At 43.0% G+C, this 576,716-nt stretch overlaps 7 protein-coding genes and 1 long non-coding RNA gene across 12 annotated transcripts; 3 read left to right on the top strand and 5 right to left on the bottom strand.

Annotated features, from left to right (window-relative positions):
- Nucleotides 1–125,041: 125,041 nt before the first annotated feature.
- PTEN (phosphatase and tensin homolog) lies at nucleotides 125,042–166,359 on the bottom strand. The gene is made up of 9 exons (XM_069979081.1): nucleotides 166,072–166,359; nucleotides 148,266–148,350; nucleotides 143,654–143,698; nucleotides 140,534–140,577; nucleotides 139,102–139,337; nucleotides 137,981–138,122; nucleotides 133,619–133,785; nucleotides 127,358–127,585; nucleotides 125,042–125,974 (listed from the first exon to the last, which is right to left on the bottom strand). Exons 1-9 carry the CDS (start codon nucleotides 166,148–166,150, stop codon nucleotides 125,789–125,791), a joined length of 1,212 nt encoding a protein of 403 aa, XP_069835182.1. The 5' UTR covers nucleotides 166,151–166,359; the 3' UTR covers nucleotides 125,042–125,788.
- Nucleotides 166,360–182,913: 16,554 nt separating this feature from the next.
- LOC138799329 (uncharacterized) lies at nucleotides 182,914–215,881 on the bottom strand. The gene is made up of 4 exons (XR_011364240.1): nucleotides 215,695–215,881; nucleotides 196,851–196,910; nucleotides 194,741–194,780; nucleotides 182,914–183,021 (listed from the first exon to the last, which is right to left on the bottom strand). It is a non-coding gene; the product is annotated as an uncharacterized lncRNA (long non-coding RNA).
- On the top strand, nucleotides 215,704–233,662 carry ATAD1 (ATPase family AAA domain containing 1). Its single transcript, XM_069980338.1, has 10 exons — nucleotides 215,704–215,786; nucleotides 218,610–218,774; nucleotides 219,926–220,024; nucleotides 220,700–220,820; nucleotides 225,255–225,455; nucleotides 226,768–226,874; nucleotides 227,561–227,650; nucleotides 228,716–228,766; nucleotides 229,510–229,643; nucleotides 231,017–233,662. Exons 2-10 carry the CDS (start codon nucleotides 218,613–218,615, stop codon nucleotides 231,132–231,134), a joined length of 1,083 nt encoding a protein of 360 aa, XP_069836439.1. The 5' UTR covers nucleotides 215,704–215,786; nucleotides 218,610–218,612; the 3' UTR covers nucleotides 231,135–233,662.
- A 5,617-nt stretch (nucleotides 233,663–239,279) lies between these two features.
- Nucleotides 239,280–286,196, bottom strand: PAPSS2 (3'-phosphoadenosine 5'-phosphosulfate synthase 2). 2 transcript variants are annotated; one of them, XM_069980335.1, is made up of 13 exons: nucleotides 286,036–286,196; nucleotides 257,833–257,950; nucleotides 256,896–257,131; nucleotides 255,084–255,222; nucleotides 254,826–254,944; nucleotides 254,028–254,141; nucleotides 253,110–253,221; nucleotides 251,729–251,770; nucleotides 250,184–250,389; nucleotides 246,549–246,684; nucleotides 244,094–244,362; nucleotides 242,737–242,966; nucleotides 239,280–239,696 (listed from the first exon to the last, which is right to left on the bottom strand). In XM_069980335.1, the coding sequence occupies exons 1-13, from the start codon at nucleotides 286,045–286,047 to the stop codon at nucleotides 239,555–239,557; spliced, it is 1,875 nt and encodes a 624-aa protein (XP_069836436.1). In that variant the 5' UTR covers nucleotides 286,048–286,196; the 3' UTR covers nucleotides 239,280–239,554. The 2 variants fall into 2 exon arrangements, with proteins under 2 accessions (XP_069836436.1, XP_069836437.1); XM_069980336.1 differs by lacking the exon at nucleotides 251,729–251,770 and having other exon boundaries at nucleotides 286,036–286,195.
- Nucleotides 286,197–330,747: 44,551 nt separating this feature from the next.
- Nucleotides 330,748–356,391, bottom strand: MINPP1 (multiple inositol-polyphosphate phosphatase 1). The gene is made up of 6 exons (XM_069979080.1): nucleotides 356,323–356,391; nucleotides 353,490–354,196; nucleotides 352,719–352,916; nucleotides 351,978–352,078; nucleotides 349,409–349,542; nucleotides 330,748–331,147 (listed from the first exon to the last, which is right to left on the bottom strand). The coding sequence occupies exons 2-6, from the start codon at nucleotides 354,106–354,108 to the stop codon at nucleotides 330,748–330,750; spliced, it is 1,452 nt and encodes a 483-aa protein (XP_069835181.1). The 5' UTR covers nucleotides 354,109–354,196; nucleotides 356,323–356,391.
- A 143-nt stretch (nucleotides 356,392–356,534) lies between these two features.
- On the top strand, nucleotides 356,535–367,479 carry LOC138800028 (uncharacterized protein C8orf76-like). The gene is made up of 7 exons (XM_069981838.1): nucleotides 356,535–356,684; nucleotides 356,814–356,909; nucleotides 360,489–360,632; nucleotides 361,364–361,782; nucleotides 363,678–363,810; nucleotides 366,421–366,567; nucleotides 367,330–367,479. Exons 1-7 carry the CDS (start codon nucleotides 356,583–356,585, stop codon nucleotides 367,477–367,479), a joined length of 1,191 nt encoding a protein of 396 aa, XP_069837939.1. The 5' UTR covers nucleotides 356,535–356,582.
- Nucleotides 367,480–373,214: 5,735 nt separating this feature from the next.
- SGMS1 (sphingomyelin synthase 1) lies at nucleotides 373,215–571,000 on the top strand. Of its 4 annotated transcripts, XM_069980331.1 has the most exons (7): nucleotides 373,215–373,231; nucleotides 476,867–476,931; nucleotides 552,823–553,644; nucleotides 556,437–556,554; nucleotides 567,849–568,002; nucleotides 568,251–568,417; nucleotides 570,633–571,000. In XM_069980331.1, the coding sequence occupies exons 3-7, from the start codon at nucleotides 553,019–553,021 to the stop codon at nucleotides 570,816–570,818; spliced, it is 1,251 nt and encodes a 416-aa protein (XP_069836432.1). In that variant the 5' UTR covers nucleotides 373,215–373,231; nucleotides 476,867–476,931; nucleotides 552,823–553,018; the 3' UTR covers nucleotides 570,819–571,000. The 4 variants fall into 4 exon arrangements, with proteins under 4 accessions (XP_069836432.1, XP_069836434.1, XP_069836433.1 ...); XM_069980333.1 differs by lacking the exons at nucleotides 373,215–373,231; nucleotides 476,867–476,931 and adding an exon at nucleotides 543,529–543,619; XM_069980332.1 differs by lacking the exons at nucleotides 373,215–373,231; nucleotides 476,867–476,931 and adding an exon at nucleotides 543,628–543,904.
- On the bottom strand, nucleotides 374,456–375,193 carry LOC138800027 (uncharacterized). The gene has a single exon (XM_069981836.1). It carries the CDS (start codon nucleotides 375,191–375,193, stop codon nucleotides 374,456–374,458), a length of 738 nt encoding a protein of 245 aa, XP_069837937.1.
- Nucleotides 571,001–576,716: the final 5,716 nt, after the last annotated feature.

Below are 576,716 nucleotides of genomic sequence, written 5' to 3'. Positions count from 1 at the left end.
TAGAGATGTGTGAATTTACAGTACAAACAAAGTGAATTGCTTCTTCAGCTCGGCAATCTGCTTATAAGCTGGCTGTCTTTGAAGTCTATACTGCTCGGCCCCGGCTGCTAGATCTAGTTCTGGGAGAAGTTTCCTAGGACTGGATCCATCTTTTCCAGGCACCCGGAGTGGAGCGGCATGGACTTTAAAGGCAGTCAGCTGATAAGCAGACTGACGAGCTAACTAATCAATTCACTTCGTTTGCACTGTAAATTCGCTCATCTTTAGTTGTAAATATCTGATGAAGGCTACAACGTATAAAGGGGCTAAAATGCGTTGCAATTTGAATCAATCATGTTTCAGTATATGTCAATTTACTGGAATGTGTTAATAGGACCCGACTGCAGTGGTTGCAGTTGCTGAAAAGTCAAATGCGCACTAAAAATTGTGGTTCTGTTCCTTTTGGGCTTGACTACATGGGCTTCAAGCTTGTCTGTATGAGATCGCTACCTGAATCGCACAAAGATATGATACCCCTTACTAACAATTTTTTTTTTTTTTTATGGCCAAAGGACTTGCACGTTAAAGTAGCCATGATAGTGGTAAATTTTTTATAGCTGGACAAAACATCCTTGAACTACCAAAGTGTGTTTGTTATAAAGAATATCGTTACTTAGGAACAAACTATTAGTGGAGCTTAAGAATCTCATTCTAATTTCTTTTTGTACCTGAATGTTTTGAATGGACAATACAAATTCCCTGCATGCAATACAGACTTGATTTCTATGCTGTTGCCGTGCCTCTTTGCTTCAGTATTATATATATAAAAATTTCAATAGGCCGCAAAGGAATTTAGTTTCTTCAGTTTTTGGCTTATTTCCATCTGTTACGCATCTTCTCAGCCCTTGGGTTATAATTCGTGAATGCTGAATACTCACTCCATTAAGAAGGGTTTTATTCACCCCATCCCATTCTTGCTCACTAGCTCTACGCTTATGAAGAACTTTTTTCCATTATAATTCAATGGCTCTATTCAGTTTGCTATTAAAAAACATGCACAGAAAGCATTCATTATACCATACAGTCACAAAAATATGATGCTATTCTTTATATATGATAGGTTCAGGCTAATAGGAAGAAGAACTATATTTTCTACTTATTTTTGAGTAAAGGCATGGTAGTGCACAATAAAATAAAACAATGACCCACATTTATTAAAAGCAGAAACATTTTTACCATAAATTAGCTGGAGTAAAGAAATGTATTACACTTCCGGTCCCGCCGCAATGCAGTGAGGATGGCTTAGACCGCAGCTCCGAGCTCCAACATAGCTGACTAGCTGCCACTACCCGCACCACGGCACAACTCACTCGAACCAAGTGCCCACGAGCCCAGACACATACCATGGAGTGGTTTCTGCAAACTCCGGCCTGAAAACCCGAGGCTCGGTAAAGAATCTCACACAGCGCGAGGAGACTGTCATGGCGGAGGCCTGAGATGACGCAGGTCAGAAAGCAGGTGGACTATGTTAAATTAGCAGGCGAGGTAGCCGCTCGACTCGCTCCAGAACTACAGGAGACCTTAGCATCCACCATTGCTCACCACTTTCACCAGCTCCAGGCCGAGGTGAAGCAGCAGGGAGAACGTATAGAGGAGATAGAGACACGCATCCAGAATATGGAGGATCAAATACACTCTATATCCTCTATAAACCCGTAAGTTATGGGAAAAGATCCAGGATTTAGAAGACTGCTCCCGGCAGAATAACCTTTGGGTTATTGGGGTGCTGGAAACAATCCCCCAAAAGGATCTGAAACATTTTTGTGAGGTGCTGATCCCTGAGTGGCTTAACATGAACCAAGAATGTAAAGTTGAACGGGCACATCGCCTGGGACCGGACCTTCGGCCCTCAGCGGGTGATACGTCCCACCCAGCACTACAACACCGCGCGCGCCCAAGACAAGTGATTGTGCGCTATCTTGATTATACAAACAAAACTGACATCTTGCGAGCTTTCCGTCGCCTGAAAGGTGGCCTATTGTACAAGGATCAAAAGCTCCTGATTTTTGGAGACTACTCTGCTGAGATGATGATGAGGAGGAAGATGTTCTCCCCATTTGCTATTTGTTGTACCAAAAGCAGATTTGTTTTGCCCTCCTCCACCAGGCCACCTTACGTGTTTTCCACCCAGATGGATCATTCTCCACCTACCAGTCTCCCAATGATGCTAAAGAACATCTTTCATCAGTGCTCAACATTGATCCCCAAGTATCAACAAGGGTTCGTAGCCCCAGGTAATCTCCGGCCTCGTGGGGAGAAAACACCTCGCCGTCAAGAATCGTCCATCCTAGCCCAGTTAGAGGGTTTGCTTAACGATTTTCTATGTTTCCTATACACTTTAGCTTTCTAGGGGTGGGCTCCAAACGTGGTCCTGACATAGTGTGATCTGGGACTCCACTAGCACAGCAAATTTCTTTTACTAACGTTATACTCTAGTTGGGACCGGGACCTAGGTCCACATGTTATCTACTGTTACTGTTTGTAGTTGGTTTGAGTCATGCTGCATGGAAAAAAGTGAAGTCCATAGACGGCACTTCCTTGATAGGAGGATGCTTTCAAGGGAGCTTCTTTTTTCTTTCTGTTTGGGGAGGGGGGGGGCTAGTTGAGGGAGTTGGAAAGGGGAAGGGAAGGTACTTGCAGGAATGGGGAACTCGCATGGGCACTGTTCAGGTATGAAGCTTACCTTATTTTCATTATGTTGCGGGTGGTATCCTGGAACGTAAAGGGCCGTCGTTCCCCTCACAAAAGGATGATGGTCCTCCGCCACCTGGAAAAGCTCCGGCCCGACCTAGTGTTGCTACAGGAAACACATCTGGAGACAGAGGACTTTTTCAGGTTGCGGAAATTATGGGTCAAGGAGGTATATGGATCTCCTGTGGTGAACCACAAAGCAGGAGGTTCATAGAGCATTTCAAGGTGATGTCCTGCAATCTTCCTGTGATGACGCTGGTAGATGTGCACATTACGCATACGCCTTCCAACAGAGGAGAGACTGATATATAATGTCTATGGCCCTAATACATCTTTTTATGCCAACCTCTCCCACCACCTAGCGTCAAACCAATTGCCAATGACATTAGTGGCGGGAGACTTTAACGAGGTTATATCTCCTGTGGAAGATCGTACAAGTTCACGTATCTCCCATCCTGCTGTTACACCGTTGGCATCCTTATGCCAGTCCCAACACCTCACAGACACCTGGAGGAACCTACACCCGGACGCGAGAGAATATTCTTATTTCTCACCAGTACATGGTTCATGGTCTCGCATCGATTATGTGTTAGCATCAGCTGCTCTCCTCCCTAGGTTAGACACACACATCTTAGAAGATATGGTAATATCAGACCATGCCCCTTTATTATGTGCTTTCCATACACAATTGCTGAGAGGTAGCGATTTTTTATGGAAGTTTCCCATTGGTCTTGCCGAGGATGACGGCTTCAAATCTTTGTTGAAGGCGTGGTGGTTAGAGTATTCTACAGACAACGTAGCACATGTTTCCCAGACCCAGTTATTTTCGGATACCGGCCGTACAGTGGCCTATAAAGCTGCCATGCAGAAGAAGGTTTCAACACAACTGCAGCAGCTTAGTACTGCATTACGGGATGCCTACACAGCCTTTTTAACTTCCCCTTCGGCAGACACAACACGGAAATGGCAGGACCAACGCCAACACTTGGCAGTGGATAGAGCGAAAAGAGAATTTAAGCAGATCCTATTATGACGCATTATTGTTTCGCCACGGCAGTAAGGCAGGTAGATTGTTTGCGAAAGGACCATATGCGTCTCACCGTATCTCGCAACTCACTGATACTAACGGCCTTCCATAGAGAGACCCTCGGGTAATTAATTCCATACTTTTTCTTTTTTTTTTCCAAATATTTATTTTTTTTATTGATTTCATAGTAAAAGCAAAATATTACAATTCACAATATATTATCCCCCCCTCCCAGATACCCACCCCACCCACCCACAGCACGGAAGGAAAAAAAAAAAAAAAAAAAGAAAACCCATCAATCTTTCCAACATCTCCAGAGCTTCTGGAACCTTAAGGTTGCTTTATTAGAGCTCTTTGCCATTATCTCCTCATATTTCTTCACCTTACTAACCAACCCCTTACACTCTTTCAGCCCAGGGGGTGAACAGTTCATCCATCTTCTCGCTATCAAAACCTTTGCACAACCCATTATCCTGTTCAGTAGTGAATTGTTTTCCCCGTCTTCCACCAAACCACCCAATAACAGTTCTGGTATAGAATATGACATTTGCAATGACAGTCCCACTTCTCTCTCAACATGTTTTTATATCCTCCTAAAAGGTGCAGATCTTCGGGCAAGCCCAAATCATATGTATCATATCGGCTCTCTCAGTATGACATTTATTACAGCTCACAATTTGTCCACTAAAGCGAGATAGTATCGCAGGGGTTCTATAAAGCTAGAACAGTATTTTAAAGTGAATTAACCTGTGTGCCAGACTGCATGACACTACTCCTAGATTCTTAACTATTAGCGCCTGGCCCTGATGGGTTTTCTGCCACACTTCTATACGATTTTAAGTGATGATATCTCTCCAACACTGTTATCTCTTTTCTGCTCTTATTTGGGGGGCACCCCTGTCCCTAGCTCATCCAACACCGCCCACATAAAGCTACTGTTGAACCCAGGGAAAGACCCTCACTCCCCTGCCTTCTACCGTCCAATTTCATTAATGAACTTGGACCTAAAACTGATAACCAAAATGATGGCTGATAGACTAGCCTTTGTTCTCCCAGATCTTATTTCTCCAGCTCAAGTTGGTTTTGTGAGGGGCCGTTCGGCAGTGATGAACGTACGTAAGGTTATGGCGGTGTTGGATGAGATAACACTACGACCCCAGACGCATCCATCCCCAGCTCTACTTTCCATTGACGCTGAAAAAGCTTTCGACAGTGTGAGCTAGGGATGGATGATAAGGGTGTTGAACCAGATGGGCTTCACAGGCCCCTTCATGGATTATATAAGGGCCTTTTATACATCATACATGCCTCTCTCACTTTTTGCCAGGGTTGCCCTAGTCAAAATGATAGGGTTTGCCAAGCTCCTCTATCTTCAGACCATTCCGCTTTTATTAAAACATGCGGATGTGAATCCTATTAGAAGGGCTATCTGTAAATTCATCTGGTCTGCTAAGAGGCCAAGGATAGCTCACAAGAAGCTTATACTACCCAAAGAGAGGGGTGGTTCGTTTATACAATGTGGCCTGTCTTATGAGACATGGACTGGATTGGCTGCAAAGTGCTAGTAGCTACTCCAATTACGCATTAGAGACCCATTTGGCTCATCCCTGGTCCCTCAATAGTTTACTGCATACAAAATACGGAGACATGCCACGGGACATAAGACTTAGCTTGTTATTCCGTGACTCTGTTAAAGCATAACAGATAGGCCGGACACTTCTGGGGCTGCCCTGGCAAGTCAACACCTTTCTGGATCTCTGGCACCAGCCAGCATTCCCCCAGGGACGACAGAACCTCCTTTTTACCCAATGGAGGTCTAGGGGTATTTTGAAGGTCCAGGACTTGGTGCGCACCTCCGAGAAACGATATCTTACCTTCCCTGAGTTGCAGGCCAAGTTTGAGCTGGGCCCGGGACACTTTTTGGCCTTTCACCAAATCCATAGCTTCCTCACCTCCCGCCTACGGAACATATCCACAGAACTGTCATTTAATCCCATATCTACATATGTTACAGTCTCTATACCTATGCACTCACTCTCAACTTTGTATGTGACCCTTAGAGCTGCAGTCACCAAAGGGCCGGCAACCACTATTTTGAAATATTGGGAGGCTAAGTGGCCTATTGAGGATCTGTTAGCTCAGGCCTTAAAGGGGTGGAATACTATTCGATGTATAGTTATCTCTGAACACTGGAGGGAATCCCAGTTCTGCATAATGCACCACACCACTTATGGGTTCACCTTCCCTAGGACACCGTCCCATCCTGACAGAATCATAGCCTGTCCAAAGTGTGGTGAAGCGGGTACGGATCTGGAACATGGTTTATACTCATGCCCTATAGTTCAGACATTTTGGTCGTCATTGCTAACATGGCTGGAGAGTAAACTCCACTTCACCTGCCCGCTTACCCCCCACCTCATACTATTAGATATCCCCCCACCGGATGTTAGGATCACGCACCTCTTTCATCTATGGATAATGGTAGCCAAATGTTGCATACTGACGAGGTGGCTTACAGGGGATATGCCCTCTGTAGAGCAAACCCTTTCACAAATGAAACATTATTTTCACAAAGGGCAAAATCATTCTTTAAAAAGTGGAAGACGTTTATAGTAACCTTTCTGGACCAGGAGGAGATCCGGAAGGTCATGCTTCCCTTTCGGAATACCACATAGTACCTGAAGGCTAATGTGGCAGGCTCTTTGGGAATTCTAAAAATACGAGATAAAATACTGTAAAGGACAGGTGTGTGCGAGTCTGTATTCCTGCAAGAGGGGAGGGTGTTGGGGGGAATGGGAGGGAAGGGTATGGGGATGTTTTTTGGTTTCATGTTAGTTTACTTGACATAGCAGACTTTTTCTATCTGCACCTACTCTCTAGATCCGATCATTACATGCTTCTACTATGTATCAGGTTCGCATAATTGTATCTACACTGATTGTTTGACTGCTATTTTTGTGAAAATTTTGAAAATAAAAATATGTTTGGAAAAAAAATGTATTACTGCATGTGCCTTCAGGGCCTAAGTAAAGAGATGCTTTTTTTTTTTTTTGCATTTTTTTTTTTATCAAAATCACATGTCTTCATCGTGACCAAGCAACAGACTACGTCCAACTTTTACTTAACTTTTAAAAACTGATACTCATCATACAAAAGGCAATTAAATTACACATACTACTATGGAGCAAAATGAGGCACAAACTGGTTTGAAAACATGGATGAATGTAGCGTCAATTTATTTAGGGTTGTATAGCACTGAAAGAAAAACTGTAAAAGTGCTCAGGCTGACTTAAGCAAAAGAAATCACATGCTATCAGAATGGTGGGGGATCAGGTAGGTGAGTATGTCTGTTTTTTTTTCAAGCCATCTGAAGCCATTTAAAAATGTTTCTAACACCATATATCTGGTCCTATTTCACTGGACGATTATCAGCTAAACAGGCTGATATTACAAGGTGTAATGGGACCAACAGTGAGATGATTAATGAGAAAATGCTTATTCATTGGCTGATTACTTATTTTTGACAGTTTAAAAACCCATTCTTTGTTGGCCACACATCTTGCTGTGTAAGGGTGGTTTCACACTATGAAATTTCTGGTAGATTCCGTCGCATGTACCCGCCCACCCCATAGACACCTATACAAGCGATAGGGGTAACAAACAGGAACATTACAAGTAGGGATGAGCGAACCGAACCGTTCAGGTACCGAACCGAACTTTCAAAAAGTTTGTTACAAAGTTCGTTAAAACCGCAACAGCATCGCAAAACTGTATTGTTTTCACAGAATGGAAGAGGATATAAGGAATTATTACGCCTATAATCCCTTTTATCCTGTTATTATGTGAATATCAAGGTGTGTGACGTCACTACAGGAACAGGAAGTGCCTGAGCATCCATGCTCTCTCATTGTGTGTCTAGACTGCAGAGAGAGAGGAGCGCCGTGCTAGTTAGGGAGGGAAAGCACATACATAGATAGGCAAACAAGTAGATAGCTACAGGGAGGTAGAGAGAGGGAGAGATAGGCAGAGATAGGAAGTAAAAAAACTTGTGATATCAAGGCAGAGATAGGGATATAAAAAAAAGACAGAGAAAAGTGAGAAGAGTCAGAACCAGCTACCGTTCTGTGACTGAGAGGAGACGCTAGTTGTTGCTGCTGTGGTGGTTGCCGTCAACCCCCGTATAGCTGCAACCAAAAAACTTCATTAAAAAAAAAAACCTCAAAAAAAAAAGTTTGTTTGTTTGTTTGTTTGTGATACCCTGTACATTGCTGCTTTGTTGGGTGCTGTCAACCCCGTATAGCTGCAACCCACAAAGTTGTTAAAAAAACCCTAAAAAACTTTTTAAAAAAAAGGTTGTTTGTTTGTTTGTTTGTGATAACCTGTACATTGCTGCTTTGTTGGGTGCTGTCAACCCCGTATAGCTGCAACCCACAAAGTTGTTAAAAAAAAAACCTAAAAAAACTTTTTTTTAAAAAGGTTGGTTGTTTGTTCATTTGTGATAACCTGTTCATTGCTGCTTTGTTGGGTGCTGTCAACCCCGTATAGCTGCAACCCACAAAGTTGTTGAAAAAACCCTAAAAAACTTTTTTTAAAAAGGTTGGTTGTTTGTTCGTTTGTGATAACCTGTACATTGCTGCTTTGTTGGGTACTGTCAACCTCGTATAGCTGCAACCCACAAAGTTGTTAAAAAAAACCCTAAAAAACTTTTTTAAAAAAAGGTTGGTTGTTTGTTTGTTTGTGATAACCTGTACATTGCTGGTTTGTTGGGTGCTGTCAACCCCGTATAGCTGCAACCCACAAAGTTGTTAAAAAAAAAAACTAAAAAACTTTTTAAAAAAAGGTTGTTTGTTCTTTTGTGATTACCTGTACATTGCTACTTTGCTGGGTGCCGCCAACCCTTAAGATTGTCACTGAAAGTTTGTGCCTTGTGGCCAGTAGCTTCTTTCATTTTCCCCCAACAAAAGAACCATGTCCAAGCGTCCTACATCCAGCACTTCACGGGCAGGGACTGCAACAGGCGGTGAGGCTAGGAGAAGTGGCAGCACCAGGCCCGGTGGCAGCCGGGGCAACAGGCATGGCAGCAGGGTGCAGCTACCCCAGACACCCAGTGGTGGTGATGATGATGTCGCTGATCGGACGTGGCGTCCCCAAGCACCATTATCCTCAGCATCATCAGGGGAGGAAATTGAGGTGCTAACAAGACAGCAACATCCCACTGGTGCAAGGAAGCGAGGCACAAGAGGGAGGGGTAGAAGACAATCTACCAGGCAGAGTCCATTACCTCCAAGCCTTGGTCCTGAGAGGGGACCCTCAGGCAGCAGTGGCAGTGAACAACCAGCAAGACCCCCTGTGGCTGGCAGCAAACCACGGTCCTCTGTCGTCTGGCAGTTCTTTCGGCTGGGGACAGATAAGCACATCGATCTGTGCCTGCTGTGCAACGAGAGGGTCAGTCGTGGCAGGGGTGATAATCTTGGGACAACATCCATGAGGAAGCACATGGAAAGGCAACACCAACAGGCCTGGAAAAAACCGTGACCCAAATACCACCTCCTGTCAGGATGCACCATACACTGCAGATCCTATCATGCAGCATCCTCTTACTGGAACTCAGGCCTCATCAGCCTCAGTTGCCAGCAGCAGCACAGTCTCCCTGCCATCTACACCCCTGATGAGGCAGCTATTCCTGACTGAGTCCATGGCCCAACGCATCCCAGATAGCGAGTCCCCAGCCGCCACTACTTCTCTGGCAAAGCTGTCCCATCACTGCACAGTTATGTGAAGAGAAAGGTTGGCGACTCATTGGGACTCTCGGTGTCCAAGACCGTGCACCTGAGTGCTGATGTCTGGTCCTCTAATTATGGGCAAGGGCAGTACATGTCCGTTACTGCCCATTGGGTCAACATCCTCCCAGGAGACCATCATGAAGTCGGCCCATTCTTGCCACTCTCACCTCCACGGTGCTTTAGGGGGCCAGCAGCGGGTAGCACAAGTTCTGCCTCGACCACCACTGCAGTCCAACCTGACCCAGTGTCAGGCTGTCCTCCATTTGGTTAGCCTGGGTGAACGAAGCCACAGTGGGCAGGAGCTCCTCCGGACCATCAGGGACGAGATAGCTGAATGGCTGATCCCACGTCGACTAACGGTGGGAAGTGTCGTAGCGGACAATGGGAGGAACATTGTCTCTGCAGTTCAGTAAGGAGGGCTGACTCATACACCTTGTATGGACCATGTGATCAACCTCATAGTGCACCGGTTTCTCCGATCATTTCATGCACTACATGACCTTCTGAGGATGTCACGTAGAGTGTGCAAACATTTCAGCCACTCCTACGCTGCAAGGAACACCCTGCTCAGAATACAGAGACAGTGCCGTATGCCCCAACATCGGCTAATCTGCGACGTGCCAATCCGCTGGAATTCTGCCCTCCATATGCTTGACAGCCTGTACGAGCAAAGGTCAGCCGTAACAGACTACCTCATGGGGCAATCAGGCAGCTTCACGCCACACTGCAACTTCCAAGTAACACACTGGCAGTTAATGCGGGAAGTCTGCCAATTGTTGATACCTTTTGAGGACGCAACTCTCTTTGTGAGCAGGCAGGACTATGGGATCAACGACATCATCCTACTCCTCCATGTTCTGGAAAGTGCGCTGAGCAACATCATCAGCGAGGATTCCCAGGCCACAACTCCAAGGCTAAACATCGCCTTGAGCCCAGAGCTGGATGAAGTGCAGATGGAGGTTGAGGAGGAGGAAGATGTATACGCCCAGCCATTCCGCACACCGCCACACCGCCATCTGCACCACACTGGTGCAGATGGCAAGGTGTCTGCGGAAGTGTCTGCGGAATGATAGCCGCATTGTGGACATCCACCAGAGGGACCAATACTGGCTGGCCACCCTGTTGGACCCTCACTTCCGCCGCAAAATGGCAGAATTCTTCCCGCCATCACAGAGGGAGGCTAAACTGGTGTACTACAGGGACATGCTCACCAGTCAGTTGGTCTCAACTTACCTGCGAGACCAGCCAGGTTTCCAGACAACATCCTCTGGGGGGGGAACCAGAGCGCTCCACTCCTACCACCACTAGTGGAGGCGTCAGAAGTCGCTACAGCCTGCAAGCCCTCATGAGCGATTTCATGCAGCCAGCTGGTGAAGAAAGGACACAGCACCGGACTCATGGCGTGGACCAGCATGAGCTCAGCCACCAGGTCACTGCCTACCATGATTCCACCCTGCCCCAAAGTGTCACCGACCCCGTGCAGTACTGGGCAGAAAAACTGGAAATTTGGCCTCAACTGGCAGAGTTTGCCTTAGCTCTGCTGTCCTGCCCAGCCAGTATTGTGGCGTCGGAGAGGGTATTTAGTGCGGCGGGTAACATTGTAACATCGCAAAGAACGAGGCTCTCTTGCCACAGTGTGGAGATGCTGACGTTTGTGAAGATGAATAGTGCCTGGATTACATCGGATTATACCACCCCCCTGCCTGATGTGAATGACTAAGTCATCAGTCACCCATCTTGCATGGCAATCCGTGTGTCCAAGAAATTGATGTTAATATCCTAAATATGTGCCCAAGGTAAAAATTCCTAATTTAACTTATTAAGTAATGTTCCCCCCTTTTTTTAAAAAAAAATCACCTTAAAAATTCCCAACTTAATTCGGATACATTTGAAAAAACAGATCCCCATTTCCAAATTTGATGCCCATGGTGTGTTGGCCATTTAACATCTCCACACCAGATTAATGCCTCACACCAGTGCACCGTCCAACCCATACCCCAAGAACAGTAGCAACCCTAAAATAATCCCCACGACTATGCTTAAAAAAGTGTGGATTTCACATTTTGTGAACTATAGCCGTGGGGTTCTATCCCTGGCACCTGTGCCAAGGAACACTACTCACCGTTTTGTGAGCGGGTACTAACTGTTCTTGAGGTATTTTGTGGATATCATGAGAGTAGTGAAATCTTGCACTGCAAATCCCGATGGGGTTCTTCCGTGTGCAAATGATTTTAAGCCTCTTATGCAGTCACGCGTGGAATAAAGCTGTCTATGAGGTATATATCACGGAGGCTGCTGTCCTTCAACTGTGATATAAAAAACTACCACAGTTAGTTACAGCAACAAACAGTTGCTGAAAGGCAGGTTATCTTGCCTTCTTTACAGGTGCCTTTACAATAGGAGGCTTTTTTGTGGTTCCCTGCTGGCTAAAATCCCAAGCGCATCATTGGCTGATTTTATGCCACCTTCAGTACTATGGGGCTGGGCGCAAATACCCAGTTCAGCGCAGAACTGTGTATGTCCGGCCGGCACCCTAGTACTGAATACCATTTGGTCAACGGTATAAAAATGCCCTGTGGATTTTACTCAGCAGGTCCGCAGCCACATGTGAAGGTACCCATAGGGTGAGGTTTTTTGGGAGTGACAAAAGCGAGGGTGGGAGGTCACTCCCATACCCCATCAGGGGTTTTTCCCCTACCCACTTTAAAAGATAAGTCCAGGCAATAAATAACTTTCTGTACCCTTACTTGACCCAGAAACTTATAAATTGACCGGACTTATCCTTTAAGCCAGCTGGTGACAGCACTTAAAAAACACAAAAGCATACATCCATTGTATTAGACGCTACACTCGGTTAGGACATCAAACTGGTGTTAAGAGAAAAAAAAAAAATATATATATATATATATATATATATATATATATATATATATATATGTATCGTCAACAGCCATAGGCCCAGATTCAACAGGTTTGATACCAGAGTAGTTGCGTCAATTTGTAAAGCAAGTGCCAGTGAGGTGTCAATTTAATGAAAATTGGACACGTATTTTTGGATAATGGAACTGGGGTAAAGCCTTCTTGAATCTGTACCTTTTTAAATGTCCTTTCTTCACCTCATGTATTCTGTGGGTGAGGTTCTCTGTCTATTTTACCGTATCCATATCCTGCTAGACTAGGTGTAATGTTAGAGGTTTTTTTTTTTTTAACGTTGACTGTCCTGTGCTGAACTCTACATCAACATGTTGTCATGTTTAAAGAAGGATTTTTACAAACGTGCATATCCTTAGCTTCAAACTTCAGTTGTCTGTACTAGGTCCTTCTGGGTCCAAAAGAATACTACTCCTACTAATGCCCCCACCATCAATTGTCTATTTGGAAACATACTGGGTGGAATCAAGAGCTGCGGAAGCTGCCATCTCAACTTGTCTGTTTTTAACAATACTGGCCTGAGAGTCATCAATTGCTGCCTTCTTCTGCTCCTCAACTGGTCTGTTTTTAATAATACATTGAATCAATCAACTGCTGCTGCCTCCTCCTTCTCCTCAAGTAGCGTCTCCTCGATAATACTGGCCTTGAATCAATCAACTGCTGCCTCCTCAAGTAGCCTCTCCTCCATAATACTGGCCTTGAATCGATCAACTGCTGCCTCCTCCTCAAGTAGCCTTTCCTCGATAATACTGGCCTTGAATCAATCAACTGCTGCCTTCTCCTCAAGTAGCCTCTCCTCGATAAAACTGGCCTTGAATCAATCAACTGCTGCCTCATCCTCCTCAAGTAGCCTCTCCTCGATAATACTGGCTTTGAATCGATCAACTGCTGCCTCCTCCTCAAGTAGCCTTTCCTCGATAATACTGGCCTAGAATCAATCAACTGCTGCCTCCTCCTCACGTAGCCTCTCCTCGATAAAACTGGCCTTGAATCAATCAACTGCTGCCTCATCCTCCTCAAGTAGCCTCTCCTCGATAATACTGGCCTTGAATCGATCAACTGCTGCCTCCTCCTCAAGTAGCCTCTCCTCGATAATACTGGCCTTGAATCGATCAACTGCTGCCTCCTCCTCAAGTAGCCTTTCCTCGATAATACTGGCCTTGAATCAATATACTGCTGCCTCATCCTCTTCAATTAGCCTCTCCTCGATAATGCTGGCCTGGAATCGATCAACTGCTGCCTCCTCCTGCTCTTCAAGAAGTCTGTTTTTAATTATACTGGCCTGGAATCAATCAACTGCTGCCTTCTCCTGCTGCTGCTCAAGTAGTCTGTTTTTAATTATACTGGCCTGGAATCAATCAACTGCTGCCTCCTCCTCAAGTAGCCTCTCCTCAATAATACTGGCCTGCAATCGATCAACTGCTGCCTCCTCCTCCTCAAGTAGCCTCTCCTCGATAATACTAGCTTGGAATCGATCAACTGCTGCCTCCTCCTCAAGTAGCCTCTCCTCAATAATACTGGACTGGAATCAATCAACTGCTGCCTCCTCCTGCTGATCAACTTGTCTCTTCTCAACAATACTGGACTGAGAGGCGAGCAATCAACCGCCGCCTCCTCCTGCTGCTTAACTTGTCTCTTCTCAACAATACTGGCCTGGGTGCAATCAAGTGCTGCCGCATCCTCCTTGTAAACTTTTTTTTTCAATATTTTTTGTCACTATTTTGGCACTTTTATTTACTATATTTTATTATTATTTCTATCATTATTATTATTTTTTTCTCATTATTTTTGCACTTTTTTCCCCCACTTTTTTCATTGTAATATCAACTGCAACCAAACGAAACTATACCCTATCACACTCCCACTATTGTAGCTGCAATTATTCAGCCGTTAGAGCAAGGTTCGTTTTCGGTTCGGTTCGGACCAATCCGAACTTCACGAAAGTTCGCCGGATCGAATCGAACCGAACTTTTCAAAAGTTCGCTCATCCCTAATTACAAGATCAAAACACATTACATGAAGGCAAATGGCAGACTGATACATGGGGAAGAGGACCCTGCCCACGAGGGCTTACAATCTATAAGGTACGGGGGGGGGGGAAAACAGGAGGTAAAGTGCAGCCAGTTAAGTGTGATGCAGAATTATTATATGGCTGGGCCGATTCCACCATCCGCCAAAAGAAGTGACATGTCAGTTCTTTTGGCAGAAGGCGGAATCCGCCGGGCCATAGAATGCCGTCTATGGAACAGACAGAGATGCGCACCACCGCGAGCAGGTACGAGTGCTGGAATCCAAGTGCCCAAACTTATACGAGCGGATTCCGTAGTGTGAACCCACCCTAAAAGGGGATATGCGATATTTTTGGATAATGGAACTGGGGTAAAGCCTTCTTGAATCTGTACCTTTTTAAATGTCCTTTCTTCACCTCATGTATTCTGTGGGTGAGGTTCTCTGTCTATTTTACCGTATCCATATCCTGCTAGACTAGGTGTAATGTTAGAGGTTTTTTTTTTTTTAACGTTGACTGTCCTGTGCTGAACTCTACATCAACATGTTGTCATGTTTAAAGAAGGATTTTTACAAACGTGCATATCCTTAGCTTCAGACTTCAGTTGTCTGTACTAGGTCCTTCTGGGTCCAAAAGAATACTACTCCTACTAATGCCCCCACCGTCAATTGTCTATTTGGAAACATACTGGGTGGAATCAAGAGCTGCGGAAGCTGCCATCTCAACTTGTCTGTTTTTAACAATACTGGCCTGAGAGCCATCAATTGCTGCCTTCTTCTGCTCCTCAACTGGTCTGTTTTTAATAATACATTGAATCAATCAACTGCTGCTGCCTCCTCCTTCTCCTCAAGTAGCGTCTCCTCGATAATACTGGCCTTGAATCAATCAACTGCTGCCTCCTCAAGTAGCCTCTCCTCCATAATACTGGCCTTGAATCGATCAACTGCTGCCTCCTCCTCAAGTAGCCTTTCCTCGATAATACTGGCCTTGAATCAATCAACTGCTGCCTTCTCCTCAAGTAGCCTCTCCTCGATAAAACTGGCCTTGAATCAATCAACTGCTGCCTCATCCTCCTCAAGTAGCCTCTCCTCGATAATACTGGCTTTGAATCGATCAACTGCTGCCTCCTCCTCAAGTAGACTTTCCTCGATAATACTGGCCTAGAATCAATCAACTGCTGCCTCCTCCTCACGTAGCCTCTCCTCGATAAAACTGGCCTTGAATCAATCAACTGCTGCCTCATCCTCCTCAAGTAGCCTCTCCTTGATAATACTGGCCTTGAATCGATCAACTGCTGCCTCCTCCTCAAGTAGCCTCTCCTCGATAATACTGGCCTTGAATCGATCAACTGCTGCCTCCTCCTCAAGTAGCCTTTCCTCGATAATACTGGCCTTGAATCAATATACTGCTGCCTCATCCTCTTCAATTAGCCTCTCCTCGATAATGCTGGCCTGGAATCGATCAACTGCTGCCTCCTCCTGCTCTTCAAGAAGTCTGTTTTTAATTATACTGGCCTGGAATCAATCAACTGCTGCCTTCTCCTGCTGCTGCTCAAGTAGTCTGTTTTTAATTATACTGGCCTGGAATCAATCAACTGCTGCCTCCTCCTCAAGTAGCCTCTCCTCAATAATACTGGCCTGCAATCGATCAACTGCTGCCTCCTCCTCCTCAAGTAGCCTCTCCTCGATAATACTAGCTTGGAATCGATCAACTGCTGCCTCCTCCTCAAGTAGCCTCTCCTCAATAATACTGGACTGGAATCAATCAACTGCTGCCTCCTCCTGCTGATCAACTTGTCTCTTCTCAACAATACTGGACTGAGAGGCGAGCAATCAACCGCCGCCTCCTCCTGCTGCTTAACTTGTCTCTTCTCAACAATACTGGCCTGGGTGCAATCAAGTGCTGCCGCATCCTCCTTGTAAACTTTTTTTTTCAATATTTTTTGTCACTATTTTGGCACTTTTATTTACTATATTTTATTATTATTTCTATCATTATTATTATTTTTTTCTCATTATTTTTGCACTTTTTTCCCCCACTTTTTTCATTGTAATATCAACTGCAACCAAACGAAACTATACCCTATCACACTCCCACTATTGTAGCTGCAATTATTCAGCCGTTAGAGCAAGGTTCGTTTTCGGTTCGGTTCGGACCAATCCGAACTTCACGAAAGTTCGCCGGATCGAATCGAACCGAACTTTTCAAAAGTTCGCTCATCCCTAATTACAAGATCAAAACACATTACATGAAGGCAAATGGCAGACTGATACATGGGGAAGAGGACCCTGCCCACGAGGGCTTACAATCTATAAGGTACGGGGGGGGGGAAAACAGGAGGTAAAGTGCAGCCAGTTAAGTGTGATGCAGAATTATTATATGGCTGGGCCGATTCCACCATCCGCCAAAAGAAGTGACATGTCAGTTCTTTTGGCAGAAGGCGGAATCCGCCGGGCCATAGAATGCCGTCTATGGAACAGACAGAGATGCGCACCACCGCGAGCAGGTACGAGTGCTGGAATCCAAGTGCCCAAACTTATCCGAGCGGATTCCGTAGTGTGAACCCACCCTAAAAGGGGATATGCGGCTGATAAATTATAGAAGCAGACAATCCAGCAATTGTTTAGGTGGGCTTCCTAGCATGATTATCAAGCCTTGTGATTGGTCTGTCATAATTTGCCTATAAAGATGTAGAAAAAGGAAATAACATTGTGGAGAAGAGGACAGAATGGAACCTGTCATCTCTGCTGACTGGGTCTGTTTTAGCCAACATTTTGGAAGCATCTTTGCTTATAAGTCTTTGTATACACTATGGTTCCAGTATACCCATGGTAATCAAAAGCAAGACCTGAAATACGCTATGACTCACAGATTAGATAATGAGAAATAGTCTGTGCTGTCAAAGAGAAAAGCATGGAAAAAGTTTTCATTTTAAGCCTAATATGTTACATTCAGACCAATATAATTGGTCCCACGGGATCAAAATGTGAAAGAAAATGTTAAAACTGTAAGGTCAGAAAATATTTACAAATTGTATTTTTTGTATTACAAATCCCTACTGTATTATGGGCAATCTGTCAGCTATATCATACTGCAGACATGGGCAGATAGCTGGGGGTTGAAAACAAATGATACCTGTCTCTTAGCTGATGGCTGTTTGCAAAGCTATAAAATCATGTTTTAGTTTCTTTTTTTAAACCTGTGGTCAGACTGAGCTCCCCCATCCATACCTTCTGGTATAATTGATATACAGGGTCTATTGGGGGAAGGCAAACCATGCAGAGCAGGAAGCAGTGGGGGAGGGAGGAGGCATGCATGCTGCAGCTTGACTGCCTCTACAACTCTTTAGTTTCATTTCATTATTTTTCAAACAGCCTTCAGCTAAGAGACATGCATCATTTGTTTTATCTCCCTGTCAGCTACACTTTTTAAAAAAATATAAAGGGAACACTCAAATAGCACATCCTAGATCTGAATTAAAGGAAAACTCCCGCGGGACCCCCCAAAAAAAAAAAAAACACAGACACACACAGACACCATACTCACCATCCCTCCGGTTACGATTGCCACTCCATTCGCCCACCGTCCGCCTCTCCGTCGCTGCCGTCCAGCGATGTCTCTGACTTCCGGGTCCTGGGGATGGAAAAGGCTGCCAGTGCGCTTGCGCACTGGCAGCCTTTTCATTGGCTGGGGCGCATCACATGGCTTCCAGTAACCTCAGCCAATCAGGGCTGAGCAAGCTGGAAGCCATGTGATGCGCTCCAGCCAATGAAAAGGCTGCTAGTGCGCATGTGCACCAGCAGCTTTTTCCGTCCCATTCACTTTCTAAGAAGACGCCGAGGAGGAAGAAGACCCGGACCGCCCCCCGCCTCTGACATCGTCGTTACCAGATGCCGCCCGGGAGAAGAGGACCGTGACGATGGTAATAGGTAATGTATACATTCTTTAAAGGACAACTCCGGCGAAAAATTTTTTGGGCTTATTTAACACACATTACAAAGTTATGTAACTTTGTAATGTGGTTAAATACCCGGTCTGGCCCCCTTCCCCCACTTTCCGACCCCCGACCCCCCACCCCGGAAGTTAAAGAATATATACATTACCTATTACGGTCGTCACGGTCCTCTTCTCTGGTGTCGGGTGATGTCAGAGCTGGGGGGCGGTCCGGGTCTTCTTCCTCCTCGGCGTCTTCATTGAGAGTGAATGGGAGAGAAAAGGCTGCTGGTGCACATGCGCACCAGCAGCCTTTTCATTGGCTGGAGCGCATCACATGGCTTCCAGCTTGCTCAGCCCTGATTGGCTGAGCTTGCTGGAAGCCATGTGATGCGCTCCAGCCAATGAAAAGGCTGCCGGTGCGCAAGCGCACTGGCAGCCTTTTCTCTCTCATGGACCCGGAAGCAAGAGACATCGCTGGACGGCGGAGGCAGGTGACGGTGAGGCGGACGGCGGGCGAATGGAGTGGCGATCGTCACCGGAGGGATGGTGAGTATGGTGTCTGTGTGTGTCTGTGTTTTTTTTTTTGGGGGGGTCCCGCCGGAGTTGTCCTTTAACTTCCGGGAGGGGGGGGTCGGGGGTCTGAAAGTGGGGGAAGGGGGCCAGACCGGGTATTTAACCACATTACAAAGTTATATAACTTTGTAATGTGTGTTAAATAAGCTAAAAAAAATTTCGTGGGAGTTGTCCTTTAATAAAATATTCTCATTGAATACTTTGTTCTGTACAAAGTTGAATGTACTGACAACAAAATCACAGAAAAACCATCAATGGAAATCAAATGTATTACCAATGGAGGTAAAACAAACTCCAGGCTGATCCAACTTTGATGAAATGTCCCTAAAACAAGTCAACATGAGGCTCAGTATTGTGTGTGGCCTCCATGTGCCTGTATGACCTCCCTACATTGCCTGCACATGCTCCTGATGAGGTGGCGGATGGTCTCCTGAGGGATCTCCTCCCAGACCTGGACTAAAGCATCCTCCAACACCTGGACAGTCTGTGGTGCAATGTGACGTTGGTGGGTGGAGCGAGACATGATGTCCAAGATGTGCTCAATGGGATTCAGGTCTGGGGAACAGGCAGGCCAGTCCGTAGCTTCAATGCCTTCATCTTGGAGGAACTGCTGACATACTCCAGCAACATGAGATCTAGCATTGTCCTGCATTAGAAGGAACCCAGGGCCAACTGCACCAGCATATGGTCTCATAAGGGGTCTGAGGATCTTATCTCAGTACCTAATGGTGGTAAGGCTACCTCTGGCGAGCACATGGAGGGCTGTGCGGCCCTTCAAAGAAATGCTACCCCACACCATTACTGACCCACTGCCAAACTGGTAATGCTGAAGGATGTTGCAGGCAGCAGATCGATCTCCACGGTGTCTCCAGACTCCGTCTCCGTCACGTTTGTTATACCATCCTTATGAAGTCGGTTTCTGACCATTTGTGCAGACACATGCACATTTGTGGCCTGCTTTAGGTTATTTTGCAGGGCTCTGGCAGTGCTTTTCCTGTCCCTCCTTGCCCAAAGGTGGATGTAGCGGTCCTGTTGCTGGGTTGTTGCCCTCCTACAGCCTCCTCAACGTCTCCTGGTGTACTGGCCTGTCTCATGGTAGCGTCTCCAGCCTCTGGACACTACGATGACAGACACAGCAAACCTTCTTGCCACAGCTCGTATTGATGTGCCATCCTGGATGAGCTGCACTACCTGAGCCACTTGTGTGGGTTGTAGAGTCCGTCTCATGCTAACTCGAGAAAGCAGTACCAACATTCAAAAGTGACCAAAACATCAGCCAGAAAGCATAGGTACTGAGAAGTGGTCTTTGGTCCCCACCTGCAGAATTACTCCTTTATTGAGTGTGTTTTGCTAATTGTATGTGAAATTGATTGTCAATCAGTGTTGCTTCTTACGTGCACAGTTTGATTTCACAGAAAATGTATTTACTTGGAGTTGTTTAAGTCTTCCCTTTATTTTTTGAGCAGTGTCTATGCTCATGTCTGCAGCTCTGAGCATGATATAGAGTTGGCAGATGCCCTTTAAACAAATGCCCTTAGGGTGTGTTCACACATAGAGGATCTGCAGCAGATTTGATGGCCCAGATTAGATTCACAGCAAATCTGCGACTTCAAATCTAGTGCAAATCTACTGCGGATCCTGGACATGTGAATGCACCCATACTGGGTTCACACTATGTATATTTCAGGCTGTATTTGGTCCTCATGTCAGGTCCTCATAGCAACCAAAACCAGGAGTGGATTGAAAACCCAGAAAGGATCTGTTCACACAATGTTGAAATTGAGTGGATGGCCGCCATATAACAGTAAATAACGGCCATTATTTCAATATAACAGCCGTTGTTTTAAAATAACAGCAAATATTTGCCATTAAATGGCGGCCATCCACTCAATTACAACATTATGTGAACATAGCCTTTCTGGTTTTTTTAATCCACTCCTGGTTTTGGTTGCTATACAGCCTCAAATATACAGCCTCAAATATACGTAGTGTGAACCCAGCCCTAAAATATATTACCTATTCCCTATAAATTTAGTTTTTCCATGGATTCTGTTTCACTCTATGGTACGTTGGGCCCACTATAGGAATACATTTTGTAGATACCACCTTTCTTCAAAACATATAATTTAAAATTTCCAATAGGTTATCTGTGATCAACCTAAAAAATGTTGACTCCAATGACTAGTTGTTGGCTAAAAAATAGGCCTTCTACTGGACCTTTGGGGCTTAATATTGTTGCAGTGCCTGAGTCCTACAACAGATTTTCAGGTAAACTGCTGGGGCAGTCTGGCCTTGCATGCAGTATCCATATAATAATTTTTAATTGTGTGTAAAAGGGATACTCCAGCGATTTTTTTTCTTCTTTTATATCAACTGGGGCCATAAAGTGCCAAATATTTTTAATTTACTTCTATTTAAAAATCTCCAGTTTTCCAGTACTTATCGGTTTCTTAATGTCCTGCAGGAAGGGGTATTCTTTCCAGTCTGGAGATCGGGAGAGGGTTCTCTATGGGGATTTGCTACTTCTATGAACAGTTCCTGTCCCGGACAGAGGTGGCAGCAGAGAGTGTAAGACAGGAAAGAATACACCACTTTGACACACAACAAGTGAATTAAATTACTAATCTCTGGCACCTGTTCATTTGAAAGAAATTTTTTCCTCCACTGGAATACCCCTTTAAGTGTTCAGAAGACCCACCATATTGTCACACCAGTTGTAATGTAGTAACACTAATGTATCTAATAATTATGTATGTATCTAATATCCTTTTCTCGAAACTACATGAGAGGTTACAACCCCATCCAGTCACTAAACACACACCATTATACCACTGTTTCCCGCAAAAGTTCTTTAGAATTCTGATGCATATTTATGTGCAACAGGAATGATAGATTTAAAGCGATTCTGTACCCACAATCTGACCCCCCAAACCACTTGTACCTTCAGATAGCTGCTTTTAATCCAAGATCTGTCCTGGGGTCCGTTCAGCAGGGGATGCAGTTATTATCATAAAAACAACTTTTAATCTGGCAGCGCTGTGTCTAATGGCCGGGGCTTACATTTGTATATGCATTAGGCTGGCACCACCTCTCCGTCCTTCCTCCCCACCCTCCTCATCATTAGGAATGCTCCAGGCAGATTGCTTCCTATTCCCTACCTGTGTGTATAATGAACATGGGCTGGATCGGTAATACACCTGTGCAGGGCTCAAACAGCAGTAAATGTTCCTGGATCATTCCTAATGATGAGGAGGGAAGGAGAGGTTGTGCCAGCCTAATGCATATACAAATGTAAGCCCCGGCCGGTAGACACAGCGCCATAGGATTAAAAGTTGTTTTTATGACAATAACTGCATCCCAGGACAGATCTTGGATTAAAAGCAGCTATCCAAAGGTACAAGTGGTTTGGGGGGGACAGATTGTGGGTACAGAGTCGCTTTAATAGGAAACATCAAGGGATAAGATCATTCCAAATCATTCCAACCACTCCCTATCCTAGACCACTTTATATTAACTCCTCCACCAAATAATCCAACTGCTGTTGACTATCTTGCATATTACAGAAAGCAATGTATCGTCCTAGGGGCAGATAAAACATGCTCTGCCCGCTGTGCATCAAATTTTTATATGATAAAAAGTCTATGTGTTGCTAAAAGTAATCTTCAGCAGATCTATAAAAGCCATTAGAAATATTTCCCTTGATGAAGTTAGTAACACACAAAACTGTTTCCATTGGTTGACCAATCTGGAACATGTTCTATCACTCTGCTATGTTAATTTTATGTAACTTTTTTAGGGTTGATTGAAAGCTCAGACTGCTATCATACCATGTTCCCCACATCAGAATAAATATAGAGGTTTATTACAGTTCATTTAGTAAGAGTATATATATGCAGAATAGTTTGTAGTGATCTATAGAAACCAGAAATTAAACACATATTTTCATTGATGAATGCAGATGACACTAGTTTGCCCTTACACTAACAAAATAAGCGCTTTACCAGTTGCACATGGGCCTGTAATTTAATCCTGCTAACATCTATTTAATCATTGTCATTTTTTATACATAGAAAGACAGCATTAAGTAGGTCGTGCTTTCATTATGTGGTCAAGGCTGCATCAAAAATTACAAAGATGTATACTTACCCTTCCCTCTCTCCCCGCCATTGCTGGTTTACCAAGCACTCGGTCTCCATGGCAGCAAACTTATTCATCAGTACGAATAGGAAATGCTCCATCAGTCGCTGATCTCTATGCAGTCTGTGCTGAGTGGGCATTTTCCATCCACACTGCATGTCACTAGAAGTGGTGAAGCAGAGAATCGACCAAGCACTTGGGAATCCGGCAATGGTGTAGGACTGGGCTGGGTAAGTATACGTATTTGATATTTTCAATGCAGCCTGGGCCAGACAGTAAAATAAACCGTCTCTGCCAGGACAATCCATAAGGCATATGCTGTATTCATGCATCCTTTTGTAGAGAAACTATTTGTGGTGTTTCTCTGGCAGCCATATTAGCTGTTATTGGACCAATATCTCATTGTTCTGGTAAGGAAAGCCCATGATCTTTGATTATTATGCAGGGCTTCTCTTTCACTCCCCTCATTAAAGGGAACCTGTCACCCCCCGTGCCGGGGTGACAGGCTCCTGACCCCCCTGCTACAGCACCCTATACTCACCTGATCCCGCCGGGTCCCACTTCTGGATCCGGTCGGGTGACGGAGATCTCAGCCGCTGCAGCCCGGCGCGCGCGCTGAGAGATGAGTCCAACGCTCATAGAGAATGACGGAGCGCTGGACTCGCCTGTCATTCTCTATGAGCGTTGGACTCATCTCTCAGCGCGCGCGCCGGGCTGCAGCGGCTGAGATCTACGTCACCCGACCGGATCCAGAAGTGGGACCCGGCGGGATCAGGTGAGTATAGGGGGCTGTAGCGGGGGGTCGGGAGCCTGTCACCCCGGCACGGGGGGTGACAGGTTCCCTTTAAAGTGGTGCTTTGGAGGGAAAAATGTTTTCAAAAGAATTAGTGCCACAAATTTATACAGATTTGCAAATTACTTCTATTTACAAACATAATACTTATCAGCTGCTGCATGACTGCAGGAGCAGTTGCGTATTCTTTCCAATCTGACATGATGCTTTCTGCTGCCACCTCTTTCTGTGTCAGGAACTGTCCAAAGTAGAAGTAAATCCCCATAGACCAGTGCTTCTCAATTCCAGTCCCCAGGCCTCACCAACAGGCCATGTTTTGAGGATTTCCTTAGTATTTCACAGGTGATATAATTATACTCAGTGCATCAGGTATTAGCACAGGTGTCCTTTGTATGGGATAGCCTCAAAACATGACCTGTTGGTGAGGTCTGAGGACTGGAATTGAGAAGCACTGCCATAGAGAACTGCTCCTGCTCTGGGCAGTTCCTGGCATGTACAGAGGAGGCAGCAGAGAGCACTGGAAAGAATATACCACTTCCTCCAGGGCATGCAGCAGCTGATAAGTACTTGAAAACTTGAGTTCTTTATATAGAAGTAAACTACAAATCTGTATAACCTTCTGACACCAATTGATTTAAAAACATTTTTTTCCTCTGGAGTACCCCTTTAAACTTCTATCCCTTTTACTGTGTGTAGGCCTGATTACCATATGCCTGAAGCTGCAGAGCACAGGTTTCAATGCTGTCTACCAATACATACAGTGTAGGGATGGTACGAACCGAGTTCGGTTCGGGTTCGTACGAACCCTCGGTAATGATTCCCACTGTCTGGGAAGGACCGCCTGGAAAACTGGGACACAGCCATAGCCATAGGCTGTATCCCAGTTTTCCAGGCATTCCTCCCGCTGTATCCGCCCGATCCACAGAGCGGGCAGACAGCGGGAATCTGCTGCCGAGCGTTCGGGTTCATACGAACCCAAACCTTGCCAAGTTCGGACCATCCCTAATACAGTGCCTGGTGATCACTGCAGTTAAACAGCACCAGGAACACCCATTGTTATTTTATTGCCCCAAGGGCCCAATATACCTGTCAGTCAGTCCTCCCCAAGGGCCCAATATACCTGTCAGTCAGTCCTCCCCAAGGGCCCAATATACCTGTCAGTCAGTCCTGGTCATGGCATACTCATTTGCAGTCAAAACATAAAAATACTATAAGTAAATTAGCAATACATATGAGCATTCCAAGCGCACACTAGTAACATATAATGTAGGCCGGAAGCTACATATCCAGGATGTGTAAAGTTCACAGAAATTAATGGAACGTTTGGCATATGTGCAGCCGTATGCATGGCAATGTGAAGACACCCACATAAAGTATTATATTTTTCATAATGCATCAATATTTAATCTTTATTAAAATTACAGGTATATATTCAAAGATATTTTTTGCTCTTTTTTTCCCCCTTCTTCCTTACATACTCTTCTGGGCTGTGTTGTAGAAGGCTCATTCTCATTACAATCTAAAACATTTTCTATTAGTCTGTTAATATGATATCCCTCCATTACTATATTTGAAAGTGAAATATGTTAACCATATGTTGCCCCCTGCCTAGAGAACATGTGTGCTATTATGTTCCTCTAAAGCATAAAAGTTCTTCTAGTGAAATTTTTGTGAAACTAAAAAAAATGGTCAGGTTTTGGGGATTCCTTAGACTCTGCAAATATGACATGCCATCCAAAAATCCTTCCAGGAAATTGGTGCTTCAGAGACCTGATGGCAGTCCTCCCTTCCCAGCCCTGCCTTGTGCCCAGGCAACAGATTGCAGCCACAAAAAACACATCATCATGTATTGGGCGTGTGTCTCTGGATACAAGGGATTGGCACTGAAATGACATCATTGTGGATAATTAGCATCAACCACTGTATATTACATTCTAGAAAACACCTGTGGGGTAAAAGGTTCAGTACAACTCCTCATTGAGGAGTACAGTTTCCAATATCCTGCCAAACTGAAATTCTCAAATAATAGAAAAATCTGGGTCTTGGTTGGTCACCACTGTCATCCCCCACTTGATATGCAGTGTTAGGCTATGTTCAGACTTTGTAAGATACCGTCCGGTCTCAGAAAAGATCATCCCAGATGATCTGTAGCGTCGCTGAGTTCGGATGCAGGCGCATATGAGTGCACCTGCATCTGAATTCCTCGCTGCACACAATGGAGCGTGCGGCCTTAGACGCACACTCCATTGTGTGCACTGACAGGGTTTTCTGCGTCCGCTATTCGATAAATAGCGGCTGCAGAAAACTGACATGTCAGTTTCTTGCGGCGCCGCTAGGGATCCCGGACGGAGTGTATACTATGTGTATACACTACGGCCGGGATTCCCTCAGCCTGCAGCACAAAGTAAGTTCCGCACTATTCACTGTCGTTGCAACAATGGCCGTGATTAGTACGGAACTTACGTTGTGTGAACATAGCCTTACTATGAGTAATGTTGGAAAAGCAGTTACTGAACCAAATATTTTACAATGTCTTTTTTTTACACCTAATCACATACAAGGAAACAATCAATATGGTTGGAACAAATGAAACTCTATACCCACACTGGCAGTAGTAGTGGACTTCAATCTGATCCTGGTAATTTAACTCCCAAGATGCAGCAATATTGTGCTTTGTATTCTGCAGATCCAAAAAAAAGGGGGGATGGCGTAAAATGTCATAGCTTAAATGGCGATGTTGTCACAGCATCGCAGAATGCAATTGAGCATGGTCTTGTGGAGTGCTTAGGTGTTCTCTGCAAAATGTGGAGGCTCCCAGTCCTATTTTTACGTTGCGGATTGCAAATCCGCAAAAATAGAGGACTTGTGAATCTCACCTTAGGAATTAAAGGGGTTATCCGGGTAACAACAACAATACTCTAAACAATACCCCTTCCCAAGACCACCCAATGTCTAATATACATGTATAACGTATTTTGCACTCTTTTCCTGTTTTTTTTTCTCATTCTTATCCGCTTTGGATGTCTAAAATCCTCTACCCTGGGTCCACTCTGACCATGCTCAGCTCCCTCTTCCCGCCACCCCCTGGTAAACAGATGTCCGTTATGTACCACATAGCTACACCATGCGTGTGTCAGCTCTGCTACATCATCAGCTAGTATAGAATACATATTGGGGTGATGTGATGCAAAATCAGTGAAAAAAAAAGTCCTGTGTTTACTGTGCAATAGTAATAACAGCAGTGGGCAGGAAAGAAAGCTAAGGGGGCGAGTACACAAGCGGACTAATCAGGAAGATGCATGATGGGAAATGTAGTTTCTTATCTTGGTTATTGATCAGCTTTTAGAAAAACTTGTAACTCAGGAATGGCAGCAGCTAGAAAGACAGAAAATGTCTCAAAATACTCAGGGGGACTTGGTGAGTAAGAAGAGCTAGCATTTAGTTATTTTTTGCTCTTAGATGGATAACCCCTTTAATGATTTACAAAGTACTCAGTATTTGCAGATCGGCAAATACTGAGAACGTATACGGATGTGTGAATAAGGCCTAAGGTTATAGCTTTGTACTAGCACATCACCGATCTGACAGTTTACTGCAATTTATATGCAGTGTACTATGTAAGTAATCAAAAGCTTTTAGGAGGAATAAAAATAGTATACAAAAAAACTAAGAAAATTATAACCAGTATCTTTTTAATAAAAAAAAAACATAAGTGGCATTAGCATATGTGACAACTAGAGATGAGCGAACGGCTCAGACTTTTGGTCCGAAAGCAGTTCGCTCTCTCATCATGCCTTTGATCCCGGCCACATACTTGCGCTCACAGGAATATGTGGCCAGGATATTCCAGGGAATCCCTGTTGAATTCCCTGGAATATCCTGGCCGCATATTCGCAGGAGCGCAAGTATGCGACCGGGATCAAAGGCATGATAAGAGAGCGACGATGCCGTCAGACCAAAAGTCCGATGGTCTGCTCATCTCTAGTGACAACATGATATCAATGATTCTGCATGGTGAATGCATTCCATTCTTTTTTTGAAAAAAAAAAATATTTTTTTTTCATTTCAGGGTGTTTCCTCTTTACGCTATCAACACTATGGTAAAACTGACATTTTATCTATGTTCCTCAAGTTAATACACAACGATAGGCAACTTAGTATAGTATAACTTTTACTTTATGTGATGGCTCTTAAAAAATTAAAGCCTTTGTTTAAAAAACTAAGAGGGAGATTTATCAAACTGGTGTAAAGAAGAAATGTCTCAGTTGCCCCTAGCAACCAATCAGATTCCACCTTTCATTTTTCAAAGAATGTTTGAGGAATGAAAAGTGGAATCTGATTGGTTGCTAGGGGCAACTGAGACAATATTAGTTTACACTAGTTTGATAAATCTCTCCCTAAATGTGTTTAAAATTGCTCGATATAACACTTTGATTTTTTTGGTCTATGGGGTGGTATGAGGTGTTATTATTTGCGCCTTGTAATTTCTATTGGTGGCTTGCTTGCGTATATGTGATTTTTTAATCACTTTTTATTCAAAATTTTCTAGATGTGATGTGACCAAAAATCAGCAAAAATCAGCAATGTGATAATTTAATAGTTCAGGCGATTCCTCAAGCAGTGATATTTGGCATATATGGCAAATATGTTTGTTTATTTAATTTTATTTATAAAATGGGAAAAGGGGGGTGATTTAAACTCAGAGTATGGGACTTTTTTTATTTATTGAAAAACTTCTTTTTTAACAGTAATATGTAGTCTCACTATAAACAATACCCTATGAACATTATCAATACTCGCTTCGTGAGCCCTCTCTGTATCCACCTTAGCCAATGGTGACGTAGCTCTACGTCAAAATGCGTTAAGGGGTTACGTTTTTATTGTATATAAATAGTGACGTGTAAAAGGAATGAAACAAATTCAACATTTCAAAACATATACTGTTCCCTAAAAACATAGTTTAAATAATACTTATTTTCTGATGACACTAAGGGGAATGTATATTTCAGTTAGTTCCCTACATTGTCTAATCAGACCTACTCTCTCATGGGAACTTATTATAACTCATCCAGAAAGGTAGCCTGTAAAATTGCTGGAATTGGGAGACCAGAGGCTTTTTTATAGCCACTTTAAAAATACAGAAGGCTATTTCAGTTAAGAGTTACCAAGACATGACCATGATAATGTCCCACAGGGTATACATCATACCATGGATTCAGTCACAAATGTCTTCTAGCACAGTATTCCTTTGCATAAAATGATGTGCCGAATAATGATATTTTCAGTCATCTATAGAAAAGCCCAAGGAGACAGGACTAATAGGAGGATGTCTGCACAAATTTCCATTTTACTTTTATTACATTCAAACTAACCCCAGGATGGCTTTTTGCAATATATTGTCATATTCTGATTTTTCTCTTATCAGAAAGGTAAACTGACCCACTCAGTCCACCACTGACCCCCTTTCAATGATATAAACCTCTCTGTTAAACCCTTTCTGTTTTGAACACACAAATTAGTGCAGTATATATCAAACGTTCCTGTAGGAAACACCTATGTTGCATAGCAACGAACAATGTAAAACTTCCGGCCGCTGGGCAGCAATCAGAGCGTTTCTGCAGCTGATAGCTCTGTATCCGCTGCAGGGACGTTTTTCTTTCACAATTGACTTGCGGGCACCATTGGGTGTGGGCTGCAAATCAATTAGCCATTCACTTCAATGTAAAGCACGGCCACCGCCGCACATTACATTGTGTGATCAGCTATTATATCTGGAAATAATAGGTATGTATATAATTTTAACTATGTGTGAACACAGCGGATTTCAATGCAATGCCGCCCCTGCAGTAAAGAATGGACACTGATTCCATTGCAATACATAAAAAAAGCATAGTGTAAACATACCCTTAATCTGTCAGCTCTAATTCACATTTCAAACTGCTGACAGTGTTAGATAACCGTTAGGACATAGAGATGCATGGTACCTTTCATATATCTGTCTGTGCTTCCATAATGTAAAAAGACGCTTTTATTCTTCCGTGCAAAGTGGAATGGTTCTACAGTTTTAGTGTATGGAAAACTTCTCTCAGTGATTGCATCGTCTCTGTACAAATACTTGAAGGTATAGTGTAAAACATTTCACTGCAGGACATAGTACATATTAATAGAGATGAGCGAACCTGGAGCATGCTCAAGTCGATTCGAAGCCAAATTTTCGGCATTTGATTAGCGGTGGCTGCTGAACTTGGATAAAGCCCTAAGGCTATGTGGAAATCATGGATATAGTCATTGGCTGTATCCATGTTTTCCAGACAACCTTAGAGCAAGTTCTGCAGCCCCCACTAATCAAACACCGAACGTTTGGGTTCGGATCGACTCAAACCCGAACCCGGTTCGCTCATCTCTACATATTAACCCTTACCATTACCCATTTGTAGAACCAAAAGCTAAAATGCATACTACCAAACCAGAATATCGGACCCATTTCTTGGGGCAAGTACATGTTACCATGATATTTACAATGTAAGAAAATATTCTTTATTTGCACATACACAATCTGAAGATGGGGAAGTTCCAGATCCAATAGAAATTATGGCTATGTTGGCCCTACGTACAGATGAGCGGAAACAACGGCCCTTGTTGTAAAAACGCGGCCTGGAATTAATGTTCATGATCATTAATTCAGGCCATAGTCTTAAAACAATGGCTGGTCACTAAAGAGAGATTGTTAGTACGTAGTGGGGTATCCTTTGTGGTTGCTCCTAGAAAAGTCATTATTTCTGGCTTCTGGTTCTGTTACATTGCTGGTGAATTCCAGCAATCCCCAGGAAGGCATCACTCTATGCTCCTACCTTGACCAGTTGGTCTCTAGGATTCAAGGTTTGTAGCACTCCCAGCAAATCTCCCCTAAGTGAGTGCATTTTCTGCCACCTATATACTAGTGTCAATCCTACACAGGTGTGTTCCCCTTTCTTCCCCCTTTTCTATTAGGATCCCATTTGTAGTGGTGTAGTGGCACACTAAGCAAACATTAGGAAGATGAGTAGGCAGCATATTTGTGGTGTCAATTAGCCATATGCATTAGGAAATCTCCCAATGAAAATGGCAAATGTATTCATAGACTCTAACCACCTAAAGTGAAAATTTGATTTTGGCCTCTGTACAGATCGTTTCTGTTGAGGTTTGCAATTTTTTTGCTAAATAGGATAGCACAAACCATGAGCTATGCTACAGAGCAGGGTCCAGTAAAAAAAAGCAGATGCATATTTCAGGGAGTCCTCCAACACAACCACTGGAAATGGTTCTTTTCCTGTTACGTTGCTTTGTGGTACAGCCCTGAAGGGCTTCTGTAGACATACATATTCTTTGTAACTGCCACCAAAGATGTTGTTTTTCATTCTCTGTCCCAGGGGCGTAACTAGGATTCATGGGGCCCCATAGCAAAAAACAGTAAGGTCCCCATGAATCCTAGTGTCTAGGGGTGAAACATCCTCCCCAGACTGTGTTCAGAGGCTAATCCAATAGAAAAAAATCTGAAGCACTCGTTTTTTATATGCAAAAGTGTTCATAAATTTATTAACAGCGTGCAGGAGAGAAGCCAGGAAAATAACAATGCTTTCATTAGCAAGACAATTATTGGATGCAAAGCGACTGTGGACGTTTCGATCCTATCCAGGACCTTTTTCAACGTCGCTGTGGGTATGTCTGGTGGGGAGCGCTCCTGGCGCTATCCTTGGGCGTAATCAGAGGCTCGCACAGCACAGCCTACCCCCACACACACACACACGCATACCTACTGGACCGCGCTCACATACCCCCCTTCCCCCCTGGGACAGTGCTCAGAGCGGCCCTTATGGAGCAGCAATCTTGGCAGCCTCCTCCCAGGCGGCGCTCACAGACCACCCTTCCTCCCCAGGACAGCGCTAAGAGTGGCTTTTACAGTCACAGACCCTCTGAGGACTGTCGGGGGGGGGGGGGGGGGGGAGTGGTCTTTGAGCACCATCTAGGAGGGAGCTGGCTTGATTGCTGCACCGTGAGGGCTGCTCTGAGAGGGGAAGGGGATGGGGTAATTGCTGCCTGAGAGCTGTTTTGAGCGCCATCCCAAGGGAAAGGGGGGGAGATTCTCTGAGCACCGTACCATGAAGGTAGGCCGCACGGGCCCTATAGTTGTTGCATGGTCTGCTTCAATGGTAGCTAGGCCACTGCTCTGTCCATACCCAGTTGTTCAAAACTAATCTGTATTATTTATTCTTTAATAGACTTTATAAAGAACTAATCCAAAATCTGTGATCTTTATATGGCTGTCCTCAGTCAGCAGAATGTTATCTAATTTTATGTCCCAGTGAATAACTCTGTAGCAGTGAATGAATGTCAAGCATGAGATGATTTCTGCTGTCATAAATCTTATAGTGTTCATATAGCGCATAAGTAATCAAGGAAATTACCTCCACAAGCAAGTTCGTTTGCATAATTTTCTGTCTGAAATGCAGCATACCCACAAATTAAAAGCAGCTCCAGTGAGCAGGCCTCAGGATAAGGTTTTCTTAAGAAACTGAGTGAAGGTTATTAAAGGGGTTTTCTGGCATAAACCACTAATCTGTGATGCTGCGGGGGACATATTAGTGCTGTATACTCACCTCACCGTCGTAGCTGCCGATTCCTGGGCCTCCTTCTGTCCGCCGCTGTCATATTTTTCACAACATCTGCTGACTTGCTGTTTCCACAGGAAATGGTAGCTGAGCATAGAAATTGCTACACTGTGCTATGCTGAGCAGAAATATCCTGTGGGAACAGTACGTCAGGGGATGTTATGAAAACATGGAACAGGTAAGTATACAGCACTGTTATGTCCCCCGCAGGCCTGGCAGCATCAGAGATTAGTAATTTATGCTTGACCACCCTTTTAGGCCTTCTATTCTTAGCAATTTTAAGGTCCACATTTTTATTGCGTGTGTGAGTGTGTGAGTCAGTGATCAATGAAACCTTGGCAGAAATTATTCCTCTTTTGTACAATGTAAGAAGGTCAGAGGTCTTCCTTTTTCTAGCAGTCAATTTTAAAGTGTCACTGACAGTACAAAAACATTTGGCATGTCATAGAGACATGTCAAAAGTTTTGATCAGTCCTGGTCTGAGTGTTCAGATCCATGTCCACTCTCCGCTCTGAGTTAGAAAAAAGAGTTGGACTCATAATGGAGCTCTATGGAGCCCAGATCCTTTTCTTTATCTCAGAGCGGAGAGTAGATGGCTGCAGCTCTGTCCTCTGCCCACTTATGAACACTCAGACCCGAACCGATCAAAACTTTTGACATGTCTCTATGATGTGTCAAAAGTTTTTTGTAATGACAGTAACACTTTAACCCCTTAACTTCACAGCCACTTTGGCAGTAAGGGCCAAGCTTTATTTTTCAGATCTGACCCATCGAATATTTTGTGCTAATGACTTACTATTACCAATTTTACACTTATCCAAGTCTTTCTGAGTTCTCTCGTGACATTCATCTACATTTATGTACATAGGGTTGCACTGATGTGCAGCAATCCCTGCAGTCGCATACTTAAATTTATGTTAAGTGGTTAATAGAGTAGGGTCTCCCGGCTGTTCATTTTGATTGTTCTTGCTTCGACACCCAGTTTCCCTTTCTCTTAAGTTTGTTTGTTTTAGGGTGCTATTGATATATATATATATATATATATATATATATATATATATACAGTATATATATATATATATATATATATATATATATATATATATACAATTTTTTTGTTTTTTTTTGGGGGGGGGGGGTATATCCCATTAGCCTGCTCCATCTGTTTCGTACAGCATCTAGTGACAAAATATTCTCAGTTACCTAATTCTTAATTAGACTTGCTTGACCAACCTGCTTATTAAATTTCTCAATCTTCCTAACCTGTGGTGAAAGTTCTTTCTCATCTGCTCCATTTGAACTCATTTTCTTTGCATTATGACCCCTTCTTCATTTCTATTGATTATAGAAACCTATTTTTTCATTACTTTTTTTCCTTCTGACATCCATGTTATTTGTAAGGCAACAACTGTAGTAAAAAAATAAAATAAATTAAAATAATGAATAGTAAACAGGGCTAATCCCCTTGCAGATCTTCGGCATATAAATACCCTTTCCAAAACCACTATAGTTTTTTCCTGATGGAAAAATCCATCCATGTCTGACTTTATAAATGCTTCTCTGGATGAATGAAAAGAAATTCCCACAGACTTATTCTAAAATGATGTAGAAAGCCTTCCCAGAAGGCAAGATGTTATAACTGCAAAAGGAGGACCAATGCCATATTAATATATAGGTTTAGAATGGCATGTCCTGCCAGTGTAATCTGTAGAGGTCCTAATACTTTTGACCATATAGTGTAGGTCTTTGCGTCCATACAGTCTGTATACGTGTGTTTGGGGTAGCTTTTTTTTTATCTATGTACACCTGAGTGGATGACGAGGTGCCATTCCAAATGTTACTCTAGAACTTACATTCTGGTGACTACCACACATGAACCTCATTAGGAGTAACAAATAACTGCAAAACCCACAGTTTTAGGGAAGTTACAAGTTTCCAGGCAATGATACAATGCATTACATGTTCTAATCATGGTTGACTGCACTTCATATACAATGATGTGAGGTATTTACGGATACAAAGTAATTGTGTATTTAGCCACATGGTATGCTTTTGCATTTTGCCATATGCAAGAAGCTCGGTGTTATGTAAGAAGCTGCTCATTTTGTGCTCATCATCATTACCTTTTTTTTTGGATACTATATGTAATTGTTTAAGCAACTGAATTGTGATTGTTTTATTGTGTTAAGGGTTTTAAAGTCTCACTGTCACTTCAGAAAACTTTTGACATGTCAAAGATACATGTCAAAAGTTTTGATCGGTCCGGGTTTGAGTGTTCAGACTTGTAACAATCAGGAGATAGAGCCGGGGAGAAGACTTGCTGCAGCGTGTCCTCTCCCAGCTCTGAGTCATGTGATCAGCGGGACTGATCAGTCGGGCTCCATAGAGCTCCATTGTAGGTCCAACTGATCACGTGACTCAGAGCCGGGAGAGGATGTGCTGCAGTGTGTCTTCTCCCGGGTATATTTCCAAATCGGTAGGGGTCTGAAGACTCAGACCCTGACCGATCAAAACTTTTGACATGTTTCTATGAAATGTCAAAAGTTTTCTGAAGTGACAGTCACACTTTAGAGGGGTTATCCAGCGCTAAAAAGACGTGGCCACTTTTGCACCAGTCTGGTCTCCAATTCAGGTGAGGTTTGCAATTAAGCCTCATTTACGTCAATGGAACTGAGTTTCAAAACCTCACCCAAACTGAAGACAAAAGTGGTGCAAAAGTGGCCATGTAGCAATAGATAATCCCTTTAAAGGGGTATAAAAATGATAGTAGTGTTGTGCCGCGTTAAAGATAAGAACCTCATATCGGGAGCACGGTTGTTTTTATCTCCACATTTCTCCCTTTAAAGGGGTATTCCCCCGAAATCATTTTTGCTTTAATAAATTGCCCATCCATAGCTTTTCATCTTTCCTATATACATTTGTTAAGGATTCTGCACAGTTTTGCTGTTTTCTGGGTGCACTCACTCCCTCTGGTTGCATAAAATCATCAAATTTCAGTCCTGTCCAACACCACTCCCTGCTCCTGGCCCCCACCCTTCGTGTCGGTGATCACGTGTCCTCCGTCTCTTCAATGGGCAGGGTGAGCCATTATAACCCTGCCCACTGAAGAGAGAGATGACAGTCTCCCCCAGAAGAGAGGCACATAGCGGGCCTGTCACCCTCTGTTGCCCCCCCCCCCCGGACGTTATGTTACACCCGCCGACCTGGACCCGTCCCCCTGGATATACATATATGCTATACTATGTCCGGCGGCACCCGCCCCAGCCAGCTATACAACACCCCCCCCTCCGCTCCGGAGCCCAGGACTGACAGCAGAATCAACCCCTTCCATTGCTGCTGCCGCTCTCGTGACCGGGACCGACAGCAGAATCATACCCCTCCATCGCTGCTGCTGCTCTCCCGCACTGGCTCGGGAATGACAGTACAATCACCACCACAACCCCCATCCCCCGCCCTTACGCCCACTCGCCCGCCTGCATCAGTATCCTGGAAACCCCCGCCATCACCGCTGCTCCTCTCCCGCACTGCTCCCCTTGTCCAGGACTGACAGGACAATCATCTCCGGCTCGTCCGCATGCCTGCATCAGTTTCCAGCACTGAGACCACCCCTAACCCCCATGCCTGCCTCGTCCCGGCCAACCCCCGTGATCCTGCTATCCATCCACATCTGTGACCTGATATATTGTGATTTGGATGGAAAGCAGCTTGCTTGGACTTGTAGTTCTATACAATATATCAGGTCACAAAAATTCTGTAGCGCTACCGGTCCCAGCAAGCTGCTATCCATCACAATATATCAGGTCAGAGAGCTTCTGTAGAACTACAGTTCCAAGCAAGCAGCAAGAAGCACTGCATGCTGGGAAATGTAGTTTCCTGGCTGGTACTATCTTGAATATAGACGGCTTTTAGATAAAACTTTTTCTCGGGAACGGCAACAGCTAGAAAGGCTCCAAATACTCAAGGGGACTTAGTGAGTAAGACAAGCTAGGTTTGGGGGGCATTTAATTTTTTAGCTCTTGGGGGGAATACCCCTTAAACTAGGCCCCTGTGTTAATTCTCTGAAAATTTTGATCAGTCATAATTAAACGCTTTATATGTTAAACCTGACAAAAAAACAATTACAGCAATATCTAATTTATATAGTTCTTTATATCAGCCGTGTCCAGTGGTTGGCTGAGCAGTCAGGTTCTAACCTGAATGGAAGCAGGCAGAATAGACATGTGCGGGGGGGGGGGGGGAATCAGCAGGAGCTAAATGGGAGCTGCAGTAGGACCATTGGGGGACCAGGGTAGCTTAGGTTATAGCTTTTCTCTATTTTTCTACAAAAGGAACGGGAAAACCCTTGTAAGGGTACCTTCTTACATACCGCATCACAGTGAACTTCATGCTGTGAATTTACCAATTACCATTAAATCTATGACAATTCATTTTCACAGCTGAGCAGCAATTCTTACCTGTCCATGCTCCCCCAATGCCCTCCAGCACTGTTTCTGGTCCCCACTCAGTGACGGCCTGCTAAGCCAATCACTGGCTGTGGTGGGACAGCACAGTGATTGGAGTTAGGGCAGTGCAGTTATTTGGGGGACCTGAACCATGCTGGAGGGCATTGGGGGAGCGCAGACAGGTAAGAATAGCTGCTTTATTGGGGGGGTTTACATCACAGCAGCAAGGTATCTTAGGTTTTACAAGCCTATAAACTGTCAGAGGCTTTAATGGTAATTAGTATTGCAGGAGATTTCACTGGAAGAAACTCACAGCGTGAAATCTGCTCCGATACGGCACATGTGAAGGGACCCTAAGGAGTTAATCACTGCGTATATGAAAAGTTCCAATAAAACTTTTACTCTGATACATTTCCTCCCAATTTTCGCAAGATATTTGCTAACAATGTGAGAACAGCCTTGTTCACATTTAGTGACAGCAAACCCACACATTTCTAGCCCTGCACTTGAGAGTTTGGTATGATCATATCTAGTCTAGGCAACGTTCTATAAACTAAATATATCTGCAGACACACCAATTTATCCTGTAATTTCATTGGGGTCAAAGTTCAGGGTTTTTTTTCTGACCGAGAGCTACAAATCCCCTGCTTCCTTTCACATAATCATAAAGTGAAATGATAAAATTCTAGTGGCCCGTAGCCTCCACTGAGGAGGATGTAACATCTTATTGCATACTTATTTAGTAAAGGGGACCTCTCTGTCACCTGTCACCTTAGAAATGCTTAGCCATAGCTCTGCAGATTGATTTAGTACTTTATACATATAAATTCTAACTCAAATATATATATATATATATATATATATATATATATATATATATATATATAGATAATCTATCAGGTATAATAACAGATGAGAGTCTGATGCTAAATTACAGCAAACTGGTCCAGGCCGCCAATGCTCCACTAAGGCTGGGTTCACACTGCGTTTTTACTATACCTTTAACGCAGGGATGGGGAACCTTCAGCCCTCCAGCTGTTGCAAAACTACAATTGCCATCATGCCTGGACAGCCGAAGCTTTAGCTTTAGCTGTCCAGGCATTATGGGAATTGTAGTTTTGCAACAGCTGGAGGGCTGAAGGTTCCCCATCCCAGGTTTAACGGATCCTATTAATGGAAAAAGGATGGAAAAAAACAGATGCATTTGTCTGCATCCATTTGGACTTCCATTATAAAAAACGGATCAAAACGCATCCTTTTTTAGCGTACAGAAAAACGTGTTTGATGATGTTTTTTTTTCATGGAAGTCAGTGGAAAAACAAATCTAAATGGATGCACACAAATACATTTGTTTTTCATCCGTTTTTACAGTTAAATGGACAGCAAAACTGCAGTGTGAACCCAGCCCTAACTTTTGGTGGTCAAGGCTACCTCAGCGACTTCAATGAAGCCATTTACATGATTGGATGAACATGGCTACCAGCAGCACATCTCACAGCACTGAGATGGAATATCAACATAGGACAGCAGGACACAAATGCAGATGCCCCAGAAGGGTGTAGCATGCTCACCTATTCAGGTACTGGTTAGGCTTATCAGACCACAAACAGCAAACAATAGAACAGTCTATTGACCAAAAGCAAGGAGGTGACATAGATTCAAAATCAAAAGTTCAGAACTCTAAGGGCCCTTTTACAGGGAGCGATAATCGGCCAAATCAGGCCGTTTGGGCCAATTATCGCTCTGTGTAATAAAGAAAACAATCAGCTGAAATGGTTTCTTTAAGTTCAGACCTAAAATCATCAGGCGCCGACCGCACATCGCTACGTGTAATAGCGATGCACGGCCGATGGCTAATGATTATAGTGTAAAATAATATTAAAGTGAAACTATAATTTCAGTAGCCAAAAATGAAATTCCTCAAATAAAAAGCCCACGTGTTACCCTTTAAAAAGAGCCCTAAACTACGTTGATAGCTTGTACGCTCGCTGAGATATCCCCAGTTGTTTGGCTCAGAAGAATAAATAAATTTTTCTTCTGACTGAGAGAAAGTGGGCGTGGCCTATCCCTCATCTCCCTGGCCTCCATTCACTGACCAGCAGTTTAGGAGATGTATCACACACAGTGGGATTAGATACAGCCCCAGCATACAGTATCACAATGTAAGATTAGATACAAAGCACCAGCCGATGGTATCACACACAGTGGGATTAGATACAGTCATCTGCACTCATTACACTGTAGGATAATGTCAGCCATGGAGGTGGGGGCACCTGCTGCAGACATCTGATGATCTATGGAAGGACTACAGCTGTGTTGTGCTGGGACTTGTAGTCCTCCCCTCAGTGACTCACCCACTCTCCCTCATGCAGTACATTGTAGTCATGGCTGGGATGTCCCTCCTTGTTGAAGCACTGAGTACTTGTCCCTCCATCCAGCTCTTCCCCTGCGCTGCTCCTCACACACAACCCCCTCAGCTCTGCTTAGTCACCTCTGTGAGGGGAGGGGGGAGAAGGTGCTGCTAGGAGGGGGGAGGAGGGTTTGTTTATGTCTCTCTCTGTGTCAGGGCTGTTATCTGATGCTGCTGTCAGAGTCTGTACACTCAGGACGGATCTGCAGGGAGGGGGCGTGTCCAGCAGGAATGCAGAAATAAGTCAGAGCCAGATAGGGCTGTAAGGGCTTAATCAGCCTTATGTATTTAAAAAACTGTTCATTTTAGGTTATTAATGTTGTAGACATGTCACTGGAGAAGTGTTTGAGGGGGTGAACATCTCACCTAGGTTGCTCCACACGGGGGAGATGGTAAGTCCAGGAGGGATCTGTTGCTCAGCAGTGTTATGCTGCTGAGCTATTATTTAATGTTGCCGGGCCTGGATTTACATGGAATGGCAGGTAGGTTTTGGTAGTGGGACTTGCCATTCCCTTCCCTCGATCCAGTTCAGGTGTTGGGATCAGGTGAGCTCTGACCCTAATCAGCCTGAGAAGGTAAAAGCTCACACAGTGTGCAGATGGTCGCTCTCAGCCAGGAGTGAACAGCCTGTGTGTTTGGTGGGAGCTGTGAATACGGTGCTGGAGCATATATATACCCTGCGATATCCAGGTGAAAGACGCACTGTTAGTCTAGTGTCAGATAGGTGAAGAAACCTGTTAGTAAGCGCCCAGACGGGCAAGACCTTTTTGTTTGTTTGGTTCTTAAAAGCACGGTGTTGCTGTATTTCTGTTTGCTGGACTGTTTATGCTGCAAATAAACGCCAAGCTGTTATTTTACAAGTCCAAGTCTGCTGTGAACTGTGTCCAAACACACCATCCCCGGCAAGATCCCTACAATGTATATTGCAAAAATTGTTATCATGCCCTAAGCTAACTAAAACTGAAAGGTCAAAATATTTTATAGTTACGCTCAGGCTCGGACTGGGCCACCGGGGGGCCGGGGAAAACCCCGGTGGGCCCCGAGCTGGAGTGGGCCCCCCCGCTCCTAGGGGGGCCTGGGGCCGCGCCTCCCTTTTTAACTGGAAGCGATCGCAACAATCGCTTCCAGTTAAATGTAAGGAAGTGTTCTGATTGACAAAGCGGGAAGCCGCAGGCTTCCCGCCCTGTCAATCACTCTTGTGACCGCAAGCAGAGATTTGCTTGCGATCACAAGAGTGTCGCAAGCTCCGTTGCGAAGTGCCGCCAGCGCCATCACTGACCTCAGTGTGCGCCGCGGCGGCTAGGACTTCCGGGTCATGGAGCGAATACCGGAAGTCCCAGCCACCGCGGCGCACACTAAGGTCAGTGATGGTGCTGGCGGCACTTCGCAACGGAGCTGCTCACCTGTCAGAAGAAGAGAGAAGAGGAGGCCGGCGTCCGACGGGGGATCGTGTGGTTAGGTGAGTAGTCTTGTGTTTTTTGTTTTTTTTTTTAATCAGAGGGGGTAAGATAAGGGGGGGGGGGGGCTGTATACAGGGGGAGGACAACATAGGGGGGGTATATACAGGGGGAGGACAACATAAGGGGGGCTGTATACAGGGTGGAGGACAACATAAGGGGGGGCTGTATACAGGGGAGGACAACATAAGGGGGGCTGTATACAGGGTGGAGGACAACATAGGGGGGGCTGTATACAGGGGGAGGACAACATAAGGGGGGGCTGTATACAGGGGGAGGACAACATAAGGGGGGGGCTGTATACAGGGGGAGGACAACATTAGGGGGGCTGTATACAGGGAGGACAACAGAAGGGGGGCTATATACAGGGGAGGACAACAGAAAGGGGGCTATATACAGGGGGAGGACAATATAAGGGGGGCTTTATACAGGGGGGGACAACAGAAGGGGGGCTATATACAGGGGAGGACAATATAAGGGGGGCTGTATACAGGGGAGGACAATATAAGGGGGGCTGTATACAGGGGAGGACAATATAAGGGGGGCTGTATACAGGGGAGGACAATATAAGGGGGGCTGTATACAGGGGAGGACAACATAAGGGGGGCTTTATACAGGGGGGGACAACATAAGGGGGGCTATATACAGGGGGAGGACAACATAAGGGGGGCTGTATACAGGGGGAGGATAACATAAGGGGGCTGTATACAGGGGGAGAACAACATAAGGGGGGCTGTATACAGGGTGGAGGACAACATAAGGGGCTGTATACAGGGGAGGACAACATAAGGGGGGCTGTATACAGGGTGGAGGACAACATAAGGGGGGCTGTATACAGGGGAGGACAACATAAGGGGGGCTGTATACAGGGGGAGGACAACATAGGGGGGCTATATACAGGGGGAGGACAACATAAGGGGGGCTGTATACAGGGGAGGACAACATAAGGGGGTATATACAGGGGAAGGAAAAGATAAGGGGGGCTGTATACAGGGGGAGGACAACATAAGGGGGGCTGTATACAGGGGAAGGACAACATAAGGGGGGCTATATACAGGGGGAGGACAACATAAGGGGGGCTGTATACAGGGGGAGGATAACATAAGGGGGCTGTATACAGGGGGAGAACAACATAAGGAGGGCTGTATACAGGGTGGAGGACAACATAAGGGGGTCTGTATACAGGGGGAGGACAACAGAAGGAGGTCTGTATACAGGGGAGGACAACATAAGGGGGGCTGTATACAGGGTGGAGGACAACATAAGGGGGGCTGTATACAGGGGGGGGACAACATAAGGGGGGCTGTATACAGGGGAGGACAATATAAGGGGGGCTGTATACAGGGGAGGACAACATAAGGGGGGCTTTATACAGGGGGGGGACAACATAAGGGGGGCTATGTACAGGGGGAGGACAACATAAGGGGGGCTGTATACAGGGGGAGGATAACATAAGGGGGCTGTATACAGGGGGAGAACAACATAAGGGGGGCTGTATACAGGGTGGAGGACAACATAAGGGGCTGTATACAAGGGAGGACAACATAAGGGGGGCTGTATACAGGGTGGAGGACAACATAAGGGGCTGTATACAGGGGAGGACAACATAAGGGGGGCTGTATACAGGGTGGAGGACAACATAAGGGGGGCTGTATACAGGGGAGGACAACATAAGGGGGGCTGTATACAGGGGGAGGACAACATAGGGGGGCTATATACAGGGGGAGGACAACATAAGGGGGGCTGTATACAGGGGAGGACAACATAAGGGGGTATATACAGGGGAAGGAAAAGATAAGGGGGGCTGTATACAGGGGGAGGACAACATAAGGGGGGCTATATACAGGGGAGGACAACATAAGGGGGGCTGTATACAGGGGGAGGACAACATAAGGGGGGCTGTATACAGGGGGAGAACAACATAAGGGGGGCTGTATACAGGGTGGAGGACAACATAAGGGGCTGTATACAGGGGAGGACAACATAAGTGGGGCTGTATACAGGGTGGAGGACAACATAAGGGGAGCTGTATACAGGGGAGGACAACATAAGGGGGGCTGTATACAGGGGGAGGAAAACATAGGGGGGCTATATACAGGGGGAGGACAACATAAGGGGGGCTGTATACAGGGGAGGACAACATAAGGGGGTATATACAGGGGAAGGAAAAGATAAGGGGGGCTGTATACAGGGGGAGGACAACATAAGGGGGGCTGTATACAGGGGGAGGACAACATAAGGGGGGCTGTATACAAGGGGGAGGACAACATAAGGGGGGGCTGTATACAGGGGAGGACAACATAAGGGGGTATATACAGGGGAAGGAAAAGATAAGGGGGGCTGTATACAGGGGGAGGACAACATAAGGGGGGCTGTATACAGGGGGAGGACAACATAAGGGGGGCTGTATACAAGGGGGAGGACAACATAAGGGGGGCTGTATACAGGGGGAGGACAACATAAGGGGGCTGTATACAGGGGAGGACAACATAAGGGGGGCTATATACAGGGGGAGGACAACATTAGGGGGGGGGCTGTATACAGGGGGAGGACAACATAAGGGGGGCTATATACAGGGGGAGGACAACAGAAGGGGGTCTGTATACAGGGGGAGGACAACAGAAGGGGGGCTATATACAGGGGGAGGACAACATAAGGGGGGCTATATACAGGGGGAGGACAACATAAGGGGGGCTATATACAGGGGGAGGACAACATAAGGGGGGGCTGTATACAGGGGGAGGACAACATAAGGGGGGCTATATACAGGGGGAGGACAACAGAAGGGGGTCTGTATACAGGGGGAGGACAACAGAAGGGGGTCTGTATACAGGGGGAGGACAACAGAAGGGGGGCTATATACAGGGGGAGGACAACATAAGGGGGGCTGTATACAGGGGAAGGACAACATAAGGGGGGTATATACAGGGGAAGGAAAACATAAGGGGCTATATACAGGAAAGGACAATATAAGGGGGGCTGTATACAGGAAAGGACAACATAAGGGGGGCTATATACAGGGGAAGGACAACATAAGGGGCTATATACAGGGGAAGGAAAACATAAGGGGCTATATGGGGCAAGGACAACCTAAGGGGGCTATACGGGGGAATAGACAACATAAGGAGCTATATGGGGGGTAGGGATGGCCAACATAAGGGGGCTATCTATATGGGGGGATGGATAACACAAGCGGGCCAGTTATAAGGGGGATAACACAGGGAGCCATCTATAAGGGACACTGGTTGGGGGCAATTTATAAGGAGGACAACACTGAGGAGGCATCTATAAAGGGCACTACACAGAGGGGGACAACAATGTATAAGGGTAACTATACTGGGTGCGGTGTGTATACAATAGGGCATGCACAGAGAGGGGCATCTACTTTAGTGGACTACACAGAGGGGTGATCTATAAGGGGACTACACAGAGGGGGCCATATACTATAGGGCAGGAATAGGGAACCTTGGCTCTCCAGCTGTTGCAAAACTACAGCTTTAGCTGTGGCTGTCCAGGCATGATGGGAGTTGTAGTTTTGCAACAGCTGGAGAAGTTCCCTACCCCTGATATAGGGAATGCACAGAGGTTTTCATCTACTGTAAGGGGATTACACAGAGGGGGATCTCTACTATAGGGGCCATCTATATGGAGAACTGAACAAGGGGCCATCTACAAGGTGTGTACACTATATATATATATATATATATATATATATATATATATATATATATATATATATACACACACACACACACACGCTACAAATAGTCAGGGCTAATCACTGAGAGAAGGTGTAAAGGGGCCAGTACAGATGTGCAGTGTGTAGAGAGATGAGGATGGTGACAGAGTGAGGAGCCTAATATATTTCTCTGGCAGATTCTGTGGATTCGTGGCTCGGAGAAGTTCTCATAAGGGCCCAGTGCAGATGGAGAAGAAGATGAAAAGGGAAGAACTCAGATCAGAGAAGACGTCCCCTGTGAGTCACTAAATCTATGTGCACTGTAACGTATATAGTGTAGAGCTGGGGCCACCTCTATATGACTGTATGAGGGGATATTGATCTTTTGTTCAGAGGATTTTATTCAGTAGCAGCGGTGGTGTTAGTCAGTATTTGGTGGTGTTAGTCAGTATGTGGTGGTGTTAGTCAGTATGTGGGGGTATTATTTGTTACTTGTAATCTGGTGTGGTGTTCATTGGTCTTAGTATACCAGATTTGGTCAGTAACAATATGGTAGCAATGGTTGTGGTGTTGCGGTAATATTTCCCCCTTGTATACTGGTAATATTGGTCTCAGTATACAGGATTTGGTCAGTAACAGTATAGCGGTAATATGTATGGTGATACTATTTCCCTCCTGTATACTGGTTTATTGGTAATATCGGTCTTGATAGACAGGATTTGGTCAGTTACTATATAGCGGTAATATGTGTGGGGATATTTGCTCTTTGTATACTGGTGTTATTGGTAGCTGTATGACTTGTATCTAAGTATACAGCGTTATCATACAAAAAAATTGTCTTATAGCCTAATTACACGGGCCAATAATCGGTAACAAGTGCTCCTAGGAAGTCTATTCAGCCGATGATCGGCCCATGTAAAAGTGCCAGAGATCTGCTAACATGCAAGCAAATGTCCCATAGTCGACTGATTTGATCTTTTGTGCGGCTAAGATCATTGCTGTCGGCTGCACATCACCTGCCCTGCTGATTAGCAATCATTTGCAGCCCTATGCTGCCCCATATCACGCCGTGTTAATGGACCCTTATTAATGTTACCATAGATAAGTGCGGTGGCAGAAGGGTGGGCCCCAAGAATGATTTCCCCTGGTGGGCCAAGGCACTCCAGTCCGACACTGGTTACGCTTTAACTCCCCTTACTGTGTTTCCGGGCGTCCTCGGAGGCCTTTTGCACTGTGTGCAGCTCTGTTTCTGCTCCAGTATTTACAGTGACAGGCCACGGCCGCTCAGCCGATCACGGTCTGCAGCCTGTCTCGTCCAGTGATTGGCTGAGCGGCCGATGTTTTGTCACTGCAAATACTGAAGCAGAAGCAGAGCTGCAAACAGAGTGAAAGGCCTCTGAGGATGCCCGGGAACGCAGTAAGGTGAGTTAATATTTATTATTTTACATTAAATGCAAGTGCTACATGGTCATCGCTAACGATGTCCATGCAGCCCTTGGTGCCCGATCATTGAACCGTGTAATAGCTCAGTAAACGAGTACCAATCTAGCAGATTACTGTTTATTATCAGGTCGTGTAATAGGACCCTAAGAATTATAGTCAGCAAGAGGGATACCGGATACAAAGTCTAACGAAGTCTAGAGCCAAAATAATTCTGCCGTAGAACATGGTAAATATCCAAAGTCACAGGCACCTTCCCAATGCAGTAGCCTGCTATAGGCCTCATGGCACACACATTGGACTTAAAAGCAAAGGCCTGCTCTGCATCCTAATGTACTAATTGACCAGTCCTACTGACATAGGCTGGTGGCCAAGGAGACACCTGGATACCTTGCAGGAGCCCAGACAGGTATGTTACAAGTCTAAAGGCCCTATTCCACCAACAGATCTGACGACAGATTATCTGCCAAAGATTTGAAGCCAAACCCAGGAGTGGATTTGAAAAGAGGAGAAATCCAGTCTTTCCTTTATGACCTGTTCCCTGTTTATAGTCTGTTCCTGGGTTTGGCTTCAAATCTTTGGCAGATAATCTGTTGTCAGATCTGTTGGTGGAATAAGGCTGTGTTCTCATGTTGAAGATGAACTTCATTTTTTAATGCATTCTTGATTGCCTAAAATATAAACAGGTTTGTAATACTGAAACAATTATTAGAATAGTCTGTGTATTTTCTTAAGAAAGAACCCACAAATCATGTTCAAAGAACAGAACTAGTAACAAAGACATTAGGAAAAAATGTCATCCATGGCAGATTTACAAGGAGCAGGCTACTACTGAACACAAGAGAACGCAAGGCTTGTCTCACATTTGCCAAAAACATCTATATACCCTCCAAGATGCTTGGGGTAATTTGTTGACTAAGTATATATATTGACTGGTATAAGAACTTCTTCTCTCTAACAGTTAAACATAGTGATGATGAGATTGTCTCTGACAGTTCTGCGGGACCTGACTGACTTGATATAATTGGTGAACCATTTTACTCTCTATCAGAAAACCCTGAATGGGGAATAACTGGTGACTGAAGGGGTTATCCAGTACTACAGAAACATGGCCACTTTCTTCCAGGGACAGCTCCTCTCCCCTTGTCTCCTGTGTGGGTGTAGGTTTTGTAACAGTTCCATTGAAGTGAATGGAGCCTAATTGCAAACTACACTTGAATTAACTGGAGACAAGAGTGCTGTCTCTGGAAGAAAGTAATGTATCAGAATAAGGTCAGTTTCACACAAGCATGTCGCTTGCTTTTTATGTATGTAGTATGGATGCATGTCTTGGTCTGATGACCCAAATTTAGGTCATCAAAACATCAGGCTTTTGTCCATTATATGGGAAAAAATGCAAGTGCAAGTGTGCTTGTGCGACACCCGCATAGTGCCCCCCCCCCCCCCCCCCCCCCCCATTGTGGTGCAGGTCCATTTCACGATCCTTAAGGGTGCAGCAGGGGATTTTCACAAAAAAATGTTGTCTTTCAAATCAACTGGTTGCAGCAAGTGCCTGAGATTTGTAATGTACTTCTATTAAATAATCTGAAGTCTTCCAGTACTTATCAGCTGCTGTATGTCCTGCAGGAAGTGGTTTATTTTTTTTTTAGTCTTACACAGTGCTCTCTGCTGCCACCTCTTTCCATGAGAGGAACTGTCCAGAGCAGTAGCAAATCTCCATAGAAAACCTCTCCTGCCCCTCCAGACCATTTCCTGCAGGACATACAGCAGCAGATAAGTACTAGTAGACTTGAGATTTTTAATAGAAGCAAATTACATATCTCTGGCACTTTATGGCATCAGTTGATTTTAAAGCTTTTTTGTGAACTACCTCTTTAATAATTCACAGCCTTCCCTGCTCACTCTACTTCCCACAGCACACATCTATCCCTTTCTACTGGGTCCTAGCTCCTACAAGGTTGTTGAATTCAAATTTAATTTAAATTTAAATTGTCAGTTCATACTGGGGAAAGCCATATTTGCAGACAGAGTTTAAACAGAGAAAGAGTAGGCCCAAATTCTCTACCAGCAATGTAAAAGATTAATCGCAAGCTAACTCTAACTTCATTGCTTGTTAGTGCTGGCACAATCTGTTCTTAGGTTTACAGAGGAATTTCTTTTTTACATGGGATATATCTCTATTAAATGATATGATGACTTAAAGTGTCACTCTCATTATAACTTTAGAAATCTAATTCAACAGTAGATGTGAAATAAAGCAAGTTTGCAGTTTACATTTATAATTTTTTTGTTGGTATCCTGCTGTAAAACAAAGCTGAACTTACCAGAAATCCAGGTCCAGTCTCCTGAAGGCAGATTTTTAAACTTGTGCTGGTTGAAAAAAACAGACTAAACACAGGAAGTCTGACCTGTACAGAGAGTAACCGCTCAATGGTTTCATCAGTTACATGACTACCTTCTCTCTGTGAGCGCTCCGATGGCCTGAGATACACAGGACGTCCTGTTTTCTGACTCTTTGAGAGAGAAAAAGCGTCAGAAAACAGGAAGTGCCATGTTTTCCATGAAAACTAAAAAAAAAAATAATGAATGTAAATTGCAAACTAGATTGTGAAAGTTATACCAACAGGTACACTTTAAAAGCTGCATTTACTTTGTCTTCTATTAAAATTGGATAATCTAAAGCATGGGACAAGAAAAAATAGAAGAAATCAGAAGAGGGCAAAGGTATGCTTGCTGAGTACCTGGTTTAAAGCAAGTAGATGATTTTAAGTCAAAGGGGTAGTGCGGCGCTAAACATTTATTCATAAAATAACACACATTACAAAGTTATACAACCAATCGCGGCTAAGCAGCTGATGACGCGGCAGAGGGGGGGCCGGCATGAGGGACGGCTGGAGCGGTTCAGCCGGCCTCTAGAAGATGACATCATTGTCCCAGGATGGCGGCCGGGGGTCGACAGTAATGCGGTGGGTATAATGCACCACACTTTCAGGGTGGGGGGAACACGGGGAAGGCATTCACTTACATAACACACATTACAAAGTTGTATAACTTTTTACTGTGTGTTATTTTGTGAATAAATGTTAAGCGCTGCACTACCCCTTTAAGTCAAGTAAACTGATTTACACACATACACATTAATAGGGGTTGCCTTGGTTGCCATTGCCAGTTTTGGGTGCCTTGGCAATTTCAAGATCTGCCTACATAAACAATTTGATTTTGCTTGGTGAATCTTGCCAAAGTTTCTTAAAGGATCCTACATACACATTAGACACCCATTGCTCACTTTTTGTGTATGAACTGGAAAGCCTTATAGCAGGGCCGCTGATAGGGCAGTACAAGTGGTACTGCCGTATGGGGCCCGGACCCTAAGAGACATGGGGGGGGGGCCCGCCGGCCGCCGCCCCCCGTCCGCTACGCTAGGGGGGCCCGCACGGCCCCCCTTGCAACCTGTTTTTGAGCATCCCGAGAAGCTGCGCCGCGCAGCTTCTCGGGATGCACAGATCGCTTTGATGTTCCGCCCGCACATTGAGCGGGCGGAACATTAAAGCAATCAGAATACAGGAGAAGGACCTGTCAGCGTCCTCCTCCTGTATTCTCTCCCATAGGCTGCCGGCACTTCATACCAGCAGCCTATGGGAGGCCGGGCCGTGACCTCTCCAGCAAGCGTGATGATGTGACGTCATCACGCCTGCCGGAAGTCCCGTCCCTGCGGCTCGCAAGATGGAGCCCGAAGAGGAGGAAGAGCTGCTGCCTGCAGCCACAGCGCGGATTAGGTGAGTAGGATGTTTGTTTTTTTAGGGGCACCTCTGGGGGCATTATTAGCTCATGGGGGGCACCTCTGGGGGCATTATTAGTATATGGGGGCACCTCTGGGGGCATTATTAGTGTATGGGGGCACCTCTGGGGGCATTATTAGTGGATGGGGGCACCTCTGGGGGCATTATTAGTATATGGGGGCACCTCTGGGGGCATTATTAGTGTATGGGGGCACCTCTGGGGGCATTATTAGTGTATGGGGGCACCTCTGGGGGCATTATTAGTTCATGGGGGCACCTCTGGGGGCATTATTAGTGTATGGGGGCACCTCTGGGGGCATTATTAGTGTATGGGGGTACCTCCAGGGGCATTATTAGTTCATGGGGGCACCTCCAGGGGCATTATTAGTGTATAGAGGAACCTCCAGGGGCATTATTAGTTCATGGGGGCACCTCCGGGGGCATTATTAGTATATGGGGGCACCTCTGGGGGCATTATTAGTGTATGAGGGCACCTCTGGGGGCATTATTAGTGTATGGGGGCACCTCTGGGGGCATTATTAGTATATGGGGGCACCTCTGGGGGCATTATTAGTATATGGGGCACCTCTGGGGGCATTGTTAGTGTATGGGGGCACCTCTGGGGGCATTATTAGTATATGGGGGCACCTCTGGGGGCATTATTAGTTCATGGGGGCACCTCTGGGGGCATTATTAGTTCATGGGGGCTCCTCCGGGGGCATTATTAGTATATGGGGGGCACCTCTGGGGGCATTATTAGTTTATGGGGGCACCACTGGGGGCATTATTAGTTCATGGGGGCACCTCTGGGGGCATTATTAGTTCATGGGGGCTCCTCCGGGGGCATTATTAGTATATGGTGGGCACCTCTGGGGGCATTATTAGTTCATGGGGGCTCCTCCGGGGGCATTATTAGTATATGGGGGGCACCTCTGGGGGCATTATTAGTTCATGGGGCACCTCTGGGGGCATTATTAGTTCATGGGGGCACCTCTGGGGTCATTATTAGTTCATGGGGGCACCTCTGGGGGCATTATTAGTATATGGGGGCACCTCTGGGGGCATTATTAGTTCATGGGGGCACCTCTGGGGGCATTATTAGTATATGGGGGCACCTCTGGGGGCATTATTAGTATATGGGGGCACCTCTGGGGGCATTATTAGTGTATGGGGGCACCTCTGGGGGCATTATTAGTATATGGGGGCACCTCTGGGGGCATTATTAGTTCATTGGGGCACCTCTGGGGGCATTATTAACTCATGGGGGCATCTCTGGGAGCATTATTAGTGTATGGGGGTACCTCTAGGGGCATTATTAGTTCATGGGGGCATTATTAGCTCATGGGGGTACCTCTGGGGGCATTATTAGTTCATGGGGGCCACCTCTAGGGGCATTATTAGCTCATGGGGGCACAGCAGGGGATCTTACATACAGGGGGCATCCCACATTCCTACTGGCTTTACTGCACATAACACCAAACAGCGCAGTTACTATGGGAGCCGACAGGGGGGAGAAAGGAAAGGAAGCTGCTAGAAATGGGCGGAGCCTAAATTGTTTGTCTCGCAGGTTCTGAAAAGATGAAACATATCTGGAAGAAATCATCATGGAGGACTGGGCCGGATGGAGAGGAAAAGGGAAAGTGACGCCTCAGATCAAAGAAGATGTGAGTCACCTGTGAGTCACTGTATGACATTATTTTTTTGTAGAACATTATTTAGTAGGGGCGCCCCAAGGTGACAGCTACTACATTATCTGTACTCAGAGATATCACTGTGTTATCTGTGCTGTTACATAGGACTGCAGGTGACATCTACATTATCTGTACTCAGAGATATCACTGTGTTATCTGTGCTGTTACATAGGACTGCAGGTGACATCTACTACATGATCTATACTCAGAGATACCATTGTGTTATGTGGTGTTACATAGGACTGCAGGTGATATCAGGTGATTTCTCCAGGTTGCAGAAGTTCAAACTTCATCGTGCCCTGGTGTGCTGGTGTCTGTATACATGTGTGCTGGTGTCTGTATGTGTGTATACATGTGTGCTGGTGTCTGTGTGTGAGATCAATTCTAGAGAACTGGCTCATATACCCCATTTTCCCCAGTGGCTTAAAATGTAACCTCTGTTATACAGTTATAAAATTGTAGAACATAAATGTGAACAAGGTGCAATTCAAATAGACACTTACTTGTATAGCTGTCTCTTGTGCTCTGTATGCAGTGCATTATATTCACCCTTGCAACGTACAATTTATAGCGTGTCTACAAGCCCAGCGGGGCTCATTATGATGGAGACTAAAACTTATACAAGAGTGGGGTAGGGGTTCCCCTGTATTCAGAATGCTGTTGAGTACTAGGCAATGCCCCATTTGGGGTTACTGAATTACGAGGGTCTATGCAGAGCAGGATAAAGACACCTCTGCTGCACAAACAGGATCTCCTAGAAAGCGTTCTCACCGCCATGTATTCGCTATCACTGGCTTGGGTGAGCTAAACTAGTCTGCCTGGGGGGGGGGGGGTGATTTGTATATGCTCACTAACATGGAACAGCCTCATTATATTAGCCTTATCAACATATTCTATGTTAGTGAGCATACCGGGGGGGGGGGGGATATTGGTGAACATATACAAATCAAACAGCCCCCCCAGACCCTCGAAATTCAATAACCCCAAATGGGGCATTGCCTAGTACTCAACAGCATTCTGAATACAGGGGAACCCCTACCCCACTCTTGTATAAGTTTTAGTCTCCATCATAATTAGCCCCGCTGGGCTTGTAGACACGCTATAAATTGTACGTTGCAAGGGTGAATATAATGCACTGCATACAGAGCACAAGAGACGGCTATACAAGTAAGTGTCTGTATGGTGACATTTAAATTGCACCTTGTTCACATTTAGTTTCTACAATTTTATAACTGTATAACAGAGGTTACATTTTAGGCCACTGGGGAAAATGGGGTATATGAGCCAGTTCTCTAGAATTGATCGGAACCAAATTATACCTCCCAGCAAGGCGTGGGTCGAACACACAATTTTTTTTTTTTATTAATGTGGGGGGCCCAGACACTTTGGTTGTATGGGGCCCCGAAATTCCTGATGGCGGCCCTGCCTTATAGAATAATATTGTGGATTCTTAAAAAAGATGGCCCCGTTAAATATTCTATTGTATACCCTGTCCTAGTAAGATAAAAACATAGAAGATTGTTGGCAGAAAAAGACCACTGGGTCCATCTAGTCTGCTCTTTTAGTATTTCCCTTCTTATTAGATATATGTTTAGCCCGGGCAGGTTTACATTCTGTTATTGTAGATTTGCCTACCACATCTGCTGGAAGTTTGTTCCAAGCATCTACTACTCTTTTAGTAAAGTAATATTTTCTCACGTTGCTTCTGATCTTTCCTCTAAATATTATAGGGAAAGGCAAAGACATAAAATTAAAGGCTGATAGATCCTTATAATGTTACAAATCTTAAGTAAGCACTGGAATATGGTTAGGGGTTGTTGGAATCTTGCTGGACCTTGTGCTGCCAAAAGCAAACTTGTGTTCACTGTAACTGTGAGAGTCTACAAGTCTGTCTGGCAGGTAAAATTGTGGTTTGTTTTACAGTTATGCTAGACTATTAAAACTCTGGCAGAGGGACACCTCTCGGCCCCCTCCTTTATGAAACTGGCCGATTATCCACAATTTATTATATGTTAATACATTAATACAAGGAACTAAACTTCTACTTGGCCACTATCTCTCTATTCTGGTGGAAGAACTGTAAATGTTAATTATGTATATGAACACCAGCCCTCTCCCTCAATGTTAATGACAATGCTGGATCTCAAACATTGATATCAAAACTGGTGTAGCTAAATCTTCTAACCCTATCCATTACAGAGTGTGAAAGAGTTATCATAGATTAATAACCCATATTACGCACTTATCATCGCCAGCCCTACAGTGCCATCTGTTTCTTTCCAGCACAGCTGCGGCTATATGTTCCATTACTGTAGATGCATTATGTGGCCAGTGACCTGACCAGCAGAATATTACAGGACTTTGTGTGTCTGTCTCGGGTCCGCTGACATCCTGTGAACTACAGGATGACATCATCACTTCTTGCAGCTCACAGACCCCTTCTCTTCCCACCCAGCTCTATGTGCATGATGCTTTCTTTAGGGGATCAAGATATATAGTAGTTATACACCTCCCTTAAAGCTGTAATCACACATTGGGGGAATTCATCATTCCCACGCCTGGCGCATACATTGGCAAAAAGTCTGCCTGATGGGTGGAGAGGGGGTGAGACAGGGCTTGGAGGGGCATGTCCTCCTACCACACCTGATTTACCTGCAAGCAGGTGCATATCATGGCTAGGATTTACACCAGCCCCAAATTTCTAAAACTGCTACACAGATTTGCCGAATTTACTAAGAGGCGTGCACCTCTCAATAAATTTGGGATGGGGCATGGGGATCCTTAAGATAGAGGATGTCAAGCAGATGGCTGGGGTCTGATCACTGGGACCAGTAATGATCCTGAGAATGGGGACAAAATTATCCCTGGTCATCGCACCTGCGCGGCCACTGCAGCCATGGATAGAGGATAACATGCTAAGATGGGAATACCCCTTTAATGCAACAGTAGATAAGACCCAAAGGTCCCTTTTCTTCATAAAAGGACGGCTAAACTATAAAGAGTGTATAGTAGGTGAATGCCCCCTTAGGGTATGTGCACAGTGAGGAAAAAACGTGAAGGACCTGCGGAATCCCTGTGCGCTCCTGTTTCACTCTCTGAAGGTGCCATAGACTCCATTCTATGGTCAGGCATATTCCGCCGTCAGCCCGATGAATTAACCCATTCATTCTTTGACAGAAGGCGGAATCTGGCTGCCAGGTGGAGAGTTAAGCGGGAGCGTGTGGGGACGAGCAGTGGAATCCTCTGCGGATCCTTTACGTGTTTTCCTCTGTGAGCACTTACCCTTACAGATTTTTTCAAGGAGTTATAAGTTTAGCCTCTGTATTGGACTGGTCACATGTTGATACTCTCTGTGTCCAGTGTCTGCTTAATAGGAACTGTTTAGTCTGAGTTGATGCTTTAAAGTCAAGGGGACACGTGCATTAATAATAAATGGATATATGGTAACATGCTGGAGGCATATAGCTGATTATTATTCTTACTCATAGCAAATTCCTATGTATTGTGGTTGAAGCAAGCTACATTTCATATATATGCAAGCTACATTACATATACATGCCTTTTGAGTGCTCCTGGAACAAAAGCTGAGTTTTACGGGCAAAGCAAGTGCTGGATCTTGTGTTTCCGAGCCCTCGATAAAAGTTTTGGAAAGTTAAACTCTGCATAATTGTATAGCATTGTAATTACACTGAACTCTGGGATGTCCCCTGATGCCAAACACTGCAGAGTTATCTGAGAAGCAGAAAACATTACAGATCTTGTCTAATTGAGAAAACAATAACATACATTCACTTAAACTTTCCCCCTCTGTCTCTTATTTCAGACTGTTTGGAACCATAACTGAAAGGAGCACTTAATGTGATGAGTGGCATTGACCAGATGATTTAAAGGGCAAGGGAAGGGGTTGTTCCATATGTTTACTAACATCACAGAGGAATCTATACACTGTGCCTGTGGAAATGTATAATGTATATGTAAGTTTGTTACATTTATTTACATATATATATTGCATTTTGCTTATTACAATATTTGAGTTAGTTTAGTTAGTTTTATTGTTTATTGTGTTTATTTTTCCCCCCCATAAAAGTTATAAGGCCTTTTCTTGAAGTCTCTTCTTTGAGTAGAAAGACAGAATAACTTTTATGCAGGAGTGATATGGCTTCCTGCTGCATTATTTGGTTTTCAGTAAATGTTATGTTCCAGTTTATTCTCTGGGCACTTGTGTTTATGGCAGAGTTAGGGTATAAACCCACACACCGTATACACAGCGTATTTACTGCTGCGATACGCAGCGAATACGCAGCAAAAACGCAACAAATACGCAACAAAAACGCAGCAGATTAGATCTAAATAACTGAACTCAGCATTAAATCTTCACCATCAAGCTGCTGCGTATTTGCTGCGTATTTGTTGCGTATTTGTTGCGTATTTGCTGCGTATACGGTGTGTGGGTTTGTACCCTTAAAGCGGTTTTCCAGGAAAATTTCACTTTCCCCCTTTTCACAGTTAAGAAAAAGCAGGAGGTCGCAGGGGAATCCGACCTCTGTACCCCCCCCCCCCCCCGCCAATCTCCATATTGGGCCCTGTCGGCTCTATTCATTCCTATAGAGTGACGGAAAGAGCCAATTACGCCAGTAGAGAGTGAATTTTTCCTGGACAACCTCTTTAAGCAAGATTGTATGATTGTCAGATTGTAGGGACCTCCTCGTCCCCTACTATATATTATATTGAGGCTAAATACCCCTCCTCCATTAAAATACATTATATGCAGTCTATAGACGTCTTCATTACTTCATCATATACTGTATGTTAAGCAGGATAGAAATAACCCTAATAACCACATAATTGCATGCATGTTAGTGCCCCCGTTAATGATAATCATGTCCCCACCCTTTAACATGATAAACATTATTCCAAATGTTACAATTATAGGGGAAAAATATTACTATTCCCACAATACCTGTGGTGATAGAGGTCAACATCTGCACTCCATTGCTCCATTGTCATATCAGAGCACAGTTCACCAGTCCATCCCCCATTATGCAATTATAGGACTGAACCCTATTAATATGACTGATGACGAGGGAGTATTAAAGCCATGTTAGACAGCCCGACGAGTGGGGTAAGTGAACACCCATCCGCTAGTTCTGTGCTCCCTTACCCAGCCGATTACACAGGCATGGCTGCACAGACATTGTTGGCTAATTGTTGTCTTTATTACAAGGGGCAATATGTGTTAAGATCCTAAAAGACCGTCTGCCGAGTTATTGTCAGACTCCATTCCTGGACACTTGCAGTCTAATGTAAGAACCCATCCAGACTCCAGATGTATTACTATGCATTAAGTATTATTTGACTATTATGTTGTGACCAAACCAAACACTATTCACAGCACCAAAATGCTGGGGGGGGTAAAGGGAAACTATATGCAAGTTAGAATCTAACCTGCTAATATGTCCCTATAGCGCACAGGGTGCGGAAGATGACGGTAAGATTCTTGCCTTCTTCCTTGGTGCCATTTCCGTGATATTAAAGGAAAAGTCTGACAAAAAGTTTTATTAAAGTCTTGTATTGCTCCCCAAAAGTTATACAAATCCCCAATATACACTTATTACGGGAAATGCTTATAAAGTGCTTTTTTCCCTGCACTTACTACTGCATCAAGGCTTCACTTCCTGGATAACATGGTGATGTCACGACCCGACTCCCAGAGCTGTGCGGGCTGTGGCTGCTGTAGAGGATGGTGGCAGGGGGACACTAAGGGGCACAGGGAACTGGAGGGACACAGAGCATCCCCCTGCCATCATCTTCTCCAACAGCCACAGCCCGCACAGCTCTGGGAGTCGGGTCGTGACATCACCATTTTATCCAGGAAGTGAAGCCTTGATGCAGTAGTAAGTGCAGGGAAAAAAACACTTTATAAGCATTTACGTAATAAGTGTATATTGGTGATTTGTATAACTTTTGGGGGGCAATACAATACTTTAATAAAAATTTTAGCTGGACTTCTCCTTTAAGAGTTTAATCCCTTTGCTAATAAGTCATTTTGGTGCACAGATCCACCCCTGGCCGTCCCGCCTCTTGTTATGAATATCAGTAGTAGAGTGGGGGCAGTGTGGCAAGGCGGATCCATGCCCTGGGGGCAGTAGTTCCAGCACCAGTGCACCAAAATTTATTAGCATATGGATCGCACTCCTAATATCACAAAACAGCACAGAGAATGAAGGTAAGAGACTTATGGTCTCTTTACATAGAGCGATATTTGCCCAATCGAACATTTAACGATTTCAAACGATCAACGTTTAGATGGAACGATATCATTTGAAAAAATCGTTATTGTGATTGTTTTAAGATCGCTTAAGCCCATCTCACACATTGGGTGAATCGTTGAAAGACTAATTAGACGAAGCAATCTGATCGACCAACGACGGTTTTAGAACATATTGAAAGATCACGATGAACGATTTTATTGCTCGTCGCTTGATCGTACACAGTGTTTACACAAGCCGATTATCGCTCAAATGTGATCATTATAGCGAAAATGTGAATGATAATCGCTCCGTGTAAAGGGACCATTAGCTTCATCCTCAGCGCTCCAAGCACTAAAGCAAGTTATTAGCAGGTTAGATGCTTCTTACCCTTAATACATCTTCTAAGGGTCCAGGACCAGAAGACTACTGTATCTTGATGAGATTGGTTGTGTCATCCAATCACTGATAAAATGCATCTTAAGAAAGGCAAAGATGAAGAAGACTCAAGGATTACCAGTTTACTGAGAGATCGGCTGTTGTACATAAAATAACTAAAATTAAACTACTGTTGCTTCTACCAGGGGCAAAAATGGATCCACAGCTACACTGCTCAAGGTGTCGGGGTTATGAAAACAGATTAACTTGCTGTGTTCCCCGATTTTCCATAAAAGTGAATAGTAATTTTGGCTGTTTAGGTAATCCGAACAACCTCCCAGCACCTGCTACAGAGATCCTGCATCTATCAGAAACTTATGAAATATGTTGCCTAGAGATAAGCAAAGTGTGATTCATTTAGTTTTGTACGAAGCCGATGCATCAGCGTTTGGCTACGATCACACTAATTCAAAAAAAGTGAAAAGGCGTCTGCTTTGTCTTTTTAAAAAGATGTCCGTTATTGATGGAATGATGGACACCCAATGCACACAGTGTATTATTAAATAACGGACATTGTCTACGTGAACGTCAAAATAATGAACATGATTACTTTGGGACGTCTTTTGCAAACAATTGACATTATTTTTTTGTTGTTCACACACAGTTTTTCTTTTTTCATCATCCTTTCACCATCTTTTCTATTAAATTCAACGGACTTTTCAATTAAAGACACACACAAAGGCCAATTATTCCACCTAAACTAGAATAATGTACCAACAGCCATCATTGTACTTAAGGGGCGGCAAAACCACAAAATAACAAACTAATTATTATTTTTTTAATTATAAACAGACAAGAAAAAAACGCTGTGAGAACATAGCCTTTGAATCCCGCTGTCTGCCCACTCTGTGGAGAAGGTGGAGCACTGCAACACTGCCATTTTTGGTCACTTAACTGTTGTGGCCAAAATCACCAAGTAGCTCCAGAAATATACACATTTTTATGTAACTTCATACCTGCATGTTTAACCGTTCAACTGTTCCCGGTTTTCTGTGAGATATATATATATATATATATATATATATATATATATATATATATATATATATACAGAATATATTGAATCCCCTTACAACCAAGAAATCTGGTTACAAATATGCCAGGCTATGGGAGGAGCAGTGATGAATATATAAAATAAATGTTCCTGTTACATAGGCAGCCTTCTTACTGTATACCATTTATAGCTTCCAGAATGACTCTGTTTTGTGTTTCTAAGTCATGAAGTGGAACTGTTAACTGACTTGTTGAGAGAACGCAGCTGAATATTCTCGGCAGTCAAGCAAGCATTTTTAGTTGAAATATTCCTCTCCTCCCGTCCTGTCTCCCCCTCCTCCAGCACAGGAAGCACCTGGCCTAATTAGTCTCTATACCTTAAACCAGATGCTGACTTCACTGCAATCCGATCTTAAACCTGATTACTGGTGTAAATCCACCCACTGCAATGTTCTGAGCCGATCTGTACTGCACACACTTCTTGTCAGGATAAGGCTGGCTTGTTCTGGGGCCCTTTGATCAGGGCAATGTGATTTTTTTTTTTTAATTAAGGCAATGCAACCACTGCTAGTACAGAAAGCTCAATCTTAGAACACATATTTATGATAACATTACTCTTAAATTAAGTTGTTTTTTTGTTTTTTTTTAATAATTTCATTGTATATACCAAAAACTAATGACAATATGGAAAGGACCAACAGTTCTCCTTAAAATGAGTATTTGTATCACTTCCCAAAAATGATAGGGGTTTGGTCCGACGGCATTGGCGCTCTCTTGTCATGCCTGCGATCCCGGCCGCATAGTTGCGATCCTGCGAATATGCGGCCAGGATATTTCAGGGATTTCAACATTGATTCCCTGGAATATCCTGGCCGCATATTCCCGGGAGCGCAACTATGCGGCCGGGATCACAGGCATGACGAGAGAGCGAACTGCTTTCGGACCAAAAGTCCGAACAGTTCGCTCATCTCTACTTCTAGAGCAAAAAAAAAAAAGGACATTTCTATTGTATTAGCTACTATTAAATGTAGAGTGGTTGGAGAGTTGCTAGTTACTAGTGTAATTTAGATATATGTATGGACTATGTTCACACAACTTCTTTTTTGCGGCCAATTATTTGGACGATCGCCATTTTGGCCTAAAATGCGGCTATTTTATACAAATGACGGCCATCATTTTCATAAAACGGCCATGTTGTGGTGCAAAATGGCGGCTGTCCAGCAACAAAAGAAAAGTTTAAGGAAACCAGTCATGGCTTTCATGTAGCCTAAGTCATCAGAGCTGTCCCCAATGGCTGTTAGAGCTTTTTCCTGTTTTTTTAAAGGGATAGATCTATCATTTAAGACCAGCAGAGCAGACAGAAGCCACTAGGGACCACCCCGATGACTCATGGCTCAAGTGATGACAGGAGCCCTTTAAAACTTAATATTTTATTGGTCCAAGTTAAAAACTAAAAGTATGTCGGCAGAGACGAGTACTGTTACATATTTGCAGAGATGCCTGAAACATGTAAGTGTACTTCCTTGTGCCAACACACATTTAGATGTTATCATGGATCAATATAGTAATACATTTCAATTTTTCTTTCTGGTCCTAATACAAACATTTGATATCATAACCAATTTGGCTGTGCACGTAACTATCTATACACATACTAAAGAAAATACACATAGCCAGAATATGCAGATAAGTAGGTGACACAGTTGAGTGTACCGCTCACTTAGGCCATATTCATGCTGTGACTTTTCGAAGCACACGAATGATAGTAACGATTGAGATGTAGACCGAGAAGCCCTATACAACCATGCACTTAGTTTAACCCCCTAAAATCTTATGACATGTTTGCCTAAACACTAACCAAAAAGTTATACTTATGCCCCATTGGGTGCAGATCAAAGACCTTGGTGAATGGTCCATAAGTATACACATAGTACAAGTCCACCGCACACCAGGAGTAGTGAAAAAAACGTGAAGTTTATTCCATTCAACAGCAAGTGAAAGCACAGCTACGTTTCAACTCTCTCACAGACTCGTCATCAAGTACTCTGTGAGAGAGTTGAAAAGTGGCTGTGCTTTCACTTGCTGTCGGATAAAATAAACTTCACATTTTTTCACTACTCCTGGTGTGTCATGGACTTGTACCACGTGTATACCAAAAAGTTAGCCATGTGAACATATTCAATCATTTTTGCCATGTCAAATATGTTACAGAAGGGATTGTATAGAATAAAACAAAAAATACTATCTCCAAGGTCTGAACAAACGTGACACTGTTCATGTAAGACAGCTAAATTTTTTAATCTCATAGAACATTTTGATGTCTTGTTTGCCCTGTTTGCAGAAGCAAGGTGTACAGGAGATAGTGAAACTGCAGCCATGGCCCTATCAGAGGTTCTACTGTGATTCTCTGCTGTCCATAGTATGACCAAGAAGGGATTTTGGTCACACATGGATAGTTTCTGGCCTATACCATGATTACACCTTGTCATATACTTTGTCTCTCCATTATTTCGCCCCTCTAGAAATGCGGTGCACAAACAATGAAAGTAATGTGCTCTCCATTATTTCCCCCCTCCAGAAATGCGGTGTACACATAGTGAAAGTAATGTGTTCTCCATTATTTCCCCCCTCCAGAAATGCGGTGGACACACAGTAAAAGTAATGTGCTCTCCATTATTTTGCCCCTCCAGAAATGCGGTGTACACATAGTGAAAGTAATGTGCTCTCCATTATTTCCCCCCTCCAGAAATGCGGTGCACACGCAGTAAAAGTAATGTGCTCTCCATTATTTTGCCCCTCCAGAAATGCGGTGTACACATAGTGAAAGTAATGTGCTCTCCATTATTTCCCCCCTCCAGAAATGCGGTGCACACACAGTGAAAGTAATGTGTTCTCCATTATTTCCCCCCTCCAGAAATGCGATGCACACACAGTGAAAGTAATATGCTCTCCATTATTTTGCCCCTCCAGAAATGCGGTGTACACATAGTGAAAGTAATGTGCTCTCCATTATTTCGTCCCTCCAGAAATGCAGTGCACAAACAATGAAAGTAATGTGCTCTCCATTATTTGGCCCCTCCAGAAATGCGATGCACACACAGTGAAAGTAATGTGCTCTCCATTACTTTGCCCCTCCAGAAATGCTGTGTACACATATTGAAAGTAATGTGTTCTCCATTATTTCCCCCCTCCAGAAATGCGGTGCACACACAGTGAAAGTAATGTGCTCTCCATTATTTGGCCCCTCCAGAAATGCGATGCACACACTGTGACAGTAATGTGCTCTCCATTATTTCGTTCCTCTAGAAATCCAGTGCTCAAAAAATGAAAGTAATTTGCTTTCGATTATTTCACCCCTCTAGAAATGTGGTGCACACACAGTGAAAGTAATGTGCTCTCCATTATTTGGCCCCTCTAGAAATGTGGTGCACACAAAGTGAAAGTAATGTGCTCTCCATTATTTTGCCCCTCCTGAAATGCGGTGCACACACAGTGAAAGTAATGTGCTCTCCATTATTTCGTCCCTCCAGAAATGCAGTGCACAAAAAATGAAAGTAATGTGTTCTCCATTATTTCCCCCCCTCCAGAAATGTGGTGCACACACAGTGAAAGTAATGTGCTCTCCATTATTTTGCCCCTCCAGAAATGCGGTGTACACATAGTGAAAGTAATGTGCTCTCCATTATTTTGCCCCTCCAGAAATGCGGTGCACACACAGTGAAAGTAATGTGCTCTCCATTATTTCGTCCCTCCAGAAATGCGGTGCACACACAGTGAAAGTAATGGGCTCTCCATTATTTGGCCCCTCCAGAAATGCGATGCACACACAGTGAAAGTAATGTGCTCTCTTTTATTTCATTCCTCTAGAAATCCAGTGCACAAACAATGAAAGTAATTTGCTTTCGATTATTTCGTCCCTCTAGAAATGTGGTGCACACACAGTGAAAGTAATGTGCTCTCCATTATTTGGCCCCTCCAGAAATGTGGTGCACACACTGTGAAAGTAATGTGCTCTCCATTATTTGGCCCCTCCAGAAATCCGGCGCACACACAGTGAAAGTAATGTGCTCTCCATTATTTTGCCCCTCCAGAAATGCGGTGTACACATAGTGAAAGTAATGTGCTCTCCATTATTTTGCCCCTCCAGAAATGCGGTGTACACATAGTGAAAGTAATGTGTTCTCCATTATTTCCCCCCTCCAGAAATGCGGTGCACACACAGTGAAAGTAATTTGCTGACTCCAAATAGAATAAAAATACCACCACATTGCTTTTTATAGCAAAAATATGAGCAGTAACATAAAGGACTAGAAAAATGTATGCACCATTTGACTTTAAAAAAGAGCTTTTAGCCACTACTATTAGAAGAAGACAACCAAGGCTCTGAAGCATGCACTACAGATGCAAAGAGTTATGGGTAATACAGCATGCACAGTATTGTTGCAGTCATATGACAGCTCATTCTAATGTGCTCCCACACAGCAGAGAGTTGCCAGGTGAAGCTGTAGAAGCACAGGGAAGCAGACAGTGGGAGAAACATGCAAAATGTAAAGTAAGAAGTTACTATATATATATTGGTATTGGGATTTCTGGAATAAGCTTTGTGGGTAAAAAATCTTAAAATACAATGTGTGGCCTATGAGAGGCTAGAATACCTATATCTGTGGTCTAAATAATATGGTAGGATGACCACTAGTGATTGATAATACACATAAAGATGTTTAAATACCAACCTATAGAGGATGAAGGCGTAAAGGTGTCTCAAAGATGATGTCCAACTAATTCTTTTTCCATGATTAATTCCCTTTAAGTGTATTTGCCTTTTACATGACTATCCGGGTTATATAAATCTCCTCTTTCTCCATCAGGAAGGAAGCTGTATATTATATATTACTATAAGGCAATGCTGCCGTCTTGGGCCAGCTCCAGTTCAATACCGAATGTCTGTATTTACTGCAATAAAATGAGGCTTAGCAGCAATATATTCAACCTTTGAGTTTAGGTGCCAAGTACAGTTTAACTCCAGAGTCCTGTGGTTTATTTCATGCAGAGTTGATGAACTGGAGTTTTCCAAGTTTTGTCTTGCCAATAATCTTAAATAAGAGAGTCTGAAGAGATAAAAAAGTGACAGGGCCAGGCATGGAATATAGCACACGGTGATGGGGTTACCACCCAAAAATGAATTCTTAAGAGAGACTGTGAGACTTTATTAGCTTTAATCACATTATTAACTCTGCTGGAGACTAAGTAAAGTTTTGTCTGATCTGAGGTTTACATGGATTTGCTATGGGGGTAGAGCACCACTGCCTCTTCATTCTAGCAGTCGTAGGGGTCCCAGCTGTTAAAAGCTTGTGACAAATATTAGCAATAATCTGCCATGTTCTTATTAAGGCTATGTTCATACATAACATTTAATTAGCGTTGATTAGCCCTATTTTGCTGTGGCAACATAGCCTCAAAACGCCTTTACACTTTATAAGGCCATGTTCGAATGGCGTATAACAGCGGACGTTCTGTGACTCGGCCGGGTCACAGAACGGCTGGTGTTACTGAAGATCATCCTGGCTGGTACTGCAGTAACAGCCGGATGGTCTTCATTTATGGTGAATTCAGATGTGCGCGCACCCATGTGCGTCCGCATCCCAATTCACCGCTCCATTGTGTGAACTGACATGTTCTGTGCGGACGCTATTCAATGAATAGCGGCCGCAGAAAACTGACATGTCAGTTTTTCGTACGGCCGGAGCGTATACTATGCACCGGCCAGAATTCCATTATTCAAATACAGCGTATGTTTAGCATAAATCAAGTCCGTTGTTGTAAATTGCAACAACAGCCGTGATTTATGCTAAACATACGTTGTGTGAACATGGCCTAAAGTAGGCTTTGGGCAATATGAAGCAAATCTCTTAATTTTATTTCAGTGACTGAAGTTAAAAGGATCTACTCAGCATGAACACTAAATACAATTGTGGCCAAGATAGATGCTGATCTGGCCTCTTATCCTGAGCTAATCTCTGAATATATACAAGTAAGGAGATAAGAAGTGATGGAGATCTATAATAGTTGTTACCCCCTTATTAGTTTTTTAAAGACAGGACGTACATAATTCAGATGATTGTGTTCTTAAAGTGAATGTATCACTAGGTACATTGCTTGGGGGGTTATCTACATGAACAGACTGGCGCTGGCACGAGGATGCCAGTGGCACGGTACTTCTTTTGAACCGCCACCTGGTTCCTGGGCACGTCTACGGTCTATTTTCAAGCACCTTTGTGCTCGAAGCACTGGGGGCAGGCCAGCCGGCCCCCAGTGTGATGAAATCCCCACCTCTCTGTAACATGGCTCCATTAGAATCAATGAAGCCACGTCACAGAGGGAAGGTCGTCACACTGGGGGCCGGCAGGTTGGGTAAGCTAACCTGTTGATAGCTCCCTATTGTGCACAGGGTGCTGAGGATAAGGGTATGTCTCTTACCTTCATTCTCTGCTTTCCTGTGCAGTTTTAATGTAATCTTTTTTCACTGATTTCACAGTAACACATGGAAGACAACTCTATATGGCATGAGGGTCACTTCATGTATCACTTTGCATAACTATAATAAATTGGCAGTCAGACAATGAAGCTGTTTTTATATCCATTGACATCCTAAAAAAGAGACATTTAATGGAAATCTAGTAACCATAACAATGAATAAAAATAGATCTTAGAAAAAATAGAAAATCTTATTTATAAATATCCATAATCCAATATTATTGCTTTAGCCCACTGGCCCTCAAACTAGCCAAACTTTAAAACAGCTAGTAGGCTGCCTGATGAGCCCACAACAGGTGTAGAGTAAAGGGGGTACAGTAACACAGTTAAGACTTGGAACCAGCAGGGTTAAAAAAATGAACAGGGTCAGGCTGGAAGGAGATTGCCATTACCCTGTGATCATCACCCCCAGCCCAGTGGAAAAGAAATAGGACCTCACTTTCTACCTCCAACTTGCCTATGCATTGCTTGGAGCATTCTCCAATCCTGTGAAGATGAGTTGTATGTGTAAGAAGAGTGTTCTTCTGGAGTGGTCCCAAGTGCTTCTACTATTTTTGCTGTTTCCTCTTCAGCCAGCACAGTGGTCTCTCTGGGTTCCTTTCCACTTTGTCCATGACCTTTGTATGGTATAGGATTGGACTCCCTTATCCTCGGCTGCCACTGGAGCCCCCACCAGGTTTTGTCTTTCAGAATAATTGCCTTTAGATCTGTAGAGAAAATATATTGATTATTTATTTATTTACAGTATAAACAATAGCTAAAAGAAGCTGCCATGCATTGCATAGTTATGAGCAGGGAACCCTGTTGTGTATGAATTACAGCAGCTCACCAGAGGAAGTGCATTTTGGCTGGGAGGGGGGGGGGGTTAGATTCCCAGACAATCTAGTCCCACACAATCTTCCATAGATTTTTCTACAATCAACATTAAAACCCGGTGAAAACGGAAAACATCATGACACAAAACTCAATACTTCATGACACACAAAAAAAGTTGTTGGGGCTTTGCTACTGCTTTGAGCCTTTGAGCGATTTTGTGTGTGTTTCCCAAAAAAAAAACAGTGTGTTTCCGAAAATATACCTGCCGATTGTGCATGGATTTTACAGTCATGGAAAACAACTTGCATATACTGATGTACAGAGGATCATATCACCCACATATTCCATCTGTAGCATAAAAAGTGTTCTATTTATTCTTGAAAAATCCACTGGACAGCAAGTATGAATCCGCATTGAGACAGGTTACGTGTCTTCAGCCACTCACCCATTTTAGGCCATACCTCTGAAGTGGAGGTTCCAACTTATGTAATGGTTCCATGCCGGTTTTATTAGTTCAATTGAATCACATGTGCAATCCATAATCACATAAATATATGATTAATATTGTTATAATATGTTTTGCATGTAATGAATATTATAGTTGTATTTAGCAAATGTAATACCATTGGCGCAGGTTTTGTTTATGTAATATTTTATGGTGTGCGCACATGAATAAAGAGGCATGGCAGGCCCTGGAGTAAGGAACACCTAAACTGCATTTTTACATTTCCCCATAAGACATCTATAAAGCTGAAGACGAGCAGAAGACAAAGGCTACTTTAAGATCCTGTACAGTACACAGAGTACAGTGTTAATAAAATGGACACCTTCACTAGGAGTCAGAGGAGTAACTACTAGGGCAGAAAGAAAGTACCGTGTATTTGACCTATGTTATATTGCAGATAAATACAATTAGACAACCAGCATTAGCAGATGGGCTCTGACCTGTGGCATTATAAACACAATATGGTCCTAGTTATGATGGCCCAGGAAATGCAGTTGCAAATTGAAAATATAGTGACCTGACGCCATTGTAACTGGTACCAGTAACACCGCCATTTATATAGCTCGCCAAGCTCTTAAATTTCTATATTCAGAATTTCAGGGAAGATTCATAAGATATTGTACTACTAATTTTAAAAAAGTTTTATTCACTTCCATTACTTAAGAAGCAAGTCAATCTAAGAGAAACTCCTAGCAATGAACGTACAGGCTAGGAAAGTAGAAATAATAGGATTTGTCCGGATCAGCACATTTTCAGCAACTACTCCGCTGAAGTCTCCTTCAGTTGGTGGAATTTTACTTTTGATTTTCTTGCATTACATTCTGTTTGGAATGCAATGTGAGGACTTCCTGAAAAGGCCCTTATGTGAATAAGCACTTATTCCCTGACCAGAATAGACAAGAGGGCTTATTTATGAAATGCAAAACTGCAAACCTATAAGGTTTCTCTTTTTGCAGAAGTGCACCTACTGAATGTGAGTTTACCAGTTCCAGATCCATAGAAATACCTCAGAAAATCTATAGGTTTCCTGCTTTGTAGATTGCAGGAACTAATGACATTGTACATGAAGAAAGAGAAAACATACAAAAGTTCCCGTTATTAACCTCCCCTCACTACTATATGCTGCTTGTTGAAAACCAGGTATTTCTTTTCATACAGATAATTAACATACCATGAATGAGAAAGAAGAAGTTCAGGGTGAGGCGAATAGTGACTTAGGAAATCTTATTGATAGAATAAAAACATAATTAAACTTCTTACTGCTGAACACTTATACTAGCATTGGTGGATAGCTTACCAGTCTATTTTCATCAAAAAGCCCCTTTAACAATAACTATGGAAGGCAATATTGCTGCAGGATCAGACTACACAGGGTTTGTTTGTTGTCTGTTACCATGGTGATGCATACAGTAGATATGCATAAATGCTGCAAAACAACAATAATGTTTTATACAAGACTGTGTGCAACTTTCTGTATTTTTCTGGTAGAAACAAGGGAGCAATTTAAAATTATTGTGAATCTGGATATAACCTTTAGGTTAGGGTTACTTGGCAACTTTGATCACATCACATTAAATTTTTTTCTTATAAAGTGCAGCACGGGTTACTATTAGAGAATAATGTAGAGGCTCTTTGGTAATCCTTGTATATACCTATTTTAGTTAATGTGGCATGCATAGTGTGTCTGCCATTCTGATTCCTATTGCCTTTTGATGTGCTTTCCTAGTGCAACTTCCCTTGATGCCTCTAAATAAATCACAAATGCACAAGGACAAATGCACAGCTCCGTTTAAAATGACGTTCAATATTTTGAGTTTAAAATAACGGACGTCATTTAGCAGCCTGGCCTCCCCTTGCAATGCAATGATGGGTGTTTGTACATTATTTTAGTTTGGGTTACTAATTTAACTTTGGGTGTGTCTTCTACTAATAAAAAACATCTGCTGTTTGGAAAAAGACGTCCGAAAATAATAATCATGTTCAATATTTTGATGTCCGCGGCAAAAACGTCCATTATTCAATACATTGTATGCATTGGATGTCCGTCTTCCCCTTGACTTCAATGCATTGCCATTGCAGTCAGTTAAGTTGCGGCAAAAACGGCCGTTATTTTAAATATGAAAATCGTCCGCCTTTTCAATATTTTTGACGTTGTGTGAACATAGCCTAAAGGGGAACAATCAGCAGGTTAGACAAATCTAACCTGCTGATATGTCCCTACTGCACAGGATACGCAGAGGATGAAGCTATGTGTCTGACCTTCCTCCTTGGCACCATTCCGGTGCAGTTAGTCTTTTGCTCCACATTCTGGTGGACCATGGAGCAAAAGACTGACTGCACTGGAATGGCGCCAAGGAGGATAGTAAGAGACATACCTTCCTCCTCTGCTTCTGCTGTGCAGTAGGGACATTTCAGCAGGTTAGATTTGTCTGAGCTGCTGATAGTTCCCCTTTAAAGGCCGCTTCATGTAATTGACTGAGCTAATAGAGATTATAACTTAAAAGGGGCTGATCATTGCTGAACTATTTAAGAGTAAGGGGCACTCTGCCGTCGTTTTTTTCCCTGGGGAAAGGTAAGCTGAATGGGTCCCATACATGCAGCAGATCTGCTGCCTGTATGGAACCCAGCCCCTTTAACCCCCTGCCGCCCGCAGCCCTGACCCCGAGCATACATTACCTGCTCGGCACCGCGGCTGTGCGACGCTCCCAGCTTCCCTCACTCATCAGCCAATCAGTGCATGGCAGCACTGATTGGCTGATGAGGAGCGTGGGGAGCTGGGAGCTTTACTCACAGCGGCGGCGCCGGGCAGGTAATGTATGCTCGGGGCCGGGGCTGCGGGCGACCAGTGGCGGTCAGTTAAAGGGGCCGGGTCCCATACAGCAAACTCACAGCGTTAAATCCGCTGCAGATCCTGTACATGTGATGCTACCCTAAAGAGGTTTTGTAGGACCTAAATATCAACAGCAATATCTTTAGGGCCGTATTAAAACTGTAAAATGTGATAATCAAATCATTTTAAAGGATAAAAAAAAGTCCACCTGTATGACCACATATCTCCCCCTGTTATACAGAATTTGTGGCTGGCAAATTATGAAAGCAAAGTCATGTTAACAGTTCACAGTTTTTATTATACCCTGTTAAAATTTCTTTTCCATTCTCATCAACTAAAAGCAGTCAAGGAGTATGTGTACATCATGGATAAGGACAGGGTTAATCTTTCAGAGTTGGATGTGGAATTGTAATATTAAATATTCCTGAAATGCATTCATGTTGACAAGCTGAGAAGCAGTAGCCTGTGCGCAGGTTATGGGTAATTAGTGACTATATCGTGATACCTTGTATCTTGGATACCAAAGCATCCCAGATGTACCGAGGGCTACTGCTGCCTGACAGCAAAACATAGCAAGTAACAATTAGAGGTTTTCTGAATTTATTCAGACTAAGCTTGTGGGAATCGTTCTGCCTGCAGTCTTGCATTACTCTGTTCTATACTGATGGGTACATCTGGGGACTTATTTTAGGACTGCCTCCTTATGACAGTCACTTTGCCCTAGTATTCACTACTACACCTTATATAGAGTCCTCACATCTATATGTTCTGCATTTTTACAGTAGGAAAACCTGCATACATAATGAGACGTCACCTCCGCTATAGGAATAGATGATATCCTTTCATGAACAGACAATTATCTGCAAGATTTTTCACCTTTTTATATGCGTGGAGGGTTTTTTTCTTTCTGTAATTGGGAAATAAAATGCTATTAGCCTGTGCACTCACATACTTTATCAGATGTACATGTGATTTTTGTCCATCATTCTTTATGAATACTGGATTTTATTTTTTTTAAAGCTTATTAAATAGAAATGATAAAAAATAAGCACATACACCGATCTCGCAGGACCTAAATGTGGTATATATCTCTTGAGTAAATTGAGGGTATAAAAACATGCGGTGTGTTACAAAACAAGTCAGCGGAAGATGATAGAGAAAAGTAAAGATCTAAAACCAGAGACGTCCTTTAGGCTAAGTTCGGAAACTTATAAATACATTAACCCCTTTAGGACTGTGTGAATTTTCGTTTTTGCCCTTTCATTTCTTTCTCATTGTATTTAAAAGGCTGTAGCGCTTCTAATTATACTTTGCAATGACAGACTTAATTTTTCCAATTTTGCACTTTGGCGGGTTTTTGCGTTTATACCAATTACCGTGCAAGACCAGGAATGTGATAATTTAATAGTTCGGGCGATTACGCAGGTGGCGATACAAATATGTTTATTTATTTATAAAATAGGAAAAGGGGGGTGATTAAAATTTTTATAAGGGGTGGGGGGTTTTTATTAATGAAAAAACTTTTTTTTTTTACATAGTAATTAGAAGTCCAGCCGGGTAAGTTAAATGAATCGCCCCTCCGCAATCGTATTGCGGTGGTGGGGGGGCGATCTGCCCACTACACCACCAATGATGAGGACAAATAGCCATTTAGATGCAACTGTCAGCAATGACAGCTGCATCTAAATGGCTCATTAGTGAGTGCAGCGATCGGACCGTGCCTGTTAATGGCCGCAGTCCTGGGCTATTATTAGCATCCGGGATTGTGGCGGTTCAGAGTGGGGTCGCCGCGCGGCCCAGCTCTGAACTTCCCTACCCGACCGAGGACATAGTGTTACGTTCTTGGTCATGAAGAGGTTAAATAACAGCTGCAGTTGCAGGTTTGCAATCACGGCTGTTATTTAATTAATTTGATAATCACTTTAATTGCTATAGAATCCTGGCTGGAGTGTACAGTATACGCACTGGCAGTGACATGTCAGTTTTTTTCCGCCACTATTCAATAATAAGTGGCCGCACAAAACTGACAGTGCAGACAATGTGAAGTGTGGCTACGGCCACACTTTACATTGTCTGCTATGGGCAATTGGAATGCAGGCACACAAGAATTCACCGGCATTCCAATTAAAAAGAGATTAAGTAAATTTGGCCGTTACTGCAGTACCTGCCGGGATGAACTTCACAGACGGCGGCCCGTGTCATATAGAATGTGAACCCGGCCCCATACTGTATATTGCTTGCAATGTCCATATTTTCAGTAAATGCCAGTAAAATGTAGTCATACTATATGCTAAAATTTTGCCATCTCTTGTCTATTGAGATGTTCTGTTAACTCAGTTCACACATAGTTTAACCTTTTTTTTTCAGCCAAGAAGAAAAATTAATGGGCTTCTTCTTCTAGGCTGTTTATTGTCAATTCAAGTGAAAAGAAGTTAATAACTTCTGTAGATAGTGGGACCAAATTTAAAAAGTCACTATTGTTTTACAAACTTTGCATAGATCAATAATACAAGTGAATATAAGAATTATAAGAAATTTTGTAATATATCTTTTACAACAAAAATGCTTCCTTCTTCTGATATCGAGCATCTTAACCCCCTTTCCCTTCCTTCCCATATTCCCACTAGCTAAAATGTATTCCTCTCTAAATCAGCGATAGGGTAAGGGATCAAGTTACAAGCAAGGCGTCCTCTATGGAGGGGGGGGGGGAGGGATGTTAGGCTCTGCCCATTAGCTCTGGAGGAAGTGAAAATTACAGAGGCAGCTTGCAGAACAGAAATGCCATATATAAGATATATGATGGCCAGATATAGTGCTGTTCCTCTTGCAAATACATATGGAAGCTTATCCAGCAGCCCATAGAAGATAGCAGCGGTCTGCTGCCACCGCTCCCCTTCCACAGAGCGACGGCAGCAGATCACTGCTATCTTAGTCATTTGTCTTTCAACATGTTGAAAGACAACAACAGACAACGATCAGCTGACATCGTTCATGTCTGCTGATCGTTGTCTTCTATTACACGAGAGGATTATCGGCCATAACGGCCCAACAATTTGCTGCCAGGAACACATTAGTTAATTAGCCTCAGTGCGTATGTGGTGTCCCACTAGGGGTGTTGCAGTTATATATACCCTTCACAAAAGTCTGTACTTATTGTATTCTTATTGTGATGAAAGTAGTACTAAAAATCACCACAAGATGCCGCTATATTATGTATGTGTATATGGGAACTGCACAGCTGAAGGATTGCAAAGATTGATTTTGTGTGTGACGAGAATCTGTAGACCAGTAGGAGTTCTACTTTCTTCTTTCCCATCATCTCCCTCCTTTCTTCTTCTGTTGCACTCTTTCACCCACTCACAGAGCACCATACACACTTGGGAGGAAGTGAGTCACACAGGAGACAGGAAGGGAGGAGTCTTTCGTTCTGGACGTTGTAGAGGAAGGACACCAGTCAGATAGCTCTCCACAGTGGTCCTATCTGGGCCCTGGCCCTCTGCTAGGTCCCCATACCCCAAAAGGTTCAGTCTTAGTCAGTACCCTGCATGGGAAGGACGCAAGACAGCACACTGCTACCAGCTTCTTGACTAGTAACACTCCAAAGCACTATGCACTGTTAAACTCCTCTTAAGAGAGGACAAGCCAGAGACAACCTCAACCCACGCCAAGGACTAGGAGAGTCACAGAGCAGGACCGTATCAACAATAGAGCCGAAGAGCCAGGAACTCATCCGGACAGAGCAAAGTTGCGAGAAGCCTAGGAACTCTGTCTCGCAGTGCGGGTGTCAGCAGCGAACCCTCAGCATTCCGCTTAACCCAGGTAACAAGGTATGGGGCCTGTGTCACCCATTAGGAAGGTTCAGCCAAGTTTAGTGGGCATAAGGTGGTGTGGTCAAAGGTCAATACATGGGCACAGGTGTTCTTATTCTTCTGATTCTTCTTCTAAGTATTCTACCTCATCCTCCAACATCCCGGCAGAGCACAGTACTACATGGGTTGAGACACTCACGGCATCCTCCTCTCTGCTATTCTACTTTTTGTGTTACTCAGTACAACCCAACCAACACGACTATACCCTACACTGCACTTCTACTACAGATCTGGTTGTTCTATTGTCAAGTGTTTATTGGAACTTTGTCAAGTGTGTCTCAGAGACTTTATCTAAAGGAACCTCGTATTGTTGAACCTGAATTACCTGCTGCACATTACAGATAGTAAATCAACTCAACTATAACCGGAGACTCTGTGATTATTCATGGAAACTAACGACACAGCACACACCGCAACCTTGGGACATTCTCCCCTTTCTGTGGGTGGCGGTTCCTACTATCCGTGAGGGTCATTATACCACTCTGGCCATCCGTGACATAGCCCCAAGGGACCCAGTAGCAACCCGGCAGGACACTGACCACGGGGGAAAAGAGTACAACCGGCCTTGTCAAATAAAAGCAGGCACTGGCGTCATGTGACAACATTCCAAGGTCTGGCTGTAACTCGGCTATTTACCATAAAAGCGGTGTCACACTATAACATCTAGCAAGTTACCGTCCGCTCCGCCGATATAACATCACACCGGGGTACACCACATGTACCCTCAGTGGGTACATTATGGTTACTTAGTTTGTAAGGCCCCGTTCACACTGAGCAAGAACGTCAGAATTCTCCGGCGCGGAATCCCGCCGTGCTCAGTGTCCTGCTTTGAGTGAATAGAGGACGTGCGCTCCTCCGCTGCCGCCGCTCTCCGCTCAAAGGAATGACAGGTCCCTTCTTAGAGCGGGGAGCGGCGGCTGCGGACACTGAGCACGGCGGGATTCTGCAGCAGATAGCACGGAATTCCGACATTCTTGCTCAGTGTGAATGGGGCCTAAGGCTGCAAAAGGACATACCGTGTTTTCCGGTGTATAAGAAAACTATTTAACCCCTGAAAATCATCTTAAAAGCCGGGGGTCATCTCATACACCTGGTATAGTACTTACAGCCCTGTGTCAAATTGGCGTGGCCGGTGCTTCTCAAACTTTTTCTACTGGAGCCTCACCCAACAGACAAAATAATGCCTGGGCCTTACTAGACTGATCAAGAGGATGCTGGGGCCTCACCATCTGTGGTAGAAGTCTATGCAAATGTAAAAACTATTGCTCAGTCTCCAATTGTCTCCTAATCTCTGTATAACATAAAATAAGTACACATTGAGTCAATAATGATCCTAAAGCAGAGACTGTTGGAGTCAGGGAAAGGACTGTGCAGATCATGGTCACTTTTGTGAGAACTGCCTCCCAAGCTGAGCCTCACCAGCAACTAGGGGGTGCCTCATTGGTAAGACCCGCCTCCCAGTTTGAGAAGCACTGGCCTAGAGTATCTATGTCCAAGGCTTGCACCACCTCTCCATCCCTCCTCCCCGCCCTCCTCACCATTAGAAAGGCCCCAGGCAGGAATGCTCCTATTCATCACTTGTCTGAACACTGCATATGGGCCTTAACAATCCAGTAGATGTACAGTGCTCAGACAAGTGGATAGAAGAATTCCTGCCTGGGGCATTCCTAATAAGGAAGAGCGCGGGGAGGAGGGACAGAGAGGCAGTGCAAGCCTAGGGCACAGACACTGTAGGCCACGCCAATTGGATACAGGACTGCAAGTGTAAAAGTTGTTTTTTAGGACAATAACTGCATCACCAGCTGAACAGGGCCCAGGACAGATTGTGGATAAAAAGCAGCAATCTGAAGGTACAAGTGGTTTGGAGGGGGGGAGGGGCAGATTGTGGGTACAGAGTCACTTTAAGTAGAAAACAGAAGAGAAACTATATAAATATGGCATTGCTGTAACTGCACTGATCCACACTTGACATGTCATTTTTCCAACAGAGTAACAGACATAGAAATAACCCCCCAGCCCCCAAGAAAAAAAAAAGTGTGTCACGTGCCAAAGTCACAGCTAAAGAAATAAAATTAGCTGACTATTTAGAAGAACGAAGCGAAGATTGTGATTGAATGTACATTGTTATTAGTATGAATCTTAAGATGACCAGCGCTCACACGTGAATACGTGTGGTTGGTGACTTCTGGTTATGATAAGAGCTGGAGAATTCTACACAAAGCATTCCTAGATTGTAACACAAGCTCTGGGACGACTTATGCAGGTCCAAAACTGCGGCCCCAATGTTACCTAATTTAAACAATATGTGTAATGTGAATGGCTGCCTCCTAATAGAGCGTGACATTGAACAAGAGTACATTGGCATTTGTGCATCAGAATGTGAAATCACACAGGGGCTAATTATACAGGGGACCAGACTGGAGCTGTAACGTGATAGTATAGATGCTGCTTGTTCTACAGCCATGCATTTATCAAGCTGCTCATCCTAATTATTACACCAGCATTTCAATGTGGCTTCTGTTACTACAGAAAGACGGCACGGAGCGATGGCTTGCTTTATTGACGTTCTCTCAATGTAGCGCTCCATATGCCGCGAGCTCTGGGTTATACTATCTCTCCAAGGCTATCCAAAGGAATAAATGACACTTTATCTGGGTAATGCCTTGCCTAGACTGCTTTAATGCATTGTGGATAATGGGGCACTTCATGTAAATTATATGGATATTAGGAATCAACAAGGAGGCGGAGGTGAATTCTGATTTCCATAGTAGTTTACATTAGAGGTTGCTTTGTTACAATGTGCTTATATTCCTGTTTTAGTAAGTTTGCATACATCAGAATAATTTATATATCTACATTATTACAATGTACAATGCAGTAGATATGTAAAAATAACCGAAAACAAATAAAAATGGGATTAGTCAAGGTACTATGTACAATTACTACATTAACATATACGCTTGTATAGGGTAAATTGCTACCCGTGTAGAAAGTGACTGGTATCCAGCTGTTACATATTACACTGTAATGGGTGCCATACCCCATTTCCTCTTTGGGATACAATTCCTAGAGCTCCTGTTGCATTGAATAAGTCTCATTACCCTTCCATGTCCATAGGCATGTAGCAATGATTATTGTGCAATTCATTGCATCCTACACATTGGGATGTTCTGCACATAAGGCATGTGCCCCCATGCTGTGTATCAAACACTGTCTAACCATGTGTCAACACATAATACTTATGTCACAATTATTTTATCCATATGTGTCCAAGTTATAGAATAGCTCATAGACCCTAATCATCTACCAAGTGCTATTTATATCATGTATGGTATGCACCAGGAGGGAGAGGCTTGCATGGGAAGGGGGCACCTATAGTCACCCTACTGAGGGTAGCTATGCCCTTTAAAACATACAGTAATCCAATGTCATTAATATATTTACAATATTCAGTGAAACCTCTTTTAGAAGACTATCTAAGGCCACATTCACACAACGTATTTTTTTAATTAATCACAGACGTTATTGCAATTTGCAACAATGGCCGTGATTAATTAAAAAAATACATTGCATTGACAATGAATGGAATCCCATCCAGAGTTTATACACATAGTATATACTCCGGCCAGGATACCTAGCAGCCGCACAGAAAACGACATGTCAGTTTTGTTCGACAGCCATTCATGGACACACAACCCTGACAGTGCACAAAATGGAGAGTGCGACTCCAGACGCACTTTACATTATGTGCAATGGTGAATTGGGATGAGGGCACACACAGATACACCCGCCTCCCAATTCAATAGAAATTAAGTTTTTTCCGGCCAGTAATGTAATGCAGTACCGGCCAGGATGATCTTTACTGACACCAGCCACTCTGTGACACGGCCGGGTCGCAGAACGGCCGGTGTCATATGTTGTTTGAACGTGGCCTAAAATTGAATGGAAAGTGGTCTTCTATGAGGGTGGTCCTCTCAAGAAAAATGGCCATGCATAATGCATGATAGCCTTTATATGCATCACTCACTTAAAATCTGGTTGGTCTGGATAAGGAGGTGGTCCTTCATAGCGGTTTCACTGTAATTGTAGAATCCAGAAATTGGTTACGGACATACATATTACTAATTAGCTGTGATGTTTTTGTGATATTCTATACTCTCAGTCAATGTGGTTTAATGGTAAAGCTTAGTATTTCAGTGTTTTGTGCATATTCATTCATCTTTGCCTTTGACTATGACTTTCTTATATAGATATAGGAAATAGGAAATAGAAGGTGGTTTGATTTGGGCCCTTATAAGACCTTCCTGAAATGGTTGGCCTGGCTCCTAAGATAACAGGTTTTTACCAATGCAATGAAACCTTTTCACCTTAAAAAGTTGCCACATTATAAGAAGAATGGTCTGAAATGAATATAATGGTTACAATGTGCTTGTAACTGGAAACTGTAATGTTAGAAGAGAAGGAAGGAAATACAGTCAGACAACACAGTCTTGGAAGCAGTAAAGAAGCAGGAAAGTGACTAATTAGCTTTTGTAAATTCAATCAGCATTTTTTACCAGCCCCAAGCGACCAAAGTGATGTATGTACAACCTGACATTGACATCCAAACCACCAGCCTTCCATATGGCTTAGCCTCATGCATATGGCCATAATACACCTTTGTTTTGTCTGGGGCCATATTTCCCATAGAAGTGTCTTAGGCCTCTGTACCTGTACCTCACTATCTCTAAAATAATTATTTTTTCTGTTAAATTCATATGAAAGGACAGAAAATAAAATGGTAGCATGCTCTATTGGACCTCAGTGTAACATGGTACACAGTAACACAGTCAGGCTATGCTTTTTCCCTATTCAAGCTATGAGCATAAACCTTTGAGGGTATTGGAAAACAGCTTATACATGGGTATACTTAAAAAAAAACTGTATGTAATCTACCCCTGTAGCTGTCATCCCTTGTAGGCAGTGTACCCCTGCAGGACTATCTCTAGACAATATCTCACTGTACGTAAGACCCCATATAGGCAATACAAGGGGTAATACAAGGGGTCCTAGTAGGTAGGACTCCTGTAGGTTTTATTCTCCTTTAGGTAGGCCCCTCTGTACATCCCCTGTAGACAATATTCCTTTGTAGGTAGAACAACCTGTAGGTAAAAAGGACTCTCTGTAGATAGAATCCCCTATGGGTAATTTCCCCCCATAGATAGTACTCCCTGTATGTAGGACCCTCTGTAGGTAGAACCCACTATAGCTCTGTAGATCAAACCCCACAAAATAAATATAAATTACATATATATATGTGTGTGTGTGTGTGTGTTATATTAATATGCTTGTCCCGGTTCTCATTGTTACATCTATCTATCTATCTATCTATCTATCTATCTATCTCTCTATCTATCTATCTATCTATCTATTGTATGTTTGGTTGTTGTCTAAGAACCTGTTCATCACATAATGTATGCTTAGGCTATGTTCACACAAATTATGTCTGCAATTTGAAACAACGGCTGTGATTTATCCAAAACACAAGTTCTATTGAAATGAATAGAATCCTGTCCGGAGCGTATACGCATAGTATACGCTCTGGATGGGATTTCATCCGGCCACACAAAAAACTGGCATGTCACTTTTCTGCGGCCGCTGTTCATTGAATAGTGGTCACAGAGAACCTGTCAGTTCACACAATATAGTGTGTGGCTTGGCCGCATGCTCCATTGTGTGCAGCGGTGAATTAAGATGCCGGAAAGCACGGGTGCGCCAGCATCCAAATTCACCAGAACTGCAGGTACTGCAGTAACGGCCGGGATGATCTTCAGTAACACCGGCCGTTCTGTTAACATCGGCTAGTGTTATAGGTAGTGTGAACTCAGCCTTAGCCTGTAGCCTGTTGTCCATGTTTTCTGGATCTGTGGAGGTCCCAGTGGTTGGACCCTCATCAGCTTGTTAACACGTATCCTATGGATAAGAGATAACAAGCTGAAATGAGAGACTGCCCCCAGCGGGAGGAATTCCCCTCCCCTCTATGATGCGGCTCTGGTTTATTTATGGTAAAAGTACTGCTTCAAAGTGGTGTACAAAAAAAAAAACTTTGAACCCCCCCCCCCCCCCCCCCCCCAGGTGAAAAACAGCCATAAAAAGATGTAAATAAGAAACAAGATTTTTAAGTACATACAATAAGCACCAATATCTTAAGGACATTTTGAGGGATTAATAAGATTAAAGAACTCCAAATGAGATATAACAAGATGCTAATTAGTGATATGTAAATGAACAACATAAAGCATCTACAGTATAATAAGACATACATTGCCTCTAAAGCGCATTTCAATAATTAATTGTGGATGTAAAGATCAATTAAATAGGGACTTTCTATAGAATACGCCTCCATCCTCCAGGTTCATGTTCAAAAAAATACTTTCAAAGTAATATAATATTCTAGGAAACTATTTGGATGATTTGTGCTGGACCAATGGCAGATTTTCCCGCTGGCTGGTCAGTCATCAAATGTCATCAAATCTTTACCTTTTTACTTTTGTATAATATATATATATATATATATATATATATATATATATATATATATATATATATAGCCATTATTTAATTATGTCTCCTATGTAAGGCATTAACTTGTTGGGTGAATCTATACTTACAGCAAAGCTTGATGCAATTGTCCCTTATAAACAGAATTATGGTAGAACCAATACCACAGGAAGAAAGCAAACATATTGCCAGTTAGCAGAATACAAAATTCCCTCACAAAATATTTGCATATATTTTTGTTCAAAGATTAAAAACTGCCCACGAGAGTAGCTGCTTTCTGCTCCACATAAGAATGCAAACTTTTCGCTCTTTGCAGCCACCCATTGAGTGCAGATTGGTGGCTCATGGTTCCTGTGGCTTCCAGTTGGCCGCATGAGTTCCTCTGATGTCATAACAGATAATGGACAGAGATCTTTCTGTTTTTTTGTGGTTTTCATTCTGGCCACAAAGGTTTCCAGTCTTTGCTTGTTTCTTCTTACTGATCTAAGATGCAGCTTAGTTATTTGGTTATTTTTTTTGGTACAAACGAAAATACATGAATAGATGCAGTAACATCACCCTGCTAGACTGGCACCAGCAATAAATGCTACTCAGCTCCTTAAGGGCTAAAACAACTTTCTTATTTTCTTCGTTTTTCTTAGTTTTTGCCTCACTTCATTGCATCAACTATAATGCACTGCCCTACGGAAGTGGCCTAGATTGTGTATGCATTAGGCTGGCACAACCTCGCTATCCCTCCTCCCCACCCTCCTCATCATTAGGAATGCTCCAGGTAGATTGTCTCCTATTCCCCACCTGTGGCAGCCCGGCACATGGGCTGGATCGTTAAGACACCTGTGCAAATGTTCAGAGTGGAGAAAATTTTCCATTGGCATTCCTAATGATGAAGGGGGGGGGGGGAGGGACGGAGGGGTGGTGCAAAGTTAGAGCACAGATACTCCCGTAGGGCACGGGGCTGCCAGTTTAAAAGTAGTTTTTTAGCACAATAACTGCATCACCTGCCGAACGGACCCCAGGACAGATCTTTTTATGTTTTTATGTACATTAAAAAAATGAATGTGTTTTGATCTTTTTTTATACATAATGGAAGTCACGGGAAAACCAGATCAAAACGGATGCACACAAATGTATCTATTTTTCCAAAAACAGATAAAAACGGATTGCAAACGCGTGTGTGAACCCAGCCTAATAATGTCAGAAGCCCATGTGTATACCTAACCTAATAAATAAAACTCAAGACAAGAAAAGTGGTATAAACTGACAATAATGTTTTTTTGGGGGGTCACCTTTAAATTCAACCATAAATATCTTTATTATCCAATAAAATACTTTTGCAATAACATTTCATATCATTTCAACAAACATAGACCAGGTCCTCAGAGAAGGCCTCTGTTACCATAACCCCTACTTATAATTCATTGTGACAAAAGAAGGAACTTTATTAAACAAGGCAGGTGGGCAGGCGCTGAAGCTGCTCCAGGCGACAAATGAATCAGTACTCCAGATTGTAGATATGAATAGATCTACTTCTTCCCGTTCAAACTTGGTCAGCCAATCAGAATATGGTTCAAACATCAGCCCAGCTACCAGGGCAACTGCCCAGATACCAATCTGCCTAGGGATAACGCTGTCATAGACCACCGTAGCCAATCAGAGCCTGGTTTACATGGTAGGAACCATCTGTAAAACATAGAAACGGGGGGGGGGGGGAGTCGGGGGGATTGGGGAGAAACACATCTGCATAGAGACAGACATCTTGGCCTTAACCAACTGGCCCCTGGACCTTTGACATCATGTGCACCAAAGGCAAAGGCATAGGGGTCATTTCAGCATCCAAAACATACTTTAACAGGTGAAACTTTAGGCTATGTTCGCACACCATATATTTTCGTAAAATCACGGCCATTATACAACGGCCATGACTGTTACGGACTTATACGTTGTGTAGCCGTCTATGGGATCCAGGCCAGAGCATATGCACATAGTATACGCTCTGCGGCCGCTATTCATTGAATAGCGGCCATAGAAAACATTGTCAGTGCATACTATAGAGCGAACGGATCTGGCCACTTGCTCCATAGCATGCAGTGGAAAGTTCTGATGTGGGAGCGCACAGATGCGCCCGCATCAAAACACTGCGGCTCGAAAGATCATCCGGGAGGATCTTTTCAGAGACCGGCTGTTACGTGACTTGTGTGAACATAGCCTTATTGTAGGAAACTTCTTAAAGGCAACCGCTCTGGGACACTGCAGATACACCTAATGGATGGTCATAGTTTAGTGCTAACGTGGCCTTAAATATGTTTTGCCATGAACAAGAATCAATCTCTAAAGTTCTGTTTTGGAAAGTTGTTTCCTTCATCCAAACCTGTTTTAGCTAAATAAAACATATAGAGAAAATGCCGACCACAACTACAGCTGTTTCTGTATAGTAATCCGTGTGATGTGTGATATATTGCCTTCTCATAATCAATGTGGGCAAAGGAACAATGGAGCAGTTGCCTATAGCAACTAGATTGTTTCTTTTATTTTTATTTGGTTACTATGGGCAGCTGCTCCACTGTTCATTGTTTCATATTGCTCCACATTGTTTCATAATTCTCCAGAATGTCCTCATGTTAGTTTTTCTTTGTATTTTATTGTATTTCAAAGCCTTATCTCTTATGTGCAATTAGAAATTATCTGTTAATTATACATTATATCGGGTGTAACTAAAAACCCCTTTAGCCTCAGGGCAAATGTTGGACCTATGTAATGTTGGGCTGTAACAGTGCCTACTAGAGAAGAGCAAACTTCGAGCATGCTTGAGTCGATCCGAACCCGAACTTTTAGCATTTGATTAGCGGTGGCTGCTGAACTTGGATAAAGCCCTAAGGCTATGTGGAAAACATGGATATAGTCATTGGCTGTATCCATGTTTTCCAGACAACCTTAGAGCTTTATCCAAGTTCAGCAGCCCTGCTAATCAAATGCCGAACGTTTGGGTTCGGATCGACTCAAACCCGGTTCGCTCATCTCTAGTGCCTACTTTGTGCCACCCATGTAGTATTAAGGCCCTTTATATGCCCTCACATAGTAGAAAGGCCTCCATCTGTGTCCTCATTTAGTAGATAAGCCCCCTCTATGCACATCCATATAGTAGTTAGCCCTTCTCTGTGCATATATATAGTTTATATATGTATATAGTGCACATATATAGTAGTTAGGCCCATCTGTCTCCCCATATAATAGTTAGGCTTCTCTGTGCATCCATATCCTAGTTAAACCTTCTTTGTGTATCTTATATAGTAGTTAGTTATTCTATGAATATCCATATAGTAGTGAGGCTGTCTCTGTGCATCCATATGGTAGTTAATTGCCTCCCCATATAGAAGTGTTTTCCCATATAGAAGTTAGGCCTCTCTGTGCCTCCATGTAGTGTAAGAGCCCTCTGTACACTAGTCATGTAGTTAGGCCCCATGGGTCCAATACTACCGTCATAGCTTCTGTTCTGTCATTGCTTTGAGAATTTGTGCAAATTATTAATTTTCAACTAAATTCAGTAATTGTTAGTAAGTGCTAAAAATATCACTTGTGAGGTCAACAAATCACTATATGTAAATGAATGCAGTTATGTAAGGGTGTCTTCACACATACAGGTTTTTAATTGCAATTATTCAATACAAAGCCAGGAACAGATCATAAAGGACACGCATAAAGGACAGGTTGGCTTTTGCCTATTTTCAGATCAATTTCTGGCTTTGTTTAAATAATTGCAATTAAAAATCTGAATGTTTTAACACATTCTAATTGTTTAGCAATTAAAAAGGGAGTTGCCATGTAAAAGTGTCTAGTTGTGTGCATCATGGGGACTATTCTTAACATAATTTTGTCATGTGACTAAGAGTGTATGAAATAAACACCACGGGGGAGATTTATCCAACTGGTGTAAAGTAGAAGGGTCTTAGTTGCCCCTAGCAACAAATCAGATTCCACCTCTCATTTTTCAAAGAATGTATGAGGAATGAAAGGTGTAATCTGATTGGTTGCTAGGGGCAACTAAGACAATTCTACTTTACACCAGTTTGATAAATCTTAACCAAATGTTTTGTTGTGTTGAATGTTTCCTTCATGATCAGTCAAATAAGCAATTAAATGACTAGATAATATGCTTCATAGTGTGAACTCTTACTTGAAAGGGTTATCCAGGCTTAGAAAAACATGGCCACTTTCTTTCAGAAACAGCACCACTCTTGTCCATAGGTTGGGTGTGGTTTTGCAGGCAAGGTCCTTTGAAGTGAATGAAGCTGAACTGTAATACCATATACAACGTAGGGACAGGTGTGGTGCTGAAATTTTTGTACGGGCCCTATTACAATGGCTGGTAGCCAGGACTTGTCACCAGTCAATGACGTCACTCAAAAGTATAACTGTCAACACATCATATTGAGCAGCAACAGTTTAACTCGTATATACATGTATGCGGGGTTACGATAATGTGCAGCAACCCCAGACGTGCATGTACATGAATATGCATTAAGGGGTTAAAATAATTGGTAGTCGCCCCGTACCACACATCCATCCTCACAAAGTTAATGGGCCATAGGAACAATATATGAGATATGCCTACAATCCTGGTGTGATCTAGCCATGGGCTTATTTACACCTGTTTTCTTGCATGACAAAAAGCACCTAATACTAGATATTGTGGAAAAACCCTGCTACCATATTATTCATAAATTCTAGTTGTGCCTGTTGTACTAGTAGACATTATTATGCCTAAGACCAATGCCGTAATCTTGTTTTGTGAGTGACGTACACTGACGCACTGTTGTCTGTAAACCAGAAATCATAGCAAAGGAAAATTTTGATGTAAGTTGTGTAAAACATAAGGCAACATTGGCCGCCATATGTTTGTCCAGGGAATCATTGTGATCATCATTTATTAAGTGGTCAGGTGGCCAGATCGCGGATGTGCATCTGTAGTTGTCCACAATGTACAGACCTGTTCATTAAAGAATAAGAATAATGACCTGTGCCCCAATTGCAAGTCTGTACTGAAACATACCCGTTTTTTTTGGCGTTTTTTAACAGCTCATGGGCATTTAACCCTTAGGAAACACAGCCAGTTTTCATTTTTGCGCTTTTGTTTTTTCCTCCTTGTGAATATAAGTCCATAGTGTGTGCATTTTTCTACCTAGAGACCCAGGTGAGCCCTTATTTTTTGCGTCACTAATTGTACTTTGCAATGGCAGGCATTTTTGCCTAAAATCTGTCATGAAACCAGAAAAAAACTATATGTGTGGTGAAATTGAAAAAAAAAACACACAATTTTTTATTGAGGGGGGGGGGGGGGGGGGGGGAGTTTTACGCCGTTCGCCCTAGGGTAACACTGACTTGTTATGCATGTACCTCAAGTTGTTACGATTACAACGATATGTAACTTGTATAACTTTTATTTTATTTGATGGCTTTTAAAAAATTAAAACCTTTTAAAAAAATTATATGTTCCTTAAAATTGCTCTATTACCATGCTTTATCCTTTGGTCCATGGGGCTGTGTGAGGTGTCATTTTTTGTGCCATGATGTGTTCTTTCTATCGGAACCTTGCGCATATGCGACTTCTTGATCTCTTTTTATTACAATTTTTCTAGATTTGATGCAACCAAAGATGCTCAATTTTGCACTTTGGAATTTTTTTTATGCTTACGCCGTTTACCGTGCAAAATCGAGAATGTGATAATTTAATAGTTCAGGCAATTACGCACGCGGCGATAGCAAACATAATTGTTTATTTATTTTTATCTATAAAATAGGGAAAGGGGGGTGATTGATTGAAAACAATTGGACGTGTGAATGTAGCCTAATAGGTTTGTACTGTCTCCGCAATTTGTGAACAGATTATATGGACGTGTGAATGCAGCCTTAACCCCTTGCCTCCACAGCCTGTTTTGGCCTTAATGCCCAGGGTCTATTTTTCAAATCTGATCTGTCTCTTTTTTTTAACCATTATACCATGTCACAGAGGCCTTGCGGTGCGAAAATATTTGTGTAAGACAAGTTGATGTTTCCATCGGTACTATTCTGGGGGACATGTGACACAGTGATAATTTATTTAATTTTTTATGAGGTTGTACAAATAAAAAACACAATTTAGCAGCTGTTACATTTTTTTGTACGCCGTTTACTATATGTCACATATGACATATGTTATTGCTATTCATACAATTACAGTGATATCAAGTTTATATGGCTTTTGTTATAGTTTATGGCATTTATACTATAAAAACTGTTTGTGTCTTGAATATTGTAAGAGCAGTAATATTTTTATTTTTTCACCAATGGAGTTATGTGAGGCATTTTTTTGTGGCAATGTAGCTTTTGGGTACATATGACGTTTTGATAGCTTTTTTCTATATTTTTTAGGGGGTGGGATTAACAAAAAAAATGTAATTTTGGTTAGCTTCTTATTTATTTTTTTGCTGCATTAATCGGGTGGGATAATTAATGTAACAGGTTAATAGACAGGGTCATTAAGGATTCGGCGATACCAAATATGTGTACTTTATTTATAGGGGATCATTTATAAAGGGGGATGGGGAATGTGTATATTTATTTATTAATACAGTGGTACCTTGGTTTAAGAGTAACTTGGTTTAAGGGTGCCTTCACACCTCCCAGTTTCACAGCGGATCTCACTTCTGCGGATCCGGTATCAATTCATCCCTATGATAGCACATATTCGGAGCGGGATTACCCCCCCGATCGCTCGCACAGCTCTGGGAGGGTGAAGGGGAGGGCTCAGAGGGAGCAGATCTCCCTTCGGATTCCCCATAGACACTGCGATCCCACGGACCGCGGCGCCTATGGGGTTAACTGCCCGGGGGGAAACACGGCCAGGGACAGCAGGGGGGGGGGGGGGCGCTAGGGAAAAAATGACATTCCAGGAACGTCATATTGCAGGAACTATCTGCTTTACATGATGTTCCCGGAATGTCAGATTTTGTCCAGCGAAAATCTCTTTCAAATCAACTGATATCAGAAAGTTATATAGATTTGTAAATTACTTCTATTAAAAAATCTCAAGTCTTCCCATACTTATTAGCTACTGTATATCCTGCAGGAAATGTTGTTTTATTTCCAGTTTGACATAGTGCTCTGTGCTGACATCTTTGGCCGAGACAGGAACTCGGTTTCGGTTTTCTATGAATCTCCATGGAAAACCTCTCCTGCTCTGGACTGATCCTGTCTCGGCCAGAGATGTCAGCAGAGAGCACTGTGTCAGACTGGAAATAAAACATTTCCTGCAAGACACATAGTAGCTAACAAGTATGGGAGGACTTGAGATTTTTTAATTGAATTACAAATCTATATAACTTTCTGATATCAGTTGATTTGAAAGAAAAAGATTTTCGCTGGACAACCCCTTTAAGGTCTGTTTGGCATTTATACTAATGTAATGTGGCAGAAGGGTAATGAGACACCCTCAGACTCCAAGACCCAGAAGTGACTGCTTCCTTCCTTTATTTTGGTTCCATTCATGCACTCTTTCTAGACATTATTCCCATCACTCAGACTAATCCTGACTATTTTCGGATGGCCACAGACCTGCACATTGGTCCTGGAATATACATCTTACATGTATGGTAACTCTTGTGAATATTCATTGAAAAATTAAACTTCTCCTCACAAAAGAATGTGGTTTAACAGATGTGAAGATCAATAGAAGCAGACACTGACTAGGACACAACTCCCTTGTGTGAGCGGCAGTATTTCAAACCACAAGACAAATAAAAAGAAGGGGCTGAAATGGGAACACTGAATGTTCTTGGTTTGGTTTCCAGCCATCTGGTGACCTTTCTCCTAAGGCTACTGACCCACTGGGGACTTAGTGTCCACCAAATTATACATTGTGTTTACCTACTTTATGTTTGGGATACAGTCCTTTCTTTGTATATGGGGGATCCATTTGTTATCTACAACTGCGAAACACTTACAGACTGAAATCACTAGAGATAACATGTGGAGGTCAGTGAACAATGCTTTAATGGATAAGATTTACAAGTGGAAAAAAAAACTAGTTTAAAAAAAGATCTCATGAAATTTTAAGCCAAAATCAATAAGAAATTTTCCCAAGAAGCCATTATTTCTTACCAATTCAAACAGCACTGTTTTATAGCAAGAAGCTCCACATAACAGACCATGTACCACTGTATAGTAAAGGAACCAGATGGGGTTTGCACATAGTAAAATCCAGATATTGAAGCATCTATATAACCGAATTCATAGGTTCTAAATTATTGGACTGGCAGGATAATTGGAATTTTAAGAAAATACGCTCTGGCCGGGATCCCAAGTGGCGCCGCAAAGAACTGACATGTCAGTTTTCTGCGGCCGCAGAAAGACCTGTCAGTTGGCTTCATTGTGTGCTATGAGAGTTCTGATGCGGCTGATGCGCCCGCATCAGAACACTGTGGCCGGAAAAATCATCCGGCCGGTACTGCCGGAACGGCCGGTCCTATATGACGTGTAAACATAGCCTTAAGGACATAGGCCCATTTCTTAAATATGATTTGGGAATTCCTTTGGGATGCTTTAACAATTCCAAGTGATTCTGTAAACATGCTACATTTTTGTCCAATAATGTTCATTGTTGGGGGACACGTTTTTGACATATCTCTGCTCAAGGGTTTAGTTCCTGAAAAGGTGCATGGCTAAAGGAATGAAGCTTTTCCCTATTAAATGACTAATTAAGCATATCACCCAATGATTTGGGGTATACATTTCTTTTGATCTTGCATCTGAACTTGTGTCTGGGATTTATTAGTTTTGTGCACCAAAATATTAAATAACACAAAAAATACACCATGCACAATACAGCCAGCATGTCGGGGAATCAGCAAACAATAATAGTTTTACCCACAATATGTCTATTCATTGTGGCATAATAATTTGTTAAACATCCTTTTTTTTAAGCTATGTTCACAGTACGTAAAACTACTGCCGTAGTTCTCACCGCAGAACTATGGCCGTAGTTTTGAGTGGTGGAACATAACCTTATTTTCAATGTGATCCCGGCATCGTATGCGCTCCGGCCGGGATCCCATGCGGTGCCGGAAAAAACTGACATGTCAGTTTTCTGCGGCCGGAATTCAGTGAATTCCGGTCGCAGAAAGACCTGTCAGTTCACACAGTGAAGCAAGCGGCTCTGGCGGGCATCAGAGCTCCACGGCCGGAAAGATCATCCCGCCGGTACTTAACGGGTGTGAACATAGCCTTAATATTTATTCATTCATTTTTATATTTATTTATTCACAGGCCTCAGACATGAAGAGGCACCTAGTAAATTTTAGGGCTCCCTTTTACGTTTGATATTTAGTAAACGTCATATCAAGAGGCCATAGGGGGCCAAAATATGTTTTTAAAAGAAGTTGAAATTCTGGGGTATATGTAATACTCTGATTGCTTTTCATTCCATATTTTATGACACGCTACCAATAAAAAGAAAACTATTCCATGCAGTATAAATGAGAAATTAAATTTATTCTGCAGATCAGTACAATTATGGAGATACCTAACATATAACTTATTTTCTGGCGTATAAGACGACTAGGAGTATAAGAGGACCCTCAACTTTTTCATTTAAAATATAGAGTTTGGGATACACTTGCCGTATAAGACTACCTCTCTTCCAACACACACCAAACAAATAGAAAACATCAGACAATAGCAACATCTGAGAGGCTGAGAAGGAGGTACAGTAATACCGGTAGGATACAAGGGCGGGCTAGGCGAGTGAAAGAGGTGTGTATTTTTGGGCACAGCGCCACTCTACCATATCTCTTTTTTTCATACCCCGGACACCTGCAGCTTGCTCTGCTCTTCATATGGTCACTGCATACAGTAGGGTTGCAGCCCTTTTCGAGTTCCCCCCATTGTATGAGGCGACCACAGATTCTCCTGTACAGTTCCAAAAGTTCCAAAGTTTTTCAGCACCCACCCTATAAGACGACACCTGGCGTATAAGACGACCCCTGACATATGAGAAGATTTTCCTGGGTTAAAAAGTAGTCTTATACGCAGGAAAATACTGTACTTTTTTATGGATTATTACATGTACACCATTAAATAATTTTTTGTTAAAAAGAAAAAAATAAATGTGTGTTTATTTATTTTCTATAATAATAAGTAAATTTTTACAATTTTTCATATTTTTTTTTACCACATTGTGGTACATCTTTGGAGTTCAGATTACCTTAAGACCATAAGTTATTTTGGTGAATTTGAATGGCATTTCATTGTTTAGGTTAAACAATGTGATTTATAGATGCAGCGAAATTACATATTCACATATACAGAATATATAATTTTATTGTCCCACTAGCAAACTGATCTGCCCTGCAATGTATTATGCCTGTTATTGCCTCACTGATTGGCTTCCACCGCTAATAACACCGGCACTGCTTCTGGACCCCGTTCCATGCTGCTAACATCTATATATGCATAGGGCATCAGTAGTTTTCACATATGGTATATAGCCACATGGTTGATGTAAATGGGTTAGGGGCTATAAGGATACCTTAAAGGGGTAGTGCGGCGCTCAGCAATTATTCACAGAATAACACACATTACAAAGTTATACAACTTTGTAATGTATGTTATGTCTGTGAATCGCCCCCTTCCTGTGTCCCCCCACCCCCGCACGTGTACCCGGAAGTGTGGTGCGCTATACATACCTGATCCGTGTCGACCGACCCCGTCCGCCATCTTCTTTAAAGACGTCACCTTCGGTAAGCCGGCCGACCCGCTCCTGCCGGCCCCCCTCTGCCGCGTCATAACTGTGCTCAGCCGCAATTGGCTGAGCACAGTTATTCTCAGCCAATCGCGGCTGAGCAGCTGATGACGCGGCACACGCCATCAGCTGCTCGGCCGCGATTGGCTGAGCACAGTTATGCTCAGCCAATCGCGGCTGAGCAGCTGATGACGCTGCGGAGGGGGGCCGGCATGCGGGACGGCTGCAGCGAGTTGGCCGGCCTCCCAAAGATTGCATCGACAGAAGACGCGTCAGGTATGTATATCGCACCACACTTCCGGGTACACGGGTGGGGGTGGGGGGACACGGGGAAGGGGGCGATTCACAGACATAACATACATTACAAAGTTGTATAACTTTGTAATGTGTGTTATTCTGTGAATAATTGCTGAGCGCCGCACTACCCCTTTAATCCTATATGACTGATTTAATTATTGATATATCTCATGGACTAGACACTGAGTTAGCAATTTCATGTTAGCTTCAGTTCCATACTAAGTGATGAAGTAAATGTTATTAATAATGTAATTCTGCTACTTCTTGAAATCCATTTGCATAAATGTGTTTTCCATGGACATGAAAAACCTTTACAGGGAAACTTTACATTAAGTGACATTTAGTTGAACAAATTTCTGTTTTACCTTGAAGTATTGCAAACGGTGCAACTACAAACTGGACAGAATGAAAGGGCTATTCCAGTTTTACCAAATCAAGTATTCAATATGTAACATAACTTACACAATTTTCAAATATATTACTATATGGCTATGTTCACACAACGTCAAAAAAAGAGAGGAAAGGCGACTGAATATTCGCGTTATTGCCGCGATTTAATTAACCTCAATGCAATGCATTGAAGTTAATTGAATGACGGACGTCCAATGCACACAATGTATAAAATAACAGACTTTGTCTGCGAGGACGTCAGTATGATGATCAAGACAAATATTTTTGGACGTCTTTTGCAAACAGCAAATGGTATTCTTTAGTTGGTCACACACAGTTTTTCTTTTTTCACCGTCCTTTCTCTGTTTTTACTATTTAATTCAATGGACTTTTTAATTAAAGATACAACCAAAGGGAAATCAGTCCACCTAAAGTAGAATAATGTACCAACAGCCATCATTGCACTGACGGGCGGCCAAACAGCTCAATGATAGATGTCATTTTAAACTAAAAATGACTGATATAATTTTTTCTTCTTAAAAACGGAGAGGAAAAAACGTGTAACCATAGCCTATCAATGTACTGGAACCTTTACCATAAAATGTCATGTGAGTTAACTGACTGTTAACCTTATTCTGAGTGTCAGTATAATTACAGCAATACCCAATTTATATAGTTTTTACTAATTTTATGACAGCCCTGGAGATCCATATATGCCCAATGGTGCCATGCCATAAAGGTATGTCATGGTGCGTTAAGGGGTTAATTGTACCCAGCAACAGGTCCCCAGAGATGGATGAAAAATGAAGAAAGTAGAGCTAGAAGTTTTCCCTTAGTCCTTTTAGCAGCACAAATAGTGGGGATTTCTCCAGCCTGTGGACTGATAGGATGGATGGAACAATAACAAGTAAATTATCCTATAAAAGGACCCTCCAAACTCCACTGCATTGTGTAATTTATTGAATACAGACTGTGAATAAATCATTAACGCCCCTTACATCCTGTCAGCAGCTCAATAGTGGGGATGTAGCAATTATACCGGCTTAGTCTGAAGTCTGATAGCATAGGGATTGGCATCGCTGTAGGCCAAAAGCAACAAAAAATTACACTGCTTCCCATAAAGGAGCTACAAATTATGGACTCCAAGAACCACCCAAGGGCAAAAGCTAATAGGGTACTCCAGCGGGGGGGGGGGGCTATTTTGGGATCGGGGAGGAAGTGGCTGAGAGAAAAGACGTTTCAAGTCCGCTCAGATCCCACCTCTGTCACTGACTGGCTGAGCGGACTTGAGTTGTCACGTCTCAAGCCCGCGTCAAACACCAGGAAGCGGTGGGGAACCGGGGACCGGAGCGCCGCTGGATCCGGGGAGGTGAGTGGACGTCTTTTCGCTCAGCCACCTCCTCCCAAAACCAGATCCCAAAATAGCCCCCCCGCTGGAGTACCCCTTAAGGTAACCCCTTAACTTCTAGACCCACAGACACAATGTTAAACTGCATATAAGATGAAACTGAAGCTTCTAATCAAGAAGAATCACTGCCACACAAGAGAGGATGTAAACCAACAAAATGCAGCATGCACGCAAGAGACAGTAGGTAGAAAAATACGTAAATTGTTCTTGAGCTCAGTTTTTTACTAAAAACACTCCCCTCTTGAACCTTATTTAGTCCCTTAATATACTTAAAGGTTTCAATCATGTCCCCCCTTTCTCTTCTTTCCTCCAGACTATACATATTCAAATCCTTAAGTCTTTCCTGATATGGTTTATGCCTCACACCCTCCACCATTCTTCTATTCTATTTTATCAATGTCCTTTTTTAGGTGAGGTCTCCAGAACTGGACACAGTATTCCAGATGTGGTCTCACCAGAGCTCTATACAGCGGGATCACAATCTCCCTCTTCCTACTGGTTATACCTCTAGCTACACACCCCAGCATACGATTTGCTTTCCCCACCGCCTGGTTGCACTGGTGACTCATTTTAAGGCTCATTTAAGGCTCATTTTAAGTGCATTATTTTACATTTGGAAACTTCAATTTCCACTGTTTGGACCACTTATCTAGCAAAGCTAAATCATTTTCCATATTACTGACACCTCCAGGAATATCAACCCTATTGCACACTTTTGTGTCATCAGTAAACAGACAAACTTTACCTATCAACCCTTCTCCTATGTCACTTACAAACATATTAAAAAGAATAGGACCCAGAACAGACCCTTGTGGCACACCACTTGTAACCAGTCTCTGCTCAGAATATACACCATTAACAACAACCCTGTGATATCTATCCTTCAGCCAACCACAAATCCACTGAACTATCCAGGGATTAAGTCCAATTTTCTCCAACTTCTCTATCAGCTCTTTATGGGGAACTGTATCAAAAGCTTTGCTGAAGTCCAGATAGGCAATATCCACAGCACCTCCTTCACCCAGCACTTTTGTGGCATAATCAAAGAAATCAATGAGATTAGTCTGACATGATTGGCCCTCAGTAAAGCCATGCTGGTTTGGATCCATCAAATTGTTGATTCTTAGGTGATCCATTATCTTCTTTTTTAGAAGAGTTTCCATCATTTTCACTACTACAGATGTCAGGCTCACTGGCCTGTAGTTACTGGGCTCTTCTCTACTCCCCTTCTTGTGGATTGGTATAACATTGGCCATTCTCCAATCATCGGGGACTTCTCCTGTTAGCAGGGATTGGTTATACAGATCTGTCAGGGGGGAAACAATCACAGATTCGAGTTCTTTAAGAACCCTGGGATGGACGCCATCTGGACCCATCGTCTTATTCAGCTTTAAACGGGCAAGTTCCTCTGCAACTTCAGCCTCTGAAAATACTGGAGCTGAACCCGTATAACTGGAGGCAATGCTGTGTCCAGCCATCATGTGACTGTGAAGGCCTCCTTTTGAAAACACTGAGCAGAGGTAACTATTCAAATAGTCAGCGACCGCCTTATCTCCATCAATAAACGCATTCTCCCCATTACTTATTTTAGTAATGCTGCAGCCATTCTTCTTCTTCTTCCTGTCACTTATATATCTGAAGAAGGTTTTATTCCCCGCAGTAACAGATTTTGCCATTTCTTCTTCTTTTGAGGCTTTAGCAGCATTTATAATCTGCTTTGCCTCCTTCTGTATAATTTTATACGTCTCTCTGTCAGCTTCATTCCCAGTCTCCTTATACTTCCTATACGCTGCCTTTTTTCCCTTTACAATGGCCTTAACCTCTCTAGTAAACCATAATAGATTCTTCTTCCTTTTACTTTTGCTAACTTCTTGCACATGTAGTCTAGTTGCCTTTTAATATGACATTTTTTAATTCTGCCCACTGAGTGCTCGCTCCCGATGTTTTATCCCACCTTCTTAATTCTTTATCTAAATACTCCCCCATTTTCTTAAAATTTGTCTTCCTAAAATCCAATACTCTTGTTGTAGTATGGGATTGGACGCAGTCCAACCATTAGCTGACATTTTCTGTTCTGTACAGATCACTTTCCAGTAATCTTTTCTTTACATCACAGAAAGGATTACAGTGAAAGGAGACACCAGTAGGTAGAAAAGATAGGATCAGGCATTCAAAATAGGTGATTGTCAGAGCTCGGCCTCCACCTTTACCTGCATAATTTCCCCTACACAGCTTACAGACCATGCCAAGCAAACTGCTCCCTAAAAGTGAATAATCTATTGTTCCTATGCTCATTGGCTTGCTGTTAAGCATATCTCCAAATGATGTTAAAAATAGCTCAGGCAAGATGGTTGCCGCCATAATAATGCACTAAAAATTAAATAAAATGTTCTGTGGGTCTACCCTTATAGGAGAAAAAGACATTAAAAGAAATATAGCTCACATAGTAGATACAACAAATTTCTGGACAGGGCATTATACAGTGCAGTGTGAGTACACTGTACAAGTTTTTTGTATACCCTTAGTTATTCTGAACTTATCAGAAAAGTGAACAGGTCACGCCTTGTTTCTATATTACAGACACAAAAAATGTGCATGTGCAGGTAACCAACTTAAAGTGTCCCTGTCGTTATTGTTAGGAATGTGACTTTGTGCTCCTCGGTCCGTGCTGGGCAGCCAAGGAGGCGCTGAGTTTGTCTATTGTTTACACTGAATGTTGTCTGAATTGTGTCTTACTTTCTAGCCACACCTGCCTTGGCTGTCAGACTTCTGGCGGTGCAGGGGTTACTGCACTGCTAGGTCTGTTCAGCTGATCTAGGTGCTAGGATCAGGGCTGAAAAAACCTATAGTAGACTATGCACAGTCTGGGCTCGAGCTCTTGAGAGCTTGGTTAAAGCCAAAGAATCTTCCAAATAACAAGCCAACAAAAGACGCATATCTGGTCCAGAGTATTGTGTGGCTTTCCACCAAAAACTTGAAGCTTAGGGTTCCGTCTGGAAAGCTAGCACCTAAATATATTGGTCAATATGTCATCACTGAGATCGTTAACCCTGTTTCTTTCAGGTTACAACTGCCAAGAACCATGCGCATTCATAAAGTGTTTCACAAATCTTTATTGAAGAGGTATGTCACCCCGGTGTTGCCATCTACTTCCCCTGCTCCTCTGGTCGTTCAGGGGGATCTTGATTTTGAGGTAGAAAAGATTCTGGACTCTCGCCGGGTACAGAACTCTGTCCAATACCTCCTCCATTGGAAGGGGTTCGGCCCAGAGGAGCGAACTTGGGTGGCGAGCAAAGATATTCATGCTCCTCGTCTCATATGCCAGTTCCATGCTCGCAATCCCTCTAAGCCAAGTCCTTTAGGTGAGGGTCCTGAGGCCCCTCAAAAGAGGGGGGTACTGTTAGGAATGTGACTTTGTGCTCCTCGGTCCGTGCCGGGCAGCCGAGGAGGCGCTGAGTTTGTCTGTTGTTTGCACTGATTGTTGTCTGAATTGTGTATTACTTTCCAGCCACACCTGCCTTGCCTGTCAGACTTCTGGCGGTACAGGGGTTACTGCACTGCTAGGTCTGTTTAGCTGATCTAGGTGCTAGGATCAGGGCTGCTCCAATCAGCTGCTGGACCTAGTCTCTGATCCTGGTTAAAAAGCAGTCAGTTGCTCACTTCCCTGCTGGCTATTAGTTGTTACTAGTCCCAGCTCCCCCATCCTAATACCCTTGCTATTGCTCTGCCAGTTTTCTGACCTTTTGCCTGACCTCCGACTATCCGCTCTCTTTCTGATTTTGTACTGTGTTGTCCGTTTGGTTTGACTTGACTAGCTGACTATCCTCCATTTTGTTTGTTTGTCTGTCTATGTTCTGTGTGTTCACCTCGGGGACCGACTCCGTGGTTGTCCCCGGCCATTTAGGCTCGTCAGTGGCAAGTAGGCAGGGACATTGGTTGGGGCAAGTTCAGGGCTCACTGTCTTGTCCGTGTCTCCCCAGCCTAACAGTTATAACTTTGAAAATCTAAATCAGCAGTTGATGTGAAATGAAGCAAGTTTGCAATATACATTCATTATTTTTGTTGTTGTCGTGCTGTAAAACAAACTTGAACTTAACAGAAATCCAGGTCCAGTCTCCTGACGTGCTGGCTGAAAAAAAACTGACTAAACCCAGGAAAAAAAGTCAGAAAACAGGAAGTGCCGTGTTTTCCATTAAAAAAAAAAAAAAAAAAAAAGAATGTAAATTGCAAACTTGCTTTATATCACATCTACTGTTGATTTTGAAAGTTATAACGACAATGCCACTTTAAGTAAAAGAATAGACATGAGCAAGCATGCTCTTCCGAGCTCGGTACTGGTTCTAGTATTAGGGTACTCGATGGTACTCGTTACTCAGATGAGCATCTCGCGATACTCGAGACAATTACATCTTCCTCTTCCTGCATGTTTGGCAGCGTTTTCTCAGCCAATCGTCATGCAGGAGAGGCTTTAGGAGCTCCTAGCATCACGTGGGAACCCTACATGTCGATAGCAGCGATTGGCTGGCCAGATTAGATGACCTGGGCATATAAGAATCAGGTCCCACGATGCTCACGTCAGACGCAGACTGAATGAGCATAGGGAGAGAGCTGCTGTCTGTCAGGGAGAGTGTTAGGCAGGGAGATAGTGTGCGGTTAGGCAGGAATCCGACACAAAGAACCCAACAGTCCTTCTAAGGGCTTAAAATTTTAAAAACTTTTTTTTTTTTGCTACTCTTGGCTGCTGGCTTGGACTTGTAGTGCAGCTGTCAGTAGTCAATTTGTCCTGTTGCTGACATTCTCTTGGCTGGCTGGGATCTGTAGTTTAGCTATACCTATCCTCACTGTGCAGTGTCCTGTGCAACGGGTATCTTAAAAAAAAAAACCTGCACCAGTTACACACATACTCTTGCCCATTTTGGTCTGGGTCACAAAGGCCACCCGGCTGTTGCCCATAATTTGTCGTAATGTTGCGATTAGTCAGCCCCAGAGGCGTCCATGCAGGTTGCCCCCGCAGTTTCCTGTCCATTTCCGTGTTGTTTCCATCATTTTCTGAGGTTTCCAGGTTTTTAGGCAATCTTCCCCGTGCAGAGCTTTGGTCCCCTGCAAAAATGTTTGAGTTTCCCATTGACTTCAATGGGGTTCGTTACTCAAAACGAGCACCCGAGCATCGGGAAATATTCGTCTTGAATATTGAGCATCCGAGCATTTTAGTAGTTGCTCATCTCTATTAAAGAAGTTGGCACCCAGAAAGTTCCTTATCTGCTACATATAACTGGAGGATGATCCTGACTTCATTTGCTTTACTTGTCTGTAGCCGCATTATTCTTTACATCCATCACATTTCCTAATTTAGAATTTCTCAGACTTATACGCCTCTACAACATATGTTGGATTTGTAGCAAGTCAAACACAAACATATTTTTTTTTCTGTTTTCTTTTCATCTTTTTTATTAGTACAACATATGTTTATCTAGTTCAACTTTGTAGCATCTATAATAGGTGATAAAAAAAAAGAACAGAAACTTTAAAAGTTGAAAAATCTTGAAGGAAATACAATGGTATAAAAATATCTGTAAACTTTCCTTGTTATTGCTAGTGTATCATAATAAATGGTTCTGAAGCTCTAACCCTTTTATGGGAAACTCTAGACTTAACTTTTTTGGTCTTGACAGATGCTGACCATTCAGCAGCAGGTGCTTGTGGAGGTAACACAAAGCTTACATAGGGGGTATCTAAGTTCTAAAAGCACACATTTAAAGATGGGCAACAGCATGAAAACATTTACTTCTTGGCTTTGTGTGCAAAAGGACAAAAGAAGGGTCACAGCCTGTTAATATGATCCCTCCCCCCCCCCCCCACTAGTGCTGCCTCTGGTGACCCCAAGGGGGAATTTCACATTTGGGGCAGTTCTCTCCTACTGAGGCCATGTTCACACATGGCAAAACAGCGGCCCTTCTGTGACACAGCTGTGACACAGAACAGACGCTGTCTGAGATGTTCAACCCAGCCGATACTGGGTGAACATCATTTCAACTTAATTGGAATGCGGGCACATTAGGGTGTGCCCACACTCCAATTAGCCATAGCCGACAATGTAAAGTACGGCCGGGAGCCATACTTTACATTGTGTCCACAGTCTTTTTTTTTGCGGCTGCTGTTCACTGCTGCTGTACAAAACAGACATGTCAGTTTTCTGTGCTGCCGCATGGAATCCCCGCCGTAGTGTATACACGAATTCCATGGGGGTTAATGTGATCGGCCGATGTGATTAAATAACGGCCATTGTTTAATTAAAAAAAATGTACAGTGTGAACTTGGGCTAAAGGAGTAAGAATATAAACAGTTACATACTGTATATAAGGCAACCTCTTGACATAAATGTTTGCTGCATGTGGATTGCAGAAAATGTTGGTCTCAGATCTGATAAATATGTATATATGTGCATGAAGACATAGGCATAAAGAAAATGTATAAAATCTTCACATTATGAATTTTAATTTTTAGTAGATTTTGTGCATCTATAGTTCAAACTTTTGTCTCTAAACATGATTATTAATGCATTTCTTATATAATGTTATGCATGATACAAAAAATGCATGGGTGTAGAGGGCTGACTGGCATCTTTATACCATGCCTATTAAGGGTATGGGTATAGCACAATCTGATTAATTCTGACTTAATTCTGACTTAATTCTGAATTAAAATTGTGTATATTGTTCAGGCAACTAACATGTTAAGAAAAGAAGAAAAAAAGTGATTTTCTATGAAATGCACAGATAGAATTTTGGGATATGTGACGTATTACAAATGACAAGCTCAGTTACATCTGTAAAAATAGTTATTGAGAGTTTGGGTGATTTTGTTTCTTTCTAAAGCCATTAGTAATAGCAGAAGAATTTAGGAAAGCCAGTTGCCTAGCTGCACTTTAACATTATGATGTGCCCTCTGTGTTGGGGCAGGTGCCAGCTGGGGGTGAAGATCATAATTACCATTCTAAAGGAGAAGTGGGATCCACAGTATAAAGGCACCCTTGTCTCCTTACAGGATGCCACCACAAAATAGCCATGCCCTTCGATAAAAGGCACTTAGTGTTTGACGCCCCTGTGTATCTTTTTCCATGGCAACTTTTCCATATACATTCATATATTCACACTACTGCTGCCAATTTATCAGGAAATTGGATACATGGAAACTATGAATCCATGTCATGGGACCAGTCATACAGCTTGTATATAAAAAGTATCATCTGGTTTAAGAAAACAAAATTAGGGATAATAAGTAGAGATGAGTAACAAACCAGGTTTTTAAAGGATTTATTTCTAGAGTCGTTTCTAAAGTTTAACATTATTGGTACCAAAGCCACCAAGCATAAAGTGTCTGTTACTCAACACCTGTGTATACACATCACTATATCGCTATACAAATTACCATATATAGATCCTGGGACCCGCGACTGGCTTAAAGGGAAACTATCAGCAGTGTTGGTATAGGGCTAATAATGCAGACTAAAATTTAGTTTGCCGATGCGCTGTGTCGTTATGTAGATAAAGTTATAAACACTTTTATTTAACAGAGATTATTCGGTGCGCTGGGAGCGTTCTCCGGTCACCAAGTGCACAAGTCCACCCTTTCCTCTTCCTAGTAAGCCACGCCTTGTAATGAATTTATTGTAATGAATTATTGCAATTTAATGTATTCATTCGTGTCTTTCCGCTTCTGGGTACAGAGGCAGACTGGTGTATGTGCTGTAACACTACCCGGCCGCCGTACAGCTGATGTTACTACACTTACACATGATCCCTTATCAGTCAGTCAAAAGGGAGCAGGCTGATGAGCAGATCACCGAAATAATAAAGTGATACGCTCCATTATTACTGTAAATTTGCTCATCTCTAATTAGCCCTTTACCAACATTAGAGCTGCTTCACATGTGTGAACCTGCTGATTTTTCCCTTTAAGGGTGTGTTCACATGTACAGGATCCGCAGCAGATCTGCAGCAGATTTGATGGCGCAGATTTAAATGTGCAGCAGATCCGCAGCAGATTTGATGGCCCAGATTAGATTCAAAGCAAATCCGCGCCATCAAATCTGCAGATCCTGTGAACGCTCCCTAAAGTCATAGTATCATTATCAGAAAATATCCCTATTTTCAGGGACTCCTCGTGATCTCAGGAACAGGGACCCGAGCTCAGGTATCTCCAGCACCTTTCACAGAGAATGAATGATAGTGGGATGTCATTGCCTGCTTCCTCGGCACCACTACGTGAGGTGACTTAATAGTCCATGGAAAATGTATTAAACAAAACGTTCATCCAGCTCACCTGTTGGGTGCTCAGCCAGAGGATATCTCAGTCCTCAAACACAGTATAGTCCAAAGAAAAAGCAGAAGGTTGGCACTCCAAAGATAAAACGTTGTTGCTTATTGAAAATTCTTTAAAATTCTATTGTATGGTGGCCAGGTGGCCCTTATTCATAGATAAAGTGCAAACAGCACTCACGTGATATATGAAGGACACTCAGTCCTGAGTACTTCCCACACACAAGTGCAGATTAACTAGCTACATCATAATACAAATGATGTACAACATACAATGTATAAAAACATCGATGCAGTAATAGATCTAATCTGTCTAACACCCTACCTGTGCTTTACGCTCCGCTAATGACATATGCCTAACATCCCCCTTGATGAGCACCTCTCACTCCCGTCTTCAGGACTTTACCCGAGCTGCACCAGTTCTATGGAATGCACTGCCTAAGAATGTCAGACTCAAATGTGCCCTCAAAACTTTCAAGCAGGCTTATAAGGTTCCCTAATTTGATTTAAAAAATGTTATAATTATTATTAATTGATGGTTGAGTCCCACAGTAAAGCATGTGCGCATCATGAGTATCCAGAGGCCGTCTTAATTTAGAATCTTCTGTCTTCTATCTCATCCTTGTTCAGGGTTAAACACCCTCTCCATGCCAGTGATGGTAAGCGCAGACACAGCACCTGCATGAGCTGAAGCTTCACTATATATATATATATATATATATATATATATATATATATATATATATATATATATATATATATTCTCTCTATCTATCCTTAAAATGACGGGAAAATGAATTTCTGAACATAACAGTTTTTTTTCCATATAACTTGATACTGTGAATGTGTCACAACATGTACAAGCTTTATAGTATGGCACATAATAAATGCTGTGGACTGTTTGGTTATATACATGTGTTTTTTCTGCCTCACATTCATGATGATGAGATGCATTTACAAAGGTGTATTTAAAGAATGCGCTCATCCATGGTGGACATCTGCACTTCACAGATGTGTGTATACTGTATAAACCAGTTGTATATGCAGATATGAGAGAAGCAGATATATGCTTTGTAGCTTAGAGGGGGGAAAAAGACGGTATTTACTGACTGGATGTGGGTTTTAAAAAACCAAGTATACTACATATAAATAATACGACCAAGTGATCAGTTTTCCTGCAGTTTTAACTGTATAAACTTCACCAGATGACAGCAGAGAAAGTTCTAGAATGATATAAAATCTTACTGTTCCAGAAAGCCTTGCTGGGCCCCATACCAGAGCCATTTGGAGACAGGGAAACTGAGCTGCCTGATATGGAGGGAAGCAGAGAGGCCTTTATCATCACCTTGCCTATGACAGGAGGGGGAAAGGGTTTTGCCTGAAATGCCACTTTTTTATCTCCTTTTTTAAAATGTCTTTATTTTCCATATTTAAAGGGGAACTTCACATAAGGAAAACTGTTTTTCTATTAAAAGTACATTTAAAAGTTATATAGATGTGTCTATACAATGTGTTACCATATCTGTGCGGTTCTTCCACACTGGCAGCTGATTGACATCTAGGAAGTGAAGAAAAATGGCCTCTGTGCCAATTCACATTGTCTCCTGCTCCCACTGCAAAAGTCCGGTGTGAAATTAGGGCTATGTTCACACATGCTGGAGATTCATTGCAGTACTGCAGCGTCTTCACAAAAATGATGCAGTAACACAATTAAAGATTGTAACCGGCACAGAGGCTTAGAGCCAGCACTGCCAATCCCATCTAGAGAAAAAACAAGGCATAAACAGTATATCCCATGTAAGATAATATCGGTAATAAGTCCTTATTGTGGGGCTCAACCTCAAAGATAAAAGATACTTGATCATAAAATGTGCGTGGAGATGAAAAAAAAAAAATCAAAAAGTTCTTTACTTTATTCCAATATCAGCGTTACAGGTAGTAAGTGAGTTGTGTGGGTGGGAACACAATGAAATGATAAAGTACTGCAATTAATTCAGTAACACAATAAAACTGCAGTGTGTGAACGCAGCCTAGATGTTCTGCAACAGTTTTGGGCGGGGAATGGGCAGGGTGGAGGACTGTGATGAACAGCTGAGGGAAAGCATTGCATTCTGGAACCTGTAGTTCTATGTACAACCGCTCAACCAGGAAGTACATCCACACAATACAGAACCCCAAAACAAATGGATTTTTGGTAGCTTCAGAACTGGCTTAGACAGTTTAGCAATGCTATATGCTTCTGGAGTAGATTTTTTTTTAACTCTACCTGCAATTCCCCTTTAAAAAAAAATATTTCAAAAGGAAACAAGTTTATAGCATTTCCATAACTACTGTGTTTCCCTGAAAATAAGGCACCCTTCTAATATAAGACACCCCAACTACCCTACCAACTAGCCTAAAGTAAGGAATCCCCCTGAAAATAAGGCACTACTTGCCATATTCTGACCCCTATAACTTTTTCTTTCTGTGCAGGAGTTGTATTTTATCGATACTACTTTGGAGTAGATTAGACCATTTCGGTTGCTTTTTAATTTCAATATATTTAGTGAGACAAGTGGGAAAAAAATATTTGTTTTGTATATATATTTGGTTTCTTTTTAGTCTCACAGCATTCATCGTGAGGTAAAAATAATGTTACCCGTTAATTATAAATAATTTTTTTTTAAAATATGCTTTTAGTCCCTCTAGGGGCATTGTTATCTGACACTTCTACTGGTACATCCTGTCCCAAATCACATATTAACACTGGGTAAAAAAAAATAGAAAAGGCGTCCGCTATAACACCTGTTATTACCAAATTGTGATTGAAAGTCAATAGAATGATGGCCACCCAATACACATAGGGGCACGTTTATTATCTGGCCTAAAGCCTTTTTAAGACGCAGATGGGCCCAATGGACGTAAAAATATTCGCAAATGGTGTTTTTGCAAATATTTTATTCGCATCAGGCCCATCTGCTCTTCTTGCACCAGAGGGGCAGGCAGGGGGTGTAACAGGGGGGATGGGGGGCGGCTTTTGACATTTTAAAAGTTGTAACAAATGGCATGGGCACCTTAAAAGACGTTATCCCATAAAGTAAAGTTAATAAAATTACATGTGCACCACACAAATATGGAAAGAAGTGCAAATTTTGTGTTTTTACTACAGTAATTTACATTAATAGGCTATGTTCAAAAAAAGAGAAAAGGCGTACTCTTTTTCTATTTAAAGAGACGTCCATTATTGCCGCGATTTAACTGACTGCAATGCAATGCATTGAAGTCAAGGGACATCAATGGACGTCCAATGCACAAAGTGCAGATGCCAAAATAATTATCATGTCAATTATTTTTGGATGTCCTTTGCAAACAGCAGACATTATTTTTTTTGTTGTTCACACGCAGTTTTTGTTTTTGCGCTGTCCTTTCTCAGTTTTTAGTATGAAATTCAATGGACTTACCCAAATTAAAGACACACCCAAAGGCCAATTAGTCCACCTGAACTAGAATAATGTACCAGCAGCTGGTATTGCACTGACGGCAGCCAAACAGCGAAATTACGGACGTCATTTTAAAAATTATAAACGGACAAGAAAAAAAAGTTGTGGGAACAAAGCCATATACTGTACTGTTTTCCTGACCCTTTTATCTAATCACTAGCTGGTGTGAACCTGCTGTTCCCACAACCCTCTTCACTTGCAGACACAGTGGATACCAAATTGCAGTAGTTTTTATTTGCCATTTATGTGTCATGTGGGTTATAGCTTTTGGTGGGAGAAGGGGGCCAGATGACTGTATAGCGACCACAAATTCCTTATGAAGGGCCCCAGGCCTGTCAAGCACATGCCTCTGACACAGTTGAGAAGATTACGTTTCAGTATTAGGCTATGTTCACACAATGTTTTTTCAGCTCCATTTAAAATGACGTCCGTCATTTTAAAGTCTAAAATAGCATACGTCATTTAGCTGACTGGCCTCCCCAGTGCAATGACGGGTGTTTGTACATTATTCTAGTTTGGGTAACTAAGTGGACTTTGGGTGTGTCTTAAGTGAAAAGTCCACTGAATTTAATAGTAAAAAACAGAGAAAGAACAGTAACAATAGAAAAAGTGTGTGTGAACAAATAAAGACGTTCGAAAATTATTGTCATGATCATTATTTTGACATCCGCGTTATAACATTAGTTAGTCAAATTTTTTTCCCACCTTCCAAAAAAATTGAATGAATGAATGAATTTTTACATAAAAAATCTGTACATGTATTGCCACAATCTTAAAGATCCAAGATGTAAAATGATCTCTTTATCTTCCACAATAAACACTGGAAAAAAAATCTGAATTGCTGAATTTTCTTAATACGCCTCCAAAGAAATGGAAAAAACAAACTCCCACACAGCACAGTCAAGAAAATACAAGGTTATGGATCTTGGGATGCGGCTGTTATTTTTACAGCATAGTGAATATATATAAGTTCTAAACAGAAGGGGGGGGGGATCAGCCTTAATATTTTAGGCCTTTTTAAATTTGAAAGCACTGTTCCTTTGCACAAAATTTCCTAAATCTCCGTGAGTATATTTTCAGACTCAAGAATATGCTTCAAAATGAACCTCAAATTTTCGAAGGGGTTTTTTGTTGCTTTTTGAAAATTTTTAAACATGTTTAGAAAGTGTTATTTTCAGGCCTTTTATGCTAATCAGATCTTAATATTTGTAATTTTCAAGTGATTTGAAGTGTTTACATGCAAATAAAATGCATCAAAAAATAGTCCAAAAGTTCCTTGCACATTTTACACTTGGTATAACTGCGGGTGAACTGACAGATGTTTTCCAATTAAATTCTTTGAGGAATAACACCTGTAAAATTACCATTTTAAGTAGGGATGGTCCAAACCCGCCGAGGTTCGGGTTCGGCTGAACCCGAACGCTCGGCATCGGATTACTGCTGTCTGCCCGCTCCGTGCAGCGTGCGGATACAGCGGGAGGACCGTCTGGAAAACTGGGATACAGCCTATGGCTATGGCTGTATCCCAGTTTTCCAGGCGTTCCTCCCGCTGGATCCGCCCGCTGCAAGGAGCGGGCAGAAAGCGGTAATCATTGCGGATGGTTCGGGTTTGTACAAACTCCGTTCGGACCATCCCTAATTTTAAGGATTTACTCAAAATGTGTTCCAAAAATAGCCAACATAGCCTCAGTGTGAATGATTAGGCCATAGAGATTCCAATATATGCATAATATGGTGGGGTCCTAGTAACACAATGGGGACGGGGAAGGGGTCTTACTAAACTTTATGGGGGAGATTTATCAAACTTAGTGTAAAGCAGTCATGTCAAACTCTGGCCCATGGGCCAAATCTGGCCCGCAGTGCCATTATTTTTGGCCCGCTGAGCTTTTCTATTGCTGTATTTAATCTGGCCCGCTGGACATTGCAGCAGATTATAATATGGGTGGTCCAGACAGCCGCTGGGACTGTCTACTATATAAGAGACTATTAGGAGGGCTGTCTACTATATAAGAGACTATTTGGAAAGCTAGCTTCTACATAAGAGACTATTGGGAGGGCTGGCTACTATATTGGGCACTATTGAAAGGGCTGACAGTGCCAGAAACGCTGCATGCACTCTTCATTAAATATTATGGTTGGCCTGCGACTTTCTCCAATTTATAAATTTTGGCCCACTGTGTATTTAAGTTTGACACCGCTGGTGTAAAGTAAAACTGTCTCAGTTTCCCATAGCAACCAATCAGATTCCACCTTTCACTTTCCAAAGAGTCTGTGAGGAATGAAAAGTGGAATCTGATTGGTTGCTAGGGGACACTGAGCCAGTTTTACTTTACACCATGTTTGATAAATCTTCCCCTATGTGCCTGATTTGTGCCACATTTTGAACAAAAGTTAACTTTTTAGATACAATTATTAAAGGGGTATTCCAGGGAAAATCCATAAATTAGCAATGGAAAGGGTTAACCAAGGTTAACCCTTTCCTAACCCTTTAAGGACATGGCCCATTTTCGTTTTTACGTTTTTGGTTTTTCCTCCTTGTGTTTAAAAGGTCATAGCACTTGCATTTTTCCACCTAGAGACCCACATGAGCCCTTATTTTTTGCGTCACTAATTGTACTTTGCAATTACAGGCTGAATTTTTGCATAAAGTACACTGCGAAACCAGAAATAAATTCAAAGTGTGGTGAAATTGAAAAAAAAAACGCATTTCTTTTATTTGGGGGAAATGTGTTTTTACGCCATTCACCCTGGGGTAAAACTGACTTGTTATGCATGTTCCTCAAGTCGTTACGATTAAAACGATATGTAACATGTATAACTTATATTGTATCTGATGGCCTGTAAAAAATTCAAACCGTTGTTAACCAATATACGTTCCTTAAAATCGCTCCATTCCCAGGCTTATAGCGCTTTTATCCTTTGGTCTATGGGGCTGTGTCAGGTGTCATTTTTTGCGCCATGATTTGATCTTTCTATCGGTACCTCGATTGCCCATATACGTCTTTTTGATCGCTTTTTATTACATTTTTTCTGGATTTGATGCGACCAAAAATGCGCAATTTTGCACTTTGGGATTTTTTTGCGCTGACGCCGTTTACCGTACGAGATCAGGAATGTGATTAATTAATAGTTCGGGCGATTACGCACGCGGCGATAGCAAACAAGTTTATTTATTTATTTATTTGTTTACTTTTATTTAAAACCTGGGAAAAGGGGGGTGATTCAGACTTTTATTAGGGGAGGGGGCTTTTTACTATTAACAACACTTTTTTTTTTTTTTTTACACATATACTAGAAGCCCCCCTGGGGGACTTCTAGTATATACACTTGGATCTCTCATTGAGATCTCTGCAGCATAGATATGCTGCAGAGATCCATGAGATCGGCACTCGTTTGCTTTCGGCTGCTGCAGCCGAAAACGAACGAGTGCCGAGCCGAGGACGGCGCCATCTTGGACGCGCCCCCGGCCGGCTTCAGTATCGGAGATCGCTCCTCCGGGACAAGGTCCCGGAGGAGCGATCTCCCCCGCTAGACACCAGGGAAACGTTGCCTCCGGTAATCGGAGGCAGCTGTCAACTTTGACAGCTGCCTCCGATTAGCTAATTAGCGGGCACGGCAATCAGACCGTGCCCGCTAATAGCGGCGGTCCCGGGCTACACGCGGCACCCGGGATCGCGGCACTTCAAAGCGGGGCCGCCGCGCGGCCCCGCTTTGAAGTGCAAGTGAGGACATAGGACGTACCGGTACGTCCTATGTCCTTAAGAGGCTAATATACTTACCTGTCCGTTTTTGGCCCCCCAAGGAGATCTCCGGTCCGGTCACGTGATGGTCCGGGCTGCAACTCGCGGATCCTCTTCTTCCGGTTCGGTGACGTCACCATAGCGGGCCGGCGTCGGCTCTCCTATTAGCAGCAGAGCACTAAACCCTGACTGGCTTGGTAGCGTGTAGCCAATCAGGGTTCAGTGCTCTGTGTCCCTGCTGTACCAAGTTAGCCGGGTGCTGATGTCCCCGGCCCCCCTCCTTCATGTATTATCACCCCGATCTCTCCCCCGGCCCTCTGTATAATCACCCCGATCTCTCCCCCGGCCCTCTGTATAATTACCCCGATCTCTCCCCCGGCCCTCTGTATAATCACCCCGATCTCTCCCCCGGCCCTCTGTATAATTACCCCGATCTCTCCCCCGGCCCCTTCCTTCCTGTGTATACAGTCCTATTCAAAGATCGCTCAGCCCCCGGTGTAACTGCTGCCTGCGCTGGCCCCGATCTCCGCACCTGTACTCAGCTGACAGGCGCTGTGTACGAAGCAAGGAAGAAATCTCTCCTGCACTCACTTACACAGCGCCTGTCAGCTGAGTACAGGTGCGGAGATCGGGGCCAGCGCAGGCAGCAGTTACACCGGGGGCTGAGCGATCTTTGAATAGGACTGTATACACAGGAAGGAGGAGGGCCGGGGGAGAGATCGGGGTGATTATACAGAGGGCCGGGGGAGAGATCGGGGTAATTATACAGAGGGCCGGGGGAGAGATCGGGGTAATTATACAGAGGGCCGGGGGAGAGATCGGGGTGATAATACATGAAGGAGGGGGGCCGGGGACATCAGCACCCGGCTAACTTGGTACAGCAGGGACACAGAGCACTGAACCCTGATTGGCTACACGCTACCAAGCCAGTCAGGGTTTAGTGCTCTGCTGCTAATAGGAGAGCCGACGCCGGCCCGCTATGGTGACGTCACCGAACCGGAAGAAGAGGATCCGCGAGTTGCAGCCCGGACCATCACGTGACCGGACCGGAGATCTCCTTGGGGGGCCAAAAACGGACAGGTAAGTATATTAGGAAAGGGTTAACCTTGGTTAACCCTTTACATTGCTAATTTATGGATTTTCCCTGGAATACCCCTTTAAGTATATTTGTTATAAAAGTTATTGATCACAGCTGGTCTTAACCGACTCTGATCAGGAGATATAGCCGTGGCGTGATCGTACCCTGGCCAAAACTCATTCCGTTCATATGTTCTTATAGACTTACATTGAAAAATATTGATGGAATGCGCAGCTGGACAGGCATTGAACTGCACTTCCTGCACTGCACAGCTATATCTTCAGATTAGAGCGGGTCTCAGCAATCTAATGACAAGTCAAAAGGTATTTGTAGTAAGAAGTACACCTTAATGCATATATCTAAGGCTTTTCACATGCCCTGCATGAGCCAGACATACACTACCATTCAAAAGTTTGGGGTCACCCAAACAATTTAGTGTTTTCCATGAAAAGTCACACTTATTCACCACCATACGTTGTGAAATGAACAGAAAATAGAGTCAAGAAATTGACAAGGTTAGAAATAATGATTTGTATTTGAAATAACATTGTTTTTACATCAAACTTTGCTTTAGTCAAAGAATCCACCTTTTGCAGCAATTACAGCATTGCACACCTTTGGCATTCTAGCTATTAATCTGTTGAGGTAAGCTGGAGAAATTGCACACCATGCTTCTAGAAGCAGCTCCCACAAGTTGGATTGGTTGCCTGGGCACTTCTGGCGTACCATACGGTCAAGCTGCTCCCACAACAGCTCAATGGGGTTCAGATCTGGTGACTGCGTTGGCCACTCCATTACCGATAGGATACCAGCCGCTGCTTCTGCTGTAAATAGTTCTTGCACAATTTGGAGGTGTATTTAGGGTCACTGTCCTGTTGTAGGATGAAATTGGCTCCAATCAAGCGCTGTCCACTAGGTATGACATGGCGTTGCAAAATTGAGTGATAGCCTTCCTTATTCAGAAATCTCCAAATCTCCCACCTTACCAGCACCAAAGCAACCCCAAACCATCACATTACCTCCACCATGCTTAACAGATGGCGTCAGGCATTCTTCCAGCATCTTTTCATTTGTTCTGCGTCTCACAAATGTTCTTCTTTGTGATCCAAACACCTCAAACTTGGATTCATCCGTCCACAACACTTTTTTCCAGTCTTCCTCTGTCCAATGTCTGTGTTCTTTTGCCCATCTTAATCTTTTTCTTTTATTGGCCAGTCTCAGATATGGCTTTTTCTTTGCCACTCTACCCTGAAGCCCACAATCCCGCAGCCGCCTCTTCACTGTACATGTTGACACTGGTGTTTTGAGGGTACTATTTAATGAAGATGCCAGTTGGGGACCTGTGAGGTGTCTGTTTTTCAACTAGAGACTCTAATGTGCTTATCTTCTTGCTTAGTTGTGCAACGCGGCCTCCCACTTCTTTTTCTACTCTGGTTAGAGCCTGTTTGTGCTGTCCTCTGAAGGGAGTAGTACACACCGTTGTAGGAAATCTTCAATTTCTTAGCAATTTCTCGCATGGAATAGCCTTCATTTCTAAGAACAAGAATAGACTGTCGAGTTTCAGATAAAAGTTCTCTTTTTCTGGCCATTTTAAGCGTTTAATTGACCCCACAAATGTGATGCTCCAGAAACACAATCTGCTCAAAGGAAGGTCAGTTTTGTAGCTTCTGTAACGAGCTAGACTGTTTTCAGATGTGTGAACATGATTGCACAAGGGTTTTCTAATCATCAATTAGCCTTCTGAGCCAATGAGCAAACACATTGTACCATTAGAACACTGGAGTAATAGTTGCTGGAAATGGGCCTCTATACACCTATGTAGATATTGCACCAAAAACCAGACATTTGCAGCTAGAATAGTCATTTACCACATTAGCAATGTATAGAGTGTATTTGTTTAAAGTTAAGACTAGTTTAAAGTTATCTTCATTGAAAAGTACAGTGCTTTTCCTTCAAAAATAAGGACGTTTCAATGTGACCCCAAACTTTTGAACGGTAGTGTATCTCTCAACGTGATTACAAATGCAGGAGCCTGTAGCACCACAGAAAAAGATATGATATGGGGCAGCTGCTCGATGATGCTGCAGTCATGATTACAGGCAATTCCTTCCCGCCAACCGCGACTAGTTCAAATGAAAACACCACCCCCACACATATGACATGTCAGAAGTCTTTTTAAATATTTACACTTTAAGGCCACGTTCACACAACTTATATTTTCATTAAACAGCGGCCATTGTTGCAGGTTTGCAACAATGGCCATTATTTGATGACAGCACCCAATTGCTTTAATTACCATGGAATCCCGACCGGAGTGTATACACACCGTATACACTCTGGCCGGGATTCCATGCGGCCGAACAAGAAACTGACATGTCAATTTTGTGCGGCTGCACGAAATTGACTGTGCAGACAATGTAAAATCCAGCTCTGGACGGACTTTACATTGTCAGCAATGGCTAATTGGAGACTGGGCACACCTGAATGTGCCCGCATTCCAATTCCAAAGAAGAGATGTTCATCCGGCCGGTACTGCAGTCGTTCTATTACAAAGTGTTATATTTTTTTTATTTATTAAAAAAAAAAAGAATTTACTCAAGTGTTATTATGATGTATTTTTACTTTATTAGTAAACTTGGGATGATTGGTCCCCTATAAGTGTCATAGCTTTTTGGACACATTTAGCATATGCAACTTTTTAAAACTTTTTATGGTAACTTTACTCCACTGAAAGGATGCAAAAAGCATTAACAATAACAGAGTATACACCAATCTGACAACCATCTATTTTAATGATTAGAAGTAGGTTCCTAAAAATGATAAGTCTCAAATTTGGAAAGGCCTCTCCCATTTTGGCTTTACTTTTTTTTTCAGTGGCACCAAACTCTTGTAATGGAAGCAGAAATTCCACTTTAATTGAAGGCTACAATGAAGGAAAAATAGAGACTGTGTCAGCGTTCTGTTTTCTCAATGCAACCTACATAAAATCCATAGGCTTCTTACAAATCCTCCCACTCCTCCTTTTCTGAGCCATTCCATTTACCTGCCTGTTATTTTTAGACACTTCCCAATTATGCTAACAGCTGCTTCACTGAAGATTGTGGGTTTCAGTGCTTATTGACGTGGGAACGCTGGATGCCTATGAAAGCTACATGGGAGATGATTTTCTTTTGATTTCTTTAAGCCACAGCAAAAAAACTAAAATCTATTTGAAGACTTTTCATAGTAAGCTTAACAGTGGCTTCTATATACAAAACAAAAGCAGTCTGTATGTTCAGGAAAAAAGCACCCACCATGGTCATTCATGAGACATGGAACGGTAGGCCTAAACCCAGTTTACCTGAATTAGGGTAAGTTCAAACTGTGTTTGCCCTAAACATCAGCAACCTGCCCACAAAAAGGATATCAACATATACTGAAGTATATGGACAGCGAGTCCATTGAGTATAATGGCCAATGATTCAAGAGCAGGTCCACACGAATGATCCAGTAATTCTTCTGCACAATCATTGAGCTATTTAATAGCCTCCTTAAAGGAGATGTCCAGCAGCAGGTGGGGTAAAAAGTCACTACGGGTAGGAGGTGTGGGGGGGCTAAAAAAAGACACTGTTTACCGCCCCCAGTGCCTGCATCGCATCATGGACCTCCCGGACCCCGCCGACTGTCATCTTCTCCCCAGTTCCGGATACGTCACAACCCAGGTTACACATCACAGGATTAGGCCTGCTTAGCCAATCAGTGACTGTAGTGGTGTCCCGCCCCAGTCACTGACTGGCTGAGCAGAGCATACGTCAGCCATGATGTGACATGGCTGGCAGGAAGCTCAGAAGACAGCTGGTGGGGTCTAGGAGCGGAACATGGCTATGTGCGGTCACTGGGACAGGTGACTATAAGTTCTATTTTATTTCCCCCCCACCCATGATTTTTTCATTCCCCACTGGACTTCTCCAAATGATTGCCAACCTGCTTCATTGACACTCCTATGGGAATGGCCCATTTAAAAGGACTCTTATCCCCCCACGGTGGCTGGTCCCTATAAAGTACTATGGCCACTTTTCCAGGGGGCCTGAGGGAACATCTAGACATAGTAGCTTCTCACTATATATTTCATTTTTTGCTTTTCCATGAAACAATGGGCATGCTGCTATTTTTCAGTACTGATTTTTGGTGCTACATGTAGAAGGGGTTTTGACGTATTCTACTGCAACCAGTCCAAAATTCTGTAACACCTGAAGATGTCCTATGGATACTTTCCTATTGAAAACACCTTGGAGATAGAGGTTAATAAGCCCCTATAAGTGTAAGCAGTTAGAATTGTGCTTTTTATTAATCCCTAAGGGTTTCACTATGTGAATAACATTATCCAGATGAGTATTACAGTGACATTTTAAGAGAATACGCATATCCCATTATTATGCACTCTGTCGGATGGATAGTGATTCTGTACCACCCCATTTTTCCTAAAATATTCTCCCCTAGAAGCAATGCTCTTGCCAGCTGATGAGAAACATTCCCAAGCTTCCTCAGTCCCCAAGCTGCAGTTTCTTTCCCTCCATCATAGTCATGGGTAAACACACAGGCCCAAATTTATCAATCTGTCTGGGTATTCCATAGCAACCAATCATAGAGCAGCTTTCATTTTACCAGAGCAAGTTGAGACATTAAAGCTGACCTGTGATTGGTTGCTATGAGAAAATTAGTTTTTGTCCCCAGATTGACAAATCTAGGCTGTGTCCATGTTTTCCAGGACTCCTTGGACAGGATCCAACTTCTTCAGTCACTGGTATTCAAAGGATGAACAGTTAGGCTCAAGCATGCTCATATTGCACTTATCTCTAGTGAAGACCAAGGATAAGCTACGCTAGGACTCCCAGGACCCAGAAGTAAACCCAGGATTGCATCCTACTTCTTTGGCCACCAGTAATCGAACGCAGCACGCTCGGGATTCGCTCATCTCTTCTGAAGACAAACGATAGAACTGAAAATCAAGGGGCTCATACACTGTTCTTGCATAGGGGTTCCATCTATGCTGCTCACCCCTGGATTGGTTCAAAGTACTAATAATACTATAATGAGGGGGCATTCACACAGTCCGTGCACAGATGATGGGCTATGGACCGGAATGCGCATATCCCATATCACGTGTCCTCCCTCTCTACAGTGGGCCAGGTTAGCGTTTACAAGAGACCAACACTTCAGAGATGGGGGAACTTGATCCACTGTTCTGGGATGGTCAGTGGGTCATGCTTTAACCTATAGATGAAGGTGGTGCAAGGCATCCGGGAGATGTAGTTTACTGGCCAGTGCCATCTTTAATTTAGTCCCGGACATACAAATACTTCTAGTAATGGAACAGAGGAGAGTAGGAGAGTAGAGATGAGCGAACCGGGTTCGGGTCCATCCGAACCCGATCGTTCGGCATTTGATTAACGGTGGCTGCTGAACTTGGATAAAGCTCTAAGGTTGTCTGGAAAACATCGATACAGCCAATGACTATATCCATGTTTCCACATAGCCTTAGGGCTTTATCCAACTTCAGCAGCCACCGCTAATCAAATGCCAAAAGTTCGGGTTCAGATGAACTCGAGCATGCTCAAGGTTCGCTCATCTCTATAGGAGAGGTATCAAGAAAATCCTGGCGGATGGGGAGAAGTCACATGGCTTTGGATTTTTTTTTTTTACGTGGCTGTATTAGTACAGTTGCGCGAAGATTTAAATTGTTTCAGTGCTCCAGAGCAACAACATCATAAGGCCGGGGGCTTCAAGCAATGTTTAGTAGCACATCGTCCATATTTACAGTCCGTGTATGGAAAGTTGGAATGTCCCCTTACACCTGGCAAAAACACCAATACACAACAGGCAGGGAGGGAGAGGATGCTCAAGCAGAAAACACAAATACCGTCAATGATGGCTTTTGCTTTAAATATGTAGTAGATCACTGGCAGGTGTGATTAAAACTCAAAGTTGTTAAAAATATAATCAATGGAGGCATATCTGACCCATATCTTTTGGTTATGTTCCAAGGTTAAAAAGTACTGGATGGAAGAAGTGGGTGTTTTGGAAAAGAAAGGTATTTTTAAAGGGCAATTGTCATTCGAAGTAGCAGTGTTGGAGGAAAAACCCGGAGAGGATAGGTTATTGCTGGCCAAGAATAATAATACTGAGAAATTGGATAGGGAAGACGGGACCCTCTATAAAGGAATGGATAAATCAAGTAAACGTGATCAAAAGATACGACTAGCTGTCAGCAAGGGGTGTTAGGAGTAGGGAAGAGAGGTTTAAGAAGATGTGGGGGAAGTGGTGAGCTATTTATTTATTTATTTTTTCCTGTTCCTCCCAGGCTGGTAGGGGTGGGGGTTGGTGGTACTGTGTGTGTGTGTGAGGGGGGTTGATATGATATTGTATTTATTCTTGAATTATTGGGGGAAATAAGATTTGTATATGTATGTGATCTGGTCGTCCTAACTTAATGGACGTATGTTGATTTGATTTGTTTGTAAGTAAAGTTAAGAAATAAATATTTTTTTTCCCTTCTTTTTAAAAAGGAAATGTCATAACTCCACACCCCACTTTAGAGGTAGGAATTCTCGACTTACAATCCTATTTATATACATTCTGAAATAAAGCATTTGATCCTACCCTCTGTGATTTAAGACTGCAGAGATTGGGAGCTTTCTTTAGTTTGGCTGAATTTGAACATGGTCCCCTCAACCCATCTCTAATATGCACCCAATCCTTTAATCCTTTTTTCCATGCCCTTCAAATTATTTCTCCCCACATATTATCCTACAAGAATATAAACTCCATAAAAATTTCCACGTGTCAATTGTATTTGATTAAAAAAATAACATTGGCAGATTAATTTCTTTTTGCTCACATTGTCACAACTTTCAAACTGATGAAAAAATAACAAAGGAAAATAAAATAAGGGAGTGGCATGTAGCATGGTGTTGGAAGACCCTACAATGAGCTCCCAGAGCTCTTGAATCCCAGAGTATGTGATACACCTAATGCAACATTTTGGACTACATTATCTTTGACAATAATCTATGTATCACAGCTCAGAAGGCTGCAGAATCCCATTCTGGGGCAAACATTAGAGATGAGCAAGCCTCGAGCTAGCTTGGGTTTGTCCAAACCAAAGTGTGTAGCATTTGGATTACCGGTGGCTGAAGAAGTTGGATGCAGCCCAAGGCTGCCTGGAAAACATAAGGGGAAACTTATGAAGAGCTTTATGCCTATTTTTTTGTTTTCCACCCATTTTTGGTCTAAGTTCTATTCATGAACCAGTATTCAAATATCTTTTAGATGCAACTTTTGTTTTAATCTGCCTGTTTTAAGTATTTGCCCAAAAGTTCCGATAGTCAAGGATTAGCGCCAAATTTATCATTTGCAACTTTTTAAAAAGTCGCACAAACAGGTGCAGGCTTAGGAATGGCCAGTACCAGGTGAATATGACAGCACAATTTTTTTGACTTTTTACTTACATTCACTATGGCAGTGCTACATTTTAATGAATCATTCACAAGATATTGGAACAAAAAATCCTCATTAGAATAGTTGCACACATTAGACTCCTAAGTAAATGTCCCCCATAGACTGTTTTCTAGGAATCCCTAGGGCTGCATCCAACTTCTTCAGCCTCCAGTAATCGAATTTTGAACCTAAGCATGCTCAGGATTTGCTCATCTCTATCAACTATCAGAAAGCTTTTTTGCTGTCCTCTCCTGAGCATCTAAACTCAACGGCCAAATCAAGGTCGATACCAGATGTTAAATGAAGCGGCTCAGAATAGCCACCAGTCTTCATTAAACAAGATTCCGGTTTGCTACGTGCTGTAATACCCAGAAGCTAAACTTGTTGAAAAAATTATTTTCTTACAACCTTCCCGTAATGCATGAATTTTTGCCCCAAAAAATATCCTTTAAAAGACTTCCTATAAGCTGAAGTCCATAGATATGCCACTAATATCCCTTTTCTCGAAAGGCAAAGGGAACACGTCTTTGCCATTTTCTTCTGGGGCGGTAACTTTAGCATTATCTACAGTACACTGCCCAGCTAATGTTTTCACAGCAAGTAAACAAAACCATTTTGCTTACCAGAAAATCTGAAGAGGTTAAAACAATGTAAACAGTGTTTCCTGTCCATGTTTAGGTTGCCGTTTTCTGAATTCTGGGATTACAGTTTGGAGTTCACTTAACTCTCCAGTTAGCGGAGGAAATTGATGTTAATCAGTTGCAGCTCGAGCACAAGCCTTAGGCCATTAAAGGAAGAATCACATTAATAGCTAAAGCAGATGTTATTGCAAAAGATAGCCAGACGTTTATAGCCAAAGGTTTAATAGGTGATAATGTCCTAAAGAAAAGAAGGATTGGGGGCAGGGAGAGGGATCCATATGTACTCTGAATAAGCGGAGGGGGATGGGCAAAAACCTCTCTGTTCTTAAAAATTTAACTAAGGTATGAAGCAGAGTCTAGCAACATGCATTTAGGATTGTATTACCTCCTGCCTAATGTGGAAGACAGCATCAGCTAGAATCAATGGCAGAGAATCTGAAACATGGGGGAGGGCAGACCAATGCTCAGATTAAATCATCCACCATTAACCTCATGCAATTGCAGAATTTTTTTTTCCTACAAGGACTTCAATGATTTTCAGCACCTGTAAAGGGGAACTACCAAAAGCTAAACTCAATCACGTTAAACAAAAAAAAAAAAAAATACTGTCGAGTTAAACTTTACATCAGTAATGGAGTGAAATAGAAATGTGCTAATATTCCAGCATTTCTAGATCTTCAGAGAGCAATTCTTTACACGACTACTACTATAACTACTTCTAAGAGGGTTGTATGAATACTAAACCATAAATCTCCTATCCCCAGATACAGCAGCACTCACCCATATGCTATAACTAGTACATTAGATCCACCCATTTACTCAATTTCTGTTTAAACAATCAGAAACTTTGTGTACAGCTATATGGCTTCATCCATCTTCTGCAGGCAGCAGGAATAAACAGCTGCTCTGGTTAGTGCAAACCCAAACTTACTGTAAGTTTGCTCATCTCTATTCACGGTCCCTGAAGCTGGCTATTTACAAAGTAAGTGTCAATTGTGGTGCAGGTGTGATAGAAAATTACTGCCCGACCCCTTTGTTCAGGGAGAGATAAGCCTACCATTCACCATAAAGAAAACTGGAATGGCTTCCTTCCATAAGGAAGCGGGGCAGCAGGGGTTAAACATAACTGGCGGCTAGGTGATTGTTTGGTTGTTAGTTATTAAGGGTGTATAAAGACCTTTAGGGTGTGTTCGCACTAAGGAATTCTCACGGATTATGCCGTTGGCCCCCGCTTGACTTTCTGCCCATCCCATAGACTCCATTCTATGCTCAGGCAAATTCTGTCATCTGCCCAAGATAGAATGGAGTCTATGGAATAGGCGGAAAGTCAAGCAGGAGCGGCCGGTGGAATCCATGGGATGTAATCCGCGAGAATTCCGTAGTGTGAACGCACCCTCAGAGCCAGTCCCCATCAGGATTCAGTCACTTAAATTGAGTTGTATTACATTCCTTATCACAGTGCTGTCATGATAAAAACCAAGTTGGATGCAGGGCTAAGGCTGCATCACACTTTTTCAGCCACCGGTAATCAAATACAGGGAGTTCAGATAAACCAGAAAATACTCAAAGTCGGCTCACCCCTAATAAAAACCTAAATGAATGTAAGTGCTGATGTTCTAGGTATTACTGGGGGTCCTAGACGTCTGACATATTGTTAGCACATTCTGTCCACATATTCCAGTCCTTATTTTGTCTTCTGTTTGGTAATCCCCTGCAATAATTATTCCCTTCTACTCTTGTGCACAGTCTGCTCACAATCGGAAGGTGTAGAATATAATTTGCTAATATATAATATAAAATATATATAGATATCATGCTCCCCCACCTAATTACGCTGTGCACCGACTACAATGTAAGGGGCAAGATGGGCAAGAATTTACATTTCTTCATTGTAAGACCATAAGGAAAGACACAACACAAGAATACATTTTTAAAATATAGTCAGAAGCAAATGCATAAACTTACAAAGACACACTGACAAGCCAAAAAAAAGAACATTTGTTGTATGGACTGGCTGTTTTTAAATATACATTTTATTTTGTATATATTTTATTATACATCTTTCATTTTTTTCTGCTAAGACCACAACAAAAACACTTGAAACTGGAGTAAGAACTTGGGACACTGTGCCCTGTAAACAGATTTAGCACTATAATACACTGGTAAATTTTGTAGTTTGGGTATACATCTCTCCAATAAAACACCCACACAGTGACAAGAATGAGACTTTAATTGGTTTTTAAGTGGAGTTTATAACACTAAGATAAAGGGATGTTAACACACATACAATAACAAATGGACATGTGATTTGAATGAGGCATTATCCTGTACATGTAATTTGTTGTATATTCTCAGTGCATAGCATTACACACAGAGCCACTGCTGCACAGCACAATAGTATTTGAAGAGGCTGAACCGGAGAGAGGGGAGGGAAAAAAAAGACTGAAGAAAGAAATTACACTTTCAAAGAATTCCTCAAATTTGGGAGCAGAATTATAGGGCAGAATATGCCCACCTCCAGTTGAAGCCTCTTAATAGTGCACAGTTCCACCCATTCCATTTGCATGCATGACAAGTTTAACAGTAGAACAAAAAAAAAAAAATTAGAAAGGAGGGGGGGGGGGTAGAGGAGGAAAAACAAAAAGGTAAACGAGGCACTTTGTGGCAACCACAGGCATCGTTTGACATATTGCACAAATTTTGCTAGATTTTGACTTCTGCTTGTATACACACCATATGCAAACTCCACCTAAAATCGGTGGCCCATTCCACATAGGAGTGATGTACACAAACTTTCTGTATTAAACATTTTCACTGGGACCAAAGATCTGCCTGCGGGCCCTTACTGTAAGCTTTATGCTAGCCCTACAGAGCCCTATTCTTCTCTTAGTGAACGTCATTTGTCAGGATACAATTTAGACCATACATAGCCAATTGACGAAATCCACTCTTTAAGCCCCTCACCTGTTCCAGTTGTTGGAATACGACCACATTGTCTTTGTCTTAACTACTCTTATTTCTAGAAGATGAGCATTAGGCATGTTGGTCATTCTGAAAACCTAAATGTTAAAGGAACTGATCTGCAGAGTTTCCGGGCATTGCACCGGCTATACAAATACTTGCAGCCAACATGATGCCTTCATGCATAGTTAACCAGCATCAATGCCTACAAGCCATAATGTCCCAGTACCATGAGTGCTAAATGAAAAAGCAGTCATTTCCAGGTGGCCAAGAAAATACTGCAATAAATAAACTGAGGGAGAAGAATGTATCATTCGGTCACAGAAATTCTTGTCAAATTATAGGTTGGTAGATAAAAGGCAAAAAAAAAGGGATAAGAGAGTACATCATATATATTTTATATCTATACATATATAATGCCATGTTTTCCACTTCAGATGACTATGCCATAAAAATAAAACATTAGTGAGATTTCAAGAACAGTGAACCTTTGAAAACAATTTAGTTAAGGGGCGAAGAAGGGATCAGGGAAAACAGTGCAAAATCCCATTGTTTAAGTTTTGTCTGTATGACTTTTATTAAAATAAATGCATACATGACCGTTTTCAACAAAGGAGTCAGACTTTGAGGTTGGTAGTCTACAACTTCTGAAGTATCCCTGTTTTAATTCCCACAATGCATTTTGCAATAGAATTGGGATAATTTTTTTTTTCATAATCTGATGCTGCATCACTAAAGCACCAACTTGCCAATTTTATTTTATTGGACTTGGTCACAACTATACATAGTAGCAGCAGGTATGTATTACATAGAAAGGAGGAGGAATCCATGCCTGCATAATTGGTGACTCCCCATCTTAGTGCAATCTGTTTAGCCATGCCAAGTCTTCACCCCTGGCAATGTCAGTAAGGCAACAAATGAGCAACAATGAACCAAACAGCAATCCAGAATGGGGGATACAGAAAGATGTCCAGCTTTTAGAATTAAGCATTTGGTGTCGACTAAACATGGGTGCTACAGTTTGTGGTGATGGCACATACTCAATGTAGGATCAAGCCTAAGTGTACCTATATAACAATGCTGCAAATACACAGACCTATCAATAGTAGGTCTTAAGAGCTGTTTCCAAAGTGCATTTAATATACATAGGCAGCCAGGGTTGCACACAACCCTTACGGCATACAACATATAGACTGTATATACAGAGTGCCAAACAACATCTTCAAGACAGGCTTGCTTAGGCTGTAAGTGATCTACACTTTCAGTAAAATGGACTGACCACACAGATCTGACCGGTCCTACTGCAGCTAAAATCTTTTTGTATACATGTTACCCATGTGCTGCCCCAATGGCTGGAACGCTAAACAGGCTTCAGATATAGCCAACACAATATGACTGTGTTCACATTAGTGTCATGACTTCTATTCATAACAGAGCCACCTCTAATCAAATTTCCATATAGCTCCCACGATTTATAATTGAGTCTGGCAGGTTTCTGCTGGGCTTCTCGTATTCATAACACAAGTGTGAACAGAGACCAAGATGTGTCAAGTGCTTTACATAAAAAGGTCATACCAATGTTACTCCGTTCCTGATCAATGTTTGGGGTGACGCACTAAAAATTATTAAAATCAAAACATAAAAACATTAATACTTGGGCTCCGGCAGAATAGTGTGTGCTGCTGCCGAGGCACAGGGCACAAACAAGTACAAATGTCTTAACAAAAAGTTGTCATTACTAGTCAATAACTCGAAATTGTATGCATATTCTGAAGACAGAATGAGTCTCTAAGGGTGGGTTTTATCTACAGTAGATTTTTGAAGCCAAAGCCAGTAAAAGACTAAACAGAACAGGCCCTATGGGAAAGACTAAAATTTCTCCCCTTTTCAAATCCATTCCTGGCTATGGCTTCAAAAATCTGCCAGATAAATCTGTGTAAATACACCATAACACTCCATACTGTCTGAGGGAACAGGTGAGGGGTATACTTAAAGGGGTTATCTAGAGTTAGAAAAACATGGCAAATTTCTTTCATAGACTGTACAACTCTTGTCTCCAGTTTGGGTGACAAGAGTCATATTGTTTCTGGAACAAAGTGGCTATGGTTTTCAAACGCTGAATAACCCATTTAAACACATAGAATTGCTTCATCCATTGTTAATGCATACCAATTTATCCATGAAAGAGTGTGCCTGCTGGCAGCTTTACCTGTGCTGTTCGATGCCTCTAGATCCTATTGCCTCCAATTGAAATAAATGTCTCCCGCCATAATGTCAGTAAGATGTCTGTTTTCCTCTTCACTGTGCAGTATAAAAAAATAAAAACTACTTCCTACTAAAATTATGTAAGGAGACATTAACTCCAATTAAAGTAACCAAATCTGAAGGTGCCGATATTGCAGCCAGTGCTAGAGTCACAAGCAGGCAGACTTGCGTATATGTCTGCATCATTAAAAAAAGGCAGTATTTGCATTGGGTCCGATTCATACAAGTGTAAAGCAGCCATATTTGTATGCCTGTATTACAGCTGCAAGTCCCTGCATGACTGAGGAGAGATGAGTGAACTTACAGTAAGTTGGGGTTTGCACAAACCTGAACGCTCTGCATTTGAATCCTGGTGGCTCGAGATGATCGATACAGCCCCAGGGCTGCATCTATCTTCTCCAGGCAGCAGGATTCAACTTACAGTAAGTTTACTCATCCCTATCCACGACTGACCGCCTCACAAGGATCTACGCTGCTGTGAAGTTAGGTCATGACAGCCGTAGGTAGACTGGAACTTAAAACTATAATACAGCCACTAAATTAAAGCCGTATAACACTCATCCGAATCCAGCCCTAAACGGTTTACACTAGTAAATGCCCAATATGAAAAATAAAAATCTAAAGCAGGTTAAGGTACATAACCAACTTCCCTCTGACCAATGCCAATTTGGCCAGAAAATCCCATCTACCACTGGCATTGCAACTATTTCCAAAATACCTAAATCTGAGTGATAGCTTCCATTGTGAAAAAGGACAAAGTACATTTAATGAAACAGAATAAAATGGGATTTTACACTGTTAAATGTACTTATCGCTGTAAAATATCAACATATCTGAATTTAAAGCTTGAGGGGAAAAAAAACACAAAAAACAGCAGCTGTGGTAAGCTTAAATATTTTGTAGCCTGGCATGCAAAAAAAAATGTATAAATGGGAGCACCAGGCTAGATTTGCCATATATGTGAATTATTGAACACTGCCAGTTGAGAAATCTATTTTTAATAGCAAACTACATAGAATATTTGGGACACTTTATATTTTAGATATACATTTTTATATCTGTGCCGTGTTGAAACTTTTAAAGCAACACTGACTTCATAACCATGTGTGATGTAAATAAAAAAAAGGAAAAAAACAAAATATATATGTATATATAAAAAAAAAAAAAAAAAAAAAAAAAAAAAAAAAGACATTGAAGCGACTAAACATTCTTCAAGTAAAATTCCCTAACAGTTAATGACATTAAAAGTGTGCAAAACTGCAAAACTCATTGTAATCGAATGTGTAAGGTCAAGAAGGTCGATCGGCTGACACCTAGGCAATATCATTAATGGATCAATTTCCTTTTTTTCCTTCTTTTCAGAAAGATTGGTTAGAATCATATATAAACTTCCTGTACTGTTAAAATAGTTTATATCTACCAAAGGCATGGGGGGAAAGGGGGGGATGGAAAACAGAGGCTTGCAGGCAGCACTTGAAGCATTCACAGCTAATATATATATATATATATATATATATATATATATATATATATATATATATATAATATTTTATGTTTACAGGATAGCCATGACCGACCAGAATGGCTCTCAAGAAAACTGATCTACTGCACTGAGCTACCTGGCACCCAGATTGTTAATATCGAAGGTCTTAGCACTGGCCTTGATAGAAAAAGGATGCAAACCATCAATGTGGCAGTCTGATGTGAAGGAAAGAGCTCTAGGAGTGGGATTCCTTGTCCTCAAATAATCAGATAACATTTCACTATGGACAGCACGGATAAAACATTGCAGCTCTGTTGACTTTTATAGGTGACCTTGTTGGCTTTAGAACTCTGCGTGGGCCTGCTTGTGAAGACTTGGATGGTTCATTCCTGTACCTCTTTAAAGAACCGCTCCCTATAGCTGCCTTTTCTAGCACCATTATGCTTTAAAAAAAAATAGAAAAAAAAGCACAAACAATAAGCAGCGACAGTGGACAATTCCTTATATGTTCAGGATTTACTGCAGCACGCTAAACAAAAGAGCATGTAATAGTTTTGAGATGGTGCATGAATCAAGCTGGAAGTAGATTCAGTTTTAAATATTCACTACCCACCGCATTTAATACATACGCACAACAAAATAACCCTCGAACATCTCTTAGCCCAATAAAAAGGTTGTTATCTGTTGCCACAATGGCTATAAAGAGGCAGGAGGTGAACCTTGTATTTCACAAAGCACACAGTTAACTTCAGTTGGTGAAAGGGAAAGAAATAAAAACGGGAATAAAACAACGCATACAAAGCTCCACTTAAAAAAAAAAAAAAAATAGTGGGGAGGGGGGAAACAAAGGAAAAAAAAACTAAACAAAACAAAAAAGCTGGAATAAAATGGGAAAGTGCCATCTTTATTTATCCTAATTTTAAGATTTAAACGTCCTTTTGACACGAAAAGGATATTTACATAACAATGCTACGTAACCTTTTCTTAAATTTTACTTTTTTTTTCCTCTTTTTTCCTTTTTTTATTTCACTGGACAGCAGTGCCAAAAACCCTGTGGGGCAAAACAATATTGGTCAAGGAAAGAAAATAATTGCTCCTATGGTAGGCTGACAATGCCATTTAAAAAGGTCCTTTCAGTTTATTCAAGTTTGTCTTTTCTGTGGTTTTAATTCCCTCGATTTAAAAAAAAAAAAAAAAAAAATGAAATTAAAAAAAAAAAAAACAGGAAAAATTAAGGAAAATATTCAGACTTTCGTAATCTGTGTAATCTGATCTTCATCAAAAGGTTCATTCTCTGGGTCAGAGTCAGTGGTGTCTGAGTATCTGTAATGATCAGGTTCATTGTCACTAACATCCGGTGTCACAGAAGTCGAGCTGCTAGCCTCTGAATTTGAAGATTCTTCTACTGTTTTTGTGAAAAATAGCTTCACCTGAAATCAAAATAGAAATACATGAATGTCTTAAAAGGCAACGTATAAAAGGGGTTACCCCCAACATTACAGCTTATCACCTATCTGCCGGATAGGTGATAAATGTCTGAATGGTGGGGGCATACTCAACTACTACTCCATTCAATCAGGTACACTCAAGGTGTTTCTGTGACAGTTTGCATGTCTTGAGAGAAAACCGATAAAATCGTAAAGTGATACTGTCACCCTAGTTTTTCTGTGTGCCTTTATCATTGTTGGATAGTGTCACTAAGGCAGGTTATATGGTTCATCGATCTCTCTCCCCCTGCCTCGGTACAATGCCATTATCCACGCTCCCTCTGCAAGGCGGCAGGGAAAGAGGGTTCAACAGACACTATACCCTACTTAAAGGGGTAGTGCGGCGCTCAGCAATTATTCACAGAATAACACACATTACAAAGTTATACAACTTTGTAATGTATGTTAATGTCTGTGAATCGCCCCCTTCCCGTGTCCCTGGAAGTGTGGTGCGATATACATACCTGACGCGTGTTGACCCCCGTCTTCTGTCGATGCAATCTTGGGGAGGCCGGCCGACTCGCTGCAGCCGTCCCGCATGCTGCCCCCCCCCCTGCAGCGTCAGCTGTTCAGCCGTGATTGGCTGAGCATAACTGTGCTCAGCCAATCGCGGCTGAGCACACTTATGACGCGGCAGAGGGGGGCCGGCAGGAGCGGGTCGGCCGGCCTCCCGAAGATGACGTCTTTGAAGAAGATGGCGGACGGGGTCGGTCGACACGGATCAGGTAATGTATAGCGCACCACACTTCCGGGTACACGTGCGGGGGTGGGGGGACACGGGCAGGGGGCGATTCACAGACATAACATACATTACAAAGTTCTATAACTTTGTAATGTGTGTTATTCTGTGAATAATTGCCGAGCGCTGCACTACCCCTTTAAGTGACACTGTCCAACAAATATAAAGGCAAACAGGAAAACTGGGGTCACAGTATAAAACAGTCTCGTCTTTAGTTTGTGTGTAGAACTGCAGCTCTGTTCCATTTAAGTAAATGTAATCCCAAAGACAGGTATGGCACTATTTTAGGAAGAATGCAGCTGTATTTTTGTAATCCTGGGTAACACCTTTAACATGACCAGTCTTCATGACCGTCCCAGATGTCTATTGAAGGGGGTTACCCAGGATAAGAAAACCCTAGCTGCTTTCTGCATAACCCCTTTAACAATGACAACCAATCACAGCTTTCATTTCTCACTGCGCTCCTGAAAAAAAGAAAGCTGCACTGCTGTCTCGATAAATCTCTATCACGTAAAAAATAACAGAATGAGATTTGGAAAACTCCTTGACTAAGCAGGATAAAAGCAAAGAAATAAATGCGGACTTACTTTGAAGTTTGGTGAGAAGTATCTGTTGGCCTTGTCTTTGTTAGCTTTATCTAGGTCATTTTTTGTTAACGTAAGGGTGAGATATTCCTTGTCGTTGTCTGAACGTTCAGTACTGTATATACCATCAAGTTCTTGCTCGCCGACTAATGATCCATTTTCAACTTTCTCTGAATATTCATCAGGACCAGGTACGAAGAATGTATTTACCCAAAAATGAAACATCTTTTCCTAAAAGAAAAAGCGAAAACAATGTAAGGGCAAACAATGACAGAAGCAAAAACAAGCATGTGAGCCAGCAATGCTTGACAGCTATTAGGCTTGAAATGTCAGCACACGGGACCACAGGGTGTAGTATGCAGACTAAGATTTTAGAACCACATAACATAAGTCTCCCATGTCACTCACTGTCTGCTTACAGGCTCTATACCTGCAGCCATTAGAATCTGTTCACACTTTGTCAAATTTGTTAATAATCTGACATAACAGTCATTGCTCCATTACCAGGGAACAATTTATAGAGTCATGGGCATTTCAACTTTTGGAATGTTTTCGACACTCTTTCCAACAAATAACCACAATGTGTCTCTTAATTAACCTTCATCACATCATGGTAGCACTAAGGGTATATATAGAGGGGTTATAGGTGGAGATCTCTCCATAAACAGCAGGGGTTCTTTTTTTCCCTCTTAAAGAAGCAGTTCACACACACAAAAAAAAAAAAAAAAACGGAATGTTATTCCCGCCCCCCGCACAGGCATCTTTCACACAATGCTAGAAGCGGGGGAACTATTTGCATGTGTGCCGCTCTGTAATAAAGAAGCTGTGCAGCTGCTTCACTGCAGCGTGGCGCATATTCCTCCGCTACAGCAGCTTTGAAGACGACAATGAGGTGGTAGACATCGTTTTACAATTCACAAAGATATTCCCAGATGCTTCAGGCTGATGCTGGAGGTAATGTGGTAACAAGAGGATCACTATTTCACATACTCTGGTCTTGCCCATTGATCCAGCCTTATGGGCTGCCCTTCCGCACTATGATTGAAGAGGTTCTGTCATGCAATACAGACTGCACACCACAACTGGTCCTCCTGTCCATAGGGTTTGAGCACACTCCACACTCCATTATTCATTCTGGGGACGTTAGTGTTGACAAGATATTGGAAATCCCCTACCCTACCCCACCAGATGAAGGACTAGCCTCAATTACCATAACATTTTCATATGAAAAATAGCCAGAGGGTCAACTTCATATAAGCTGTTTTATAAGTGGAAACCATGGCAACAATCTAAGCACAATGAACGATTATCTGTCTGGGTAACAGCCAACGTTGAAACGCAGAATGAAAAATCATTTATTTTTGTCTTTCAACATGTTGAAAAATTGTTATTGGTAGTTTGCCAATCATTCGCATTTTTGTTCGTGTAATAAGTTGTTCACCGATTATACACTGTGTGGGTCGTCCTGAGGAACGATTAGCGACCATATAATGATGTAAAAACAATTGTTCATAACAGTAATCAGTGAATGTAAAACCCTCAGAATCGTTCGCTACAAAAGCGCTAGTGAACGATCGTTATAGCGAATCTTTAAACGATAATCACTATGTGAAATACGGCCTTTACTTTCTGAAACCAGTTGATTTAGGGAAAAGTTTTTCACTGGATAAGCCCTTTAATTAAAAAAAAAAAAAACAAAAAAAAAATTAATCGTAAAACACCACTTCCTGCAGGGCAAACAGCAGCTGATAAGATGTGAGATTTTTAAATTGCAGTAAATTTAAGATCTATATATCTTCCTGACACACTGGTTGACGTAAAAGAAAGGGTAAAAAAAAAATTGGCTGAGGTACCCCTTTAAAGGCAAAACCTGCTATAAGATGTAAAAGCCTACAGTTTACCTGCCAGCATTCTACAAGTCTCCAAGTCTACCACAGACTGACAAACCTGCAAGTATCCTGTTAAATTAACCCCTTTTAGAGTGGAGTTTTCTGGGCTGTTTTAATATAGGCAACCAGACCTATATAATGCTGTACAGTGTTACCAATGATTGCATTACAGTATACAAGAACAGTCTGCTCTCTGAATCGGTACACATGGAACGGTTTCAGTAGGTAGTTATACGACATGTAGATTAAAAGGTCGTCAGAAGAATTCAGTCACAAGTCAGAGGTCACCCTTAAGCTCACACTTGGATCCATTTCACAGCATGTGCTCGTAAGCAGGTGGCATGTAAATATTTAATATCTGACCAAATGTAACTGATAAGCAAATGTAATGACACCAACAATATACAGGTGGACGGATTCACAGTAAATGAACAAATCGTAACTTTACTGGTGGCTTTCCTGCTATTCAGAAACACAGCAGGCTGTGAGGGCATTCTGGGAGTTGTAGTTTTTCAAACAAAACCGGCTGAAGACCACCCTTAGGTGAAATGTGAGGGTTTTTTTTTTTTTTTTGCACTTTGAGCCAAAACCAAAAGAGATCGGTAAATAAAAAAAAATAGATGAATAAAAGAAGGATGGCCCAAATTACAGCCTCGGTATTTATAACAGAGAGAACATAACTATTTTTAAACATGAAAGTACACTATCCAAGTTATCTATCCACTGCAAATGGGCAAAGTGGCTTACATTGTCTAGGCAGTAGGACACTTCTGTCCGGACACTTGGCAGCATAGCCAGCTGTTTCAGTGATTTACTGTCATTCAAATTCTTTAGCTGAGCGGGCACATACATTGAGCCCTTGATGTAGTCCCACAGAAGAAAGTTGCGGGGTGTTAGGCTATCTAATGTTTCGGCCCCTCCGCTGTCACCACCATTTGTCGGGAACGGCACTGCCATAAGCCACGCAGTTTACAATCTCCTGATAACGTCAGGATGCCGTCCCCATGTAATGTATATTCTTATATACAGTCCACGGGAGAAAGAGGCTGCCTGATACGATCCTGATGTCTGGCAGCCTCTGCAGTGTCACCGCTCACTGTGCTAGAAGAGTGAGCAGAAACAGCAACCCCACCTCTCTGCAGAGGCTGCCGGACACCAGGATCATGTTGGGCAGCATCTTCCTTTCTGTGCACTACATGGGGACGGCATCCTGCTCTTTTTAGTGCTGTGCAGCAGTCCTGGGACAAAGCAGATGATCAGGAACTGCATGACTTAAAGCCCTTCAATTCCTGATAAACAGTGGTGGCAGCACTGCCCCTTATTGCTGGCAGGCAACGGAAATGCATATGGAAATAAACTTTTTTTTTTTAAATAAAGTTATATTACATAGTAATAGAACTATTTTAACTATGTCTGGCAGCAAGGGGCCCTTCCTTTATGGGCATTGGTGTTGTGGTGATAGAGGTTGCCGCCCAGTGCTTCCCCATTTAGGTTAGGTACCCACATGAATCCAGGAACCATCAAGGGGCGTGTAGGCTTATACAATCTGAATAAGACATTTACCCACTTCAGATGTTAGTATTGTGTTGTGTTTGTCTCTCTACACAATTACGTCAGTGACTTTACCTTTGCTGTTGCAAATTCCAACACACAAAGAGCTTTACCTTGCTTTGATTCCGCCATTTTGTCATACTATGTAAATACTCTTTAAATTTGCTTCTTGAAAATGAAAGCTTTGCTTGGTTGCCATGAGTCACTTATGTTAAACTCTAGGCCTTACTTTTGCACCATCCTTTCTGAATTAGCCTGTATTTCACATTCCTTTTAAAGAGTATCTTTATTTCTAAATAACTTTTGACATTAGAAAAGTTATTGATTGCAGCGCGTCCCACAACAAAGGCCCCTTTGATACAAAAATACAGCCTGGATAAGAGCGCTACAATAGTAGTAGACTCCTTGGCCGATCTCTAGTTCTGACACTTTTGTCTCAGGCTATAATGAAACGAAAGTGTCAGAATTGGGTGGCGGTTGTGGAGTTGAGTGCATAGCCGCTAAGCTCTCTCCCATGCTAGATCTTCGTCAAAAGTCATTTATAAATGACAGGTACTCTTTAAATATTTTTTGGATTTTGCTTAAAAAACAGAACGGAAAAAATGCCATACAACGCTGACCAACAAGACATCTGGTAAATACCCTCTTCTCTATGCACAACCAAAAAAAAAAAAAAAAAAAAAAGTACAGAAACATCGATAATGTAAACTACATATGAACTATGTACACATGGCAGCTCAGATACGGACTTTAGCAATGGATTACATATTAGCGGAGATCTACTAAAACCAAGGTGAATGAAAACTAGCGCAAACTAAAGTCAGCCTAGTCTACCTCATTGAGTACTATTGGCTGTACTTTCTAGAATTTAAAAGACTTGGCCACAATCACAGCCTTTCTATACGGTTAGTGGTGTACATGTTGCAATGACGACAACTTGAGAAAAAAACTGAGCACTAGTTGGTGTAAACTCTATTATTCTCGTAATGTATGATGTACCGGTAGGCAACACATAAGGGTGGTCTCACACAGCTCTATGGCAGCTTTCATTCAGTTGAGCCAAAAGGAATGGGAAATACAGTAAGGATTTACACTTCCTACTAGATCTACTTCTGGCTTTGACACCTTCAGAACTGAATAAAAAGCTTTAAATAGTTGTGTGTGAATCCACCCTAAAAGAAATTCTGTTATTCACTGCTCTCAACAATTCTTTTCTAAAACTGCCATCACATGAGCAGATTTTGAGCCAAACCCTGACAGCGACCAGTGTCTGAGCTAGCTCCAATGCCTCGTTGTTCTGATCGCTCAAAAGGAATTATTGGTTCCGCAAAAAACAAGCCTTCACCTGCCTGTTGATGGAAAATGAATGATGACCTTTAGGAGGCAAGGGGGGGGGGGGGGGAGAGAATGAAGTTGTAGAGGAATTGGGCCGGTAGGTACAACATTTTCTACTTTGTACTGCAGGCCCAGAAATATGTAACACAATCGTAGCATACTCCATCTTAAACAGGCACATCAGGGGAGGCTACATGTCCTTTAGGTTAAAGCATTCATTCCTCATCTTTTCTGCCACAATTTGCAGTATATTTCACACATCCCTTCTCTATATGCCAACGGTAGCACTGCTGTAAAAGGTGCCATCACACTTTACCATGATCCTTAACCTCTTAAGGACATATGCCGTACAGGGATGGCATACGTCAGCAAGAGGATTTCAGAGAGGGCCCGCTAATTAAGACTGTTCGATGCAGCTGTCAAACATGACAGCTGCATCAAACTGTCTTAAATGCAGCCTTCCCCGGTGTCTAGTGGCGGGATCCGTCCCCCTCAATAAGCATGGTCATAGAGAAATTATAAAGAACATTTTTTTTTCTGTAGGTTTTAATTTTTTAAAGCCATCAAATAATATAAAAGTTATGCAAGTTGCAGATCGATTTAATTGTAACGACTTGAGGAACATACATAACATGTTGGTTTTTCCATAGGACGAACGGCATAAAAAACGAAACCCCCCCCACCAAAGAAAAAGAATTGCAGTTTTTTATCAATTTCACCACGCATGGCCATGCTATGGCCTTTTAAACACAAGGAGGGAAAAACAAAAACGAAAGTTGGCTCCGTCCTTAAGAGGTTAAAGGGAAAAAAGTCATCATCAGAAAATAACAGCTTAATATTTAATATGTTAAACAAATTTTTCGGAATTTTTGCCGACTTTTTATTTCTAATTTTCAACATTATAAAATACTCCTGAAATCTTGCAGTTTTCATTCTCACCATTAAAACTAAACGGGGACTTCCTGTTCTGTGTGTGAGGATAGAGTAAGCAGCTGTAAAGTGTATATAGATGGCACCAGTATAAGACAATAGCAGTTCTCTGTGGAATGACCTCTTCAAAAGGTCAGAAAATAGCAGCCCACATGTACAAAAAGTGAAATAAATATTACAGGGTTAGGAGAAAAAAAAACACCACAGCTACAGTTGTGTATGGAATTTCAATTCAGCTCCATCAGGCAAAAAGTCTTTATATAAAGGCAAACAGTCTGGGAGAACTGGCACCACCCACTGTCCCCATTTATCTGGCCTTGTAGTAGAGTGTAACAAAACAACCAGGATGGTAACTGTATTATAAGTAAAAAAATAAAAAAAAAAAAAAGCCAGGAATGCTCTTAGAGCAGAAAGAATGTTAATATATACATAAAAGGGGAAGGGGGTGTTCAACCATTATCAAAAAAAGATAAACGAAGAAAAAAAAAATAATGCTGTACATTGTATAATGCGATGACAATTTTAGACTGGTCAGATGCTTAAGAAACAATTCACAAACCTTTTTCATCATCTTGTTCTGTTTGTGGAAAAACTCAACCTTTATGTCCCCACAAACAGGAAGAGGCTGCGGGAAATCAAAATACATGTACTTCTCTTCACGTCTTGTAGGTCCTGTGGAGGATGTAAATATCTTAACCTTCAGCTGATAGATGACAAACTGGGGATCTACGGAAGGAACAAACAGCGTAAATGTAAAAAGAAAAATTTAGGGAAAATAATCATGTCTTTCAATTCTCATATAGAGCCACTTAGCATCTTTACACAAGCACAGCGCCAAATCAGTGATCTTTTGGCATTAATCTACACAGCTATTATGTATACTAGTTTGTTTGGTCTGATTTTCCGCAAAACTCACAGCATATGGGTTGGTCATTGTATATTGGGACTTATACTGAAGCTATAGGAGAGAGAACCACAATCTGTCCCACGTCTCTTAATAGTTGCAAAGTTTTGTCCCATGCCTAAGGGATGATTATCGTGTGAAAAATCGTTATATCGTTCGAATTTAAACGATATTCGTTCTGTGTAATTGCAGGCAACGATTGAAAAATCATTCCTATGTCGTTGATCGTTGATTTAGATCTGAACCTAAAATTATCGTTAATTGTTTGCTGTAATTCCACATTCGTTCGCTCAAGTTCCGCATTTTTTCACTAATCATTCAGTGTAATTGCGCATTGTTCATTGTTTTCCTGAGATCAGAAGGAATAAACGATCATAGTAACGATCGCAATAATGATGGTAATAACGATCATATCTAACGGCCATTGTTCTGTATAATATGGTGAACGATTTCAGGTAAATGATAAACAATGTCGTTTGTGATCGTTTATCGTTGGTCGTTAATTGTTAAAAATCGCTTCTTGTAATAGGACCCTAAGCATAAGGGTTATTCACACCGTGTAAAATGAGGCGGAATTACGTGGCGGAGCTCCCGCCACAGAATCTCGCCTGCCTCAGTGTCTCAATGGGATGCCTCGTACGCATCTGCTCTCCATTCAAAGAGCTGACATGTCAGTGTGAACGCACCCTAAGAGTAATTTTCATTTCAATAGATATTGTGGTCTGGGTGCAGACACCCCAAAAAGGTGACCAAGTAAAGGGGCAGACATTAGGCAGCCCCTGGGCCAGTGAACTAAGTGGTGTACAGACTCCATACATCCCTCAGCCTCTCATTCTAGTGATCAGCAGGGGTCTCCACATCTGCATTAACAATGATCAAGGTTTATGTTGCAAAAAATGTATTACTGCAGTGGTCTTCTTTGATAAATCTGCCATAACTTACAATGCTGCCATTAAAAAGGGGTTATACAGGATTATAAGAGTCATTGCTGCACATATGCACATGCTGTGTACGGCATAGGCGTTCAGCCTGTCGTCCTCTGTCAAAACTACAATTCCCAACATGCCTGATAGCCAAAGCTTTAGCTGTTTAGGCATGATGGGCATTGTAGTTTTTAAAGAGCTGGAGGGCCTCAGGATGGATGCCACACATGGACAAGCGTGGTGCTGCTTCTCCAAAAAAGCACTTTTCTAGTGCTGTACAACACCTTTAACTTTTACACTGGATATATGTATAGCCGAGATAGTGGATTAAAGGATTCATGACCTTCTGTAGGGATGTAACTCACTGCAGAGCACCATTATTAATATTTATAAGGTGATGTGCAGTCAGAGGGCGAGCAGAGCGGTGCAATGAGGGCTATAAGACCACCCTCAAGGCACAGAAACGCCTCACTTATATTAAGAGAAATATTAAAGGAGAAGTCCAGCATTTTTTTTCCCCAAATCCAGCAGGGGCAAGGGGGAATTTGATTACAAGTCCCGTACCCGTGGTGAGTGGTAGGACTGGTCTCAAAACCCCCCTGGAACAAATCCCCCCATCCCAGAGTTGTGACAACATCATGACTCATGAAAAAGGCCTGTTCTGGTTGATGAAAAGGCTGATCAGCCAATCAGTGTCTGGAGCAGCGCTCCGCCCCAGTCACTGACTAGCTGAACATCCAGTCCATCAGCCGGGTCGAGAGGTGTCAGCGCTAGAGATCCTGGAGCCACCACTCACCTTGGGCACAGGGAGAGGTAAGTTCCTACTTGTAATCAAATTCCCGCCTGCCTCTGGATTTTAAAAAACACCTCCTTTAAGAGAGCAGCAGACCTTCTAAATCAAGGCATGGCCACACGGGCATAGTAGAATCTATCAACAGGTTACATACAGCTAATCTGCTGCTCAATTCATGTTAAGTGTATATAAATCCAGGACAGGACAGGCAGTAACAACACAAAGTTAAAGCAAGGGTATCTGTGGATCTTTACAGCCACATGAAGTTGGCAAGACCACCCCAAAGAGTTTGTTTTTTTCTCTATTAGCAAGACAACCACTAAGTCTGAACAGGTCCTTATACAACAGTAATCTAGCCAGGGGCTGGGTGGCAGGTTGCAGGCGATTCTAAATTCCGCCCTTGTTGCTTCGGAATGTCCAATACCGGTCAGCAAGGACATGTAAGTCTTATAACATGGACCAGAGTCTTTATTACATTAGAGACACAAATAATCAGAAACTGAGCTCATGGTTGGGCTAGGTCACACTTTTCAGGTGCACAAAACCAAAATGCCTCAAATATTCAGAACAGGAAGGGTGGAGGCGGTGAACCCACAGCACAAAGTGACACAGAAAAACCATAGTGGTGTGCAGAATCGGGACAATAGTACAGATTGGGTCTATAGTCTTGAATAAAAAAAATAAAAAATAAGAACCCCTAGACCCCTAAAGGGGCTTTTGAACACTGCAATCACTAAACATGTTCGGTGTTCACACATTCTACAGTTCACTGCTCTGCAACACCAAGACACAGGGATATGAGCTATACATGCCATTATACATAGTCTACAGGGTCTAACTTCCCACCCACTGAAGCCATCTAAGTTTATCAGCACTTGAGGGGTACAGAGGTGTGTGTGTGTGTGTGTGTGTGTGTGTGTGTGTGTGTGTGTGTGTGTGTGTGTGTGTGTGTGTGTGTGTGTGTGTGTGTGTGTGTGTGGTGGGGGGAATCACACCACAAACTGGGTTAAGACTTATAAAGCTATCTTATAGTAACAATGCCCTATGTTGCCCATAGTGACCAATCACAGCTGAGCTTATAACTTATTTGAAAGCTGTGATTGGCTGCTATGGGCAACGAAGAACATTCTTACATTAAGACTAAATCACTAAATCTCTCATCAATATCCATCCATCTCATCCATTTGTGCATCATGATGGTAAGATTGTTGAATGAAAGGAATTTAAAAATGGTTATCTAGGCGTAAAAAAGCCACCACTCGGCCTTAGTTTGGGTGTGGTTTTACAGCTCAGTTTCACTGAAGTAAATTGAGCTGAATTGCAAAACCACATACAACCTGAGGGCAGGGGGTAGTGTTGGTTCCGAAAGATGATACCTGTGCTTTTTCTCATCCTAGATAACCCCTGTAATCAAATCCCATGTTGTACAGCAACCACCAGGACAGCCAGAAGGAGTCCACAGCATGGGCCACAGAAACGTCTCCTCCGAACACTAAGATAACATCCAGGATAAGAAAAACAGCTACTTACTTGCACCAGTGTGGGTGTGGTATTCACTTTCATTCACTTAAATGGAACAGAGCTGCAAAACCAAACCTAAACTGGCAAAAAGACTGGTGCTGTTTTTGCAAGAAAGCTTCCACTTTTGTAAGCCTGGTAAACCCCTTTAAAGGGCGTGCATAGGGGCACTCTGGTGTACCCCAATCTGAGAACTTCTGATGACATTTTGTGGGTCATCACAGTTGTCAGTGACTGCCAGAGCAGGCAGGAATTCAAAATAATGTCCCCAAGACAACACTGAACCATAAAGCAGGAAGTGTTGTCATAGGTGCACCAGATGAGCCCAGCTCCAAACAGAGCTTGTAAATTCAAGCACAGACATGTTCACACAGCAATAGGATACTAAAAAGCAGATTCTTGCATCTTTAATGTGCGGTAAAGGTGCTTTTATACAATGGGTTGGCAGCTCTCTTAATCATGCAGGATTACATAGTCTTTTACAGCTAAACAGGTACAGCAAGTACATAAACCTATGGGGTATGTACAACCCAGAAAAGTGTTTTTTTTGGGGGGGGGGGGGGGGGGGGGGTAGAATACCCCTTTAACCTTCTCTCTAACAAAATGTCAAAGTCAAATTTGCTTCCACTGTAAATTACTAGGATAGAGCAAACAGGCATCTACTTCCTGTGGGGAACCTTGGCCACAGACACTTTCCCAGAAGTATGACAAGAATGTCCACCATTACTAGAAAATGACAATGTAAGGGTCATTCGAGCAACTAGATATACAGGTCATACTTACTGCTAGTTCCTCCGCTGAACATTGGAATAGTTTCAAACATCATCTTGTGAAACAGAAGTGCCACTGGTCGGTAATCCAAATTATTTTTTAACAAGTAGCTGTAGTAATATACATAGCGCCTTTGGCTGGGAATTGTCACACCCTAAACATACAAAAGAATATATTTTAGCATATTTGAGCAATGCATTCACAGTCATAAGCCGAACAGGCAAGGCTGGGTTCACACTGCAATTTTGCAATCCGTTTTTTTCATCCGTTTTTTGAAAAAAAAAAACAAAAAAAAACACCGGATGATAAAAACGGATTGCAAAAACGAATGCATTTGTGTGCATCTGTTTTGATCCGTTTTTTCCATTGACTTCCATTATAAAAAAGGATCAGTTTTTTTTTTTTTGACGGACACAAAAACGTTGCTGACACTTTTTTTTTGTCCGTTAAAAAAAAAAAAAAAAAAAAAAAAACGGATCCATTAAACCTATGCTAAAAATGCAGTGTGAACCCAGCATAATACGTGGACTATGCTTTTAGTTCTTTTCACGCACGGTTTGTCAGCTTAATAAAACTTTTACCCGATTACTTTGGTTAGTCACATCACCCCATGTAACATTTCCAGTTTTATGAGGATATCGAAGGCAGGGATAGGGAACCTTCGGCCCTCCAGCTGTTGCAAAACTACAATTCTCATCATACCTGGACAGCCAAAGCTTTAGCTTCGGCTGTCCAGGCATGATGGGAATTGTAGTGCACACTACCTTATAGTTTGCAGACCACAAAACCACCTATCCAGTGTCCCCAATGTAGTCTGAAAGAAAAACATCTATAATTCATCCATATGACATTTATGACTTCTACTGGTAAGGCAATAGTGCAAATACAGACCAAATAATGGCAGGTCTAACCGTTTTGCAGAACGAATCGCAGCCCAAACACAAATCCATTAAAAAAATAAAAATAAATCATATACATGTGAACAGGGCCATAGAAAATCAGCATGTCTTATACTGTTCAAAGCTGCAGACAGTATGCGGAGCAGAGGATACGGCAGTGTGCAGGGGACCTTAGACAGATCCTCTTGATACAGCTCAAGTTATAAGCAGGCTGGTCCAGTTCAGGTCACTCACCTTCTTGTCTCGGGTCCGCACTTCTCCATAAAAATCTAATGCTTCTTGTGCCTTTAGAAACTTGCCTCGATGTAGCAAATAAGCACAGATCATTACTCCTGTACGCCCTTTGCCAGCTTTACAGTGGATTGCTGCTACATTGTCGTTTTCACTTAGCCATTGGTCAAGATCTTCACAAAAAGGTTTGATTAGTTCTAACTGTGGTGGATTGTGGTCTTCAAAAGGATATTGTGCAACTGCAAAAAGCAAACATTACCTTTTATTTGGTGAATTAAATATGGCAAAATAAATCCTGTATACAAAGGTCACTGGTTAAGTCAGACATTAGACCTCCTCCGAATTAAATAATAAAACTGCTCCTTAGAAAATCGAGACCCTTATGACACTGGTCAGATAGCTGCCACTGAAAACTTTATTCTAAGCAATGGGCTATGAATATTAATGGCAGTGATAGCAGCAGTACTTAAGGGGTTCACACACTCTACAATGGAAGATGATGCTCACATGTATCTATGGCATTAGGCATTTTGATGGGATTTCCCTTTAAAGACTTAATACATTAAAGGGGTACTCCAGGCTAGGGGTGCTGTTAACTGTATGTCCGGGGAAGGGTTGGATATATAGATGCCGCCGTCCACTTACCTCCTTGGTTCTAGCGCCAGGTCCCAGATCGCGACGCCCCGTTCTCCCGTCCCGCTGCCACTTCCTGGACTGAGCAGCGGCTTGAGACGTGACATCTCAAGGCAGCTCAGCCATTCAGCAGTCAAGACCCTGCTAAGACTGCTGAATGGCTGAGGTGACTTGAGACGCCACGTCTCAAGCCGCAGCTCAGACCAGGAAGCGGCAGCGGGACGGGAGAACGGGGCGTCGCGATCCGGGACCCGGCGCTGCAACCAGGGAGGTAAATGGACGACAGAGTCTATATCCAACCACTCCCCGGCCATACAGTAAAAAGCACCCCTAGCCCGGAGTACACCTTTAACTTCAAACTTGCTTCAATAAATTCAATGAACGAAGCAGTATGTCTAAGTGCACCACTAACATTCGCTGCTTTCACAAACAAGGATCTGACAGAGCCCACTGTATGGAAGTGTGACTGTTGAGGTTTTAGACTGGACAATGATCTCACTGCAGATTCAGTGCCGAGATCCTCAAGTAGCACCCTATGCACGTGAAGGTGGATTCTGTAACCTTGTTTCTATGTTAAAAAAAAAAAATTCCATGTAAATCTTCATTGGCAAAGCAGAAAAATAAAGATCTGTCACAGATCTGTATGTTATCCATGTAATTCTCTAATGGCAAATGTCACCAATACACCATCAATTCATCAGACTTGAAGAAAAAAAAAAAAATCACTGGCCATGCAATGGAACATAAAACCAACATGGCTAACTTATAGGCCACATAAAACTATTTGCATATCGTCACTTACCTCTGCAGCTAAATTTGTTGGTATCATAATGTCTTTCAGCACATCTACAAGTGAAGCAGACATAGGTTAGATCCAGGGACACTTCCATTGTAACATGTCAGCTAAGCTCAGCATGCAGCAGACATACCCATCTCTACCAATACCAGCATACAGTCATCAAAATTAAATAAGGCTCCACTTCACCAAGGACTGTCAATTTTTAGATCAAACTAAATCTACTTAGTAACAAAAGAAGTCTAATTCTGCCTAATTCCTATCTGAGGCCTGCCCTTGTCGAGCACATTATTCTGCATTATTTAAAGAGATATGCAATTAAGACCTCAGGCATTGATCTTGGACGGCTCTCAGTGCAAAAGCCTTGTGATGTCATTACTGGCTTGGCTCCTTAAGAGGACAAAACGCTCCAGACTGACTGCTTGAGAAGATGGACTACGAATGACATGTCTGCCCATTGTTAGGTAACCTCTTAAGTGATGTTCAAACCCATCAAGAGGCGGCACGTTTAAGGGGTAAAGCCTTATGTATAACATAGGAAGCCCATGGACCTCTAACTGCAAAAATCTAGTACAGATTATCTGCCAAAGATTTGAAGCTAAAGCCAGAAATGGATTTGAAAAGGAGAAATCTCAGGTTTTCCTTTATGACCTGATTTCTGTTTATAGTCTGTTTCTGGCTTTGGCTTCAAATCTTTGGCAGATAATCTTTCTGTGTAAATGTAGCTACATTCATTTTCTACGGAGCTACCGGAGGGAGCTGAGTACACTTGGCACTTTCCGGCAGCTCAATAGAGAATAAATAGCTCTGCATGTCACTAACCATCCCCGCAGCTTTATTCAAAACAGAGGAGTCAGTGGGTGTAGAGGTCCCCTGATGGGTATGGAGGTCAGACCCCCCCTCCCCACAGTCTCTTACTTGACAAGTTAGTTTTAAAGTATAACTATCATTTGTTAAAACTTTTGACATTTCATAGCGACACATCAGAAGTGCGTACTGGTGAAGGGACAGGTGCTGAGACCCCTTGGGCTCAGCAGCGCACACTCTGCCCCTTCATCTCCGCTATGACTGCAGTCTACTGAATTATAATGGCGCCCATCTCCTTAGAAGTTAGAAGTTGAGGACAGCTCTACTGTAACATCAAGGTTGTGCATACTGTGCACAGTATCATCACCACTGTCATTCCCTGGTTTTTGGGAAGAGGGGGTGTATCCCCCATCACTTCCTGGAAGATAGATACACCTCTCTCTGCTAATTGATTCTTATAAATCTCAGATGTAAAATTAAATCTCTTCTACAGACTGAAACTTCTCTGAAATCTAATCCTAAAAACAAAATATGTGACAATCTCTTAGCAAGAAGCTAGCTGCATCTACCACAGCTGTAGACAATGTAAGATCAAATACATGTCACAAACTAGTCTTGTTCTGCTGTCTGTCAGAATTGGTGTTTACCACCTTAGGGCTCGTTCCCACTGAGCAAAAGCAGCTGAATTTCTGCGCTGAATCAGCGCTGAAATTTCAGCCGTTAAAATAGGTGCAGAGCTAATTTCCATTGTGTTGAATGGAAATTCTGCTCTGCAGTTCACACAGTGGAATTTCCGCACTGAACTAATCCGCTTTCCGCCAGAAGAATGAACATGTTCATTCTTCCGCTAGCGGAAGCCTATACAAATCAATGGGGCTCTGATTTTCTGTTTCAGCGCGGATTCAGCGCGGATTCAGCGCGGAATACAAGCGGAATACAAGCGGAAATTACTCGCTGAATCAGCGCGGAAATGGGGAAAAGGGGGGGGAGGAGGATTCTAGTATATGTTCTGGTATAGTCTAGTTTACTCACCAAATACTCGCTGAATTTCAGCGCTGAATGCATGCGGATTCAGCGCGGATTCCTCGAGTATTCCGCGCTGAATTTGTCAAGAGCTGATTACGAGCTGAACACTTTCCTAGCAGAATACGCAGGGATTCTGCTTGCATTCTGCTTATATTCTGCTCGGAATTCAGTGTCAGTTGATTTCAGGCGGAAATATTTCCTTGCGTAATCCGCTCCTTTTGCTCTGTGTGAACGTAGCCTTAGGGCTCGTTCCCACTGAGCAAAAGCAGCTGAATTTCTGCGCTGAATCAGCGCTGAAATTTCAGCCGTTAAAATAGGTGCAGAGCTAATTTCCATTGTGTTGAATGGAAATTCTGCTCTGCAGTTCACACAGTGGAATTTCCGCACTGAACTAATCCGCTTTCCGCCAGAAGAATGAACATGTTCATTCTTCCGCTAGCGGAAGCTTATACAAATCAATGGGGCTCTGATTTTCTGTTTCAGCGCGGAATACAAGCGTATTCAGCGCGGAATACAAGCGTAATACAAGCGGAAATTACTCGCTGAATCAGCGCGGAAATGGGGAAAGGGGGGGGGGGAGGAGGATTCTAGTATATGTTCTGATATAGTCTAGTTTACTCACCAAATACTCGCTGAATTTCAGCGCTGAATGCATGCGGATTCAGCGCGGATTCCTCGAGTATTCCGCGCTGAATTTGTCAAGAGCTGATTACGGGCTGAACACTTTCCTAGCAGAATACGCAGGGATTCTGCTTACATTCTGCTTATATTCTGCTCGGAATTCATATTCTGCTCGGAATTCAGAGTCAGTTGATTTCAGGCAGAAATATTTCCTAGTGTAATCCGCTCCTTTTGCTCTGTGTGAACGTAGCCTTAAACACAGAATGTGTGAAATCTATGCAATACCTCTACTCCAAACTAAAGCAGTTGTGGATCATCCGTATGACTCACAAGAATGCTTCCCAAGTCTACAAGCTGAAATGCGCTGTCTTATATTTTATTCCCAATTCAACACGTGGTCACAGGCCATGGAATGGGCGAACATCCAAGTCATTTAAAAGTAGATCATGTAACATGAACGCCTGCCAAAATTCCATCTAACCTCATCACTCCACCACCGCCACACAACTCTCCATTAGGCCCCTCCAACTAATTGTTTCAGGCATGCAAGTCTGTAAGACAATACCCATCCAGCCGGACTACAGAAATGAGGAGGCAGCCACTTCCCCCCCACAATTCTGTTATTTCAACTGTGGTGTTTAGAAATGGGAAGCAACATCAAAATATACTTACAGATTGTAGATCTTGTAATGGTTTTTATGTTTGGAGTCCAAAAACCTTTCAAAAGAATAACACAACAGTAAGTAAAAAAGGATATAAAATATCAATTCTATCAACTATGTAACACAAGAAACTAACATTTTTGCAAATTTTCCTGCAAAGTGCGATTGTTCCCTTTACGTTAGGATTCATAAAAGAACAAGACTGCAAAGATAAAATAAATAAATAGAAGACTGTCTTCCAGGGGTTTAAAAAAGAAAATATATATTAACTCGCCTCCCCCTGTGCCTCTTTAGCCCCATATCGCCACTCCAGCGCTTTACACGTCAGGACCCAGCTGTTGGACTGGCCACTGCACTCTAGTCACTGATGGGCTGAGCAGGCTGTCTATCAGTCAGGAAAGGCATTTCCCCCCTACATCATCACAACTCAGAGTCAACATGCCTCAACCCAGGTACAAGGAGAGGTAAGTTAGGACTCCTTATTAAATTCCCCCCCTGCAATTTTTTGAAAATGGCTGGACTTTCTTTAATGGATAAAGTCAATTATGGCCTTCAAGGCTATTCTGGAAAATTTTACATCAATTTCTTAATTTTAATAGAAATCAAAGTTCTGTTTTTTTTACTGACGAATAATGACAAATCTAGTGTGTATACAGAGTTAAAGGGGACCTGTGTTATACTTCCTAAACTGCAAGTCATTGGGGGGGTTTCTCAAAAGCTTCTCATCTCCCTCAGCCATGATTGATAGACCTCTCTGGAGAACACCTGCAGACTCATTAGGAAGTGCTTAATAGTCATTTATACAACTGAACAAAGACAATATGAAGACAATAAGCTCCCCCTAGTGGCCACTGCAGGAAGACAGCATTTTACCATTTAAAGTAAATGTGTTGCATAAAAAAAGTGCTGCAGAGTGCACAGGCATTCTGCAATAGAGCAGGAGAAGCTGAGCAGATGGATTTAGTTTTGTGGGAAAAGATTCAGTACAGCTTGTGTTCTCTTAACACATGTTCTCACACACCCTGGACATGAGTCAAGTGTGCGCTGCTACTTGAAGGCAAACAGTCATCGCTGTATGCATGTTCATATAGGGACGGCCATCAGTAGCAGGAACACCCACTTGACTCCTAAGCCCAAAAAAGGCTGCTGCTCTTACATCAGATTTACGGGCATATAAGACACTGGAAGCACAAGAAAAAAAAGGAATCAATGTAGTTGACTTCAAAGAGCTTTCGTTTTGGAGAGTCAACCAACCATACAACCTCAGTCCCCCCCACCCCAATCCTGGATTATTCTTGTTGTTTGCTGTGTAGAGATGAGCGAACCGGGTTCAGGTTCGAGTCCATCCAAACCTGAACGTTCGGTATTTGATTAGCTGGGGCTGCTGAACTTGGATAAAGCTCTAAGGTTGTCTGGAAAACATGGATACAGCCAATGACTATATCCATGATTTCCATATAGCCTTAGGGCTTTATCCAAATTCAGCAGCCACCGCTAATCAAATGCCGAAAGTTCGGGTTCGGATGGACTCGAGCATGCTCATCTCTTTTGCTGTGTCAATGAGAACACTGAGCTCTTGACAAGAAAGAAAAAGTCATGGTGCCCAGGTGGCTCTGTATGCCATATCATACATCTACTCCAGGTCTTTAGGGACCTGACTTCATCTAAAACAACAACTTTATAAAGCTACATGACTGCAACAAGGGCCTCAGATCTTGCAGCAGCCACAAGCAGAGTGGAAGTAGGGAAAGGATCCATGAACTGAGACATCTAACCTTATTCTAACTTTTCCAGAACACTTCCATCATGAGTGAGGCGCTCCATCAGCGTGCCATCACAGCTGCTCACTAATAGGATACACATACACAACTAGTAGTGAAGACTCTTCCCCAGTAAATATACACTGAATACAGTCATTGTATTTAACATTTTAATGATCTCAAGAAATGGGTGAGGGGTCTTTGATCTCCAAATCAATATGCATTTTTCCACTCCAGCTCTCTTCGCTGCATCTGTTTCTAACTTCCTGTTTGGCTCCATGACCGTGCAGTCTGCAGAAACAGGCTTTTCTGGACGCTGGCTGCTCCATCAGGAAGCATATGCTGCAGCACTAGGGTCCCTGGCCTAAGTTTCATACATATACTTTTTTTTAACAGTTAATTCCCTTGACTATTAACATGCAAAGCTAAATGCCTCCAAAATCTAAATGGGCAGAGATCACCACCCACTGCAAGCTGAGGCCCCATAAATGACGTAAGACCAGGAAAGGCTGAAGATGTGGTCTGACTAAGTGTATAGCTATGTGCATGGTTTAAAAAAAAAAAAAAAAAAAGTCACATTCACAGACCTCTATGACCACAAACATTTTTTTTCCTTTTTCAGGTGAACGGAGTGACGTTTTAGCAGTAATAACTTCCTCATACTTTCTATAGAAATCATAGCTGGCGCACATAATCAGTGCAGGAGGAGGACTCTTATCTGGCAGTATGGCTGCTCCTTGTGTAACTGCTAACCAATGCTGCTACACCTTTATTTGTCATTGCACAGCCTGGCTTGCCGCCAAAGCTTAATACTGTTAAGTCTGAAAGATGAGGAGACAATCGCAGGCAGAGTAAGAGGACACATAGCGTGCGGGCTCTAGAGGTGGTTCCCAGCTATAGACCTCGGAGGCCCTAAAGGGGAAAAGGAAACAAATCTGATCCATTTAAAAAAAAAATAAAAAATCTGAAACTACGTTCTTTGTGAGGCCAACAGAGCATCTCTTACCTAACGCTAAATACATATTCCTTGTTACCACATCCTATATATTTATTGAAGGGGTTATCCGGGATTTTACAAACATAGTTCCCCCTTTAAAAACAGCATCACACCTGTCCTCAGGCTGTGTGTAGTATTACCACTTAGCTCTATTCTGAGCTGTAGTTCACACACAATCTGAGGACAAGAGTGGCGCTGTGTTTGGAAGAAAGCAGCTATTTTATTTAATCAAGTCTTCCCATATGGCAATCATTCATTCATTCCTACATTCAGAAATTGGGGGCAGCTTGGCGCTTTGTCTTCACTTCTCAAATCAAGTGCACTCATTTCCCATGACAAGGAATTGGTTAATTTCTTAAGACTTTAAAAGGTCTCGACTTCCTCCCCATCAGACAGAGGTAAGGTATGCTGAAATATGCTGCAGCACTCCCCCGCTTCTGTCTAGACACTTCTGTGCCCATCAATGCTACATAGCTGTAGTCTCATCACCTGGAAGACTTGCTGGACAAGTATTAACCCTCTCAGTGCTCACATAAGAACAGAGAATCTGATCACAGGGCAACAGGGTATCATTCACACATCTCCTGCAGATTTGATGCTGTGTAAATATAAAGGAAAGGCTGAACGCAGCATTAAATTAATAGCACTGACTATATCCAATATCCTTAAACTGAACTGCTGACCATAAGGGTAAGACTGGCAGTATTTCAGAGGTAAGAAGGCAACCAGAGGCCATTCATACAGCTGTAACCCTCTAGTGAGCAAGACACCGGTGGGAGATAGAGCTCAATATGTCTGCAGGTACCTAGTCATCCCTTCCCAATAGCAGATCTACTATAGATGTGAGCAAGGCTTTATGTGATGAGCGCTGGAGCCGACTGGCTGTTAAGGCTTCTGATAACAAGGCTACATTTTCTATGAAACAATTCTGACTCATGAGGGCCAACACATGGTGACAGCATCTGCAGTGCATCTGTAAAAACCCTCTCAGAGGATACACAGAACGGCAGGTTTACTGGGGTCACCATTCATTCCCAGTGATCTGGAAGGTGCTAGCATCACTATGATCTTACTTATTTCTGTGTATTAACCCCAAAAGCTGAACCATTTTTCCCAAACTGTCCAGTCTGCAATGGATATCAGAAAAGCCAAGCTCAAAAGGCCTGTTCCACTTTCTGGTTGGAGACAAAATACTTGCAGACTGGCCAGTCCCTTTTTAGAGGTGACTGAATCTAGGGTATCAGTTCAGCAACTACCCATAAGAGTCAGGTGTACCATACGGAGGACTGCCATAACTGTGGATTCGGTCAGGAGTACTATACCTGACTTTTCCAGGTAATCCTTGCTCTGATGAAAAAACTGAAAAGCTTCCAGAGATTGGGCTCAGCAACCCGGATATATGAAGCTTTCATGAGACAGTTTCCAGCCGGCCGCCATATACATGACCAGAGATTTACAATAGTGACCTCCTGCCTTATACGAGACCTAATTTGATTCTAAGCAGAACAAAGGCGTACAGGAACCACCAGTCTAATGACGCGGTTTACCATGGATGGCATTTTGGTGCCTTTGTGTAACTACACATCCTGTTAGAAAATGAAGGAAGCTGTTTAGACAATGCAATCTGGGTCACATCTAGTTCACTTGCAGCCATTCGGATGGTCAGGAGAAAAGTCTCACTCTTACACCAAGACTCAAAACAAAAGCATGTGAAAGATGGCAGCATCTATAGTATACATCTAAAACAGTGAGCATTCTAGGCCAGCGTTACCCAATCTGTGGCCCTCCAGGAAGGCTGGCAAGGAATGCTGGGAGTTACAGATTTCCAATAGCTTTAGGGTTATGGACTGGAAGATACTACTTACCTTACAACATCATCTATATTGTTTCTGTATACACCTTCAAGTCTTTCTGCCGGAAAGCCCATGGCAATTATGTTAGGATAAATATCTGAGAATCCAAAGTTAAGGAAACCAAGGAGCATTGTATTCCAATCTAATACAGTTCAGAGGTAGAGAAGCATGCCACTAGGCCCCCCTTTAGGTTATGCCCACCATGGGCATTAACCGCCTGGTTTTTGACACAGAAACTGCACCAATTTCCATGACATCATTTATATTTTGAACAGTTCAGCTGTTAAGTTCCCACCAAAATCAAAGGGAGCTTCATCATACACATCAGACAGTCAGCTGGCCCCATAGAAATCAGTAGATTCAGCGTGTGAAAAAAGTAATCTGCAACATTTCAGCTCCTAAAAGTGTTCGGTATAAGGAATCACTGTACTATCCTACCCAAGTGTCTGGGACCCCATTATACAAAGTAATATATTACATCAAACACTAAATCATGGATCATCTCATGTCATGCATACAGAGAGTAAGGATAAGCAGCAAATCAGAAGTGTTTATCAAAATTCATTACAAGTCAAAGTTTTTTTTTAAGTGACGGGTACACTTTGAGCAATGTTTGACATGTCAAAAGTTTATCCAGGTTTTGGTTGTTCAGGCCTCCTACTAATTTCCTGAACAAGAGAGGTGATCATGGCGATCTTAACAGCCCCAGTTTCCACTTACTCTTATCTTAAAGCTGGCAAGAAGAGAGGCAGAGTTCCACACAGGGCTGGACACAGGGGGCACTATGTCTTTGGGAAGGTATACAGAACTCATTTTTCCCTTGAAGCAACTTGTAGTTTCTAATCCTTCTACTCCTGCAACAATGGAAGTTCATGCATCATACACTGGCTTCCTACACTGCTGCTTAGGGGCTTTTTGGGTATTTTTCTTAGCCTTCTGCATCAATTCTTCTGTAGGACAAACCTATAAGGGAATGTGTTTGACATTTTAGCAAGAAGAGTCACATTTAAATTGCACAAGGAAATACTAAGATTTTAAGACATGCGGTGGATTTTTAAGACATGGCCCACATCTAAAAAAAAAACAAAACCGGAAATCTGACAAAACAGCGGATGTGTGAATTAGGCCTTACTGCTTTCACAAAGTCCCGGTCCCACCGCAGAGATATCCCCGTCCGAAGCCGCGCGTGCGCTCATCAGAGATGAGTCCGACGCCCATAGAGAATGATGGCTCCAGTCATTATGGACATCGGACTCACCTCTAGGGAGCATGTGCGGCCTCAGATGGGGATCTCTCTGTGGCAGGACGGGAGGTGACAGGTTCTCTTTAACACACGTAAGTTTCACCCATAGAGAAAAGCTATAATATTTCTGTCTCCCTGTAGCATTTCACAGTTCTAACTAAAATCAACGCATCCACAAATGTGCTGGAGTCTCCAGAACAGGAGATGCTTTTCACACCGACTATCCACAATGGCCGTTACATGATCAGGAAGTGGCTGATGCAATGCAGGTTTCATTTTTCCAGTCAACCAAACAGAAAATAAGGGAAATTAGTTTGTTGCTATGGACGGAAATGTTACTATGCAAAGCTGCCCAGGGCAGCCCTGTAATACTTGTCCTATATGACTACGTAACACCCCAACAATTTGCTCCCTACAACAGTGTTATTCTAGGCATGTGATAAAGGCCATAAATACACAATATCAAATACACTTTGAACAGCTAGACAATGAAAAAAACAAAGGGCTGTAATATTAGTGTAGACCACTTAAGGGAAACCCTTTCCGTTCCCATTTGCAGCCAATTACTAGGACATTCCACAACAATTACCAGCCGGCAGCAGGAACGAGAAGACGGCCTTTCTACAAATGTTAATTTGCTGCCTTGCTCTTAAATCCTCCTTCCTTAAACTTTTCCTGCTTTTCCAAGATCCTATCTCTAACTACAAGACAGAGCGTTTTGTAGAAGGGAACACAATCTGTGTCTAGGAAAACGGAGTCCTGTGCAAAAGCCTAAAATCCTTTATGTCAGCAAGAATAGGACTGATAGGTGGGATCGAGAAATAACCTGGGCTACCAAAGGTCAATCAAAAAGAGAAAAAGCTAATGGAAAGCTAATGCATATTAGAGGCTAGACCACTAAACGGGGGGCCAAAGTTTACATTGTTGTGCGTTTTTCAATGTCATTTGGTCATCCCGCCCTTGACAGCAGATACATATAGAAGGAAAGTTCACCAACAGACAATTCCATCCCATTCCTAATGAAAGAGGTAATTTCTCAAGGGTTTTTAGCAATCCCTAATCATGTAGTGTCTGACTATATACCTTGGTCATACAGGGTCTTCAATGTGGCCTCAGCTCTCTGTGATATATGGGGTTTTACATTGCTGTATATTTCCTCAACTTAATAGCTTACTTCCTAGCCCATAATGACAGGAATGACAGTTCCTGAAAATTCATCATGAAGCTGTGCCTACACCACTACTTGTGAGTGACAGCTATATTATATTGTATTATGTCAATCATGCCACACGAACAAGCCGCGTTCCTCAAGGGTTAAAACTATAGTAATACAAGCTTTACCAGCCTTTCCTTTATCTTTTCCTTGAATATCAAACCGATCAGCGCTTAACAATTGCAGAAAATTATATCCACAAAGCAATTTAGTATCTAATGGCAACAAGAAACAAAGCGCCTGTGCCTGGATGACAGGAGGTGGCAGAGCCTTCAATAAAAGCAATGCTGATCTCAAAGTTCAGGAACAGAAGAGAAAATTAACAGAATGTATTCATCTAGATGTCAGAATGGACTGAAGATGTTGGACACAGCCAAAAATATCCACAATGGCTGCACGCCTGCCACGCACGTCGCAGGGCTGAAAACTGGCGCCAGATTCAATCGGCATCCCATCTGTAAGAACCCAACCTAAAAACAAGCAGGAGCAGAGCACACAATACAGGGCATTTTGGGAACACTTCGGGAACTATAGAGAAATCCCAAAAGCCAAAGAGGGCATCTGGGAACTGAACCAGTAGTGAACTCTTTCAGGTCTGCAGAGAAAGGAGTTAAAATCCCAGTAGAAGGGAATAAAGCCATGTCTGTTCTCAGCTATGGTGCAGACTCTCGGCAGTATCTCCTCTTTCAACAGTGAGCACTTTGTGCTCCGACTGCCACAACCAGTCCAAGGAAAACGCCTTTGGTATTTTCAGCATAGGGGATACATTCATGGTGTCTGCCAAGTTCATTTCTGAAGTGACTGTACTTGAAAACAGCGCTGTTATATTCTAAACTTCAGATCCTGGGGCAGGAAATAATCCTTTTTGGCTTCAATCTCTCCTAGAGATGTTCTTCGAAGAATGCCTGTTTCACTCTCCCAACATGAATAGCGGAGAGCACTTGTGGATCAAACATGTTAGAGGAAAAGGGATTAAGAATTTGACAGTACGCTGCATCACAAATGGACCAACTAATCACAACTAAAACAAGGCCCAACGTCCCGGGCTCGGGATTATCTGATGGAATACACATGCCGTCTGTGAACGCTTGCTATTACATAGTGGACTGCAAATTAGAAAATGTAAAGGCACACATCCATAGATGTGAATGGGGGCGTTTCTGCAAGGTGTGAACATTCCCCACAACAATATTCTCCTGTATGTCTCACAATAGGACCATTACCTATTCTACCAAACTTCTACAAAAGCAAGAAAGACAACAAGGAGTATGGGTTAGCGCTCCACTAGATGTTACAAGGACTGCTGGCAGCGTCAGTGTAGTCTATTTACTGGAAGCGTTCCACAATATAAATGGCTCTTCAGGAAGAGACAGCCCAAGTGTAATAAAACAAGGGGAGCTTCACAGATGCATACCTTCCAACCCGCGCTCCACTTGCAGCATCTGTACACTATCCCTTGGCTGGCACGCATCAATGACCCATATATTTAAGGCAGACAGCAGATGTGGTGCAAGGTCAGAAGGTATCAAATTGCATATCCACAGCTACAAGTGCCCACAGCTGTCCCCTCCTAAACAAAGGCCACGCTGGTTACACAGAAAGGCAATGCTACAATAGCTGCACTATTACAATACATTCCCATGTGGTGTAAACAGCAGATCACTATTCGTACTTCACCCTAAACACATGTGCGAGTACACACACACAGTTTCTTTCTGTATTACATTCTAGGTGCAAAGATTTTGAGATCCCCAGAATGTATCCATAAAGGTAATATACAATTTAAGTCCATTTTTGCCAAAGGAGAAAATGTTTAAAAAAAAATAAAACAATACAAGATGTCCCCAGGGTTTATAAAAAGATGCCACGCCAGATCCCTAGGACAAAACTGTACAGTAGTCCCGTTTAGCGTGATGGCTATACTGCATTTATATCTTCAACATCAAGGAAGCTTCACCACAACAGATTAAGTAAGTCTGGGATAGTTACAATGGATCACAGAAATCAGTCAGTGGGCGACCAGACACCCAGAGAGAGGTCATCACTGCCCATAGATGAGTAACACATGCCTGCACATTAATGTCAGTCACATCCGGCCTGACACCAGCCAGTCACCACCCACTGTCTTTAGGATGGCACCAGCTCGTAACTTTTAGCCATTACGTATCCACTAAGCATTCAGGACACAGGATGGAGCACAAGTCCATCACAGTCTGCCCATGAAACATATGCTGATATTTAGTATAATCCCAAGGTATTATACCCATATAGGTCAGTAATACACTAGTTCTACACAGCAAACACTTAAGAGAAGCCAGAGCAGTGGAGCTATTTTAATGACTATTACCTGGAGACAACCCAGGTGTCAGGTAGCCAACGTGCCTAGAAGTCTGCTGCTGGCACCTATTTTTATGAGTTGTTTTCTGTTAAAACACCGACAGATTTTTCTCAGGCCAGAAAATTGTCACAATGTCGCTAGGACACAGGAGTCAAACTCGCGGCCCTGCAGCTGCTGCAAAACTACAAATCCCATCATGTCTGGAGAGCCAAAGCTTTAGCTGTCTGGGCATGATGGGAATTGTAGTTTTGCAACAGCTGGAGGGCCGCACGTTTGACACTTCTGAACTAGGTGTCTAAGTGACTTCTACCACAATACAGGCTTGTGCATCGTTCTGGTGTTAGAGAACTGAAGAAGTGATAAATCAATCTATCATGTGTTATACCAGCCAAGAATAGGAATACCTGAAGGTGCCCATTTACAGGACAGCCTGTATCCTCATGACTATATTATTTCCTGCAGGCCAAAGGCTGCACACAGTGTAAAGATCCCAGCATCACAGAAACATGGCTACTGCCAGCATTAGTAACATTATGGACTTGCTCATAATATTCTGAATATATAAAGTAAACTTCTATTCTTGAATGATCAACTAATTCTGCAATAGTGCCTCTATTTTTATATTCCTACAAAAGCATAAAATACTACAGAACAAGTGTATACCATTCTAGACACAGGCATGATATGAGCAGTTTACTGCAATTCTATCATATGGGATCTCCAAGTATATAGTCAGAGGTCATAGTAAAGATTTTGCTGCAGTGTAAAAACACTCTTCCCAGCATTTCTCAGGACTATTCCATGTGTGGTACTGCCATTTATTAGCCAATAAACCAAAAACCATTTAGTACAACCTTGATATAGGAGTGTATGTATATAAACCTTCTGGTGCTAAGGCTGATCGTAGCATTGGCAATAACCTGTGGACTGAACGCTGTTTTTACAGCTGATGCAAACCCTATAGCTTCCCTAAGGGCCTGTTCACACCGAGCAAAAGCAGCGGAATTTCAGAGCTGAATCCATGCTGAAAGTTCCGCTGTTAAAACAGCCTAAAATCGAGTTGAATGAAAATTCCGCTCTGCAGTTCACACGGTGGAATTTCAGCATGGAACGTTCCGCAGCAGATCCGCTTTCCGCCAGAAGAATGAACATATTCATTCTCCCGCTAGCGGAAACCTATACAAAATCATTGGGGCTGCTTCAGCGCTGAATAAGAGCAGAATTGAAAAGAAAAAAAACAAAACGAGACACAACCCAAAGGAAATTCTGCACCGAAATTCAGCACCAATTGCGCATGAACACTTTCTCAGTATGATGAACCCTAAATGTAAGCGCTGCAGATCACCTGTGTGGTGAGAATGTCAAGACTTCTCTATGGTTTCTGCCTGATGAGGGAGGCTATAGCTGTGCAAATCAGCTATTGATTCGCTTAGTCTTGTAAAAGTTCCCAGCAGCGTTGTGATTCCCTGGAAAGCCAGAAATGAAACTGGACTGTCATTCCAAGAAAGCAGAACACTTGGAAAACGGAACAACGGTTACAAGACTAAATTAATCAATGGCCAATAGATTAGAGTAAGTGAACCTTACCCTGATAGTTAAAGGGAATGTGTCAGAAAATGACTTCTTGATTAAATTTAGTTTTTATGTTAAAGGAATTTTTTAAACAATTTTGGTGACTTTTTGGTCATTTTCCTATCTATAATAAAAAAATATTCCTGATAGCTTTAGTTTAGGTAATTTTCCTTCTCACCACTGGGGCTAAAACTAAGCTGGGACTTCCTGTTCTGTCTGTGGTGATAAGAGGCTGCTGTAAAGCAATCTGTACAAAATCGCAGCAACATGTGATACCATTAGATAAAGGAGACAATAGCAGCTCCCTGTGGAATGACCTCTTCAAAATCAGAGCATGCTCAGTAATGTTCCACATTCATCTCAAGGGGACAGCCGATGTAAAATGAACACAGATTATTACATGTCTATTTTACACAGGCTTGTTGTGCACTTAACTGTATGCTGCTGAGCTGGAGCAGTATATAATTACCGAGCAGCATATGTGTAGCATTACCATCACTGAGTCATATGGGCACGTTTGTATCTAGTGCTGAGCAGTCACATAGAACACAACTTAAAAGCTGTTTTGGCAGAGAGCTATGAAAAAGTGGTAGGGGAGCTTAATACGGTGTTCACGCACATCTGCATAGAGAACTATGACCCATAAGGAACTTCTCACTAAGCCACCAGGACAGGACCACTTGGCGGCTTCTAATGATGTCAAACAAGCGCACAATGTGGCGGCAGGCCATTGACGTCATTCATCCAGCTGGTTACTCAGTATGAGAGTTTACAGCAGTATGTAACAGGAGGTCCTTAGAACCTTGTGTACCTATTTTACCTCTCATACTGAGCCTTCTATCTCAAGCGAATTTAGTCTCATCTAAGAATACTCACAAGATGGATTTCATGAAATTGCTGGAGGGGTTACTGCAACCTCTGGGGGCTGTTTAGACATTGGCACATATAACATGCAACAAATGTGCGCAGACTTATAATCACTGAGAACATGGGCTAAGCCAAAAAGACAAAGGCAACACATATACATTGTATACTGGTTGCATCTAGATATTAGGTATCAAACTGAGGCCTCCCACCAAAAATTTGTCTGTTCAGGCATAAAGGGAAATTTTGCAACAGCTGGAGGGCCACCATTTTGATACTTTTGCTCTAGATCTTAAGCTGATGTAGTGGACTTACAACTATTGTGTAAGCTCAGATATTATGTATACCATACAACTGCAGCACAGTAACTTGTGTTATCGCCACTAATTTTAATCCATGGAGGGTGCACAGAGTTCTCAGTTTAAACTAAATGCTAGGAACCCAAGAAAAGCATCCCTGAAGCCTTCTAGTTTTCAAACTTCTCAAGTCCTCTTTGGGGATATACATTAAGCCTGTTTACATTGCGTTTTAAGCCAAGTAATGAAATGGACCTTTCCAGTGCCAATGGCCATTCCTGACTACTATCTCCCATCAGATATGATACCATCTGATTCTCTTATAGCTCTCAGGGTTAAAGGCGGCTTGTTAATAACCTCTAAAATATAAATTCATAATATATAAAGTCATGTTCCAATGGTTTCTAAACTGTATACTTTGAAAAACCTGAAATACAAAGCATACAAAAAGATTATGTACTAAAGTATAAAGAATGCAGCATATCGGGTGAACAACTGTACTAGGCTTTCACATTTATATCTGCTTCACACTTTACTTGTGGATCAAAGCAGGTACCATCCACATGCTGTAAAAAATGTCCATTGTGAAAAATGACCTAAAGTACAGATCTTACAATGCACTGCATCTCAATGTCTGTTATAGCTGTCTGTCAAGTGATATTGTCACCCCCTTACTCTGCTGCACTATATATATATTTTACACATATATACCCATATAAAACTTCTATCTGCTCTAAGGGCCCGTTCACACTATGGAATCTGTGTCAACTCCTGCCTGCTATCTGTTTAAATGGGTGGGCTCGCACGCCTCTGCTTAAAGAATTGACATTCTGTAGTGTGAACGGGTCCTAAGACAGTGCTCAACTGCGGTGAAGGCCTGCCTAGGGGACTGACAAGTTTTATATAGGTATATATCTAATGTGCAGCATCTAAGCTTGTGGATGGCACATAAGGGGGGGGGGGGGTGACAGTATAACTTAAAATCACGTACGTCGTGGCCGATTTTCTTCAGATCTGCAGCAGGAGCAAAAGCTGCTTGTGGAGCTACTCTCTAGGGTTAGCTTCACATGTTCAGATACCCGCTACTTGCTTGTATTTTTGCAGTGTTTACTACTGCTTTTAGCTTTGCTCCATCACAGCTGAATCTTCATCAGAGCTTCACCATCTACTAGGGTCTGAAATTCCCCTTCTGCCTCCTCGCAGGCTCTGGCTGCTGTCCAGTTTTTACCATACACAACTATAGCCACAAATCCTGTCCCAAATGCAGGTCTTCTCAGGTGAACTTGCAGTATCATAAGGCCTTATGCTGCTGTCAGATCGGGTTATTAGACCCAGGGTGATGCTGGGATTTGCAGCACACTACAACAAAATGTGCCAAACTGTGAGAAACTGCCTTACACTACCTGACTGCAATGTACAGACACACGTACAAGAAATCCAGGACAATGCAAAAGCCAATTTCTATTACAGCAAGTAAAGAATGAGTCTCCAACTGCAGCAAAGTAATGAGAAAGCGCTTATCAGGTTATTGCCACATCAGGCAAATGAAATGAGCCTCAGCATGGAGAAAAGACTGGAGATGTAGTCAGTCTCTAGTACTGACCTATTAGAGCATATAAAAGTCACCTCTAAAACTTCTTAGCCATTTACATAAAATTGGGGAGATTTATCTGTCTGTGCCCCAACACAAGCCAAGCCCAGGGGGCGCAGCCAAGCAGGGAGGAGGCATGGCCGCCTCCACCACCTGATTTAGCATAATTTTCTTTGGAGGCATAAAGCATGGGAGAAATCTACACATGCGTGCGATTTTTCTCTTTGGACTACCCCTTTAAGACCAGTGTACAATTTTCCCCCAATGTGTAGGCCCCCTTCCCTGTATCCATCCCCTCCTTGTATATCCCCTTCCCTGTATCCATCCCCTCCTTGTATATCCCCTTCCCTGTATCCATCCCCTCCTTGTATATCCCCTTCCCTGTATCCATCCCCTCCGTGTATATCCCCCTACCCTGTATCCATCCCCTCCTTGTATATCCCCCTACCCTGTATCCATCCCCTCCTTGTATATCCCCCTACCCTGTATTCATCCCCTCCTTGTATATCCCCCAACCCTGTATCCATCCCCTCCTTGTATATCCCCCTACCCTGTATCCATCCCCTCCTTGTATATCCCCCTACCCTGTATCCATCCCCTCCTTGTATATCCCCCTACCCTGTATCCATCCCCTCCTTGTATATCCCCCTACCCTGTATCCATCCCCTCCTTGTATATCCCACTGAACTTGATTGACATGTGTTTTTTCAACCGTATTAAAGGGAACCAATCACGCCAAAAATCCATCTTAAGATAAGGAAACGTGCTGGCACATCACCCAGCACGTTTCCTAAACATCCCCCTGTAACCTCCGTGCCCCCCTCCATCAGTCAGTAATCTTACTTTTAAAGAAGTCCCACGCTGTATGTAAATTTCTGGCAAGTAGTCACGGTGGGCGGATTTAGTCAAGGTGGGCAGAATCAGTCACAGCTCCTGGGCGTCTGTAATGGCTGTAATGCCGCCCAGAGGGGCGTGCTTGAGGTCTGCCTTCCATCCACGTGACCCGGAGGCTGGCGTTTCACGACGTCATCCGCACACAGTGCAGTCATCTTCTGGAGTCCGCGCATGCGCAGTACGTCGGCGTAGTCTCCCGTCGTACTGCGCATGCGCGGACTACAGAAGGCGTCTGCGCTGCGTGCGGATGACGTCAGCGAGCCGCCAACGTGAGACGCAAGCCGCCGGGTCACGTGGATGGAAGGCAGACCTCAAGCACGCCCCTCTGGGCGGGATTACAGCCATTACAGACGCCCAGGACCTGTGACTGATTCTGCCCACCTTGACTAAATCCGCCCACCGTGACTACTTGCCAGAAATTTACATACAGCGTGGGACTTCTTCAAAGTAAGATTGCTGACTGATGGAGGGGGGCACGGAGGTTACAGGGGGATGTTTAGGAAACGTGCTGGGTGATGTGCCAGTACATTTCCTTATCTTAAGATGGATTTTCGGCGTGATTGGTTCCCTTAAACTATGTAACTATGTAGGTGATAGCACCGTGATGGGCAACCACCACAAGGTTTTGTTTTACACAGTTTGATCAATGTGGGCTGATGACTGTCTCACTTGCTTTTCTAGGTCCCCAATGTTAAGAGTGTAAAGAAAAACCACGGAGCGGGCAGACAGCGGGAATCTGATGCCGAGCATTCGGGTTCATACGAACCCGAACCTCGGAAGCCTTAGTGCAATGCTCAGACCACAAGTCCTACATAGATCATGTGTTACCAGAAATACATGGCTGTTCTATCAGTATCCTAATTCTCCAACATCTTGTGGAGCATGCACAGCAGACATCCATGATCTCATCTCCTCACATATCAATAATGCCAAAGTCTAATACACAAAGTAACAGAATAACTAGCAACAAACCAGCTACACTGTAAGAACAGCCCAGACATCCAGTGTACATGACAGGGAACTGGCTTTTGGCCAAATTACATATTTTCTTTACAGGCAGATGTGTAACAATACAATTTCTCCATTCCTGAGAGTATGGGCAAAAGAAAATAGTGGCCAAGAGTACAAGAGGTATTCCCTTACAGAGATCACCTAATAAGCAGAAGGGATACAGAGCCCATATTACAATAGGAAAGGTATTCTGATGACCGTATGGGTCATTTAAAAAGGAACAGATGGGACAATCAAAACAAGACAGGCGAACCAATAGCCTACAAAACACGCAGCTAAAGGAACTTAAATACATTGCTCCAAAAGGCCCCATTCACACTTTGAGTAATTGAGAGGGCGCATGCTCCTCCGCTTCCGACGCTCTCCACTTAAAAGGAGTGACATGTAATTTCTTTAAGCGGATAGCGGCGGAGCGTGCACCCTCTCATTCACTCAAAGCAGCACACTGAGCACAGCAGGATTCTCCACCGCGGAATCCTGACATTCTTGCTCAGTGTGAACGGGGCCATAGAAAAGACTATTCTGAAGGAGTGAGGTCATGTGCAGTGTCCCAAGCAGGCACAACCCTGGTACAAAAATCAAGCAGTTTCAGAGGTTAACTATAAGCCAGATGTACTGTAGGGAGCTGTGATAAGGCACCCAGAAAGGTGCACATGGAAGTATCTCCATCAAAAAAACAGCAGCATTCTTAACTATTGGCTTCTACATTCAACATACTGGCATTGCAGCCCCATAGATGAGGCCTTAAAGTGACACTGTCACCCCCTTTGTGCATTCTGACACCTCTATACAGGTGTAAAGGGTAAATTTAGCGTTTTTCATACCTTATTTCATATCATATGTCATGGTGTTTGTTCAAGTAAAAAGTGTCTTTTTATCAACTGCAGATTGTATTAAGTGGACGTGGCCTCACAACATTAGTGCCACGTAGCCCCGCCCACAACGGGCCTGCCCCCTTGACACCCATTGTTGTCCGACGTAAAGGGGGTGGGGTCTAGACCTTTCGACCAGCCTGTTCCAATGGCCTGCGAGGGGGCGTGCCAATTGAGCCGCTGTGGGCGGGGCTAAGTGGTGCTAATGCCGCGAGGCCCCGCCCACTTAACACAATCTGCAGTTGATAGAAGATCACTTTTTACTTGAACAAGCACCATGACGTATGATATAAAATAAGGTATGAAAACCGCTAAATTTACCCTTTACACCTATGTAGAGATGCAAAAAGGAGGCGACAGTGTCACTTTAAGATAGAATAAGGGCCCTATTAAACGGAGCCATAATCAGCTGACTCAGGAAAAGACACAACGATCAACTGAGAAGTGTTTTTTGGTCTTCAGCTAAATTCGTCCGCCAGGAGCGCATCGTTACGGGTCCTAGTATATACTTCCTCTACTGTAGATCACAGGTCACAAATAATGATATCTCTGCAACACAAGATCCCAGGTAACATGATGCACCTGTATAATGAAAGCATTGCTAGGACCCAACAGCGCATAGTTTTTGACAATGTATCGACCCACAAAAGGTTCTGAAGGTTTTGAAAACATGACTATAGTACTGTAAGTCCAAGTTATATCTACATATTACCTGCAATAACTGAGGAAGAGACAAAACCTGTTAGTCATTGGCTGCCATTAGCGATACTACAGACTTTTCAAGCCAGTGACGACTTATAGTAGCTGGACATAAAAACTACTATAGACATTTATAGAGAAAAAGAACTCGGACAACAGACGTCCAGAGACAGTGACCACCTGGCTCCTGAAATCTCATCTCAGATGCATTGGCCGCCTGACTATTTCAATCTTGTACAACATGTCCATGGACACAGCAACAATCTTAAAGCGACTCCGTACCCACAATCTGACCCCCCCCAAACCACTTGTACCTTCAGATAGCTGCTTTTAATCAAAGATCTGTCCTGGGGTCTGTTTGGCAGGGGATGCAGTTATTGTCATAAAAAACAACTTTTAATCCGGCAGCGCTGGATCTAACGGCCGGGGCTTACATTTGTATATGCATTAGGCTGGCACACCCTCTCTGTCCTTCCTCCCCACCCTCCTCAGCATTAGGAATACTCAAGGCAGATTGCTTCCTATTCCCCACCTGTGGCAGCCCGGCACATGGGCTGGATTGTTAATACACCTGTGCAAAGCTCAAACAGCAGTAAATGTTTCTGGATTATTCCTAATAATGAGGAGGGTGGGGAGGAAGGACAGAGAGGTGGTGCCAGCCTAATGCATATACAAATGTAAGCCCCGGCCGTTAGACACAGCGCTGCCGGATTAAAAGTTGTTTTTATGACAACTGCATCCAATGCCGAACAGACCCCAGGACAGATCTTGGATTAAAAGCAGCTATCCGAAGGTACAAGTGGTTTGGGGGGGGGGGACAGATTGTGGGTACAGAGTCCCTTTAACCAAGTGAACAGGGCTGGCACAAGTATGACCTGGAGAGCTGCAGCAGGCCCCATTCATTTTATGGGCGCAAAAATAGTCACCTACGTTCGTAGACCTAGATGCCCATGACCAGAGAAGAGAAATAGATGAGGCCTGCTGCAGTATGCCACAGTACACACATTGTGGAAAAATGACTGTTACCTGTGATGTACCACTAAATGCAGCGCGAAGCCTCCCAAAAAGTTTTGTAGCTGTAATATAGCAATCTGAGACGGATAGTACAATTATTAAGAAATTAAAATATAAAATCTGCATCTTGATATCCATTCCAGCTACCGGAGCCTAAATGTCACAATGTAAGATGTGCACACACCAAAAGTTTCACTTCTGTAAATCACTACCTATCATAAGGGCACAACACATTCTGGAGTCAGGCAAGGGAAGACACATAACTGAAACGGAAAACTTTATAAAAAGGTACAAAGACAAAGAACTACCGTAAAATCATCACTTATCCAAGGCTGATAGAAATATACTAATCTTCTCAGAACGCTATGTAGCTATTTGTCTAGACTGAATAGCAAATGCAACTGAAAGCAAAAATTTCCATGAATACATAAAGCCAGAACATCGCTATAGCTGATGTATTTCAGGCATCCTGCTGGTCATATTGCAGACTACTATGGGGTCGTATCTTGGCATTTAACTTGCAGAATTACATTAGATAAAAATGAGAAGGAAGAGTATGACGTCACCTCCAGAGATCTGCACCCGGCGCAGTCACTGACAAGTAACACCAATGGAGAACAGACTGAAATGCTGTCAATAGCACGCTGCTGAATGGCTGTGCTGATGTATCCTCTACAGGTCGTGCACAATCCAATGCCAAAAGAAGAGGGGGGAAATAAAACCCAAACAGCTTCTGGATCAGTGCCACAGCATCTAGCAATCCTCTACCAAGGGAACAAAAAATGACTGCAAGGAGTCTGATGCAATCCTTCTACATGCAACCTGAATTTCATCCTAATCTGATCTGTGACTGAGCTCAGGCCTCAGCAACAATGGATGATTCTCAGTCCCTGAATGATCTGCAAGAAGCCACTGGCGACCCAGATGGAGGATGAAACCTCTCTAAGGAAGCTTCATGAGCCCAAAGTAACCTCAGAAATGCAGCAAATAGCACAGCTTGCTTTAGAAGACTAAATGCAAATTAAACAGAAAACCTCTGTGTGTCTCCCTGCATTGTAAATGCCACCATTAATACCAGCTCATATTAAACCACCATCACTGTATTATACCTCCCCTCCTTACACCTCTGCACATCTCTGATGACAAGCCGCCCAGATGGCTCGATAATGGTGTGTAATGTAATAATCTCTATGCAGTGTTCCATGGCTGTCAGTCTGCATGGTACAGACTGTCAGCGATGACATTAATCCCCCATGAAATCTGCTCCCACCAACAGGTACTGCAGCTATGACTGTGGGCACCCAGATTCTCCTCTCACATTACCAGTCTGCCCAGGCGACCAATCCCACCCAGCATCACAGGTATTACAGGCTAATGATACGCTTGTTATGTCAAATATCAGGTTATCTGACCCACTCCAATATTTCATCCATACTGCAGTGCTAGCTATGCAAAGGCTTTCCCCCCTAAAAGTAATGGCATGTATTTACAATATGCCAGCAACTATATAATTGTGAGGGGGTCCTGACTGCTTGGTCCCCCTCAAATACTAAAAATAGAGGAGACCCTGCACAGGTGTTCAATACAATATTGGCTACTGTAAAACATGACACCTGGGGGAACCCAGACTGATCTGTCACAGGAAGAACCAAACACTGCAAATAGACTACACATGATAAAATATGAAGGCCCCAACTTCTGAGAGCTATGTAGGGAGGACAAATTCTAACCTGTAATATAAGCCAATTTATACGCCGAACCTACTGTGGTGTACAACTAAAACAGTCTTAAAGGGATTGTCCAAGTAGCTGTAAGCCTGGGAGGGGGTAAATAATAAAAACACTAACCTTCTTACTTGGCGCAGGTAATATGCCGCTTCAATCAATACAGTACTGCGGATTCCAGGGACATAAAGTAACAGGGCCCCTAAGCCAGTGGCAGGACCCCGACACAGCTGCTGATTGGCTAAGCAGGCCTGCTACATCACATCCCTGAATCAGCATACTACCAGTGACAGCACAGGAGCCAGGATGCTGATCCATGTTATCCCCCCCAAAGCACATAGCTAAAGAGGGTTTCTGCCTGGACAACCCCTTTAAGCCACAGGATGCAATGACAAAGCCATGCTCAATGACTACTATGCTGAAAGGGCTACCTGAAGACATTTAAGACAACTTTTTGGGATGCTTCCTAGGAAGTATGCAACAAAGCCTCTCCACTAGTTGGACCAGATGGATCCTAAAATCTACAAGACCATCTGGTTATTAGCCAGTATCTATCGTTATGGTGTACGCCTATGTATATAGAAAAAAGAATCATTGACACGCCACTATTACTCCTCTGACAACTGTGCAAGGCCAACATGGATATAACCTGTCAGACTAGAGTAATACACTGCAGCCACCAGGCCTCTAAAGAGACCACTGGCCATGCTTCTGTTATACAGGATCCCTCCCGTCCTGCTGTGCTGGAATACTGCAGCCTTCCCCCCTATTCTGGCCCAACAAAATGCAACAGAACACAATAAACCACAGCAAAATAGTTACACCAAACCCCATCCAATAGCACACTGCCTCAACACTGTGGCCCAATACATACACACATATATGACTAAATCTGAATAAGAGTCCAATGACTGGCTTCCCGAAAAGTATGATTTTTTTTCATGACCGTTGTATCATAAGCAAAAAAAATAAAAAATTATATATATACACACACATATATATAACGAAAAGCAATTGAAGATGTAACCAAGCACAGATCATTGGTGCCATGACAATACAATGATAGCAAAGACTGACAGTCCTCCAACCACAGAAAAGGCCTTCATCGCCCAGTCCAGAGATTCAGTACATTGTACTACAAGAGGTCCACTACATGCTGGATCCTAGGATAAGCACCCCTATAAGGTGTGTGGGACATTGTGTACACCAAAATAAGCTCTCCTACTGGAGGTGTGCAGTATATGGTGTACCCTAGAATAAGCGCTCCCATAAAATGGTGCAAAACACACTGTACCCCAGGATAGGAGCACCCATAAGTAGCACAGTGCCTGGTGTACCACCGGATAAGCTCTCCTACAAGATGTGCAGCACATTAGGATAAGCCCCCCAGAATGCACGCTTCCATAAAAAGGTATCCCAAGATAAGCACAGCTATAAGTGGTGTACAGTACATGGTGTAGCACAAGGTAAGAGCTCCAATAGAGGTGTGCAGCAGATGTGTGCACCCCAGGATAAGCACACCTATAGGTAGCCTACAGCAAGTGGTGCACCCCAGGATAAGCACACCTATAGGTAGCCTACAGCAAGTGGTGAACCCCAGGATAAGCACACCTATAGGTAGCCTACAGCAAGTGGTGCACCCCAGGATAAGCACACCTATAGGTAGCCTACAGCAAGTGGTGAACCCCAGGATAAGCACACCTATAGGTAGCCTACAGCAAGTGGTGAACCCCAGGATAAGCACACCTATAGGTAGCCTACAGCAAGTGGTGAACCCCAGGATAAGCACTCCTGTAAGAGATGCAGTATGTGCACCCCACCATCCCTTCTGGACACAGCATCACTCCTATACAAAGGCCTCCAACCCCACAATAGGGGCACTCTACTCTACCACCAAACCTGCAGAAAGAGATCTTCACAAGGCTCCATCACTTTCCCCCTCCATCCAGATGCCCCAGCCCTGTCCCCCTCCATCCAGATGCCCCAGCCCTGCCCCCCCTCTATCCAGATGCCCCAGCCCTGCCCCCCCCTCTATCCAGATGCCCCAGCCCTGCCCCCCCCTCTATCCAGATGCCCCAGCCCTGCCCCCCCCTCTATCCAGATGCCCCAGCCCTGTCCCCCTCCAGCCAGATGCCCCAGCCCTGTCCCCCTCCAGCCAGATGCCCCAGCCCTGTCCCCCTCCATCCAGATGCCCCAGCCCTGTCCCCCTCCATCCAGATGCCCCAGCCCTGTCCCCCTCCATCCAGCCCTGCCCCCCCTCCATCCAGATGCCCCAGACCTGCCCCCCCTCCATCCAGATGCCCCAGACCTGCCCCCCCTCCATCCAGATGCCCCAGAACTGCCCCCCCTCCATCTAGATGCCCCAGCCCTGCCTCCCCCTCCATCCAGATGCCCCAGCCCTGCCCCCTCCATCCAGATGCCCCGTCACCCCACCTCTATACATGCAGATGATGGGGGTAGTTGTGCGCAACAGAAAGAAATGGATACAGGTCAAGTCCAAGTCGAATCCATCCTCCTGGTATCGCCTTTTGTTCCTGCTGACGAACTCCTTGATGATGGCGGTCATGTCGGGGAGCCGGGGGGTGGGGAAGAAGGAGGAGAGGGGGGCAGTGAGGTGCTGCTGCTGGTGGGGGGCAGCAGCAGCCCCGGCTCCGTGCTCTGCCTCCTCTCCCCGGCCGTGCAGCTCCCCTCTCCGCCCCCTTCTCCTCCTCCTGCTGCTGCTGCTGCTCCGGGGGCTGCCGGGGGAGGCCAGAGTATGGCCGGAGGGACCGCACGCCAAGCGGGGGGCTGCGGCCTACTTCCTCTGTAGATAAGCCCGCTGTATCCTAAGAGTCTATCCGCTGCTGCCGGCGCCGTCCGGGGTGCACAAGTCCTTCCCGGGTCTCCCCTCCACCCTAGCCGGGCTCGCTGTCGTGATCCAGGGGAGAAAGCGGGGTATCCGGGGCGCTGCGCCCTGCTCTTAGTCCTCGGTCGCTTTCTGTAGCGGATCTCCAGATCTCTAGGCAGCCGGAGCGAGATGGCCCGGTGTTGTCGGTGCAGGAGCCCGCCTGCCGCGTCTCATGTCTCCGCCACCGCCGCCGCCGCACGCTCAAGCTCCCATCATGGCTTCCCAGCGAGAGTCAGCGAACAAGCAACGACGCGTATCCCTCCGCAGCGCACCGCTCAAATCACTCCGCCTGCCTCGCGCCATATAGTCCGCCGCGCCACATCACCCTCGGCAGCTTTAAAGGCGTTAGCTGAAGCCTTTCCCAGAAAGATTACATACCAGGTCCACGTTATATACCGTAACCCAACGGTATAACCGTGAGACGTGACCGCCGGGGTTCAGTAGAGAAGTGGAAGGATTCCACGTTTGCGGCGGAAGGATATTTTCATAGTTTAATAGCTGTGGACTATATTTTGTTCCTTGAGGAGGGGGGGTCACGTGGTACAGAAGTGGGGAACTTTTGCAAAATGTCATTTTTTTTCTGCACTTCATTTCCCTCTCTTCCTCTTGCATGTAGAAAAAAGTGAGAGGCCTTTTCTGTTACACTGAGGCTCTGGGGGAGGGAGGGAGGCTGCAAAGATTTCTCCTGGAGGGAAGGAAAGTCAACTGTTTCTTCTTCTCCAACCTTTGTATTTTATATTTACCTCATGAAAAGAGAATCAGCTTTATTTAGTAAAGTTATATAGATAAATAAGTTATATAGATAGATACATCACAGGATGGTTTAATAATAGAAATCAGGGAATATGTAGAGATATCTATTCCTGGGGTTTCCTCACCAGTAGGGTTATACACAGACAATAATCTTTTATGATTTATTATAGCCCCCCAAAAATAGGTTGGCAACCCTGGTCACCAGACGCACACCATCCATGCACCAGACTCATACCGCACACACCGTCCATGCACCGGACCCATGCCGCACACACCATCCATGCACTGGACCCATACTGCACACACCATCCATGCACTGGACCCATACTGCACACACCATCCATGCACTGAACCCATACTGCACACACCCATCCATGCACTGGACCCATACCGCACACATCATCCATGCACTGGACCCACGCCAGACACACCATCCATTCACCGGACCCATGCGGCACACACCATTCATTCACTGGACCCACATCACACACACCATCCATGCACCAGACCCATACCTCACACAACATCCATTCACCGGACCCATACCGCACACAACATCCATTCACCGGACCCATACCGCACACACCATCTATGCACCAAACCCATACCGCACACATCTTCCATGCACCAAACCCACACCGCACACACCATCCATGCACCGGACCCACACTGCACACATTATCCCTGCACTGGACCCATACTGCACACATTATCCCTGCACCAGACCCAAACTGTATACAACATCCATGCAATGGACCCAAACTGCACACAATATCCATGCACTGGACCTGCGCAGCATATACAGCTCATGCATTAGGCCCACTCATACATTGGATCTTGTTGCACACACCACTCATGCATTGGACTCTTGCTGAGTGGACCACACCAATCATGCACACACATGTTGCACACACCACTCATGTGCTGGTCCCATGCTAGACACACCATTCATAACTGAACCCAGACTGCATACACAGCTCATGCACTGGACCCATGCTATGCAGACTACTCATGTGCTGGACTCATGTTGCACACAAGGCTCACATACTGCATTCATGCTACACACCGCTCATGACTCATGGGTCTCCAAACTGCAGCCCTCCAGCTGTTGCAAAACTACATTTCCCATCATGCCTGGAGAGCCAAATCCAAAGCTTTAGCTGTCCAGGCATGATGGGAGTTGGGGTTTCGCAACAGCTGGAGGGCCGCAGTTTGGAGACCCATGGCTCATGTACTCAACCTATTTTGCATATACCACTCATGCACTGGATGCATGCTGCGTGTGCACATATACACACTGGGACCTATGCTGCACACACTACTAAGAAACTACACCCATGCTGTACATACTAATGGACTGAAGCCATGCTGCACACACCGCTTATGCACTAGATCCACAATACTCTCACCACTTATGCACTGAAGCAGTGGCGGTCTTTGGCACCAAGCACCCCAAGCGATCGCTTGGGGCCCCCACAAGAGTGAAGAGAAGAGGAGACGCCCGGACCCAGGTGAGTATAAGTGTTTGTTTTATTGTGTTATATGGGAGGGGGTGTCACGGCCGCGGCGGCATCCCGTGTTCCGGGCCGCCGCCGCAACCTCCTCCTGCCCCATGCAGCCGCCGGGGTCCTTGTGCAGGGACCCGGCGCTGCTGCTAGTTCGGCCCTTGGGGGCGCCTCACCTTCCTCGCTCCTGTCTCTCACTGTGCCGGCCGGCGCGCGCGTCCCCGCCACCTAGGGCGCGCGCGCGCCGGCTGTCTCAGATTTAAAGGGGCAGTGCATTCCTAATTGGTCCACATGTCAATCACTCCCCTATAAGTTCCAGCCCTGCCCCCTCCCAGGTGTTGGAGCCTCTACATGCTTCCCATAGCGTTTGGCCCAGCTCCCTGTTGTTCCTGATCTTAGTCCTTGTCCCTTGTTCCTGTCTTCAGTCCTTGTCCCTAGTCCTTGCCACCTGCCTTCCCATTGTTCCTGAGTCCTGTCCGCCACCTGCGATCACATCTACAGTCCTCTGCCTGCACTATCTCCTGCCTACTGCTCCTGCCACGCCTCGCCTGCTGTCACTAGCAAACAAGCCAGGGGTAGCGACCTGGGGGTCGCCTGCCGCAGCAAGTCCATCCCGCCTTGCGGCAGGCTCTGGTGAAAACCAGCGGCCCCTTAGACTCCGCTCCCTGGTGAGGTTAGTGCTATCGCTAGTGACGGTCCAGTGGATCCACTACTCCAGGCGTTACAGAGGGGAGCACACAGGGGGTCTGTTTAACTGGGGGAGCGCACATCGGGGGTCTATATAAATGGGGGGAGCATACAGGGGGGGCTATATAACAGGGGGAGCACACAGGGGGGCTATAGACTACTGGGGCTTCAGAGAGGGGTCTATATACTACTGGGGGCAGCACACAGGGGGTCTATATACTACTTGGGCCAGCAGAATGGGGTCTATCTACAACTTGGAGAGCACACAGGAGGTCTATATCCAAGTGGGGGAGCACACAGGGGGGCTATATACTACTGGGGGAGCACACAGGGGTCTATATACTACTGGTGGGGCACACAGGGGGTCTATATACTACTGGGGGAACATACAGGGGGTCTATATACTACTTGTGAGGCACATAGGTGGTCTATATATAACTGGGGGAGCACACAGGGATCTGTATACTACTGGGGCAGCACACAAGGGGTCTATATAATACTGGTGGGGCACACAGGGGGTCTATATACTACTGGGGGAACCACACAGGGGGTTTATATACTACTGGAGGAGCACACAGGGGTCTATATCCAAGTGGGGGAGCACACAGGAGGTCTATATCCAAGTGGGGGAGCACACAGGGGGGCTAAATACCCCTGAGGGAGCACACAGGGGGCCTATATACTAGTGGGGGAGCACACAGTGGGTATATACAACTGGGGGAAGTACACAGGGGGTCTATATACAACTGGGGCAGCACACAGGAGGTCTATATATTTCTGGGGGAGCACACGGGGGGTTATATATAACTGGGGGAACACACAGGGGTCTATATACTGCTGGGGAAAGTGAACAAGGGGTATATACTACTGGGGGCAGGACACAAGGGGTATATACTATTGGGGGCAGCACACAAGGAGTATATATTACAGGCGGTAGCGCACAAGGGGTATATATTACTGGGGGCAACACACAGTATCTATTGTTTTGGAACGCGTGTCGAGGGGGGGGGGCAGACATATCTTCGCTTGGGGCCCTAGAAATGCCAAGACCGCCCCTGCACTGAAGCCACGAAGCGCTGGACACATGCTGCACACACCAATCCAGAGCAGGAGAGGTTTGCTCTTGCTTCGGACAGTTCCTGACATGGACAGAGGTGGCAGCAGGGAACACTGTGATGGGTTTGAAGGAACAACTTGTCTTCCACCAGGCATATAGCAGCTGATAAGTACTGAAAGCCTTGGCTTTTAGAAATAGAAGTATTTTACAAATCTGTATATGCTTCTGGTGATATGTATTGCTGTGATAGATGGGGTTTTCTACCCAATGGTGGCTTTTGCAATAATGTAAGAATACATGTTTTAGTAATGTATGTTAGCTGTTACAGGAGAAGCCATACATCCATGGTAGATGTGTTACCGGAATTAATGTAATAATAATAACGTGGAATTCTGTGCCCACCCATTGGGTTAGCACACAAATCTACAGTACATGTATGAACGGAGTCACCCATATTCACTCATTCATTCACTACTAGTGGCCAAAAAATAAATTGTAATTTCAAAAGATGACAGTGTTATTAAAACCACATGTGTTTGTAAATGTGTACGTCCACGGCCATCAGAGAATGGTGTGATTATGTCATGGGAGAAGAGGGGGAGCTGGGGCCAATGCACATTTGTAGTCCTATTTTCCATTTCCTGTCAGTGGTGAAGCACAGAATGCCACTGAAGCCAGGACTACTAGTGTGATATCACTATACTGGAAGTTTATGTATCTGGGCTGCTTTTGCTTTTATTCACACATTTTAATAGCATTTAGTGACATCTAGATTAGTGACATCACTTTACAGCAATATGTAGAATCCAAATGAAAAAGGGAGATATGTCCCCGCACAGACCATAAGTATAGAAGCAAATTTTATTGGTGTATTTTCCACAGGTAACGCGTTTCGAGAGCGCTGGGCTCTCTTTTTCAAACCTCCAGGATACTTAAAACATGGTACACATCGAGATATGCTAGCATTGCTCTGGACTTCCACGTTGGTGTAGGACCTTTGCACATGTGCACTCCGATCAGCACATGGTGCTCTTGCAGTGCTGGAGTCCTGGGTTCAAATCCATCTGCAACATCTCCAACATCTGCAAACATCTGCAAAGAGTTTGTATGTTCTCTCCGTGTTTGCGTGGGTTTCCTCCGGGTACTCCGATTTCCTCCCACACCCAAAAAGTGTGCGCTATACAAATAAAAACATTATTAAAAAACATCCAAGGAGCCAATCATCGGCTGATCGTTGTTCTTCAACAACAGTGGCTGATGAAAATCAGCGACTGACTGATATGTCAAGAGACTGATGTGCAATAGCCGATATTATGTCATATTACGTGCTGAAGGTTCCTGTGTGTGATGAAGACAGTACAGGATGCCTTTAAAAGTCTCATGACATCTGTACCTTGACAGGTCATTAAAGGGGTAGTTTACAAAAAAAAATCTTTCAAATTAATTAGGGCCAGAAAGTGCCAGCGATTTGTAATTTACCTCTATTAAAAATCTCAAATCTCCCAGTACTTATCAGCTGCTGTATGTCCTGCATGAAGTGGTACATTTGCAGCTGCTAAATGTGGTCAAGCAGCGAAAACACCCAAAGCGGGCAAGTTACGCAATTTGACTTCAATGGGAATTGTGCACACAACATAGGTCTTTGGGCTACGCTGTTTACGTAACTCTGGGAGATCCATGAGCAGCATACCTCGCAGGGTTTTGCCAGAGGGGGCCTCGAAGCCATTAGGGGAGATGGGAATACCCTGTTAATGTTATGGATGATTGGTGTAAACAGTAATAGCCTAATATACTTCTGCTATCAGAATGACAAGAATCAGTGGTGATAGAATTATGGTGTAGGGAAGCTACAAATACAGCAAACTCACTGTGACTTCCCTAAAGGCTGTTTTACAACTAACTTTGGTTTAAGTTATTACATTTTGCTATATCTTTTATGCCATCAAACTAAACATTCATTTGTGTGGGAATTACCCATTAGCTATACAGAACAGGAACAGATACTAAAAATCACATTTACCTTCTGGATCAGCTGTTATAGGGACTTTTACAGTAGTCATGATAAAAATCCATTCTAGGTCCATACCACAAGTGTGGTCTTTACCACATGTTACAGGGAACCTGTCACCAAGACAATGCTATCTCATCTATCACCATCATGTTATAGAGCAGGAAGGACTGAGCTGATTGATATTTATCTTTATGGGAAAAGATTCAGTATAACTTGTAACTTGTTGATTGTAATCCCTGCTCATTCTGTGTTAAGGAATCCAGTGCACCGTGTCACTCAGAGAATTCAATCAATAAATTACAAGTTACCATATTTTCCGGCGTACAAGACGACTTTTTAACCCTGAAAAATCTGCTCTAAAGTCGGGGGTCGTCTTATACGCCAAAGTCGTCTAATGTGTGGTTGGCGCATATGGTGGGGGAGCTCAAGAACGGCCGCGGCCGCATACCCGCCATATGTGGTAACTATATGAAGGGACCCATATGAGAGCAGCGTGTGGCAGCCAGGGACTGCAGGTATTAGCCAGAGCAGGCGAATTAGCAATTCAGATGCAGCTGTCAAAGCTGGCAGCTGCATATAAATGGCTGTAAATAAGCCATCCCTGGTGTCTAGTGGTGGGATACCCCCCTGCGATGCAATTGTGGAGAGGCAACCCCTGGTTTTTACCTGGCCGGGCCTAAACGTCGCAATGATGCTGATCCTGGCTCAGTGATGGAGTGCTCCGGGCTCCAGCAGCACTTATCTCATTGATCATTGAAGTACAGTTGTGCCTTGGATTACAAGCATAATTAGTTCCGGGACCATGGTTGTAATCCAAATCCACTCTTAAACCAAAGCAAATTTTACCATAAGAAATTACTGATATGCAGACAATTGGTTCCACAGCCCAAAAATAATATTTTTATTCTAAATAACGTGGAACAGATAAAACAAACAATGAGAAACAGCTGAATATTATATTATAAGTGATATTATAAGTTACTGTACAGTATAGCAAGCAGCAGGTGGTGTATAATCTATGGTAAGTGCATAAACCTGAACAAACAGCAGCAGTTTGTAGATACAGAATGGAGGTGCAGATCCCCATAAGGCAGTAGCATAGTGCAACTGGTTAGAATAGAGAAGCAGGGCTGCTGTCGGAGGCCTGTGTGGTCACATGACAGATATGGGAGAGGGTGTGTATAGCATGGACTAATCAGGAAGTGAGAATCACAGAGCTATGCAGGAGGACAGTGACAGAAGCTCCTCTATACAGCAGTTTGAGGGGTTATAGCTATGAAGAGATTACCTCCACAGTCCTGTCCCCTGATGTAAGCCTCAGCCTGAAGTGGATCTGCTACAATTTGGAAAGTAAGGAAAACTTCCTGAGTCAGAGTACAGTGCTGTAGACCCCGCTATGCAGACAATGCCCCTCCCCCACTCCCCCTTACACCTAGTACAGGGATCTCTTAAACCAAAGCAAAGCTCTTATACCAAGTTACAATTCTGAAAAATTGTGAGCTCTTGCAAAACGCTCTTAATCTAAGTTACTCTTAAACAAAGGTACCACTGCTATATGTATACTTCAATGATCTATATGAGAAATCAGTAAAGTGTATGTTGGCACCCCCTAGTAGGGCTATAAGTTAATACAGTTTAAAAAAAAGTCTTTTTAATAAGAAGAAAATCCCATCCCATATTAAGGCCTGGTTCACACGTCGTATGACACCGGCCGTTCTGTGAACTGGCCGTGTCACAGAACGGCCGATGTCAGTGAATATCATAAACTTTAACTATTGAATTTGGATGCGGGCGCATCCATGTGCGCCCACATCCCAATTGAACCATTGAAACATTGGCCAGAGCCGCACTCTCCATTGTGTGACCTGTCAGGCAGCTATTCAATGAATTGTGTGGCTGGTTTTCGTGTGGCTGGTTGGAATCCCAGACGGATAATATATATATAATATAGTATGTGTATTTACTGAAACATAGGATTCTATTGTCCGAGGGGAGGGGGGTGAAAATGAAAAAAAAAAAGTATACACCATAGACGGAACAATCAAATTTTTGCAACAAACTAATTTTCTAACTTCCTTGACAATAGCCAGAATAATAGTTATCACAGAGACAAGTCAGGAGCCTGGACATCAAATAGTTTCCAAAATGAAAGTTTGTTCTAATTCAAAGCTGCTCAGAGATTTATTCACTTGAAATCTCGGATACAACACTCCAAACAAAGAGCGACCTAAATCAATTGTCCTTTTGCTTGCAGTGTTGTGCCAAAGATTTCAGGAAGCCAGAATCCAAAAATCACACACGAAAAGGGGTTTGTGAGCTCCATGAAGTCCCACATATTCTTAGTACACAGAATTCTTGGTGCTCCAAGCCCAAGGATGGAACAGATCTTCTGTGATCTTCTGCTATGTGGATATAGAAGGTATTTTTAGGCATAGCCATGCATATCAGATTTACACATTGCAAATCTAACATGTATTTACTACAGGATCTGCAGCAGTAATCAAAGGCTGAGAGCATGTTCACGCACCGTAAAATAAAACAAAAAAGAATACAGCCGTAATTTTGAGGATAAAATACATTCATACTTGCAATATAATAATATGCTCCATTAAAGTCAATAGGAAATCAGCGGCAGTGCACTTACCGTATTGAATAACAGCCATAATTTACAACTGTCCACTTAAAAAACAAGCTCATTATTTTCCACCTGCTCTTGCAAAATACAATTTTCTCAACTGTTTAAACATTATTTTATTTTGACCTAAGATAAAAACCATTTTTTGATTTTTTTTTTTAATAACATAGTCTAATACTTACATTTCTGCTGCAAATGCACCATGAATATGCTGGGAAATACCAATTGCCTTCAGTGTGGCTAGTCATTTATATATGGAACATAGAGCATGATACATATTTTGCAGCAGATTTTGTTCCATGTTGCAGACAAAAATCCTAAATATTCTATAGCACGTAAATGGGTTACTACAGTAACCAAATTCTCATGCATAGGATCAGTGGCAGATTATAATGTGGTTTGGGCAGCCAAATGAAGCGCCTACCACAGTTGGAATATTCACTCACTGACAGAGTGCACAGGGTCTGAGGAGGAAAGAGGGACTCTACCTCAGGTAGGATGGTAACTCTATCTCTGCCAGTTGGAGGTCACTCAGCTTTCCTAGTATCCTGTATAATGGAGGTCACTCAGCTTTCCCAGCCTCTTGTTTAATGGAGGTCAGTAGGTTTTCTCAGCATCTTGTATAATGGAGGTCACCCAGCAACTTGTATAGTAGTAAGTATAAAGCTTTCCTAGCACCTTGTATAATGGAGGTCACTCAGCTTTCCTAGCATCTTGTATAGTACTCAGTATAATGGAGGTCACTCAACTTTCCCAGCATCTTGTATAGTAGTCAGTCAAATAGAGATCACTCAGCTTTCCCAGCATCTTGTATAGTAGTCAGTATATGGAGGTCATCCAGCTTTCCTAGCATCTTGTATAGCAGACAGTATAATGGGGTCACCCAGCTTTCCTAGCATCTTGTATAGTAGTTAGTATATGGAGGTCACCCAGCTTTCCTAGCATCTTGTATAGTAGACAGTATAATGGAGGTTACACAGCTTTACTAGCATCTTGTATAGTAGTCAATATAATGGAGGTCACTCAGCTTTCCCAGCATCTTGTATAATAGTCATTATAATGGGGTGACCCAGCTTCCCTAGCATCTTGTATAATGGAGGTCACTCAGCTTTCCTAGCATCTTGTATAGTAGTCATTATAATGGAGGTCACCCAGCTTTCCTAGCAGCTTGTATAGTAGTCAGTATAATGGAGGTTACCCAGTTTTCCTAGCATCTTGTATAGTAGTCAGTATAATGGAGGTCACTCAGCTTTCCCAGCATCTCGTATAATAGTCAGTATAATGGGGTGACCCAGCTTCCCTAGCATCTTGTATAATGGAGGTCACTCAGCTTTCCCAGCATCTTGTACCCCATATAATAAAGGTCACCCAGTGGGACCAAACAATGATTACTGGGGCCCAGGTTGGGTGGACAGCCCAGGGTACATTTAATCCGCCACTGCATAGGATGTGAACTCTTATCAAATTTTTCACAGCTATTGGTGCAAAATCCACAGTAAAATATGTTTTAAATCTGACACTGATTTGATTACCAGTGGCTGAAGAAGTTGGATGCATACCTGGGGAGTCCTGGAGAACATAGTTACATCCTATGGCCTATGGATGTATCCATGTTTTCCAGTCAGCTTTAGGACTGCATCCAACTTCTTCAGCCACCGGTATTTAAATGCCACACAATAGGGTTCAGATGCTTTTGATTTGCCCATCTCTACTTTTTCCACATATTTGCAATAGCATCCAGTTAAACAACAGTATAGTACTTGGTACCTAATTGGTATCCTCTGTCTGTTCCTTTGTCAGGACTCTGAGAATTGATGCACATGACTGTGTGTGGTCAGGGGTTTCCCAACTTGAAGTCACCTCCATAACATTGTGGCCTGTGTTGCTATGATCCTTGTTGCAGAATCTTTTATTCAAAGAAGGAAACGGAAATGCCCAAACTGCAGTAAAAGCAGATATCAATGAGACTCTTATCATACATGTAATGATCTACCATAGATGTCAATAAAGAGTAGCATTAGATGCAGACTTTGAGGCTTTGGCCATTCTTGGGATTTGGGCATTTTTCGGGTCTGCATTTTTCCCCAAACAAGTTTGTGTTCGGGTCAAAATGCCAACCCGAAATCACCCGCTCCAGAAAGGAAGGGGTTAAGTGGCCCCTTCCTTGCTGGAGCAGGTGGCAGACATGACACACATATTTTTCTGTGTGTCGAGGGTGGGGGGGATGCAGAATGGCACAGTATGGTCCCCAGGGGGTTAACTGAACCCCCTGTGAGCCAGACTGTGCTCCATGAAAATGGAAGGAACCCTGTTTGTTTGTTTTTTTAATAAATGAATTAGAAAAAAACTTGTAGGGTTCACCCCATTTTCATAACCAACTAGGTTTAAAAACAAAACAGCAGCAGCCTAGTAGTACCAGGGTGGAAAGGGCCATTTTTTTGGCCCTCCCCAGCCTAATAATACTAGCCTGCTACCACCTAGTCCAGAAGCACCAATTTTGACGCTCCAGGACTAATAATACAACACACCACAATAGAGAAAAGTTGTTTATTCAAAAAATAACCCCCCACACCCCTCATTTACTATTTAATTAAAGAAAAAAACAATGCTGGTCATCAACATAGTCCACCAAATCTGACACAATCTTCTGGATACCGGAAAAACACAGGTGTTCAGCACCTTACAGTATGCAGCATCTTGGCAGATGCTGCTTACAGTCTGCCATACAAGGGGTTAAATAAGTATGCATGGCATCCACACTTAACCCTTTGTGTGCCAGACTAAACAATGTGACAACCAGGGGGTTAAAGGGGTTATCCAGTGTAACAAAAACACAGGCACTTTCTTTCAGAGACAACAGGACTCTTGTCTCCAGTTTAGGTGTAGGTTTGCAATTAAAGCAGCACTATCAGCAGGTTCGGGCCAGTGAACCTGCTGATATGAGCCAGCCGCTATTTACCTCAGGGTTCCAGGGTTGTAAGTCATATTTCTGTGGGATCCGGTATAGTGGCGTTTTCCGCTAATTGCTAATATGCTTGGTCTAGCTATGCATATATAATTATGCATAGTGGGCAGGCTAGGGCGGCCGATCGGGTGTTTTGGGAGCATGGGGAACGGCCCAAATGCTCTGAAACTGCTAATTAGCATATTAGATATTAGCGGAAAATGCCACTATACCGGACCCCACAGAAATATGACTTACAGCCCTGGAATCCTGAGGTAAATAGCGGCTGGCTCATATCAGCAGGTTCACTGGCCCGAACCTGCTGATAGTGCCACTTTAAGCTCCATTCACTTCAAATGAACTGAGCAGCAAAACCCCGCCCAAGCTGGAGACAAGAGTGGGGCTGTCTCTGGAAGAAAGTGGCCATGTTTTTGTAGCGCTGGATAACCCCTTTAAGTGAGGATGCATTCCATCCTCACTTAACCCCATAGGGGGGAAATTGATGTCACAATGTACCCAACCCAGCAAGGAAGGGGTAATTGCCCCCCTTCCATGCTGGGATGGGTGCAGTGCTGGGGGGAAAGGGGGGCCCTATTGATAATCAACGTCTTCTTGCTTCAGCAGAGCCTGGTACACAAGAGTGACACAAGAGTGCCAGGCTCTGCCTCTTTAAATATGGAAAGGGACATTGCTGCAGCCGCTGATTGGCTGAGATGATGATGCTCAAGCAGGGGCGGTCTTGGCATTTCTGGGGCCCCAAGCGAAGTTATGTCAGGTGTCCCCCCCTCGACATGCGTTCCAAAACAATAGACTGCTGTGTGTTGCCCCCAGTAGTATATACCCCTTGTGCGCTACCGCCAGTAATATATACTTCTTGTGTGCTGCCCTCAATAGTATATACCCCTTGTGTCCTGCCCCCAGTAGTATATACCCCTTGTTTGCTTCCCCCAGTAGTATATAGACCCCTGTGTTTTCCCCAGTTATATATAGCCCCCTTTGTGCTCCCCCAGAAGTATATAGACCTCCTGTGTGCTGCCCCAGTTGTATATAGACCAACTGTGTGCTGCCCCCAGTTGTATATACCTCCTGTGTGCTCCCCCACTAGTATATAGGCCCCCTGTGTCTCCCTCAGGGGTATTTAGCCTCCCTGTGTGCTCCCCCACTTGGATACAGACCTCCTGTGTGCTCCCCCACTTGGATATAGACCCCTGTGTGCTCCTCCAGTAGTATATAAACCCCCTGTGTGGTTCCCCCAGTAGTATATAGACCCCCTGTGTGCCCCACCAGTATTATATAGACCCCTTGTGTGCTGCCCCAGTTGTATACAGACCCATGTGTGCTCCCCCAGTTATATATAGACCACCTGTGTGCCTCACAAGTAGTATATAGACCCCCTGTATGTTCCCCCAGTAGTATATAGACCCCCTGTCTGCTCCCCCAGTAGTATATAGCCCCCTGTGTTCTCTCCCACTTGGATATAGACCTCCTGTGTGCTCTCCAAGTTGTATATAGACCCCATTCTGCTGCCCCAAGTAGTATATAGACCCCCTGTGTGCTGCCCCAGTAGTATATAGACCCCTCTGTGAAGCCCCAGTAGTCTATAGCCCCCATGTGTGCTCCCCCTATTATATAGCCCCCCTGTGTGCTCCCCCATTTATATAGACCCCCGCTGTGCACTCTCCCAGTTAAACAGACCCCTGTGTGCTCCCCCTCCCATATAGTATATAACACAATAAAACAAACACTTATACTCACCTGGGTCCGGGCGTCTCCTCTTCTCTTCACTCTTGTGGCCGCAGGAAGGGTTTTTCCTGCGATCACAAGAGGCCGCACTCCCCTTGTCCTGGCGCCAAAGCTCCAGTGATGTCAATGGAGCGCCGACACCACAAGGACAGAGCGACCACTTGTGACCGCAGGGAAAACACTTCCTGCGGCCACAAGAGTGACTGACAGGAAGGTAGCCAATGTCTCCAGCCCTGTCAGTGCTGCTGCATGTAACTATGAGCGCTCATTATGAGTGCTCATAGTTACAGTTCAGATGGCAGCAGCAAGCGGGGCAGCGACCCTGTCCAGCGGTCTTGAGCATAAGAGCGGGCGTGGGGGCCCCCCTGGATGTTGGGGGCCCCAAGCGATCGCTTGGTGTGCTTGGTGCCAAAGACCGCCACTGTGCTCAAGCATCATTTCAACTAATTAGCAAAGCAAAGTCTGGTCCACAGGGGGTTCGTTTAACCCCCGGGGACCAGACTGTCACACCCAGGACCACACTCTGGCTCACAAGGTGTTAAGTTAATGCCCTGGGGACCACACAGAAAAGCGCTACTAAAAACCGCCATATGCATAGGCTATGGGATTTTTTTAGAGGAGCAAAAAACTTCTATTGAAGTCTATGGGAGAAAAATGCCACAGTTTGCTGCGTTTTGCAAAAACTGCCACAGAGAAGCAAAAACACCAGAAAGGAGAGAAAAGCACCAATAATAAAAAAAATAAAAATAAAAAACGCCATGTGTGCAAGGTAGATCATAAACCTCCATTGACACCCAGCTAACATCTGGCCGCAGGCATTCTTGCAAATAAACAAAATGTTGTGCATTTTTACTAAAAAAAAAAAAAAAAAAAAAAAGAAGCAGTGTGAAATTGAGATGCAGGGATGCTTCCTCCAGTAGGTGTCACCAGAGAGCAAGCTCTCTTCCTCCTGGAGGAGACCCACTTTGCTCACTGTCAATAATAAAAATAGATTCAGCGATGAATATTTTGAAGCTGGGGGAACATGTGCTGGACTACTTAAAGGACAACTCCGGCGAAAATTTTTTTTTGCTTATTTAACACACATTACAAAGTTATATAACTTTGTAATGTGGTTAAATACCCGGTCTGGCCCCCTTCCCCCACTTTCCGACCCCCGACCCCCCACCCCGGAAGTTAAAGAATATATACATTACCTATTACGGTCGTCACGGTCCTCTTCTCTGGTGTCGGGTGATGTCAGAGCTGGGGGCGGTCCGGGTCTTCTTCCTCCTCGGCGTCTTCATTGAGAGTGAATGGGAGAGAAAAGGCTGCTGGTGCACATGCGCACCAGCAGCCTTTTCATTGGCTGGAGCGCATCACATGGTTTCCAGCTTGCTCAGCCCTGATTGGCTGAGCTTGCTGGAAGCCATGTGATGCGCTCCAGCCAATGAAAAGGCTGCCGGTGCGCAAGCGCGCTGGCAGCCTTTTCTCTCTCATGGACCCGGAAGAAGGAGACATCGCTGGACGGCGGACGCAGGTGACGGTGAGGCGGACGGCGGGCGAATGGAGTGGCGATCGTCACCGGAGGGATGGTGAGTATGGTGTCTGTGTGTGTCTGTGTTTTTTTTTTTTGGGGGGGTCCCGCCGGAGTTGTCCTTTAATTGTAATTGTCATCACTTTACATATTAAAATAAATGCTGATAATGTGTTACAGACATGCATGATCTGTCTTTTCAGAGGTATACCTTAAGACGGGAGAGGCCAGGTGTATATCCGATTATTGTGTGTGGTGAAACTATGCCATTATGGATAGCTGCACGATTGTGCAGCTTTTGGACATAAAGTATGGGTTTAGTTTTGCCCACATCTCGGAAGTATACCTTACTTTGCTTTCACCCTTCTGTCTAGTAAGGCTGGGTTCACACTATGTTTTTGCAGTCCATTTTTTTCATCCGTGTTGCAATTGTGTGCATCCGTTTTGATCCGTTTTCCCATTGACTTCCATTATAAAAAGAAACACGGATCAAAATGGATCCGTTTTTTTTAACGGACACAAAAATTAGGTTGACTATGTTTTTGTGTGCGTTAAAAAAACCCAAAACCGATGGAAAAAGAAAAACAGATTGCAAAAACATAGTGTAAACCCTGCCTTAATCTCAAACAGGCCCAATGAGGTTTATGTCTGAAGACTGTGCAGGCCATTCCATCTTTGAAACGTATCAGTTTTCTCTTGTTTTCTTGTTTGTAGTTTGGTCATAACCTAGAATTTGCTGCAATATTAACCCAAAAAACCCATATTCTTCTATACTTGATAGTTGGTGTCACACTCTGAAGAACCACTTTTTCACCATCTCGATGGACAAAAACCCTATGTGATGTACCAAAGTCAAATTTTGATCCATTGGTCCCTAGGAGCTTCTTCCACTCTACATTAGTCCACTGGAGGTGCTGCTTGGCCCAGACAAGTCAATTTTTATTTTGCTAACTTTGGCAGTGGCTTTCTTACTGATACTCAACCTGTCAAACCTGCAGAGAGAATTCTTGTCTTCACAGCTGAAATGGAAACTGTAGGGGAGAGGGGGCCGCATTGCTGTGAAGCCCGGCCTGTCCACAGATCAAATTAAGTGATTTTAGAGCAGAAACAACACACAGACAAGTTTTATACAGGTATACCTCTAATGTGCGACATCTAAGCTTGTGTATGATGCAGAGAACCGCAAATAGAGTAAGGGGGGGAATAATGCTTACCTCTCCCTGTGCATCTGCCCTGTGACAGTCTGGGGAACCCCCACCGGAAGGCATTTTCCCCTGAGTTCCGATGATGCCGCGACTCCAGGGAAAATGTCGAAACCCAGTTGATAAATTGACTGCTCAGCCAACCAGTGACTGCAGTGGTATCCTGCCCGATAACTGACTGGCCAAGCGGCCAGTCTATCATCGTCGGCTGAGAAGGAGCCCAGTGGGGGTTCCGGAGTGGCAATCCATCACTGCAAATGCACAGGAAGAGGTGAATAATGATTGTTTATTATGTTCCCCCCTGCCCCTAATGTTTAAAAATATTTTAAAATTGCCAGACTTCTCCTTTAAGTTTACTTGCTCCATGTTGCAAGTGTCAGATAAGTCTCAACAGATCATCTATAAGAAATTGTTGCCTGTCCATAGAGGGGTCTGAGGATGTGCAGATGTCTCAGTGTTGTCCTTGTCATAGAGAATGCAGCTGTGTAAGTATGGAACTGGGAATAATAATAAAAATAGTAAATGTCAGTAATTTAAACAGTTCTAGTCAATCAGCAGGTCACAAGACAATACAAAGTAATGAATAAAAATTGAGGACCTCAAATGGGGTTCACGTAATAGAAGAGGAACTATTTTAACCCACAGACTTTCTCGACAGATGTTTATGTATGTATGTAGTAATTTTTGGTATTAGATGCTAAAGAGAAAAATGTGTTCTACTTAAGAATCAGAGAATCATTAACCCCTTAACACATTTCACATACATGTATTTGTGTGGTTGCTGCACTTTAGCGATTTTAGTATCACTTTCGGTGATGTTTTCGAGCCTCAGTCAGGGAATTGCTGCGATTGGTCAATCATTACAGACAGATCGCAATTAGAATGACAGGAGTGGTCGGCTTTTGACAGCTCTCTGACTCTGATCTACTATGTTGTGTGGGAGGAGAGCTGAGAGAACAGCAGCACTGGCACAGTACAGTAATGTATAACACACACATTAACCCCTCCCTACCCTGATTGTCACTCCTGTTCACTGTTGCTGTATTTAATAGTCTCTCCTGTCCCCAGTTGCTGTATCTAGTAGTCTCCCCTGTCCCCTATTGCTGCACCTAATAGTGTCCCCTATACTTTATTACTGTACCTATAGTCACCCATTACTGTACCTGACATTTGTCCCTGTTGCTTTACCTAATCTCTGCTCCTGCTAGTGTATCTGATTGTCGCTCCCTTTTACTGTACCTGAAATGTGAAAAATTTGCTGCTAAATTTTTAAGCCCAATAACAAAGAGCAGACATAATGTAAAAGTGAATTATCTCATTTGTGTTCCTTGGCTATCTTTGTCACAAGCAGAAAATTTCAAACCTAAAAAAATGCAAATTGTTTAATGTTTTTATGACATTTAAGAGTTTTTCACAAAAAAAGAGGGTTGATATATCGACCAAAAATCCCTACTTGGCTATGTTCACACGCTGTATAAACCGTTGTTTAATGCTTTCTATGTCCGGAATTAATGATCACGTTCACGCGGAACGGCCATTGTTTTATACAGCGTGTGAACATAGCCCTAATATGAAATATATTTTGTCATAAAATGCTACTTGTCAGTTTTGAAACGTATCTGCAGGTCTGACAAATCTAATCTGCTAATATTTTGCTATGCCACAAGGGGCGCTATGGATGGAGATACGTTTTTTACCTTCATGCTTGGCGCAGTTTTTGTGTACTTTGTATTTTAATCCATGTGCTAATGAGGGGGTTTGGTGCAATGGGGATGGGACTTTCACCCTCCGTGCATAAATCTACCCCAGCCAAACAACCCCTTGTAAGAAATATTCATCCTACAGAGCGCCGCCCAAATATTCATTAAAAAGGGCAGTGTGGCTCTACCTTCTCCTCAAACTTTGAGTTGAAGAAGGAACTTGCATCTCCTTAGGATCTTAGAAGTTTGTGCCACACGGCCTATGCTAAGCTCCCAAAGGAGGTCAAGCATTTCAGCGCTGCTCAGGGACACTTTAGTGACCTGGAAAGAAGTCTGGAAGACGCATAGCTTACCCTTTCTCTTTTCCAAGAATCTGCCTCTTTCCAGGCACCCGGAGTTATCTTAGGGCTGCACATTGCCGTGGCTCACTCAATGGGCAGCCAAGGGACTTCAGACAGTGGGGGACCTCATGAACCAGGAACATCATAAATGGCACACTGCAGTGAAAGTCGTTGCAAATTCAGCATTCCCTCCATGCAGCTTTTACAACTCTATCAGCTTTACACCTTCTACACCACCAGGTTGCGGGACCTGTCCAAAGAATTCTTCCAGAAATGGAGGACGTTCCTTATTGCACACTATGACGCTCATTAAATTGCAAGCATAGTTCGCCCGTTCCGCTTAACGGAGTGGTACTGTAAGGCGGACATAGCTAACAACCTAGGGCCCCTGAGATTACCGTCATAGTCAAGAAGCCGTGCATAGCTGGTATATTCCCACTATGTACACCGGTGGTTGGTATTAGGCCAGACTTGTACGCGTCCGGTTAATTCTATCTTTTCCCCCTCCCTCCCTCTCTGAAAAAATGGAAAATGGTTGACCTCTACAATCCTGTATTGTTATTGTTATTTTGTTACGCTGTAACGACTATGTTTACATGATATAGAAACATAGAAGATTGTCGGCAGAAAAAGACCACTGGGTCCATCTAGTCTGCCCTTTTAGCATTTTCTTTCTTATATTAGGATAGATGTATGTTTATCCCAGGCGTGTTTAAATTCTGTTATTGTAGATTTACCAACCACCTCTGCTGGAAGTTTGTTCCTATATCTACTACTCTTTCAGTAAAATAATATTTTCTCACATTGCTTCTGATCTTTCCCCCAACTAACCTCTCACTGTGTCCTCTTGTTCTTGAGCTCAGTTTTTTACTAAAAACACTCTCCTCTTGAACCTTATTTAGTCCTTTAACATACTTAAAGGTTTCAATCATGTCCCCCCTTTCTCTTCTTTCCTCCAGACTATACAGATTGAAATCCTTAAGTCTTTCCTGATATGGTTTATGCCTCACACCCTCCACCATTTTTGTAGCCTGTCTTTGGACCCGTTCTATTTTATCAATGTCCTTTTTTAGATGAGGTCTCCAGAACTGGACACAGTATTCCAGATGTGATACTCAGATAGAGGATTCCTCCTCCCCAAGTGCATTATTTTACATTTGGAAACGTTGAACTTCAATATCCACTGTTTGGACCACTTATCTAGCAAAGCTAAATCATTTTCCATATTACTGACACCTCCAGGAATATCCACCCTATTGCACACTTTTGTGTCTTCAGCAAACAGACAAACTTTACCTACCAACCCTTCTCCTATGTCACTTACAAACATATTAAAAAGAATAGGACCCAGAACAGACCCTTGTGGCACACCACTTGTAACCAGTCTCTACTCAGAATATACACCATTAACAACAACCCTGTCATATCTATCTTTCAGCCAACCACAAATCCACTGAACTATCCAAGGATTAAGTCCAATTTTCTCCAACTTCTCTATCAGCTCTTTATGGGGAACTGTATCAAAAGCTTTGCTGAAGTCCAGATAGGCGATATCCACAGCACCACCTTCACCCAGCACTTTTGTGGCATAATCAAAGAAATCAATGAGATTAGTCTGACATGATCGGCCCTCAGTAAAGCCATGCTGGTTTGGATCCATCAAATTGTTGATTCTTAGGTGATCCATTATCTTCTTTTTTAGAAGAGTTTCCATCATTTTCACTACTACAGATGTCAGGCTCACTGGCCTGTAGTTACTGGACTCTTCTCTACTCCCCTTCTTGTGGATTGGTATAACATTGGCCGTTCTCCAATCATCGGGGACATCTCCTGTTAGCAGGGACTGGTTATACAGATCTGTCAGGGGGGCAGCAATCACAGATCTGAGTTCTTTAAGAACCCTGGGATGGACGCCATCTGGACCCATCGCCTTATTCAGCTTTAAACGGGCAAGTTCCTCTGCAACTTTAGCCTCTAAAAAATACTGGAGCTGAACCCATATAGCTGGAGGCAATGCTGTGTCCAACCATCCTATGATTGTGAAGGCCTCCTTATGAAAACACTGAGCAGAAGTAGCTATTCAAATAGTCAGCGACCGCCTTATCTCCATCAATAAACGTATTCTCCCCATTACTTATTTTAGTAATGCTGCAGCCATTCTTCTTCTTCTTCCTGTCACTTATATATCTGAAGGTTTTATTCCCCGCAGTAACAGATTTTGCCATTTCTTCTTCTTTTGAGGCTTTAGCAGCATTTATAATCTGCTTTGCCTCCTTCTGTATACTTTTATACGTCTCTCTGTCAGCTTCATTCCCAGTCTCCTTATACTTCCTATACGCTGCCTTTTTTCCCTTTACAATGGCCTTAACCTCTCTAGTAAACCATAATGGATTCTTCTTCCTTTTACTTTTACTAACTTCTCGCACATGTAGTCTAGTTGCCTTTTAATATGGCATTTTTTAATTCTGCCCACTGAGTGCTCGCTCCCGATGTTTTATCCCACCTTCCTAATTCTTTATCTAAATACTCCCCCATTTTCTTAAAATCTGTCTTCCTAAAATCCAGTACTCGTGTTGTAGTATGGGATTGGACGCAGTCAGTATGTACGTCAAACCATAGACACTGGTCGTCACTGGAACCTAAATTTTCTCCCACTCTAACTTCAGACACCCTATCCCCATTAGTAAATACTAAATCTAGAATGTTCTCTCCTCTGGTAGGTGACTTCACAAGCTGTTTTAGAGATGCCCCTGTAAGGGTCTCTATTATATTCTTGCTTTTACATGTAAGTGCAGAAGGGATATTCCAATCCACATTTGGCATGTTGAAGTCGCCCATAACTACAATGTCCCCCTTTAATGACATTTTAGTAATTTCATCCATCAGCATGCTATCATAGTCCTCACTTTGCCCCGGAGGACTATAGATAACACCTATCCTAATAACAGATCCCTCTTTGGACTGCATGCAAACCCAGAGAGTCTCCAGCTCTTTATATGTATTTTGAATGACTGTCGATTTTAGACTATCCCTAACATAAATGGCTACCCCACCTCCCCTTCTCTCTGCTCTGTCTTTCCTGTACAAAATATATCCCGGTATAACTATGTCCCAATCATTAGACTCTTTGAACCAGGTCTCTGTTACAGCAACAAGGTCCAAATCATCTCTAGACATAATGGCCGTCAGTTCACAGATCTTGTTTCCTAAGCTGCGACCATTCGTACACATTGCCCGAAGATTACTAAGCTTCATAATACCTTTATTCCCAACTTCCTCTAACGCACCAACAGCATCTTCCTTACCAACAATAACCGCACCAACCATTGCATCTACAGCACCAACAACTGCACCTACCCCTTTGTCTACAGCACTAACCACTGCGCTTTCGCAAATCTGAATACACTTATTTGTCTTTACTGGTCGGGGACAGAAATCCTCCTCCTCTATTATACTTCTGTCCCCTTCGTCTAGTTTAAATGTCTGTCCAAAAACAATCTGAATTCCTCACCAAGTACCTGTGTACCTATGTGTGATGGATGCAAACCACCCCTCTTGAACATCTCCTTTTTGCACCACTTGCAAAAGCTATGACTAACAAACCCAAAACCTTCAGCCTTACACCACTGCCTTAACAATGCATTAAACTCTGAGATACGACATGATATTGTACCTTACTTCTTTTATTTCTTTGAAAAGCCAAATAAAACTTTATTTAAAAAAAGAAAAGAAAGGGCAATGTGGCTGAGGTGTATCTGTGCACTGAGGAAGGTAGTCCCGCCCCCAGTGCACCAAATTGTCTCATTAGCATATAGATTTAGCGGCCGAGGATCAAGGTACCTTCATCCTCAGTACCCTGTGCGCTATAAGGAAATATGAGCAGGTTAGATGCTTCTAACCCGCTCGAAGTTTCCCTTTAATGCCAATTAAAGGCCAATGTGGCTGCAGCGTTAAGGGGTTAAAAGGTCCTCGTCATTAAATAGAAAATTTTGGCTTGTCATTTAGGCATGTCAAAACAGTTAATCAGTCCAGGTGTGGGTGTGCAGAGCCCTACCTATCACTAGACAGAGCCAGGGAAAGCAACTGCTTTTCTTCTTAGATCACTGATCAAAATTTTAAAAATATCTTTGTGACAAGAAAACTTTAGGGCTAAGTTCACACTATGTAAAAACAACAGCCGTATTTCATAACAACAATGGCCATTGTTTTAAAAACAATGGCCACTGTTATGAAATACAGCTGTTGTTTTTACATAGTGTGAACATAACCTAAAACAGAGTTTTTCCTTCCTAAACTGGTGGTTCTCGAACACTTGCCTTGGTGAGTGTTTTTCCTAAGGTCTTGCTGATGTTTGCATTTCAAACCTCTAAGCTATAAAAGCTGAATGGGCTTGTCTTTAAAGTAATGTGTAATCTATAAAAGACACATTGTTTAAATCAAGTTTTTTATGTCAAACATTTCAAAGAATTATAAAATAATTCTGAAATCTTGCAATTGTCAGTCTCACCACTACGCCTAAAGCTAAACTGAGAGTCCCTGTTCTGTCTGTAATGATAAAGATATAAAGTGATCGTTACAGCATTACAGTATTTGGTGACACCAGCATATAACTAAGGGGCATATTTATCAAGCTCTGTGCCCAAAAAAAAAAAAAAAAAGTGCAAATCTTCGGTCAAGGACCCTCCATGCTCAAAAACTGTCAGTTTCTTTCAAGTTTGCATCTTGTGCACCATATGGGCGGGAAGGTGGCAGGGCATTTCACGTGGAGAAACATGTCCTGAATAGATCATTAGATCATGTGAAATCTGAGATTAAGTATATTTGTTTAAACTTTATCTGGTTCGCCATTGTCTTCTTCTATAGGGGAACTACTCTAGAAACATCAGTCTACAAGTTGTCTGGATTACATTGGTCTGCATTTCATTTCTCTTAAAGGGGTAGTCCACCCAAAAAAATTTTCTTTCAAATCAACTGGTGCCATAAAGTGCCAGAGATTTGTAATTCACTTCTATTAAAAAATCTTAAGTCTTCCAGTACTTATCAGCTGCTGTATGCCCAACAGGAAGTTGTATTATTTCCAGTCTGGAGAGCAGGGGAGGTTTTCTATGGGGATTTTCTGCTGCTTTGGACAGTTCCTGACATGGACAGAGGAGGCAACAAAGAGCACTGGGTCAGACAGGAAAGAAAACACCACTTCCTGCTGGACACACAGCAGCTGATAAGTACTGGAAGACTTAAGATTTTTTAATAGAAGTGAATTACAAATCTCTGGCACTTTATGGCACCAGTTGATTTGAAAGAAATTTTTTTTGGGTGGACTACCCCTTTAAAGGGAACCAGACATAAGGACAGATTTTGGGCTGCCTATATAAGATTGCAGCCTGCACTACTGGGAAATGTGGACAAAGTTTAAGGTCAGATTTTAACTACCACGTTACTGAATACACCCGCCAGTATGACGGAGAGCATGTGGTAACTAGACAGGAAGTTAATCAGTCTTCCCAGCATCTGTAACCTAGTATATTGTAATTCATTTCAGGCTTTGTGCTATTAGGTAATAAGTGTTGTAAATGCTTTGCCATGTTTTTTCCTAGTTCCCTTGCTTTCACTTGCTTGTATTAGGTCTATAATACTCTCATTAGCTGTTTCTAGGCTAGGTTCACACTGTGTTTTTGCTCTCCATTTTTTATTCCGTTTTATGCAAAAATGGATGAAAAAACTGATGTATTTGTTGATCTCTTTTTTCATAATGGAAGTAGGGATGGTCCGAACCCGCCGAGGTTCGGGTTCAGATGAACCCGAACGCTCGGCATCGGATTCCCGCTGTCTGCCCGCTCCGTGCAGCGGGCGGATACAGCGGGAGGACCGCCTGGAAAACTGGGATACAGCCTATGGCTATGGCTGTATCCCAGTTTTCCAAGCGGTCCTCCCGCTGGATCCGCCCGCTGCACAGAGCGGGCAGACAGCAGGAGTCATTACCAAGGGTAACTCGGTTCGTACCATCCCTAAATGGATGTCATTGGAAAACGGATCAAAACGGATTCACAAATATATCTGGTTAGAGAATAACATATCAAGCAAACACAAAACTATAGGTAAACAAGTGTATAGGCAGACAAGTGGAGTAGCCAAAGGAGGGACATAGATCCATTGCTTGTGTCATGTCTTGCTATGTGTATCTTCTAAGTTGGCGGCTAGTCAAGACCATAAATAGGAGTTCATGTCTGTACTATACATCATACTACATAACTTTAGATAAAAATGAAGGAAATGGAGGAAAGGGTATGGGGGACAGTTTGCAACCTGAAAGTCAAGAATGTGGCTTATCAGAAATCACATGACCCATTTGCAGTAATGAGAGGTGTAAATACAGCAGAGCTGTGATGAAACAGATGACACAGCAGGAATAGTAGCGGTGAGTGTGCATTATATGGGGGAAAAATAATCTAATGCATATGTGGAAATATATAATCATATTCCCTCAACTTTATGCACTCATAACCTTTCCCTTCATCCATCTATTCCCCTCCTTGGCTGAACTTCATGGGCTTGAGTACTTTTTCAACTATACTATGTAATTGCGTATGGGAAAAAATATCTTATCCAATAAGCTTAAAGGGGTTATCTAGCACTACAAAAACATGGCCACTTTTTCCGCTGTCTTGTCTCCAGACTGGGTGGGGTTTCAAACTCAGTTCCATTGAAGTAAACTGAGCTTAATTGCAAACCACACCTGAACTGGAGACAAGAGAGAGGGAGGGAAAAGTGGCCATGTTTTTGTAGCGCTGGATAACCCCTTTAATTCAAACTTTCAGAATTGCAGGTTTCTATAGTTTTATGTTAATATGACTTAACCTATGTAATGTTCTAAATATACAACATTAAACATTACAGTCAGCAAGAACAACTGTGAACTGGTAAGACAGGAAGAAGCTGAATTCTGCAAGGCGGCAGTTTCTTCCTCGAAAAAGAACCTATAGTTTTATATGGTTTAAATTCTTACGATTTGCTTCCTCACATTCCGATGTCTAAAACTGTTCTGATTGTTTTGTCATCTCTGTCATTCAGCATAAAAATGTCTCTTTCAGGATAAGGTGTATTACTGCACTGTGATAGTTTAAATTCTATATAATTTAGGCTCTAATCTAAATTAATTTAGGGTGGGGAGGGTGGGCAGCAGAATGCAAAGCAATTTTTAAGTACAGTGATCACTTTCAGGTATGTTTACTTTTTATCTTTTGTCACTTTTTGACATGTTACTTTTACTTACGTCTAGTTAAAAGGATACTCCAGAGGACGAAAAAAGTTTATAAAATCAACTGGTGCCCAAAAGTTCCTGACAGAGGTGTCAGCAGAGAGCATCATGTCAGACTGAAAACAATACAGCAGGACATACAGCAGCTGAGAAATACTGGAAAGTTTGAGTTTTCTTGTTTGGTTGTTTTAATAGAAGTAATATACAAATTCGTAAAATTTTCTGGCAACAGATGATTTGAAAATATTTTTTTTTTCTCCAGTGAGAAATTCTTCTTTTTCTCATTAAATATATAGACACATCACACCTAAAATTATAAATGCTAAATTATTTTAAAATAGTTGCTTCTTACACATTTACTTATGTTTTAAAGTAAATCCAACTAAATATTTCTGCAGCTAACATGGACAGCCAGGTAATCCGCTAATAATAAGTGGACCTTGCACCTAGAGTCTTAAAAAAGAGTAATATTCTGTAAATGTCCGTAACCTAGTTCTTTCGGCAGCTTCCCCTCTGAATTTGCTGATGTTCCTCGGCTGCCCTCCTTGTATGATTGTATTCTGGCTGCATTACAGTCATGCTGGCACTTGCCCATGAAGCATCCCTTCTGGTATTTCATTTAATCCTCGTACTGGCAGATAGACCAGCATCCCAATGAAAGGTGCTGCATGGCAGGAATATTTGGCAGCTTCTGAGTTACTATATTTCTGCAGTGCAATCATTAATTATTAATCTTCATGCACATTGTTGCTTGTGATAATATTATGGATGGAGCAGTAAAGAAAAGCATCCTAGATGAATGGTAGGGAGAATGGGAAATGCTGAGATGTATTGACTACATTTTAGATTAATGCAGACAGATGGTAAGGCCAGGCATACCATGGCCAGCATTTACGCCACTGGCACAGATACTTACATTAGAGAGGAGCTTTTCACATTATGGCCTTAGTCCACAGGGGACCCTCAAAGATTTTTTCAGGCTAGCAGTTCCTTGAGAAATTTTGTAATGTGGCATCATATTAAGAAAAAGCCATTGGACTGCTGCTATTTAATCGAATTGTGTTGTTCTAATGCTTTATCCATGACAGGGGTCTAAAATGCCCCCGATTTGGCTGGGATATGCAGTATTATAACAGCCCTAGAGACCAAGGTGGAACCCTGCCGCACTACAGTATACCTAATCAAGTAACTGAAACCATTGTAATTCACCAATCTGGCATACAATTCTGTCATTTACAAATGTATAAAGCAGGGATGGGGAACCTTCCACCCTCCAGTTGTTGCAAAACTACAATTCCCATCATGCTTTGCTTTGGCCATCCAGGCATGATGGGAATTGTAGTTTTGCAACAGCTGGAGGATGGAAGGTTCCCTATCCTTGTTCTAAAGCATGTCCATGTTTTATTACACCTGCATTCTGGAGCTTAGTTTATATTAGCTGCTAAAAGGCTATTTAAAGAAGTAGCCCTAATTCACCTTAGTCTTATTCCTCTTTCCCATTGGCATTCAATGGACAGGTATGTAATACTGGTTTGGCAGCGGTTCTCTACCAGAACCAGTATACGAGTCTCACAGATGTCCACATACCCTTCAAGGTACAAAAGAAGGGGGGTTACTGCTAGGCCCTTCTGGCACAGGGTAAAGCAGATGGTGTGGTGGTTTGCCTGTTTTTATTTGTACTATATTGTATGTATGTGCCTGAATGAAAGAAAGTCTTCAATATCCTAGTTAAGCTATAGTGCTTAAATCCTGCTATACTGAGAGCAGATCTTCAGATGCCAGCTGCTTTGTAATTGCAAGTGTCATTTGCCGCCTCCTCCTGTGATGGCCATTAGCTGTATTCAGCTGGAAGATGGACTGTTGTATAGCTACTATTGGCACAAATATTGGCCCTAAGCCAATGTAGGTTCCAGTTGACAATAGATCATAGTATTATCAGTGGATGTAGAATATATTGCAAATTAGTAATGATATGTTTTGCTTGATTTTATTATTATGAAAATGACGTCATGGTAGTTACAAGCGTTTCAGCATGTCAAACCTGTCATAAATATGTTTTGAGGATGTCCCATACAAAAAGACATGTGCAGTTTTATCGAGATTGGGCTGGTGCTGAAATGATAAGGAATGGTGATCTCAGAGATTGACACTCATTTGCTCAGCCCTCAACAGACTGGATGAATCATACAGCCAGGTCACATGACTGATTGCTCCATCATTAGTGCGGTCCTTTAATTTCATCATTGTTGGTTGCACATTACCTGTTTACACAGAAAGATGTGCTGCCGCAAATGACACACAGATCCAAACACCTGAGGAACTGCAGTGTCCATGAACCCATGTGCTACTGTTAGGTCTCTGTTAATGTCATTCGACACTAAGGTATATTATATTAGGTTTTTCTATGCTTCCCTAACATAGCTGCAGTATTACCTTTTCATCACAAGATGTAACTAATGAGTCTTCACTTTCTGTAAAAGTCAGCACATTGAAGGCAATAGGGGTTAATGTTATGGGAACGTTATGGTAATTTGTACGCGCAAGACTATGATTGCCAGTGAGGTCCTACACTTGCGGCCTGTTAGCAGTAGCTTCTACAAGGTTCTAGTCTATGGCACGTCAAGTGATCTCAAGTTCTCCTTCACCAATGGGAGACTTGCCCCAGCTCCTCCTTGTTAGTTCCTGGCTTAGTCTAAACTGCTGTTCCAGAGCAAGACAGTTCCTTCTAGCACCTGGCACCTGTAGCCAGGTGCTTGAGTGCCTAAAGACTGTTTCCTACCTACAAAAGACTCACCGCAACTATGGCCTGCTGATGGCCTGGTGATCATGCCCGGGGCCATTATTTCTGGATCTGACATACGGGGGCGGGGGCGGGGGGGGGGGGGGCTGTTATCACGCTTTTAAACAAAGCTATACTTACTTGTATCCAGGTTTCCTGAAGGCAGCTTCATAGTCTTGTGCTGGTTAAAAAAAAGAGAGAGCCATGGCTCAATGAGTGTATCAATCAAATGGCTACTTTTTTTGTGAGCACAGATGACCGGGGCTTCCTGCTTTTAGTCTCTTTTTTTTCCCAAAGAATCTAACACAGACCAATTGACCAATTATTGTTAATGAGCGTTCCTAAGAGCTTGTGTAAAAGCGTCAGTGATCAGCCGACAAGCCAGCAAATGTTCCCTCTTCGGCTGATTTGATCTTATGAGCGGGTGGTAAAACCATCCTTATCAGCCGCACATCTTTCTGTGGAACAGAATTCATGCAAATTATGTTACTATCATGCAAAACCAAGCCTTGAAATATTACTGAATTAAGTATGACTGAAGAAGCCATGTTAGTAAAATTCCTTTAAATAACTAAAAATGTCCACACACAATGGACACGTTAGTGGAAGGACCATAAAAAATGAAGGGGTTAAATTTGAAATAAGCACCATAAATCCTAATGACGAGTCATATTAGGTTGGATGCCATTTATCAGAGAGCGTCATTGAGCAAGGGAGTTTCCAAAGCAACATGAGACAACTAACACATGCTGAAGAGTTGGTGACTGAATTGTAAGTGCATTAGTCACACAATATTATTTAATGAGTCAATGTATGGCGAACAAGAGCATGATGGACTGACAGGGTTGAACACCAGATGTCAGCTGAAGTAAGTGTAAAAAGAAGTAGGAAAATACCACATAGCAAGTTCAGAATGACTCCTGAGCCAAAAGCGACACAGTGCGGGGTATGCCTTTTAGATACTTGATAGGTTCTTATCATTTAGTGTCCTAATCCAAGGTTAATACACATACAATTATGCACAGGACAGTGGATGAGGACATTTGAGACATGATGAAATGGCACAAGCATAAAATGTTGTGTTACTACCATCAAAGTCAGCAGATTTCATAGTGCTGCCATACGGCACGCCTGGCCGATAACTATTCTCACTTAATAACTTACCGTGATTACAGCCTACCCCACTGACATCAGGGGATAAGAAAGAACATATGATCATTTTGTGTGACTATGAAAGTCCCTGCCACTGAATTATATTATAGGTTATTAGATTTATAGAGGGATTTGCATATGCTGTATGGTGTACAGTGGATGTCAGGAAATTTCCGTGGTCTATATGCCAAACATAAAGGAAAACTGAAATGTAAAACTGAAACTTAAAGGGAAAATGAAGGGTATCAGAAAACACCATGAGGCCATGTTCACACATTAGTAAGTTAAGTATTAATCACGGACGTTGTTACCAATTTGCAACACGGCCATGATTAATACTTAACTTACATTTGCTGCAGCTAGAGGGAATCCCGGCCAGATAGTATACACATAGTATACACTCCGGCGGGATTGTTAGCACAGGAATCCTGACATGTCCGTTTTCTGCGGGTGCTATTCATTGAATAGCGGCCACAGAGAACCTGTCAGTTCACACAATGGAGCGTGCGGCTCCGGCCACATGCTCCATTGTGTGTAGCGGCGAATTGGGATGCGGGCGCACACGGAAGGCGCCGCATCTCAATTCATCAAAAGTGAAGATTATCTGTCTGGTACTGCAGTACTGGCCAGGATGATCTTCTCTGACACCGGCTGTTCTGTGTCTTACACCATGTGAACATGGGCTGAAGCTGTATCAACTCTGTAAGGACAGTGACAAGTAGGTTTGCAAATTGGCTGTAGCATTACAGGTTTTTTTTTTGTCCATATAAAGCAGATTTATCTTCACCATTCCTACAGTGCCATCTGTTTAATGCCGGCACTGCTGCATTCATGCATCTCATTCTTTGGCCGTGATTTTCCCAATGTCACAGCAAAATGGTGCTATTTTACCTCAGTTATGCAAATTGCAGTAAAACGCATCAGTTTGGAAAGTTGCAGTAAATGCATGGCCTGGTAAAACATATACCTAAGGGTGCCTTTACACAGAGAGATTTATCTGACAGATTTCCAAAGCTCAAATGCGATCGTTATCACGAAAATTCAAACGATAATCGCTCCGTGTAAAAGCACCATAACTCGCTAAGTTTCAGCAGTTTACCTGGTGGTGTAGGTTGGTTTCATTAAGTGAACTGCAATGATGAGACTTCACCCACTCTTTCTGCAAAACCAGAGGAACCACGGGAAATCATTTCAGTGTGGGAGTAGGAATCAATACATCTGAAACATTAGCAAAACTATCTTCCACTTTAGCTTAAAAAGGTAAACACAAGGCATTTATAAGAACCTACATTATTTTACATAATTATCTAATATAAACCTATGATGCCTTTTATATATATATATATATATATATATATATATATATATATAAGCAAAAGTAAAAAAGAAAAATCCCTAATTGAAACGGAGCATATCCTTTTAAAATAATTCCTCTTTAAGGTGGAGCATTCGGATTATTTACAAGCAGAGCTGCAAGGAATTTCAAATCACTACCATGTAAATCTATCACCAGACATTTGATAGCTTGATAACACTGTTTAGTTTACAGTTCATGGATAGCATTTTGTCATTTTGGGGTAACTGTTTCTCTGCCACACAGGGACTTTTCGATTTTCAGGTGGTATTGACTGTATTTATTATCATGCTGTTATCTGTATTTTGATCTGCATGTATTTTTGTACATATCGCTATAGTCCCTTCTTAGCTTATTGAGCTTACATGTGTAGCAGTGAGCAACCTCCTGTATTTTAGGAGGATGCCGTTTTTTGGTTTTTAATGTTTTTAATAATTTTGTAGCCGGTCATAATAAAGCTATTTTATATTTTGCAATTACAGGTGTGCGCCTCAACCTTTTTTTTACCCTATGTTTCCCTTTCTTTTCTTTTTTGTACATAGCATTTTGTCTCCTTTGACTGTCAATGGAAAGGATTTGCTAGTGCATCCCAACACATGCACCAATCTAAGTTGGGGGGGGGCTAAGCGGCTTCTCGCTGCTACCCCTCTCCAAGGCCTACAAAGTTTCCAGCCTCTCTATGTCTATTTAATCAGCTAGCAGCAGTAGCCATCCTCTGCCTCCTTATAGCTCATATATAACTTAGAATCTGAGAAGAATATATCTGGGTACATTGTGTTGAAGCTAGCCCAAACTCATGTAAGGCTCTCTGTAACAGTGGTCTATGCTGGTGTGCTCTTCTCATCTTTACACTAGCTTCCCCTCTCCGCTCTCAGGGGCAATTTTGGAATACAATTTAAGGGGGTGAGGGTGATTCCAGATCCCAGACCAAAAATAGTTCAGTCCTTAGAACAGAACCCTAAAAAAAATTCAGAACACAGACGAAACCCCTAAATAGACACTACATACCACAGGCTAGGTCCCAGGCTAGATTCCAGAATCAAACCCGGAATAAAAACAGATCTCAGATCAGACCTCCTATATAAATGAAGACCTTTTACCAGATCCCCTATAAAAACAGCGCTCAAATAAGAACCATAAATAAATGGAGACCTCAGACCAAACATCCTGAATAAATGGAAATGTCAGACTGGACACTCCTAAATTAATGGAAACCTCCGACTAGACACCCCGAGAAAAATAGAGACCCCCAAATGAAAAAGTATTGAGACCAGAGCACACAGATCCAACCACAGCATTTACTTACTGGTCCTTGATCCCAGTTCCTCATAAACTATGGGCATTACCGCACCCGGCCCTGGCCAGCATGAGTTCATTGTGTGCCAACCAGGGTCAGGCACCTGAAGTTGAAAGGACCCAGGAGTGAAGATCCATATGTGTTATCTATTGGATTGGATTTGTATGATGCATGTTTAATTACATAGAAAACAGATTATTCACTAAATTAAACAAAGAACTTCATAGTGTCTAGGGGGTCCAGACATGTCAGACACCCACCCCCTTCCCATGTGTGCGCCACTGCCTCCAGCCTAGCTTGTATATTATCAGTGTGTCTATTTATAGAGTCTCCTTACATGCTGCGGTAGGTCCATGATAGTATTTATTAGTTTTTCTTTACACTGTTATGAATTTTGGTTTATATTGTTTTACACCCAGGCCTGCATTAATGATCTGTATTTTCACTCATGACAACATCCTTCAAGAAATCTTGAACTCAGTGTGACTAAAGCAAGCAATTTAGAATGATCAGGACTGTATATTGCATGCATGATCTGCAATGGTATAGACAAATTGTCAACTAGCAGAAATAACAGTGTTAAACTACAGGCACCTTGCTCCCCCTGCTGCTTACTGCAAGTCTAAAGTGCTAACTCTGCACACTCATCGCTTTGGTGAAAGTAACCTTACTGCATAATCCAACAGAAACTGTATTAGGCTATGTTCACACTACGTAAAACTACGGCCGTTGTTGACATCGGCAACAACGGCCGTACTTTTTGCGGAGCGCAACATAACCTTGTCTGATATGGGATCCCGGCCGGAGCATATACACATCGTAAACGCTCCGGCAGGGATCCCATACGGGGCCGCAAATAACTGACATCGCAGTCTTCTGCGGCCGCAATTAAGTGAATTCCGGCTTGCAGAAAGACCTGTCAGTTCACACAGTGAAGCGAGCGGCTCCGGCCGCTCGCTTCACTGTGGGCTATGGGAGGTTCTGATGCGGGCTATGGGAGGTGCTGATCAGAACCCTGCGGACAAAAGATCATCCGGCCAGTACTGCAGTACCGGCCGGGATGATCCGTGCAGAGACCCGAAATTGGAATGGCAGGTCTCTCACGGTGTGTGAACATAGCCTTATTGGTATAGATTCCTGTAATAAAAAATTTTTTTTGATATGTCATCAGGCATGTCAAAAGTTATTGATCACAGTGACTCACTATAGAGAGATAGCCAGGGAAAGAGCGTGGCAGCAGCATGATTCACTCCCCAGGCCGTATTTCCATAATACCCAATTCCATTAATATAAGTCTATGAGACTAAATTGTCGGAATTCGTGGTCGGCAAAGGAGTGGATAGCGCTTCTGCCACGCTCTCTCCTCGGCTATATCTCCTGTGGTCAATAACCTTTGACATGCCTGATGATGTGATAAAAGGTATTTTTCATGACAAGTTTTTTCTACGTATTAGGATATTAAAGTAGCCAGTAAATTATATAATTTATCGATTTGTTAAAGTGAGATGTGAAAATTAGAGCCAGATTTATACTTTGATATGGAGAAGTTCTTATGTGATAGGCACAAGATCCTGGTGTGACTGCTACCTCTGCACCCCTATATCTATGCCTCTTATATCTATATAATAGGTACATGTGATAACTTGCTGACTATAAAGGACTATCAGAGGACTGAAGCCTGACCTGACATTTGAGCTTTTTACTTGCTGCTCCACTAATAGCTTATGCTGTGCTATCACCTAACCTACAGGTCTCACATACTCCTCCATATCTCTTTAAAAATTAAAGTAAAAAAATAAAAATAAAAAGCAAAGGAGCTTTGTTATAGAGTACACTGTAATCTATGGTACACTGCCAAAGCTGCTGCAGAACCTGTTTAAAAAGAGGTACATTATGTCAATCATCCACAGTCCATCCCATGACTTTGTAACACAGATTCGGGTCATGGTCAGACCTGTTACACAGTGAGTAACCTTGTTGCTCAGATCAGTATAATTGTATTTTCTAATAACCCCACTTTCATGGACCCTGTGTACCATAGCAAACAAAGTGCCTTTGAGTACATATTAAAGTGTTTCTGTCATTAGAAAAAACTTTTGACATGTCAAAAGTTTTGATCAGATGTGGTCCGAATGTTTAGACCTCCACCGATCTCTAGAATTACCCTGGAGAAGCGTATGGTTAGGCCCTTCACTCCCCGGCTCAATGCAATCTCCACCTTTCTGCAGGAAATGAGCTCCATAGACTTTAATGCAGTGAGATGGGAAAAGGCAGAGAGCTGGGGAGTGAGTAGTTCAACTGTCTAGTCTAAGTTTACACTGTCTAAGAATTAGATTATTATATCCCCCATGCAATTAGAATATTGACTGCTCTGGATAATAGAATTTCATGTAACTAGTCCTGGTAGTACAGTAGGGGGGCATTACCTTCTTGTGACCACATAGGATAGAGTCAAGTGACTATCTACCTATGAATAAAACTATTTTATATGTGCATCTCATTTAAGATTTCTTGTGAAAGTTTGTTAGTGCGGGACATTACAAAATGACATTTCTATCTACGTGCATATATACTAAAAGTGTCACTGTCATTATAATTTTCAAAATCTAAATCAACAGTACATGTGATTATAAAGAAAGTTTGCAATTTACATTCATTATTTATGTTGTTGTTATGCTGTAAAACTTACCAGAAATCCAGGTCCAGTCTCCTGAAGGCAGATTTTCTGACATATGCTGGTTGAAAAAAAGAAACTAAAACACAGGAATTCTGACCAGTACAGAGAGTCACAGCTCAATGTGTCCATCAGTTACATGACTGATCTGTGAGCGCTCAGCTGACCTAAGAAACATGGGACTTCCTGTGTTTAGAGTCTTTGGGTGCATCCACATGTACAGGATCCGCTTCAGTTATTTAGATCAGATCTGCTGCGGATCTGCACCGTCAAATCCGCTGCAATACAGTATGTGTGAAGCAGAGCTTCGGGAAAAAAAAGAGTCTAAACACAGGGGTGGGGGTGAGGACATTTACTCTTAGGGTGCCTTCACACCTACCGGATCCACAGCGGATCTCACTTCTGCGGATTCGAAGCAAGAACCGCTGCGGATCCGGTACCATTCACCCCTATGATAGCACATATTCACTGCGAGATTAACATCCCGCTGTGAATATGTGCTTTAACCCCTCGCTGTCCGCAGCCCCGCCGCCGCATTAGCCCATCCTCGGCCGCATCCCCCATCTCCGGCCGCATCCCCCCATCTCCCGCTGCATCCCCTATCCCCGGCCGCATCCTGCAGCCGGCCATGCCTCCTTCACAACTTGCCGCTCCCCACCTCCCCGCCCATTGAATGAGCAGGGGATGGGGCAGGCGTATGCCAGGGAAAGGGGGGGGGAACTGTTTCTTCTCCCTGGCATACACCTGGGACGTAGATTTAGAAGTCTCCTCAAGAAATACCGTACTTTCCATGCTAAAAAATAATGAATGTAAATTGAATACTTGCTTTATATGACAGCTACTGTTAATTTAGGTTTTGACGAATTTATAACGACAGGTACACTTTAATTTTTTGATGAGATCATAAGATCACTATGTCCACACTACTTGACAAAGGGCATTTCCAGTACAAATCAATGAATTAAAGGAAATGACCTCTTAGTTCTGACCTTTCAAGATATATAAATGTAACACCTAGTCTTAGGAAAAGGTTGTAAAATGCGTACTTTGAAGTAGTAATTTCTGATTTAGACAGGCAGACTTGTAAAGGACAAATATTTCATCTCCATGTGTATTATATAACGTAGCATGCAATATACAGTATAGGCCAACAGTAAGGTTTGCAATCTTGTCCAGCAACAGTATATATTCATTATGCACACAAATAGTGTCTGCACTAAATCATCAAACTACATTTGATAGTAATACAAATATATATATATATATATATATATATATATATATATATATATATATTAGCGATACTGCTAGTAGCATAATCCTTAAATGTGTTTCTACTGGGATAGATATGATAAAGTGTCTATATAATATTTTGCATTTAAATTGGACATGTGGGGGGCCTTACAAGAGAGATGCAGGGACTGCTGTCCCTTGCAGGATCAAAATTGTCCCAATGTTGGGATAAGAGATGAGCGCAACTCGAGCATGCTTGAGTCCAATCATTCGGCATTTGAATACCGTTGACTAAACAAGTTGGATGCAGCCCTAGGGAGTTCAGGAAAACATGGATACAGCCTATGGCCGGGTTCACACTACGTGAGACACCAGTCGTTCTGTGACCCGGCCATGTCACAGAACGGCCTGTGTCAGTGCAGTGCAGTACCAGCCGGATGAACTTCATTTGTGCTCATTTGGGATGCGGGCGCATCTGTGTGCGCCCGCATCCCAATTCCCCTTAGGACACAATAGAGAGTGTATGTGTATACACTCCGGCCGGGTTTCCCTCTGACTGCAGTGCGACATAACTTTTCTATTAATCACGGCCGTTGTTGCAAATCAGTTTTCAAATGTATCCAAAAAATTGCTTTGCGTTGACAAATTCTGACCCCTACAACACAGTAACAGGCAAAGATCTATATCGCTCTCACATGGCATGACTCTTCAACATTACACAATCCGTCTCTCTCAGAAGACACCCCTTCCTCCAGCGCCTAATCACAGGATTAGCACTACACCTGTTCACAGGTTGTGTGGGGTATGTGAGCTGGACCCCATTCACGTCAATGGAGCAGAGTTGCAAGTCTAGACACAACCTAAAGACAGGGGTAGCACTGTTTTTGGATTAAAGCAGTCATGTTTTTCTTATCCTGGAGAAACCCTTTATGTTGTGTAAAACATAACTCATACGCTCATTTCTACTTGAGATCAGTGCGTATTACATTAAGTGAATGGGCTGTAAACCGTTATCCCTTTCCTGAATTTCCAGTTTTGATAGTAAGAGATATCAGCCAATCCCCTGCCGAAGATGGTACAAAAAGGAATTTCTTTGGCGAGCAGATGTCCGGCTTTATGACTCTCCAATATGTGATGGATTCCATAACTCCCAAGCAAAATAAATGAAACCAAAGAATACAAAATAAAGACACAACAAATTGTTATCAGTTGTCAAATCGTCACAATTTTATTTAAAGTCAAATGACACTGAAAGAAATGGCAGACCCTTAACTCACAAAGAGTCACCCTCCAGCACTTAGGGAAAAAACCCCTGTGGAGGAAACCCTGAGGGAGCCATGGCTGGAGAGTTGCCCCTCCCTTGGGCTTAGAGGGTAATACCAATATAACTTATACTACATCGGATGTGAGAAAGATCTGGTTACATAGTTACATAGTTAATATGGTTGAAGAAAGACACAGGTCCATCAAGTTCAACCAAGGAGGGGATGGATGCAGGGAAGGGGTGTATACAAGGAGGGGATGGATGCAGGGAAGGGGGACAGATAATGATAGGTTCTATACATATGCATTTATATTATTTTGGTCTAAGAACTTATCTAAGTCTGTTTTGAAGCCCTCTACTGTTTTTGCTGTGACCAGATCCTGTGGTAGACTGTTCCACAGATTGACAGCTCTCATTGTAAAGAAGGCTTGTCGCCTCCGGAGGTTGAACCTTTTTTTCTCCAGGCGGAGGCAGTTGTCATATCTGTTACCTTATTAATGGCTGGGTGGAAGTACCTTTTTCCACGCGCACCTATCAAGAAGGCGGAGACTCAGTTGAAGGGGTAGTCTAAAGCAGAGAACCCCTTGTCCCCTGCTAGAACCTCCCAATCACAACAAGGGTAGAGGAGAGTAAATTATTCAAGATCAAGGTCCTCTGGCGCATCCAAGATGGCACTGATCCAGACAGGGGGCCTAATTTTTATAGAACCTTCTTTCTGACATAAGTGTTTGCCCTCACAGCTCATGGTTGCCACAGTGACCTCAGGTGCCCACAATAATTTAAAGCATTAACGCTTTAATGACTGTCAATGCGATCTTCTACTGAGGTCATTCAACACACTTGTGACCAAGCAAACATCTAATGGTTAGGGTACTAAGATTACTAAATAATAAAAATCTCAGAAATTACACAGGCAGCTGTAGATGATATGCCTGAGAACGGCCTCGTATCCAGCACATACCCCACAACTTTTTGATCAACCAAAGAGGGACACATAGAGGGAGATTTATAAAACATGGTGTAAAGTGAAACTGGCTCAGTTGCCCTTAGCAACCAATCAGATTCCACCTTTCATTCCTCACAGACTCTTTGGAAAATGAAAGGTGGAATCTGATTGGTTGCTGCCACAACTAAACATGGCTGTTCTCCAGGACCTTATGCTTAGAGTCCAATAGGGCATTGTCTAGAGCCCTTGTCAGCCCTTAATCTTTTAACCGCTATAATTTTAGCTCTTTTCTGTTTTTTGAAGAGTTGGCAAGGCACCATTACACCAATAAAAGTTCTCACTGTTATGCTCAGCTGCAATGCTAAACACTGTTCATGGCTCTACTGAGTATTGCTATACCATTACTTTATTTTACACATGTTTTCTTTTGGTTCACCATCTCCCCTTATAGCATTGTCTATAAAGGGAGTTATATATGCTCTTGTAATTTTCTATTATACATTTGAACAACCTTTTAAAATATTGTGTTTCCATTTCATGAGCATACTGAATCGGTTTACTATAGTATGCTTGCATATGAACACACTTTCATATTGAATGTCTTATTCATATCTTATTATCTCTTTGTTGGGGTATAAACCCACACACCGTATCTGCTGCGTATACGGTGTGTGGGTTTGTACCCTTAAATTGTATAAAAATACAATAAAAAAAGAAATAAAGCAACTTTCTAAATGTTAATGAAAAATCCTACAGTTTATGTATAAAACCTATTTAGACCTAAGTGTCTCTATGGTTAAAAAACAAAATCAAAACCTGATCAGAGAAATATATGTAGGTATATGTGCCCTTGTGACCATCCTGAAGCACCATTACTGAGATTCCTGCCTGCTGCTTACTAAACTCTTAAAGCAGTCCTTGTTTGAACATATATATGCGTGATGTGATACTCGGCTATACTGTAGCAAATTAAATAACCGGCTTGAATGAAAATTGTGAAAGGTTTAACAAGTGTTTGTCTTGGCAGTCGCTCCTGGAGTCCATTGCCAATTTCATCAAAATGAAGTGAATGCAAAGAAAACTTTGAAAGAAGTTTGATGTAGCTTCTGCAAATGTAGTTTCTGCTGAGACTAAAAACATGCGAGGCCTGCAGAGACGCATAATATAGCAATGCGCTGAACAGATTAGTATGAAAACGTCTAGTGATCCTATTCACATGACGGGATTTGATGCCATCAATTAATTGACATTGCTGGTGGTAATATTCACTTGTCAATGTTTCAGAGAGTCTTTTAGCTATATCGCCCTCTTTTTTCTCCCACTTTTTAAAAGTCAACATGGAGAGAACAGAATTCAGTATCTTTCCCCCACTCTCACTCAACCCCCTTCCCCTATTCTGTCAATTACTTTTGGTGGTCCAACTTTGTCCCCAGTCCCACAAGTCTGATGACTTGGAATAATCTCTGATTATGCTCTCTCTTTCAAACCACACATCCAATCCCTAGCCATCTTCTGCCACCTTCACCTCGAAAACATTTATGCAAAAAACTTTATACACCCCATTTATAACTGTGCTTCCCGATTAATCCACCTCTCCCCTCACTTCTCCTTTGCCTCTCCCCTCAGCAATGCCATTCAATGACTACCCATTGCCCAACAAAGTCAGTTTAAACTGTTAACCATAACATACAAGGCCATCCCCTCTATATGTCTCTGGCCTGATCTTCCCTTTATATAATCTGATCCTCCATCTGTGCTCTCCCCTTGTCCACTCCTCACACAACCATTTCCAAGTTTTCTCCTGTGCATCGCCCCCCCATACTCCGAAGATAAATACCCCAAGACAGCAGAGTCTCACCCACCACCAAAACCTTCAAAAGCAAAACCTTCACAGTAACCTACAACTTACTGTCCTCACCTACTGTTTCCCTACACTCACCCTGTAAATTGTAAGCCTCCGCAGGCAGGGCCAAACCTCCCTCATTTACCCCTTTATCATATATACAGTGCCCTGGATTCAATGCTACTCTAAAATAAAAAAAAATTATAATACAAATAATATATTCCATATAGTTAAAGTAGGTTGATGGGGAACTATATAGAGTTCACATTATATCCCTGGTAATCATAGTAAACAAGATGTCAGGGGTTACCAGCAATGCAGGACACATACTTACACAGTCTGGTTGAACTACTGCTAAAGTGCTCACAGTCATACAGTGGTAAAGAGCTATACCGTCCTGAAGGAACTTAGCATCACATTTACATAAACTTTGTCAGCCACTAGAGACACAGACGACTGACATTTATATACACAAATCTAGGATGAGGGATGTTCTGATTAATAGGGAAAGCTTCCCATCCTCTATGATCATATGACCCTCAGAACGCTAAGCCCTAGGGGCCCAAGGGGGCTTGTACAAGTCACTGCAATTGTTATTATCATTTTACTGTACTTGGCATATGCTGCAGTGTGCGTCTATGTATATTCTGACTAGGACCATATATACAGTTCATCCTGGCCTTTATTTCCGAATCAATTGCCTTTCAACACTGCAGCCATATACAATACAAAGAAAATAAACTGCTCTAATATTAGCCGGCATCATCACCATCATCATAAAATAATTATATTTACTTATATAATAAAGAATTATCATTCTACCATACTGTCCCCCCTGCCCTCCACCAGCTATACCCCTACAGAGAGTCTATTCTTTGACTGTATGTTCTTCCCTGGCTTGCATACATTTTTTTGCATGTACTCCTTCCCACCTACATTCCGAAATCATATTGGTGGGTTCTTTGACCTTATGGGCCAGTTCACACGGAGTAAAACTGGAAAAATTCCGCAGCAGAACTCTCAATTCTTCTCAATTCTTTGAGCAGAGAGGCACAGAGAGCGGAGAGTGGAGGCGCACTGCCCTCCTATATACTGGCTGTATGATATTGAGGTTGGCTTGATTCCGCCGTTTTACTCAGTGTGAACTGGCCCTATATTTGACTTATGTACAATATAAAAATGTATCAATCATGCACACCCTTCACTTCATCCACCCCCTCTTTTGGTTGAACTTGATGGAAATACTATGGTATGCCCATTGCATGGTATAATACAGTGCCCATATGATAAAATGTTATTACCCAAACTAGGGTATGTACCTCTCCAAAGGTTCAAGATTAAGGTGCAAACTCTGGGTCCCCAGGCTATGAAGGCCAGTGGCACCCCTCTCAGCACCCTGACCACTTACTGCCCCTACTGTGTATAAGTAATTGAGAATAAATAGAACCTTGTAGCTTTCTAATATTCTGGATAAGTCTTAATATGTCCCTTTTTTTTTTTTTTTTTTTAAACATCTGACGTGTTACCATCCACCATAGCATTTTGCACACTAGCCCTTTTCAGCTTCTCACATGTCAATAGTTTTCTCCCCAGGACTTTTTATTCCTATTATATAATTGGTACATTTTGTTCATTACGCCCAAAAGAAACAGAATTTGAAAAGCGGGTGGGTCTTTAAAATGAGAACTATTGTAAATAGATACATTGCCCTCTCAGTCACACTGACACACCCTGCCATGATTAATAAAATCATCTTGGCTGCCAACCGAGCTGTCTGCTAAGTAACTAGATTTACCATGTTGTAGACAAAATGCTTACTATGCAAAGGATAATTCCGCTTGCATGATCTACATTTAAGCCATGTACAATTACTATTTGTTAGCAACAAGAAGATCTTTGAAACAGACTATATCATAAAATCTAGTGTAGAAATGTAAACCCTCATGGTATACTGTGTGTTACACAAGCAAAACCAGTGCAATCTAAGCTCTAGGTATAGAATACAGTTATTAACCCTTAGGGGACACAGCCAGTTTTCATTTTTGCGTTTTCGTTTTTCCCTCCTCGTGTATATAAGGCCATAGCGCCTGCATTTTTCCACCTAGAGACCCAAATGAGCCCTTATTTTTTGCGCAACTAATTGTACTTTGCTATGGCAGATGTAATTTTTGCCTAAAATGTGCCGGGAAACCAGAAAAAAATTATATGTGTGGTGAAATTGAAAAAAAAAATGTTTTTTTTTTTTTATTTGGGGGGGGGGGGGGGGTTGTTTTTACTCCGTTCGCCCTGGGGTAAAACTGACTCATTATATATGTTCCTTAAGTTGTTACGATTACAACGATATGTAACATGTATAACTTTTATTTGATTTGATGGCTTGTAAAAAATTAAAACCTTTTAAAGAAAATATATGTTCCTTAAAATCGCTCCATTCCCAGGCTTATAGCGCTTTTATCCTTTGGTCTATGGGGCTGTGTCAGGTGTCATTTTTTGCGCCATGATGTGATCTTTCTATCGGTACCTTGATTGCGCATATATGACTTTTTGATTGCTTTTTATTACAATTATTCTGGATTTGATGCGACCAAAAATGCGCAATTTTGCACTTTGGGATTTTTTTGCGCTGACGCCGTTTACCGTGTGAGATCAGGAGTGTGATTAATTAATAGTTCGGGCGATTACGCATGCGGCGATAGCAAAAATGTTTGTTTCTTAATTAATTTATTTATTTTTATTTATAAAATGGGGAAAGGGGGGTGATTCAGACTTTTATTAGGGGAGGGGGCTTTGTGTTATTAAAAATACATTTTTCTTTTACTTTACACATATACTAGAAGCCCCCCTGACAGCTGCTTCTAAGTACTTAATTAGCTGGCACGGCGATCGGACCGTGCCCGCTAATAGCCGCGATCCCGGGCTACATGCGGCACCCGGGATCGCGGCAGTTCAGAGGGGGGTCGCCGCGCGACCCCCCTCTGAACTCCCTTAGCGGCACGAGGACGTTCAGTAACGTCCTGGTGCAGCTATGGGTTAAAGGGGTTATCCAGCGCTACAAAAACATGGCTACTTTCTTCCAGAGACAGCATCACTCTTGTCTCCAGTTCAGGTGTGGTTTGCAATTAGGCTTGATTCACTTCAATGGAATTGAGTTACAAAATCCCACCTAAAGTGGGACAAGAGTGATGCTGTCTCTGGACGAAAGTTGCCATGTTTTTGTAGCGCTGAATAACCCCTTTAAGTTATGTATTATGGCATTGGATCACATAGTGCAAGTAAAGGGCTCACTAATATACTGTGCCTTCACTGTAGCCATCATGCATCTCTGCTCCCCTGTACTTGTGTATTAGGCAGACAGCTCCCCTATCCAAAAGATGAATTGCCATGTAGGAGCATATGACATATTTGTCATTCTGCCTCCTCCATATCAGTATCAGTGTACTGGAGTGACCACATGCTTCCTTATATGCAACCATCTTATGGAAGGGGGGAGTCATCTTGCCAGCACACAAGGAAAGAGGATCGGGGGGCCAGCTGCATGATGGGACTGCAGTGAAAGTACAGTATATCAGCAAGTTAGTCATTATAATGATAAGTGATTTGCCACATATTTGGATTTGGATCGGTGCAGCGGGGGGGGGGGGGGGGGGGGGGGGTATTCCAGTGTCCAGTGCACCAAACTGCCTAAATACCATAGGGATTTAACTACAAAGTACACAGGTACACAAAAACTGTGCCAAGGAAGAAGGTAAGAAACTTACCTTCGTCCTCAGCGGCCCATCTGTCATAGGGACATATCAGCAGATTAGATACTTCTAACCAGCAAATTGTTTCCCTTTAAATTAATGCCTATTTACAAGATGAGCGCTCATCAAGGGCACCTGCTGGGCCTGTACAAAAGAGCCTCAAAGGGGAAGTCTGGACGTTTTTAAAATCTGGCAGCCGGCAAGGGCAGGGGGGAATTTGATCGGGAGTGTGAGCTTACCTCTCCCCATGGAGGAGGTGCTTGAGAAAAGTAAGAGAGGTAGCTGTAGCTGTGCTAGTAGAGTGAAGAGTAGAGCAATAGGAGAGGAGTTTTCTGGAGGAGCCCTAACTCAGTGTAGCTGTGTACTCTGCCGGAACTTTTAGTAGATATATCTTGAGTGAAGTGACTCACGTATAGACACTGTCTTACTGCCTTCTGCCTTCTAGTAGCCGTAGGGTAGTACGAGCAACAGCCGTGGTTATCTGGGTGTAGCTAAGTGTTCGAGGTTTCCCAGTTACCTGCTCTGCGCAGTAGGATATGTAGACTTCTACTTTCACGGTTACTTTGTCCTTCTGAGGCTAGTACCTATCTTGTCAGGATACTGCCTTCCTCTCTGAGAATCTGGATAAGACTGAACTGCACTTCCTCCACCAGTGAAACTTCTCCTACAGGGACCCTCTGTATGCCTGCCTGCGAGTGGTGGGGATGGAGAAGTGTGTGTGTGCAGGATAAAGTAGAAAGAGGATAGATTAGAAGGAAAGAGCACCTGTGATAGGTCAGCACTAAACACATGGTACAAAACAGTAAACCCATTGACTACAGCTGTGCATAAAAATATGGTGACATCTAGTGGAGAAAACAATATACTACAGTTGCACCATCTCTCACTGGTTAACCTGAGTGAAAGGTTTACGACAGGTGCACAGGAGAGAAAAACACCAGTGGTGGGACGCCACAGTACTACATTTATCCTGTAGCAAGAGGTGAACATGGAAACTCCATTTAGCTCATAATTGGGGGTCTCAGTTGCATTATGAATAGGGCAAACCCCCTTATGTGGTCATTATAATCCATTCCACGAAATCCTGCATGAGAACTTTCTAGATTTGATCATAAGCATCACAACAAGAGTCTATAACCTGCGAGGAATGGGTGCGCCATATTACGGAGTACAGGAATGCTTGAATAGCATGTGTATACTGTGTAAAAGATCTAGAAGAAACCCCAGGCATCCATCAGACAGACATTAGAAATATACACAGATTACAGGGTTATCAGCATATACTGTAGATGTCAATATATACTCTATATAGATAACATCACTAAGTTGAATCATAGCTGTAAAAAGTCACATTTTGGTCTGTGTGTTTCCTCTATATTTAGACAGCTGAGCACCTGGCCGCTCTCACTTCCTTGTTTCTTCATGGTGTTTCAGCTGCACAACACATACATTCTGACTTATGTGGTCACGTTCAATATGCCCTTTTATAATGTAGGAGTTGTGAAGGTTTTTAATAGGCTGCAGTGGGGGCATTTTTGCAGTGTTTATGTGGTTTAGTTTACATTGAAATAACAAAGATCTTGTAGCACTTTCTTTATTCCACAGCCTGCTCTATTTATACCAGTTTTGCTGTGGCTTTTCAGTGATTAAAAATGCATATATTTAATAGGAGAAGTTTGAGGGGAAAGCACCAAAAAGACACAAAAACCAGGACATGTCCTCGGAAGAACCAAGAGATCAGGTTCAAAGGGTCTGACTTTTCACATCTGGAGTTTGGGGAGGAAACTGCTTAGTTTTATAGTTGTACTGCAGTGGCCACTAGAGGTGAAATGCAGTATTACATGCTGGCCATTTACATCAATTACATGGACAACATGTGCTGGCTAGTATCATAAAGTCTCTCTGGTCTGGTTAATAGAGGGGGACCCTGTTCATATGCATACTGACAAGTGTTGCTTTTTTGAGATAGACCTTAAGAACAGTCACAACACTGAAAATGGTAGTTATTTATTACCAGTTCACAAACCTCAGTGTTACAGCTTCAGGAGGTGCAATTGTTGCTCTGACGCCCAGGTCTTATGCATAAAGAGACAAGCACCCATCTATACAATAGGGTAAGTGCTACAGATTGTGCAGTTCCTTTAAAAAACTAACTTTGCATTCTGGGACTGCATGTTCTGAAGTGGTCTTGTCAATGGACTGATACATCCTTGGCATTCATATGCAGAACAAGGAGGAACAACTGCCCATAATCCAACATTATGGGATCCATCTCTAGGCTTCAGAGTTGCCAGCATTTTGCAGTAGTGTGCTTGGGTTAACCTTTTATTCACTTGTAGATACCCCATTAGGCCCCATTCCCACTGAGCAAAGGTAGCGGAATTCCGCAACGGAATTGTTGATATTACAAAAGGAATGAAAAACTGAAATGCACCTTTCCTCTAGGCCACAGGTGTCAAACTGAAACCCGCCTGCTGTTTCAAAACTACAATTCCCATCATGCCTGGCAGGGTCGGCGTCAGTACAGCGCTTACCTGGGCAAGTGCCAGGGCCCCAGCGCCTCCAGTGGATGTTCAGCTACCTCACTGTAGTGCAGGGTGAGCGGGCTGAACATCAGAGAGAGAGGGATGAAGGACCTGATCACATGATTGGTAGGTCCTTAACCTAATTACAGTGTGAAGATTGTCTGGGCAGAGAGAAAGAGGGAGAAAACTGAGCTGTAAGTTCTGTGTGTTTGTGTGTGTCAGTCAGTAAGTGAGTGTGTCGGTCAGTAATGTGTCAGTCAGTGTGTGTGTGTCAGTCAGTAATGTGTCAGTCAGTGTGTGTGTCAGTCAGTAATGTGTGTCAGTCAGTGTGTGTGTCAGTCAGTAATGTGTGTCAGTCAGTGTGTGTGTCAGTCAGTAATGTGTCAGTCAGTGTGTGTGTCAGTCATTAATGTGTGTCAGTCAGTAAGTGAGTGTGTGTCAGTCAGTAATGTGTCAGTCAGTAAGTAATGTATGTCAGTGTGTGTGTGTCAGTCAGTAATGTGTGTCAGTGTGTGTTTGTGTGTGTGTCAGTCAGTAATGTGTGTCAGTCAGTGTGTGTGTTTGTGTGTGTGTCAGTCAGTAATGTGTGTCAGTCAGCGTGTGTGTCAGTCATTAATGTGTGTCAGTCAGTAAGTGTGTGTCTGTCTGTAATGTGTGTTTGTGTATGTCATTAAGTATGTGTTTCAGTAATGTGTGTTTGTGTATGTTAGTGGTATCTCAAGTGATTGTGCATAGCGTGTGGATGATAGGTGCATAGTGGATGGAAGAGGGGCCCGCTGAGGCTCTGACGCCCAAGGGTCCACAAAAACCTGGAGCCGTCCCCGATGCCTGGGCGGCTAAAGCGTTGGCTTGCCAAGTATAAAATTGGAATTGTAGTTTTGCAAAAGCTGGTGGGCCGCACGTTTGAAACCCCTGCTGTAGGCCAACAAGCAGCATGTAGCCCCCAATTAACATATATGATGAAAAAAAAGTAGTTGCCATAGTTATAGTGCCATTGCCATACTGCTTTTCCTGTAATGGGAGAGGAGAATTCTCACCTGATGTTGTTTGACTGAAGCAAAGAAAAAACTTTTGCTTCTTGAGATTAAACATGTAGCAGAAGCATTCATGGGATCAATATGTACAATGTGAAGAGCAAAGCCATTAAAGTGTCACTGACAATTGTATATAGCTTCACAATGTACAAATAATGCAATGGCGCCACCTAGGCCAAAACTTATACAATGTAGAAACTACAACAAGGCAAATTCACCCAGATTCTACAATCCTGCAGTATGTAGATTGTTCTTTTTAATAAAAAGCCTTTTCTTTCTAATGTAGACACTGCTAGCACTGGAGACACTGGAAGCGTTATGTATTAGGTCATATTCATCAATAATCCTACACAAACCTGAAAACTAGGACACAAACCTCAATATTTATATGTTTAGTATCCAAACCTGCAAAGAAACAAGAAATAGAGCTAGACTCCAGGTGTATAAGAAATTCCCAGGTCTCCATAAAAATGTGCTGGCCACAGATACTCCTACTGCAAGGTACCAGCAAAAGATACCCCCATAACAGTGTATCAATCACAGACGTCCCCATAACAGTGTACCAGTCACAGATGCCCCCATAACAGTGTACCTGACACAGATGCCCCCATAACAGTGTACCAGTCACAGATGCCCCCATAACAGTGTACCAGTCACAGATGCCCCCATAATAGTGTACCAGTCACAGATGCCCCCATAACAGTGTATCAATCACAGACGACTCCATAACAGTGTACCAGTCACAGATGCCCCCATAATAGTGTACCAGTCACAGCAGAGTACCAGTCATAGCAGTGTACCAGTCATAGCAGAGTACCAGTCATAGCAGAGTACCAGTCACAGCAGAGTACCAGTCACAGCAGAGTACCAGTCATAGCAGAGTACCAGTCATAGCAGAGTACCAGTCACAGCAGAGTACCAGTCACAGCAGAGTACCAGTCATAGCAGAGTACCAGTCATAGCAGAGTACCAGTCACAGCAGAGTACCAGTCACAGCAGAGTACCAGTCACAGCAGAGTACCAGTCATAGCAGAGTACCAGTCCTAGCAGAGTACCAGTCACAGCACAGTACCAGTCACAGCAGAGTACCAGTCCTAGCAGAGTACCAGTCACAGCAGAGTACCAGTCATAGCAGTGTACCAGTCATAGCAGAGTACCAGTCATAGCAGAGTACCAGTCACAGCACAGTACCAGTCACAGCAGAGTACCAGTCCTAGCAGTGTACCAGTCATAGCAGAGTACCAGTCACAGCACAGTACCAGTCACAGCAGAGTACCAGTCATAGCAGAGTACCAGTCATAGCAGAGTACCAGTCATAGCAGAGTACCAGTCATAGCAGTGTACCAGTCATAGCAGAGTACCAGTCACAGCACAGTACCAGTCACAGCAGAGTACCAGTCACAGCAGAGTACCAGTCCTAGCAGTGTACCAGTCATAGCAGAGTACCAGTCACAGCACAGTACCAGTCACAGCAGAGTACCAGTCATAGCAGAGTACCAGTCCTAGCAGAGTACCAGTCACAGCAGAGTACCAGTCACAGCAGAGTACCAGTCACAGCAGAGTACCAGTCGTAGCAGAGTACCAGTCCTAGCAGAGTACCAGTCGTAGCAGAGTACCAGTCACAGCACAGTACCAGTCACAGCAGAGTACCAGTCCTAGCAGAGTACCAGTCACAGCAGAGTACCAGTCATAGCAGAGTACCAGTCATAGCAGAGTACCAGTCACAGCAGAGTACCAGTCATAGCAGAGTACCAGTCACAGCAGAGTACCAGTCAGTTGAGGAATAGACTGAATACAATTGATGACATATTGAAGTTGACAGTCGTGGAGATAAAATGTATACATACTAGTTCATAGTAGTGGCATGTATTTACCAATCAGAATTCAGCTTTCACTTTGCTAAGACAGACTACAAAATGAAATTGGAAATGTGATTGGTTCCCGTGTGCTCCCAGGTAACCTGTGCACTAGATTAGGAACTTTCGATTCAGCCCGGCAGTCTATGAGAAGGAACTGACTTTTTGTTTTACCGTTTCCGCCGGAAGATGTCACGGTTGCACGATGCGATGTGAAGCCGCTGCTTTTGGTTTTCACTTCCTGGATCGGTAGTGTCACCAAGCCGGTGAGTCATGGATGTGTGCCCGGGGTGACTGCTGCCGGGGGTCCCGCTGTGTGGCCGTCACTGTGAGACCCTCCGGTATGGGGGAGACGCGCTGTGCTCCGGGCGGGGAGCGGCACCTCCGGGCAGAGAGGGCAGCGTGCTGGGGGAAGGTCACAGGGTGCAGCCGCACATGCCGGCCACATTGTCCTAGGCTGACAGCGCTGTGTGATGCGGCTCATAGCGGTACCGCAGCAGTGTGCACAGGGGGTTATCAGCAGCTGTCACATACTGTGTGTTAATGTTCCCTATAAATGTCATGGCTGAGAGCCTGGGGAGACAATATCTGGCCTCCATTCCTATCTCTTTCCCCATTGATTAAACACCAAGCACCCTTTATATTTTTCCCATTTTACAGTCATTTTTAGAAACACATCAGTGTTTTTTTCATGGGATGTTGGATGTGTTAAATGTGATCATGGTTCAGCTCAGACCTGCTGTTAGTAGCGGCTTCCTGCCCCCCTGTGTAATAACTGCATTGTATGGGGATCCTAGGGGACTGACACCCAGCCCCCCACTGACTGATCAGCTTATACAGAGAACAAAGCCAGAAGCACACAGCGCCATACATTGTGTAGTGGTCATGCGGAGTAACTGCAGCTCAGGATTTATTGAAATCAATGGGAGCTGAGCTGCTAACCCAGTGCGGCCACCACAGGCATCTATCTGCCTCTGGCTCTGTTCTCTGTATAAGCCCCCTCTGCTTACAGCCAGTTGGCGAGTGTCAGACCCACAATGTTGAGATGGTTTATTTTAAGGATCAAACATAAATGAAAAGTCCAGGAAAACCCCTTTAACTGATAACATTTGCGATCAGAAAAATCCCATTCAGATAATTTGGCTACTGTCAGAGATGCTTCTCTGTATTTATACTTGTAAGATAGACACTTATGGCATGTGCTCAATATTTTTTAAATATTCAGTTATTAGGGGGATCCCAGCGCTGGGTTCTTATGGCCCTAATACACAGGCCAGGTCCTATGGGTGTCCTTGCCCTAAGGCCACAATCACAAATGCAGCCAAAACCCGTCTCTTCACCAGTAACCGAGTGATGTTGCCGATAATTCCAGCAACACTGCACGACTATTGGTGAAAATCAGGGGGTAGATTTGGATGCTTTGGTGATACAGCACTCCACATGAATCCATGCATCCTTCAGTGCTGTGTACAATAAGGTCTTGCTTTAACCCCTTAAGGACAGAGCCAATTTCGATTTTTGCGTTTTAGTTTTTTCCTCCATGTGCTTAAAAGGCCATAGCACTTGCATTTTTCCACCTAGAAACCCGCATGAGCCCTTATTTTTTGCATCACTAATTGTACTTTACAATGACAGGCTGAATTTTTGCATAAAGTACACTGTGAAACCAGAAAAAAATTCAAAGTGTGGTGAAATAAAAAAAAAAAAAAAGCATTTTGTTTATTTGGGGGAAATGTGTTTTTACGCCATTTGCCCTGGGGTAAAACTGACTTGTTATATATGTTCCTCAAGTCGTTACGATTAAAACGATATGTAACATGTTTAACTTATATTGTATCTGATGGCCTGTAAAAAATTTAAACCATTGTCAACAAATATACGTCACTTAAAATCGCTCCATTCCCAGCCTTATAGCGCTTTTATCCTTTGGTCTATGGGGCTGTGTGAGGTGTCATTTTTTGCGCCATGATATGTTCTTTCTATCGGTACCTTGATTGCGCATATATGACTTTTTGATTGCTTTTTATTACAATTTTTCTGGATTTGATGCGACCAAAAATGCGCAATTTTGCACTTTGGGATTTTTTTGCGCTGACGCCATTTACCGTGCGAGATCAGGAATGTGATTAATAGTTCGGGCGATCACGCACGCGGCGATAGCAAACATGTTTGTTTATTTATTTATTTACTTTTATTTATAACCTGGGAAAAGGGGGGTGATTCAGACTTTTATTAGGGGAGGGGGATTTTTACTATTAACAACACTTTTTTTTTTACTTTAACACTTATACTAGAAGCCCCCCTAGGGGACTTCTAGTATAAGTGCTTTGATCTCTCATAGAGATCTCTGCAGCATAGATATGCTGCAGAGATCCATGAGATAGGCACTCGTTTACTTCCGGCTGCTGCAGCCGGAAGTAAACGAGTGCCGAGCCGGGGACGGCGCCATCTTGGAGCGGTCCCCGGCCGGCTTCAGAAACGGAGATCACTCCTCCGGGATAACATCCCGGGGGAGCGATCTCCGCCACTAGACACCAGGGAATGGCTGAATCTGGTAATCGGATGCAGCTGTCATGTTTGACAGCTGCATCTGATTACTGTATTAGCGGGCACGGCGATCGGACCGTGCCCGCTAATACCTATGGTCCCGGGCTACAAGCGGCACCCGGAACCGCCGCGGTTCAGAGCGGGGTCGCCGCGCGGCCCCGCTCTGAACGTCCTTACCGGCATCAGGGCGTAAATATACGCCCGATGTCGTTAAGGGGTTAAAGTGACTGTACCACCAGGCAGAAGCACTGGAGGCGGGCCGACCCACCCTTAGTGGGAGGAAAACCTAGCCCCTCTATGATAGGGTTCCATTGATTCTAATGGAGTTACATCATGCAGGGGCTGGGGTTTCTTCCCACTAAGGGTGGTTCGGCCCGCCTCCAGTGCTTCAGCCTAGGCCTGGTGGTACAGTCACTTTAAGTAAATGAAATCCTGGTCCACCCACCTACAGAGAGTTGTACTGCAATGTATACATAGCTCATTTCAATACAATGATTTTTTTTTGTCACCCTGTTAAAAATGACTAGTTCTTTTTGTTGCAGAAAATGGTCCACGCAGAAGCCTTTTCTCGTCCATTGAGCAGAAATGAAGTTGTGGGTCTCATCTTCCGGTTGACAATATTTGGTGCTGTCACCTATTTTACCATTAAATGGATGGTAGATGCCATAGATCCAACCAGGAAACAGAAAATTGAAGCCCAGAAGCAGGTAAGGGGGTTGCTCTGCTCCAAGACTAATAAAGTGCATATCTGTATAGTAGGTGTGGAAAGAGTTGTGAGTAGAGATGAGCGAACCTCGAGCATGCTCAAGTCCATCCGAATCTGATCGTTCAGCATTTGATTAGCGGTGGCTGCTGAACTTGGATAAAGCCCTATGTCTATGTGGAAAACATGGATATAGTCATTGGCTGTATCCACGTTTTCCAGACAACCTTAGAGCTTTATCCAAGTTCAGCAGGCCCGCTAATCAAATGCCGAACGTTCGGGTTCGGATGGACTCAAACCCGAACCCGGTTCGCTCATCTCTAGTTGTGAGCTCTGTAGACTACTGCTACAGACATGCACAGTAGAATGCTGCTCTAGTTTGGCCAGGTAGAGAAGGGGTAGAACAATATGGATCACTATTTTCCCAATTGTTGGGGTCCTAGCAGTTGGACTTCCTCCCATTGGTCATTTTTGGCATGTCGTAAGGATATATCCCTTTACAGATGTACATCTGTATGTCTATGAGCAGACATACAGATGTGCTGTTTAGTGCACAGGAAGGATCTGTGACTGTTGTTGATATAGCACTTTGAGTTGTCTGCAGCAATGATCCATACAGAATAAGAAAAAATAGTATCTCATATATTCTGACCAAGCTTATATGTGGCTTCATGAAGGAGAGCCTTGATTTCCTTTATGCCGTCATTTTTTGATGTCGCCAAAACATCAGGGTAACATGTACTATCAATCAACTGGAAGTAGCGATGGCTTTAGATGACATTTAGAGAGGCCGTCTGTGGAGATCTGGCCACTGTGACCCCCAAGAATGTTGGTATGGAGTGGCCGTATAAGAGTGCCATACATCATCTTATTCTTTCTGCTTCGGTCAACCTCTCTGGGGGCTGCACAGACAGGCAGCATAGAGTGGTAGATTGTGTTTCTAGGTCCACAATACTTCCTTCTCACCATCAGCTGGAATTGCAGCGGTTGGATCCACAGTTTGTGCTAAAACCACAATGTAGAAACTGTGAATGAGAAGAAGACAGTTTTGTTAATCCATAATGTATCTTTCTGCTACCAGGTATAAGATACTGTATATTCTTTCCTGGGTGGTTTTGTTGGAATAATAATGTCTTTCATCACTATTCTGTTCAGGCTGAGAAGTTGATGAGACAGATTGGTGTGAAGAATGTCAAGCTAACAGAATATGAAATGAGCATCGCGGCCCATCTGGTCGATCCACTAAGTATGCAGGTGAGATATAGCTCAGTCGGTGGAGGAGAACTTCCTGGGAAGCTTTGCTATCATTTTATTAACCCCTTAAGGGAACAGCCTAAATTTGAGCCTCATGGATTTTGTTGCTTTTTTCCATCTCTGAATTCTAAAAAGCCTTCATCCTCTTCATCCCCCTTGTCACTGACTTGCCCTGATGGGTAAGCTGCCATTAAAGCAGTGCTCCTGCAGGTGAAAGCTTCTGCAAAAAGTTTTAGCACAGAAAGTGCAGAAACATCTTAATAGACACCCTGTGGTATTTTGGCCCTTGAAAAGAGATGTCTGACATTTCAGAAGGTTTCAGGAAAGCAAATTACAGCTCTTTTGGTCTCCCACGCAACTTTAGGCTGTGAGTCATACCCAATCTGAGGAACGTCTCTGCTGGACTGATTCACAGCCTGCTGGAGTTATGGGATCAATAAAATGGTAAAGGTTATGTGACTAGTGATCTTATCTGTAATCGTGAATCGTGGTTTCCATTTATAACGAAAGCCGTAAGGCTGTGATGGCTCTGATACCAGATGGATCCGAACTAACAATGGGTCTCGCAACTGAAAAAAGGGGATGACTTGCCTGCCTCAGATTTTAAGATTATTTTGCTCTAACCAAGGCAGCTGGTTATACTTCCAATACCAGTCTAATAATTTGTCCCATCAGGTGACATGGAGTGACATTGCCGGACTTGATGATGTCATTACGGACCTGAAAGACACTGTTATTCTCCCAATAAGGAAGAAACATTTATTTGAAAACTCAAGACTTCTTCAGCCTCCTAAAGGTACCAACCATTGATTGCTTTGCTTTTGGTTGTTTGTCGTGGTCTTTTATTGATTAACCCCTTCCTTTAAAAGGATATACCATTATGTCCTAACTGTGGTGTTCTAAATACAGGGGGATGTATTATGTATACGAGTACAGGAGCAGATGCCTGATATAATGTACAGCTGGAATCTCACAGAAATGTGTTGTTTTTTTTAATAGAAACTACGATATGTAAGGCATTTGACAGAGAGTGGGGCTGTCAGCCCATCACTATTTGAGACACTTAAATCACGCTCCCTAAGGGTAGCTTCACACGTACCGGATCTCCATCGGATTTCACGCTGCGAGTTTGCACCGATATCTGCTGCAGATCCTGGTATAGTGAAGGCCTATGGGGTCACATACCCGCAGCGGAATTTTTATTCCGCTGCTGAAATGTGACCCGGCCCCTTTAATCCCTGGCCCGCAGCATACATCACCTGCTTGGCGCTGCGGCTGTATGAAGCTCCCGGCTCCCTTCACTCCTCATCAGCCAATCAGTGCACGGCAGCACTGATTAGCTGATGAGGAGCGCGGGGAGCCGGGATCTTCACACAGCCGCGGCACTGAGCAGGTAATGTATGCTCCGAGCCGGGGGCAGCCCTGGAGCATACATCACCTGCTCCAGGCTCCTGATTGCTTCGGAGCCTCCCGGCAGCTGGGAGATGCTGGGAGGCCCCAAAGCAAGCAGGAGCCTGGAGCAGGTAATGTATGCGGCGGGGGTTGAAGGGGCCGAGTTACATATTCACAGCAGAATGAAAATTCCGCTGCAGATATGTAACCCCATAGAACTTCACACTACATGGATCCGCAGCGGATTTTGCTGCAAACCGATCCGGTACATGTGAAGGCACCATAAAGAAGGTGAATGCAGCCTGAGGTCTGCCCATGGCTGGATCTTTGCTTTTCAGGCAGTCCTCGGGCTGCATTTACCTTCTCCAGGCAGCGGGATTCAAATGCCGATCGTCCGAGTTCATGTGAATCTGAACTTTCGGCAAGTTTACTCATCTCTAGTAACATGCAAGCCAGGCACCTATCAAAAGTCTGTCATAAGCATCCATCTATTAGGCCCTGCCAGTGTCACACTAACAGGCAATTTTTCTATAAATATACTAAGCATTCCAAAGCATTAAACTAGCAGTCTTGCTTCAAATCTCTAAGTTCTAATGAAATGTAAAATTAAATAGGTATTCCCATTTAAGCATTCATGGCATATTCACTAGAGTTGCAAGTACCACACACATTCTGAGAGTTGTGGCGCTGTTTTTGGAAGAAAGCAGCTATGTTCTGGTTAATCCCTTTAATTAGAAATGAGTCTGTCTCATTGTCTGTGATCACAGACAATTTTATTCCCTGATTGTTGCTCACAATGTCAAACATTGATCTGTCCAGAAATGCTGTTGTCCCCACGCTCAAGCAGCGTAAAAGGGTACAAGGCAATCTCCAAACACCTTGGCATCCCGGCTTCATCTCTTCTAAATGTTATCAAGAACTTTGCTATTCCTAAAAGAACCTTCCAGGACTTGGTGGAAAGAGGAAAATTGATAAAAGAACCCAAAGTTGCTTCAGTATGTAACAAAGAAACTAGGTACAACATGTGCTCCATTGTGAAGGCCAAGGAGGACTCCTCTACTTGAAGAAAGGCATTAAAAGCAGCCAAAATTTGCCAAAAGTTACATTTACAAACCACAGTCTTTCTGGAAAAATATTCTTTGGAGAGATGAAACCACACTAGATCTTTAGGCAATACATAGCAGCATAATATTAATAGATAATGAAATTAGGCGTATGAAGAAACATAGACCCTACCTACAGTGAAAAATCATGGTAGAGCGATAATGTTGTGGGGTTTAGTTACAGAAACAATGAAATCAGAGGATTTTAGTGTGAAATATTCTCGCAGGTGTAAAGGGTCTTTTACATGGCCAATTATCGATCAGGAGTATCACTAGAAATGCTCCTGTGGCCGGATCACAAGCAGTCTATACTTACCACGCTGCTTGTGATCCGGCATCTGGCTCCTCCAGCCTCCGGCTGCTAGCTGTGTCTTCAGGCCGCCGCCTCTTCCGGAATGATTGACAGTCTGAGGACTGAAAAAGCCAGATGCCGGATCACAAACAGCATGGTAAGTATAGACTACTAGTGATCTCGAAACTGACAGCACAGATATATCCATATGCTATGTATGGGCAGCTCAGTGGTTAGCACCTGTAACCTTGCAGCAAGGGCAACATCTGCAAAGAGTTTGTATGTTCTCTCCGTGTTTGCGTGGGTTTCCTCCCACACCCAAAACATACAGATAGGTGAATTTAGATTGTGAGCCCTAATGGGGACAGGGAGCAATAATTGGCATAACTATTTAAAGTGTGGAATCTGTGTGCGATATACAAATAAAAGCATTATTATTAAGTATATCCTATATAGATAGCTGTGCTGTGAGTTTCCAGGGCTGCCCTAATGCAAGCACCACAGTGTCTTCAGTGTTTTCTATACCAGCAGTGCTGTATTTTTTAGTTCCTGTAATGCAAGGTGAGAAAACTGAAATCCACTATTTGTTAAAGGAGCAATGCCAATATTCATACGCTTCTAAGAATTTCAGTGGAAGAAACTACCAGCAGACAGGTTCCAGCAGCTCACATATGACTGCTAAAAACTTTTGAGGTTGTCCTCCTAGCCCAAGAGTTGTGCAACCAAGTGTTAGGGTCTTATTACATGGCCTGATCTACAGGATGAAGATGGATGCTCATTCACCGCCTGCTGTCTGTGGTATTACATGTATGAGTATGAGGGGCTGCCCTGAAGATCTTGAGATCCATAGAAGAGCGCAAGAAGACCGGCCAGTAGACCTTCGCTATCGTTATTGTGTATTTAGATCGTGCTGAAAGACATGCACAATGTCGGCTGATCGTTGTCTTTCAGCATGAGCTATAATGGTGCGTTTACACTCACAGATTTATCTGACAGATATTTGAAGCCAAAGCCAGGAATGGATTGGAAAAGAGGAGAAATCTCAGTCATTCCTTTATGACCTGTTCCCAGTTTATAGTCTGTGTAAACGCACCATTACTTAAAACGATTATGGGCCAATAATCAGCCAAGTGCAGCTGATAATGGTTTCATGTAATTGGACCCTTAGGGAGTTCTGATCGTATTCCTCCTGTCTGTTCCCCACTTCAGCAACAGCTGCGGTGAATGGGGGAAAGCCAAGAGGACATCAGAAAGGGTGGAGAGGTAAGTAAAACTTTATTATTTTCTATATAAGCCGCAAGCTCTGGACAGACATCGCTAATGATGTCTGTGCGCCCATCCAACCCTAAGGGCCCTATTCCACCGGACGATTATCGTTCGCATAATCGTTAACGATAAACAATTTCAAACGGCCTGAAATTACTTATGACCTTGCAGTTGTCTCGTCGTCGCTATTGCGTTCGTTGCTACTGCAAACGACCAAATGACGTCTTGTTCAAAGCGAACGAGCAACGATAAAAATAGGTCCAGGTCTTATTAAGCGATCAACGATTTCTCGTTCGTCGTTTAATCGTTAACTGCTATTCAACCAAACGATTATCGTTTAGATCCGAACGATGTAGTGATAATTGGAACGATAATCGTCCTGTGGAATAGGGCCCTAAAGGTCCTTCTACATCTTCAAGAACTGACAGCCGAACAACCGTTCACCGCTCAGTTATCTCCCCCGACCGCCTCCCGTCCTCCCCGTCCTGTTTGGCCAACAAAGATATAAGGTGTATGAGGACTTTTAGTCACTACTGGTACAGTCACCATTATATGCATTGTTTGAAAACGCATTCAGACACTTTACACATCAAGAAAACCCCTCTAAGTAAGACGTGCATTTATAAAGGCATTTGCTGACAGTGGAATGCTTCTAGAAGTTGCTTAGTATAATTTCACATTGCACAAATCCCTGCTGACTGTGTAAGAGGGAAACATAGAATAAATGAGCTCTTTTAGCCAAAAAAAAAAAGTAACCATTTAACCATATGAAACCATTTAATTCACTCGAAGAAGATAAGTCACTTCCTCTTTAAGCCGGGGCTGCTCACTACTCAGAAGTTTTGACTCTTGGAATCATTTACCCAGAAGTAAGGCTCAGAAGAAATCCATCTTATTCTTTGCCAAAGGGAGAACAGAAGAGCGATATCCTGTTGAGCTAAACAAATGCTGGCAGGACAAACCGCTTATTGTTACAGCAGAATTAAGTCTTGTAATAAAAAATGTTCTCTATTAAATTCCTGTCAAAGAAATAGGTTGTGTCAAGTATAGGGAAGAGAGGCTGTGTGGCCATTAGTGGTTTGAGCATTTATTGAGTGTATGGTTACATTAAGCACAGTCCATGGTAAACCAGTCATTAAAATCTCATCGAGTACTATTGTATTCTTCTGTCATATAGGTGTGCTGCTTTATGGACCGCCAGGATGTGGTAAGACTTTGATTGCTAAAGCAACAGCTAAAGAAGCAGGATGTCGCTTCATCAACCTGCAGCCGTCTACTCTGACCGACAAGTGGTATGGAGAGTCCCAGAAACTCGCTGCTGCTGTCTTCTCTCTGGCTGTAAAACTACAGCCTTCCATCATTTTCATTGATGAAATAGGTAAGACTGATGCATGGACAATATCAGCCAGAGGCTTTTATTTGCTGTCAGAGATTTGTTTGATGTCGATAAATGAGAACACTCCTACATTCTGGGTGCCTTCACATATACAGGATTTGAAGTTGCAGATTTGCTTTGACTCTAATCTGGGCCATCAAATCTGTTGCAGATCTGCTGCAGTTCAAATCTGCACCATCAAATCTGCTGTAGATCTTCTGCGGATCCTCTACGAGTGAACGCACCCTCAGAGTCCGCAAACCCCTACAGACATAGTCCTATTTTGGAAATAGGATAAATATAGCAACTGTGCACAAAAGTATTTTTCTACAGTACTGTATGTTTTAGCGTCTAGAACTTTTAGCTGACAGGTGTTTGCTAAATTTTAATGTTACTTCACCAATAACAAACAAATTTGCATTAGGCCCCTCCACGTACTGTTGCAGACAGTATAGGACCCATTGTATTCTACAAGTCAGTACAATTCCATGGGCCAAGTATTTGAGACTGGACCAAAAAAGTCTGGCCATGTCCTTATACTGTCTAGCTTTTTAGTCCTGGCCTCTATAGACTCTGTTGGCTTTACTCCATAGGCTTTCTGCACAACCACGGATCTATGGACTGCAAAACTAATAAGGATGTATACAGGAGGCCCTCAAAAGCTATACAACTCCTAATTTATGCAGTCATTTAGGGTTTCCCAATCTCATTTAGATTTGCAATAAGCAAAGAGTGAATAGAAAGGTGGCCCTGCAGCTTGTCCAGTGGTTATCGCAATTCCCATAAAACAGAATGGAGATAGCAACACATGTGCAACCACTCCTTTATTCTTCCAGGGCTTGGGAAAAATTAGGGCCCCCATACTCAATATAACAAAGACAACTGGAAAGCTGTATGCTTAATAATTAATGGCCGTCTCTGTAATGCATCGGTGCAGCAGCTCCATCAGAGCGTCTAAGCTCAAAAACCTGACAGCCATAGGTCATCTGAACCCAGTTGCTTTCATTAGTAAAACATGTATAACATGAGTGTAATTGGTATTGGTGAAGATTAGTGTTGCCTGTTGGCTATATGTCTTTATGCAGTGATTATGTACAATCACTGGTTCTTTCAGTGATTCTCTAGGTAACTTTTCACAGTCTGTTTTGAGGCTGAAAACCCAACACAATCGGTATAGTCCAGAAGCATACCTGGTCTGTCAGATCTCTTTCAGCCTATAGTTGATAAGTAAGATTTCATAAATGTAAAAAATTTCTTAAATAAATCTGCATTTACCACAGCAGTGTGATCTCTCTCTTTTTTTTTCCCTTTAAAGATTCATTCCTTCGGAGTCGTTCAAGTAATGATCATGAGGCAACTGCCATGATGAAGGCTCAGTTCATGAGTCTCTGGGATGGACTGGATACTGACTATAGCTGTCAGGTAAGCACCTTAGATGATGTAGTCCTCTGTGTTTAACCGTACCAAGAGAAGAGGTAGAAAAAAATGTATAAATTAATTTTCTTATAGTATAGACCGATTATTCCGGATTTTCCAACATTGCAATTACATAATGACCAGGTGGAGTATTTCCATGCTGCTGGACTGTTTTAGTCAGCACCAGGAATATGAACAAGAGTTACCTGTGTCCAGCACTGTAAACCAGGGACTAGGATCTTTTATTCTTAAAATAGTCGGGCGACCCCTAGATTCATGAAATGTGTAAATAGTAATGACCAGGCCATAGAAGCAGAACTGACATGTATCTATTACCAGCATTTTTTCACATAAGTACAGTTATCTACATACATGTGAATGAATAGCCATTCATTGAAGAAAGTCAGGAATGTGTACTGGTGAAGGGCTATTCCTATTGATAACTTTTGTGGTGTATCCACAGACCACCTCTACCTCCAGAATGGTAGCTCCTTTGACCCCCATCATAGCTGGTGAGGCAACAAATATATAGAAAAGTGGTGGCACATTTACCAGCTCTTCATATATTTCCAACCTGGGTGCAGAGGACTTTGCCATCAATGTCTGCAATAAGAATAGGTCTTTAAATCGAAGCAAAATACTACTCTGTTTAGTAATGTTACTCAGATCATGTTTCCTCTATTTTGGTATAGGTGATTGTGATGGGCGCCACAAACCGCCCTCAGGACCTGGATACTGCCATTATGAGGAGAATGCCGACAAGGTTTCACATCAACCAGCCAGTACGTTATATAATTCATTTCAGCATTATTTAGACCAAATAATAATTTATTCACCTCATGAAAGTTAAAGGATATGTCTGGCCACAGGAACATTTTTTCTAACAGCGGGGCATGGGGGTAACATAGCAATCTATCCCAACTCGCCTCTCCAGTGCTGGATCTCCAGGATGCCCTGCAGAGTCAACGTCATGACTTGGCTGATGGACTGCCCACTTAGCAAGTCAGTGATTGAGGTGGAACGCCGCTGCAGTCACTGGCTGAGTATGCAATCCATCAGCCGCGACGAGCATTTTCCCACAACTCAGGGGAAAAAGCCTTCCAGCGAGGGTCCTGGAGCCTGTCAGGTACAGGGAGATGTACACAATTATTGAATATTATTTTCTCCACTCCCTCTGCTGCCTGTCAGATTATTGCCTGGGCCGGACTTCTCCTTTAACACCTACATCAGATTTTGGTGAAAGTGGCCTCCAGCATATATCTCTGCCTGTGCTGTATAGTTACATCCAGAGGAACCTCTATGGAGCTGACATTTCTGTGTCACCTAGTGATCAACTGGTTAACTGACCCGCAGCTTATACATGGTACTTACAGGTGTGTGTGTACCAGTATTACATTGTGCATACTGGTGTACATCTGCAGACATAGACTTTCTGTTTAAACAAATTATATTTTTCTTGGCAATCCTCTATGCATTTACTTAAATAATGTTTGTGGACTATAAAGCTTTGCATGGGTGCTTAATTCAAGTAGAACTTCTTAATGTAAGTGACAATCACTTTAAGTATTATTATTATTATTATTATTTAGTATTACTATAGCAATATGTCTGGATTTATTCTTATTGTTGTCATTCTGTAATGTTGAGGCTGTGGGAACTTAATGGCTGAGTTGCCGCCTTGATAATAGAAGTAAAGTCTATGTCCTAGTAATATCTACAAGAGAACATTGCTTTGCTTAGCGTTAAGCAACTCTTCAAGTGTACATAAACTTCATAAACATTGACATGGCATCTTATAAGTTATTATTTTCTATATCCTTTAATATCTCATTACACTTTCTTTCCAGTCTATGAGACAGCGAGAGGCAATCCTGAACCTCATACTAAGGAACGAGAATGTAAGTAACATGACCACTTGTTCCTTTCTGCCACAAAAAGTAACTAGAGACTTTATTTCATATGGACATTTGTGGTTATGAGAAGTAGATCTGTAAATCCCAGCATGAATACCCCCATCTGCTGACCCGGAAAACGTCATGGGAAAAGAAAGGGACTGTTTTACATAGACAACCTCTGACATTAAAGAGCCTTTATCCTTTAAAACAGCAAAAAGCATGTGTAGATGATTGTTCTTAGCTGTCATTCAAGTTTGTTAGCTGATAGCCGTACATACTCCATGCATTACTTGGGACTAAGGGAGTTGTTGACAGTGAACAGTATACATGGCGAGAAGTTGGACAATCTGCATGTGGAACATTAATATCTAGGCATAAAGGGGAATTTATTGTCAGGTTTCTAGTGTAAAATCATTTATTTTGCTATTTTTCATGTTGATTTACCCCACACTTTTGAAAAAGTAGATAGATCGAGTTGTGAAAAGGGTGTGCTTGTGGAGGCTCGCTATATTTACTATGAGTTACGCCTGTGGAAGCCTGACATAAATACTAAAATATTTTGCTCAAAAGGGAGCTTTTGTTAAACTTTTGCACAATTTTGCCACTCTATGTGGGTGCATAGAGTGTAGTTGCAGCCTTATGCTATATACTGGGATGTATATTTAGACTGTAGGTGATTTTGTGTGGCTTTGTGTCCTATATTGTAAGGGTATTGACTGCTTTTTATTATTTTCCTTCTGCTGTAGGTGGATGTACATGTGGATCTGGAGCAGGTCGCTAACTGTACAGATGGATTTTCTGGAAGTGACCTGAAGGAGATGTGCAGAGATGCAGCATTGCTGTGTGTGCGGGAAAGTGTAATCACTAACACTGACGATAAGTGAGTGTTTTATTACATACAGCAGCTTGCAACTGTGCACTTCTATCATCCTTCTGCACAATTTAGTATTTTGGGCTGTTAAATAGAATTTATTTTAGAGCCTTTTACAAGATGCTGGGCGCAGGTAAGTCAGTCAGCATGTGACAGCCGCAATATAGCAATGGCTGTAACATTTCATGGTGTCCCATGCCAAGATTGTTTTTTCATGACATATGTTAGGCATTGGGTATTATTATAGAGTGAACACTTTTTTTAAGGGGCTGGAAATCTCAAGAATATATCCTCAGGTGGAACATACCCTGAGTTAAACATCGGAACATGCAACCTAAAAGTATAGCTAGAAATCTTCCCATGAGTGCAGGATTATTATAAGAGCAAGGTTAATGACTAGAGATAAGCAAACTTCGAGCATGCTCGAGTCGATCCGAACCCGAACGTTCGGTATTTGATTAGCGGTGGCTGCTGAACTTGGATAAAGCCCTAAGGCTATGTGGAAAACATGGATATAGTCATTGGCTGTATCCATGTTTTCCAGACAACCTTAGAGCTTTATCCAAGTTCTGCAGCCCCAGCTAATCAAATACCGAACGTTTGGGTTCGGATCGACTCGAACCCGAACCCGATTCGCTCATCTCTATTAATGACCTTTGGGACACTTGGAAATACCTGTCAGAACAATCCTCCCTCCTGCCTGATTTAAAGAAGAAGTCCGGCCAAAAGTATTTTTTTAATATGTTATTACTTATGGAAAGTTAGACAAAATCCTAATGTACATTAATTATGGGAAATGCACATATAGTGCTATTTGCCTTAATTTAGAAGATGAGGGAGGCTTTAAATTCTCTAAAAAACGTGACGTCACGAATCAGGTGTAATTCCTATGGAGTGTACAGCAGGAGGTGCACTATATGTATAAGTCTATGGCACTGTATTGGCTATGGAAGTCTATGTAATGTAATGTGGTGTAATGTACACTATGCTTCATTGATGCAGTACATTTATGTAATAATTTGGGGAGCAAGGACCTTTTTATATGGCCGACAGTATTAACAATAATGTATTCCCTATACTGAAGCTGCAGTCTGCCACTTCTTGGCACTACCTGTAGTCTTCCTTTTTCTTTGACAATCTGTGGTGACTGCTCTAAACAGAGGCTTTTGCATCTCTACCATTTAGAATGGAAGGTATTGACAGTGGGCAAATTTTATCTTCTTCCCTATGATCCAAGGCTATTCAGTTTATTAATGTCCAGCATGGTAATCCAGCTATATAATTTTATTCCAATGTGTGGATGCATAACTTTACTACTGTAATAATAATTTTGATGAAACTGTATTGTTACCTGGAAGCAACAACTTTGTTTTACGTCCTAGCCCCTCTGAGGAGATCCGACCAATCCAGCAGCAGGATTTATTGCGCGCTATTGACAAGATGAAGAAATCAAAGAATGCAACAAACCAGGGGGTATTAATGCACGTTAGTTTGGACTGAGCCTGTGTCGCCTTACGTTATCTAAGCTGATATAGCTAGAAAGGGACATCTGGTGGACGGCAGAGGCAGCGCATGGACCTTATCGGTGACCAGATTTTATGATCTTCAGCCTCCACTCTTGGACCTTTTAGTATTCTTACTATCCTCTATTAAATAAACAGCCTTGTAGAGAGAAATGGTAACTCTCTCGCGTCATGTGAGCTGCTGATATCAACTGTAATGTATCAAAGGGTGTGTGTCCTTATGTTTACTGTGTGACATTGTTATTCTCTGTGAATGATTTATAGAACTCCTGAAAAGGGACTACTGAGTATAGTGGAGTGCTTCATAGATAAGTGCAGGCTACCGGATATTTGGTAGCCGTTCATTCTCAGTCCGCGTTTTGGTCTTTTGTTAAATGCATAAGCCAACCAGCACATCCTTCCATCTGTACAAGGTGTCTAAATCTGTTTATAGAATTGTTTTGTTACCCAGACCTAGCAATACTACAGGGATCCAGCCATTTTTATAGTTCTTTCCACATGTTCTTATCTATCCATTTGTTTGGGTCCAAGTTTTAGACACGTTGCCTTATGACTTTCCTACATTGAAAATAACACATTGATTTGTCTGAAGGTCCAGCAAAATAAATACACATTAGCAACACCATGATATCATTTTACTATGATATTTTTTTCCTATTCTGCCCTATTATAAAGGATGAATTAAAAAAAGCCCTTTACATAGGTGCCAGGAGTTATGTTGTTCAGTCTTCAGAGGCAGCTTGTTGCCACATAAAACTTCAAATGCTACTGTGTCGTAACTTTCAGAAATAGATAAGAATTCTATATATCTATTTTTTTTTTTTTTTTCTAGACTATTCCTTTTCAGAACCTTCGTGCTAGCTGGCAGACAAGCCTATAGGTATTCTTAATTTTCTTGTCCATTTAAAGAGAATTCTGGGGCAAATATAAAAAATCTTTTCTCCTCCTGCTTTTAAACAAGAACAGGGCCCATACTTACCCCCCCTTACTCCTCTGCTGTTCCAGCTGTCAGATCCTCAGGTCCTGGCTGCTCTCCTGACCTGCCAATGTCTGACCACGTCTTCTGCTCAGCACTGTCATTGGCTGAGTGAACTAAAGTTCTGATGGCAGGGAGGCAAGGGAGGTAAGTATTGTCCCTTTTATTTTAATGCACGGGGAGGCAGGGAACTATATTTACCTTTTTAAACCCTTGATTTTTAGTTAAATAACAGAACTCAAAATTTACTTTGATGGAAAAATCATTGATATTCTAATATAGGAAAGTCTAGGGATGTACAAGTGCAATACTCAATATACAATTATGTGTAGGCAAGCCAGAGGCAATACATCTCATAAGCATCATAGGGATTGGTGATCTTCACCAAGCAGCAAAGTCCACTATATACATATTGTAGAAAATAGACTATGCAGTAAGTATATTATGTATATTATATGTAATTTCCTTATGTACATTTGAAGTCTACTTACACCTTATAGACAACAGAATTATTAAACGTATTTCCTGATATTTTATCCTAGGCCACATATCCTTACTGGAAGCCCATGGTTCCCTTATACTCCTTCCTCAGTTACCCCTTTAAATCAGAAGCTTTAGAACACAGGTATCAAACTTGTAGCCTTCTAGCTGTTGCAAAACTACAATTCCCATTATGCCCGGCTGTCCATGCATGATGGGAGTTGTAGTTTTGCAACAGCTAGAGGGCTGTGAGTTTAACACCACTGTTTTAGAGCTATGACATTATTTTCTAGAATTTTCCCAGCTATCTAAAGGAACAGTCAGCTCGGTGTATGCAATATTCTGACCCACTGGAATATTGATAGAGAGAATTATAAATAAAATTATCTGTTTGTGAAGTGTAATACAAACCAACCAGCTGAAACTGAGAGAAATAAATCTAATAATGGATCCTAAGTGTTTGGAATCGTATGACTACGACTGTATATGCTATTACTACGGACAAAGTTCAGATCCCAGTCTCTGTGGTTCTAGTTGTGTCGGTGCGTGTGCTGTTTGCGTCTCTAGTATCTTTGACTCATAGACCCCATAGGACTTTTTGATGTTTTTCTAAAATATTGAAACATTTAACAACTTTACCGATAATGGCCAAAGTAACCATACAGTAGATTGAAGTATCTTCCTGAAGAGTGTTCAGTGATACTTGTGAGAGGCCACCTATATATTTTCTATTGGCCTTCCTTGTACAATCATTTTATACATTTTTGGCCTTCATCAGGTAGCTCCATCTCTTCAGTCACCCTATAAGATTTGACCATATAGGATGAGACGCCATGAATGTCATCTGAAGAACTAACACACCTCAAACAGAACCTAGGCATCTGTTATGTTTTCATGAGATGCATGCATTGTTTGTATGGCGAGTTCTTTGTGTGAGAATGAGATGTCATAGCAAAGAATAAAAACAATTCTTTTCATTTTTTTTTTTTTTCTAAATGTCCACCCTGAATGTATCACTGATGCTTGTACAATAAAACATATATTAAGTGGATGGTGTCTGGTCTATTCTTCCTAATGCAATAAAAAGTCCCCATCCCTCCACCCGATTGGCTGGTTACTGAACGTGAACATCCACTGTTTACTATGGCACCCTGCCACTTATCTACAGGCTTGATGCCATTATATGATGTCTGTATCCTCAGAAATCCACTTACATTTAGGCTCGCATGGCTGCTTACTGCATCAAGTACATCCAAAGATAAGAAGATGCATTAATAGCAGCCATTGTTAACAATTGGTTATGTATGTATGGGAGCTCTGTTGACAGAAACTGTAGAGGTGAAGCAACTCTGGGTCATAAAGAGACATACAAACGCTTTTTCTGATATCCACCAGCTGTCTTTAGTTTTCACATTGAGATAGGGGATTGCTATAAAGGGCTACCATGAAAGAAAACCCATTAAGACATGGTATAACATGACTTCTCCTTAGGTTAGATAGTAAGATATACTTATACTTAAATTTTCTGGTGTGTCCTCACATGCCATCAAATATTAAAAGCACATAAGCTTTTCATAAATGGAGCAGTTTGGTAAAAAGCAGCCACTAGATGGCAGTCTTGTTTTCAGACCACTCAATACTTGAACATCTTCATCTTCCTATTTTGGCAGTACAATGACCCTGAGCGTTCCATGATAGCCTTTTGTACTGGATTTAATAAAAATATATTCTAATTTCCTGTGATGACCGCATTCAGACCTCAGACCATTTATTGCAATGTCAAGACACTTTTCAGCAATATCTAAGCTACTGCAGCATTATGGATGAAGGAAATGTAGGGGAATACAGGGCCACATATACCTGAAGCCTGAATATGCCCCCCTCAAAGGCATGTTTACTCTCCCCAACTAGGATCATGAGTCACAACATAATGATAATTGATCAGTTTCACTAAAAAGATCGCCAATAAAACTATCAATTTTAGTAGACCGTCCATTGTGATTGCATAGCACACAGCCAGGTCTTGGGATCAGTCTTTGCCAGCGCTTTTGGAAATAATGGGTGTTGTCTAACAAAATCTACATAGTCACATTAGTCCCACTTGTAAATAATAAATGACTGCTTATTATCGCTGTATTATGTTACTATGGCATGGTTGTACAATAGCCTTATATTGTGACTGGGTAATGCCACCACAGTGACATCGCTGCTTGTGTTCTTTCTTACCCAGGGGATCTATTGTGTTTTATTGAAGAAGAAAAAAAAAATACTGCAAATACTGCCTTGACTTTAAAACACTGATGCGAATAAAGCGGAATCCACGTTCAGACTATGGTAATGGTAACAAGGCCCAGACCCCTTGCAGCTCTAATGAACTAAATTTTACACAACAATAAGGGTTTCTACAGGAGAAAAACATGACTGCTGTATTCAAAAACAGTGCTATCCCTGTCCATAGATTGTGTCTGGAGCTGTAGCAGGATGGATTTTCTAAAACTGCTATTCGCAACATGACAACATTCACTTGTATGACCAAAGGGGTCACATAACCATGCAATGTTACACAGCAGTTCCTGTGTGCAAGCCCCAGGCTGATTACCCTACCTGACCTTTTCTGTCATACAGAAATGTATAGTCCATAACACCAATGTGAATCGGCCCAATTGTTACAGTTTAATAATGCTTTAAGTTATATAGCGGCAACTGATTCCGCAGCACTTTAGATAGTTTTGTGAATAATGGTCCCTGTTCCCATTAGGACTCACAATCTAAACTCGCCTATCTGTATGTTTTGGGTGGAAATCTGTGTTGGATTATTACAATTTCCACAATCAGATTTTATATTAATATTTTTTTTTTTATTACTGTATAGTTATATGCTTTGAGTTGTCTCCAGATATTCTTATGCAATTTTTGGCTCAATTACATTATTGTGCAAGTAGAATTTATAGAAGTTCAGGGGCAATCAAGGTAATGGAATATTGGTATGATTGCTCAATCTGGTTTTGGTGCTTCTGGACCTGTAAAGTGAGATTCTTCTGCTTCTACATAAAGCTCTGTGCAATAAGAATATACACTATATTAGGCTATGTGCACACTTAAGAGTAAGAGACCGGCCATTCCGTGGCCCGACCGGCTCACAGAACGGCCGGTTTCAGAAAAGATCTGCAGTACCAGCCAGATGATCTTTATCGCCGCAGAGTTCTGATGCGGGCGCATCCGCGTACGCCCGCATCATAACTCCCCACTGCACACTATGGAGCGTGTGGCTGGGATGTGCACTCACTGGGTTTTCTGCGGCCGCTATTCAATGAATAGTGGACCCAAAAAACTGACATGTCCGCTAGGGATCCCGGCCGGAGTGTGTACCCTGTGTATACACTCCGGCCGGGATTCCTTCGACCTGCAGTACAACATAAGTTCCGTGCCAATCACGGCTGTTGCTACAATGGCCGTGATTGGTACAGAAATTACGTTGTGTGAACATGGCCTTAATAAGTAAGATGCTATGACTTTACTAGGATTGCCAAGTAAGTCTTTTGTCCCTTCATGTAATAGTGGCTTGCATGCTAGGTCAGCCACACGTACTGCTAGAATTTTACATGTCCATTGTATCCAACAATCTTGCTAATGGTTTGTTTCACCATTGCCTTAATTGCTACATGGCAGTAAACCAACTTGTAAAGATGTGTGTTCTTTTCAGCTTATTTCCCGTACAGGTGTGCCCAAGGTACCAGCCTTGTGATGAAACAGGACTGTGCTTCTGTATTGTCTTACATAACATAGTTACCGTCTCAAAAAGTTCTTCCATTGTGCATGGTCAGCTGTCTACTTATCTGTTCATCGTGCACTGGAATCGGTACACCAAATTACAGAAGGGAAAGTAAGTATTTGATACACCTACAAATAATGGAGATGTCTGACACTTTATCATAGGTACACTTCAACTGTGAGAGACAGAATCTATAAAAGAAAATTTCAGAACATTACATTTTTAATTTTGAAATAATTATTTTTCATTTTATTACATAAAATAAGTATAAAAGCAGAACTTAGCCCCCTCCTGCTGCTAGACAATGTCTCTGAAGCCTATGTCTGATGCTGCAGCAATATTAATCAATGTGCAGAGGATGACACAGGAGCTGCACTTGGACCCCAGCAGTTAACCCTATAGATGCTGCAGTCTGTGTTACCAAAACAACTTTAGGGAGAACAAAGGGAGAAATCTCCCTCTGTTCCCTATTAGGACTCTGAGAAGAGATCTGCGAGTCCCAATAGTAGCCATAGATACCAGAGGCCTTACTGAGCTGGCTACAGAAGCCTTTCAGGTAAGAGAGGGTGCGGTGGGCAGAGATCACGGTAGTGCTTTTCAGGTTTTATTATTAACCGAAAAGCACTGCTGTTATCTCTGCCCGCACCTCTCTTCTCTGACGCTGTTACAAGTTCTCCTGGTGCCCATAGAGGATAGCGGCGGTCTGCTGCCGCCACTCCTATTCCATGGAGCCACGCCAGCAGATCGTTGCTATCACAGTTATGATCGTTGCTATCACATTGTTTATGTCGGCTGATCCTTGTCTTTTATACACGGGATGATTAACGGCCGATATCGCCTGAATACGCTGATAATCGTTCCGTGTAATAGGGCCTTTATTGATACTACAGAGAATGTTTCCACTGCTACAGAGTCAAGATTATAGATGAGCCCGTCTAAACAAAGCAAATCGCTTTGTTTCATCAGCAAGTGGCTTATCAGTTGCCTGCCTTTCAACTCTGTTTTGCTCCGTGCCACTCCATCTCGGGTGTCAGGAAAAGCTGGATCCAGTCCTGGAGAGAAGTTTCCCAGAACTGGATCCAGCTTTTCCCGACACCCAGGGAGGAGAGGAACAGAGTTGAAAAGCAGCTAGCTGATGGGTGATTCGCTCATCTCTAGTCAAGGTGGCATGGTTTACACTATTGTAGCAAACACCTGGAATATTGTCTGGTGATAACTAACAGATGATAACTAAATTCATCTTATTAAATGAAACGGAAGAAAAATCACAAGAAAAATAAAGGGTTCAAATATAAAAATGTATTTAATATGCGACTACACAGTGTTCATATGACATTGTGAGAGACATTGGTAAGGCACATATGTCACCTTCTAATAAATACGGGCTCTATAAATTGGCCCAGATTTCAACATAATTATAATATTATACAGAACAAGCAGGCGAATCCTTCATCATTACTGCAAATGAGTGCTAGACTAACCTCTATGGGATCTGGACACTGACCACAGATCATGGCCTGTATTCCAGCATAGAGATTACTGCTACACATAATCCCCCGTGGCACTCGGTTTAGCATTTGTAGCACATAAATCACATAATAAACATTTGGTCCTTTAATACAATGTGTACATCAGAATATATCAACTACAAAATGTAGATACATGGTCATTTGGAACAATTTATAAAAATACAAATTTTCTTTCTATGAGTTAAAAAATCTAGTGAATTTCACAATTTTATGTAAATAGAATTTTTTTTACTGATTAGAGCCAAATACTAATGTAAAGATACGAGGTTCTTATTTTGTAATCGCTTTCTATTTTCTGGTGGCATTTAAAAAAAATAAATTATTATAAGGGCATCCATATTGTCTGAGTTTCTACACTGCTCCAACAGCATTCAGAGAAAGCCTCATGAACATAGAAAAAAACCTATGATAATGTTCTCTAGTAGAGAGAGCATAACTCAATCTTTTTTCTAGCGCTACAGTGTATCCCTGACCTTAAAGTGACTATATCCACCAACCCACCCCACCCCACCAAACCGCTAGTACAATCCATTTGATGACAGTAAATCCTTACCAGTCATGTATTTTAAAATGCGCCCGGTGCCTTGGTTAGAGCAAATTTTTTTTCTTTTAATCTGTAGCAGACGAGTCAAACTGGCATGGCCTAGAGAATCTGTGCCCCAGATCTGCAATGCCTCTCATTTCTTCCTCCCCATTAGGAACACCCACAGGCGGGATTTCTCCTATTCATCACTTGTCTAAACTGCACTTGTGCTGTAGCAAAACAGGAGCAGTTTAGATAAGTGATGAATAGGAGAAATCCTGCCTGGGGGTGATGAGGAGGGTAGGGAGGAAAAAGGAGAGGCATTGCAGACTTGGGGCACAGACACTTTAGGCCACACCAGTTTGACTTGCCTGCTACTGATTTAAAGATCATATAGCTCTAACCAAGGGACCAGGCGCATATTAAAAGACACAACCGGTAAGGAATCATTCTTATTCAACAGATGGTACTAGCGGTTTGGTGGGGGTGGGTTGAAGGGTACAGAGCAGAGATGAGCGAACCGGCCGAGGTTCGGGTTCATATGAACCTGAACTCTCGGCTTCTGATTCCCGCTGTCTGCCCGCTCCGTGAAGAGGGTGGATACAGCCTGTGGACCGCCTGGAAAACTGAGATACAGCCTATGGCTATGGCTGTATCCCAGTTTTCTAGGCGGTCCTCAGGCTGTTTCCAGCCTCTCGGGCAGACAGCGGTAATCAGAAGCCGATAGTTCAGGTTCATACGAACCTGAACCTCAGCCGGTTCGCTCATCTCTAGTACAGAGTCACTTTAAGGCTCGATTTACTGTAAAAAGAACAGCTCTGAAGCACAAACTGCTGGGGAAATTTATCAGGACATATATGTTTTATTATTTACATGATATTACCCAGTTTACAAGGAACAGAAGTCTCAACCAATGGTAAATGTAATTTCTGGAATTTGTATAAGTGCAACATTTCTTTTTAGCTGGCAAGTGATTCCCAATCATAAAAATAGGTATTACCATTGTATTAAAAGCTTAAAAATACTTAGAGATGATCATGTAAATAGATTTAATTTAATATATAAATTTTTTTAAAAAACAACTAAACTATAACAATTCCTCTGTATGTAGCTCAAATCAACAATTCTTCTCCAGGGAGCAATAATAATCGGTTAAGACTTTCCAAGCTTTGGGGGCCATGAAACCATCAGGAGGGTTCTGTCCTTCACGTGCCAGTTTTCTCATGCGGGTTCCAGAAATGAAATCAAATTCACTGTGTCTAAAATTGTAAACAAAAGCTCGGATATTATATCAAGCTGTGACACACATATCACATTGAAGTAAAACTCAACCCAAATCCTTTCCATAAGCAGGGTGGGGGGGGGGATTCCCTATTAGTTATTTTATGTACACTGCTTTCTTTTAAGGATGAGTTCACACACAGTATTTTGATCCGCATTTTGGAGGTCATTATGGTCAGTATTTTTAGCAAAAACTAGAAGTGGGTCCAACACTGAAAATGTGCGCCATTATAGTTTTCTATGTGTTGGTTCCACTCTTGGTTTTGGCTAAAAAAAATACTGACCAAAAGGAGGACCATATACTGACCAAAATACTATGCGTGAGTCTTATACTGTGCCTTATACAGTGCTACAGTCCAGAAAGCTGATTTCAGCTTAGCCTATAGCTCTAGCTAGTAGCAGTGGTTTATCAGTGAAGGACCCCTATCTATTATCTTTTCAAGCTTGTCCCATCAGGATGGCTCCTTTTCTTATGTCCTGCTTGGTACTAGGGACTGTCTGGTTACAGCTCCCATTCTGGTGGGCTCAGCATGACCAAGTCCCCCAAGTCATAATATTAATGTGTTCTGGGGAAACCATTGACTGTAACCCTATGGAAATTGGCTCTCAAAAAAGCAAGTCCTTGGGATCACAGTTTCAGTATTGCCCAATCTGCATCTCATTCTTTGCTTAGTGTTTATATGGCCCTGTGCTTAGTAGGCCAGTCATATGATGGCTTTGGGTGTTGGGTGGAAGATACCTCAGTCTTGCACCGTGAGGCAGAACATCCCAGACACCTAACAACTAGCTAGCACTCCTTTATAAGAAGAAAGACAAAGTAGGTCAGCACTTCCAATAAAACTTTGTTCTTTATTTCTTTACTCCATTAAAAATGAACAAAAAGGCAGATACAAAATAATAAAATACACATCTGACGCGTTTCTGGCTATACGCCCTTAATCATATCTATGATCTATGATTAAGGGCGTATAGCCAGAAACGCGTCAGATGTGTATTTTATTATTTTGTATTTGCCTTTTTGTTTATTTTTAATGGAGTAAAGAAATAAAGAACGAAGTTTTATTGGAAGTGCTGACCTACTTTGTCTTTCTCCATATACTTTGATTTTTTGGTCGTGCACTGGCTGGGTGAGCTGAGTCTACTAATTACCTTGATACTCCTTTAACCCTTTAAGGACAGAGCAAATTTCGATTTTTGCGTTTTCGGTTTTTCCTCCTTGTGCATAAAAGGCCATAGCACTTGCATTTTTCCACCTAGAAACCCACATGAGCCCTTATTTTTTGCGTCACTAATTGTACTTTGCAATTACAGGCTGAATTTTTCCATAAAGTACACTGCGAAACCAGAAAAAAATTCAAAGTGTGGTGAAATTGAAAAAAAAAACGCATTTTGTTTATTTGGGGGAAATGTGTTTTTACGCCATTCGCCCTGGGGTAAAACTGACTTGTTATACATGTTCCTCAAGTCGTTACGATTAAAACGATATGTAACATGTATAACTTATATTGTATCTGATGGCCTGTAAAAAATTTAAACCATTGTCAACAAATATACAACACTTAAAATCGCTCCATTCCCAGGCTTATAGCGCTTTTATCCTTTGGTCTATTGGGCTGTGCGAGGTGTCATTTTTTGCGCCATGATTTGATCTTTCTATCGGTACCTTGATTGCGCATATACGACTTTTTGATCGCTTTTTATTACAATTTTTCTGGATTTGATGCGACCAAAAATGCGCAATTTTGCACTTTGGGATTTTTTTGCGCTGACGCCGTTTACCGTACGAGATCAGGAATGTAATTAATTAATAGTTCGGGCGATTACGCACGCGGCGATAGCAAACATGTTTGTTTATGTATTTATTTATTTACTTTTATTTATAACCTGGGAAAAGGGGGGTGATTCAGACTTTTATTAGGGGAGGGGACTTTTTACTATTAACAATACTTTTTTTTTTACTTTTACACATATACTAGAAGCCCCCCTAGGGGACTTCTAGTATAAGTGCTTTGATCTCTCATTGAGATCTCTGCAGCATAGATATGCTGCAGAGATCCATGAGATAGGCACTCGTTTACTTCCGGCTGCTGCAGCCGGAAGTAAACGAGTGCCGAGCCGGGGACGGCGCCATCTTGGAGCGGTCCCCGGCCGGCTTCATTTGCGGAGATCGCTCCTCCGGGATAACATCCCGGAGGAGCGATCTCCCCACTAGACACCAGGGATGAGGCTGTGTCCGGTAATCGGATGCAGCTGTCAACTTTGACAGCTGCATCCGATTACTGTATTAGCGGGCACGGCGATCGGACCGTGCCCGCTAATACCTACGGTCCCGGGCTACACGCGGCACCCGGGACCGGCGCGGTTCAGAGCGGGGCCGCCGCGCGGCCCCGCTCTGAACTCCCTTACCGGCATCAGGGCGTAAATTTACGCCCGATGTCGTTAAGGGGTTAAAAGACCCACATGACCAAAATTAGCAGGATATGCCTGTGCTCACATGTCTGGACCTTATGTCTTCCCCATTCTGTGAGAGCAGCAATGGTAAGTGTAATACCATTTCCATACTTGTGTCGTTTGGGGGCAGCCTTCCCCGCCGGTGGTGCTGGCTGGGTTTTGGTGGGGCTTTTTGGGTCTGGTCCTGTGACATTGGGGTTGCAGGGCTATTCCATGGCCTCTCTTCCCTGCACGTGCACGCTTTGCGGGGTTGGCTGTCGCTGACCGACACAGTGTGGAGTTAGCGTAGGGACCCGTGTGGACCAGAGGACCTGCGCGGTGGTACACGGGGCAATATGGCTTGATCAATTCATATACAGACACTCTGCTGTTGATTTTTAATATAGGCCTAGCGGCATTAGTATCAGCCATAGATGGGATGTGCAGCCGTTCCATTCTCTCCAGTTCGTAGTGCATGAAGTGAATCACATATTTGTAATATTGCTACTCCTGAACGCATTCTGTTACTTGTCCCTGTGGGGTACAGTGATATCACCGAAGGACCATGTGTGGCATCAGACATCTTACCTTTCCTTGTCATAGAACTCCATAGCTTTGTTCTTTGTGTTGTAGGCTGCCACCCTGAATGGAATGATCTCTACAGAAGTCAGGCCTGGGGCCATGCTTAGCACTTTTCCACCATGTGTTGGTTCATACAGATCAGCTTTGGTTTCAGGATGTGGCATGCCAGCAGGGTCCCTCCCTACAATATAGAAGTTGGATCCAGCAATCATTCGAGACCTGCAGTGCCACTGAACCTGTAAAAAAAATAGACATTGTCTGTTAGTAATGAATAGATATGGGACAGCTGATCAGATATTGATGGCCTAACCATAATATTTTTAAGGACAGTGACATTTAATCAGCAAAGAATTTTAGACCTAAAAAGGATATGGTACTATATGGCGGAAATGCCGTTTAAATAGTGCAATGGTATGAATTGTTTGAATTCTTTTATGACACGGCTGTGCGCTTCACTTTATGAGGACAAGAAGTCCACAGCTAAATCTCCTGGCAAAAGACACTTTCTATGTCAAAGGAACAAAAGATCAAAAGAATATGGAACGCTAAGGCTGTATGTGCACGTCACTAATATATGGTCTGTAAGCTGACTGTATAGCACAAACTAAACTCTTAAACTCTTACAGAACTAGGGGCATCAGAATTCATTATGATGCAGGGAGCTCCGAAACAGCAAAACTTTGCTGCTAAACTGACACGGCTGTGCCAATACAGCAGCACAGAGCTTTAACTGTTTTGGAGCTTCGGACATCATAATAAATTATGATGCCGGTAGTTCTGTAAGTAGGAGTTCAGTCTGTGCTATACAGTCAGCTTACAGACCGTATATCTCTGACGTGCGCATACAGCCTTAAAGTTCTATTTGGACTTTTAGTTCTAAATATTTATCTATACATTTGTTGCTATAAAGTCATAGTATACATGTGCAATCTTAATCCACTTAAAGACAATGAGGGCACTTTCACCATTTTTTAAATGCTTGGTATAAAAGTTCAACTATAGTCAAATGTTTTCATTTTTTTCTCAGTTATTCAATAATACAACCTCAGCCAAATACCTCTCATCTACTGGCAGACAAATGCTTAAAATCGTTGCACAACAAGAACTTTGTTTGCCAGTTCTCCAGAATAAAACCAGCTGTGCTTGTCCGGGATGTACATGCCTTTCAGTTCCTTTAACACCCCTTTAACAATGTGCTGGGACAGCTCTGCAAGGTCTTTCTATAGTTATTTTAAATATAAAAGTGCCCCTGTCCCTTTTGGCTATGTTCACGGAACAGCCGGTCTCTTTACGTAGTGTGAACATAGCCTTTAAATGTAAACATTTGAACATTTCATAGTACTGCTGTCTAATACATGCTCACCTCGGTGGGTCCTGCATATAACATTGGTGAAGGAAAGATAGCAACAATGGTGGATTTGGGGTCCAAGACTCCTTCTTCCAGTACAGCTGCATGTTGCTTCATGCGCCAGTCTAAAGGCACATCATCATCTTTGGTCCACCCTCCGAGTGGGTGTAAGAGAAGTACTGGGCACTTGTATCCTCTGCCCAGCAAGTGGCGCTTAGTATCTTGCATGAGCAGAGCATGTCCATTATGGACAGGATTACGGAGCTGGAAAGCAAAAACGGCATCTGGGAGAAGAGAAATAAAGAGAATTAATTTCATTGTTAAATATTTACAGGCATGAATATGATTTGTCTACAGGCTTCCAGTGCATGCCCTCTGACTATGAAGTCTTATGAGGACATCCTGGCCCACAATGCTTTGAGCAGAGTAATAGATTGCTTTATCAGACAGCAAACAGCACAAGCTTGAGGTTATTCCAATAAGGTTTCCCTAGGACAGGGTGTACAGTACTAACAGTACTAAATATCTCCTTTCACCCTACTACTGAGTTATGCAAACATAGGAACGGCTTATTCAAAGAGCACTGCGGCCTACAAAGATCGTAAATAATCAGGCCTGAACAGTAAATGAGCTATTAAATTGACTGCTCCCAGCCAAATATACAAATGCCCTTGTGATGTCGCTGTAGGGGAATACATGGTCAACAATAAAGGGATTCTAAACTACGAACAAGCAGGGTAAAATAATGTGTGCATAAGCAATGCATCTTCCTCCTGGAGCGGTTTGGTAGTCTTCCGATGTTACAGAAATACTAGTCCCCTCTAACCAACTTTTAGTGGAAACTTAGGCTGCATTCACACGTCCCGTAAAGTTTTAGGGACCATTGAAGTGAATGAAGCCATTCACATGATCTGTGCCGATACCCGCACTGCGAAAAATTAAGACATGTCCTAGTGCCGATAGCGGCACGGATCAAATCGCCCCCCCCCCCCGCAGTGATGACAAGAGCACATGATGTGCGCTCTGTGTCATCTCATCTACCAATCACCTACTCCCCCGTGCCGGCTTCATGTTCACCAGTAGTGGCCTGGACTAAGCTGACTTCTTCACCCGGCAGCGTAGTCTAGGCCACTTACGGTGAGTGTGTGTAGCCGGTCAGCACAGGGGAATACTTTAGTATAAGCACGAAAGTACTCTCCAGCTCGCTTGATTACTTTTAAACCTTTATTGTATAATGTTTAAAAGGCCGACGCGTTTCGGGCTCTCTTGCCCTTATTCATGGCTCTCTGTCAGGAGGTCCCGAGACGACCCATGAATTAAGAAGTCGTCACCCAAAATATAAGGGGGGACTATTCCCTGTCCATGCCCTACAATGATAAAGGAGAAAGGTGAGCAGAGTGGCGTCAGTAGCCCCGCCTCTTGTGGCGGGGCTACTGACGCCACTCTGCTCACCTTTCTCCTTTATCATTGTAGGGCATGGACAGGGAATAGTCCCCCCTTATATTTTGGGTGACGACTTCTTAATTCATGGGTCGTCTCGGGACCTCCTGACAGAGAGCCATGAATAAGGGCAAGAGAGCCCGAAACGCGTCGGCCTTTTAAACATTATACAATAAAGGTTTAAAAGTAATCAAGCGAGCTGGAGAGTACTTTCGTGCTTATACCTTGTTGGATGCCCTTGGGTCCGGGGGTTTTTTCTCGCGTGCTCGTGGAGAGGCATACAGCCATAATAAGAACACCACATTCCATCTAAAGGGACTTTTATGTTGTGAGTGCTGACCACTCTTTGTTTTTTGAATACTTTAGTAGTAGATGCAATGACAGGAGAGCACATCATGCGCTCCTGTCATCTCTGCTGCCAGGGGTGGATCCGTGCCAGACGGCAGGGGGCCCCATCTAGGGGATGCGTGCTGCGATTCTCCTCTGGATCGCTGCATGGATCGTGTGAATAAGGCCTTAGGGCCCTATTCCACCGGACGATTATCGTTAACATAATTGTTAACGATTAACGATCTCAAACGACCGCTATTGCGAAAGACCTGAAAACGTTCACTCATTTCCATGGAACGATAATCGTTACTTATGATCGTAATTGCGATCGTTTCTTCTTCCGTATTTCTTCGCTATTGCGTTCGTATCTATTGCGAACGACCGAACGATGTCTTATTCAATGCGAACGATTTGCGAACGTTTTGCGAACGAGCAACGATAAAAATAGGTCCAGGTCTTATAAAGCGATCAACGATTTCTTGTTCGGTCGTTAATCGTTACTGCATTTCAACCGAACGATTATCGTTTAGATTCGAACGATTTAACGATAATCTGAACGATAATCGTCTGGTGGAATAGGGCCCTTAGAGAAGGCAGTGCACAATGCACCAGAGATTGTTTGTGCAGCCTGGCCAGGTGATTAATCGCGCTTTTTAAAGACACATCAAGCTCATAATAGGACATGTAAAAGGACCCTTACCAGCATTCATTTCTTTAGCCTTTTGTTTCAACTCCAGAGGTGTGAGGCGGTATTGATCTAAACCATCTCCCCATCTGATTCTTTCCAGAACCTCCAGCTCTCCACCAACCAGCCAGTCACCACTTTCCAGGACCATCTGAACGATAAGATGTTTACTTTTGTAAAAACTACCTTTATATCATCTTGATTCCCTAATTACATGAGTAAATCATTTAACATCTCGAAACCTTCATGTTTTTCAGGTCTCCCTAGGGCTGTATCCAACTTCTCCAGCCACCAGGAGTCAAATGCTGAGCATTAGGGGTCAGACAAACCCGAACGTTTGGTAAGTCCACTCATCACTACTCATGGCATAAAAGGTACTATAACATTACTGTAAAAAAAACAAACACGCCTGCTATTTTAAAAGTTTGTCTAAGGTTCAAAAAAAACCTGGCTGGGGGAAATAAAAGCCAGTCACAAAGGACCTACTTATCTCAATCTATTGAAATTGCCACACCAAGAAGAAAAATTGTTGAATTATGGAAATTACAGTATTGATAAATATGTTAATGGGGTACAATAAGAAAGAAAATGATATGTTTTAGTATCATTCAGTATCAGTATCATTCTTTGGCCGCCATCTTCCTTTTAGCACATGTGCCCCCGTTGGTGTCTCCTTTCACCCACCAATGTATACTGCTTGAGAAAGGTAATTTTCTGTCCGAAACTTTCCACTATCTATAGTATACAATTTTCACCTTGAAATATGTAAATAATCTGGAGAATCTCTTTGTACATATATGAAGTTGCTAAATGTAAAAATAAGCTTAAAAGCATAAGAAGAAACTTGTGAAGTGCAATTGATATATCTACAAATTTGTCTGCCTGTTCAAATTGCACCCATAAAAACAGAGTGCACAGACATAGATTTACTAAGTATCACGCTCTCGAGCCCCTACTACACTGGGCGATGCAGAGGAGCTAACGAGCGCTGTCAGCGAATACGGCCGATAATCATTTCGTGTAATAGGGCCTTCAGTGTCATTATTAGTTTTCGTCTGAGGAATATTCTGACACGCTGAATAAACTTGCATACACAAATAGTCAAGGTGTGCTGCTGGCAGCTCCCTTTGCAATTACCGACCACTCATGTGCCAGTTTAGGCCATGCAGACTACTCACAGTGGAACGAGAAACGTGGTCAAATGTTGCCATGTTAAAAAACAGCTCCTGGGACAGCAGAAATGGCCAAACCACTGGTTCCACAACCAAGTCAATGTAATATTGAGCTGTTAGTGGAATGAAATCTAGATGGCTACTATACCATATGCCACCACACACCATAATCCCAGGAGTAGGACCGGTGTGATGTTCTCTCCTGAAGACCTTTTCATGACATTGCCCATGTTGGCTCCAGAGCAGTCTCTATGTATGACTCTGATAGTTCTGATACAAAAGCAGGACGTATCACTGAAGAGGATAGACCTTTCCAGCCTCCATTGCTGTCATGGTGCATTGTTCTGCACCCTAAACCCACGGCTTGTAGTTCTCTGTTTTACATTTTTAACATCACACTAGTTTATGGTGTGAACCCCTCAAATATTTATTCTAGGTAGACTAACTGTTAAAGCGTAACTGTCATATTTTTTTTATTGCAGAAATCAGTAGTATAAGCGATTTTAAGAAACTCTGTAATAGGTTTCATCAGCCAAAAAAGCCTCCTTCTGTACTCAAGAAGCAATCTCCCAGCCTTCCCCCCTGACTTCTTATCTGTGCATTATCAGGCAAACACGTCTTCATTACAGAGAAGCCAGTGAAGACGGGCTCTGCTCTCTCCATTGTAAGCCTATGAAGGGGGGAGGGGCCGAGGGAGATGAGGGAGCAGGAAGAGGTGACATGAAGGTCAGCTATTTGTAGACTGTCTGGGCAGCTAAAACGCTAAATTCAGGTGTCAGAAAGGTCAGTGCTTATCTATGAACTTACTGAGAGAAGATTGCAGGGTGTTGTGCTGTGCAGGACTGCTCCGTGCTCACTCACTCCTCTCAGCCCCTCCCCTCTCCATAGCCACAGAAATCCTGCTTCATCTGAAGTGAGGGGGGAGGCTGGGAGATTGCTTTTTCAGTACAGAAGGAAACTCTTTTAGTACATAAAACCTATTACAGAGTTTCTTAAAATCGCTTGTACTGTTGATATTTAATGTTTTCAGAAAAATTACCCTGAAATGACAGTTACGCTTTAAACAGTACATTGATTTGGTCCTGGAACCAGTAGTGCGGTCATTTCTTCAACATATTCCAGGAGACATTTTCCAACATGATAAATCCAGGCCACACCATGTAATTTTGAGTAGACTAAGTGGCCTAAACTTGTTATCATCGGCTGCAGCATGTCTGGACTTGTTTCCCATTCAACACATTTGGGAAGCCATGACTTTGCAATTGCAAAGAGAGCTTACAGCAGCAGATCTTGATGATTTGCATTGCCAAAGTGCATTCAATGTAGCGGAACATTCCTCAGATGACCATTAATAACCTCACTGATAGCATGCCAAGGTGTGTAAGTGCAGGTATTTCTACATGTGGCACTCACCCTGGATATTGAATAAATTGACATGTCTTAAATATTTTCGAATTATATATATATAAATATAACTATATATATATAAATTTTCCCCTAATTATTTGCATGTTATTAACATGTCTATGAATCAAGTCATTTACATAATTCCACAACGTTTCCTTGTTAATGTTGCAATTTTATGGTTGAGAAGTGTATATCTTCTGTGTCAAACTTTTTTGTGACCTACAGGAACTTACCCAACAATTTTCTGAAAATAAATAAATAAATAACTTATATCCCCATGCCCTTTAAAAAGGAGGCAAAGAGGCACACTTTTGAGTGTTATCCATTTTACAGTCCACCTCAGTATCAGAAATCCAACAATTAACATGTAGGACTCTAGCCGATTAATGATTTAAAGGGGTTGTTCACCAATTTTTTTTTTCTTTCAAATCAACTGGTGCCATAAAAAGCCAGAGATTTGTAATTCACTTCTATTAAAAAATCTTAAGTCTTCCAGTACTTATCAGCTGCTGTGTGTCCTGCAGGAAGTGGTGTTTTCTTTCCTGTCTGACACAGTGCTCTCTGCTGCCACCTCTGTCCATGTCAGGAAATGTCCAAAGCAGCAGCAAATCCCCATAGAAAACCTCTCCTGCTCTCCAGACTGGAAATAATACAACTTCCTGCTGGGCATACAGCAGCTGATAAGTACTGGAAGGCTTGAGATTTTTTAATAGAAGTAAATTACAAATCTCTGTCACTTTATGGCAGCAGTTGATTTGAAAGAAAAATTTTTTTGGTGTACAACCCCTTTAACTGTAACCTTCATTGTCTGTTTACACTGACATCACTTACAGGGGAAAGTGTCATTTTGTAAAGCCATAAACATACACATAAAATGTGTGTTAAGTATTCGCCCAAATCCAGCGTCAGAGGTGACTAGCAGCATCTTATTCTGCTCTCTCCAGTACTATGAAGGACCATGCATGTTAAATCTCCTGATGCCTGATTTTTTAGGCTAGGTTCACACATGTGTTGGAGCTCCATATAGCTCTGTTAGAAGTGCCGTGTCACCACTATAGCAGCAGAGCTTACCTTGACATGAGGGTGATGGGCACAGGTGGTGCCCCAAACACGAGCGCATCTCTCTTCTTTTCGGTGCTCAAAAAACTCAGGGTTACGCAAAATGGCCACTCTTTTACCCTCATACACCAGGGCAAATGCTGTGGCGTCACTCAGTCTTTCCTTATCCTCTGAAGATACTGGCAGCACAATGGGAATGCTCAGATTGATAACACCTCCTATAAACACAATCTAATGATTAATACAAAGATAGTTGATACAAATACAGTATGTATACATCGTAAGTAATAAGCTCCCCCTAGTGGTGGAAGCATACAGACGGAATTTTATTAATTGACTACAATTCTTAAAAATACCATGCTCAACCACAGTGAGATGGATTAGAAGAAGCCAGGTCAGGATCTGCTAAGGCCCAGCACATAACATTGACATTGACATAGTTCAGTAGGATTAGGGGAACCTGTTTCTAAATCATGCTGCCCATGAATAGGGCAACCCGTTCTTGCTGGCAGACACACTTTAATTATGGACAACCTTAAGTAAGTCTGTAACAGCTTTATTACAACTTCACCTGCCCGAAAGCTGAGGATAAAACAATGTTTCATACATAATAACAAAGAGATAAAAGCTCATTACTGCTAATTAGTAGTTGTTACCATTGAGATTCATAAGCAGTATAGCAACCATGATCAATAGCTAGAATTTACAGTGTGAGCTGAGGCCATTGTTCACTTTCCCATTTTCTTCTTACTGGCTTTGCTGCCTTTCATCCACACACTGTAAATGTTCCATGTAAAATGTTATCAGAAAATTTTTGTTTTATTTGTAGAACGGATCACAGAAAGGTGGCACATATCCATTGTAGGGTGGAGCAATTCATTACAGTATTAAAGGGTACTCCACCCTTAATTAACATTGGCCAAAAGTCAACTATTACAACATTTCTGAATTAACTTATACTCTATGCAGCGGTAAAAAAACAGAAATAAATACTGTTGACTGCAAGAGCCAATGTAATTCAATTTAGACATTGACACCATTTGTAGAATAACATTCGATTCTTTGATATTTCATCTTAATGGAATTAGTTTATAGATGGTACTTTGATTCCAATGACAATAAAAATCTGTGTTTTTTGAATGTAAAGAAATATTTTACTATTTATATAAAATACTGAAATAATCCCCTGCCGTCATTTTAGACCATCCATAAACTGACCCATAAGATATTCGTAACCTGGAATTATGATGCTACATATTGAAAACTAAGCTTGATTCAATTTATTATAGAGCAGTATTAAAATGTTGTTGTGTCCATTGCATTAGCATTATGTGGGTTGCACTTACAGAACCTTTTCTTATATGGGGAACGTAACGTGATGAATTTTATAGGGTTTTAATATTGATTTTTCTGTAAGTGCAAATTACTGCAATTCATGGGCTCACGTTTAACTTACCATCAAAATTAAATGACTGCTATAGAAATTGTATATAGATCTCTGGAATTTAAGAGACGGAATGATTTGGAGCTAATACCTTTCACATCATATAAACTCACCCAGAGACTTTGAGATTGTTACATCTGAGTTATGCTTCTTATCTAAAGAGAAGTGCAGTTTGATAAATCAAAACTCAGCTGCTAACACCATTTATTCATGTTATTCCTAGAGACAGACAGATGTCCGACTGGATTTTCGACCATTATGGCTGATAATCGCTTTGTGCAATAAAAGGCAATGATCAGCCAACACCACAAACAATTTCGGCTGATCATTGTCTTTCATGTTGAAAAACCAATGATGTGGAGAGCAATGATCTGCTGCCGTTGCTCCTTGGTATAGGAGCAGCAGCAGCAGATTGCCACTATCTCCTATGAAGCTCCCCGCGGCCCCTTCGCACTTACCTGCTCGCTGTCAGCACATGTAATAGCGCCGGCAGCAAGCAGGGAACAAGGAGCAATTAAGTGCTGACCTGACAGGTCAGAGCTCACTTGCTCCTGGAGATCGCCCCTTGTAATAGGGGCTTTATCCTGCTGTAAGGATAACAGGTGTGATGAGATGACTGTGACAGAATAGCCTGCGTTGGGTTTCTGACACATTGACCTGCCACCTTTAAAACTGTTTGCCAAGATATTGGGCTCATGGCTCCCTGCTCCAGCATGCTATTCAACTGCCAATAAACTATTCATAATCTAATCTGTAGATTAACCTTCAAAGGGTTTGCCTTGAAAAAAATGCTTTAAAGAGCTTGTCCAGGAATAAAATCTCTGATCTCTGTGCCCCCACCTATCTCCATATCGGGTCCTGACGGCTCTTATAGGAATAAAGCCACAGGTTTGACATGTGACCCGCAGCTCTATTCATTCCTATGGAGCGACCGAAAGAGCTGAGTATGCCAGCTGGGCCTGATATGGGGATCGGCAGGGGATACAGAAGTCGAACCCCCTGTGCCCTCCTACTTTTTTTACCGTATCCTGTGAATTTTTCCTGGACCTTTTTAAGGCTTTGTTTACAATCCATATAAATTACAGGACAAACGAACGCTGCTTCAAATAGAGTGTCTGATGAAGATAATAACCTAGTGTAATTCACTCATTTCCAATAAGAATAACAGGACGGCGCAACACAGTCTTAGGGAAAAAGTAGTATTTAGTAATACACAGTAGTAGTATCAGGATTGCTGATAATTCTTCTGTAGATAAACATTCCAGGCAAATCTAATACATTATGTAATGTCTAGTGAGGGGCCACGGGAAGGGGCACAGAGATTCAAGCATTCACCATCCCTTCAGGCTCTGCACTATACATAATAAAGTATATTCAAGTATGTCCTCAACTAAAATCCTCCAGAAATAACTTTGGTAAAATCATTTTTCCACTATAAAACCCAACAACTGTTACATCTAGGAGACACAAATGTAAACCATAAATAATCCATACCATCTAAAAGGGTGTCAAAATGAAGGACCTGCAGATATTCCCTCTCACGCATGAAGCCCTTTAGCGGTGTGGCCCAGCCTTCACTCAGGACCTGCACCCACTGGAGATCCAGCTGTAATCACAATGGGAAAGACCTCTGGGTTAGTTCATACATGTAAGAATAAAGTCATTTCATGTGACTATAAGGCAAAGTTCACACTAGGATTTTTTGGCCATCATTGCCACATAATCCTATAGTGTGAACCTAAGGGTGCGTGCACAGTTAGTGAAAACCACTTGCATAAACTCACTGGAAAAACTGCCTCCAAAACAGTTTGCTTTTACACATGATTTTAAAATACAGGAATTTTTGAACATTTTTTCCAGGAGTTTTTAGTGCAGATTTTTATGCTGCTTTCAGCGGCTGAGCAGCCAGTCCATAAGCCGGGATAGGCCTTTCCTCTCCTGAGTTGGGATATCATCACAACTTGGGAGAAAATGCCTTCCGGCGAGGGTCCCGCAGTAGGTTCCGCCACTCACCGTGGGCACAGGGAGAGGTAATTTAGTACTTGTAATGATTCCCCCCCCTGTCAGATTTTATAATCCACTGGACTTCTCCTTTAAAGTACATGGGAGCTGAAATTTTTTATCCCAAATTCACAGTTACTGATGCAGCCAACATTTCTGCTTGCTTTGGATTGTATATGTATAAATGATGTAGGGATGGCTATATAGAGCTATATAGAGAGACGGAGCTGTAGAGGATTACAAATAACAGCACCACTCCTGTCCACAGGCTATGTCTGGTATTACAGCCTATCCCTATTCCAGGGGCTGCATTGCAATATCAGACACAGCAGGCAGACATTTTTTCCTCTAAGGGCCCTTTGTTGCTTTAACCTCTTCTTCTTCATCAATGAATTGAAGGATGGAGTTTACCTTAGTTATCTCAACTGCAAGCAAGTTCTCAGCCTCCTCCTGAGCCTGTTTCAACTTGTTTTCAGGAACGAACAATTCATGGACTTCCTTTGTAGCTCCTGATGGAACAATTTCCTGAAGAAAATAAATACATTATTTGACCCCATACCCAGAATTCTTAGACACAGTCATGGGCGGGTAGCATAGCATGTATAACTAGCAGATTATTATCATATCTGTACATGTTCTTGTTTTGTCTTCTGTAATATGATAACTGCAGAAAAAAAAGAGTTTCACATGTAATGGGATATCAGATTTGGACAATGCTTGTTAGAAGTGTAACCATGTGTTGTCCTACTGCTGGAACCCCCTATGATCGGTGCAGGAACCTCCCAGCAAGTTCTCAGTTCTTCCGAAGCACCACTACAGGTTAAGAGGGGAAAAAACAAAACTGATCCTCTCCACCCCTAGATGTTGGTTCATTTCACCCTACCCTTACATCTCAAGAAAAAAGTTCACTCATTCCCTCTTTTGCTGGAAGATTCGCCTTTCCCCTTTGAGCAATGCAGTAGAGCCTTCGGAGCAAGGATGGGGAACCCTTGGCCCTCGTGCTGTTGAAAACCTACAATTACCATCATGCCAAAGCTTTGGCTATCCAGGCATAATGGAAATTGTAGTTTTGCGGCCACACAACTCATACGAAGCAGTAATGGACCTCTGCTGTCCACCCTCCTTTCTCCCATAATACCTACTGAGGCTTTCTCTATGTGTAGGGTTTTCTTCTATTATAGAAGTCTGCAAAATTGTAGCTTCACTTACCCGCTCCTGCAGTAGCTCCACAATCTGCTGGATGCATTCATTTACACTGGAGAGATTAGTCTTTAGGACTAGTTCTGGGTTATCCGGCTTCTCATATTCAGAATCAATTCCTGTAAATCCTGCCAATAAATGAAGACACCAAACATGTCAGTAATCGGTAAGACCTAGCTGCCTACATACTGTAGTGTTCAGCAGATGTGTATACTTCCATGTATATGATGTCATATAAAGCTGGTATACAGAATTCCCTGAGCATACCTTTAATTTCTCCAGCCCTGGCCTTCTTGTACAAGCCCTTCACATCTCTGCTCTCACAGATATCTAATGGAGCATCCACAAAGATTTCAAAAAATGGCAGTCCAGCACTGTCATGGACTTTACGAGCGTCTTTACGATCCTATTGAAACAACATAGGATCATCAATAAGTGTTTTATGCTTAGAAATCGAACGGCAGGTGTATTTTAAGGTGCAAACAACTTGCATTCAATTACCTATTGTAGGTGGCCAATATGGAGGCTTAAACAGGATCTATTAGACCTGCTGACTAGGGATGGTCCGAACCCTCCGAGGTTCGGGTTCGCATGAACCCGAACGCTAGGCATCTATGGCCTATGGCTATGGCTGTATCCCAGTTTTCCAGGCGGTCCTCCCGCTGGATCCGCCCGCTGCACGGAGCAGGCAGACAGCGGGAATCATTACCGAGAGTTCGGGTTCGTGCGAACCCGAACCAAACTCGGTTCGGACCATCCATACTCCTGACATGTCTGTGTGAGTAAATACTTGATTCCTTCATAAAATAACAACAATGGAGCGTAATTTCTTGTTGTGACGTCCCTCTGTTGTTCCTCTTGGAAATATTTAATGACTTATGACTTGTCCTAGAGCAGTGTTTCTTAACTCCAGTCCTCAAGTACCCTAAGCAGGTCATGATTTGAGTATGTACAAAGAACCTGGGTGATATCTGAAGTTCTAGCTATAATTATATCACCTGCAAAATACTAAGGAAATCCTCAAAGTATAACCTGTTGGGTGTACTTAAGGACTGGAGTCGAAAAACACTGATGTAGCAGACACAGGTCTCATTGTATTTCTATAGAGACCATCTACTACAGCAAGACGCAGATCTCACAAAGCAAACAATACATTCAGCCACATGCTCTTGGTAGCTCTAAGGCTCCGTTCACACAGAGTCAGGCTGCGGACTTTCGCCAGTGTTACTCAGTGTGAACGGAGCCTAATGATTTGTGGGAGTCTGAACACCAAGACCCTGACTGATCAAAACTTTTGGCATGTTTCTAGGACATGTCAATTTTTTTTTTTAAAGTAACAAGGACACTTTAAATAGGTATATACGAACAACTGTGCAATACCACTCTCCTTGTTAATGAGATATGTCCCTAATCCCTCCTACTCTCGCCCTACTTCAATGCTATTTAAAGGGCCGAGTACTGACTTGCAGGCATGCTCCTTTCAATAGATGGCACCAAAGTGTAAGCTCTCTTCCTTCTAGAGAAGGGCTTCTTTGTACTTTTTTTTTCCATGGAAGCCTAGCACATGCCTTTTTGCACTTTCCTCAATGAGAAACCTTTTCCATTCAGCCCTACTCATTCTGACATTATCCTATCAGTAGTAATGCTGTATGAAACATACGACCCAAATAGGGCCAATGGAAGGATAAGGGTCACAATGCTTAGCAGAACACCAAAACCCTTTCATTCTAGTCATCAGTCCAATTCTCAGGTATTTGGCCAATCAGGAGAATGGACCTGGAAAAGCACAGTAGCACATTTTCACTCCTTAGCTTGCAGTTCCATTATAAGTCTTTGGGGCTGCTGAACAGAAATGATTGACAGTGGGAAAGTCAAGCACGCCACCGCATGCGCTTTCTCACACGTTCTCCTGAATGGTGGGGATCTCAGCCCCTTTGACATGTCCAAAATGTATTTATAACGACCAATATGCTTTAAGTATAATTTGTTAAAAGACAAAATTAAGCTGCACACATTTCCTGGAAATTGTAATGTCTAGATATAGATTTTTTTTGCATTTGCCATTGTATGGGGAGCTACCTTGGCATAAGGAGAAATGAAACTGGTGATGCACACCAGACCAGCATCGGCAAAGAGTTTTGCCACTTCCGCAATGCGTCGAATATTCTCTTCCCGATCCTCGGAGGTGAAGCCCAGGTTTTTGTTCAGTCCATGACGAATGTTGTCACCATCAAGAGAGTAGCATGGAATGGCATGAGACACCAGGTATTCTTCCAAGGCAAACCCTAGAGTTGTCTTTCCAGCTCCCGATAAACCTAAGATTGAACAAATTATATGGATTATACAGATTACATTGTCACATGACAAAGAACTTTGGCTATTCAAAAAAAAAAAATAAATAAATAAATACTTTTAGGGTCTAAATCAAAGTGATGAGTTGTAAAATCAATTGTGTTAGGCTAGGTTCACACTGCGTTTTTGCAACACTTTTTTTATCCGTTTTTTGCAAAAAAACGGATGACAAAAAGGAATGCATTTGTGTGCATCCATTTTTCCTTTGACTTCCATTATAAAAAAATAAAAACGGATCAAAACGGATCCGTTTTTTTGACGGGCACAAAACGTAGCTGACACTACTTCTGTGCCCATAAAAAAAAATGGATCTGCTTTGATCATTTTTTTTTTACAATGGAAGTCAATGGAAAAACGGATCAAAACGAATGCACACAAATGCATCCGTTTTTTTCATCAGTTTTTAGGATTCGCATTGCAAAAATGCAGTGTGAACCTAGCCTTACATGGATAGAAGAATATTTGTATTTTCATCATACATAGCACATACATAGAGTGTCCTAAAACAAGCACACAATTTATGTATGACACATACAATACCATACAATATTCATAAATATGACACATACAATATTCATAAATATGCATTTATGAATCAGGACCCACAGGTGTCTGTTTCCAGGTGTCCTATGAATTACATAAGAAGCAGACAATGTTCTCCTACCTGTTAACCAAACAGTGCAGCCGCGGAATCCTCCTCTGGTGCCAACAACTTGTCCTCTCTTGTTCCTGGTCACATGGTGGGACTGGTAAACAACGTTCGTAGACTTCTGAAATTGAGGCTATGTAAAAATAAATACTATGGTTTAGATATATGTACCGTGTACATATGCTGTATGACTAATGCTGTCATTTCAGTGCAGTGACTAATTTACTGTTTGACATAGATGTTTAACATAGATTTGGTAATAGAAGTACTACAGCATGTATAATACAATAGAGCAGTACCCTATAATGAAGAGGACGTGCAAGACTGTAACAGCAGATAGCTAAGTCACGGTTTATTAGAGTTCACTGGTCTGATGGCACTTTGCACTAGATGTAAATGAAGCAGTATAGTAATGATGTTACTTTATCACTACTACATCAAGGTTTATGGTATGAAAGGCCTTACAAGAATATTGCTTAATCTGAAAGGGTAAACCAGTTTACATCTGAATTTAGCCTGAAAATTTTATCATGTAACATTGTATAGGAAAACCTTTCCAAGAATCCATCACATTGAGGTGTCCTCTAAATCTTCTTTTATTGCCTTTTGGCTTTTCTTTGAGAGCACCAACCCTTTAGACGTCAATAGCTCACTGAAATTTTGGGTGGTTCTGCTAAATAAATACTAATGTATATCAGAACAGACACTTGGCCTCCTATGATAACTCCATTGGGGGGCCGCATATGAGAACAACAGGCCATTCTTTGGAAGGAAACCTTATTAAGAACATCCACATCACCCAAATGACCATTCATAACACACAAGATATAACTACATACTACAAGGTTAGATGTAGAAAGAAGCAAGACTGTCTTAGGATCTCTAGCTACATATTCATACTGATCTACATTTTTTCTAATAGGGATTTTGTACATTTAAAGGGGTTGTCCAGGCTTTTCAAATTGATGGTCTGTCTTTGTATTATGCCACTACTATGGCCAATGGAAAGCACAGAATACCTTCTTTAAGTGTGTGGATCATTTCAGTAACTCATGATTGATTTGGAAAGGCTAAAATTAAAACATACTGTAATGCTAGGACTAAACTGTGGCTATTTGAAGTATATCGGCTGCCATTTTGTGTGTCATTTATAGCCGTACACACGAGACTTCTGGGTCATTCAAAAAGTCTGAAGAAAGCTTTTACTAATTCAATGGAGATAGCTTGCAGAGCCAACAGAATGTTTAAACAGCTCTTTCTGATTCAACAGAATATAGTATAGGGCCTAGTGTCTCTAAACCAAAAACCATCAGATGAACCTCATAAAATTACTTCAGGATTTCTTTGTACATTGCCCCATTGTTTGAGTATTGCCCTCTTAAAGATTAGAACTGGCCATTTCTATTCTTTAACATGAGGTAATACAAACAAACACAACAAATCTGTGTATATAATCCCACAGAGTCACAGCGATCTGGTAGAGAGGTTTGGATTTATGGTAAGGGAGCTTCCATAGTGTAGGCCCAGGTCTCTGTCAGATGGCTGGTAGCCTCTCCGCAGGTGAAGTTTTATGACAGATGAATTATTATGTCTGCCATACCATTTGTATATAATACTTTTATATATTTCCCATAATCTTTTTAATAATTTGTTTAATAAAATGGTGTTGTATCTTAATTGGTCACCTTCTTTAAAGACGTATCTGAACATTTTGGTTAAGTTAGCAAAACACATATATTTTACCCAATAATACAGGGATAATATCATAAGTTCACAGCTGTGCCAGACTTATTGAAAGGCATGCACCTCCTGATAAATGTGGCTCAACACACACCAGCATGTCTTCTTTTAGGGTATGTTCACACAAAATAAATTTTCAATTAATCATGGCCTTTGTTGCAAATTGCAACACCGGTCGTGATTAAGTCAATGGAATCCTGGCCAGAGTGTATACACATATTATACACTCCGCCTGGGATTTCAAGCAGCCCCAGTGAAAACTGACATGTCAATTTTGTGCGGCCGCTATTCATTGAATAGCAGCCACACAAGACTGACAGTTCACACAATGTAGAGTGCGGCTCCGGCTCCACTCTCCATTGTGTGCTTCCCAATTCTAAAAGACTTGAAGTTTATCCGGTACTGCAGTGCCGGCCAGGATGAACTTCACTTACACCGGCCGTTCTGTGACACGGCCGTGTCAGAGAACGGACGATGTCTTATGTAGTGTGAACCAGGCCTTAAGGTGGTTTTCAGGGATTGGTGATGAACTACAATGAACTACAGGCTGGAACCTCCTAGATGAGATTAACATCCTCTCCACTGCCATTCTTGAGTTCCCCACCACTTCTGCTGAGATGAATTCACATACATTGTGCACATGATGCTGCAGTCAACAGTCCCTTCTTACATGTATGGAACATGATGAGGACAGTGATTGGTGGCAGTCTCTCATGAATAATGTATGTGACCCCATCACAGCAGAACTGGTAAAAGACAGCAAAAGAATTTTAAGGCCAGTCCTGTCCTATAACAATGCTTTTAAAAACCCTGTTAAACCCCTTCAAATGCTAAGTCAGGAGGGATGACTGGCCTTTTAAGATTTTTTTGGTTACCTTAGTAGCCAGGTATTATATTTGAGCAGGTTTGCTTTTGGAATGCAAAATAATTTACCCATGAGCAGCCTGTAGAGTTTGCTTATGGGCTGGAGAACTTATATAGCACATGGCCATTCACCATCATAAGACAGTAGTAATAAAAGTCTCATCTACCAGTGCCATTGACTATACAACAATAAAAAATACAATCAGACTTCTAGACATTTACAGTATTTAAAGTAAATCAATAACCTCTAGTGTACTGACAAATACATTACATATGGTATACAAGAGAATTCTTTACCTGCTTGGACACTGAACCATAAAAATAGACTAAAGTTTATTGAACACCAGCTTAATAATTAAGGCTATGTTCACACGGCGTATCAGACCGGCCGGAATTCACTGAATTCCAGCCGCAGAAAACTGACCTTTCAGTTTTTTCCGGCGCCGCATGGGATCCCGGCCGGAGCGTGTACACATCGTACGCTCCGGCCGGGATCCCATTCAACATAAGGCTATGTCACACAACGCAAAACTACGGCCGTAGTTCCGCGGCGAGAACTACGGCCGTAGTTTTACGTAGTGTGAACATAGCCTAAGACTGTGTGAATATTATAGAAGAAACCTTCATCAAGATGGTGGGTGGGTGACAGTAGACTATTATTATAGATAACACCCCAGTATTTAAATGCAGCACAAGGTTCTTTATTTCCAACATTGAAGGTTGGGGACATTATTTTTCTAACACTAATGTCACCTGACAGAACCAAAGATGAAATAAGAAAATGCAGAATATATGGTGTACAGAGAATAAGCTGGTTGAGTATGTGTGGGAGTGAAGACAATGAAAATGTGGATCCATTGTTGGAGAATCTACACATTCAACAAGTGCATCATTCTCTCACATCTTTATAACAGACAGAACTTGTCTTTTTTTAAATCCAAGAACACTAGTACAATAAAGCTGAGCTTTAGTGATTTTATAGTTCCTGCGGCCTTCCTAACGATTCCTTATTGGTATATTGGAAGTATTACGTCAGCTGCTATTTTCTGTTCTATAGAAAAAATAGTTTTTCATAAGCAACAGTAACTAACGCACACTACGGAATCGGCGCAGAGATTCCGTGCAGACACCCCCTGCGTGAATATCGCCTTCAATCTCCTTGAATGCGAGGCCTCGTGGGCCTCTGCGCCTCGCCGCTCTTAGAATTGAGAAGACATGAGAAAGCCCCCCAATTCAAACAAATTGAAGGCAGGATTTGACAATGGGTCCACGCTGGGGGTTTCCACGCAGAATCTTGGCGCCGATTCCGTAGGGTGAACATGGCCTAAGGCTGCATGAAGAAGGTTAAACATGTTGGTTACTGAATGCTGGTGGCAGTTGTTACAGGTTTTAATGGATATCGAAATAAAGAAGTTACTTTTTATCCAGAGAATTCTCTCAGGATCAAAAGTTATTTTCAAGATTAGTTGCTGTATCTACCAGGGGCTAGCTCCATAAAGAGATTGAGACCACCATCTGAATGAGTGTTGCCGGAGCTTTTCTTTGTTCTGCATTTATTAGTAACAGCCAACATACTGCCAACCTATTTAAGACAAAGGCAGGGAAGTCAATTCACCCAATGCCTTGTAGGATTACTATTGGAATGCTCTAATGTCCCAAATGAATTGCTAGCTATTTAATTCACTAATATATGTGTAGGTTCAACAATAAATTATACTTTAGTAATTCCTACAGGAAGCCATATTCCACACCTACATATAGCTGTAATGTTTCTCTAGAAAATTGGGGACACGTTTTAAAGACTCTAATTCTCGTGACCTATAGAGTATTGACATCTTCTGACATTGGACTTTGCTTTTAAACAAACAAGTGAAAAGTAGGCTATTCAAGGAACCATAAATTCCACTACAATGGGTGAAAGGACAATAAACCTTCAAGGTACAGTATACTTATATGATGAAGGCCAGATACTATACTTATCTACATATATTCAGGAATATTTCTTACAAGTTCCTGTTTGCTGGAGGTGTTACAACAGCCCATGTTTTCTGCTCCAGAGATGAAGTAACAAAGAATGAAATATAGAAAGGTTCATTAGACAATACGACTATGTTAACACACTGTCAAAATGAAAGCCATTTGGATGGTAAATAACAGTATTATAAGATTGTTGTTAAAAATAATGACCGTTAGTCTAATAAAAATGGCAGTCGGTGCGTGAACATAGCCTTATAATGCTAACTATGGTATTTTAAAAGTAGATACTTTGTTATAGGATCGTTTTCCTTTAAGAATTCTGTTTTCACTAATGGACACAATGCTTTCGTTGACTAAAAGACATAGAGCCAGTTTATAGGGAGGCAAAATTATGGAATTGTCATTGGCGGCCTCCATACTACTCTGTTTACCAATCCTAAATTAATATGAACATCCTGCATATAAACCAGAATTGTAGGGCACAATGTGATGCAAAGTGGTCAAAATAATGAAAATTGCAGTTTAATGTTTCCAAATATAAAATAATTCACTTAGGGAGGAGGAATCTTCTATTATAATGGCAGTTCCTTGTTAGCAAAGACTTCAGAAGAGAAGGATTATGGGGTAGTGATTTCCGACAGCCTTAGTCACCAGTGCAACCAAATTATGGAATTGTCTTTGGCAGCCTCCATACTACCCTGTTTACCAATCCTAAATTAACATGAACATCCTGCATATAAACCAGAATTGTAGGGCACAATGTGATGCAAAGTGGTCAAAACTATTAAAATTGCAGTTTAATGTTTCCAAATATAAAATATTCACTCAGGGAGGAGGAATCATCTATCATGCTGGCAGTTCCTTGTTAGCAAAGACTTCAGAAGAGAAGGATTAAGGGGTAGTAATTTCCGACAGCCTTAAAATGAGTCACCAGTCCAATCATATTTTAGAGCAGTGCTTCTCAAACTGTGAGGTGGGCCTCACCAGTGAGGCGCCCCCTAGTTGTTGGTGAGGCCCAGCTGGGGAGCCAGTTTTCACAAAAGTAACTTTGATCTGCACTGTCCTTTTGCTGTTTGCAAAAATCTCCATTTTAGCAACATTATTAACTTATTGTGTACTTGCTTTATTAGTATAGAGAGCTTGAGAGATGAGTGAAAGTTAGCCCTAGCATTATTTCCAGCTTTTAAATGGACTTTCACCACAGTTAGTAAGGCCCAGGCATCCTCCTGGTCAGTCTGGTTAGGCGCAAGCATTGCTTTGGGCTGTTGGGTGAGGCTCCAGTAGAAAAAGTTTGAGAAGTGCTGTTTTAGAGAAAGCAAATTGTATGCTTGGCTGTATAGTGTCAGGAGGTGTTGGTGTATAGAGTGTATAGTGTATATCTGTATATATCTATAGCGTATAGTGTATATTGATTCCACTCCTTATGACTCACCAACAGCAAGTTTTAAGGATTTCCTTGGTATTTCACAGGTTATACTGATCATACTCATGGCATCAGGTATTATCACAAGTGTTCTTTGTATGGGATATCCTAAAAACATGACCTGTTGGTGAGCCAATTCCAACTGGAATTGAGAAGCATTGGTGTATAGAGCTCTATTGAGACCACATCTGGAATACTGTGTCCAGTTCTGGAGACCTCACCTACATAAACATACTAATAAGATAGAACATGTGTAAACTCGTGCAGATGTGGCAGGTAAATCTACAATAACTGAATGTAAATCTGCCTGGGATAAACATATATCTATCCTACTATAATAAGAAAGGAAATAATATAAGGACAGACTAGATGGGCCATCTTGGTTTCTTCTGCTGACAATCTTCTCTGTTTCTATGCTAAAGCACTGGCCCCTGTGCTCAGAGACACCAATATTCGTGACCTTTGGGATACTGAATCTCTTGACATTGGACTTTGTCTTTTTTCTTTCAACAAACAAGTGACAAAGGAGAAAAGACTACAACTCTCCAGGAAACAAACTAGAAAACAATGGGTGAGAGATCAATGAACTGCATGTCCAAGGTATGCCTCATAACATCTAATTATTATATATTGAAGACACCATAATTGGCTTTTCTATATATTCAGGAGTCAATGACCTAGTAAACAGGTTCTCATAGACGCCACTGACTGGTACCTAAAGAGGAACATAGTTGGGTAACCTGTGTCATTATTAATGCTGTTCTCTTTTATAATTTTTTTTGATACAAGAGTATCCTTGGCTATGCTTTAAAGGGGAACTATTAGCAGGTTAGATGGATCTAACCTGCTGATAGCCCTGTATAGAGCCCGGGACGCTGAGGAGGAAGGTATGGCTGTTAGTCTGGGTGAAGTCGCTCTGGAGCACCATTAGGAGCACAACCGCGTCATCAGCCAGCTCCTTCTAATGGAGAGGGCAGGCCGGATGACACGGCAGTGCTCCTAACAATGCTCCAGAGCGGAATTTACCCCGACTAACAGTGCAGGACTGAGGATGGTACCCTACTATTACGTGTGAACGATGCCCACTTCGAGTGCACTACTGTGTCAGCGCCCAAGGACAATAGGAAATAAAGTAGTAAGTAGGCTTTCAAGAAGTAAGCTTTTGTGGAAAATGTCAGTAGTAGTATATATCAGGTATAGGGTACATATATATATATATATATATATGTGTGTGTGTGTGTTTAAATGAGTAGATTTATGCATGAGGCAATACTAAAACATTTATTATCAGTATCTCAGTATCTCATTCTATTTGTCTAAGACAGACCTGTAATTTGTATATATATATCATATAGATAACTTGGGGAAAAAAGTAAAATAAAAATATGTATTTAACTATGTTTTTATTTTATTTTTCCAAATTATCTATATGATATATATACAAATTACAGGTCTGTCTTAGACAAATAGAATGAGATACTGAGATACTGATAATAAATGTTTTAGTATTGCTTCATGCATAAATCTACTCATGTATACACACACATATATATATCCCCTTTACCTGATATATACTACTACCATTTTCCACAAAAGCTTACTTCTTGAGATCCTACTATATGATATCCAACCTGCTGATAGTTCCCCTGCTGATAGTTGCCTGCATATTTTAATGCTTTAGTTCTTGCTGTTTATTTTGAATGTATTGACTTCTTTTATACAGCTAAAACATGGACAAAATATGGTGCTTAGCTGAATGCTTATAGAATTGTTAAGTGCTTCTCCTTGCTCATTCTAGTGTTCGGCTGGGGTATCATCACCCTGACTCTAGTCGAAACTTTTGACATGTCCCTAGTGCATGTAGTACATGTCAAAAGTTTTTGTAATGATAGTGCTCATTTAACTTTAATTAAATGCATATGTACACCTTTAATAGTAGTCCTAGAATATTCTTTAGCAAACCCTAGGGTATCATTTACCAAGCTTTAGTCATAGTTATCTTCATGGAGGGCAGAATTACTGTATGGTCAGATGTGGAATAACTGATTGATCACATTTCTCTGGAAAGCAGAAGCACATGCAGCACACATTGTATCAGCCTACATGAACATGGCACCTAGGTAAAGAGAACTGAAAGAACATGGACATCAGTAAGGTCACACATCTGTCTCACAGCTTGGTAAACAAGAAGTGCTCCGTAATATACAGGTAACTGGAATCTCCATTGTGGTTTGTCTTTGTGCAAAAGAGATCATAGTGATCATAAGCCAAGAGTCACATGAGCCAAGACCAAATGGGTCTTTAGGTAAAAAGTTTATAGATGTGGCTGTAAGGTTAGGTGAGGTATATGTCATGTGGCCTCAGCTGTATACAGACAATAGGCATTCATAGTCCTAATGAATGTTGGACTATTGACTTTCCAAAGCAGGGTTATTTACCCTTACCCTTGTGACCTCTGCTACAACATCACTGGGGGCATTTGTATACCATCTTCTTTTGTTGGATCGGATGATGATAATTTAGTAATAGTAAAACCAGACCCTATTTGATGTCTATTCTTGAAGCAAATGCATTTATAATTTTGGACTTCTTTCAGCAATCCTGTTCCTCTTGCTGTAGGCCAAACCTGACTGGTCTATTTTCTTTTTCATATTAGATCTTGTATATTCACCCCTGTCTTAGGCCATGTTTACACTCTGTATGAACATCGTCCGTTGTTTGACCCAGTGTGTGATGTTGACCTGGCCGATGCTATAGTATCGGCCAGATAAACATCACTTTATTTGAATTGGAATGCGGGCACATTTGGATCTGCCCGCACTCCAATAAGCCATACAGCATAATGTAAAGTACGGTCAGGAACCATACTTTACATTGTGTGGCCAGTCAATTATTTTGTGCGGCCACAGAGAACCACGGACGTGATTACATGCAATCTAATGTAATGCCATCGTGTCATTAAACAATCTGTAACAACGGCCATTGTTTATTGGAAAAATACACTGTGTGAACTAGGCCTCAATATATAAGGCTTATGTACTGATAGAGTTAAAAAGAAAACACTGTAAAATGAAATTCCAATATCACTTCATGATATGTGGTCATCCATGGTCCTGTTATACCAACAGACATACAGATTGGCAGAGCGGGCAGTGTATGCACTGACCCCCCAAAAAAGAGGCATTGTATAACTGGACTGGCTCTGATAGAACACCAGCAATGTCGGGAGTGAATAAAGTAAGTATAGTTGTTACAGACCAGGGTGGGCACATAAGACTAATACTACAACTAGGAATACCCCCTTAAGCATGCTTGAGAAAAACCCATCTGCTTTAAGGGATCGAAATGTTGCATTCTCCTATATGTTGTTGGATCAATAAAAAAGTTTATTGGATGCTGTTGCTCCTTTTGCTGTTTTCATAAAGCTGCAACCACGCCTATTATTGTCAGTTTTTTAGATTACACAACATATTGTGATTTATAAAGTTGTGTCACGTATCATATTATGGCTATGATCCCACAATGGGAAAATGAAGTTCGTCTTTCTGGATGGCCACAAATAATGTTTATGATCATTATTCGCCGCTGTCATTATCAATAGATGGCCGTCTTTTGGCACTAAAATGATGGCTGTCTTTAAAGGCACAAAGTGACTAGAGATGCAGCAGGAACCTAAACTAAAATTGCAAGACTAGTGTGGTATGCACTGATGTTATTGCAAGGGGATGGCGGAGGGTGGGAAGAAAAGTTTGGTTATGTCTTAGTAGCCAATAACATAGTTTATGTGCCAGTTCAATACCAGTTATTATAATAGAGTTAGTCCTACGTGGAATTTAATACTGTGCTCATATCTAAGGTGGAATGTTAACCACCGCAATAGCCTTAAAGTGTCACTGTCGTTTCATTTTTTTCTTGCAGAAATCAATAGTCCAGGCGATTTTAAGAAACTTTGTAATTGGGTTTATTAGGCAAATAGGCCATTATCTGCATTTAAAAAGCCTTTTCCCAGGTCTCCTTCTCCTCTTCTTTCTATCATCCACTGTTCATTATCAGGAAATCTCGACTGTTTTACATGAGTCGACCCCTGTCTGTTTTATGAAGAGGGGAGGGGGGAGGAGGGAGATTAGTCACCAGCAGAGAGCAGAGAACAAAGGATTACACAGTGGGAGCTGTGTGAAAGGTGGTATTCAAAGGTCAGAGAGGTCAGTGGTGACGTCAGAGGAGATAGCCCGGTGATGTAGCTGTAAATTAACTCGTTGTTGTCCTGTTTTGGTGCCTCCCTCCACCCCTTGCCTCTCCATAAACAATCATGAAGACAGGGGGGAGAGCTTCAAACTGCTTTTTCATGGTAAAAATGCATTTTTTTCGGCTAATAAACCCAATTACAAAGTTTCTTAAAAATCGCCTGTACTATTGATTTCTGAAAAAAAAAAAAAAAAAACATTTAAATGACAGTGACACGTTAAAGTAATAATTAAAGGCTATAATCATAGCCTAAAAGACACTAGAAGATCCCATTTTTCCTACTTTTTAGTCAGGTTTCTGTGTTTTTTTTTTTGATGGTTGAAATTACATAGCATGTTGGCCTAAAAATATGTCAACAGGGGGAAAAAAAGGAATCCTAGCAGATCATGACGGCTCATAATGGATCCTACAGACTATTTATCTGTCTCTCTCTGTGAAAACACCCACAGCACAATGTTCTACAAACTGACAAAAAAGCAATGACGCAGCACAATGTGTGTTCTTAGAATAAAAGTGTTTGATGACTTAACAAAGATAGATTGACAGAATGTAAGCCTTACTTATTAAGCAAGAGGAGTCAAGTTTCACAATTACCTTGGATAACACAGGGAAGAACAGGATGAACTCTGCTTAAAATCTATGACCATTCTGGTGCATGTGCCTACATCATATATTCACTGCTGCTCTATGTGGTGCAGAAGGGAACAGCATGCAAACAATTTCTTTATAGTAGTGCAATGCTGCCCGTTTCCAGTATCCAGGGGATACGCAACAAGGTTTTATACAGACTTAAGCCATCGGGGATCTGATTTCTAAATGTTACCAGATACTTGTGTAACACCCTCATTGTTCCTTGTGTAAGTCTAGATTTCTGATTCCCTTTTTGCTATGCAGTTCTTAGTTTACAAAGAACAACTAAATTTATTGTGAACCCAGATTAGGATTAAAGTAGATTGTATGTTTCTATTACACTTAATATTATGGAAAATTCCACTATCTGTTATCCCCAGGCATTACTGAGGTATAAGAGAATGGGTGCAACCCTACTGTCAGATGAAAGGCTACATGGAGTCACATCTCTGAACTAGTCCATGGTCAGATATACATTATTTCAAGTCTCATTTATAACTGCATTATGCACAGCAATACATCATATTTATAGTGTCTAGGGTTCTTATACAGCTCTCCTGTATAAGGTCTCCTTTTGCCCACATTTTTTAATACTCTATCTGCACAGGCTTCTGTAATCAGCTGGAGCATAGAGAAACTACACAAAGATTTTATGTTTTTGGAGAACTCAGAACAGTTATGCATTATAGCACAGTCCGCTATATAGTTCTGACATTCACCTGTGGTGACAGTGCAGCAGAACTGACCATGTGATGAAGGGCTACCCTGATGATTATGTCTGATCACTAGTGACAGTAAACTGGTGATGTGGCAAAGGAGGCTTCAATGCATTTATTGTTAGTAGTGAGCAGCACAGGCAGTCTCCATATTACTCATAGAACAGTTAGGTCATTGCTCTGCGTAAGCTTTTTCTTTGCTCGACCCCTGGAGGAAATAAAACATTTACTCTACAGTACCGCAAATGTGTGTGTGGAGAAGTTTGTAAAGCGTTTATTGATATTTTACTAAGACATCTTATATTAGAAGTAGAAAACTTAACATATCCCATACTGTATGATATGGTATAGATATAAAACTAACCTTGATATGCACGTCTTTTCCCCATTAACTACAGAAAGGCACAGTTTCATAGGAAGCTAATAGCTTATATGTACATTTTAAAGTGTCCCTGTCATTAGCTGTGGGGGGCTGCTCGGGTGATCGCTAGTCTGGGCAGCCCATAGAGGATAGCGGTGGTCTGCTATCGCAATCTCCTATTAGCGGATCGCTGCTATCTAGATATTTGATGTTTAAACACGTTGATCAGCCAAGATCGTGCATGTTGGCTGATTGTTGTCTTCTATTACACAAAGCGATCATTGGTCGTGGCGGACGTTATCGGCCGATCACGGACAATAATCGCTTCATGTAATTGGGCCTTAACTATATCATGTCTCGTGCAATGAGATAAAATAGGCAATGAGCTGGGGAGTGAAACTAAACACCAGAGGAAAACTGATCCCATATCTGATCCCATTCTTGTCAATGGGGTCATTCCTGGTATCTGGCATGTCAGGTGGTCCAGAAGCTTGTTAATCAAAAATTTTTCTAGTACAAAAACGGTAAAAAACGCCAGATGACAATGGATTCCTTTTTTGCATAGGTTGTGACATCAGTGAAGGTCCGTTTTTGCAGGAATTCATAAGTAAATATATCCAAGATAATATGTACAGTACGACATCATAGGACATACACCACCATATTACCAGCTGTTCAAGTCAAACATTTATCTATGATATATTTACCCACCCTTTGTGCATACACAATTAAGATGTAGCATGACCTATGCAATATATGACTGTCACCAATATCCAATATGTCATCCCAAAATAAGAAAAAAGAAAGATAAAAGAAAAATAATCACAAAGCGAATACAGATAAGAAGGAGCATCACCCTGTAGAGTACACACAGTGCAGCAGAAAAATAACATGGGGCTATCTTCATCTGGTATCCAAAGGAGCAGCTCATCCTGGCACAGGTAAAGAGCAGTAAGAGAGGCTATAAGAAGGCCAATCAGTGCATGCACTTCAGTAATATGGGTACTTTACCAGTAAGGGCCATATAACATGGCCCGATTAACACAGTAAGCAAGTGGCGATCTCTGTCAGAGACAGGAACTGTCCAAAAGTTTTCTATGGAAAGTTCCTGTCTCAGCCAGAGATGTCAGCAGAGAGCACTGTGTCAGATTGAGAAGAAAACAACATTTTCTGCAGGACATACAGCAGTTGATAAGTATAGGAAGACTTGAGATTTTTAAAATTGAAGTAAATTACAAATCTATATAACTTTCTGAAACCAGTTGATTTAAAAGAAAAGTTTCAATGGCCTAGAAACATTGTATGTTGAAAATAGTGTAACCTAAGGCCATTGTAACTGGAAGGGCTGTTGTCATCTTATCCCAATGTCCAACATACGAACAACAGATTAAACTATGGCTTCCATGAAATATATGCACAAGTTTAAATGCATGGTGAACGAGGCAAACACAGACGTACATTTTTGTTACCACGTTAGCATTCTGCAATGACTGCTAAAGTATAGCAATAAACTAGCCCCATTAAACCATTATAGACTGTGTGGTTTTAAACTCTTTCACTGTTTTCTGGATAGCTGAGCTATCTACTAACAAATTCAGACAGACAAACCACATGACATCAGGGGGAAAAAAACAATTTGCTAGGAAAAGAATAGACGGCCAGAGGGCAATTCCAGCAGAAAATGAGCTGTAACTCAAAGCCAGCAAGCCAATATTAACCTTATCCGTCATGACTGATCCATACTGTAAGCCCTGGGTCATATGGAAAGTTTGAGATAAGGCATGTGATGAGTTACAACTCTAGTAAATGTAATATACTGAGCAGCCAAGATGAAAACTTTAGGTTACGACTTCTTTTGACTGCAGACATAATGATGTGCCATAACATTATATGATAGGAATACATTTTATTGACAATTGCTATGTCTATTGTTCTAAAAACATTTGCCCTGTCCAACTGTGGCACTTTAGCCCCTATTACATGGCGCAATGGAGAGGAGCAAACGAGAGCTCTCAGCGCTTGCTTACTCCTGGTTCTTTACTTGCCATTACATGTGTTGGCAGAGAGCGGGTAAGAGCAGGTGGGGCTGCGGGGAGCTGCTAGATCGCTAGATCGTCTGGGCAGCCCATAGAGGATAGCGGCGGTCTGCTGCTGCCGCTCCTATTCCACGGAGCAACAGCAGCAGATCACTGCTATTATAGTCGTTTGTCTTTCAACATGCTGAAAGACAAACGACAGACAACGATTAGCCGACATCGTTCATGTCGGTTGATCGTTGTCTTCTATTACACAAGACGATTATCAGCCCAATATGGCCGATAATTGTTTCGTGTAATAGGGACTTTACTATTGTCAGGGGTAATGCTAAAGCATGGCAACAATTATCCGTATTGTAGAGAATATTGCCCCAATGAGAATTCCGATAGAACTTATTGTAGAGGGGAACCTTTACTTCTGTGTGCAGAGATGTAAACTTCCTTTTCATGATTGTCATCTTACTTGCAGCTAGTCAACGTTCCTTTAAGCTCAATTGATCCCGAATTGTGAAACAAATATTTGCCATCAGCAAGTAAGCATAACAAAATAACCCCACACCCCTTCCCCAAGCACTTTTCCGAATGTAGAAATCTGCAGCTATCCCTATTACTATACATTGCGAGAATAATATAATAGTGTTTATTAACCCTTTATATGGCCAACATGTGATCACATGGAAACATAACAGGATAATTGAGGACTTGATAAGAAGTTCCATATTGCAATCTATTCTATGCAATTTGAGAAGCACTGGTTTGTAAATCCGCACCCCTATTAATGCAAGGAAAGTCTAATTTTCAGAGGAGGTGGGCTGGACGACTGCAAAATCCACACAACAAACAGACCTATTCATAAGATGATGGCCTGGCTCCGCTCCAAGCCGGTCTATGCAGAAGCCTTCTAGAGGGAAAACTCAAAGGTCCTTTATGTAAGTGCAATGTGAAGGCTCCACTGTAAACCTGAGCACTGCTTCATGAAGTGCCTCCCTGATAGACAACCCAGAAAGGGACACTGCACATTGGCTTTTCAGCACAAAATTCAATGGCTCTGTGTCCATGGAAACAGACCATGCTGTGTGCCCTGGTGACACAACATAGTCTAGCCTCACCAGTTTCCTAGCTGGTCTCATACCGCCAGAGATCAGCAGTTCTTATATGTAGTCTTATCCATTCATGTCTAATTCTATCCAGTACCTTAAAGTGTAAGTTCACTCTAACTCACTATAAAACATCTTTGACCATAAACCTAGATCTCCTCTACTACAGAGGTCATAAATATTCAGTAATGGGAAAAAAAGAGGCATTTAAGTTCAATCTATGACCCTACTGTGTTGAAAAAGTGCTCTGGAGAAGAGTTCATCCCAACTGACAGCACAGGATCGGTGCTGAGGAGGAAGGTAAGACACATACCTTCCTCCTCAGCGTCCCTAGAGTCATAGGGGGCCGTCAGCAGGTTAGATTCTTTAAACTGCTGATAGTTCCCATTTAATTTATGACTTAATACATTAAATAGCAATCATACGTTTTAATAGGTAAGTGACAAAGATGACATTTCAAGCTTTCAAAACTACCTAGGCCTGAAGAAGACACCTTGATGGTCTTGAAAGCTTTACATTTGTTAAAAAGTATTAACTGGGGCATCAAGTTGTCATTGTACCTATAGGGAGTCAAAGGGATACTAGATATCCATAAGGAGAGTCCATCATAAGGACATGTGGAGATTTAAAAAAATTGTTTTCTTTTAAAAGTTATATAGATGTGTCTATACAATGTATTACCATATCTGTGCGGTTCTGCCACACTGCTAGCTGATAGAAATCCAGGAAGTGAAGAAAAATGTCCTCTGTGCCAATTCACATTGTCTCCTGCTCCTCTGCTCTCCCACCTTAGGAGACAAATATTCCAGTCTTCTGTCTCACATTGTGTGTGTTTGCTGAGCACAGGCTGATGATGCAGACAGGGAGCAGGGCGTGATCTCACCGGAGGCTTGGCTGGATCCCCCAATCCCCTAAGTGATTCACCATCTCTGACCGGCCAGAATCAGCTGCAAGGACTGTGGACTGTGCTGCATTCTGGGAACTGCTCAACCAGGAAGTACAGAAACACTATGCAGAACATAAACCCCCAAAACAAATGGATTTTTGGTAGTTTCAAAACTGGAATAGATAGGTAAGTAATGCTGTATGCTTCTGCAGAAGTTTCATTTTTTTTATCCTCTACCTGGAGTTCCCCTTTAACGGGCATTCCTGCTCCACTGGGAATTCTGGGAAGAAAGCATATACAAATAGCTCTCACACACTTTGCCTAAGTGGTGTTTGTATCCTTTCTACCTACAGGGAGAAAAGGTAACAGAGAACGCATTGTTGTTTCCATACCTGTCAAATTCTTACATTTAGGTTTTTTGATGTAGTTTTTTTGTAACCAGAAACAGATGATAAAAAGACAACATGTATAAAGGAAAGACTGGCACTTCTTTACCTTCAAAAACTGCATAAAAAGCTGAACACAGAAACACACCCCTATAAGTAGCCTGGATCAGTCACCTCTTGCTGAACATATAAACTTACTGGCAGCCTCTGATCTTCTACTTAAATACGATTTTGGCGTTCATCTTTGCCACCTTCCAAAAAGCTAATCCCAAGGCTCCAATCTAATCACTACATGATCAAGGTGTGGGCCATGCCATGAAGTGACATGTATGAACACAGCAATAAAGAAGAGATTACATAGGTATAGCCTCAGAACGAAATAGTATTGTAGCATGTGCAGACAGGCAAAACCCAAACCTGTGTGCAGCATTGTATTGTGGCTATCAATGAGTTGTGGGCAGGGAAGGGCTGTCTATGAAACTCCCATTGCTTTTAATAGGGGGCTCAGCGTAATGGCATGGAATAGAAAAGATATCACTTTTTTTCTGTGCAAATGCCCATATACCATTGATGTCTTTGGGAGAGGTGGTTTAAAAGTAACTCTATAACGTTTTTGACACAAGTCAAACACCACGTTCTTATCATGTATTTAACAGGGTTCAGTTGATGGCAACATGGTAATGGATCTTAAAGCTTATGATATAAACCTTAAACCATGATTAGGCAGATTTGTCTGACCAAGGCCATAAAAGGTTGACATTACAGCACAATGCAAAAGTCAGGCGAAAATCCAGACTATGGCCGGGTTCACACTACGTGAGACACTGGACGTTCTGTGACCTGGCCGTGTCACAGAACGGCCGCTGTCAGTGAAGTTCATCCTGGCTGGTACTTCGGTACCGTCCAGATGAACTTCATTTGTGCTGAATTGGGATGCGGGCGCATCCCAATTCACCATAGCCGACAATGGAGAGTGTCACAATCCAGCAACAATATATGAATGATGGCTATAAAATGCCTTTCATGGTTGTCAGTGTAGTAGCAGGGTGTGATTATGAATATTACCGTAGCTCATAAAAAGTCTGCCTTTACCCTATAGGCACAATAGATAATATAAGCATTTCTTTGGGTGGTGATAAGTTGGTTTTTATAAAACATTTGACTAGGCAATATATATACTGTATATCAGGGGTGTCAAACTCAACTACACAGTGGGCCAAAATGTAAAAATTGGACAAAGTCGCGGGCCAACCCTGATAATTATTAAAGCGCAAATGCCGCGGTCATAAATGACATGACATGATAAATTGCTATGACATGAATAAACCCCAACCAGTATATTAGCAAATCCCCTAAAAATTGCCCCACATATTAGCCAGCCATTCCAATAGTGCCCATATAGTAGCTAACCCCCAAGGTTCCCATATAGTAGCCAGCCCTCCCCCATAGTCTCATATAGTAGCCAGCCCTCCCCCATAGTCTTATATAGTAGGCAGCCCTCCCCAATAGTCTCTTATATAGTAGCCAGCCCTCCCATAGTCTCTTATATAGTAACCAGTCCTACCCCATAGTCTCTTATATAGTAGACAGCCCTCCCCCATAGTCTTATATAGTAGGCAGCCCTCCCCAATAGTCTCTTATATAGTAGCCAGCCCTCCCATAGTCTCTTATATAGTAACCAGTCCTCCCCATAGTCTCTTATATAGTAGCCAACCCTCCCATAGTCTCTTATATAGTAACCAGTCCTACCCCATAGTCTCTTATATAGTAGACAGCCCTTCCCAGTTGTCTCATGTAGTAGCCAGCCCTCCCCTGTAGTCTCTTATATAGTAGCCAGCCCCCCCTATAGTCCCGTATAGTAGCCAGACCTCCCCAGTAATCTCATAAAGTAGCCAGCCCTCCCCAGTAGTCTCATATAGTAGTCAGCCCTCCCCTGTAGTCTCTTATATAGTAGCCAGCCCTCCCCCATAGTCTCTTATATAGTAGCTAAGCTTCCCCCATAGTCTCTTATATAGTAGCCAACCTCCCCATAGTCTCTTATATAGTAGCCAGCCCTCCATCATAGTCTCTTATATAGTAGCCAGCCCTCCCCCATATTCTCTTATATCGTAGCTATGGCGGGCCAGATGTAATTAAAACTCTGAATTGCCTGGCGGGCCAAAAATAATGGCACCATGGGCCAGATTTGGCCCGCGGGCCAGAGTTTGCCATGACTGCTGTATATACAAAGGCCTCTACTTTACTTTAAATTTTGATATGCTATAGAAGCCTATTGACTCTGATAACAGAAGCCAACGTGTTATTGTAAAATCCTTTGGAATTTATGCTATGTCATTATTTCTCTGCCGTGAACGTGTATTAGTGAGCATTCCTTCCTTATATTCTGTCTTGATAAAGTCGCTATGTGTGAGATGTCACAACTACATAGTAGACTTTGATCCTATTTGATTTCAGGTCTAAAGTCAAAATTTGACATGATAAAGCGGCTACTACGTACAAGGTAAAACACTGCAGTGCACTGCTTTAGCAAAACAAATCAATTAATGCATAACTGGTAACAATATGTAAATAATATGGTAACCTAAGCCATGTACACAGAGAAGTCAAAGGAACGGCAATGATGTACTTATAGTGTATTTCTGAAAACAAGTGCCTAGAAGTTTTCCACTGTAAGTAATAGTTAGAAAGTCTTCGGACCCCTTATTGGACAATGTTTGCATGTGTAGCACTAACTTACTTTCCTACTAGAAATGTATGACTCAATAACCAAGTGGGCGTGTCCCTACACCGTCTGGCATAGTGAGCTCTGATTGGCTATTGTCAGACAGTGTAGGGACACGCCCCTAATAAGTAACACCCAGTTGGTTATTGAGTCACACATTTCTAGTAAGAAAACAGAGAAACGGCACATCACAGAGCTATAAAAATAAGTAATGCAGAATTGTTATTACATGGGTCTACCTGTCAGAATAAAAATGACTATAGACACTGAACAAGAAATGGCTGCTGAGATATGAGCTCAGAGGCTTGCTGATAAATATTATCATGGATACAAAACCGGATGCAACTCAGGATCAATAGAAGTAGTGATGACGATATACTGAGGTATATGTCCCACCATCAACAAACATAATTGTTTAGTGGTCCTGTGATAAGAACTTTCCTTATCAGACAATGAGGTTTTCCGGGAACTCTCCATATGCTGTGGGTTCAGCCAAGGTTTGCCACTACTGACCAGGCAGCTAGAGTTGTCCAGCAGTAGGTTACTCCCCTCTTCCTACTGAGAACATGTGTACACTCTGCTGAGCTGAGCATGCACGTGTAGAGCGGGTTGTGAATTTAGCTGTAAGTGTTTGATCATCAGCAATCTGAACTTTATTCTGAGCCGGCCTTCCAATAATCTGATATTAATGGCCTATTCTAAGGTTACACCATTAATATTATCAATATTTTTCTTTAATGAGAAAAAAAATAGCAAATTTTTTGACAGGTTTATTTAGATGTCAAATAGTAAATATACGGAGTTCCTCATGCAGCTAAACTGATATAAGTGAAGTGCCTGTTTGCCTTCAGTAACTTTACAAACATGATTTCCCTGGCCTCTGACATCTACTTTGCATCACACTAATCCTCTGCAGAAAGCGCACGGTTTTAATTTACTGTCTGTGTATTTAGCTATTGCCTTTCCTCACTGCCAGATATGATAAAGAGTCTTTATATGAAACTATGGCAATTACTTTCCAACCTCTCTAGTAGACCCACCTTGGCTGAATGCTCTCTTGTACACAGCGTAACCCTGACATTTATAAGTCCACAACATCTTATTTCACTGACAGTGAGCATGTGATGGATAGAAGTAATTTACAGATCTGTATAATGTGTATAACTGGCCCCAGTTGATGTGACTTTTTTTCTCTGGAGATTTAAAGGGGTTACCCAAGTTTAGGGAAGACACGGCCGCTTTCTTAAAAAAAAACGCACCTTCCCTGTCTTCTCAGTTTAAGGCTATGTTCACGCAACATATTTTTTAAATTAATCATGGCCATTGTTGCAATTTGCATTTAGCATTTAATTCAAAAAATACTTTCAATTGTAAATGAATGGGATCCCGGCCAGAGTGTATACACATAGTATATGCTCCAGTCGGGATACCTAGTGGCCGCAGCTAAATCAGATATGCCAGTTTTGTGCAGCCGATGTTCATTGAATAGTGGCCACACAGAACTGACAGTTCACACAATGGAGAGTGCAGCTCTGGCCACACTCTCCATTTTGTGTAATGGTGAATTGGGATGTGGGCGCACGTGGATACACCCGCATCCCAATTCACCAGAAAAGAAGTTTATCCGGCAGTACTGCAGAACCGGCCGGGATACACTTTACTGACATCGGTTGTTCTGTGACGTGGCCGGGTTACAGAACATCCGGTGTCTTACAAAGTGTAAACCCAGCCTAAGGGTATAAACCCACACACCGTATATGCAGCGTATTTACTGCTGCGATACGCAGCAAATACGCAGCAAATACGCAACAAATACGCAGCACATTAGATCTAAATAACTGAACACAGCATCAAATCTAAACCATCAAATCTGCTGCGTATTTGTTGCGTATCTGCTGTGTATACGGTGTGTGGGTTTGTACCCTAAGGGTGCGTTCACACATACAGGATCTGCAGCAGATTTGATGGTGCAGATATCAATGTAACTAAAAAAACTGAACACAGCATCAAATCTGTACCATCAAATCTGCTGCAGATCCTGCATATGTAAGCGCACCCTGAATGTGGTTTTGCATCTTGGTTCCACTGAAGTGAAGGGAGCTGAACTGCAATACCATACACAACCTGAGGGCAGGTGGTGGTGCTGTTTTTGCAAAAAGTAGCTGTGTTTTTACTGGATAACCCCTTTAGCTAAAGCAATGCTGTTCCTGTTAGAGTCTAGTGTGTTGTTTCCCAAGCTGGATTCCTGGCCGAAAGCAAGCTCATTACTATTTCCTAATTCACCTTCTAGTAGCATCCCTGTGTAATTTTACATTACCAAGCAAATGTAAGCCAACACGAGCATCATAAGCCTTGACCTTCTACACACAAACTTGGATGCACCGGTGACTCTTATCTTATCAAATACTACATGTGACGGCCATGACCCCCGACTTAACAGAATCGAAATAATGGAAAGCGCAAAGAGAATGTTTTTATGTTCAACATATTTTTCTGAGAATGTTTGCTGTTCTCTATTTACTATGTATATATATAAAAAAAAAACAGAACTATTCTAATTTCCATTCTGAGACCAAGTCTAATAATAATAAGCTGACACTTCTGTAGAGATTACTTTCCAGCTGTCACCTTTTAATCATTTCAGATAGGAATAAAGTGAAAGGTGACACCAGTGTATAGGTAAGATGGGATCAGGCCATTCACAATAAATGATGGTCACAGCTCAGCATTACTCAGAATATCTCTAAATGATGTTAACCTCAGCACAGGTCACAAAGCATTCCTTAAAAACTCTTTAATAGAAATTGATCACTTTCTATCTACAGTATTTTATCTATGCCCATGTAAGTGCTGTAAAGCATATCTCTAAATGATGTAAAAAAAAAAATAGCGGAGCAGAAACTGCATTTCAGTATCCCTTTAAAAGAGAGACATGTGAACCTGAAATGCCTCATTTTCCATTAGAACCCCTAAATGTTAGAATAGAATTGGTCTTCAATGATTCCATTACTGTCATCCCTGGCTCTCAACAACTCCCAGCATATCCAGACACCAACAGGATATATATATAGCTTCTTTGTTATTGTGGTCACCTACGTAGACTCACGAGGTGAATCATCACACTGACACAAAAACCATTCTGTAGGAAATCAGGATGAGCAATCACCCAGAAGGTATTTTACCCTTTAGCATTTAACATGTTCTGCATCGCTGCTAAAATAACACTATTAAGAGAACTGAACATACTAGATATAGCGCCTTTCAGGACCGTAGGGTTGTGCTCAAGATCACATGATGTTGATTCAATACCTGTGTGACTATTCAGACTACGAATCATCAAGTCTGTAGTTTCTAGATGCATTACGTACACATACATCATAATGTACAGCTGGCCCCCTTTGGAGCTAGGCCACCTATAAATGCATTCTCTGCATACATGATACAGGAGGGATCCGCTATGGAGAATTTAGTGCAATAAATGCAAATAGTTTGCTAGTCTCTTTGGTGTCATCAGCTGGTCAAGAGCTGTCAATCATTGCTTTGTGCTCCATTGGCAAATGCCCCTATGCTATTATTCCTATTATATTATATACACATATATTTAACTCAAAACCAGACAAGACAAATATACATGAAAAATGAGAGGCAATACACAGCTACCTGTGATACACATTCTACACAGAGAACATGGAAGGGCATTTAGCGAGACTGGCATACTCGTACGCCAAATAGGCCCCGCCTCCATTTACCTGGACAGATTTACTAAAAAAAAAGCACATGCCTTTTAGAAAGGGCGGCAAGACTTGTGCCTGACAGAGGACTCGGGTAGGAATCTATACCTGCAGATTTCTGCATGGTTCACGCTCGTTTCTAGGAATAACCATGATAGCCTAGGCGTGGGAGAAGGCCATGGCTCCTTCACATTCACCTATCAGATGAGTAGAGCTTACCCTTGGCGTAGACCACCAAAAAGGCCAAAATCTGCACCTTTTCTGTGGCATATGCCGGGGCACATGTTTAACAAATGTACCATCTAAGCCATGTATACTAAGGGTAGTGCTGACCCATATTTTCCTAACCCTTCTAATTCCTTGCCAGTGCTGTAGTGACCAACATATACCATCCCAGCTTACACAGCATCTCTAGTTATAGAAACCTCATACCGGAAGTTGTGGCTGGTTGGATATCTGTAAATCATCGCTTGACACAGGGAAATCAAACTTCCTGCAAATGCAATCTGTGACAGACCTATTCTGCAGAAGGAGATGGGCAGAACCTACGTAATGTTATTCATCTATCTAGGTTATGGCCTCATTGTGTGAAGTTCATATATATATCTATATATATATATATATATGATTTACAGACCAATTTAATGTATATTACAATATTATATCCTATTTTACTAATCACTCCCTTCATAATCACACTGTAGACTGCAGAACTTATCTTCTACTTCAAAACCCTGTAGATGAAAGTCGGGGAATCAAACGATTTCGGTAGGATCAGATGGATGTGTATGGCGGGGGGGGGGGGGGATATTATGACTCCTATGTTGGACTTTAATATGCTCAAAGTCTTTTTTTCATTGAAGATATCAGGCAGTATTTTATTCAATACAAGTGTGGTGTTGGAAATAACATCTATCTGTAGCCTATATAAGTGTTCGCTCTATAGGTGGCTGATAGGTGGCTGATACGGCTTGGAATTTCACACTTCTAGAGATCATATTATGGGATTACTGCAATTTGAAAAAGATCAAATCCAAAGATCAGAAAAAAATTGAGAGTTATGAAATTTTGGAAAATACCCCAAATGACGTGTGAATCTTTACATTAGGGGACGGTAACTTAGGAATACAGTACACTAAGTCAACAGCTGAGTTACAAGTCTTCATGTGCGGAATATGTCAAATCCAAGAAAAGTAGGTTAGGAAGTTCACTCTGGAGACACTGAGAACAGATGTGTGGGCATTCCTTCTCAATGACTGCTGGAATGTTTAGGGATTGATGGGTTCTTTTACTATTAGAGCAATCTGTATTACACACAAGTACTAAACCTTAAATACCAGAATTGTGAGCGTTCAGCATTCACGGATGATAGTAAACAGTGTATGGACACATGTAACACATTTACTCTTATCTGGAGCACAGGAATCTGTCTATAATACTATCTTCCCTTCAAGTTTAGGAAGGAAAAGAAGAAGATTAGAAGATCAGAAGAAAGATCAGAAGTGCAACAAATACCATTTTTTCTCTATGATGATCTTTACTTATTTGATTGACAAATACATTGTGGACTCTGTGTGGCTCCAGTGTGCTGCTATTTCTATTTTTTTTATATTTTGTTACACTCAATATTGAAGTATTTGTGCTCAGCAAAAAGTAATCATTCACTTGATGGATTATTTTGTTGGTAAATTTATTGTGGGATTCGCAAGAGAATTCTAAGGTCCAGCCACCCTTCGTAGTCTTGAAAGGTACAATTAGTTTGGCTGGTACGGACAACTCCTCTACATTTCCTTTGCAGTTTTTAGTAAGCTAAACCAATACAATACGATCAATAAACAAACTTTTAAAGGGATACTTCACCAAGTGACCAAAATATCCTTGGGCTTTGATGCTGACAAACATTATTGGTGGGATCTAACTTTGAGCAATGGCACCAAATTTAAAAAAGTAAGTTAACTATAAATAACACTGCAACCATATAGGACAATAATGTATACAGAAGAGAAACACGTTTCCAGGGGCAAGTCAGTTTGACGTAATTACAGTACACTCTGATCAGTTTGAGAATGTTTGCAGTTGTTACTAACAAAGTTCTTTCTCTCAGCCTTAGGCTGTGTTCAGACCATGTTTCACTAGTACATCTCAGGTATACATCAGCAACCTGCAAAAGAAGTTAAGCTGACGCCTACCTCTAAAATACTGGAAAAATGTCATGTGAACATAGCCTTTGGGTGCTATTAGACAAGGTGATGCTGGCCCGATCAATAATGTACATAAGTGTTGATTGGCACTCGAAATGCTGGGTTTACACAGAGCGATAATTTGCCTGATCGTACAATTAACGATTTTGAAGTGACAATTTTTTTTTTATAACGATCAACATTTAGACGGAACGATATATCGTATGGAAAAATCGTTTTGCGATCGCTTAAGCCTATCTCGCACATAAATTAAATCGGTGAACGACTGTTTACAGGGAACGATCTGCTAATTTTTTGCGAACGACCAACGATGATTTGAGAACATGTTCAAAGATCAAAATGAACGATTTCTCGCTCGTCGCTTGTTCGTTCGCTGCGTTTACACGTACAATTATCGTTCGAATTCGATCATTATCGTGCAAATTCGAACGATAATCGTTTCGTGTAAACGCAGCATTACACAGCTTGATTATTGTTTAGCAAAGACTGCCCAGACATCGTTAGCGATGTCCGTGCATCCCTTACCCTAAACTGTTGATGCTTCTTCTCCTGCCTTCTGCTCTCTTCCCGGCACTGCGTGCTGCAGCTTTTCTGAGCTGAGGGGCAGAGAAGCTGCAGCGCGCAGTGCCAGGAATAGAGCAAAAGGCAGGAGGAGACCGGGAGCATGGACAGGTAATGTATGAACAGTTTATTTAATCTTCAGCCGTCGGACGTGCATTGCTACGCGTAACAGCAGCCGATAATTTTAGGTCTGGACCTGAAGGAACGATCAGCCAATGATCGTTTCAGCGGCTAATCGTTGTCTCTATTACACGGAGCGATTATCTCTCCATGTAATAGGGCCCTTAGCTGTACTGCTCCCAAAACAAACACTACTTCTTGGAAGATGTGAATCCCCCTAAGAGGCCAGTTGTTTGCTGTAAAGCGGTAAAGACCACATACTGTACTGTAAGCACCTTACCTCTCTGCAGGGGGACAAATGTTTTCATTCCTGTTCTTCATTGAACCAATGTAAATAAGGGAAACAAATACTAGACAAGCAAGACAAACAATGAGCTGGTCATTAGCTGGGCTCCAGAATAGAGAAGCCCCTCTTATAACATACTTCTACATAACATACTTCTACATCAGAGAACAAGTATGAGGGGAATTGTAGTTTTGCAAAAGCTGTAGGGCCGAAGGTTCCTCATCCCTGCTTTACATTGTGCAAAGCCACCTACAAATGATAGGTAGGTCCTAAAGTTTTGCAGTGAGAATATTCCATTAGGATGATCCTTGCAGGCCATGGGGGAACAAAATAGTCCCTACTAGATGAGAAAAGCCATTGTGTCATGGTTAATGCTGTCCATGTTTTAGGCTTCTATGCCTATTTCTAATCTCTCTGCAAGCAGCACCATCAGTCAGTGATAATCCTAGCCTGATGTCTGGACCGGTCTGCCATCACAACAGACACACAGCATGTCAGGAACTACCCCACTGACAATGGGATTGGTCCTAGTATCAGTTTCTCTAGAATCGAGCCTAGAAGATAGCCACCCAACAAGTGATCATTCGGTCATCATTCATAACTCCCGATTCCCTATTAAATCACAGGAGTGGAGAGGAACGCCTGCCTGACCAATGGATTCAACCTAAAGGATCCATATTAGCATATGTCCCAATGCATCTACAGCCCCTTAGTCATTAGCTCTAAAATATCAAAAATCTTATTTTTAAGTTGACTAGAAAACTTGAAGTTCAATTGCAAATGTCTTCTCTAGAGTTTGGTAGTCACACAACAGTGCCAAATGACAGAGATTTTGCAGTCAACTGCAACTTTTAGGGTTCGCAGAATGAAATGTAGTCATAGGTGACAGCTCATCCCCAACATCATTATGGAGCCCTAACATGTGTAAACTGTCTATGAACCCAACCAGTAAGAAATAACTAATGGCGTCCTATATCCACACGTTATTTGCCTACAGGGTGGCATCTGAGGGCAGATCTCACTGACAGCGGTTAGTGGAGAAGCAGTGCTTGCTGGCTGGTCCTTGGATATATTTCATCCAGGATGCAGGGCTCTAGGAGACCGCATACTGTAGGGCTAGTAAAAGACTGTAGGTAACTTTACTTTTACCAACCCAATTGACATCCTGAGCACTAATGCACGAATGTCCTCTATCTACCCTTTAGTTTTTTACTTATGTCTTAAAGGGGTTGTCCAGAAAAAACTTTTTCTTTCAAATCAACTGGTGTCAGAAAGTTATATAGATTTGTAATTTACTTCTATTAAAAAATCTCAAGTCTTCCCATACTTATTAGCTGCTGTATGTCCTGCAGAAAGTGATGTTTTATTTTCAGTCTGACACAGTGCTCTCTGCTGACATCTCTGGCCGAGACAGGAACTTTGTCTCGGTTTTCTATGAATCCCCATAGAAAACCTCTCCTGCTCTGGACAGTTCCTGTCTCGGCCAGAGATGTCAGCAGAGAGCACTGTGTCAGACTGAAAATGAAACACTTCCTGCAGGACATACGGCAGCTAATAAGTGTGGGATTTTTTTAATAGTAGTAAATTACAAATCTATACAACTTTCTGATACCAGTTGATCTGAAAGAAAAAGTTTTTTGCTGGACAACCCCTTTAAAGACCATTTTCACCTGCAAGATAATCTCAAGTTTTTGTAATGAATTATTTCTTATTGCTATATCTTTTAAGACCTGGATACAAATATTCAAAGCTACAAGAGTTCCAATAGTGACTGCCACTCAGCTTTCTGTGAGTCCTGAATGGCAACCAAGAACAAAGGGTAAAGACCTGTAAAAGCTGACATCTGCATGCAGAAGTCTGGGAAGGCTGAGTGATAACCACTTACAATGCTTGTATTAGTTGTCACCCGGCTTCCCTAAAATTTATCACTCAGCAACAACTTATTAAATCTGATCAAATATAAGAATAATTTATATTTAGAGACACATTTTAGATAGAAACATGCTTTAATACTCCAACACAAAATACAAAATCCAGCTGCTGCTGCAGAACCTCTTTAGTCAGTCGCTGTTCACCATTATACCTTCATACAGAAGCAGTAAAGTGAGTGACATTTCCCCTGTATACTACAATCTACAATAGATTACGAGATCTAGCAATGAATAATGCAGGAAGCTGCCATTCAGGAATCAAGAGGAGCTGTGTATCCAGAACAAGAGCTGAGAAAGTTTCCTACCGTCTTGGACATGATGGCAGCAGCTGGGCTGATGTGAATGGAGGAGAGGAAGGAGCCAGGAGCTGAGCTGCAGGAGGAGACTGGGCTCCAGGAGCTGAGCAAGGAGGTATAAGAGGAGAGGGAGACACGTAGCAAAGTCCCTGGACCAACCTTTCGCCTCCTCCTCCTCTCTTCCTCAGCTCTCCGCCCCGGAATTAACCATTGGAGGGCAGGCCAGCTGGAGGCGCTGACAGGGGGAGCAGCAGGCACAGGGCTGGGTGGAGCTCTCTCCTCTACTATGAATGTAGTCTCCCTCCTCTACACTACACTGCCTGACTATGAGGAGGAGATCCACTCACTCTGCTCACAGTTATCAGCTCAGCCCTCTGTGCAGGGTAAAGTTCAGTCCAGCACCAGATTATCTGCTGTATGACAAGCAAGGCTTTATCTACTGACCCCCATGTGCACAGCACACACCACATGTCTCCAGGTACAGAGAAGAAGTCATAAGAACAGCTATACAGTAGGATATAGAAGTGATGAAGAACTCCACCTGTAAGTCCCCTGGTTGTATGCATCCCATAGACTCCACATTGCCTTATGACAAGTTTACAGGCTTGCTGATGTGCCCTGTGATTCTCCCCATTCAAGATCTCTGCTTGCTGTCATTGAATGAAATCATTCATGGTTTTATAAAGAGGATCATGACCTTTACAGATTTAGGCTATGTTCAGACGCTGTAAGAGATCCGCCGGAAAAGATCATCACTGCATCATTACTGCAGTACTGGCCGGATGATCCTTAGCACCACAGAGTTCTGATACAGGCGCGTCCGTGCGCGCCCGCATCAGAACTCCCCACTGCACACAATGGAGCGTGCAGCTGGAGTCGCACGCTCCATTGCATGAACTGACCGGGTTTTCTGCGGCCGCTATTTATTGAAAAACAGACATGTCAATTTCTTGCGGCTCTGCTAGGGATCCCGGACAGAGGGTATACTATGTGTATACACTTCGGCAGGGATTCCCTCAGCCTTCAGCACAAAGTAAGTTCCGTACTAATCCTGGACGCTGCAACAACGGCAGTGATTACTGCGGAACTTACACTGTGTGAACATGGCCTTACACAAGACTTCTCTGCTAGAAAGCTTGCTGCAATTGTACTCAGTGTACATAATCTACTTTCAACTGAATATATATGAGTTAAACAGAATATTTCATCCAGTCTGTTGTTGGCCACACTGGGCAACTATACAGTGTATTAATCTGGATATAGAATGTACAAACCTGGAAGATCTGGATATAGAATGCATCAATCAATAAGATGTTGCAATGTGGACGTAGGGTATATCAATCTACATATAGGATGTGGCAACGTGGACGTAGGATGTATTAATCTGGATACAGAATGTACAAACCTGGAAGTATAAGGTATTGATATGAATACAGAATGTACAAACCTGGAAGTATAAGGTATTGATATGGATATAGAATGTATCAATCTGCATACAGGATGTTGCAATGTGGACATAGGATGTATCACTCTGGACAAAGAATGTAGCAATGTGGACGTAGGATGTATCAATCTGGACAAAGAATGTACAAACCTGGAAGTATAACGTATTGATATGGATATAGAATGTATCAATCTGCATATAGGATGTGGCAATGTGGACATAGGATGTATCAATCTGGACAAAGAATCTAGCAATGTGGACAAAGAATGTACAAACCTGAAAGTATAAGGTATTGATATGGATATAGAATGCATCAATCGGCATACAGGATGTTGCAATGTGGACGTAGGATGTATCAATGTGGACAAAGAATGTAGCAATCTGAAGTCTAGGCTGTTTAGCTCACAGAGGCAACTGGATCAGGGTATATGCACACTGAGCAATTCTCGCTGAATTCTGCACGGATTCCACCGCAAAAAGTGTGCGGAATCCATGCGGAATTCCAGCCGTTTAAATGCAACATTGCTCCTTTCCATAAAGAAAAATGGGATTTCCGACTGCCCGTGCACACAGAGAAAATTTCTGTCTGGAATTCTGCGCGGAATCTGCGTTACACCCAAAGAATTGACTGCCGTGCACACAGAGGAAATTTCTGTCTGGAATTCCACGCGGAATCCGCGTTCCGCCCAAACAATTCTTTTAGGTGGACTGATTGCCCTTTGGGTCTGTCTTTATTTGAAAAGTCCATTGAATTTAATAGTAAGGACGGTGAAAAAAAAAGAAAAAAAAATATGTGTGAACAACTAAACAATAATTTTTTTTGTTTGTAAAAGACATCCAAAAATAATTGTCTTAACCCCTTAAAGACAGAGCTTGAAATGGCCTTAATGACAGAGACAAATTTTATGAATATGACCAGTGTCACTTTATTCATTAATAACTTCGGGATGCTTTTACCTATCCGGCTGATTCTGAGATTGTTTTCTCGTGACATATTGTACTTTACATTTCTGGTAAATTGGAGTCGATACTCATAACGAATCTTTATGAAAAAAAACCAAATAATGTGAAAAAATGTGAAAAACTGCATTTTTCCAACTTTGAAACTTTTTTGCGTATACAGAAATTGGCTATACCACATAAATTATATATTAAATAGCATTAGCAACATGTCTACTTTATGTTGGCGGCATTTATTAAACGATCTTTCATTTTTTTAGACAATAGGAAGCTTAAAACATTAGCAGCAAATTTCCAAATTTTCAGTAAAATTTCAAAATCAGATATTTTTAGGGACCTGTTCAGGTTTAAAGTGTATTTGAGGGGCCTGTATGTTAGAAAGCCCCACAAAGCACCCCATTTCAGAAACTGCACCCCCCACACTCTGCAAAAGCACATCCAGAAAGTGTTTTAACCCTTTAGGGGAGTCACAGAAATAAAAGCTAAGTGTGTAAGAAATTTGAAAATTTTAATTTTCTGTGCAGAGATTTTATTGTAATCCAATATTTTTCATAATTATAAACCTATTACCAGAGAAATGCACCCCAATAATTATTGCCCCGTTTCTGCTGTTTATAGAAATACCCCAAATGTGGCCCTATTGCGCTATTTGACGCAACCACAAGCCTCAGATACAAAGGAGCGCCCAGTGAATTTCAACGCCTCCGTTATATTTGGTCATTTCTGACTGTACCACTTCAGGTTGGCAGAGGCTCTGGGGTGCCAAAACCTAAAAAACACCCCTAAAGGGACACCATTTAGAAAACTACACCCCTCAAGGAATGTAACAAGGGGTGCAGTGAGCATTTGGACTCCACAGGTGCTTCACAGATTTTTCGAACAATATGGCGTGAAAAAAGAAAAATTTATTTTTTACACTAAAATGTTGTTCTAGCCTTCAATTTTTCATTTTCTTAAAGGGATAAGAGGAAAAAAAAGACACAAAATGTGTAGCGCAGTTTCTCCCGAGTACGGAAATACCCCACATGTGGCGATAGAGTGCCAAGGGGGCGCAGGACGAGCCTCCAAAGGGAAGGAGCGCCAATTGGCTTTTGGAAGCTGAATTTCACTGGAAAGGATTTCAAGGGCCATGTCGCATTTACAGAGCCCTCGTGCTGCCAAGACACTGGAAACCCCCCACAAGTGACCCCATTCTGGAAACTACACCCCTCAAGGAATCTAACAAGGGGCACAGTGAGCATATGGACCCCACTGGTGACGGACACAAATGTGGAACAATGTGACGTAAAAGTAAAAAATTTAATTTTTTCACTTTCATGGCACAAATGTGCCCGTCATCAAGGGGTCCATATCCTCACTGCACCCCTTGTTAGATTCCTTGAGGGGTGCAGTTTCCAGAATGGGGTCACTTGTGGGGGGTTTCCAGTGTTTTGGCAGCACGAGGGCTCTGTAAATGCGACATGGCGTTCATCATCCATTCTAGCCAAATCCAACCTCCAAAATCCAAATGGCGCTCCTTCCCTTCGGAGGCTTGCCCTGCGCCCACATGGCGCTTTATGTCCACATGTGGGGTATTTACGGACTCGGGGGAAATTGCTCTACACATATTGTGTGTTTTTTTCTCTTTTAACCCCTTGTGAAAATGATAAATTCAAGGCTAAACCAACATTATAGTGTAAAAAATGTAATATTTCATTTTCACGCCACATTGTTCCACATTTGTGCCAGTCACCAGTGGGGTCCATATGCTCACTACACCCCTTGTTACATTCCTTGAGGGGTGTAGTTTCCATAATGGGGTCACTTGTGAGGGGTTTCAACTGTCTTGGCAACACAGAGGCCTTTTAAATGCAACATGGCCCCTCGAAATCCATTCCATTCAAATCCAGCCTTCAAAAACGAAATGGCGCTCCTTCCCTTCGGAGGCTTACCCTGCACCCGCATGGCGCTTTATGTCCACATGTGGGGTATTTCCGTACTCAGGGGAAATTGCTCTACACATTTATTGTTTTTTTTATCTTTTAGCCCCTTGTGAAAATGAAAAAATCATGACAAGATTAATGATTTAGAGTAAAACTTTACAAAAATTACACTAAATGTTGGTCTAGCCTTGATTTTTTCCATTTCCACAAGGGGTTAAAAAAGAAAATGAACACAAAACTTGTAGGGTAGTTTCCCCTGAGTACGAAAATACCCTACATGTGGGCATAATGTGCCATATGGGCACAGGGCAAGCCACCAAAGGGACAGAGCGCCATTTAGAGGCTGGAATGGGGGATGGAGGCCATGTCGCAATTACAAAGCTCCTGTGCTGCCAGGTCTGTAGAAACCCCCGACAAGTGACCCCATTCTGGAAACTACACCCCATAAGGAATCTAACAAGGGGTGCAGTGAGCATATGGACCCCACTGGTGACAGTCACTTACGTAGAACATATGCCGAGAAAATAAAAAATACCATTTTTTTCATTTTCACGTCCCAAATGTGGCCGTCACCAGGGGGCCATATCGCCGCTGCCCCCCTTGTTAGATTCCTTATGGGGTGTAGTTTCCAGAATGGGGTCACTTGTGGGGGGTTTCTACTGTCCTGGCCGCACAGAGGCTTTGTAATTGCATCATGGCATCCTCTAATGGGAATGGCGGCCATGCCTATTTAGCTGGGGAAAAGGGACAATTCTAATTTATTTGGGGGTATTAGGGCAATTATTAGTTTATAAGGTTGAAAATGACAGGTGTCCATCAAATTCAATCTGTGTTGATCCAGAGGAAGGCAAAAAACCCTTGTGAGGCAGACGACAGTAGCCTCATCACAGGGGAAAAATTCCTTCCCGACTCCATAATAGCGATCAGAATAATCCCTGGATCAACGTGACCCCTGAAATAGGAATAAGGGACAGAATTTAGAATATGTGGAACCCCAATGACGTGTAGTGCGCCTTGAAGCGATCCAGTATGCAGAGGCCGGGGTGATCAGGACAGGTGTCACACTGGAAAATGGTGTCCTTCCTGATCCCCCTGTTACCCCACACTCTGCACTTCTTCTGGGGTCTCCCTTTCTCCAGTGTGGGGGACGTCACCTGGAAAATGTTGTCCTGGTGCGATACGGGGTCCTTCATATCCAGAAGCGCTGGGTCCGCTTCATGGCTGCTAAATATTAGGGCTCTATTACTGCTTCTGATATGTTCGGATCGTGCTGCAAGCTATAGGGCAGCGAGGGACCGGAAGAGGGGGTGCTGGTATAAAAGTTATCCCCGTACAGGTGGTGACCTTTATCCAGCAGTGGGAAGATCAGTTCCCGGACGATCTTCCCACTTGTTCTGAGGATGGGGGGGGGGAGGGGGCATCTGGGGGCTGCATTCGGGTGTCCCTTTCTACATACACTCTAAGGGTACGTGCACACTGCGGAATCGCGACAGATAACCCTTCGTGCATTCCGCAGTTGGCACCCGCCGGCGGAGTGATGCAGGCACACGTCTCCACATGTGTCATAGACTCCATTCTATGCATGGGAATGGAGTCTATGACATGGGTAGAGTCATGCGCCCGCATCAGTCCGCCGGCGGGTGCCAGCTGCGGAATGCACGAAGGGTTATCCTTCGCCATTCCGCAGTGTGCACGTACCCTAAATCTGTAAGAGTACCCTGAGGTACGATCACAGAGTTTGGAGAATTTCACGCCATACCGTGATCTCTTATTGGGACGGTACTGGCGGAAAAGATGTGTCTGGGGGGCAGCGTACGCTACGCTACCCCCCAGACACGTCACAGGATGATGAGGATGAATGGAGGAAAGAAGGATCCCCCCCATTCATCCTCACTGGCTGTTTCGGTGTCGGAGGCAATAATAATGTATACGTCCGACACCGAAAACACCCTGGGGGCCATCTTTATACGGGGATTGGTATATGGGGTATGTAGTGGTGTAGTGTCAAACTTTATCCAATGTAGTGTGGTGTAATGTAGTGTTTTTTACGTGTTTTTTTTACAGTAAGTATAAAAAAAAAAACTACGCCAACAAAGGAGTTGCTGATAAATGCCGCACTTATGTGCGGCACTTATCAGCAGACCGTGGCAGTAGAATATAGAAAAAAAACACCCTACGCCAAAAAGGAGGAGTTGCTGATTAGCAGCGCACTTTTGTGCGATGCTGATCAACACTCAGCGGCGATAGGGTGCGGAAAATAGAAAAAAAAAAAATTGGAAAAAAAAAAAAAAAAACTTTTTCTACATTCTGAACATCCCTATAGTGGCTGATACGTGTATTACACATATCAGCCGCTAGAGGGCAGCAGAGCGCAAAATCCGGAAAATGACGAGGCTGGAGCCAAAAATAGCCGAAAGAAGACGACGGGGACCGCCGGAAAGACCCGAAGACGCGCCGGAAAGATGGAGGACGCCGCGAACCCGGAAGACGCCGATCAGGACCCCGGGACAGGTGAGTAATGTACAAATACCTGCTCTGGACCCCTCGGCTACCTAGCTGAGGGGTCCAGGGCAGGTATTTATTATTTTGTGGGACTCTGATAGCCGTGCCACCGGCCCGATCGCCGTGAACGGCCGGCCGGCCGTTCACGGCGATCGGGCCGGTGGCACGGTGACCACCATTACTTTTGACAGTAATGGCGATCGGTGCCGTCCTCGGACAGCACCGACCGACATTTTTTTCCGGGTCATCGGTGACCCGATGACCCGGAAAAAAATGGCGGTCGGTGCTGTCCGATGACCCGGAAAGGTTCCGATCGCCGCTATTGGCTGATCTGAATTGATCAGCCTATAGCGGCGATCGTAAGCACGGGGGGTGTTAACCACCCCCCGTGCCGAGAAGCTAAGATGGCCTGCTATGATTTATAGCAGGCCATCTTCCCCGATCGCTGTGTGCGAACACGCAGCGATCGGGGAAACATCGGGCGTAAATTTACGCCCTGATGCGCCAAGTACCAGGGCGCGAGGGCGTAAGTTTACGCCCGATGTCGTTAAGGGGTTAATCATTGTTTTGATGTTTGTGCAGACGTCTGTTATTTAATACAATTTGTGCATTGGCCGTCCGTCATTCCATTCCGACTTCAAGGCATTGTAAGGACATCAATGAAATTCAGTAATAACGGAGGTGATTTTAAAAAGAAAAAGAGGACGCCTTTTTTTTTTTTTTTTTTTTTACTTAGTGTGAGCATGACTTCTGGGTATAAAGAATAATGTTTTTATTTAGTGACAGAAAACAATGTGGAATTGAAACACACCTGTATGTAATTATTAACTTTATTTACATTATTAATGAATGACCCTAGAAAACAGACAGGTAAGTGGGAGAAGCCAGCCCCCAGACCACATCATACCTTATGGCCCAGTTCTGCCAATGCCAGGTTTACACTTTTATGATTTATGGAATTAGTATGCTGGTACATATTAGTTTTTGCAAAACCACACCCTCTATTAATGAACTTGAACAATAAAAATGGACATTGTTTTACTTGTTTTTACATTGTGTGAACATAGCCCAATCGTGTCAAATTCATTTTCATCAGCCACCAGTTTTATTTGATAACATTAGCTGACAGAAAACTGATGGTGAAGGAAGCATGTGTATATCCAGCTGATTATCTCATATAATCCACCAATGCAATACTACCTATTGTAACATGTACACATACAGATCCAGTGGACTGGATCCCAGCAGCCAGGGTGGAAAGGTGGTAAAATTAAAGCAGGATTGCAGAGATAATGAAGTCACTCATCTCTAATCTTAAGCCAATTCCCTAATATACTAGTGAATGTTCACCAATAGTTACAAATGACTTCTGCTAGGATTAACAAATAAATGTATTCTGATTTGGTACTGAACTTCACTCCTGGTTTTTACCTTTATTATATAAATAGTCTTCTTTTAATATATAGACATTTCTAGAAGTATAAGTAGATATTTTGGGGGTGATTTTTGCATGGAAAAAATACTGCTCAAAGAGACAAATAAGACTCTACGGCACCACCTATGGGACAAATATAATATTGCACTTCCCCCTTTTTTTTCTTCCTCATCTCAAACTAACATTGTTTAAATTGGACTTAAAATCTATCTAAAAAAGCACCAGTTTTTTTGCGCAGACTGCAACAAAATTCTGGCACATAAGCCCAAAATTATTATAACAATGTGCAGTCCTCAGGTTTGCCAGATTTATCAGGGTGGCGTAGGCAGAGATAAATCTCTGCCAGCTAAAGCCTGTCTACTCTAGGTTAGACTATAATTTTTCTTAAAGTGCATCGGACTTCTGAGACTTTGGCTCACAGTTGTGTGGTATAGACCATGCAATTTTACATAGAACACGGCCTTTTCCGAACCCAGCAGAATAGTGTCTCTAAAGTGTCTAAAACCTGTAATAAATGTGAGAAAACTCCAGTGTGAGGGTATATCCACAGAAAGTAATTGTCACCAAATACTCAAAACTCCCAGCGCGCTCCCACTTCCCTCTCGGCCGGCTCCATAGGCTCCATTACACTTTTTGGCAGATTCCGCTGCATTTCTGTGCATCTTTTTTGATCCGATTTTCCATTGACTTCCATTATAAAAAAAAACTGATGCTTTTTTTAATGTACACAAAAACATAGTCAACCTAATTTTTGTGTCCGTTTAAAAAAAAATGCAAATTGGAAAAACGGATGCACACAAATGTATCCATTTTTTTGCAAAAAAGGATTGCAAAACCGCAGTTTGAACCCAGCCTAAAACGTGTGGGTTTTTTTTCAAACAGTAATGCTCAGGTTAGCACACTACCACTATGTGTGGACCATGCCTTAATGTTCCCTCCACGTAGGTCACTGCAGTTTATTGCTTACTTATTTCATGGGCTGAAATGCAAAGCTAGGCACACTTTTCTCTTTTAGATGTCAGGATGACTCAGCTGAACTGTGCTAGCCACCTCTAGGTCTAGGTTTGTACTGAGACATCTTACCCTAACAAGACAATGAAAGTAAGCTGCCGGGCTGCACTGGGATGAAAGAAAATCCTATTACACAGGTGCTCTAATCACTTATTATTATTACAACAAACGTGATCCAAGGGAAACAATAGAGGTTGACTGCTTAGTTGCTGTTAGGTTACTTAGAATAGCAAGCTCTGCCTCACACAACTTCACATCACTACTGCTTAGGGTACAAACCCACTTGACGTATTTGCTGCGTGAATCAGTCTTAAAAATAAGCAGGCAAAACGCAGGTTGGCTTTATACAATTGTTCTGTGTTAAAATACGCAATTGCGTATTTTTGAAGCATGAAGCTACATGCGTTTTTCACACAGGTTGTTAACAACTGATGCTTTGCTAACAACAAGCTTCACGCTTCAAAAATACGCAATTGCGTATTTTAACGCAGAACAATCATATAAAGCCAACCTGCGTTTTGCCTGGTTATTTTTAAGACTGATTCACGCAGCAAATACGTCAAGTGGGTTTGTACCCTTAAAGCGTTACTATCACTTTAAAAAAAAAACATTTTATATGTAACACAACAAGAGAAGTCCATCATCAGGTGTAGGAGTGCAAAAAAAATCCAAGCTGCAATAAAGCATGATAAGGCACAAGACCAGGCACATTTGCTTTTTGCCCGGTCATGCAATAAACGCTTCAATTTGTTTGCACTACTGCGGATGCTGTTGGACCTTCTTTTCTTCATGTTGTGATGCCTGCATCTGCAATTGTTGGCCTACCACCATGCATCGTTGACCCACTATTTGGCCCTACTGGGCTATCTTATACAGTACTGTTGAACAATTTCATCTTTTGTTATGTAAAAAGAAAAATCCCCCCCCAAAAAATGGTATCATTACCAGCGCTGTCACTGCCAGAAAATCCAATTCACCAGGCGAATGAAGAAAAACTTGTTTATTTGGTTGCACAACGTTAACATGTTTCGGGAGAGTATCCTCCCTTCCTCAGAACCAAAGTGCATAGTGAACTCATGGAAACAGTGTGGTTTAAAAGACATGGTAAAACCCACCACACCCGCCCAGGGGGCGGGGGGAGGAAAGAAAGCAAAACATAGGTTAATACATATTCAAATATAAAAGATATAAAACTACTATATAAAGCACAGCACTAGCGTATATACACATATATACACATATATATATATATATACATATACATACACACATACATACATACACACACATACATACATGTGAATGGACCCAAGCACCTTCGGATTAAAAGGTGCACTTCATTCAGCATAGGTCCAACGTGGAAAGAGGGTTCCTTCTCCATAGTGTATCCCGCCATGCCATTTCTTGTAATAATTGTAATTTTTCTTCCTTTAACATCACTCCCATAGAGCACATTCCAATGGGGGGCCAGAGATTTCAGAAATTACGGAGACGAGAAAATTTCTGGATATTCAAATTGAAGACATTAGTACCACAGGGCCTCAACGAGTACATTGAGAATGTCCACAAATGAAATAGAATATAGGATTTATTTTATTTTATTTTCTTTGCATATATTTTTCTATATATATGTCAGTAACTTACCTGACCGCGCTCCAGCGTCGTCTGGCCCGGCTGGAGCGCAGCGCCGCCCTCCTCGGCAGGGCCGGGTGACGTCACGGAGACCCGACGGCGTCCCTAGTAACCAGGGGAGCCACGGGTCTCGCGTCAGTGAGCGTCGTCCGGCCGAGCAGCTGAGTGCTGTTGGACTCAGGCTGAGTGGCGGATCTCTCTGCCACTCAGCCTGCAGTGCACCAGCTGCTATGTGTCTGGATTCAGGAGGCCGGACCAATCAGCCTTTGGTCCGGGCTCCTGATCCAGTATAAAGTGTTGTCAGTGCCAGCCTCTAGTCGCTGGCTATTAGTTGTCTCTGATCCCAGCTCCCCAGTCCCTTGTATTCTGCCCTATCCTTCCTCTATTGTCTTGCCTGGATTCTGACCTTTTGCCTGTCCCCTGACTCTCCGTTTGGTTCCGATTTTGTACTGCGTTGCTCGTTTGGTTTCTGACTCGGCTAGTTTACTCCCCGCATTGTGTTTGTCTGTCTGTCTGCGTTTTATGTTTTGCACGTATACAGCATAGGGATTGTCTTCGTCGTTGTCCGCGACCGCTTAGGGTCGACCGAGGCAAGTAGGCAGGTGACAGTGGGTGGGGTCAGATTCAGGGCCCACTGTCGAGTGTCTTGTCTTCACCTGCTATTCCTGACAGAATAGCCAGCCAGTACAGTTTCGTGACGTGCACCAGGATTTCTATTATGGATCCTATGAAAGCATTAGTGGAACAAATGCAGAACCTAAACACAGTGGTACAGAGTCTTGCTGAACGGGTTCAGGAGCAGGAGGCCGCTCCCCGACAAGTTACCATGACCACCCCTTCTCCCCCTGAACCACCGGTACAACTCCCAGAAAAATTTAAGGGGGATAGAAGGAATTTTCGGACCTTCAGAGAGGGGTGCCGATTGTTCTTTCGACTACGTCCCCGCTCCTCAGGGGACGAATCTCAAAGAGTGGGGATTATCATGTCCCTGTTGCAGGGTCCACCACAGGAGTGGGCATTCTCTCTCCCTCCCAATGCCATAGAATTAACCTCTGTTGATTATTTCTTTTCAGCTTTGGGATTATTGTATGACGACCCTGACAGGACTGCTGTAGCCGAGCGACAATTGACGTCCTTAAAACAAGGAAAAAGGCCAGTTGAGGACTACTGCGCAGAGTTCCGCCAGTGGTGTATCCCATCCGGTTGGAACGACTCTGCTCTGCGCTATCAGTTTCGGGTAGGCCTATCTGAGCAGCTAAAGGACTTGTTGGTAGCTTATCCTCCCCCTGAAACGTTAGAAGAGACCATGACGTTAGCCATCAGGGTGGATCGTCGTATGCGGGACAGACGTAGGGAGAAAGGAACTGCTGAACTCTGTAAAACCCCTACCTCTTTTCTGTCTCCTTCTAAACCTCCTCCTTCCCTGTTACCACCACCGGAGGAACCCATGCAGATCGGTGCTACCGATGCTAGAACTAGACGAGCCCATCGTATGCAACATAACCTTTGTCTGTACTGTGGCAAAGCTGGACACCGTGTTCGGGAATGTACCTCCAAGCCTGGATCATCGCCGGAAAACTCCAGCGCCTGAGTGACTATCAAGGGGGTCACTCAGGCGCACAGGTACCACTCGATAAGAATAAGTTAATGGTCCATCTCACTATGTTTGGGTGATAAATGTATTTCGGGGTTTGCCCATGTTGATTCAGGGGCATCAGCTAATTTTATTAATTCCGGGTTTTGGTCCAGGCTGGGGGTATGTCCGCTTCAGCTTAAATGCCCGCTGAGTATTACTGGGGCGGACTTTACCCCATTGGCTCAAGGTAGAGTGAAATATATCACTCCTCCTCTGGAAGTGAAAGTGGGGTCGATCCATTCGGAGTGTCTTGATTTTTTGGTTATGGACAATTTGTCTTCCAATGTTATTTTAGGTTTGCCCTGGTTGACCCAGCATAATCCTGTTTTTGATTGGGCGAGCAGAGAACTCGTTCAATGGGGGCCAGAGTGTGCTGCTCACTGTCTTTCTTTAAATTTAACAGGATGTTCTGCATTAGAAGGGGAGATCCCCGAGTTTCTGTCTGATTTTCTTGATGTTTTTGATGAAAAATCGGTGGACGAACTACCCCCTCATCGTCCATACGATTGTGCTATTGATTTAGTTCCTGAATCTAAATACCCGAAAGGGCGAATCTTTAATTTGTCTAGACCTGAAAGGGAAGCTATGCGGGATTATGTTAAGGAAAGTTTGCATAAGGGTCACATCCGTCCCTCCTGTTCTCCCCTTGGGGCCGGATTTTTCTTTGTAGGTAAAAAAGATGGTGGATTACGCCCCTGTATTGATTATCGGGAGCTAAATAAAATCACCATTAAAAATCAACACCCGCTCCCTTTGATTCCTGATTTGTTTGATTAGATTGTAGGGGCCCGGTGGTTTTCTAAGATCGACCTCCGAGGGGCCTATAATTTGATTCGAATAAAGGAGGGTGACGAGTGGAAAACTGCATTCAATACCCCCGAGGGACACTTTGAATACCTGGTCATGCCCTTCGGGTTGTGTAATGCGCCCGCAGTTTTCCAACGCTTTGTCAATGATGTGTTTCGTGAGTACCTGGGTCGTTTTGTAGTGGTGTACTTGGACGATATCTTGATTTTCTCTCCAGATTGGTCTTCACATGTCAACCATGTCCGCAGGGTTATGGAACTTCTAAGACAAAATCAGTTGGTGTTCAGGAGGTCTCTTTTCTGGGATATAAGATCACCCCTAGTTCTTTTGGTATGGATCCCCTTAAAGTGGCAGCCATTGAAAAGTGGGAGCGCCCAAGGAATCTGAAAGCTCTTCAGAGATTTCTGGGTTTCGCCAATTACTACAGAAAATTTATTAAGGGGTTCTCAGTGATTGCTAAACCCTTAACTGATCTTACCAGAAGGGGAGCTGATATGGATAACTGGACTCCTGAAGCCATTCTGGCCTTCGACAAACTCAAAACATGTTTTTCTGCAGCTCCGGTGTTGATTCAACCTGACTTTGAACTGCCTTTTATTGTCGAGGTAGATGCATCAGAGGTGGGAGTAGGGGCTGTCCTGTCACAAGGCCCAGAGACACTCACTAATCTCAGACCCATAGCCTACTTCTCTAGAAAATTCTCCAAAACCGAATGCAACTACGATATAGGCAATAGAGAACTCCTTGCCATTAAGTGGGCATTTGATGAGTGGAGACATTTTTTAGAGGGGGCTAAACACAAAATTAAGGTTTTAACCGATCATAAAAACCTCGTTTATTTAAATAAAGCCAAGCGCCTTACTCCACGGCAAGCCAGATGGGCATTATTTTTTACACGGTTTAATTTTGAAATCACCTTCAGACCGGGTTCCAAAAATGTAAGAGCTGATGCTTTGTCTCGTAGTTTCAATATTAACGAAGTCCCCGTAAAAGAATCCGAAACTATCTTATCTCCTGGGGTGGTGGTGGCTATACTGCAGCCCGATCTGGCTGCTCAGGTGGTTCAGTCTCAGTCTATGGCGCCTAGAAACACCCCGGAAAACAAACTATTTGTTCCCCCAAATCTTCGGTTGAAAGTGTTGGAAGAAACACATTGTTCAGTACTGGCAGGTCATCCAGGTATTGCTGGTACCAAATATCTACTGTCTCGCCATTATTGGTGGCCATCCTGGGCTACAGATACTAAGCTGTTTGTAGAAGCTTGTGAGATTTGCGCCAGGTCCAAGGTTCCTCGCAGGTTACCGGAGGGACTTCTTCAACCCCTGCCTCTGCCTGCTAGACCTTGGACCCACATTTCCATGGATTTCATAACTGATTTACCACCCTCTAAGGGTAAAACGGTGATTTGGGTGGTTGTTGACAGATTCTCTAAGATGTGTCATTTAACTCCTCTCAGCAAGCTTCCCAATGCTCGTATCTTAGCCTCTCTTTTTATCAGTCATATCTTACGTTTGCATGGGGTACCAGAGAATATTGTTTCTGACAGGGGAGTACAGTTTATATCTAGATTCTGGAGAGAGTTTTGTGGTCGCCTAGGTATATCTTTGTCATTTTCTTCAGCCTTTCATCCACAATCCAATGGACAAACGGAGAGGGTAAATCAGTCACTGGAGCAATTCTTAAGATGTTTTGTTGCAGGTTCACAGGAGAAATGGAGAGAATACTTACCATTGGCTGAATTTGCCCTAAACAATCGTGAAAGTCAGTCTCTCAAAATGTCGCCGTTCTTTTGTAATTTTGGGTTTAATCCTCGTTGTTCTTCTGTACATGCGTCCGAATCCATTAATCCATCCGCCGAAAGAATCTACAGAAAACTGTGCACAGTTTGGGCCCAGGCTCTGCAGAACCTGGTTAAAGCCCAAGAAAATTGTAAGAAACAATCTAATAAAAGACGCATATCTGGCCCTGAGTACAGGGTAGGTGACAAGGTGTGGCTCTCTACTAGAAATTTGAAATTAAAGACACCATCTGGTAAACTGTCTCCTAAATACATTGGTCCTTATCCTATAGTAGAGATCATAAATCCAGTATCATTTAAGTTGCTGTTGCCTAAGAGTCTAAGAATTCACGATGTTTTTCGTAAATCTCTTTTGAAAAAATATGTTAATCCTGTGTTACCGTCTGCTCCTCCCGCTCCGTTGGTTATTCAGGGTGAACTAGAATATGAGGTGGAGAGAATTCTGGATTCTCGTCGGGTTCAGAATTCTTTGCAATATTTAGTTCATTGGAAAGGATTTGGGCCAGAGGAGCGCACTTGGGTAGCTAGTAGGGATATGCATGCGCCACGTCTAGTTAGACAATTTCATCTGCATAATCCATCTAAGCCTGGTCCCTTAGGTAGAGGTCCGGAGGCCCCTCCTGAAGGGGGGGGGTAATGTCAGTAACTTACCTGACCGCGCTCCAGCGTCGTCTGGCCCGGCTGGAGCGCAGCGCCGCCCTCCTCGGCAGGGCCGGGTGACGTCACGGAGACCCGATGGCGTCCCTAGTAACCAGGGGAGCCGCGGGTCTCGCGTCAGTGAGCGTCGTCCGGCCGAGCAGCTGAGTGCTGTTGGACTCAGGCTGAGTGGCGGATCTCTCTGCCACTCAGCCTGCAGTGCACCAGCTGCTATGTGTCTGGATTCAGGAGGCCGGACCAATCAGCCTTTGGTCCGGGCTCCTGATCCAGTATAAAGTGTTGTCAGTGCCAGCCTCTAATCGCTGGCTATTAGTTGTTTCTGATCCCAGCTCCCCAGTCCCTTGTATTCTGCCCTATCCTTCCTCTATTGTCTTGCCTGGATTCTGACCTTTTGCCTGTCCCCTGACTCTCCGTTTGGTTCCGATTTTGTACTGCGTTGCTCGTTTGGTTTCTGACTCGGCTAGTTTACTCCCTGCATTGTGTTTGTCTGTCTGTCTGCGTTTTATGTTTTGCACGTATACAGCATAGGGATTGTCTTCGTGGTTGTCCGCGACCGCTTAGGGTCGACCGAGGCAAGTAGGCAGGTGACAGTGGGTGGGGTCAGATTCAGGGCCCACTGTCGAGTGTCTTGTCTTCACCTGCTATTCCTGACAATATATTTATTTTTTAACATATATCTATAACACCTATGGGTCTAATCATACATTTACTCCTTTTTCCTTTTTTTTTTTTTTTTGCCATAAATTTATACATACATTTTCTATTTTTTATTATCTATTAATATTTAATACTTAGTGACATATTTATGTCCTTTTATCTTACACACACTAACAGCATGTATCTATTGCTATATGCTTTTTTCATCCTCACATCATGGTTATTGAGATATGAGGTTGTTTTTATTATCTTGACTCCATTTATTTTATTTTATTTTATTTTATTTCACTTTAGATCGTCATAACCATTATAACTCATACTGAAATCATAATTCATACCAGCTTGGAAACTTTGGTGTTTTGAGAGCCCGCCCCTTTTGTACTGCATGATGGCTGTATGGGGATTTCCCTGTCAGCCAGTCTACTATCTCAGCTGGACCTTATTCATTATGCTAATTCTGTTCAGAAGCCTGTCTCCACTAAAGCGCTAGCTGTGGAGACACTCCTCTGTTAGTTGCTTGGCACATTCACTCATACAGACAGACTAGAAATACTTGTGTCTGAATAAAGTGCACCTTTTAATCCGAAGGTGCTTGGGTCCATTCACATGTATGTATGTGTGTATGTATATGTATATATATATATATATATATATATGTGTGTATATATGTGTATATACGCTAGTGCTGTGCTTTATATAGTAGTTTTATATCTTTTATATTTGAATATGTATTAACCTATGTTTTGCTTTCTTTCCTCCCCCCGCCCCCTGGGCGGGTGTGGTGGGTTTTACCATGTCTTTTAAACCACACTGTTTCCATGAGTTCACTATGCACTTTGGTTCTGAGGAAGGGAGGATACTCTCCCGAAACATGTTAACGTTGTGCAACCAAATAAACAAGTTTTTCTTCATTCGCCTGGTGAATTGGATTTTCTGGCAGTGACAGCGCTGGTAATGATACCATTTTTTTGGGGGGGATTTTTCTTTTTACTCTTGTTTACACACGGGCCCCCCCCTGGGAGCATCCCGTTTAGAGGTACCACCAGCTTTTGCAGTCCTGTGAATCCAGCTAGCAAGCGAGAGACCCCGGCTTGGATATATACCCTAATTAGGGTGATACGCTACTAGCCCAAGTGGCTTTAAGGTGAGCACAATACCACCCCTACACTCTCCACGTTTACCTCTGGTATCACACGAGGCGCCTGTGCCTCTTTTTATCTTTTGTTATGTCACACAAACATGTAAAAAAAATCAATTGATCGATTGCTTCACTCCCTGGATTGTTTCTCTATTTAATTGCAGGAGACAGGTTCTATGGCAAGTCTATGGGGCCTGTCTCCTACAATGAGACGGATAGAGCAGTGAGCCTGGGAGTGACCACCTCTTCCAGCTTTATCAAGTGATCAAAGGGAGAGTGAACACCCAGATCCCGACCAAAATGTCAGTTTTTGTTTTAAGTGACAGCAATTCTTTAAAGAACTCGATATTCATTGGTGTGTCACCTGAACCCGCTGATTTCATTTTTATTTGTTAACCACCTATTGTGCTTGAGGATCTGATGCGTCCCCAACAGATGGATTTCTTGACCCTTGTGTTCTTGTGTTTAGCATGGAGAAAAAGTTTAGCATGAAGCAGTTGCTATTACCCCGTTCTCCATTCTTAAAACATGAATGCCTGGTGTTCATGGGTATGGGGGGGATCATGGGGAATAGCTGTCAGTTGACAGTCATTGACAGCTATCTTATGTGTTTGGTTACACTTTGGGGCACATATATGAAGCTTATGGCAGGGGCGTACGCCAGGGAGAAGGCGAAGAGGAGGTGTGGCCTCTTCCCACACCTCATTTATCATGATTAACACCATAAATCATGATCCAAACCTACACCTGCTGGAAGATCAATTGGTGTCAGAAAGTTAAAATTTACTTGTATTTTAAAATCTCAAATTGTCACATACTTATCTGCTCCTATTTGCCCTACAGGAAGTGCTGTTTTCTTTCCAGTCTAAGGCCCCGGAGGAGCTCTCCGCCACGGAATTCCGACGTTCTTGCTCTGTGTGAATGGGGGAATTCCGACGTTCTTGCTCTGTGTGAATGGGGCCTAAGGGTATGTGAACACTGAGGAAAAGGTGAGGAATTAGGTGAGGAATTGAAGAGGAATCCGCTCTTAGGGCGGGTTCAGACTACGGAATTTGCGCAGATAAAATCTAGCGGATTCCGTTGCCTGTATGCGCTCACATTCTATCCGCCGAAAGAATTGACGTGTCAATTCTTTTGGCGGAATGCAGAATCCGCCCGTGCATAGAATGGAGTCTATGGCACGGGCAGAGAGGCGCGTGTCCGTGAGTGTGTACAGGCAACAAAATCCAAGGGATTTTATCTGCGCAAATTCTGTAATCTGAACCCGCCCTTATTTCAGCTTGAATTTCCTACCGGGATTTCCGTTCTACTTTTCACACTGCAGAATTTCAGAGCAGAATTTTCTGCCTCATATCTGCTTCCTGCCCAAAGAATTGACTGCTAGAGGAATCCTATAGAAGGCTATGTGCACACTGAGGAAAAGGGGAGGAATTCAGCTTGAAATTCAGCTTGAAATTCAGCTTGAAATTCCTCCCGTAAAATATGTACAGAGCAAAGTCCCATTGTGTTCAATGGGTTTTCTGCTCTGTTGTTCACACTGCAGAATTTCCAAGCAGAATTTTCTGCTGTAGATCTGCTAGAGGAATCCTATAGAAGTCAATGCGGGGCTTAAATTCTGCTTGAATTCTGCCTGAAAACTTTCAGCTACAATTCCTCGAGAATTGCTCAGTGTGCAAGGGCCCCAAGTCAGTGGAGGCTTGAATTCTGCTTGAATTCCGCTTGCATTCTGCTCAAATTCTGCTCGAATTCCGCTTGAATTCTGCTTAGTTTCTGCTCCTATTCTGCCAGAGCTGAATAGGCAAAAGAATTTCAAGCAGAAAACTTTCCTCTACAAGGGTATGTGCACACTGAGCAATTCTAGCGGAATTCTGCCCGAATTCCGCCATAAAAAACGGGCGGAATCCGCGTGGAATTCCGCCCGTGTAAATGCAACATTGCTCTTTCCATAGAGAACAATGGGATTTCCGACTGCCCGTGCACACAGAGTAAATTTCCGTCCGGAATTCCGCGCATGTACATGTCAATTCTTTGGGCGGATTCCGCTAGAGGAATCCTATAGAAGTCAATGGGGTTTGAATTCTGCTGGTAATTCCGCTTGCATTCCGCTTGATTTCCGCGCGGATTCCGCTCGAATTCCGCTCAAATTCCGCTTAAATTCTGCCAGAGCAGAATAGGCGAGGAATTTCAAGCAGAAATCTTTCAGCTACAATTCCTCGAGAATTGCTCAGTGTGTAAGGGCCCCAATTCCTTGAGAATTCCTCATTGTGCACATACCCTGACATAGTGCTCTCTGCTGCCACCTCTATTCCTAACAGGAACTATCCAAAGCTGGAGAGGTTTTCTATGGGGATTTGCTACTGCTCTGGACAGTTCATGTCATGGACAGAGGTGGCAGCAGGGAGCACCATGTAAGACTGGAAAGAATACACCGACTTTCTGCAGTCACTCTATGTAGCATGTTTCAGTGCAAAGCCATTCACTAGTATTACAATGAACATCTCAGTGTTAGGGCCCTTGCACACTGAGCAATTCTCGAGGAATTGTAGCTGAAAGTTTTCAGGCAGAATTCAAGCAGAATTTAAGCCCCCCATTGACTTCTGTAGGATTCCTCTAGCAGATCTACAGCAGAAAATTCTGCTCGGAAATTCTGCAGTGTGAACAGCAGAGCAGAAAGCCCATTGAACACAATGGGACTTTGCTCTGTACATATTTTACAGGAGGAATTTGAAGCTGAATTTGAAGCTGAATTTCAAGCTGAATTCCTCGCCTTTTCCTTAGTGTGCACATAGCCTTACACTGATCTCTGTGCCCTGTGACCAAAGTTGCCATGTAGCTCTAGCCTTAATGTGATGTGACTACAGTGGTGGATTAAAACAAAGGGATCTCAGTGGCAGTGTCCTTTTTTTTTTTTTTTTTTTTAAACACTGCACGGTTCCCGTGCTTAGTGCCGTTCTTTTCCGATGCACCAGCTCTATGCACTGGGGCCCTGTGTAGTCTCGTTATAGGAGATGGCCCCTGTGTAGTCCCACTATATTAGATGGCCCTTTGGGTAGTCCCCCTATAGTAGATGGCCCCTGTGTAGTCCTCCTATAGTAGATGGCTCCTTGTGTAGTCCCCATATTGTAGATGGCCCCCTGTGTAGTCCTTCCTATTGTAGAGGACCACCTATGTACTTCTTCTATAGTATATGGCCCCTGTGTAGCTCCCTGTTTAGTATATGTCCCCCATGTGATGCCACCGTCAGCAGATGGCTCCCTGTGCAGACCCCCTTAATTAGATGGCCCCATGCGCAACCCCCTAATTAGATTACCCCCATAATAGCAATAAATGAAAAAAAAAAAGTTACGCTCTCCCAGCGCGCTTTCTCCTCCTCTGTGTTCTGATTCAAGTTGTATCTATTCCAGTAGTAATTTGCTACTGCTCTGGACAGTTCCTGACATGGACAGAGGTGGCAGCAGAGAGTACTGTGTCAGAATGGAAAGAATACACCACTTTCTGCAGGACATATAGCAGCTGATAAGTACCAATTTACAAATCTTTAAACTTGCAGAGGGCAAATACACTATGACATAATATTTTTATGTCGGTCTTAAAATATGATCTGCACTTGCGCTGTGTGGCCAGCACAGATTGTCACCAGACTGCTCTTCTCCCTCATTCTTCTGGCTGAATTATTTCAAAAATGATTCCCTGGTAAACCAATCCAGTTTCTGATCAGTGGCTGTAAATTCTCTGTGTCATTGGTGGATCTGTTATAACGTTACTATACGAGTCTTTATGCCTAATGCTATGCAGGGCCGTCTTAACAGCATTATGGGCCCCTGGGCAGAGGTGCGAATTGGGCCCCACCCCCGCGGCCGCTGCCATCAAAACCCCCCCATTTTTGCAACCCCGCCCCTAGCCAGTACAGTTACGTACAATAAAAAATACAAATTATTGTTAACATAAACTTTAATTCACAACACAGTCTTTCAGCAGCGCAAAAACAAAAAATAACCGTGCGTGCCTCACCAAACCAGACCAGGTTGGCTTCAAAGTATCCAAAAAACGCAATGGAGACAGCACTTCCAACAGCAATGCAACATGTCTCATATATACAGAGGGGCAACAACATGACTATTATATATGAGAACCATGTTGTCTCCCTGTATGTATACTGTATAATACAATATACAGGGAAACAACATGGCTTATATATAGAGAAGGGCAAAACAACATGTCTCATATATACAGAGGGGCAACAACATGACTATTATATATGAGAACCATGTTGTTTCCCTGTATGTATACTGTATAATACAATATACAGGGAAACAACATGGCTTATATATAGAGAAGGGCAAAACAACATGTCTCATATATACAGAGGGGCAACAACATGACTATTATATTATATATGAGAACCATGTTGTCTCCCTGTATACAGAATACAGGGAAACAACATGGTTCATATATAATATAATAGTCATGTTGTTGCTCCTCTGTCTATATGAGACATGTTGTTTTGCCCTTCTCTATATATATGCCAGATAACAAGCAACAAATATTACCACCGCATACTGACTAACACCACCGCTGCTACTGACTAATCCACTGTACACAGATCACTATCACCTCATCCAGTCATATAGAGGTACCCAGCTCTACACAGGTTCTGTACACCATATACAGTACATTACAGTGCAGATACATCAAGTGACTCACATGGGACGTCTTCTCTGATCAGAGTTCTTCCCTTTTCATCTTCTTTTCCATTTGCCCTGTGCCGTTATGAGAACTTCTCCGAGCCACGAATCCACAGAATCTGCCAGACAGACATATTAGGCTCCACACTCTGTCACCATCCTCATCTCTCTACACACTGCACATCTGTATTGGCCCCTTATAGATAGCTCCCCCTGTATAACCCCCTTATAGATGGCTTCCCCCTGTATCCTCCCCCCCTTATAGATGGCTCCCCCCTGTATCCCCCCCTTATAGATGGCTCCCCCTGTATTAGCCCCTTATAGATGGCTCCCCCCTGTATCCCCCCCCTTATAGATGGCTCCCCCTGTATCACCCCCTATATAGATGGCTCCCCCCTGTATCCCCCCCTTATAGATGGCTTCCCCCTGTATCCCCCCCCATATAGATGGCTCCCCCCTGTATCCCCCCCTTATAGATGGCTCCCCCTGTATTACCCCCTTATAGATGGCTCCCCCTGTATTACCCCCTTATAGATGGCTCCCCCTGTATTACCCCCTTATAGATGGCTCCCCCCTGTATTACCCCCTTATAGATGGCTCCCCCTGTATTACCCCCTTATAGATGGCTCCCCCTGTATTACCCCCTTATAGATGGCTCCCCCCTGTATTACCCCCTTATAGATGGCTCCCCCTGTATTACCCCCTTATAGATGGCTCCCCCCTGTATTACCCCCTTATAGATGGCTCCCCCTGTATCCCCCCCCCCCTTATAGATGGCTCCCCCTGTATCCCCCCCGTATAGATGGCTCCCCCGTATTCCCCCCTTATAGATGGCTCCCCCCTGTATCCCCCCCCTCGTATAGATGGCTCCCCCCCTGTATCCCCCCCATACATGGCTCCCCCGTATTCCCCCCTTATAGATGGCTCCCCCCTGTATCCCCCCCCTCGTATAGATGGCTCCCCCCTGTATCCCCCCCTATAGATGGCTCCCCCCTGTATCCCCCCCTCGTATAGATGGCTCCCCCCTGTATCCCCCCCCTCATATAGATGGCTCCCACCTGTATCCCCCCTTATAGATGGCTCCCCCCTGTATCCCCCCCCTCATATAGATGTCTCCCCCCTGTATCCCCCCCTATAGATGGCTCCCCCTGTATCCCCCCTATAGATGGCTCCCCCTTTATCCCCCCTATAGATGGCTCCCCCCTGTATCCCCCCTATAGATGGCTCCCCCCTGTATCCCCCCTATAGATGGCTCCCCCCTGTATCCCCCCCTGTATCCCCTCTATAGATGGCTCCCCCCTGTATCCCCCCTATAGATGGCTCCCCCGTATTCCCCCCTCCCCCTATAGATGGCTCCCCCCTGTATCCCCCCCTATAGATGGCTCCCCCTGTATTCCCCCTATAGATAGCTCCCCCTGTATCCCCCCCTATAGATGGTTCCCCCCTGTATCCCCCCTATAGATGGCTCCCCCCTGTATCCCCCCTTATAGATGGCTCCCCCGTATTCGCCCCTTATAGATGGCTCCCCCTGTATCCCCCCTTATAGATGGCTCCCCCGTATTCGCCCCTTATAGATGGCTCCCCCTGTATCCCCCCTATAGATGGCTCCCCCCTGTATCCCCCCCTATAGATGGCTCTCCCCTGTATTCCCCCTTATAGATGGTTCCCCCGTATTCCCCCTATATATGGTTCCCCCTGTATCCCCCCCTATAGATGGCTCCCCCCTGTATCCCCCCCTATAGATGGCTCCCCCCTGTATCCCCCCTATAGATGGCTCCCCCCTGTATCCCACCTTATAGATGGCTCCCCCGTATTCCCCCCTTTTAGATGGCTCCCACCTGCACAGCAGATAAAAAAACAAACACCCAACTCACCTACCAGCACTCCCTCGTCGCTGCTTCTTCTCGTCTTCTGCCCCCGGCTGATGCGTCGTTCCCCGGGGGATTCTCCGGGAGCGCACACATCCGGAAGCTCAGTGTGCGCCCAGGCCGGGACTTCCGGTACAGGAAGCCCCAGCGACGCGTTCCTGATGCGTGCGTGCGCGTTCCTGATGCGTGCGCTCCCTGAGAATCCCCCGGGGAGCAACGCATCAGCCGGGGCCGGATTTCCTCTTGCGACCGCAAGCAAGAAAGTGCTTGCGGTCGCAAGAGAAGGGGAAGGGGGGGTGCGCAGGGCCGTCTTACCCATTGGGCATGGGAGGTGGCTGCCCGGGGACCCTTGCGTCCTAGGGGGCCCCTGCCTGCTGTGACAGCGGGCAGGGGCCCCCTAGGACGCAAGGGCCCCCGGGCAGCCGCCTACCATGCCCAATGGGTAAGACGGCCCTGATGCTATGGGATATATATTGGAAGTGATTCCCTGTATACACAGCTGTGTGAATTATCCTTACCTTCATTATACACCTTGACACACTGATACCCTGTTAAATTGAGCCTATGCATTGCTCCAGAGGTTGTAGAAGAAAAATGTCATTGAAGAAGTGCAGTGACCTGGGTGACCCCCTTCAGTAACAGCAGCTAATAAAAGTGAAATGAGTCACAAAGTTGTGGATTCTCCACAGGTAGCTGAGCTGCAGGTATGTGCTCACGGCCTCAATTCACCTATTTATGAAATTTAGCATTGAAAGTGTCAGTAGGAATATAGTAGTTAAAGGACAACTCCCGCGGGACCCCCCCCAAAAAAAAAAACACAGACACACACAGACACCATACTCACCATCCCTCCGGTGACGATCGCCACTCCATTCGCCCGCCGTCCGCCTCACCGCCGTCCGCCGTCCAGCGATGTCTCTGATTTCCGGGTCCTGGGGATGGAAAAGGCTGCCAGTGCACTTGCGCACCGGCAGCCTTTTCATTGGCTGGAGCGCATCACATGGCTTCCAGCAACCTCAGCCAATCAGGGCTGACGAAGCTGGAAGCCATGTGATGCGCTCCAGCCAATGAAAAGGCTGCTGGTGCGCATGTGCACCAGCAGCCTTTTCCGTCCCATTCACTCTCTATGAAGACGCCGAGGAGGAAGAAGACCCGGACCGCCCCCCAGCTCTGACGTCGTCGTCACCAGATGCCGCCCGGGAGAAGAGGACCGTGACGATCGTAATAGGTAATGTATATATTCTTTAACTTCCGGGCGGGGGGGTCGGGGGTGCGAAAGTGGGGGAAGGGGGCCAGACCGGGTATTTAACCACATTACAAAGTTATATAACTTTGTAATGTGTGTTAAATAAGCTAAACAATTTTTTCGTGGGAGTTGTCCTTTAATTCATGAAACCCTCATAAAGCATTCATTGCATATACAATCATGGGAGTTGTCATATATGCAGTAGCTTTAAAGGGGAACTAAGGAGAAAAAGACTAACTGCACCGGATCTGCGTCGAGGAGGAAGGTAAGATACTTACCTTCTTCCTCGGTGTCTACTGTGCAATAAGGACATATTAGCAGGTTAGAATCGCTAATCTGCTGATATTTCCCCTTTAATGTAATTTCCCTATAATTTTCCTTTGCTGGTGACAATTGTTTGCCAGCTGAGAGACTCAATCAATATTGTCAAAAACTCCTCTCTACTATTGGCATCGGATCGCCATTGTAACACATCTAATTGCTTTTTAGAATTTCATAGTAATCTGGTGTTTCACCATGGCAATCTTATGACATATCTCATCAATTATGTCTTCCTGACCTGTAAATCCACCATATATATATATATATATATATATTTTTTTTTTAACACTGTGGTTTTCTCATTAACCTTTTTTAAAGGCTGGGTTCACACACTGTATACTTCAGGCAGTATTTGGTCCTCAAGTCAGGTCCTCATAGCAACCAAAACCAGGAGTGGATTGAAAACCCAGAAAGGATCTGTTCACACAATGTTGAAATTGAGTGGATGGCCGTCATATAACGGTAAATAACTGCCATTATTTCAATATAACAGCCGTTGTTTTAAAATAACAGCAAAAATTTGCCATTAAATGACGCCCATCCACTCAATTACAACATTATGTGAACATAGCCTTTCTGTGTTTTCAATCCACTCCTGGTTTTGGTTGCTATACAGCCTCACAAATACAGCCTCAAATATACATAGTGTGAACCCAGCCTAAGGCCGCATGACGTACTGGTACGTCATACGTCCGCAAGAGGTGTTCAGAGCGGGGCAGCACGGCGACCCTGCTCTGAACCGATGCGGTCCCAGGTGCCGTGTGAAGCCCGGAGCCACGGCTATTAGGGATTGGACCGTGCCCGCTAATTCAGTAATCTGATGCAGCTGTCGACAGCTGCATCAGATTACTGTATGCAGCACTTCCCTGGTGTCTAGTGGTGTCTATTTTTACCGGCTGGGTGTCTGCTCCAAAATGGCGCAATCAAGGTACCGATAGAAAGTAAACATCATGGTGCAAAAAATGACACCTGACACAGCCCCATAGACCAAAGGATAAAAGCGCTATAAGCCTGGGAATGGAGCGATTTTAAGGAACATATATATGTTAACAATGGTTTGAATTTTTTACAAGCCATCAGATAATATAAAAGTTATACATGTTATATATCATTGTAATCGTAACGACTTGAGGAACATGCATAACAAGTCAGTTTTACCCCAGGACGAATGGCGTAAAAACAAAAAAAACCTAAATAAAAGAAATGTGTTTCACCACACATTGAATTTTTTTCTGGTTTCGCAGTGTACTTTATGCAAAAATTCAGCGTGTCATTGCAAAGTACAATTAGTGACACAAAAAATAAGGGCTCATGTGGGTCTCTAGGTGGAAAAATGCAAGTGCTATGGCCTTTTAAACACAAGGAGGAAAAAACAAAAACGCAAAAATGAAAATTGGCTCTGTCCTTAAGAGGTTAATAGAAGAGAGGCATAGTGACAAAATCCATAAAAACTGCATCTAATGTTTTGTTACACTGTGAGAAAAAATGTAAAATCTTTTTGATTACGTTAGAACATGTTGAAATACTGTATATGTGGGAGAAACATATCAACATTGTTTCTTAACCTGTATTTCCTCGTATTAGATGACTTTTAATAACTCCTGTGCTGCTTGCCTTCAGAAATATCTCTTAATCTCTGTGCAACTCCAGCTTGTGTAATATAGCCACCCAAGCTTTTATTGTACCTTGGTACATTTCCATACTGAGTTCTTTATGTCCATTGGGTCTTTATGTTCTTTGGATCCTGGTTGAATCTTACTGCAACAAAAAATATGTTGTGGTGTAGTGTTGAGCGAACCATGTTTTCCTTGCAACCCTACGGCGGCATCCATCTTCTGCAGCTGTGGAGAATCAAATGCTGAGCTTTCGGGTTCAGATAAGGTTAAACCTGAACATTTTGACAGGTTCATTTAACAATGCAAGTCGCTGTGTAGCTATAGTCCTGTCAGCATTCCTGTATTAGGTTCTGTTCACACAATGTTTTTGAGGCAAAAATACAGCCATATTTTAATAATTATGGCCATAAATTATGATCATGTTCATTATTTCTGGCTGCAATTATCAAAATATGGCTATGTTCACACGTCAAAAATGGAGAAAAGGCGTCTGATTTTCATATTTAAACTAACTGACTGCATTGGCAATGCATTGAAGTCAATGGGAAGATGGACGTCCAATGCGCACAATGCATTGCATAACGGACGTTTTTACCGGGGACGTTAAAAAAATAATTATGACAATTATTTTCGGATGTCTTTTGCAAATAGTGGACGTTTTTTATTAGTTGTTCACACAGTTTTTCTTTTGTCACTGTTCTTTCTCAGTTTTTACTATTAAATTCAATTAAGCCGCACCCAAAGGGGAGGCCAGGCTGCTAAATGACATCCGTTATTTTAGACTCAAAATGACAGACCTCATTTTAAACGGAGCTGAAAAAACGTTGTGTGAACATAGCCTATGGCTGTATTTTCACCTCAAAAAATGTGTGAACATAACCTGTAAATGTCTATAAAAAGTAGCTATATAAGGAGAAAAAACAAGATATTGCCACACATCCACATATTGTACGCTCCTCTACTGCTTCTTAAAAGGAATGTGTCACCTAAATTTTCTTTGAGTCAGATACTAAAAGTTTTTTTGTTTTTTTTTAAATCCTAATCTGTTTCTGTTTTTTTACTATAATTTCCTCTGTTTCACAGTCTGTACATTGTTATGGTGGCTGCCATATTGCCTAAGCTGTTTACCATCATGCTTCACAGTAAGCCTCATGGACATAGATGACAATAGAGTCTGTCACATTGGGATGAATGTGAAACATTACTGAGCATGCTCTGTGACCTTTGAAGACGTCGTTCCACAGGGAGCTGCTATTGAGATACCCACCGCCACTTCCAGGACAAACTTATCTCAGCAGTGACCGCTTCCTCATCCAATCACTGATTGAGATAGCACAGCGCCATATCCAGTGATTGACTAAGCGAGCTGTCACTGCTATCATAAGTTTGACCTGAAAGTGTCAGTGAATATGTCCAGCGGGGACCTGGAGACATCACAAGAGGACCCCCCGAAAGCGTGGTGAAGAAAGACTAACATGTTTATTATGTTGTTTATCTCAACATAAAAAATTAAAGGGCCTTTTAAGGACCCTCTTGAATAAGATAGCCATGAAATGGAAAGTGGGCTTATACAGTTCAGCCAGCGTTCAGCAGGGTACCCAGAGACGCCACAGAAGGACCCCAGGGGAGCATGGTAAGGTAAGAATAGCATACTTATTATGTTAGGCAGCAATATATTCAAGATTTTATGTTGAATCTGATTTTATTAAAGATTTTCAGAAAAATAAAACAGGAGGTACAGAGTCCTGTCCAATCGTAGTACACAGAAACATAATGCACAATCCAAAAATACAACCGAACACAAAAGAACATCCATCCTATGATCTCTGTAATGTTTGCAACTGGTACACACATTTATCAGACTTTACTACAGATGGACAAAAGCTGGAGACGATACTCAGGAAACCAGCAGGAGGATGGAACAATTTTAGAAAAAGAAAGGAAAAGAGAAAAGAAAAAGAAGGAAGGGGGAAAAGACGATGGGGCAACATTCAAGAAGACAAAATACTGTGGCCACACACCATTGGGTGTGAGCTCGCCACTAAAGGACATGACAATACACGAAATGAAAACACCTATGACTCCTCTCCGTCTGAGGCCAGGAAACCAGAAGTCGCAAAGAATTAAAGGCCTTTTTCTCATTCAGTCACACTCATAATAGATCGCCAGGGAGCTCAACGAATCAGCTGTGGGAACTTGGGAGAATCTTTAAACAACAGCCATCCCCTCCACACCTTGGAGTACGCTGCATTACGGTTGTGATCATCCGCAATAAGTTCTTCGTATCTGCTAATTGCGTTAAGCTCCGCCAGCCATTCCGTCACGGAGGGGCATGTTGAGGTTTTCCAATGCCTAGGGATTTTAAAGGGCCAGAGTACCCTTTTAACCTAAAAGGCGCAGCATGATGACCACCACCACCACATCAGCTCCCACCAGCAGTCTGTCAACCCCATTACTGCAAACTAAAAACTTTGTATGGACACTCATTAGTCAATATTTCTAGTAAGAGTAACAGAAAAACTGCATAAAACAATCTTTGCAGAAATCGTGCTACAGTATCGTGATTTTATGTCAAAGACAAACATTTGCTAAAACAAATGAATACATAAGAATGAAAAAAATCCAGCTTACCGCCCCTCATAGGACCTTTTCCACAGTAGCACAGATTAACTTGACCACAGTGTTAAGATTTTCAAGAAAGATAATCCAGTATGTTCATGAATACATACTGTGCAAAAAAAAAAAGTTCTAGCCTCTCATCAGGCCAACTAGTTTCTCATGACTCACACTTAGGGTGGTATTACACGGAACGATTATCGTTCGAAAAATCGTTAAATCGTTCGTATTTGAACGATAATCATTTAGTGTAATAGCAGGCAACGATTAAATGACCAACGAGAAATCGTTGACCGTTTAATAGGATCCGGACCTATTTTTATCGTTTGATCGTTCGCACATCGTTCGGTGGAATAAGAATTCACAGCTGAAACGTACGCAATAGCGACGACTAAACGACCGCAAGAACGATCATAAATAACGATCATCGTTTCGTGTACTTGGGCGAACGATTTCAGGTCGTTTGCCTTAGCGGTCGTTTAAGATCGTTTATCGTTAATCGTTAGTCGTCGGAAAATTGCTTGGTGTAATAGTACCCTTAGTCATGGCTAAATGATACAGGTCAGAAATGTTAACAGGTCCTAGATGTGGAAGACACAAAACATGATTACTATCCAAAAATCATCAACTGTGTAAACTGTGCCATAGCTGTACAAGTAATTGCACAAAGCCAGATATTGTGTTATGTCTGCTTATTTCTTGCAGAAAATAGATGTGGATCCCACCAGTTCAAAAACAAAAAAAAATTACACTGAATGAATACTTCCTAATTAGAGATGAGCGAACTTTGAGCATGCTCGAGTCCATCCGAACGCGAGCGTTCGGCATTTGATTAGCTGGGGCTGCTGAACTTGGATAAAGCTCTAAGGTTGTCTGGAAAACATGGATATAGCCAATGACTATATCCATGTTTTCCAGACAATCTTAGAGCTTTATCCAACTTCAGCAGCCCCAGCTAATCAAATGCCGAAAGTTCGGGTTCGGATCGACTCGAGCATGCTCCAGGTTCGCTCATCTCTTAATCCTAATCCTAATACACAAATCCTTATATTTACACTATTTCAGTGTCACTTAGTGAAAGTAATATTGTGTATAATAGTAACCCCTTCATGACCTGGGCCAAAATGACCACAATAATTTTTTAATTTTGTGTTTTCATTCTCTTCTAAGAGCTCTAGCACTTTCATCTTTCTATCTACAGGGGCATGTAAGGGCTTGTTTTTTTCAGAAACAGGTGTACTTTGGCGCCTTTCATTCTACCATAACATGTATGATGGAACCCCTAAAATATTATTTATGAAAATATAAATTTGTGAGATGCAATATTGTAACCGTAACTATGTAACCGTACCTACATAATGCCCTTTACGGTAAAAGTGACATGACATCATTATTCTATAGGTCAGTCCGAACACAACAATATGCAGGTTTACACAGATTTTCTAATGTTTTTTTTTTTTCAAATAATTATTAGTAAAATTGCTCTATTGTGAGTCTTATAACAGTTTTATTTTTCCACCTACAGGGCTGTATGGGGTGTCATTTTTTTGCGCTATGATCTCTAGTTTTTATTAGTACCATATTTGTGTAGATCGGATGTTATGATCACTTTCTAACCGGTTTTTTTTTTATATATATACAACGTAACAAAAAAAACAGCAATTCTGGTGCTTTTTTCCCCCTATTTTGTTTTCAATGTGCAGGATTGCTATTGTTATAATTTAATAGATCAGACAATTACGCATGCCACAGTATATAATATTTTTTATTTGTTTATTTTTGTACGTTTTATTTGTATAATGGGATAGGGGGGTGATTTTATTATTGCAGATTTTTTTTTTTTTTACCACTTTTTAAGTCCGCTTGGGGGACTTTTACATGCAATCATAAGATTGCATACACTGTTCAGTGATATGCCATAAGCATAAGCCTGTGGCAGACAAATAGAACGCGGATCGGACCACACAGAGGAAGGTAAGAGGCCTCCGGCGGTCCCTGAAGGCGATCCGGTCTTCTGCAGTCACAATGCGGGGGTCCCGATTGGTGAGTGACAGGAGCTGATCTGTCACTTACACTTAAAAGCTGATCGTGCCATGACTGCAGCATTTTCAGGGGTTAATGACAGGCTGCAGTGGGATTGGTGCAGCCTGTAATCTATGGTGAGGGCCTGGCTGCAACCGACCCCATCTGCTTTGAAGTGGGCTTCATAGCACATTAGACACCCAGGGCATAGGGGTACGTCCTGGGTTGTCTGGTGACAGTTGGCCAGGGTGTACCTGTATGCCCTAGGTCGCCTAGGGGTTAGTACATCAAACAGCAGTTCATTTTTATGTAGCCTTTGTTTGCAGGTGGCAATGCGAGGATAGTTTTGTTCCTTTCAGCTGGACAATGGGTAATAGCTTGTGCTTGCAGAGGATATGATTTGGTCCAATAGTTTCAATTGTTCTAGTAAGTTACAATGACACAAACTTATTTATTACTTTGAAAATATAAATTATGTTCTAAGAAGGTAGTTACAATGTAATGTAATTGCAGATTGTGCCTAAAGATCTGTATTTTCCCACATTATGATACAGCTTTGTTATGAAACGTTATACAAGTTTTGCCGTTTTTGATTTTAAATTAAAAAAAAAAAATCTAAAAATATTTTAATTCTTATTTTATTGAATTGCTATATCAAGAAGAAATAACATCTTGGTACACAACATATTGTAAGTGACAAGTGTAAAAGAAACCAAACTAAATTTAAGGAGTAAGTCACATAATGTCCATAAAGAAACCAAAGTCCTTGGCATCTTGGCAAAAGCAAGCGGGAAGTCCTGGGAGCATTTTTTAGGCTCCCAGCTGCCACTGGAGGTGCTTTCTCCCTGTCAGAACCTTCACATGCTGTGCAGTAACTACTGCACAGCAAGTGAAGGGTTAAAATGTACCTCCTGGGCTCCACTCTGTTGCCTGGCATCACACCCCATAAACTGTTCCTTTCAGCCAATCAGCTGAAAGTCAATTGTCAGATCCTTCAAATGCTGCGGGCACATGGGGGGAAGTAAGTGCCTACTCGACTATTCGTTATCAGACTTGCCCCTGCCGGATGCCGGATTTTCAAAATCGCTGGACTTCTCCTTTAAGTGACAGTGGGATCTAAATGGTTAAATATCCAGCATAACATTGGCCCCTGATGCCCCCCATTCTCTATGACCAATAAAAACTCCAGGGGTTTGTAAGAGGATAAGACACCTCCATTGAGCATTCATCGGCTGACCCTGCATAAATCTGGTATCTCAGTTCTGGTGATCTGTAGGTTCCTGGTAACTACCCAACTTACCAACCACAGTCCACCTCTGAATAGCAAGACTTACCCCCCCCCCCCCTCTTCTCCTGAAAACTCTGTATTTCTTTCCTCAGGTGTTCCTGGCATCGGTTCCTGGCCGAAACATCAAAATTGCCATAAAGATCATCAACAAAAATAGAACCGGGATAGAAACCATCATGAGAGAGGCAGATACTCCTTGCGGCCAAAGATTGCCCATTCATTTGCCAACTCTATGCCGCACAGCTGTCAGAGGAGCGTGCTTATCTCATCATGGAGTATTTGCCCGGTGGCAGTCTGGAGGCTTTGGTTTGAGATGTGCGGCTGCCTGAATATCGGCAATGTAAGGTTAGGATAAAAGGAATTCATCAGGAATGGAGAGGTGGTAGATGGAAAATACAAGGTTGGTAGGGATTTAGTTATCAGAGGGTTGGTGGTGTATGTACAAGGATGGGTATTATTCTGCTCTGGCGGGGGTATGTACGTGCATTTCTAGGACAGCGAAGTCAATTTTTTCCTTAAGGGTACAAACCCACTTGACGTATTTGCTGAGTGAATCAGTCTTAAAAATAAGCAGGCAAAACGCAGGTTGGCTTTATACAATTGTTCTGCGTTAAAATGCGCAATTGCGTATTTTTGAAGCATGAAGCTACATGCGTTTTTCGCACAGGTTGTTAACAACTGATGCTTTGCTAACAACAAGCTTCACGCTTCAGAAATACGCAATTGCGTATTTTAACGCAGAACAATCGTATAAAGCCAACCTGCGTTTTGCCTGCTTGTTTTTAAGACTGATTCACGCAGCAAATACGTCAAGTGGGTTTGTACCCTAAAGGAAAGTGAAGCTACAACTCTGCTAAGATGGGAGGTCAAAGGAAGAATTATAGGCTGCCATAAAAAGTGTCTATCCTCTGCGGGTGACCACCCAGAATCCCAGTGTTAGAGAAGGATTTCATGGCACTTACACAACTCTCGGTTTTCTCTGTAAGATTCTACACAGCAGAGATGGTATGCAGCCACCAGTTCCTCCATGAAGACAACATTGTCCACGAGTAAGTAGAACTTTCCCCCTTCTCTCTCATACACACTGTAAATAATGCACATCCATATAATCGACCTGGGGATGGCCAGAGAGGGATCCAACACAGTGGATGACTGGTGGTTCCTGGGGTTTGTGATATCAAGGATGCCAGGACCATGATCCCTGTATGACTTCAGCAATTTCCAGCAAAAGACCACCAACAAGCCCACATTTCCAACTTGGGCTAATGCTGAAGAGAAACATCTAGAAACTGATCTCATCTGGAAGCTGCTGTACAAATGATCCCAAGAAGCACCTGGATGAGGCCAGAAACATCAGGGAGTATTCATTCTTTTCTACCATCAGCAGGGAGGAACTGGGGATCAGGAGAGTCTAACCACCATGGAAGCCACACCATCGCCATGCCGCACTTTGCCATCATGTTGCTGCCCAGGCCCTCAACCTAGCATCCTCCAATGCCGGGCTGGCATCACTCCAGCCTGAATCCAAGTAGTAAATGTTATGTATACCCCAATGTCTTCTCCAGGTGTTACCCATACAATCATAAATGTCAGCTGTTATTTACAAATGTGGTGTGAACAGAGCCTGAAGCCTGGTGTTTTACAGTGAGGGGTCCCCACTAATAAATTGATCAATCTGCTCAGTGGTGTATGGGTGCGCCACAGCATAGCTTGATATGCGTCTGAGGTGGGATGTCTGAGGTCCCCAAGCCTCAGGTGACGTCCCCTACAAATATCTTTATAGTGACATCCACAGGTGGTTCTTTTGACTATGACAAAGTTTGTATAATACTTGAAATGCGTCAGATGCTTCCATTGCCCTTTTCATGATTGAATTGCCGTTTTCATGATTTGCTTGAAGACTCAAATAATGTCCATTGTTTTACTCGGACTTCTGAGTGCTGGCTATGCTTTACATGTTTGGGTATGTTAGACTACTTCTACAGCTCAGAACACTAGTAGGCAAAGTGACCAAAACAAAAAAAAGTACAGTGGTATATTGGTTTGAGAATAACTTGGATTGAGAGCGTTTTAAAGAGCATTGCTTTGGTTTGAGAGCTCCCTGTACTGGGTGGGATGGGGGATGGGAAATGGGAGAGGGGCATGGTCTGCATAGAGGGGTCTACAGCACTGTACTCTGACCCAGGAAGTCTCCCTCACCTTCCAATCATAGCAGATCCACTTCAGGCTTGCATCAGGGGACAGGATTGTGGAGGTAATCTCTTCATAACTGTAACCCCTCTCTCCCCGGACAGAGAGTGCTGCTATACAGTGCTCACATATCTCCTTCTCATTCCTTCCTGATCCCTGCAGTCTCTATCAGCCCTTGTGTTTTTCTTAAACTTTTCATTCCCACTATAATGTGCCTGCACTAACACTCAGCTATACACATTGCTGCTATACACTCAGCTATACACACTGCTGTATAGAGAAGTTTCTGTCACTGCCCTCCTGCACAGCTCTGTGATTCTCACTTCCTGATTTGTCCATGCTGAACACACCCCTTCCCCATTGCTGTCATGTGACCACACAGACCTCTGACAGCAGCCCTGCTTCTCTGTTCTAGCCTGTTGTACTACACTACTGTATTATGGAGATCTGCGGCTTTATCCTGTATCTACAAACTGCTGCTGTTTCTTCAGGTTTATGCACTTACTATACATTATACTCCACATGCTGATTGCTATACTGTACAATATAATAATTGTGTAATATATTAAAAATCAATCAAGATCAATTTAAAAAATTTTCTTTTGCTAAAGTTTTTCTCTTCCTCGCCTTCTGAGAACCTGGTATACTGTCGCAACCACTAATTGGTAAACTTGGCAAACAGGGAATGTGTGCAGGACAGTTATGAAGTTGAGGCCAACAAAAATGATCAAATCATCATTTCCTTATACTGATGGCAAGTTCGGCTGGCTTCTATACAAAGCGTATGGGGGCTTTTCATGATTGGAGCTTAGTTGTATAAAAATGATACACGTGAGCCTGGAGTGTAGCATAAAACTATGGAAACATGTTTCATATAATTTCAAGTGTTAATTCACATTAAAATGGGAGAATTTAGTGATCTGATTGAACTAAAACAAGGAATGGTCATGAGTGCTACACTATCTGGGGCTAATATATACGAAAATACAATGTAGCAGGGTTTTATTGTGCAATCAACAGGCAAGATAGCATGAAATGGTCCACCTTTTCTGGCAGGTGTCAATAGTTTGGGAAGGTAGAGGTTATGTAACGGTGTGGGGAATGTTTTCTTGGCACACCCCTATTTCTTCCGATATCTGTGGACTATGTACAGATCAATAAGCAATGATTAAAAGGTCACTTAGGACAGGTTATTAATGGGGAGTGAATGGCTGTTCAGTTACATCATTGGCTGCTTACTTTCATCATTCGTGTGGCTGTTCACTTACATCATTGACAGCAGTACAACCCATTTACAAGGAAAGATTTATAGACGACAAATAAACATTTGCTTGTGTTACAGTTGATCATTGTGGTTTCAAATAGGGAAATAACCCATCTGTTTGGCCAATAATAGTAAAAACATTGTGGTCGACCAAGGTTATTCCATCTTGGCAGCTTTTTTTTTTTTATGGTGGAATAGCACTTTTAGCAGGAATGCCACAAAGGACTTATAGGATTGGTTCCAAGAAAAAAAATTTTTTTCCTTCGCCAACCATCACATTCCCCTTATTGTAATCTTATAGAATCTTATCTTGAATGTGGTAGAACTGGCAGTTCAGAGCAGGTCACTACCTCTATCTAATTTGTGGAAACTTTGAGAAACTATCCTGTCCAAACCAATATTCCTGATGAATGACTTCAATACCTAGTTGAAGCTACAAAACAATAAACTGCTTCAAAGGGTTATCCAGCGTTACAAAAACATGGCCACTTTCCCCCTACTGTTATCTCCAGTTTGGACGGGGTTTTGAAACTTAGTTCCATTGAAGTAAATGGAGCTTAATTGCAAACCACACCTGACCTGGAGACAACAGTAGGGGGAAAAGTGGCCATGTTTTTGTAGCGCTGTATAATACCCTTCAGTTCTGAAGGACAAAAGGATTCCAATGCCCTACCAGAATGGGGTATCTGGAACTATGTAAATCATGTGAGCAATAGACTTGTTACTAATATGAAACTGAGGGGAAAAAACATCAGAACATCTAGATGGGCATGCACGTCACCAAGATCTGCAGCTTGTAGTTCCCTTTGCAATCGTCAATAATGCCCCAGGATTTGTTTAATGGGGGACGTCGGAAGATTCTTCAGACCATGGTAGTATGTTTGGCCATGCAGGTTGCTTAAAATAGTGCAAACAACATGTGGTCTGGCTTTGTTGTGTTGACAGCTTCTGGAACACTTCAGAAAAATGGGTGTACAACTGGTCGATTTTATGTTAAGCTGTTGGTATGAAGGCTAGAGGGGTCCGGCTACCATACATTATGCAACCCACCCCATAATCCTGGCAGTAGTAACAGTCCCTTCTGAAGTTGTCTTCAAGACATTGCCCTTGTGGTCTCCAGATCATACTTCAGCTAGCATTGAGTCAAAAGCTGGACTTATTGCAGCAGAGGATAAATCTCAATTCCAGCCTCCATTGCCGTCTTGCTCTGCACCACTATAGACTTTCAGAGTGGTAACACAAGGTTGATAGAACATCTGTAGCTGGATGTCTGACTCATAGACAAATGTAAAGCCCTTATTACACCGGGCGATATTAAGGAGCAAACGATCGCTGTCAGCGTTCGTTTGCTCCTCGTTCGTGAGAGCCAGGGGGAAAGGGGGCGCAGGGAGGCTGCCCGGGTGATCGCTAGATCGTCCAGGCAGCTCATAGCAGATAGCAGCGGTCTGCTGCCGCAGCTCCTATTCTACAGAGTGACAGCAGCAGATCGTTGCCCCATTGTTTTTGTAATTTAAGGACCATTTCCTTTCTTGGAAACTAAAAACAGGAGGAAACACATTGGATATATGTATTTATGTATTTATTTCATATGCACATGTGGAGAAATAGAGATGCACACAGAAAAACTGAAATCTGCATACAAGCACTTCAAAATATATAGTTTTCAGTTTTGTACAAAATAATAACAACAATAATAAAAAGTGTAGTGGCAGCAAACCATATTAAGTGGCACACACACACACACATTATATATATATATATATATATATATATATATATATGCTAGTGTTGTGAAAAAAAACGCATGGTATTGACCAGATCAACCAGTCAGATACTTGTTTACTGTGTAGGTGAATTATTGCAGCCTTATTATTTATCTTTATGTGGGTTGCAGAAATATATGCATATGCTGCAATCATAACACCAGTCAGATATAAAGAATAAACTTGCAGAAATATTTGCAATGTCTACCATATATGAACATATCCTTATATTCTACCCTTACTGAAAAGTATCCAGACTGCTGGCACAATATCAATACTGTGGCTAGAATGCATCACTGCAACATTGTGTCCTCACTAGAGATGAGCGAACCTGGAGCATGCTCGAGTCTATCCGAACCCGAACGTTCGGCATTTGATTAGCGGTGGCTGCTGAGCTTGGATAAAGCCCTAAGGCTATGTGGAAATCATGGATATAGTCATTGGCTGTATCCATGTTTTCCAGACAACCTTAGAGCTTTATCCAACTTCAGCAGCCCCCGCTAATCAAATGCCGAAAGTTCGGGTTCGGATGGACTCGAACCCAAACCCGGTTCGCTCATCTCTAGTACTCACCCTTTAAAGGAGAAGTCCGGCAAAAAATTTTTATTAAAGTATTGTATTGCCCCCCAAAAGTTATACAAATCCCCAATATACACTTATTATGGGAAATGCACATAAAGTTCTTTTTTTTCCAGCACTTACTACTGCATCAAGGCTTCACTTCCTGGATAAAATGGTGAAGTCACGACCTGACTCCCAGAGCTGTGCAGGCTGTGACTGCTGGAGAGGATGATGGCAGGGGGACACTGAGGGACACAGGGCACTGGAGGAACACTGAGCATCCCTCTGCCATCATCCTCTCCAGCAGCCACAGCCCGCACAGCTCTGGGAATCGGGTCGAGACATCACCATTTTATCCAGGAAGTGAAGCCTTGATGCAGTAGTAAGTGCAAGGAAAAAGCACTTTATAAGCATTTCCCGTAATAAGTGTATATTGGTAATTTGTATAACTTTTGGGGGGAAATACAATACTTGAATAAAAATTTTTTGCTGAACTTCCCCTTCAACCCCTTAAGGTCAAAGTCAATTTTTGTTTTTCCGCTTTTGCTATTTCCACTTTATGTTTAAAAGGCCATTGTATTTTTTTTACCTAGAGACCCATATGAGCCCTTAGTTTTTGCGACACCAATTGTACTTTGCAATGACAGACTTTATTTTCCCATAAAATATGCTGCGAAACTGAAAAAAAAAAAATAGTTTCTGCTGTCAAATTGAAAAAAAAAAGGAATTTGTTTTAATTTCAGGTAGTTTCGTGTTTACGCAGTTCACCCTATGGTAAAACTGACATGTTATCTAGGTTTCTCACATCAGTACGATTACAACGATATGTATAACTTTTATTTTATTTGATGGCTTTTAAAATGTTAAAACCTCCTAAAAAAAAAACTAAATTTGTTTAACATTGCTCTATTCCCATCCTTAGGGTACAAACACACACAGCGTATTCACAGCGAGTTTCTCGCTGCGTATACGCAGTGAAACTCGCTGCGAATCCTGTGCCTGTGTATTCAATGGCAGACAAAATCGCAGCAGGGATGTACAAGTTTGTCTGCAGCCCGCCCCATTAACCCCCCGGCCGCCGTACATTATACATTACCGGGTTCCCGTTCCTGCTTGCTTTGGGGCTCCCGGTGTCTTCACGGCCCGCCCGGCCACTCGGGACGTGTCGGGAGCCGCCGAAGCAAGCAGGAGCCGGGATAAGGTAATGTATGCCCGGCCCCCTACAGCCCCGATCGGCCCCAGCCGCACATCGCCCGCAGCCCCAGGCCGCCCAGATGGCCCCCCGCAGCCCCGATCAGCCTGATCGGGCTGGGGAGGGGAGAGGGGCGATCGGTGCGGCTGGCTAATCGGGGCTGCGGGTGGGCGGGCAGCTGATTGGGGCTGCGGGGGGGGGGGAGGGGGGGCTGATCGGGGGACGGCTGGCTGGAGCTTATACTTTACCTGGTCCCCGCTCCGGCTTGCTGAAGACATCGGGGCCTCCGGAGCAAGCCGGAGCCGGGATCAGGTAAAGTATATGCTCCGGCGGCCGGGGGGTTAACGGGGCGGACTGCAGACAAAATTGCAGCAGGGATCTTCATCCCTGCTGCGATTGTCTGCCATTGACTAAACCAGGACAGGATACGCAGCGAGTTTCACTGCGTTTACGCAGTGAGAAACTAGCTGCGTATACGTCCTGTGTGTCTGTACACTTATACCGCTTTTATCCTTTGGTCTATGGGGCTGTGTGCAGTGTCATTTTTTGCGCCATGATCTATACTTTCTATCGGTACCTTGTTTGCATATATGCAACTTTTTGATCACTTTTTATTATTATTTTTTATTTGATGCAACTAAAAGTGCATTTTGCACTTTAGAATTTTTTTGCACTGACACTGTTTACCGTGTGTGATCAGGAATGTGATAATTTAATAGTTAGGGCGATTATGCACGCGGCGATACCAAACATGTTTATTTATTTATATTTATAAAATGGGAAAAGGGGGGTGATTTGGACTTTTCTTAGGGGAGGGGATTTTTTATTAATAAAAAAACATTTTTACTTTTTTTTTACTTTAACTAGAAGTTCCCCCGGGGGACTTCTATATACACAGCATTGATCTCTCATCTCATCGGTGAGATCAGCGATACATTGCTCTGGCCTGCTGCAGACCACAGCAATGTATTGCCGAGCCAGGATCATCATCAGTGTGACGCTGAGGCGAGGCCCGGCCAGAAGAACGGATTTCTCCTCCATGATTGCATCCCGGGGGGGAGATCAGTCCCACTAAACACCAGGAACACAGTGAGCAGAGCACTTAAATGCAGGTCTCAGGTTTGACAGCTGCACTTAAATGCTTTATTGGCCGGCAAGACAACGGGACCCGTGTCGGCTAATAGAGGCGCCTCCCTGGCTGCAGATAGCAGCTGGGAGTGGCGCCGTTCAGAGCGGGGTCCCGGAGGGACCCCTCTCTGAACTCTTCTCGCGCTGCCATAACGTATGAGGTACATCATGGGACGCTAAGGGGTTAATCTGCGTACCACACTTATCGAATCATGAGCAAATGCAAAAAGAAGAAAAAAATATCCTCTCTTCCCAAAGTAATACCAATAAAAATCCCTGAAAAAGAACACTATACTAAATATTGCAAACTGTAATCAAATGCTGCACACTCAGGTTCGGACAGACCTAAGCATGCTCGAGTTTCACTCATCTCTACAGCTGAGGCTTCTTTTCCCCATAATGGACCATCCACAAAAATACCAGAACTATTAGGGGGCGGCATATATATATAGAGCCACATATTAACTGGGCCTGCAATGTAAACTGTGAGGGGAGAGGTGACCTGAGGGCATACCTCTCCTCACCTAGAGCCCAGGCCTTGATGTGTGGACAGTATGCTAAGTGCTAAGTGTGGCCTCCTCTCTTGACTAAATTATGGTCACTCTCTCCTTCACGGAATCCTCATGCTCACTATGGCAGTGTGTCTTAATAGATTTATCACCAGCAATACTGCAGATTCTGTAGCTAGTGACCCCCCCCCCCCATCAAAATCTCTGAGGTTCAATGTCTCTCTGTAATTCCATTAGGACACAGGCAGACACAGGGACTGGAATGCAGTGAGGCAGAAGTGCATACTGGCAGTGCATTATAAAACAGTTTTCTTTGTCGCTCCTCTGCCATTGGGGGTACAGCTTATATCGATCTGACAATTCTGCTTACTGCAGATTCGAAATTACCTGGAATGGCAGGTTAATTAAATTCATCTAAATGATCGTCCATCTTTGAAATAGAAAAAATAAATGTGATGCAACTGCAAACTTGGCAATGCTTTTCCATAGATGCTCACATTATAATACAGTTTTATTACTTTATTATCATATAGTCACCCTTTTTAAATCATTTGAAGATCTCTGCTTGCTTTAAGTGAACTGAAATAACTTTAAAGCGTAACTGTCATTTCAGGGTCATTTTTCTGAAAACATTAAATATCAACAGTTCAAGCGATTTTAAGAAACTCTGTAATAGGTTTTATGTACTAAAAGAGTTTCCTTCTGTAGTGAAAAAGCAATCTCCCAGCCTCCCCCCTCACATCAGATGAAGCAGGACTTCTGTCTCCATTATGTGGCTATGGAGAGGGGAGGGGCTGTTAGGAGTGACTGAGCACGGAGCAGTCCTGCACAGCACAACACCCTGCAATCTTCTCTCAGTAAGTTCATAGATAAGCACTGACCTTTCTGACACCTGAATTTAGTGTTTTAGGTGCCCAGAGAGTCTACAAACAGCTGACCTTCATGTCACCTCTTCCTGCTCCCTCATCTCCCTCGGCCCCTCCCCCCTTCATAGGCTTACAATGGAGAGAGCAGAGCCCGTGTTCATTGGCTTCTCTGTAATGAAGACGTGTTTGCCTGATAATGCACAGATAAGAAGTCAGGGGGGGAGGCTGGGAGATTGCTTCTTGAGTACAGAAGGAGGCTTTTTTGGCTGATAAAACCTATTACAGTTTCTTAAAATCGCTCATACTACTGATTTCTGCAATAAAAAAAAAACATGACAGTTATGCTTTAAGCTGTGAACAATTCTATTTCTAGCTTTACCCACTGTATAAAATAAAATAGGTGGCAAAACTGGACCAGGACTAATTCATAATGGCCATACCTGGTCCCTGACCCAATTTTTACTTTCCCTATCATAGGGTAAGTAAAAAAAGGCACCTGATGATCACATGCATCTCATACTGCAACACACCTCTATGCTGATCTCTTCCCATAGAAAAGACACAGATGGTGTTCATGGCCGTTCTCTCCCAAATAAAATCGTAAGGTATCAAAATAGTTAATAACGACCGTCTGAGCTGATCACCATTTCGAAGTTCGCTACTGTCAATGACCATATGCTGTGCACTAAATAAATGGTCATCATGTAGGCCTTTTTTTCTTATACTGAAATTAGCAATTGAGGGAGTAAGTGGCCAATTACAGTGGACTGTTCATTATTTTACCCATGCACTTTTTAAGCTAGGGTCTAATCCTGTCAGTAGGTTTTGGCGTGGTTATAAATGCATGATTGGTCACATTGTTGAATATCCTACTCTTTAGTTTATGGCCAACTAGAACTCTGTATTAGAACCACATTCAAGATCCAAGACCCTTAAAGAGGTCTCAGCAAATAGTTATCTGGCCTTCTAGATTTATTGGAGATGGCAGTAAGATCTCTACCCTAATATGCTATTTAAAGCTATGTGACCTGATAAAAAAAGTAGACTCTGAGCATGTGATGTTTATACACTATACATACAAATTTTATAAAATAGAATTGGTATCCTGTAGCCTTGTGACATTATTCTAGAATTAGTATGTTCATAGCACCTTGGCACTGCACACTGACCACCGTGGCCCAACTGCGACAGCACCTACCGCATACTCCGGCTACACAAACGGTTAAGAACAGATTTGTACTCTCCATTGTCCATTCTTAGCATATTCTGCTGCTAACATGTCAGTTTAATTGTGTCAACGTGAATTGAGCAAACTTACAAGTAATTCAAGAACCAAATCATTGCCTGAAAGTTCTGGCAGTGTAAACTCAAATCTTATCTTGGCTGTTACTACCCGTCTTATCCGGCTCCAACTATGTAGACACAAATTCTTAATGCATGAGCAAATCTGATAACTAACAGTAAGAGCAGCCAAGAAGAAAACTCAACAGATCCCTGACTCCTAACAAGGTAGGATGGCTGGTCCTCCATCAACCAATTGTAGTGGTCTTTTATTCAATAAACGTGTAATTTTTAGATTTATTGTCAGGTATATATTTTAAGTCAGTTATACCCCAGAATAATGGGTAAGCACAATACACATCCAGCCAGATAACATCGGAAAAATCCATATGGTAAAAAAAGCAAACAAGAACTGCTACCCCTAAATATTGCACAAAAACTTGACCAGAGCACCATGATCATAAAGCAGTTATTCTCATACAAATACTGACTGCATACTGGCTCACTCAGGTAGGTAAGCCAAAAAAACAGAACAGTTTACCCTGTCACTAGAGGTAAAGGAAAATAATATCATTGGTGTTATAAAAGAATCCATCTTAACACTGAAAAACCACCCATGTCGCTTGCCAGCAGATGGTGGACTATAATTCTCAGGATAGGAATTGTTGATCCCCCAACAGCCGACAACCCCCCAATGTTGACCATCTTAGAGCTCACCCTTCGTGCAATGAGCTACTTTTGTCAATTGGCATTCTTCTCTTACATGGCAGCTCTCAATGAGGTGGTTGTACTGCTTCTTCAAGTCCTCAAAAAGGCAGACAGACTCTTGAGAATGGGGAAAAGGAAGAAGATTTTCATTAAGCAGCATCTGAACCTGGTACTCCTCCTTAGGACTCTCTGCCAATTCACAATGGTATAAGACAAACACCAGGTTGGAAGCATAAGGAACAATCCTGCCACTGCGGAACTTCTGATTCAAGTGTGTGGAGAAGTTGTCAGCCGTCAAAGGTTTCTCATCCTTAAACAGTCCCATTAGAGCCAGTAATGGTAAAAGTGTCTCTGCATGTCCGAACTGCATAACCACTGGGTTGGAGATCTGCTGAGAACTAGAAAACACAAAATTATAAATACTAAAATGTATCATTTAAATTTCACTCAAGCAGTTATTCAGTACATAAATGTCATTCTTAAGTGGTTTTCCAGTTTTCTATATATTTAGGTAATAAAGAGAAATTCCCTGTTTAAGATTCTCATCCACAGTGAAGAGCAGTTCCATGAATATTTTTCGTTCTGGCATTAAAGCGACTCTGTACCCACAATCTGCCCCCCCACCCCACCCCAAACCGCTTGTACCTTCGGATAGCTGCTTTTAAACCAAGATCTGTCCTGGGGTCCATTCAGCAGGTGATGCAGTTATTGTCCTAAAAAACAACTTTTAAACTTGCAGCCCTGTGCCAAACGGCCGTGGCCTAGATTGTGTATGCATTAGGCTGGCACAACCTCTCTGTCCCTCCTCCCCACCCTCCTCATCATTAGGAATGCTTCAGGCAGATTGCCTCCTATTCCCCACCTGTGTCAGCCCGGCACATGGGCAGGATCGTTAAGGCGCCTGTGCAATGTTCAGCATGTAGAAAATGTCCAGTGGCATTCCTAATGATGAAGAGGGGTGGTGCAAAGTTAGGGCACGGATATTCTAAGCCACACCCGTTGGGCACGGGGCTGCAAGTTTAAAAGTTGTTTTTTTAGGACAATAACTGCATCACCCGCCGAACGGGCCCCAGGACAGATCTTGGATTAAAAGCAGCTATCTAAAGGTACAAGCGGTTTGGGGGGGGGGGGGTCAGATTGTGGGTACAGAGTCACTTTAAACATAGGGCTCAATGAGTTGAAAGGGCACTGTGTAATTATCAAATATCCCCTTTGGTGGCACCGTTGAACACTTACTGCTGGGATTTTATTTTACTGAGCATTTTGGCAGGTATTAAGAGCGTAAAGTGAGACTGTCATTGGCAGCGTACAGGGATGAAAACATAGTTTACACAAAAATATGCAACTTTTGTATGCAGAAAAACTGTCATTTGACAAGAATAAATTCCCCTTTTGTGAAAGTTTTCGTCATAAGACCTGTAGAGTTGTACAAGCTGATGGATGTGTGATTCACACTAGATGCACCAGGAGGGTCCTTCAAATACAGTTTAATGGAAGAGGAGCAAGTGACTAAGCATTTCAGGAAACATTTGCATTATGTCCCCTTAGTCTACCATATAACATGTAACCCTATTTTTAGCAGGTATAACGTGACAGCAACTGCAGGTAATACAATGGCTTTCACACATCCAGTCTATTTAGACAGGTAGGGAGGAGTTAGCTGTTAGCAGAGTCTTACATGATCCAGGAGAGTCTAATGTTTCACACTCCAAATAGTGTAAATTACAGCTAAAGAATGTCAGACTGAAGTTCCTTGGGTCTAGAGAAAAAGATTCTGGAGGCCACCTTAGTTTTTTTTAGGTACACTTTTAAGTCTTCATGGTACATTGAAGGTTTAATAGGCTATCTTGTAATTTGTCCAATTGACACTGTATTCTGCTAGACTTCTTGCGCCCCATATTGTGGGTACGTTATTGTGTCACTGCTTGGACTACTGGAGCCACAGAGTGCGTTATCAATAGTTAATCGGCGTTAGTGTTGACACCTGGTACCCCCACGGATCACTTGTTCAGTAACTGTTTTAGGGTGTGTTCACACGTACAGGATCTGCAGGAGATTTGATGGCGCAGATTTGAAGTTGCAGATTGAATGCAAAGTAAGGGTATAAACCCACACACCGTATACGCAGCAAATACGCAGCAGATGTGATGGTGAAGATTTGATGCTGTGTTCAGTTATTTAGATCTAATCTGCTGCGTATTTGCTGCGTATCGCAGTAGTAAATACGCTGCATATACGGTGTGTGGGTTTGTACCCTAAGGGTGGTATTACACGAAGCGATTATCGTTCGAATAATCGTTCAATCGGTTGTATTTGAACGATTATCTTTAAGTGTAATAGTAGACAACGATTAAACGACGAACGATTGGTCGTTGGTCGTTTAATAGGTTTTGGATCTATTTTTATCGTTTGTCTTTTACACATCGTTCGCACATCGTTCGTTTGAATAAGATGTCGTTAGCCGTTCCCTGTTCATTCGCAAATTGAAAGGGGAGTGTTCTTGAACTTTGTTGCTCCAATTCAACCGATAATCTTTCAGTGTAGTAAAACGAACGATTATTAGGCAACCGCTATTGCGATCGTTGGAGATCGTTTATCGTTAATCGTTAATTGAAAAAAATCGCTTCGTGTAATACCACCCTAAGGGTGCCTTTACACAGAAAGATTATCTGACAGATTATCTGCCAAAGATTTGAAGCCGAAGCCAGGAATGGATGTGAAAAGAGGAGAAATCTCAGGCTTTCCTTTATGACATGATCTCTGTTTATAGTCTGCTTCTGGCTTTGGCTTCAAATCTTTGGCAGATAATCTGTCAGATAATCTTTCTGTGTAAATTGACCCTATTGCTGGGTTTACACGGAACGATTATCGTGCGAATTTGCACGATAACGATCGAATTCGAATGATAATCGTACGTGTAAACGCAGCGAACGATCGCAATCGCACGCCGAGCGAGAAAACCTTAATTTTGATCTTTTAACATGTTCATAAATCGTTGTTCGTAGTTCGCAAAAAATTCGCCGATAGTTCCGTGTAAACAGTCGTCGTGCGATAGTCCGGCCGCCCGCTGGCCGCCCCCCCCGCTCATCCGCAGCCCCCTGCGCCGGCTCCGATCGCCACCCCCGCCGCTCCGATTGCCCCCGCCGTGACCATACTTTATCTGCTCCACGTAGCAGGTCTTCCACATCCCCGACTACCCTCTTCAGTGCACTGATTAGCCGGCGGGGGTGGCGATCGGAGCGGCAGGGGTGGTGATCGGGGCGGCGCAGGGGGGGCGGGCTGTGGGCGCGCGATCGCAAAACGATTTTTCCGTACGATATATCGTACCGTCTAAACGCTGATCGTTATAAAAAAAAAATCGTTACTTCGAAATCATTAATCGTGCGATCGGGCCAACAATCGCCTCGTGTAAACTTAGCATAACTCTGGGCCATCAAATATGCTGCGGATCTACTGCAGATTCAAATCTGCACCATCAAATCTGCTGCAGATCCTGTACGTGTGAACGCACCCTTACATCGGAAATGCAGTCAAAAGCAGTTTGCTCTGTACTCAATGTGGTGGACGCACAAGGTTACTGCAGCCTCTGCTCCTAGTCCCTCAATGGAAGCAGAGGTTGCAGTAACACAGCACTGCCTCAACGCAAAGTTCAGAGCCAACTGCTTCTGGCTCTGTTCACATGGTGCCATTGAAAACACAACTTATTCAACAAAATACAATCTCTCATATGGCTATGCCAATTGAGAAACTAGTAATTAACTAGTACCAAATTGGGCTGTGTCTTTAAGGGGTTAAAGTGATAGAACCTGGATATATTCCTTCAAGACTTGGATGATTTTCATTTTTAACTCCTTAGATTCTGAAGGGCCATAACTGGTTTAATTTTTTATCGGCAGAGCCATATGATGACTTTTTGCAGTACCAATTCTACATTTTTATACTCCTCTAGGAGACTTTTATAAGCAATCTTTAGATTACTTATACCATTCAATGTAATGTTATTGCATTGCACTGATCTACTAGTACAACCTCCCAGGCTATGCAAGAAGATGCAAGCCTCTTTCTGCCATGGTAGTCACTTGCTGAAATCACTGCTTTCTGCCGATAAACAGTATTGGAAGAATGCTGTCAAGCAGCCATACGTAAAGTCCAATGAATGAATGAATGAATGAATGAACATATGTCACACAGATCTTTTTTTTTTTTTATAAAAGTATGCGATGTTTAATTGAAATCAAGGTTTCTATCACAAAAATATGCTTTTCTCATATAGGATAGTAAATTGTGAAGTCAAGTTCAGTCAGTTAACATACTACACCACTCCAAAATGTGCATTTTTATTGAACACTTTCAATATACAAAGATAAGAGACACTAATCGAGCCTCAGAAATCAGTCAGACCACAGGGATGGAGAGGCTATTGCACATAAACATATATACACATAAAATAAGCAAAGCCAAAGGTCGCATTCAATAAGTATGGTGTAAATAAGCTAAGCTCTATGTAGTGTAATCGAGGATAGAGGAACCAGCAAGTAGGACGAGGCCCCTATATAGATCAGTCAACCCTAACAGAACAGAGAGGCAACCTACCAGAACTTATTGTACATTCTGGAGGTGAATGCATAAATCCCACTGATCACCACACATAAAAGTATATGCTAAAGAGGTTCTATTTCCATGCTTGCGTGTGAAAGCGAGGCAATGTGATCCATCACTACTGCTTAGTGAACTTTGCTGCTTTTCTATTGTGCATTCACAAAAGGGCAACAAACACATCAAATAAGGAGATTTTTTTTTCTTTCAAGAAAGCCATGTATTATTTTCAGCCGAGGTATAGGAAATCCTATAGGTATATAGGAGCTTCTCATCCAGATCCCTGGCATACCTTTATTTTCTTAATTGCCCTCTCCAACACAGAGATATAAGGATTTATATATGTATGCAAATTAGGCTCATGTGCCAAGAGGGTGTTCCCTGACACAGCAAGAGCCCAGGTAAGTCCAGTCAACGTCCTTATAATCACTGTCCGCCCGATTCACTATCTCACTGCACACACCTATTTGATTGACAGCCACTATGCTTTTTTTCGGCCCAAATCTTGCAATGAGAACCTAATTTATGTAACGATAGCTAAAGGTGGCCATACACCTTCAAGAAATGTTGGCTAAACTGTTATTGCTCCCGTCCTCCCCATAACAGGAACACCTGGTATGGCAATTAGCCAGACTGCAGATTTTTTCTCCAAGAACAAAGGGGTTGGGCAGTGATTTTCCATCATGCCCGACCCCTATTCCCACTGACATCGGGAAAGCCCCATACAGTACACACTGACAGCTGACAAAAGTGTACCTTTAGGCCATGTTCACACATTGTAAAACATCAGCCGTTCTGTGACCCAGCCGGGTCACAGAAAGGCCAGCGTTTGTGAAGATCATCCCGGCCAGTACTGCACTCTCCATTGTGTGACTTCACACTTCATCGAATAGCGACCGCACAAAACTGAACGTCAGTTTTTTGTGCGGCCGCTAGGGTGTATGTGAATACACTCTGGCCGGGATTCCCTCAGAATGCAGTGCACATAGTTTCAGAATTAATCACGACCGTTGTTGGGAATCAGCAACAACGGCCATGATTAATTCAAAACGTACGAATTTTGAGAACCAAAAGGGCAAAATTTTAGCTTATAATAAAGACCATGGGGGAGGTTTATCGAACATGGTGTAAAGTTAAACTGGCTCAGTTGCCCCTAGCAACCAATCAGATTCCACCTTTCATTCCTCACAGACTCTTTGGAAAATGAAAGGTGGAATCTGATTGGCTGCTAGGGGCAACTGAGCCAGTTTCACATTACACCTTGTTTAATAAATCTCCCACAATGCTCTTAATTTTATGGCCATAAAAAGTACAGCTGTAAAATTAATAGACATTCTTACAAAGAGCCATTTTACTATTAGTTCAATAGAACTCAATAATAAAAAATACAGCAATGGTGGGGCAGTCTATCAGTGTAAGCTGGCAGTATTTTTCCAGTCGTATTACAGGTCGTAAAATGACTCAACACACTATGGGTATACATAACCTAAGCATCTGTAAATTATTCAATTGATTGATTATTTCATTGATAATATATATATCTATTAGCAATAAAATGCACAATGAACATTGTTATCAATAACACAAACCTGCTGACCTCCTGTTTCACAGTCATAAGTAACGGAAAAGGTGATTATTGCACTACAAAGTGATAAGTAACAGAATGGGTGAGCACAAGGCACCACACTGCACTACAAGTAAGGGAATGTTCACACTTGTTAAGGGGACTGCTTCTAGGGATATCAGCAGGAGGGTACAGGGATGTACAGTAAGTATATCATGCGGCACCCACTTCATGCCTACCTTATTCAATGAATTGAACACAGTCTGCTAGTCACTAGGTTTTCTATTTTCAGCTTTTGGATACAAAATGTATTTTTTGTACTTTTAGCCTAGATTTACGCTGCAAAATCCACTGCGGATACCTCTCCTGTCAGTGTCAATGTGATTACATACTCGCAGCGGAGTATGTAAGTGCTGCCGCATTAACTTCCCGCTGCCAGGAAGATACATTACCTGCTCCATGCTCCGGCCGCACCGGAGGCTCCTGCCTCCCGGAGGAGCCAATCAGTGACTAGGGCAGGGCCTCAGATGCGTGCAGAGCATGGAGCAGGTAATGTATCTTCCTGGCAGTTGGGGGTTAATGGGGGAAGCACTTACATACTCGCAGCTGGATAACAATCCGATGGAATCCGATGCAGATGCGTCCAGTGTGAATCTAGCCTAAGGGGGAGATTTATGAAACTAGTGTAAAGTAGAATTGTCTTAGTTACCCCTAGCAACCAGTCAGATTCAACCTTTCATTTCAAAGAATCTGTGAGGAATGAAAAGTGGAATCTGATTGGTTGCTAGGAGCAACTAAGACAATTCTACTTTACACCAGTTTGATAAATCCCCCCCCCCCCCTTAGTCTATTTAAAACCCAATAGTAACCTCTAAAACATAATCAGCAGAAAGGACATAAAAACCAAGCTCCTGTACTTTATATTTTATTGCACAAACCTATACAAGAAAAAGTCCAAAGAAATACTGAATATTCTAAATATTAATAAGATAATAATAATAAATAATTAAAAAGATAAAAAATGATGAATCAGCACTGAACAAGCGGGGAATAATGATAAGGAGATAATAAAATGTAATGCAGAATGAAATATATCAAGTCACAAGATGGCATCAGGGTATATGAAGATGGAAATCACAACTCTATGCACTACAATGGGGAATATGAAGGAATACAATGTAAAGTTGTGACTCCTATCTTCATATTCCCCATTATATTATTGCCTTTATGGTATGTGTACACTTTTGGACTGATCAAGAATTTTTTTTACTTACCATCTTGAGACTTGATACATTTCAGTCTCCATTATGTACAATCATCTCCATATCACTTGTTGATTCATCATTTGTATCTTTTTCATTGTGTCATTATTTGGAATATTATAATTTTTGGACTTTTTCTTGCATAGGTTTGTGCAGTGCTATATGCCTGAGGCCATATATACTATTGTTATTTTTCACCCACGTTACAGTGTATACAATATCGGTGTTGATGGATGTGTCACTGGGCTTATCAAGTGTTTCTAAGAATTCACATTGATTGGTGAGGTTTAAGATGTCCCGTGGATTTCCAGGTAATACAAGCACCATAGCTGTATGTCTTTTGTTCTACTCATTACAATAATCGTGAGAAGTCATACATTGAGGATTTACAATCTCATCATACAAGCCGAAACTTGACTTTTCACAAGGCAATAAACAGTCTGTTGTGAAGTATTGCCATTGCTCCCCATAAAGATGTCTTTCATCACTTTCCTTCATTTCTTTGATTTGTTTCAAAGTTCACCAGCTCCAGTAGAACGCAATGAAGGTATGACTCGGCTGTTTATGCCGAATGCTGGCAATTCTTCAACATAAAGACATCTATATAGACTACTGACATTTACATTTATGTACATGTAAGTGCATGTTTACATATAGGACGACTTAGTTAAATCCTCATCTTTAATGCAGCACACAGGGTAGTGGGCGGACTGTTAAATAAAATCAAAAATATCTGTTTTCACTAGTTTCTATGGTGCCCTTCCATAAACTTTATCCATACAAAAAAGGGTGGACCCACTGAAATGAGATTAGTCTGAAGTGCATTGAACTTTAGTGCCCTAAAAGAGGTACAGCCTGCCCACATGGTTTCTCCAAAACACATAGCCAAAAGACACCATAAACAATAAGCACTGTAGGCATAGGGTTTTATTTAACCGTTGACTCTCAGCTAACATTTACTGAAGACTCTGCATTTACTCCAGCATTTTCGTAGAAACGCCTTGTATGAATTCTCAGATATAATTATCAATCTAATGTCATCTGTCCATGGGTTGTGTCAGGTATTGTAGCTCTGCCTTAAAGCGTAACTGTCATTTCAGGGTCATTTTTTTGAAAACATTAACCCCTTAGGGACCAAGCCTGTTTGGGCCTTAATGACCAGGCTCAATTTTCAAAATCTAACCTGTCTCACTTTATGCGCTTATAGCTCAGTGATGCTTTAACGTATGCTAGCGATTCGGAGATTGTTTTTTCGTAACATATAGTACTTTATGTTAGTGGCAAAATTTGGTCACTGTCTTGTGTGTTTTTTGTGAAAAACATCAAAATATAATGAAAAATTTGAAAATTTTGCACTTTACAAACTTTGAAATTCTTTGCTTCTAAAAAAAAAAGTCACATGACAAAAATTAGTTAGTAAGTCACATTATCAATATGTCCTCTTTATTCTGGCTTCATTTCGTAAACATATTTCACTTTTTTAGGGTGTTACGGGGCTTAGAAATGTATCAGCAAATTATCAAATTTTCATGAAATTTCCAAAACTGATTTTTTTAGGGACCAGTTCTTTTTTTAAGTTGATTTAGGAGATTGTATACTGGAAACCCCCATAAGTGACCCCATTTTGGAAACTAGACACCTTAAAGAATTAATCTAGGGGCATAAAAAGCATTTTAACCCTACAGGGGCTGGAGGAAAGTATTCACAATTAGGCTGGAAAAAAATGGAAAATAGAAATTTTCCAATAATATATTTGTTAAGATAAAAGTATCTCATTTTCATAATAAACATGAGAGAAAATGCACCCCAAATTTTGTAACGCAGGTTCTCCTGAGTACAATGGTACCCCATATGTGGGCGTAAACCACTGTATGGGCACACAGCCGGGCTCAGAAGGGAAGGAGCGCCTATTAGCATTTCTAGTTCAGATTTTGCTGAAGAAGTTTCTGAGCGCCAGGTGCTTTGCAGAGCCCCTGTAGTGTCAGCAGAATAGAACCCCCCAAAAGTCACCCCATTTTGGAAAGTGCACCCCTCAAAGAATTCATCTTGGGGTTTGGTGACCATTTTGACCCCACAGGTATTAGACGAAAGTATTCAAAAGAAGACAGTAAAAATGAAAAAATAGAATTTTTCCAATAACATGTTTGTTTAGTTTGAAATTTCTCAATTTCACGAGGAACAGGGGAGAAAACTCACCCCAATATATGTAACGCCGGTTCTCCTGAGTAGAACGGTACCCCATACGTGGGCATAAACCACTGTATGGGCACACAGCCGGGCTCAGAAGGAAGGGAGCGCCAATTAGCATTTTCAGTGCATGATTTTTCTGAAGAAGTTTCTGAGAGCCAGGTGCGTTTGCAGTGCCCCTGTAATGTCTACAGAATAGAACCCCCCCCCAAAAGTCAGCCCATTTTGGAAAGTACACCCCTCAAGGAATTAATCTTGGGGTGTGGTGAGCATTTTGACCCCACAGGCATTGGAGGAAAGTATTCAAAACAATTTTTCCAATAACATGTTTGTTTAGTTTGAAATTTCTCAATTTCACTAGGAACAGGGGAGAAAAAGCACCCCAAAATTTGTAACTGAGGTTCTCCTGAGTACAATGGTGCCCCATATGTGGGCATAAACCACTGTATGGGCACACAGCAGGGCTCAGAAGAGAAGGAGTGTCATTTTAGTTACAGGCAATATGTAGGTGTTTACTGGTTATCTGGGGTGGTAATGGACAATCTCGGGGTGTTTACTGGCTATCTGAGGTGGAAACAGGCATTCTGGTGGGGTTATGGGCAATCTGGGGTGGTTACGAGCAGTCTGTGCCAATCTGGGGTGGTTACGGTCAATCTGGGTTGGTCACGGGCAATCTAGGGTGGTTACGGGCAATCTGGGGGTGTTTACTGGCTGTGTGGGGTGGTGATGGGCAATCTGGGGGTGTTCACTGGCTATCTGGGGTGGTGACGGGCAATCTGGGGTTGCAACGAGCAATCTGGGGTGGTGACGGGAAATCTGGTGTGGTTGCGAGCATTCTGGGGTGGTTACAGGCAATTTGGGGTAGTTACAGCCAATCTGTGGTGGTTACGGGCTGTCTGGAATGGTTATGGGCTATGTGGGGGGATACGGGCAATCTGGGGAGATTACGGGCAATCTGGGGAGATTACGGGCAATCTGGGGAGATTACGGGCAATCTGGGGTAGTGACAGGCAATCTGGGGTAGTGACTGGCAATCTGGGGTAGTGACTGGCAATCTGGGGTAGTGACTGGCAATCTGGGGTAGTGACTGGCAATCTGGGGTAGTGACTGGCAATCTGGGGTGGTTATGGGCTATCTGCGGTGGATACGGGCAATCTGGGGTGGATACGGGCAATCTGGGGAGATTAGGAACAATCTGGGGAGATCTGGGGGTGTTCAGTGGCTGTATGGGGTGGTAATGGGCAATCTGGGGGTGTTCACTGGCTATCTGGGGTGGTGACGGGCAATCTGGGGTTGTTCACTGGCTATCTGGGGTTGCAACGGGCAATCTGGGGTTGCAACGGGCAATCTGGGGTTGCAACGGGCAATCTGGGGTTGCGACGGGCAATCTGGGGTTGCGACGGGCAATCTGGGGTTGCGACGGGCAATCTGGGGTTGCGACGGGCAATCTGGGGTTGCGACGGGCAATCTGGGGTTGCGACGGGCAATCTGGGGTTGCGACGGGCAATCTGGGGTTGCGACGGGCAATCTGGGGTTGCGACGGGCAATCTGGGGTGGTTACAGGCAATCTGGGCAATCAAATGAATGGGACATAGTAGCAATACCACCCACAAACTGTGAACAACAGTGGTTCTGTTTTTGGAAGAAAGCTGTCATGCTTTTTTTAAATCTGTCCCATCCCTTTAATACATGCAGTGCAATTTAACCCTGTTAGGTGCTCCTTGAGCAACACATTATTCCTCCAGGCAAAACAACTTGAAGCAATTAGGGGCAGCCAGTCTCTCTGGTACTATTTGGCAGAAGTCATAGTTGAGACTGTGCTTGAAGGCTGTTACTGAGTCACCAAAGTCCGTGGATATTTTACTATTTTATATAGTGGACCCACAAAATATAATATTACTGGGCTCCCCCAAAATAATATAAGTGAAGGTTAAAGGGGAACTATCAGCAGGTTAGACAAATCTAACCTGCTGATAGCCACCTATTACGCACAGGGCACAGAAAAGGAAGGTATGTGTCTTACGTTCCTCTTTGGCACCGTTCCCATGCAGTTAGCAGTGTAATCCTCATCATGTATCATGTATGGTTCACACATTGTAGCACCTCCTTCATCTGGCATCCAAAGGCACAACTCATCCTGGCATTTCCATCTCATAATGTTATCTTTCTTCACAGGTGCGGCAGCATACTAAAGGCCAAATTACATGGAGTGATAATCGCATATATTAGGCTGTTTCGGCCAATTATCGCTCCGTGTAATAGAATGCAATGAGTGGCTGATGATTGTAGTATAAAATAATTAAGTATTTATTTACCTTACTACGTTTCCTGGGGTCCTCCTGCCTTCCCTGGTCTCTGCACTAACAGGCAGCTCAGCCAATCACTGGTCGAGCGGCCTGTCAGTGCTGACACCGAAACAGAATGCAGAGCTGCAGCTGCAGAGACTGGGGAAGACCAGAGGACACTGGGGAACGCGGTAACTTAAGTAAATACTTCATTATTTTACACTAAAGACAAGGGCAGCACGGACATCGCCTACAACATCAGTTGACCCCTGGCACCATCACCAATCTGAACAGAGGTGGAGTGACCCCCAGAATAAGTGCACTGTAAATACATGGTTAGCGTCGCATTCACTGCATTTTGAACACTTATAAGCACTGAGCTTGTCAAGGCTCAGAGGCCCCATTAAGAATGACTGGAGGACTGGCTGTGCATGCAGGGTGCGCTTCATTCATTCCGGCAACAATTTTCTCCCCATTCTTGGGATCAGTGGGGGTCCCAGTGGTCAGGCCACCAGCCATCAGTTTGTTTCTCCCTATCCCGTAGATGACATGCTGAGGTGGGAATCTTTAAAGACCAGTATTGTCACACAGAGAGGTGTAGCTACAAGGCAGCCATTCAGTACATGCACCTTATTAATGTTTAAAAAAAATTGTAACCAAAGCAAATGAAACATGCCTAAAGCTCACGTTTTTAAATATATGAGCCAATAATAAATAGTGCCATTGTTGTTAGCAACTCAAACAACGTTTATCAGAATCTTTGATAAGAGGTTCTCCCAACCTCTCATTTCTTCAGGCCAGTTACAAGATACCATTGCATAACCGCTTAGCTGAGAAAGCTGGGACTGTTACTGACATATTTCTTAGGACAAAAAAATATGTAAATTTACTGTTAAAGTCTTATGTGACTACAGTGAGGTCATGTACATAGTTTAGTTATTCATATTTAGAATATTGGCATATGGAAAGGGATTGCATTCATAAAAGCTGCAGTAGCGTATTAGGCTGGTTTCACGCTACGTTTTTGCAATTCTTTTTTTCATCTGTTTTTACAAAAAAACAGATGAAAAAATGGATACATTTGTCCGTATCTGTTTTTTCACTGACTTCAATTATTAAAAAAAAGTATCAAAATGTACACAGAAATTTGGTCGCCTATGTTTTTGTGTATGTCTAAAAAAATAGATGTGTTTTGATCCTTTCTTAAGAATGGTAGTCAATAGAAAAATGAATTACAACGAATGCACACAAATGTATTTGTTTTTCCATCAGTTTTTTTTGTAAAAATGGATGAAAAAAATCTAATTGCAAAAACGTAGTGTGAACCTAGCCTTAGACTGAATAGAAACAAGTCATCTTCCAGTGCAAGTGCCCACTGCTTCCCTGGATTTGGGTATGTTGAAGTACTGTGAAATAATAGAAGGCCCTATTCTTCTTTCTGTGTGGCCACATTGTACAAAAAAGTAGTTGTACAATGTGACCATACAAAAAGGAGAATGAACCTGTTCGTTCTTTGGATGGACGGTGGAATCTGCTCAACCACAGAATGGAGTGTATGGCACGGGCAAAAATGCGCACGGCCGCGAGCAGGGGGTGAGCTGCGGTATCTGCAATACATAAGATCTTCAATCAGTCAGCAGAATGCTCTATAACAATTTGTTTTTAAAAGAATTATACAAGAAAGAAAATAAGAGATTACGCTGGTAGGGAACAGGGAGTCTCAGTAGTAGGAGTTGTCTCGTCAACTGTCCCAGGCAAGTCACCCGTATGGATGAACCACCATGCAAGCAAAAGCTGATTCTGCTGATTGGTGGCTGTCCGAACCCCAAAAGATATAGGTATTCATTGGTCTATACCTTCTCTTAGGGTGCATGCACACTATGGAATCCGTGCATATGACCGACGGCAGATTCCGTTGCTCGCACCCCCACGCGGCGGCATGCATCTTCGCCCGTGCCATAGACACTATTCTATGCACGGGCAGATTCCGCATTCCGCAGAAAGTACTGGCATGTTAATTCTTTCGGCAGAATGCACAATCTGCCCGTGCATAGAATAGTGTCTATGGCACGGGCGGAGATGCGCACACCGTCGCGTGTGGGTACGAGCGACGGAATCCGCCGAAAGTCATACTGTACCGTAGTGTGCACTCACCCTTAGGCTATGTTCACACAACGTATTTTTTCGTATTTCTACAGCCGTTGTTGCCCACTGCAACAACGGGCATAGTTAATACAAGAAAATATGTTGGCCGGGTGTCTATGGGTTCCCGACCGGAGCGTATACACATAGTATACGCTCTGGCCGGGACCCCTAGTGGCGCCGCAAACAACTGACATGCTAGTTTTCTGCGGACGCTATTTAGTGAATAACAGCCATAGAAAACCATATCAGTGCACACTATTAAGCGAGCGGCTGCAAGCTTCATATAGTGCAGTGGGGAGTTCTGATGCGGGCGCGCACGGATGCGCCCGCATCAGAACTCTGCGGGCCAAAAGATCATACGGCTGGTACTGGATGATCTTTTCAGAGACCGACGGCTCCCTGATCCGGCCGGGTCACAGAACGGCCGGTCTCTTGCGCCATGTGAACATGGCCTAAGTCATCAAAATAACAATACTGTCAAAGTTAATGCTACAGAACCCAGGACAATATCTTCTTAAAGTGTCACTCTCATTTCATCTTTTTTGCAGAAATCAATAGTCCAGGCGATTTTAAGAAACGTTGCAATTTGGTTTATTAGGCATATCTGCATTCAAAAAGCCTTTTCCCAGCCCCCCCCTCCTCTCTCTCATTCAGTGCTCATTATCAGCAAATCTCGACTCTTTTACATCTGACTTGCCCCTGTCTGTTCTATGGAGAGGGGAGGAGGAAGGAGGGAGATTAGTCACTAGCAGAGAAGAGAGAACAAAGGATTACACAGTGGGAGCTGCATGAAAGCGGTATTCAGAGGTCAGAGAGGTTAGTGCTGACTGTCAGAGGAGATAGCCCGGTGATGTAGCTGTAAATTAACTCTTTGTTGTCCTATTTTGGTGTCTCATCTCCCTCCACCCCTCCCCCTCCATAGAGAACAATAAAGACAGGGGGGAGAGCTTAAAACTGCTTTCTCAGGATAAAAATGCATTTTTCGGCAGTTTGTTAAAATCGCCTGCACTGTTGATTTCTTCCAAAAAAAAAATGTAAATGACAGTGACACTTAAAAAAAAAAAAGATCTAACACCAGATAGACCTCTTTATATAAAGATGAGCACACCTTTTATATCTGTGTGACAGACACTTGTTGGGCTGACATCTATTCCTCCCTACATAACCATGCACTCTCAGCTTGGCACGTGTTCTCACTGGGGAGAGGATTGGTCATGCTGACATCCTGCTCTCTCCCAACATCTGCCATTGGGACATCCCCACATATTAGAGACCTGCAGCAAGCAGTTAGAGGTTTACATTACTCAGAGGGTATGCTACCTTTCACCCACTACAGATTAGTTCTTAGTATGTTGTACTGAGGATTTGTTTTCCCATATCAGCTCGCTGCAGAAAACAATTGAATGGTTGTTTATCTGGATTTCCTGTTCAAACATGAAAATCCCATCCATGGCCTCTCATAAAGCTAGCAAAGCAGTAAAGAAAGGAAAAATATCAAACTACTGTACATGCAGTGAGAGCATAGATAGTCCAATAAAAAATATATAGAATTACACAATGGACCAGGCCTGATATATGAAACCTCCAATGAAGCACCTAGTCTGCAGTAACTGGCATAGTGACAACCAGAACAGAACCTTGTGCTACAGCTTGGCTTTGCTCAGCCAGGTTCCCTAGAATAGGGAGAACTGCAGTCCCAGCCACTCATATGGACACCATTATGCTGCAGCGAGGAGGCCAAAACCTGTTTGCTTTGCTGATTAATGGGGCTCGAGAGGATATGATTCCTACCGATCCGTGTAAGGCCCAGGAACATCACAGATGGACTAGTGATAAATTCAATACTTTCAATATACTACACACGCAAATCTGATTCTGCACATAGCTGCTGAGTGTCTTTCATTGTTTAACTTTTTTGACGTTGTGAACTTTTGGATCTAATCCCAGTTTTAAATTGAAAAACAAACCACACATTGCTTGATAGAATTGACCAGCCGTGTTGGAAAGTTTTGGCTAGATGTTATCACACTCGTAGTTTACCTACTTTTTTTGTAACTGCATATGTACACTTTGATGGACGTGAGTACTGGGATACATACAGATGGAGCACTGGGGCACAGGCAGGAAAGGGCAAACCACAAACTGTTCCCAGAGACTTGGATTATGTCTTAAAACTGTAAAGCATTAAGATATTTCTCCTAGCACTTTTGCAGTAAACAATGCATCTTGTTTAAAGTGATCTGGTTATGGGGGAAAGACTAAACATGTGTCCACCTGGACTTGGTTCATTAGGTTAATGAGCACATTACTACACACTATGTACACTAGGTGGTGCTATACTTTGCAAGTCAAGGGCATAAACCTTCACTGGATCATACTTATTTAATCCGTTTAAAACCAAAATGTTTTTATTACATGGTGCATATTTGCATAAGCATATGGAAGGGATGTCCCCATAAGACCCACGTACATGCTCTCTGTGCCTGATGTGCAGCTAACATGGTACTGCAGGCGATGGAGCCAACACCAATTACAATCAAGGAGCCATGAATGCCTTTCATAAGTACATGCATCGACTTTTCTTTAAAATGCCAATCAAAGATGCCCCATAAACCACACGCATGCTAACTACCCCCTACATACAATGTCCAGGATTCACACTGCACAGTAGACCCTATATCTGACAGTAGTACTTCTAATGGACCCTGAAGCTGGCTCCCATACTTCCAGTCCTGAGGACTTTTACTAGCTGTAGACTTTGGGGGAGATTTATCAAACATGGTGTAAAGTGAAACTGGCTCAGTTGCCCCTAGCAACCAATCAGATTCCACCTTTCATTTTCCAAAGAGTCTGTGAGGAATGAAAGGTGGAATCTGATTGGTTGCTAGGGGCAACTGAGCCAGTTTCACTTTACAGCATGTTTGATAAATCTCCCCCTTTATGTTTTCTGTTTCTTTAAAAAGACCTATCTGATTGTATCGCAACCTTCCTGTGCGGTTTTTGCTTATCTGCATTATGCAGGCTTAGCAATAGTTTCTGTCTGTTAGAGATAGAATGTATAACGGCTTGTGACAAACAGCTAACGTATCAGTATAGGATGACGAGTCTGCCAGTGAAAAGTGACACCAAAACAGTTTTCACTATTAGTTAAGGGAGGTCCGATGCAATCAGGCTCGCTATTTTGCTAGTGATGTATATATTATAGGCTTCTAAATTTACAAAACCTTAAATAAAACGCTAGCAGAGTATAAATTTGATGTTTGCTACATAGACGACACCTGTACAGGTAGCCATGTACAGACTGACTCTGTACATAGACCTGAATGCATAATTCTATGGTATCATGTCCATACCCCTTTATTGATAAAAAGGTGACCTGCAATGGAAACATAAGAAAAAACTCTAAAACAAAGTTATACAAATTCTTACAAGGAGCTTCAGACCTGTCAAATAATATAAAATATCTCAAAGAGCATGCTGCCACCTTGAGGTTAACAGGTAAAGTGTCTGAAAGCTCATATTAGGGACGTGAAAAAAATTGTAAGAAACAGTAAAATGCTAAACATGTAACAAATAATGTAACAGATGCAATCTAATCTGGGGCGATAACAGTATTCTATACTATTTATACAATAAATAGTGACAGGAGGTTGTCACAGTCCCGTCCCATCCCTTCTATCATTAATACAAGTCCAAGGGGGGAATTTATCAAGGACTTTGCGCCTATTTTTACGTAAATAATTGGATTTTTCACTCAGGTTCTATTTATGAACCAGCATTCGACGGGCGGATATTTTTTACATGCAACTTTTTTTTTAATCTGCCAGTTTTGAGTATTCACCCAAAAGTTTGGATAATCTGGGATTAGTGCCCAATTTATCATTTGCGACTTTTAAAAAAGTCGCACAAACAGGTGCAGGCCTACGTCTGGTCAGTATCAGATGAATATGCTTGCGCAATTTTAGCATTTTTGCACCTTTTTCTGTGCCTTTTTACTTAGATACATTAATTATGGCAGTGCTACATTTTATAAATCAGTCACAAAATATTGGACCAAAATATACACCAATCCCCATTAGAATAGTCCCACATATTAGACTCCTAAGTAAATGTCCCCCCAAGTCCTCAAAAATCTGAGTGCTTCCACAAATGTAACATAATGCCCTCGGTGCACCGATCCGCCCGCCCTGTTCATAAATATTTAGGCAATGCTCTGTAGTGACATCACTATAGTCACAGGACAGGACATATTTCTGGCCTTTGTTAGGTGACTGGAGGCCTACTGATATATAAAAACCAGATATTAAATGCCAACACTGCCTTAGAACTTCCATAGAGGTACTGGCATATATATTCTTTTCTTTACACTTGCCAATGAACAGATTCTAGTTATGATTGGTGTCTCGGCTAAACAGAAATACATAGAAAAGACAAGACAAACAATATATCAAGTACAAGCACAATGTATGTTTGCCATATGATTGAAGAAAAAAATAATCTGTAACTAAATGAGATAAACAAATAATCAGAAATGTAAAACTTTGGAAAAATCCAAATCATCTTATAAGAGACATAATATCCTGTGGTTAAGAAAAGCGGATACAATTGCTGGGGACCTACCTTTTACTTTCAGAGACTGCATTGTCTAAATGCTGGAAGATATGCTGGAACAGGTTACAGCTGGATCGACTGTTGATATCAAATCCATAGCCCCGCTTCCAATATTGTTTCAGGTCATTGAGGTATTCCAAGACCTAGAGTAGATGTGAATAAATATACTATTCATAGGACCATTCCTTATTAAGCAATTTAACTTACTATACAGGAATCACTTAATCACAGCAATTTTTATTTATAAAAGAGGTATGTATTTCAGAATTTAAGAACTTTTTCCATGTGTTCCATTTGCAAATTTCCATTAAAACACACAAAGACGAAAGTAACTTTATATTTCCTATGGTTAGGATTCACTTAGCATGCAAATGTTGATGGAAAATACTGATGAAATCTGCAATCTGTGTGAATGAGGCCTTATGCATATTAAAGGACTTGTTGGCTTTTCTAACTCCTGTCAATCAGCTATTGTTGCTGGTGAAAGGGGAAATACAGCTATTCAAATGAATTACCTGGCTGGGGAACTAATCATACTGAGTGTTTTTCTACTCTAGTTCATAGTCAGGGGCTTCAAAGAATGGGAAACCTAACAACGTCTAAATGTCCTAATGGAGATTATTCTTCAAGAATAAACTGACATTGGTAACCTGTCCCAGTCAGTCTTTTATATTTAGCTAAAACTGTGCCTCTTTTCCTTTACAGTCACTTTTTATATAGGACATGTTTCAGTGGAGGCTCAATTTTACACATTTAGGCTATGTTCACACTGTGTATAAATCCGTCCGTAGTGCGAACCGCGAATATACGCACGTAGTTTTGAGGTTGATGCGTTCGCTTGAAAGTATACGATATACGCCCGCACAGTGCACACTACGTATGAGCTTACGGCCGGATCGTATACAACGGCGTGAAAAATGAACAAGACCATTGTTTGAGGACGGAAATGTTGAAACTCACGGCCGTGGATTTCCATGCGGTCCCGTACGAAGTACATATTTCGCCAAATTGAACTTGATTTTTCGATCCAAAAGGTTCTGTGTGGTTTACAGGGCTGGGCAAAGATTTCCAAGTAAATGACCTGCCTCAGATCGCTTCGAATCAAGCTAGGGAAGCATAACTGTACTTTGGGCGTATGTTCGCGGTTCGTACGCATCCGGCCGCATGTCGATTTTTCCCACGCCCGTAGTTTCAGCTGCACATGTACGGCAGCGTACAAACTACGGACGGAATCATACGCAGTGTGAACATAGCCTGAGTCTCCATAGGGTCATGGTCATTCTTCTTACTGCCAATTTCACCTGTAACAGGGAAAGATATAATAGCCCTGTTGCTTGTCACTGCAACACTCTCTGCAGAGCTAATATGACTCCACTAGGAGCCGGTAATTCCTGCAACTGCACACAAGATGATACTTTTTTGGGGAATTTGATGCGCATTAGAACTTTTTTTTTTTTTTAATTTTTCACTTTTTGCACATTTTGTACAGAGATATAGAGTACTGGTCCGTTTGTTTTGAATAATATGTGGACCAGTCTTATGTTTTAAAATGTTTGGCAGTCTTCAAGGGGTTAAAGGGGTATTCCCATCTGGGCTGAAAGCAATTTATAGAAAAAAATATACTAGTGCTCATAGACTGCGCCACTTATACATAACTGCAAATGTAACCATATTTTTACACCACGTAACCCCCTCCCGGTCACTTGTAACCCCTTAAGCCATGAATCTGAATCCAAACTTTTTCCAAAGCATGCTTATTCATCAATCAAGAATATTATTGCGGCAACGCATTTCGGTGGGTTTTCTCCCACCTTACTCCATTATCTCAGCTTGGGGTTTAAATGCCTATACCCACAATGAAAACAGGAATGCATTCTCTATGGGGCTGCCAAATGCTTCTGAGTGCCAAACTCTGGGCAATTGCATCCCTGTTTTTAGGATCCCTGGGGATCTGGGCAGTCAGAACACCACTGATTGGCTTGTTATTTCCTATCCAAAAGGATAGGGGATAAAAAGCCCAGATGGGAATACCCCTTTAGGCCATGTTCACACAACGTATGTTTTGCATAAATCACGGACGTTGTTGCAATTTGCAACAACGACCGTGATTTATACAAAATATATGTTGTATTGGAATGAATGGAATCTTGGACGGAGCGTATACACATAGTATAAGCTTCGGGTGGGATTCCATTCGGCGCATGAAAAACTGACATGTCAGTTTTCTGCGGCCGCCATTCATTGAATAGTGGCCCCACAGAACATGTCAGTTCACACAATGGAGCGTGTGGCTCCGGCCACAAGTTCCATTGTGTGTAGCGGTGAATTCACCAGAAATGAAGATCATCCGCCCAGTACTGCAGTACTACAGGATGATCTTCATTAACACCGGCCATTCCGTGACTCGGCCGGGTCAGAGAACAGCTGGTGTTTCACAATGTGTGAACATGGCCTTAATATGTAAATGCAGCCTCATATATCATGAGCACGCATAAATATTATCATGAAGTGTCTCCAATACTCAGTATAGAGTTCAATACTCCGTTGTCTTAAGCTGAGCGCATGCGCTGAAACTTACTTTAGCATCTTCCTCATCAAACAGCCTGCACCAAGGTGAGTTAACAATATTGTTAATGGCCAGTTCAAATGAACAGGTAAAGAAGGCCACTTGTATTAAATCTGCAATGGAAAGAGAAATACAATCAATGTTGTGATGATTACAGGTCAGCTAAAAGCACACCAAGATGCAGTTTTATCTGTCATTTTACAAGAACCGAAACAGCCCTGAAGCCATAATGTTCTGTCCGGTAAATCCTTAACAGCAATAGAAAAACATGGCCACTTTCCTCCAGAGACAGCAGCACTCTTGTCTCCAGTTTGGGTGGGGTTTTGCAACTCCATTGAAGTGAATGGAGCTTATTTGCAAACCACACCTGAACTGGAGACAAGAGTTGTGTTGTCCCTGGAAGAAAAAGGCCATGTTTTTCTAATGCTGCATAACCCCTTTAAGAGGCATGGCAGAGAACTCTTCATCAGGTGCTTAATTTCCCTACAGCGCCCCTGCAGGTGATTCAGACAGGTACTACTGAATCAATGGGCAATCCCCTCTAGAGATAGAGAGGCACACACACTTTATAACTGCTTTCTGAGCCCAACACCCCTACCCTCCACCCCTCTGCTAACTCAGAACTTCCTGTTAGAGTATTTGAAAATGGGCTATATCTGGATTTATTCTGACGTTTTGGTCTACAGTTATACACAACACAACAGTAAATGGAATGGCCAGTTACTTTGCATTTCCCCCTGTATTCTTACTTACCTGCATTTAGCTTATCCTCTGGGATGCTTAGGAGGTTAGAAATTTTCTGCAGAACTCTCTTCATTTCTGGACCTTCCTTAAACTTGTCCACTTCACGTGTTGCTGTGTCATTCTCTTCTACTTGGGCCACAAACTTCTCACAGTGATCAAAGAAACGCATTAAAGTGTCATTGACCACAGGGGCTCTGCACGAGTCATCTGCTCAGAGACATAAATGGAGGCATCCCACTGCTTTACGAAGTAATCACTAGTAATGTTAAGTAATCAAGTACAAAGCCATTTATGAAGAATTCACCAATAAGTAGCTGTATAGGAACAGTATTGTTCTCTAGTAACCCTCATAAAAGCAGGGTCATATTTCACATTAACTTTTATTTATTTTTATCATTTAAAGGAGCAGTCTTACCATATTACAAGGATATGACATCACTTTATGATATGTACGATCATAGTTTACTGTTCTAGTTTACTGCTGCATCCTCTTCTATGAGTTCCCCCCAAAGCCATGGTCCCTACCACCCGGCTGTGTGGGGATATGACCTCATTGATGAGAACATAGCTGCATTCCTGCAAAGTGGCTGGCTGGGAATAACCTGAGAAGGGGATGCCGCTTAGCAGTACCATTGAGTATACACACTATGGAAATACTCTAGAGAAGCAGCACTTCTTCTTTAGCGTACTCAGGGTCAGTACAGATGAGAGAAGAAACCAACATAGCTATATGAAAAGATAGGGGGTATTTTATAGCTAATAAGCAGCAGTTTGACTTACTTTCCAATTCTTCTTCAGTCGGTAGAGGGAGTCTGAGGTAAGTGTGTGCCAGTCCATTGATAAAAGCTTTTGTGCTGTCAACACATCGATGCTTAGAACTGGTGGTAAAAGACATTTTACATTTAAGGAGTTTGTCAGAAGTGAACAGGGAAGGGAAGAGAGAGGCCAGTCTATATGCCAGGTTCTTCATGTCCACCTCTCCCTTCTTCACCAGTTGCCCATCCATCCAGTCTTCATACCACATGTTCCAGCTCTGCAGCTCCTTCACCAGCTCAGAGTTGCTTGTACTTTCTTCAATTAGGTTATACATTTTCTTTAGCTTCTTTATTTGTTTTTTGGTAGGGTACCGTGTCCCATGCCTAATGACAGAGACTATTTGGAGAGGAGTGCAAGTATTTGGCAGAAGATCCTGTTTCCTTGTAACCAACAGGGGGTTTGCCAGGAGAAAAGGATTGACTTCTTCATATCTGGTCTTGGTTCCAAAGTAAGAGGCTAATTTTGGTGACTCATTGATGACGGCCTCCAGCCCTCCAGCACTGCAGAAGCATGTCATTGAGATTAGGAGGATCTGGGTGGCTTTGGGGTGACATTTTCTATATGTGTAGAGTACAGATATCATGGTGGGAAAAGGATGCTACTGGAGAGGGAAAAGGTTTGTTATGCCTTCACAGCCACAGAACAGGAGCTCGACCCATTTATGGATACTTCTACAAATGATAACAAAGAGGACATCGATTAAATATCAACATTAATGCACCAGGTAAGATCAGCTTTTTAACACGATAGGAGACAACTACCTCTGCCCTGCATTCTCTAGATCAGTAGAAAGGACATCTGTCCTTTTATCAGGAATGGCCCATTATGGAAGCTCAGATCCCCACCAATCTGCTAGTTCCCCCCTATTCTGTGGCGAGGGAAATAACTGCCTATAATAAGAATACCCCTTTAAGTAAATGAGTCTTGACTTCTTCCACTCTGTAAAGGGTGACGGATGGCATGGAGATATTCAAGCTGCTTGATGTCCATTTTCTGTCCAGGAAGCAGATTTAGCTGTTCACTAGAGATGAGTGAACCGGGTTCGGGTTCGAGTCGATCCGAACCCGAACGTTCGGTATTTGATTAGCTGGGGCTGCTGAACTTGGATAAAGCTCTAAGGTTGTCTGGAAAACATGGATACAGCCAATGACTATATCCATGATTTCCACATAGCCTTAGGGCTTTATCCAACTTCAGCAGCCACCGCTAATCAAATGCCAAAAGTTCGGGTTCGGATCGACTCAAGCATGCTCGAGGTTCGCTCATCTCTACTGTTCACCTGTTATTTTTCTTTTCTATGACCCTATCGTATTCATCCCCAACTTGGCCCTTGGAGCCCCCTAGGTATGTGCACAGTTGGTAAAGCCCCTGCTTTTATTTACTTGTACAGAGATGCCACATTGAGCCACCTCTTCCCTCAGGCTGAATAGTTGGCTTCCTAGTCTTAGACAGATTCCACTGAGCCCCCCAAAATAGGCCCCTCGGCTGAGGGAATGTGTGCTGAGTTGGTGAGTGTGGAGGCTGAAGCAGCAGAGCTGGATGTGACAGCAGTTTCCCCAGCACCATTCCTCCATCTCAGTTATATAATGCATTTGTAGGGCAGTGAGTGGCACTCTAAATAAACAGCAGATAATTAAACAGTCCCACCTATAACAAGTTCAGCAACTTTTCACTAATGAGTATGACCGCCTCTACCTAATGTGGAACAAGTGACAATATCCAGAGCAGCCACGCTGAGGGTAGGCGGGACGTGTGAGCACCAAACCGCTAAGTACCCCCTGACTAATAACATGCAGGGGAACTGCTGCTCCAGTATCCCTCAACAGTGAAGTCACGCTGTAAAACCAGTCAGGCTGCATGACATACAAAGTAGGTTAGCTCCCAGCACATCCACACAAGTCCATGCAGATGTCCTCATAGGATGTGAACCCAGCACTCCAGCACTGCAGAGCAACAATGCGGACCTATAGTGGTTAACAATGTTACCCTGCAATGCTGGGGTCAAATGATGACAAGCGCTGTACAGCACTGCAGAATAGGTTAGCAACAGAAAAACAAAGGGATTATTATTATTATTAACATTGTTGGGGTCCTTGGGTGTAAACATTGCCATGGAGTTAGTATAGATCCATACACAGCTGGAAAAAAAAATCCTGACAATCCTTATAAATATGAAGTCTGATAGAACATGCCACATTTTATTTTTTATTTTTTGGCAAATTTGTGCATAAAGTGAAAGAAAGTCACTCTCTATACCACGTTCCCCAACCTGCGGCTCTCCAGCTGTTGCAAAACTACAACTCCCAGCATGCTTTGAGTTGTAGTTTTCCAACTGCAGGAGAGCCATAGGTTGGGGAACACTGCTCTATGCCTTCAGTCCTAAATATGAAGGAGCCGCTGTAATAGAGCAGCAGCGCCTGCACAGCGACACTAAGGGGGGTTAGAGCTATAATCTGAGGGGCGCAGTGTACGCCACAGGAATCACCCCACTTTTCATTGTTTTATAGTTGGGAGATAATTGTAGGATAGTTACCTAAAAACAATTTTATATATAACTATATAGAGAATACCATCTATAATACTTATCATTGAGAAGGAAATGTAAATATGTATGAAGATAAAAGCCACAGGAATGACATAGCTAGAGCATGCTGGGAATTATACAACTCTGACCAGCTACAAATGAAGCAACAATAAGAATGTAATAATAACCCACAGCTCCCTACTAAATACTTACAACCTACTCAATAACAACAACAACTCGCAGTCTCATACAGAGAGCACACAAGCCACTCACCGGCCGGATTCTACAGCTTCTATGACAGCTCTGCAACTTTCTATGGAAAGCACGCGCTCATGCGCACATGGAGCGCAACTTCGGCATCACATACAGAGCATGCGCGGTTTGATTCCGAGCGCTTACGCTTGCGCTCGTCCTTCAGTGTACATGCGCACAGTCAAGGCTTGTGGGAACCTTTTCGCTTTGCTCTGTTTCCGTACGGACGGTGTTTACTGATGGACACTATGGTGCAAGGGTGAATTAGGGTCGGAGGGAACATGGAGTGTGATTTTTGCTTTGAGGATTCTGTGTTTTCGGAAACCCGGGAGCGTACGGGTCAGAGAGGGCTGACATATACCGCTAAGAAGTGCGAGCCGCAGGTATTGGCTGTGAGCAGGGATATGTCCATCCTGGAGACATGGGCCACTAAGACTGTTTATTACTATTATTATTATTATTATTATTTATTTACTTCTTATGTCTCTTTTGTTGTTTTCTTTTCTCCTCAGTGGTTTATGGAAGATGTGAGCAGTGATGACTTGGCTGAAGTTCACACCATATGGAAGTTCAGAGCCGACTTCTCATACAGACAGGAGGAGTTTGAGGTATGGAAACAAGTATCTATCATTGGAGGAGGAATGAATCCACAGCCATGATATTCAGCTCTGGCCTGGAGAGGGATGAGCTGTCATGGTGGTTTTAGAGCACCCCTTCTATCATCATCAGAACTTTATTGACACTTGGCATAATAGGTGGTGGATGGGTAACTGTGATTCAGGTAATATTTAGAGATGAGCAAACCGGGCTCGGGTTCGAGTCGATCCGATCCCGAACGTTCGGTATTTGATTAGCTGGGGCTGCAGAACTTGGATAAAACTCTTAAAGGACACCTTTCACCCCCCGTGCCGGGGTGACAGGCTCCCGACCCCCTGTTAGATCCCCCTATACTTACGTGATCCCGCCGGGTCCCGCTTCCTGAGGTGGTCGGGTCACAGAGATTTCAGCGCGCGCTGACAGCAGAGTCAGATGCCCATAGAGAATGAATGGGGAGTCCGATGCTTCGCCACTCTCTATGGGCATCGGACTCATCTCTCAGTGCGCGCTTCGGGCGCTGAAATCTCTGTGACCCGACCGCCTCAAAAAGCGGGACCCGGCAGGATCACCTTAGTATAGGGGGATCTAACAGGGGGTCGGGAGCCTGTCACCCCGGCACGGGGGGTGACAGGTCCTCTTTAAGGTTATAGGTAAAAAGTGGAAGTCCACAGCTCCAAGTAAAATGTAAAGTCTTTATTTAGAAATCCTCTTAAAATCCAAACATAACAATAAAAAACACGCCGACGCGTTTCAGGACACTGATCCCTTAATCATGATTAAGGGACCAGTGTCCTGAAACGCGTCGGCGTGTTTTTTATTGTTATGTTTGGATTTTAAGAGGATTTCTAAATAAAGACTTTACATTTTACTTGGAGCTGTGGACTTCCACTTTTTACCTATTGCCACCGGAAAATGGCCCGGATCTCTGTTTCCTTCCACCTGCTCCAGACGTAATTGAGGACCAGCACCACTGACTATTGCACACATGGTGAGCTGATTTGCCTCTCTACATTCCCTCTTTAAGGTTGTCTGGAAAACGTGGATACAGCCAATGACTATATCCATGTTTTCCACATAGCCTTAGGACTTTATCCAACTTCAGCAGCCACCGCTAATCAAATGCCGAATGTTCAGGTTCGGATCGACTCGAGCATGCTCAAGGTTCGCTCATCTCTAGTAATATATACTTTTGTATTTGCTGTGTCAGTTTGGCTATACAAAATCTTCTCGGTCTTGGCATTTCTGGGGCCCCATGCAAAGTTATGTCTGGGCCCCCCCCCTTGACACGCGTTCCAAAACAATAGACCACTGTGTGTTGCCCCCACTTCTTCTGGGGTCTCCCGTTCTCCTGTGTGCGGGACGTCACCTGGAAAATGTTGCCCTGGTGCGATACGGGGTCCTTCATATCCAGAAGCGCTGGGTCCGCTCCATGGCTGCTAAATATTAGGGCTCTATTACTGCTTCTGATATTTTCGGATCGTGCCACAAGCTACAGTAGCTCGGGCAGCGAGGGATCGGAAAAGGGGGTGCTGGTATAAAAGTTATCCCCATACAGGTGATAACCTTTATCCAGCAGTGGGAAGATCAGTTCCCGAACGATCTTCCCACTAACTCCGAGGATGGGGGGGGCATCTGGGGGCTGGATTCGGGTGTCCCTTCCTTCATACACTCTAAGGGTACGTGCACACTGTGGAATGGCGAAGGATAACCCTTTGTGCATTCCGCAGCTGGCACCTGCCGGTGGACTGATGCAGGCGCGCGTCTCCGCACATGTCATCTCCGCACCCTAAATCTGTAAGTGTACCCTGAGGTACGCTCACAGAGTTTGTAGAATTTCACGCCATACAGTCATCTCTTATTGGGACGGTACTGGCGGAAAAGACGTGTCTGGGGGGGCAGCGTACGCTACGTTCCCCCCAGACACGTCACTGGATGATGAGAATGAGGATGAATGGAGAAAAAAAGGATCCCCCCATTCATTCTCACTGGCTATTTTGGTGTCGGAGGCAATAATAACCAGGGGCGGTCTTGGCATTTCTGGGGCCCCATGCAAAGTTATGTCTGGGCCCCCCCCCACCTCGACACGCGTTCCAAAACAATAGACCGCTGTGTGTTGCCCCCAGTAGTATTTACCCCTTGTGCGCTACCGCCAGTAATATATACTCCTTGTGTGCTGCCCCCAATAGTATATACCCCTTCTTTGCTTCCCCCAGTAGTATATAGACCCCTGTGTGTTCCCCCAGTTATATATAGCACCCGTGTGCTCCCCCAGAAGTATATAGACCTCCTGTGTGCTGCCCCAGTTGTATATAGACCCCCTGTGTGCTGCCCCAGTTGTATATAGACCCCCTGTGTGCTGCCCCCAGTTGTATATAGACCCCCTGTGTGCTGCCCCCAGTTGTATATACCCCCTGTGTGCTCCCCCACTAGTATATAGGCCCCCTGTGTGCTCCCTCAGGGGTATTTAGCCCCCCTGTGTGCTCCCCCACTTGGATATAGACCTCCTGTGTGCTCCCCCACTTGGATATAGACCCCTGTGTGCTCCTCCAGTAGTATATAAATCCCCTGTGTGGTTCCCCCAGTAGTATATAGACCCACTGTGTGCCCCACCAGTATTATATAGACCCCTTGTGTGCTGCCCCAGTAGTATACAGACCCCTGTGTGCTCCCCCAGTTATATATAGACCACCTGTGTGCCTCACAAGTAGTATATAGACCCCCTGTATGTTCCCCCAGTAGTATATAGACCCCCTGTGTGCTCCCCCTGTTATATAGCCCCCCCTGTGTGCTCCCCCCATTTATATAGACCCCGATGTGCGCTCCCCCAGTTAAACAGACCCCTGTGTGCTCCCCCTCCCATATAGTGTATAACACAATAAAACAAACACTTATACTCACCTGGGTCCGGGCGTCTCCTCTTCTCTTCACTCTTGTGGCCGCAGGAAGGGTGGCACCACAAGGACAAAGCTGCCATTTGTGACCGCAGGGAAAACCCTTCCTGCGGCCACAAGAGTGACTGACAGGAAGGGAGCCAATGTCTCCCGCCCTGTCAGCGCTGCTGCATGTAACTATGAGCGCTCATTACGAGTGCTCATAGTTACAGTTCAGATGGCAGCAGCGAGCGGGGCAGCGGCCCTGTCCAACGGTCTTGAGCACAAGAGCGGGGCGTAGGGGCCCGCCTGGATGTTGGGGGCCCCAAGCGATCGCTTAGGGTGCTTGGTGCCAAAGACCGCCACTGGATAAGCTATGAATATTAGATTGGCAGGCGTCCAACCTCTTGCACAGTTATCTGTGTAAAGGGGCCGCAGTGCTCCTGTGAGTGGCCATGTTTTTGTAGCACTGGATAACCCCTTTAAGACCGCTGATAAACATTTTAAGAGGCTGTTCTGCCTGTCTAATATTGATACGTTATCCTGAGAATAGGCCATGATTTTGATAAGGCCCCAGGCATTACAGTTGCCGTAATTAAGTTGCTGTAATTATTGGCCTATATTGTACTATGGCACTACATGTTTTGCACGATTGCATATTGATTGTATGTGAAGTTATAACCATTAATCCAAAAAAGGTCATTTCTCCTTTCCTTTTAGAAAGCATTTAATGAATACACTGGCTGCTATGCCCTTATACCCCCGGCTAACAATACTATGAGAAGAGATGTCCTGGAAAGTCAGGCACGCTGTTTGATACGTTTGGGAAGACATAAAGAAGCTTTGGAGATTACAGAAATGCTGGTAATTTATATAAAAAAAAAATAGAAACACATTAAAGGGGTATTCCACTCAGGTAAATACATGTTGAATAATTCCCCCCCCCCCCTTCTCCTGAAGGCTAACAATTCATTCCATAGTTGTCATTACCTTTTTCTGCCTTCTTCCCCCAATTCTGAGCCTGCTGCTTTCTGCTGAAGACATCTGAAGATGTTTTGTCTCCTCCTCCCTTCTGAGAAGAGAGACAGTGAACAGCAGTTGTCTGTGTCTTCAGGACAAAGTAACAGACTCAGAACTGGGGGAAGGAGGCTGAAAATGACATGTATGGAATTAATTGTTAGTCTCAGAGAGGCCAATGATTTAGCATGTATTTTACCTGAGTAGAATACCCTTTAAAGTCAAAGCTATTTAATGTAAGCCACAATAAAAAGCTTCAAAAAAGCAGGCAGTATATTATTAATGGGGTTGTAAAAGCCTTTTTAATGTATAGCTTTGCTTTATTCAAGTCACTGTTGCTTCACTGCAATAACAAACACAGCCTGTAGCTAGTATTGGGTAAGGTTTCTGTAAGGCAGACCCTTTCACAACTTATCCCTTGTGGGATCTAGATAATATCAGGTCTTGTCTGATATATTCTATACTGTGGATGTATTTCCAGTAACTGAAACCTGTAGCATTAAAGGCTGTATTGTACAATGTTATGAAATTGTCGGTGTAAGTACAAATATTTTTCTTTTTTTTTTTTTTTTTTTTAGGCAAAGGGGGTTAGTAACACAGATCACCTGACTGGGGCCTTACATCTTCAAGCAACTATTCACAACTATTTGGGGAATCTACAAGAAGAAGTGTCTTGTCTGCAGCAACTGATTTCTTTGCATCCTTTCAATTCACAGTTCTGGATTTCTCTGGCTGAATCTTACAAGAGACTTTTTCTTGCTACCACTAGTTGCAAGGAACCATCACAGAGCTCCAATAGATTCAGCCAACACTCTCAGGGATCACTGGGAACACAGCAATGTATAAATGATATTGCTAGAACAATAGACTCCTCTGTGACCAGAGATGACAACGTAGTATTCAGGCAACATGATGAAAGAGAGACTTCATCATTGACTACCTGCAAAAACAGAGAGCTGCTGTGGATGTGGTCGTGTGCCTCCTCTATTAGAGCCAGGTATATAGAGAAGCAACAAAATTACAATCTTTTAGTTCTAAACCTGTAAGAGCATATTGTGCACTTATTTTGAAGTAAGTTTTGTACAACAACTGGGCTGTTACTTGTAGGGCGTGTAAAATAAATTACATGAGAGATGCTTGTTTAAGCAGTTTTTTTTATTCTTATACATCTTTTTTCCATACATCTTATCTATACTGAGAAACTGCATAAGCTTCCCTGCAGCACATTCTCTGCAACTAGCAACACCCAGACCAGCACAAAGGGGAAGGTTGTTTTAGTGCGGTATTATAAACTGAGAACAGTATATAGTCTGAACCCCAGATGCTTGGCAACCCTAAGGGTTCATTTACATAGAAAGATTATCTGACAGATTATCTGCCAAGGATTTGAAGCCAAAGCCAGGAATGGATTTGAAAATATAAGAATTCTCAGGCTTTTCTTTATAATCTGATCTTGAGCATTTGGGTTCGCAGAATGTTGCCGAACCCAAACAGTTTGACAGGACAGGCTCAACACTAGTTAAGATTGAGGCCAAGTAAATGGAAGCTCTATATAGCCTTTTTTCCATTTTCAACACAGTGCCAGATATGGGGTTTGCTATTTACAGATCATCTAAAATAAAATAATTTGAAATATATTTTTGCATACGTCTCCTTTAGTATTTTACTTTTATTTGTCTGTAATGGTCCATTGAATTGAACTATGTCTTAAAGGAACATTCCAGGGTAAACCTACACCTCAGAGCATGACTTATTTCATACTTCAAAAGATAGAAGCCTTGCAATGTTCCTTAAGGCCTTGCACTAAGTATAACATTGTACATCAGTTATTCAGTACTCCTTTAAAGAACATTGTATTAATGGAAATCTATAGCTAGGTTTATGCTGCCCAGCAAGTGACAGAGAAGCTGATTACAGTAATATATTATGTACAATGTTTTATGCAGTATTTCTCCTGTTAGTGAAGACAGCAAGTATAGCACCACATTGCTTCTCCCTGTAGGCCACCAATAGCTGGTGGGTGGGTGTAGTTTGGTAGTTGTCACAGACTTCAGAGACCCAAGGCAAGGACATTTTAATTGGACCTTATTAGATTTTAGTTATTAAATGTCTGTTAGGCTGGGTTCACAAACAGTATATTTCAGGCAGTATTTGGTCCTCATGTCAGGTCCTCATTGCAACCAAAACCAGGAGTGGATTGAAAACACAGAAAGGCTATGTTCACACAATGTTAAAATTGAGTGGATGGCCGCCATATAACGGTAAATAACTGCCATTATTTCAATATAGCAAATATTTGCCATTATATAGCAAATATTTGCCATTAAAAGACGGCCATCCACTCAATTACAAAATTATGTGAACATAGCCTTTCTGTGTTTTCAATCACTCCTGGTTTTGGTTGCAATGAGGACCTGACATGAGGACCAAATACTGCCTCAAATATACTGTGTGTGAACCCAGCCTTAGGCTGGGTTCACACTATGTATATTTCAGTCAGTATTGTGGTCCTCATATTGCAACAAAAACCAGGAGTGGATTGAAAACACAGAAAGGATCTGTTCACACAATGGTGAAATTGGGTGGATGGCCGCCATTTAATGGCACATATTACATATAACAGCATATTTTAAAACAACGGCTGTTATATTGAAATAATGGCAGTTATTTACCGTTATATGGCGGCCACCCACTCAATTTCACCATTGTGTGAACAGATCCTTTCTGTGTTTTTAATCCACTCCTGGTTTTGGTTGCAATATGAGGACCACAATACTGACTGAAATATACGTAGTGTGAACCCAGCCCTTAAGATGTAAGTTATCATGCAGAAACTGAGCCGTGGTAGTGTTACTGCAAAACAGATCTCATCATTGATTGATATTTTCACAGGCTTCTCCTACAATTCATCCAGCCCCAGCATGCGTCATTTGTACTGGAAAAAAATCTGAAGACACAGGAGCAAATAGAAAAACAATTGGAAACATCTGGATTACTAGAAGAACATAAAATGCTCTTAGTGGAGGTAAGGTGTCCAAGCTTTATCCTCTCTGTTAGTATATAAAGGGGCTCATAACCACCAATGAGTTTGCGGCTTTCAAAAGTTTATCCTGTCTGCACAGTTTCTTCTTTTAACCCCTTAAGGTCAAAGCCTATTTTCGTTTTTGCGCTTTTGCTTATTCCATTTTAAGTTTAAAAGTCCATAGCGCTTGCATTTTTTCACCTAGAGACGTATATGAGCGCTTATTTTTTGCGAAACCAATTGTACTTTGCAATGACAGGCATTATTTTTCCATAACATATGCTGCGAAACCGGAAAAAAATCATTTGCGCTGTCAAATTGAAAAAAAAAAACGAATTTGTTTTGATTTCGGGGAGTTTTGCATTTACGCCGTCCGTCCTATGGTAAAACTGACTTGTTATGCATGTTCCTCAAGTCGTTACGATTACTATGATATATAACATGTATAACTTATATTGTATCTGATGGCCTGTAAAAAATTCAAACCATTGTTAACAAATATACGTTCCTTAAAATCGCTCCATTCCCAGGCTTATAGCGCTTTTATCCTTTGGTCTATGGGGCTGTGTGAGGTGTCAGTTTTTGCGCCATGATGTGTTCTTTCTATCGGTACCTTGATTGCGCATATACGACTTTTTGATCGTTTTTTATTACATTTTTTCTGGATTTGATGCGACCAAAAATGCGCAATTTTGCACTTTGGAATTTTTTTGCGCTGGCGCCGTTTACCGTGCGAGATCGGGAATGTGATAAATTAATAGTTCGGGCGATTACGCGCGCTGCGATACTAAATATGTTTATTTATTTAATTATTAATTTATATTTATAAAATGGGAAAAGGGGGGTGATTTGGACTTTTATTAGGGGAGGGGATTTTTTATTAATAAAAACACTTTTTTACTTTTTTTTTTTTTTACTGTAACTAGAAGCCCCCCTGGGGGACTTGTATATAGACAGCACTGATCTCTCATAGAGATCAATGCTGTGTATATACACAGCAAAGATCGATCATAGATTACTATGGCCTGCTGCAGGCCATAGCAATCTATTGCCGAGCCGGGATCAGCATCATTCCGACGCTGAGGCCCGGCACGGGCAGAAGAACGGATCTCCCCCCCGCGATCGCATCGCGGGGGGGAGATGCGTCCCACTAGACACCAGGGACGTGAGGTCTGACAGCTGCACTTAGAGGCTTAATTAGCCGGCGCGGAAACGGGACCCGCGCCGGCTAATAGAGGCACTGCCCGGCTGCACGTGTCAGCCGGGATCAGCGCCGTTCAGAGCGGGGTCCCGGCGGGACCCCGCTCTGAACACCCCGAGCGGCACCATGACGTATCAGATACGTCATGGGTCGCTAAGGGGTTAAAGAGGTATTCTGATCAAAAAGATCATATTTTATCTTGAAGATAGGAAAATGGAGTTTGTAAAACACTCCTAAACTATTTCCTGTGCTGCCTCTTTGTTATTGTCTGCTGCCACTAGATACAGCCTCTAAGGGTACAAACACACACAGTGTATACGCAGCAGTAAATACGCAGCGTATATGCCGTGTGTGTTTGTACCCTAAGGCTGGGTTCACACTACGTATTTTTCAGTCAGTATTGTGGTCCTCATATTGCAACCAAAACCAGGAGTGGATTAAAAACACAGAAAGGCTCTGTTCACACAATGTTGAAATTGAGTGGATGGCCGCCATGTAACAGTAAATAACTTCCATTATTTCAATATAACAGTCGCTGTTTTAAAATAACAGCAAATATTTGCCATTATATGGCGGCCATCCACTCAATTTCAACATTTTTAATCCACTCCTGGTTTTGGTTGCAATATGAGGACCACAATACTGACTGAAATTTACGTAGTGTGAACCCAGCCTAAGGCTGGGTTCACACTATGTATATTTGAGGCTGTATTTGGTCCTCATGTCAGGTCCTCATAGCAACCAAAACCAGGAGTGGATTGAAAACACAGAAAGGATCTGTCCACACAATGTTGAAATTGAGTGGATGGCCGCCATATAACGGTAAATAACTTCCATTATTTCAATATAACAGCCGTTGTTTTAAAATAACAGCACATATTTGCCATTAAATGACGGCCATCCACTCAATTACAACATTATGTGAACAGAGCCTTTCTGTGTTTTCAATCCACTCCTTGTTTTGGTTGCTATACAGCCTCAAACATACAGCCTCAAATATACGTAGTGTGAACATAGCCTAAAGGTGTATATATCTGGTGGGGGAGCATGCATAAGTAATCTGTCCCCTGTCCTGTTTTCCATGATGATAATCGCTAACTGGCCTCCTTGCCTGTCAATCACCACACAGATCACACTGACAGAACAGAGAGCCATGACTAGTCCAGCCCAGATGACTAGTTAACAGCTCTCCCCCTGCCTCATGTGCGGGATTAGAAAGCCTTTTACCTGACATAAAGTCTACGGAGCCCAGAACACCATATTAGACCCGGCTGCAAGGTCTGTGCAGCTTTTCTGGAAGCCTAATCAGCACAAATGTGCAGATTGAGTCCCTTTTAATTCATGCTCTTTATTCATTGAAATTTTTTTGTAACCATTCAACATTAATGATGACATTTTTGTTTACTTTTTAGGTAATGGGTGAAGATCTTTTAGCGGAAAGAACAAAGGAGGAGGGACAGACTGACACAAAAACTACTCAGGCATTGACCTCCTTTATAATGCCTTCTGATACAGAGTTCATAGACAAATGGTTTCAGAAAATAAACGCCCTTCTAAAGGTCAGTGAGTAAAGATGGACAACAGCATCCAGACTGTCTGTGAGCAAGAATATATGGCTAACAGAAATCTACGCTGTGGACTATCTTGAAGAAGAATATCTTGTAAGAAGATTGGAGCTGCACAATTTAACTGTTTTGGGGTCTATGAAAGTCTGTAAGATATGGACTGTTATTTTTTTTTTTTAAAAAGAGTTATTTTTAATAAAGCCAGATTCTTCTATTATTTCATCAGTATAAATTTTTTCCCCAATGTTCTATACATTTTTTTGTTCTCAGTTAAATGAATGTGAAACATGGAAAGAGCAGATTAATGTTCCAGATAATTGGTGTGGGGGCTTATATGAACTCTCCTACCCCAGTATAAGAATGGCTTACCCTTGTGTACTGTCTGATCTAGGTGCAAATAGAGGCCAGACCTGCTGATTCTGGTACATAGGAAGAGTTGAGGCCAAGTTATGTATTCTGGCTTAGTTTTACAGAGTAAAGTGTGGCTGTATACAAAAGACAGGCTTACTTAAAGAAAAATGAGTTGTTTATTTGTCAGTTGTCCCTTGTAATATATTGTGATTGAAACCTCTCACTTACACACTAACATAACAATGGTGACTATGCACTGCACTGCTCGGTTATCTCCGTCATTGACTCCTAAAACTGAACTCAATTTGGTCATAGAACAATGATGAGGCTGGGGCTACACTGCAACTAGTGGTAAAAAAAACCTTTTTCATAAGCTTTAATAGCTTTCTATGGTTGCTAAAGCAGGTGTCCCAGGTGGTCCTTAAACGCTTGATTGGGGATAAATCTGACGAGCAGCGCGGCCAACGAAGTAGTGCAATCTGCTGGAGACATTCCTGGGAAACCCTTGTGTCAGTGGACAAGCCTTTTCTCGCTGCCATGCCAGCCCACTGCTAGATTAGTGGTGAGTACCTCTGTTAACCGAAAGTCAGGGTGTTCTTGGATACAAACACATAATTAGACCGTATTATGCACATTAACATCTTATTGTGTGTTGGTATCCAAGGAGACCCGAACTTCAGACTAAGGCCTCGTTCACACTGAGCAAGAACGTCGGAATCCTGCCACGCTCAATGTCCTGCTGTGAGTGAATGAGAGGGCACGTGCGTGTCCGCTTCCTCCCCTCTCCGCTCAAAGAAATGACATGTCACTTTTTAGAGCGGAGAGCTGCAGCAGCGGAGGAGCGCGCACCTTCTCATTCACTTAAAGCAGGACACTGAGCACGGCGGAATTCCGCCGTTCTTGCTCAGTGTGAACGGGGCCTTACAGAGGAACAAGCTGCTGATTCGGCGGGCTGTCATGACAGGTATGCTTTAAGGCTGGGTTCAAATGCTGTATGACAGAACGCTGTATGTCACACAACGGCCGCTGGCTGTGGAGTACATCCCAGCAGGTACTGCAGTACCAGCCGGATGAACTTTATTTCTTCTTAAATAAAATGCGTGCGCATTCGGGTGTGCCCACACTCCAATTACCCATAGCCGATAATGTAAAGTTTACATTGTCTGCACTGTCCGTTCTGTGCGGCAGCTATTCAGTGAAAAGCGGCCGGACAAAACTGACATGTCAGTTTTTTGTGCGGCAGCATGGAATCCCGGCCGGAGTGTTTACAGTGTGTATACTATACACTAGTATAATAGAGACAGCTTACATTAAATCTACCTAGCTAAATCTCTCTTGCACCAGGCCTTTTAGGACCCCCAGAAGGCTGGGTAACAAACACCAGCTAACACTATCTATACAGGGTGTTTATAGCTCAAAACTTGAAATCCATCATGTATGTCCCGTTTGTCTAGGGTCAGACCATCAGTGAAAAATTCCTCCAGTCTAAATAGGCCGTATTCAGTATTGCATTCAGGCACCTTGGAAGCAGGCTCAGCAGAATTGGTGGCAACTACAGTACCTACAGAGGCATAACATTTACAGGGGGACTGTACAGAGGCATAAGACTTACATGGGAACTTCCTACAGGGGCATAACATTTACTGGGGGACTACCTACAGAGGGATATGTGGAGGTTTCTAAATACTGGAAAAGGGGGGGGGGGTTAGCTGCAGTGGGGATACTGCCTACTGGGGGCCTAACTACCATATGGGTAAACAGAGGGGCCTTATACTATATGGGGAGACAGAGAGCCCTTTTATGTTATATGGACGCAGAGGGGGCTAGCTGCTATATGGGAAACATTGGGGGCCTTGCCACTATGGATGCACAGAGGGGGCCTAAATACTATTTGGGGGCAGAGATGGACCTAACTACTATTGTGGATGTACAGATGGAGGCCTTATTAGTCTTTTGGGGCATAGAGGGGACCTAACTACTCCATTGGGACATCAAGTGGACCTGACTTTCATATAGGGCAGTGTTTCTCAACTCGAGTCCTCAAGACCCCCCAACAGGTCATGTTTTGCGGATATCCCATACAACGAACAGCTGTGGCAGTTACTGGAGCACTGACTATCATTATATCACCTGTGTAATCCTCAAAACATAACCTGTTGGTGGGTATTGGGCACAATATTTAAAGAGTACCTTTTAGCACAGACGCTGGCGGACTAGCAGAAACATCCACTCCTTATCTGGAAGTCCATGTATCCCTGGAAACTCCCTGGAAACTCACCACATTTGATTCATTGGAGGTCACATGCATTTTCAGCCGTGGTATGTTAGCAAGGATACACAAAGTTTCAGATTAGAAGTCTGTCCTGACTGGTACTACTATATGGAGGGACAGAGGGGGCCTACCTTAAATATAGATACATAGATTGGGCCAAATTACTATATGGGCGCACAGAGGGGACCTAGCTACTCTATGGGGGCACAGAGGAGGCCTAATGCTATATGTGCTTGAGCAAGGAAACTGACATGTTTCTCTGGCAGATTTTCATAAGAGTCACGGACCGGGCCAGAGGGAAAAGAAAAAGTGAGCGACTCCGATTAGAGAAGACCTCACTTGTGAGCCACTGGATATAAGTCACTGCCATTATTAGTACAGTGTACAGCTCTTATCTACTAATATATGTTCATTGTATAGGGGGATAGCTGTCTTAGTATACTATAAAATTTTATTCAGTAACAGTATGTTGGTAATGGCGGAGGTCATGGTGCAGTAGTATTATTATTTGTATATACAGTAGAAGTAGAAGACACAGCTGATCCGCACCACATTCCGTGACTCCAATAACAGGCGATCTACGGTTTTTATATGCAAACCAGCCTCTCTGTGGGCAATCGGCTGTTGACCGGGGGTGCAAGATAAAATATTATTTGTATACTGGCATTATTGCAAATACTGGTTTTCCAGCAGGATCGTAGCTAGGATTCATGAGGTCCCATAGCAAAAAACTACGCCCCCCAGCCCCTTCCCCTCATGCAACACAAAATACTGAGAACCGGGGTGGGGGCACTGGACTGGACGATATGGCAAAACAATATCTAGGAAAAATCTGTGCTTCTGGACAGTCCTTCAACTTCTCCTCTTCCTTTAAGCACTGCCAAGGCCCCTGGAAGCTGAAGAAGATAGCGGCCACAAGAGTGACTGGCAGAACAAAGAGCCAATGGCTGCTTGCTCTGTCAGTCTGCTGTATTTAACAATAAGGGCCCATTAGGAGCTCATGGCTAAATACTTTGGTGCAGAAGCAGGGTGGGCGGCCTGGTAGTGTCCTTCTGCTTAACCCCCTATGTACTGTAGTGTGTAAGTGACACAAACTTCACTTACATGCTGCAACAGAAAAAGGATTAAAGAGCAGAAGACAAGGAGATCTCTGTTTCACTACTTGTGCACTGATAACTCCTCTACTTGTGGCCAGCCGGAGAATGGAGGTCAGGCGTTATTATAGTAGGAGATAAGCAGTGACCAGCAAGCCTATAAATCCCTGTGCAGTGAGCTCCCTCTAATGGTAGTGGTATCAGGTAAACTATTACTGACATGTTTCTCTCCAGACACCTCCTCCAAACCTCTGGTAACCACGCCCAAATGTCTTTGTGTAAAGAAAAGTGACAAATAGATAAGATAGGATGATCATGGAATCAGTGTATAGGGTATTATACATTGAGATTGTTCTGTGTCATGTGTAAACTCAGTGAGGCAGAGATTAAAAAGCATGTGACCCCCTGGGCTCCTGCACTGTGAATTCAGTTGTATGTTCTGTATACTTACCGGGCTTCTATCATCATCAGCCATATCCACACAAACTTTTCCAGAGGACCAACTACTATTTCATCACTATAATAGAAAGTACAGGGATCAATCCCATCATTCTCCCCATGTGTCTGTATATACGTCAGTATATAATTGGCCTGTCATTTCTGTATATAATCGTCTCTAAATGTCTGTATATAATTTTTGGATGTAATTCTAAATACAACATTATCTATTCTGTACTGTGAAAAACACTTTTGTGGTCCTATACTATGCTAAACCCACTATCCCCATATATAGTGACCATATAGTGGTAGATAGCAGCTCCGTACAGGCAGTGTCCGACTGGGGTATCTGGGGGCCCACCAGAGGAAATGGTTCTGGAGGCCCACCAATGAAGAACGAGTGAGAAAAGACATGTCAGTCAGTGTTAGTGCAGGTTCTAAAGCTGAGGGCCTACCGGAGGATCCTCCGATCCTCTGGTGGGCCAGTCCGACACTGCGCACAAGCTTTGTAGGCCATGGAAATGATCACAGTGCACTTATATCCAGTGACTCACAGGCGATGTCTTCTCTTTTTTTTCCAACCAGCCTGGGCCAAGATTATTCTCTGTACACTCTTCCCCCATATAGTAGTTAGCACCCCCCCAGTGCTTCCATATAGTAGTTAGGTCTCTGTTAATCAATATAGTAGTTAGGTCCCTTCTGTGCTCCCATATAGTACTAAGGCCTTCTCTGTGCATCCATACTGTAGAAAGGCCCCTCTGAGCCCACATAAAGTATTTACATACTCTCTATGCCACAATATAATAGTAAGGCCCCTTCTGTGCCCCATATAGTATGAGGCCCCTGTTCTCCCCCACATGGCCCCCAGTGCACCCATGTAGTAGGCAGACCCCCTGTAGGTAGTATCCTCTCTATAGCTTTTTCCCTAATAAGTAGAATCAGGGGCGGCTACTGTCATTATTAGGGGGTCTGCCTCTGCTGAGACTACTACTAGTGCCGCATGCTACTCAGTGACAGTGTCTTTATTTTTATTTCTTTATTTTTTTTACTTTACAGGGTAAAATAAAGAAGACCGGACTACTTCGGAAAGAAGATTATTACTTTTTTTATACGATAAAAGGTTTTCTGGGGTGTTTTATTTCAATACAGATCTTTTTTTTTTAAGTTGTATTTTTTCTCTTACTTATTTTTGGCTTAGTAGTGGAAGCCATCTAATAGTTTATTCTATCCTGTAAAGTAAAAAAAAAACAAATAAAGAAACTGAGTAGCATGCAGTAGGGCCCTTTTACACAGAAAGATTATCTGACAGATTATCTGCCAAAGATTTGAAGCCAAAACCAGAAACAGACTATAAACAGAGATCAGGTCATACATGAAAGCCTGAGATTTCTCCTCTTTTCAAATCCATTCCTGGCTTTGGCTTCAAATCTTTGGCAGATAATCTGTCAGATAATCTTTCTGTGTAAAAGGGCCCGTAGTCTACTATCACAGGTTCTCAGCAGATGCTCGTTATGTCTTCCTCCCCACCCCCGTCTCTGCTGAGACCCCCTAGTAATGATGCCACATGACTTGCTCCACAAAGGGACCCGCTGAAGCTATGTCACCCATCATATAAATGTGGCCCAAATCTGAGTATTCAAGAGCAAATCTGCACAATTACATGGGAATCCACTGCAGATTTTCTGCACCCACTGCAGGTAGTTACTGCATGATGGGAATTGTAGTTCTGCAACAGCTGGAGGGCAGCAGGCTGAAGAACTGTGATATAGATACTTAGTGCAATTATTTAGCCACTGTATTTCTCCTATATTCCCATCAGACTGTATAAAAGTGACATTTAGCAGCATGTGGAAGAGATTGATGACACTGGTACTGTGAGATGACTATAAGACTAGGCGGGTATTACATATAGCACAGGCCATTTATGATTTACAGGAGGCACTCGAGCAATGTCATTCCATCACAAGGCTGCATCCATTATGAATACAAGGTCTATGAGCCAGTTATGTATTATGCAGCAGGGCTGATGAGCACAGGAAGGCCTTCCCTCCTGCCTCTGTACACACATGCAGCGTCTCTGCCTTCTCTAGGATCAGATGTGCCGCTCTCTTCTCTGCTCTTCTCCTCCCATCATTGTAACTGTACTTCCAGGACATTGCCGCTAGGTGGCGTCAGACTTGCCGGCAGGATGTCGCCGCTCTGCTGCAGGTGAAGCCTCTGGCCGCTAGGTGTCGCCAGACTTTTCCAGGCAGGAATATCTGCGCTGGGCTCTGCTCTTGCTGTCATCACGGAGTCTCCCACTTTGATAGTAACGCTGTGGATTGTGGGCAGGAGAGATCACAGCCGCCCTCTCTCTCCACCCACACTCCGGGGAGCCCAGTGGAGAGCTCCTCTAAGTGACCCGCCCCCCCAGCACCTAGCTGAGGCTGACTCCGGCATCCATCCGTCTGCCCGCTGGGCATCGCCGGCCGCCTGCCATCCGGAGCCGCTGCTGCTGGCACAGGTGAGTACCCGCGGAGCGGAGGAGCCTCAGGCTGAGGATGGTGCGGGCTGCAGGCGGGAGGTGCTGTATGGATGCTGGGATAGGCAGTGCCATGGGGGGCAGGAGCTGTCAGTGCCATGGGGGGCAGGAGCTGTCAGTGCCAGTGCCATGGGGGGCAGGAGCTGTCAGTGCCAGTGCCATGGGGGGCAGGAGCTGCCAGTGCCATGGGGGGCAGGAGCTGTCAGTGCCAGTGCCATGGGGGGCAGGAGATGCCAGTGCCAGTGCCATGGGGGGCAGGAGATGCCAGTGCCATGGGGGGCAGGAGCTGTCAGTGCCAGTGCCATGGGGGGCAGGAGCTGTCAGTGCCAGTGCCATGGGGGGCAGGAGCTGTCAGTGCCAGTGCCATGGGGGGCAGGAGCTGCCAGTGCCATGGGGGGCAGGAGCTGTCAGTGCCAGTGCCATGGGGGGCAGGAGCTGTCAGTGCCAGTGCCATGGGGGGCAGGAGCTGCCAGTGCCATGGGGGGCAGGAGCTGTCAGTGCCAGTGCCATGGGGGGCAGGAGCTGTCAGTGCCAGCAGAGGCTCCCACCAGTCACTTTCATCAAGTGGAAGTTTATGGGCACCTGAGCTGTGCACCCACTGACCGGGCACATGCCCTGCCATCCACTCTGACACTGTGACTGGCAGGAGGCATCATGGGAGTTGTAGTCCCTTATGGGCAATTCTCTCACTTATGGGCAATTCTAATGGCCCTATTCCACGGAACGATTATCGTTCGTTTTCGGACGATATCGACCGCTACGGACGATAATCGTTCCGTGGAATAGAGTGCAACGATCAGCCGACATCGTTCATGTCGGCTGATCGTTGCAGTCGCTTGTTTTTCAACATGTTGAAAAACAAGCGACTGATATAGCAGCGATCTGCTGCCGTCGCTCCGTTGAATAGGAGCGTCGGCAGCAGACGCTGCTATATCCTATGGGCTGCCCGGACGATCAGCGATCCTACGAGCAGCCCCCCCGCAGCTCCCCGCCGCCCCTCCCGCACTCACCCGCTCGCTGCAGCCGCGTTGAATAGCGGCGGCAGCGAGCGGCGAACGAGGAGCAAACGAGTGCTAATAGCGCTCGTTTGCTCCTCTAAAACGACCCGTGGAATAGGGCCATTAGAGTGAGAGTCACAGGTGGGTTGGTGATGGCACTGGGAACTCATCTGTGTAGGACAGGTGGGTTGGTGGTGGCACTGGGCACTCATCTGTGTAGGACAGGTGGGTTGGTGGTGGCACTGGGTATCCATCTGTGTAGGACAGGTGGGTGGTGGCACTGGGCACTCATCTGTGTAGGACAGGTGGGTTGGTGGTGGCACTGGGCACTCATCTGTGTAGGACAGGTGGGTTGGTGGTGGCACTGGGCACTCATCTGTGTAGGACAGGTGGGTGATGGCACTGGGCACTCATCTGTGTAGGACAGTTGGGTGGGTGATGGCACTGGGCACTCATCTGTGTAGGACAGGTGGATTGGTGGTGGCACTGGGCACTCATCTGTGTAGGACAGATTTGTTGGTGGTGGCACTGGGCACTCATCTGTGTAGGACAGATTTGTTGGTGATGGCACTGGGCACTCATCTGTGTAGGACAGGTGGGTTGGTGGTGGCACTGGGCACTCATCTGTGTAGGACAGATTTGTTGGTGATGGCACTGGGCACTCATCTGTGTAGGACAGGTGGGTTGGTGGTGGCATTGGGCACTTATCTGTGTAGGACAGGTGGTTTGGTGGTGGCACTGGGCAATCATCTGTGTAGGACAGGTGGGTTGGTGGTGGCACTGGGTATTCATCTGTGTAGGTGGGTTGGTGGTGGCACTGGGTATTCATCTGTGTAGGACAGGTGGGTTGGTGGTGGCATTGGGCACTTATTTGTGTGTAGGGCAGGTTGGTTGGTGGTGCCACTGGGCACTCATCTGTGTAGGACACATGGGTTGGTGGTGGCATTGGGCACTCATTTGTGTGTTGGACAGGTTGATTGGTGGTGGCATTGGGCACTCATCTGTGTAGGACAGATTGGTTGGTGATGGCACTAGGCACTCATCTGTATAGGACAGATTGGTTGTTGGTGGCATTGGGCACTCATTTGTGTGTAGGGCAGGTTGGTTGGTGGTGCCACTGGGCACACATCGGTGTAGAACAGGTTGGTTGGTGGGGGCACTGGACACTCATCGGTGTGTAGGACAGGTTGGTTGGTGGTGGCACTGGGCACACATCGGTGTAGAACAGGTTGGTTGGTGGGGGCACTTGACACTCATCGGTGTGTAGGCACAGGTGGTAAAGCAACATGCCGTCAGTATAAAGCATCACTGACATGTCTCCACCGATCCACCAGCAGTTGTAAGGCATCAACAGCCCCTCACCTGCAGTCTGATAGAAATTGGGAAGGTGCCCACATGACATGTCCATCCTGCTTCTGTCATTATTGAAGGAATGGAGTATTATATGACAGTTATTTCACAGATAATGCCGCTGCCTATAAGTGCCCTTGTCCAGTTGGTTCTTGATGGGCATATACTTACATGACTGGGCATGGTAAATGCCAGGAGAGAAGTAGCCCATGCTTCTATAATTGGCTAGAAAATTCACCTTAGCTCTTGTAGTGTAGTAAATGGCTCCTGGGTTCTTAGGGTGTGCTCACACATTCAGGTATTTAATAATTGGAATTAAAAGCCTGAATGTGTGAATACGGCCAACAGTCAGCACATGTACAGGACCCTTTAGGCCTCTTTAACACTAGTACAGACGCATTTTGGTTCGTATTATGGTATGGTTTTAGGCCTAGACTTCATGACGTCTGATGTTATAGGTCACCTAATGGTGCGTTTACACAGAGAGATTTATCTGACAGATTTTTGAAGCCAAAGCCAGGAACAGACTATAAACAGGGTGCAGGTCATAAAGGAAAGACTGAGATTCCCTGTCTTTTCAAGTCCATTCCTGACTTTGGCTTCCAAAATCTGTCAAATAAATCTGCCTGTGTAAACGCACCATAAGGGTCCATTTACACAGAAAGATTATCTGCCAAAGATTTGAAGCCAAAGCCAAAAACAGACTTTAAACAAAGATCAGGTCATAAAGGAAAGCCTGAGATTTCTCCTATTTTCAAATCCATTCCTGGCTTTGGCTTCAAATCTTTGGCAGATAATCTTTCTGTGTAAATGGACCCTTACAGGCTCCTGATCTGCACCTGTTACATCTAAGGAATTGCATTCTTTTTGTATAATTTGCTCCCCGGGTTTCGGGATTTCTACCAGAGCAGATGTCACAGAGTGACTGATGGACTGGCTGCTCAGCCAGTCAGTGACTGGGGCAGGATTCCTATCCAGTCACTGATTGGCTGAGCGGCAAGTCCATCAGTCTGGACAGGCATTCTCCCCCGAGACGTGACATCATCAGAACTCAGCGGAAAATGCCTTTCCGGTGGGGGTCCAGGAGCTGGTCACATGGCACAGCTCAGGTTAGACTTCTCCTTTAGGGTACAAACACACACACCGTATACGCAACAGATCTGCAGCAGATTTGATGGTGCAGATTTGATGCTGTGTTCAGGTATTTAGATCTAATCTGCTGGTATCTGCTGCGTATACGGTGTGTGTGTTTGTAGCTTCACACACACGGTATACGCAGCGTATTTTCTGCTGTGATACGCAGTAGATACGCAGCAGATTAGATCTAAATAACTGAACACAGCATCAAATCTGCTGCAGATCTGCTGCGTATACGATGTGTGTGTTTGTACCCTAAGGGTGCGTTCACACCTACAGGATCCGCATCAGATCTGCAGCAGATCCATAGCATTTGATGGTGCAGATTTGATGCTGCGTTCAGTTATTTAAATGAAATCTGCTGCAGATCTGCAGCAGAAAATCAGCTGCAGATCCTGTAGGTGTGAACGCACCATTAGGCTGGGTTCACACTACCTATATTTCAGTCAGTATTGTGGTCCTCATATTGCAACCAAAACCAGGAGTGGATTAAAAACACAGAAAGGATCTGTTCACACATTGGTGAAATTGAGTGGATGGCCGCCATATAACAGTAAATAACGGCCATAATTCCAATATAACATCCGTTGTTTTAAAATAGCAGGAAATATTTGCCATTAAATGGCGGCCATCCACTCAATTTCTACATTGTGTGAACAGAGCCTTTCTGTGTTTTTAATCCACTCCTGGTTTTGGTTGCAATATGAGGACCACAATACTGACCGAAATATACGTAGTGTGAACCCAGCCTTAGGCTATGTTCACACTACGTATATTTCAGTCAGTATTGTGGTCCTCATAGCAACCAAAACCAGTAGGGGAATTGAAAACACAGAAAGGATCTGTTCACACAATGTAGAAATTGAGTGGATGGCCACCATTTAATGGCAAATATTTGCTGCTATTTTAAAACAACGGATGTTATATTGGAATAATGGCCGTTATTTACTGTTATATGACGGCCATCCACTCAATTTCAACATTGTGTGAACAGATCCTTTCTGTGTTTTTAATCCACTCCTGGTTTTGGTTGCAATATGAGGACCACAATACTGACTGAAATATACGTAGTGTGAACCCAGCCTCCTGGGTTTTGGTTGCTATGAGGACCTGACATGAGGACCAAATACTGCCTGAAATATACTGTGTGTGAACCCAGCCTTAAGGTATATTTACACTCGTCAGATTTGTTGCAGAAGTTTCTATAACTTACAGGTCCATAGGCTGAACAGGCTGGTTCCTGCAGCATGTGCATGCGTTTCTCCTAACCCCAGGTAAACAGGACTGGCAAAGAAGTTTCTGCAACCCATCTGTTGCATGTAAATATAACCTTAAAGGAGCTATCCAGGATTACAAGAACATAGCTTTGTCCAAAAACAGCGACGTATGTATATGCTTAAACTGTGAGGTATTACAAATTTGCTTCATATACTCCAATGGAACTGCAATACTGCACCCAAACTGAGGACAAGAGTGGTGCTGTTTCTGTATTCATCTATAAAATACTTTACATTCATTGTTGCCACCATCTTGGATGCATAGATTGTCATATAACAGTTGAATAGATCCAGCCTGTGGTTTCCGCTTGGGCTGGATATTACATATTGTGGTACCTCTGTGGTTCTATCAATCTCTAATGCACAGGGCTTCTCAACATTTTGCTTCCAGGGCACCACCATAGTGTTGGCTTGGACTCCTTGGTAGAGATCATCCAAGCCAAAAAAGGGTGCCACAAGTTTCAAAGATAATGTTATTGCCTGTTCCCCAACCTCTGAGCATGCTGGGAGTTGTAGTTATGCAACAGCTGGTGAGCCGCAGGTTGCATTACATTACATGTTAGACACCAATGATGTGAAACAGAATCTATTGATTTTAATGCGGTCTGTCGGATGTCTCATGGTGCCCAGTATCTTACCAGATAAAACAGCGCTATTTTGTCTGGAATGTTTTTATGGCATTTGCAATCTCTATCTCTAGTTGCGACTTTATCTTTTACATTTTTTTTAATCTTACTAATGTTCTCTGTAATATAAAGTTCCGTATGAGCCAGGGATGAGTGTGGATGTGATCCTGCTCTGTATTCTGCTAGCTAAGCTCCTTCCATCAGCTTCCATAGGAGGGAGTACAGTGCAGGAGGGATACAATGTCGCTTCCCATGACACAGAGCTGCCTGTATGTCACATATGTACAGTATGTGGCATGTGAGTCCGGTTACAGACGGGGACTGTTGTGTATTTACAAGCCGTCTTTCATGCTGCGCTCTGGTGCTTGTCACATGCATTCATCCGGCCATCTCTGGGGAGGGATCCTGGCAGCGTGTTGCTGGTACTGTGGTGTTGTTGGCCGCTGTCCAGAGGAGGAGGGGAGCTCTGGGTATATATTACAGATTTGTTACATTCAGGCGTACACTACGCACACAGAGTCATTTGGTTGCAAGCGAATGTGACGCCTGAGCTGACACTGAACAGATCTTAAAGGTGCAGCACAGAGATGTGGGAGGCCTTAGGGTATGTTCACATGTAGCTTATAGGCTGCAGATTTAGTCCTGTCTACAATAATATACATTTATATAAAATCTACAGTGTGAGCATTAGGCTTCCTTCACACATAGTTTTTGCAGAATGTTTTTTCCCCTGAGAAAAGTTTTTTTTAATGCATGTACTAAAAACATCCAAAATGGTGGTTATTAGTACATACATTTTTTTTACTACTGGTTTTCTCGCATTTACCAGTAGAAATGCTTGAATCACATGATTAAAGAGGCATATGACTTATAATAAGAAAATTGCAACTTGTCATGTCAGAGTAAAAGTAAAAAAAAAAAAAAAGATGCATGGTTTTAAAGGGGTACGCCAGCAAAAAAAAAAAAAAAAAAAATTCAAATCAACTGGTGCCAGAGATTCGTAATTTACTTCTATTGAAAAATCTCCAGTCTTCCAGTACTTACCAGCTGCTGGATGTCCTGCAGGAAGTGGTGTATCCTGTCTAGTCTGGAGGGCAGGAGAGATTTTCTATGAGGGTTTGCTGCTGCTCTGGACAGTTCCTGTCATGGACAGAGGTGGCAGCAGAGAGCACTGTGTCAGACTGGAAAGATTACACCACATCCTGCAGGATATACAGCAGCTGGTAAGTACTGTAAGACAGGAGATATTTTTCTAATGGAAGTAAATTACAAATCTTTGGCACTTTCTGACGCTAGTTGATTTGAAAATGGCTTCTTTTTTTTTTTTTTTTTTTACCGCTGGAGTACCCCTTTAAGCATTTTTTTAACCTACTAAAAGGATTTCCCAGACATAATTTTTTGTTCTTTTAATGGCTAAAAATAATAAAGAAGCCATACTCCCCTGCCCTGATCCCCTGCCTGGACTGGTCCTCACTGTTCCCTGCTTCTTCAGGTGATGTTTGTGCAGTAAATGTGGCTAGTGATTGGCTCAGCAGGCATTTCCTACAGAGAGGAGGGGCTTGATGTTTACTGTATCAAACAGAACTTTTTTTTGCAGACGGACTCGTTAGATTTGGCCTTTTTATTGCCATTATTTAACCTCCCTCTTGTTGCTTTGCTCTTTATACATGATAGGTTTGTGTGGAAGCTTCAGAGCAGGAAGTTACGTAAGTTGTCAGACATCTTGAAGTTTGTAGCTGGTTACCGATCAGTGTAGAACGTATCATGTGTATATATATAAATACCTAGAATATAGATTATATGTATATACCTCCCTCTTACTGGGTCTAGAGTCGAGGTTAGGCATATAAATGAAATATAAAAGTGAGTGCAGAAAAATCGTATAATATAAGTGTATGAAGAGATGAAGGAAGCAGACAGAAAGAATTACAATAATACCATATACCATAATGATTGAACATTAAAGCAATTCCAACCACATGAATTACAACCATAGTTACACGCTATGAACTCTCACACACAGGTCTCCAGTTACACTCTCATAGTTTTTTGTCCCCCTTCAGTCCTTAGTAGAGATGACCGCAACTCGAGCATTAACCGATCATTCAGCATTTAAATACCGGTGTCTGGAGAAGTTGGATGCAACCATAGGGATTCCGGGAAAACATGGATACAGCCTACGGCTAAAGTTCTTATTTCTTACACAAGTATATGAGAGATTATTTTTAGGTTGAGTTTCTGCATTTGTGTCCTGAATAATGCCAAAACCCCAATAGCTGCACAATTTTGCTGACAGCACGGCTCCATTCACTTTAATGGCCCAAACATGGTCAGTGGGTGACTATGATCCAGTCACTTCTCACTGGTACACGTTTAGTTTGCTGGACCCAGTAGAGTGGTCTGCTGTAGTTTAGAGTCCAGAAAAATAATCATGTACCACCTGGCAGTGGCCCAAAAGTGAATGAAATATATTGGCTGCTTTTTGGACAGTATACAGACATATAGCTATAGGAATACCACTGTGAGAACTCTGCCTTAGACTCCTTTGACTCTTCTTGAATACATCAGTTGTATATAGAAAATGCAAGTTTTCTGCCATAAATGTATTTTTTATTTATTTTTTACTTTTAGTTTGTTAGACATTCAGCATCTGCTTGTGTCCGTTGTTATGTTACAAAAAAGTATATATTCGTAACTCAACTTACATAGAGTAAAAGCTGTTTGCGGCCTTGCTTGTTGTCCTCCCCTCACTGTATGTTTCCTGTTCCCTCCTGTAACTTGGATATGGTAAATGTACGCAGACATGTTGCTTTATTTGTTTCTGTACATTTTCTGTGGATCGTAAAGAGGTTATCCACCTGAGAGCGAAAAAAATTAAATGCTAGCTGGTCTTACTCACCAAATAATGTCTCTTGGGGGTTGGGTTACCAAGTCAATAGACAGCTAACCCGGCCCCCAGAGAGGAGATCACATGTCCTGTAACAACAAAGAGAGGGGGGAAGAGGGAGCTGAGCATGGTTAGAGTGGACTCAGAGTAGAGGATTTTTGACACCCAGAGCGTAAAAGAATGAGAAGAAATCAGGGAAAGGGTGCAATATAGGTTATACATGTATATTAGACATAGGGTGGTATTGGGAAGGGGGGTTGTTTAGAAAATAGTTTTTGTTACCCAGATAACCCTTTTAATGTATTAAAAAAAAAAAAAAAAAAAAAAGGTTTTGTCATGCATACTGTTTTAAGCATGAAAAGACATAGTAGTGCACGTTTTAGCATACTAAAAAATTATACAAATGTACAGCAACCAAAATGAATGTTATTTGATGTCTATGAATATGTCAGGCTACTGTTTAGTTTGCATTGGTGTTTTGACAACGTAAATGTATATGCCAGGTGTGGAGGGGAAGATTTATTACTTGTAAAATAAAGCCCCACCCCAGTATAATCTTCATAGTATTTCATCTTTTTAAGTTTCTGTTGTCTAATTCCCATTTGACATTTACAATCAGAAATCCCAATGTGAATAGGCCCAATCTGCAGCATCTCTATGCCGTGTTACCGCATGTGCACATCTGAATGGAGGTCATGGAGTAATGTTATTACTGAGCTTCTTTTCCAGGAAATATAATTTTCAGCTCTGCTTGTGCAAGAATTGTGTCTTTCAGCCTAAATTGAATTATAAGAAGGAAATAATAGAGGAGATAATACGTATGTGAACCGCGATTTCTTCAGAATGGTGTAGAAGTCATGAAATGGAAGGGATCATGGATTAGTGCTGCCACATGGTTATCTTCTATTATGGCAGGTTCCAGTGACCAAACTGAAGGGTCCTTCAAGATACAGATAGTCTCAGTAAAGGGGCTGCAGTCCATAACAGACTGTGAGGTTTTATTATCTGTGTTCTCCAGCGATGTGTGAACGTGTTCATACTACATATAGTGTGCACTGGGAATCGGCTATGCTAGATCCTGAGCTACCATGTCTGATACGCTCTGGAATCTTATACATCTATTTGTTAAGATAAAGAAAGTCAGTTCACGTTTTCCTAAAATGCAGTTTTGCAGCGAAAAATACAGGACACCCTAAACAGACACCATTAAAGCTAATGGTTTCCATTAGGGTTTATCAGTATCTGTTTGAAAATTGATGGAACATAAGCTTTGTCCATGCTGGTGGTGGTGGTGGAAGTTATCAATGGTGTCTTAAGGTTTTGGTTAAAAAAAATTTTTTTTGCAGGTTTGTGAGCAAAATTTCCTGTATTTTGCTAAAAAGTTTAGGGCGTTGCATTTTGGCGCTAGTTTTCTTGTGAAAGCATTGATCAATTCTCTTGAGTTTGGACAGAACATGTCTGTGTACAGCAGGGATGGGGAATCTATGGCTCTCCAGCTGTTGCAAAACTATAATTCCCATTATGCCTGGACAGCTAAAGCTAAAGCTTTGACTGTAAAGGCATGATGGGAATTGTAGTTTTGCAACAGCTGGAGAGCCATAGATTCCCCATCCCCGGTGTACAGTATATTCCAGGAAAGCTCCCTGTACTGAATGTAGCCATAGGGGCCTATTGACCTGACAAAATATAAATGTGAGTCATCAATATATTTTATGTTCTATTACTCTAAGGCCATTGTTTATTAAAATCCTAAAAACACTTTCTCATATACATTTAGTTAGAAACGGTAAAGCATTTCCACCATATATCAGTAATAAAGCACTAGCCCTATTAGATAAGGTTGGTCGGGGAAAAATTGGCGGTCACTATTTGGCAGTTTGTTACTGTGGCTGCAGCAGGCTGTGTGTTTGCCATGGCTGCAGCAGGCTGTGTGTGTGTGTGTGTGTGTGTGTGTGTGTGCAATGGCTGCAGCAGGCTGTGTGTGTGTGCAATGGCAGCGGCAGGCTGTGTGTGTGCTATGGTTGCAGCAGGCTGTGTGTGTGTGTGTGTGTATGTTTTGGCTGCAGCAGGCTGTGTGTGTGCTATGGCTGCAGCAGGCTGTGTGTGTGTGTGTGTGTGTGTATGTTATGGCTGCAGCAGGCTGTGTGTGTGTGCTATGGCTGCAGCAGGCTGTGTGTGTGCTATGGCTGCAGCAGGCTGTGTGTGTGCCATGGCTGCAGCAGGCTGTGTGTGTGTGTGTGTGTGTGTGCTATGGCTGCAGCAGGCTGTGTGTGTGTGTGTGTGTGTTATGGCTGCAGCAGGCTGTGTGTGTGCTATGGCTGCAGCAGGGTGTGTGTGTGTGTGTTATGGCTGCAGCAGGCTGTGTGTGTGTGCTATGGCTGCAGCAGGCTGTGTGTGTGCTATGGCTGCAGCAGGCTGTGTGTGTGCTATGGCTGCAGCAGGCTGTGTGTGTGCTATGGCTGCAGCAGGCTGTGTGTGTGTGTGTGTGTGTGTATGTTATGGCTGCAGCAGGCTGTGTGTGTGCTATGGCTGCAGCAGGCTGTGTGTGTGCTATGGCTGCAGCAGGGTGTGTGTATGTGTGTGTTATGGCTGCAGCAGGGTGTGTGTATGTGTGTGTTATGGCTGCAGCAGTGTGTGTGTGTGCTATGGCTGCAGCAGGCTGTGTGTGTGCTATGGCTGCAGCAGGCTGTGTGTGTGTGTGCTATGGCTGCAGCAGGCTGTGTGTGTGTGTGTGTGTGTATGTTATGGCTGCAGCAGGCTGTGTGTGTGCTATGGCTGCAGCAGGCTGTGTGTGTGCTATGGCTGCAGCAGGCTGTGTGTGTGCTATGGCTGCAGCAGGCTGTGTGTTTGCCATAGCTGCAGCAGGGTGTGTGTGTATGTGTGTGTGTGTGTGTGTGTGTGTGTGTGCTATGGCTGCAGCAGGCTGTGTGTGTGTGTTTGTGTGTGCGTGCAATGGCTGCAGCAGGCTGTGTGTGTGCAATGGCTGCAGCAGGCTGTGTGTGCTATGGCTGCAGCAGGCTGTGTGTGTGCTATGGCTGCAGCAGGCTGTGTGTGTGCAATGGCTGCAGCAGGCTGTGTGTGTGCTATGGCTGCAGCAGGCTGTGTGTGTGTATGTTATGGCTGCATAAGGCTGTGTGTGTACTATGGCTGCAGCAGGCTGTGTGTGTGTGTGTGTTATGGCTGCAGCAGGCTGTGTGTGTGCTATGGCTGCAGCAGGCTGTGTGTGTGCTATGGCTGCAGCAGGCTGTGTGTGTGTATGTTATGGCTGCATAAGGCTGTGTGTGTGCTATGGCTGCAGCAGGCTGTGTGTGTGTGTGTGTTATGGCTGCAGCAGGCTGTGTGTGTGCTATGGCTGCAGCAGGCTGTGTGTGTGCTATGGCTGCAGCAGGCTGTGTGTGTGCTATGGCTGCAGCAGGCTGTGTGTGTGTGCTATGGCTGCAGCAGCCTGTGTGTGTGCTATGGCTGCAGCAGGTTGTGTGTGTGCTATGGCTGCAGCAGGCTGTGTGTGTGCTATGGCCGCAGCAGGCTGTGTGTGTGCTATGGCTGCAGCAGGCTGTGTGTGTGCTATGGCTGCAGCAGGCTGTGTGTGTGTGCTATGGCTGCAGCAGGCTGTGTGTGTGCTATGGCTGCAGCAGGCTGTGTGTGTGTGTTTGAGAGAGAGAGAGAGAGAGAGAGAGAGAGGCAGAAATTAAAGGGGTATTCTGGGCAACAGTGAAAAATCCAGGGGGGACCATAATAAAAAAGTCCTATTTACCCATCTCCATGCCCCAGCAGTACAGCGTAATGGCTCGTGGTCCCTTATTGGGCTCTCGATCCTGTTATGGGCCCAATTAGAAATGCGCACCCAGCCAATCAGTGAGTAAGGGCCCTTTTACACGGAAAGATTATCTGACAGATTATCTGCCAAAGATTTGAAGCCAAAACCAGGAATGGATTTGAAAAGAGGAGAAATCTCAGGCTTTCCTTTATTACCTGATCTCTGTTTATAGTCCATTCCTGGCTTTGGCTTCAAATCTTTGGCAGATAATCTGTCAGATAATCTTTCCGTGTAAAAGGGCCCTAAGGCAGGGCACAGCTGTAGTCACTGATTGACTAAGTGGGTAGCTCCTGTGGGGCCACCATTATTCAGTAGCGCAGATGCTAACAGAGGGCTGATAAATCTGGGCCTATGGCTGACCTCTATATCAGTATAGCTGACCTCTATATCTATGTCTGACCTTTAGAGCACAGGTATTTGGTATTGTTAGCAGTTCATCTTTGTATAAGGTGAATATTTAGTTAAGAAGATTGTCAGCAGGAAAAGACCACCTGGTCCATCCAGTCTAGTTTTGATTTCTTGTGGACATAGTGGCTGGAGACTGGCTGTATCCACTGCACACACAAGAAAATCTGCTTTATATCTTTGTCTTTTTCACTCAGAAGTCATCCCAGAATGATGTAGGACATTACACAGAAGCTGCAGATATACGTTACACTAGTTTGATAAATAATTCCCCTGGTGTTGGCCATTTATGAAGGAGCTGGAGTCTGAGTCAGAGTTGGAGCTGCGGTTTACTGACTTCACAGCCTATGGATTGAAGTGATAACAGTGACCGGCATGCGTGGCCTGCTGTCTGCCTAAAGGCTAGGATCATCATGTAGAGTGATGGGGGTCCCTGCAGCTGGACCACCACTTGTTTTACTGTTTGTTTTTTTTATATATCACAAAACATTATGTGAGAAAACCCTCATGATTTCCTACTGATGTAACTTCTGAGGATGTGGTATAGCAGTGGTAAGAGAATCCCATAGCAACTATGTATCCGCTGACCTGTTCTAACTCTGATACAGCTATAGATTTTCTTATTCATATTAACTATATATACAGTATTCACCTACATTTTGGAGAATAGCTTATTTTCATATTTTTGGCCACAATGCCAAAACATTCATGTGCAACATATAAGAAGTGAATTTCCATGTGGCGAGCCCTAGGTAACCAAATGTATTGTGACTGACTCTGACCAACGACATGGTCAGCATAGAGTTAGTATGTTCTCACCATGTTCTCATCATGGGTTTCCTCTGGGTTCTCTCAGACTTAAAAAACATTCATTTGTTGGCTACCTGCGGAAATGACCGTGTGTCTGAGATAGGAAATTGTGAGACACTTACTATGTAAGCACTGAAGACAGACCCATACACCTCCAATAGCGATCTCTCTAAACCCATACATGAGAATATTCTTGTGTTCTGTATAGAAAGGGGAAGAGTAAGGCTGGGTTCACACTGCGTTTTTAAAATCTGTTTTTTTTCATCCCTCTTTGCAAAAAACAGCATACATTTTGATCCGTTTTTCCCTTGGCTTCCATTTAAACAAAAAAAAAAAAAGGATCAAAAAGCAATAATAAGATCAAGTATGTTTCTGTGTACGTTAACCCTTAGAGGACTGGGCCAATTTCAATTTTTGTGTTTTCGTTTTTTCTCCTTGTGCTTAAAAGGCCATAGCACTTGCTATTTTTCACCTAGAAACCCACACGAGCCCTTATTTTTTGCGCCACTAATTTTACTTTGCAATGAAAGGCTGAAAGTACACTGCAAAAGCAGGAAAAAATTAAATGTGTGGTGAAATTGAAAAAACAAAAACAAAACAAAAAACACATTTCTTTTATTTGGAGGGTATTTTTTTTATGCTGTTCGCCCTAGGGTAAAACTGACTTGTTATATATGTTCCCCAAGTTGTTACGATTACAACGATATGTAACATGTATAACTTTTCTTGTATCTGATGACCGGTAAAAAATTCAAACCATTGTTAACAAATATACACTCACCAGCCACTTTTTCACACACAACCATCTCTAGGGTTTACAGAGAATGGTCCGAAAAAGAAAAAACATCCAGTGAGCGGCAGTTCTGTGGGCGGAAATGCCTTGTTGATGCCAGAGGTCAGAGGAGAATGGGCAGACTGGTTCGAGCTGATAGAAAGGCAACAGTGACTCAAATAGCCAACCGTTACAACCAAGGTAGGCAGAAGAGCATCTCTGAACGCACAGTACGTCCAACTTTGAGGCAGATGGGCTACAGCAGCAGAAGACCACACCGGGTGCCACTCCTTTCAGCTAAGAACAGGAAACTAAGGCTACAATTTGCACAAGCTCATCGAAATTGGACAGTAGAAGATTGGAAAAACGTTGCCTGGTCTGATGAGTCTCGATTTCTGCTGCGACATTCGGATGGTAGGGTCAGAATTTGGCGTCAACAACATGAAAGCATGGATCCATCCTGCCTTGTATCAACGGTTCAGGCTGGTGGTGGTGGTGTCATGGTGTGGGGAATATTTTCTTGGCACTCTTTGGGCCCCTTGGTACCAATTGAGCATCATTGCAACGCCACAGCCTACCTGAGTATTGTTGCTGACCATGTCCATCCCTTTATGACCACAATGTACCCAACATCTGATGGCTACTTTCAGCAGGATAATGCGCCATGTCATAAAGCTAGAATCATCTCAGACTGGTTTCTTGAACATGACAATGAGTTCACTGTACTCCAATGGCCTCCACAGTCACCAGATCTCAATCCAATAGAGCATCTTTGGGATGTGGTGGAACGGGAGATTCGCATCATGGATGTGCAGCCGACAAATCTGCGGCAACTGTGTGATGCCATCATGTCAATATGGACCAAAATCTCTGAGGAATGCTTCCAGCACCTTGTTGTATCTATGCCACGAAGAATTGAGGCAGTTCTGAAGGCAAAAGGGGGTCCAACCCGTTACTAGCATGGTGTACCTAATAAAGTGGCCGGTGAGTGTATGTTCCTTAAAATCGCTCCATTCCCATGCTTATAGCGCTTTTATCCTTTGGTCTATGGGGCTGTGTCAGGTGTCATTTTTTACGCCATGATGTGTTCTTTCTATCGGTTCCTTGATTGCGCATATGCGACTTTTTGATCGCTTTTTATTACAATTCTTCTGGATTTGATGTGACCAAAAATGCGCAATTTTGCACTTTGGGACTTTTTTGCGCTTACGCCGTTTACCGTGCGAGATCAGGAAAGTGATTAATAATTCAGATGATTACGCATGCGGCGATACCAAACATGTTTATTTATTTCTTTATTTTTATTTATAACATGGGAAAAGGGGGGCTTTTTATTATTAATGACACTTTTTTTTTTTTCTTTTACACTTTTAGTCCCTGTGGGACTTCTAGTATATGCACTCTTATCATTAATGTAAATGATCCATTCATAGGCAGAGAGAATGTGTTGTTCCTTTTATGCCTGTACCCATTCTGAATAAAGTTTAAGGGTGGTATTACACGGGCCGAGCAGGGCCCGATAATACCTGTAAACGAGCAGCGACCTGCTAGATCGTTGCTCGTTTACTGGACCTATTACACGGCCCGATAATCGTTTGACAAGAGCTGCAAGGACATCGTTACCGATGTCCTTGCAGCCCTTGCTAAACTGGCATACATTACCCATCCACGTTCCAGGGCTGCTCCTGCGTCCGCTTCTCCCGGGGGTCCCGCGCGCTCTCTAGCGTCACAGCAGCCTGTCAGCTGGTAGGCCGCTCAGCCAATCACAGGCCGGGACCTCAGCTGACAGGCCTCTGTGACGCTAGAGCGTGCGCGGGACGCAGGGAGAAGCGGACGGCAGGAGCAGCCCTGGAGCGTGGATGGGTAATGTATATCGTTAGTCGCCGGCCACGCACCGCTATTACACGCAGCGGTGCGCGGTCGGCGCCCGACGAAAATAGGTTCTAACCTATATCAACGATCAGCCGATGATCGTTGTCATCGGCTGATTGTTGCATTTATTACACAGAGCGATAATCGGCCGAATTGGGCCAATTCGGCCGATTATCGTTCCGTGTAATACCACCCTAAGGCTGGGTTCACACTACATATATTTCAGTCAATATTGTGGTCCTCATAGTGCAACCAAAACCAGGAGTGGATTAAAAACACAGAAAGGATTTGTTCACACAATGTTGAAATTGAGTGGATGGCCGCCATTTAATGGCAAATATTTGCTGTTATCTTAAAACAACGGCTGTTATATTGAAATAATGGCCGTTATTTACTGTTATATGGCGGCCATCCACTCAATTTCACCATTGTGTGAACAGATCCTTTCTGTGTATTTAATTCACTCCTGGTTTTGGTTGCAATATGAGGACCACAATACTGACTGAAATAAACGTAGTGTGAACCCAGCCTTAGATATTTTGTTCACTGGGATTCTCATGCAATTTCCATGGAGATGAGCAAACCTCAAGAGCGCTCGGCTTCATCCAATCGATCTTCATTTGATTACCGGTGGCTGAAGAAGTTGTATGCAGCCTTAGGGGTTGAGGTTTGCTCATCTCTAGATATCTACAATGAAATCACCTTTATAAGTGCAAAACCGAGTTCTGGGAAAACGCTCTCCAGAATTGTTACTTTATAAGAGATGCTATAGCAGACAGAGCTGTGAATGTTTCCATTAGGAATAGTTGTCATGAACAAACATGAGCCACTGAATAGTGTGCATATCTGTAGAGTATTGCTTTACTCTTCTGAATCCTCTAATAAAATTCTGCCTGCTTCCAAAGTAAAATGAGAGACCTCCCGGCTATTATCTATTATAGTAAAATGGCTAGAAAGTGGCTTTTACTACAGCCATGGAACTCTTATTGGGAGTCTACCCGTCCTGTCCTTTTATAATAATTTACTATGGTCCATAAAGCATATTAGGGTTGGCTTTGTAAACATCATTGATGTTCCCATGGGGGGGGGGGGGGGGGGGGACGCTGTAATTGTGGGCTGTTGTTTCTTAGTAATAATGACACACATGCTTAATCCAGTTTAGATGGAAGCCTTTGGCCCTGACATTTATCCTGATCACAGTTAGAATATTTTATCATTGTACTTTATCATCGGATCTTATGTTTTTTTTCATGGTGTGTTTACACAGACAGATCTATCTGGCAATTATTTTTAAGTCAAAGCCAGAAACAGACTATAAACAGAGAAAAGGTTATAAAGGATTGATTGAGATTTCTCCTCTTTTCTTATACATTCCTGGCTTTGGCTTCAATAATGTGTCAGATAAATCTTTCTGTGTAAACATACCATAAATGTGTCTGGTAATAACAGGCAATTATCCATACAGTATTGTAATGTTTAGTTTTAGATCAATATTTTCAAACCTGTGGCTCTCCAGCTACAAAGACGAAAAAGCAAGGGCATATACACTCACCGGCCACTTTATTAGGTACACCATGCTAGTAACGGGTTGGACCCCCTTTTGCCTTCAGAACTGCCTCAATTCTTGGTGGCATAGATACAACAAGGTGCTGGAAGCTTCCTCAGAGATTTTGGTCCATATTGACATGATGGCATCACACAGTTGCCACAGATTTGTCGGCTGCACATCCATGCGAATCTCCCGTTCCACCACACCCCAAAGATGCTCTATTGGATTGAGATCTGGTGACTGTGGAGGCCATTGGAGTACAGCGAACTCATTGTCATGTTCAAGAAACCAGTCTGAGATGATTCTAGCTTTATGACATGGCGCATTATCCTGCTGAAAGTAGCCATCAGATGTTGGGTACATTGTGGTCATAAAGGGATGGACATGGTCAGCAACTATACTCAGGTAGGCTGTGGCGTTGCAACGATGCTCAATTGGTACCAAGGGGCCCGAAGAGTGCCAAGAAAATATTCCCCACACCATGACACCACCACCACCAGCCTGAACCGTTGATACAAGGCAGGATGGATCCATGCTTTCATGTTGTTGATGCCAAATTCTGACCCTACCATCCGAATGTCGCAGCAGAAATCGAGACTCATCAGACCAGGCAACGTTTTTCAATCTTCTACTGTCCAATTTCGATGAGCTTGTGCAAATTGTAGCCTCAGTTTCCTGTTCTTAGCTGAAAGGAGTGGCACCCGGTGTGGTCTTCTGCTGCTGTAGCCCATCTGCCTCAAAGTTGGACGTACTGTGCGTTCAAAGATGCTCTTCTGCCTACCTTGGTTGTAATGGTTGGCTATTTGAGTCACTGTTGCCTTTCTATCAGCTCGAACCAGTCTGCCCATTCTCCTCTGACCTCTGGCATCAACAAGGCATTTCCGCCCACAGAACTGCCGCTCACTGGATGTTTTTTCTTTTTCGGACCATTCTCTGTAAACCCTAGAGATGGTTGTGTGTGAAAATCCCAGTAGATCAGCAGTTTCTGAAATACTCAAACCAGCCCTTCTGGCACCAACAACCATGCCACGTTCAAAGGCCCTCAAATCACCTTTCTTCCCCATACTGATGCTCGGTTTGAACTGCAGGAGATTGTCTTGACCATGTCTACATGCCTAAATGCACTGAGTTGCCGCCATGTGATTGGCTGATTAGAAATTAAGTGGTAACGTGCAGTTGGACAGGTGTACCTAATAAAGTGGCCGGTGAGTGTATATATCCCACCAGAGAGTTTTGTGCATCAATAAATGTTATATGTGGTGAACAAAATAGAAAACATATATAGTGCCTGTCTATTGCAGAGTAGTCCTAGACGATACTTATATGGTAATGGATTTATTTTGCTGCCGTACTCTCGTTACAATATTTTTGTTTGTGGGTTCTATAATACTGGCTGTTTTTTGTGTTCATGTCTATAATCCTATGCAAAGATTCAGTTTGGTCCCCCCCACCCCCATCACCAAACATGCACACTCCTTTGTGTTTAGAGCTATAAGCGCACACAAGGATAAAGGCAACTACTATACAACACCTGCTGAGTATCGTGCATGGATCTAATACCTAATAATGACATGGCAAAATAGTGAGCGGCCTCAGCAACTTTACTGCCCTGCGTAATCTCTCTGCAGCCAGTGTCAGATTGGGAAGGACACTGCTGTCACCTACACAACCTTAAATAATCCTCTCTACTGTTCGGGGACATCCGGACTGTGTTTGCTGTGTGCTCCCTTATGTACTCACTGCTCCCCACACCTCCTAACAGCTTGGTCAGAACGGCCTAGATAACGGCCAGTTCATTAGAACATCCATCCTGCTTCTCTCAGTCTAATAATGCCTCCTCAATGTCTGTCAACTGAGTGAGTGCCATGTAGTTCCTACACTATTCTGGAATATACTCTTCTTAATATTCTTAATATCAGTGGCACATGAAGGTGCAGTATATAGGGGCCGTAATATGGACAATGCCCCACGTAGGGGTCCTTAATTCTTTTGGCTGAATTAATCAATATAACTATACTGTAACTCTTTAGACTTCCTTTAGTGCTTCAGAGCGGTATAGGGATATAGTAAGGTTGGAGTGAACATATGAACCATGAGAACTATATGCCATAAGTTGAGGGGATGGTGCTGGGCGAGCTGGCAGTAAAAGAAACCAGTGATTCCAAGAAAGATACCAGTGTAAGTGCCAAGCTATTGCACCAGTTACATCCAAGTGCATGTGAGTCTATAGATGGAAAAGTACAGTAAGGTATTACTGGGAGTAGACTGTACTGTGTGAGTGTATTGGTGCTTGGATACACAGGCACTAAGCAGTAACTATACTCTTGTTTGACACTCGCATGCATCCCCCATACTGCCATACAGCTTTTATTTTCTTCTATATTTGACATACAGAAAATTGGAAAATATTGACTGAATTTTTAAAGGATTTGTCCAGGATTAGGAAAGGCACATATACAGTGGTCCCTTAACTCATGTTACAATATGTTCAACATACAATGCATACAACACTCAACAAACAATGCTACATACAGCTCAGATCTGCAGCACATGTGAATAGGTAGATGATCAACCGATAAAGGTGACCATTTTACTGGAACAACCATAGTTTTACTGGAGTGCATGCAGCTATTGGCTATCTGGTATCTCCTCTCTACAGTACAGTGTGATACTACATGTCCTGTACTGCTGTGTGTGTCTAGTATCTCCTCTACAGTACAGTGAGCTACTACATATCCTGTACTGCCATGTGTCTAGTATCTCCTCTCTACAGTACAGTGTGATACTAGATGTCCTGTACTGCTGTGTGTCTAGTATCTCCTCTCTACAGTACAGTGTGATACTAGATGTCCTGTACTGCTGTGTGTCTAGTATCTCCTCTCTACAGTACAGTGTGATACTACATGTCCTGTGCAGCTGTGTGTGTCTAGTATCTCCTCTCTACAGTACAGTGTGATACTACATGTCCTGTACTGTGTGTGTGTGTGTGTCTAGTATCTCCTCTCTACAGTACAGTGTGATACTACATGTCCTGTACTGCTGTGTGTGTCTAGTATCTCCTCCCTACAGTACAGTGTGATACTACATGTCCTGCACTGCAGTGTGTGTCTAGTAGCGCCTCTCTACAGTATAGTGTGATACTACATGTCCTGTACTGCTGTGTGTGTGTGTGTCTAGTATCTCCTCCCCACAGTACAGTGTGATACTACATGTCCTGTACTGCTGTGTGTCTAGTATCTCCTCTCTACAGTACAGTGTGATACTACATGTCCTGTACTGCTGTGTGTGTCTAGTATCTCCTCTCTACAGTACAGTGTGATACTACATGTCCTGTACTGCTGTGTGTGTGTCTAGTATCTCCTCTCTACAGTACAGTGTGATACTACATGTCCTGTACTGCTGTGTGTGTCTAGTATCTCCTCTCTACAGTACAGTGTGATACTACATGTCCTGTACTGCTGTGTGTGTCTAGTATCTCCTCTCTACAGTACAGTGTGATACTACATGTCCTGTACTGCTGTGTGTGTCTAGTATCTCCTCTCTACAGTACAGTGTGATACTACATGTCCTGTACTGCTGTGTGTGTGTCTAGTATCTCCTCTCTATAGTACACGTGATACTACATGTCCTGTACTGCTGTGTGTGTCTAGTATCTCCTCTCTACAGTACAGTGTGATACTACATGTCCTGTACTGCTGTGTGTGTGTCTAGTATCTCCTCTCTACATTACAGTGTGATACTACATGTCCTGTACTGCTTTTTTACCTCTACCAGGATGAGTTCCTTCTTTGGGCACCAAGTGAGGGCGGTTTCATTTTATTTTTTCCTGTGTGATCTGTACAGGACCCTTAAAGTGCTCCGGCCCTCTACATAGAAAGTCATTTAGAGACTCCAGTAGTTCTTTCTGACTGTTGTATGTAAGGACCTTACTTTATCTATATTAGTTATCTGCTTATTTTCTTGGTTATCTGCTTATTTTCCTTTAAATCTAAACTTGGGATGACTTTATTTTAGCTTTAGAACCAATTACCAGTTTTCCATAGAGCTTTGGATACAATAATTTCAATGTACATTGGTCGTTCTGGATCCAATTAATATTGTAATTTGACGGACCACTGTACTTTCTTGCAATAACAGCACCACCCCTGTTCTCAGGTTGTGTGTGGTATTACAGTTCAGCTCCATTGACTTCAATGGAACTGAGCTACAAAACCCACACCCAAACTGAGGGCAAGAGTGATGCTGTTTGTGGAAGAAAGCAGACATGTTTTTCTAACCCTTGATAACCCCTTTAAAACGGATCTAAATCACTTATGGTGTGTCCTTCCTAAATCCCATGCACAGCAGCATATCTCTTAAGCTAGGTTCACACTGCGTTTTCAGCATCTGTTTAACGGATCCGCTTTTTGCAAAAAACGGATTGCAAAAAAACTGATGCATTTGTGTGCATCCGTTTTTGATCCGTTTTTCCATTGACTTCCATTTTAAAAAAATAACGGATCAAAACGGATGCGTTTTTTTTGACGCACAATAAAGTACTGTTGACACTACTTTTTTGACCGTTAAAAAAAAACGGATCCGTTAAACGGATGCTGAAAACGCAGTGTGAACCTAGCCTTATAAAAAAAAAAAAGTGATAGAACTTTTTGTCACCAGTTAATAAAAAAAAAAAAAATGTTTCTTCCCCAGAGTACCCCTTTAAGACATTTATATAGCAGAATAATGGCAGCATGGGCACTGTAACACTGCTAAATATCAGATCCAATATGCCTTGTAATGGCTGAACTGAGCTATGTGTGAAGCTGGCAATATACATAGGACATTGCTCCGGGTCAGCATAGCGATCAGTCATCTGTGAGATTGAGTAATTGTATGGATGATCCCACCAGCAACATGCCAGATTAAATGGTAGATCACTGTGGTTTAAACAGGTTGTGTCCGGCTTAGTATGTTACTTGGCAGATGGAGTCTTCTACGTTGCACGTTATTTTACAATACCTTTCTTGTAATTTTATATACAGCCTCATGTTTTCCCTTTTTGCAGTATTGATTGTAGTAAAGACTCGAGAACCTTTTGTAGGCAAATAGAGAAATTCTTGCTGCCGTTATTGATGTGTTTTGGTGTATGACATTAACAGCAGAGAGTGAGCTCAGCAGGCAGCAACTGGGGGGAAATCACAAAATATAGGTCCTGGTAATGGGCAGATTAATCATGTTTGTCAGGGCGTCAGAAATCCTGGCATTGGGCAAGTTTCTCACAATCCTTGTATTTCCATTACATTCTCTCATTGGTTTTTAATTAATTAGTCGCTTTTACCGCTCTGCTGCTTTGTCAAAGAACCTGATATTTGGGAACATTACACTTAGGCCCTATTTATCACAGCTGGCTAATGTAATTTACTGTATGCTACTATAGTTGGCATGTGGAGTAAAGAAGGGGTTTTTGATGCGCTGGGTTTGCAAGGTCCTGTGTTATGTAGAAAAAACTCAAATAAGTAGACTAAGGGCAGTTATTCAGAACGTGTATGGGTGGTCAAAGATAAGAGGGAAGCCTTTATTTACCTTTCAGGGACAGCATGGATCCTCTGGAAAAGGCAGACAGGCTCAGATTGCATACATGGTCCTCGCTGTCTCTTTTTCATAAAGCTATATAGGCCCCACCTCTACTTCCTGTGTTCTGTCTGTTTTTCTGTTACTAGAGCAGGGGTCCTCAATTGGCGGACCGCGGTCCGAACGTGGATTGCAGAGGCCAGGTGTCTGGACCCCTGTTGCAGCTCAGTATACCTATATACTGAGCTGCGCTGCTCCCCTCTGCACAGTAACTATGAGCGCCCGTAATGAGCGCTCATAGTTACCGTGCAGGAGCAGCACTGACAGAGAGGGAGCCAGGGAGGGACAAGGGGAGAACGGCCTCTTGTGACTGCTGCAGTGCGACCACAAGAGGGAAAGAGAAGATGAGACACCCGGACCCAGGTGAGTATAAGTGTTTTTTTTTATGTTATATGCTATATGGGAGTGTGAGCACAGGGGGGCTATATACTACTGGGGGAGAACAGGGGGGCTATATACTACTGGGGAGCACACAGTGGGGGCTATATACTACTGGGAAGCACAAAGCTGGGGTCTATATTAGGGCTGGGCGGTATACCGCAAAAATACCGATACCGTCACTGGCGTCGGTTAACCGACTTCAACTTAGCCAGGACGGTAATTGCGGTATTTTTGTATTTTTATGTCCCCGCACCCGTCCTCTCAGAGCCCCCCGCGCACACAAGCGGCCCGGCACGAGCGCTGCACGTCATGTGCAGGAACGCCAGTATCGGAGCGGGAGCTGGAGGAGCAACAGGGCTCAGGTGACAATGCCGCCCGCCCCTGTCTGCTCCAAGCGACCCCGCCCCCCCCCCCCCCCCGTGCGCGCACCTCTCCGCCCTCTCCTCCCGTCCGGTCAGAGGCCCCGTCCTGCCGCATCTGTCCCGTCCATGTGCCCACCACCCGTCCGGTCCGGCGTCCCAGCACACTGAGGGGAGTACAGGACAGCCGCCCCCAAGTGCTGCTCCTCCACCTTCAGCTCTGACATGGCCGCGTCCCTGCACACACAGGACAACGTGTGCAGCGCTCGCCGGCCGGCCGGGGGGGGGGGGGGGCGCTCGGACAGGACTGTGCTGGTCCCCCCTCCCGGACCAGTCTCGTCCACCCGGCCGGCGAGCGCTGCACACGTTGTCCTGTGTGTGCGCAGGGACGCGGCCATGTCAGAGCTGAAGGTGGAGGAGCAGCACTTGGGAGCAGCTGACCTGTCCTCTCATCCCCTCAGTACCAGTACAGGAGTGTAACATAGGAGGAATAATGGGCTGCAGCGGGCAGGATAACTTATAGCTGTGTGGTATCCTGCCTGCTGCAGCCCATCCATTCCTCCTATGTTACTCTCCTGTACTGTTACTGAGGGGACTACAGTCATACACTTCTATTCCCCCCCCCCCCCCCCCGTATAGTCATACACCCCTGTCCTCCTCCCCATACAGTCATACACCCCTGTCCGCCCCCTATACAGTCATACACCCATGTCCGCCCCCCTGTATAGTCATACACCCCTGTCCTCCCCATACAGTCATACACCCCTGTCCTCCCCATACAGTCATACACCCCTGTCCGCCCCCTATACAGTCATACACCCCTGTCCTCCCCATACAGTCATACACCCCTGTCCACCCCCCTATACAGTCATACACCCCTGTCCGCCCCCCCATACAGTCATACACCCCTGTCCGCCCCCTATACAGTCATACACCCATGTCCGCCCCCCTGTATAGTCATACACCCCTGTCCTCCCCATACAGTCATACACCCCTGTCCGCCCCCTATACAGTCATACACCCCTGTCCTCCCCATACAGTCATACACCCCTGTCCACCCCCCTATACAGTCATACACCCCTGTCCGCCCCCCTATACAGTCATACACCCCTGTCCTCCCCCCTATACAGTCATACACCCCTGTCCTCCCCCCTATACAGTCATACACCCATGTCGGCCCCCCTGTATAGTCATACACCCCTGTCCGCCCCCCTATACAGTCATACACCCATGTCCGCCCCCCTGTATAGTCATACACCCCTGTCCGCCCCCCTATACAGTCATACACCCCTGTCCGCCCCCCTATACAGTCATACACCCATGTCCGCCCCCCTATACAGTCATACACCCATGTCCGCCCCCCTATACAGTCATACACCCATGTCCGCCCCCCTGTATAGTCATACACCCCTGTCTTCCCCATACAGTCATACACCCCTGTCCGCCCCCCTATACAGTCATACACCCATGTCCACCCCCCTGTATAGTCATACACCCCTGTCCGCCCCCCTATACAGTCATACACCCCTGTCCGCCCCCCTATACAGTCATACACCCATGTCCGCCCCCCTATACAGTCATACACCCATGTCCGCCCCCCTGTATAGTCATACACCCCTGTCCTCCCCATACAGTCATACACCCCTGTCCGCCCCCCTATACAGTCATACACCCATGTCCACCCCCCTGTATAGTCATACACCCCTGTCCGCCCCCCTATACAGTCATACACCCCTGTCCGCCCCCCTATACAGTCATACACCCATGTCGGCCCCCCTGTATAGTCATACACCCCTGTCCTCCCCATACAGTCATACACCCCTGTCCGCCCCCCTATACAGTCATACACCCCTGTCCTCCCCATACAGTCATACACCCCTGTCCGCCCCCCTATACAGTCATACACCCATGTCCACCCCCCTGTATAGTCATACACCCCTGTCCTCCCCATACAGTCATACACCCCTGTCCGCCCCCCTATACAGTCATGCACCCCTGTCCGCCCCCCTATACAGTCATACACCCCTGTCCGCCCCCTATACAGTCATACACCCATGTCCGCCCCCCTATACAGTCATACACCCCTGTCCTCCCCATACAGTCATGCACCCCTGTGTGCCCCCCCGTATAGTCATACACCCCTGTCCGCCCCCCCTGTATAGTCATACACCCCTGTCTGCCCCCCCCCGTATAGTCATGCACTTCTATCCCTATGTACCTCCTGTATAGTAATACATCCCAATCCATCCCCCCCCCCCATATAGTCATATGCACCTATCCCCCCTCCCCCCCCCCATATAGTTATACACATGTATTCCTATATGACCCCCTGTGTATACACATCCTGTAGAGGCTGTATACCTGTATATACACATCCAGGTCTCTGCTGAGACCCCCTAATAATGACAAATAGTAATAATGATAATTGACTAACCATGGATTGCTGTTCAGTTCTTTTTTTACTTTTTCTAATCAAAATATCGCCAGTTTGACATGGAAAGTGGGTGTGGTTTGCAAAAAAGGGGCGTGTCATAATTATCGTTGAATTATCGTTACCGCGGCTACATGTGCGATAAACCGCGATATTGATTTAGGCCCATATCGCCCAGCCCTAGTCTATATACTACTGGAGGAGCGCACAGGGTGGCTATAAGGGAGGGGGAGCACAAAGCAGGGGGTCTGTTTACTACAGGGGGGAAGCACACAGGGGGACTATATACTACTGGGGGAGCGCACAGGGGTCTATTTACTACTGGGGGAGCACACAGGGGGGCTATATACTACAGGGGGAGCGCACAGGGGGGCTATATACTACTGGGGGGAGCGCACAGGGGGACTATATACTACTGGGGGAGCGCACAGGGGGTTATATATTTCTGGGGGAGCAACAGGGGGGGCTATATACTACTGGGGAAGTGCACATTTACTAATGATGTACAGCTTGGACCTTCACCTGACATTAGACCCCAGTAAGTGGACCTTCACTAAAAGTTGTTGTGTACCCCTGTACAAGAGACTGAATTCCCCTAACAAGCAGTTGCAGATTGCAGAGATGGGAGACCCCCTAGTGGCCAAGACTTTAGAACTCACTCTTTCTGAGAGGATTTGTTGCTTTGTTAATAAAGTGTTTTACAAATATGATTTTTTATGCACCAATTCCCTGCTTGCAGCTAATTTAAAGGGAAAAAAGCAGAAAGCCTCTTTAAGGACCACTAAAATAACAGTAAGGGTCTCCACTCATATAAGATCAATTCTACTTTTACATTGGAGATTTCATTCTGGGCCAGAAAATGGAACTGGCTAGTCCACTGCATAATGGACACCAAGAGAGCCCAATGGACCCCATAGACTTTAATGGGGTCTGTTGGTTTTGCTAGTTCTGTCCATCATTTTACTGGTAAATAACCCGACATACTGCATGTTACTTTTTCATCCTGTTATTTAAGCAGATTCCGCAACTTTGACCCCCACTAAGCCTCTCGCACAGATGTGAACATACCCTTACTGCCACATTTTTGCAGTTGAATTATGGCCTAAGGTCCCAATCTGATGACCCAAACTGCTAGCTGCCATCCCTTGGTGTATACCTGCGTGGATCAGTTCCTGTAATAGTACATATCTGTGAATTATTTTATCCATATATATGTGTGGATACATTTTTTGGCACTTTTAGAGGCACCCTGTGCCTCATATTTGTTATTCTGAAAGTGATTAATAAGACCATGGTAGTGCCACCTTGTGGGCAGATCATCATAAAAGATTGTGTAGGGAAGTGTTATCAGGGTGTACTTTTCATTTATCACCATCGTCCCCGCAGCCCGTTGCTGACGTCAGCCTCATGAGATACTGGCAGCTTCTTATTTTCTACCTGAGACTAAAGGAAAGATGCCATAGATTACCGGGGAAGGAACATTTTCTACAATGAATGAAAGCTTTCTATGAAAGGGACCTGCTGGTTTACATATCGCTGCGCTCTCCCTTTGGATCCAGGCTCTCTCTGGAGCGGCATTGTATTTCAGACTTGCACTTACCAAGGCCCGCTGAGACTTTATCTGAATCCCCATGGGAACTCGCACCAGTTCTTACAGCCGTTCTCTTCTGCTATTGAAAAGCTGCATTTTCAGACTGACGCGTCTCTTATCGGCTGGATAAACCCTGACAAGAACGGCTGGGAAAAAATGAGTTGTGTGTTGGATTTGGCATATCAAGACGTCATCAGGCTGCACGTTATTGAAAGAGGGAATTTTTTCATATCTCGAGCACAATGCTCTGAGATATGAATCAGACGTTGGCAATGTGCTAGTGACTTATATAGGTAACAGCTGTAGCTTAAGCCACCATGAAATATCATGTTCATTGTATAGACTAGAATACTTTCCATTTGACTGATCCTATGAAGAGTTTTTGACATTTACCTGTGTAGTGTGGCGCCACCTGGTGTTCAAAATGTATAGCAAAGAGGGAGGAGACTGATTCTGCCCAGAGCCCATCCCCAGCAGCACAGATGAGTAGCAAAAAGTAATGAGAATATAATTTTTTTTTATGTTTGTATTTAGCCTAATGGCTAAAACTTTTATGGCCCTAAAAAGTATTGCTAACATCCTGTGTATAGTAAGATACTCCTGAAAACGTTATCCCCCTCTATAGTATCTGTATTCAGCCTCGGTATCTGCAGTCCTCTTGGCAACTAATTCCCTAAATTCCCAGGATGCCCTGCCTCCCTGTATTGATATAAATGTTATATTTTAATCCTAATGTGTTTTATAATAAGGGATTTTCAGTATTTTTTTTGTTAGTTATAACTGTTCACACTACGTAACCCATTAAAGGAGTTATTCATTCTTTAAATATTGATAACCTACCTTCAGGATATGCCATCAATATTAGATAGACCCCGCTGATCAGCTGTATGAAGAGGTCATGTGGGAGCCCTGCAGCATTTTCATTCTTTACATCGGCAGATGAACAATTGATCGGTGGGGCTGCGGGAGTTGGACCCCCATGGATCTTATAATGATGGCCTATCCTGAGGATGAGCCATTAGTCTTTAAAGGCTTGGTAACCCCTTTAAATTAATTCTGTAGGTTATAGTGATGTGGATACCCATTCTGTGTGAGTTGTGAGCTTTTATGTAATGTATGTGAAGAGACATTTTATTTAATACTCAATAACTGATATATATATTTATTGGCAGCCAGTCTCTTCTAGATGCCTAGAATTGACTACAGAGGTGGCCTTCACTCCCCAAACCTGGTGACTTGATCAAAGCAGCTGGTGTGACCCTTTATAATGCAATGGTCCTTTCAATTGGCAAAGAAAACAAAAACCGGGGGCTCCATCCTATGTTCAAGGGGTACTCCAGCGTGGGGGCTATTTTGTGATCTGGCCGAGGAGGAGGTGGCTGAGAGAAAAGACGTCCACTCACCTCCCTGGATCCAGCGGCGGGTCCTGTATCTCGGCGCTCCGGTCCCTGGGCGCTTCCTGGTGTCTGACGCGGGCTCGAGACGTGACGTTTCAAGTCCGCTCAGCCAGACAGTGACAGAGGCGGGATCCGTTTCAAGTCCGCTCAGATCCCGCCTCTGTCACTGACTGGCTGAGCGGGCAGTGTGAACGATCTTAGGATCGACCAGACAGCCTCTCTAGCTGCTCCCTGCTCCCTGTCAGTTAATGTAATAGCGAGCACTGGGGGAGGTGAGCACTGAGTTGACAGGTTGGCGCTTGCTTCCCCCCTCAATATTGTGCTTTTAAAAGGGTTTTCCACTTTATAGTAAAATTGTTCAGTGTGCAGTATTAGGCTGGGTTCACACACAGTATATTTCAGTCAGTATTGTGGTCCTCCTATTGCAACCTCAACCAGGAGGTGATTGAAAACACAGAAAGGCTCTGTTCACACATTGTTGAAATTGAGAGGATGGCCGCCATATATAACGGTAAATAACTGCCATTATTTCAATACAGCCGTTGTTTTAAAATAACAGCAAATATTTGTCATTAAAGAGAACCAATCACCTAAAATTTACTATCCCTATTATCAAAGATTCTCTCTCCCTAAGTCCATCTATGAAGATACAGACTGCCTTTGCAGTCTGTATCTTATTCTTTACCTAATTCCTCTTCCTCTGTGCAGTAATGCTGGGCGCCGCCATCTTGATGACGTCACGCTGGAACGCACCGCTGGAACGCACGTGACGTCATCAAGATGGCGGCGGCCGGCATTACTGCACCGGAACAAAGGAGCAGGTAAAGTATAAGATACAGACTGCAAAGGCAGTCTGTATCTTTATTAAGTCTATTTATGAAGATACAGACTACATTTGCAGTCTGTATCTTATACTTTACCTGCTCCTTTGTTCCGGTGCAGTAATGCCGGCCGCCGCCATCTTGATGACGTCACGTGCGTTCCAGCGGTGCGTTCCAGCGTGACGTCATCAAGATGCCGGCGCCCGACATTACTGCACCGGAACAAAGGAGCAGGTAAAGTATAAGATACAGACTGCAAATGCAGTCTGTATCTTCATAAATAGACTTTAGAAAGATACAGACTGCCTTTACAGTCTGTAACTTATACTTTACCTGATCCTCTGGTCCGCTACAGCAAGGCCGGCGCCGCCATCTTGATTTTGCTACTTGCGTTCCACCGCTGGAACGCAAAGTGACGTATTCAAGATGGCGGCGCGCGGCCTTCCTGCACCGAACAAGAGGATCAGGTAAAGTATAAGATACAGACTGCAAAGGCAGTCTGTATCTTAATAAATAGACAGAATGAAGATACAGACTGCCTTTGCAGTCTGTATCTTATACTTTACCTGATCCTCTGGTCCGCTACAGCAAGACCGGCGCCGCCATCTTGATTTAGTCTTTTGCGTTCCAGCGGTGGAACGCAAGTGACGTCATCAAGATGGCGGCGCCCGGCCTTGCCGCTTTGCATGACGGGAGCTTCCTGTCTCGCGCCGGCTCTTTTGAAAAGAGCCGGCGCGAGATAGGAAAGTAAAAAGTAAATATTTTAAAAACAAAGCCAAAAAAGTAATAAATTATATTTACAAATATTAATAAAATAAGTAAATACATCTAATTAGGGGAAAAAATTTTTTTTATTTTCATTGATGATTGGTTCTCTTTAAATGACGGCCATCCACTCAATTTCAACAGTGTGTGAACATAGCCTTTCTGTGTTTTTAATCACCTCCTGGTTGAGGTTGCAATATGAGGACCACAATAGTGCCTGAAATATACTGTGTGTGAACCCAGCCTTAGTAAGTGTATTCACATTACTTACTGACAGCAGCTTCCTGTATACCTCATAGAGCTAAAATCAGACTCCTCTCCTTCAGGCTGTGCTGCCCAGCTCTGTGGTGAGTCTGTTCATAAGATGGCCGACATGGAGGAGCCTGTGACCATGTGTCCTCCATATGTATATACAGGCTCTGTGGTGGACACTGGGGGGGGGGGGGCCGGGGTATAGTCACATGCTTCTCCATGTCGGCCATCTTATGGAAAGACTTACCACAGAGCAGGGCAGCAGAGCCTGGAGGAGGAGAGACGGATTTTAGGTGTAAGTGAAGATCGTCCCAGCAGATACTGCAGTACTGGCCAGATGATCTTCATTTGTGCTGAATTTGGATGCGGGCACATCCATGTGCGCCTGAATCCCAATTCATCATTGAACACAATAGAGAGTGCAGCCGGAGCCACACTCTCCATTGTGTGACCTGTAAGGCTTGTGCAGCCGCTACTTAATGAATAGCAGCCGCACAAAACTGACTTGTCAGTTTTCTGTACGGCCTCTATTGATCCCGGCCGGAGTGTATGCTATGTGTATACACTCCGGCATTCCCTCTAACTGCAGTACACGTAAGTTGTGTATTAATCACGGCCATTGTTGCACCATTGTTGGAAACAACGGCCGTGATTAATACACAATTTACGTTGTGTAAACATGGCCTAATACTGTGTACTGAAAAATGTTAATATAAAGTGGCCAACCCTTTAATGACCTCTGTACATGGATGCTGGTGGTCATTAAGGGGTGAAAAAAACACAAAAAACATTGAGAGATAATTAATAACTGCGCTGTTCTTAGCAAGTATAAACTTAGGCCTCATATACCAGATTGTTTTCATACGAACAGGCAGATTGGCAACATGGTGCATTATAAGACCATTGCTTGGAATATATAGCTAATATATTATATGGGATATATCAATGTGTTTGTGTGTGTGTATATATATGATACATTTCATACTTTACCTTAAGCAAAGATGTAGCTGTTGCACCCAGAGACTAAAAGCCTTTCGGTCACATAAGAAGACCCCTCAGTATTGTGAGCATAATACATACAGGTGGGGGGTCCTGTCAGCTCTTGGGCCCGCAGTTTATATTGCTGGTGTTATGGTTACACTTACATTTCCATGAGACATCATCATCCTATATACTTGATGGACTTGATGGCCTTTTAGAGTTGACACCTATAGACAAACACTGGCAGATGAAGCCCTTTCATGGATCCCAAGACTCTGCAGCGTCTCTGCCTCCCAGTAAAGCGCCTCCTTTTATAGTAGCGGAGGGGAGAGGGCTCCGGATTGCAGCAGACATGTTAATAATTCAGTGTGAGTTATTACACTCTCCCCGCTCGCCTGTTCTGCTGTATACAATAGCCAACACTTTCACATAGAGATGCTGGGTGCGGGCCAAGGTGCGCCGCAGGTTTTCTGCTCGTGACCACAAGGAGCTGATGACAGTGACATATCTCATGACCTCTTTAGTGCAGACTGCACCGTTTTCATGGATTTCCTCAGGGTACCTAATGGACTTTCAGCTGCGGAGCTAGCCCGTAAATAACCTCCGTTATTGGCAACTTTTGCTATTTATAGCATGCCTGTAATAACATCTATTCAAAAAAATTTTTTTCATATGGGAGGTTTTTGCTTCATACACAAAGTACAATAAGCATAATTCCTATGACCATTGTGCCGGGAAAGAGCAGTATCTGTTCATCATATTGGGTTGGGAGGCAGCACAGACAGACAGGGAAGTGACTGCCTGCTATTCAGCCTAGGGGTCTTGGTAGATAAAGCGATTTACCCTAAACCGATATTAATGATAAACGACCTGAAATCGCTCACATAACACACAGAGCGATAGTCGTAACGACAATTGTTTACCCCTTCTGACCCCAGCAAAAGAATGAATGATGTGTACATTTAGGCCTTATGCACACGTTCCGTAATTTACGGATCCGTATTTCCGTATCCGAGTTAGTGCACATTGAAGTCTATTGGGCTATTCACACGATCAGTAGCAGAAATGGATGAAAATCAATCCGTAAAAAAAAAAAGGACATGTCCTAGTGCGGACCGGGTGCGGAAACAGATTTTTTCACGGATGCTCTCATTGACATCAATTGTCTACGGATTGTTTGCGGATTGCAACATGTTTGGCATCCGTATTTCTGTAGAAAAATATGGATAACTCATGCTCCTATTGTGCACAGCAGTATATAGAAGTGCTGCATCAGACCCCCTCCTGCGGCTGCATCAGACCCCCTCCTGCGGCGGCATCAGACCCCCTCCTGCGGCTGCATCAGACCCCCTCCTTCTGCGGCATCAGACCCCCTCCGGCGGCATCAGACCCCCTCCGGCGGCATCAGACCCCCTCCTGCGGCATCATCAGACCTCCTCTGCGGCGGCATCAGACCCCCTCCTGCATCATCAGACCCCCTCTGCGGCATCAGACCCCCTCCGGCGACATCAGACCCCCTCCGGCGGCATCATCAGACCCCTCCTGCGGTAAGGATGCGATCTCCTATGCGATTCTCCTGTGCCGTTCTGCCTTCAGTGCTCTTAATTGATTCATTGATACTTTCCTAACCACATAGTAAACACCAATTTATTGAGCTAATTGGTAATGATGATTGGCAGCTGGGCTACAAAGGTACAAGTACCAATTACCTCAATAAATTGGGGTGTTTACAATGAACACCCCAATTTATTGAGGTAATTGGTACTTGTACCTTTGTAGCCCAGCTGCCAATCATCATTACCAATTAGCTCAATAAATTGGTGTTTACTATGTGGTTAGGAAAGTATCAATGAATCAATTAAGAGCACTGAAGGCAGAACGGCACAGGAGGATCGCATAGGAGATCGCATCCTTACCGCAGGAGGGGTCTGATGATGCCGCCGGAGGGGGTCTGATGTCGCCGGAGGGGGTCTGATGCCGCAGAGGGGGTCTGATGATGCAGGAGGGGGTCTGATGCCGCCGCAGAGGAGGTCTGATGATGCCGCAGGAGGGGGTCTGATGCCGCCGGCGGGGGTCTGATGCCGCCGCAGGCGGGGGTCTGATGCAGCCGCAGGAGGGGGTCTGATGCCGCCGCAGAGGAGGTCTGATGATGCCGCAGGAGGGGGTCTGATGCCGCAGAGGGGGTCTGATGCCGCCGCAGGAGGGGGTCTGATGCAGCCGCAGGAGGGGGTCTGATGCAGCCGCAGGAGGGGGTCTGATGCAGCCGCAGAGGGGGTCTGATGCAGCCGCAGAGGGGGTCTGCCATTCATTCACTGCTCAGTTGAAGTCTGGTCCAGCAACGGATGGAATACGGATGGAATACAGATGGAATACGGATGTCCAATCCGCAATTTCTCACGGGTTGTTTCAGGACCAGAAAAAAATACTGAACGTGTGCATAAGGCCTTAGCGAATGATCATTGCCTGCATACACACTGAACAATTAACGTTTAAGTTTGACTATTTTTAGCACGATTATCGTCCCATGTAATAGGGCCCTACTACTGCATACAGCATACCTGGGGCATACTTTGCTTATACTTGAATAATGGGCCCCTGTGCAATGCCCCATCTACTATACATGTGCGTGTATAATACTATTTACCATTTATAATACATTAAAGGGGTATTCCACTTAAACATAACATATATGTTGCTGCCCACAATGAGACTAACAATTCATTCTATACTTGTTATTATTTATTTATTCATTCATCCTTCTTCCCCCAGTTCTGAGCTGCTGCTTTCTGCTGAAGACACAAAAGTCTGTGTGTGAGCTTTTCTCTCTTTCTCCCCCTCCTCATCCCTCCTTCTTTCTGAGACAGCTGATGTAAACAAGTCTCAGACTGGCTTTATCTGCAACATTGTAGCTTCTTTGTGGTGTCGGGAGGGATAATCACAGTGAGTTCATTAGTAATTTGACCTCAGAATATACCTCCCAGCATTACAAAAAATCTACAGAGTTGCAGATAAAGCCTGACAGGGACTTATTTATCTCAACTGTCTCAGAAGGGAGGAGGGGGAGAGGGAGAAAAAAGCTCACACATAATTTTTTTTTCTTCAGCAGAAAGCAGCAGCTGAGAACTGGGGGAAGGAGACTGAATAGATAATAACAAATATGGAAGGCATTGTTGGTGTTACCATGCGCAGCAACATATCAAAATTTATGTTTGAGTGGAATACCCCTTTAAACACCAAGTTCACCCAGATAGAAATGTCAGCTTGCTGCAGAAGTCAGTATTCGAGTAAGTCAGATATGTAACTGATTCCAGGTGATTAGATACTGGGCCTTGCCACAAGATGTTGTAAAGTGCTTCCCTGCTGTCCTAGAAAAGGTTCCTACAGGCACTTAGCAGTAGGAAAATTGATGTCATGGTGCCTATTACCTGACCTGCCATAGACGGCTAGCCATCATTGCCGCAGGATGCCATATAGAACCTGTTTTCTGCAATGAATCTATCCCTTTGCTGTAATGTTGTACTCACTATATCATCATTGCATTCACACATAGGAAGTTCTTACAATCTTACATTTGTAGCCCTCCAACAGCTCCCAAACAGGACTGTTAAAGGGGCTTTTTGGCCCCTTTAAGAAGTTGAGTCAGAAGCAGCAAACTATAGGAAAAGAAAAAAGTTATAAATAAACATACTCACACCCCCCCCCCCCCTTGTTCCCAGTCCAGCGCCGCAGCCACTCTGGTAAGCGCACATGATTGCTGAGGTCAGTGATTGGCTGTAGCGCCCCCATGCTGAGTGTATGGGGAGGTCATTGGGCATTTCCATTCGGCAGTCTAGAATTGTGGTGGCCCTGTATCCAGAGCAAGTGGAGGGACGAGTGTGCCTCGCCTCCCCCCCCCTCCCCCTTACCTTGCCTGTCCCTGAGAAAATGTATGATGAGAAAATGACGTGTGTTTGGGTGAAGGCCTCTATGCTGACATAGAGCATATACATGATAGCAGGATAACAGGGTTTCTAGAAATCTATTCTGTATTGGCTCTCCGGGTTTTTTACAATTTGCTAAATTTTAAGATTTTAGTTTTTGGAGTTTTGTTTGACTTTTGACTTTTTTTTTTTTTAAATAAGACAATTTTCACGTTATTACCTGTAGGTGTCACTGTCGCTACTCTCTTATTTAAAGGGGTTTTCCATGACTTTGATATTGATGATTAATTATTATTCATTATCAGGTGAACAGGATAACATCTGCCTGTGTAAAAGGGCCATTGAGTAGCTGACAAACAAATGCTCATTTATCACATAATTGCTTTGCTGTTAGCTGCCAACAAACCATCTGTTTTGGCCATACATTTCCCTGTGTAATCGGTCCCTTATGCTACGTTTACACGAAACGATTATCGGGCGAATTTTCGCGATAACGATCGAATTCGAATGATAATCGTACGTGTAAACGCGGCGAACGATCGAAAAATCATTCATTTTGATCTTTTAACATGTTCATAAATGGTCGTTCGCCGATCGCAAAAAATTCGCCGATCGTTCCGTGTAAACAGTCGTCGCGCGATAGTCCGGCAGCCCCGCTCGCCGCCCGGCCCCCCGCTTGCAGCACGGCAGCACTAATTGGCTGAAGAGGGGAGCCGTTTGAAATTCCCGGCTCATCTCTTCAGCCAATCAATGCGCTGAAGATGGGAGTCGGGGATGTCGGAAGACCTGCTGCGCGGAGCAGGTAACGTATGCTCTTGGCCGCGGCGGTGGGGGCGATCGGAGTGGCGGGGGTGGCGATCGGAGCAACGGCGGGGGGGGCGATCGGAGCGGCGGGGGTGGTGATCGGGGCGGCGCAGGGGGCTGCGGTTGAGCGGGGGGGGGGCGGGCTGCGGGCGCGCCGGGCTGCGGGCGTACGATCGCAAAACGATTTTTCCGTTACTTCGAAATCGTTAATCGTACGATCGGGCCAATAATCGCCTCGTGTAAACTTAGCATTACTCCTGGAATCCTGACCAGTCTGTGATTGATTACAAACCACTACACAATATATAGAGCTGTACATTGTTCATGGTGTATATTTACCATCCATGCTGCTTGTGATCTGGCACCCGACGCTCCTGACCTGTTCCGACCACTGTTGTATTTTCAGGTCCCGCCTCCACCGACTGTCAATCATTCTGACCTAAGGTTTTAGCAGCTGCTGAAGTTGGACAGGGGAGCCGGGTGCCGGATCACTAGTAGCATGGATTTAAGTATACACTGCCTGTGATCTGGAAACTGACAGCACGGATATATACCTATCTGTGCAGTAGGTTTCCCTTTATCGTTAATAGCCGCATATGACACAGAAAGATGTGCGGCTGATAGCGGTAAATTTTTAAGCGTGGTCAAAAGACCCAATCAGCCGAAGACTAGGCATTTTCCCTATCCTCGGCTGATCGCTGTCACTTTTACAGAGGCCGTTTATCAGCTGCAGGAGACTTTCTAGCAACGCTCCTGGCCGATAATCGGCCTGTGTAAAAGGCCCTAAAGAGGGCAATACATTTCTATCTTACCCGACCTCTATCTCCACCATCGTCTGAGAGTCATAGAAAACCCTTTTAGTGTGTAACAACTGTAAAGACAAGTTTACTGGAATGGGCAAAAAAAACCCCAGGATGAACTATAATACCAGGTGCAGCCACTAGCAGATGTAGTGACCTGTGTAAGGTAAGCGGGGAAGGATCGCACTATGTGGTTATTATAGCGTTTTTGTTTTTATTTTCTAAACCCACTAATGTGCTTCAGTTTTGCGAAAATAAATGCAATATGGCTATAATATGTGATCACGGCCTTTGTAGTTGTGGCCTGCTGAATAAACCTTTTGTTACAGCCGCCTTATTACAGTATAGAAACTGGGCTCTGTGGCGAGTTTACAGACAGCATATAGACCTGTGATTTCATTGTGTTGTGATATTTGTGTTGGTAAAGCAATCTTCATAGTACAGTATTCACACTTGTAGTTTTTGCTGTACACTAAAACACAGGAGTAGATACAAAATATGTTTCCCTTCCTTCTGGATGTGCTTAAAAAAAGTTGGACCGAATGCTGTGATAAAACGTCCAGCTGTCCTGTGAGTGTGCTGATGCTGAAAATCTCCTGCTGGTGGCACTGTGACATGGAACATGGAGCAGCTGCCAGTACACAGCTGTCACTGCCTCTATACACATGACAGGTATTATGGATAGAAAAATCAATAATAATAATTAATTAAAATATATATATATATATATATATATATATATATATATATATATATGTAATTATTATGAATTAATTATATATATATATATATATATATATATATATATGCACCCACATGTACATATATTTATATAGTCACAAATTCACATCTTAACTTACTATCCTGCAAATTTAAAGGAAGATTGTCTGGAAAGTTTGATAAGCATGAAAAAAGTTATAAAATATGAAAAGTTACCATTACTAATTTATGTAGCATACATGGATGCATCACCATCAAGGCCAGCGATTGGTTGTAGCAGTGACATGAATAAAGTACAAGACCTTATGGCTGCTGCGCTGCCGGAACAATACAGGAATGGATTTACTGCTCTTAGTAAACTTTGTGAAAATTATGGACAAAACTCTTCAAAGCTAGAAGAGTCTTTACCTACACAAAAGACCAGAGGATCGGCAATTGGCTTATCGCATCTTTTATATGGGAATAAAAATCATGTTTTAGAATGGATGAAAGCAGCCACAGGAAGGGGTTAAGTGCTCGCTGTTGACATCTGCCCTATGTATATTGTGAATGAGCGCCAATATACTTGTATGTAGTCGATCACATGTAGGGGTCCCTTGTCTGCCTATCTGTTGGGACCCTAAAACTGAATGACACTATATGCAGTACCAGACTCAGCCACTGTTCTTATACTGTCCCCATAATGGTGCCAGCTACTTGTGCAAATTGGTAAGGGGTCCTGAAAGTCAAAACCCCACTGATCAAATATTGATGGCCTGTTAGAACGGCCATTGTTAGTAAAGTCCAAGAGAACCCTAAACCTGACAATTGTCGAAGTAAAGATTCATGGTCCTCTTCACTTCCTATGTAGGCTGCCCTATTTTGGAGCCAACAGGAGCCCGAAGGGGTACACCACTTGGAATAATGCTGTAGCCCCTTCTATCGGTGATTCTTTGGGGTTCCAATGGAGATTTGCCTTGTCACGTCTGTCGAAGGGGCACTGTCTATGATGCAGAGACAACACATTGTACCGTATCAAGGACTTAGCAGTCATAGAAGAGCTTGTTGTAACTGTAGACTTTCCGAATAATGTGATTTAATAAGAAATCTTGGGGCAGCTGGCATGGCTGCTTCTGCTTGGCTTGGAGGGGAAGCTGTGGGAATCTGTACCTATGCTGTACATTGGTTGATGTCCGCCTCTGTTGAATGTACTGTAGGCTTCAGTTGCTCTTTAATATATTTGATGTTGAACATATAAGCTCCTCTGAATTAAGCTTTGTACCAGTGCAGACCCCCGGGGCTTCTCCATAGTAGGGCTGCATTTAATAATAAACTATCTTTGCTTCTATCTCCGTTCACTGGCTGAGCTGTGATATTATCTCTGGGAAAACTGGCTTTGGGGTTTTTGCATATTTGATATTAAAAAGAAATGGGTTCCGGCGCTTGTCTGCCGCTCCTTGTAGCGAATGTTTGGATTTCCAAATTAATTTGAGTTAATTTTTCCCTTGGTGCATGTATATTTGAACACTGCTCATTGCCGAGATAAGGGATCCTGTATATTTGTACAATAGGTGGTAAATACAGTGTTTGACAGCCGTCGCTTGTCTCTCCTTGGTACCTGACATCCCAAGTGAGACTGATCTTTATTCTCTGTATTGTATAATCTGCATTATTAACATTTCATCCTTCATATTTCCATCAACCAGCATCCTTGCAGTGATTTTATGTACCTGCCTGTGTACAGATGGATGAGAAATGATTTCTTTATCTTTTTGTGACCTACATTAGACAATAATGTGCAAAAGTTTTAGGCAGGCGAGAATAAAATGCTGCAGTGCTATTAAAAATAGAAGTGTTAATAGTTTATTTTTATCAATTAACAAAATGCAAAGTGAATGAAGAGAAGAGAAATCTAAATCAGATCACTATTTTGCCTTTAGAACAGCATCTGTAACTTAAAGTGATTATCCAGTGCTACAAAAACATGGCCGCTTTCTTTCAGAGACAACTCGACTCTTGTCTCCAGTTCAGGTACAGTTAGCTATTAAGCTCCATTCACTTCAATGGAACTGAGTAGCAAAACCACGCCCAAGCTGGAGACAAGAGTGTTGCTGGAAGAAAGCGGCCATGTTTTTGTAGCGCTGGATAACCCCTTTAATGCTATGTTACATGGCACAGTGTGGGGAGAAAGCGAGAGCCGACCTGTCAGCTAATGGTTCGCTTCCTCCTTGTTCCCCGCTTACTGCCTGTGCTATTACATGCACCGACAGCAAGCGGGAGGGGCTGTCGGACGATCCTTAGGGTGGGTTCACAGTGCATTTTTGCAGTCTGTTTAACATGTATGTTTTATGGGGGGGGGAAATGTATGCAAAAACAGATGCAATTGTGTGCAATAATATTATAATAAAAAAAAAGGATCAAAAAGGATGCGTTTTTTTAGCGTACAAAAAATGTGGTAGACTTTGTTTTTCTGTACGTTAAAAGTAACCATTTGAAAACGCATACATTAAACAGACTGTAAACCCAGCCTTAGATTGTCCAGGTGGCCCATCAAAGAGAGCCACCATCGATGTCATGATCGTTTTGATTCAACATGTTAAGAGACAACAATCCACTGACATTGTGCATGTCAGCTGATCATTGCCTTTTAACATGACCTGTTACACCAAAGTTTATTGGCCGGAACAGCCAGTAATTGTCCAACTATGCTTGTCGCTTGGTGTAATAGGGCCTTTAGTCGTGGTTCTAGTAGGTTGTAACAGGCATCTGGAGCCATGCAGACCACAGTGCATCGTATAGCTGCTGGAGGGTGGACAGGGGAGGATCTATAGAGTGAGCACAATTATCAAGGTGGTTACACAGATACTTAATTCAGTTCAAGTCTGGGACAGGGAAGTCTTCATCATGCATATTCTAGGTGTTTGACGTGTTGTCTTGCAGTTGGCATGTATGGTTCTACCTGATCTCTAAGGATGGCTTTATAACCAAATCTGTTGAGAGTACCTTCAACAGAGGTGGGCCAGGGGAATGCCACAAACACATTTCTCAGACCATAATGCTGCTGCCACCACCACTAGCTTGTGTTCTTCCAGCAATGTTTGCAAGTTGTTTCTTCTTTGATATTTCTAACCTGACTTGTTCAGTGCGGCAGACAATATAACTCAGCAGAGAAGGCAACCCTTGGTGAAGGTCCATTTACGATTCTACCATGAAAATTGAAGTTTTTTCTGTTAATGCTACTTCATTAGCAGAGGTGCAGTGAACACTTATCTGCTTTGGTGCCCTATACGTAGTAGGGTTCATCGAATGGTTACCTCTCACATCAGTGACACATAGTGCTCCCCAGTTCTCATGTAACTTATTCATAATGGCGCCATTTGTGACCTTGCGATTCGCTTTCGCCAAAGCAGACTGCAAGTACTTTACAAACTTCACAGTATCAGAAATATCGCTTCCCTGGCCCAAAAGCCAATAATCGTCCCTTTTACAACTCTGATCAATCTCCTTCTTACCAATGACAGTAACAAGGGATATGTGTGTAGATGGCCTAATGCACCCCTTATACACCAAACATGCCAGCTTAAGATACTGCGTGCTGCCGGCATGGATAATAGGAAGTGGTCATACTAATGTGACGTGTATATTGGTTTAATCTGATAGCAGTATCCCATTACCATGAATACACAGTTACTGTTACGGGATGTCTCCCTTAGTGTCCCTTGCACCGCAGTACAATGCTTGCTCATCAGGATGCTCGTCCACCATTTTTCTAAATAACTGTTGTTTCATTGTAACATCGGTTTCAGTTTCCCTAATTAAAAATTGTCGTGAACCCATGAATCATCGCCCAGTTTTTCCTAACAACATCCTTTTAATCTTGGACGTGCCAATAAAATAAACCTACCATTGAAGCCAACAGCCTCTGTATTGCATTAAGATACAGCAGTGTCATTTTATTTTCTCACTTGGCACTGTTGAGTCGTGGGAGCGAGACTTGGGTGACGGCCAGAATAATTTCCCAAACGGCAGCAGAAACGGTAGTACGAAAAAGAGATAAATATCTAGTCCCGCAGCCGATCCCTGGAGATAATCAGTATTGTTGTGGACCGCCGTTTTTGTTAAATAGCCGCTTCTGATTTTGGCAAAGAACATGGGTATTCACAATGACATAAATAAGCTCATTTATCCATGCTACTTTCTTGTAGTCTGTGATCGGGAACTTTAGGTCTTTGCGCACGAGTAGCTGCTTGGGAATTGTCAGACGCCATTAAGAATTTAGAGATCTTGTAATTAAAGGTGTAGTTTCACCTGATCAGACGAGTGAGGAGGAAATGTCATCTCCTCACTTTTCGTATCACATGCACTTACACAATGATGTTTTCTCAAATCACTTAGTGCCGATACACGTTGCAGTAGTTTTTCTACGCAGCCAAGCCAAGTGCATTTTACCCGATTTCACCACTTTTATGATATAGTCTTTGGACATTCATCTTGCACTTGTCATCACTTTTAGTTATTGAGGTGGTCCCTAGTGACTTCTTACCCCAGCAGACTTGATTGACAGATCTCTCCCTGGTTCGGTATAGAAAGAAATCCATTATTCAAGGTCATCAGGGCAGACAAGAAGCCACCTAGGGGACCACCCCAATGACTCATAGGTCAGGCTGCATGAAAGTGATGATAGGTTTTCTTTAACATATTTCACCTCTAACTTATTTCACCTTTAATATGCTAAATGAGCAAAAAAACGTTTAATTCTGGACTATGCGACAGACTACCACTACATGTATCAGGACTATTTAGTATTGGATTAATGTTGATCATATACAATAAATAAGTGACCAATTTTTTTTGCTTAGTAGCTGGCACTGCTACGTGCTCCTTTAACACTGCACACAGTCCCTGTAGGTAAGTATTTCACAGGGTTTTGATGAAACATTGTATTCTCTATTAGGGCCCTATAACACGGGACGATTGCAGGCAACGATTGAAAAACCATTCGTGTGTCGTTGATCGTTGATTTAGATCTGACCTTAAAACCATTGTTAATCATCTGCTATTTGTTTGCTAATCATTGGCTGTCATTTCATATTCGTTCTCTGTAATTCCGTATTCGTTCACTAATCGTTCAGTGTAATTGCACTTCGTTCTTTCTTTTGCTGGGATCAGATGGAGTAAACGATCGTAGTAACAATCGTTGCAACAACTGTAACTAACGACTATTGTTCTGTGTAGTATGGTGAATGATTTCAGGTTTCTCGTTAATTGTTGATCGTTAAACATCACTTTGTCTAATAGGACCCTTTGACACTGTTCTGCTAGATGCCCCTCCATTCTCAGCAGATTTGATAGAAACACAGAGAACTTAATGGACCCCCATTAGACAGTGAGGTCCTTTAAACCAGGAATAGGGAATATTTGGCCCTCTAGCTGTTGCAAAACTACAATTCCCATCATGCCTGGACAGCGAAAGCTTTAGCTTTGACTGTCCAGGCATGATGGAAACTGTAGTTCTGTAACAGTTCAAGGTTCCCTAACCCTTTTTTAAACACTGGTGGTATATGTTGTAAAACAGATTTGTTAGAGAGAGCTTCGGTTATAATGGTAGTGTGATCACAGCCTGATATTGCATATGGTGAAGCATAGTACCATTTTTCTTTCTTTTATGGAACCAAGAAACTTTTTGATGAAACAAGGTAGACTGTTATAGAGTTCTAATGATGCATCCATAAAGCCATGTACAAGAGCTCTAAAGCTGAGTTCACACACATATTGGGAATTCTATTTTTCTATTCCATCATAGGAGCAGAAAATGGAATTCAAGCTGTGATGGATCTGTGACTTATAGTGATCCATTGGGCTTCATTGTGACAGAATGTGCCATTTAGATGGGAAGAGCAATGCTGAATGCTGCGGTATGCTGCTTTCCATCAAACATGGGAAAATATGTGAAATTGTACATGTGTGCTGAACTGAACAACACCAGCCAGTGGAGAAAACTAAAATTGCTCGGCACCAAAGAGCAGTTTAAAGTATTCAGTATTTGTCACTTTTCAGAGCACCAGGTGTTGGTGCATTAAGACGTATGTGACCTGTGCCAGTTACAGTGAGATGGCGGGTGCTGAAAATGAACTCATTCTAATATGCATAATAGGACTTGCATTTTAATTTCATAGCATTAAACGAAGATTATCTTTCGGATGACCCAGCTGAGAAAGCCTGCACAAAGATTCTTTTGTTATTGAACTTTTCAACTCCCTTTTAGAGCCAATATAAATACTAAATACATACAAGGAAGTCTTTATTTGCTTTACATATTGAGTCCTAAAGTCCAGCTCTGACATATACAGTACCAGGTGCCTGAAGAGAGCTCTATTAGGTCGATTACACACAGGGGGGAATTTATCATCGTTTACGCATGACTTTTTAACTATGAAAGTTGTATATTTTTACACAGTAACTTCACTACGCAAAAATTTTTGACATTTCTAAAGTTGCGCTTTTCACGTCTGTTCTCAGAATAGGTCTGTTTGTATCTTCAGTAATATTAGAACTTTCCCAGCACTACAAGCAGAGTGTACTACAAGTTCCAGCCACACTCATCAGGACACTGTGAACAGACCTGTTACTTGTCCTTTAAAACAGAACTTTATTTCATGGAGTTGCTGAGTGGAGGCTTGTGGACGGACGACAGACCGTTTCACGCACCAGGCAGTGTGTGCTTCATCAATGCCATCAAGGTCCATCGCCTGTCCACAAGCCTCCACTCCCTGACCCAAGCATGGAATAAAGATCCGTTTTAAACTACCATGGGTGAGTGCTGCATCTGTTACCTGTATATTCTATTTGTAAACATGTTTTCAGTGCAACGTCTAATTTCACAAATGCAACTTTTTTTAAATGGCGCAAAAAAAGCGCAGAACCACCCCAGTCTGGACCACACTTACATACAGTTCCCACGCACCATCCGGCCATTTTGACACAGGCTGATTGATAACAGCTGTGCCATTTTGCAGGTGTACAGTTTTACCCACAATACCTTGCAGCCGTTGACAATGACTTTGAAGACCACATCACAGTAAAATTACAGGGAAGCATAGTTATTGGTTGCACTGTGGCCTCTTATTGGTGACTTTTGGGGCCATTACATTGCACATTTTTTTGAAGAAAAAAGTATTCCTAGAGTTATAAAGAAACAAAAAAAAAACTACAAACCCTAAAAAAACAAAACACGTTCTATGTAGAATTTTCAGTAACTTCTTAGACTTTATAACAAGATCCGTCTGTAGCGTTCTTGGCGTACAAAAGACCTTTCAGCAGGATAAACAAGCAAATCCAGGAGACATCTGGAAGGCGGCAAACTCGTCCTCAGCAATACATTACTGCATGATATTATATAAATAATGTTTCTCTTTTATAATCTGAAAGCATCTCGGGAGTCTGAAGGGCACAATGACCATATGATTGGATTAAATGGTGTTCTTTTGTGGGTATCTCCACTTCATGTCTGTCATTGCTTTGTCTCTGCCGCCCTACAGTTGATAGTCGATGATGTGTTTGCTCTTGACATTTGTATAGACTTGAGTGTTGTTGGCATCACCAGCTGATTGGTGACACAGAATACATGAGAAACTAATCGCGGCATGCTCCAACCCGTGTTCTATTATGCAGGTATTCTCCCTTAGGAGCAGTACTCACCCCTGACAGAGAGATTAGTTTAAGACGTTTACCACCCTGAAAAATATAGGGGAAAAATTATGGGGAAAAAAAAGTTCCTACTTTTCATCTGCAATATGGGTCGCCTGCTTAAATCCTTCTTCTCCCCCTAGTTGTATCCCTGTACTGCAGATTATGATAGTAGTAAATTCCTCCATGTAAACTAGGGCATTCATTTCTGTGTATTGTTATATTATGAGAACAGATATATAATGCGGTTGGCCCATCTGTTTTTATTACATATTTTGGCTATGTTCACACTACGTATATTTCAGTCAGTATTGTGGTCCTCATATTGCAACCAAAACCAGGAGTGGATTAAAAACACAGAAAGGATCTGTTCACACAATGTTGAAATTGAGTGGATGGCCGCCATTTAATGGCAAATATTTGCTGTTATTTTAAAACAACAGCCATTGTATTGAAATAATGGCCGTTATTTACTGTTATATGGCGGCCATCCACTTAATTTCCACATTGTGTGAACAGATCTTTTCTGTGTTTTTAATCCACTCCTGGTTTTGGTTGCAATATGAGGACCATAATACTGACTGAAATATACATAGTGTGAACCCAGCCCCAAACTTATAAAGGGAAACTATCAGCAGGTTAGACGAATCCCTATGTCCCTATTGCGCAGGAGATGCCGAGGATGAGAGTATGTCTCTTACTTCCATCCTCAGTGCCGTTCCACTGCAGTTAGTTGTTTGCTCCATGGTCCAGTAAGACCACTAGGACCATTGCTCCGTCCCATAGCGCTCATCTGCCCCTGGCTAGCCCCATCTAATGATAATCAATGGAGCTGTCTGGTCGGGGGTGGGCTTTAAGGAGCACTGCCCCGCCTCCATAGCGACAATTCAGCCCCATTGCTCCTAACAGTCTCACCGAGGCACTACGGCGCATGAGCGAATCAGGCAGCTAAAGATGACATCCCCAAAAGGGCCGGGGCACGGGCTCAATGAATATTAAAGAGAAGTTGGGAGGAGGTAGTGGTGAGGTGGGCCAAAGTGCGGCACGAACGCATCACCACTCCCCCTCTTTGACAGTTATGAAGACAGCTACGACACAGATTGGGGACAAAGTACAGGACCCATCTGAAAAAGAAAGGTAACACACCGCACTAGGAGACACACACCTTCATCACACTGTCAGCACCTCGGAACCAGAACAGGTGCTGACAGATTCCCTTTAATTGCAAACCACATGTGAACTGGAGACAAGAGTGGTGCTGTCTCTAGAAGAAAGTGGCCATGTTGCTGTAGCACTGGATAACCCTTTTAAGGATTATTTTCATCTTCTCTTCTTGTCAGAGGAGGGGGGTGCAACTACACACTCGTGGCTTCCCCTCTGACAAGTAGAGAACAACAATGTGCATCGCCAGGCAGGATAAATACTCAGCTTTGAGTCTGATCCAGCTGGCTCCAAAGTGAATGGCGCATGCATGTCCACCAAATCTTAATTAACTAGGTGGACAAGGTAAAATAAATGGAGTACAGCCACTGCCGTTATTTATTATTATTATTTTTTTTTTTATCACATATCAATTTATAAATTGCTTGTTTTAATATGCAGGATAAACCCTTTAATTTTACAATGTATTTTCTAGTTCCAGCAAAAGGAAATTGGCAAAAGGATGAAAGGATTTCAATGTGGGAAAATAAGTCCAGTTGTTTCCTAGGATACAGGAGTAATATTCTCAGCTTTGGAAATAATCAGCAGGCAGCGATGCTTTAAGTTTTTATAAACTTCAAAGAGACAAAGCTATTTATTTCATGAGGTCTTAATTCTGGGCTGCCCTCGGTGGAGGCTACTAGGTGATAGGTTAGGCCACAAATCCCCTGATATGGCGCTCTTATCAGAATAACTCCTTTAAGCAGATGAAGTATTCTAATAATACATTTGCCGACCTGCTGGTAAATTGCCTGCTTTTGCTATGTGAACCAGTCGGCACAAGGCTACTTTTCACATGTGTATGCTTTTTATGTAATGTGTGCCTTGATGTCACGGACATATATCTGTGCTATGAAACTATAACCCCCCCCATATAATCTGCTCATGTGAATACTGCCATACATGGGCTTAGCAGTCACTAATCCATCCACATGGTTTCCAGGGATTCTGGACTACCAAGAAGTGGCCACGTACTGAAGGAGACTACACATCACACTTATGGTCTCTGCCACAGCTAAGTCAGGATACTATCAAAGAGATATTCAAACATACACTCTGATGTTCCCACAGGAAGGCCCATAGGCTTCAGCAGAAAAAAAGTACTCATGACTACATTTAGGCTATGTTCATACTACGTGAACACCGCCCGGGTCACGGAACGGCCCGTCTCAGCCCGGATCATCCCGGGTGATCTTTCCGGCTGCGGCAAGAACTACAGCCGTAGTTTTACGTAGTGTGAACATAGCCTAAGTCTGTGTTTTACTGGTATACACTTTGAGGGGTAGATTGGCTTGGTACTCACAAGTGGATTATATTTTAGTCTTGTGAAGCCTATTGCTAAACTGTGGGCACTCCACAGTATAATGTGATGGCATACTGACTTACCCATGATGACCATAAATGTGATGTAAATGGACCTTAAAGGGGTATTCCTCTCAAATATAACTTTTCATATGTTGCTGCCCATGGGAAAAGTGAAAATTCATACCATACTTGTTATTATCTATTCAGTCTCCTTTCCCAAGTTCTCAGCTGCTGCTTTCTGTAGAGGACACAAAAATCTTTGTGACCCTTTCTCTTCGTCATCTTCCCCTCCTCACCCCTCCCATCCGAGATGGCTGATGTTAAAGGGGTATTCCACTCAAACATATCTTTTCATATGTTGCTGCCCAGGGTGAGACTAACAATTTCTTCCATAATTGTTATTATCTATTCAGTCTCCTTCCCCCAGTTCTCAGCTGCTGCTTTCTGCTGAAGACACAAAAATCTTTGTAAGAGCCTTTGTCTCTGTCTCCCCCTCCTCACCCCCCCTTCTGAGACAGCTGGTGTAAACAAGTCCCTGTTAGGCTTTATCTGCAACGTTGTAGCTTCTTTGTATTGCTGGGAGGATTAATCACAGTGAGTTAATCAGCAACTTGACCTCAGATTAACCCTCCCAGCATTACAAAGAAGCTACAGTGTTGTACACAAGTCCCTGGCAGGCTTTATCTGCATCAGCTGTCTCAGAGTGGAAGGAGGGGCAGACGGAGAGAAAAACTCACAAACAGATTTTTGTGTCTTCAGCAGAAAGCAGCAGTTGAGAACTGGGGGAAGGAGACTAAATAGATAATAACAAGTACGGAATGAATTGTTAGACTCACCATGGGCAGCAACATATCAAAAGTTATGTTTCAGTGTAATTTCCCTTTAACTGTGAGCAGCCATGACTTTAAGCATGAAAAATAGCATTTTAAAGGTTGAAATTAGAATTTTATAAAGAGAAAGGACCAATGTTTTGTAGGATCCTTATTGGGGGGTGGGCGGATATCAAATGCAATTATTTTCTTATTTATAGACATTGCGGGGTTCACTTTTAATTTTGTGTTCATCCCATCAAACAGAAGCAAAGGGAACGGCAGAATGGAAACAAATGCAAATTGAATTGGATGTGTATCCTGCATCCAGAACGCAGCTATCCCAGATGTAAGAAGGACTATGTTAATAAATCATCTTTCCAATTACATTTAATGCCGTCTTTCATGCCATGTAAAGTTTATTATTGAGATAATGCCTCGCCAGGGCCTCTTAACAGTATCATTTTCTCACCATGACTGCTCACTTGTCAGACCTCATTCAACTAAGTGAATACGCCCTCTGCTCGTAGTGTGGGCTCTGTGTTCACAGGTCACTGTTCTCTGCTGGTGGCATAGGGTTTATGTCCTGTATTTATAGGGTAGGACTGCTTCATGAATGCATACGTGTTGTCATCATGTCCTTGCTTAAAGGGGTATTCAGGTATCAAGAAATTATATTAGTGGGGCTGAGCTACTACAGCACTTAGACCCCCCAAAACAAATCGAGTTTTGGTAGTCTCAGAACTGGGGCAGGCAGGTAAGCAATGCTATATGCTTGTACAATATTCTTTTTTCTTTTTCTTTTTTTAACCTGGCATTGGAGTAACCCTTTAATTTAATGCATTGTTTAGTAAATGAGGAGAGGGTTTTCCAGGTTTCCCTTATGGTGCCATGTTCCTTTCTATTAAATAAATTGAAAATATAACTTAAATCACCCTATCTCTCCTAGTGTCGACCACAGTACATATGTGCGTGCAAGCTGAGTGACAACCCCCTGTTGGTGCCCTAATGGGAGTAATATTGGTTGTCACCCAGGTATCACAGAAACAGACACAACTAAGATCATGCTCAGTCTTGTATAACTACACTGTAGCTTCTGCTGCATGTTTAGAATGTTCTATGATTTATGTGACAGAAAAGAAGACATGCTTAGGGACTGTTCACACTGTCTTTGTTTGAGGAAATTTTCCAACAGAAGGCTGCAGTGTATACATACAGTGGCATATGTCTCCAAAAGTTACCATATGGTGCATGTTTAGAAATATGCATAGCTTAGTACTTCAATATTCTAAACATAATTTGTATATATATATATATATATATATATATATATATATATATATATATATGCACAGTATATATAAAATCTTTAATGAAAAACATAAAATGAAAGTATGGCATTATAGTAGAAGCATGCAATAGTGATTTCCTTATGCCAAACAATTTATTAAAAGAAAAGCAAACACCATTGGTGGGTATACCCCAACAAGAAATGTCAATGTCTCAATAACTTGTCATATGCTCTTGAGCATCTATTACATCTTGACAACAATGTCTCACAAGTCGACTTATTGTCTGCTGAGTCATGACATCCCACTCTTGAAAGGTGTCCCTGGGGTTATTGAGGTTCTGGGGTACAGAGTTACAAACCTCTACAAGGGAACTCGGCTGTTACTATAAGTTTTCTATGGGATTAAGGTCTCGAGAAAGTGCTGGCCACTCCTTTTGAGGTACCTGAGTCTCCAGCAGCCATTCCCTAATGATGCTGCCTCGAAGAGTTGAAGCAATGTCGTCCATGAAGAGGAGATTAGGCTGTGTTGTTCATGCAGAGGCACAATGACTGTATCAAGGATGTTGTAGTGTGGACTTGTCACTGTATCCTTCACAAAGTGTAGGACAGCTCTGTATTGACTATACAAAAGAGATGAGCGAACCTCGAGCATGCTTGAGTCGATCCAAACCCAAACTTTCGGCATTTGATTAGCGGTGGCTGCTGAAGTTGGATAAAGCCCTAAGGCTATGTGGAAATCATGGATATAGTCATTCGCCGTATCCATGTTTTCCAGACAACCTTAGAGCTTTATCCAAGTTCAGCAGCCCCAGCTAATCAAATGCCGAATGTTCGGGTTCGGATCGACTCGAACCCGAACCCGGTTCGCTCATCTCTACTAGACAACGATATTGGAGACAACAAGGAGAGCGCTATGCATCAACCACCACCTTGGTGCTTGATGATGGTGTTCCAGTGTGGGCAGGTGTGTCTAGTCTATACAGAACTACCCTACACTTTGTGACTGGTACAATGGCAAGTCTATACTACTTGAATACCATCATTAATCCAATTATTGTGCCTCTGCATAAACAACACACAACTAGATCTATATGTGGAAGACAACCAGGATTGAAAGGCGTAATGTAAAGTAACACTTGCGTGTTTGTTTTACTGTGAAATGGATCAAATACATGTCGGTAGATAAGACCACTGAAGTATACCTTGACTTTGGTCGCAAAGAACCTCTTGTAAATGGGTTATGAACAGTCTAGTAGCGTTTCCCATTTCTGTGTTAGAGGCAATAACATGCTTCAGCTCACTTCTTTAAAACAATCTGTGATGTAGTTTCAATATATTCTATAACCGGGGCGACTGCTTATCTCTCTACGGTTTCCAACAATAGCGTCTCACATAGATTTATTGGTTTCTAAAATTGGATGGAGACCTGGCGTGACCTCTATCTGCTTCCAGAGATTGATACCTGAGCCGCTCTCAGCACTTTGTTTCTTGCTGCCAAAATTCCAAGAAATAAACGTTCCATTTGTGACGGAGCGCAGCTCCTGCAGCTTGTGCTATTCTCCCAGGACTCCATCAGATCCACTACTAGGTGCACATGCCTCCTGCATATCCGTATGCTAATATTGTCTCTGTTACTGCAGGTGGTTTTACCATAGTAACAATATGAGACAAAATTGCAGTCATGTATAGATGATTCTGCTGGTCATGCTTTTTATGGCTTATATTCCATCGCACATTAGTCACATGACTGAAGCACAGCTGCTGTATGCGTCTATATTACCCAGTAATGGATTCTGGGGGATTGGCACCTCAATGTAATGTCAAGTACTCTCTATGAGAAGCACATGAGGGATTAGTTCTTAAAAGAGTTCTCTTATTTTTTATGAATACAGAATCCAGAACAATAACATCAGCAAAGAAGATAGAAGAAACAGTAAATAGGAAAGTAAGTAGAAGTAGGAAGGGGGTGGGGGGATAATTAAATGGGCATTGGTAAATAGGCAGGGGAGGTGATATACTACATCTGTGCAGTTTACTTCATTTATTGTTTTGCCTGTTTTCTATGTAAAATACAATGCTATAAAAAATCGCCCCCTAGGTGTCTCGCTTACTGGGAAACTGCAGTCACGCTCCAACACTAAGGCCGTTTGGTCTTTACTAACAGCAAAGAAGAGACCAAATGCGGGAAGTGATGGCAGTTGTCCCTCTGCTCTTCACAGACTGGCCCAGCGAAGATGCCGATGAGCCATAATACATTATTATGGGGGCAGCCATCTTGACTGTGCTATGTTTTACATCTTGGTCTGGAGAAGACCCTAACCACTAGAATGGGAGAGGTTTGTAGGCATGCTCTGCAACCCGTGCAGAAGTCTTTTAATGGGTAAGGGAAGCTGAGCGTTGAACTACAGTTATTGAGAAGATCCTGTCCTAACTATATACTGGTGTCACCTTTCACTGTATTGGTGTATATGATGATCAGGAAGAGACTGCTGGAGGGTGATCTGTACAGAACAGGAAGTGTCATCTTATTATTTAGTTTGGTGGTCCGAATAAAAACAAAAAAATGTCAGAAATATAAAAAAAAAAAAAAAGTTGATTTACACAATAGGTCATTTTCTGAACTTACATTCCCTTTAAGGCTATGTTCACACTACAGAAAAGTACGGCTGATGGCAACAACAGCCGTACTTTTTCCGGTGTGGAACAATGCCTTATTTTCAATGGGATCTTGGCCGGAGCGTATGCACACAGGACACGCTCCGGCCGGGATCCCATGGGGGGCCACAAATAACTGACATGTCAGTTCATGTAAACGCTGTCAGTTCACACAGTAAAGCGATCGGCTCCGGCTGCTTGCTTCATTGTGTGCTATGGGAGGTTCTAAAGCGGACGCGCGCTGATGCGCCCGCCTCAGAGCTCTGCAGCCGGAAAGATTATCTGGGATGATCCGGGCAGAGACCGGCCTTTCCGTGACCCGGCCGGGGTCACGGAACGGCTGGTCTCATACGTTGTGTGAACAAAGCCTAAGTCTTTTCAGTCAAAACACTTAAAGTGACCCTCTGGCTGAAAGTAAAATGTGCCCCTTGTTGCTTTTTGAGGCATAGCTTGCATCTCACCACCAAATGTATATTTAAAGATCACCATTGTTTGACAGATCCATGGAGTACTTCAAATGAGCAGTTCATCCATCAGGGCTCTCTCTCTCGTGGTGGTTGTCATGATCCTCTTCTCAAACTGCAGGTGCAGTTGTTTCCTGTGCAACTTTCCAGGTGACAACCTGAACTTAGGAACTAAACGGAACCATGGTGTAAAAGCAGTCTGCTTGAAATCCTCCTTGGTCTCTAGAATAATGAGAGCCAAGGATTGCATTCACAAGGAAATACTTTTCTCTCCAAGAAGCCTGGTAAGAGAGCGGGCAAAGCACTTCATTATCCTTCTCTGTCACCCTACCTTCAGTTTTTGTTCTGCCAAGCAGCAGACTGAAACATGAGAAAGAAATATTGTAGAACCAGGAAAGTATACGTTATCACTTCCAACACCGTTTCCCATCCAGCTCTTTCTTTGAGTGCGATGTAGGGTTTTCCATTGACTGATAAACTCCTGGGTTGGTCTACAGAATTATATAGATGGTATCAAACACCGGTTTTGCTTCTGGGTACATTGGCGCTATCCGCATATTGGAGCATTGTATTACATGGTATGTTAGTATACATATTTTCCTAGATGACGATTTGGCTGTTGTCTTTAGTGCTGCTGTATATTAGTCATAATTTAAGTCTTCTTACTGGAGTGTTATGATTAATATGGACTTACTATGGGAGATTAATTTCTTATCCATTGAAAGCATAATATTTATTTTACGATCCTCCAACTTATCCCTGACACTGACACTACATACATATATGATAGCTGTCTGATCACTTTGGGACCACTGTGTGTTCCTGTGTTGGAATATTTGTTCTTGATAATGGGCCTGATGAAGGAACAAATACTCATCCATCAGCTGGTTGGATCTTTTTGATCATCATCAGCACAATCTGTATAGGCAGGTCGTGCAGCTGACAAGTTCCAGTCTGATAGATTGGCACTCATTCACATGTGCAGATTGACCTATGTAAAGGGGCCTTTAAGGGCCCTATTAGGCCAATTCGTCCGATTATCACTCTGTGTAATAGAGAAAATGATCAGCTGATGCGTCGATCATCAGCTCATCGTTTCTTTAGGTCCAGACCTAAAATCATTGCCAGCCGACAGCTTATGGTTGGAGTATAAAATAATAAAATATTTACTTACCTCATTCCCTGGTGTCCTTGGGCCTTCCCAGGTCTAGTCCAGTCTCTGCACTGATAGGCTGCTCAGCCAATCACTCGACTGCGGCCAGTGATTGGCTGAGGGGCCTATCTGTCCAGAGATCGGAACAGAAGGCAGAGCTGCAGCTTCAGAGGCCAGCTGTGTATTTTAGAACTTTTCATGTCATGGATTTATTGGATTAGGTGCAGTATCCCTAAGGCGTCTTATGCAGTACTGTCTGATGAATATCTGATAATACTGCTAATAATGATGTTGAAGGAACAAAAATGAATACAAATACCCTACCTCATCTTCATGGGTTAGAGAACGCAAACTATTGGCACCAACGGGGGGTCCATTATCTTTTAATGACTTATATGTGGATAGTAGTATTGTAGAGTTCTCCACACTTAGAGACTCCTTTACAATTCCCAGAACTTATCTTTATAGGTATTCACCGCTGCGGCATGCTTTCTATTTACCGTCTCCCAACCCATCTACTTTAATTTCCTCTTTCCCTCTTTTTGGGTAATTAGATCTCAAGGCCGAGGTGGACTTGTGTCTGTTTTGTATTCCCATCTCATCAGAGCCTCGATGGCTAGGAAACCATTACCTGTCCTAGATAAATGGTTATTCTTATGCTTATTCCTGGGTTAGACGGCGAAGGGTGTGAGCCCCTCTTCGAGTCTCATAGATTTATTCCCCTGGCGAATAATATTATACTTACAGAATTATATGTTATACATCAGGCATTCTTGATGCTTGTGTGTCTCTGCCGTATGGGACGCATACCATCTCCATCATGTCCAAAGTGTAACCATGTTCCAGATGATTTTTGGCACATGATATGGTCTTTCCCATATAAAGCCAAATTTTGGATGGAGGTGACTTAGCTACTGTCAGATGTAGTTTCAATCCCCATTATACTAGATCCTTTAGTTTGCTTGTTTGGGCAGCTGGACGAGGAGGAGTGGGCTCACCACTTTCATATCGTGCTACGTGAAACTCTATTTATAGCCAGGAAGGCTATTGCTATGTGTGGGATTGATCCCCGTCCGTCCACCTTTACTATGTGGAAGTAACTAGTTAACGGCATTATACCGTATGGTAAAGTTGTCTATATCCATAGGAAATGCCCGAAGAAATATCACAAGGTGTGGGACGTGTGTAATCACTCCCCCTTGACAACTTCCCCTACTTCCACTTCAACACGGTAATTCATTATGAAGTCATTGCTACTTGTACATGGTGCAGGTTTCCTGGTATGCTAAGAACTTCCATCTTGTGCCCCATGCATATTGCACATGATGGATAACAGTTTTATCTATGCTCTATTGTACATTGTAACTGTATATCATAACAAAACAATTTGCCATGTTGGCAATTTATTATGCAGCATAACTGCCTTCTATATTTTATATTGTGTTTTTTTTTTTTTTTAATGTTCGTTTTCCAATAAAAACGAGTTAAAAACAAACAAAACAATGAATACAAATAAGACAGCAACACCATACCCCGGTCATTTGTATTTATCTATTTAATGCTATTGGTGGGTTTCATTTTAGAGAATATTTAAATGGGTACACCACTTAAGAAGGATTTTACCCTGTTCAATCCCCACCCACAGTCTAAGCTTGTCTGTTATAGGCTTGTATTACATGAATTGGACCGTTTGTCTGCAGCACATCCTTACTCCCACCCTGAAGCTGCAGAATATCATCACTTACTGGTCCACTCTGTCTTGGTTCCTATGTCCTCCCCTTCCCATCTGAGACCAAAGTCACATGATCTCAGTCCCAGACAAGCTGTAACACCTTATCTGTAACCCTTCCTTAAACCTGACATCACACCAATCAGTGAGCACCTGGCCAGGGTGCGGGGAACAACAAAACAATGACAGCTTCCTGAGTAGTATAGGGGAAAGGAAACACTATTGTTTTGTGTCTCTCTCTCTCTCTCTCTCTCTCTCTCTCTCTCTTTTTCTAATCTATTTATGTAGATAGATAGATATTTTGTTTACAGTGTAAGGCTATGTTCACACAATGTATATTTTTGTACAACGGCCGTGATTATTACGAAAATATACGTTACATAGCCGTCTAGGGGATCCCGGCCGAAGCGTATACACATAGTATACACTCCGGCCGGGATCCCTCGCAACACCGCAAAGAACTGACATGTCAGTTTTCTGTAGTCGCTATTCAGAGAATAGCAGCTATAGAAAAACATGTCAGTGCAAACTATTGAGCGAGCGGCTGCACGCTCAATAGTGTGTAGTGGAGAGTTCTGATGCGGGCGCGCACGGATGCGCCTGCATCAGAACTCTGCGGCAGAAAAGATCATCCGGCTGGTACTGCAGTAGCAACCAGGATGATCAGGATTTCAGAGACCGGCTGTTCCGCGACCTGGTCGGGTCACGGCACGGCCGGTCTCTTACTGCATGTGAACATGGCCTTAAGCAGAATCAGATTGAGCAAGCAATGGGCAGATACTACAAGTTGAGGCGAATACTTGGCAGTTGGCTTTGGGTGAAATGCATGCTAGGAAATGTAGTTTCCAAGCTGGTGCCATCTTGGCGCTAGAAAGACGGGAAGAGGCTCAAAATACTCAGGGGGACTTGGTGAGTAAGACCAGCTAGGTTTAAGAGCATTTCATTTTTAGCTCTTGGACAAAGTACATGTTTTTATATGAAATGTACATGTTTTTATATGAGATTTTTGTTATAATGTAAGTTTTCTGTTTCTTTTTTCTAATTTTCTTTATTTCCTTTTTTTGTGCATTATTATAGGGCTGTCATCTTTCCTTGCCTGTTTTAACAGCTTTGAGAGATATGCTTTACAGCAGGGAAGGAACCATAAGGCCCTCCAGATGGGCAAAATTACATTACCCTCATGCCTGGAGAGTCAAAGTTAAAACTTTGGGTGTACAGGCATGATGGGAACTTTAGTTTCACAACAGCTGGGCAGGTTCCCCTTCCTTACTTTACAGCAAGCCCTATGGACATAGGGAGCAATATGACAGATCCCACTGACATGAATAGGAAGAGTTACTGGGTGAGCTATTGACATGAATGGGAAAGGTATCTGGGCGTGCTCTGTGACCTCTGCAGATGTCATTACACAAGGAGAGGGAGGCTGAATTTTAAGCTTTATCTATTGTCTTCTATATCTCCTGGTGTCACTGTAATGTAAAACAGATAATGGAAAGTTAGTTAAAAAAAAACAACAAACAACTAAAATTCTTAAATAGTATGTTTACACTTTATTTAAATAGTAGGTCATTTTTTTAACAACACATCCCCTTAAAAATGTGAATTTTTATGTTACATAAGCTAGACTTAAATGTGGGTCAAAGATCAAATATGCAAAGCAATATCTCATAGGTAAGAACAGACTATTCCTATTCTGTCTTGCTGCGGCATTTATCCTCTAGTATCATTCTCGAGTGTTTTGTTTGCTATAGCTACAGTACACCACGGTGTCTGTGCATCTTATGTGTGCGTGGCTGGTACACATATGTTCTGCGCTTGCTGCTGTCTGCACTTGGTCTCCGGTGTTTTCTGCATCTCGACGGATCTCCATTAATTGACAGTTTTCCACATTTACAAGGTGAGAACGGTCGCTCCCCATTGGTTTCAGTTGTGAGTATAATTGGATTTCAGTCCCTTAGTGAGGACTCGACTGAACTATAAGTAATCCACAAAGGGATCGTGCATTACTGTATCATGTGTTAAAGGTTACTATGCTGTAAGTGTTGGTAAACTTTCCTGTGCAGTCATACCGTGATAATGGATTGTAACACGTATTGTTACCCAGGTTTCCGAGAGTAAAGATGCCTAGATGTAAAATACTATGTCGCCCTCATCTGTATTGCTGCACAACTAGGAAGCTTTCCCTTCTTCCTTTCAATTCAGGCAGCCATCCCATGTACGTCAGCCATCACTCATTCCTTATAAAAAGAGCCTCCAGCAGACTATTGTTCTGCAGTATTTGCTCTGCGCTTATGTATTATAGGAAGAAACCTGCATCTGTTACCAGTGTCTGTCAGTGTGCCTGTTATTGGAACAAAACCTGTTAAGTAGCCCCGGCTTTGATATAGAGTTTAGCAAGGTTCATAAGGAAATGACTTTTCTCCTGCCTGGGTCCATTCATGAGAAGGCCAGCATATGTCTATTAGGACTATACACACCCATGTATACATACATTATTTGTCGGTGACACATCTCTCTGTGTTCTAGATGTGTGGCTGACCATGATAGAATTGAATTAGAAGGCTGCATGAATGGTCCAGCTATTGTTTGTGTGACCCTGCTGACCACTTATCATTAAATGCTCTTTAAATGAGTGCAGATCTGCTAGACCAGCGGCTTATGTTAAGGGGCCTTTTAATTTCTTATCTCAAATACATAAAGGCAAATTATCCTATCAGTATATTATTCCGTGCAAACACAGGAGGGAAATACAAACTCTATTGTTTTTGGGTGGTCCATCTCTCCATGTATTAGGGGATGTGTGACTGCCAATGATGCAATTAGAAGGCTGTACGAATGATTGTTCCTGCAGCCCTGCCTGTATTCCTGTATAAGGGTACGTGCACACTACGGAATCCCAAAGGAAATCCTGTTGCAGCTCGCACCCGCTCGCGGACTCTGGTGGCCGCACGTGTCTTAGCCCGTGCCATAGACTCCAATCTGTGGTCGGGTGGATTCCGCCATCCGTCCAAAGAATGAACCTGTTCATTCTTTGAACAGACGGCGGAATCTGCCTGTGCATAGAATGGAGTCTATGGCATGGGCGAAGACACACACGGCCGTTAGTGGGTGTGAGCTGCAGAATCCGCAACCGATTTTCCGTTGGCATTCCGTAGTGTGCACATACCCTTATAATCGAACTGTGTAATAGGCTGTTGGTAAGAGTGCTGATCTACTTTATTGGCGCATATATCTGGCACAGATATGCCCATCTAATTCTTCCCTGATTGATACCCAGTATTGCCACCATGCAGCCACAGATTGTGTTACATAATTCTCATGGTCCTACAGTGCAGCTATGTCTAGCTTTGAAACAGGAGTGGATAGGGGTTTATGACTTGTCAGATTTATCATTGCATAGTCCCATGAAACTGTGTTGGTCTTCCCATCGGGGTGTAATCGCAGTATTTTTTTCCCCCCAGGTTTTCCGGAAACAGATATTTCTTGAAAACGGTAAGTGTCCTTGTTTGTTGTTTCTATTGTTATATTTATTACATTCTTCATATGTTTATAGTCTCTTAATGTGTCCAAAATAAAGCAATTTTGTAAATAATCTTGGTAACATAGTTCGTGTGGATGGATGTATATAATATGTCTGATCCATAAATCGTACTTCATTGCATTTGCACCCATTTTTTTTTTTTTTAAAACAAAAATGAAAAAGCAAATGAATATTGACCACATGGGCAGGTTATAATCTGTAACAAACACATAACATAGGAAAAGATTTGTAGACATAAAACTGTTATTAAAGGGGTATTCCCTTCTCATCATGTTATGCAGTTTCCCCCAGATAGGTGATAACAAGCTGATTGATAAAGGTCTGACCACTAGGATCCTCATCAGTCCCAAGAATGGGGACATGGCTCAGTATTTTATTTTTTTATTTTTGTTGCTTTGGACCAATTAAAAAATGTGTCAAAGAGTTAATCCAATATAACACACCATAGTAAGATGAGATGAATGGTTGGTTAAACCGGGGCTGAATTGTAGCTTCCTTGCCGCTAGAATTGGTTACTGTGACCTAGCTGCTTTGTGCATTATGCGTCAGTGAATTTTTAGCACTGCTATAATTTTGTGTATGAGTTGTATGCTTTAGGATTCATGCACATAGATGAGTCTGTATGGTGGCACATGGACTTCCTGCGGCTCTTTGCTACCTCTCCCTTATGCTGCTTTATACCAACCCAGTCAGCCACTGTCTACATTCGCCACACCACTGGTGATAGCTCCTTCCCCAGGGGAGGGGGCACGTCTGGGTGCTGTGTGTGATAACAGAAAATACAGAAACCACTGAGAGAGCTTTGGAGGCATTGTGACAGTCCTAGTGGTTAATCCACTGTGAAGGTCTGTAAGAGGAAAACCCATTTAGCAAGCCAATTACTAGCCCTTTACCACCCTGCACTACTTTACATGTAGCCCTGGCTATACAATAATCAGCTTTAAAGTGTCACTGTCGTTTTCTTTTTTTGCCATTATCTGCATTTAAAAAGACTGTCCCAAGCCCCCCCCCCCCATCTCTCTTTCCTTCACTGCTTATTATCAGGAAATCTCGACTAGTTTACATCAGTCAAGCCCTGTCTAATCTATGGAGAGGGGAGGGGGGAGGAGAGAGATTAGTCACCAGCAGAGAGCAGAGAACAAAGCATTACACAGTGGGAGCTGTGTGAAAGCCGTATTCAGAGGTCAGAGAGGTCAGTGCTGACTTCAGAGGACATAGCGCGGTGATGTAGAAGTAAATTTACTCTTTGTTGTCCTGTTTTGGTGCCTCATCTCCCTCCACCCCTCCCCTCTCCATAGAGAACCAAGGAAGACGGGGGGGGGGGGGGGGGGGAGCTTCAAACTGCTTTTTCATGATAAAAATGCATTTTTAATAAACCCAGCTACAGAGTTTCTTAAAACCGCCTGTACTATTGATTTCTGCAAAAAAAAATAAATAAAAGATTAAACGACAGTGACAATTTAATACAGAAATCCCATCCTGCGCCTACAAATATTCAATTTTCAATAAAATGTTAACAATCTTGGCTATGTTCCTAATTCACCTGAAGAAGCATGATCCAGTGAAATCTGTTCAGTGCTCACAAAGCCAGATGCAGGCTGTTCCCATATTATTATAACCTGTGTCCTCAGATAATCCTGGCCTGCCTTGTGTGCACGTCATGTCGGCTGCAGCTCTCCGGATTAATATTAGGTATTATTCATGTAACATAAGATGCGCATTGCTTCCAGCCATTTATTGTATGACATGTATATAGAGGCTACTATGCTGTATCCTTAGATATAATATGTCTTGGATCAGGATGCAGGCTGGTGTTGTCATAGTTTTTAGCCAAAAGACTGTAACACTAATGCCCAACCTAGGGCTCTCTATTTATTGTCAGGGCATGCTGGGAGTTGTAGTTTAGCAACAACTAGGATCCATAGGTTTAGGCATCCCTGCTATAGATGATGCAGTCATATGAATCTATTACCTCCTGAGACGCATACAGAATACAGAGTATTCTGTATTTGTGGTTGCTCTTTGCTTTGGATGTAGAGAACTTGTAGTCTGAACAGAAGAATCAAGAAATGAATAGAATGAAAATGTATATGTTATATACCATGATTATTGTTGTCTACCTTTGTACTATGACTATGTGAACAGAAATCTTGTATCACTGTATGGTATTCATTTTCATGGATATTCTCCATCTCTCCAGCTTCCAGGTGTGCTAGCTATAACCCAGTTTAATTTCCCCTCACATGTTAATGGTTAAGCTTCCCCCATGGGTGTCCGGGCCCTTATATCGCCATCTCTTATGTTTTTCCTGTGTAATGAAATGCAGAATGGCCTCCGGTCTTGTGTTCTCCTAAATGACTGTAATGGAAATGTTAACATTTAACTTTGCTGGGTTGGGTGTTATTCCATTACTTCCAAACAAGACACATATGTTTCCAATATTTGCTTTGGTAACAGCGAGTGTTTCTTTTCTTATGGTCGGGTTAATCCGAAACACGTTGTATAAATGGTTTAACAATCTTTGGTAAGCGATCTGTAATTTAGTGTCAGTGTTAATACATCTATACATTTCTTCTGTAGTTGAGAATGCTTCTGCCCACACAATGTTCACAGGGTGTGGAGTCCGCAGGGCAGAGATTAGCACAACTTGAGCATGCTTAAAGAGGATGTACCACCAGATACATCCTCTTTAATCTGAACCCACGGATCAAACTGCACCATCACGGGGAAGCCGGTGCCGCGGTCCGTTTTTCAGACCGCGGCCCGGTTCCCGTGCACGGTGCCGTTCTATGCACCAGAGGGAATTCCCTCCCACTGGGGGCGGGCTGGCCTACCTCCAATGCTTGAGCACCGGACGGTTCCGGTGCATAGAACGGCGCCATGCACGGTAACCAGGCCGCGGTCCGAAAAACGGACCGCGGCACCGGCTTCCCCGTGATGGCGCTGTTCGATTCGAGGGTTCAGATTAAAGAGGATGTACCTGGTGGTACATCCTCTTTAAGTGCCATCTCTTGGCATTTGAATACTGGTGGCTGAAGAAGTTGGATGCAGCCCTAGGGAGTCCAGGAAAACATGGATGCAGCCCCCGTCACAATCCTTAGAAGAAGTGTATTAAAATGTGGAATAATTGCACTTGAGCATGCTCTAGTTGTGCCCTTTTCTAGTCATTTCCACTACATTTCTGAGGATTGTGACTGGGGGCACAGTTGAACTCCATGATGAGTGATGATCAGTTGCTTGGAGGCTTAATAAAACAATGATACTGTATTGCTGTTGTCATGAGTACTGTAACAGAGAAGCCAGTAGGGTTACCATATTAATAATACTAACAAGAGGTTCCATAGAGATGTTAATATAGATCTTGTTTGCCAGGGTTTCTTATATTTGAAGCGATCTTTATTTTAAAGTTAACCCCATTCTGGATTGACAATCACCTGATCACTGTGGGTCTAGCTCCTCTAACCCCCTGTACTCAGCTATTATCTTTCTGTTACTACCCCTTTAAGGTTATGGAACACAGATAGATGGAAATCTTAGTGAAGCCTTGTACTGTATTATTAATAGAGGATATATCGAATCTCCATATGGCCTCTGACCTTTACTCGCACATGATCGATACTGGGTGATGAATTTGTCCAGTTGCTCAGGATGATCCCTTGTTCTGTGATTATGTGTGGCGGCTGTCTGCTAGCATAGCCCATAAGAGCACATTGTGATGTGCTGACCAGCAGAAGGCACCATTGCTATGTGCATATCACAGCCAGAAGTGTCTGATAAAAAGAAATCCATTGGCATGTCATGCAGTGAACTCAGCAGAGATTTCTTAGAAAGACTAGCAGACATTTTTCTTCATTCTGCATCTGATTTTTCCACTACTTGTAGCATTTGGCAGCGGCTCTCTGCAGCTTCCTGTGAAATCTGATTTCACTTTCAAAATCTTCTCGGCCTTTGTAAAAGCAACAGAGAGGAGGTGTGAGAGCAGTCAGGGATGGCTGCTGGATAAAGGTTCTACAGGGCACTTCATGGCTTCCCTAATGGACTAGACGCTGTACATAGAAGTGTATACAGCGTCCTATGATGTGTTTATGGGATCCTGTCATTGGTTTGTTGTGTGGGGTTGGTTTGGGACAATGTTTCTCTAGCACAGTTCCCCCCAACCTGTGGGGAAGGCTGTCAGAGCACGATGGGAGTTAAAATTTTGCAGTAGGAGAGCAGTAAGAGAGCCACAGTGAGAGAGCAGTAAGAGAGCCACAGTGAGAGAGCAGTAAGAGAGCCACAGTGAGAGAGCAGTAAGAGAGCCACAGTGAGAGAGCAGTAAGAGAGCCACAGTGAGAGAGCAGTAAGAGAGCCACAGTGAGAGAGCAATAAGAGAGCCACAGTGAGAGAGCAGTAAGAGAGCCACAGTGAGAGAGCAGTAAGAGAGCCACAGTGAGAGAGCAGTAAGAGAGCCACAGTGAGAGAGCAGTGAGAGAGCCACAGACACAACACCATCTTGTGTCTGGTCATCCTGTTTTTCTATTATATTCACCATTCCCAACCCTAATTTTTTTTAAGACTCAAAATAAGGATGGATTCATAAAATCACTGCTTCGGGCAATACACGAACAACCATAGCATGTAGGAAATGAATGCTCAGCATGTGAGTGAGGCATGTAGTGCTATTCTTCCCAAACAAACAAGACACACTACAGCAGAACAGACAGACAAGACAAGGCATTGTGGTCCGTCTATCAACACTGGCTCTCCATTGAGGATTCCATTCACTGCAATACCATACACAACCTGAGGACAGAAATCTAACTGTATCTTGAAGAAAGTGGATATATTTTTGTAATAAACCTTAAGGCTTAATTGACATCTGTCTTGAAGTCATCATCACAGAAACTCTAAAAAAGCAAAAAAAAAAAAGCAAATCAATTTAGATTGTGTGTGTATTAGGCTGGCACAACCTCTTTGTCCCAGGAATGTTGCAGGCATATTGTCTCCTATTCCCCACCTGTGTCAGCACAGCACATGGGCTGGATCGTTAAGGCACCTGGGCAATGTTCAGCATGGAGAAAATGTTCCATTGGCATTCCTAATAATGAAGAGGGTGGGGAGGAGGGACAGAGGGGTGGTGCAAAGTTAGGGCACAGATATTCTAAGCCACGCCCATTGGGCATGGGGCTGCAAGTTTAAAAGTATTTTTTTAGGACAATATCTGCATCACCTGTCGATCGGACCCCAGGACAGATCTTGGATTAAAAGCAGCTATCCGAAGGTACAAGTGGTTTGGGGGGGACAGATTGTGGGTACAGAGTCACTTTAAATAATGCTAAAATAACAGATAATGTTAAAACCACAAAGAACAGGCAATGATTCCCATAGAACGTAGTTACGTTCTGAGCATGGGCGTAATATAGAATTAATAGAAGATCTGCAGGTGAGGCTGAGGCCGGCTCTACCAGAATTCATCTTCGAGGGTCACCAAATATGTTTTGCATTAAATAGGTTGTTGCCGGAAGCTAGTCATCTTGTTGATGTTATTTTTAGATATTCTGATATCAAATCATGAACACATGGCCTGCGTACAACCACAAGCTTTACTGGACTGCCAGCCTTGACTGTGTGCCAGTTAAGTGGTTTATTGAAGCATATGTTCTCTAAGACAGCATACTGCATGCAGGCGTCTTGGTTGGTGGCTACCGGATGGATCTGTGCATCGGTAGGCATTCACTGTCTGGTTACAAGTCATGTTTTAAATCTGTTTTTATATTCTCATGAATGTTTCCATTGAATGAGTCCAACATAAGTAAATATATAAGTAATGGTTAACTGTGGAAGAAGGAGGTTCTACTGAGTAGAGTTTATAAGGATCTCTTTTCACAGAGGTGTACCACTTACGGTTGTTGTTAGAATGGGCACAGTCACAGTGAGCAAGTGATTACTATGGTGTAATAGTAAGTCATAGGGTGCTTACTCTTTCAAGCCCTTGTGGTACTGTAACGGTATATTAAGGTGTGGTAAGGGGTTAACCTCTTACTGTTGCAGACAGTTTTAATTGTTTCCTACTAAGAACCATTACTATTATATTATTCTGTCAATAGAGCCATGTGGGGGCTTGTTCTTTGTGGGACTAGTCGAACTTTTGAATGGCATCAGTTATTTTACAAAATAATGTATTGTGATGCGTTTGGGTATAGAATTCCCCTAGAACAAGAAGCTGATAGTGATGAGAGTGTGCTTGGCGTCACTCTTCAGTGTGTGTTTGTTTGTGTGTGTGTGGGTGGGGGGGGGATTTGCAGGGGAGGACTTGCCATCTTGCTACTTGCATAGCCTGTCAGCCTTAGTAATTAACTGTTTCTTTGTTAAAACCAGACACAAGGGGGCTAACTCTAGTTGCTCTCCCATGAGCCTGTCCGAGCCACCTGCACAGTGTATGTTTTTTGTGGGATGCTTTCCAGTCCCTCGATGATTGTCTCTTTTTGCCTTTTTCCATGATGTGAGTTTGGAGCAGGACCTGTTCACTGGCTGAGACTAGATATCGCTGCTGGCAGTGATTTGCTAAGTGAGCAGGTCCTCCTCCGACCTCTGTTCTCAGAAGTAAGAGATGAGCATCGGAGGACCGGTAGGAGCAGAACAGAAGTTGCAGGGGACAAAGGGAAAGGTAAGTATTTGTTTTTAGAGCTACACCTTTTATAGCAAACTTTTCTTTATGGACACCAGAATACCCTTTTATACATGTTGCATTAGTGGTGGCAGACTAAAAGGTGCTAGGTCATTCCTATAAGTCCTTAGCAAGGGATGGGAGAGAGCAACGAGAAACCAGAAGAAAAGAAAATGGAGAATCATGGTCAGGATTAAGAAAACAAGGGAAGCTTGGGAGGAAATCACACAGGTTGCTCTCATAAACCTCCATCAACAGTCTAGATGGCAGTGGGCAGTGTGACAAGCGTGTAGCCTGCAGGGTTAGTCATCTCAGCTAGTTATCTGTAGCTTAATGTGTGAAAGCCTCTGGGGACAATTTTTCCCCTGGAAAATAAGTCACTGTAGAACTGTAATTTAGACTTTATAGTAATTTTAGTTTTTTTCTGAATGAGCTTGGGCTTCAGATCGACCCTATTGGCAGGCATTTAAGCTGGCAGCTTTTTAAAGCATGTGGTTATACCCAGGTGGTTGCTGCTGTACTGTCACCATTATGCATATGGAAAGTTCTTTTGCTGTGAGGATTAGTAACTCGACATGTAGCACAGTTTTCCATTAAAGAGGTTGCCATTCTCTTAGCTGAGAATTTTTATTTCTGTCTTTGCATTAAAACAAGAGTTGTATATTCACTGGAAGTATCCAGTGCATTGCTCAATATTCTGACACACAGCAGACATTGCTATCGTTCTATGTTTTTAATCAGCATTTTGAAAGAAAAGATTGTTGTCTGTAATGGCCAATAATTGGCCAAATATGGCTGATAATTGCTTGGTGTAATAGGGCCTTTAAAGATAGCAGTGGGAGGGTGGTGGGGGGCCTGAGCACCAGCTCAAATTGTGGGTGGGGGAAGGGGGTGAGACTCTTTTTGAGAGCAACTTACAGATGGAGCGCAAAGCACACATAGTATACAGGTGAGAAAGCAGAGCTTAACCAGTTGTAAATGAGAAACTAAGCAACGTTTTTAATAAAGACCTATGAAAAATATATTTTTTGCATCCTAATAAGTGCAAAGCAAGGATTAAAAAAAAGTCAACAGGATGTACCTTAAATGTCTGGTAATCTTGCCATTAGAGAGTGTAGGAGATATGGTTGTTGCAAAGAAATTCAGATATCTTCCACCTTTCTTCTAATTCACTTTAAGTCAGGACAAAATTATAATATATACACTCTGCATACATTTTATCCAAAACTTCTTCAGGCAGCTGGATTCAAATGCTGATTGTTCGGGTTTGTGTGAACCCAAACTTTTGGCAAGTTTGCTTATCTCTACAGCTGACTGTTTAATGTGTATAGGGGCCTTCCAAATGATGTTAGGGGAGAACATTATCAAGTGTGTTAGATTTAAACTGGTCACTCTTCATTTGTTTTCCACCAAAAACACACAAACATTCGGGTGTGCGGAATATTCATGTGTATGGGGAGATTGGGAGAGTTAGCTGTTGGCAAACACATATTTATCCAACAACTATAATAGTTGTATAGTAGCTTATAATGAGTTAAAACACCAGTTCCTTGTGCAAGATGCAGACAAATCACAGTACTATACAAGTGCAAAATACTAAAAACACTCACTCACATGCTCTTTCTATGATGCACAGCTACCTTGTCTTATCCTCTATAGTTTCAGAACAGGGAAGTAGGGAAACCACATTCTGTAATAGGGAGGAGTCACATACTGATAGCATGCTATTTATGTCTCAGGTTGGAATTCCCCTTTAAGTTGTTTGACTATGAACGTTGTAGCCCTTGAAGCAGAAAAGGGTGTGTTCCCCTAAAATAGAATTGATAATGTGACCGGCTTCTTGACTTTTTATAAGAAAGTTGCTTTGGTCCTTCTTACTTTCCGAAAGGAATAATTTTAATTTAAGGAATTCTGTACTGACCTGTTTCTTCCCGGAGGTCCCAGCAGTTGGGTTCCCATGTCTTATGTATCATTTGAGAGTTATAGTAAAATACAAATTCAATTTTATATTTTGTACCTTAATATTATTTTTTCACCTATATATTTTTTTGATATTCTTGTTTGAACATTTTTTTCTTTGGAATCAGATAAGTCGCTAGGAATCATCCATCAACACAGCGTCAGCATTGTCTCATTTCTCTGTCTCTTGCATGCTTGATGCTTCATATAAAGAGATGTATAGATAAAATATATTGTAGGTGTAGTGTTCACTGAGTACTTCTTATCTGTCATATCTAATCAGATGACGAGGAATACACAGTGCATTGCAGGTTTTTCACCTCAGAGCATCGCTTGACATCAATGTAAATTATCATGATGTTGAGCAATATGGCATGACTCCTCTTGCCACACCTGCTATAGTCTTGGCTTCTTTTACTTTTGATATTGTGCTGTCTTGTGTTTTTGTGTGTATTGTGCAAGTTTAATATTTACTTGGGTTTTGGTGTGGCATTTTTGGGTCTGGTCCTGTGGCATGGGGGTTGCAGGGCCGTTCCATGGCCTCCCTTCCCTGACTGTGCACGCCTGCGGGGGTGGTGGTCGCTGACCGGCACAGTGTGGACTTAGTGTAGGGACCCATGTGTATCAGATACCTGCACGCGGTACATGGGGCAGTGTGGCTTGATCAATTCACATACAGAATTCTGATGTTGTTAATGCAGCCGAGAGGTACAAGTATCAGCCATAGGTGTGAGGTGCAGCACTCTTTTTCTTCCCTGAACCGTTAATATTTACTTAGTTATACCTCTCAGTATTTGAAATGTCTAAGAAGACACCCTTAGGGTGCGTTCACACCTACCGCATCCGCAGCTTATTTTTCCGCGGAAATCCGCAGGTCTGGTAGTGCAGATTTCAACCTGCGAGAAATCCGCGTATGTGTGCGTTTTGCGGTTTTTCTGCAGCAAGTTTATCGCAACTGAAATGTCCGTTTAGAATGAGAGACATTTTAAACAGACATTTCAGTTGCGATAAACTTGCTGCGGAAAAACCGCAAAACGCACACAAACGCGGATTTCTCGCAGGTTGAAATCTGCACTACCAGACCTGCGGATTTCCGCGGAAAAATAAGCTGCGGATGCGGTAGGTGTGAACGCACCCTTAAAGGTAAGGGAGTACATACTGTAGAGGACAGACTACGTCACATTGTCCATTATGGCATTACCACCAGTGTGATATCATTATATGAACTGAATCCTCACAGGGAAATCCTCAGGCACTGGCCTCTGATGATATTTGTGTAAGATTTGAGCCTAAAAGTAGATGCACCATGCCTTCACCAGTGCTACTGTGGGTCCCAGAGCTTAATTTTTACTGCCCCTTATAACAGCACTTTAACCATGCCCACACTAGTTACATTACTAACTTATCTGGACTCTTTTTTACAGCTACTCTTTAAAATTACTTTGAGCACTTTGTTATATATCTTAATTTTTTTTTCTCTTTTCCTCCTAAATTCACTGCTAAAGTCCTTATCAGGTGATCAGTTCTGGTTACATTTGTCCTTAGAAGTCTTTGGGAGGGAGTAGCAGAGAAAGACACGCACACATACCTTGCTGTAAACTCTAGTAAGTGTTGTATCTCACCCAGTCCCTTTTCACATGTTACACTGCTCATTACTGCTCCGTAATGTCCTTAATGCCTCTGCTACTCATGAGGGTCTGCAATAGAGATAACAGGGCAGCAGGAATCCTCTTCTGTGTGTGTTGGGGTATAGGAGACCTCATAACAGTTAGTCTTGACTTACTGGTTCAGGGACAATTGAAAATCGGAGATTGAGTCTGTAGATGGAAAAGCTGAAGCAAATGCCACAAACATGGTATATAATGGTCGGATATAGTGCTACACAAAAATCAGCTTATCCTGAAATGTTACCTGAAAGTGCAGGTACACTTTAATTCTCTCCGATTGATTGGAACAGGTGGTCATTGTCTCCGTTAGATTAAGCATTGTACCCTACTACATTATTCGCTAATGCATTTGGATTTGACTATTTACCCAGGTATTGCTGTGCTAAATCTTTATTTCTGGGGAATAAAATGTGAATGCCTTCATTGTAAATCACATTAAATGCTTAGTTGTTTTTGGCTCTAAAGATATCAAGATTTATTTTCTGCCTTGGCAAAAAATAAATCAGGTCTTGAATACTGTCTGCTGCCCTTTGGATAGGCTCAGGCAGTGTTCTCAACAAGGTTAGCTGAGGGTTGGCTTGTTGTGAAAAATAAATGAGGTGCTGTTAAATTATAGATGGGTCATAAATTGAGGACTACTATGGACTATGGAAATGGGGCCAAAAAGGATTTATTTAACGCTTCCTCCAGCCAGTGGACACCACCATGACAGATTGATGAATGGGCCATGTTAAGAGATATTTATATAAAGTTCCTGATAATCATTTTATGCTCCAGCCTGTAGATTATATAAGATTACATAGTCTGTGTGGATTGTACATAGACCAGGGAAATAGGTTTTAATTGGCTTATTATTAAATTCTGTACATTGGTCACATAGGAGATGGATTCTTAGCCAGGATTAGGTTATTGTATGCTTTTCTTACATTTTTGCAGGTGAAGGTTATGTTGTGCTTCCAATAAATTTTTAGGTTATGTGTTATGTCTACACTTGGGACTACGTTTTATTGCTGCAATATGTTCCAAATAGAAAATGCAACAATTCTGCAAATAGTCATGAGTAAAACAAAATATCTCACCGTTTTGCATCTATAGCTCTTATGCAGACCGAGGTTTCTTCATCACTACAATCTACAAACAAATCCTACAGTCATACTCCCTACTAGGGATGGTCCGAACCCGAACCCTCAGTAATGATTGCCGCTGTCTGCCCGCTCCATGGAGAGGGCGGATACAGCGGGAAGACCGCCTGGAAAACTGGGATACAGCCATAGCCATAGGCTGTATCCCAGTTTTCCAGGCGGTCCTTCCGCTGTATCCACCCGCTCCACAGAGCGGGCAGACAGCGGGAATCTGATGCCGAGCGTTTGGGTTCATACAAACCCGAACCTCGGCAGGTTCGGACCATCCCTACTCCCTACCTAAAACAGCACCACACCTATCCTGAGGTTGTGTGTCATATTGCATTTCAGCTCCATTCATGTTAGTGGAACTGAGCTGCAATACGGCACACAAACTGAGGCCAAGAGTGCTGCTGTTTCTAGAAGAAAGCAACTCCTTTAAAGGGGCCGGTCCAAGATTACAAGTTATTCCCTGTCCTTTGGATATGGGATATTTATCTGATTGGGGTGTCTGACTGCTGGAATACTGGTAGAGGACGATTGGAAGTAGCAATGGACCATCAATAACCAGTCTAGCGGCTGATATCCAACAGGACCATAATGCATGGAAAAAAGAGCAGTACTTGCTTCGAAATACAATGAACATAAATGTCCATGGGGCCACCGGTTCTTTTCTGTCTAATTTATTTAGAACCACACAATCAAACTGGTGTAAAGTAGAATTGTCTTAGTTGCCCCTAGCAACCAATCAGATTCCACCTTTAATTTTTCAATGAATCTGCGAGAAATGAAAACTGGAATCTGATTGGTTGCTAGGGGCAACTGAGCCAGTTCTACCTTACACCAGTTTAATAAATTTCCCCCAATGATCTTCTCTGTCGAATGTGTATTATGAAATTGACTTTATTATTTCTGTTCAAGCTATTTTTTCAACAGCTTGGTTATCATTGTACTTATGAGCTTACATAATGGGCCATTTTAAAGAGAAAAAAAAATTACTTGAATTTGGTTCCTTGCCATTTGTGGTTTATGATGTAAATAATGAAAATACCCATTATATCCTGCCTGGTTTCAAGCATTTGGTGTAAATAATGCTGTTTTCTGAGTGTGTAAAGTGACAGCTGAGCCGGTTCTGCTTCTCTTATCTTTTGACCCCTGAGGTTTATTTAATGTGAAGCTTTTTTTTCTGAATTAAATCAGTCTTTTATTATGTGAGTTGACTTGTCATACACATAAAAGTCATCTACAGTGGACTACTGTCACATCCCTCTAAGGTACGCAGAAAGGGGGATCAGGTGTGTTGAGTTTGTACATGCACAATCCTGTTAATACAAGTGATAAGCAGCTGCCAGAGGCTGAAAAAATCCTGCATGTTATACCTACTTTCTAAATGGAAAGATGGACCCAACACCACAGTAGCTTCCAATTAAGCCACTTCACCCAAATGTTGCTGCTTGGAATTTCTCATTCTTTTCCTTTCAGAATTTTTTGCTTGCACATTCACATTTAACTCAGTTTAACTTAGTTCTACACATTTTCTTTATTGTTCAGACATGATAGAGCCATCTTAGCCTAGCATCGACCGCATTGCTCTTCCAGGTCTGCAGGAGTTCATCATCGACCCTAGTGAAAGCTTCGGCAGCCTATGGGTCAAATCATTGGTTTTGTTCAATATATGGATGCAGATCTCATTAGACACATCACATACTGTAAGACAAGCAATAAAACAAACAAATGAGCAAAACCTTTAAGGATTCACTCTCTACCTCATAACATACCTGGCTTAGGTCTTAAAGGGAATTTATATCTAAATACTGTGAATTTTTTCCAAATTTCTGTTTCATTGATGTAGAAATATAAGCATGATCTATCTATATATCTGTCTGTCTATCAATTGGCAATAACTTTAAAACTGATCCTTTGAAGGCTATGGACTAGAGATGAGCGAATTTGGCAAAGTTCGGGTTCGTATGAACCTGAACTATCGGCTTCTGATTCCTGCTGTCTGCCCGCTCCATGGAGAGGGTGGATACAGCCTTACGGACCGCCTGGAAAACTGGGATACAGACATTGGCATAGGCTGTATCCCAATTTTCCAGGCTGTCCTTAGGCTGTATCCACCCTGTTCACGGAGCGGGCAGACAGCGGGAATCAGAAGCCGATAGTTCAGGTTCATACGAACCCGAACTTCGGCAAATTTTCTCATCTCTACTATGGACACCTTATGAAAAAATGGGTTTGTTATTGCATTGCTCTTATTATAGTGCAGAAAACATTTCATCCTTAGGTCTTTATTAAGAAAAGGTTGCTTACTTTTGCTTCTACAGCCTCTGCAGTTTGATTGTGAGCTCTATTGAATGAAGCAGTGTCCTAAATTGAGGCCATTGAAAATTTCCTACCAGTTTTAGTGCCTTCACACACGATGGATCCACAGCGGAATTCGCAGCAAGATCCACTGCAGATCCCTGCCCTGTAATGTCTATGGGCAGACATACTCGTAGCAGGATGGACATCCCACTGTGAGTATGTCGGGAGACCGGCCCCTTTCGGGCGGAGCATATACATCACCTGCGATCCGGTTTGCTTCAGGGTTTCCTGGGTGCACAATGGAGAGTGCAGCTCCAGCCGTACTCTCCATTGTGATCCATGTTAAATTGGGATGTGGGCGCACCCGTGCAGTACCGGCCGGGATGATCTTCACTAACACATGCCTAAAGATGGGATATATCCTTCAGATGGACTTTCTGCTCTCTTCATTTTGGAGACGGTAGTAAAAAGGAGGAAGAGGGTTAGGGTATGTGCACACTACGGAACTCGGTTGGATCACCTGGCGCGGATTCCGCAGCTCACCCCTTGCTTGTGGCCACGCGCATCTCCGCCTGTGTCTTAGACTCCATTCTATGGTCAGGCAGATTCTATCTGTCTGCCCAAAGAATGAATCGGTTCATTCTTCGGGTGAAAGACGAAATCTGCCTGACCATAGAATGCAATCTATGGGACCGGTGGAGATGCGCACAGGGGCGAGCTGCGGAATCTGTGGCGGGTGATCTTCCCGGATTCCTCAGTGTGCACATTCCCTTACAGAGCAGCTCAGTATGTGGGCACAGGGGAGAGAATACAGCAGATAAAAAGGAAAGCACACAAAAGGCAAACGGCATAAAACAGCTCATACAGTAAAGTATAGAGGCTGTAGAAGAAAAACTTTTTTTTAAAGACCTATAGGGGAATTGTTTTAACATGATGAGAAGTACAAAAAAATCCTTTTCAAAGTTGTAACATCTTGCGACAGCTGGTCATCTCTACACTGACATCATGACTGAAGGCAGCCTTAAAGAGGATGTACCACCCGGTACATCCTCTTTAACCTGAACCCACGGATCGATCGGCGCCAGCACGGGGAAGCCGGTGCCGTGGTCCATTTTTCGGACTCCCGCCCGGTTCCCGTGCACGGTGCCGTTCGATCCAGCGGTGCCGGCCGGTGCTGAGGCACTGGAGGTCGGCCGAGCCGCTCCCAGTGGGAGGGAATTCTCTCCCCTGTATGACGCTGCTCCATTCATTCTAAGCGAGCCGCGTCATACAGGGTAGGGAATTCCCTCCCACTGGGGGCGGCCCAGCCGACCTCCAGTGCTTCAGCAACGGCCGGTACCGCTGGATCGAATGGCGCCGTGCAACGGACTGCGGCACCGACTTCCCCGTGTCAGCGCCAATCGATCCGTGGGGTCAGGTTAAAGAAGATGTACCGGGTGGTACATCCTCTTTAAATGAGATTGCTAAAACTGAATTACTGAGGCTACTACTCCATTGATTGATAATGTATGAAGGATGCCTTTGCACTGTAAGGCCCCGTTCCCACTGAGCAAAACTAGCGGAATTCCGCGGCGGAATTTTCCGCCGCGGAATGCTGTTAGCCTCCTGCTCATAATGGGAGTCTATGGGAGGCGCGCGCTCCTGCCCTGTCCGTGCTGAAGAATATACAATTCCGCTAGTTTTGCTCAGTGGGAACGGGGCCTAACAGAGCAAACAACTAGTTGCTATTTATAGGCGTTAATATATGCAGAGTAGTTATGATTATATGTTTTTTTTGAGTAGATAGCGCAACAGTGGAGAATTGGTAAGCCTGCTGTTCTTTTTTAGGGCATGTATTGTGTCATTTATACAGATTTAAAACATGCTTTCTTCTATATTGAATAAGTCAAAAGTAAATATAACCCTCATTTAGGATTCATGGTGTCTCAATAAAGATGGATGGCTTTAGAAGACTCACAAGCAAAGGGTTGAAACACAGCACAGGTGTATATCTTTACTTATCGGGGTGCTTGCCCTCCCAGGCCTGGGGTGCACCAGTGCCATTGGTATAAGCAGAAACAGACGTATAGGCAGCTCCTCATATGGCAGCACCTCATTCATATGAATCCTATTTATTGTCACACAGCAACCTTTATGTAGACACCTTTTCAAGCCATGGCTTTGCTTTAGAAGACTGTGCTGGATAGTCTCTCTTTCACACAATAAAACTACACTGACTTGCACCACTATGCTAATCTTTGGTAGCAGATTTCTTACTGGCTTACAGGCCAATAAGAAATGCATAACGATAGCCCCTTCCCTCTATCCATCCCCTCCTTGTATATCCCCCTTACCTGCATCTCTCCCCTCCTTGTACTGTATATCCCCCTCCCCTCTATCCATCCCCTCCTTGCATATCCCCCTTACCTGCATCTATCCCCTTATTGGTTGAACTTGATGGACGTGTGTCTTTTTTCAACTGTATTAATTATGTAACTATGTAGCTAAGGCTGGGTTCACACTACGTTTTTTATTCAGTTTTTTTCATGCGTTTTTGCGAAAAGCTGATGGAAAAATGGATCTGTTTTTCCATTGACTTCCATTATAAATAAAAAATAGATCAAAATGCATCCTTTTTTAACATACACAAAAACATAGCCGACCTTATTATTGTGTATGTAAAAAAAAAAAACAGATGCATTTTAATCCTTTTTTTTATGATGGAAGTCAATTGAACTATAATATAGTTACTGTGCGATCATCACTTTGTCTCCACTTTTATCAGTTCCGTCACTCTAGTCCCCAGTATTATGAGTTACGAGGTTGTATTTCATGCAGTTCGTTGACGCTTCCCACTGAGCTGTGAACCTTGGACACCAAGCCTTAGTGACCTTTGTATGTAGACATTAATTGGAAATTCGTCATATCCTCACAGTATTTCCATGTCTAATGTTGTTATTATCAGCTATGTTGACCTTCCGTCAGTGTTTTCTCTGTCCGATGCAACCTCATAAGCCATTCTGCTGTATCTCTGCTATTACAATGGAAGTCCCCAGAGCCGCATCGATGGAATGATCTGTAGTGGCCGAGGCTTTACATGACATTGCTGTAAATATGCACTGTGTCGGAGGTCACGCTAAATATGGATCCTGGTTGTTCCTGCTTCCTGATGTGTTTCTCTTGTCCTGTAAATCATTGTTATTACTAGATGATGTGTGCCGGTTTCCATGCATTAAGTGATATGCCCTTTAATGCCCATTTACTGTGAATTCAAAAATGTACAATCTGCATGCACTCAGTCATATCCTTAGTTTGTCTTTTTTTCTAATTTAGTTGGGGGATAAAAATCCTCTTAATGTAATGTATGTGAACCAGTCTTATGATCACTGTGACTCTGCTCTTCTCACAGAATATAGAATATGTTACTTACAGTCTAAGCCTATGTTCACATTACTTAAGTTTCATATTAATCACAGCCGTTGTTGCCGATTTTCAAGAACGGCCTTGATTAATATGAAACTTACATTGTGCTACCATCTATGGAATCATGTCCGGAGTGTATACACATAGGCGGACATGTATGAAGGGCGAAAATGCCTTTTTTAGGCGCAGATGGGGCCGACCGGTGTAAAAATAATTGCAAAGGCTATTTTTGCGACAATTTTTTTTGTGTCTGCCCCATCTGCGCAACTTTCTGCACGCAGAGGGGGCGCAGCCTCTGCGTGTGCCACATTTATCATTTTTCCGGTGGAAAAATGATGCTGAAACCTACGCTAGCTCTGAGCTGGCGTAGGTTTTTAAAGTTTTCGCACGGACGGGCACCATGCTCTCGGAACTTATGTAGAGGCAATGCGCCTCTACATAAATCCCCTGAGCTCCGGAGCTGCAGGGACATTTGTAAGCCCGCCGCAAAAAACGCCGGACTTCATAAATGTCCCCCATAGCATACACTCCGGCCGGAATTCCTCGTGGCCACGCAAAAAAACTGACAAAATTGACACGCTCCATTGTGTGCAGCGGGGAACTTGGATGTGGCGCACATGGGTGCGCCCGCACCAGGACTCAGCCTTCAGCCATAATCGAGCTTCATTCAGAGAGATTGGCGCTAGTTTGAAGTGCTTGGCACAATAATTGTGTGACTAGGCTAAAGGAACGGTCACTGCATCATTAGTGTGTTCACTAACATTCATTGCTGTCTTCCGCACACAGGAGAGAGATGCCAGATGCCATCAGCCAACGAGAAGGTGTTTTCCCGCTCTTCGGTTGATCGTTGGCACTTTTACCTGAGTGGACTATCAACCAAATGAGCGATTATTGACCCATTGCTGATAATGGTCCAGTACAACAGGACCCTTACGGTTAAATTACATTCAGAGTGTAGAAAACAATGAATATACCTGTTTACAGTGTTCTTTGGTTATATGGAGAAGCTGTAGAAGAAGTTGCATTGTACCGAGTTGATATCTTTTATATACTAAGTTTATACTGGGGTTTATTATGTTTGTTAATGTTAAACTAACAGGCCCTACCTAACATGAGTACTAAATGGTAGGCCTGGGGACGTTTGTTATGTCCTTCAGAATCAATTTATTTGGGCTGTTTACCTAGGTTTTAAAGCCCCTATTACACGGGGCAATTCAGAGGAGCAAGCGAGCGCTGACCTGTCAAGTCGATTAACGGCAGTGATCGCCGATATCAGTTGAATACGGACGATAATAGCTTCTTGTAATAGGGCCTTAAAGGAGAAGTCCAGGGAAATTTTTTTATTTTAAGTATTGTATTGCCCCCCCAAAAGGAATACAAATTACCAATATACACTTATTACTGGAAATGCACATAAAGTGCTTTTTTTCCCTGCACTTACTACTGCATCAAGGCTTCACTTCCTGGATAAAATGGTGATGTCACGACCCGACTCCCAGAGCTGTGCGGGCTGTGGCTGCTGGAGGGGATGATGGCAGGGGGACACTCAGGGACACAGGGCGCTGGAGGGACACTGAGCATCCCTCTGCCATCGTCCTCTCCAGCAGCCACAGCCCGCACAGCTCTGGGAGTCTGGTCGTGACATCACCATGTTATCCAGGAAGTGACATCACCATGTTATCCAGGAAGTGACATCACCATGTTATCCAGGAAGTGAAGCCTTGAAGCAGTAGTAAGTGAAGGATAAAAGCACTTTAAAAGCATTTCCCATTATAAGTGTATATTGATGATTTGTATAACTTTTGGGCGACAATAAAATACTTAAATAAAATTTTTTGCCAGACTTCTCCTTCCCGCATGAGGACAAAACTGTACTCCCTGATGCAGGAGGAGCGGTTCAGAGGGGGGGACGCAAAAAAATTCCAAAGGGCAAAATTGCATCAAATTACATCAAATAAAATAAAAGTTTCACAAGTTACATATTGTTGTAATCATAACAACTTGAGGAACATGTATAACAAGTCAGTTTTACCCCAGGGCGAATGGCGTAAACACAACACCTCCCCAAATTAAAAAAATACATTTTTTTAAAAATTTCACCACTCATTTAATTTTTTTTTTGTGTTTTGCTGTGTACTTTCTGCAAAAATTCAGCCGTCATTGCAAAGTACAATTAGTGGCGCAAAAAAAAGGGTTCATGTGGGTCTGTAGGAGAAAAAATGCAAGCCCTATGGCCTTTTAAACAGGAGGAGGAAAGAATGAAAGTGCAAAAATGAAAATTAGCCCGGTCTTGAAGGGGTTAAGTACCTTGAGTAGTGATTAGTAACAGTTTACTTCTGAGCTATTGGAAGGATATTATACCAGTGTCCTAGACCTCACCCACCTGCAGCCCAGCCTTCCATCTAGAGACATTTAAAGCCCTATTACATGGGGCGATGCTGAGGAGCAACGAGCGCTGTCAGCGCTCACTTACTCCTCGTTCCCCGCTCGCTGCCAGCGCTATTACACGAGGTGGCGGCAAGTGGGTAAGAGCTGGGGGGGGGGGCGTAGGGAGGTGCACTAGCACTTTATATTGACATGATCTGTCTCCGTAACATGGCCTTCGCCTCTTGTTTTTATGCTGGTTTTTGTGTTAGTGTTCAGTAAAGATTTTCATATTTTTCTACGTTGGGTAGTAAATTAAAAATAATTCCATTTGGGCATAGATATTTATTGTAGGTGTGAAGGTCAACCAAGATGTCAGATGTTTTTGGGCAAAGCCACACCTCTTTATTAGTTGGTAACAACCTTCTACATAGCATATTGTAAAGCGAGTTCCCCAACAGTTCCTGCTATTTTATGTCATGATATTGGCTGAATATGATAGCGTTGTTTCCACAAACCTTATTTTTCATACTCTTCCTGTATACTAAAATTACTTTGTACAGTTTGTTGCAGTGGTTTCTTTTTTATTTTTGGCATTTCCCTCTTCCTGTCACATTTGAGGGCGAGGGGGGGGGGGGTTACATTAGATGCACTTATACTAAAATATATGTTAAAATGATTGTAAAAACATAAATATTTTTAATATATGTAATTCCAGAAATAACAGAACACTAGTCCCTAGTATAGATGTCGATTAAATGTCTTTATTATCTTGGAGCTGTGAGCAGAGCATTGTCTTCTCCTTCTGAAGACCTTTTGTTTCTGTCGATGGATGCCGGACATCAGTCACCAGACAAGAAATGATCTCTTATTGTAACAAATTTTCACCAACTCCGGGCTTTTGGGGCGAGCACAATTAAAACTATTTTGTAGCAGAAGTGACTACGACAAATAGGCGATTGACTCTTGACTTTGGGGCACGTCCTCTGGAATGGAGGGAATTTGTTGCAATGTCATATTTCTGCATACATTGTAGTCTGTGAATGGGATCGGTATGCCTAGCATTTCCCCTTGTGCTTATGAGTGATTAGCATTTGCAAGTCTCTTCTGTGGGCTGCGATTCTGGAGCACGCCCGCAGCTGGGATAATGATGTAGAAGGGGAGTTCTGATGACTGGTAAGTACCAATCAGTCCCTTAATGTACCAAGCTCCCATTAACTTCCTAGGGTGTTCCCATGCAGCCCCAGTCTAATCTCCACTATGGCCTCTTAATGAATGACCACCCCAGGACTTTATAATAGGCTGAATTGAAGAAAATCAAAAAGCTATTTATGCTGTGCTTATCTGCGCGCTACAAGTTATTTAAAAAGTGGTTTCATCTCACAAAGCTAAATGTTGTGTTTGCTTTCCGTTTTTATTATTTATAATGTGGCCCTTATGACATCAGTTCTTTCCAGCGATTTTATTTCTGTGTATTGTTGCTTTACACCTTCTAATTATACGCAGCCTCTTTATACTTACCAGAATAGTTTCCATTTGACTTATAGTGCCTAAATAGTTTGCACTGAGACTACAAGGACTGTATATGTGCAAGAGCTTTAGCTGCTTTACAGCTGTTGGTGCTGTCTTACACCATACATGCTTCTGCAGGCTTTTGCACCCATTATATTGGTGTATTTTAAAGACTGATATCTTCAAGTTCTATGCATTGTTTCCTTTATTGTCCCCTTTGGGGTTATCCAGCGCTACAAAAACATGGCCACTTTTCCCCCTACTGTTGTCTCCAGTTCAGGTGTGGTTTGCAATTAAGCTCCATTTACTTCAATGGAACTGAGTTTCAAACCCCACCCAAACAGGAGACAACAGTAGGGGGAAAGTGGCCATGTTTTTGTAGCGCTAGACAACCCCTTTAACAACCTCTCGACTTTCTATTATTTCGAAACACTGATGCAAGAAACCATATTTCAAATCGGTGCCAGTGCCAGAAAGTTATACAGATTTGTGAATAGCTTCTGTTTAAAAAATGCAGGCTTTCCAATACTCCTCAGCTGCTGAATGCAGTGTTGGACTGGGGTATCTGGGGGCCCACCAGAGGAAATGATCCTGGGAAGAACCAGTGAAGGACCAGTGAGAAACGACATGCCAGTCAGTGTTTGTGCAGGTTCTAAAGCTGGGGGCCAACCGGAGGTTCCTCCGGTGGAACAGTCTGACACTGTCTGTATGTCCTAAAGGAAGTTGTGTAGTTCCTTACGTTCTAACACAGCGCTGCTGCTGTGGACAGTTCCCAACATGGACAGAGGTGGCAGCAGAGAGCGTGATAAAATTCGACATGTCTGACCCTATTACATTTGCTGGTGGAGAAGAGTTTGCAGGTCACCATATACATTAGATTGTTGGACAATCCTTAGTGGTTCGTCTAGGCAACCTTAAGTAAGATTTCCTGGTAAGTCACTGGTAATCCAAGGCAGATCTGTCCACGTAATGCAGTCTTTTACATCTCTAATGAGCTTTTCTATAAGCTTCCATCCTTCATGAGTTGGCAGTAAGGGAAGGTTGGTCCTCTAGGTGTGTTCAATGCATACAATATGTGAGTTCTGAACCATAAAACTGATTTGTTCAGGAAAGCTTTATAGGTTTATCTATCCGATCCCACAAGTGAGTTTATCAAAGCGCAGTCATATAATGGAGCCAGCAGTAAAGTAGCCGTGCATTATTTCTCTTGTTTACTTACAAGAGAAGACGTTTGCTTTAGCGGCTTGCCAGCTTGTAAACTGGGACACCTCCTGGCATCTAGATTTCTTTTCTTTTTTTTTTTTTATTATTCTTTTAGATAAAACGTCAAGCTGATTTACACCATATCATTATATGAAGTGATGTCTACACTCCCACAAGCCTTTTCGCTAAATATTAGGAAATTGCTTACACGGCAGTTACCGTGTATTCTTCTGTTGGCAGAGACGCCTGGCAGAGACATTGGCCATTTTTCAGTGGTCTTTATTTTAAGTTCCATTATCTGATTATAGGCTGGTGTATATATCGATGGCAACAGTCTATAGAGCAGGATGGCAAAACAAGAAAGCTAGACCCAGTCCTAGACTAAGGTTCTTAGACAATCCGCGGCGGCAAATGAGCGAGATTGGTCTTTACATCACAACTAATCGAACAGCTAGGCCGCAAAAACAATCCTCTATTGTTCATGCACCCATTAAAATACATTTATATCAGCCAGACATTTGCACAGGTGACCAGTAAACAATGATTTATAGGGCTGCGCAAAAGATGCAATCAGCCAACAAGTGGACGTTTTCTTGCTCTTCGGCCGATCACTGACACTTTTACATGGGCTGACACTCATTGCCGATATTCATCTTATGTAAAAGGGCCCTTAGGCTGCATTCACACGTTCAGTGTTTATCCCGGTCGGGGATTGTGGTCTGCTAGCTACCTTCATGATCCGTGCAAAACAGTCTGTTTTGCATCTGTGTCGGTTTTTTTCAAGGATCTATTTGAAAGCATTTTAAATTACATTGATTACATCACATCCGTGTTTTTCACGGATGAACACAGATGTCACATCCGTGTACGTCCGTGAAAAACACAGATCTTATTGATTTCTATGGGGAATAGAAAGGTTTTTTTTAACACTGCAAATTGAAAACATAAAAAACTAAAACCATAGTCAGCTCTGGACACTTATAAAATAAATGTATTCATATTGAATATAATGTTAAGAATTGCTGCAGATAACGTAGACTGTTTGCTGTAAGGTGTACATACTAAAGGGTAGACGCTATGCTTAATGACTGGGCTAAAACACAAACACATTTCCACATATTCCTCATGCTTGTCACGTGCCACAAAACCACAAACCTCAATGTTTGTTGTTACTGTTGTTAAACTTTTGACTAAAGGGCCGTGCAAGGAAGTGTAGACATGTGGTGGAGTAGAAGGCTCTGTCATCAGCTTTAGCACATCTGTTTGCTACATTGTGATCATTAGTAGTTGTTATTTAACTATAGCAATAAATTCGATTTTTACCCATCATTTATGTTCTCCCATTTTCCCATATGAAGATTAAGAGGTTCTCCTGGCCGGCCTCACCTTCTTGTATGGGTCCAAACAACGTAGGTGCAGAAAGTTGAAAATAATTTGAAAAGTTTAAACACTGCAGGACTAGTGTGGAATCGAACTACAATCGGGGGCCGACAATTTTCAGTAGCTAGGTAGCCAATGTGTTTAATAATTTGTGGCTAACTTTTGGTTCCTTTTCTTCTATAGTGTTCTGAAGATAGATTACATTTGTGTTTTATCTTGCTTCTGTCCCGATTTGCACAAAAACATAATTTTGATATTGTGTCCAGATGGAAAAAACAAACAATTGCAACTCAAACTGGTTTTGTCTCTGTTTCTAAACTGAATAAATGCATCCAATATCCGAGCAGTAAGAGAATCGGGGTGTCTATCAAAGTCATTTGCTGTGGCCAATATCTGTATCACGTCTGTGGTATGGTTTATGAAAGTTTTTTTGTTTTGGGCCAAAATAATCAACATGAAAATGTTCTTATTTAAAATGAAATCCTAATACCAGGGGTATAAGATGCATCTATAGAGGATAAGTCATTTAGTGTAGGTGCATATATAGAGAATAGGCTTGGTTATGTAGATGCATTTATACAGGATGTGGGGCGTGGTGTATGTGCATCTATAGAGGATGAGCTGTGTTGTGTAGATGCATCTATAGAGGATGAGCTGTGCAGTGTAGGGTAGAGATGAGTGCAATTCGAGCATGCTCCAGTTCATACAAATTCACAAGTCTCAGTATTTGATAACCAGTGGCTGAAGGAGTTGGATGTAGCTGAATTTGTTTTCCATGCAGCCCTAGGGCTGTCTTCAACTTCTTCAGCCACCGGAAATCAAATGCTGAGACTTCCGGGCTCAGACAGACTCAAGCATACTTGATTGTGCTCATCTCTAGTGTAGATACATCTATATGAACAGTATAATGTAGATGCATCTAGAGAGGATGAGCCGTGTAGTGTAGATGCATCTATAGAGGATGAGCCATGTAGTAGAGATGCATCTATAGAGGATGAGCCGTGTAGTGTAGATGCATCTATAGAGGATGAGCCGTGTAGTGTAGATGCATCTATAGAGGATGAGCCGTGTAGTGTAGATGCATCTATGGAGGATGAGCCATGTAGTGTAGATGCATCTATGGAGGATGAGCCGTGTAGTGTAGATGCATCTATGGAGGATGAGCCGTGTAGTGTAGATGCATCTATAGAGGATGAGCCGTGTAGTGTAGATGCATCTATAGAGGATGAGCCGTGTAGTGTAGATGCATCTATAGAGGATGAGATGTGTAGTGTAGATGCATCTATAGAGGATGAGCCGTGTAGTGTAGATGCATCTATAGAGGATGAGCCGTGTAGTGTAGATGCATCTATAGAGGATGAGCCGTGTAGTGTAGATGCATCTATAGAGGATGAGCCGTGTAGTGTAGATGCATCTATAGAGGATGAGCCGTGTAGTGTAGATGCATCTATAGAGGATGAGATGTGTGATATACAGTATATGCATCTATAGAGGATGAGCCGTGTAGTGTAGATGCATCTATAGAGGATGAGTCGTGTAGTGTAGATGCATCTATGGAGGATGAGCCATGTAGTGTAGATGCATCTATGGAGGATGAGCCGTGTAGTGTAGATGCATCTATGGAGGATGAGCCGTGTAGTGTAGATGCATCTATAGAGGATGAGCCGTGTAGTGTAGATGCATCTATAGAGGATGAGCCGTGTAGTGTAGATGCATCTATAGAGGATGAGCCGTGTAGTGTAGATGCATCTATAGAGGATGAGCCGTGTAGTGTAGATGCATCTATAGAGGATAAGCCGTGTAGTGTAGATGCATCTATAGAGGATGAGCCGTGTAGTGTAGATGCATCTATAGAGGATGAGATGTGTGATATACAGTATATGCATCTATAGAGGATGAGCCGTGTAGTGTAGATGCATCTATAGAGGATGAGTCGTGTAGTGTAGATGCATCTATGGAGGATGAGCCATGTAGTGTAGATGCATCTATGGAGGATGAGCCGTGTAGTGTAGATGCATCTATGGAGGATGAGCCGTGTAGTGTAGATGCATCTATAGAGGATGAGCCGTGTAGTGTAGATGCATCTATAGAGGATGAGCCGTGTAGTGTAGATGCATCTATAGAGGATGAGCCGTGTAGTGTAGATGCATCTATAGAGGATGAGATGTGTGATATACAGTATATGCATCTATAGAGGATGAGCCGTGTAGTGTAGATGCATCTATAGAGGATGAGTCGTGTAGTGTAGATGCATCTATGGAGGATGAGCCATGTAGTGTAGATGCATCTATGGAGGATGAGCCGTGTAGTGTAGATGCATCTATGGAGGATGAGCCGTGTAGTGTAGATGCATCTATAGAGGATGAGCCGTGTAGTGTAGATGCATCTATAGAGGATGAGATGTGTAGTGTAGATGCATCTATAGAGGATGAGATGTGTAGTGTAGATACATCTATGGAGGATGAGATGTGTAGTGTAGATACATCTATATAGGATGAGCCATGTAGTGTAGATGCATCTATAGAGAATGAGCCGTGTAGTGTAGATGCATCTATGGAAGATGAGCCGTGTAGTGTAGATGCATCTATGGAGGATGAGCCGTGTAGTGTAGATGCATCTATAGAGGATGAGATGTGTAGTGTAGATACATCTATAGAGGATGAGATGTGTAGTGTAGATGCATCTATAGAGGATGTGCCGTGTAGTGTAGATGCATCTATAGAGGATGAGATGTGTAGTGTAGATGCATCTATAGAGGATGAGATGTGTAGTGTAGATGCATCTATAGAGGATGAGCCGTGTAGTGTAGATGCATCTATAGAGGATGAGCCATGTAGTGTAGATGCATCTATAGAGGATGAGCCATGTAGTGTAGATGCATCTATAGAGGATGAGCCGTGTTGTGTAGATGCATCTATAGAGAATGAGATGTGTAGTGTAGATACATCTATAGAGAATGAGCCGTGTAGTGTAGATGCATCTATAGAGGATGAGATGTGTAGTGTAGATGCATCTATAGAGGATGAGCCGTGTAGTGTAGATGCATCTATAGAGGATGAGATGTGTAGTGTAGATGCATCTATGGAGGATGAGATGTGTAGTGTAGATACATCTATGGAGTATGAGCCATGTAGTGTAGATGCATCTATAGAGAATGAGCCGTGTAGTGTAGATGCATCTATGGAGGATGAGCCGTGTAGTGTAGATGCATCTATGGAGGATGAGCCGTGTAGTGTAGATGCATCTATAGAGGATGAGATGTGTAGTGTAGATGCATCTATAGAGGATGAGATGTGTAAGTGTACATGCATCTATAGAGGATGAGCCGTGTAGTGTAGATGCATCTATAGAGGATGAGATGTGTAAGTGTACATGCATCTATAGAGGATGAGCCGTGTAGTGTAGATGCATCTATGGAGGATGAGCCGTGTAGTGTAGATGCATCTATGGAAGATGAGCCGTGTAGTGTAGATGCATCTATAGAGGATGAGCCGTGTAGTGTAGATGCATCTATAGAGGATGAGCCGTGTAGTGTAGATGCATCTATGAAGGATGAGCCGTGTAGTGTAGATGCATCTATAGAGGATGAGCCGTGTAGTGTAGATGTAGATATGGAGGATGAGCCGTGTAGTGTAGATACATCTAAGGAGGATGAGCCATGTAGTGTAGATGCATCTATGGAGGATGAGCCGTGTAGTGTAGATGCATCTATAGAGGATGAGCTCTGAGGAAGATCCTTGTTGTATTCTATTCTTTTCCCAATAAGTGACTGTGTGTCATTCAGACAAATGCAGCTTGTCTACTAAAATGTCTCATGGCATCCAGTGGGAATTAGCTGTTGGACTGGGAAATGTCACTGAAAGAACTATGCGATGTGTCACTGACACCATGTCCAAGTAGCTGCTGACACTAGAGATGTGTAGTTTCTGTTCCTAACAAGTCTCTTCCTATTGCTCAATATGAAGAGACATCTTCAACCATACAACGTCAGATGGGATCTCATCACGAGACCATCATTTCAGGTCACCACTTAAGATGTATGTATTTGCTGATATTTGCGAATTCAGCAATCTTTACTCCCTTCACTTGTCTTATGTGGTGAGGACACTGGGTCATGGGATGTTGCCTGGACTAAGATGTTGGGCATTACCACTTTACCAATCAGGCTGTTTTATATTTTAGGCACATGCTAAAAAAAGACGGTACATTCGAGACTGCATTCGAGAAGGTAAAGTGGGAGAGGCTGAGGAGGGTCACCCCTACTGCCATTTATTGGCTCAGGGGCACTTCTTTGTGTGAGACAAGACCAGGAAGTGCTATACAGAGGGCGCAGGCCCCCGTCAGGGAATTGGGCTTTGGATAAGTGTCCATCAAACCTAAAGATATCAGCTGGACCGGTCAGCCATCCAATGTGTATGGGGGTGCCATCCAACTTAGTCCTGACAATCAATGTCAGATGAGAGAATGATCAAGCTTGATGGTTGCAGAAACTCTCAAAGAGCCCCTTGTATCGGTTACTTACTTTAACCATCCATAGCATACTTAAAGGATACAGTTAGATAAAAGGTCTGATACCTTCGCATGGACAGCTTTCATTTAACAGTTTTCAGAAAATATCGCTTGACAGGTTTCATAGATTTCCTGCAGAAGGCATCCGGCTTCCTGCCTTCTTATAGACGGATATATCTTCGCTCTCACATAGTTTGGTGTTTAACTTTGTTACATACATATTTGCATAAGTCGACATTAATAAGCTACAAAAGAACAGCCAGAAGCAGTTTAGTTTCATAGCTTCTATTTTTTTCTGTCCAGCATTAAGGACGCTGTGTCCTCTGAAAGTGATTAAATACAACCGAGTTTCTGAATATATTTTGTGCATGGAGTCCAGACAGGCTGAGGGATTACAGGACATTTCTTGCCTGTTAGTCTGATCTCTCGAAGAGATTTTGCAGGCCCTCGTATATTGCAGCTATGGATTTAGCATTGCTTACTCATGGGAATGGTATGTTTCATTAAAAAAAAAAATCAAGTTTTTACTTGTTCTCCCACATGTCCAGGGGCTGCAGCACTGTATTAATCACGAAATTGGTGAAAGAATTTAAAAAAAGGTGTCAGAAAACACTTTAATTCAGTATGTGCCCACACAATGTTTCACTTACCTCAGATCCCTTCTTAAAAGGTGTGCTCCAGAGGAAAAAAAATGTGTCAGAAAGTTATAAAGATTTGCAAATTACTTCTAGTAAAAAATCTCAAGCCTTCAAGTACTTTTCAGTTGCTGTATGTCCTGCAGGAAGTGGTGTGTTCTTTCCAGTCTGAAACAGTGCTTTCTGCTGCCACCTCTGTCTGTCCTGAGCAGTGGCAAATCCTCATAGAAAACCTCTCCTGCTGTATGTGACAGTCCCTGACACAGACAGAGGTGGCAGCAGAGAGAAGGTGTCAGACTGGAAAGAATACACCACTTTCTGCAGGGCATACAGTAGCTGATAAGTAATAAGGTTTTTATAGAAGTAATGTACAAATCTGTATAACTTACTTGTACCAGTTTTCTGCCGGAGTACCTCTCCTTGTTGTGAATGTGATTGTTTGCTAGTCCTTTAGGAATGGTAACATTCGATTATGTAAATGTTCCCAAAATAAAAGTTCAGCCTTGTGTCTAATTCAGATGGTAATGATTTGCTTATTGAGGGGGAGCCAGATTTCATCACTATGTGATTATTGCTCTGTAAACCTTCCTCGAATGATGTAGAAGTTCATTGAGTGCCTATAAAGCCATAAAAATGACACATATACACATTACTGGCGGAAGTTCTGTAATCGTAGAACATTGCATTTCACATAAATTGATTCAGTACACAAATGGATAGAAGACCAGCTCCGCTAAAGTAATATCTCCATTGATATCACTTAAAGCAGACCTATCATGGTGCCCTGTCTAGAGGCAGAGTAGTGTGGGGATTGGTCTTCTGCGCTTACTAAAGAGCCCCGATAGTTAGTTGTTATTCTCATCGGTCAGCAGAACACAGATCAGAGCAAGGACCAATGTTTTCCATCATCCACATCTCTGGGACATCTTTACTAGAAGACTGTACCATAACCATAGAGAACTTTTCACAGTAGGCACTTTGACTTTTTGATGGCTTCCACCTTATCCAGTGAGGAGAAGCATGGTGGAGCTGGTCTGGATGCTAAGACAAGGATTATTGTAATTTTACAGCTTTGTAGCCACCTTTTCATTACTCCAGTGCATTTAAAAGGAAAAATGTAACAAGTTTTCAAATGGTCTTATTAAAAAAAAAAAATCTTCTTGCTCACCCACCAAATAGTTAAAGGGGTATTCCAGCGGGGGGGGGGGGGTATTTTTTTCCTGGGACCAGGGAGGAGGTGGCTGAGGGAAACGATGTCCACTCACCTCCCCGGTTCCAGCGGTGGGTCCCGCATCGTGGCGCTCTGGTCCCCGGCCGCTTCCTGGTGTCTGACGCAGGCCCAAGACGATACGTTTTAGGTCCGCTCAGCCCGCCGCTGGAACTGGGGAGGTGAGTGAACGTCGTTTCCCTCAGCCACCTCCTCCCCGGTTCCAGGAAAAAAATGCCCCCCCGCTGGAGTACCACTTTTAATAGAAATTCCAATTAATATTATTTACAAAAATAGGAAATTATTATTAATATATTTTTTTAAATCTCTATAAAGGAAAATCCATACCAAAAGTATCTATGAGCTGCCACAGTTTAGTATTTCCCTTCTTATGATCTTAGGATAGATATATGTATATCCCAGGCAGGTTTACATTCTGTTATTGTAGATTTACCAACCACCTCTGCTGGAAGTTTCTTCCAAGCATCTACTACTCTTTCAGTAAAGTAATATTTTCTCCCGTTGCTTCTGATCTTTCCCCCAACCAACCTCTTACTGTGTCCTCTTGTTCTTAAGTTCAGTTTTGTTTTGTTTTTACTAAAAACACTTCCCTCCTGAGCCAATATATCATTTTTTTCCAGTTTTACCCCACATTTCTATTTTGTTTCAAAATATATGAAATGTGGAAATAAATGGTGCCACTAGGATGTGCAACATGTCCTGCAAAAAGTAAGCCCCGTACGGCCATCCTGATGGAAAAATAAGATCACGGATCTTAGAATGCGAGGAGGAATAAAATGTAAGAAAAATATGAAAGTCTCTGGTGGGAAGAGGAGAATAGTCTTTGTATCCCGAGACCTAATGGTTACTCAACTTATTAAGTCATTTAGTCAGTGGATGAATAGAATAAAGGATTGGAGTTCTCTTTACTGTACTCAAATGCAGCCTAAATCCTTAGGTATTGTATATGATAATGCTTTATAATGGAGAGGCCTTTGTGCCCACCATTTCCTGAAGGCCTGTTATGATGCTCTTAAGTAAGATGGGAACGTTTTCTGACCCATATATTTACAATGGATATGGAGATCATTGACCTTGTTTGAACCCCTGTTTAATATTCTTATCGGCTATAAACCTCTTGTTGGCGTTAGCACAGAGCTGCAGTATTAAGAAATGGTTTGTATCTCGGGGGTAGATTAGTTTTACATGATATTAATTTCACACTTTGATATTAATTTCACACTTTTATTTGAAGCTCTTGTTCCCTGTTTCAGCGTCATGGAATGGGTTAAGATTTTACGCATCGAGCAAATGTCATGGGGTATGAACTGTGGGTAGTATTAGTTTGTCATGGTAAGAATGTGTGTTGGCTGAGTTACTGCTCCTTGTAGAAATAGTTAAACATTCAGACAATTCGAACAATTTAGATTTATGCCCTTTGAAATACTTCCTTATAGAAGTGAAAAGGAATGGCGCTACTTAGAACTTACATACACAATGTAAGTGTGTGTACAACTCTCTCTCTCTATCCATCATGTATGTATAGACATACTTGCCACATATCCATGCACATGCCAGTAGGTATGTATGCAGAGAGAGAGCCATATGCCTTAAAGGGTTGTCTGGGGGAAAAAGAAAAATTAGCTGCATTGCTAGGGGTGGTGTAAACATAATAAACATACTATACACCCAGGGCCAGATTAAGGTTGGTGGGCGACAATTTTTTGGGGGGCCCCCATTTCCCCCCCCCCAAAAAAAAAAAGAATAAATAAATAACTATACCGCAATCTATACAGATGGCTGCTTACTGTAGGCAACCTAGCACAGACCCCTCCTCACTCCTGACTGTGTGGCTCAGCATCCTCCTCTGTTGTGCACGTGATGGTCACTAGAGGCTGCAGTGCAGAGAAAGATGCCAGGCCCTAGAGACAGGAGCGGGGAAGGCTGACACAGGGTGTGTTCTTACATTGTGTTTGTGATAATAATGCAATGTGAGAACCCAGCACTTTCTGTGTGTTCTTACCCACTGGGTAAGTAGCGTTGTTCTGCTAGATTGGCGCTCGCTTACAGAACCTTTTATAAGGCTGGATCAGCCATCGGTCGCACATGACTATTAAACGTAGCGATGCACTGCCGGTGGCAGATTTTTTAACATGTGGGGACATTTTGCTAGGGAGAAGCAGTGTGGGTATTATGGCTTAGAGCAATATAGTCTAACATTTTTTTTATTTTACCCCGGGGCACCCCTACCGAATAATGTGCTAAAAAATACAAAAAAACATCATTCAGTGACTCACAGGTGATGTCTTCTTTGATCAGAGGTGTCACATTCCTTTTTCTCTCCATCTGGCCCAGACCACCATGATGATTTCTTCCAGCTCAATTCGTCTCTTCAGAACCTGCCAGACAAACATCTTAGGCTCCGCACTTTTTCAACAACTTACTTCCTTTTTTTAACCTATAAGGTCTCAAACAGTAGTAATTCCACTTTTTGATGTGATTTCCAGTAAAGTGAGTAAGTACTGTATGTGAGTTGCCCCTGTATGTAGGATTCCCCTGTTGTGCGCCCAAATAGTTATAAAGTCCCTATGTCCCCATATAGTAGTAATGTCTTCCGCTGTGCCTCCATATAGTAATAATGTCCCTGGCTGTGCCCTCCATATAGTCATAATGTCCCTGGCTGTGCCCTCCATATAGCAATAATATCTTCTGCTCCTGCTGTGTCCGCATTTAATGTTAAACTGTGTGCAGATGTACTGTGTGTGAGTTAGCAGCACCTGGGGCAAGGAAAAGTACTTGTGCCCCCAATGCCCCTAGCATTGTAATTAACGCTTTAGTGGTGCTCATGTAGCAATCCCCTGTGGTGTGCTGATAGCTGTAGTTCCCCCCCCCCCCCAATGCCCTGTGGTGTGCTGATAGCTGTAGTTCTCCCCCCCCCCAATCCCCTGTGGTGTGCTGATAGCTGTAGTTCTCCCCCCCCCCCAATCCCCTGTGGTGTGCTGATAGCTGTAGTTCTCCCCCCCAATCCCCTGTGGTGTGCTGATAGCTGTAGTTCTCTCTCCCCCCCCCCCCAATCTTCTGTGGTGTGCTAATAGCTGTAGTTCCCCCCCCCCCCCCCGACCCCAGTGGTGTGCTGATAGCTGTAGATTTCTCCCCCTCAATCCCCTGTGGTGTGCTGATAGCTGTAGTTCTCCCCCCCAATCCCCTGTGGTGTGCTGATAGCTGTAGTTCTCCCCCCCAATCCCCTGTGGTGTGCTAATAGCTGTAGTTCTCTCTCACCCCCCCAATCCCCTGTGGTGTGCTGATAGCTGTAATTCTCCCCCCCCCCCCCCCCTAATCCCCAGTGGTGTGCTGATAGCTGTAGTTCTCCCCCCCCAATCCCCTGTGGTGTGCTGATAGCTGTAGTTCTCCCCCCCCCAATCCCCTGTGGTGTGCTGATAGCTGTAGTCCTCTCTCCCCCCCAAATCCCCTGTGGTGTGCTGATAGCTGTAGTTCTCCCCCCCAATCCCCTGTGGTGTGCTGATAGCTGTAGTTCTCCTCCCCCCCATTTCCCTGTGGTGTGCTAATAGCTGTAGTTCTTTCCCCCACCCAATCCCCTGTGGTTTGCTGATAGCTGTAGTTCTCCCCCCCCCCCCCATTCCCCTGTGGTGTGCTAATAGCTGTAGTTCTCTCCCCCACCCAATCCCCTGTGGTGTGCTGATAGCTGTAGTTCTCCCCCCCCCTCCCCCCAATCCCCTGTGGTGTGCTGATAGCTGTAGATGTAGTAAAAATACAAAAAACACTCCACTCACCTTTCCTCGCTCCAGAGCTGGCCGGGCCCTATGCCATCTTCTGCAGCGCACGTCTTCTCCGGCAGGCGTCGCAGGCAGGCGTCGATGAAATGACGTCATCGCGCACAGCCCGCCAGAGAGAAGAGACGTGCGCCGCCTTACAGGAACTCACAGGCACAGCGCTCTCCTGTGTCTAGCAGCAACCGGACACAGGAGAGTACTGGAGACGTCGGGAGCCTGATGCGGCTCGCGGGACGGAGTTTCCTCACCCCACCCCTGCCATAGATGCACCAATCTGAATCCGGAACTCTGCTTCTGGGTTTGGGTTGGTGGGGGCCCTTTTGTGGTGGGTTCCCAGAAGCACGTGCCCCTGGTGCCCATTCCTTAATCCGGCCCTGTATACACCCCTCCTCCAGTCACCAGAAACTGTGGTACCGACGCTCCCAGTCATCTAATGGTCTCTGCTTCCTTCAGGTTTTGTTTTGTCCCACTCCCACAGGACTTATCTGTTAAGCCAATCAGTGGTCACTTCAGTGTCACACCTCAGTCAGTGATTGGCTGGCCAGACAGGTCCTGTGGCACCAGGACACTGCAAAACCCAAAGGAATTGGAGCTGGGAGCGTCTGCGTAGCATCTGTGGGGTAAAGGAGGAGGTGAGTACAGAATAGTTATTATTTTTACATTGCTCCCAGCCCTGGAGCAATTTTTTTCTTTATCCTGGACAATCCCTTTAATGGGGGCAAGCAACACCTATAAGGCTAGGGCTACAGAGAGATTTTAGCATTTGGCATGAAGATCGCAGTATTGCCTTGTAGCGCCACAACTAATTTTCAGTGCACTCACGTGTGACAAACAGTTTCATGAAAGTCGTACACAATCGAAATTTGATACATTTCAGGAAACCAATGTTCCTACTAAGCCCCATTCAAGCACATGAGGACGGGCAGTCACCAGGTGCAGCTCATGAACTAATCTTGGACAACATTTTCACCTGTGTGAATTTCATCTGAGCCCCCGCAATGTGCTGCTATCTGTATGAGACATAATTCATAGAAATGCTAATGATAGTATGATAAAGCATGGCCTAGTTTTACAATGGAAATTGTCCAAAGTAAAGCAGAGGAATTTTACTATACATGAGCTGAATACATGAATGTGATGACATGTGGTCACATTGCAGGAGAGCTTGTAGCAGGTGTTTTCAGCAGGAGGCTGGGAGAGTCCGCTCTGGTATTCTAGTTATTGTGCTTTCTCTATGGGTTATTCACCCAGGCCGGGTATTGAGACAGCTCATTTATTCTGAGCCTCGGGAGACATTGCTGTATGGTTTTCATTATTTGTTTTCGTATTTGCATCATGTATTTATTTTAGGACTAGTATATTTGCTTCAGAATAATAGAGGGCTTCACAGGAATCTGTGGCCTTTCTCATGTATTATATACCCTTCTATTATTTTATCCTTAGCAGGAGTGTCAGTATTAAGATAAAAGTCTGGTTTACTCAGTCCTCTATGGGCACTTTTACACATAAAGATTATCTGACAGATTATCTGCCAAAGATTTGAAGCCAAAGCCAGGACTGGATTTGAAAAGAGGAGAAATCTCAGGCTTTCATGTATGACCTGATCTCTGTTTATAGTCTGTTCCTGGTTTTGGCTTCAAATCTTTGGCAGATAATCTGTCAGATAATCTTTCTGTGTAAAAGGGCCCTATGTCAATGGGTATTGTGCATTTGCTAAAAATATATCGCTTTAATATCCAAATCTAATGGTGCATTTACACAGGCAGATTTATCTGACAGATTTTGGCAGCCAAAGCCAGGAATGGATTTGAAAAGAGGAGAAATTTCAGTCTTTCCTTTATGACCCGTTCCCTGTTTATGGTCTGTTCCTGGCTTTGGCTTCAAAAATCTGTCAGATAAATCTGGCTGTGTAAACGCACCATTAGATATAATTTATTATGAATATTTAGGATAAAATAATGCATTGTTAGAATGGGCCTATTTTCTCAAAAAACAACTACAGCAGTGTTAAAAAATAAGCCCAATAACATCCTAACATTTGTTACCACATATTCTAAACAATTTCATGTAATACGTAACATCATTAGCAAATACCTACCTGTCTTGTATCAAGATAAAAATTAAAAAAGATGCTTGACAAAGGATGTAGGTTTTCCACAAGACGACCTCCCACTTTGGGAACATTGCTATCACCTTCCCATATAGTTACACCAAAATCTAAAACTTGGTTACAATATAAAGGCAACTATACATGTAATGGGAATAGATGTGGATGCTGTAATTATATTGCATGCGAAAAAGCAATTCATAAACCCATAGAAAATAAAATGCATAAAATTGGATCATATGTTAATTGCAACATAACATGGGTTGTGTACTACATTAAATGTACTTCATGTAATGTGGGTCATGTAGATTGCACTAGCTGTCGTCTAAAGGATAGATTAAGGGAGCATATTAGAGATGAGCAAACCTGGAGCATGCTCGAGTCGATCCGAACCCGAACGTTCGGCATTTGATTAGTGGTGGCTGCTGAAGTTGGATAAAGTCCTAAGGCTATGTGGAAATCATTGATATAGTCATTGGCTGTATCCATGTTTTCCAGACAACCTTAGAGCTTTATCCAAGTTCAGCAGCCCCAGCTAATCAAATGCCGAACGTTCGGGTTCGGATCGACTCGAGCATGCTCCAGGTTCGCTCATCTCTAGAGCATATATATGGTGCAAAACAAACTAATGTACGTAATTTCTCTAATGTATCCAAACATTTTTCTTTAGTTCATGCAGGGGTTGTAGCTGCGCTTACTATCACTGGCATAGAAAGGGTGTTTAACCCTGACCGGGGAGGAGATAGGAGACAGAAGCTCCTGAACCGGGAAGGTTTTTGGATACTTATAATGGGTACATCTTTTCCTGCAGGACTTAACCATAGACTGGACTTGTTATTAAATTATTGAATTTGTAAGATTTTTATAATATTTTTATGTATTTGGTGTTTTTACATCTGTTATATGTAGTTAGCGGAAGCTTGTATTAGCTAGCCAATTATTCTGCATGTGTGTAGGGGAGGATCCAGGGCTCTGGTTCCCTACTTAAGTAACATGTTTGTCTTGAGCACGTTATCTATGATTAAGGGCTAAGAGCCAGAAACGCGTCAGATCGTGCCTTGGATTTGTGACATGGATTATTAAAGCATTACAATAAAAGAAAACTTTTTACTCGTGGAAGTGCCAACGTCTTTTCTTATCATTATTGGTGTTTTATACTGTATGTATATCCATCTTTAGACCATGGAATAGTAATAGTCTAAAGATGTATATTGAATAATAGGCCAATACCTATTCTATATATTGTATATTGAATAATAGGCCAATACCTTCCATCATGTTCATCCATTTTTGTCTGCTGTCAAGTCCGCTGTTTTATTACCCTTCCGGATTTGTAATAGACCAAACCTAAGAGACCAAGGAGTGTGAAGGAGAGGCCAATACAAATAATTTTTCTGTATAAATATTTTCTAAGGCAAACCCAATCCCAAGCCTTCAATTTCAACGTTCTTTGAGCGTCTGTGTTGACCTGGGCCGTCGGCTTCTTATAAAGTGTCCTGGAGTGATCTCTACAAGATCAGTCGGGACCACACAGCTGGACTATTTGTTTGGAGGGATGGAATAGCTAGCAGCAGGGGGGGCATGGGAATTCTGGTTTGCTTAGCACAATCCTTCTCTATTCGAGTCTCAGAACTGTGCGGCTACGGATTATACGCAGTGGTCTCTAATTGCGACATCTGTTTTCTTTTCTGCTTAGTAATTTGACATGAATAAAATGACAGGTTTCAGAATGAGGCGTCTACAGTACAATAACACCACATGGGAGTGACAGCAACACCACATTGGCTTTATAATGCGTTTAGCAGCCCGGCTGGGACTATTTTGGGATACTAAAGGATACTATAACGCTCTTATTTCTGAAGTCTTGAAGTTTTTCTGGAAAAAAAACATAACATGAAATAAATACATTAATTAATTAAATTATATTTAAATGGGTACTCTGGAAAACTCATTGGGAATGTTATAGAGATTTGTTAATTATACCTAATTTCAGTCTAGCCATCAGCTGTTGTCGGATGCCTACTGCTGCCACCTTTCTCCATGTTTAAATTTAAAATTGCAGCTCTGTGCCCTACAAGCGTATCTGTGCCCTAACTTTGCACCACCCCTCTGTCCCTCCTCCCTGCCCCCCTCATCATTAGTAATGCTCCAGGCAGATTGCTTCCTATTCCCCACTAGGGATGAGCGGACCGTCTGACTTTTGGTCCGACAGCATCGGCGCTCTGTTATCAAGCCTGTGATCCCGGCCGCATTGTTGCAATGCCACAAATATGCGGCCAGGATATTCCAGGGAATTCAACAGCGATTCCCGTGAGCACAACTATGCGGCCGGGATCAAAGGCATGATGAGAGAGCGAACTGCTTTCGGACCAAAAGTCTGAGCAGTTCGCTCATCTCTATTCCCCACCTTTGTTACCACAGCACATGGGCTGGATCATTAAGACACCTGTGCAATGTTCAAACAGAAGTAAATGTTCCAGTGGCATTCCTAATGATGAGGAGGGTGGGGAGGAGGGACGGAGAAGGTGGTGCAAAGTTAGGGCACAGATACGCCCGTAGGGCACAAGGCTGCAATTTTAAAATTTATTTTTTATGACAATAACTGCATCACCTGCCAAATGGACCGCAGGACAGATCTTGGATTAAAAGCAGCTATCCGAAGGTACAAGTGGTTTGGGGGGGGGGGGGGGGGGGGGGGGTCAGATTGTGGGTACAGAGTTGCTTTAAGAACTGCCCAAAGCTGTCACATAGTTCTCTGACTACTGTATATTGTTGCTTTGCTAATATGGCAGTGCCGTGATAATGAGTATTGTAGTTGTTTTTAGGGTGCGTTCGCATGTTGCTGACTAGACCAGCCGCATAGACACTAGTAGTATCAAGTCACGGCGACCTAACCTTACTTCATCAATTAAAAACATGGCAGTACAAAAAACTTGTAAAACATGGGTATTGCACCTACATTCTTCTGACTGCTTTAACTCTTCTTCATAGCTAGTGTTTTCTGTTAGGGTGCCTTCACACCTACCGGATCCACAGCGGATCTCACTTCTGCGGATTCGCAGCGGGATCAGCTGCGGATCCAGTATCATTCACCCCTATGATAGCACATACTCGCAGCGGGATTGCCATACCGCGGTGAATATGTGCTTTAACGCCCCGCTGTCCGCAGCCGCATTCCCGGCCGCATCCTGCAGCCTGACGCCGAGAGCATACAGTACCTGCTCGGTGGCGTGGCTGCAGTGAGGCTGCCGGCTCCGGTCCCGCTCAGATCAGCCGGGATCCTCACTGCAGCTGTGCCGCCGAGCAGGTAATGTATGCTGTCGGCGGCGGGCTGCAGAATGCGGCCAGGAATAGGGGGAAGTGGCCAGGGATGGGATATGCGGGCTGCAGGATGCGGCCGGGGATGGGGGATGTGGCGGCAGGGCTGCGGACAGTGGGGGGGTTAAAGCACATATTCACAGCGAAATGTCAATCCCGCTGTGAGTATGTGCTATCATAGGGGTGAATGGTACCAGATCCGCAGAGGTTCTCGCTTCAAATCTGCAGAAGTGAGATCCGCTTCGGATCCGGTAGGTGTGAAGGCACCCTTAAAGTTCCCTTACCTAACAGAGCTGTCAGCCCAGTAGTGTTGGAGATGGGGACTGGCATTTAATAACCCTTTTTTTTTTTTAAACAAACAAACAGTGACCGCCCAGGCCATAGTCTGAATGGGGTAGTAATTTTATGTTTGCAAATAAGGGTTGATTCATTCTTAAAAGAGACAATCTTGGAGAATGGAAATGAGACACAAGTGATCATTCCCTCTTGCATGTGTACAGTGAAACGTTATTTGGAAATGGTCAATATGTAGGGCAGGAGTCAATGGGAAATTTTAAGAAGACAAGAAAGATGGTTTTACATTGGCCTCCTTAGAGATGCTTTCTGAAACCCTGATGTCAGCAGGGATATCTCAGGTCTATAGGCTGCATGGCGTCAGAGGGATGTCTACCTATATGGACATACGATAAGTATCCTATTTTATCTTTGCATTGGTGTCGCTCTTCATTGGAATCCTGCCGGTGATCATAATCATGAGCTGAAACCATTACTGCGTACATCAGGAAGTTCATCCTATTATGAGGCGCAATGAAAAATAAAAGATGTAGGCTGCGTTCACACTTTCAGAATCTGGTCGACCATGTTTTGGCAATGCTTAAAAAAGTATGTGCTTTAATCCGTTTTTTGATCTTTTTTTATAATGGGAGTCAATGGAAAAATTGATCAAAACAGATGCACAGAAATACATTTGTTTTTTTCATTCGTTTTTTTGCACAAAATGGATGAAAAAGATGGACTGGAAAAAATGCAGTGTGAACCCAGCCTAAATGAATGACATAGTTTTACGTGAAAAATGATTGAGACAATAATTCATTTTACTGAGGACACATAAGCTTGGGTCCCAAAGAGGAAATGTACAGGAAGAGGAGCAGTACAGGACACACATCGTGGTGCTCATACTTCACTGTGTAACAGGAATTTTGAAGTGTACAGGAAGTGTATAGAATTACACAACTTCTACAAGTACAGAAATATGAACTTTATCAAGTGGTATAGGGAGTGTCCCACCAGCCAGCACTGTGCAGATAATGCTCACATTCCTGAGAATACATGGAAACTATATAAATACGGATGTTAACTTCTTCTGGGAGATGGTTATGCAGCCCACCCACTATGAGCACACAAGAAGTGTTACTCTAGGAACACCAACAACACAATACATTAGAATCAGACTTTCTCATTGTCACTTGCTGCCATCTTGACTCGTCTAACACATAGGGGGAGATTTATGAAAGGGTGTTAATATACACCTGGTGTAAACTGCCCACAGCAACCAATCATAGCTCAGCTTTCAGCTCTGGTAGAATTAAAGAGCAGTTGTGATTGGTTGCTGGGGGCAGTTAACACTAGGTGTATATTTACCCCCTTTCATAAATCTCCCCCATAATGTTCAGCTTGGGTTATCCTACAATGTTACTTTAGTAGAGCATCTGATAAGCATCTACTAAGACAGCCCCCCGAGTTGGAAGTATTCAGTTGTTTAGAATGTCTTGATATGCCAAAGACTTCCCATCACTGGAATTGAGGGGCCTAGTACACCTGTAAGCCAACCTCGTAGCCTTTTCCATCCGCCACCATTCTTTATAGCTGACTCAATGCAGTCAGACAGGCAATGTTTTCCTGAAATTCCAAACCTAGACTCCTCCATCAGACTGCCACATAGAGAAGTGTGATCCAACACACCACAGAATACATTTCCATTGCTCCAAAGTCCAGTGGCAACGTGCTTTACATCACTCAGTCTTGGAATTGTGCTTGGCTATGGAAATCCATGCCAAGAAGCTTCTGGTGCCCTGTTTTTCTGCTGATGAGGTTTGGTGTCTACAGAGTGTAGGCGACCTTTATCCTTTATGGGGGACATTTACTAACATGCACCCTAGGCGTAAATCAACCTTATCCTTCGCTCACCTGATGGAAGGAGGGATGTGGCGGGAAGGAGGGATGTGGAAAGGCGGGGAGGAGGTGTTGCTTCTTCCAGTGCCGGATTTATTAAGGCTTATACCTAGAAACCAGCATAAACCAGGCAAAAATCTACACCTGCTCGGAGCAGGTGTGGATTTTTGTGCAATGCCTGTGCCAAGCACAGGGCCGTTCGGCTGTACTAAGTGGCGTGCACCTCTTAGTGAATTCGGATGGGGAAAAGGGGATGGGCCTTTATTTAAAGGGGAACTCCACATAAGGAAAACTTGTTTTCTATTAAAAGTACATTGAAAGTTATATAGATGTGTCTATATAATGTATTACCATTAGAGATGAGCGAACCGGGTTCGGGTTTGAGTCGATCCAACCCCGAACGTTTGGTATTTAATTAGCTGGGGCTGCTGAACTTTGATAAAGCTCTAAGGTTGTCTGGAAAACATGGAAACAGCCAATGACTATATCCATGATTTCCACATAGCCTTAGGGCTTTATCCAAGGTCAGCAGCCACCGCTAATCAAATGCCGAAAGTTCGGGTTCGGATCGACTCGAGCATGCTCGAGGTTCACTCATCTCTAATTACCATATCACTGCGGTATAATATTGGATAAAGTCTTTATTGTGGGGCTCAACTTCAAAGATAAAAGATGCTTGATCATAATATGTGCGTGGAGATGAAAAGAAAAAAAATTTTAAATTCAATTTAAAAAGTTCATTATTCCAATATCGGCGTTACAGGTAGAGAATACAGTGTGCTGTGTGATGTTACAGGTAGAGAATACAGCATGCTGTGTGGTGTTACAGGTAGAGAATAAAGCGTGCTGTGTGGTGTTACAGGTAGAGAATACAGCGTGCTGTGTGGTGTTACAGGTAGAGAATACAGCGTGCTGTGTGGTGTTACAGGTAGAGAATACAGTGTGCTGTGTGGTGTTACAGGTAGAGAATACAGCGTCCTGTGTGGTGTTACAGGTAGAGAATACAGCGTGCTGTGTGGTGTTACAGGTAGAGAATACAGTGTGCTGTGTGGTGTTACAGGTAGAGAATATAGCGTGCTGTGTAGTGTTACAGGTAGAGAATACAGCGTGCTGTGTGGTGTTACAGGTAGAGAATACAGTGTGCTGTTACAGGTAGAGAATACAGCGTGCTGTGTGGTGTTACAGGTAGAGAATACAGTGTGCTGTGTGGTGTTACAGGTAGAGAATACAGTGTGCTGTGTGGTGTTACAGGTAGAGAATACAGCGTGCTGTGTGGTGTTACAGGTAGAGAATACAGTGTGCTGTGTGGTGTTACAAATAGAGAATACAGTGTGCTGTGTGGTGTTACAAATAGAGAATACAGCGTGCTGTGTGGTGTTATAGGTAGAGAATACAGTGTGCTGTGTGGTGTTACAAATAGAGAATACAGTGTGCTGTGTGGTGTTACAGGTAGAGAATACAGCGTGCTGTGTGGTGTTACAAGTAGAGAATACAGCATTCTGTGTGGGACCACAATGAAATCATAAAGTACTGTAAATAATTCAGTAACACAATAAAACTGCAATGTGTGAACACAGCCTAGATTTTCTGCAACAGATTAGAGGCTGAAAGGACATTCTTTTGGCCTCCATCTGTCTAATGTAGTCCTATAGACATGTTTAGCATGTATGTCGGGAGCTTTTTCAGACATCATGTGAACATAGTTTAATTGTTTTTCTCCCGACATCGGACTCCAGGAAGAGTTCTGGTATGTTGGCGTACACATCAGATTACCAACAGTTATACAGAACAGAAGTGACGTGCAAAGATTCTGCCTCCAAATACCCACTATGCCTTATTGGTGAGAATGGGTGGTTAGCAGGATCTGCCAGCATCCTTACATACATCCTGACAACCCTATTAAAAAAAAATGCAGGTGTTAGTTGTGAATCAATGAAAGTTTATGAATTGCCTTACATGCTCTGTGGCTTTTTCTCCAAAACGCCAAAGGCATAAAAAAAAACATTCATACCTAAATTCAAAAACCTTTTTGTGGAGACCATAAAAAAGCCACCAAAAAACTGCGTCTGGGACACCCTTCATCCTAATGTGATGTGGTTGCATATAGAACTGTGTGTATTTCCAGAACTAGTATCTCAGCATTCAGAACAATTTTCTCTTTTTTTATCCACAGTTCAGTCAAACATTGACCACGAGCGCAACATGGACTCAAAAAGGACCTGGTGCAGACCGTGAAAAGTAAGTTCCCAGTATCTGTATATGTCTACAGGAATCTAATCAATAACCATCCAGAATGTTAGTGATATTTTACTTTCCCCCCAGTACAAAGAACAATCTGTTTTGCTTGTTTGAGCATAGTAGGGTAAAGTTCAAGAAAGGAAGATGCAAGAACGCTGGCTAAAACTTGTGAAGACCATCACATGGTTTTATACATTGGCTAAGAGTCAGCATGTACAAGCCTATAACTGTACTGACACCATGTAAGAATCACAGATATCCCTGAATGCTAATATAGTCTGTCATACAAACCTGTCCGGCATTCCTGTGTGTCCGGGGATCAGTAACAGGGAGAGCTGGTTAAGCTGATAATGAGGCTCGGCCGATCACCCGCTGTCACTAAGACAATTTGTTCATTTATGACAGCTGGATGGTTTAGAAACTGAATAATATTTAAGTGACAAATCAGAAACCAAATACCTGTAAGAATGCTTGTTTTTTTATTTTCTTTTAGGGCTTTCTAGGATTTTTTTAAATCTAAGAGTTCAATCAGGCATGAAAAAAACCCAAGGCCGCTATATGTGTATGTATTGCTGCAGAGGCCAGTGATTCTCTGCAGCATGACATGGACCCTATATGCAATATATGTGAGTGATGTGATTGTAGACCCTCAGGGGAGAAGGCCACAGCACTTCATGGGCTTGGTATTCACCAGCCAGCAACAGAATTCATTCACTTAAATGGAACTGAATACAGCACACAAACTAAGGACAAGAATGGCGCTGTTTCTCTAATCCTCATAGGTCTTTTTTAGCTGGGTTCTCATTTAGTATTTTTCTAAATATTTTTAGCCAAAACCAGAAGGGGAGAAACTGCAATGGAAAGATTATTCCTGTAATTTCATCTCCCAAAGAAAGCTGACCGAATACTGACCAAAATACTATGCGTGAACCCAGCATTTTACCGCTATATGGTTGACAATAAAATCATTATGTGAGAATATCTTTGGGGCAAACAGTGTACATACAGCACTGTAAAGTAAAAAGCAAGGAGAAAAGAAAAAGCCTAGCTAAAGCAGTGGCTTCTATGGTTTTCAGGTTTAAAGGGAAACTATCAGCAGGTTATAAGAATGTAACTAGCTGATATGTCCCTATAGTGCAAATCCCAGCAGCAAAAGTCTGCACCCTGACTGCAAATGGAAAAACTATGTGCAACAAATACTGTATTACACGTCTCATTCTGTCCATATAGTTATATGGTTATTTTAAATATATATTTTTACAACTTTTAGGCTATGTTCACACACTGTACTTTTTATAAAAAGAACGGCCGTTTTCAGTTTACACATCATCCGATCTTTTCATTACAAAATGTTTTGCATTGAAGTCAATACAAACAATGGCTGTTGTTCACACAATGTATTGAACAAAGGCCGTTGTTTGCTACGGCCATCGAAATAATGATCATATCAATTATTTCAGGCCGTTGCCCGTAGACTTCAATGCAATTTGCATTTAAAACAACGGCCATTGTTTTGAGCGCCACATAATGGCCGCTGTTTTTACGTTGTGTGAACACAGCCTTAGAATAAAATATCACTGCATCTGTACAATATGTGTATAGAAAGTACTTCATATTCATGCCTACTTATTTGTAGCATCTACAAGTGTGGAGTTACAGGCTTCTCTCAGAGACCCACAATGTTGGGAACCAAGAAAGGGAAACTATCAGCAGGTTAGAAGAATCTAACCTGCTGATACCTCCTTATTGTGCATGGGGTGTTGAAGGGGAAGCTATGTCTTTTACCTTCATCCTCTGCGCCATTTCCATGCAGTTTTTAGTTTAATTCAACATCTAGACCCACAATGGTGGGAACCAAACAAGGGAAACTATCAGCAGATTAGAAGAATATAACCTGCTGACAGCTCCCTACTGCACAAGGGGTGCTGAGGATGAAGGTATGTCTCTTACCATTATCCTCAGCTCTGTTTTCATGCAGTTTGTAGTTTAATTCAGCATCTAGTAAGGCAGTTTGGAGCCCTGGGGGTGGTAATGATGAGTTGTAATTGGTTGCTGGCCGGGGGTTGGCCAAATCGGTGCTCTAGGTGTGGTAGCCCCGCACCCAGTGCTCCAAACAGTCTTACTAGATGCTGCATTAAACTACAAACTGCATGAAAACAGAGCCGAGGATGACAGTAAGAGACATACCTTCATCCTCAGCGCCCCTTGTGCAGTAGGGAGCTGTCAGCAGGTTATATTCTTCTGACCTGCTGATAGTTTCCCTTTAATGTCTCCATTTACCATTTGCCTTTTTGTGGGTCTTGGTAACTCAGCTCTTAGTTGGATTCTACAAATAAATAGGCATGAATATAAAGTATTTTCTATATACATATTGGTATGATGTAGAAATATATATAAAATAACCATATAACATATAACTAATATGGAAAGAATGAGACGTGTAATACAGTATTTGTGGTACATAGTTTTTCCATTTGCAGTCAGGGTGTTGACTTTTGCTGCTGGGCTTTTTTGACCTTTTAAAAGTTCAGTGTGATTTGCGCTGAAGCCGCTTCTCCCTATGACGTCTCTATAGCTTTGGTTTAGGGCAAAAAGTCAATCATTTGCTTTGTATGAGGATAATAATATGTTGTATGATTGCTTGTTATGTTACATTTCTGCTTTTATTTCTTGCCCTCTGCATTATTTCTAACTGGCTGAAAATTGCCTTATGGCCTTTTGGTTGTTTCATGTCATATGGCTACAATATTAGGTAGTGAAGAATGGGTTTCCATTATACTGTGTGTTTATTTCATCAACTGATTGCACTCGGCAGTGTCATTGCTAATATGCAAATTGGTCTATGCAATGCTTTTTTCCTTGGCCTAGGTTGTGTTTACACAATGTTTTTTTAGTGTATTTTTATGTATTTTATGTCTCAAGAAAAAACTATTTTAAGTCTGTTGTTCCCCATTAAATGCAATAGGAAAGTGCATGACAGTTTACAGATATGCAGGCTGAAAATATAAGGGCAAGATAATTGTGGTTTTTAGGCTGTTTTATGCCTGAAAAAAAAAATCACGCTTTTGTTATTTTTGTACATAAACACTTCGAAATGGGAAAGATTTGAGTTTCATAAAATGTCCCAAAAACACCTGAAAAGGTGCCAAGGAAAGCTCCAAAAAGGAACAAATAATGCTCAAAGTTTAAGGTTCCTTTTGCTGGTAAAACAACATATTTTTGGCCTTAAGAGATGCTGAACAAAGCCTAAATGTGAAGCAGCAGTCAGTAAGAGGGTACTTACAAATCTGAGACTGATATGGGCACCCTTACTGAAAACCTCATGTAAGGCCCCATTCACATAATGCCCCTACATTTGACATGACCCAGACTGCGTCCTTTTAGGCTTAGTCTGGCCAGTATACATCAGTTTACTGTAAAAATTAAGTTTCTAATAGCCAGTAGTAGACTATACTATTCCATACCTTGGTATCCTTTTAAAAATGTATTCATTAAATGGGTACCATATTAGCCAGCATATAACTATCTGTCACAGGTATCCAGTGGGACGTTGCAGTGACATCACTATCCATACATGAATTCTGCCAAGGGTGGTAATGTTGTGATGCCAGTGCTAGTCCAGCACACAGATGTGGTGTTAGTACCTGCTTTTTGTTGTGGCTAGCTGTACCGTTCCCTAAAATGGTCGGTGACCTGCCGGGCTGTGATGGGTCCCTTGGGCTCTTGTCACGGTAGTCCTGAGTGGCAATTGACCCACCCAGACTATCGGTATGGCCACTCACAGAAAGGGCAAAAATTCCCTCAAGGTGTGTAGCGGATGTATACAGGTGCTGGTGCAGAGAAGACTGAGTCCCAATGAATAAAAAGAACAGCTTTACTGTGCAGTCTCTGAATAATACAGAACACTTTGGCAGCAAATAGATAATCTTTGTACAGGTAATAGTGCTCAACTTGATCAGTGCTGTGGAGATACTTGAAAGTACTGAATATAATAGAGGTAGCTGTAGCGATGCTTGGAGAGTTTAGAGTAGAGTGGAGCAGCATAGAGGAAAGGAGTCTGTCAAGGGAGTCCCAACCCAAGGTAGTACTGTGCTCTGCCGGAACTTGAGAGAAATACTTTAGAGTGAGAAGTTAACTTGTACCTGTGTTTAGACTTGTGTCTAAACACCTTTTTCCCTACAGTGTCAAGTTTCCCGTCCGAATTGGGTGATACAACCCCAGCTGTGGTTACCTAGGTAAAGCTAAGTGTCTGAGGGTGTTTCGGTGTCACCTGCACTGCGAGATAGAATACATAGACCTTCCGGTATCTTTGTTCTGTCCAGGCTTGTTCCTCTCGTAGCTTAGGATGTAGCTGAGATGTTCCTCGACTTTTCTTCCTCTTTGAGTGTCTAGCGCTGCATAGTGGATGTAAATAGAATGTAGAAACTGAGTGTCTCTGGCTGCTTCATATACGTGTGTCTTGACCAACTCACTAACACCCTAGACTGTCCCAGACAGGGGTCCTGGCAAAGCCAGGCCCTCGCTTGGCTACAACAGGGACGTCTGCTCTGGGTGTCCTCCTCCCAGGAGAATCTGAGTAAGACTATAGATACACTTCCTCCCACCTAGTGACTACTTCCTACAGGGGTATGTAAAAGACCCTGTGAGTGGTGGAAAGGAATGTGTGCAAAGAAAAGAAGAGAAGTGATAGGTCAGAAAGAAAGAGTATCTCCATTGGACCATAAAATACATAATATATAAGAAACAGTAACGCTTTGTTAGCTTCAGCTGTGCAATTTAAAAGAACATACATACTAAACACTGACATCTAGTGGCGAAATAGTAAACTACCTTCATCACCACTTAGCTTTGAGTAGGAGGCTTTTGTGACAGGTGCGGCATAAGAAACACCCGTGGTGGGACACCACAAATACTATTACTGGAGCTTCCTGATGCAGGGATCAAGTTACCTCCTGAGCTCCACAGAGGTTGTGTGTCAGGGGGCTATCGGCTATACTACCTCTGGGCAGGAGCCCTGATGGTGTAGCTGTCCTTGCGTCCTTATGTCCATATTTATGCCAATATAAACACAGTTAGATAATCAGGGCTTCTCCTTCCTTCAGCAAAGGTGCAGTGTATGCCACTGTATGACCTTGTTTGTTTAGGTTCCTCTTCTTTTTGATAGAAAGTTGTCTCTGTACCATACACAGGATCTCAGTCATTAACATCCAGCCAATTCATGACAACTATAAAATTCTGTAATGAGAAGCGCACATCCTGTTGGCAGCTCTATGATATAACATTAATGGGAAGCAGGTGGGCATATTTACAACCATGCCCGAGAAAGTGCTTTTTACCAAAGCATCTGCAATATTCAGGATAAGCGAAACCTTAGGCCATGCTTTCTCAGTGTATCTAATGTAAGGAAACTCGCCGGGCGTGACTGTATCTTCTAAAGGATGCAAATTCTTATTTAATTCATTTCTATTCTAAGGATGTGGCCCCACACACGTAGTAGCTGCAGTCCGCACCACATCTACACAAGAAAATATGCACCAAATCACTGTCACTGCCAGGTATTGAAGGTGTATAGGCACCAGCTGTATAGATTACTGTCATTGTCAGGTATTGAAGGTGTATAGGTACCATCTTTATAGATCACAGCTCTATAGATTACTGTCACCAGCTGCTATTGAAGGTGTATAGGCACCAGCCCTATAGATTGCTGTCACCAGCTGCTATTGAAGGTGTATAGGCACCAGCTCTATAGATTGCTGTCACCGTCATTTATTGAAGGTGTGTAGGCACCATCTCTATAGATCACTGTCACCGTCATTTATTGAAGGTGTGTAGGCACCATCTCTATAGATCACTGTCACCGTCATTTATTGAAGGTGTATAGGCACCATCTCTATAGATCACTGTCACCGTCATTTATTGAAGGTGTGTAGGCACCATCTCTATAGATCACTGTCACCGTCATTTATTGAAGGTGTGTAGGCACCATCTCTATAGATCACTGTCACCGTCATTTATTGAAGGTGTGTGGGCACCATCTCTATAGATCTTTGTCACTGCCAAGTATTAAAAGTGTATAGGCACCAGCTCTATAGATTACTGTCACCAGGTGCTATTGAAGGTGTATAGGCACCAGCTCTATAGATTGCTGTCACCAGCTGCTATTGAAGGTGTATAGGCACCAGCTGCTATTGAAGGTGTATAGGCACCAGCTCTATAGATCGCTGGCACCGTCTTTTATTGAAGGTGTATAGGCACCATCTCTATAGATCACTGTCACTGACAACTATTTGAGGTGTATTGGCACTAGCTCTATAGATCACTGTAACTGTTGGGTATTGAACGTATACAGGCACCAACTCTATAGATTACTGTCACTGTCGTTTATTGACGATGTATAGGCACCAGCTCTATAGATTACTGTCACTGTCATTTATTGACGATGTATAGGCACCAGCTCTATAGATCAGTCATTGGCAGCTATTGAAGGTGTATTAGCATTAGCTCTATCGATCACTCTCACTGGCGACTATTGATAGTGTATGGGTACCAGTTCTTTAGTTCACTGTTACCAGCAGCTATTGATCACCATTATTGGTAGAGCCATACAGAACAAATGTACTGTACATCTGTGTCTTTTATTATTATAATTTAGTTTTAAAGTGTCCTTGGTTTCAGAGTCCTATACAAGTGCTATATAAGGGGTGACAAACAGAACATTACAAAATCAGAAACCTGTTACAGGAGTAAAGGCCCTATTCCACCAACAGATCTGACGACAGATTATCTGCCAAAGATTTGAAGCCAAACCCAGGAACAGACTATAATCAGAGAACAGGTCATAAAGGAAAGACTGGATTTCTCCTCTTTTCAATCCACTCCTGGGTTTGGCTTCAAATCTTTGGCAGATAATCTGTCGTCAGATCTGTTGGTACACAGCCCGCAAAAGCGTACAATCTACTAATGTAGTCTTCTCTGCATGCCCTGTCCGCCAAATGAAATCACGTTGATATCAACAGTGATGTCACGGAGTAATGATGTCATTGAGTTTACAGGTGACCTTTCAGCTGGAGAAGCAGCAGCATCAGTGTTTAGAACAAGGTCAATATTTCAGTACCCCATCACAATAAAGCCTATGTGGCCCAAAAGAGTATAAACTAACGTCTAACAAACAAACAACCAAAAAAGAAATGATTTTTTATTCAAGACTGATAAAAAAAAATATATAAAAACACACATATTCTACTATTTTTAGGCAGCTTTATCTGTCATGAGATGTAAATAGGGACCAATGACATGAGGTTTTACACCCATTAGCTCACTGATTTGGGTTATTACCCTATCCCTATTTGGGATTACTTTTATTTATGTCTGTATTGCGGATTAAGGCTTTGTTCACACACCGTATCTTTTCCTAAATGTATGGCCGTTGTTGCAATCGGCAACAACGGCCGTACTTTTTACGAACAGATACGTGCCCTGTTTCTTTATGGGATCCCGGCCGGAGCGTGTACACATAGTATACGCTCCCGCCGGGATCCCTCGCCGTCGCACCGCAAAGAACTGGCATGTCAGATTTCTGCGGCCGCTATTCAGTGAATAGCGGCCGTAGAAAACCATGTCAGTGCACACTATGAAGCGAGCGACTGTGGACGCAAGCTTCATAGTGTGCTGCGGGGAGTTCTGATGTGGGCGCGCTCAAATGCGCCCGCATCAGATTTTTGCGGCATGAAAGATTATCCGTCTGGTACTGCAGTACCGGCCGGGATGATCTTTTCAGAGACCAGCCACTCCGTGACCCGGCCGGGTCATGGAACGGCTGGTCTCTTACGCTGTGTGAACATGGCCTAAGTGTGTTTTTATATGTTTTATTTTCCTTAATTTTTTTTTTATTCAATTACCTATTTTTCTTTTTTGTTTGGGTATCCAATCACAGTAGAGAGTCAGACTGTCAGTGTAACAGGGGGTGCTATCAGCCCATTTATTTATATGGAGTAAATGCAAAGGGATTGACAATTGCTGTTTAGTGTCACGGCTGAATAAGCGTACATCACAGGTGGCTGCTGATTCCCATCAGATACCATGCTGCCACCGAAAATTACACCATTTACTTGGACTGACCCACATAAAAGCTTTTTAATACCACATGAAAATCAGTATACTATTTTTAGCTCATCAGATAAGTGCTCTGTGACTGTATGTTGGCAATACAAATAAGCTTATTTACATATTATTGCTGAATATATATTGTACTACGCCTCACATCAAGCTTTCCTTTTAATACCAGAACATGTATCTACTTCTACATCTATCATTTCCACTGAAAGCTCCTCTGTTGTCATACTGTAATCTAGCACATCTTTATTATCTAGTAACAGATAAAGTAAGGGTGTGTTTACACAGAGAGATTTATTTGACAGATCTTTGAAGCCAAAGCAGGAATGGATTTGAAAAGAGGATAAATACAGTGTATAAATCCTGTGTAAAGGAACCATAAGGCATTCAGCTAATGGCCCTATTACACGGCTCAATATGAGGAGCAAGCGAGCGCCGACATTGCTTCTCGTTCCACGCTTGCTGCTGACAGTGAGCGGGTAAGAGCATGTGGGGGGGGGGGGGGCAGCTGCGGAGGGGCGAGATTGTTTGAGTAGTCCATAGGAGATAGTGGCGGTCTACTGCCGCCGCTCCTATTGTACAGAGCATCAGCCAGCAACCTGTCGCTAGCGGGATTGTTGTGTTTCATGCATCATGCATGTCGGCTGATCGTTGCCTTTTAACATTACCTATAACACCAAGCGATTATATGCTGTATCGGCCGATAATCAGCCAAATACGGACAACAATCTCTTGGTCCTTCTCTCCCCATCACTCTCCTTGCTGCCAGATATGGGCTCCATAGATCTACAGAATTTGACTCCCGCAGCAAGGAGAGAATAACTTGCTGAGGGTTTCTCCATTTTTGCAAAACTTCTGATGTTTCTAATAGAATTTTTTTTCTTTAGTATTTATAACTCTTTAAAGGGGGTCTTATTTTACCCTGTTAAACCATGGCCATTGCTGGATAGTTAACATAAAAACAAGTTTAAAGGGGTTATTCAGCACCACAAAAACATGGCCATTTTTTTCCAGAGACAGAATCACTATGAATATTTGTTTGGGGCTATCCAATTGCTATGAATGGCACCATATGCGTAATTGAACTTGTGTATATGTGATCTATACAGCAGTGACCATGGTTTATTAGAGTAAAGTGACCAAGCAGATTCCTTTGAAGCTATAGAGTACTCAAAATGGGTCTCTAGCTTAAAAGGAATCTGCTAGGTCACTTTACTCTATTAAACCATGCCCACTGCTGTATAGGTCACATGTCCTATTATACCTATGGTGCCATTCATAGTAATTGGAACTGAAGAGAATACTGTATGGAATGCGTGTCTATGAGAGAGCTGCTACTAGCCAATTGGATTACCTAAAAGCACCTGATTGTCCTAGAGGAAGTGACATCTTAGAAAGCACCTCACAAATGTCCTTTTTAGCTGGACTGTAAACAGCGCCACACTTGTCCTCTGTTTGTGTGTGGTATTGCAGCTCCATTTGGTTGAAGTGATCGGAGCCAAATTTTAAAATCATACAGGACAGGGGGTCGCAATATTTTTGGAATGAAGCAGCTATTTTTTTCTAGTCCTAGAAAACACCTTTAAATTCTGAATCCTTGCAGCAACCATAAGATGGCGGTAAATCCTAGCTGGTGACCTGTATTGCATGTTTATGTGCCAGCACATGTGTCATACAGGTAGTCATTGGCCTGTTCCATTCCTTGCCTGTAAATCTACTGTAGGCCTAGCGTCTTAGGACAGGCACAGCAGTTTAGCTTTATGGACTGTCTTTACCTCCCCTATCCTCGGGTGGGTATAGCTGTCTGCATAGACCTTCAGATGTAAATGACATAACATTGCTTTAGATTCTCCTTCTTTTTGGTTGGCCTTCTCATGCATGCATGTTAGTATGTGCGGGCTTTGAAATGCAGATCAGAATTTCAGCTCCTCGTTCTTCATGGTAATTATCTGGGCACGGCTTATAAGCTTTTCATTCCTTAGATGTTTTGCATATTATATGTAATACAAATGGTATAAGGAGAAGGCCTTCTCCTGGATAACCTGCTGCTTCCTCATTGGATCTATATTGTAATTATATAACCCACATCACACAACAACAATGTAAAATCATGATGCTACATTTTTTCCCTCCAAACTATTCTTCATCTGTGGGGTCCAGCATAATAATATGCAGGGGTTATTGGCTGCAGGAATTTTTATAGCCTGTGCATTATATTTTATAGCTTCTACCATCTGATACCAAAATGCTGACCCTTGATGTTGTCGCCTACACTATAAGTGTTACAGTACATGCGTTCCCCTTATAGACATATACTATGCTTCCAGCTTATGGTGAGTGTGATATCAGGTATCTTGTTCGGACATATTCTGATGCATTGGCCAATACTCCTCTGCATCCACATCAATGTATCATATGAAATCATAACTTCCCTTTTCTATTTCCCAGTAAGCTGTTCTTTACAGTGCACCTTAAATTGTGTATTCAGATTTTTTTTCTTTAGTTCCCCTTTTCCTTTGTGTAGATTTTTAGAAACCTTCTCGTTATCGAAAGGTCAGTCACATGGTAACCTCATGTGCGCCTTGTGTCCTTTGTACTAGTGGTGTGTGTTGCATGTATTCACTGTGGAAGTGATGTGTGCTTCATCGGTCTAGTGTGTGAGTGTCAGGTGCAATTACTAGACACAATGTAACAAGAACAATATACTGTATGCTTAGCTAGAAAAAGTTTGCTGAATACTCAGTCCATAGAGATGCATGAGGTTATAATCAGTCTGGGGGCCCTTTGGAACATTGTAGTGATACTGTGCAGATATTCATGCCTGAAGGTGCGCTTCAGTAATGACGGTTAACTATCAGGCCTGTATTTAGAGTTCATGCTGCCCTAGGCACCTTGCTTGCTGAGGCGCCCCCCCCCCCCCCCCGGCTGGTTACATGCATGGTATATACCCTGGCACTTGGGTGCCGCTCTGCTTGATGCCTGCTATTCTCATCAAACAGACGTGATGGAGGAAGGAAGGAGGCCGGGGACGTCTTAGTTCGGGGGCCGCTTCTATCCAGTGTGGGACTGGGGCACCTGGGGCCCACCAATATAGAACCAGTGAGACCCGACATGCTGACCCGCTCCTTTCCTGAATTCATCTGTATTTGTGACAAATCCCTACATTTATACAGCTCTCAGGGTATGCTGGGAGTTGTAGTCTCTGAGAGGACAACCCTGTAATAAATCACTGTGTGCTGAGACTCCTGGAGGCTGCAATCTGTGGGTGACAACCATCAGCCCTGAAGGTCCAGCAATACATCTGTCTACGCTGTACTACAACTCCCAGCATATCCTGAGGGCTGCAGACTGTCAGTACATGCTGGGAGTTCTAGTTCCTGTAGCTGTTGTAGTTGGGTCCTAGGTGCATCATACACTGGATGCTTTGTGGGAGATCAGAATACAGAGATCTGTGGGGGCTCAGTGCAGGGAAGTGACCCCAGAATATCACTAATATGGTAGGGGGAGATGTTTTTGTTCTATCCCCTATTAGTGATGTTCTGGGGTCACTTCCCTGCACTGAGCCCCCACAGATCTATGTATTCTTATATGCCACAAAGCATCCAGTGTATAGGACCCAACTACAACAGCTGCAGGCACTACAACTCCCAGCATTTGCTGAGGGCTGCAGACTGTCGGTACATGCTGGGAGTTGTAGTGCCTACAGCTGTTGTAGTTGGGCCCTAGGTGGCATATAAGAATACATAGATCTGTGGGGGCTCAGTGCAGGGAAGTGACCCCAGAACATCACTAATAGGGGATAGAACAAAAACATCTCCCCCTATCCCCTATTAGTGATATTCTGGGGTCACTTCCCTGCACTGAGCCCCCACTGATCTATATATTCTTATATGCCACCTAGGGCCCAACTACAACAGCTGCAGGCACTACAACTCCCAGCAGTCTGCAGCCCTCAGCATATGCTGGGAGTTGTAGTGCCTGCAGCTGTTGTAGTTTGATTCTAGTTTAAAAGTTTGTGCTAGTGTACTGTAGTGTACGCGGGGCTGTGTCAGTACACTACCGCAAACCTTTCACTGACCCATTTAGACCCCAATGGTACACAGGCTCTGCACACTATAGAAGTGTTTACAGTGCAGTTACTAATGACTCACAGGTGACGTCTTCTCCCATTGCCGTTGCTCACTTTTTGCTTTCTTCTCCATCTGGCGCAACCATCATGAAGACTTCTCTGACCACAACTCATCTGCAGGCGGGCAGCTGGGGGTGACTGGGGAAGGGAGGCAGCTGGGGGTGACTGGGGAAGGGAGGCAGCTGGGGGTGACTGGGGAAGGGAGGCAGCTGGGGGTGACAGGGGAAGGGAGGCAGCTGGGGGTGACTGGGGAAGGGAGGCAGCTGGGGGTGACTGGGGAAGGGAGGCAGCTGGGGGTGACTGGGGAAGGGAGGCAGCTGGGGGTGACTGGGGAAGGGAGGCAGCTGGGGGTGACTGTGGAAGGGAGGCAGCTGGGGGTGACTGGGGAAGGGAGGCAGCTGGGGGTGACTGGGGAAGGGAGGCAGCTGGGGGTGACTGGGGAAGGGAGGCAGCTGGGGGGGCTGAGGAAGGGAGGCAGCTGGGGGTGACTGGGAAAGGGAGGCAGCTGGGGGTGACTGGGGAAGGGAGGCAGCTGGGGGTGACTGGGGAAGGGAGGCAGCTGAGGGGGGCTGGGGAAGGGAGGCAGCTGGGGGGGGGCTGAGGAAGGGAGGCAGCTGGGGGGGGGCTGAGGAAGGGAGGCAGCTGGGGGGGCTGAGGAAGGGAGGCAGCTGGGGGTGACTGGGGAAGGGAGGCAGCTGGGGGGGCTGAGGAAGGAAGGCAGCTGGGGGGGGGACTGGGGAAGGGAGGCAGCTGGGGGAGACAGGGGGGAAAAGCTGGGGTGACAGGGGGGAAGCAGCAGGGGTGACGGAAAGGGGAGCAGCTGGGGGTGGCAGGGGCAGGGCGAGAATCTGGGGAGGCAGGGGGAGCATCTGAGGGGGCAGGGGGAGCCGCTGGGGTGGCAGGGAGAGGATGGGGGCAGCTGGGGTGGCAGGGGAGAAGCTGGGGGGACAAGGGGAGAAGAGGGAGCAACTGGGAAGCAGAGGAGCAGATGGGGGGCACAGGCAGGGGGAGCAGATGGGGGCAGGGGGAGCAGATGGGCACAGGCAAAGGGGGCAGATGAAGGCAGGGGGGGCAGATGGGGGGCACAGGCAAAGGGGGCAGATGAGGGCAGGGGGAGCAGATGGGGGCACAGGCAAAGGGGGCAGATGAGGGCAGGGGGAGCAGATGGGGGGCACAGGCAAAGGGGGCAGATGGGGGCAGGGGGAGCAGATGGGGGGCACAGGCAGGGGGAGCAGATTGGGGCAGGGGGAGCAGATGGGGGGCACTGGCAGGGGGAGCAGATGGGGGCAGGGGGAGCAGATGGGGGCCGGGGGAGCAGATGGGGGGCACAGGCAGGGGGAGCAGATGGGGGCACAAGCAGGGGGAGCAGATGGGGTCGGGGGAGCAGATGGGGGGCACAGGCAGGGGGAGCAGATGGGGGCACAAGCAGGGGGAGCAGATGGGGGCACAGGCAGGGGGAGGAGCTGTGGGGGGGAAGAGGGAACAGCCGGGGGCAGAGGCAGACCGGTCAGGTCCCCCCAAAGCAGCTTCGTGGCGTCCGGGGTGAGCTCCTTCCGGCACACGCTGCCTCTATCTCAGGCCGGCAGCTCACCCCTGCAGCCCCGCAGTGCCCGAACTTCTTCCTGCTGCAGCGCTCGTGACGTCATCGCGCCGAGCAGGAAGAAGTTCGGGCACTGCGGGGCTGCAGGGGTGAGCTGCCGGCCTGAGATAGAGGCAGCGTGTGCCGGAAGGAGCTCACCCCGGATGCCCCGGGGCTGCACAACGGTGGCGGCAGCGGCGGTGATCCCTGTAAGTGCCGCCCCCTGCAGGGCGCCGCCCTAGGCACCGGACCACGGGTGCCTAGTGGCAAATACGGCCCTGTTAACTATAGGGGCTCCAGACAGAGAATTCTCCCGCTACATAGGGAGAATTCTCTGTCCGGGAACCATCAGCGTTCTGCCATGTGATCGCAGAGCTCCAATGGTAGCCATGGAAACCGGAAGCCTCCTGGCTACGGATCCCGGCAGGGAAGGGAAGGCCGGTGTACTGCCGTGGGCTCTGTCCCCTCCCTTCTCTTCCCTGCCTCCATTACAGGCTTTGTATAGCAGCAGGGGGCAGAGGAGAGGGGGCAGAGCTATGGACTGCAGCTTATGGGATCATTATGATCCCATAAGCTGAAGTCCTAAAACGACCAGGGCATTAATGTATCAGTGCCCATTGGTCATGAAAGGGTTAAGGTTGCGCCACTGGCATACACTAGTTGTATCCCCTCTCGCCTGATTGGCGGACATTGGGTGTGTGGCCTCCTCCCGCTCGCAGGTGTAAAATATGATACAAATCCACACCTGCTACCGCGCAGGTGTAGATCCGTTTCGCAATGCCTGGGCCAGATGTAGGGCCGGCTAGCATTCCTAAGAGGCGTGTATCACTAAATCAGTAAATCGGTCTGGGGAAAAGGGGTGGGGCTTTATTTAAGACCGGCGTACGAGTACACCAATCTTGATAAATATTTATAGTAACATGTATGGTATGTATCCATTAAGTTATTATTGTTTGATAGATGTTATACCACTCACACATACTGGATGCATCAACTAAGTTCTGATATGCCACCTTTTCCCGTAGTACCAATCTTTGAATCGAAGTACAACATTACCATTTTTTATCATATTGGGCAGCCCTCTATATGACTGAAGTCATCTGATCCCTCTCCGCCAAAGAAACTGGCATCACCATTGGCACCTTAGAGCACTTTGCAGCCACTAATAAGTATGCTCATAGGAAAGCTCCGATCCAACGATAAGGACTTTGAATGTGCTGTAAAGCCACACGTATGAATATAGTCATTTTCTGTAAATGGATTATTCTCTGCTAATGAGGAAAGCAGTAAAAGGCTTATGGGGAAAAAAAAATCAAAAGTATCTAAAAGCCCATTTGGCAAGCACTTTTGCCTGTGGTTTGTAGAGCGCAGAGGCGCTTTTCCTGGGGCTGTCATTGATGAAGCCATTAGAGCTTATTTAGTGACTGCTGCCAGTCACAGTGAGACTTGCTCTTGGTTCCAAGATGACATCAGGGGACTGTTTACTAGGTACTAGGAACATAACACTGAATTCTTCTACCAACTACTATTTAAAGGACCCAGACAAGTGCCTTCATTATAGCTTCCCGTTGCTTCCACAAAGCACATTTTGCATAGCCCCATTCAGAAAAGAATAAATCTGCACAGGGAGAAGTTACGCCATGTAAACCTTCTGAAGTCCAGCCCTGTGATTAGACAAAAGGGCTCTTGCCTAGTTAATAAGCATATAATATGCCAAGGTTTGAGACCTGCGGAGGAGAGGACTAGGTAGGGGGATACTTAACAGATGCCCTTACAGCGAACATAATAGACTCTGTGGCGGATACATGAATATTAAATGGGATTTGGTATATAATGAATATTAAAGTTAAATGTAAAAGTCCACATAAGGATTACATTTAACCCCCTTCATATCTAGGTGGAACCACTCAATTGTAGAGTACCACCTGGCTTTATGAACTTGGCCACTTCTTCAGCTAAAGGCTATGTTCACGCAATGATTTTCAACCGCAAATGTTATTTTGAGTATCAAATAATGGCTGTTTGACATTCTATGGATGCCGGTAGGTTAGGTTCCACATGGCGGATCTTATTCAATATTTTTTATTTTAATCAAGACGTAAGATAAGTGTACAGGAATCTTATGAAATGAAAAACAAGTCTACAAAAAAGTTCATATTTCCTTAAGGAAAATGAGAAAATAGGATAGTGTATCTGGAGTCAGAGCTGAAAACAAAAACCCTGTTTTGTATCCAACTAAAGGAGGCGGGCCGATTTGGAAGACCAAGGGGGCGCTGATCTGTCAGGTCAGCGCTCGCTTGCTCCTCGTTCCCCATTCACTGCCAACACTATTACATGCACCGACAGCAAGCAGGTAAGAGCGGGGGGCATGTCGGCTGATGACTGCCTTTTCACAGGAGCTATTACGGATGATAATCACTTGGTGTATTAGGGCCTATAGGTAGCAAAGATAAGTGTCTACTAGAGATGAGCAAACTTCGAGCATGCTGGAGTCTATCCAAACTCGATCAAATGCTGAACGATTGGGTTCGCATGGATTCGAGCATGCTCGAGGTTCGCTCATCTCTAGTGTCTACAACACACGAGAGAGGTCCAGGTAGATGAAAGAATGAATTATAATTATCCAATTGGGTGAATTCAGTAATTCAGTCCATGGTGACTAAGTCTTGGAGGGTTTTGCCAGCTACTGATTAGTTTCTGCAGCTAGGTCCATTCAATACAAATAATGGATTTTGTTAAATCATTCAGGAATGTTAGGGAAAGGCGGCTTTTTTACAACCCTTTCTTGTGAGGCCTTTTTAACCTTCCATTTAAAATTGTGCAAACTTCAGTGAAAGGACAGTGAAAAAAAGAATGTGCCAATAATGTACAATAACAGCCGGTATTCGTTAAATAATGGCTACTGATTAATTACACGAATATTTAATTTGACATTCGCTGTTTATACATTCTGTGGACCAGCAGGCTTTAGACTTCAATGAAAATTATTGAAGTCTGAAAACAATGTCCATTATTTTAAAATAAAATGGCGTCTGTTATTTTACAGTGTGTGAACATAGCCTTAGGGTCCTATTACATGGGCTGATGAAGGCCCGATCAGTATTATAAACGAACGCTGATCTGCTAGATTAGTACTTGTTTATTAAGCCTATTACAACTGACAGATAATCGTTTAGCAAGGGCTGCTCATACATCGTTAGTGATGTTCGTGCAGCCCTTGCACAAACTGTTAATACTTTACCTGTCCACGTTCCCGGTCTTCTTCTGCGCTCTGTTTCCTCCCCAGTCCAGCGCGCTGCAACTTCAGAGCAGTCTGTGTGAGCTGACAGGCCACTCAGCAAATCACTGGCCGCGGCCTGTCAGCCTGTAGGCCTTTACATGAGTGTACGAGAGAAGAACTTTGGGATGTCCACTTTACATCACATTTTAGATTACTTTGCTGTCCACAATCTGCAGAAGGTTTGGTCATTGTATAACGGGATTTGCTACTTTCTAATATACTTTTATTTTTAGTTCACATATATAGGATTCCCCCCCCCCCCAAAATGTAAACAGTATCATTTTCCATCCACTGACAGCATGATGCAGAGGTTTTACAAAGGGGGGGATATATAAGATCCAAACATATGAGAAACTTGAATAACTAACTGATTTATATTTTTTTCATCAAATAATTTACCGGATTTAGAGTCGTAAATATTAGAGACAATTTTCACTTTAGTATCCTATGAAATTGATTCATGGCATCCATTCCAATCAAAATCCCATAATTTAAAATGAATTCAAATGGTAACAATAAAAAATATAGGGGAAAAAGCTGTCAGCTTTATAATACTATCTGCCTTGCATATAATCTGACAGCAGCCCCATTACATTTATGGGACCATTTACTCAGAGGACTTATGAGTTTGATCTTATAGATGGCGTATTTTATTTTAATGGGTTTTGCTAGTTATTTATTTATTTTGGTTCTCTCCAGCTTTGCAATATTCAGAGAGTATTTCATTGCATTGAACGTTACTATACATCTTAGGAGTAAGTCATTTGTATGCATTGATCGAAGAAAGACATAGACGAGCTTGAGCGGGTTCAAGGGTGGACAGCCAAGTTATAAATCAAATGGGTTAACCATAGCACCCAGAAAGTTTATCAGAATTGGGGTTATTTCATTTGGAATAAAATAATATCTGAGGGGCAACCTAATAACTATGTATATACTTCAAGGGTGTGTGTAGAAATCGCCTTTGAATTATCTATACTCAGGACTGTATGTATAATAAGGGTCCATCCACTACATTTACAGGAAAGAAGAATTCCACACCATCAAGACAGTAGGGATTCTTTATTGAAAGAGGAGTGACACTCTGGAGGTATCTTCCTTTATTGAGAGTAATAATATTGCAAGCTATGGGTAAAAGATTTCTAGATAGTTGATTCAAAGATTTATTCTGATTGGCAGATTTGGGTTTGGAAAGGAGTTTTCACAAGATGAGAAAAAAGTAGATTTTTTACTACACCTGGATCTTAAGATGGCTTTATGTCCTTTTTTTTTCTTTTAGCCCAACTATATTATCAGAGGAGTAGCAATAGGGGTTGCAATGGTTGCCATCATTGCGACCGGACTTGTACGCTAGATACACCCATCCCACCTGTCACTCTACAGTTCTCCCCAATTGGCTGTGATAACCTCAGATTGAGAACTGCTCCCTCTCCTGGCACTTCCTGTGTAAGGGCCCTATTTCACCGGACGATTATCGTTTGCATAATTGTTAACGATTAACGATCTCAAACGACCGCTATTGCGAAAGACCTGAAAACGTTCACTCATTTCCATTGGCACGATAATCGTTACTTATGATCGTAATTGCGATCGTTTTTTTTTTCGCTATTGCGTTCGTATCTATTGCAAACGACCGAGCAATGTCTTATTTAATGCGAACGATTTGCGAATATTTTGCGAACGAGCAACGATAAAAATAGGTCCAGGTCTTATAAAGCGATCAACGATTTCTCGTTCGGTCGTTAATCGTTAACTGCATTTCAACAGAACGATTATAGTTTAGATTCGAACGATTTAACGATAATCTGAACGATAATCGTCCGGTGGAATAGGGCCCTAATGCCGAGAGAGCAGTGATTAGCTTCGCCCCATTACACAAGATGCAGACTTGACCAAAAGAAGCCAGAGCACCGGAGCACAGCAGAAGCATGGACAGGTGAGATTTATGCCTTGTTGACAGTTCATGATGAGAATTGTAATTTTGCAGACTGTGGCTCTCCATGTTGCATGACTACAACCCTCATCATGCCCTGTGGCTCTCCAGGTTGCTAAACTACAGTCCCTACTGTCCTCCTGACAGTTCATGATGTGAGTTGTAAGTCATCAAAAATTGATCAGCCACGTGCCAACAGCATCCCTGTCATAGTAACATAGTTAATAAGGTTGAAAGAAGACAAGAGTCCATCAGGTTTAACCTAGGGAAACCCTACTGTGTTAATCCAGGGGAAGGCAGATGACAATTGCCCCATCACTGGGAGAAAATTCCTTCTGGACTCCAATGGCAATCAGTATAATCCCTGGATCAACGTATCACCGGAAATCTAATGCCCATAACTTATAATATATTTTTCAAGAAAAGCATCCAGTCCTCCCTTGAACTTATTTAATGAATTGGCCATGACAACATCATGTGGCAGAGAGTTCCATAGTCTCATAGTCTTCTGGGTTTGGGGACATGACATTACGCACCCTTAGTAGATATACTATAGTATAAAAATTCATTCTGCCCAGACCACCTCTTTCAGATCTTCTGTTACGGTACTATCTCTGTGATGGTATTAGGCAGCATCCTGTTGCCTATGTTTTTGTTTATTTTTCATTGACTTGGAGTCTTTGTGAGGAGAAGCAGCACAAAACTATGTTGATTCTTGTGTTTTAATCAAAGATCACAAAGAGTTTCTTTATAAAGACTTCAAAGGGTCTTATCAGGACTGTTTGTCCTAATCTTTATTACCAGATGAGTCCTATAGATGAGGTCCTTTGAAGTCTAGGAATAACATTGTGTCCCGGGGCAACTTTGTAATAACTATATTAATCTAAAGTTGCTTTTTTCATATTTTTGTCTTTTTGTGTTTGAGGGTTAAATTTGGGGTCAGAGATTTTATTATGGGAAACCCTGCAGGGTCAATAAGTGTTCCTCCGCACATACAGTAGCCATGTTTTTCTCGACAGATATCTTTTACATAAATATCTCTTTTCTATATAATGACATGCTCTTGTTTATAGGTTTATAGTTCAGTTATATTTGCTAAAACCTAGTCCCAGGATTGTCGGATCCCGAATATTGAAGGTGCAAAGAGGAATCTGACAGGAGGAATTAGCTGGGTTTGGAAGCACAGCCAAATATATGAAAGCTACCCTGTCTCTTCTTGCCCTAACAACATCTAAAGCCCCGATTACACGGGTCGATGGTGAGGAGCAAGTGAGCGCTGACCTGGCAGATCAGCGCTTGCTTGCTCCTCGTTCCCATAGGAGCCCATAGGAGGTTGCAGCAGTCTGCTGCCGCTGTTCCTGTTACATGGAGCAACGGCCAGCAGATCATTGTTGTCGTTCTAAAATTTTTCAACATGTTGAAAGATAAGGATCAGCTAACATTGTGCATGTCGGCTCATCATTGCCTTTTAATAGTAGCTATTACAACAAGTGATTTTCGGCCATAACGTCGGAAAATCGTCCAAATGCGGCCAATAATCGCTTGGTGTAATAGGGCCTTAAGAAAAGCTTTCCAAGAAGAGAGGAGCCCTTCACAGAAGCAATGAATCCAATCCTAATAATGGCCATAGACTTTATGATAGAGAAGCATATATTCTAGTATTTCCTACTTTTAACGGGAGCTATTACGCCAAGCGATAATCATCCAAATGCAGCCGATAATCGCTTGGTGTAACAGGGTCCTAACGGTGTCAGCAGTAGACCTGTAGATTATAACTAGAGATGAGCGAACCGGGTTCGGGTGGTGGCTGCTGAACTTGGATAAAGCTCTAAAGTTGTCTGGGAAAACATGGATACAGCCAATGACTATATCCATGTTTTCCACATAGCCTTAGGGCTTCATCCAAGTTCAGCAGCCACCGCTAATGACATGCTGAAAGTTCGGGTTCGGATTGACTCGAGCATGCTCCAGGTTTGCTCATCTCTAATTATAACCCCTCTGGAATCATGGGTGCTATAATAATAATGTGCAAATGGGCCACACATTTTGTGAGCCTGATTGCCGCAGGTGCTCGTTTTTCGCTCCACTCTCTTTTCGACTTGATTGACAGCCCTTTTACAGTCTAGGCTTTGCACTAGTGAGAGTGACATTAGACTACAAAGGGACTGTCAGTCAATTTAAGCAGTGAGGTGCAGGGCTGGGATAGTAAAGGAGTGAGTGAGTACTTCTGGTATTTGGGCCTCCACAATTATACCTTGAAACCCTGTTTGCTTAATAGCTAAAAGTAGAAATTCTTCTATACAAAGACTGCAGTCCTATTCAATAAAGGTGTAATTGTTAACATCATTCAGCCCCCACCTTGATTCCCCTTCACCTCCACGTTGTGAAGTTTTAACAACCTTTAATGTAGAAGATGTTAGGCATTTTTTATTATAACTTTTTCTTCTCAGCTTTGTAGATTGGTTTTATTTGCTTTTACGCCTGCTGCCTGGCATTGAGTGATGCGGCTGAACTACAATCATTTTTTTTATATATTTTTTATTTGGATTGTAACAAAAAATGTTTGTGTGTGTAAACAAGCTGAATTATCCCAATCAGGAGCTGCATTCATTCCGTCAGCAGAAGAATGACAGGCGCTGCTTAGATCCCAACGTGAGGTCCTTTCAGTAAGGCAGGCCACCCTCTCCTACCTATAGAAGAGTTTGCATAAATGCTGTCATTGTTTGCTCTTGAAGCATTAGCTTCAGTAGCGCTCATGGTATGTACAGCTTTGCAGCGTGAAAACCTGTCTTTATAGGCGCTCCCAGCCTCTGAAACTACCTATCATTAGACTGATAGGCTTATTTTCTACTTGAAAATATTTTTTCCCCTCGCAGCTGAAGAAAGCAATCATCATCCGAGCAATCACAATCTTCCATCACTATTAGAATTCCCATAAATAAGAGGGAACCGAGCAGGTGTCATTATTTCCAAATATTTATATGTCAGATTTATTTTAAGATTCCGTATTAATGGGCCAATACGTCAGTCTCAGGAAACGGTATAGAGCAGCCGTGTTCAGCAACAATCCCCTTAGATCTGCTCTTTTTCATGGATGTAGAAAAGCATTTATTACTTCCTTATTCACATTTATAATGCACATACATTATATGGATAAAAGTAGGAAATACTAGAACATATGTGTCAGTATCACCAAGTCTATGGCCATTATTAAAGTGTCATTGTCGTTTAGAAATCAATAGTACAGGCAATTTTAAGAAATTTTGTAATTGGGTTTATTAGCCGAAAAATGAATTTTTATAATGAAAAAGCAGTTTGAAGCTCTCCCCCCCACCCTTTTTTTTTATGGTTGTCTATGGGGAGGGGAGGGGTGGAGGGAGATGAGGCACCAAAACACAACAACAAAGAGTTAATTTACAGCTACATCACCGGCTATCTCCTCTGAAGTCAGCACTGACCTCTCTGACCTCTGAATACCGGCTTTCACACAGCTCCAACTGTGTAATCCTTCGTTCTCTGCTCTCTGCTGGCGATGTATCTCCTTTCTCCCTCCTCCCCCCTCCCCTCTCCATAGGTTACACAGGGCTCGAGTGATGAAAAAAAAAATTGAGATTTCCTGATAATGAGCAGTGGATGAGAGAGAGAGGAGGGGGGGACCTGGGGAAAGTCTTTTTGAATGCAGATAATGGCATATTTGCCAAATAAACCCAATTACAAAGTTTCTTTAAAATTCCCTGTATGATTGATTGATTGATTGATTGATTGATTGATTGAACTAATGACAGTGACACTTCAAGGATTGGATTCATTGCTTCTGTGAAGGGCTCCTCTTTTCTTGGAAAGCTTTCCTTAAGGCCCTATTACACCAAGTGATCATTACCCGTATTTGGCCTATCATCAGCCGTTACAGCCGATAATCGCTTGTTGTAATAGCTACTATTGAATTTTTGAAAGATAACGGCTGTCTGCTGGCCGTTGCTCTGTGTAATAGGAGTAGAGGGAGCAGACCAAGGTTATCTCCTATGGGATTGGTCGGCGTTGTTGGCACATGTTATAGCGCTGTCAGCGAGCAGGGAATGAGGAGCAAGAGAGCGCTGATCTGACAAGTTGGCACTTGCTTGCTCCTCACCATCAGCCTGTGTAATAGTGCCTTTAGACTTTGCCCTTTATCCATAAAGTGTTGAGGTCAGGGCTTGTTGCTGATCCATCAAGTTTTGCTAAATATTTTTTATTGACTATGTTTTCTGCGGGCATTGCAATAAATAAGACCTTCTAACAGCCCATTCACACTACGGAATCGTTGCTGAAATTTTTGTGCGGATTTCTCCCACGTGAAATCCTACCTATCCGATTGAATGAAAGGGCTCGTCTCAGAGAATTGACATGTCCGCGTGGGGGAGTTCCACATGGAATTTTGCCACCGATTCGATAGTGTGAACGGGCCCTAAGGGTAGGTTTCAGCACACTTAATCCACTGCAGATTACATCAATATTAATACAGTCCATAGCATCAAATCCACAGCTTGAAATCTTAATAGATTAAGACTATGTTCACACAATTTCTATTTTTCTTTTTGTCTGTTACAAGTGTATAGAAAAGTCACAGCTTTGGCTGTCCAGGCATGATGGGAGTCGTAGTTTTGCAACAGCTGGAGAGCCAAGGTTCCCTACCCCTGTACTAATGGATCAGTCAAGGCCGTTGGGGTGGGGAGAAGCCAGCTGGGGGTCACCCTTATAGTTTTAAGGTTGGTTGGTTGCTAAACTTTCATTTCTCAGCAATGTTGTAGCATTTAACAGCAAATTATAGATCCTTGTGATAAGGGAACCTGTCCCCATATCATGCTGGCCTACTTTGTAGAACTTGTTGAGTTTATTCATTTATGTTGTCTGGTCCAGCAAACTTAAAATGGTCTAGGTACATGCAAATGAAAGCTGCCAGAACCTGTTTGATCCCCTTTTTCATGGGTGTGTTTGATTTCAACATATCTGATACTTTGTGTCCACATAATATATACTTCTGTTAGAGATATTATCTCCCAGTTGAAAAAAAAAAACAGGCATATTTGTGATTGTAATGGATTTGAGAGGATTAGGCTTAGTGCACACACAGCAAAAGTGGCGGAATTCCGCTGCAGAATTCTCCACTGCGGAATTCCGCCAGCCTCCCTGTAATAATAACAGTCTATGGGAGGCTCGGGCACCTCATCTCTCCGCGCTGAAGAATTAACATGTTGATTCTTCAGCGCGTGGAAAGGAGGCACGTAAGCCTTCCATAGACTGTTATTATGACACACCGTGGAATTTCGCCACTTGTGCTCTGTGTCCATTATGTACTCCTACCCATGTTAGCTAATATTTCCACAATGTTTTTTCCTCTTCGTTTTTTAAAAAATAATGTCCGTTGAATAATGTCTATTGAATTTAATAGTAAAAATGGAGAAAGAATGGTGAAAAAAGAAAAACTGTGTGAACAACTAAAAAGGTAACACCCGCTATTTGCAAAAGACGTCTGAAAATATCTGACATGATCGTTATTTTGACGTCCACGCAGACAAACTCCATCATTTTATACATTGTGTGCATTGGGCATCCATCATTACATGGACTTCAATGCATTGCTTTGAAGTCAATCAAATTGCGGCAATAACGTACGTCTTTTGAAATAGTAAAAGCGAATGTCTTTTCTCTTTTTTCAACGTAGTGTGAATATAGCCTTATAGAGCATACCCCGGTAGACTCCTCTTTCATTTTTTGACATCAATTCCATTCAGATTATTTGGCAGAGTGAGATTTCAAGACCACACATTCATCACTGTCTGGCCCTTTGCCTGGAATTCTGTGTGGTCCATATTGCAAACTATCATTAACTAGATAAAAGCAGCCCTTTAAGTTAATGTGGGTTTTTTAAAGCTAAATTCAGCTGAAATATGGTTATATACATGGGCCTTATTGTATATGACGGCCTCCTGTATAACTTTACACTCTTGACCCATGTCATACATGCAGTCTAACTAGAAATACTGGTTCACAACCCTTTCCATCTGCTCAGATGCTCAGAGATATTCAGTATATTGCTTTATGTTTATAGTAATTGTAGCTGTGGAATTTTCTCCACTGTTTGGAACATATGAGAGCCGTGAAGATGAATTGTGTTTGTACCATCGCTGATAAGCAACCAGTGCTTGGTGCAGTATGCATGGATACCTGCACTTTGTATTCATATTCTAAGATAAAGTACATTTTCCCCTTTACTTAAAAGGGCTTTTCAGATTTATGTTAGTCACAGGTGTCAATCTCAAGCCCTCTAGCTGGTACAAAACTACAGTTCCCATCATGCCTAGACAGCTAAAGCTAAACAGAGCTCAACATCTACCTTTCCCGATACATGTGAACACTTGTTTGATTCGGCCAATCTGATGTGTATGGTCAGCTTAATCTTCTCTTGCCGCCGCACTGTAAATTAACGTCGCTGCAGCCAATGCTTGATGCTGCAGCGACGTTAATTTACGATTCAAGATGTCACAGGTTCAGGAGCTGTGCCTGTGTCATCCGCGGCGAGTCTCGGCTATCAGTGTTAGCCGGAGACCCGACGCAACTCTCAGCACGACCGCAGCATCTATAGGGCTTCTAATAGAGAATTCTCCCTCTACAGAGGGAGAATTCTCTGTTTTCTCTCCATCGGGGCTCTGTGAAGTGATCGTGGAGCCCCGATGGTCACCATGGAAACCAAAAGCCTCAGGCTTCCGGTTTCCTGGCTACGGAGGCCGGCGGGGGGAGGGAGGTAAGGCAGGGCGTACGGGGTACGGGGTCTGCCCCCTCCCCTCTCCCCTCCCTTACAAGATTGTGTCAGCGGCAGGGGACAGAGGACAGGGGGCAGACACAGGGACATCAGCTTATGGGATCATTATGATCCCATTAGCTGATGTCCTAAAACGACCTGGGCATTGAGGAATCATGACACTTCTAGATAGGGCTTAGCAGTAGGGTTAGTGTAATATCTTTAATTTGATCATCTGCCGGTCCTTTGCTATAAAAATAATTTTCCAGTTATGCATTTCACCGCTGAGTGCCCAAAGGGCGTTCTCCTGCCTCCCCTGTGATTGGTAGCTTCTCTGCTGCCATCTCAGTCCCTTCCTGCATTGGAATCTTGCACAGTCCTATCGCAGGGCACATGCAGAACATGTATGAGTGGTGGATGAGGGATTGAAATGACTGCATCACAGGCTAGAAACGGAGATGAGGAAAGACAAAGGAGAGCGATTCCTGGGCACTCGCTATGCTGAAGAAAGTCCTGTGGGCACTTGAGGTTAGTTTTCATACTGAGGAAATGGTAATTTTACAGATCAGATGGTATAGCAGTGACCCTGCTCTCGGGCCCTATGTAGCTATAACTTTACAGTATATGCTGTAACTACTAGACTATTGTCTCATTATTACTATAGATGGACCAGTGATCATGTTATAAGAGAGTCTAGGTCCCAACTGAGTACGTAACTTTTTCCTATAGACTTTATGGAAGTTGCTTTTAGTTCCTAATCAGTTCCACAGTAATGGCTCTGGGGTCTATGGGTTACCATCCTCTTGTGTGAATTACATCACTTTCTGGCAGGGTGTGATATTATGCATCATTTGGGCAATGTGTCCTGGCCTCAACTCTTCTCAAGTGCATTTCCAAGAAACAATTACACTCTCTTCTCTGCAAAAGTGATATAGAATATTTGTGTTGGTGGATCCGACTACCATTACTGATCTGGATCCCTGTCCTCTTTATTCACCTAACTTTCCCTTCTCTCCTTTTAACACAAGTAACATCACCCATATTGCTGCATTTAAATAGGTAGAATAGTAAGTATATTGCATGTAGGGGATAGGGCGTTAAAGGGTGTTCATCCTGATCTACCCGGACCCCAAGCAGAGATGGGGTGAAAACAAAATTGGGACAGGAATGATAGGTGATCAATCAAGCTGAGTTAATAACCCGTTTCTAGGTGTGATCTCCCCATAGGCAAAACACAACTTTTCTGTTCTGCCGCCCATGTGGTTGAGATAATAATCTGTAGAATTTATACATGGGTGTAGCAACATGAGGCAAGAGAGACATAATTATGCAGAATAACATACAGCAATCCCACTGTGGCCTATGTACTTTCCTTATTGAGTTTAGACTAATGGATCTTAGTGCTTGGGGTACTGGGGAGATGTTGATGGCTATGACAGTAGCATCTCCTGTGGATGAGGTACACTGGTTTTCTATAATCTAGAACTTTTATCTATTACAATGGCTATTGCAGCCAAAATTAATTTATCTCCTGCCCACTGGATAGGGGAGAAAATGTTGGATAGATCTAGGTCCAGTTTTTGGGGCACTCACTTTAATTGGGATAGCCATGTTTCCCATCCTCTCACAGATACACAACAAATTGGGATGTTGGGAGTGCCTAAACAGTTTAAAAGTTTGCAGTACTGTACTGACACAGCTGCGTAGCTCCCAGTTACAATCCTGCTAGCAACATGATTCACTGTGATGCCAGGAACTCCGAAGCAATTTAAGTCTTTGTGCTACCGTACTGACACAGCCTTGTAGCACCACAGATCACTGCAAAAGGATCATTTGTGAAGTTTATTCTGATAGGTGAGAATTATCCTAAGCAGAGAACCTTTCTAACATACAAGTTAGGAAACTTTCAAAACTCAAATTGATCATTGTAACATACAGTAAACTTGATCCGTGAGTGAAGAAGAGGGCTGCACTCACCAAAAAGCAGAATAAAAAAAACGCATAACAAACAGCAAGCGACGACGGTTTCGCGTATCAACACATCTTCTGGAAGATGAGCTGATACGCAAAACGGCCGTCTCTTGCTATTTGTTATGCTTTTTTTTTTTACTCTGCTGTTGGCCTTAATAAAGCATCAACCTAAGGACTTTTTGGTGAGTGCAGCCCTCTTTTTCACTCATGTGCAAGACTTGTGCTAACTATTTTGGAACTGTGCACCACCAAATGTTCGTGTGGAACCTTACGAGTGGATATTTGCAGGTACTCGCCCCCTGTGTCACATTGAGCGGTGGTTGCCGTCTATCTCTATTGCTTGGACAGTAAACTTGATGCTTTTAATGACTGAATGTGTATATTTCATGTGTTCACATTGTACTCAGATCAACAAAGCTGCCAGATTTTCACACTGTATGTTATCTTGTTTTTTTTTTTTGTTTTTTTAAATAAAGGACTTCAAGGTTATTTGGTTATAAGGTTATTTGTAGCCAACATTTTCCCCTCTGGAATTTTCCAGGTTTTTTTTTTTTTTTTCGTCGTAATGATTAGCCAGTCCAGTTTCCAGAGGAAAACCCTGCACTTTCTCACAGCCTTGTTGGCTGTAGTTGTACAGACCTCAAAATATTTAAGTTGCATTGTGATAAATATTCCTCGTTCTCACGTATTTTATGACGGGAGCCGCGTTTACATGTCTCTACCAGGCTCCATCGTTCTCCTATTCCCAGATGTGTTTGCTAAACTATTTTTATCAATTGCATTTTTTTCCAATCTCATAGGAGAAATACTTGCACTTTTTAAAGGGAATGTGTCATCAGAAAATGATCACCATTTTATGTTAAATATAATCTTAAGGTTTTTTTTCATGTTGTTATCTTGCAGTTTTTACTCTGGTCACCAAATTTCCCATAGAAGCCAATATGCACCTTCTTTTCACAGGTCGCTGTGGTGGCTGCTGTAAAGCCTCTCCTAATGGTGTTAGTAGCTCAGGCAGTATAACTGTCCCCACAATTATGTACGAAAAATGAAAATAGAATAAAAGAGAGCCTTAGCGGGATTATACATTCCCGCTAAGGCTGTTTTTTTTTTTTTTACAAAATAATTAATGAAAAACAGATGACAGTTAACCCTTATTTTTGTGTCCGTTTTTTTTTTTTTTTTTATGGAAATCAATGGAAAAACAAATCAAAATAGATGCACACAAATGCATCAGTTTTTTTCAACCACTTTTTGCAAAAAAGGGATGAAAAAAAAAAACAGATTGCATAAACATTGTGTGAACCCAGCCTAAAGCCATGTGCTTCTGATGGCTAGTGAGTAGTGTTGAACGGAAAGCCCGCACTGTTCGGGTTCAGCAATGTTCTCCAAACCTGAATGCTTGGCATTTGACTCCCCGTGGCTGCAAAAGTTGGATGCAGCCCTAGGGAGTCCTGGAAAAAATGGCTGAGGCTGTATTCATGTTTTCCAGGACTCCCTAGGGCTGCATCTAAGCTCTGCAGCTGTTGGGAATCCAATGCCAAGTGTTTAAATTTGCCTTTGTTCTCTGAACATACGCCCGCTGCCACCCTTACCCATAGACTTGTATAAAGAATGACTATGAGGGAGATTTCAAACATGGTGTAAAGTAGAATTGGCTCAGTTGCCCCTAGCAACCAATCATTTCCACCTTTCATTCCTCAGACTCTTGGGAAATGAAAGGTGGAATCTGATTGGTTGCTAGGGGCAACTGAGCCAGTTTCACTTTACACCATGTTTGATAAATCTCCCCCTATGTTTCCTTCCTCTTGGATTGGATTCAGGCTATGGCTCAAAGAAGTGCACCAAGGGCAGCATCATAACTTGTATTTGTACTTTTTTGTTTTCTATCAATGACTATAAATATTGTGACGCTGTTTGTAATCGGCCTAGCTGTCCCCCGATACCTTTTGTTACGGTTCCTTAGAGATACAAATTGCCTTAAATTTCTGAAATGTCTTTTAAAAAAAAACAAAACAAAAAAAAACAAATTTAATGCATCCATACATATTTATGGGAGTTTTTGAAAAGACTCCTTTCATGATGGCAGCTTATGTCTAAAAAACAAAACAAGAGGATCAGTCAAGAGGCCCCCAAACATGCTAGACTGTGAGCCAAACTTGGTGGGTTAGCAGACTTTTCTCTTAGGTGTATGGAGGCCTTTGGCACAGCAGATCATACTTGTCTAAGATCAGTTTTAATGCCTGATCCATTCTGAACTATTCTAAATTTGGAAAAGATTATTTTTTTATGGTCTTGGCACAAAGTCGTACAGAACCTCCCACACTTCTATGCAATCGGGCCTCTCTGTCCGTGCCTTACTAAAATTTAAAGAATACAATATAAGCCATAGCCACAACAGAGTGATATATAATTTATATCAATGATCTATAACATGTTGTTTTCATTTCAGTGTAATACAATATTGATAAGACGTGTTAAGGTGATGAATGGGTAAGTATTAGACTGGCTCCACATCACTCTTGCCTCCTTATTTCTAAGCTTTTAACAGTATTATACAGAATATATTGCCAATTAGTTTGTAGCAGCTGTATTATGCTGTATTGTTACTGCATGTGTTTTTTGTTGTTTCTTGTTTTCTCTTCTGGTTTATAGCTGCTTTAAAGGGGTCATGTTTAATATGTTTCTGGCCTGACGGAGAACATAACAAACATGTAATGCTTACCTCTTCAATCTCCCCTGGTGCTCTCCCGTCTCAGTCAGTGATTGGCTGAGCAGGCAGTCTCTGAAGTAGAGGCGGAGTTGTTTAGCCGGGGACCCGAAGATGCCGTAGGAGGACACTGGGGGAGCACAGAGACTTAAGAATAGCGTGTTTGTTATGTTCTCCACCAGGGCAGTAGCATATTGGAAGTTTAAAGTAAGTGGAATGTCCCTTTAAGAATTCTGTGATCCTTGAACACAGACAGCAGTTTCATCTATTTTGTTAGAAATTTTGCTTACAGTATATAGTTCTATCTTGTTCTTTGTATGAAGAACAGCTGTAGAATTTTCATGCTTTTGTGGGACATGTCCAAAAAGGATTCTCTCTGAATACCGAGAAGGAAGCAGAGGTCTTCTTGACCTCATGGCTGTACAGTGACCATAGTCACCTAACACTGAATATGTACTGTATAGTGAGGGCATCCTATGGATATGTTCACACAACATACTTTTTATGAAAAGTTGTTTTCAACTTTTACAACGGCCTTTCTTTTTATAATGAAATACACACAGTTTTATAATGAAATGCACACAGGGTATTGAGCAACAACTGCTGTTGTTTGCTACTACCGTCGAAATAATGATTATGTCTATTATTTTCGGCTGTTGTCCATAGACTTCAGTGCAATATGCATTCAAAATAATAGCCGTTGTTTATACAGCGTGTGAACTTAGCCTATGAATTGTCTGTTATTTTCTCCATATTCTTGCTTTATGTATGGCCGCTCAACAGCATGTGGGTGACAGGAATAGGAAACATAAATTCTGATCAATACAGAATACATTTAAATATTGAAGAAGGTTATTCAGTGCATTGAAGCTGTGTCTTTATTAATATGTCAATATGTATCTGGAGTCGAAGCGTGGAAAAGAACGCTGACAGAAAGCTCTGGGGCTGCTGCCTGAGGGGACTTCTTATTATGTTGAATACATTGGTCTAATCGTACAATCTGAACAGGATATTAATTAAAGCCTTGGTTAAGCATGGTCATGTGTTCCTACCCTATGAAGGATCATTGTTATTTCAAGATCTTAACCAAATTGATACTTTGTTAGAAGCATTTGCCCTTTCACTATTAGATATTAGACATGTGGAGTGTCTTCTTGTCCATACACCTTATACTACAGTTTGTGGCACCTGCCGGTGCTGGTGGGTCTGGCTGAGAATATATATAGGTAAGTTGACACATAATTACTCTGATTTAACGTATATAAATAGCTGGACTCAGAACCATCAAATCCACAGTGTGAAATGCACTGCAGATTAAGTACATGTGAACGTACCCTTAAAGGCATGACAGCCTCCTGACTCTCCACAGACAGCAGTAGTGGAGATAAAGGTTGGGTATCCTGGATTTTGCTGCCTGATACTTTTGTTCTTGGAGGGTTAAGCTGCAACCCACTCCTCCCCTCCCTATAGAGAAGGCAGCCTTAGGGAGTCGTGGCTCGAGCCTTGCTCATCTCTACTGGCCAGCTTTAGTGTGAATCCACATTACAATGGGGAAAAAAATCAATTGTTCTGACTTTGAATGAGAAATGCCAACCTTGTTTGGTTTTCTCTTGCAACGGTGTAGATAATATACTGAGGATGTTATGATGTCAGAGGAGGATCTCAAGAATGTTTGAGACCAAGAGGCAGCATACAGTCAGTTGCAGCTGAATATACTACTGGAGCTCCAGCTATTGTGTCTGATTGTACACCTGTCACCTGAGCACAAATGGGCTATACCAGCAGATGGCCAGCTCCAGTGTCATTGCTAAGGCAATGGTCACAAATACTTAATGTGCTGAGGATTTGATGGTGCAAATTTAGCCATTAGAAATACATAGCTGAAATCGTCATCATAAAATCTGTTCCATCAAGTTCGCAGCAGATTGAGGACATTTGAGAGTACCCTTAGGCCGGGTTCACACAGTGTATGACAGCGGCCATTCTGTGACACAGCCGTGTCACAGAACGGCCACTGTCTGTGAAATTCATGTTGGCCGGATGAACTTCACCTCTCTTGATTTGGAATGCGGTATATTCGGGTGCACCAGCATTCCAAATCACCATAGCAGATAATGTAAAGTATGGCCGGAGCCACACTTTACAGTGTTTGCACTGTCATTTTTCATTGAATAGTGGACGCACAAAACTGACAGTTTCCTATGCAGCTGCATGGAGTCCCGGCTGGAGTGTATACAGAGTGTATACACTCCGGCTGGGATTCCATAGGACACAATGTTATTTTAATTTTCAATAAATAGTGGCCGGTGTTACAACGGCCTTTATTTATTGAAAATTTACGTTGTGTGAACTTAGCCTTAGGCTATGGATTTTCTGCTGCAGATTCTCTGCAGCAAATTTTATCCTGCAAATTTCCTTATTCATTTGCCAGAAGGTCAGAATTTGGCACCTGCTCAGGAAGGTAAAGTGGGTGTGATGGTATGAGGAATGTCATCCTTAGGGCCCTATTACACAGGACGATTATCGTGGGGAAAAATAGTTATATCATTAGAATTTAAACGATAATCGTTCTGTGTAATTGCAGGCAACGATCAAAAAATCGTTCGTATGTCGTTGATCGTTGATTTAGATCTGAGCCTAAAATTATCGTTAATCGTTTGCTGTAATTCCACATTTGTTGGCTCAAGTTCCGCATTTGTTCACTAATCGTTCAGTGTAATTGCACATTGTTCATTGTTTTGCTGGGATCAGAAGGAATAAACTATCATGATAACGATAGTAACTAATGACCATCATTCTGTGTAATATGGTGAACGATTTTAGGTTAACAATAAACAATCTAGTTTGCGATCGTTTATCGTTAGTTGTTAATCGTTAAAAATTGTAATAGGACCCTCAGTCTTCTGATACCTGTAGGTGGACATTTGGACATTTGGGTTTGTCTAAGCATTGTGGCCAATTGATTTAATCACTTTGATGTTTACCTTATTGTAGAAGGACGGCTCTCCGACCTTAACCCTATAGAGCATGTCTAGTACAAGGTAGAACGGACTGTACAGAACATGTCAGACGTTCTCCTTTATTACGATTTCACCACCTAATAGAATCTGTGCTATGATGTATTGCTGCAGTAGTAAATGCCAAAGGTGATCCAGCCCTCTACTAGATGTCTGTCTGTAATAAAGTGTCCATTCATTGTCTATAAATGTATAATCATCCTGCTGTTAACATGTTCTTTACAGTAGTGAACAGGATTAGTATCATATCCTATAAGGAAATAGTAGGGTCACCCTGGTATCAAGGAAGACTTGGTTAAAATTCTCCTCCTATGGTGATTGTCATAAATCCTTGTAACCTTGTCACGGCATAAAGCCATTATTGGTTCCGTCAACACATACTGTACAACAAGCTGTAATGGAGGGCAAACAGAACGCGGGAAACCGGACAGAACTCTGTGGTTTTCACTCATTATGTTTTATGCAAAGCAGACAAACAAGGAGCTGAACCCGAGCACATAATGTATCATTTTAATAGACAAACAGCCATCGCACATTGTTGACAAAATAAATGGATTGACCGTCTCTGTTGCTACTTGTCCGTCAGGTATAACGGAGTCTGAATCATTGCATCCGCAGCATACAGACGGTAATGGCTCTGAGCCGTTTGTTAGCATTCTAGTCAGCCTAAGAGAAGACGTTTAAAGGGCATATGTACATGGCATGAATTATTTACTGTCTGTAGACAAAAATAGGTGATTAGTAAAATCATTGAGAATGATTAGCAGAGGCTTGGTACATATCCAGCCGCTCACCTCTGCTTAGGCTGTACATTTATCCTTCCTCCCTGTGGCTTCTTATATTATAGGGCTTCACTCTACACAACTATAATCATGCGGTGAATCGATTTTTGAGATTTGTCTGATGTGGCTATGGGTTAAAACCACGTGTAATATGTGTCCTATTGCTTTCATGGAAACATGCGCATAACTCACATTGTGAACTGTGGCACAGATTGTTTTCCGCAATGTATTTGAAATTCAGGACATGTCACTTCTGGATACAATTTCCACATGGGAAACACATCAGGTAGTCAGGAAAACGCATTAGCCTTGGATTGGGATAATCCATGCCCAAAACCACAGCAATAGAGTGTTATATGCTGTAGAAACAACAGGGTATTTCCGCCCTATATCCTCTTGTCGCTGTGCAGTTAAGATTCTGTTCATGTTACGTTTCATCTATAGGTTGAAATGACATAATATACTTTTATATACAGTATTGGAAAAAAAAAACCTACACATATCACACTGATATGGGTAAAAAGGATCATGGGAGCCAGTGAGATTATTATTATTACATATTAATGTAATTAAATGGGTAGTTCACCAAATGTTTTTTCTTTCAAATCAATTGGTCCCAGAAAGTGCCAGAGATTTGTAATTTACTTCTATTAAAAATCTCCAGTCTTCCAGTACTTATCAGCTGCTGAATGTCCTACAGAAAGTGGTATATTATCTCCAGTCTGACACTGTGCTCTCTTGTGCCACCCCTGTCTGTCACCGGAATTGTCCATAGCACTAGCAAATCATTCCTACTCTGTAGACTTGAAATTATACCACCTCCTGCAGGACACACAGCAGCTGATAAGTACTGGAAGACCTAAGAATTTTTATGAGAAGTCATTTACAAATCTCTGGCACTTTCTGGTACTAGTTGATTTGAAAGAATCTTCTTTCTTTTCTTTTTTTTTGGTAAACTGCTCCTTTAATCATGAACTTAACCTAAATACATTGTAGTACTCACTGTTATCAGCCACAACAGGTCTCCCTGTAAATCTATGTATCAATGTAAAATATATGGTCAGTTTAAAATAAGTTAATGAGATTATTGGAAGGACATGTTTATGCTGCATATTACCCTATTCATATATATATATATATATATATATATATATATATATAAAATCCTTTTTACAACCAATACTCTCTTCCGTCTTTAGCTCATAACTTTCAGTGTTCACAATAAAAGCGGAAGCATAAGGCTGTAGCCCACAAAGTTCAGCCTTAGTATCCTGAGTTCAGTCAGTACCACATTATAAGGTGTGGGTGGTATTCTTTCGATGTTATCTGTCAGGAAGTGGCATGGAGTTTGCCCTACAGTGAATCTATCTCACTGGGTTTTCATCTAATATCCACCTCAGTGGTTCCTATATAGTTATAATGCGCTCCTTCTTCCTCCTGGTCCCGCGCGCAGCAGCAGCTTCGGAGCGGCCTGTTTAAACTGACAGACCGCTAAGCCAATCACTGGATAGGTAAAGTATGATGTTTTTAAATCGTCGGTCACCTGCCGCGCATCGCTATTCCACGTAGCGATGCGCAGGTGGCGACCAATGATTTTAGGTTTGAACCTAAATGAACGATCAGCCGATGACACGATTGTTCTCTCTATTCCACTGAGCGATAATTAGCCGAATTGGGCCGATTCGGACGATTATTGCTCCGTTGAATAGGCCCCTAAGTCAATAGGACCATCTCTTCTGCATGTACATAGCGTGGGAAGTGAAGTGCCCAGCTGTGCGCTTCTCTCAACACCCGTTCTAACAATCAGTCACGGTCTGAACACTCAGATTCCAACCCATCAAAACTTTAAACGTGTCTTTAGGGTGCGTGTAATGTTTTGTAAAGAGACAGATACACCTTAATTAGGCTGGGTTCACACTATGTATATTTCAGTCAGTATTGTGGTCCTCATATTGCAACCAAAACCAGGAGTGGATTGAAAACACAGAAAGGATCTGTTCACACAATGTTGAAATTGAGTGGATGGCCGGCATTTAATGGCAAATATTTGCTGTTATTTTAAAACAACGACTGTTATATTGAAATAATGGCCGTTATTTACTGTTATATGGCGGCCATCCACTCAATTTCAACATTGTGTGGACAGAGCCTTTCTGTGTTTTCAATCCACTCCTGGTTTTGGTTGCAATATGAGGACCACAATACTGACTGAAATATACGTAGTGTGAACCCAGCCTGAGGGTGCGTTCACACCTACAGGATCTGCAGCAGATCTGCAGCAGATTTGATGCTGTGTTCAGTTATTTAAATGAAATCTGCTGCAGAAAATCAGCTGCAGATCCTGTAGGTGTGAACGCACCATAAGGAAGTTTTTCCTTTGACGGTGATTCTATCTGTCTGCACTGACCGGTCAGTACAATCTGGTGCCTTGAATAGAATTGGGGAACAGCAGATTGAGTTCTTCAAGAATACCTGTAAGGGCAGCAGTACAATGCTGTCACTGTGTCTCTATAGCTTGGAGAATGCTGTATTGTAAATTTTTGTGAATTTTTAGGTTAGATAGTGATGGTGTCTTTACTATAGAAAGAAATAAAGCTCATCTTTATCATATATTTAATCTCTGACTCTATGAGCGTATATGGACAAAGGAGCAATAAGGGCTGCACGTGCATGGTGAGAAATGTGAGAATTCATATGGTGTGGTCACAACACGGTTAAGTGTATTATGGCTTGCATTATGGTCTGCAGCCTTCCACCTCCTGGCGTCTAGTGCTCTCGAAGTAGCAAGTGAGAAAACTGTAAATTGGTAGTTTCCTGTGGTGCAGTACCCCCAATATGAAACCAAAGAATGAAATTTGTCAATTGCAGGAGGATAACCAAACCATGGACTCCAAAACTTGTATTTTAAAAGAACTTTAATTGTGACGAGTCTCGAAGAGTGAACCTCCTTATCATCAGGCAAAAGAAGACTTCACTCCTCGAAATGCCTTGCTAATAAAGTTCTTTTTAACTACAAGTTTTGGAGTCTATATTGGTTATACTCCTGCAATTCCATCCTTTGGTTCCATATTAAGGATACTGCACCCCAGGAAACCACCCCTTTCCAGTTTTCTCCTTTGCTGTCTTTGAATCTATATCTCAATGCGGTCTAAAGCTCACTTCGATGCTGCCTGAACCCCAAGTCATTGGGGTGGCCCCTGACGGCTTCTTCCCACTCCACCAACCTAGATAGATCATTCACTGGGTTGATGGAATACTGTTACTACTTATATTCTATATAAGATTTGTGTATACATTTCTGATCATATCTTAAAACAAAAAATATTCTTGTTGCTTTGTTCTAAATCTATTGTATTTTCCTGCAACAATTCAAAGAGGTTCTTTGTTTTACTATTCTCAAGTTTCAGTGATCAGAACAATGAGAAGACAGAAGAGTGTGCATGTAGGCCCGGACATGTTTACATACCTGTTGGTGCAGTAGTCACATGCACAGCTTCAGGTGGGACACCTGACTCTCAGCCTAGCGCAGACATCACATACACAATGAGGTCAATGACATCATCATCCAGATAACTGCATATACAATATACACCTGGTATAAAATTGTCTTCTAAAAGATAAATCCCTCATTGTACTTATGTTTTGGTGTGTTATCTTTGAACTGCATAACAATTGCCTGACGATACTGGTCTAACTGGTTGGGATTAAAATGTTACTGTTCGGCTGCAGGAAAGGAGAACTGCAGACTATGGCCCAGATTTATCAACGTAAGTAATACAGAGACTGGTGTAAACTTCCCACAACAACCAATCACAGCTTAGCTTTCATTTTACCAGAGCTTACTCCCTCGATAAATGCGGGCCATAGAGATTATGCTTCCTTTAAAGGAAACCTGTTGTGTTAAAAATGTAGTCCATGTAGTTGATATATAGTTTTATTAGAAAAGTTCCAGAATATATTTTATACATGTAAATCTCTGCACATGCTCGGCCTGGAGGTCCAGTGGGCAGTCCTACTCAGTGATTGTCAGCTTTCCCAGTATTTGGGCATGTAGAGAGCTGTCAGTTACTAAGTGGGACTGCCCACTGGACTCCTGAGCCCATGAAAAGCAGATGGTCTCTACATATTGGACTGCATTTCAGGGTAACAGATTCCTTATTAGAACAGAGGCCATAACAGTTGTATGATCAGACTCTTGGGTTCAGTTCATGCTACCATCATGGCTGAACAATAACTGCAATGACAAAACTTTATTCAGTCATATACTAGCAAATCTTGACGTATGTTATTGACTTATAGTTGAGTCTTGAAGAAGGAGAATCCAACAGCATCCAATGTAATCAGGAAATCTTCACATTTTTATTGGCTCACAAGTATAATACGACGTTTCGACTCTACATGAGTCTTTGTCAAGTCTCCAGCGTGCATCTTCATTTGTGCCTAACAGAAGAGATTTGACTAGTGCTGCTGGGCCAAATACGTTTTTTTATAGTTGAGTCTGTCAAGATTCCATTAGGGCTTTAGTATTTTTTACAGTGGGAGTAGTTTGTCAGACTGCAGTATTAACATGGGTCAGATGGGCAGAGCTCTCAGATTGAGACCATATACATTATTTAAAGTGACTCTGGCACAACCTCTCTGTCCCTCCTCATCATTAGGAATGCTCCAGGCAGATTTCCTCCTATTCCACACCTGTGTCAGCCCGGCACATGGGCTGGATCGTTAAAACACCTGTGCAATGTTCAGACAGGAGAAAATGTTTCAGTGGCATTCCTAATGATGGACAGGGTGGGGAGGAGGGACGGAGGGGTGGTGCAAAGTTAGGGCACAGATACTCCCGTTGGGCACGGGACTGCAAGTTTAAAAGTTGTTTTTTAGGACAATAACTGCATCACCTGCCAAACGGACCCCAGGACAGATCTTTGATTAAAAGCAGCTATCCGAAGGTACAAGTGGTTTGTGTATGTGTGTGTGTGTGTGGGGGGTCAGATTGTGGGTACAGAGGCGCTTTAACCTAATGGCATCAGTCATATTAGGGATATATACCCTAGGGCTGGGCGATATGGCCTAAAATTTATATCACGATATAATTTGATGCATGTACGATATAACGATATATCGCGATATATAAATTTTTTTGTGTGTGTATAGAAATTACAACACTTTAAGAATTTTTTTAAGATGTGTATTGTATAACAGATCTTTTTCCTTGTGCCAGTTATCACCCCCCCTTGCCAGTCATCAGCCCCCCTTGCCAGTCATCAGCCTTCCCCTGTGCCAGTCATCAGTCCTCCCCTGTGCCAGTTATCAGCCCCCCTTGCCAGTTATCAGCCCCCCGTTGCCAGTCATCAGCCCCCCCCCCCCCCCCCCCTCGGTGCCAGTCATCTCCCCCTCCCCTATGCCATCATCAGCTTTCCCTATGTGCCAGCCAAGCCCCATGCCATTGCCACATCTTGTCCCCCCAGCCAGGGCCATCATAAGCCCCATGCCATAGCCATCTGCACCCCCCGACCCCTCTGCTACATACCTTTCCTGCAGGGCTGGCTGATGGAGTCCGCGAGGCGAGACGGGCCGCGTCTTCTTCCCAGCATGCACTGGGAGAGACCTGACGTCACATGCATCGTCCGCTAGCGCGCTGACGATGCGTGGACGGAAGGCCCTGCAGCGTGGTACCACGGAGCGGTAAGTGAGAAGCTTATTCACTACCGCTCCGTGGGCATGTATCGCGATATGACGATATGCCGAAAATCTATATTGTCATCCGAATTGATGACGATATTTTTGCATATCGTTCATATCGCCCAGCCCTAATATACCCTATATATATTTTATATTCTTATATATTTTATTATTGTTTATAACATCATGGTAGCATGTAATTCATATTTAGCTGTACAGTATGCAGGTGAGCACTATAATGAAAGTGGAGGAAATGTAAACCTGTTACGGTACTATGTCATAAGGGAACTTTACACCTGGAACTGGACAGGGTTATACCTGTGAGGGTATTTACCTCTGCAGGCACGTTTATCTCTTCCTCTTTCTCGTGTCATTATACAACCATACTATACTTTTCTTGTTTGTAGCTCAAAGCCCACGGCTAGCAAATTTCACAGAAAAAGTAAGTAAATTTATATATGCCTGGAAGGGACATATATCTATCATAAGATAAAAAAAATTAACAGTACAAGGGCAGATGGAACGCTCTCCTGTCAATGTTTTGTGCTTCTATGAAAGTGCAAGTGTTAATCTGTTGCCCATTAATATGTTAAGTAGGGATGTTGGATTTTAGTGGTACATACCAGGGAATGGTGAGGACAGGTTATGTTCTTACTCTTTACACTGTCACTGCATGTTTTTCCTCAATACTCATCTAGTATTCAGTGCCCTGAATTCAGATAGTACCACAATAGGGGTATGGGTGTTGAATCTCTTCATACCATTAGATGTGGTCTATTAGAGCAGTGATTTTCAACCAGTGTGCCGTGGCACACTAGTGTGCTGCGACACATGGTCGGGTGTGCCGCGGGGAAAGTTCCCCAAACTATGGTGCCCCTGTGAAACAGGAGAAAACAATGGGGGAGAGAAACCTGGGGATGGGGGAGAAACAGGGGAGAGAAGCAGGGGGGAGAGAAACATGGGGATGGTGGAGAGAAACAGCGGAGAGAAGCAGGGGGGAGAGAAGTATGGTGGAGAGAAGCATGGGGGAGAGAAGCACAGGAGAGAAGCAGGGGGGAGAAGTATGGTGGAGAGAAGCACAGGAGAGAAGCAGGGGGGAGAAGTATGGTGGAGAGAAGCACAGGAGAGAAGTAGGGGGGAGAAGTATGGTGGAGCGAAGCACAGGGGGGAGAAGAAAACAGGCCCAGGTTTCACACTGAGTGAGTATAAATACATTTAGAATCTATATTATTAACTATATGTATAATATGTACTGTTTTAGTGTCATTTTGTGCCATTTTGATTGGTGGTGTGCCCCAGGATTTTTTAAGTATAAAAAGTGTGCCGCGGCTCAAAAAAGGTTGAAAATCACTGTATTAGAGAATCCAGCTAAACAAGTTTGGTGAGTTCTTTTTATTAAGAGAAACAGACTTGCATGTTTTATAGTACGGAACTTGTCCCACAAGGAAAGGTAAACTTGAATAAAGTTTCTAAATAAGCTGAAAAAGTTTGCATCAATATACATGCAGAAACCCCAGTGCTCTAGTAACCCCAGTGCTCTAAATGATCCTTAAAGGGGTTCTTTCTCTTCACTCCTCTGCCACTGTCTCACCTGATGAGCAGCACTGTCCGGATTGGCATTTGGGTTTACCCGCCCAGCTGCAGTGATGTTCCACCCCATCCACTGATTGGCTGATCAGGCAGTTGCATGTACCCACCCTGAATCCCGCAGCAGGACCAGAGCTCCATGATACCAGCAGTCAGTAGTAGCACCAAGGAAAAAAGCCTATTCTGATGTAATAATGCAGGGTTTTACACTCCAAAGTACTATTACAGTAGTGGGGGACGCAACAGTGATGGCTGCTGTCTTGGACAGTGTTTTTTTGAAGACTAAAAATACTATTTTGTTATTGAACTGCATAGCCATTATTTACCAATAATAAAACTATCCTCTGCAAATTACAGACATTTTCCCAGATCTTGAACTATTTTCACCTGTTCCTGCCATCTCTGTCATTGGTGGAAGGATCAATCATAGCGCTCCCTCACCCGTGTCCGCTGTAATCACTCACTGTCAGTTCTGACAGACCAATCACAGTGATTTTAGAGAAATACCAGGCTAAAAGAATGTGGCCGATTGTGATCTCCTCTGTTCCAAAAACGGAGAGACCAGAGCTGTGTCATCTGAAAAGCCTGTCTTATAAAAGGAAAACTAGCCCCCACGGTGCCCGATCTGCCACCCTTAGTGTTAAGTTTCGTTTAGGTTTAACGTAGGATTGCTTTAGTTTAGGTTTTGTTTAGCTTAGTTTTATGCTGGTTTATTCTATACAAAAAAGTTATACAATAATATGTCTCATCACGTATACTATTGTCTGCACACAGAGGAATTCCATTTCTTTTTTTCAGGTTACTTCACTGTTAGAGAAGAACCCGGCCAGAACCCAGTGATGGAAACCTACTAAAACACATGTTGACTTTGGGGGGCTTTTATCATAGATGGACTTTAAAAAACTAAATGCAATGAGGGCAGAGTAGACAACATATGTCCTCTTTTACTACCAGGCTGTTAAGCCCAGGAAGCATTTTGGAGGCCACTTTCTGCATTATGCTGGGTAACAGAAGGCTTTAGCCGTCTTTTGCTCCCCAGACAACCCCTTTAAGGCCCTATTCCACGGAACGATTACCGGCCATATTCGGCCGTAACGGCCGATAATCGTCCTGTGGAATAGTAGGCAACGATCAGCCGACATCGTTCATGTCGGCTGATCATTGCAGTGGTTTTTTTTTCAACATGTTGAAAAACAAGCGACTGATATAGCAGCGATCTGCTGCCGTCGTACCGCGAAATAGGAGCGGCAGCAGCAGCAGACCGCCACTATCCTCTATGGGCTGCCTGGACGATCTAGCGATCACCTGGGCAGCCTCCCCGCGGCCCCTCCTGCACCTGGGACTTTATCCTAATGCGGTTCAGAAACCATGGGGTGGGGTCCAGATGTAATATGGACAATGAAATACAGATGTAAATTACTGGTTTGTGGAGGGTCAGAGGTCAACCAGATCTGGCTTCTCCAACTCCCTATTGTCTTACAGTTTATATTGCAGCAGAGGAGATCCTTTTTCTTGATATCGACTTGCTGCAATAATTTAAGGTGCATTTCCAATAATCTGACTTCTTTACGGAGTTATTACATGGTTTTGTATGTTATTACGCAGTTCTTACCTGTGTGATTATGTTATGTCTTTAACTACTGGTTGATTCCCATCAATCAGCCATGAACTTGGGGAAACTTGGCAGGATATGTAGTTTCCCTGCAGTGCCACCACTTGATATACTGAGAGATTTAGGCAGACGGAAGCCACTGAGGACTGTTTGGACGACTTGTTCAGGTAGTATGATGTGATGACAGGTGACCATTCATGACTATGTAATGCAGGGCAGGTTCTCTAAAACAGTGTTCCCCAACTCCAGTCCCCATGGCCCATTAACAGGTGATGTTTTGAGGATATCCCATGCAAAGAACAATTATGGCAATACATGATGCTGACTAATTATATCACCTGTGAAAACATCAAAACATGATCTGTTGGTGGTCCTTGAGGACTGGAACTGGGGAACACTGGAGAATCGTGCTGTCTGTATTCACTCAGCATTCTAACCATCCTTAAAAGTGGAACTCCTCTACCCCCTAATAGTGGATATGACAATGAGTTACTCCTCTACCCCTAATAGTGAAGATGACCATGAGTTATTCCTCTACCCTCTAAGAGGGGACATGGCATTGAGTTACTCCTCTACCCTCCAAGAGAGGACATGGCAATGAGTTACTCCTCTACCCCTAATAGTGAACATGACAATGAGTTACTCCTCTACCCCCTAATAGTGAAGATGACCATGAGTTACTCCTCTACCCTCTAAGAGAGGACATGACAATGAGTTACTCCTCTACCCTCCAAGAAAGGACAAGCCAATGAGTTATTCCTCTACCCCTAATAGTGAACATGACAATGAGTTACTCCTCTACCCCCTAATAGTGAAGATGACCATGAGTTACTCCTCTACCCTCTAAGAGGGGACATGGCATTGAGTTACTCCTCTACCCTTCAAGAGAGGACAAGACAATGAGTTACTCCTCTACCCTCCAAAAGAGGACAAGACAATGAGTTACTCCTCTACCCCTAATAGTGAACATGACAATGAGTTACTCCTCTACCCCCTAATAGTGAAGATGACCATGAGTTACTCCTCTACCCTCTAAGAGGGGACATGGCATTGAGTTACTCCTCTACCCTCCAAGAGAGGACATGGCAATGAGTTACTTGTCTACCCCCAATAGGGGACATGACAATGAGTTTTTTTAAGTGTACTCCCTTTAAGTATAAACAACTTTACACCACGTTGAATTTTCCATCCGAGTTACTGTGAAGTTAAGCAACAGTTGAATATTACTCCATGCGGAGAACTGGAAAATCAGGAGCCACAGCCCTTGTTTGCAGCCACGCTGTCTCCTTAGAGAGATGATTGAGGCCAATTACACTTTGCTATTTCTTCTAACCCATTTAAGAACATTTAAACTTGCAGATTGCTTTAGAGAGCAAAGTGGAGTCACAAGGACCATTGTAGCTGAAGTTATAGGTAAAGTATTTCTAATTTTCTGATCTACACGATGGTCTCTCTGGGAGAAACTGCTCATGATTCAGAAACGTAATTAGAACTGAGATAGCCGTTTCTCTTATTGATGTCTCTGGCATTTAAAGTTGCAATCTGCGATTGAATTTGTTACCACGCAGATCAAACAGTCCATCAAAAGCAGGACCTTGCTATTTTTAGCTGCTGGTTCTCATCTTCCACCCCCCAATTCCCAGGATACTTAATTGCAGTCAATTGATTATTAAACTGTAAAACAGACTACATCTAAAAAAAAGATATATGAAAGCACTGGTGATAGGATTTAACAGATTTTTCTGTAAGATGTATGTATATAGATAAGAATTGCTGAATTCACATAAAATGTATGGATTCATGTATGTTTTTTATCCTGCTATGTGGTAAGGGTTACTGTAAAAGACCCCCCCTCTGTTCAGTCCCCAGATTGTAGAACAGTTGAAAACCAAACCTAAAACATCTAATGGATAAGCCAATAGAGAAAATCGCACACAACGAATCACCATATACAGTAAGGCTATTAGCCTAATAAAATCCAATAGATGGCCCACTCAAATGGCTAGAAACAGCCATGTTTGCCTGATCTTTGTTGAATATGCAAGGCTACCTTAAAGAAGTATTCCGCTCAAACATAGCTTTTCATATGTTGCTGCCCGTGAGAGAGTAACAATTCTTTCCATACCTATTATCTATTCAGTCTCCTTTCCCCCAGTTTTGAGCTGTTCAGTCCATCTCTACTCTCAACCCCTCCTACCCCCTCCTTTCCTGAAACAAGTCCCTATCTGCAACTTTGTAAAGCCGGGACGGGAGGATTAATCACAGTGAGTTCATCAGCAATTTGACCTCAGATTATCCCTCCCAGCATTAAAAAGAAGCTAGAAAGTTGCAGATACAGGCAGCCAGGGACATCAGCCGTATTTGAAGGGAGGGGGGAGACAGAGAGAAAAGCTCACATACTGATTATGGTGTCTTCAGCAGAAAGCAGCAACTCAGAACTGGGGGAAGGAGACTAAATAGATAATAACAAGTATAAAAAGAATTGTTAGTCTCACCATGGACAGCAACATATAAAAAGTTACGTTGAGTGCAATACTCCTTTAAGCTAGATTGTGCTAGTGCACTCAATAAATCTTCTACCCACTTTCAGAATAGGAGGGAGAGAAGTAGATAGGGAGGCATATCCGCCATTAGCTTACTGTTGTAAGAGGATTTGGAATAAATAATACCCTTTTTAAAGTGATCATATATCTTATGTCCATGAAAACCATAGGTGCCCTAACCATAATTTCCTGATCACCAGGGGTTTCTGCTTCTTGGCACACAATCATAGATAGGGTAGCTCCTTTAAGGATCCCTGGCAAATCAATTTTCTGCATATCTGTGCTATAAACCAGCAGTTCTGAATACCTAGTTTGATATAAGAAACTTTATCTAACTCAAACTCACAAAGTTATCTTATTTCTTTAGCCATCTATAGTGTGAATGGCCAAAAGCGGAGTGTTGTTGGTGTCATTAGCTTGTGTTGTCTCCTGGCCCCAGCCATAGTGCATCTCATGCAGGTACACCGTATTATTGTGCAGGTAAGAAAAAAAAGAACAACTTCTTACTGTGTGTACAGCAGCTGCTTTGAAGCAATCTTCATGTACTTCATACCAAGCCAGCCATCTGTCGGTACAGTACTCCGGAGTAATGAGGAAAGTCATTCATAAATATTGTTTTGTTTCTAGGACAGTCGGGATAAGACGGCTTAATCCCAGCAAGGGAGAGGCTCTCATAGAGTTCAGTATTAGCTGTTCTCTTGTATGAAAGCACATCTTGTCTGGGCTTCACAATGTTTTCCTATAAATATTTGGTTATAGCTAGATGGTTACAGTCATAAGAAACTACAAGAACACCTTGGAATTATACTGATTTCTGGTTGAGTGGCTCCTAAAATGTGATCTTATCTTTATCTATGTTATCATATAAAATAGTTGGGCTAAATAAGGAGCAAACACACACAACCTTGTGTTCCCAAATCTCCGAACAACAGGTCTAACAAGGTCACTTGTGGGAACAAGTATGTGAACTTCTGTGACCGAAGAGCTGGTTATATCGAGAGCTACAGAGGGACGAATCTTACATAGTATCACTGCCATATACAGTACATAATACTAGTATACAGTGGCTGCACTATGCATTCTTTCATTCAATGGACTTTGTTTAACAAAAAACCAAACATATAATTAAATAGTGCTTAAATAATAATACTATGCAATGTATAATTCTAAAGTGTAATTGATACATAGATACCAGTTCCAAATAAGTTGGGACGCAGTGTAAAGCCATGTTCATACTCTGTATCAGACCGGCTGTTCTGTGACCCAGCCAGTTTGCGGAACGGCCGGTGTTATAAAAGATCATCCCGGCTGGTACCGCAGGGTTCTGATGTGGGCGCATCCGTGCACGACCGCATCGGAACTCCCCACTGCACACTATGGAGCGCTCCATAGTGTGCACTGACAGGGTTTTCTGCTGCCGCTATTCACTGAATAGCGGCCGCAGAAGACTGACATGTCAGTTTTCTACGGCGCCGCGAGAGATCCCGGCCAGAGCTTATACTATGTGTATGCGCTCCGGCCAGGATTCCATACAAGGCAAAGCAACATATTTTTTCGTAAAAAGTACAGCCGTTGTTACCGATCGCAACAACGAACGTACTTTTATGAAAATATATGTTGTGTGAACGTAGCCTAAGGGCCCTATTATACGGGACGATTATCGTGTGAAAAATCATTATATCCTTCGAATTTAAATGATAATCGTTCTGTGTAATTGCAGGCAACGATCAAAAAATTGTTTGTATGTCGTTGATTGTTGATTTTGATTCGAACCTAAAATTATCGTTAATCGTTCGCTGTAATTCCGATGTAATTTTTTTACTAATCATTCATGTGTAATAGCACATTGCCCATTGTTTTCCTTAGATCAGAAGGAATAAACGATCGCAATAACGATCGTATCTAACGACCATCGTTCTATGTAATATGGGGAACGATTTCAGGTTAACGATAAACAATCTCGTTTGAGATCGTTTATCATTAGTTATTAATCGTTAAAAATCGCTCTGTGTAATAGGACCCTAAAGCCCCTATTCCACAGGCCGACTGACAGGAGCAAACGAGCGCTATTAGCGCTCTTTTGCTCCTCATTCCACGCTTGCTGCTGTCGCTATTCCGCGCAGCAGCAGTGTGTGGGTGAGTCTGGGGGGGGGGGGCCATGGGAAGCTGCGGGGGGCTGCCCGGGGGATCGCTGATCGTCCGGACAGCCCATAGGATACAGTAGCGTCTTCTGCCTACGCTTCTATTCCACAGAGCGATGGCAGCAGATCGTTGTTGAATCAGTCATTTGTCTTTCAACATGTCTGAAAGACAAACGACGCAACAATGAGCCGACATGAACGATGTCGGCTGATCGTTGCCATCAATTCCACTGGCCGATTATCGGCCGTAATGGCCAATAATCGTTCCGTGGAATAGGGCCTTAAGGCTGGGTTCACACACAGTATATTTCAGTCAGTATCTGGTCAGTATTTTGCAACCTCAACCAGGAGTGGATTAAAAACACAGAAAGGATCTGTTCACACAATGTTGAAATTGAGTGGATGGCCGCCATTTAATGGCAAATATTTGCTGTTATTTTAAAACAACGGCTGTTATATTGAAATAATGGCAGTTATTTACTGTTATATGGCGGCCATCCACTCAATTTCACCATTGTGTGAACAGAGCCTTTCTGTGTTTTTAATCCACTCCTGATTGAGGTTGCAAAATACTGAGTGAAATATACTGTGTGTGAACCCAGCCTAAATGTAAACGTGTAAATAACACATAGGAAATCACATACTGTATTCACAATAGAACACTATCGAATGTTAAAAGTCAGATAGTCTACCATGTGATGAAATTATTAACTCATTTAAAACTTGATGGCAGCAATCCATTTAAAAAACACATGTGAGGTGAGGAGAACAATTGCTGGAGTCTTGAGAGCGCAATGATCTATTCTTGTCCCATGTAGGGTTCTAATTGCTCAAATGTCAGGGGTCGTCTTTGCCAGATTTTTCTTTACATGATGTGCCAAATGTTTTCCGTTGGTGAAAAGTCTGGACTGCAGACAAGCCGGTTCAGCAGCCAGGCTGTTGTGATGGATGCGGTGTGTGGTTTAGCATCGTCTTGCTGAAATATGCAAAGCCTTCCCTGAAAGGAACATCTGGATGGGAGCCTATATACTGTTCAGCACTGATAGTGCCCTTCCAGATGTGTAAGCTGCCTATGCCATAGTCCATGGTTTCCAAAAAGAATATGAATATTTTGATTCATCTGACCACAGAGCAGTTTTACATTTAGCCTCGGTCCATTTTCATTGAGCTTTGGCCTAGAGAAGATGGGGACATTTCTGTTTCTTGTTGACAGAAGAAGTATCTGTGACATCCTTGCATGATAAGCTTTTACTTGCATTAGTGGTTTGCACAGTGAACTGTGTTCCTAGACAAGTATTCCTGGACTGGTTCCTGAGCCCATGCATTGATTTCCAGCACATAATCATGCCTCATATATCACAAGCATTCACTATTAACCATAAGCCTTGACCCTTGCAGTCATGGATTTCTCCAGATTCTTTGAATCTTTTGAAGATATTGTGGTGATTTATCAAACATGGTGTAAAGTGCCCTGAGCAACCAATCAGATTCCACCTTTCATTTTGTGAGGAATGAAAGGTGGAATCTGATTGGTTGCTAGGGGCAACTGAGCCAGTTTCACTTTACACCATGTTTGATAAATCTCCCGCCTATGTACTATTGGTGGTGAGATATTCAAAGTTTTCTTATTTTAACATTTCAGAACATTTTTACAAAGCTTTTTCCAGATTAGTGTACCTCTGCCCATCTTTGCTCCTGAGAGATTCAGCCTGTCATGTGACTTAGCCGCAAATCGCTCCTCCAGATGTTTTTTATTAGCATCACTTTTCCAGCCCTTTGTGGACCCTTCTGATCTATTGCTGCTATCATATTCTAAACAAGCGGCATAAAATATCTCACTTCAACATCTTGTATGTGTTCGATGTTATATTGTGAATAAAATATGAGATTGCAGATCATTTATTTATATTTTACATGGCATTCCAATTTTCTATGGAAATAGCGATTATATATATATATATATATATATATATATATATATATATATATATATATGTATGCGTGTGCTCTTGGATGTCCAGGTTTTTTTTATACAGTTTTTGAAGCCCAGGTTCACATGAAATCAAAGTAACATCAAAGCTTTATTTTAGCTTTAATTATTTTAGCTTTGATTTTAATGTTACAATGGCTTTTTAGATTTGCTTCCATTCTTTGTTTAATAAATTGTACCAATATCTCACAATTCACATTGCATATTAATATATCTGATATATAACAAGCTAGAACCCAGAGTGTAGGTATATTCCTTAGTGAACCGGTGCTACAGTACACCTTTAACATACATTATATTAATCTGTTTACCCTCTATTACTCTATTAGTACTGATACTATTTGTTACCTATAGTTATATATTATTCTCTATTGGATAATTTATTATTACTTATAGCCAACACCACCAAAGCAGCTGAGAGAGAAAAACCTTTCAGTACGTTTTAATATAATAATGTTGTTATGTGCTCTGCGCTGGGTTGTATTGAAGTTCCGTCACTTGCAATCCCACATACAAAGGGAATTCCATTCTTTTACTCCATTAGGCTGGGTTCACACTGCATATATTTCAGTCAGTATTGTGGTCCTCATATTGCAACCAAAACCAGGAGTGGATCAAAAACACAGAAAGGATCTGTTCACACATTGTTGAAATTGAGTGGATGGCCGCTATATAACAGTAAATAACGGCCATTATTTCAATACAACAGACGTTGTTTTAAAATAACAGCAAATATTTGCCATTAAATGGCGGCCATCCACTCAATTTCAACATTGTGTGAACAGAGCCTTTCTGTGTTTTTAATCCACTCCTGGTTTTGGTTGCAATATGAGGACCACAATACTGACTAAAATATACGTAGTGTGAACCCAGCCTATGGCTGTAAAGCTTTGTCAGGACTACCTCTGTAATCTATAATGACCTGTGTGTACCATCGCTTTATACAAAAGAGACAAATGTCTGTAATCTGCCTGGTCTTTGCCTGACAATTGAGCACACAACACAGATATCCTTCTAAGCAGTGAGAGATGGCATTATACATAGTGTTGAGAGAACCTACAGTAAATGTGGCCGAATCCCAAAGGTGACGGCTAGGCCGTTGATTACTTGAGTCGGCATAAATTAGTGATGCTTTCAAGTTGCTGAAAAAGATGGATAGAAGATGTAAGACTGTTATCCCAGGTTTTTCTAGGGAACCTGAGCACTTTGAAGGCAGCACAACTCTATCCAGAATTAGCAATCAATCAATGGCCGAGCGGTCAGCTTCAGGCTTTGGCTGCATTTACTGTTAGTTTGCTTAACACTAATTATATGATGTTTCCAAAATACTCCCCTATCTAGAGATGAAATCCTGGTAGAATTCAGGGTTAGAATAAAAAGTATGTTTATAAAATAAACGTAGTTACCTTAGGCCAGCCAAGCCAGGACTAAAACACTGTCACTGAATCCTGATGGATCTTGTGGATCTTTCTGTCCTAGATGCCCCACCCTCTATAATAGACATATTAAAAGGGCTGTTTCAAAACAATTTTGATCCTAGTATTTGGCTAGGAGTAGTATAGATACAGATAAAACCTGTAATAGAAAAGATTGTATTTCTTTTGTGTTTTGATGCAACAGTTCTATGAATAGTACTAGGTGGCTTTAGTATGAGCCACCACTTATTGCTGTTAGAGATGAGCGAACCTTAAGCAGGCTCCAGTTTTTCCAAACCCAAACTTTTAGCATTTGATTACTGGTGGCTGAATAAGTTAAATGTAGTCCTAGGGATTCCTGGAAAATATAAATTACTAACCGGTAATTTCTTTTCTTTGAGCCCATGACGGCACCCCTGGAGGGGTCCATCTACTACTCCCATTGGACAGGAAACAGGATACAGGAAATCCCTGGATCTTTAAAAGAAGAAAACTCCCTCCTTTCACCAGAATTTAGCAAAGACCTAGGAGCGAAGCTCAAAAGACAAGACACAGAAAAAACAACAAAATTTTCGTTATTTTTTTTTTTTTTTTTTTTATATTGTACACTATATACAAATATATATTGTCTATTTTAATCTATAATATATATATATATATATATATATATATATATAATCTTTTTTTTTGGGGGGGGGGGATTTAGGCGGGGTGCCGTCATGGGCTCAAAGAAAAGAAATTTATATTTTCTCTCCTCGCCCTATGACGGCACCCCTGGAGAGTAGACTAGGAATATCAGCGCCTAGGGAGGGACTACAGCTTGTAATACCCTACGTCCAAAAGTCAAGTTGTCTGTAGAGGACAACTGAAGTCTGTAGTGTCGGAAAAAAGTATGTGGGGTGCTCCATGTCGCTGCTCTACAGATTTGGTCAATAGGGACAGCTGCTCTTTCTGCCCAAGAGGTCGCTACTGCCCTAGTAGAGTGTGCCCCGAACCCTGCTGGTGCTGGCATGTCTCTTGCTTTATAGCATTCCCCAATAGCCTGCTTGACCCACCTGGCTATGGTCTGTGTAGAGGCCATCTTACCCTTATTCTTTCCCTGAAAGGAGATTAAAAGGTTATTGCTTAAACGCCACCCCTCCGTAACCTTTAAATATTGTAAGATAGCTCTTCTCACGTCAAGACTATGAAATGTCATCTCACGGTCATTGGAATCATTATTGCAGAACGATGGTAACACTACTACTTCAGACCTGTAAAAATCGGAGACTACCTTAGGTAAAAAGGCCGGGTCAGGTGATAGGACAATTCTATCGCCCAACACAGTCATGTATGGAGTCTGAATGGAGAAAGCCCTAATCTCACTTACTCTCCTGGCAGAAGTTATGGCGAGGAGGAAGGCTACCTTCCAAGAGAGAGACTTAATGTTACAGTCTTCAATGGGCTCAAAGGGGTTAGAGGTAAGACTGTTTAGAACTAGATTGAGATCCCATGGAGGGACTTTAGATTTAATAGTGGGACATAATCTAGTCGCTGCTTTTACAAATCTCCTCATCCATTGGTGGTTGGCTAGATTGTAATCATAGAGAGCATCAGAGCAGAAATTTGAACTTTAATAGTACTTGGTCTGAGGTGTTTGTCCAGCCCTGCCTGCAGAAACTGTAAAATTGAAGGAATGTCCGGAGGAGCCATGATGTTAACTGGTTTATTTACAAATCTGCAGAAAGCTTTCCAAGTTCTTAAATATATCAGGGAAGTAACTCTCTTCCTGCTGGCCAACAAAGTGGAGACTACTTCTGCTGAAAGACCCCTGTCTATCAATAACTGCCTCTCAAATGCCATGCTGTCATGTGAAGGCCCTGCACTTGAGGATGGTAGACTGGGCCCTGGCTGAGAAGATCTACTCTGTTTGGTAGTATCCAAGGGTCTAAAAGAGACATCTTCCTGAGGAAAGTAAACCAGACCCTTCTTGGCCAAAGGGGGCTATGGGGAGTATGATATGTCCTGTCGGATCTTTCTGACCACTCTCGGTAGGAGTCTGATGGGAGGAAAAGCATAGAGAAGACCCTGATTCCAAGGTTGGGCTAAGGCATCCAGGGCTAGCGGATTGTCCTTGGGGAACAGTGAGTAGAACTTGTGAACTTTCCTGTTTGCACGAGAAGCAAAGAGATCTATAGTCGGTGTTCCCCACAATTTTCAAATCTGAAGAAAGACCTCCTGAGATAGTTCCCATTCCCCTTGATTCAGAGAGTGTCTGCTGAGGTAATCGGCTTTTACATTGTCCACTCTCTTCAGGTGGAGAGCTGATAGTGAAAGGCAATGAGGTTCCACTAATCTGAAGAGAAAATGGGCTATTCTCATGAGCGGCAGAGAACTCGTGCCCCCTTGATGGTTGATATATGCCACTGCTGCTCTGTTGTCTGTTAAGACTCTAACGTTTCTGCCTTTTATTAAGGGCAGAGCCCGAGATAAGGAGAAGAATATCGCTCTCATTTCCCTTACATTTTGGGGATCTCTGGCTTCCTCTGGAGTCCAAAGTCCTTGGAAGACCTGCGAAACTGTATGGGCTCCCCATCCTCGAGGAATGGCATCTGTTGTTATGGTTAAGACGTACTCTGGACTCCAAGGAAGGCCTACGCAAAGATGATGGTCTTCTGTCCACCAAGATAGAGATCTGATTGTCTGTGGAGACAGAGTAAAAGGAGAATCAAGTGACCCTGGAACACCATCCCAATCTCTAAGGATCTGAGCCTGTAAAACCCTAGAGTGGTATTGTGCCCAAGGAACAGCTGGAATACAGGATGAAAAGAGACCCAAAACTGACATAGCCTTCCTGAATGTGGATAGGGGGGTGTCTATGAGCTCCTGAGTTCTAACCCTGACCATAGTGATCTTATTATCAGGAAGAAAAGATCTCTTAACTCTAGAGTCTAGGCGGATACCTAAAAACTGGCAGAACTGACTAGGGGTTTTGTTAGACTTGTCTTCGTTGATCTCCCACCCCAATTTAGAATTAGACAAGGCTACTGAGCGAGCAGCGAGTCTAAGCGCATCTGCTGAGGCATCAGACACAAAAGAAACAGCATTTTGTAAAGTACCAAAGGGTTTTAGGAGTTCATCAGTGGATGCGCCCTTGAAAATAAGGGGTGCTCCAGCGTGGGGGCACTTTTTTGGGGGGCCCGGGGAGGAGGTGGCTGAAATAAAAGACGTCCACTTACCTCCCCGGTTCCAGCGGCGGGTCCCGCATCACAGCGCTCCGGTGCCCGGCCGCTTCCGGGTGTCTGACGCTACGTCTCAGGGCCGCTCAGCCACTCAGTGAAAGAGGCGGGATCTGTTTGAAGTCCGCTCGGATCCCGCCTCCTTCACTGGGTGGCTGAGCCATTTTTATCATGTTCCTCATGCCACGCATAAAGGATGGTCCCTGATCCTCCAGGACCCTATTCATACAATCACCACATAGTACCTTGTTATATAAACTACTTAATCTCTTTTTACAGACCGGACAGTCCCTACTTTTAGACCGTTCCTTCCTAGCAGAAGCCTCCTACAAAAGAACAGCAGAACAGGAAACTAGTTAAAAAAATGCAAATAGCAAAAATAGTTAAGTGGGGAGAACCCCTCTTACCCCCTCCGTACCACAGGAGTATGAGATTCAGCTGGAGTAACCTCCAGGGATTCAGCGCTTTCGGTCTCCATTCCTTAAGATAGCTGTGGAGATCCCGATCTGCAGCAGCCAGAAGACGTAGTGAAATTCACTGGAAGGATCTGCCTGAGCTCTTCAGACTGAGCACTCACCATTTTGAGGCATACAGCCGCCTTTTGAATCTGGCGCCGAAAAATCATGTGACCGGCTGACCACGCCCCCTCCGCCACGCACTGAACTGGCGTCACCCTCCCGGCGCTCCTCTGAGAAGGCCAAAGTCTTCAGAAGTTGACAGACATGGCCAGCAGAGCCTCCCGCCCTCAGCACTCACCAGAACGCCTCCTCCTGGCACAGCATGCGCGAACGCAGCGCCTGCAGTATATGGGTTCCGGCATGCCGAGGGGAGCCGCCGGGGACCCATCTTCTGGAGGTGCAGGGGGCCCGACCAGACTAGGCAGCAGCTCCAAGAGTGGAGCCTGACGCCGCCCGGGAAGCCGGTGAGTAACTATGACCGGTAACCCCCAGTCACCCTTCTTCTTGATCCAGGGAAGGAAGGAGGAAAAAAATAACCACCTTTTAGCTCCTGCTCCCATAGGGACAGGAAACAGAAACTGGTGAAAGGAGGGAGTTGGCCTCTTTTAAAGATCCAGGGATTTCCTGTATCCTGTCCAATGGGAGTAGGAGGTGGACCTCTCCAGGGGTGCCGTCATAGGGCGAGGAGAGAAAACATGGATACAGATAAGCTGCATCTGTAATGACTGGAATCGTGGATCCATTGAACTGCCACTAGTAATAGGATAAGCTGCACCAGGGAGTGGAGTCTAGACGGAGCGATAAGTCGCCTGATCGCACGATTTTGAATGAACGATGTGTTTTTTATAGCGATCAGCGTTTAGACTGTTTGCTGTGTTTACACAGAACGATTATTGCTCAAATGCGATCGTTATCGTGCATATGCGACCATAAGGGGCTGCTGACCTTCACCAGAGCCCGCTGCAAGGTGGGTTGGATTTGCTGCTGCAGATGACCCGCAGGTCGCTATCCCTGGCTAGGCTTGCTAATGGAGGCAGGCGAGGTGCAGCTGGAGACACAAAGTCAGGCAGGACTCACGGCTGGTAAAAGGGCAGCAGTCATGGGCTGGGACCACAGGCAGAAGGAATCACGGGCAGAAGCTGGGACCACACCATGCAAAGGCTCCAACAGGGAGGTCAGGCTGGTGCAGACAAAAACCAATTAGGAGCATACTGTTACTTTAATTTCAGTAAGCTGCCATGCATGCCCTAGAAGGTGGGGACACACGCGCCGACATCGGGAATGGAGAGCAGGAGCATAGCCTGGTGAGAGACAGTGTGGGGGGGGGCTAAGTTACAGGCGGACCCACATCCCAGCATTAGAGACACTGCATCCACAGCAGAAGCGAGACAGGAGCAGCGGAGGCAGCTGTGGCCTATGGTGTGGGCCACATCCTGGACAGCATCCAACTTCTTCAGCCACTGGTAATCAAATGCGAGCGTAATCAGGGTTCACTCTTCTATAATTGCTGTTGGTTCAACCCTTGTGTAGTCAATTCAATTGCTCATTTTCTCAGCAGTGCTCACTACAGGGAAAATGTGATATCGGATACCTTCAATGGATGATGCCACAACCAGAAGTGAAACCTGCCTTAGGGTCCTTTTACATGGCCCAATGTAACACAGGAAACTAGTCATAATCAGCGAGATCTGGGCCCATTTGCAGAGCTTTTACAGGCTTTGCTTGATTGTGCAGCCAGGCTGCACAAACAATAGCTGGCTTGTTTGTGTGCCCATTTAAATGCTTTGTTATTGACGGCACATGGTTTAGACAAGGGATGTGCTGCCAATACAGATAATTTATATGACCACAGAAAAGATTTAGTAAGCAGACAAATGAGTGTTTGAGCCTTTAAAGCGACTCTGTACCCACAATCTGTCCCCCCCAAACCACTTGTACCTTCAAATAGCTGCTTTTAATCCAAGATCTGTCCTGGGGTCCGTTCCGCAGTTATTGTCCTAAAAACAACTTTTAATCCGGCAGCGCTGTGTCTAACGGCCGGGGCTTAAATTTGTATATGCATTAGGCTGGCACACCCTCTCTGTCCTTCCTTCCCACCCTCCTCATCATTAGGAATACTCCAGGCAGATTGCTTCCTATTCCTCACCTGTGTGTATAATGAACATGGGCTGGATCGTTAATACACCTGTGCAAAGCTCAAACAGCAGTAAATGTTCCTGGATCATTCCTAATGATGAGGAGGGTTGGGAGGAAGGACGGAGAAGTGGTGCCAGCCTAATGCATATACAAATGTAAGCCCCGGCTGTTAGACACAGCGCTGCCGGATTACAAGTTGTTTTTAGGACAATAACTGCATCACCTGCCGAACGGACCCCAGGACAGATCTTGGATTAAAAGCAGCTATCTGAAGGTACAAGTGGTTTGGGGGGGTCAGATTGTGGGTACAGAGTCGCTTTAACAACTGATTGCTTGCTCTTTTACATGGGTGTTCCTAGGGTCTGTTTATGAGGGCACTTAGTCTGGTTGAAAAGTGCCTGGTCGTGACCCTGCACATATGCCTAATGTTACAGAGGGAATATTTGCCTATGCCCAGAAATGGCTATGGTACAGAAAGTGGCATGTATTAGCACTTGTTACAATGCTACTTTCCATATGTAAACCCAGCACATAGGCAGAATGGGGAAGGGGGTTTATATTAGAACGTTAGCAGTTATTAATGCTGTCTTTATGCTAGTGTTGTGTCTGTGCTGTAATCGCTGGGTTCTCTTCTCTCTAGACGAGCAGAGATCAGTAACAAGCTGATCTGTCCTCCTATGTCGCACATCACACACAACTGTCCTTGAAAGCAGCTGTCCTGACATTTGTTTCTGCAGTTATTGATGCAGACTTGGTGCTTTCCCTCACCAGGTCTCCCTCCTCTCAATTACCACTAAACACTATGTGCCTTCTGATTATTGCCTGAGTCAGTGTCAGGCTGAGCGATGGATACCCTTCACGTTATAAGTGGCAGCATTTTTCTCATGGCGGTTTATGTTCTTGTTGGTATTTATAGGTTTAGTGCAGCGGTGTGCATCAGGGGGCGTCTTCTAAGCTTTATCCTGCCCTGTGATTCCCTTCTGTGTATCTCCAGCTGTTGAAAAACTTCCAGCACTGGGGTCTATGATGAGTTGATCACAAAAAAAACTATTAGACCTTATTAATAACATATCCTGTGTGCTTAAAGACAACTGTAAAGATTACAATTGGACATGCCATGTTCTGTATAGATATTCTGGCCCCTCTGTCTCATTTCTCACGGTGCATACAAGGCCAGCCCCAGCCTGACACTAACAGCTTTTGCTACTAGTAGATGCTATTCCATTAACAATATGATGTCAGGAAACTGATGGTTATAAAAGACTCCAACCTCCTCACCAATGCATCCCCGTCAGGCGCTTCCTAAAGGGATTATCCAGCGCTACAAAAACATGGCCACTTTCCCCCTACTGTTGTCTCCAGCTTGGGCTGGGTTTTGAAACTCAGTTCTATTGAAGTAAATGGAGCTTAATTGCAAACTGCACCTGAACTGGAGACAACAGTAGGGGGAAAAGTGGCCATGTTTTTGTAGCGCTGGATAACCCCTTTAACTCCTATTACTAACTTTCTTATTTGGATTCATGCAGTCTCAATACGAGCCACACACTATTTTTACTAGACATCTTTCTGTGCTCTCCCCTTGTCCGTTCTTCACAACACCATCTTAAAGGGGTTATCCAGCACTACAAAAACATGGCCACTTTCTTCCAGACACAGCACCACTCTTGTCTCCAACTTGGGCGGGGTTCGCTGCTCAGTTCCATTGAAGTAAATGAAGCTTAATTGCAAACCGCACCTGAACTGGAGACGAGAGTCGTGTTGTCTCTGAAAAAAGTGACCATGTTTTTGTAGCACTAGATAACCCCTTTAAAGGGGTTGACCGGTAAGCTGAAGATTTCTAAAGCCTTCTGGTCGCCAGCACTGAAACTTTTCTCTCCCCTCTCCCTTCTAAAATGTAGGAAAGGGGTGGGGGTAGGGCTGTATTAACAGCTGCTACCCTAGGCACTAAACCTGAAGACGCCCCATCTACACGCACCTATTGGCGATACCAGACCTGACCAATACCACCATACACCCCACCCCCCTGGAAAAGACACCAGATTTACTGGCAAGTCTGAACGGGAGGGGGGAAACTAAAAAAATAAAAGCCAAAAAATTTGTTTTTTCTGTTCCCCTGCTCCCTGGTGCTGCCCCAGGCACCGGACCACGGGTGCCTAATGGTAAATACGGCCCTGGGTGGAGGCTAAGTTGCAATACAAATACACTCCCACATGCAATGTCCAGTAGTTGCACAGTGTCTGCAATATTGTAGATACTGTGCTATTTGATGTGATGATCGCAACTTACCCGCACCCACCCCATGTCTCGGAAGACGTGGGATCTAAGAAAGCGAGTGCTGGCGAGCAGAAGGCTTCAGCCTTCTTTACTCACCGGACAACACATTTAAAGGGGTTATCCAGCGCTACAAAAACATGGCCACTTTTCCCCCTATCTTGTCTCCAGTTTGGTTGGGGTTTTAAACTCAGTTCCATTGAAGTAAATGGAGCTTAATTGCAAACCACACCTGAACTGGAGACAAGAGAGGAGGAAAAGTGGCCATAATTTTGTAGCGCTGGATAACCCCTTTAAGGATTTTTCCTGAGCTTCCCCCATTCTCTGGAACTCACTACCCTGACCGATCCAGCTCTCGCCTTCACGAGATTCGAAAGCAACTTGAATATTATTCAAAAAAAATATATGATCATCCCATTTGTGGTGGGCCCATCCCTTGGTCAACTACAATGGAGTCTTTTAAGTAGTAGTTACACCCCTATCCCAAACATTTTTGGCCGTGTTGTTTTCTGACCAAAATACAGAGCACTGTGTCACTTCTAATGTGATGCTGAATCTAGCTCTCACTGATAACCTTGAATAGTTAGGTCGACATCTGACCGTAATTGCTTTGAACCAGAACTGTTATGGGTTTTGGTTGCTGATCAGTACTGTTTGGTAGGTTCTCAAAAGAGACGTAAAGTCAAGATATGACTTTCATTGTTCCCTATGGGGATGCAACCTTGCAACTATTACAATCTGATTGTAACTTTTCTTCCCAAAGAAAACAGTAGAAGTTGTGACCGTAAGGCTGGGTTCACACTGCGTTTTTGCAATCCGTTTTTTGAAAGAAAAAAAACGGATGAAAAACTGAGTGCAAAAACGGATGCAGTTGTGTGCATCCGTTTTTCCATTGATTTCCATTATATAAAAAAAACTGATCAAAACAGATCCGTTTTTTTTTGACACAAAAACGTTGCTGACACTTTTTTTTTGTTTGTAAAAAAAAAAACAGATCCGTTAAACGGATTGCAAAAACGCAGTGTGAACCCATCCTAACTGTTGTGATGCCTCTGTCCATCACAAGCCGTCGATGTGATGTCAGGTGTGAATTCATAGGAAAATGAAATGCCTGTTTGATTCCCTGTAACTATAGGTACTTAATTGTTTATTGCCCTGTAAATTCCCCATTGCTTCATATCTATTGTGCAACATTTACCTTGCTGATAACAGATGGATGATTTCCCAGAAGTGTCCCGACACATGGGGCTCATTGCCTTGCGTGTAAATGCAGCAAAACTAGTTTGTGTCATTTACCATGAGTCATAGTCGTCTTTTTTGTTAGTTTTTATTCTTTATCCACATCTGCTTCTGCTTCCTGTTAGCACAGAGGTTAGGGTGTGCTCACACCCCGCAGATTTGTTGCAAATATTTCTGCAACTGAAAATCTCTTCCATTTGGGTGAATGGGTTGTTTTAAAGGGGTTATCCAGTGCTACAAAAACATGGCCACTTTCTTTTAGAGACAACACAACTCTTGTCTCCAGTTCAGGTGCAGTTTGCAATTAAGCTCCATTCACTTCAATAAAACTGAGAAGCAAAACCCGTCCAAGCTGATGACAAGAGCGGGGCTGTCACTGGAAGAAAGTGCCCATGTTTTTGTAGCGCTGGATAACCCCTTTAATATCATGTGCATGGGTCTCTGAAAGCTTCATTCATATTAATAGGAGAGTCTCTGAATTTCTGCAACAGATCTGCTGCATGTGAATATAGCCATAGAAAATAGTGTCTACACAAGAGCAACCTGTAGAATATATATAATGTATAGTAAGTGCATGAACCTGAAGAAACAGAAGCAGTATGTAGATACAGGATTGAGCTGCAGATCCCCATAATGCAGTAGTGTAGTACAACAGGCTAGAATAGAGCAGGGCTGCTGTCAGAGGTCTTTGCGGTCACATGATAGCGATGGGGAAGGGGGGGATGTTCAGCATGGACCAATCAGGAAGTGAGAATCACAGAGCTATGCAGGAGGACAGAGACAGAAACTTTTCTATACAACTGTGTGTGTAGCAGAGTGTTAGTACAGGCACATTATAGCCGGAATGTAGAGGATGAGAAACATAAGGGCTGCTGAATGAGCAGGGCATATGTGGGCACAGTAAAGCAGCACTCTGTCTGGGGTAGAGAGGGGTTACAGCTATGGAGAGATTACCGCCACCGTCCTGTCCCTGGATTCAAGCCCCAGCTTGTAGTGGATCTGCTATGATTTGGAAGGTGAGGGAGACTTCCTGGGTCAGAGTACAGTGCTGCAGACCCCGCTATGCAGACCATGCCCCCTCCCCACTCCCCCTCCCTTCCAGCACTGGGAGCTCTTAAACCAAAGCAATGCTCTTAAACCAAGTTACAATTATGAAGAACCAAGTTACTCTTAAATCAAGTTACCTCTGTATATATGTGTGTATATATATAACAACTAAAACTAACATTGTCAGAGCAATAATATCACTGGAATAGGTCTGATGCATTGGCTGCTGCCCCTCTGTCCTGTATGCAGTTTGAGCACATGCTGTATGTAATGACAGGTATCTTTTAAGGTGGATAACGTAATCTATGTACTGACTACAGGGGAAGGACAAACTGAGCCGCAGGTCATATAAGATGGGTGCAGCCATAATCCGCACCTCTACTGTGGTTCAGAAATAGATAATGTCAAATTCCACCTTTTAAAACACAAGTTTAAAATTAGACAGGAGCATGTCACTGCTGTGTAGGTGGTTAAAGGAAAATTCCACCTTTAGGCGAGGGCAAATCCTAGCAATATCGCACTATTATTGGGGAAGAACTGGGGCCTGGTGTCCACGGTGTTCAGATTGCATTGCAAAGGCCTATGTGGAAACCCATCCTAAAGTGTCACTTTTTGTAGCACTACTTTACTATAGAGCCACCGCTTTTGCTCAGTAGGTAAAATAGGTTTTGCATTCATCTACTGCAGGGGTGTCAAACCTTCAGCCCTCCAGCTGTTACAAAACTACAATTCCCATCATGCCTGGACAGCCTAAGCTTTAGCTATGATAGGCCTGATGGGAATTTTAGTTTTGGGACAGCTGGAGGGCCACAGTTTGACACCCCGACTCTACTGTATTTTTAATTTCCTTCACACATGTTCTTGGCTTCAGTGTTTTATTTTGTGCTTCATGGGTTTTTATTTTTTTAGTGTGTTAGTATATTTGTCTATTGGCTTCCAGCTAACATCTCGTCAAATTGTTCTTTTTCCCAGAAATTGCAGGTAAAAATGCCTGGAAAAAAAACATATGTTTGAAACTATATTCACACGAACGGGCTCGCAGCGAGATTCTCGCTGCGAGCCCGGCAGGTCCTGGCAGTTCCCATACACTACATACTTGCTGCGGTCTAAACGACCGCAGCGAGTATGTAATTCTGCCGCCCTTAACCCCTTCTGCTCCCGGCCGGCTCCCCCGCTGTAAGCATACTTTACCTGTCCTTGCTGCACGGGTCCGGCGTCCTGCTCTCCCGCCCGGCCAATCAGTGGCTGCGGCTGGGCAACACACTAATTGGCCGGACGGGAGAGCAGGACGCCGGACCCGTGCAGCAAGGACAGGTAATGTATGCTGCTTACAGCGGGGGAGCCAGCGGGAGTAGAAGGGGTTAAGGGCGGTATAATTACATACTCGCTGCGGTCGTTTAGACCGCAGCAAGTATGTAGTGTATGGGAACTGCCAGGACCTGCCGGGCTCGCAGCGAGAATCTCGCTGCGAGCCCGTTCGTGTGAATATAGTTTCAAACATATGTTTTTTTTCCAGGCATTTTTACCTGCAATTTCTGGGAAAAAGAACAATTTGACGAGATGTTAGCTGGAAGCCAATAGACAAATATACTAACACACTAAAAAAATAAAAACCCATGAAGCACAAAATAAAACACTGAAGCCAAGAACATGTGTGAAGGAAATTAAAAATACAGTAGAGTCGGGGTGTCAAACTGTGGCCCTCCAGCTGTCCCAAAACTAAAATTCCCATCAAGCCCGCCCGTGTGAATATACCCTTAAAGGGAACTCTGTTCTCTGGGGAAGTATCTTGAAGTGTATCTGAACTTTCAATAAACTTCTGACATGAGTGCTGAGACTCCACTGATCGCTAGAATAAAGCGGGCACAGCACTTGACAGAGCGCCGTGCCACTTAGTTGCTGTTCATCGCTCCTTAGAAAGCTACGCATGCAGTGATAACAGTGGAATTCTTGAATCCATACACTGCACACTTGACTTTCAGTATGACGTCTGTGTTTGTTTGAAGGGAATGTGTCATTAGAAAATGATCTGTTGTGTAAATAAAGTTATTTTAAACATGGTTTTTAAAGCGAATGTACCGTACATCATTTTAAGTTTTTTTTTACATGAATAGACCGGCACAGGGATGCTGGAGCTGCGGTCCTTTTTTGTAAACCGCGGCCCAGTTCCCGTGCACGGCACCGGTCTATTGCTGAGCAGCAGCACGGCCTGTAGCATTGGAGGGAGGCCGGCCCACTCAAAGTGGAAGGAAACCCCCTTCCCTCTATGACGCTGCTCCATTGGAATCGAAGGAGACGCGTCATAGAGGGGGGAGGGGGCTTCCTCCCCCTGGGGGCAATCCGGCCCGCCTCCAGTGCTTCAAGCCAGGCCACTGCTCGGTAACACACCGGCTTAATGCACAGGAACTGGGCCACGGTTCAAAAAAAAAAAAAAGGACCTCAGCACCGGCATCCCTATGCCGGCGCTGGTCTAGTCATGATGAAAACAGAAAAGTGATTTACCACTGGTACATTCGCTTTAAGCATTTTTGGTTTTACTTTTACAATCTAAATTTTAAAATACTCTAATCCTAAAATCTTGCAGTTTTTATTCTGACCACTAAAATTAAGGCAAGACTTCCTGTTCCATCTGTGATGATAAAGAAGAGACTGCTGGAAAGTGATCTGCATTACAGTGAAGGCTGATACCAGTATATTGACCTCTGCACAGGTCACATAGCATGCGTACAAAGCCACCCAAAAAAAAGAATAGGATCTGGAGATCTTTGTTGTGAAGTTAAAAACAGCTTAGGCAAGATGGCGGCCCCCTATAATGTTCAAGAAAATGAAATAAAAGAAAAAACGTATTATAAGAAAACAAATTTGAAAAAAAAAAGAACATGGGTCAGTATCTGGCTGTAATCAGTAAAAAAAAATCTAGGTGATACATTTCCTTTTAGGCTATGTTCCCACACAATTTTTTTGCTCAGTATTTTGCTACCAAAACCAGGAGTAGATTGGAATTGCAGGAAGCTTATCTTCACACACCAATGAAATTTAGTGGATGGGCGCCATTTAATAATTGCCATTATTTTAAAACAATGGCAATGTTTTAAAATAATGGCCGTTATTTGCCATTAAATGACATCCATCCACTTAGTTTCAACAATGAGTGAACATAGCCTTTCTGTGTTTTTCACTCCTGACCAAAATACGGTGTGGGAAAATAGGTTAAAGTTTAGGTTCAGGTTAAAGAGCGTCCTCCCCCGCACACTTACACTTCCTGGTTTGGCAGCGGTGGTGGTGGTAGTAGCGGCAGGGTGGAGGGGTTATGGGCCACAGTGTTGCAAATACTAGTGAATTCTATTTTTGCAAAAATTGGTGCTCAGCAGTTTTGCAAAGTGAACAAAGTGGGTGACTGTGGGTGTGGTCTGTGCTGCACGCGACTATGACCGGCTTGTGACTTCTCTGTACTTTGGTCAAATTCACTGTGCTCCGCTGGCCTTATGGTGCGTTTACACAGACAGATTATCTGACAGATTTTTGAAGCCAGAAACAGACTATAAACAGAAAACAGGTCATAAATAGAGATGAGCGAACCGGGTTCGGGCTCGAGTCGATCCAAACCCGAACATTCGGTATTTGATTTATGGTGGCTGCTGAACTTGGATAAAGCTCTAAGGTTGTCTGGAAAACATGGATACAGCCAATGACTATATCCATGATTTCCACATAGCCTTAGGGCTTTATCCAACTTCAGCTGCCACCGCTAATCAAATGCTGAAAGTTCGGGTTCGGATCGACTCGAGCATGCTCCAGGTTCGCTCATCTCTAGTCATAAAGTAAAGCCTTTCCTCTTCAAATCCATTCCTGGTTTTAGCTTAAAGCAAATGTACCATCAGGTACATTTGCTTTAACATGACCCACAGATAGATTGGCGCAGGAAGCCGGTGCCGCGGTCCGGTTTTTGAACCACGGCCCAGTTCCCAAGTACCGTTCTATCCACGGGTACCGGGCCGGGGGGTGAAGCACTGGAGGCAGGCAGGCCGGACCACCACCAGTGTGAGGAATCCCCCGCCCCTCTATGACGCAGCTTCATTGATTCTAACGGAGCCGCTTCATAGAGGGGCGGGGGATACTTCCACAGGGGGCGGCCCGGCCTTCCTCCAGTGCTTTAAAAAACAGACCACTGCACGTGGGGGGGAGCGCCTAAATTCTGAGATAAGTGAGGAGGGTCTCAGAGATGGAACCTACATCTATTGGATATTTATTGCATATGCCACAAATCTCCAGATCTCATTGTCCTACAATAAAATAAATAAATAAAAAATAAAATAAATAAAAAAAAATTGATAAATCTCCCCGCTTTGACCCCAAATGTGGCACAAAAGTATACTGGGCGTACACAAAAGTACACTTGCTGAATGTACGCAGCGCTCGCTCACCATTGTTTTCTATAAACTGAAGTCCATGTTAGATTAAAAACGCGGACCTGAAAAACACAAGTAGTAAAATACATAAAAAAGTAAAAAAAAAAAAAAACCGCAAACGCATGGAAAAAAAACGCCAAAGAAAAAGGATGTTTGAGGGCCCCCTGAGTATAGGGTGACATACACATCTATAGGATAAGTTGGGGGTGAGGCAGAAAGTTGGGATGCCGGGCTCCTCACCGATCACACATGAGGTGACAGCCTGCAGACAGTATACGCCTAGCCATAGATCAGTAGCATCCTGTTCACATGCGGCGTTTCTTGCACACTGACCCTGTAGCTGCTTTCCTGTGGCCTCTCCTATGGGAGTTGTAGTTTTGCAGCAGCAGGAAGCCATAGGTTGGGGACTTGTATAAAGTTTGCCCCTATTGCAGCCGGTTCCGCACGCGGTAAGCTGGGGCTCAGCACTGGGCGCTACCACACCCTGTCACCCGGCCAGAACCCTCCCATCCGCCTTGGAAGTCATTAATTAGAGCGGCCTATGGGCCTGCCGCTCAGCCATAGGCTCCCGTGCTCCAGGCCGGGCTCCCGCCCCCGTGTGTCCCTCCTCTCCGCACACACTACGCTTTTCCCACTAACTTCTCGGCGCCGTGAGGTGAGTGCACCGGGAGCGGGGCCGGGGCGTCCAGCTACTTGGAGCTCTTCAGCCCGCGGTGAAACTACAATTCCCAGGAAGCGCTCGCACTGTGTGTCCGGACGGGCAGCCTGGGAGTTGTAGTCCGGAGGCGTCCCATCGCGGCGGCGGGCGGGGGGGTTCTGTTTACTTCTGTGAGAGGCTGAGGAGTCCGGGCCAGTGACGTCACCGGCTGTGTTATTAGCGGCTGCTCCGCCGTCCGCTCTGCTACATCTCTCCGGTACCGGGGGCTGATAACAGAGAGCAGTAGGTAACAGCTGTGTCACAGACAGCATAGTGCTGGACACACACACTTGTATCTATGTTGTTTATGCCTGTGTTGTGCTATGGTTACATTGCTTATTTACCTCTTACTTTGTAGTTATTGTCTCTTTAATTCCCTGTCATGTTTGGGGCTTTAAATCACTTGAAGGTGTTGAGTGCGGTGAGCAGGTAACCTGGGGCGAGACGGGCGGCTGCCAGGTAGTAGGTAATGGTTTCCAGGGTACAGTAATGGTTTCCAGGGTACAGCCGGCTGCCAGGTAGTAGGGTAATGGTTTCCAGGGTACAGCCGGCTGCCAGGTAGTAGGGTAATGGTTTCCAGGGTACAGCCGGCTGCCAGGTAGTAGGCTAATGGTTTCAGGGTACAGCCGGCTGCCAGGTAGTAGGGTAATGGTTTCAGGGTACAGCCGGCTGCCAGGTAGTAGGGTAATGGTTTCCAGGGTACAGTAATGGTTTCCAGGGTACAGTAATGGTTTCCAGGGTACAGCCGGCTGCCAGGTAGTAGGGTAATGGTTTCCAGGGTACAGCCGGCTGCCAGGTAGTAGGCTAATGGTTTCAGGGTACAGCCGGCTGCCAGGTAGTAGGGTAATGGTTTCCAGGGTACAGCCGGCTGCCAGGTAGTAGGTAATGGTTTCCAGGGTACAGCCGGCTGCCAGGTAGTAGGTAATGGCTTCCAGGGTACAGCCGGCTGCCAGGTAGTAGGTAATGGTTTCCAGGGTACAGCCGGCTGCCAGGTAGTAGGTAATGGTTTCCAGGGTACAGCCGGCTGCCAGGTAGTAGGTAATTGTTTCCAGGGTACAGCCGGCTGCCAGGTAGTAGTAGGGTAATGGTTTCAGGGTACAGCCGGCTGCTAGGTAGTAGTAGGGTAATGGTTTCAGGGTACAGCCGGGTAGTAGGGTAATGGTTTCCAGGGCAGAGCCAGCTGTGTGACTTGGACTTTGTCTCCGGTTAGTCAGTGCCATGTGCCGGAGCTGTTCCAGGAGGTGATTTCCCCCTCACGTGATGGAGGATCTTCAGGGTTCTCCTTGGAGCTTTGTTTACATTGCTTTCTGATGGGACTTGTAACCCCCCCCCCCCCCCCCCCAACCTGCCGCACTCCAGCTTTTCCCAAACTACAACTCTCATCATGCATCAGCTGTCAGGGTGTAATGGGGGTGGTAGTTTGGTAACAGCTGCAGGTTGTGAGTTATGGGCACTGTGTGAGTAGTAGTAGTGGGGCTGATGTCTTGTACACCGCTGAGATGACAGTATGGAAATAAGGATCAGCTCTATTCAGGGACTGGCGGCACGTGATGGCTTAGTAAGCGTCTCTCATGTGGAATCGTTCCTGACAGACTGGCTGCGGTGCTAGACCTGGCATGGGGGTGCGGACATTACATCGCAGACAGTACAGAACACGCTGCATATGTAAACCAGAGCACATGCCTCGCTGTAACTTTCTCCCGTAGGTGGTTTCCATATGTCGGTGTCAGATAAGGATTACACTATATAGATGAATGTGACTGTATATCTGCCCAGCTCCTGATACACAGGGGGCTGTCCTGTAAGCATGACGTCGGGCAGTACCTGGGTATAAACTGAAGTTATGGTGGGGCAGATAGTGACGGCACCTTGGCATTAAATGTTTCTGTAGGGTTGGAAATGTCTGCCAGGGTAGCTGTATGGCGGAGGCATCTGATGTGTATACACACAGCTTTTTCTCACTCCTAAAATGCTTTGATCGCAAGAATTTAAAAGTAGCTAAAAGTTAAGGAGCATGTCAAAATTCTTAAAGAAAACTATTGAAGGAATGTATAGAGTATTTCCGTGTTCCCATAGACTGGTGTTTTCCAACGTGTGGCTCTTAAGCTGTTGCATAACAACAAGTATACACAATTCTAGTTCTGCAGCAGCCTGCGAGTCACCGGTTACATGTGTCCAATGATAAGCCTGGTCACTAATGGTATCTGGTCATCTTCATCTCTAGTTCTTGCACAACTACACCCATCAGTTGTCAGGGCATGCTGGAACTTGTCATTTTGCAATAGCTGGAGAGCCGCTGGTTGATGAACAGTCGTTCATAGAGCTTGGGCCTTGTGACTGATCAGCTGCGGCTAGTTACTGTCTCTCCCCCCCACTAATATTACACTACAGTCTCTTTCAAACCCAGGAGTAATATAGACTCACATCCCAGCTCCACTGTAAATCTACAGACCAGAACTGACAACTTTATAGTGATCATACTGTAGATCTGAGGACATTATTGACATTATATTCTGCTCCTGTGATAGAGGCCTAAGTGTAATGCACATGGGGAACGTATCACCTGTGGGTTTGCCTGTTACTCCACCCAGGGTTAGAAGTAAATGTTCTTAAATACATGTAAAGCAGCAGGGCCTTGCATCCTAGTTGGCTCCTATCCCACTCCATTCTGCAAATTTGCTATTGGAGCTGAAGGTAATTCTATTACTTTCACTAAAGTTCTTGGAAACGTGAAACCAGCACACGTCTTTTTAGTAGTATGCTCTGGGCACAAGTGTATATATAATCTATTTAAAGAGCAGTTCAGGCTAGAATAGTGTTTATGTGCCATGAGACCGCATTGCCTGCTCTTTGCATATAATCAGTTTCAGTGCAAGCTCCCAACCCTCATTGTTTGTTGTGACCGGGTGAGTCTCTACAACGTGGTTTCTAGTGAAGAGGACAGCACCAACCTGATTATCGAGGTGAAGACTAGACAAGCAACTAATGCTGGTCACTTTAGTATCTGTCGGCTTACTATTCCTTTCAACCCCCAACCCATACATGTGCACGCTTAGCTGAGGATACATGTGTTCTCAATGGGGAGAGGGGCACTTCCACTATGAGAACACGGATGATTCCCCCCAATATAACCTACCGGAGGAGAGTCTGCACCATACAAAAAAGGTGGTTGGCAGGTGCGGACTACTTTCCTCTTTGTAGGGTCATCGTCCTGCTCTGGATAGCCAGTGGGGATCTGGAATACATAAGACTGTTGTCACTAAATATAGAAATATATTATATGAGCGACAGCAGGGTTCACTTTAGTGGCATCACCAGTATTCTTAAAATACCCTCTCTTCTGTTTATAGGAAACATGAGAAACTATTTACTGAAAAAGTAGTGGATCCTAAAACAAACTTCCAGCAGATGTGGTAGTTAAATCTACAATAACTGAATGTAAACCTGACTGGGATAAACATATATCTATCCTAAGATAATAAGAAGGGAAATACTAAAAGGGCAGACTAGATGGACCCAGTGGTCATTTCCTGACGACAATCTTCTATGTTTTTAGATATAAAATGATTGAGATGGCCATTCATGTTGTGGTTCCTTCCCATGCTCAGATGTGGCCCGCAGGCATAGTGCATTACAATGTATGTGACACTAACGTAAGACACTGCTGAGTCTACTGTGGAATCTTGTGCTGTTTTTTTTGTGGTTTCGCTCATCGTGTTTTCCTCTACTCCATTAGTGAATTTGTTTTGAGGGTAAAACAAATGCTTTTGGCCTGAAATCATTTATGATGACACATGGAACCATAGTAGTCAGTTACGATCCTAATCCCTTTTAACAGTTGACCACTGGGTGCACCAAGCAGCAGGACACCCTACGATCACCCCACTGCATGGATGCCTATCTCTAGAGAGAGAGAGAAAAAAAAGAGAACCCCTTCAAATTCCATCTACTGGAATGTTTTGGCAGATCTAGGTGGGAGTAGCCGGGTGTACACTTGTGGACATTGCCGTACAGCAGGTGTTCCATTGTATCCATATTCGGCTGAGTACAATGTATAATTCCCAGACAAGAGGCGATTCTTTTAACATTGCATGAGGCCTCTTTGTAAGTTAGCACTATGTAATAACACAATTGTTACCTGAATCCGCTGGAACACTGATAATGTTTCCCCTTTCCGTATTTGCGTTGGAGGGTGTTGAACTTGGTAAGAGATCACATAAAAGTTTGAGCTGTTATTGTTGATCTATTAGGGTCAGAAAACATCTGATATGTCATAGATGCGGGAAGCTTTGTCCTGCTGACACCCCCAATGGTTACAGAAACCAAGGGCCTCATTTCAGCCATCATTGGGGTCTCTGCACAGATTGGAAGTTCTAACACCTCACCGTAACTTGTCTTCAGGTACAATTAAGCAGACTTTACACTTTTCTCAATGCAGTGACCCAGCATAATGTTTGTGTCACCTTTGGACTGTATAGACCACACTAGTAAATGTAGTTGCCTCCAGGCATAGTCCAAGGTACCATTACATGACGCAGCAGGAGCTCCAAAACTTAAGGGAAAAGTATGTCTTGTCATAGTTGTGTGACAACAGCATTTGTCTGTCATCTTAACCCGCCTTATTCATTTTGTTTCGTGTTGCAGAGAAGCTGCAAGAAAGTCACATGGCTTCTAATGCAAACGTAAGATGCTTAAAAGCTTAGCCTATGGCAGGTAGACAGAGACGCGTAGCTGAACATGTCATGTAAGACAACCATTACCTCTTCTACCCTTCATAATACTTCCTGTAGGGCCTCATGCATTATAAGAAGCCTTTTTTTTTTTTTTTTAAGTTATAACGAAGAAACGTTGTCAATGTACAACCTGAGTTTTTCTGTCAGATCCCAGCAAATGCTCCGACTTTAGGCCTTGTCTAATTTCGGCACACTCCTGAAAAGGGTTATCCAGCGCTACAAAAACATGGCCACTTTTCCCCCTACTGTTGTCTCCAGGTCAGGTGCGGTTTGCAATTAAGCTCTATTTACTTCAATGGAACTGAGTTTTAAAACCCCACCCAAACTGGAGACAACAGTAGGGGAAAAGTCGCCATGTTTTTCTAGCGATGGATAACCCCTTTAATGTAAAATGGCCAACACATGGCTGCACATCCTGGTTATATAGCATTTGCGGTGTTATATTTGTCCCTGCACTGGGATTAGATCTGAATTAGAATGATGTCTGCTTTTGGGAAGCAGGGTTGGTTACCTGAGAATGTCTGTCTGAGCCTTAAAGGGGTTATCCAGCGTTACAAAAACATGGCCACTTTCTGGCAGGTGTTGTAACTCAGTTCCATTGAAGTGAATGGTGATTATTAGCAAATCACACCTGAACTGGAGACAAGAGTCGTGTTGTCTCTGGAAGAAAGTGGCCATGTTTCTCTAGCGCTGGGTAACCTATTTAAGATATGAGTATATTGTGCTTTTGCATGATGTGACGGTTGTATTTATTCATCTCATTGTATGATTGTTTACTAACCATCATTGTTTTCTCTTCTAATCGTTTCTGGAAAACACAATAGAATATTGGGAAAGTATGATTTGTTGGGCCAGCTAAGCTTTTAGCTCATTACATGTAATGCACTTATAGTGGCATTGGTAGAGAGATGAATGTCTGGAAATGAATTTCTGGTTGATGCATGATGTGTGAAATCCTTATGCAGCTATTACTTTTATATGTTATAATTATTTTTATAGTGAGATAATGTTGTAGTAGTAATTTCTGATCTAATAAACCACTGCTTAGGTCTCCCACCAGAGCATTAATGCGGACTCGTCAGCAGCTTTTTTTCTCACTAAATTATTACTTATTACCATGAATCAGTAGATGACTCTTATTTTAATCTGTTGCTCCAGCACTCAGCTATAAGCTTAAGTAATTTAATGCAAATTTGGAGATAAAGCCCACAGACCTTTCCCAGGGACTGGAGTAAAGTTTATATAATGGGTATTTACATGCAGGCATAGGGGTGTTAGGAGTGAAGAAGCCTAATGTTGCTGGCCTGAGTAATGCCCTGTGGGCATGTATAAGGTTATGTCTCAGCGCCGGATCGACAGATTGAAATAAGAGTTATATATCCTGATTTAGGGTAAGAAGCCCTGTTGTACACTGCCTTAGTCAACAAAAATTCATTTTCTGACAGCTTTGATTTAAAGTTGTCCACTTGCTTTTGATGGATGCCAGCTAGATGCTTATTTGTGCTTTTAAAATGAGGGCAGAGCAATGAGCCAGGCTTCCCTGTCATTTCCTCATCTCCTATGGCAGTGGCCTGCAACCTGTGGCTCTCCAGTGGTTGCAAAACTATAACTCCCAGCATGTCTGGAGATCCTTTGGCTTTCTGAGCATTCTGTGAGATGCAGTTCTGCAACTGCTGGAGAGCCACAGGCTGTAAACTAGTGTCCTGTAACATTTGTCCTCCTTTCTATATTCACACTGCTAAAATGCATTATAAATCCTGTTCAAGCAGACTAGAATATGCGGAATAGAGATTGTACAAAGAATCATGAAACCAGCTCTATTGTTGGAACAATCCTATGACTTTCTCTCTGTATTTTACATCCTAATGTATTTGTATGAGATCTTTATAGACGCAGCCTTGGGCGGCAGTGGCTTGTTACTTTCACATGCCATTTCTGCTTGTGTTGATCTTTTACGTATCTACGAAGCCACTTGTAGTGTTTTGGCCATTACCACCACAGTCTGTTCTCGTATTTGTGGTAAGCTATAGCAGGAAGCTGTGTGAGAGGTAAATGCACAAGCTGAAGAACTCTTGAGGTGCTGGTGTTGCTGTGTGCATGGCATGCGTGGTGCTGGGCTGCCAGTGCTATTGTTAATGTTTAATGTTCTGTGGCATATTTTACATGAATAAATGAGCGTCAGCAGAACACTGATCCAAGCCGTCCGCGTTTGTCTGGAGCGATGACACCGCTTGTTGGTGCTTCTGTTTCACTTCCGTGCAATGAGCTAATTGATAAAGGACGCGGCCGGTTATTCCAGTGGAGCAAATGAGCCGGCCGCACAGAGCTGGCCATGGAGGACATGGGGATTCATTCAATCTGTGGCAAGGATCACAGGACGACACGCAAAGGATAGGAGACATTCACCTGTGTGTGAAAATCCACAATAAACTTTACTTTGCACATTTATTTTAGAGAGATTCTTCCAGTTTTGCATTGGAGGAGGTTCTTGGCCATTTGGAACGGTTAATAATAACATACCATAATATTGGTAGGAACTGTAACCTTTAATGCCCCAGCCATTACTTCTGCTTTTAGGCCTATGGGACATCTGCTGTATCTTCCCTATGATATCTATCACCTTCCTGTCTGTGCTTGGTTGCCATAGGCCTTTATACCAAACATTACATTTCCCGCTGACCTGCTGTATCCCCTGTAGTCTCTCTGTACTCCTTGTTCAGCTGCTGTGATGTAGCTGTGTAATGTTCATGAAGCCAGGCTGGGATGCATGATTTGTTGGTTCAGTAGGCCGCCTGCCCTCATGATGGATGCTGTCAGTGCTATGACGTCTGTGTTATTGTCATTCACCGTCTATTGAACTGGGATGTCCTAAAGGCAGCAGCTTGACATATTGAAGGATTGTGTGTTCCTCCGGTACCAGGGACTGCTGCAGGGACCCATTAGCCTTCACTAGCTCGTGCACGCCATTACACATCTGGAGAGAGATTTATTGGTTCCTGTGGGCTCATAGACCCTTTTTATGAATTCTGTACCCCACAACATGTAAAAATAAAGGAATTTACAGGAATTTACTCTGGTGCTTTCCAGCCCTTGTATCTGCACGATTTCCCTGCGGATCGCTTGCACACCCATGTGAACTGCCTGTATGTCCTGGTAAATGAGCCAGAGTTTAGAAAGCTGTCGGCACCAGCGCATAGAAAGTATAGAAGTAAAAAGACCTTCTATATCCGTCATAGCATGAAACAGCGATTTCTATTATACTATTTATTGGGATGTTATAATACTTGACTTTCACTTTCATTTTTCTTTTTTTATAAAATTAACTGTAGTACACTTGTACACTGTAATGAATAGCTACAAATGTGTTAAAAATAATGTTATCAGATAGGAAAATAACCTTCCCATGTGTTTCCGCTCCGGATATAAAGCCTCCACCCGCCTTCCATAATTATAAATGGAGAAAGATGAATCTTTTTTTCTTAGTAACTACATGTAATTATGAGTAATGGAAAGGCTGTGTCGTCTGTTATTACTCATAAGTAATGACTCCTCTATCTGGATAGATCCACATTTTTTGAGTCTTAGTTGCTTAAAGGGAACCTGTTATGTTTAAAATGCCATCCTGTCTGCAGGCATCATGTTATAGAGCAGGAGGAGCTGAGCAGATTGATATATAGTTTATAGGAGAAGTTCTAGGATATCCTTTCATTGATTCATGCAAATCTCTGCTCATTTTGGGATACGTAGCCAAGTGGGTGGTCCTACTGAGTGATTGACAGCTTTAAATTCACAGAATTGTCAGTACTCACCAATTACCTGCTAAGTGTAGGATGAACAGACGGTCACAGGATTGACAGCCTAAGGCTGCACTACTGAATGAACCTTAAAGGAGTTATCCAGCGCTACAAAAACATGGCCACTTTCTTCCAGAGACAGCTCCACTCTTGTCTTCAGCTTGGGTGTAGGTTTTGCTGCTCAGTTCTATTGAAGTGAATGGAGCTTAATTGCAAACTGCACCTGAACTGGAGACAAGAGTTGTGTTGTCTCTGAAAGAAAGTGGCCATGTTTTTGTAGCACTGTATAACCCCTTTAAGGTCTGCATGTTTCCTTCTGATTTGTCACATACAATGTTATCCTGAAGACAATGCAGATCACAAAATACAATAAAACACTTCATGGTTATAATAAGTGTCTATATCTTTAGTAAATCAGAAAGGAACATGTTGTCAGTGGTGCAGCCTTAGCCTACACTGCGGCACATGTAAGTGACCATTGTTAGCACCAAGACCTCACATCCTTGACGCGCTTAGCAAACGGTGTAAGTGAAACAAATACTAGTCTGCATGACCTGATTTCTTAATGAATCATATTCTAGCACCATGTTCGCACTCTATAAGACGTGTCTGATTTGTCTCTGTCTTTCTGCAGTTGACCAGCGCTTCATCCTTCTATACCACCACTCATGGGCCGTCATGTAAAGGGTTCCTTTTCATATTCAGGATCCTCCATTCTATAGAGCTCCATCTGCGACAGGATGAGAAAGTTACGAAAAGGACTCTTGCTGGCTTTCTACAACTATAACAGAATTGTGTAGAAGACACACAAATACAGCCGTCATTGGAAAATGAAGGAAGTAATCTACTGGTCACCCGCGGAGGTTGCTGACTGGTTGACAAAGAGAGGACTACAAGAATACTCCGAGACCTTCAAAACCCTCAACGGCCAAGGATTGCTCAGGTTAAAAGAGGAGGATTTTAGAAAGCCGCCCTTATCCCGTGTAACATCCGACAATGGCCGGCAATTGCTGCAGATGATAGAGACACTGAAAATCGAGAACCACATAGAGGAACATAAGAACGGACATGCCAACGGACATATTTGCGTCAAAGATGAGATCAATTCCAATGATCATAGTTTCACCAGCAAAGCCAAGAAGAATGGGATGCCAAATGGAGTCCGGAAAGAGATGATAAAGATCCCCATGCCGGAGGTGGACCGTAGCCTGGCTTTTCCCAATGAGTGGGATAAAACCTTAGTAGCCTTCCTCTATGCACTTTGCTGTTTTATCCTCACCACGGTGATGATCTCTGTTGTCCATGAACGTGTGCCTCCTAAAACAGAGGAAGGGCCGCTCCCGGACGTGTTTTTTGATCATTTTGACAGGGTTGCATGGGCCTTCTCCATATGTGAAATTAATGGAATGATTCTTGTGGCACTATGGATTTTACAGTGGTTATTTTTAAAGTACAAGTGAGTAAAATATTAACTTTACTGTATTTTTTTTACAGAGTTTTTAGCTTTACTTAGTGTCAGATGTACACATAGATTTGTCTTTTATGTTGTGGTTGTAACATTGCTTGAGCCTGTAATATTAGTAGATTGCAGTGTGATACACTGCATTGGGCTGGGTTCACACTGTGGTTTTGCAGTCCGTTTAATGTATACGTTTTATGAAAAAATGCATGCAAAAACGAAGGTGAGCAATCCGTTTGGACCTGTTTTTCCATTGACTTCCATTATAAAAAATAGGATCAAAATGTATTATTTTAACATACACAAAACAGTGGTCCACGTTTTTGTGTATGTTAAAAGTAACCATTTAAAAACGGACATGTTAAACAGACTGCAAAAAAAAGTCTTAGGCCAGTTTCACATATAACGGATCCGCAGTGGATTTTACTGCAAAATTTGCTGTGGATCCCGTGTCGTATTTCAATGAGAATAAATACTCTCAGCAGGATTGACATAAAAAGAGTTGTCCAGATGCCAAGAATCCCGAAGCAAGCCGGAGCATGGAGCAGGTAATTTATGCTCCGGCCAGCGGAGGGTCAAGAGGGCTGTCACTTACATACTTATAGTGGGACGTCAATCCCGCTGTATGTCTTCTCATTGAAAATGACCGGCAAGGGATCCGCAGTGGATCTTGCTGTGAAATCACAGCGTAAAATCCGCTGTGGATCCGTTACGTGTGAAACTGGCCTTAAAGTGACACTGGGGTTGTAACTTTCAAAATCTAATTCAACAGTAGATAAGAAATAAAGCAAGTTTGCAATCTACATTCATAAATTTTTTTTGTTTTGTTATAATGCTGTAAAACAAAGCTGAACTTACCAGAAATCCAGGTCCAGTCTCGTCTCCTGAACAGCTTTTTAGACTTGTGCTGGTAGAAAAAAAACAGACTAAACACAGGAATTCTGGCCAGTACAGAGAGTCACGGCTCAATGTGTCAATCAGTCACATGACTGCCTTCTCTCTGTGAGCGCTCAGATGGCCTGGGATACACTGGACTTCATGTTTTCTGACTGTTCCTGTTTTCTGACTTTTTTCTCAAAAAACAGGGAAGTTCAGTCTTTTCCATGATAACTAAAAGAAAATAATGAATGTAAATTGCAAGCTTGCTTTATATCACATCTACTGTTGATTTACTACTGATTGATGATCAACTTCAGCCTGTACAACTCTTCAGATCCCTACTCTCTCCCCTAGGGCCCACAATACACCGCTATTTAACACTTGATGAACAGTGTCCTGTGATAACTATGGCGTATGCATTGGAAAAAATATAGTGTGGCTCCAGTTCTTATGCAGCCCTATGGGGAGTCTGTTTGACTAATTTAAAGACGTTATTCAGGATTCCAAAATCATGACTGCATTCATTCAGAAACAGAGCCACTCATTTACTCTGTGTGTGTGTGTAGGTAGTAGTGCTGCTTTGTTCCATTTAAATGAATGGAGCCAAGCTGTAATACCACAAACAACCTGAGCACAGGTGTGGCTCAGTTTTTAGAAGAAAGCAGCTATGTTTACAAGTATACACATAGTGGAAGAAACCCTTCAGTGTTATGCAGCAAAATCCATGGTCATGCAGTTGTCATAATGCCTTACTGATTTTCAGGAGACTACTATTAGTATGTGAACAATTACTTATATCACATTTAGCAGTCCACAAGTTATATATGTAGAAGCTGCGATGCGTTGCTGTGAAACATAATTAAAAACTGGGAGAACTGGTCACATGGGGCCAGTAGCGGCACGGCTGTATGGTGGTATTGTAGACATTAGTCACAGGCAGTCAAGTGATAAATCACTCTCATACCATGCAGAAGGATGTCTTCTGGGCATTCTCACCCTACCTGCTGCTGCTTGTGATGGGTGGTGTCTCTAAAGGCCTGGCCCATCCCCAAGCAAGTGTTAGGATTTTCACAATAGTGAATCCTACAGAAGTGAACAATATAGAGATAAAGATTGTTGTTCTTTTTTGGTTGGACTTTCAAAGCCTAGAGGGCGCCTAGAATGGTCAAACATCAATGGGAGGATTACATACTAAGACCAAGCACTGGCGAGACATCTGCCTGTCCTTAGGTCCTAGTCCTTTCAGGACTATTTAGTCACTTAATTCCTGGTCTGTTCCCCTGCACAACCTGATTTCTTCTCGTTCATTTTCCTTTCCTGCCGTATCGGTGAGGCCATCTGTCTAATAACACTCTAATATGGTACAGAAAATTCTCTAAATTCTAACATTAGATTATCATGCAGTCCTGTGTTCATTTAAAGGGAACTTGTCATCAATTTAATACTATGCAAACTATACAGTGGTGTGTGATACCACCGTACAGATCTCTGAATGCTGCAGAGCCAGGATCAGGGGCAGGAGTCACCTGCTTGGTTTGGGGGCTTTGTCCCGTCTCACTGTGCTTCATTGATAAATACACCATTATAAAATAGGATCCTGTCCCTGTTTTATGCTGCCCACTGTTCAGGCAGCATGAAATAGTTGCCACGTTCCCTCTAACATCACAAGACCAGAACCAAAAGATTTAGTAGAGGACAAATTCAAAGATGTTTTATAAAAAATCTCTTTCTCATAGGTTTGTATACTTTTTCTTTTATAATCTAAAGGCATTTTCCTGAATAAATAGAAAAAAAATCTGCTGTAGAGAAGCTTTAGCAAGTTCTGTGTATATGGAGACTTTTAATGCTCTTTTTTTTTTTTTTACCTGTAAATCTTCTGTGTAATAAATTGTGGTCTTTTCCCTGCACAGGTCCATCATCGGCCGTCGTTTTTTTTGTATAGTTGGGACGCTGTACTTATACAGATGTATAACTATGTATATTACTACACTGCCAGTTCCTGGAATGCATTTTAATTGTTCTCCGAAGGTAAGTAATGCAATCTCGTGGATCTCTTTCTGATGTTTATACTGATCACCACAACATTGATGAATACTACACAAACCATGCCCTGCTGTATACTATTCTAAAAGAAATCTCTCCATGATGTTAGTCTGCACCTATCTTTAAAGGGTTTTCCAACAGCTGTGGTTCTGAGCTGCTGGGCCTTCTATGTGCGGGACAGGAGAGGAGTCATCTCTCCTGCATCGTACACAGATCGTCTATGACGACCCGTGTTCAGGGAGGGCCATCCCGAGAGCCATTTGCAAGGCTCTGAACACCTACTATGGAGACACAAAGACAGAAGAGTGCAGGTCGGTGGCGCTTACTTGAGTCAGTGGCTTCATTGCACCACGTGAATTGTGCTGAAATTGAGAGGGACAGAATTGACAATAGAAGACAGTGACAAATATTAAGTATATAGAAAGACCAGGTTATTAAAGGTATGTCAAAATAAGTTTGAAAACCCCTTTAACCATTGGACAGCCAGACTGCACTTCCTAAGTATTTCTGCAGGGTTGACAAGTGGAGCTATAAATTGTGTGGATGACGGAATGACCTAAGCCTGGGCTCAGTCCTGTCTGTTCGTTCACAGAAGGCAGCCTTTTTATCAGCTTCTATAAGCAAATTATTGTACTTTGTTTGCCAAAATAGGAGCTGACAGATCACTATACCTATAGGACAGCCGTAACAAGATCTATTACGTCTCTGCAGTCGCCCACATTGTAGATCAGTGTTTGTAAAGTAATGGAAAAAATACCTGTAAGCTTTGTATATCTGAGGAAAGCCACCCTTGTCCATTCACTCTTCGGGGTATGGCAGTCATAGTGGTGTCCCCCATTGAGGACTCCACTGTAGGGGCTAAAATGAAGAACTGAGTCTCTCTTTTCCATTGACCTTGCAGGTCTGTGCTTTATCCCAGCTTTCATTTAATGCCCCATTTCTGCTGTAGACAGGCTAGAAAGGCTGCTTCCATGGCAATGAGCCAATTTCCTGGCATGTTGAAGTCCTCCCTTTTAGGACAGAACTACACTACAACTTTATATAAACTACTGGATTGATTTTAGCTACAGGGCAAAGCAATACATGGAGTTGTATTCAATCTTCTGGACTGCAGCTATTACTCAAAAGTTAAAATCAATCAAGTAAGGGTATATGCATACGGAGTAATTCTCACTGAAAACTTCCCTGCGCTCCCACTTGAAGTTCCGCCCGTCACATGGGCTTTATTATATACTCGGGCGGATTCCATCGTCCGCCCAAAGAAATGACATGTCAATACTTTGGGCGGACAGTGGAATCCACCTGACCATGGAATGGAGCCGATGTAGAGGGAAGCAGGAGCGCGTGGGGATGAGTGGTGGATTCTGCACTGAGTTTTTCGCAATTCTTGTGCATATATCCGTGTGCATATACCCTAATGCTGCAAAAAGTTAGTGTAGCCCTGGCCTTAAAGGAAACCTGTCATCAGCTCTTACCCCACACTGCCCCACCAAAATGGTTTAACATATACAGAATGGTACAGAAACCTGTTCTTACAAAAGGGAGGTCACATCTGAACTTGCATCGGTTGTAAATTTGGACTGGATGATGCAGGAGATGTCATATATGTGAATGGGGTGGGGAAAAGGATGAAAACATCAGACACTTCTAAACAGAGTATACACCCAACGGAATCTTCAGGATTCCATTTCAAATAAAGAACATTTTACATTTCCCTTCTGTAAAATATGCTGTGCTATATATTTAGAAAGAGCTTTATATGACCCTGAGGGTGCTGGAACAACTCTAGTGAGTAAAAATTGATGGCAAGATGTCTTAATGCCAGAGCAGCTTGTCCTTTCAGGGGAAGGACTTGTGTAATAGATGTGACCCAAGTCCACTCACCCACTTTGGCTTCTACAGAATTTAGAGGAAGTTTTCGCACTACTGTTCACTTATTTTTTCATGCAAGACCTTGGCATTGGGCAACAGTTTTCTTTCTTTCTTGGAGATCCGCTGCAAGGTGTTTGCTGGCAGGAAGGTTTAGTGCCTAAGTGTATGTTCACACTGAGTAAAATAGGTGGAATTGCATGGCAGAACAGTGTGTCATAGCATCCCTGTGGTAGGGCACGCACTCCTTCGCTGCCACCGCTCTCTGCTCAGAGAAGAGAAATGTCACTTCTGTGAGCGGAGAGTGTGAACATACCCTATGAGAGTGATGCGGATTCTTCCTAAAACAATATTCTAGCAATATCTAATATGTAATAATGATTGTACATGGAGCCTAGTGCAAATGAATTAAGGTACAAAACAAGGAACTGCACGTATTCAGATATGCACAGTTATTTTTTTTGTTTTGTTCGGGGAGGGGTAGATTAGAAGTAAAGACACGGATGATAAAGTAGTGATCATTGATGTAGATATCGTGTAAGTATTCCTTTTGAAGAAAACCTAATCTCCTTAGCCTCCTACTTATAGATGGTATTCACCTGAGCGGTAAATGAGTTTTGGGGTTAGTGTCCTGTGAAGGGCCCTAGAGGTGCAGCAGAGGACGACCCTATATGACGCTGCCATTGATGTTTGCTAGCAGTAGTTTACAATGCGGTACATGTAGATTTCACCTTGTTCTGTACAATCCTTCTGTGTGTTCTTAGTTACTCCAGTCCAGCACTGTGTTCTGCTATAACACACTCGTATAATAGCCAGGCATGTTGTGGACATAGTGTATATGAATAAGTATAGAGCTGGTTGCCGCCATCCTAGTATACAGTCCCAATGAAGACCAGTCGTTTCCCTCATGGTAGCGGTTTCCAGCATCTCCTGGCAGGGGCAGTCATTGGTGATATATATTGTGTAGTCTCCTAGTAAATATAAACAGGATACAACTGGAAATGAAAGCTGAAGTAATCCGCCTTTTCTTGCCAGCACGCGCAGCTGGATGGTGTTGGTATAATCGCGTCCCCAGAAAATCTCAATCTTCTTTACGTTTTCATGCAGTTACTTCTGTTTTTTAATTACATGAAGAAGCGAGTACAATGTGCGGTTTAAGCCTGACATTATACAGTGTGAGTACGGGCGGCAGACTTCTTACACTGGGGGATTAGCGTACACAGTGTTTGCATAATCCTGCCGGGGAGTCTATGAGGGGAGCGATGGCTAGTCTACAAGACGCTCTTCTGTATGGTAATGAGTTTCCTCCATAGCGCTCGGCTCTATATGCTAATCGCCGTCACCCTCTCTGTATCCGGATCCTCATCCTTTGTGCCACTATCAGCTGATGTGTGTGTAAACACGGTTTTATAAGCCTGCTTGTTAAATGAGAGTGAGAGTGACGTAGACTTGTACTGCTCGATGGACAGGCTGTGAGTACGCAACAGATGTCATCTGAAAGGATTGTGTCCTCCACCAGTGCGCCCACACCAAGACTTTCACTCTAGGTATAAATTGGTAATTTTCCTGTCACACAAAGGACTTGCTATTGAGCATAGGACATGCAACAGACAGCGGTGACCCTGGAATCAATAATCCATTTCACAGGCCTCCCATTGATCAGCCAAGTCATTTTAGTCAGCGATAGTCCTGCATTGTACTCTGTAACTTCCCGGCTAACTATTAACACAAGCTGTGATAATCCACTTATGTCCTCAGATCATCAATCCGGAGCTACGTGATCTGCATCAGCTTTCCAGTTAGTGGACACAAAGTACATGGATTTTTGAAGCTTACCAGCCTTTTAACCATTTTTTTTATTGTTACTACGCTTTAATAAGTTTTGATCAGTAGACCCTAACCTTATATGTATGGGACGTGGAATTTTCTTAGGTCGTAAAAAGATGGTGGGTGTGTGTAAGTATGTATATAATATACAGTGGTGCCTTGGATTACGAGCATAATTCGTTCAGGGACCGTGCTTGTAATCCAAATCCACTCGTAAACCAAAGCATAATGCAGTAGCGTAGTACAACAGGCTAGAATAGAGATGCAGGGCTGCTGTCAGAGGTCTGTGTGGTCACGTGACAGCAATGGGGAAGGGGTGTGTTCAGCAGGGACCAATCAAGGCTGACAGACAGCATGAAGGAATGAGCAGGGCAGATGTGGGCACAGTATAGCAGCACACTCTGTCACAATTTTGAAAAACTGTGAGCTCTTAAACCAAAACGCTCTTACACCAAGTTACTTTTAAACCAAGGTACCACTGTATATAAATAAAAATATATAATTGTATGAAACAACCATATTAAAATATAAGACACGAGCATGAAATGATGGCTGTACCTTATGTTAAAAGCTCCTGTCATTTTTCACTTATATCTTCAGCCGGTCACTAAAGCAGCGTCTATTATAGCAAAACCACAGGGGGTATTTATATTGGATTTATATGAATCTTCTGTTGGCCTGTGCAGAGACACTTTATTTCCTGAAATGCAGACTTTTTTTTTAATTTTTTTAAATACAGTCTTCAGAGGAACAATCATTTTGCGGACAGTCGTACACATTTTAGTCTATGTTGGCCATTACAGGTGGACAGGCTGGCCATGCATGATCAATGACATTGGGCAAAGAATGAATGATCAATCATTCTTACCTGAAAACTTTCATGTGACTATCTGCTGAGTAATAGCGTATTAAAGTACACTGTTTCAGGCTTTAGGATCCAGTTAAAAAAAAAAAATACATTAAACGAGTGCTATATTAATTTATGAGTTGCATTACTGCTTGTATATACAGTGTATGTAAAATTTTGCTTGGTGCACTGAGCATATTGTGGGCCCACCTGCCATGTCAAGACAAGTTGAAATGCTGGCGGAGGAGCTCACACAGTGTGATCAAGAGCTACTAATATAAATATATATATATATATATATATATATATTGTATATGATATAGGAATAATGTAAATGATCTGTATACGTGGCTATACAATGCTGCTGCATTTTTAGTGTGTAATAGCGTTGCAGCCATGACAGTGTACTCCTGTGCACTCATCAGCTTTGTCTTCTGCACTGTATGGCATCCGTCACAGCAGCTGTTTAATGTATATGTCAGGAAATGTCTTAGGGTCCTTTTACACACACAGATTAATAGCTCTAGCGCTTGTTTAGCGAAAGGTAAGTGGTGATTTTTTTTTTAACTTTTAAACGATAGGCGATTAGACGAGAAGATAAATCGCTATGAAAACTCGTTAATGCGTTCGCATACTGTGAATGATGTTTACACTGAAGATTTGGGAACAACTAACATTGATTTTGAGGTCAGCTGAAAAGAGGTGATGAGCGAAGCACGAAAAATTTTTTGTTCATAGTTGTAAAAGGTCACTTAAATTCGAACAATCGATCTAATGATTTTTTGCACAATAATCGGCCTGTGTTAAAGGATCTTTAGCGTAATCTTACAGAGACAAAAGATAGGATGTGAACAGCCCGAAAGATTTTTTTTTTTTTTTTCTGATGTGTGAGCCAAAGTGTTGTAAGTGTTTTCAGAAGTCTGGCAATGCCCCTGGTGAAGCAGGAAGGAAATGAGCTGTACAATGGTATTTTGTAAGGCCCCCACTTCTTGTTTCGTTCTCGTTTCTTAGTGAGGGTATAGTAATGGAGCTTGAACATTTATATTCATGTTGAATCTACATGACACATTTCTGCATATCCCACATGTATACATTAACCTGAACACTCAAACTGGTTGGGTCAGTCTCTGTGTATGTGATCAGATACATAGCTGCTCATTAAAGGTTCTGCAATGCTCCAGACTCCAGACAAAAAAAACAAATAAGTTTTAGAGATCAAATAAATGCACACGTTCAGTATTTTTTTTCAAGTCCGTAGATCCACGCTTCTGCTATCCACCCATACAATCCGCTAAAAATTACAGATTGGGCATATGTAGTGCATCTGTATTTCTGCAAATCTTCTTTTTTTTTTTTTCTTTTTTTTTTTTAACATAACAATTATAACTAATCTGTATTCTGTATTTTAAAATTTTTTTTTTTTACGGAAATACAGATGCCATACAGGTTACAATTCCTTAAAAAATAGCAGATCCCATTGATTTCTATGAGAGGATCCATTAAAAAACCTGGCTCTGCACTGCGTTTTTTTTTTTCCTTCCCCCCCCCAGCATTGGTTTTCGTCCTTGTAATCTACTGATCGTGTGAATAGCCCAATAGACAACAATGTGCACTTACTCGAATACGGAAATACGGATCCATAGATTACGGGACATGTGAATGTTAGGCCTTACTTTTCTTCTCATAGCAGCTTGAAAACTCTAGATTCTGAAATTCAGTACAACCCAGGGCCCTGGTCGTGGTTGGTGCTTCTGCTCCATCACTTTCCCACCAAAGAGATTTTGAAAGCTAAACTAGACATCTCCCATAGGAATGATGTTTTCCCAGCAATGTTAGATAGACTGTTCATCTCCTCCAAAAAGATGCCGTGCCCAGGCTATATAATAGGTTGTGTTCATGTTTTCCAGGCAACTGGTTTGAAATGCAGATCTTTCACCAGGTTCACTCATCTCTAGTTACAACCACGAAAAAGTGGTGAAAAATTCCCATTGCTGTTTGGAAATTCTAGGGCACATTAGTGGCCATTTTGGTCTCGGTCTGGAGGACTGCTGTGTTTAGCTTCCCCTAACTTTAAAATCAGTGGCATATTTCTCTGGCTTATTTCCTATTGTTTTCTTCCTGTCCATAACTGTGTCTCCATGGTAACCAACAACAAACAAGTCAAATGTCTATTATTAATGGCATATTATACTATTATACTTCCATTTGTCCCCACTTTATGCTAACATACGCTTGGTAGCTTAGTAACAACTACAGGATCAATGGAAGAAGGGAATGTGGATCAGGCTGTTTACGGTTTGTTGTCAGGCACCATGCTCTGCTTTAGTTTCTTACATCTGGTGGTTCCCACACCGCATCTTGCCTACAGTATGGCTACATTGGCCTGAGGAAGGTCGTAAGCACATCATTGTATCTTGATCTGGTTGGATTGTGACACTTTATTTTCATTTGTAATAAAAATTCTTTCACAAGCATAAAAACTCCTTTGAAGTGCCGTGCATTTGTCTATATATACTGCAGGATTAAGGAATCCTTCTGCACTGGCACCCAACACTCATACTTAAAGGGTGTGCGGTTTGTTGTTGCTATACAATTGACCTTTAACCCTTATTAGTCCTCCCCAAAGAAGGGCGGGTGCAGCTTGACTACGTGCACTCCCGCTCTGCCCTCATGCCCACCCACCGGGGCTAGGACCATTCATTTATATCAAAGTACAACATCAGAGAAAAGATATAGGCACAGCACTCTGATAGGGGATTAGGCAGGCAAGTCTTTTTTTTCATGTTTACAGCATCAGGGACATAAAAAAAAAAAAAAAAAATCTAAAATCATTCTGCTTGGAAAATCCCTTTATATCTAATCTATTTCCTCATCATCCTTTTTAAGATGGTCTTGACTTATACTATGATTAAATGGTTCTTTAGAATGAGTTATACTTCCCTACGATTGGTCATTGTTAGTCTGTTTTTTATATTAATACAAGTGCCTTACACTCGCTTCTTTCCTCCTCTGTTGGGTCCAATCGCCTTTTCACTACATATTACTGAAGTACTGTAAAAAAAAAGTAGACAACCGAAAGACAAGTTGTGCAATGTGTTTTTTCCCCCCCCCCCCCGTATCTATAGGTTGAGCTTCTGTGTTACACAAACAAACAGAAAACCAAAATATATCTTACATTGTGTTGTCTAGAGGATAGACCGGTTGGACCTGGGTAGAAAAATTACGGCGGCCTTCGGTCAATACTTGTCAGACTCCCAGCAAGGTATTGACTTGTACAGTTGATAAAGTTCTCTCCCCGTAATATCCTGCTAATTTTCAAAGTCCCAGGCTCTGAGGGATCGACTGCATAACCTTAGTGCTATAGACTCACTTTCAGACAATGAAGATGAACAGAGCAGAGAAATTTATTGGACACAGCGCAGAAATTAAAGCGTGAATCAGCGGTGAGGTCATGATCGCTTTGTTCTCTTCTGTGGTCTCCAAGGTTACACTGTGAGCAGAAAGTCCCCTTTAACCTGAACACTGTATTGGTATGACAAGCATCAGTGTGTTCTGGGTTTCTGTAAATGAAACCTGCAGCAGGTTTTTAACGTCACAGGGCCTGTATTATCAAGTGAATGCCTATGGCTGTATTCATGTTTACCAGGCTGCCCAAGGGCTGCATACATCTTCTCCAGACACCAGGATTTAAATGCTTAGAGATCTTGCTTAGTTTGTCCCTAGTCATGAGTCCACAGATCACCAGAGGAGACGCTGCACAGCTATACTGGATTCGCCTCCTCTCGCCATTGCAATAACATAGATGTTAAAGCGAGCTTGAAGAACATTGCTGGGGGGGGGGGGGCGGGGGAGATGTTTTATCACATTACTTGGTATCAGGTGGTTACACGGACACCTTCTCAAACTTACTGCTTCATCTAGGATGGAAGCCGTTCAGTCTTCAGTGCAGCAATGAGGCTTATCCTGACATTACTCTGGTTTCCTGTCATTACCCTTTCTGTGAGTGGTGATCAGACATGATGTATACATTTGGTATTGTGACTGTCGTCTCTAGCACGCACTGTATAGTCACTGTGTAATTGTGGTCTTTGTGATTATAGGCAGATCTTATTACAGCACAACCCGGCTATGTGTAGTATACCCAGGAGACTAGAGAAAAATTGCTTTAGACGTGCTCATTACACGTGAACACACCAACCTGTGCTCTCCGGGACCTGGCATCTCTCATTCTCATTCTGGTGTCATCTCTGACAAGCACACAGTTTGCAGTGTAGGTGATCAATTCTGTAATGAAGGTCAGCAGTGATAGATACCAATACAGATCCTATACAACGCTGCTTCCAGCTGATGTATGGAAGAGCTGTATAAAGTGCTGCACTCGGTGCTGGCTATGTAGTGTCGTCTTCACATTGGATTAGGAATAAGCTGCCTTACCCACATGAACCTCCTTGCGTTAATACTTTCACTTTGCTGTTTGAAGGATCACTCGTATGTTTCTATGAACAAGTAACCACAATGTAAATTAATTTCGGTCACTTCCTGTACTCTCTCTGAACTGATGCTGAGGAAATGTGTTGCTCCACATGCCGTGCCATGTCTCTGTCATACGGGAACTAGTAGGTGTAGGTATAGTCAGTAAATGGCTTCCCCTCCATAAGCCCACTGGACTGTTGGAAGGCTATGTTAAGGGTTTCCCTATGACCAATGTATTTTAAAGATCTTTTCTGCTCGGTGATTATTGTTCGCGGTCAGTGCCCTGTATGAAAGGCCTTTCCATCATCTGATAACCACACACAAATGCTAGTTTGTTGGCCAGATGCATCCATTGTGCAGACGTAAATATAATTGCTTGGTTGTAGCACATCCCCACCGTGTAAACATGTATTGCTTAGGGTAATAGAAGTGAACGGTCACACAAAGCAATGGTTCATGTGGCTATTCATTCCCATTTATTGGACCATCTAAATGTTCCATTGAACAAATCTGTAGCAGATATGAGGCAGACCTTCAGGTCTGCAATGAATCTGCACTAGGATTAGCCCTAAAGTCAGTGGGCAGAATGAGTAATGTCTGTGGATTTGATAACGTTTTGGGTACAGAGTCTGCGCCTTAATAATCCCCTATTCTGAGTATGGTATAAAGCGTCACTGTGCAGGAGCCCTGATGTGAGCGGTAGAGACACCATCTTCTCGCCATAGCGCCTGATCTCAGATTCCTCGCCAGTCTGTAGTGAAGGATGAAGTTTCTGGTCTTGATTAACATGAACTTTTAATCCAATTAATGTCATTAGTATTGAGAATGTTAATTGCCATCACATTGATTGGATGGAAAGGGCCTGAACTTCTCCATATTAATGAGTTTACTCTATTACAAGTACAGAATCTGTGTGAAGTTTTCTACATCCTATTTATTGTGTACGCTCAGTTGAGCAAGTATCAGACGATTGATTGAGTTATTCTGTGATATATTACCTAGTCTGTAAGCTAGAGCAGTGCTGCTTTACATGACGGTAGATAGATAGATATAATATAGACTGTGTTTTCCTGCGTATAAGACTAGATAAATGAAATATAAATGAATGCCCGTCTCGCCAAACCTGGCCCGTGGATGGTAGTATAATCCAAAAACAAACAAAGAGACAGCACGTCCAAAGAAAAGGTGGTTTAATATCACACTAGTGCGCACTAGTGTGATATTAAACCACCTATTCTTTACACATGCTGTCTCTTCGTTTGTTTTTTGGGCTGTGTCCAGAAAAACACAACTCATTCATTGATCTGGCCCACCCTTGTATTCTTCCGGTATTACTTTACCGGTAGATTACATCTGGTTGGCATACAGGCTGAATGGTGCGCCAACATACACACCATGGTGTACTTGTGTCCGGTCCATGGTCCAAGCATTGCTGTTGGGGAAGAGGTTGTACATGTATGTTGATAAATAGGCCCTTGATTCAATGTATTTCTGTGTATTATAGATTTGAGATGGTTGGTGTTTCCTTTTTGTGATGGTGTTCTTATTCAGTGTGACCTATAGAAAGCTATATACAGTGCCATGAGCTTATGATGGCCTTAGACTATAGTGGTATTAATAGCGGTGGCCGGCATATGGAAGCTGGGTCTCACACTCATTGTTAGTGTGGTAGAAGGGGATTGGTGTGTGTGTGGTTTCATGTTTTCAGTGGTCACACACAGATTTGAAGAAGGAAATGATCTTTTATGCAGTTTTTTATACAGTGCGACACTTATTAAATGTTTTCTCATAGGAACCTGTCACCAGACATCTTACTGTGTCTTAGCAGAACTAGTGAGGAGTAATTTAGTAATTGCAACCAGTTCAATGTATGCTGGGATAACATGCATTCTGTGTGATAGGAATATATTAAAGAAGCAGTGTACACAAAATGGGGGGCACGCAAGACATCTAGTACAGACAGTGTCTTCCCTGTATGCCGTTTATCTACTCTATGAGGTGTAAAGAACATTGCGGTTTACAGTAGCTCCTCGTTTTGATTTTTTGCTTAGTAATATAATTTCTCTTATTCCAACATGTAATAAAAACAGACTATAAGGAGTTACACTGCCACACACGAGCATCTTGGGTCGTCATACATTAAACCTTCTTAGTGTTACCTTTTATAGAATAAGAAATAAAATAACTTGCAATGCACTTTTTACATGTCCTTTTAACAAATAATGACATTTATTGTAAACTTTTATGTATTTTTCTTTTTCAGCTTTTTGGCAACTGGGAGGCCCAGTTCCGGAGGATCTTAAAGATGATTGCAGGAGGTGGACTTTCTATCACAGGATCTCACACCATGTGTGGGGACTATCTGTACAGTGGCCACACTGTCATGTTAACACTGACATATATGTTTATAAAAGAGTGTAAGTAATAGTCCTGTCAGTAATGTGAATTGTCTCTTGTGTCTGGGCTCTCTTGAACCTATATACTTATCAACACTACTTCTACGTATCCATCTCCTTTTTTGGGATGCGAACGTGTATTGGATGCTTTTTTCTTTATTATTTGTATAGCGCACATAGATTCTGCAGCACTTAGTCATATTGACTGTCTTATGTATTGGCTGTCACTTTGACCACTGGCCTCATTGGAACTGTTTTTGTTTCGATAGATTCTCCTCGGCGTCTCTGGTGGTACCACTGGATTTGCTGGATCCTCAGCGTTGTTGGGGTCTTCTGCATTCTTTTAGCACACGATCACTACACAGTAGATGTCGTTGTGGCTTACTACATCACGTCCAGGTGTTTCTGGTGGTATCATACTATGGCCAACCAGCAAGTGAGTATACCTTTTTTTGCATAAATCCTTTATTCGTGTATCATTTAATTAAATTGACCTAACACATCAGATCAGTTTTCCCTATCCTGTGGCTCTCCAGCTGTTACACAACTACAACTCCCATCATGCTCTGGTAGCTGGAGGCAACAGCTGGGGTACCCCAGGTTAGGGAATCCTGCATTAAATGAAAGTCAAATGTTAATGGGATCTGACTATGCTCTTAGGAGAACCAAATAGTCCCCATACTATAGACATCAGGGGCAAAAATTACCTGTTTTTTTTTCTATTTCATCTTGTTACCATTACTCCTCATATTAAACCACCCCTCCTACCTCATATCTTTCACCCTTGCAGTTATCAAGAACATTTTGGGTTGGTTTTGTGGCACAAATTTCAGTGACTTCCAGTTATTGCAATATCCCAAGATGCAGTTCAGTAGGATGGTAATAAATGTTAGCGACAAGTTTACTTAGTGATTTGTACACACTTTTCACTTCTTATGGATTTATATCATTGATTTGTACAAAAAGTTCTTAATTGTCTTTTCCCTCTAAGGAATGTGGATTGTCTCCTCTCATTCGTCTGCGTTGGCGAGGTTATTGGAGGTGTAGATCAGAAATTAACTGAGCTTACTTTTTTTTCTTTTTAATGTGTTGGTATTGTGGGAAATCCTGTCACTTGGTTTTTCTTTGTCTTCTGTTGAAGCATTTATTAAATATACAAGACATTAATGTGTATACACAAGGATGGACACATTGCAGGAGCAGTCTGTATGCATACATTTCTGGCTCCACTTAAAAGGTTTTCTATCTAGATTCCTTTGAAAGGAGCATGATTGTAGTAAGCAGTGACAGCATGTCCTATTTTGTGCCAAGCCCATTCAGTAGACTTCAGGAAGCCGCACATGGCAAACCTAGACTGTAAGAGGGCAGGACATGCCTTTTACCTAATGTCTGGAGCAGACACTGCTACTGATGATGTTTGCCCTCTGTAAGAGGCCATAATGACAGTGATGTAGCAGGATAGTCCATACAATGCTCAGCTGCAGAGTTATACTACTCCCCTATCAATGTTTGTGTGCAGATTCTTCAGTCTCCTATGTGATGCAACCTGACGTTGGTCTCAGGGCAATCTTTTCAGCTTGGTGTGTCAAAATTCAGCAAAAAAACAAGCATAACTTTGACAAAAAACAACAACATAATTTTGTGATGGTCATAGTTCAAATAACAAAAATATGTACCCTCTGCCCCCATCTGTTCACCAGCACACACACCCTGGCCCTCCTCCCTTCACTAGCATACACTCCCATCCCTTAACTAGCCACCTCTTCCCCCCCCCCCCCCCCCCCACACACAATTTGCAGAATGGTCAGGTCCGCTAGCAGGAGCGTTGGTGCCTTTGAGATTATTAGCTGTGCAGGAGTGACGCCTTTGAGCCACAGACTACGCTGCACATGAGCATGGTGCAGTTGCTTGCATAGGTGGAGGAGGACGGCGCATCCAGTCACAGTGTCGGGTAATGTGGAGCATGGCGTAGCGGTGCATGCAATCAAAGCCTGGGTGACGAGGAGCATGCCATAGCTATGCATCCAATCACCATGCCGGGTAACGTGGAGCACAGTGTAGCGGCACAGGCGGCACGTTCAATCACAGTGGCAGGTAACATGGAGCACCCACAGTCCGGGCGGGACAGACCTGGGAGCACTGCCAGAGGCCTGATACTGTTTTTGCGGCGTCCTTCTTGGCTACTCGTGTGATAGGTTCGCCATCACGGGTATAGAAGCCAACAGGGAGACAAAGTGGCATAATTAGTGTACCTGTTTTATGCAGCTCTCGTGTCCCTATCCTCTGCAGCTGTTATTCCAGTGGAGCCAGGTTCCTGGTGCCTTTCTGCAATGTATTCTGTTGTACTTGTGACGTTATTTTGGAGCAACTGGTTGCTGACTACTAATACGTCAAAAACTAATCTGCTGTTTTATCATAGTTAAATATCTAGGTTCTGGTAATGCCATTAATGTACTGCACACCATGGGACAGTCTCGAGGTGTTGTCATCTGGAAGCAGTCAGAAAGCTGACATTTTTGTCTTCTGGGGTCAAAATGATTTGGACTGTGTTATAGCACTTATTTATTTAATTATTTGTTAATTTTTTATATTAGAACTATCCATTTAATATACTTTTTTTCTTCCCCCCCCCCCCCCCCCCCCCCAATCAGGTGCTAAAAGAAGCTTCTCCATTAAACCTCCTCTCACGGGTCTGGTGGTACAGGCCTTTCCAGTACTTTGAAAGGAATGTTAATGGTGTTGTACCTCGGTCCTACCAATGGCCTATCCCTTGGTCACTTTGGTCATTGCTGCCTACTAGGCAGGCGGCATACAGCAGACTAATAAATGAAGCATAACAACAACTGCAAAAGGCAAACGGTGTTCCGGATGCTTTCAGAAGTGCTAAGAACTCTTGGACAATGCCATAAACGCAAACACCCACCATCCACCTTGACCTGTTCATTTACTTGGTCAGCACTGTGATATTTTACTCTCCAAAGGACCCATGTTGGAAACCAATAAACAAGAATTCAGTTTATCATGGACTGTACTCATAATCTTCTGCCCACGTGGGAGCATCATTATCCATAGCCATGCTTGTTTGTATATGAAGAAACCACATAAACCGTCAGATTTTATACCCTGCGTGTGTCTCTTTCCAGTCATGTCTGGGAATAAAGCATTATTTTCTTGGGAAAACATAATTTCATACCACTTACCCTAAATACTGGGCTCTAAGCCATTTTCTAACCAGTGTCTCTATGAAGGCTTTGAAGTATCTGAGCGACGAATGCTGCAGTCCTACAGAATAAAGCAGGTGGTTGTATTATTTTTTTTTAAGTTAACATTTTAGTTTAGTTAATATTGATCCAGGAATCAGTTCAAGTTCTTACATTATCCAATGCTTTCACGTCACAATTTTTTTTATTTTACTTTTTTACTTTTTTTTTTTTTTTTGGTGGGACTGCAGCTCTGCGTTCTCCAATCTTTCTACCTGCATCAGCACTGCTCTTATGTTTAAAATAAAAATGAAAAAAAAAATGACAATGAATGGTTTTGTAAAAATCTTTAGCGACGGTGGCAGAAAGTACAAAAAAAAAAACTCAGTTGTAAAGTGAATTTTCTAAGTATTTCCTACCTTTATTTTTCAAGATGATGTTGATAAAGATATAACCTTTAAAGATTTTTACATATCAGAGAAGATCTACTTGGAAGAGAGATTTGTAAATGTTACTAGTGCCTTCCTTGTCTTGATTGTATGGTCAGTAGGCAGTCTTAAAGAATTTTAATTTTAAATGAAAAGTATTCCATATCACGATTGAAAGAAATTCTATAGATATATATGGAGATGTTATGACATATTTTTGTTGCATTCACGTATAGAACACACATTATTGCATATTTTATTGTTTGATTTGATCTGTTCTGAGCAAAAAAAATTAGACGTGTCAAATTGTAAACAGTAAATTTAAGATTTTTTTTTTTTTTTATGTAAAGCTGCTTTTTTAACCAAAAATATTTGTAAAAAGCAGTTATTAGTAAGAATCCTATTTTGGGTTTAAAATTTTCTGGTCTATTACAAGTGTACCAAAAACCGAATTCGGATTTGGGTGGAGTTCATTTGGTTTAGAAGATAATTCCAAAGAAATCTATAGAACAGCTCGTATACATTCTTTCTTTTCTAGAAAAAAAAAAAGTCAAATCCTCTGATTTCTGGTGAAAATTAGTGGTAGTAGTGGCAGTTGTGTCCCCATGGGGCTACACTTTCTGTCCGTATGCTCTGGCAACTCGGTTGGGTTTGAATTTTTTTTTTCTTCTATATCAAAGACCAGATGTGACTGGGTTCTATGAGGCCTATGATAATGCAAAGTGCTGCCATGTGAATACAGGGAGAGAAGCTATCTTCAGCTGCCAATAACCTTTCTTTACAGTAAGACCATAAAACACATAACACATTTCAGTGTTTTAAATTGCACTTAGAGGTTGTCCAGGATTGAAATGCTTTTTTTTCCCTCCCAGGGAGTAGTATCTGATATTGCTATTCAGCCCTGTTTGCATGGTTGGCAACTGTACATGGCGAGTTAAAAAAAAATAAATCGCTTTCGACAATCCCTTTAAAGGGAACCTATTGTTACATGCTGCCAAAACCACAGGCAGCATGAAACAGGCACTGGCTCCCTCTCTACAATGCACTATGATTTACACTGCAGCATTTCAGAAGAATCATTTAACTGAGGCTGGAATCGGTATAAAGTCAAGGAGGTGGCTCGAGATAAGGCTCCCCTGCTGAGGGTATAAGGAGAGAATGATCAGTCAAGCTCAGCAGGGCAAAGAGAAACCAGTGGAGAGCAGCCTCTTTTGACCTTATACCCAAGTTCCCCGATTCCTTTAAAAGGCAGCAGGATTTTGTAGTGAAGATGCCTATGCCAGATTAATGTGTTTCAGTCAATCTAAAACAATTGACTGGTTCAATTTAGGGGGGTTATTTATATAGATTTTCTTTGATTTCTTCTTTAACCATACATGATTCAATTCTGGATTTTTCCTATGTGGCATTTAGCGATTCAGCTTGATAGTTTGGTAGGAACCTTCTTTACTTGCTGTTGCTGAGGTAGGCTTCTCTTCAAGTAATATAATGCATTGGCAATAACCGCATGTAAAACATGCCAGCAAATCCTGTTGTGACCATCATAGACCTCCCTTCTTACATGAGAATAGCAAAGACTGAACTCCACCCATTCGTACATTCTCTCTTGGGGATGGAATCGGCCATTGTCCTGCTTAGATTTTAATACTCCAGGATAGTCAGGTTATTAAAGTTTTATTTCTACAGAAAATCTGTGCACTTGTGTTTTTCGCTCGAACCATATTTAAAAGAATAAAAAGTATTTGATTATACGATTGCCAATGTACAGGATATAATAGTTTTTTAAGAATGAAGAAATCTATCTATAATTGATATATATTCACATATATATCTATTCTGTATTTTCTGTAAAACAGAGTTTTCTTCTGTGTTTTTCTTTTGTGTATTCACAAGTTGATATTTGTACTGTAAAAAAAACACTCAATTTGAAAATAAAAAAGGTTACAAAAAACTTAAAAGCAAATAGAAACACTTGAATTGTGTTGTGCTTGTATTCATAGCCTTACCATTAATGCTGGGCAGTATGGATCGGAAATGTCTTTGTCTATTTATGGTGTCTTCTATTATTGACTTAATATAAAAACACTTTCTAAAAATGTTGTTCGGATTGTTTGCTCCAATGTTCTTTTTGACCTTCCCATGCTTATCTGTTTTCACCATTATTTTGTCCCCTTGTTGTTTCCAGAACTGTTAATTAAAATATATTTATATTTAATTCATTACTGTCTTATTGTATTTTTTTCATCTCTGCTACAGGAATATGTGAACCAATGAAACTTGTTCCCGAAAGGATTAGTAATGTACAGTCTAAAAAAATACTCCCTTGGGACCTTTTTTTTTTTTTCCCCCATGGATCAAAGATAAAGCAAATTTTCGTTTCTCTAGATCCTTCTCATACCTACAATTCAGACCCTTTAAAATGTTTTTTACGCTTTCTATTGAGGTCATATGCCCAAAAAAAAAACCTAACAATCTGTACACAATATCCCATGATGACCATGTGAAAACCATTTTTAAGGTATTTTAAGAAAAAAAAATGTTACAATAACAAGTTTTCAAACCTTTTCCACTTTGGCACTTGAAACTTAGCTCTGGGGTCTCTCATTTCTTTTGATTATCTCTGAGATGTTTTTACACCTTGATTGGGCATGAGCAAATTTACAGTAGAAAGTAAGCAAAGTGCTTTGCTAAGATCGTCTGGCAGCTTTTCACGCCGCTGGCTTTGAAGTCCGTGCCACTCAGTGTCGCTCCTCCCTGGGTCCTGCCTGATAAGTAGAGATCGAAGATCGAAGTAGAGCTCGAACATCGGAAAATCTTAGGTTCTATCGAACTCGAACCTTGTCGAACCTTCCGCATTTGATTCCCGATGCCTTTTCGGTCTGTGGGGAAGGAGACAGCCCGGGTACCGCCTTAAATTCCTAGTCTGAATCCCGGAATTCCAGTTGGTACTCGGGATGTATCCTCCTTCCCCACGGACTGGGAAGGCGTCGGGAATCAAACGCGGAAGGTTCGAGTTTGATAGAACCTAAGATTTTCCGATGTTCGAGCATCTCTACTGATAAGCTGCTGGCCGATCCTAACAAAGCGATTTGTTCCTAATGTAAATTTACTCATCCCTAACCCTAATTAGAGCCACAAATTTAGTTGATTGGACAGGATTTGGAAAACACATTTCTGTCTGTTTATGGTCTCACAGCTGGTCATGCATTTTAGTTTCTAGAGACTGGATTATTTGAAGGAATAGATCAGAAAAAGGGTAAAATTTTATTTCAGCAGCACTAAAAGTGCCTAACAGCACAGTGGCCACCATAAATCTTACAGTGTACCTGTTGTTATAACTTTCAAAATCTAAATCAACAGTACATGTGATTTATAAAGCAGGTTTGCCATTTACATTTATTATTTTTGTTATCATGCTGTAAAACAAAGCTGAACTTACCAGAAATCCAGGTCCAGTCTCCTAAAGGCAGATTTTTAGACTTGTGCTGGTTGAAAAAAAACTGACTAAACACAGGAAGTCTGACCTGTACAGAGTCACGGCTCAATGTGTTCATCAATCACATGACTGCCTTCTCTGTGTGAGCGCTCACAAAATAATGAAAGTGAAAGTAAATTGCAAACTTTCTTTATATCACATCTACTGTTGTTTGAGATTTTGAAGTATAGTTATAGTGACAATGACACTTTAAATAGAATTTTGGAACAATCGGATCATAATGGGGATCGTGTGCATTATAGTATCATTGAGTGTTTGTAAGCATGGAGACCCGAACCCAGATGAAGAGAGGAAATCGCTGCTGATCTGGCAGCAGGCCTTCAGAAAAGGTATACTTTTTAAAGGGACCCAATCACCTAAAAAAGTAATGTTATTAATTCCCCCTACTCCACTCCCTAACACAGTTTGGAAAATTATCTGTATAGTCTGGCTACCTGCCGGTGTACTCCGAAAATGTATATATAATCCCATGTTGTATGCAAATCAAGGGCATCTAGTCATCTGGGCAGCAACTAGTCCTGGTCCTGGGGTGTGGTTTAGGAGTGATACACAGTTCTCCCTATGTCATCTAGAAAAAGAAAATAGAACAGCGCTCCATAGCACAGATCAGAGTGCGATGGTAGGTTAGAGCAATAATTGAGAAGCTCTAACCTGGTGGGGTTGTGCAAGGGGAGGTACAACAATCAACAATAGCATGTAGCAAGACTGCAGCTGCTCCCCAGATTCACCATAGAAATGGATAGTAATATCGACAAAAGACCTCCCTCCAACTAGGGTTTGTTCGGACGCAGGTCTAAAAGGTACACAGGATAAATGGTTAAAATTTATTGTAAAAACATTCATGGCGACACAACCCGTTCCTAAATCGATCCAGTTTCTTTCTCAAGTGTCATCTGCCCATCAAGGAACTCATCAGCATATATACATCCATTTGATGACATCATACACAGGTAATAGGTTAAAACCTGAGTGAAGCAAATTAACTCATGATTAACTGGATGCTAGAAATGATGATCTATATATATATACATAAAAAAAATATATACAATATGTAAACTTATGATCTGGAAAAAAAATAAAAAATGACACATCTAACGAATATTCTCAATAGTTTCATTTAAAACATATGGAGATAAAGTACACAATTTAAAAATCCAGTAGGAGCCACGATTGATGAGATGTCTATATCTGTTTCGGGTAACTATTATGTTTTAACAAAAAATGTTTAGAAACACTGTGTAGTAAATATCCTCTATGGATATTAGATCTTTAAACCAGGGGTCCCCAAACTACAGCTCGCGGGTCGCATGCAGCCCCCCGAGGCTTTTTATCCGGCCCCCGCCGCCCTTCCACACCGCTGCCTATCCCTGCCCTTGCCCCGCATACACACCGCCGCTGTCGTCATCCCCGGGCGGGCCGGGCCCCTCGCACTCTTGGAACCCCTCCGATCAGTCGCTTGAGGGATCCCCCAGCAGGTGCAGCAACATCATCACTGCCCCTGACGGAGGATCCCTCAGAGATCATTTCCAGGTTACATCTGGGGCGGGGGGTCGGTGGTCCATGCGGCGCCGAGGAGGCAGGATCCCTCTTCGACTGACCGGCTGAAGATGA

The sequence above is a fragment of the Dendropsophus ebraccatus genome, chromosome 8, assembly GCF_027789765.1.
Source record: "Dendropsophus ebraccatus isolate aDenEbr1 chromosome 8, aDenEbr1.pat, whole genome shotgun sequence".
Lineage (NCBI taxonomy): Eukaryota > Metazoa > Chordata > Amphibia > Anura > Hylidae > Dendropsophus > Dendropsophus ebraccatus.
This window is presented reverse-complemented; position numbering and strand designations above follow the sequence as displayed.

Bases quoted from the DNA above. Each gene is read 5' to 3' on its own strand.
- PTEN (XM_069979081.1), bottom strand. From the start codon at position 166,150: ATGACCGCCATCATCAAGGAGTTCGTCAGCAGGAACAAAAGGCGATAC. The intron at 140,578-143,653 runs GTAAGTATATTT...CTTCACTTGTAG, and splicing joins CATTACAAGATCTACAATCT to ATGTGCTGAAAGACATTATG. The intron at 139,338-140,533 runs GTAAGTGACGAT...TGCTTTTTGCAG, and splicing joins CAACAAATTTAGCTGCAGAG to TTGCACAATATCCTTTTGAA.
- ATAD1 (XM_069980338.1), top strand. From the start codon at position 218,613: ATGGTCCACGCAGAAGCCTTTTCTCGTCCATTGAGCAGAAATGAAGTT. The intron at 218,775-219,925 runs GTAAGGGGGTTG...TATTCTGTTCAG, and splicing joins AAATTGAAGCCCAGAAGCAG to GCTGAGAAGTTGATGAGACA. The intron at 225,456-226,767 runs GTAAGACTGATG...TTCCCTTTAAAG, and splicing joins CATTTTCATTGATGAAATAG to ATTCATTCCTTCGGAGTCGT.
- PAPSS2 (XM_069980335.1), bottom strand. The intron at 254,142-254,825 runs GTAAGTGAAGCT...TATTTTCTTCAG, and splicing joins TGGAGCTACTGCAGGAGCGG to GAAATTGTTCCATCAGGAGC. The intron at 239,697-242,736 runs GTAAGATGTCTG...TTACAATTTTAG, and splicing joins GAGTTCTATGACAAGGAAAG to ACACAGTGAATTTGATTTCA.
- MINPP1 (XM_069979080.1), bottom strand. From the start codon at position 354,108: ATGATATCTGTACTCTACACATATAGAAAATGTCACCCCAAAGCCACC. The intron at 352,917-353,489 runs GTAAGTCAAACT...GTCTCTGAGCAG, and splicing joins GACTGAAGAAGAATTGGAAA to ATGACTCGTGCAGAGCCCCT. The intron at 331,148-349,408 runs GTAGGTCCCCAG...TGTGTTTTCTAG, and splicing joins GCAGTCTCTGAAAGTAAAAG to TTCTCAGCAGATCTCCAACC.
- LOC138800028 (XM_069981838.1), top strand. From the start codon at position 356,583: ATGGAGTGTGATTTTTGCTTTGAGGATTCTGTGTTTTCGGAAACCCGG. The intron at 363,811-366,420 runs GTAAGGTGTCCA...TTTACTTTTTAG, and splicing joins ATAAAATGCTCTTAGTGGAG to GTAATGGGTGAAGATCTTTT. The intron at 366,568-367,329 runs GTCAGTGAGTAA...TTGCTAAAGCAG, and splicing joins AAATAAACGCCCTTCTAAAG to GTGTCCCAGGTGGTCCTTAA.
- LOC138800027 (XM_069981836.1), bottom strand. From the start codon at position 375,193: ATGCCACCACCAACCCATGTGTCCTACACAGATGAGTGCCCAGTGGCA.
- SGMS1 (XM_069980331.1), top strand. From the start codon at position 553,019: ATGAAGGAAGTAATCTACTGGTCACCCGCGGAGGTTGCTGACTGGTTG. The intron at 568,003-568,250 runs GTAAGTAATAGT...TTGTTTCGATAG, and splicing joins ATATATGTTTATAAAAGAGT to ATTCTCCTCGGCGTCTCTGG. The intron at 568,418-570,632 runs GTGAGTATACCT...CCCCCCAATCAG, and splicing joins ATACTATGGCCAACCAGCAA to GTGCTAAAAGAAGCTTCTCC.